Below are 528,574 nucleotides of genomic sequence, written 5' to 3' on the forward strand. Positions count from 1 at the left end.
CTGGCGCTGACATCATCGTGCAGCACATGCATCCAGCCTGGCAGCAGGCCCATGCAGTCCTCCAGCAGCAGGAACAGCAGCAAGGCCTGCCTCTCAAGCCTCTCATCAGTCACCCCGCCCTCGCCTCCTTTGCTGCTATTCTGTCTGCGCATGCAAGTCTCACAATCGTTGTATTAGAATTCTTGCAGCCCTCCCCCTTGTATCAGACAGGGAAGAGGCCTGCATCCACCCCTTTCATTGCTGTTTTGTGTTTTGGCTTATACTGTGTGCTAAGGCACGTCTGATGCACTCAACCGAAATGCTGCACTTTGCATGGTTGACCTTCAACTTGCATGTGATCCTGCGCCTTTGCCGAAACTGCAATATGTCAACTCTTCAGATTGCTCACTTGGGGAGGATGACTGTCTGATGACTGTCATCCCTGCAAGACTCATGGGAATGTCCAGCAGCTCACCTGGTGCTTTCTGCCAAGCTCTCCATGGTGGCGCGAAGCTCTGCAGCGGTCGCAGAGAATAACACGATCCCAGCTAGAGGCAGCTGCAGCAGGTCTGCCAGCAGTCCAGACGCCAGATCGGGCGCTCCAGATGACTCTTTCTCCACTCCAGCGTTGCTACCTGGGCCATGCTCTGCAGACATCGCCGCCCGCAAGAGCCCTGCAATGCACGAAAAGTGCCCAGCACTATTTTGTTGCTATTTTTTTACCTGCAGGCGACGACAGTGAGCAGCGCATTGTAATACATGCGCAGAGCACATGTGTCTTTGCTAGTACAAAACGAAGGGCGGGAAGCTTGCACACAGAAAGGCTTGCAATGCATGCGTGCCGGCAATGACAATGTGCTCAGAAGCAAGACCTGCAAGTAATGACTCTCACCTACTGACAGTGCGCGCAAGGCCGCCCTTTCTTCTGGCCCTCCACCGTCGTGCAGCTGCAGGATGAAGGCCAGGACGTCAGAGGCATATGCGCTCTGCAGGACACCTGGCGGCATGGCGAGAACAGGGCCCAAAAGGAACCATGCAACTGCCTGCATTGGGCTGCTTTCCTTTGTGAGCTGCCGCACCCGTTGTGACAGGTCCAAGGAAACCCCTGCAATGGCAGGTAACTATCAAAGAGGGAGTCACACGTAATGCGGTTAGCAAATCTTGGTGCGTCTTGTGTACTGTCGAAGAACATTCATTCGATTGGAGAATGCCTTGCTGCACTATTTCAAGCGTGCAGCCAGCTAAGTAACATGCTTTCACAAGCATGATCCAGATTGTGGGGAACAGCAAAGCGCAGCGCACCAGCATTGGCATGACTGCCAGCTCTTTGCTGCCTTAAATTGTCCAGACAGGTGCCTGGTGATGAGACAAAGTGTGCTTCATCTCCATGCAGCTCTTCTGGTTGGCCAGGAGGTGTATTCACCTACACACAACAGGGCACTCCTGCATATGATCTCAAGATGAGCCTTTGAAGCCTTCAAAGATCTCATCCTGTCTCAAGATAGGCCAAAGAATTCTTTGCGCAATCACGCTGGCCAGCAGGACTAGAAATTACTGCAATATGAGGCACCTCAGACGCTTGCGTGACCGCTGCTGATGGAGCCTGCCTTACACTCTGTGCTGCTAGCTGCATGCTGCGCACTTCCATAAGGAACCTGCAGGCTTCCTCTGTCATGCCAGCATCCATCTTCCTCTCGCATTCTGCTGCTAGATCCCCAAGCTGCGCTGCATGGTGCTCTCCAGAAGCTGGCCTAATCTCGCGTGGAAGGCCCTGTGCACCCTCTTCTGGTGCACGCTTGCTGCAGAGGGATCCTGTCCCCAGCCTGCAGGGCTCTGGGGGATTTCCTTCTGCTGCGCGGTAGTCCATCATCTCTGCAAGGGAACCTTTCGTACAATCTTGTGGCCGCCCTTCCGCTGAGTGATCGTTTCGTTGCTGCTCAAGCTGCTGGAGAGTGGTGTTTTCCTGCCTGAGCTGCTCGATCTGAGCTCCCAAGGTGCTGGCCAGGGTCTTCCATTTCTGGGATCGCATACACAAATGTCACGAATATTTGCATATCTTATAAATAGCACCACAAGATGTTTGACGGAAGACCAATAATGTGGGCGTTGCCCTGGCATCACACCTGCACCTCTGCAGACTGTTCCTTCCGTCTCTTGACTATGGCTATCGCCAGCGTCCTTTTCAATGTGACATCCCCATCGTAGTGGGGATGGGCGGAGGTATTCCCTGCTCCTCTGTTGGACTCACGTGTCATGTAAGCACTCGTTTCTTGCCCACAACTACGGATTGACTGTGACAAACCGTCACTCGTGTATTCAATGGTTCCAGATGCCAATTTCGGGTCGTAAAGGAGCTTATCGACGGGAAGGAAGGAAGGAAGATTACATCACTCCAGCCGCCTAGGGCTGATTGGATGAACTGGCAGCATCCAAATAATCAAAACAATCCATCACAAAATGTGCAACACCAACAATGTCCAACTGCCACATGAATTGCTGCATCGTCACAATGGCTGCACCAAACAGCCCAGGATATCTGTCCCGAACAGATTGCAAGGCAGGGCACTCAAACACAAGGTGGCGCTCATCCCCAATAACCTGCTGGGCACAACGCATGCACAAACGCTGGGGCCGGGGAATCCTTGCCCAGCGGCCCGAGACATTGGGCAGACTATGACAACCCATCCTGAACTTCAACAGTATACGCAAGCAACGGGCACTCAAAGGCTGCTGTAAGAGCTGGCAAGGGTGGCGCACACAAGCTGGCCTAGCAAACCATCTGTGATATGTACACAAGGTGGCATTGCTGGACGGGCAGGTCCTAGGGCAAATGTCAATGTCATCCCAAACCTGCAGTGCTTGCGCATCTAGCAGCTGCATCACAGCATCAACTTCCACAGGAACAAGGGTGTCAAACCGAATAACAAACTCATACCCAATTCGGCGCAAGCCCCGCATGAAGGCCCAAGCCCAATTCTTAACATTACGGGTTATGGCATCCCAACAATCATCAAGGGCCACTTGCCTGTGAAAATTATTTGCAGGCAAGGCAGCCAAATTGTTCCAGAACTTGATAATGCGCCGCCACCACACACAATCAAGGGTCTGCTGATTCAACTCCTTAAGCAAGATGGCACCATGCACAGAGGTGGGGACGCCAGCAATGTCTCTCAGAATTTTCAGGTGAGAGGAGGCCAAGGCAGCCCGGCCCCGCCGGCTGTCGCCACCAGGAAGGCTGCGCAGGCCCCACACCTCACAACCGTAGGAGGCAGTCGGCGGCACACATGCATCATATAGGCGCAACAACAGGTCCTGTTCGAGGGATTCCTTCCGAGGTTGGCAATCGCGCCGTCAGCCTAATCTGGCGCGTGCATGCACCATTTCACGCAGCATCAAAGCGAGGCAAACCATCAGAACGGACTCCTGATCTGTGTTACCAATTTCTACACCAACATTGAATCAAATAGTACAGACGATGACACCTTGCGCAGGACAGAAGTATACAATCCGGGCGTCTTCCAGCAGCAAGGAGAATGCACTTTTCCAGGTAACGCTTTGGGTCTTTGTGAGAGATCTGTACCATTTGAGAGAGATCACAACTATGGTATTATTTGCTGCAATTTTGCCTACCAAGTCTTTGAGACGGGTCTTCCCTAGGGCAGTCTTAAGCTAAGATCCTTGCACACACGATCACAGTCAATGGGTGGCCACTTTTTTTCGCCATAGCATGAGCCCACACTCGCAAACATTGTTACACTTCTCAAAATGTTTGAATCATGCAACACCAACGAAATTGGGGAAGTTTAAGCCCTGGTGGTCAAGGTTCCAGCTGCTCGTGAACCTACCTTTCTATACCACCGGGTGTCCTTCCTCTGCTTTGGATCGGGCGCCATCGAGGCTCCTTGCCCTCAGTTCAAGTGTCGGGGCTGGTCTGGAATCATGTTCTTGCAGGATTCTTGCTAAGAGCCTCTGATGCCGAAACAGGCACGGAAACTGGGGATTAGCTCGCGACGCTGAAAAGGACCTCAAGTGAAAAGGAATCTTAAAGAAGAGAATAAAGGAATCATGCCCCAAGAACGACGCAGCAAGATAATCGGCTGCTCACATGACATTGGCAGCGTCCAGCGACGTTCTCAGTCATCTGTCAAAGGGAGACTCCCCAAGTTTGGGACTTCTCTCAAGAAGTGCAGTCCCAGTCCTGTAGCCTGCGCTAAGCATGGCAAAGATGAGTGCGCAGAGAAGGTACTGCAGGTGTGCCTTCCTTTCCCAAACATCATTGTGTTGTCTCCTGCGCGCTGCACCTGAACGTGCAAATGGTTGTTGCAAGGAGGAGCCATGGCAATCCTTGGTACACGATCGCCCACAGCCAAGCTCTGGCAATTTTGACAGCATGCAAGCTTTGTCATCCTTGCAAATGCCAGGATCGCAGGGCTTTGAGAAGCTGTCAATCGTGAGCACGTCACACCGGCATGTGTACCAACAGGAAGTGGACGAGCTGAGGAGGGCAGGCAACTTGAAGTGCGCGGATGATGCATATGCCGAGGCAAAGCAGCTGTTCTCTGAGGCGCTCAAACTCAAGCCGGACGCTGCGCAGCTGCTCATCAATCACGCATTCTGCCTCATCATGACAGGAGACCCTGCACGCGCGGTGCGGGCCCTGGCCTCCTTATACCTTGCGAATGCCGGATCAAGCCTATCCTTCGTGCTGCAATTGCGCATGGCAGAGCATTCGGCAGTTGCTGACGCAAGTCATCATCAGCATTTGTAATATGCATGCATGTACCATACATTCTGGCCCTTCACGTGTTGACGTAGAGCATGTCATGATGTGTGTATGCATGATATCAGCTGGTGGGAAACAGCATGCGATACATATTACCTGCGATGTGTTTCAAGGTCGAATTCACCTGTACTTCAGCCACAGGTATTGCTGCTGGTGTATTATGCTTCCGAGGATTTCCTACAGGTGAGCGTTGTAGCGAGACATCGGTGCTATCCTGATCTCTTCATTCTCCGTTTCTCGGAAGACAAACCCCTGCGGCGCCAGATCTCCAGCATCCAATCTTTCACATGTGCTTCTGCAGGACGAGGATTGCTGCGTGGCAATTGCGCTAGACCGGCGGCTGCCGAGCGCGTACCGGTGGCGGGCCACGGCTCGGCGCGACTGCGGCTGGATAGTTGGAGCGCTGGAGGACATGCGCATGGCCGCCCGCATGGCGCTCACCCCGGACAAGCACGAAGCTGCGCTGCAGGTGCGCGCCAGGTCATCTAAAAGGAGTAACGGAGAGGGTTTCGAGGGGCAGAGGGTGATTTGTACTGAAAGAGGAGCTGTCCTCTCCCTGTGGTGTTCAGGGATGAGAGCATGACAGGAAGGGAGATTGCTAGACATGTCATCTGCTGTGCTGCTTGCATTGCTTCCTGACAGGTACCAAAGGAAGTGATAGCAGGTCAGCTGCGGATCCACCCTTGCTGCATATGATTAGGCAGGTGATCACTTGTTTATACAGGCCCTTGCAAGCCCCCTTCACACAGAGCAGCAGTGCGGTGTGAACCCCTCAGAAGCGGGCTAAGCAATCTCAAGCGGGAACTTACTCATATCTGAGGCTGAGCCAGAACATTTTGGGCCTCGGCAATTCGTGTCCATGGTGGAAGGGCGTTGACCAATGTGGCAAGATGAATGACAGTTCTCTGCGCAATCTCACAACCATGCTGCATCGTGTCCGTGATACACAGGCTGCTTGAATCCCGCAGGGCCACAGTTCCTCAGGACCTAAGAATGCAGAATGCCCACCTTGAACCCACTGCAGTTAACAGAATCCTTGAAGAGGGGCGCCACGTTTCTTCAGAAGTCTCCTGGATTTTAGCGGTGCGCCTCACAGATAGTGTGATGCTCTGCAGGAAGTCAACAGGCTGAAGAAGTGGCGGGAAGGGCCGCTGGACGCGGCAAAGCAGGAGAAGGCTGCAGAGGAGTGCCGCGCTCGTGAGGCCCAGGCGGAGACACTGGCTCGGGAGGCGCGCGCGGCCGTTGATAGCATCCTGCAGCAACGACAGGCAGACCTCGCACAGTGCGTTTCTTACCCCTCTTCCTGCCGCTGTGCAGCCGCACCTGTGGTCGAACCCCACAAAAGTGCCTGTGATGGACATGAAGGCAGTGCACCTGCAGATGTTCTGGAGGGAACTGGGGCCATGCCTTTTGCTAAATCCTGCCACCCATGTGCAAGCTTGAGTCCAGCTCATGCTCTGCACAAATGGCCCGCATTTGTCAGGCCGCCGCCTCTTTGGACTTACGGGGCCCGCAAGATGTGCATGACTCATCTTTTTACTGTAGTAGACATTCTGAAACCCGCGATAAATATTTTTTTTTGTCAAAAAGGGTGAATAATTAAGACCCTATCTCCTAAAATATAATACCTGTAAAAATTTGAGACCAGATTCGGAAAGCTCTCGACAAGCCCAATCCAATTTCAAGCATGCCCCTGGTATATCTGATGTAAGGAAGACCCCTCAAAGTTGCTTTGAAAAATTTCCCTTACCGCCGAGGGTGCGGGATTTAAAATGACTACTTTAGTACTGATGATGCAAGCAACGGCGCGCGACAGGGAGCGGGCAGCGGAGCAGAATTGCCGCATGCAGATCTTCGAGGAGGCAGAGCTGCTGCTGGCGCTGCAGAAGAAAGAGAAGAGGAAGGCCAAGCTGCTGGGTGAGCTGGATGACGCAATGCGGCGTGGCGAGAACATGCAGTTTGACTTGCAACGGGGCCATGTCTTGAGCACCAAAGGCACCTTCACCACCTTCGACGACCGCCGGGATCTCCTTGAGTTCTTCAGTAAACCAAAGCCGCCGTCAAGCGCAGCTGAGTCATCGGGCGCCCAGTCAGCGTCCCAGTCAGCGTCCACCTCAGCCAAGGAGCCTCTCAGCAAGAACTTCCCCATGTCAGCGCAAGGGGAAACGCGCAGCGGAATCCGCACTCCCTGGGCCAGCGGGCTCTCACCCAGGCGATCACCGGTACCGGCCGCCTCCGAATCCTCGCGCGGCCCGCGCCGCGGATCGTCCCTTGGCCCGGCGGCTGGGTCGGCCCGGCCGGAGACGGCGCGCACCCCCGGGGACTGGGCTCCAGTGATGGACGTTGTGGAAGACAGCGATGACGAGGCGGCCAGCATGGAGGTGGAGGCCATCGGCATCGAGCTCGCCAAGCTGTCGGCCCTGAGTGTAGACAGTCTGCTCGGATCAATGCAGGATGTCGGCGACTTCCGCGCGGCTGGCATTGGCGCGGATGCTCAGTGCCGGATCTTCCCTCAGCAGAAGCTGACAGCAGCCCGCAAGGACACTGCACAAGCACAGAGCATTATACCGGCGGCAGCAGCTGCGGTGAGCGTGCATGCGGCAACCAACGTGTATGACTGTGAGACAGACAGCAGCGCGTCAGAGAATGAGGCGGATGAGCGGCCGCCTGCGGCCAGAGCAGCAACGAAGGCGGGCCGGGCTGCACTGCAGGAAGGGGATGGTGAGTCAGGCAAGGTGGCTCGGCATGGCGAGGGGAAGGGGACCGGTCGGGAGGCTGCTGCAGCAGAGAGCAAGGCTGAGGCTGTGTCTGGATCTGCGGATCAGCTGCCAGCACCTGAAGAAGACCAGCTGAGTGCAGAGGCGCAGGCAGGCAGCCGCTCATCTGATGATGGGCCCTCCGAGAATAGGTCAACGCAAGCTGCTGCGCATGCTGCAGCCGCAGCAGCGGCTGGCGGGGATGGCACATCAGGCGGCGCCTCTCTGTCTGAGGGCAGTAGGGCCCCAACCCTGTCAGGGAAGGGGGATGCAGCGTCTGAGAGCACAGGGGAAGCCCAGCAGGACAAGTCAAAGCAGTCAGGCACAGCGCATGAGGCGGCCGCCATGGCAGAGGAGGAGGTAACCCCATCGGAAACATCGTCTTCGGCAGCTGCAGGCTCCAGAACAAGGAAGAAGAAGGAGAAGCGCAAGCTGAAGACGGCAGCTGCCAAGGCAGCTGCGCAGGAAGACCAGCACAACCCGGGCACCCTTACAGAACACAGCAGCACTGCCACCCAAAGCAGCTGTCTGGCAGAGTCCAGTCAGCCAACCGGGCGCCTTGGCGGCAAGCGCTACAGGGAGGACGGGCGGGGGATTAAAAGTCAACCCATCTCTGCTGAGGACATCGTGCGCGAGGCGAACAGCGAGGGGGGCTCAGGGAGCAGTGCAGCAGGGAGCTCTGCCAGCCCGGCAGAGACACTCAAGGCGGATGAGTTTGATGAGGCCTGCATCCAGGAGCCACACAGGGGTGGCAGCAAGGTGGAGGCTACTCTTCAGAGGGCAGCCAGTGTGCTGGAGGCCCACACTGAGCAAGAGTCGGCACGGGAGGAGGCAGGGGCCAAGCATGGCGGCAGCCTGCTGGACAGTATGACCAACTTCGTGGGCAGCTGGCTGGGCATGGGCAAGAGGGGGGCACCCTCCCAGTCAGGGGCCTCTTCCAGTGGCGTCTCCACCGTGCCAGAGACCCCGAGTGGCGGCTCGACGACCCCCGACAGCAACGAGCTGCACATCACAGGCCTGGTAAGCATCGTGCTTAGCTTTGCAAGCTTGCGTCCTTGTGTCCACCAGCCTCTTTGTCTCTCCTGCACTGCCCTTGGGTAGATGTTCCTCCAGAATGAGGAGAGTGAAGGAGATCTTTCTCTGGTGGCCATCCTGCATGGTATGAAACCCAGAACTCAAAAACGAGGAATTTCGAGATTGTGACATTCACCTGGCATGCGGTGGGGTTTTCATCAGACACCGTTGCCTCTTGCAATATCTGCTCTGCATTTTTACACCCGGTTGACCCGAGACCCGACAGACCTGAGAATGGCTAATCCTCAAATGCTGATCCGCGGTGAGGTTGCCTGCAGGCGGGTGACTGCACCGCAGAGCTTCCAAGGGAGGAGGCGCGCAGGACCTTCCGGGAAGCAGTCGAGGCAGAAGCTTACGCAGAGGCCCATCCAATGGATGCCAAGGCTGCCAAGAGGTGGCGGGAGGCCGAGGAGAAGTTCCCTTTAGCACTCAAGATGTGCGACAGGATTCTGGTCGAAGACCCGGGCAGCGGCTGGGCCCTCCTGACTAGGGCAGCCTGCTTCCTGCACATGCGCGAGTTCAAATGGGGAGCCGAGGCCTACGCGCGGGCTTTGGCGGACGCGCGAAAGTTTGAGGGGCCTGCTGCGTACGTCCCCTGTGATGTTCTGCTGTAGAATCCTGATTGCGCTTCCAATTTGGGAGTTCTTAGAGGTTGTTGGTGTTCCTCTTCGTGGGGTATAAGGAGTAATTGGCAATCAAGAAAGGGACTGCATTGAAGGAGGCACACCTGCCTGCTTGCATGTGTGAAACTCTATCCTGCTGCGGTTACTGGCGTAAGCCATAATGAGGGTTTCATGTATGTCATGTGTTTGACAGTCCTCCAAAATGGGCACCACCTTAACCACTTCCCCCTCCATGTATGTATGTCCCAAGGTTTATGGCAGGCACAGGTTTGTACGTTAAGATGAGAGACCAACATCAATGCCAGTGCGCATGAGAACTGAGCTGCTTGCTGTGATGAGCGCAGGCATGCGCACATAGAGAGGATCCAGGCGGCAGTGGAGTGGGAGGTGGGAGCATCAGCTCCCAGCAAGGAACACGTCCTCAGCATGCTTGGATCCGCTCTCAAACTCAGCTCTTCTCCCCAGAGAAAGATTCAGGTCTGTAAAAAAACTGCTAGTTTAGCGCGCATTCACCTGCACACACTGTCCGATCACACAGGTTCCATGGTGCTTGCAAGAGGGTACCTGCCCAGTGGGCTAGTATGTGCGGAGGCTGGTCTGTCAATCCCGATATGTCCTGGCAGGCTGTATCTGAGGGATATTGGTAAATATGTCTCTATTGCTTGCGACTTCAACAACTGTGTCCCGTACCCCCGCAGTCCCTCCTGAACATTGCAGAAGCGCACCTGCTGTTCAAGGACCTCAAGGATGGGTGTGGGATTGTGAAGCACATCCTCTCCGACCCGAGGCTTTCGGATGACTTCAAGGCGCACATCTCCAATTGTCAGAGGTGTGTGACCGTCTTGCGCAGCTGCCAATTCCTACTGAGGCTCACAAGAAATTGGCTTTCCGGGGTGTATCCCAGTAATGTCTGCGAGCTCAGTGGAGAGACTGGTTGTTTGCATTGAGCAATGTGCAATCTGTGCCCATATTGTTGGTGCATGGGGTGTTTGTGGAAGCTCAGTGTGGTGTGCATGCATGCGCCCTCGGCTGTGATGACCAATCTGAGGGAGCAGACATGCAAGAAGGACATAATTTTGAGATGTCTGCGTGACCTTTGCTTGCAGGCAAAGGGTGTCGGAGAGGCTAAAGGCGGCAGGCAATGATCTGCAGAAGAACGAGGCCCTTTTGGATGCCAAGGTCCTTTACAGCCTGAGCTTGGACGTGGATAAAAACAATGTGAAGGCTCTCAGCAATCGAGCACTCATGAACCTGAAGGTGCCTCCTCCAAAATCCACCCCCTGGGGTACCCGTACATCTTGCAACCCTGCCCCTGCATTGCACTAGAGCATTTTGTCTCCTGTCTCATAGTGACCAGGCTGTATGCATGCTTTTGGATTTTCATGTGTCAGTGCTGCTCGCCAGAAGTGCATTCCTCTCTGCTCGTCAAATAAATTGGTGAATGCTGTTATTGTGGTCCTTGCTAGTGGGTGGCAGTGTAAGTTCTCAGCACCAGGCCCACCCTTTATTGATTCTTGCTTGAATCTGGCAAGTCCGACAAGGGTGGAATTTGGCAGCCTCCAAATGCAGCTCGTCTGCAAATGCACCTCACCTCTTGGCATGAGCGCGTGCATTGATTGACACCAGTAGTGATTGATAGTCATTATATTAAGTGGACATTTGTGGTGCTGCTGCAGCTGGGCTGGTTCAGAAAGGCGCTGGAAGATTGCACAGGTGTGATCAACAGCACAGCCGCGGACGAGGCATTGAAGGACAAGGCGCTCAGGAGGTAAGCAACCATGCACATATTGAACACGCATAGATTGTCCTTGCATGATCCAAACAGCGCTGCAAAAGCCCGTTTCTGGGAGAAGGGGAAAAAGGGCAAAGGGGAATATTGTTCCCTCCTGTGATCCTGGGGAAGTATCGTTACACAATGCTCCTGCCAATCAATGCAAGGTGCATCTGCAGACGAGCTGCCGTAATTCCTGCCCCTTTGGACTTGCCAGATTCAAGCAAGATCCAATCAGCCGCGGGCACTGGGCAAGTCTACCATCGGCAAAGCTGCCAGGCACTGCAAAGCAGGTTGCATCTCACCGTGATACGTTTGCTCATGTTGCCGCTCAGGCTGCATTCTGCACTTGTGACTAAAGTGACACATGTCTGCCATGTGTTGACAGGCGTGCGGAGGCTCACTGGTTCCTAAACCAGCCTGAAAAGGCATATGCTGACCTGCACGATCTTGCGCACAAGACTCCAGAGGACAGACAAGTGCTGGATGGGATGCGGCTGCAGCTGGATAGAGGGTATGACTATGACCCTGAAGCAAGCGACGAGTACCGTGTGGAGAAGCAGCACTCGTTCAAGCTCGTGAACCGCGACAGCGTGCCACTAGAGTACAGGTAATGACGATGCTGGTGGATAACCACTTATTACCTATGTCTCATGCTGCAGAATATAAAGTGCAATCCAGCAGTGTGAGGAAAGGGCAGCAGAAGAGCATGGAGGCATGCATGCAAAGGCGCCCGTTGACTTTCCTTCCAATTGTACTGGGGCTTTCAAGGTTTCTGTATTGAGCCAGCCCACCAGCTTCTGCAGGTGCCCATTGTTGATGGATCCATCGTCTGTAGCTAAATGTGACACTTGTGCCCCACAGGTGGGTGGATGATCTGCCAAAGCAGCAGCCAGCCCTGGACAAGTTGGGCAACCCCATGTCCGGCCGCTCGGAGCCATTCCTGGATGATGAGGCAGAAGACGGCTGCAGCTTGGAGGAGATCCAGCAGCGCATAAATAATATCACAAATGACATTGCTGCCGAATGCGCGCCGGAGGCCGGGGGGTCCGGCGCCAAGTCAGGCAACGCCAGCCCCACACGCGTCGCCTCGGGCCTCTACTCTCCGTCCTCCGAGGACTGCTCAATATCCGCCGCGCAGCCGTTCTTTGATGCCTCCACATCACTCAATGCACCCAGCACCAGGCAAGTTCGCAGCTTCAACACATCATATGAGGCGTCTCATCGATGAGTTCACAATGACACCATTGAAGACAGCCTCCTGTTCCCACCCCCAGCTATGGTTTGTGCTTTGGCGTAGGCTCTGCTCTGCTCATGCTCATCAATAGCTCCCTCTTTTGCCATGAGCCCCTTGCAAATTTTCAAACTCTGGCACACCAGCAGAGGTGGGAAGACGGTTTCTGTGTAAAATGCATGCAAGTCGTGAAGCGGGTAAGAGTGTTTTGAGCATGAGAGGGTGGCTGCTGCAGGCGTGACTCAGCGGCCGACGGCGTTCTTGGGGACGGCGACGGCGACGGCGGCGTCGGCAGCCGCTGCAGCAGCGAAGCCTCTTACTGCACCGCAGAGCTTGACACCCCGGCATTATCGGAGTATTCAGAGGCGCCGTTTGGGAAGTGTGAAGAATCCGGAGAGCCGGATGCCGCAGCGTTGCCTACCGCCGACGGCAGCCGCCGCGCATCAAGCGAGTGCGGCTCGGCGGCTTCGCGCGCGCAGCTGTCGCCCTTCGACAGCCCCAGCGAGATCAGCGCCGCCGAGGATGATGGCAGCGACTCGGACAACAAGCCAGCTACCCGGCGGACTTCCACCCTCTCCTTCAAGCAGGCCCCCGGCTTCTCCTCCCTTGAGCAGGACACCGACGCCGCGGCCGACGGCAGCCAGCCTGACGGGAACCCCGGCGCATCAAAGCCGGGAACCCTGCCGAACTACCCCCGCGGCAAACCCCTGGCTTTCCAACACCCGGGAGTGGGACCGAAGCGCAGCGTGGACACTGGGTCACCCGCCAATGACTCGCAGCACATGGCCACTCTGGCGGCCGCGGCTGCGGCGCTGGCCGCGCCGGGCCCCTCCTGCAGACGGGGGGGTGTAAGCTCGCGCCCTCAGCCGCGGAACACCGGCAGCCCGCCGCGGGGCTCTGCACCTCAGTTTGGTGGACCACAGCGCGGATTCCCAAAGCCTCCCTCCCCCGTCGGAGCCCGGCAGCCGGAGGCACGGCCGCAGCCACGGCGCGTGTCGGGGCTGCGCGGAAACTTCTTTGAGAATGACGGCCGGGGACTCTACTCCGACTACGAGCCGGTGCACAAGGTACATCGCCAAATTCATTGCACCATAGTCCAGTAAGAAAAAATTCACTGGACCTTCAGGTGCCAACCTGACCTGCTACTGATGAAGGACTTGGTAGGGTAGGCAGGGATGCAATTCCCAGGCGTGGCTCAGTGATGGGAATCAAAACATAGAAAATGATTCACCTCTTGCAAATGTGGTGCTATGTGGCGTCTTTTCTGGGGCATCTTTGATCTTTGCCTGATTCTAAAAATCCCAAAATGAAGCAGCCGTATTCTTGAAGGAGTCTGAGCTACCGGTTGGTTGTTGTGTGCAGGACCCAGTGCGTGACAAGTTCTCTCAGGAGATGGCAATGCGCTTCTTTGACCAGGGCATGAAAGCTTACAAATATGGGAGACTTGAGGGTGAGCGCCTTTGATGCTTGCCATGCTGTGTTTCCTCTTGCTGGCTGCGTAACAGAACCACACACCTGAATGGAAAGATACTCTATTGTTTGGAAAGCCCGGAGGCATGCAGACTGTAGAGCGTCTATAGTTCTGGCCGGCATCCTGGCAAGTGTCTTTGGGCTAAGGGCGAATGGGACATAGGATTATATATATCACTTTCTCCAGTCCCTGGCAGCCAGATGAGCCCTACATCTGTAGCACGCCGAAAGAGAAGCCTGGTCAATGTTTTGGGACTTGTGTGTGCTGTGCGGCGCAAAGCTTCCCCAAACAAATATTTGGGGCTTAGGATTCAAGGCTGTTCATGACCCTTCACCCCGAATTGAAAATATGTTGCATAAGCCCCTTGAAAATGAAAATGTAGTTTTAGAGTGTATGTGTGGGTTCCCAGAGGCGAAGCAGGCTCTGACACACGCCGTCAAGATGCTGCATCCGGACCATGATCGCCTCCGACTTGCCTGCACAACGCTTGGCAAGTGCTGCCTGGATCTCCACGATACCGACGGTGAGCCCATTTGCCAGTACTTGGCATTGCCTTTTCAATATCACAAATGTGATTCCGCGCTTTTCCCGCCAGGGGCAAGGTGCGGATGCAGACAAAACTGCATGTCAAGGCTGCCAGAAGCCTCCCCTTTGTTATATGCGCCAGACCTAAGATCATCCCAATCAGCCGTAGGCATGCTGCTCAGTATTTGTAAGCCGGCCGCCATTTGGGCCCGCCTTCTGCATGAAGGTCAGCAATCTATTGCAGCAGATTGGGATGACGAGATGTCCAAGGTGGCCTGGTCTGTGCCAGATGGGTTTTCCGGCAGGGCATGTAGAGCGGTAGGTGCTTTGCAAGTCCTGCGGACGCTTGAATTATTTGTTTTGCATGGCAGCACCATGGCCCACCAAGGGGCGTGCTCTGTGCTGCTGGCTGTGTTTCAGGCGTGGTGCATACTTGACCCCTCCCAAAGTCATCCTTCCTGCAGCCAGATGCCTGGAATCAGAAGTGTGAGGCCTCCAGCTGGAACGGCCATGACACCGCCTGCTGTTTCCAGAAGGACATGAGCGCACCCGTGGCAGTGTGCGCCGCAGGCATGCGCCGGCAAGCTCAACACAATAATGCTGATGAACGGTCCCGGTCGAGAGGAAAACAAACTGCTCCTCTGGTCGTTAGTAAGCAGATGACCTCAAGATGGGGCACCCTGTTACAGCAGGCATACCAGTGATGCGTAAAAGACAGGCCTGACTCGGGCAAAGGCGCACTGCAGACACTTGAGCATTGCGAGACAGGACGTGGGCAAAATACCTTCACCTGCACACGAGCTTTCTACTGCTCGGGTGAAAGCGCTCACGTGAATTTCAGATTCAAATTTGAGTTGACATTCAAATTCTGGGGCGCGCAGGCGCGCTGTTGGCGCTCACAAGGGCGACGCGGCTGTTCGAGCTGCAGGCGAGGACGCACCCGGCTAGGGAACATCCGATGTTTGTAGACAGCATCGATCAAGCATTCGCGTGCCACCACGAGGTCCTGCGCCACGTCGGCCGCCACAAAGAAGCGGTGAGCGCCATGTTTGTGTCACGAATTCCTGTGGTCATTATTAATCATGACGACGCCTAGAGGGGGCCCCCTGTCACAGCATGCATAGCAGGGATGCGGAAAAGACAGTCCTGTTGGGAGGAGAAGTTGCTGCAGATTCTCTCAGAGTCAATGTGCAGAGCAGGGGCCCACACCTCGCTGATGCCACGAATGCTGATGCCGCAGTGTCGACCTGAGAAAGTACTTCACTTCACTGAAATAAATAAATAAGTGAAAACAAGGTATATTGTGTATCTCTTTTGATCCCCGTTCCGGCTGGCGGGGCGCAGTACAAGTACTGAACACTGTGCCACCGGGGTATTGGGTATTGCTTGGATCTTGCGAGTCCAAAGGCTTTGTGGTAGCCTATTGTCTGCAGACGCTTCTTGCCTCTTGTCAGGAAACGCGTGTGGTGGTGCTAAGGGCAAATGTCAGGGGTTATGTGATGTGCAGATGGAGACGTTGACAGCTGCCCTGAAGCTTCACAAGAACTGCCACATCTGCCGGGAGCTGCGCGCGCTGAGGCACTTGCAGAGGGGCAGTCCGGACGTCGCTGTTATGGTGAGCTGAGTCTGTGTCTTCATGAGTGTTGCAGAATTTTTACATCCTTAATTAGTATTCCCTGGGTCAAAGAGGCGCTGTGAGCAGTCAGAAAAATGCAGCTGCGTGGGCACCATTTGCACAGTGCAGAGCTCAGAATGTGTGTGTGTGCTTGTTTCTCTGCACCTAGGTCCCGTGCATTACTGTACCTTACCCTAGGGGCTGATGAAGCCTGGCCAACCAGGGGTTTAAGCGTGCCAGGGGAGATATGCAGACGTTCAAATATTGCGTCTTGCTGACTCGACCGCATCACCACTCTCTTTAAAATAGTTTTCTATGTTGCGTCCCAATCCGGCAAGTGCACTGGGGCCATCTGTCGCTCAACCTGTTTGCATTCTGAATGTCCATCTGGGTGCATTTGGTTTGGGAGCCCAAGGGTGTAATCGATCAGCATTCCTAAGCTCACCGAGCGTCAAAAATACAAACGCTTGTTTCTTTGTGTGCTCTGCAGGATCTGGAGAAGCTGTACACCCTGCTGCCCTCTCACATGTGCCAGACAGAGGCCATCGGCGAGATCCTGGCGGTGACAAAATCCATCGCCGAGGAAAATGCGCGTAAGGCGCGCATGGCCGCGCGGCGCGCCCAAGCCGCCGGCAAAAAAGCCGGCCCGGCCGCCTCGCGGGAGCAGCCGCATCAGCACTCGGGGGACGGCGCGGCCCAAGACAAGGCCCCCGCCGCCAAAGCCGGCCCAGCTGCCTCGCCCGCACACCAGCATCAGCACTCGGGGGACGGCGCCTGCAGCTGCAGCGTGCGGCACATGCTGCAGCACGCGATCAGGACTGTTGGGCAGAAAAACAGGCAGATGAGGGCGAAGGAGGAGGCCCGCGCAGCGCGCAGCACGCAATGGGAGCCGCCTTCTCGCGGCGGCGGCATCGGGTTCAGATGAGCGGAGCCATGGAGCAGTGGTGCTGCCGCCTGTAATTGTCTCAGTCTGCATAGGTGGGTGTCATCTAATGTGCTCCATCCGGGAGGCCCAGAACAGAAAAGTGCCGGTAGCGGTGGCGGGACCATCGGGTTCAGCTGAGGTCAGCCTTGGTGGGCACCTACAGAGCTAGCAAAGGCGCATAGAAGGTGCTGCATGGGGAGGCTTCAGGTTGAGGAGGGTCAAGTTCGTTTGGAAGTGCCTCAATAGAGAAGAGCAGTGCTGCTACGGCGCTGTGTGTGTCTCAGCCTGCGGAGATGATTGTAGATTGCTGCGGCTCTTATTTCGTAATTATCCGGACATGCCACAGTGGATACTGCTGGCAGCAGGGTCTGGATTGAGAGGCAGAGATGCTGCCATTCCTCAGAAGTCCTGTCAGCTTCCACACACCTGTGTGCGATGATGACGTGGCACTCTTGAGGAGAGCAAAGCGGCTGGCACTGCTCTTAGTAGAACTGGTGTCTACAAATTGGAAAGGGACAGCATTAGGCAGCAGTGAAAAGCTGGGATATATCAAATGGATTCGTCACAGCGGTTGCTTGCACGATCACAGCGATTGCTTGCATGAAACATAAGGGCAGGACTCTGCTTGCGCAGGTATAGCATTTTCAATGCGCAACATAATATTTATAGGTAGGTCAGGTGAAATACGGCAGTTCCTTTGCATCGTTGGGCACTGATCTGTATGCATTGAAGGCGCTGTGAGCAATTTAGGTAGGCGTGCCAGACTGTTTGCATGCTTCATGTAGGTATAGGCAAAGCATGTATAAACTTATGTATGCAGTGGCACATGAGGTTTCTTTGCCCACCTGCAATGTGTTTAATATGTGCCGCTAGCACGCCGAACCTGACTGCCTGTTACAGATCTGCTTCTAGAACACAGACATCAAACATGACAAGTTGGAGTCCGTAGGGTGAGCTGAGTGAGTCAATTTGCGCATCCCTTTGAGGGTCTGTATCAGAGCCTAGATCAGCAATATGTCAGTGTGCATAGCTGTGTAGGTTTGCAGCATCATTTATGAGTGCCCTAGCCTGCATCCAAGGGGTAGGATTAGGGCAGCCTTCAACTGCAGCTTGTCTGTAGGACGCACCGTGCCTCTTGGCAGGAAAAGGGTGTAACATAATAATATAATATATTATAGTATATTATATAATAATAACAATAACAATCCTGCATGCAACCCCGTGAAGGGCAGGACTTCCCAGGGTGAGTTTGAGCCTTGCAATTGTGCATCTCGCTCAAATTGATCAAGTGATGCATGCATGCGCATGTGTAATCGCCTGTTAACATAGAGGGTGTGTGTTTGTCAAAGAGCAAGACTGTGAGACCGACCCCTTGAAGGGCAGATCCGCTTTCTTCCGGCAGGCTCTAATGAGGAGAGCATTGCAGATGTCTTCAGATGGCGGTGACTTGACCTTTGTCATCGGAGTACTCATGCTTGAAGGCCTCATGAATGTATGATACAGGTTTTCTTAAAGTTCGCGCACAGGCTCTTGCAATGGATTAGAAACCGATTCAATTGTGATTGAACATTGGCGAAGGTCACGGGTTGCTTCATCCCAGGAGCACAAACTTCTCAGTAAGGGCCTCTACTTCATGTTCAAGGGAACTTTCGTTATAGATTACGACCGGAACGTCAACAGGCATCTCGGAGACGTAAGGGAATAGCTGTGGCTTTAGTGACCTTTTTATTGTGCCTCGACACTCAAGATTTATATCAAGACGATTGTACTCTCACACCAACCAACATCGTTTTGCTTCGGGACGCCAGAGACTCTGGGAGCACAATAGAGACTGATTACCAGGTTTCTATCCAACTCGGGGTGATATTTCATCGAAGGTGCCATCGTGAAATGTGTGTTCGATGGAATATCCTGATATATCAGAAATATTGGCTTGGTCGAAGACAATGACATCGTCGAACAGTGTTGTTTCGACGTTTCCTTTTGCCGCCATCCTGTGCGTTCGGCGCATCGCAACAGTGCGAGTGCCCTATTCCAGGAGAATGAATTAGGGCATATCACAGGAGAATGCATATAAACAATCTTAATGTTACTTGCCTTCATATCACCGGTCAGATCTGCGTTAAAAGGTCCTCGGAACCCTACCATCGTGAGGCCGGTGGCCCGCACACCACTTCGATCACCCAAGGCAAGGTCTTCAAAGGTGGCAAGGTGTACACTCATTTTCTCGTAGTACAATGTGTCAAGCTAATCGATTAGCTGCACATTGTCACGTCTCGGACGCTGACTAACACGTCCTGTCACCCCGTCACAGGCCCAGCGTAGGACTTGCTGGCTAGGCAGTTTCCCAGCAGCTCGAGCTCTCGTTAGTTACATTCGATTCCGCCCTCCCTCGACAACATCTGCCCGATGCAGGCAAGCGCTTCAAACACCTTTTTTATCCTATAAATCAGCAGATCATCGTTCTTGATTTTGTCGCAGAATTGCAGATCTCCAGAGTGACATGCATTGCGGGATTAAGACATCGTTACAGGGAGAGTTGCCCAAGTGCAGCCATGACATCAGCTGGTGTGCTCAGGCAAGTGATTGTCCCGGAAAAGGCATAGCCGATGAAGCGCGCCGCACCTTCAGGCGAGGGCAGAAGATTGACCCCTGGCAAAGGACTTATTTTCGACAAGAACTCCTGATCTCCAAAGCCCGCTTTGAGTGGGATGCAGAAGGGTACATCATGAGGGCATGCGAGCAGGAGGCCAGGAAGCCAGGCCCTCACAGGGAGGCTGCAGGGGAGTTCAAAAGAGCGCTCAAACTGTGTGACAAGGCTCTGGCAATCAATCCGGGCCCTCAATGGGGTGTACCTCAACAGGGCAGCTTGCTTTCTGCGCCCGCGAGACTACGAGGGAGCTGCCAAGGCCTACGAGCATGCTCTGGCAGAAGGGCGGGAGTTTCACCAGGCTGCAGCGTGAGTCCTTTCCACCTCTTAGTCATGTACAAGATCTGTAGATCCTTACTTTTCTCGTGCTTTGTTGCTATGCCTGCAAGCGTGAGTCTTCTCAAGTTCACAGCACAGTACTTGCTGCTTTACATGCATGCATTTGGAGGAAGAGTTAGACCATGCAGTATCTCATGTGTAGAATTGGAATGAGAGTCGTGATGGGCGTGCTTGGTCGGCACTAGATCTGCAGGATCATGCAAGGCATCTTACTTGGTTCTTCGCTCTCAGCCATGTCAGCCAGTGATTGATGTGTAGAGCGCAGGCATGTGCACATGGAAGGGCTGATGGCTGCAGTGGAGAGGAAAATGCTGGCGGATGAGCCCCGGCAAAGAGTTGTCATTTCCCTGCTACAGTCTGCCCTGAAGCTCAGCTCGTCACCAGAGCGACAAGTGCAGGTCAGCACTCCTAGCCGTGTCACAAATCTTTCCCACTGGAAACCCTTTGCACATAACAGATACCCACAGCGCCTGGGGAAACACTAGATACTAGATATACTAGTACTATATATATATATTGGACAGGGATCACAATTCGCCCCTCATGTGAGTGTGGGTGCAGATTCATGTACCTGGCCTGCCCTCTTGTCTTTCATGCTCCAGGTTCAATTCCGTTAGAAGCGCTGCTGTCTGTGCAGGCACTCTTTGGCCTGATCAATGCACATCTAAACTTCAACGACGCATCCTCTGCTGCAAGGCTTTCCCAGTCCCTGTGCAGCAGCCCAGCCCTCCTGACTGCTTATAGTTCAAACATCGCATGCCAAGACCGGTATGCTGGTTCCTCGTCACCTAAGCCTTCACATATACCGCTGCATGTCTAGCATGCATTTGCAACTTTCTTAACTTGTGTTGAGTGCCAGAGAGTGGCACTATTTTGAAGGATCCGTGGAAAGGTGAAGGCATGCATGCCGAGGCATGGGCATGTACCCTGCCATCTTATACACATTAAGTTGCTCACCCCTTGACTATGGGGTACGATATTAGTTATGCACCCTCACTGTGTGCGCAATGCTGACACAGCATGTGCACATGTGCAGGCAAAGGCTATCAGGAGAATTCAGGTTGGCAGGCGGTAGTCTCATTGAGGAGGGGAATCTAGAAATGGCTGAGGAGATGTACAACCTGTGCATGGAGATGTGCCCATTCAATGGAAAAGCACCGTGCTCACATGAATCTGCAGGTGCTGCGCGGCCACCCTCTGCTTCACTTCATGTGATCAGATCACTCAGATGTCTCTGCGGTGCATCTTGTCAATTTGCCAGCTGTCATTGCTTGCGTACACGCACAAACAACGTCTAAAACAACCCTCCTTATTTTCTATATGGCCACTTTTGCCAAGAGGGGAAACTCTCGGTATGCCCAGACGTTGCCCTGTCCAAAACAAGCTTCTGACAGGTATAAAGCTCAATATTTGGGGCTAGGGATTCTAGTGTAAGGTTTAGGGCTCATGTTTATCACCCTGACCCTAACCTAAATATGAAGCTCAAAGCCCATGTGTTCAGCATGTACTGATGAACTATTGGTGCTGTAACAGACGAAGCTCTACAGGGAAGCTGGCGCGGATGCCACTGCAGTGATGAGGTGCTCTCGTGACACCGAGTTGCTCGACCAAGCACGCAAGAGGTGCAACCCAGTGCATCACTTCAGATAACAAAGGCGCAGCTCTATTTTCAATATCATCATTACACCCCCCTGCTGGTGGGCCCAAGACTGCAACTGCCGAGTGCTTCTATGACTGAAGAACCCGTTGCATGGGCAGGCAAGCAGAGGCGTACCTATCTCTGGGCAATGCTATTGGCGCATGTGCAGATCTGGGCAATATCAAGCACAGAAGGCAGCAGGAGCTCTGCTGCCTAGGAGTGACATTGGCCACGCAAGCTGTGACTGGTCAAAGGACCAGGAGCAGAAGTCCATGCAGCAGGTCAAGACCACCCAAGCGTGCGAGATCTGGCTCTAGAACTGGCAGTGATTTGTGCACGTGCAGCCACAACACATGATCCAGGGACCCTACTTTTTTATTTTTGTATATTCAGCTTGAAGCTGCAACAGTCGCTGTCAAAATCCGTCCCTTAGTTTTGAAAGGGTTTGCTAAGGACGGTCCCTCAGCAGTCGTGCAAGAAGGTGTAGACCTGTAGGCTGCAATGATGCATTCAATGTTTGCAACTTGACAAGGCTGCAAGCCTCTGCATGTCAGCCCCGGGTTCCGGCTGCAGACGGACCTGAGTACTGTATATGCCCTATGGCCCTCTGGGCTCTGGGTTCGCCACTCATAAAAATTATTAATATTAACTCAGGCGTGCTCTGCAGGCTTTTGAAAGAAAATTTTTGTGATGGATTCTGGATTTATCATGGAGCATGTACTCCATGCAGCTAGCTTGGCAGAAACATTGGAAAAGGCTCAGCCGATGACTCAAAGTTAGTGTCAGAGTAGGGATCGCCTGTGCAACAACTGTACACACAACAACTCCACATGGCAATGTCAAGATATTCTTATTTCTGTCTCCACAACCTTTAAGTAACCTGGGTTACTTAAAGGCCCCACAATTGATCATCAACCAGCCTATGGCACTTGCAGAGATGCTAGCAATGCATACATGCATGGCCTGTGTGACTTCTGAAATTCCTTGAAATGACCTCAGAATGTTTGTTGTTCCTGTTTGTGATTGGACTACAATTTAATGCTGATCACAGACCCTGTGCGGCCCACACAGAAGGCTTAAATCCCTCTGTACCCTAGCATGCAAGGGACTTGCATAAACAGAAAAGCATCATGTCAACAAGATATATTTTGACCAGATATTATTATTTTACTGTCGAGGATTGACAAGGGACCCCATTTAAGCTGTGTAAGTTGCATGATAAAACCCTGTGTGTACCAGGATCCTGACCAAGACGCTATTTCGTTTCTAGGCATCAACCATCGAAGCTGTCAGGCTACCTTCACGCTTCATAGATACTTGATATAAGGTGAAGATACATACTAAATTTCAGATAATTCTTCCTGAGATCCTACCTGGCTGAGAGTCAGGGTTATCTCTCGCATCTTAGTTTCCTTGCGATCGTGGCATTCATCGTGGAGATCACAGCAAATATTTGCTCCTTCAAATCCTGTCGTCACACATATATATATATATTAGTTCATGCTGTGCAGTGTCATCAGCTTGCTGATTCGGGCACCTGCCCCATCTATTCCTTGGAGGGTTACCAGAACTTCTAAGGAGGCTTCTTCTTTCACCCTTTAATCGCCCGATCCGCACAAAGCGGCGATCAGTACGACCCAGGTGCGCACGAGCACCAATCGATATTGACCGTGCTTCCATACATAGTAGCATCAGCTGCTGCTAAGTGGCCAATGAGATTAAGTGAGATAGTGCCAGAGTAGTGTGCAGGGGACTGAATTGGGCCCAAAGGAGTAGAGTAGCTGGAGAACTCCACATTCCCTGCGTGCTGATGTACGTGCCACTGGCAGCGGACGGATGAGAAAGGCAAGTTTTTCCTCCAGTGGTCTGCAGCTCTATTCCTGCACCTCTTTGCCAGCATCTCGAGTTTGCATCTTCCAATACATTCACCAGAACATATGTCAGCTGGCCATGAGTGCCATCCTTCTAATACAACAGCTCCGTCGGTGCTGTTCTCAACCGAGTTCTTGAGACCGAGTCATGAAGTCCCCATGACTGCAGACCGCAGTCTGCATCTTCCAATGATCCCCCATGACCAAACTTGACCCTGTCACAGGAGAAAGATTATGCTGGAGAGGACATAGTCAGGGAGGCTTGCAGTGCATTCAGGCAAGGTTCACGGAGGGAAAAGGAATTGAAGCATCACGTCAAGAATGCTGAGCACGCCATCTCATCCCCCAGCCCTGGCAGTGAGTACACAGCGAGCGGTGTGACAGATACTGGCAGGCACTCCAATTGTACCCAACGCCGGATCCTTAAATTGGAGGCTTATGAGAATTTCAGGAAGGCACTGGAGCTCTGCGACACAGCTCTGGAAGTCAACCCATGCATTGGCTCGGTCTACCTGATAAGAGCAGCCTGCTTCGTGCATCTTGATGACCTTCCTTCATATGCCAAGGCATATGAGCATGCTCTGGCGGCCAACCGGCAGGTTGATCAGACCCGTGGGTGAGTTTTCTTCAAATTGCTGCCATTTTGTGTGCCGTGACTAATTGCTGCTTTACTTGTACAGCTGCTGTCTCAGTAGATGGATGGGTTGCATGAATCTTGCTCTGTTGAGTCCTTCAGAGAATGGTCAGTTGGCCAATGAGAGGGTATGTACCGGCTGTGCTGTGCTGGGCGCAGGCATGCGCATGCAGACTTCATAATGGCGGAGGTCACGAGAGAGATGCGTCAGCCAAAGCCTCAAGAGGAGGCTGTCGTGTCGCTGCTGCAGTCCGCCCTGAACCTGAGCTCTGCACCTGATAAGATTGGGCAGGTACGAAATCTTGCCAATTGTATCTCACCTAAGTTTCGTGGTTTGTAAATTTGCTTATCATGTATCATTGCCAAATTGCCCAGGGGAATATCTTTCTCAGCCTGTGGCAGAATAATGACTGCTCGAGCTGAGAGCTTCCTTCTGCATGTCTGTCTTCAAGTGCTCTTATTCTCAGGGATCCAGGTGACTGCTTTCTGCAGGCACTATATCGCTTGATGGCTGCACATATGCGATTTAAGGGCCCATCATCAGCAGCAGGGGGGTTGGGGGACATGTACAATTTCCCAAGCCTCCTGAACCCCTTCAAGAATGACATGCCGAACTGGCAGAGGTATGTCCAGTGTCCAGTTAACCTAGGAGCGCTGAATTTTGTGCCCTGCCATGCATGCCTCAGCTGACTCGCATGGTTTGAGAAGGTCACCTGTACATTGTCAATTGCAGTGTTGACATAAATCGATTGCAATTGCGAGAGGATTGGCACCATGCGCAATGCAGCTTTTTTCATTTGCGTAGAGAAGCACAAATGAGGGCTTTCCCTGTAGTGTCAGCGTGGGCTGTTATGTGCAGGGAGAAAGTGTCAGAGGGATTCAGGTTAGCAGGCGACAAGATCCTGCAGGATGGGGCCTGGGAGCAGGCGAAGCTAATGTACAGCCTGAGCCTGGACATGAATCTGTGCAATTTTAATGCCCTGTGCAACCGCGCTCACATCAACCTGGAGGTGTGTTCTTTGCTTTGCTGCCACATGCCACTTCTGCTTTGCTTTAGGCAAGGCTGTTCCCCTTTGCTAAAGGTCATTGTGCTGTAACACCACTGCTGTCTGCACTCAATTTCAGCGTTTCCATAGAAGATGGGTTGCTGTACTTTATGAACTTCCTGCAGAGGGGTCTGTACTATTTTGCCAAGTTCAATCAAGAGGGAGGCATAGTAAAGCTTCTTAGGTGGTGTGTGGTAGGCAGTGCTGGTTTTTTCTAGGGTTTTGCAGAAGCTTCAGCCTGTGTGCTGCATGGCTGAAAACTTGGTCTGGGGCTGTGACAGCTGAAGTTTTACAAGGAGGCTGCAGCCGATGCCACCGCGGTGATCTCAGCCAGAGGAGGCGGCAACAAGGCAATGCTTGATGACGCACGCAGGAGGTGACGAGGAATAAGTTACCGTGTGCAATGACACTGAATAGCTCAGCAAAATCCGTGACATAAGCGCTGCCTTGCATTTCTGTGCATTCTCCCTAGCATAATTGACAACGCAGTCTCACACTAACGACTCTCATGACTTTTGAAAAGATGCGGAAGGCCATGTGCATGGAAAGATCATGTGCTCAGCAAAATTACCTTTGATACGTGTTCATCGTCAGTGACTTCAGATGCTTGTGAGCATGCAGATGCAGCTGTCTCCCAAAGAGCATTATGTAGTGTTTAGTAACCGCTGAGTACATTTGCATGCATGTGCAGGCGTTCTGAGGCGTACCTCTGGCTGGGCAAAACTCTCAACGCATGCGCTGACCTGAACAGTGTCAGGAACAAATCCCATGAAGACGTTGTCCGCCTGGGGTTACTAGTGGCCACTCAAGCTCTTGACGGGTGGAAAGGCGCGTAGCAACACACAGTGCAGCAGTAAGACTGTGCACAGCAATTGATGTTTTCAGGAAACTCTAAACTCTGAAATCTTTAGAGTCCCCTGAGAGTGTGGTCTAAAGGGGGATAATTTAATGCAGCGCTGCCTGGGCCCCAGACAGTTCTTTCGGATTCAGCAAAACACTGCTTCACACAGATCTGGTATTCACTGCAGGTGCAGGCTTTAGCCAGCTGCAAGCCCTCAAAAATTCACATTTTTATACTTTGAACAATATGCTTTTCCTGCCAGAGGCAATGTGCGCATGTGTCTGCAGACAAGCTGCTGTCCTGCCATGCGACACAGAAACTCAGGCTCTGCTTTGAAGCTTCTCAAGAGGAGTATGATGCACAGGAGGATGCGATCAGATGCGAGATGTTAATCCACCGTGGCTGAGTTTCTGCCTTCGCTGAGTAATTTGTGCCTTTTTGTGAAATCTGTTCAGCTGAACGCCCAAGTGGTGACTATTTTGTTATGATGCATTGCATTTGCTGGTAGCTCTGGTCGATCTTTGTGCTACTTATAAGTGCTGTGCCGGACTGCCAGTGGCAGGGTTGTTTGGGCTTAGGGCTCTGCTCTGCTGCCCATTGGCATGCAATTGCGGCAGTGCTTTGCCTCTGTGCAATTTAAGGAGTTTTCTTCGAAAGTGTGACCAAGGCAATTCACACCGGTACCGGTGGAAGCAGGTGAATCTCAGGTCTCAAGTCTGGTTCTTTTACAATCCCATGTAAACTGTGCTTATGAATGCCTGATCAGAATGGAAAAGGAAAGAAAGGAAAAAGAAAAGAGTCCATGCAATGCAATATATGCAATGGGCCAATGGCCAAATGGCCCATGGGCTGTGCTTTTCCAAAGCTATTTGGGCTGGCAACTGTCCACTGTACCACCCAGTACTGGACCACTTGGCCCCTTCTGCCAATTCTGTGAATGTATAAATATCACATAATGATTAAGTATGTACGACCGTGATCAAAATCGCATGCGATGATCGCAGTGCGCAGTGGAGTGGTCACGGCTACTCAAGTACTTATGAAAGCATACTGCCACGCATTTGTCCAGGATTTATACTTGAAAATAAAAAGCATAATGCGCTGCAAGAAAGTAAAAACTACAAAGGGACAGCAGACACATTGGCGCTTTTGGTCCAAAACCTTTTGGGCCCCTCCCTGCCTGGAAGGGGCAGGTGCACTGCAGCTTCACCCCCAGCGTTATATGACCTCAACCCCCGTGACTGCCCTCACGAGAGACATGCAAGGGGAATGTTGCTGCTTTAGCTGTTCAACAAAACATTCATAAATAGTCCCAAGGAAGTTTATTCCGCCAAGGAGCATTCTGGGTGCTGTGACAGTGTTCGGGTGGTTGCTAAGTATTCAGGTTCACTACCTCCCGCGACGATCTTATGCTTACTTCGGAATCTAATGTTCGCAATAGGCTTCTATTTATAGTCGACTACTTTAATAAGCTGAGGTCGAACAGCAATTTTCTTACCTTGATTATATCTTGCTGAATCAGCGGTGCGTTCCACTGCCCTCCCACTGGCATTGGTTCACAAACTGGAAATTAGTAACCATCGAGATGCAATGATTCAGTAAAAATATTTTATATTTCTGACGTAAGCTTTCCTGAACTTGCAGCAAAATCATCTCTCGTCACAACCTTGCCTCAGATGAGGCCATCGCCATGAAGCACCTGGGCTTCCTAGCCCAGCTTGATCATCCCAGAGAGGCCATCCGACAGTTCACGCCGTCATGGTTCACCGTGACTATGGTACAGTCTTGATGAGCCCAACCATATTGACTTTCTTTCCGTTCTTGCCAACTGTCGAGATGACTGCATCTTCTGGCCACTGAAATCTGCATGGTCATCACAGGGCACTGGGATCATCTCCCAGCTGTTGTACAACTTCCCGTTTCCCTTCCAGGGCCTGGAGCAACTGGCATGGGCGTTTTGGTGCGCTCCTCTCTCAACCCTCTTTTTGGCTCTCTTCACACAGGGGAAGGTCCACAGGTGCACGATGCCAACAATACAACGTGACAAAGAGTATTATCTTTCCTGCAGGTGGTTGAATGTGGTGCTCTTTGCCCTCTTCAGTGGTATGCAGCTGGCACAGATAGTGTGCTTCCCCAAGGAGGCACTGCAGATTCTGCACGACCCAACACAGTCCCTCTTCATAGGAGCAATCCCCATGGGCTTTGCCACGATAGTGAATGGCATTGTCTTCTTCTGCGTCCCCAGATATGGCAGCGCTGCTGTGGAGGCTGCACTGGTCACTTTCTGGATTGACACCGGCCTCTCGCTCATCAGTGGCTGGCTGGTGCGTTCCCTGCCTCGCCTGTTCTGTCGTGTGCTTTCATGGCAAGACAGCAGCATGGCTCCCCTTTCGTGCCATCAGCCGGCCATGCAAGCTCCTTTTGTGATGTTCGAAATTTCATCTAAAGGAGGCGTTCAGCTGGCAATGCATGTTAGTTTACCCAAAGGCTTGCAACCAGTGAGAATCATTCTGGCTCTGTAGCTGGCAGGCAGGCAGTGCCAAGAAGGAGAAGTCCACAATGCATGCAAAAATAAGCGTGCAATGATGGTGATAATAATATAAATGGCATTTGAATGGATTTGTGTGGGTGCCATGCGCGCAGGTCCCGTACTACATGTTTGTGCACCACAGGCACAAGATGGAAACTATGACGTCCGTCTGGTTCTTCCCCGTCGTCCCAGGCGTCGTCACTGCGCTGTCAGCCGCCATCGTGGGCAAAGTTGTCGATGCCAAATCCGCTGCACAGGTCCGCATGTCCGTTAGCTGGTATCAAGCAGACACATTCATATTTTCTGCCTCAATGTTTGGCGCGCGCTGCCTTCGAACTCTAAATTTCGTCCTCGGGCAAGGACCACCAATGGTTTCCTTGGGGCGGAATGGAGCTCAGGATTGGATGTGAGAGTTAAGGATGCCCATAGAGAGTTGCAAGCATGTCAAGGGCTCATGTTAGTCCTGCACACTTTACAAATTATCCTGGATGACTCCCTCCTTCGCACGTGTGTTCCTGAAGTTGGCCGCAGCTCCACACATCATGTCACCTAGTGCCGTACTTACATTGCTTCACTGCAATGGACCATTGCAATAATTTATTTTGTTGTGTGTGCAGCTGGTGTACACGGGGTACGTGCTGTGGGGGATGACCATACCGCTGGCGTTCTTTGTGATAGCCATATTCTTTCAGCGCCTGATGCTGCACGGCGCACCGGCCAAGGAGAGCATGGTCAGCTGCCTGCTGCCCATGGGACCCTTCGGAGCAAGTGAGGTCCCCCATCTACTATCATTCATATTATTATTGGCCCCGGCTGGCGGGGGGGCGGTATAAATACTGAGCACCGTGCCCACGGATGATTGGGTCTTGCTGGGATCTGGCAAGTCCAACAAGGGTTAGGAGCGTGGCAGCCCTTTTTGCAGCTTGTCTGCAGAGCACCTTTGCTTCAGGCAGGAAAAGCGTGTAATAACAATATAATTTAATACCACAATCATGCTCCTACCCCCACATTGCCTGCCCCTTCCATCCATTGTTGTACACGCTGTTCCAGCCCTCAGGGCTAGGTGCGTCGCAGCAACCTGTCAATAATTTCCAACCAGCCTTTCCTGACTTGACTACTCCATCCAGCAATCGCTCTTCTTATCCGGCTCTGGATTTCCCTGCTGCTTGCATGTTATCCACATCTCGTATGTGAGCCAAGCCTGTGCGCACATCGTGAGGAGAGAGGGGCACTGTGTATCAGCACAGCTGCAGGGAGACAACCAAGGAGATGTTTGTGCATGCTGCTTACAGTACAATGATTGAAGGCTGCCTGCCACTGCCTTAATTCAGTGCTAACCTGTGTTTGAGGAGCGCTGTGACTAAATGTAGGCTCTGGAGCGCTGATGGGCCTGGGAGTATTAGCAATGGATGTGTTCAGTGAGCAGAGCAACAGCAATCCTTTGCTGGTCAACTTTGCGCGATCGGCTGCCGGGTTGGGACTCGTGGCAGGTGCGCGGCAGCTTCCGGCACCCTGCAGCAGCCACCTGCACACATTGGCAAGGATGACATTCGCAGATGAGTCTTGTGTAAAGACAAGACACTGCAGCACTGGTGAAGAATGTCCGAGAGCAAAGGAGGATGCCCATGGTTTCACAGTTCCGCATGAAATTCTGAGAAGCAAGCATCCCCCTTTTTCGTCCATGACACTGCAGCGTCGACTCAAGCAAGACCAGCTCATCCTTTGAAACTTCCCATGCATGATGTGATAATGGCCTGTGGTGCTCAGTGGGTTCATGTGAGACTTTGTAGCAGGTGACACATTTGTCGGACACAATGTGCCATGCGTAGGGCTCTCCTGTGGGGCTTTGGAATCTGCTGGCTTCGTATGATGTGCCCTGCTCTTGGCAGGAAACGCCTGTAACAATGATAATAATATTAATCATGTGCCTTGCGGGGGGCTGATCCTGTGGAGCTTTGGCTTGCTGGCTACAAATGATGTGCCCTGGCAGGAGAAGTGTGTACTGATGATTATAATCCTGGTAATCTTGCCATGCGCAGGGCTGATCCTGTGGGGCTTTGGCGTGTGGTGGCTGCTGATGACGGCGAGCCTGCTGGGCACTCACTGGGGCGCGCTCCCCTTCAACATGGGCTGGTGGGCATTCATCTTCCCCATGGGCATCTACTGCGCTGCCACTGACACCATCGCATCCCTCACCGGCCTGCGCTTCTTCCAGGTGAGCGCGCAGCCGAGGATCCAAGGTTCAGGGATCAGGGTCGACCCAAGATTTGACAGGGGTCCTATCTTTAGGGTCTAGGGTCAACCCTAAACCCTGAATATAGGAAAAAATAAACCTTGTGCCAACCCCCAAATGGGGCGGGGGCGAGCGGTGGCTTCTTCCGCTGTCGCGGCACTGGCTGAAAGTCCAGGGCATTCCTGAGATGCTACAGGGTTGTTAAAGGGAGAAAGGCTGAATCTCCCATAGCATGGGCCACCCGATTGGGCAAAAAAATACAATTTGGCCTAATCTTCTAGGGTGCCCTGAGCCCCAGGCATGTGGCTTTGGTGTGCTGCCCTGATGCCGAATTGCCAGATCCGTGATTTTCTCAGGGCGACCCTGAAGTCCTGTCCTGAGCCCTGAACCTATTAGTGCCAATCCCTGAGGGGCCGTCAAATCCTGCAAGTTGTCACCATGCATGCTCTGCTGTTTGCCAATTGAGTTCCCCAAAACAACTTGTTTTTTTTTGAACAGGGTAGAAATGTCAGGCAGCAAGAGTCGTCCTCTCTGCCAGTGATCAAAATGCTGCATGCAACACAGGCATCTAGACCTTTGTGGCCGTACGGCAGGGCCTCTTTCTTGGCAGCGGGTGGTCGATATCTATGAATGTGGTGGCCATGCCTATGTGTGTCAGGAACATAGTGCGGGGTATGCGTTTAATGCATGCTGTGTTTTCTGCAGTGCGCAAACCACATGTGTCGGGTCTTTATTATTTTTGTGCTGTCGGTATCTCCCACTTGAGTCATGAACATATGGCGTTTGTGGTCCGTCCACTCGTCAGAAACCCAGTCCATATATGGTTATACTGCACGTTTCTCCTGCCAAGAGGCAATGTGCGTCCTGCAGACAGGCTGTTGAAGGCTGCCACGATCCTAACCCCTTGTTGGACTTGCCAGATCCAAGCAAGACCCTATCAACTGTGGAAGCCCGATATGTATGGTACAATCCATGTTCACAGATCTCTGAAACTCCCTCAGCAAATGACATGGTGTGCGCGACAGGTGATGGGAGCGTTGCTGACAGTGGTGATCATAGTGGGCTGGATCTATGTCATGGGCATGACAGTAATCAAGGCGTGGCAGGGCCACCTGTTCAGAGCGTACAGCCCATCTCAGCCGATGGCGGACCTACGCGGCCCTCGCCCGGCTGAGCCAGCGGTGACTAATGGTGTCAATGGCCTGTGAGGTAGCTTTGCTCGCCCGCAGGAGGCTGCGGCCATGGCTCATGCTGTAGAGCTGTTCTGCTATCTGTAGATATGTTCAGGATATGGTTAGAAGTGCAACAGATTGATAAGTGCTGAACGGCATGCGAGTGACATTCGTGCTGCAAGAGGCAACCTTGCCCTCAGGTGTGTGTTGCACGTTTAAAGCTTCAGTTGTGTGTTTGCCCTGCGCGCACTTTGTACAGCGTTACATTGTCGAGTTGGTACCACTAGTACGCTTGGGGCTCCTCCTGCTGCTGCTGGTGCTAGGTGCGATGGTTTTTGCAGGCCACGAGTGCATTGAGTGGTTGACTTGGCGCATTGGCCAAGCAGTTTACATTGGGGCTGGTCACCAATTGCCGCCAGTGCTCTCTGCCATTGCAGAGGTGACCATGAAACAAGCAGGCCCTAGGGAACAAAGACTGCAGTTATGTTTGATTTTGTATAGAGGGTTAGCGATCAATGCAAAGACACTGGAATGATTGGAAAGATGAATAGAAGATCGACCCCAAGGGAGAGTCATTCTTTTAAGTGCATACCCCATGTAAATATAGCTTTAATGCTTGGAGTCGCATGCATATCACATATGCCAGTGTTGGCGCCTGGTGTGCATGTTGACTCATGAGCCACTGACTGATCAGTTACGCATCTTGCTCTGACTAATAAGATCATGTGGTCGCCACGACAGATCCAAGCTAACAAGCATGCAAACGCTGGAGCTCAAAGGCAGAAAAATGAAGAAGAGTGATTCGAGAGATGTGTGCATAGTGAATGCAAATGCTGGGATAGGCTGTTATGCGCAAACGGAGGGGGTTCACTGACTTCCATAGTCAGACAAGATAGCTGCTAATATTTTTCCTTGAGGTGTTTTCCAAATATGGTAAGCCAACAGCTTGACGAGTGCACGGTTTAAGCAATTAAATAAAAAGCAGAAGAGAAAAAAAAGCAGGGTATGGCCGCTGCCGAATTTGAACCGGCTACTTCTGCCCCTCTCAGGGTGGAAGCAACACCAAGCTGCCTTGTCTTCACAAGGACTTTAATCTTTGGAAGGATGCTGAGCGGCCATCATTCGACGTCAACAAGACAACTGTCGACACTTGTATACCTGCCAATCGGCAAAAGAATCAATGTGCACCCGTTCTTTTAGTAAAATTAGATGTTTCGTTCGTCGCAACAATAATTGGTGAAGGGCTTTGCATCGGCCTCCTCAGAGGATGAATCTGGATGCCATCCAATTTTTTTGATCAAACAATAAATTTCAAAGCCCTTTTCTCAACCCAAGGCACTCTTACACCTGCAAAATTGGGTTGAATCGCATAATGCCTTGCACATGCATGTGATATTATCAACACTCGCCGCCTATACCTAACAGAATCTTACGTCTCCCTCAGCAACTTGCTTTTCGCATCAGATGCCACTGTAACAGAGAAACAGCCACTGAAGAAACGGATAGGTGGTGTCATTGTGGACAAATTCGAGTGTGCGCCTTCTTGCAAGCCTTCCAAACACCACCTTTTTTGGCATCCGCACTCGAATTGGCAGAAGGCCACTTTCCGGATAAAACAGTTTTTTGGCACGTTGCATGCGCGGCAGCAAACTAAAGAATGAATGATGTGCGCAGGGATCTTTCTCATCGCTGGTATGGTGTTCATAGTGGTTTTTGTTGTGGGGAGCGTGGCATTTGTGGTTGCCCTGGTGTGGAGTATGTGCGACGATTGCATTTGCCAGCCAATGCGGAGGGCAAAGGGGGCTGAGGGAAGAAGAGAGGAGGCTGCTCACTATCCTCATCACAACCCTTCTGATGAAGGTTTGTGCATCAGCCCATGCTCAGCATTGAGACACTTTTGCTGTGCTGCAAATTTTTTGTTGTTTCTCTGATGATCTCATGCAGAAAATGTGCCGGTGTGGCATGACCGTGTCCGCTTCAAAGTCTCCGAGCCTTGAACAAGTGTCAAGTCTAATATCCGGTGGCTTTTCATAACAGAGACCTGTGCTCCTATTATCGCCGGTTATGATCCCATGCAGAGTCTTGAGGACTGATGTGCACATTTGCAGCATTGCAGAGACCAGATTTGAAGGCTGTGAGGGGTTGTTGGCCACGCGGAGCAAATGCAGTGCGAGAGACGGAGCTTGCGGCAGTGATTGTTCACAGTCCATTGGATGAAGATGGCTCAAGCCGCAGCAGAGACGAGGCTGGCAATGTGGTGAAAGCTGTGGAATGATCAGACCCCTCAGTATCCTGAAAACTCTTATTTGCACAGCAGCTCAGCTCTAAGCTTAGATAAATCCTGTGGTCTCCCAGCAGTCAGCGCCATTTGACCGTTTGCGTCCTTAGTCGGCTGTAGCTAATTAATGTGACTCGTGGCTTTTCTGGGTACAGCAGTAGGAGCTGGGCGTTTTATTGCAGATATTGACTTCAGTAGTCACTGGTGACAAATTGCTAATCACCTAATACGCAATCTGGCTGCTCTAAGCATTGAGACCTCTTGAAATGGACTTGTGTCGCAGGCATCTGCACCTTTGTTTTTGCTGTCAGTAATGGGCCAATGCTCTTGGCGTGTCCAAGAAGTGTCAGGAGTTTTAGTCCATTTGCCTTGCAACTTTTACAAATCTTGTCATCCTAATATCTGTTGACATCAAGTCATTGAAACCCGTTTTGAATACGAGACGCCAGGGGGTGTAAAACCAACATTATATTTTCCTTGAGGGTCTACATTCTATAATCATAAATCCCTTGAAGGTTTTATATGGAATAAATCACTCGCTCGGCTTCCAACACTTTCCAGCGAATCTCAACAGGAATGTCGTTGCACAAGTAATTGCTGCCTCCTGATAGCGCCATACAAACCTTCCTTTCAGTGGGTTGAAAGGGAAAGCCTGTGTTAGACCTTGCTGGTCACCTTGATAGTCTTTTGTCGTCACGCACAAAAAAGGTGCAGTTGCCTTCAACACGCTCGGTGCAACGAGGCCTCTTTTTGCAATCACATCTCGGCACTACACTGAACGGATTCTAAGATGCCTCTGCCGTTGGCGTCCAGGAAGGTAGGGCTCCTCTGCATCTTTCAAGAAGCATCTCGGTTTATACAGATTCGATAAAAGCTGGACGTCGCATTGCAGCAACTTCTGAAAGAGCAGCTGCTTACGTTGAAATCGTAAATCTGCTTCATGCCCTGCAGGCTGCAGCCTGGCTGCTGCTGCTGCTCAACCTTTCCCAGACAGGGAGTCTGTTGGCTGCTGAACGTCAGCCAGGGCCAGTCCAAACTACTGATGAGATAGACATGCTGCCAGCTGTGACCGCAGCAGTTGATCAGAAGCTTCAGACATCAACACAAGACAGCAGCACCATTACAGAAGATGCATCAGCAGCGACTGGGTTTGGTGAAAGCCAGAGGCAGCAGCTCAAGCGCGCACTGAAAGCCGGGCGCATGTTGCTTGCTGATGCAACTTACTCAGCCGCCGGCGGTGACAAGGACAACTTAGTAACAGCAGTTGACGATTCACTGACAGAACGCCTCTGGATATTCATCGGATCTGTGATTGAATGTGCGGCTTCTTGCAACCCGTCACTTCTCCTTAGCTTGTTACTTGACACTCTTCAAGCGATAAGAACATCGTGAAGTTCTGCTAGAGGCAATCATTTTCTATCCAACTGATGATAGATCAAGGTTGTAACTTTGCAACCTAATGGGGAATATCACTGGCTTTGTTTTGTGATGCAAATAGCTATTGCGTGTTGCGCAGGGACTGTGATTGTCGCCATACTGCTGGTGCTCGGTGGAGTGGCCATATTTATTGGAGCTGCTATCCTTGGAGCCTTATGTACCGGATGCCTTTGGTGCTGCGAGAAATTTCGGCAAGCAAGAGGAGCAGAGCATGAGAGGACGGCAGTGGATGAAGGCATCCTTGGTGGAGATCGGCCGAGTCAAGGTGCATGAAGCAGCCAACATTTGGCAGGATTTACTTGGGACACCTGTCTTGTGTTGCCTTGATCCCTTGGCTTCCAGGCTGGCAAATTGCCCTGGTCATTCCAGCATGCCAAGTATTGGCTTGGTCATTGGTGTGTTCCTTCAGCTGGAAGCGCTAAAAATCAGCATGGGGTTGTCTTACGCAGCGATGTTGCTCAGAGCGCTTCTCGTACAAGACTGTTCATGATCTTCCAGGTTACTAACGCACACCTTGCACATGCAGGGCATGCCACAGCCAATGAAACGGCACACACTGAGCTGACGGGCGTGAGCGTAGACAGGCCACAAGATGAGGGCGGGTCAAGTGCCCGGCGCAATGTGCTGAACTCTGTGGATTGAACCAGGGTGCGATAAGCATTGTGTCAAGCGGTCAGAGCAGCTCAGACGGTGCTTACTTGTGCCTCTGGGAATCCCAGAGAGCCGACATTTACCTAACACAGCTGTGTGGCAGCCGGAAGACCAGATCTGCATCCCAGAGCCTCAAATTCCAGGATGCTGATTATTCAATAGACTAGCGTGCCACGCCTCGTGCACGATTGTACAGCTTCCCCTGAGTGATATGCAGCTGGTGAGGGACGGCCAGGAGGATGTTAAGCTTTGAGGCGCAGCAACTGGTGCAAAGTTTTTGAAGCTGCTTGCTCCAAGTAACGATTACAATCTCATGTGAGGGTTCCAAGGGTATGCAACTGCTCCTTACAATTGTATTTAGGCACATGTGCAGGATATGCCCCAGCAAATGGAGCAGCAGAAACCGAGCTGACGGGATTGAGCGTACACACTGTGTACTACACAGCCCACAAGATGAGAACAATGCAGGTACCAGGCGCAATTTGCTGAACTGTGTGGACTGAGCTGTTTTGCAGCGCCATGAGCACATCTGTACTGCCTTTTGTAAGCTCGTTCGAACCTTTGAATATCACAATTCCCCTGAGGCTGTCACGTGTCATTCCCTGGCTACTGGCTAGGTTCCAAACTTCGAAAGCAAACTTTTGCTTCCAACCATTCCGAAAAATAATTAAAACAAAGAACTCAATTGTTGCCGAATTGGTGTGCTGCAGACGATCTGAGTGACAATTTTATCGTTGTTATGCTTTGAACGGTCCCCTTGTACATGTAGAGCATCTATTGCTAAAGTGATTGTTAAGCAGAAGACCTACTCGGCGATCTGGATTTGAAAAACTTGCGATGGACTCTTCAACATCTCAAGAAACAGATGTTCAAGTGAGGAAGTGCCCTTTCGGTGGGGCATCACTTGACTCTGGTGTCAGTAAGGACTCTGCCTCACGATGTCCCTTTAGCGGTGCAACTTCTGCTGCTACACCAAATCCAACAACGACGGAAGGTATGATTTCAGGTTTGCATCTTGTTTTTGATGATCGATGATACGTTTCTCCTAAGAGCAAGCAAAACTCGAATGAAAGGCATCCTAGTTGCAGGAAAGTGCCCTTTTGGATTCAGTAGCGGAAGTTCAGGGGGCGTGGGAGATGAAGGATCAGCGCAGGAAGGGCCTGTCTGTCCCATGGGATTTGGATCTGCGAAGAAGCCAAAGACAGTTGAGTCTGCATTGGTTTGCTCCAGGTGATACTGCTTAACCTTGTCAAGCCTGGGAAGATATGCTTGTGGGAAGAATGAATTAGTATAAGAGCCCAATGAAGTGGAGCAATAAGTTTGCTCTCTACTGGTTGAAAATCGAGCCCTGATGGGGCCTGAATATCCTGTGCAGGTGTGATGCCTTGTTCTTTGATCCTGTGAAGACGCAGTGCCAGCACTACTTCTGCAGAGCCTGCATAGAGCCCTGTAGCGACTGCCTCATGTGCGGCGCTGACATCAACAGTCTCACCCCTGAGCCCAAGCTGGAAGGTGTGCCTTTCACAACCACCCCCGCTTTGGCTGGACAGTCCTCCTGCCGTGGCTTCCGTTCCAATATGTCTTTGATCTTTTAATATTGGCCATGACAAAAGAAGTATCCAGCTTTTCGCGCTCTGCAAAGTTGCTCGTCTACAGTGTCTAGTCTTCCAACTATGTCAAGCATGCTCATCATGTGCAGAGCTGGTCAGTCAGTTTGTGGAACTGTGCGGCGACACAACTGCTTTTGAGGAGGCTGCATCAAGGCAGCTTGCAGCGGGAAGCGCGGCAGCAGGGGCAGCCAGTTTCAATGGCGGTGAATTGCCCAAAAATGAGGACAGCACAGGACGCGCTCAGTCAATTGCTGCCAAGACCAGCCCTGCAGATACTCACAGAAGCAAGTCTCCAAGCGGCTCCTTGCATGCCAAGGATGAAGGTATGAATTTTTGCCCTTCCTGGAATGAAGAGGTCTTAGGTCCATGCCTGCCACAGCCCAGTGCTCTTTGCAAGGTCTCTGCATGGATGCATTCCTGAGTTCACTGGGAAGCTTGTATGGGATGCACCGCTGCACTCCTCTGCACACAAGCGTTGAAGGGAGTGTGATGTCACCTGCACTGTGCTGCAGCGGCCAGGGCAGAGTTCATTTTGCAGTGCGCGCTGCGCTCGATGGCCGGAGGAAACTTCACGGCAGCTGCCGTGCGCTTTGCACGCTGCCGAGAGCGGTTAGTCACCCTGGCCGAGGCCTCTGGCGCCAACGGCTGGTCTGAGGAGACTTGCTGTCGCTTGGGGGACATCTGGGGCTCGCAGGTGCGCAACTCAGCTGTAATGAAGAAGCCTCAGAGCAGTACCTGTGACTTTACTTTGTCACAGGAGGTAAATGTTTTGCTCGAGTCAATTGAAGGCTTCTCAAGAACAGCCCCTCTCGGCTGTCCACTCAAACATTGTGCAGCTGCTCGACAGCTCGCAAACATGAGGCTCTGGCAAACACTCACACCGGCCAAGTTGAACAGGGGTTCATGCCTCAGATTGGTGAAATGTGTGTGTGGGACTTTGTCTGTGCAGGGGATGTGTGAGCAGCGGCTGGGGAACTTGGTAGCGGCCGAGGAGTGCTTCAAGGACAGCCTCGGCGTTCTGCAAAAGAGCCCTGTCAGATCCAGCCAGGTGCGGGCCGGGATCAATCTAATCTTTTTGGCCACTTCCTGGGCGTAGTGGCAGCATACATGTTCAACCTGAAAAATGCCAGTACTGTGCCAAAGAGCTGACAGTGCAGACAGCACACTTATCACCACAATAAGGGCCTCTGCAACAATCTAGAGGTTCAGGATCTTCTGCCCAAATCAGTCGTGGATCAAGAAATGTGCTGATCATTTTTGTGCTGCGCACAGGTGGCGCATGCACTGGCAGTGAGCCACAACAAGCTGGGCGACCTGCACTATTCAAATTCAAATTCAAAACAGGAGCTCGAGCTTGCGCGATCCAACTACCGAGAGGCGCTGGCAATCAGGGAACATGCCTTTGATGCACCGAGACAAGGTGCGGAGAACTGCGTCGCAGTCCCTTCCCAAACTTTGGTACTCCACAATCAGGTTTTTGTATTTAAGCACGGATCTGTCTGCATCTGGGAGCTTGCTTGGTGGTGTAGCTTATAAATCGAATTTCTGACCAGACAATTGTGCCCGCTGCATTTTTGCCATTTACAACCAACAAATCTTGCCACATTTGCTTCAAGCCCCTGTCTGCCTTTCTATGGATGTTTGAGGGAGGAAATTTATTGATTGTGAGTGCTTGAATATTCTGTCTGGCAAATCAATTGTCTGAGCAGCAGAAATCCTGTGCTGCAGGGGATGACAGTAGTGCTGATGTCAGCGCTGCTCTGAACCTGGTCACATCATTGCTGAAGGTGGCTGATATCGAAGAGGTGAGGCTCTTCCTCCTAGAATTAAACAAGAGTCCCTTCATTGGTGCGTTCCGCTGCTAAACAAGACAAGAGAATGATAGCAGAGAGTCTTCCGTCAACGAAGATTTGCAGGTGGTTGACATACAAAGCATGGTGTGTCAGGTGCTGGGAAATGGCCAGGCAGCCTCAGAGTGCCTAGCAAAGGCGGATGATGCGCTGATATCAGTGTCAGGCAACATTGTGCCTGGATCAGCAGCTGAGGCAAAGTACCGGGGCCTGCAAGACTTCCGCATGAAGCTGGCGGCCACAATGGATGCCAAGTTGCATGACTGCACTCTGGCGTTGATGTATGCGTGTAGATCTGTGAGTTGAACTCACCACTGCGTGCCACTGTGGTTAAAGTGTATGTTGCTGTACAACATGCAGATTGAATGGTGTGTATGTTTTGAGCATGAGACGCGTGTATGTCTACAGAGACTTAAAAATTGCTGCTGCTTGTGTCAACTTAGCAGGAGCCCTTTTGCAGAAATTAGAGTCACTGTTACACAGTGTCCACCCTAGGGAGTTTTCTATGGCCGTGAATCAGGGTCTCGAAGCCAGTCAGCTGTGTTACTGTAGAGAGGAGGCGGTTTTGTCCTCTTGAGATCAGCGAGTCGCAGGAGTTGTTACTCCCTTGCTGCGGCGGGGATCACTGTGCTTTGCGCGAATGCAGCGCACTGCTGGCAGGGGTTTTGATGCAAATATCGGAGGGATGAGTGAGGTTATTGACAGCGTGGTGCGCATGCCAGCGGACATAGTAAGGAGCATTGCAGAGGCGATCACCATATGCATAGATGCTGCCTGCCTCTCCTTGCGCACACGAGCGTCTTCGCAATCCCCCAGTGTTTGCAGTGCCATGCAGCCTGGTTTGGTTTCCCACTCTTCTTCCGTTATGGCCTCGCCGCGGTCGTGCACTAGAAGCATGCACAGAGACTTTTCCGGTACTTGCCAGCCTATTTTGTATACGTACCCTGCGCATGCCTTCTTCTCAAGACTACCGGACAGATACTTCCTTCCTCCTTCGATTCCTCAGGAACAAGAAAGCAACATTTCACAGGGCTATAGCGGCGGGCTGGTTTAGATTCAAGGGCAAGGATTTCACCAATGCCGAATTTGCACATGGAGCGATCAAAATCATTCCCTGCCAGGAGCATCTCATAATGCATGGCACCATGGCATCGAATGTTGAACTGCAAAATGATCTGGCTAACTATGCAGTCTTGCAGTCCTGCTTGCACTAAGCAATTTGCAGGTCAATCAAATCTATCATCTGTACGCCATTTCTGCCCACTTCAACAAAATCCTCAATGATATTGCAGTGCATGTGAAGATCTGTACAGGTCACTGGCCTTTAGAAATCAATCTCAGCAGAATCTTGAAGAGATCATCACGATCTCGACTATTCAGGATTTATTTGTCAGTTCACCCTGAGCTGCCCCCTTCCAGAAAGCAATGGAAGCACCTGCACGCTCATAATAGTACAAGAGAGCCGAGCTGCCTCTCAAGAATACCCCGTCGTCCTTCCCCAGAATTAGCCACCACCCTTTCCCCAATGCATAGCCAGTATAATGCAACTTTATTGTCTCGAGACGGCCTGTCTGAGACCAGTCTCTTCCAATCAAGTGCTGATAATGCAGCTGCATTTGTCTTTATTTCATGCAGTGGCTGTGCTCTGCAGAAGTGCACGCAGAGAGGCTGCAGTGCCTGAAAGTGCGCACACCACTCCTATTGCCACCACCGCATAATTCCACAGCAGACGCCGCCTTGACAGCTTGCCCTGTGCGCACATGCCAAAGGGACGCGTCAGTCAAGCATCGCCTAAGCACTCCCCTCCTTACTGCAAGCAGGGTTGTACAAACCGCTGTACATGATCTTATGGGGCCGAAAGTCAGTTCAGTGTTCCCCATGGCAATCTTGTCCATAACAGCATCTGTACTCCCACTGCTTTCCCCTGATGCACCTTCCATCAAGCTGCAAGACAATACGGTAGGGTACCAAAGATTCAAACTGCCGCGGAAGCGGCAAGGGGTTTGGTGGTATATCCTACGCTCACCCTGAAGATGCTGAGGTGGCAGGCGGCAGGGAATATCACGGAGACGGAGATGGTCAGGAATGACCCAATCAGCGCCATGACATACGCCAGAAATGGAACGAAGCGCGCAGCCACCAAGCAGCCCGCAGCCATCACTGTTCGCACTGCGAATCTCCTCAGACCCGCAGGAAATCCTGCACAGGCACACGCCGTCAATCATGCAGTTTGAAGAGTAGTTTGACAATTGTGACCCCTGGCACTGCAACTGAGATAGCACTGTTACCCTGTTACGCCAGCGCGCTGTCTCCTGTGTGGATGTGGCGCCAAACCCCTTCTTGAGGTATTCTCACGGAGATAATCTATACAGGTAATATCAATACAAGTTATATTTAGAATACCCTGGTGAGCTGGCCCAACCAGCCAGGTCGAGCGCAGCCAGTGCCTCACGCAAAGCACTCAAAGAGCCATTCAAGGGATGGAAACGAAGGGCGAAAATGGGCAATGGGCGTTCTGATCAATCACAGAACAGAGCCCATTGCCCATTTTCACCCTTCTGCAAGATCGTGCGCTTTCGAGGCAGCCCTTTCTCCTATCTCCTAGCCCTCACACTGCCTTGATGTCTGCATACCTCTTTCTCTAAATCCCATGGCATGCATGCCAGACTGACTAAGCCGTCTCTCAGGTTACCTCCTGATGTGCTGCATCCCTTGCTGCTCTAAAAACGGGCCACAGGGTCCAAGCATGCGCAAAGCAGAAGGGATGGGTGGGGCACCTTGTGTGACCGAGGCGAGTGAAGTATTGGCAGCCACTGCGACTGGGTCCAGCGTGATGGCAAACTTGGCGACCGGGTTCACCAGAATCAGCGACGCACACAGCGTCGCCAGCAGCCCCTGTCAGATATCAAAAATCCCCTTCACCATCTGAAACAATCCCCTTGTGTCCTCGCCCCTTGAGACACCTACATGCCCCTCTGATCTCATCTACCATGCAAGGGTCTGATATAGCATGCAAGGACTTTGTGAAAGAGCTGCCCCGTGTTGGCAAAATGCTAGCTTTGCCATGCACACAACATATTCCCACAATGTCATGTCCATTTGAGCAGGAGTTTGGCTACTGCTGCGCTGGCGTGCTCAGCCAGTAGCACCCAGCAAAAGCCGCCGCAATCCCACTGACCGTCTCTGCTGCTAAAATAAGAGATGCTTGCCAATAAAGCCCTCCCTGGCATTGACAGTACATCAAACAAAGAAGGAACACAGCGTTGATGGCTCCTCCTGGATGCTTGGTGTCAGCAGCAGTTTGCCCACCAGGCCACGAAGAGGAAGAATGAGTGTTTGTGTTTAAGCAGGCAGTCACCTTGGGCAGGTTGAAGGTGATGACGTCCAGGGCTCCATTGCCGTACATGTAGTAGCCCGCAGCTCCGATGAAGGTACAGAGAGTGCCCACCACCAGGTAAGCAGCATCCAACACCTGCACAGGGGTTGAGAAAGGGGTGAAACCAAGATTTTGGGCTGATGGCTTGAGGGTGTTGTCTAGAAGCCGGAAGGCTTTCACAGAGCTGTGCGCATTCAAGCTCAGCCTGAAGGGGCCCACAGCAATCACAAGGCAAAATGAAAGTGGGGGCTGTGTCAGTTTTGGAGGCCAGCTTGGCAGTAGAGGACTATAACAAGAACTTTGAAATATTTGGACATCAATATTGACCTTGTCATGCAGACAATCTGGAATTTTCTGCATGGCCGCCAACAGCTGGAAGGAACCAGTGTTACGCACTCTCAAGTCAATGCGCAAACTTTTATCATGCTATAAACTTGAAGAAAGCCGCGCCTTGGGGAAGTGTTCTGGGCGTTTCATGGATGCGCGGACGGAGGGGAAAACGCCGTGGCCCGAGTACACAAATGCCATTATGCCAAACACCAGAGGCAGCGTCGCCCAATTGCCTGCCGACGTGACAGCCCCCGCAGGATACCCTCCTGCGCTCATGACGCAGCAAACACTTAGAAAAAGTGAGAAGCACAGATCTTTTGAAACAAAACTCTCCTCGTGATGTTGTCATGACTCTCAAAGCCATGCGCAGTGGCATTCCCGTACCAGTTCCAATGAGTAGTGGGGTCTTTTGCAAGACCTTTGGGAAAAGTTTGGGAACTTTGTTGCAATGGGTGTCTTTTTGGTTGCAGTCCCGCAATACATAGACCAGCACGCCTTCAAAAGCACCTCATCCCTCGCACAGAAGCTGTGCAGCGCTGATTCAAATTTTGCGCTGTTTCAGATGGCTGCCATGCTGAAGCATGCGCGCGCATCTTGGGGCAGTTTACTGTAGCAGTACCTGCACAACGTTCTGTGCGGGAAATATGCAGTCTGAAGCCTGCAAGGATTTTTAAGGAGCCCAAACTGGGCTCCTGAAAAGTGCTGTGCCTTCCACGTGCGTTCATTTGCACTGGCACACTGTCAAGTGCAAATTAACGCTCACCGGGCAGCAGTGAGTGGGCAACAGAAATGCTGACACCGCGCAGCTGACAGCACTTCCAAGCAATGCAATTCCTGCAGATTCCTGCTGCATGACTCCTGCAGCGAAGGACCTCATACATTCGCTGAACGACACAGAATTTTTAGAAGCGCTCACCCGACAGCAGAGTATAGGCGACAGCTGCGGTGACCGTGAGCGTAGCAGTAATGCCGGCAAAGCCCAGGTAGGACAGCGACTTGAGATCGGGCAGCCACACCGTGGGAACCATGATTGCCGCTGCCAGAACCATGTACGCGCCAGAGCTCGACGCCAGTTTCGTTCCCAGCAGCTGAAACAGGTTGTCGCCCTGCGCGCACAGCCGGCAATTTATTCATGCGGCTTACTTATATTTAGTAAAGGCACGGTACGCCTTTACCCACATTTCAGGCAATAGGACCTCGCAGCCGTGCATACCTATTTATTACAAATATTGCTAATGATTGGTTGGCCCTGCCACACACACATGAGAAGTGGCTGTGGTGTCACAGCTACAAGGAGTGGTCACTATTCTGCACAGCTGGCATCATTGGTTATCTTGGGTAATGATCTCTCATGGTTCATTGCCATGCAAGGCAGGAGATAGTCTGGCCTACTCTTGAAAAAGGTGAAGCACATAGACAAATTGCGCACACTTGAGTTGCCATAAAGAGCTTGACTATGAATGCCCAACTGCAATCATCACCAACATCCTCCAATGCAACCTCAAGCAGGGCAATTTCCCAACGTGCCTAATCTTGACAGAGTACAGTCTGTATGGCTCCCTCCCCAACCTCCGATAACAACCAACCTCCCAGACCGTTATGGGCATATGAACACTGCCCTCCACCCTCAATACTACCAACACACCGGCCATGCCATGCATTGCGAACAAGACGCCGCGCTTTGGCACAGGCACCCAAGCTTCACAGCTGCTCAGATCAACTTCCTAGCATTGCACTCCAACTACCTCACAGCATGAAGAACGGCGGCTGGGAAGTCAATCAATCTGACAGGAGCGCATGCGGGCCGTCAAGTTAGGTAGCTGGGACTTTGTGCATTCACGCTGACTCTCAGATAACTAGAGTGGTCCGCACATGGGCAGTTGCTTGAGCGACGCCTGGTCTTTAATTTTCATCTGTTTGTCCATTTGCTGTTGGTTTCGAGCTCCCCGACTCATGTTTTCGCAGCTCGATTCACAAGTGAGCAGGCCATGACAAGCTTGGGACAAATTTCCTTTAAAGGTCCTCTAGAATAGGCGGACTAATAAGCTGCGCACCTCCAGGATGAAGAGCAGCGCGCAGGTGCCGAGAAGCTCCACGTACATGACAGAGCTCACGATGGTGCGGCCGAGCGCACCAAACGCCGCTCCCCCGATGTCCTCGTAACCGATCATGGGCGGTGCGGCGCCGTTGCTGCTCTCGGCTTTTGCTCTCTTCAAGACCACGTCGTGGCACTCCACCAGTGCCTTGCCTGTGAAGAAAACACATTGGGACAAGCCACATTAAATCCAAGACTTGCCAGATTTCCTCTGAGAAGATAACCAGCCCATCGGTTGGAAGGGAGTCTCCAAAAAGGCAATGCTCAAAAGTGTCCTATATGCGCTGTGATGAGGCTGCCAAGATGCATTGGCCTGCTGGCAGATCCCATTGAAACACAGTATTGAGGAATGAACGGTTGCCAGCCACTGGGCATGCAGCTTCTTAGCAGCACCGAATGCTCGTGAAGGCGCGAAAGTGCGCATGTGTCGGGGTGTCAGCAAGCTTTACTATTAAGCTTTACTGCAAGGGATGGAGCGAAGAGCTGTGCGCACTTCAGGAACTCATCTGAGGACCGAGACAGCAGGTCAAAACATCTTTCTATAGATCTGGGGTCCAGCCTGCAGGCTAGAGACATGCGAGTGATTACCTGTGTAGTTTGTGACTATGCCCAGCAGCCACAGGATGCCGAGGCCGGCCCAGCCGGCCTGCCGCAGAGCAAAGGGTATGGAGAGCAGACCGACGCCCGTCAGAATGTTCAGCACATTCATCACGGCCTGGAAGAAGGTGGCATTGCCCAGTACCTGTGTCACCAAGGAGGAAGCTACTGAGTTGAGTTCCTGACATGTGACTAGTGTCTTGTGTAGTCCTCAATAATGTCATTTGACATATCCACGCTGGTACCAGGACATCGCTCTTGAGACGAAGGCACCACAGGTTTCGATCTTGAGTTGACCTATGTGGCCATCGCTCACAAAAGGTTGCCCAGTCTTAAAGCTGCAATTTTCAAACAGCGAAAAGACCCCTTTGGTATTGACCCATCCCGAGACACACCTCTCCAGTGTCAACTGTTTGTGCAGCTTCGCTGCTGGCAGCGCTCTGTGCACTGGAGGATGGCGCCCCATCCTCTTCAAGAAAGTAGTCTGCGCTGGCACTCGCAGGGCTGCTGCGACATAAAGATCCAGAAGATGCATATTTTTTATCAGGACAATCGATCGATCCCCATCTACCGCTCCTTCGACGCAGCGCAGCCGACTGTGTAACGTGCTGGCTTGGCTTGCGCCGTCTGTGACTGCCACTGCGTGAATCTAAGCCCCTTTCAGGCTTTGATATCAGTGAGTCAATTGGAAGCTGCAATGGGCAGCCCGAGTGGTATTGTGCAGGGAGGCGCGCGCCCCTGGTTGGTCCAGGAAGCATTGCTTATTATTTTACTAAACAAACCACCTCCCCCATCTTATTTGTTCAGATGAATCAGTAGTGAAATACGGTAAAAGTTTGACGACTGATTGTTCCTCGAACTTTATCCATTAAGTGAATCTCTGCCTTCCATCAGCAACGCTGTCCTTGAAGCAACTGCCCGCCAAGATATGTTATCTCCCTGGCGGGTTCAAAATTTAAAAACCCCGACATCGTCCTGTCGAACATCTGCCTACAGTCCGTTCTTGTGCACTAGGTCAGGGCTTGCATTTCGAAAGGTTATCAGCGGAGCATGTCATTGTGGACGTCAGAGGGGCATCGGTAGACCGAAGAGCTATGGGAACGCGGTGGAGGCCGCTGTTCTGCGCATTGGTCTTGTTGGTGTGCACGCTGGCAGTTCAAGCCGCAGACAAGGCTCATTCAACAGGTGACAGCCGTGAAGATACATTCGTTTAGAATAGTTGAAGAAGGTAGTCATAATTGGTTTGGCTGTCTATAGCCAAAGCCAGCTGCCGCAGATGCCGTCCGTTTTCGTCGTTTCCAGTGAAACATCGGAGTGACCATGTAAATCCACTACTGTCTACTGTTACCGGGGGCCAGATATCTCTCTGCGGATGATCACACTCGTTCCAAGCGATATTGGGTCAGCAGCGAGGTCTAGGACTCTTTCGCTGCCATCCCTCCAAAGCCAAAACCTTACCAGACGGGTTATTTGCAGGCACAGACGCTGAAGGAAACAGCCTAGATGATGGGAGCGCACTTGCGACCTCCCAGCGCGTCCTGCTGCAGGTGCAGCTAGTTCTCTTCCCTCAGACAGTGCCAATTGAGCAAAGGGATCCCTGGAGCTGCCATGCCTTCCAGTGAATTTGGTAGAAACACGGCTGCTGCAAGAAGTCGCCTTTAAGAATGTATAATATGCCACAGGCCCCAACTACGACTCAGACGCCCCCTTCCAATCCAAACCAGTACTTTCTGCCCAGCGCAACACCGGACCCTCGCTTGCCGGTAGCAGGCAACAGCGCCTTTGTCGGTGAGCAGCTCAATGAATAATACGCTCACATCTTTGCAAGCAGCGCAGCATTTTTCCGGTTCACTCGCAATCTTTTCGAAAACACATGGGAATCTGCTGGGCTGCATCGACAATCTGAGGCTTTTACCTGCTCTTGCCATGTGCATATGATTTGCAACGGCTCGAGTACACTCCAAATTTGTTGGCAGAACAACGTGGCAAGAACACCTTATTGACTTAGCAAAAGTGACAAGCATGTGTCAATGTCATATGCAAGCATGATGCTTGGCTATCACGCTTGACACTGAATCTCTGATGGGATGAGCCAGACACAGCATTCAATCAGCCCAGATGCGACGTCCTGTCCTTTTATGCCAATGAATGCGTTGGTCATTTGTTGCATGTGCCGAGGTCTGCGCTCATGCATGCAGACGCGCTTGAGACCCAGACGCGGCGGGACTCGGTGGATGTTCTGCTGCGAGCGGCGCTTTCTCCCGCGGCCGACCCCCTTCTGGCGGCTTTCGCGGGCACCCCGGCCACCGCAAACCTGCTCACGGCCTTCATTGGCCAGGGAACGCCTTTGGTACGAGCCCTGCCTTTTGCTGAAGACCTCTTGTTTACCTCGAAGAGGTCTCCTGCACTTCAATTGGCGGGCGGGGATTGTGTGAAATGACAGCTCAGGACCAGGTTCCCATCTGTCGTTGCGAATGCCGCACATGCAAGCAACTTGCGGAGGAAGGAAATTTCCAAAACCACAGTAGCAATGGTAGCACATGTCTTGATAGGAGCCAGAAGACAGACTGTCTACAGCCGGTCCAAATCCGCAAGTCTCAGGCACACGATAGACAAGAAGGTTGGCATGAGCTGAGAACAAGTGCATTTGTGACGCAGCTGGGCCTTCTGGACAATGTGGGAGCGCCGGTGATAGACAACATCTTTGGCCTGATTGTGGACACCCCAGCCAACCTGGCACTCGTGGAGGCAATCGCCACTTCCCCTGCCTTCCTGGCCATCAACAGCGCTCAAGCTGGTGCCTCTCAGATCTTGGGGCCATTTGAACGGGCGCTCCTGGTGTGTGCTCTCGTTTTTTCTTGTGCTGTTTTTTTCCACTGTGACAGCAGCATTATCGATGAGTCCAGAGTGCAAATCTCATTTGTCAATGACAGCATGGCTCATTACACGGATGATAGCTCTTTCTATGGCTACTGTTCCTCTGCGCCTCTGTGCACCGAAGAATGGTCTCAGGGTGTGCATGCCAGCAGGCTTGAATACAACTCTTGATATCACCTGTATGGAGACAGCTGTGAGGTTTCTGCATTTCTCAACAAGTAGGGCGTCTTGCAATAAAATGTTCAAGGAAACATGCGGTGCAGTGTGTCACGCGGTGTGCGGACTCAGCTGCATTGGCGACAACAAACAGCAGACTTTGACACTTCATTTTGAATGTCCGAGTTCTGAGCAAGGTGGTGCCATGTGTGCATGCAGAGGTACCAGACATATCTGGGGCTGACGGCAGGGGGCGTACCTGCGGCGGAGGCCGCAGTCCAGGCCGACAACGCAGTGAACAGCAACCAGGGCCTAAGCGAGGGTCTTATCCCCCCCGCCACCCCTGTAATCACCCTTCCACCAATCTTAAACCCCCTGCCCACCCCCTCATCCACCCCTGCCGCCACGCCGGTGCTGACTGTACCGGCCGCCGTCAACACTCCAGTTATATCAACGACCCCTGTGCCAACCCTACCAAACCCCTTGCCTATGCTCCCGCCCCTTACCCCGGCCACAACCCCGGCGCCAACCCCTGCCGCGACGACATCATCCACTCCTGCGGCGACCCCGACCGGTGGTGACTCGTCTGGTGACTCAGCGGTGACGTCACCCTCGCCTGATCAGGCAGCAGAGCCGGCCAATGACAGCCCGGCTGCTCCAGTGGCAGCGGACAACCAGACCCCTGACATCCCCACGGCTTACCCGGCTTCGCGCCGCAGCGGCCGAAAGATCAGCCAGGTGAATTAGCTCCTGTTAGATTTGTGCCCCAGCTCTGTCATGATCTTGCTGGCTAATTATTATTGCGTTGATCATGCATTTGTGGTCATGAAGTGTGCAGCTGTCATTGCGGCATCTGATGGGTATGCATGCCTCCGTGCTTCTGGTCCAGTCTCATGTGAAACTTGGAATAGCTCTGCAGTTCGACAAGGGTAGCAGAAATGTTCCAAATCAGGTGGAAATCCTGACAGGAGTGGAACTGCCTTGCAGGCCAGCGGTCTGTTCCCCTCTGCCACACCGGACCCTGAACTGCCGAACGCCGGCAACAGCCCCTATGCAGGCACGCCCCTTCTAAGAAAGACACTCTGTTTTTTTATGTAGATTTCGTAGCACTCTGGCATAGATGCTCTTGTCATGAGCAACAGCAGCAGCAGCTGTTCGTCTTCTAAGCAGGAGCAATGCACTGCTCCCAGCATGCAGAGCTGGCTTTCCACTGCCAATGCATTGTCCTTTCAGTGCATTGTCACTCCACATAACACTAGGCGCCATTTTGAGCTTGTGTGAAGCCTAGCGGGCACAAAACCAAATCTTCACACTTCAAGAAATCAAAGTTTGAAGCTTGCGCTGCAAGTTGCAGCGGCGGTGGAGGCATCCATTACAAAGGATGCAGTTGACAACATGTACCGAGATGCCTTCTCGCCACTTCTGGACCCCATTATCTCCTACCTCTACCGCACTCCAGCCATCGCCGATGCACTTAAGCCCATCATCGGTGTCAACAGCCCCCTGGTGAGACTTTTTACGTGTTTCCTTTTCTTACTTGCAGATGAACATTGCAATGTTTTGCATGCTGCTTCAACATCTGAGGGCACTGTAGTGGCTGCCTTCTTGCTTGCTCGAGACGGTGATACCTGCATGCCTAATCCTGGCTTGATTGCAACACGGAGATTTCATTGCACCATGCAGCAGCCATGAGAGCTGTACTTAAAATCCAAATTGCAAGTTAAGCGTCCATCGGGATAAGGAGGAGAGAACTTCAGGTCGGCAGCATAGGGAGATACAGAGAAAATTATGAGAGTTTAGAACGCTACGGGCTGGATGTCTCAAAACTTCCTGGCCCGCATTAGCAAGCATGCATGCATGCATGCGCATCAATGTTCTGAAAGGGTGACTGTGATGTGTCTGCAGTCAGCAACTCTCAACCAGCAGGGTGTGCCCGTGGTGCAAGCCACCTCGGACTTCCTGACCGGCAACCCAGTCACCTCATTTGTCATCGATTACCTCGCCGCTGACCCGGGCGTGCAGGCTGTCATTGCTGCCATGAAGAGCGCTGCTGAAACTGCAGGCTCTGCTGAGCTTGCATTCCTGGTGCGGCACTACATCAGTGATTCTTTTTGTACTTTTTAAACTTTTGGAGACCATTGAGTCCGGATAAGTACTTGAAACACTCTTCGTGTCATAATGCTCTGTCTGAGGCATCCTGGCAACGCACTAGCCTTGGTGCCTCAAGACCCATCACAAGGCAGACACATGCTTTCTGCTGCATTTGTGCTCTCTGTTCTATCTTCTTCATTTGGCCTTTTGGAAGGCACCTGGCGCTTCTCATTTGGTACTTCACGGCAAGCACAAGCTGCAAGCTGCTGCACAAATATGGGAGGTTTGCTCGCTGTGCATCAGAGTGTCCTGTGCTGTAAGGATCTAAATGTAATTCAAATTTGTGTTTGGGCGTTTTGCAGAGGACCCAGACAAATCTGGGCGCGCTGGCAGAAGGCAAGAGTGTCAGCGAGGCAGCGCAGATCGCTGACTCAGCGGTGACCAATGTTCAAGGCCTGTCTGCAGGCGCTACCTCCGGCAGGCGCCACCTGCTGCAGGTATGAACACCCCTTATCAACCCTTAATCCCCCCATAAAACCCCTCTTTCTAGAAAGGGGAATATGAGGCATCAAGTGCTAAATAGTGCTGGGGTTCTTACTGGAGTTGTCCATGCGACGACGCAAGGTGTGTAAAAGAAGCTGAAAGAGGCTGACCTTCTGACATTGCAGCTTGAAGGACAGCTTTAATCTTGATTCACAACGCAATTATGTTGTGTCCGGCTGTAATGGGGTGAGATGTGCTGTTTGCAGCTTAGTGCATTCCTGCCGTCAGACGAAAATGATGGCGAGCTGCCCACAAAAGACAACAGCCCCTTTGTAGGCAAGCTCCCCTTCCTACTTCCATGCATGGCCTCAGACAATGATTCCCCTGTTCTTCATGCTCTATTTTTATTGAACTAGCTTACGTCCTTGCCTAGACAATAACGCCCTTCAAAGTTTCACGGATTTACAGTCACAAGGGTTGAGGCAATCTGTGCCCCGGCTGGCGGGGGGCGGTACAAATACTGAGCACCGTGCCCACGGTTGATTGAGTCTTGCTTGGATCTGGCGAGTCCATCAAGGGGTAGGATTGTGGCAGCCATTATGCTGCAGCTTGTCTGCAGGACGCACCTCGCCTTTTGGCAGGGAAAGCGTGTGATGACAGTCACGAGGCACCATACAGATGGAACATGCCATACAGAGTACCCAGTAGTTAAGTAATAGAGTACGACATAATGCACGGCCCTCAGATGTGGCTGCAGACGCCCTGCAAGTATGCTTTGGGGCCCCTGTTTTTGGCATAGGCTACATTATAGAAGCCACTCTGAAAAGCAATGACCCTTTTGTGCATGCAGCGGCGGCTGAGTCAGCAATTGAGAGGGATCCAGTGGACATCATGATCCGCGATGCGCTGTCACCGGTGGTCGATCCGTTCATAGCGTACCTCTACCGGACGCCCGCCACCGCCCAGATACTCAAACCCCTCATCGGCATAAACACCCCCCTGGTGAGCTTCCTGTTCACGGCTTGCCCCTGCTCTAAATGTTTGAAAATTTTGTTGTCTATCAGTTTTCTTTAATTTAGTATTCCACATTCAACCCATTTGTCGGATATCCATGCCACCAAAAATGTCCCAGTACTTTAAGTACTCCTCAATTTGCATTAGCAAGCTCTGGATGCCCGGAAGTGCCTCACGTCGTCACTTTGGCCCCATTGCCTCATCATGCAAAGTCGCTTAAATTCTGGGACTAAACTCTAGTTTCCATGAATTATAAAAGCCCATCTATTCCTATATTTCGACTCGCCCCTCTTGTAAGGGCATGTCAGATTGGTGTTTCTCAACGTGTATCAGTGTCAACCTCAAAGAGGCTTACTCTGTTTTGTGGTGATTGCAGGGACAGTTCCTCGACACTGTGGGGACGCCCATCGTTGAGGCAATCTCCTCCTTTCTGCTGGGCAACCCGCTCACAGCGGCCGGCATTCAGATGATTGCTGATGATCCCAATGTGATTGAGCTCCTCGGCGCAATCAAACGCGTGACACGAGTCATCGCGCCTGTGGAAATTGTCGCGCTGGTGAGTCAGCGCTAGTCAGCCAAATTAGTCATATGTTGTCATAGTCGGGTGACTTGTTGTTTCACATTTCCGGGTAGTCAATATTTACATTCCACAAATTTGTCACGGCTGATTTGTATGAATGAGCGGAATTTTTTTTGATTTGGTGCTTGCAAAGCTCCTCGGTTCCTCCACCTGCAATTAAATGCATCATGTTTCCAAGTGACTTCTGGCTGTCTCACTCATACTCCTGTGCAAAGTCAAATAATATTCAGAGGGATGGGAATGTCTCCTTGGGAGCTCACCAAGGGAGAAAAGCCGATGGAATCATTTGACAATAATGGGCTGTGGTGTAGAGGGGATTGACATATCTGGGAGCAGTTGCGAATGGCAAGAGCACCGACGAGGCCACGTACATTGCCAACTCTGCAATTGCCACCCTGGAAGGCTTGTCTGGCAGGCGTCACCTCCTTCAGGTCCTTGTCTTATCTACATGACTTGCTTATCAGTCTCATGATTGACCCAGCAGCCGGTATGCTGGCAAAACCTCTCCTGGTCTGCAGGCAAGCAAGCTTACTTTGACCATGTCAGCAGGCCATTTTTTCAGCGTGTTTGCCATTGCCCGTTGCTATCAGTAGGCATGATATATAGCCATTGTTTGACTTTCCGCTTCAAGTCCTTTCCAGCAAAGCACTTGTTACGTGCAGATGTACGCGTGCAACAGAGGCTGAGGTAGCCGTGTGCTTGCAGGCGAACCCTGTGTCGGCCATGCTGCCCAGTCAGACGCCCAACCCAAACCTGCCAACCCCTCAGAACAATGCCGCCCTGGGTAAGGAAACCACCAAATCAATTTTAATCCCTGGACTGCACATCCCCGATGAAATCATGTACCTTTTTCAATTGCCAGTTAATTCATGTTTGTCAGACGGGGGGCCACACTTGCCTAATCCTGACAGCCAAAATCAATTGCTTTGCCAAACTTGACACATGAAGAGGCACACTGATATTACCAAGTAATGTAAATTAGTGTGTTTCTGTTTTATATTCATCCTAAGGGCACCCTAAGCTTCTGCAGCTAGCATGCAGAGCAAATTGGCGCAGGGAACATTTGGTGATCCTGCCTCAGAAAGAACTAAGGCATGCAAATTAATGGAAGGGCCTGAGTAAAATTTGTGTCTGTCTTCACAGCGGGCCTGGAGAGGATAGTGCAGCAGGATCCGTTTGACCAGGCGCTGGCGGCCGCACTGTCTCCGGTGCTTGATCCGATGCTGACATACATCAGCCGCACCCCCGCCCTCAGCAACGCTTTAGTCACCCTTGCCGGCCGGGACACGCCCCTTGTGAGTGCCTTGGAGGATTCAAAAATCCATTGCTTTCCTTATACACCCTCATTGAGATTGCCTCACATTGAGGCAAGAGGCTTGCTTTCAGGGGACCCACATGCATGTCAGGGACAGCAAATCGACAAGCGCCAATCCAGTCCTACCGCATCAGTCATTTTCTGGATGATTGGCATTGTATTATTGCAGTATGGTCAGTGGGTCTTGGTTCGGCCGTTTTCTTGTCCAACAAACAGTTTATGCAGCCCTGCTTTTCGTGCAGCCGACACATCTGTATTGCTGCATGTTTGAACGATTCCCTTGTGTCTGTTCACTGCGCAGGTGCAGACACTAACCAGTGCAGCGACGCCGATCATTCAGGGATTTGAAGACCGCGTGCTGAGTCAGCAGGGCGCCATCGCCGCCCTTCAGGTGATCACGACTAAGCCCTATCACCACTTGCATTCAGCCAACATGCTACTCCTTATGATGACATTGCCAGTGATGGATTGCGTTACTACCTTTACCATTACAAGCTTTCCGGCCTAGAAAGGCTAGGTGCGTGTAACCAGCGGTTTGCTAGATCTCGATTAGAATACTGGATATTGTACCTTGGAACTTGAAATCTGATGTGATGCCCTGCAGGCAATAACCGACTCTCCCTTTGTCAGCGACTTCCTCGGCAACGCTGGCAACATGACCGCCACCCTGGCACCCCTCCTGCGCACCGTAACGGTAACAAATTCCACAACTTTTATTTGATTAGTCACCACTTGAAGTAAAGGGTTTTGAAAATATAGATTCCGAACCCTTATTTCCATGTTGCTAAGAGGCAAGAGGCCTGCTGCGGAAAGCTGCCGGCTCAGATGATTATACACAACTAAACACGACTGCCAATGAGTCATCAGGATGCGATCTTGGGGTATACAAAGCTCATTGATGCACAGCAGATAACGCATTCTTCTCTCGCATGCATGCAGATGCAGTCCCTGACTCTTTCCTTTGTGCTGCAGAGGGTGGGCACATATCTTGGCGCGCTGGCGGGGGGCTCCGATGCGAACCAGGCGCTGCAGGCCGCTGACAGTGTCTTTGGTGACGTCACCCGTGACATCACCGGCACCGGCCGCCGCCACCTCCTGCAGGTTAGTAAGATCGCTGGCATGCATCAAAACATTCTGACTTCTTGTTCATCATACAAGGATAGAGGAGCTCTTCTGCTGCATGATGAAGGAGCACTCGCAAGCCAAGGGACAAGCTTTACACTGCATGCACTTGCCTGCAATGTGTAGCAACAAGGGGCTCTCACACACGGCTGCTCCTGCCAGAACAGGCACATACAACACACGATTGCCCATTTCATCTCCTGGCCTGGAAAGATCTGTTTGGAGGTCTGCCATGTTTTCCAGGATTGGCTGCTCTGTTCTGAGCACAGTGAAGCAAAAGTGTTGTTAGAAGAAAAGGCTACCGAGGGGCAGTCACCAGCTGTGCATCAACCAGCCTTCACAGCTTGCAGACGGGACAGCTTTTGGACGGGTGCATGGCACTTGTCAAATGACAAGTGCCTGCACGGTAAAAGGCTTTTCCCATGCATGCATATGTCCCGCAACGCAAAAGGAGTGAAAGTGGTAGCTGCCACGCAGGTTCCCAGCCTACAGAGCCAGGTTGCTGAGCTGTCGCAGGTGGCGCAGTTCCTGCCCAGCCAGACCCCCAACCCAAAGCTGCCCACCCCAGAAAACAACGCAGCGCTCGGTGCGCCTATTCATAGAAACATCACACTCCCATGATACTGCTGCTCTTTTGCATGTGCTTACTTTATTCACATTCCTGTGATATTGCGGTTCTTTTGCATGTGCTGCTATTATGTTGTCATAATCTGTGATATTGGTGTTATTTTGCAGTGTGCTGCTTTTCATTCTTTACACCCTTCCTAGGGATCCAGGCAGTCCGGTCATAACTTGCTTCAGAGCAGCCAATGCATCAAGCACAGTGCTGAATCTGTACCAAGAGCAGTTTCTCCCGGGTGCAGCAGGGATTTTAGAACATGATCATTTCTTTTTCAGCAACTGCAGCAGGATGATCTAGAAGCGGACTTCCATAACAAGCTCATGCGTTGTGTGCCATGCAGCGGGCCTGCAGAGCATTGTCATGAACGACCCGCTCGATCAGCGCCTAGCAGCTGTACTGGCCCCCGCTCTGGAGCCGGTCCTGACATACATCAGCCGCACCCCCGCCTTCAGCGGTGCAATCAGCAACGTCTTCAATAATGACTCACCCCTGGTGCGCCCCCAACTCTTCCTTGACAATCTGCTTCACTCATTCTTGCAGATGACACTACCGTGCAAGTCTGGCTTCACTCATACCATATTGGTATCCTCAACCACAGGCCGTTAGTTTTTTTTCATTTAGGTACCCTTGGCTGGTTTCTTGCACACCATGTCTACCGTAAAACTGTTTCATACAATGCTGAACTGCACGGCTACGGTACCAGTCTGACATCCAGTAGCTGGCCAAGCGTGTTACTCAGTGGTCCTCGGCTCAGTAGTACGTATGATTGATGACAATGCAGAAAAGGGTGAACATGCAAAGTTTGTTGCGATCTGACAACGGATGGATCTGGTTTTGGTTGGGTCAGGGGTCAGACACAATCTGATAATTTCAGTGACATCTTCTCGCACAGGTGAAGCAGCTGAGTGCGGCGGCGCTGCCCCTGATAGCGGCATTCAATGCGACGGTGATCAACAACCCGGCGGTGTCAGGCGCACTCGACAGAGCGGCCAGTTCGCCAATCGTGGACGGCCTCGTTGAGCGGCTGCAGAACCTGACTTCCCAGGGAGCACCTGTCGTGCAGACCTTCCTGGTGAGTGTATTACTCATCTCCAATGACTAATATTGCGTAATCGGTGTTCCTTTGATCCTCTGGAACCTCGCGACATTGTCTGGCGGTATAGCACTCATGGGAAGCCTTGTTGATTTGATCCCACATTGTGGATCAGAAAGTCAAGCCCTGGCCAGAGCGACACAGATTTTGTTGCTCTGGCTGGATCTGCATGGCTGCCACTCTGTGCTCCCGCGCTCGTGGTCTCAGTCAATGATATGTACTACATATGCCTGGTGAAATCTTCACAATCCAATATTCTCGAGTCTGCCTAGGGGCTTAATTTACCGGTCATACGGTATGTCCAAGGATTCGTGTGGAAGAGGGGATAACGGCAAGACATTTTTAGCACAATTTTTCTCCAATCTGTTTCTACCACTGCTGGTAGGACTGGAGGTTGAGTTTATTGTTTGGGTGTGCAGAGGATCGGTACGTACCTGGGAAACATCGCGAATGGGCTGCCGGCACAGCAAGCGCTGAACTTTGCTGCCAACCTCCCCGGGGGCACCAGTGGCAACAGCGGCCGCCGACTACAACAGGTTTGCAACTCCATGCCTTGTGTTACCCTTTTTTGATACGTCGCGTTTTTCCGCAACAAATGGTGTCGCTCCCTCAATGTGGGATGCTACAACGGTTCACAATTTTCGGAGGACCAAGCTGCTAAAGGAAAGGTGACAAGCCTGTGACTTGCGAAAAACTGCAGGCCACTGGAGGGCAGAATATCGAGGGGCTGGTAGCGCAGCTCATCTCAGGCATGACGGGCGCCCCCCAGTCGGCGCCGCAGGGGGGTTTGCCGCCTCTGCCGGGCTTTCCGGTGGCCACCGCCGAGTCCCCCACCTCGGGGGAACCCCTCTTGGTGACGGTGGGACTGGCGCCACTGCCGAGCATCACGGTGGCCACCGCAGGGGGGCCCGCTCTGGCGGAGGGGCCCCTCCCTCTGGCCGGAGGGCTCCTGCTGCCACCGCTCGCTGCACCGGGGGGTCTCCTGCCGGCTGGCGCTGACCTGGCGCCCACCTCGGCAGCACCCTCAAGCTCCCTCCCTCAGCCTGCCTTCCCTCTAGCGGCTACGCCAGGGCCGGCTGTGGGCAACTTGCCACAGGCAGGGGTCTTGCAGCAGCTGATTGCAGATGCTTCCAATGGAGCGGCTGCTGCGCTGACGGCTGGGCCAAACCAGGCTTCGGCGAACAGAGCGGTTCAGGCGGTGCTGAATCAGCTGCCGGGCCTGCCGCCTCTGCCGGTAGCGGGTGCGTGGTTCTGTCTGAATATAAAGGCTGCAGGCGTGCCAGATTATGATGCATTTTGCAATATAACAACTGCATCTAGTGGCCATCTGTCTGCACCGTTTTGAGTGCTGAATAGGGCAGCGGAGGTGACAAAATAATGTAAAAACACAAATTTTAAAGCCCAGGCAGCATCAGCGCACAGAACTGAAAGAGTACACTTTCTCTCTTGGGAAAATTATTGCCAGCGTGTGCTCCTGTTCCGTACGTGCGCCTAGTCCGTGCATGCATGCAGAAGAAACGACCCGAGAAGATGAGTCTTGTCTGCAGGAGTCGCCACCGGTCCCGGCGGCGTACTGAACGGCGCAGTGACAGCCGCACTGACGGCCGCACAACAGGCGGCGCGGCTGCCGGCGCTGCCGCCTCTGCCGGTCACGGGTACATTTTTATTCTGCTTCACTTGCATTCTTGCTAGGCTTCAATGCTTGTTGCAACAAAGCAGCTGCGTGGCAGGTTGCTATCTGTCTGCGCCCGGTTGAGTGCTAGACAGGACAATTCATGTGGCTGGATGCGGGAGATACACGATCCTTACAGCTCAGGCAGCAACTGCACAGAAAAATGGAAACAACACACACATCCGAGCAAGATAGACCTGAGAAACGAATGTTGCTGTGCGCCTGCAGGAGCATCCTCCAATCTTGGCAGCATACCAAACAATGCAGTGACAGCCGCACAGCAGGCGGAGCAGCTTCCAGTGCTTCCTGCCCAGGTGCCTTTGCCATCGATGCAGGCTCTGGCTCCGGTGTCCGCCATCGGCTTTCCGGCCTCCGCCCCCGGCCTGGCCCTTGCTCTTCCACAGGTGACAAACTCAATCACAGAAACTGTTAATTCAGGGTGCTTGATGGGTCGGTGAAATTTGTGACTGGTTATAGAGGCATGGCTGGCTGACGTGTGGAAATGGGGCTCCAAAGAGACATGCTGCACTCAAGAGGTAACAGATGGAACACTTGGACCTTGAAAGGATCAAGGATCAAGGAATACTCGTCACCAAGGCCTGCAGCATGGCAATTTTGGGGGTTGTAGAGATCTAATCTTTGCGAGGGCAGTAGGTGCCACACATTCATCTGAAGCCCAAATATGAAAAATAACAGCAGTCAATAAAAAATTGACCCTTCAGCAACACTGTGACAGCGTAATTCGCCAACGCAGCTAGATAGCCGGGATCTGGTCACGAAAGGAAGACGTTGTCTTGCTGGCATGCTTGGCATTCTGCATGGACAGCAGATTTTTGTGGAATAGGAAAGAATAGAAAATGCAGAGCTCACAAATTTGCCCCGGCTGGCGGGGGTCGATACAAATACTGAGCACCTTGCCCACGGTTGATTGGGTCTTGCTTGGATCTCCGAGTCCAATATGAGTTAGGATTGTAGGAGCCTTTAACTGCAGCTTGTCTGCAGAACGCACCTTGCCTTTTGGCAGGCAAAGCGTTTAATAATAATAAATTTAATAACAAATGTGCTGCCTGCTGACAGGTGCAGCAGGGCTTGGCCAACATTGGGCAGGCCTTCAACCTCCCAACCACTTTGGAGTTTGTCCAGACGGCGGTGAGGCAAGCTGCCCAAGACACACAGGTGACTCGCTTATTTTTCCTCTTGTCACACCATTACCGTTCCTGCCAGAGGCAAGATACGCCCGTACAGAAGCTGCAGGCGATGGCTGCCACACATCCTACCCCTTGATGAACACGCCACGTAAAAGCAAGACCCAATCGACTGTGGGCACGGTGCTCACTATCTATACCACCCCCAGCAAGCCGTAACCAACCGCACATCAATGAGCTCTAAATACTTTCCATAGATGCCCGCGCCCGATTTGTTGCGCAGTGCCAACAAAAACAGAAACAAAAACACTTTGAGTGACCCGCCAACCCAAGCAGGCCAGAAAGCAACACAGGAATTCTTACTACAACACCGTTTTCATCCCTTAAAACCACATGTGCTATGGAAATACAGGTTGCGCTGGGCAGCACTGGGCAGGCCCTTGCGCAGGGAGACTTCAGCCGAGCTCTGAACATCACACAACAGGCGTTCCAAGAGATGCAGGCGCTCGTGAATGAGACAGCGGTGCAGGTGAATAATCCACTGAGAAACGCACTCCTGACCCTCAACACTATACAGAAAATTACTTCAAGTCAGTATGCCTGAAGAAGCTCGTGCATCCAAAGGGTGCCATGCTTGTTGCTCCAATGTTCAGGGCACTGATTCAAAGACCGCATGCATGCACCCGAAGCTCCCCGAGGGCATCTGTTTGTGAAGAATTTGTTGTTGCAGGTGAACTCCAGCGTGAGCATAGGCCTGCCGCAAGTTAATGAGACCATCGGTCTCGTCCTTGGATCTCAGCCGCTCGATGCACTTCTTTCCCAGGCGCGTTTCCTGCCAACACAGAGATAGATTGAAGTCCGTATCTGCCTGTGACCGTGCTCCCTTGATGCTGCGCATGGCCACTGAATTTTCTCACAAGAATACCTGTAGAACAGTGACGATATGCATTTTCAGGGCAGGGAAGTTGCATTGCTCATTGTGGCTTGGCTTACTGCTTCATGTACATCCGCATGCCCTAATAATTGAAAGCACCCTCTCACTGCTACAATGTTCTCTACCCTTATCTTTTCAGGAATACCCAGTATCAAAAAGATTTCTAATATCATGCCTTGTCGTGTATTGGGAGCGCAAGCCACAAGTCAGTTGGGCCCATGATCCCAATGAACAGAACCCTAAACCCTAATAGAAATAAAAAAATGTATATAAAAGAAGTTGGTGTTGCAGAACAACGTACTGTCCCAGGACCTCAGTGGTCTGCTTAACATCATTCTGACAGATGCGTCCAACCTGGCACAAAGCATTCCCGACCCCTTGGCGCAGCTTGGTGCGATCGTTCCCCTAATTAAATTGTGGGAATAAAAATGAGACGTGCCTGAGAGTGCATTCAACTATTATTATGAGATTCGTTAGGAAAGGCTTGGATAGTCTTGGGCTGGCCCTGACATGGTTGGAAAAGGTGCCAAGATAGGCCTAGCTGGAAGGCTGAGACGCTGCTGCGATGCACCTAAGCCAACTGTGGCTTCGATAGGCGTGTAATAATATTAATAATAATAAGATTCGCGGAGTTGGCACTTAAAGTTCATTTTGAACACTTTTGGCACCCCATGTGGTCCAGCCCTGTAGTGCTCCTTGGCATGGGGCAGAGGGGCATTCTGAGCATTTATGTAAGCAAGGTGTGTGTTTTGCAACTGGACTAACCGGGCGCTTGTGGAACTGCAGAGAAGCAGCTGAGCTTTGGGATCTCCACACCGCTCACGAAGTTTGTGGACAAGCTGCAGAACGCCTCGGTACCCGCCACGCTGTCAGACGTGCGCCGCCTTCACGCCTGATCACAGAAATTCCAGAACCCACACAGTCATACTTTCTCGCACCTCCAACGATATGCCTCTTCACATATCAATTTATAGCCTGCAAAAGTCATATTGACATTCATGCGCCTTCGTCCTTCTCATGCGTGCTTAGAGAACTTGATGAACTGTACACATGACTCGGATGGAAGCACTCATCTGTGTTCCATCATGCATGTGGCTGAGGGCGCCAAATTGGTGTCTTCTGCAACACGCTTAGGTGATGATGATTAAGGTATGCTTAGTCTTGGTGGTGGCTGCAGGCTGAAGCCGAGGTGGAGGACATTCTGTCGGCCTTCTGCACAGCTTCCTCTTTTACACCCTCTTCTGACGTGCGTAAACGCTCCAGGGATCATCCACTCTGTACTGCGGCATTAAGATATCCGTCGGGAAACTCCCAAGCTGCCTGGGACCTTGTAGCCTTACTTGGAATTAAGTGCTAACTGACAGATTAAGCAAAAGCCAGCCCTGATATCTATAGATTTCTTTACATTTCTCTGAAATCCTGCCGAGCACTGCTCAGTGCATCTCTTACATTACTGCAAATCCTATTATTCCTTGCGTGCAAAATTAGTTGCATGTCTAAGGAAGCTTTGTGGGGGGTCAAAATCTGAGAAGTGAATCGAATGCACAATCAAAAGTGAGGAATAGAGACAGAGACCAAACATGCATCGGTGCTTATAATCTTTCTGCTGCTCTGTGATTAAGTTTTTGAATGTATGGCCTGTTGATTTGCAGGAGCCTGCAGCCTGTGTGGGAGAAATCTTAGCGTTGGAGCTCGTGCCATGGACTTGTGCAGTTGATGACAGCAAGGACACACTGACAGACAAGTCTGGCAGCATCCTCACATGCATGCCTGCCTACCTCCAACTCACCAGAATACCCGGTGCGCAGTCTGCTTGTGCCATTTGCCTTACAAAAGACCCTCCAGCCATTTCTGAGGTGACCTTGCACATGCATGTATGAGTAGTTTCGAGAGGAAGATGTACTTCAAAATAGTCTGCGCGCATGCCTGTAGTTTGTGCCATCCTAGACTTGCACATGCACTGCAAACGCACCGTGTTGTCTGTGTTGTGTTGACAGCACGTTTTGAAACATGTTGTTGGCACCTGTGCCTGCAGCCAGCTGCAATTGGAAATACACCGCTGCAGCGGAGTGGGACGGGAAGGAGTGCAAGCTGGAGACCACACTCTTCGGCCCAGATGGCAGCGCCACATATGGCGGCACACCCATTTTGAAAGACGTGAAGGAGCTCGTATCCAACGTGGTATGGTGTTTTTACTCCATTGAATAGTACATGCCAGATTTGAACACAAATGCATCAGAGTCCGCATGCATGCTCTGCTGCTGAGCATTTGAGAGCGGTTAGATCGAGCCATATTTTCCGCTAGGGGAACTCTAGTGACATCTAGGAAAGTGTAATCAAATCTATAGATATCAGGGCTGGCTTTTTCTTAGTCTGTCAATTAGCAGTTAATTCCAAGTAAGGCTACAAGGTCCCAGGTAGCTTGGGAATTTCCCGACGGATATCTAAAAGCCGCAGTACAGAGTGGATGATCCAGATTGCCGGATGGGACGTCACCAGTGTGTCTTATAAGGATTTTGGGTGGCAGCCAATGTGGCTATGTAGCCTGTATATACAGGTATGCTAGATTGAAACTTTTGAAGACACAATAGGGGCTACAAGCTAAATTCTCACAAAAATTCTCACAAAATATCTTCTGAAACCGGTGGTTTTGGGTGTGTCTCTGCTGAAAAGGGATGAAATGTGGCTTCCTGCGCTGGTGACTCAATTTTCAGAAGCCAATCGGTGGCTTCAAATTAGACAGCCTCAGGTAGTCTATGCGCCACGAAAATGCCCTGTTTATTTGTTAAGAGCCACATTGGCTTCAGGACGCCACTAAAAGAACCATTGGAGGTCAACCATGCTCATCTTTTGGACGAAGCAGTGTGGTTTCTTGTGAAAATTAAGTCACAAAGAAATTCAGCTGCCATGACCACGTGCTTCGCCGCTGTTTTCTGCAGGTGAGCAACGTGACAGCAGCGGTCACAAAGGACCTGAAGCAGTGGCAGGGGAACGCCCTGGTACCTCCGACCATGCAGGACCTGGCAAGCAGCTTCCAGGCAGGCATCCAGCTGGCATCAGGGCCTTCTGTGTCATCAACCCTTTCTGGCACCGGCTCTATCGTGGCGGATTTGTCAACCATTGGTTCTCTTGCAACTGGTGTTGCCGGCTTCTGGCAGCAGTTGGGGTCTCTCTGGGGCTGATAAGAAGTTGAATTGACCATTTTGAGTTTTGGATGCGCTCACAAGGTGCTGTGGAATTTTCTTTGCAAACCAGAACCTGTCTAGCACACCCTAAGATTACTGCATACGACAGCAATGAAGGTCACATTGCACTACCTGTGGGTGTGCACACGGGGTGAGCATCAAGATCGCGCAGCAGATGTTCGATTCATGCACGCTTCTTTGCGTTTGACAAGATCAGCTTGTTGTTATCGTATTGATTTGCTGAAGGCATTTCAATCATTCACAGAAGTATAGCCAACGGTTGATGACATCCCGACAAGTATGTAACATCACAACAAATAAATTCTCGGGATTGAGAGGCTGCCGTCCTGCACATTTCCCCTCCGACATCATGTCGTGACATGATGTTGGAAGCCAGCCAGAACAATCCCCATCAATAAATATCCTTCGTAATTACTTTGCTTAAGGTGCACAGTCGTACACATACCCTTGAGTGGAGCATTTTTAGGCAAGACTCCCATTGTGGCTTCAGTCAGGGAATCGGCGCCTGGCGAGCTTAGTCTCCCCTTCCGTGTCTGCAGCGAGCCCATAGCTGCTCCAGCTGAAAGGCTTCTCACCCACCTGCAGACAGACAGCATCACCTTCACTCACCAGCAAGATACCTTTCCTTGCATAACCTCAGGTGGCTCGTCGGACACCTTGTATTCTACACCCTACACCCTACTGCATGCCGCAATAGAAGCTTGTTGTCTCCAATAGTGCCTGATTGACATTCATATAACACCAACAGCTCTATTCCACGAATATTCCCACCTTGCACAGGATCCAGGGCAAGGACACAGCATGCAAGACAAAGACACAACCTGCAGGGGACTCTAAATCAGCTGTTGACGTGAAGTCCCCTGCAGGCTGCGGCGTCCAATTGTGGGCCAGGAAAAAGTGAATACGCCGTTGGGGGAGGGAGAGAAAAAAAGGGGTTATAAAAGAGGGGGTAGAAGAAAACCTGGGGAACGGGCTTCAGTGCCGGCGCAAACTGCTTGGCGAGCGTGGCCGGCAGGGGCCAGATCTTATGCTGCCCCTTGATCTGCTGCGGCACCACCAGCCGCCGCGGCCGCTCGCACAGAAAACAGAAGTCCGACTCCGTCTCCCGCGCGAGCCCTTCCGGCAGGCCATCTGCGCTCTGCAGCTCCGACGCCTGATCAGGAAACGCGCATGCATTCTGTCACACATCCCTTGGATGGGCTGAGCACGCTCAAAAGCAGCATTTAGAAGTATGCTTTTCACGGTCTCAGCTTGCTATACCTCCTATAGCTTCAGAGATGACAGAAATGGTTGTCGGCAGGTAGAGTGTCATCATATGGCGTAAGCATGACCAAGACCAGGCGCCTGATAACATAATGACATTGGACAAGGCCAGGCTGCCAGAGATATTTGAGAGGGTGTGTAAAGCAGCTCACCGAGAGGCAGTTGGCGACATGCACGCAGCCTAGCAGGACTCCGCGCGGGTAATGCTGAGGGAATTCTGGCGCATTCCTTTCCAGTCCATGGATGTGGCTATAAAAGTCCCTCATCTCCTGTAATATCACACAGCATCACAATCAGCCTAACCTTCCATGTGCCTTCAGCTCTCAAGACACATTCACAGCACACAAGCAGCACAAGTAAGTGCCTGTACTCTCGGTACTTCAAACACTTCATAACATGACTACGAGCTTGAACTCCTCCGAGACACTCCCCTGCATTCCATGCTCACGTAGCTCTCTTGCAGCTTGCAACATTATTGCTTTCGTTACACGCTTTTCCTGCCAAGAGGCAAGGTGCATCCTGCAGACAAGCTGCAGTGAAAGGCTGCCAAAATCCTACCCCTTGTTGGACTCACCAGATCCAAGCAAGACCCAATCAACCGTGGGCACGGTGCTCAGTGTTTATACCGCCACCCGCCAGCCGGGGACCCCGGGGCTTGCAACATACGGGAGCTGAAACTGTATAAAGCTACAGGTAAATACCTGGATTGTGGCAGGGCTGGGTTCCTGGGCAGTTGAGGCGATCCAGAGGCGGCCCCTGTGATCAGTAGGCCAGCTGCGTCCCTCCACCCGCTTAATCCCATGCACCAACAGGCTCGCCCACGGCTGCACACCCACACACGGTTAAGGTCAGTACGTCAAAACACACGAATGGGGCAGAATCACCTCCAGAGGCCAACAATTGCAATACAAGCCATGGACTGCGATACATGCCATGGGTCTCATCAGAGGGAAACCGCTTCAAGTGATCTCAGAACTGGCCAGCATCCCATCCAAGCGCTCCCAATCCGGACGCATGCCAGGTCTGGTGAGGCTGAGGCGCTCTCCCTCTGCTGAGAAGGGCGAGCTTGGATTTGATCAGACCGTGTAGGGACATGCATGACAAAATTGGGAGACAATAGAATGGGGATTCTCCCCCACATGCACTTTCTTGAAAGCGTGCTTGAACAGCCCCAAGGCTATTAGGGCACAGTGGAGGAGAATTGCCAACCTGGTGCATTGACAGGCACTGCAGTGTCTCCTCGTCCTCGAGCCCACCTTGCCCCATGGTTCTCAGGAGCACTCTCCCGCTGCTGCACTGGTCACCGCTGCAATCGCTGCAACGATTTGTCTCTTCTGGGGGCTGTCATGCTGTGCTGCCACCGTGTGAGTATCTGATGCGCAGGGGCCGGCCAAAGAGCTGCACCAGTTCCTGGAACAGGTTGTGTGCGTATATTGCACTCTCCTGCATGTGTTGACAGAAGCTGGATTAGTAGAAACTAGCCCTTCTGAGCTACGTAAGTGGAGGCTGAGCCAACAGCATATACACGTACCGTGAGCAATAAGAGGAAAAAAGGGTTGCGTGCAATTGCTTGATGAAGACTTAAATAGTGTGCGCACCACAGAAGTGAACTGGCAGAAGGCGTATCCTCGATGGACACCTCCCTCTTCTGGGATGTGCACCCTCACGACCGGTCCAGCCTAAGTGACAACTTTTTCCCTGACGATTACCGTAGGTCCATCCAAAATTCCAAGATTGGGCAAAATAAATAATGGACTTCTTGAGATCTCAGAACTTTCAATTACATATGACAAACTCAGATGCAGAATCACCTGGATGCACAAGTCGTAGAGTACTCTGCGAGTCACTCTCTGATCGAGGCCGCCGATGTATAGTGTGTCTGTTGGTGTCTGATCAATCATGCACGGTGTTGTATACGCTCTTCAGAAGTAAGCTCACTTTTATTGGCATGAGTTCTGTCTGATCAAAGCGATTCACCACCATCTGTGACTGGAACCAGCAGCTATAAGAGGCATAATATATCTTGATTAATAGCATAGATTTATATTGAACTTACGGTGAGAAATGGGGGCGTTTGGGGTCAGATACTGATCATGCCACGTGGCCATCTGCCTTGTCCAAGGATACACAGACTGGCTTCCTCACTCTTCCTAGACAGCTCCTGCGATTGTATTTCATTTTGCAGAACTTGCATGGCTTTAATACTGCAGCATACTTGCACGAACCTATCCCTTACGTCCAAACACGTTGCCTCGAGCTTTTCATTCAGGCGAACAAGCCTTGCCTTAGCAAGCAAGAACACCGCCATCCACAGACGTATCCTGTCGTTGCGAACGATGGCTGCAGCCACGGTCAATCATCAGGCCAATGTTCCAGTGGCAGATGAGCCACAGGAGGTTGTGGCTCCCAAGACAAACAACGGGATCCACACTGCATCTGAGGTAGGAAAAGTGATTTAGGCTGGTGCTTCTCAACTCGTAATGCACGATTCAAACGTCAGCACCGTCTTGGATGCCTGGAAAGCGCAGTCCAGCAGTAACTTGATTCCCTGCATGTACCAGGACTATGACAAACTCTGCGAGAGGCTGAAGGAGATAAGCACCTTGAGCGGCATCAGCGGGTTGCTTGGGTGCGTCTAGACGCCAGATTGCCTCATCCAAGACTTCCACACGCCATAGATTGCATCCCCGCAGACCCAGGCTTTGTCATTGTGCTAGGCATCTAGCCTCTTTGGTGTGCCTTGCAGGTGGGACGAGATGGTGATGATGCCAAATGGGGCAGCAGCATGCAGGGCGGCGCAGAAGGCAGCCATGGCTGGCATTCTCTATGACAAGCAGACCAACCCAGAGCTGGGTGAAGTGCTGCAGAAGCTGCAAGGGGCAGAGTCCTCCAGTGACTTTGATCCCTTCCAGCGTGCTGTCATCCGTGAGGCCCGCAGGTGGGCTCCTTTGTCTACACTGCAATGTTGATTTGGGCCTACGTACTACTTGCATGTGACAATCAAGGCTGCACGCTATGCAAGCATGCAAGATGAGACTTACGGGTATATCACAGGGACTGGGTACGGACTGTGAAGATCCCCAAGCGCATTGCCAAGCGGAGGGCAGAGCTCGAGTCAGAGGGCTACCAGGTCCGCCACTGCAACTTTTCATGCATTGCACCCAATTGTCTGTAATTGACACTTCAGGAGGCAATCAGACAGGTGGATGCTGCTGTGCATGGTCTGGATGATGGTGCATCTTTCAGTGCATCGATTCGTCTTACATGCAGTCTATATGCAGGCGTCATGCAAGCTATCATTGCCACAGTGCACAACACATGCGTTGGGATCCTCTTTGGATTTTGCTGCTCTGTAAGCAATCACAGCCACCGTGCATGCGTAAGGTGTCAGGAGGTATTTTCTTTGAAACAATTGTGATGTGGCTGCCAAAACAGGCGTGGGTGACAGCGCGGGCCGAGAAAGATTTCTCAAAATTCGCGCCAATTCTGGAGGAGTGGGTGGCGCTGGTGCGCGAGTCCAGCCAGTTGGTTGACCCCAGCCGCCCGGCATATGACGTGGCGCTGGAGGAATTCGAAAAGGGGATGACGTCAGCGCGGCTTGATGAAGTATTTACCCAGGTGAGCACACCAGCCACTGACCTTGTATTTCTCCTGGGACTCTAGGGGTGGGGCCAAAGATGCATGCTGAGCAAGCTTTAAAAGGTTGTTGTACGCGCTGGCAAGCATCATGAAGTGTCACTTACAAATCATGTGCATGTGCATTATCTGCGAAATATCAGCCTGTCTCAAACCGATGAGTAGTTTAGTATGAATGTATTTTACACATGTCAACCGACCCAGGAAGAAATAATGATCCGCTGCACGTCTTAATTGTCACAGTCACGAGCTAAGAAGATGCAGACACTGCCCTTCACGACAGATGCGCAAAATTGCCAGTCTGTTGTGAAGCAAACTTAAGTGCAACCATCATGATGGAATCATAATTAGGCATTAATTTTCCTCCACAGGTGCGCGATGGGCTGCGGCCGCTGCTGGCAGCCATCAGGGAGAAGGGAACACCCCCGGACACATCGGTGCTGGAGGGAACGTTCGACACGGACGCGCAGGCCAGCCTGTGCAATTCCATCGCCAAGGAGCTGGGCTTCAACCTCGACTGCGGCCGCCTGGATGTCTCCGTGCACCCCTTCACTGGTGGTGAGTAATTTCTGCTCTATAATTGATGTGCCCTGAACCTGTACATAGGCCTGACAGCACACCGATGCCTTCGCCACAGACAGCCACAGCTGGCGCAGTCTTGGGAAGCCACATTTGCCGTAATTTGTATATGTTACCTGTTCTGGACGGTCAGAGTAGTTCAAAATGTCAAGGGTTTTCCTTGGCATTTATGTTGGGGCAGTGAGCTTCAAAGTTCCACCTGCTCTTGATGGAGCCAGCCAATACTGCCGTGTGCATCTTCATCCCAGATCTGCAGATCAAAATCAGCGCTCACCGATATCATCGCCATGTCTAGGTAAATTGACATGTAAAGCATGCAGACCAAAAGCAGCGCTGGCGTCTGCAGGCTCGCACCCGACGGACGTGCGCATGACGACGCGGTTCAAGGAGGGCGATCTGACGGAGGGCCTCACGGGCGCCATCCACGAGACCGGCCACGCGCTCTACGAGCAGGGGCGCAACCTCGCCTATGATGGCCTGCCTGTCAACCAGGCGCGAAGCACACATGCCGCCACATGCATGCACATGGTTTTGTACGGCTTTGTGGTGTTCCATGCCAGGTAGAGCAGTGACTTAGCTTGGCCGCGCTGCATGGAGTGCCCGCTCCCGCGCACCCTCATGACGCGCATGGCAGCTACTCTTGTCGGAGTGCATCTCCATGTTTCGGATGCGTGCATCGCGCATGCATGCGCAACCAAGGATGTGAATTGCCAGGCAGACGCTGCCGCTAGTGCTGCTGCTCTCGGTATCTTAGCTGTCTTGAATGGCACTTCCGCTGCGGGCAGAGGAACAGAGCAAAGGGTGTGCGCATCAATGCAAGAGAAATGGGTAGCTGCCCTTTGTGCTGACTGCTATCTGCTGCTCAGGCGCTGTCGATGGGGGTGCATGAGAGCCAATCGCTGCTGTGGGAGCGCATGGTTGCACTGTCGCTGCCCTTCTCGCGCTACCTCGCCCCCAAACTCACCGCCGCCTTCCCCCAGCTCCCCGGCCTCACGGTCAGCCTTTGCTTTTGCTCCATACAGTTGCTGTTTACTCTTTCCATTCATTCCAAATTGAGGGGTCCGATAAGCTCCTCAGCTAGCAAGGCAACATGCAAGGATAAATTCGGTTTGGCACACTTTGCCCACTTAGCCTCTTTGATGTCAAGCTGATTTTTTCTTCTTGAATCCCTGGAAAATGACCGTTGTGACACCCTGAGTCTCCTGAGAAGGGTGGTCTTAATGGCTATAGGGTTATATAATTTATATTTAGGGTTCACCCTTAATGGCGCAGGCAGAGCTGCTGTATGGGGCGCTGAATGCGGTGAAGAAGGAGTCGATGATCCGTGTGGAGGCGGACGAGGTTACCTACCCACTGCACATCATCCTCAGGTAATTCTTTCCATCAGATGATGTTGTCGGTGTCATAGCTTTTCAGCATGGAAGACGCGCATCTTAGGAGGTGCGGAAGGATGGGGCTGATTGGTGCTCACGAACGAGCTCTGGTGTAGAGGAAGTTGCCTGTTTTGGAGCTTTTCAAAAACCTCACACATCCACTATCAAATTCAGTGCACAACACATTGCTTTGTTCGCATGTCTGAGATCACAGCACGCATGCAACACACCTTGTCCCTGCCGATCAGATAGAACATGCATGTTCATCAGAACGGAGTTGCCGTAGCCGAGTCACTATATCCAGGGAGTGAATGCTCCTTTACTGCAGCTTGTCTGCAGACGCACCTTGCTTCTTGAAACGTGTAATAACAATAAAATATAATGTTGCTCCCACTTGGACGTTAGGATAAAGGGTCAGGAGAGAGTTTAGGGTGTATCACAAATTAGATAACCTCCGATATTGGTGACTCGACATCGGCGACAAATTCCACCTTGCAGCTCAACCCTGTGTGTCTGGCCCAGGTACGAGCTAGAGAAGGAGCTTGTGGAGGGCACTGTTGCCGTGGAGCAGCTACCAGCGCTCTGGAAGGAGCGCATGACTGCGTACCTGGGATGCACTCCCGCGGACGACGCACAAGGAGTTCTGCAGGACGTCCATTGGAGTGCTGGACTGTTCGGCTACTTCCCCACCTACACCCTCGGCGCCATGTTTGCCTGCCAGATCTACCAGGCACGCTCCTCTTGACTGCTGTACAGAGTTCGTCTTGATGTGACGTAACGTGTGCATAGGGGTCAGGTAGGAGAGATAGGCCTCTATGGCAACTCTTCCCTTTGCAATGGTTACAAAAGTTTCAGAGCTGAATATAAATAGTTCTTAAGATATATGAAATAGAGTCATGATGACCCTTGCACTGCCTTGCATGTCGTGCATTTTGTTTCTGGGAAGACTCTGTGTGTGCCTGTTTGCATTTGTGCAGCAGTTTTAGAACGCGCCTTTTCGCGGCCGCGGACTTATGTCTGTGCATCCTAGCGCCAAAGTCAGCACCTGCTGGTACCCAGACAATATCCTTCTGCACATGATCACTTAAAAAAAAAGGTTCTGAAACCAGCAGGTTTTGGACACAAGAGGAAGAGATCAGCCATTGCTGTGTGTTTTGCCAAGGGTGACAGCGGCTGGCAGTTGAACTATTGCAAATGTCAGATTGGCAGGAATTGCCAGTTGATGAGCTCACTTTCGGTGTTGGTTCAGGCTGCCCAGAAGGATCTGCCCGGGCTGCCCAAGGACATCGCTGCGGGCAGGTTTGGCGGGCTGAAGACCTGGCTGAATGAGAAGATCCATGCCAGCGGATCGCTGCACCGCAGCGGCGATGAACTCATGGTTGCAGCCACAGGGGCCCCCCTGGACCCTTCAATATTCCTGTCATACCTCACTGACAAGTACAGCGCTCTGTACAAGCTTTGAAGGGCGCATACCGGTGACTTTGGGTGTGCAGCTTGCGGGTTCCAAAAATTGTGCCAGCTCCGCTGATATCCATTTCTGCATGTCTCGGCAAAGAATGCCAGTATCCTTGAAGCAGGATGCTTCTGTAAGGAACTCCCGCTATGAAGACTTCTGGAAACACCCAGCTCTGGAAACACCCAGCTCTGCTCCGAGCAGAGCTGAGTCAGCTGTTGTGAAAGCTGCTCCCAGCTTTGCAGATAGAGGCCACATCATAGAGCACTGTAGCCAGGACCAGATTGGTTGCTTCTAGTGGCTTCAGACCTGCAATCCTTTGAATTGTAGTATTAATATGCTTGAACTTCGAAGTTCAAGTGAATTCAGCGAATGTCCCTAGGACTGCTGATCTTGCGGTAAGGTGACATTTCATAAATTTAAATGGCATCGCGCATACCTTGACAGCAAATAAAACCCAGGATTTCTAATGCAAAATCAGGGGGCTTACATCCAAGTGCAGCTTACTGCGGGGCCTATGGGGTGCCCTGTCACGACGAACAAAACAAAAAAAAGGGACGTCTGACCGTTGCCGAATTTGCCCCGGCTACCTCAACCTCACTCGTTAAGTGGCGGAAGCAATACCACAGCGGCACTGAGCTCGATTTTTCGAGATTTCTGACGCTGAACGGCCATCAGTTGATGCCGACAGTTTGGGGGCAGGTGCTTCGTTCGTCGAGTGTAGGTTAGCTAACCTTACGTCTGCATCCTATTCCCCAGCAAGGATTGCAGCTATTCAGAACACATCTACCAGATGAGCTTTTTGGGTGGGTAGCTCGCTTTGCAGTGGCAGCTGAAGACACACATCCAGCTGTCAAGGATGTATGTCCTCCGGGAATGTTACTTATACTATAGTAGCTGTAGCAGGTGGTTACTCGCTGCTCATGTTTGGCTGCTCAACAGTACGCCACGGTGCATGCCATCTGGGTGATTCTGAACGACTGATTCAAGCCAGCACTTGCATTTCACTAGGAGCAAGAGGAAAATCTTGATGCTAGTGTCCGTAAATCATTGTGAGACGCTCATAGTGTGGTGCTACAACGCATTAAAGTCAGCTGCGCAGCACCATTGGGACCGCCCAATGTGACAAACGTGCATGGTACGCAGGTCAACGCTTCAGTGCAAAGTGATGCGGTGTTCTACTTGCAGTTTAGCTCCGACTGTATGGAAACCTTCATGGCCACAGTATCCCGGTCATGTACCATGCATGGAACATGCAAATCACGCTGGGGTTGCCAGATTGTGTCAGGGCCCATCCTTGGTTTTGAGTGTGACTCTGTCATGCGGGCGGCGCCTTGCGCTTGCGAGCAAGGAAGCGCTCCCGCGCAGCTGCCGCCTTGGCTTCCTTGTCCTCCTCCGGCGGCTTCTCGGCAGCTGCCGCTTCAGCCGCAGCAGGCGCTTCATCACCTTTACCCTGCACGCCCCCTGCTGCTTCCTTCTCCAGCTTTCCCTCATCCCTCGCAGCACCACTGACACCTCTGGCCCCATCGTCCCTGCTTGAAGGCTCCGCTGTGTCCCTCTCTCTGCTCGCTGCACCCTTTTCCCTCTTTTCACCACCCGCTTCGAATCGCCCGCTACCCGTTTCCTGCCGGCTGCTGTCTGCCTGCGGCTGCTGTGGTGCACTGGCAGAAGCGGCCGCCCCTCCGCGCTCCTTGGCAGCTTCGTATGCCTGTTGGAAAATTCTTCATACTCAGTATGCCTTTTTTATTGCAGCAGTTCCTCAAATTCTTCGTGCACACTTGCAACTCAATAGACTCAACACCAAGCCGTCAAAAGATGTAATGATCAACAGGTACCCAATTTTAAGTGGTAATTTGCATTTTTTGGAGCTCAGCATTTACGGGTGTGGGGGGCGAAGCCCTCAACCAACTTAGTAACTGAGTACACAATGAAATCCATGGTGATAACATAAGATAGAGTGTTACCTCTCTGGCGCGGCGTGCAGCCTCGAAGGATGGGTCCGCAGCAGGCGTTCCCTCTCCTGCGGCAGGCTCCGAAGCGGCGGCCGGCCGCCCGGGAGCGGCCGGTGCCGGCTGCGCCGTCCCGAAGGCGGCGTTGTTGGTCATGACATTCCTAGACAACACATCCACAGAGATCCGGATCATTTTTAAAACCAAGACCTGACACCTGTGCCCCTCATGTAAAGAGACGTGTGAATGAGAGGCAGTGCATTGCTGGCGACGAGTCTTTCTCAATTGAGTGCACATTGCACCAACATTAAAGAATTTGGTAGCAATGAGCACCCATGAGTCACAGCCTGCATGCGCTCACCATTTGGCAGGCTTGCACCTCATTGCGCTCATCGCTAACAAAGGCCAATAGCCCTCTTACAAGCAGGTCACTGTTCTGGATTTCCAGGAAAGCACCAAGGGCATAGCATAGCATGCGGCAGTGCAAGCCTTCCTTGCTGATCCCATACTACAGCATGCGCTGCCAGGCCGGGCCAGAGGGGCACGTGCATCTCAGTTTCCAAAAAACTGGAGACTACATGGTCCCTATGTCATGTAGCGTCAACATAAACACAGCAACACTTCAAGGCTGCGCACCTGTAGAAGTTGCCCATGTGGCCGGCCTTGACAACGTCGGCCTTTGCATCGCGCGCTTCGCGGATGCGCTCGGCGGCCAGCCACTTCTGGTCCTCCTCCAGCTTCTTCTTGTACGCGGCCGTGACAAACTTGTCCTTGTCGCCAAAGAGGTGGTCTTCCGCAGCGCGCTCCTTCAGCAGCCTGGCAAATAATTCATAACAGATGGTCAGGGACTACTGATACAAAGTACAAAGTACAGTACAAAGTACAAAGTACAATTACATTTACAAGCATCTAGGATCCCAGAGACAAGGTGCTTCTGCCAAGGCAAGGTGCGTCTGCCAGAGGCAAGGTGCGTCTGCAGACAAGTTGCATTCATAGGCTGGCGAATCCCTACCCCTTGGTGGACTCGCCGGATAGAAGCAAGACCCAATCAACCTTGGGATAAATATACCTCCCCCCGCCAGATGGGTCAGGAATGAGGCAACCAAGACATCGGAAATCGGGTGCAAGGAGATCAGTGATTAGGAGATGGATTCAGCATAGCGTGCCCGCCACGCAGGGTGCCAAGCGTTGCTGCTCGTGCTTCCTTGTCAGAAATGAAAGTGCTGACAACCGGCAGCAGGGAGCCGCCTGTCAGACAATCACACTTACTGCTGGCCAGGAGCAACAGCAACAAGCATGGTAGGCTGAATCTTCTCAGAATCATCTACACAGACATCTTGTGCAGTCCAAGAATGGATATTTTGATGCATGTGACCTGCCGCGGCTGCCGGCAGGCAAGCTGATGATGCTCTCCCGCACGAGGAGGAGCTTGGGGTGAATGGTCCGGTAACCGTGGCCTTCCAGTCTATGGCATGTCCCAAAATAAAATAAGGGGACGCACGTGCGCTCGTAAATGATGTCCTGCTCCCTCTCGCGCTCCTTGGCCTTATCAAGGAGGCCCTCAATGTAGCGCGACTTGCGCGCCAGCTTCTCCTGCTGCCGCGGCTGCACCCTGGCTTCCTGTATGCTGTCATAGACGCCGTCATAGTCAAACACTGACGCGTCCTCTGCAAGTGCTGCTGCATGCATCTGTGTCACCTGCGTGAAGAGCAAGAGCCCATGTGTGAGCAGGTGTTCCAGAGACCTGGCTCGGGGTGATTGTACGCTTGTCCCGCAAAATTTGATAGCAAATATCCCTGTTTCAGGAGTTCTACCGAGTCCCATTTTCGAGGAAGAGGAGCTGTGCAGAATCTGGCTTTGAAGAAGCTAGTTATCGCAGCTAGACCAGTGAAGTGTGCGGCCGACGCTCACCTTCTTGTCATTCAGCTTTTTCTCTGCATGTCTGGCAATGTCCTGTCCGATGGTACCATCGTCATCATCATCCCCAAAGACGTTGATGGGCTTTCGCAAAGCAGGTTTGGTTTTTGGTTTTGCACCAGGCTGCAGCCCGTACTTCACGCCCTTGAGGCCTGTCAGCATCCTTGCAATTTACCAATAACAAATCACAAGAAGGCTGCCTGTCTGCTTAGAAGCCTCTACAAATATTTCTTATAGACGGGATTTTGTCAGTTGCGTCAAGTATTCGTGGTTTCCAATGCAGTGCAGTCCAGTTCCAGTGGCACGATTCGAAAGTATCGGCGCTTGGTGTTTAAAAGTCCTGGCTTTCTTCCTCAAGCTTCCTGGTCTGGACTCACCGTGGACTTTCTTCGCACGTGCCGAGCTTCTGCCATCACGTTTTGCTTGCAGACTTGCCGTACAGCAATCCGCGCGTTGCATTAGGCAGTCAGCTTTTCCAATAGTCGAAATGTCTGTTTCAGAACGCAGTGTTGGTGTGTGCATTGTCATTTCTATTGCTGCTTTCGTGTTGAATAGCCAGCACGTCCACACAGCCCTCAAGAGAGGGTGCCACCAGCTACACATGATACACTGTACTTCCGCGCTCACGAGCCCACCATTACTTCATCCATCAAATGCACTGCTATCTGACTGCCCTCGCACACAGCAGCAGCTGCCAGTGCGCGCGAGAGAGGGCTGTCACTGCACTTGAATGGAAATGACTGCAGTCAGTGGGACGGTCCCTAAACCCTAAGATGAATAGTTGCGAACATTCTCTTACAAGAGCAAATCACCTTCCCACAACTAGCCATTTCATTGTGCATGAGAGCACACTGCTCGCTGCAACCTCTACAACACATGACTTGGGCGCTGCATGAATCATGCAGGCTGCCCCTCATGCTCTGCCAGATCCGTTGGCCACAAGTAGTTAGTGAGACTCAGACTCAGCAAACATGCGTCAATATGTACATCAGGGGACCCCGTCGTCTTCTATTCCAGCAAGCGCTGCAGTCGCACTCCAACACTGGTGTAATCCTGAACACGCGCAGCTTGTAGGGCTTCCGTCCAGGCAGGTCGAGAGGCCCAGGCAGTGTGTTGCCACCATGACAGGATGTCTGCCAACTGATGCTTGGCCAGCTTCTCCAGCTCCACCTGCATGTCTGGGTGCGTTACGCAGAAGGCAGTGCACACAAGCGACTCGAGGTCATCTGCAGGCGTGGCAAGGACGCTGGCATGTTGTCCAAACTGCAGCCACTGCTCCAGGATGAGCTGATCCAGGATGGCCTTCGATGCGTAGTGCACGGTACCCTCAAACGGCGCTTGCTGCTGGCGTGTGGCACAACCCCAGTCAATTGGCCAGAGCACCGATGCAGCTGTGTCAGTCATCAAGTTGCTGAGGCGCACATCTCTGTTGACAAGGCCCATGTTGTGCGCGTCCTGTGAGCCAACAAAAGGAAAGCATCGCAAAGCATTTCGGATTTGCAAGTAGAGCAGTACTGCGACAAGTGCAATACAATGTGTGAAAGCCTCAAGGTGCTGAGGCTTTCCACAACCACAAGGGGACAAGATGGTCCACACTGCAGCATGTTTGCAAACACACACCTTGAAAGTAGAGACCAGGGCAGGGACGGCAAGGTGGAGACGGGCACGCCAGATGACAGCCAATGTCAGCGGCTGCAGGACAGGCGTCGAGACGATAGCGCCCTGGACAAGGGTGTCGATTGCCAGGGATGGCACACCTCTCAGGCCCCTCAGAGTGAGCAGCATCTCCAGCTCATGGTCCAAGGTTCTCGCAAGCGGCACCTTGATTGCCACCTACAGGAAGCGAAGAGTGGGCAATCACCTGCCTGTACGATCAATGCTGCCAATTATTCCAGCACAAAACTATTGTGCCGGCACTCCATGCATGACAGCAACGCTCACCTCGTCCCCATTGGAGGTTGCCCCTTGAAAGACGTGGCTGGTCGCTCCATGACCAAGGAGTCCTGTGATCTTCAGTGAGGGGCCCAGGTCTGGCAGCTGCACTCGCAATGATGCCGGCTGGCAGCTAAGCAGCTGCAAGAGAATAGACTTGACATCTGCGAGCTGAGTGCTCATGTCCACCTTTAGCTGGCCATTTGCAGGCAAGGTCACACGCATCAGGGTTATGCGCTGCAAGTCTGTCAATGCCACGTACACTGTGTCGCGCAGACCTCTGGGTAGCTGCTGCAGGAAGGTCCGGCCGTATGTGACAGCCTGGCCAACGTTCTTGTCGTTGTCATAGGCGCCGTCTTGCCTCTTCAGATTCATGATCGCCCCTGTGGTGAGGGGGCACACAGGTATGCCGCGCAAGCTCATGACAGTGTCAGGCTTCAGGTCGTTGCCACACACGGATGGTGCCGTGTGGACATCATGGAATTCGAAGCTCATGCTGGATGGGGCGCTGTTCAGCAGCCTGCAGAATTTGCTCTGCAGCCCCTGCTCTCCTGCCTCAGGCAAGTGGCTTTCTGGAGCTGCAACCTCGTCCCACAGAGGGTCATTCCAGGTTAAAATCGCTGCTAGGGGGGGCAGCGGCAGCTCCACCCGTGCCTGCTTCTTCACATGCTCCCCAACCTCTCGCAACGTGGTTGTAGTCAAGGGAGGAGGTGTGCCGATCAAGGCCAACACCTCTGCCTTGAAGTCGTCATTGCCTGCAAGGAGGATCAGTCAGCTGAGTAAGTCTGGTGGCAGCCTTGTTCATGCAGCAATAAAAAATTGCGCAACGACTGCCAGTACTCGGCTCAGTCAGGTCTTAGGGGAAGCCGAGTACTGGCAGTCGTTGCCCCTAAGCCCCTATCCCCGAGGAAATTTACTAGAAGCTGCAGGGATACAGCGGCAGCAAGCACAACCCTGCTGAAAAGGAAGGTGCGCAGAGCTGCAGTCAATGACACCATCCAACGGCAGCACAGGTAAAGCTGCGCTCAGCTTGTGTGCTGCCACTGTGCGCTGACCGACCTCAACAAAGTTGCATGAGAGCTTACTATTTCAGCTGGCTGCAACCGGCGCTGAAGGGCACACAGTCAGCGCAGCACAGCTCAAGCTGAGCTCAGCTAGCACCCAAACTATGCTGCAAAGGGAGTTTGCCGGATTTCAAGCCCAATATTGCTGAAAGGAAAGGCGTGCATAAACAGGGTGGCATCTGTGCAGATACAGCTGGATCTGGAAAATGCTGTGGGGGTCTAGCCAGAGATTTGACAGGTTGATAGATGTAGTGCTCTAGCTCTGACACCAGCAGGAGCTCAGCAAAACAGCACCAACCGGATGGCCTTGGGCTGCACAGCTGGGGGAGAGGCTGACCTTGGCAACCACCCCTCTTTGGGAACCACTACTACCAGCCGCAGAGTGCAAGTCTACTAAAGCAGATGGCGTTTGTGCTGGAAGGTCACATCTGTGCCAGGATGGCCTTGTCCCAGACAAACTTGTGGTCAACACAACAGGGGTCATACCAACACGGTGTGCCAAGACGCTGTGACGAAACATACCTGCACTGCGCAAAGTTTGTGCTTGGTCCCTTTTTGACTTGGCTTGTTGAAGTCTAGCTTGCGCTGCAATGGGACGTCCAGCCAACTCAAGGGCTTCTGCTTGATCTTCCAAGGCCTTGGCCTCTGTCTCTAACGGGTCCACCATCGCCATCTGAACTGCTTCCAAGTCAGGTCAACTACAGATAGTGTTCGGCACGCAGTAGGAGGCAAATATCAGCTCCTGCGAACTCGACAAACAAACTGTTGCTAGCTTCATGTTCAAGCCTTCGACGCGCCAATGGCCAGCTAGCCTTAGCTGCCCTGGGGGATATTGCTCAATTTGATCACCTCTAGAGAAATTTCGTGGAATCATTTTTGACGTCCAGTGACCTCCAATCCTAGGCCTATAGCTATAGACCCTTGGTGTCCAAGCCCTATGCCTACCAGCTGAGCGAGCAATACTTTCCCTTTCTGTGCCAATGCAACTGACAGATTAAATTATATATAACAGCAGAGTGCCTAAGATTGCCTAGTAGCAAGCTGTACGTCTGCATCTCGTACTGATAATCACCTTTTCAGTGACTGTTTGGGCAACATCCGGCAAGACGTACCTGCTTGCAGGTGCTGAGGGTGTGTCGAAATTCTAGAACGCTCCGCAATTATGGTTGCTGTACCTGTGGCACAGCAGGCACAGTGAGAAATATCATGATGAGTTTTGCTTCATATCTTTATTCTCTATCTATCACTGCATGGGCTCCGCTTTGGTTCCCAGGCCTCCCTGGAAGGGGCCTGCAACTCAAAGGACGGTTGTCCAAGAAATTATGGGAGTGCCAAACAAACCTCGAGTGGCAAAGGAGCGTTTAATGTTGCCTTGTTGCCTTCTTCACGCCCTTGAGGCCTGTTGACAATTTTGCACTTTCGCGAATAATCACAAAGAAGGCTGCCTGTCGGCTTAGATGCCTCTACAGAAATATTTCTAATAGACGGAATTTTGTTAGTTGCGTCAAGTATTCGTGTTTTCCAACGCAGTGCAGTCAAGTTCCAGTGGCGATTCGAAAGTATCGACGCTGTGTGTTGAAAGAAAGAAAGAAAGAAGAAGAAGAAGAAGAAAGGAACGCAGAACAGGAGACCCCGGGGGGGACCCCTGAAAACTTCTGGCTTTCTTCCTCTAGCTTCCATCGTAGACTTTCTTCGCACGTGCCGAGCTTCTGCCATCACGTTTTGCTTGCAGGCTTGCCGTACAGCAATCCGCGCGTTGCATCAGGCAGTCAGCTTGTCCAATAGTCGAAATGTCTGTTTCAGAACGCAGTGTTGGTGTGTGCATTGTCATTTCTGTTGCTGCTTTCGTGGTGTCGGGATCCCTCCTGCTGCGGTCAGTTGGTCCAGATCTGTTTCATTCTTCTCCCATCACACTCAACACTGTAGGTGGGAAGCCTGTCAGAATTCAATTCGTCGGCGAGTCCTTGTGCCCAGATTGTGCAGCATATACAACCAAGGTCTTGGAACCCATCTTCTCATCAGGGCTCAAAGACCTCATCGAGCTCGATTACGTGGGATGGGGCAATGCCAAGAACACTAGCGGCGAGGTGGAGTGTCAGCATGGGCCTAGGGAGTGCGATTTGAACATTGCATTGAACTGCGCACAGCAGCTCAGCAAGTCACAGGAAGACTTCTTTGACTTTTTGTACTGCCTGGAGAGGGAAGCTTTCAGCTCCACGGGAACAGAAGTGCTGCAGACCTGCTCAAATAGTGGAAGGTTGTCCGAGAAGGCTCTGCGCGAGTGCAGCACTGGCAAGCTAGGTGCGGTGACGGCACCACTTTCTGGTTCATGCTCACACGCCAGGAGCTGTCATCACCATGCTGTGCCCTCCTTGGCTGTCAGAAGCCTCTAATATTGGAAACGTTGTCCGGAATCTGCAGTTGAGTCAGCATTGTGCTACTGCTGTTGCGCATTGTGTTTGGGCACATAATGAGTCAAAACTTGGGACTGCGGATCTAGGCAAGGAGCTTGAGAGGGCAGCAGCAGCTGCCACCCCTCTGCACCAGTACGTGCCTTGGATACTGGTGGATGATGTGCCGCTCGGTGCGTTTTGATGTATTTTCCTTCTGTGAGCGTTCCGGCTTGTGCCTCCGAAAAAAAAACGTGTGGCTAGCCAACAATTCGATGGCCGCAAGTAGTCAGCTTGGGCTGTGCGTGTGCCTTGTTGCATGCAGCCATCCAATCTGCGGCATGGCTTTGGATGGATGCAATGCATTTGCGGTTCTGCATTGAGATAAGCCGATGCTGACTGCTGGGTTGTGTCTATCTTCAGGGGCTGACTGTGGTAACTTGGCAACCTACATCTGCGCTGCGTACACTGGCAAGAAACCGGAAGCATGTTACAATGCGCCAGAGTTTCTGCCGTGCCCAGGTGCTCCTGTGAGCAGCCTGGTCCTTAGCTGAGTCTGCATGGCCCATCAATGTAAAAACAAGCTCTGTGAAGGAAACTTGTTGGATATACCACGTACAAGAACACAAGGTTTTTCATGCTTCGCTTGTAGACATGTTGGACGATCAAGCAATTCTACATATGGCATTGCAATACAATCTTTACACTTTTGTTGAAGGCGCTTTTGACCCTCTGATAGAAAAATCAAGCTGAATGCACGATAAAAATATTATGGTACAGTATGGGGCATGTACAAATGCCATTGGCAATGCCAAAGCAACTGCGCAGCAAGGCAATAGGCAACCAATGCTAGCTCGGAATTTTATAATTTGCCAAGTTAAAAACATCAAACATGCGGTCACCCCATGTTTGCCAATTGTGGCGCTGCAACTGTCAATAGATTTGTAATATCAGGGTTTCAAAATTCAATTTTACAACGGCCACTTTGTGGATCAATCAAACAATTCTCTCCAAACAATCTGGTCACAATGCGTTGGTCATGTTTCGTGATGAGACTCTCATCGTGGGTAAAAAAATGCGACGACCACTCCCGTCAGAGCTATGGCCGCTCCAACATAATCTCCTGAGCAAGAAAACGCACAAGTCCTTCAGTTGCAAGAAATCCACAATTATAAAATTATTTCCCCTAAAATACATGCATGGCACATGATCTGAGTCTCTAAATCATCAGAAATACAGTGGAAGGAAGTTTCACTGACCATCACTTTGAAACTTGAAATTGCAGGTCCGAAGCAAGCTCACCTGCATCGGGCGGTTCCTTGTCAAATACCCAACCCCATGCGTAGCTGAGCACGATGAAGAAACCTCCGTACACTGCGCAGCATGACAAAGCCTCATGTCATTATAGTGCATAATGAAGGATGCTCAGGTCAGCAGTTGATCCAGCAGTGCAAAGCAGCCTGCTCGCAAACGAGGCAGAAGCATCAACTGCGCCTCCGCGCTACGGATAAGTACTTTATTTAATTGCCTTGGGGCGCGCCTGCATAGATCCTGCCGAAGTTGGAGGTGGGCTGAGCAGTGGGCAGGAAGCCATAGCCCACCAAGACAAGACTCCCAACGATGGCCCAGTAGAATGGCTTCCCCTCCCTCACAGCCTGCACAGAACATACAGAAGAGCTATACTGATGCCCTTCAAGGTCAGCATATTCCCCCGTGATTCGTCACGCTTTAGAGCCCTGAAATGGCACCAGACAGAAGCTAATCACATCATGTCAAATCCAATACAAGTTCCTGACGACGGGACTCTATGGCGTTGCAAGAAATGCTCTGCTGTGCATTTAAAGGGCAGAGGTGTCAGGGCAGACCGAACCTGCCAGACAAGCCAGCCACCGCCGATCTCGCACAGCCCGGCTGCCAGGAACAGGAAGATCGCCAGGACCACTTTGCCTGGCGTCCAGTGGAAACCGCCCTCTGCCGGCACGCTCGCTGCCTGAACCAGCACAAGCCCTGCCAGTGCCCCAGCAATTGCTGCATGTACTCGCGTTGAGCACAAGTTTTGGCGGCGATTTCTGCCCGCCACAGTCTTCCCAGCCCCTGCTGGTTCCCCCAGAGATAGCTGGCTGCTCTTTCTGGAGTCAAGAGGAGGCCCGAGGTCGAGCATTGCGGAGTCGAAGAAATACTTCCCAGGGGGCTTTACAGTGACAATGCTGCCTCTTAGCTCACTAACTGCTGGCTGCCAGATGGCTGCTGGGACTCAAGGTTACCCTGGGGCACTGAGTTGGCTGATGGCGTGACCTGGATCTGTGCCTTGCGCGGCCAGAACCAAGCTACCAGGACTCCAAATATTGCTATGCCGCCCCCTACAAAGTCCCCTGCAGCGGCAAATCCACAGCTGTCAGGCTGCTCACCACTCAATGCCCTATCTTCTGCAACGTTTCATTGGCATGCCTGTCAGGGCGCGAAGGGTGGACACCTTTGTCAGGATGTTCTGAGCTCAAGAGCCAGCCCCAGCCATAGCTCATGACAATGAAAAACCTGCGGAGCATTTTGGAAGCCGTGATGAGAAAGAAATGAGGTATAATGCCTGGTTCTCAGCACTACTTGGTCTGTTCCTTGCCTAGGGCATGGCCAGGAACAGCGACCTACCCTCCATACACCGCAAAGACACGCCCAAAGTTGCTGATAGGCTGTAGCGTGGGTATGATGCCATAGATGATGAGGATGAGGGATCCAAGGATACCCCACCAGAAGGGCTTGCCCGTTCGTATTGCTTGAAAGACTAGCCAGCCACCTCCAATTTCAGCAAATCCCGACAGAACGAAAACAGCTATTGAAAATAAAATCTTTTGAGGTGTCCAAAAAGTTTTCTCTGGTACAGCAGGCTGAGTAGGAAGTCCCCCAGAAGAAGTGGGATCCCTCTCGATCTGCACCACAGAACTTTCTGTGGTTTCGTTGTCAGGCCTGCTCGCGTTCTCTGCACCGCTCATCAGTAGAGTGGCAACATTGGCTTTCTTCCTTGGCACTGACACGGCTGCAAATGCTCTTCACTTTGATCGTCCACGGGATTTGAAATTTCCCTCCCTTAAGGTCAAGCTTGCGATCGGGAAATGCTTAGGGTACCTTGACAGCTCTTGCCACTTTCATACCATTCTCGTGCTCACTTTGCTGGTTTGCATCTAGATTGAAGTGAATGTTTGAAAAGCATCGCATAAGACGAGACAGGGTAGGTCCGGATAAATAGTGCGAGTGCTTGGCAAAGACTGCACAATCTTGTCGCTGATGAACGCCCATTTTCCTGCAAAGCCAGTCTCGAGGCAAAATTGTTTTTGCCTACCGTATCAACAAAAAAGCGACGGACTGGTCTGCTTGCTGATGAGCGTGGCATAACGCAGGTAACCTACTGGCTTCTTGTCTTGCGAGTCTGCAAAAATGAAACTCACGATTTGATGAATTTCTTTATGGGGTCATTGTATTCACTGAGATATTACAGACCTTCTTTGTTGCGCACCGTTTTGTCACATATCATCGTCACCAGGCTTTACAGTTCTTGCACTTGATGATACATCCTGATTTCCACAATGACGAATGACGCGCATGCAAATTACTTGTCATTTCACGCAGGACAGTACGGTTGTGGATGAGCAGGATTGCCACTCGTACTGAATAAGATGCCTCCAAAACGGAAGAGGGACGATGAGGATGTGCCAAACAACCCCCTCACAGATGCTCCAGACATCGTGGGTACGCATCCAAGACCATTCAGACCTATTCTAGTCTTATCTGGGCTACTCATCATCAACCTTCCTTGTTAAAAGCGCCGGGTCCGCCTGGAGTCCAGAAAAAACAGTCTTCTTCTTCAGTGATGGAGACTATACAGACGGTTTTGAGCCACCGTGAACACTCTACAGGCTCTTCGGATCCTATGGCGAGAGGGGGCCTTGCCAAGGAGCAGGCAGTACAGCAGCAGAGTGGGGCACCGGTCAAGAAGAAAAGGCCGATGAACCTTGCGCTGCTGATCGAGGCGGGTCTGGTCCGGGATGGTGGCGTGCTGCGCTACATGAAGGTGCCCCCCTTTATTCCCTCACACCCCTTGTACCACCTTCTGTGCACCGGGTCACCTCGCATGCTGCATGCATGCAATTTGCATGCCTCCAGCCATGTGTGCCCTGCAATAATGCTGCCTTGATGGCATTTCTATCGGGGAGCTGTGGCCTCCATACCACCAGAATGAGGCATCTTGATTCTCGCAGAGGTGTTCCTTGAACAGGTCGATTCGAAATCGATGCAATAATCAAGGGCAGGATTTTGACTGCCGGCATGCACTGGAATTCTGCAGGGCAAGGGCCTCGAACACAGCAGCAAGCTGATGGCGGTGGGGCGAGCCAGCATGGAGGGAGTGCTAGTGCAGGGAAAGGGACAGCCGATGGGACTCAGCGCCTTTGAGGCCTATGCCGGCTCCTCAGCTCACCGACCTGCCCAGTTCACTTTCACCTCGTCAGGCCTCAGCCTGCAGGTACGCAGCCTGTCTGCTTCATGGACTTGAAAATTCAGAGCACTTGGGTGTTCAGAGCAAATTGTAGCGGGTCTCATGCCTTGTCAAGAGTGCTAACGCTTTAGCTGAATAGCCTCGAGGCTGCACTCGCATGCTTTCTGTTTGCTCACAAATGCTTTCGACAGAACCAATGCTAGACGGCGCGCCTAGGCTTCGGAGAGATGTTCTTCGGGTGTGATTCAGAAGAGTCACTTCAGCATCACACAATTTCCTGCCCCACCTGTAGGAGGTCATGTTGGGCAGTGATTTGGGTTTTGCTAGATTGTCTTGGGGACTTCATCAGGGGGTTGACATTGTCGTAGAGGGTCTGAGCGGAACACTCGGGGGAGAGGTGGTGAGCTGCTTGTATGCGTGCGCAGCAATTGATGCAGAAGCACTCCGAGGGGAAGGGGGTGGGCAGCGCGCCAAAGAGCAAGCCGGGGCGTTGGGGGCTGACCGCAGAGGGCAGGTCCCGGGCAGCCCACAGCGATTTCACTCCCCCCAACGCAGACGACCCCAACGACGAGCTCTGCCGCATCTGCCTCCAAGGGGTGAGCCTTCTGACTTCTCATCGTGAAATTGCTGCAGAGTCTCCAATTCCGTGGCACATCGTTCCCTCTGCTCTGCTGCTGTTTTGGTCTCCACCACGACATTTCTCTCTAAGTTCCACCTGTTCATTGTCTGCTTTGACTCTACCTTGACGTTGTCCTGGGATCTTTGAAGCAGCAGTGCTGAAGCAGCCTTGACTACCTTCCAGACAAGCTCCTGTGCTGATTGAAAGTCTTTACCTGCGTTGTCCTGAATGCCCATAGGGCAGATGGGCATCAGCCGCGTGGTTAAATCTGGCAGCGCCGTCAGGACGTGCGCCCACCCCTTGAAGCAAGGTGCGGTATATCTGTGCATATTTCTGTCAGCAACACATGACTGAAATGTTGGAGTGACGAATGCAGGGGGATCTGCTGTGCTGTGAGAGCTGCCCAGGAGTGCTGCATGCGGGCTGCGCTGGGCTGCCCGCTGTGCCCGACGGTGACTGGCACTGCCCGCACTGCGTCTGCGCCGGCTGCGGCCACGCCGGCTTTGGGGCGCGCGCCGACCTTGAACCTGCCTCTGCGCAGGTGTACATTCCCTGCTGCTCGCGACACAACGGCTGTTGCGCTCCTGCAGCAAGTCCTTTGCCAGGAGTGTACATGTGCTCTGTCTTGTCAAAGTAATGTTTCGACATTGAGACGTTGAGGAGCAATGTCGGCGCGGCAGGCTTCGCTAAGATGGCTCATGACGCCATTTTGGCAAATCTGCCACCCAGACATTGCTTTTCAACACGTTCTCGCATCAGCTGCTTGGCCCAAAGGAATGGCTGTCCTGCACAGAGGTCAGGGATACTTGATTATGTGTATGTGCAACGCCAGGTGACATGGGTGCAGCCTGGCTTGGATGGGCGACAGCCTGTCTGGAAGGGACCTCTCGACCCGGAACAGAAAACACCTGTTGTCACGGTGCCAGCGCTGGCCTTTGACTTGCAGGTAATCTCCACAATAGTTTTGACATGGCATGGCGTGCATCACAGAGAAGCCTGCAGGAGGCATACGCAGGGATCCCTGATGGGTGGGATGTGCCACATGGCTTCCTAGGCAGCACCATGTACAGTATGCCCGAGCCAAGCCTGTCTTGTACTTGTTGTCTATCAACTGTAGTCTACTTGTACTCTCCTCTGCATTTTATCGCATACAATCTACCTATGGTCGTCTGGTTCCTTGGGATCAATGTAACAGACATGCCGTGCGGATGGACTCCTGCGTAGTGCTAAGAAGTCATCGAGCTAGGGAATGGATGAAGTTGCACGCCTGTTCAGCATGCTGGAAGCTTGCTTGGTGGTGGTGTTTCCTTTGCTACAGTTCTCTACACACGAGCGCGGTGGTGAACTTGTGTTTGGTGTGGCAGTGGTCCAAGGAGGGCAAACAGGCAGCGGCGAGGCAGGCAGCTGTGCAGAATCCACCGAAAGCAGAGGAAGCCGCGGCTGTGAAGGCAGAGAACAAAACAGAGAAGCAAATGGGCTCCGTTGAGGCTCTGGGGCAGCCAGGGTGAGCATGCAGCCAATCTACTTGAGCCTTTGTGCTGGCATTGCTGCCTGTTGCAGTTGATCAAGCCAGGCTTGTATTCTGCACATTACTGCTATGCATGCTATGATACGGTGCCCTACCTGGAGATCTCCGGTGGCAATAGGCCAGAGGATTACAATAACCAAATCTCTTCTCCCTAAAGAAAGGTTTCGCATACTATCACTTAGCCTACAATAAATACAAGCACTTGAAGGAGAAGTATCTCGAGAGCATTACGTGATGACAGGAAAATAATTAATGGCTGAGATGCTGCGCAGGGAGGGGATAAAACATGAAGCAGGGGAGCCAGGGTCCCCCAGGTCCCCCCGGGCATGGAGGGAACCCCCCCGGCCAGCCAGCGCCGGGCGCGGCAGAGGCAGCCCGACGGGCAGAGGCTGGGGGCGGGGGCGCGGCCGCGGTCGCGGCAGAGGCGCAGGGCAGTGGAACCGGGCGCAGACTCCTGAGCTCATAGATATAGGTGCGGATAATCCAACTACTTATTTTTGTGTCGGTCCTGCTATACAGTAATGCAAATATCCAGCATGCAAAGGACACCATTGCTGTGCCACCCACTTCACAGCACCACACTCGCCTCAGCTTAGCCCCTGCCACATCCGTGTGAGATAGTTTTGCTGTGAGATACTCCTTGTCTGACACATGTGTGAGACGACACTATCATGTAAATGTGGAATGGGTTGAGCCCTCACCATCTTGTTCTGACCACCACACAGCGTCCCACGCATACCTGTTGAGCCATCTCTAAAGGAAATATTTGTCCACGGCAGATGAGTTTGTGGATTTGGCGCGTGGGGCGCAAAGCAAGGACTCGCTGACGGAGGCCCTGGACGAGCGCTTCCCAAAAGTGGCGGGCTCGGCAGCTGCCCTGCAGCCGCTTAGGAACCTGTTCTACAGCGCCTGCCCTGACCACAATTGGAAGGTGGGGGACCTTCCTGTAGAAGTATGCATCCAGGCTCACGCGCAGGACCTCACCACACGTGTTTTCCTTTAGAGCTGAAGTGACAGCGCTACACAGTGAGGTACAACTTGAATCCATGTCTTCCCATCCTGCATGTCATCTTGGATGCTGAACCTTGCACCAAACATCACACACGCGTGACTCAGGAGACCTGTCTAGGCTAAGCATTTTAAACTATGTAAGCCTAGCTTGAAACCCATCCAGTATAAAGCAGCTCCTGTTACAGAAGGTAGGCCTAAGACTCTCATTCCTGTGTTTGCGGCGCAGGGGCGGCAGGTGTCACTGCCTGTTCTGGTGGACTCTCTGTGGAAGGCGGCCTTTGCAGCCGACACGCCAAGGCGACGGCCGGGCCGACCTCGGAAGGCGCCTCTTGTTTCACAGGACTCGGAAGATGTTTCCCATCCACCAGAAGACTCGCACCTTGATGCTGCGGAGGCAGTAACAGCAGCAGCAACTGAGACAGGCGCCACGATTGTATCAGGGGCTCCAGAGGCTGCAGTCACTCAGGGAACCGGAGGCAACCCTGGCAGGATTGCCTCAGAACCGGCATTGGAGCAGGAGGGGGGTGCTGTGCCAGCTGCAAATCAAGTTAGGCTCGTGGTGCGTTGCCGCACTTTATTTGCATCGTGCCTTCAGTAGTCCAGGCAACCATTTTTTCATGGGCAGTGCTTTCTCCTTTCCATCCAGCTTGCTTGGACCTGATATTGTTTCACCTCACGCTGTTGAAACACGGAAGCAGCTTCTCCAGGCAAACTGGTTAACCAGTGGAGAGCAGAATTTGTGGCCATGCAATGCTCACGCAGAGACTTTGATTGCTGGCAGTGCTAATGTTGAGCCATTGCCACACATTCCGTACATGGGTGAGTCAAGTCAATGTCTTCTCATGTGCAGGAACCAGTGCCGTCCGACAGCGGCTCAGAGCTGGACATCTGCACAGTGGCAGACGGCTCCCCACCCATCCTGCGCCCCAGCCGATTCAGCAACGCTGACCTGCCTGCCACCGCAGAAACTCACTCTTCCCCTGCCGAGCCCGCAGCTGGCACTGCTGTTGCTGACGCAACTGAAGCAAAGCAGCCAGCAGCGGCGAGCGGCGCTGCGGAAGCTGCCGGGGAGTTGCCGGGTACCCCCGGCCCGGCGGCCGGCAGCTGCGCGGAAGCTTCCGCCGTGCCAGAACAGGCAATGCCTGCTGCGGCGGAGGCAACGCTGCAGAACGGGCTGCCGGAGCCTGTCTTGCCAAATCAGCAGGCGGGAGGTGTCACAAGCATTCTTGCAGCGGATCCCAAAGCCGTCGCCGCCATCGCCGCAGCCGCCTCGCAGTTCCTGAAGAAAGAGCAGAGCCAGCATGAAGTGGCGGATGATGTCACTCCGAGGGTGGCAGCAGAGGGCAATGGGCAGCTAGAGCAGCAGCCAACTCAGGCAGCGGCACAGTGCCAAACAAACGGCATAAGCACGCTCACAGCGGCACAGGCAGAGCCAGCGAGTGAGTGCCAACCTGCAAGCGAGCAGGATCATGGCAGGACGGCAGCTGAGGGCGGCAAGTTAGGGCCGCAGAAAGCCTCAGAAGGAGCAGCCCCGCTGTCGAGCTTCCTCCAGGCCGTGAAGAGAGAGATGGTGGCTTGCTTGCAGAGTGAGCCGATGGCAGTGGTGCATGCCAGCACAGCAGCAGACACTGTTGCCTCAGCTGCCATCATGGCTGCAGCAGAGGAACAGGGTGGGCTGGTAACAGAAGTTGAGGAGGCTGTTCCCATGGAAATGGACGCAGCAATTCCTGCTGCCTTGCCCATGACCATAGAAGGTGCGCACTTCTTGAGAGCTGCACGCACGCACACATGCATATCATGGATTGCCAAGGCTTCTGCTCTTTTCAATAGCTCGCCAACAGAGGATCAGACTCTCCCCTCTTTGCATCTACATATTGTGCAGTGAATTCACACCCTGCTGATGTTCCCAGCTATGCTTGATTGACAGCAGCTTTAGTGGAATTTGCCTCCTTGCATTGAAGTCACCGGTTAGAACTGCATATACTCATGTTGCCAGCCCTACTCGAGAGTCAGCAGCTAAAGGGAGATGAGTGTATATAGAGGCGGCGCATGAGATTGGGCGGCCAGTGCGGCCGGCGGCCGGGTCTGCGCCGGAAGGGAACGCTGCTGTACTGGTGGTCTGCGGTGGCTGCGGCCAGCGGCGGCACCTCGGATGCCTGCCTGCCGCGGACCAGACCTTGGTGCGCAACATCTCTCTTCATGCACTTTAAATCCCTCGTGCCATAGAAACATTGCTGTACAAGCAATGCGTCCTGGCGTGGAGAGATGACATTCAAGCCTTCAAGGAGTGGGTGTGACGGAGCTCATTGGGCTTTCCAGTGTCCTTAGAAGGTGTTGGACGCATATGGCCACTTTTGAAGCTGTGGTTGTCTAGCAGTGCTCACTTATGAGTGCAGCATTTCTATGGAATCTCCTTAAGGTAATCAACAGAGTGATAGTTTCTGTTGTGGTGTGCAGGCGGTGAAGGGAGCTTGGTTCCACAGCGAGGGGTGCAGAGCGGTGGACGCTGAGCTGGCGAGGCTGGCAGCTGCAGGCCTGCTGCCTGTTCAGGCAGCGCCAAATGCACCGTCTGACCTGGCGCCCGCCTGGCAGCTCGTCCGCGGCACCGCCGTCAGCGCTCCCCAGGTGCGGCCAGAAGACGTTCTAGTAACTTCCAAAGAACCAGCAACTCCACAAATCCCCTTCTTGCCACAAGTGGCCCACGTTGAGGAGACCGTGTCCAAGCATTGAGTGCATGCGTCATCAGCTTACCACCGGCATCTAAAGCTGAATGAGCCTGTTGCCACGGGGTTTTCCATGCAGCATCAAATTGCATCCCTAAATGAACTGCCGCGCCTGGAAGAGGTTGTGGTTGTCAATTACGCTTTGCGCCTGCGCCTGCCGGTGACACACCCTGCAATAGTGTGTCTCAGCGGGGTGCTTGGATCTCCTGGCAGCGTCATTTTCTTCCATGCCGACAATGACTCCCAGCCAGGGTCTTGCAACGGAGATGCAATAGAGTACCCCACCCAGAGGTCAAGCTACTGCCTTAGGATCCAGGGATGACAGACTACTTTCAAACCCCCGTAATCACCCCCGTTTGCGCAGGACTGCCGGGGAGTTGCGCCGCAGTACGACGCCCCGGCGAGGGCGCAGCTTAGGGAGGTGCTGTTCGCGGCGCGGCACATTGTGACGGAGGCGACCGGCGGGCTGCCCGACAGCCGCACCGGGCAGGACTTGCTGCCCATGCTCCTGCAGGGCAAGGCCGCCGCAAAACGCGTCGTGGATTTCTCGCGCTTCCATACAGCGATGCTCTGGCTTGGACGGACACTCGCTGCAGTTGGTGCGCCACGGCTTATCACTGTATGTCTGGATTTGAGAGTTGAAAAACAGTATCTCCTAATGTGCCTGGCACGCTGGCTTTTCTCTGCTGCAGTATGGCTTTGAATCCTTTAACGTGCTCCTCCTTTTATTGAATACTCAAGACGGATATTTGAGCAACCATTGCTTTTCAAGGATTTCCCTGCAGGCATTGCTAAAGGAAGTTGTGTTCCTTGAGTCTGCACGTGCGTAAGCTCTCATAATCCCACGGAAGTGCGATCTCAGGCAGCTCAATTGCCGCCGCAGCTGTGCCTGCAGGGCTGTCTCTCAGTGACGTGCTGAGAATTGTGAAATAAAGCGGTCTATCCTGGTGTGCAGGCCTGGTGCGCGCGCATGGCGCTGAGGTGGCGGAGGTGCCAGTTCTGGCGGTGCGCCCGGAGCTGCAGGGCAACGGCCTCGGCCGCGCGCTGCTCGCGCAATTGGAGTCTGCCCTGCTGGCAGCCGGCGTGAAGCTGCTCGTGCTGCCGGCTGTGCCGCAGCCCAGCGCTGGAGAAGCCACTCCTCAGGTGATGACCTTTTCCTTCATGCTCGCCAGCTCACCAGGCAATAGTTCTGCAAAGTTCAGAAATTAGTTTCAATGGTTAATAGAACGTGCAATCTAGAGGTAATGCTCTGTTCACGGCGGATGTGCTTGACACATGCAGTATCACACTCATGACAGAAGTCAGTGGGCCGCTTAGGAGGTAATGCATGTTGAGTGCCAGGAGATGTGTCAATAAGGAGTGTTTGCAAAGTTTCTGTATGCTCCCAGAAGGGGCTTGTAAAATTGGATTACGTGTCCATTGCAGGGATCTGGCGTGCAGCACTGGCCCGACAAGGCAGGCTACGATCCGGCAAGCGCCCGCCAGCTGGCGCGGCTGTCAGCGCTGCCGCTGCTGCACTTTCCCACGGCGCCCTACCTTGCCAAGGAGCTCTCTGCTGACACCCTTACTCTGGTGAGTCACGCCACCTACAGACTTCTGAGGGCCTGAACCTCTGGCTCTGCCCTTGCCAACCAATTCTTCCTGCTTGGATCAGAGTACTCGAACCTGGCCCACCTCATGCGCGCAAGCTTTAGGCCAGCTTCGAGTCCCGGGTCCAAGCTGAAGGTCTTCCGTTGCGCGGGCAGAGCCGAGGTTCCTTCCCCAGCATGCCTCTCTGTGTTGACACAACGATGTGATATGGATCAGAGTTTCAACGTGACCTGTGCCAGACAGATTTTTTTCACTGTACCTTTTGAGCTGGTTTGTGCTGATAATTTGCGCTGGGGGAAAAAGCGGCATGTGTCTAACATGGGGTGACTGTCCTGCGCGGGCCCGGATTTTCTGCGCTGGTGCACAATGGCATGTGTATAATGGCAGGTGACAGCCCCGAGGGAGCTGAAGATGAGGGAGGGCGTAGATATGGCGCCCTATGTGAAAGCCAGGCTGCTGCAGACTGTGCCGCTCACTTCCTATGATGCTCCGGCGAGTGAGGCTCAGCCCGCTGATGTCGACAGGTGATGCACCTTGGAATTTACCTCTCAGAACCATTGAGAAGCCTTGTCCCAGTCTTGCATGTGGAGAATGCGTCCTCTCGGGTTGCCAGAAATGCACGTGGATCTATGCCCAAACAGACAGGTGTGCCCAAGGGCTTGAAAAGCCTCTTGTGCACACCCATTGGGGTGCTTTTGCCCTTGCTAATAATTGATCACTGCCGCGGAGTAGTGGCTTCAGTACTGATCGAGCTTTCTGTGGGGATGCATTGACAGGGAGGTGAAGGCAGAAGCCCCCAACGCGCCAGATGAGGCCGGACCAGAAATGCCAGCAGATGTCATCATGGACGTAGCAGACGATCAGCTCCCGGCTGCAGAAGCGGTGACTGATAGTGCACAGGAGCCGGTGATGTCAGCGGCGGTGATGTCAGCGGCGGCTGACTCACTAGCAGCTGTCGCCTTAGGAGCTGAGAGATTGGGTCCTGTGGGTGGCGATACACGGATGGTTGATGCTCCGGCAGTTGGACATATGAATCTTCAGAAGGGAGATGCAGGGACAGCTGAGGGTACAGCTGGAGGTCTGGTGGATAACATGGTTGATAAGATGGAGTGATTCCTAGCGGCTTGGAGGACAGAGCTAGAAAGTGTGGCGGTGGTGTGAGTAAACGGGCAGCCATGCACCGTGGTGCGTTTGAGGTTGCCTTCGGACTGGGTTCTGTCTGCGTGGCCATTCCTTGCAGAGACTGTCTTGATGCAGGGATGCATGCGGAAGTGTGCAGCCGAAGAATGTGCAGCTTGCGAATTCGAGTTTGGAACGTGAGTGAACTTCACCAGTGAGCAACTTTTATTAAACTGATACGCAGCGTTGCAATTTGTACAAAGCTGGCCTAGGGAAAGAGCGAAGCGATGGCATCGAGCCATGAGACGTTTTCCTGTAATTGAAAATGAATGTCTGCAGGCTTTCTCTGTTGTCCTTGACTCTCTTGAAGTTTCATCGGGCGGATCCGATGCACATCGATGAAAGTCTTGATGTCAGGGATCTACGAGCCTTAAACGACAACCTCACCTTCTCACAAAGTTTGTTGTATCCTGCACATCATATCCCAGCAAGAGCAGTATGAGCGCCGGGGATGAGCGGAAGTTGCAGGGATGAGTGGTCTCTCTCGGAGCGTCGCCAAGTTTGGCAGTCGCAGTACCGTCCCCCTCCTCCAAGTGGCACAGATCAATGAGGGCCAGTTTCGCATCGAAGTCCCGTTCTTCCTGATCGATGCTCCCATCCATCGCCGTGGAGGGTTGTTTTGTTACATACGGAGCATAGTGGGAGCGTGCAGCACGAGTGGGTACGTAGACAGCGCCAGAGACAGGAGCTTGCAGTCGGTCTCGGAGAGCATCCTCGGGTGTTCAGAGGTGCGCGATGGGGAAGAGAGTCCTAGGATCGTGCTGATATCTTTTGATAAGCTACCTAGTTCTCGATGACGTTGATCCGGTTCCGTGTCGGAACAGATCGGTCAGACTAAATTGTCCAGATCGCCTGCAGAACTAGAACAAGTCTAGCAGGAAGGCACCTTTCCAATGTTATTGCGGCGCAGAGCTTGGCCATGTAAGATTGGTTTGTAAGACATATTGATGTGTGCCCCATCCGGAGTAGAGAGGTATGGAGTGCTGGGGCGTCTTGGAGGCATATTGGGCTAGTGAGCATGTTGTAGCTTGAGGAATATCGAGAGGAACTGGGAAGAAAATTCTTGGTAAATTAGCGAAACTTCTTTGTATGGTGTTGACTAGTTGGAGGTGTCCATTGGCCCTGTCTTGCTTCAGTCTGAAGAACACCAATTTTTGGATGTCACCAGCTGAGGTGCGGTTGGGGGTCATCTGAAACTGCCAAGGAAGTCGAATGACGAATCTCAATGATGTTTTCATGCATCTCCAGGTCTACGCAAGTTCTGGTAACTGCCAAATATGTGGGGTTCGAGAGGAATGGACTGTCCCTGAGGAGCATGTGAAATCTGGGACGCTTCGGCACTATGCAGCATGAACGTCCTGACCACAGATTATGCGGGTGAGCGGAATCCTATCCGTGCATGGTGTGAATGCGAGTCAGGAGCTCACACCATGGAGGGAGAGGCTTACCCATGTGCTAAAACTGCTTGTTTGCGTGCCAGCCTCTTTTGGAACCACTCATTCAGTGTTGTGTGTTGCAACCATCCAGGATTGGGAGATGCGTGCAGACACTGGTGTTGGCAGCTTTGTTAGCACAGCCCGCCCTCTGCAACTTGCATCACTTGTCGCCTACACACACGCGCACAAAGCTAAGCCATGGAGCATGCGTGCCGCCAAATGGGCTCTTCAGCAAGCTAGGAAAGATCATCACTCCGGGAGAGCAGAATGTCAAATCTTCAGCCTCTGACTGCGCTGCAGCCTGCGAGTGGGTCACCCTTTTCCCTCTCCATTGCTTTTCTGGGGCCCTGAATGTAGATGAGCTTTTTCCTGCCTTAAGGGGATTATCATCGAGGGTGTATCTATCTGTAAGGAATTCGTCCTGCCTTGAGCTGCTTCTTGCCCTTCTTTCTTTGGAAGCTCTCTACCCCCATATTTCAAATTTGAGCTTCGTATCTTTCTTGGTAGAGGAGTGCTGGTGTGATGGTTATTTGTTGCATGCAGGGCTGACTACAACTGCAATGCGTGGACGTGGTGCGACGACCCCAAGAGCTGCACTGATGAGCTGCTGACGCAGATCCCCTACAGGGGCTGCCAGCTCAAGTGGGATCCGCATGAGCCCTGGGGTGTTCCTGCAGAGGAGCTCACCAAGAACTTCCAGCCCTCTGTCTTCACCTCTGGCTACATCAAGAGTGAGACCTTTTTTTCTCACACCCGTGTGCATGAGAGACTGCACTCCATGTTCTTGCCCTTCATGCAGCCAGCGTTGTGTGCGGCCTTCCTCTTGCAGTCGTGGATACACAAAACCAAAAAGCTGGCAAATCATAGAGATTAAGCAGTAGGCGTTGGCAAGCCTTCCTATCGCCATGTGGCGTCTGATGATGCATGGACTTCGCCCTTGTCTTTGACCACCACCATGCACAGACTTTGTCTTTTCTTTCTTAGGCTTGTGCTCTGTGTTATTGCTTCATTGTCTGCAGAGGATGGGAGGTGTACCGATGAGCATGGGAATGTATTGAGCGAGTGACTGCCACTTGCGCCCAGGGAAGAAGCAGGGGCAGCACACCTTCATCCGGCTGCACTCGGCGCCGGTGACTCAGCTGATGATAGTCACCTCCGTGCCCGAGAAGGGCTGCCCACTGGAGCAGGGCGACCGGGCAACGCTGCTGGGAATCATGAACAAGCAGGTACGGAGACACCTGAGCTTCATCTTCAATTTAACACCCAAGAGAGAGGGGTCTCGCATTCAGCTTTGTAGGGAAGACCTTTCTGTTGTGGTATGCTAGAGGGAAAGGCCTGGCATGATTGCAGTGTACCGTATTTCGTGCGAGGCAACCAGGCTGACTGAAGGCAGAAGAGCAGTCCCTTGGCGGGTCCTTTGATCATGATCAGAACGCTGACTTCAAGCCAGATTGCAAATATTGACGTGGTGCTACACCTCTTTGAACAACGCAGATCCTCGGCCTCCTGAATCATTACTACGGCAGTCTTTACGTCCGGCTTACCATTACTCTCAGGCTCCCTTGGGCAGGTTGTGCAAGAGCTTGATTTTTGGTGCAGGACTATGCGCGCTGGCACTCGTACCAATTCTACCTCAGCACGGGAACTGTCGATCCCACCATCCGGCCCCCTGGCGCCCTTGATGTGCGCCACGCCGGCCCCCTGGTTGCTCGAATTAATTTCTCCTGTATTTCAAGCGTTGATTACACAAAAGTCATGGCAGCATAATACATGGATGTGAGTGCACAGGAACTGCACTCAACATTCTAGTATGGGAGATTTTGCCCTGCTTACTGATTTCTGGAATGAAGCTTGCACTCACCACAATACGCATCTAGCTGAGTCCTATGGGGCATTTGCACACTTGCATGCTGCACCACGTACTTCCTAGGATTCATTTTGAGGCATGCTGTGGCATGCATCACATCAGAACAGCATGGCTTGCTTCAGGAGAGATGTTACTGGCTGTGGGGAAGTTCCAAGTTCCTAGGTTGTCGCTTGAAGATTAGAAGCTCTAGCGACAGACTGACATGCGTGTGTTCCTTTGTTGGGTGCAGATTTGGACGTGGAACAAGGTGGCGTTGCTGCAGAAGGTGCTGAAGGAGACGCCCCCGGAGCGCGTCCCCTGGATCCTGTACATGCAGCCGGACACCATTATCGATGACATCGCGTTCACGTTCCCCTTTGAGATGTACCAGGGCAAGGACTGGGTCTCCGTGGGGGACGCCAACTCAGCCAAGCAGGGCTGGGCCTCCGGTGAGTCACTCTCATAGTACTCCCAGAAGGATCATACGATAATCGTTGGCTGAATGGTATGTCTTTTGACCAGCAGAGTGTTCTTTAAGATAAGCAGACAATGGTAGCTGTCTACCTTCGATGTATTTGAAAGGTCGATCAGTAGGGAAGGAACACATGGCAAGTCAGAAGGTACCCTCCTCGTAAAATCCTAATTTGGCATCGTCAAAAGAATCTTGTTTGCAAAGCCATGAGTGCTGGCTGTCTTTCTGAGGCCGGCAGACCAGCAACAGCATAGCACTGGTGTTTGAATATCCTGCAACTTCACAGCTCGGGGCGCAGAGGTACGGCCAGGTCTGCGCTGACCAAGATTGGTGGAGGTTTCACAATCAAGATGACATCCGGTGCTGAAGAGCTTGGGGGCGCGGAAAGGTGGTGTGGTGTGCTATGACTGATATTGGCTGAGTAGTATTGAGACCTTGCCAATCGTCTTGTGCAGGCGTGGATGCTGGGGTGTTTCTGATCCGCAACAGCCCCTTCATCCGGCAGCTTCTGGACACCATGGCCACCCACGCCCGCTCCCTACCCCTCCCCGCCAACATGGTGAGGCGCTTCCCTCAGCTTTGGTGCTTTATACGCCTCACAGGGGGCCAAGGACTTGCACGGCCCTAAGCTCGACCTGCTCTTCTCAATATTTGAGGCGTGCACCGGCTGGCCTGCGCCAGATACCCTCAAGTCCATTTTGGAGGCAGACATCCTGATGACTCAAGGGCAGATTAGTGAATTTTCTTTGCAAGCAGACCATGACCTCTCAATCCAGATTTGCCCTTGCTTTTGACAAACTTTGCCAGTAAGCTGGCATGAAAGCCAAGCCCAACATCTTTGGGCAGGTTTCTTGCAGTCAAGGGGCTGAGGGTTCTGGGTGTTGTGTCATTTGTGTGCAGGAGGAGGCCTACAGGCCGGATCCCCTGGCCTCTGCGATTGCGAGTCTGATCAAGGCCGACACAGAGACGTACCTGGACAAGTTCAACTTCCGCAGCGAGATCTGCATCTCCTGCGACTGGCGCCGCATGGAGCTCAGCCCCAAGGTGACAATTTTTGCATTTGAAGTTGAATTTGAAGTTGAATTCGATTTCGATTCCACACACACAAAATTCAGAAAGAAATTCGGGCCACTCCAGCACTCTCTGCACCAATTCTTCGTTTTTTTATAAGTCTGTGAGAGAATCTCAGCATGTATGCGTACATGGGGTCTATGGGTCAGCTGGGATGCCTCTTGACGGCTTGCATGTGATACTGGGGCGTGCATAGAGACAATGTCTTGCTCATCTGTCCTGGCCCACGTGGCTAAACGACTTCACATGGTCTCGCATGCAGGACCATGTGAGATTAGAAGAACAGTGCAAATCACATGCCGAACGACGTGCTGAACAACAAGCCCATAAAGTCATGCATGCAACACTGAGACACACTGCAGAACAGCGGTAACAATTATTTTCATGCCATCTGCAGAACGACGTGCTGAACAACAACCCAATAAAGTCATGGGGCACGGAGAACAAGCGGTGGAACCTGTTCATCTCGCGCTTCTTCGAGTGCCCCTTCTGCTTCGAGGACAACCTGAAGAGGGAGGACGAGGTGCAGGAGTGCCACACCTCCTACCTGGAACACTACGAATTCGCCTTCTGCCGCTTCCACCGGTGAGTGCACCTGATTCCTCTCTCTCTCTTTCTCTCTTTCTGTTTCTGCTCTTCTCTGTTGAGTGCTCCAGACAATTTAAGCAATCGCACAATCCCCATTAGGAATGCACAGGACTGCATGTCCAGGCTCTTCTTCATTCCAGGGGGTACAGATAGCCCTTGCATGGGGAAAAGCCATGGGTGTGCATGTGTGCAGGCTGCTGGTGGGCAATGCTTTGCTCTTGAAATGGCCGTGATTCTTTTCTATGCCAGCGAATACCAGTACTGCCCCATGCACATATATGCAGACCTGACTTGTAGAGGCCAGTTCTCAGGCGGACACAGCTGTTTGACTCTGCTTGCATGCAAGCTGCTTGTGCAGCCACAATCTGCTCATTGCAACTGCATATGCACCAGGATTGGCGCATGGTTAGTACACTCAAAACCACAGCCATTACTGTATTGACCTGCAGAAGCTCAGTGCTGATGCAACACATGCCACCATGCGCAGGATGGAGCTGGCAGTGCACAGGGAGGCGGAGTTGGGGGGACCACTGGCCCATCTCACAGAGCTGGGCGTGCCCCAAAACTTGTTGAATTTCAGCGGGGACTACACCGACCGCGCGCGCAATGTCATCCTGCAGTCGGCCACCAAGCTGCAGGCTGCCACCGGCGACCAGTGCTACCAGCACTGCCTCGCCGACTCCCGGTGTGTTCACCTTATTTGCATGCTGCCCTCTTCCCTCACTCCGTTCCGCTGGCATCCGGTAACAGAAGGTGTCGACTCAGGGCTGTTGCCATAGCTGTACTTTGTGGTATGGAGTAGCTGAAGTATTGGGTTCTTTTGGTCTCAGCACATCAAGCAACTTTCAGCCTCAAGAAAGGCTGAGCAGACATTTGCCCATAACTACCCCCGTAAACCCTTTGCATTGGAAGCCCCGCCTGAACATAAAGGTCTCTGCTCAAGCCAGCTTGTCTGGTGTGGCCGGCAGTGCCTGCTTCTGACACATCAACCAGCCAGCTGTTGCCACCGATCACATCTAAAGTTTATTTTGATGCCACAGAGAACTTTGCACGTCACCAAAGCATGCAATTGAGGGGTGGTGCTTGTGGTGCGCAGGTGCGAGTTCTGGGTGTGGTGCGCCCACAAGGCGGGCTGCGACGACAATGGGGAGTTCAACGGCCACTACCCGTACCACGGCTGCCAGCTCATGCAGCTGCCGCGCGACACCATTCCCCAGAACTGGAACCGTGGGCCCAGCTTCTCATCCTTTGAGTCCGGCTACGTCACAGGTGCTCTTCTACTCTGTCACCTCAACATGGCGTGCAAAGTGTAGTAGACGCCTGCTGCAGCGATGTGGTGTGTAGAGGAATTGATGATTGGTACAATGTGCCGCCGTGTCTCGCGGTCTTGTTGCTGACGTGAGAGTGGTGATACTACCAGTGTCTTGCATGCCCGCACCAGCAGAGTCATCAGATGCCGCTTGTGGTTGACAAGATTGGCTGGTTGAAGTCTGTAGGATGTCGGTAGTATCATCAGTGATGCACTTCAGAACAGAGCAGACAGCAAGAGGCTGTATGTCCAAAATTGTCATAAGCACCTCTCGCTCTTGTCAAGAACCTTTGCTTACCGCACTTGCTACTGTGAGGAAGAAATATGAAAACCTGAACTTTTGTAGTACGGTATATCACCGCGGACATGTCGTTGGGCAAAGATTTAAATTATTTCTGGTGTGCCGGGACAGGCAAGCACCAGTCGCGCGCTGGATTGGAGGCAGCCGACGCGAAGGAGCGGATAGTGATAGTGACCGGAGTGCCGACTGCGCCGTGCACCAACCCCTACGGGGACTACCTGCTCAGCCTGAGCATGCAGAACAAGCAGGACTACGCTCGGCTGCACTCCTACGAGGTTCACCTCATGGCGGAGGCCGTCACTTCGCACATCCGCGCCGGGCCCTGGCAGAAAGTTGGGTTCATCCAAAAGGTGCGCACCATGATCCCATGCAGCTCTTCTTTGCTTTGGCGAATCTTCTTCTTCGGGAAATGGGGAATGGGAAAGGTCAATGGATGAGCCAGGCTACCTCTCATATCCCCAGGAGGGGGAAAGACAGGTTTCTAAATGGAAACCATGGGACCTAGAACAGTGAGGAGTGCTGAGCGGGCCAACACCTGAGATTCTGAGGAATTTGCACTGCATCGGTATTGCGTCATGGAAGCTGCATGTGTCAGCTCAGTCTGCTCCGGAGCAAGTCTGATTACTTCAAAATGTCTGAGGCTGACACTTGGGCAGGCTGCATACCAGCGTCAGAGCTGCCACTGCTCTGACGCTGGCAAACAGCGTGGTCACGTGTCGCCTCAGCTTCAGTGGGAAGTTCAATCATTAAGAATGGCAGTACAGCCATGTCAGTTGTCGTGTCCATCTCTCTCATGAACCTCCTGTCAATGAGAAAAACAGATATCAAGAGCTTTTTGTGGAAGGCCTGTGAGAGGCGGACATGGATCAGTGACATGGGTGCCCTGTTGTCCCTGAGCATGCGTAAAGAGAAAAAGTGCATTTCAAAAGTGCCTTTGAATTTGAGAGTGATCAAGTGGTTGGTGGCTGCGCTGCAGGCGTTGCAGGAGATTCCTCGGGAGAGGGCGGAGTGGATTCTGTGGCTGGACATGGATCTGCTGATAGACAAGATGGACTTTGTGATGCCCCTGGACAGCTACGAGGGCAAGGACCTCATCATGCACGGGCAGGCCGAGTACATCCTGCAAGGCGAGGCGCGCAAGGGTAAGCGCTACTTTCTCTATTCCCTGAGAATTTCAGGGGTTTTGTGTGGAGTGTGGATTGTGCTTGAGAATGCGCACAGGCTGCTTTAAATGAGAGAGGCTTAATGAAATGGAATGCAAAAAGTCCCAAAGTTCAGACCTGAAGGGTTAGTGTACGGCAAGGTTTTTGCAGATTGAAGCATGGGGTTCAGCATCTGATAAAATGTAGCAGTGTAAGCCACACAAGCTACTCAGCATTGGCAGGGATAAAAGGCATTGTGGATTGAGAGAAGAGTACTGATGGTGCTTGCAGGAATGAATTCGGGAGTGCTGCTGCTGCGCAACACTGATTGGAACAGGGACCTGTTTGCCCAGATGGCTGCCTACGGCACCACCCCCATGGACATTGCCAAGGAGGAGGTGAGTTCTTTGAAAATTTTCTTCAAGCAGTAAACACTTCAGGCTTCACATGTCTGGGCGGCCCGAGTCTTTTACAAGGTCTGGTTGCACAGCTATGCACAAAGGCTAGCAGACAAGTTGCTGTTCCATCAGAACTGATGACCTCCTTCCAAAGATGCGTGTTCAAACCCCAGATTTGTGCTTGCACGTGAGACTCAATTTATCCTATTTGAGACTCAATTTTGGCGCGTTTCGGACTTGACTCTTTTGAGTTCTATTTTAAAGCTGTGCTGAGAAGAATGCTGTGGGTGTGTGCAGCACTTGAGGGCGAACCTGCCCTCGTACGAGGTGGGGCTGTACGAGCAGAATGTGCTGACCTTCCTCTTCTACACCAAGCCGGAGCTGCTGGACATGGTGGTCTTTGACATCAGCGCCTATGGCTTGAATTGCTGGTGCGCAGCTGCCCTCCCTATACATCTCTTCCTTCCCTGCTGTACAACAGGACTTGACTTCTAAGACAGCAAGGTTTGGCAACTTTGCTTGCATGCTGGGGGATGGGCATTTTCGCCAAGTCCTGGGGAGAAGCACGGCCGTGTGAGGTTTTCTGCTCGACAGAGGGAGTGTCAGTTTAATTGGAATTGTAAGAGGATGCTTTGAAAGGAGGAACACATCTTCTGCTCTCTTGACGTGCTTTCCTGACAGACACAAATTCTCCTGGTACTCGAATCTGCATTGTTAAATTGTATCAGAGAAGATTTCAGACCCCAGGGAAAGACAGCTCCTGGCGTGCTGCGCCGTGTGGTCAGGTGGAAGGGAGAACTCTTCCTCTTCCTGACCTGCCTCCCTGTCATGATATACAAAAAAGAATTATTTACTGACGTGTATCATTGTTGCCGTGTTCCAGGTGGAAGGATGTGGACAAGCCCTGGGTGGACAAGCCAGCGTTCATAGTCCACTTTGCCGGTTGCTCCATGTGCAGCGGGTTCCACCCAGAGAGGCTGGGAGACTGTGACGTGGAGTACATCCGCATCTTTGCAGAGTCCTTTGAGCATGTGATCCAGGCTGCGCGGAAGCTCAAGCTGGCTCCCGCCGCAGCCCAGCCGGAGTGGAGCAGCTGAGACCGTTTCAGACATAATGATCACAGAAAATGAAATGTAGACCTCGGAGGGAGAAGATGTTAGGGAGCAAAGTGACGCATGTAACAGGAGGTCCGTTCAGTCATCGGGCTTGGTGCAGGGATGATTGCATGGAAGATTGCCAGCAGCGCTCACAGCGGAGGCATGGAGCATTTCAAGTTATTTAACGTTGGGCTCAGAGTCAAGAAATCGTTTTCAAGGATGTGCACATTGCAAGAATGGAGCAGCAGCTTTCGCAGCTGGATGAGCCTACATAGCAAGTTGTTTAGGATGGGATCATGCACATGCAGTGTGCTGGGCAGCTTCGATTGCGCTGGTGAAGACCACGGGGGCAATATGGAAGTTTTGGGATCCTGCTTATCATGCCAGTCGGGAGGCCAATGAGATTCCATGAGTCTGCAATGTTGGCAACGGTTTCCATCTGCTTGCCAGTATTGTTCAGGCTCGCTCGTGCTAAGGAGCTTTGGTGTGGAACAATTCTGGCCCCTGCATGCCCCATTTTGATGTTGCACACCCTAAACTTGAGCTCAAAGTACTTTAGCGGCTCTCTTGTAGCATTTCAGGAAGACCGGGCGTGATTCTTCTCCTGTGTGGTCCAAAGGCCTGAAATGGGATTCCAACAGATGGTGGGATGCTACAGACACTCATGCTGGAAGATATGTCCCTTTACATCCGAGTCTGTGTTTTCAACATCATGAGCTTCTTGCATGCCCTTTCATATTCTCAACGGAAGCTCATCCCAAAGGACCGTATTCACACTCACACACCATTGCAACGAATCAGCATTGCAAATGCAATTGCAAGGCAACAAACACACACTTGACTCTGTCTTATAACGGTATAGGTCACCAAGACCCACAACAATGCCAGTCCTCTCCCTGCGTACAATCATGCCGAAATTTGCAAGTCCTAGTCTATGCAGCCAAACAGGATGTAAAAGTACTTTCCAAAGCGAACTCATGGGCTGCCCTTTCTTGGTATCCGTCCGGTCCCCATCTAGCCTTCTGTAATTTTGTCCGAATTTGATGCGTTTAAGGGAATTGTCATCATGCCAAACCATCGCATCATGCTGCTGTCAGAAGCTGCATCTCGTGGTAGTACCGCCCATAGGTCGTGTTTAGCATGCGCCCCGTCGCATTCCATACATCGCTCATGTAGTTGTACACGTCAACGGCAGTCGTGCTGAGAAAGCGCCAATATATCCGCCGGCTGCAAGGGCATTCCCATCCGGCAGCAAAGCCATCCGGAAGAGAGTCCTTGCGCGCCGGCAGAGGTCCAGTTTTCAGTGGTGAGATCGAAGTTGTGATTACTTAAAAGTCATGATTATCTCAGAAATACCTATGTAATGATCTCACATGTCATCCCCCGCACACGCTTGCATGCAATCAATTGCAATTCAGAGTCACACGCGAGCTTCACTGGCAGTATTTTCCATCAAATAGCCTGCAGTGCGTGATAGGGGCAGCAAGCCTGGGCAGCTGTGCTTTCAGGGCCTATAGCTATGCCGCACTCGAATTGTCACAGGACTAGTCACGTTTGTAGAAAGTGACGTCAATGAACAGGGGCAGTCTAGCTCAGCAGCCAGTGCCGTACGCCCGGCGCAGCATCAGTGAAAAATTTGGGTGGGTATTCCGCCTTGTACATGTCATTCTGGGACTGCCACAGCGAGAAGTGCCGGCCATTGTCGCCCGAGCCCACATAGAACTCCGGGTCGAGGTAGTTACTGCCTATTTTGGCGTCCAGGCGCAGGTAGTAATCCGCACGCGCCCACCAGAAGTTGCCACTGTAGTGCAGACGCACGCCCTCGACCGGGCGCGCTGTGTTGAAGTCAACCCCCACCGTGTCCCACTTCCTCAGCAGCTCAATGCAGCGCTCGTGCTCGCGCAGCACAAAGTACTGCATGTAGAAGGTCCACCAGTAGATGTTCATATTGCTCTGGTCATGGCGCAGCCCCTTGCTGTGCATGTACAGGAACACGTCGTCCGGCGCCAGGTGCGCGCGAAGGCCGGAAAGGGTGAAGCGCTCGTACTGGGCCATTTCCGTGGACGTCTGAGCGATGTGCACCTTCGCGCCGAAGGACCGAAGCAGTATGGAAGCTTCCGTGGAAGCTTCCGCCGTCTCCGCCAGCACGAAGCAGTACACGCCCTCTGTGCGATCGTACAGGCCGCTGAAGAGCAGCCGGCTCATGTGCTCCATCACCACAGACCTGTAGTGATCCTTGGCTGCGACGTGGTAGAATATCTTCACGCTGCCCTGTCTGATCGGGGCGGCCGGCGGCTGCGCGCCCCTAAAGGGTTTGCTGTCCGGGGGAGTGAAGATGTCCCAGCCCATGAAGAAGGACCGGCGGTGCTGCCGGAAGGGCCCTGTGCTCCTGGGCAGTTCCCAGGCACCACTATCCACCACCAATATGCCCGCTGCAGCCAGCTGCTCAGAGTCTGCAATGCCTGCCGCCTTGAGCGCTGCCCAATCTGTGCTTGCTGTCAGCAACACGATGTCAAAACTCCCGCCTGCCTGCGCAGTGCCTGACCTGCCCGGCTGCTCCTCCTCTGCAGGCGTTGATCCCTTTGTGAAGCTGCTGCTGGCGGGAGGACTGTCGATGCTGCATTGTGCGCTGGCGCTGCATACGCGCACGTTTGGGATGTTGCCAACATTCCTGTGGACGAGGCTGTCCGCGTCCTTAGTCGCGCACAGGATGGATGCTGCTGGGAACATGCTGGCGATGAGGGCTGTCTCCAGGCCAGCCCCGCTGTCAGCGACCAGGATAGACTGCGGCTCATGCTGAAGGTCATTGAGGAATCGCAGGCTGCGGTCCTTGTAGAGACGCTCAAGGGTTCGTAGGTCATTATCACCTGCACATCCAGTTATATACATCAGGTAAGGTTCAAGTTTATTGAAGGCACCCTTTGAAGGTAACTGCCGTTCATCCCGAGCTGATTTGTCACAATGCGCCCTTTAGAAGAGGTGTCTACCTGATCTCAGATGAGACTCGTAAGTGCAGCAGCCTGTGGCACAAGGAATCCCTCTGGCACGCACGATAGTGGGGACGTCCGTCGTCCTGTTTCTGACCCCGATAATAATTTTGTATTGACTCTCTCTCTTCTCTTCACCGCCTTCAACTATATCTAATCGGACAGGGCCACAGCGTCTTGAAGAAGCCTTCTTGGATGACTGGATGGTGACTGCACAAAGGGCCTCAGGGCAGAGTATGCATGCGAGAAACAGAGATGCTGCAATCCGAAACATCGCTCATCTCTGCAGCGCTATACAAGACTCAAGTGAGCGAGATTCAGCTCGATCGCGCCTTGTGCATTTCGGTAGGGTTCTATAATTTTCCAGGGGTGAGGCCCTGATCAGGCACTGCAGTGCACCCAAGTCAGTGCACCTGCTCAAGGAGCACTGTTGTCTGATCAAGTTGAATCGATACGGACATAGTGTTACGACATGGCACCAGCAAAGGCGCTGCCGCCCAGCAAGGCAAAGACGCCCGCCGAGAAGTGGAAAGCGTGGCTAGCATCTGAATATAACGATGAGCAGAAGTTCAAGGCCAACCTTGTGAGCATCTGTCCTTGCCTCTATCCTTAATTTTACCTCATTCTGATAATATGTCAAGTAGATCAACTTTGTGAGCAGAGCTAGAAGCTCACCAATAGAAGACAAACCTTTAGCCCTCCCTCTTGCTGGCTTTGTGCAGGCGCTCTTGAGGGCATTGGGATTATTTTCAGCATCAGCGTTCGTCATCATCAACTTTGGAGACGCGTTCTCCGTCTAGACGCAGTCTGCAGCAGCAGAATTGGCTCCGTGCTACTCTGATGTGAACCCACAGCAGACTGAGTATGCTGCTGACCACTGGGGACCGTCGCTGCATCCGTTGAAGTTGTCACACATCAAGGAAGTGCTTGTGCAATGAGCACCAAGGGCAGATCTTGATGATGGAACCCCCTGACCGCCAAGCAGAGGCTGAGTGGCAGCAGAGGCACTTGTGACGGCTTCTACCATGAAGCACAAAATGGTATCCATCAGATATGTCGTGGTGGTGCCGCGGCATGCTGCGCGGAAGCATGCGGCATGATAGATGGGATGAGTTTCCCTTGATGCAATGCATCTTCACGGCTTGAAGTTAGCGCAGTGACTTCATCTGAATCCACAGCTGTACTTTGATATGTCAAGAGGAATTTATTGCTTGAAGTCAGCTTGATGCTTATGAGCTTGGTCATTCTGGGGAGGTTGACCGTGCGAGGACATATGTATGATTTGTAAAGCTGATCACCTGCGCTTTGCTCTTCAATTGGTGCGACGCAAGCACATCACATTAAGTCGCTAACACATGTTGAGCACCTTCTGTACACGAGCATTGATGATAACAGAAGGAGTCCTGGCACCGATACTCTTGCTTACATTGTGCCAGCCGGCCAGGGCGGCCCCATTCAGACTAAGCTCACAATAGTCTACTGTTGTGAAAATTTTACATTATCAGTCATGACTTTGATACCATCCTCCATCATCCAATAGCACACCAGCACACTCTAAGCAAGCAGCGTATGTGTTCCTTACAGCCAAAGACCATCGGCAAGCAACAAAAGTTGTACAAGTGAAGGCTTTGATGCCGCAAAGCTACAGCATGATAAAGCATCCCACCTTGTGTGATCTACAAGCATTATATGTGACAACAGCTGAATGTCACAGACCTTCACACGGCAGGTCTCACAATTGCAAGCAGCTGCGCTTCATAGTCACTGGTCAAAAATACCGTCTGCTTTGCATCTGTATACATACAGCTTTATTGGCTTGCACTACGGCCACTTCAGCTGCGTGTACAGAGCACCTTAACGCTTTGCTAGGGTCCTGATTGCTTCCAAAAATCTTTGAATTGACATCCTAGACACCACAAGGCTGCATCAGGCTGGAGAGGGCGCTGTTGCACTGCCTCGGAACATTTGCTGCACTGGCCACCTCCAATACACCCCAAGCTTATGTACAGCCGAGCCTGACAAACGCTAACCCCTGGATCATTGTGAGGCGGTCGGTAGGTATCAAGCAAATAACAGTGAGGAGTCCTTGTGTGGGCGTGTCTGGGTCAATAAAGCAATAGGCTCCTCGCAGTATTTTGCAGTTTGAAAGCCGCAGGATATTCAACACAGAGATCGCCAAAAGCAGGAAATCCGCCCAGTCGCTGGCACACTTATTAGGGAATTGCCTGGCAGCTACAAGCTTGCCATTTCTAACCCTCCGCAGCATACACTGTGGACACTGTGCATGTTGCCACAAGCAGATCCATCCACAAATCACAAGCTTGTGATGGTGCTGTCGCACGGAAGGGCAACAAAGGCAGCAGCCAGCACAATTGACAATGCCACCTCTTTTGCAGCACAAGAGGCGTACAGCCTTATCAAGCCACCAAGGCGAGAGCTTTGAGAGACTCCCCCGGCATGAACAGTCGTTCCCATGGAATCATGGCCACTGCCAGATCAGGCACAGGGAGGTGACATCAGCGGCACTGATGACGTCATGTGCCGAGGTCATCGGCTATGAGGAAGCCCATAATGCGCAGCTGCCCCGAGCGCGCCTCAATGTAGGGCACCAGGGTGAGCTTGCAGTGCTGCAGCTGACACACCGCCACCAGCTTGCTGTTCGCCAGCAGCTGCAATTCCAGTGCACATCACGCCTTAGCCAAAGAAGACGATTTTCGTTGATGTGTAAAGCACACAATACGTCACAAAGACATATGTTGAGAACCTTCTGCAGGGTCAGTAAAGGAATTGAGCTGTGATGCCTGTCCATCAGACAAAGGGGTCAACAGTCTGCTGCAGAGCAGGCATCAGAGCACAGAATTCAACAGTCGTGTAGCCAACTCCACTGCATCGCAAGCTACAAACATGTATGCGGCTGCACGCAGCACCATTGTTGTTACTGACAATGTCAGGGGTGCATATTCACTCCCTGTGACGCTGGTGTGCAACTGAGAAGCAGGCAGCATGCGCGCACCTGCAGCTTGGTGAGCTGGCGGTCAGTGAGGAAGCCGAGGCGGCACTGCACGATGTAATGCTTACTCATCTGCACCGCGCCGCGCGCCACTAGCTCCGTGACAAACAGCGTTGGCGGCAGCTGCTCAAGGTACCTGCGCCCCAGCCGCAATTGCTCGACTCAGAAGCTGCCGCTAGTAAAGTGTCATATCCTCAACTGATGCATTACCACATGCCTTCATGCAGACCAGTCTGACAGGAACAGGTCTGATGCACAAATGCAGATAGAAGCATGCTCAAAAGAAACACTGGCATGCCGGTGCTAGCAGCAGCAGGAGTCCATGTTGACATACTCGCTTGGCCTTTTGAGAAAGCAGGCTGGGGGGGCCTGGCCCTGCTGGCTAGGACACCGCTGAGATGTGACCGATGTTCACCACTTTCAAACATGGGTAATTATCTGTGTTGCCGAAAAATGTGGATGAGGGGAGCAAGCACCTGTCGGGGATGAGGGCTGTAAGGTTGAGGAGGTCAACGGTGGAGTAGCCGCCCTGCGTGGCCATGCGGTGCTTCAGCTTGCCACTCCACAGGCCCATCGCCATGTCGTTGGTGGTCCCGTTTGGGTCCTGCGCACACCAATGCCCACGCTCTCAACACATCCTCTCATGCTTCGAGCCTGGCCTTCGTTCTACATTGATCCTCGTTATTCTCACTATGCGTCCGGGGCGGTCCCAGCAAGGCACTTCCATGCATGCCACCACAATTGCAGCACAGACCACGCAGACATCGTCCACACCACAATACGAAATTGCTGGAGCGGTCACTCTAAGAATCAATCAACACCATGGTCATTGAACGGGCTCCTGTAGAGCCTTCCCGCAGCCTCATTGTAGAAGTTTATCAAATTTTCGCAGATTCACAGCTGTCTGCAGGACGTCCCTTGCCTGTTGGCAGGAAGTGGCAGGAAGAGCGTGTAACACTAATGACAATAACTTTCACAGTACAATGCATCGATTGTATTGCCACTGCAGGGCCTGTTCTGATGCCGGGCAGCTGCACCCACCTACAGCGCAGACTCCTACCACCGTTGTTGTCTTTCTACTTTCTATCCCTGTGCTGATTCCAAGATTTCTTGGAAAAAGTGCCCGCCCTAAGGGGGAAGGGTGCACCCACCTGCAGCCCAGAGTCTAGCCGCAGCGGCGTAATGGGCAGCCCGGCGCTGCCCGCCCGGTCGATGCCGTTGGCGCTGCCTCCGGCCGCGCCATTGCCGCCGGCCGAGCCCCCCGGGAGGGAACCCCCCGAGCCGCCTGCCCACGTCTGCGCGTGGTCCGCGCCGCCATTGGTCTCCTTGCCAGCACGCTGCGATGTTCCCTCCGCAGCCGCCACGTTGCCTGGATAGGGCACCATGTACATATTGTCACAACATTGCTAATCAGATCCGCCTTAGCGCAAGATGTGGCAGCACTAATCACACAAGAGACTAGCATCGCAAGAAGATGCCAGCCACGACTATGGATAATTCGATCACGTGTAGGAACTGCCATGTGAGACGCTCCTCAAACAGCTCCTCATTCAATCCCATTGTCTGCAGAGTGGGTGTCAGATGAGAAGCTGATAGAGATGCTCCTCACATGGCTGCTTCTCTGCGTACCACTCCACAAGCAAACATGGCATGCGCACCGCTGATCTGCATGGGCGCACGCTGCTCGGCAGGTGCGGCGATGGCAGCTGGATCCGGCGCGCCGGCCGCTGCCGCGGCGGCTCCGGCAGCTTCCTCCAGCTCCCCACTGTCATGGTGTACGGGGGCCGCGGAGGGAGATGACACACTGGGAGGGGTCTGCGGCGCGAGCGCCAGCAGGGAAATAGCAGCGGCAGACTCCGAGCTGCTGAGCGCAAGCCCAGAGCGACCCGCAGCAGGCGCCGCAGCCGCAGCCGACACCGGCGGAAGCGCCGCGCGGACGCGGCGGCTGTTCTGTTCCTGCATTTTGGCTCCCTGTGAGTCATTAAATTAGCACAGGCTCTTGCAGTATTGCCCCTTGCCTAGCTCTCAGGCATAGCTTTATTTTGTCCTTGAGAGAGACAACAGATATTAGGAAGATCGCATGGGACACAATTGCTGAATCTGGGAAGCAGAACATCTGAACAGGACCATGATAAAGAGTGAGTCTGAAAATCTGTGTCACGAGCAAAACCAGCTTACAGGCTCACCTCTAGCGACAGGGATCCAATGCCAGCCATGGCCTCCTGCCCCTCAGCGCTGCTGGGAGCGAGGGGCCCACCAACGGACCCCCACACTCTCAGGGGGGCGCCCTCCTCCCTCGGCGGCTTGGCCGACCTCTTGGACTGCAGCCACACAGACATGACATCAGCCATGCCTTGCACATCACCCTGATATACCATGGAAGTCTCTGCCTCCTGCAGCTTTAAGACACTTGAGACCTGGACATTGATTGAGGAGGCTGACATGTCTCCACATCCTTGATCCCAGAACTTGGAGGTACTCCACCTCAATCTAAGTCCAGGCACCAAGACATCAGAGAGACAACACACAGCCCGAATTAGGCACCAATTTCTTAAAATGGTCTTCTTGACACAGGTGTGAGGGCTGATACAAGTCCAGTTGCCGGGAAACCAGCAAGAGCATGCAAATACTCCTGAAGCTTCCAGCAGTGCACATGAACTAATAAGAAGGTTTCTCTCCAGAAGGTGCATAGTCTGACACGCACCTTGCGCACGTTGCCAAAGCTGCTGCTCTGCAGGCAGTCCTCGACGGTGGTTGGCGCGCTGCCGATGGCCGCGTCCATCGCGCCGCTGCCCTGTCTGGTCGCGCGTTCCTCCACCGCGGCGATCACCGTGCCCAGAGAGGCCGCCCGCGCAGCTCTGGGCAGTCCGTCCTGCCCGCGCATCTTCTTCACCGCCCGCCCCTCACCCGCGTCGGCACCCGGGCTGCCGGGACGCTTGTCTCCCTGCGTCTCCCCCTCCCTTGCCTGTTTCCAAACACATAGACCTCAGACCATCGCACAGTTTATGTGGATAACAGCAGTCCCTATCACATCCTATACTTCAGGAAGCCGCTGCAACAGACCTAAAGCAGTGTAGCTAGTTTCCCATATATTGGTCTGCAGACAGTGCAGCCACTTGCATCCAGCCTCCCGAGGAAGGTGAATATTCCAACTTACTTCCAACTACTACTATTCCAACCACTTAGCAGGGCTGATTCAAGTTGCAATCAGGCCTGAAGGGGAAAGTGCAGTAGTATGAAAAATGCAGAAAATGAAGGGTGGCATGCGCACCTGCTTGTCTCGGCTCTGATCGCTCTCAGTGTCACTGCTGTCACTGCTGGATTCGCCCACCGGCGGCGCAACCGAGAAAGGGCTGAAGCTCGGCGCGCGGCCGCTCTCAGCGATGCTGACCACTGCGGGCTGCCCGACAGGGCCATCCTCCTGCCCGCTGGTTCCCTGCTCCATCGGCACATCGCCCCCGGCCGCCTCGCTCTCCAGCATCACCTGGTACAGAAAATGCCATAATTATTCACCCCAAAGTATGTGACAAACCCCATCTGTGTCAAACACTACATGACTCCCGGCCCTCCGCTTTTAGGTCCTGTGCTCACAAGTTTTTAGAAAATGTCTGTCTTTCCAGAGCTATATCAGGCCTGCTTCCGCACCCTAATAAATGGCTTGCTACGTGACGCAGGGCACAGCTTGAGTGCACGGTCCAGGGATATCAATTACCTCATCCTGCGGCTGTGGCTGCTGCACCGCGTTGTTCTGCTCCAGGGGGATCTTCGGCATTGCAGACGGGGCCTGCTCCCCGATGGCGACGGTTGGCAAATGCGGCGGCTGCGGTGGAAATTGCGGCTGGCCGGTAGCTGCGGGGAAGCTACCGTCGCTGGCGGCTCGCGAAAGCGCTGACCACCGCTGGTGCGGTGACCCCCGGTCTGGTGAAGGTCCTCCGCCCCTCTTGCCGCGGCGACCCGTCACCTGACACGCAGAAAGCCACTGGTCACGAAGAAGTCTGGAGCAGTCCAGCTGCAACGTACTTACCCAAATCATTGATGATGTGCTCTCATGATATTATTATTATTATTATTATTATTATTATTATTATTATTATTATTATTATTATTATTATTATTATTATTATTATTATTATTCAACGCTTTTCTGCCAAGAGGCAAGTTGCGTCCTGCAGACAAGCTGCAGTCAAAGGCTGCCACAATCCTACCCTTGTTGGACTCGCCAGATCCAAGCAAGACCCAATCAACGGTGGGCATGGTGCTCAGTATTTGTACCGCCCCCCGCCAGCCGGGGCCATGGTATCTCATGGTATGCAAGCTACATAATCACAATATGGTGCGCTATCAGAGCTGTCTTATGACAAAATTTCAAAGTAAAAAGGTTGGCTTGCGTGAGGAGGGAGTCCTATCATACGTGACCGCACGAGAACTTGTTATATTGGGGCGGTCACCTTGGCGCCGATAGGAGGCAGGCCGGTGCCGCGGCCGCGGCTGCCGGCCATGGACGCCCCGTCACCTAGGGCCCAGGCCTCCTCGTCGCCAGGTGCGGCTGCCGGGCTCAGGTCGCGCTTGAGGCTGATCGTGACCTGTCGCCAACCACGGCACAGAGATTAGCATACCCTCAAATCCGACCAACCTTCCTGATGGAATGGCCGGTGCAGTGCACTCCTCATCACTCAGATCCCCCCACAAATTCCAGAGCCTACGTTTCTCTAGAGGAGTGGAAAGATGACAAGGGCCCGATTGAATGCTGGTCAGTCCGAAGATCATGTTTAAAGCCCAAAGGGTGTGAGTTGAGGGTTTATGCAGGACAGCACCTGCGGGATAGGGCAGTTGCGCTGCTGCGGGTGGAGGGGCGGGACGCCGATGGAGCCGGGCAGCCCGCCGCTGCCCGACCGGGCGCGGTCCAGCTCCGGCAGCTGCCCGGCAGCTGCGCCCGCGCTTGATGCGCGCGATAGCACAATCTTGGGCACTACTGCCTGCGCCGAATCCCTGTTTGGCCGCACGTACGCCGCGGGCGCTGGAGCCTGCTGTTACACCCGGCACACGCCACAATCATACCATGTCCCGGCGGCCTTGCAAGTGATGGCGCATTATTGATCATGTGTTCGTGACTGTGATGGCTATTCAGCTGGTTTCACAACGGCCATTGCCATTTCTTCAATTGTCTTGAGATGTGAGGTCACCAAGTCTTGTCGTGCAGCACACCAGACACAATATGCTCTACATAGCAGTCTTTTTGCCTTAAAACTCTATCCAGTGGGTCCATCAAGCTGCATACAGACTCAGGGTGCACATCCAAGATTTTCATCAAACGGCAGATTTTCAAAGGACCAAGAAATACTGGAAGGCAATGCCCGCACGTGTGCAGCTCTCACCGGGGGTCCCTGGCCGGTCGTGACGGGGTGGGAGTGCACATGCATGGGCGGCAGCACAGGGAGGAACTCCAGATTTGGCTGGCCAGGGGGCGCGGGGGGACCCAGCTGGGGGGGTAGCTCCCCCGAGGTGCTGCGGCTGGTCTCCATGTGCGTCAAAAAACCGTCGCCCGACGTCACCAGCCGCGCGGCGCGCGCGGCGTGCTTCGCCTGCAGCTCCGCCTGCCGGATACAACCAACGCTCAGGTATTCGTGACACACACCCTCCAGAAAGGAGGAAAAGGCCCCCAGGTGGTGAGAGAAAGATTGAAATGCAATGCATTGAAACAGTACACCCATTCCGCTAAAGCAGTAGCCCCTTGGGTTGAGCCAGGCTCATCCTTGCAACCCTGCCTCTCCTGTCATGTCAATTCTCAGGAGCATCTGGTTCCCACGTTCCAGAGGTGCTGACCTAGCTGACCACCACTGTATCAAACCAAAAGAGAATCCAGAATCCTCCATGGAGACAGATCGTGCGTCTGAGTGCTCTTTGCACATGCACACTCTCCTCCCAGGAAATCTGTGATTGAATGGTACGCACAAGGACTTCTGCGTCTGGTCAACGCGGTGTGGGCATTAATTTCGCTGTGAATCCAAACAGGGCATTGCTGAGCAGGTTTACACACCCCCTCTGGTTGGCCAAATCTGAGCGGTCCCGCTGGTGAACCCCCTCCCAGCGCTGCAGCATCCAGGCTAGCAGAGGCCGGCGCAAACGCTGAAGCACTGCTCCCTGCTGTGAATTGTGCTGCAGGTGACCCCGTCCCAGACATGCCCACGGTAGCTGACACCAACTTGATTGGGGGCGTCGTGGCTGCCGGTCCTGCACAAGCAGAGCAAATTTCAGCCAGTGGGCCTTTTTGTCGGCGTGTGCAGTTGCTGTGAGGCACTGAGAACCAACAGCGGCTTGTATTGGCACGGATGTGCCAATAGCTGCTGCCTTTCGTAAACACATCTACCCATTAACCCTGGATAAATGCAGAGTTGGGCGCCCATGCTACTTGGGGGCAGAAGGCGCCATCACTGGAATGTCTGCCACAGAGTGAGAGGCCCTGGATATACCAGTGAATTTTTTTTTCTGAAGCCATAGATGAGCTGAATCAACGCAGCATGTGGCGCTCCAAGGCTTCCACCAAAGATCGGAACAAGGTTGTTCCCTGAAAGTGCTTTTTAAGGGAGAATGGAAGGCTGGAGCCGCACTGAACATCCTCAAATAAGAAATTGCTTCCTTCCATATCATCTGTACCACTGAACGAAGCGGCTGGGGGCAGCCCTGCCCAAGTTCACTCCATGAGGAAGCTACCAATATAGCCTCCTTCCCAACAAAGTTTCTTACTTCCTCATCCTCTGACTGGCCACACAGGTCTGGTGTGACACCACACAATTAGGCCTTTCGTTCTCATGCAACCGCAAAGGCGGCCGTGCATTTGACACGGAAGAGCCCTGACTGCATAACTCAAATCCACGCTGGGAGCGGATTCCGGTTGCTTCACCTCCTTCATACCGTTTCCATCTATTTCCAGTCACGCCGTAAGGAATGCCATGTTTATATCAGTATGTGGTGATATATTGCAAGCAATCACATGTTACGTCCGTGCATTCCAGCCAACGTAGTCAATGTGGCGCACAGAGCACCCACCATCTGGATTGACTGGCCGCTGATCGTCGTCCGCAAAGTAAGTGGTCAAATTGGCACCCGCCGCTCTTGCTGCAGCCGCTGCCAGTGCCCTCAATCGATCCTTGCCTTCCGCGCTGCCATTCTTGGGTTTTCGCATGGTGTTGCGCAACTTCCCCTGCACCTCTTTCGAGAAGCGGGTGCGAGAGCCGTCGAGCGCGATCTGTCTGCCGCTGTTCCTTTTTGAATGACCTCCGCGTCTGTTTTTAGATTTGCTGAGGATCCATGTCTGCACGGAAGCCATCCACAGGCTACAAAAGTCCAGACTTAATCCTGCCCTGAAGCAAGACCACAGGCCAAGCAGCCGTGTGCGCCCCAGATGCTCGCCTTCCCGATCCTTGCTACGTTTCCTTTGACATCACAGGTGAATGACCAGGCCACACTGCATGCTTTGCGAAGGACGGCATGAAAGCCGCCCAGCTTCCGGCTTCAGCTCAGAGCATGAAGCTATGGTTGTGGCCTGCCCAGATCTGAGCCAACTGCAGCTGCCGCGCCCCAAGAAGCTCCTCAGATATCCTATGGAATGCCGTTTTTTCAACGGCCGATCGTGCTTAATTCGCTGCTCTGATCATCTGAATATCGGTGAGAGAGATGTGTACATTCCTGTGGTGGATCAGTACCGTCATTGTGCAGCATCAACTTCTGGTTGATCACCCGAACGACATTCAATGTTGGTAGCTGCCGGCATTACAGTGCTGAATGCCATAAATGTGACGTGAGAAATAATGGCAATGATTACACGGCCGCTGTGATCGATCTCATTTGCCAGTCAACACAAACTGTGCGATGGATGGGAGCATCACTGATGGTCGAGATACAAGCCTTCAAGTTTCTTCCTCATGATCCGCTGTTGGCAGTCGCACATTTCGATGTACGCAATCAAAACGACTGGAGGATGATCGGACCTAGCAGACTGCCAGCAGCAACTTCATTTGGGACAAGATGGCAGCTCAGAAGCGTAGGCAGTGGAAGACACATGATTTTATTGACTGCACTTGGGACAAGATGGCAGCTCAGAAGCGTAGGCAGTGGAAGACACTTGATTTCACTGACTGCCGTGTCTCCAACATGATCCTCACATGTTCACCTTTGAGGCTCCCAGATGTACAAACTGAGCAATTGCAAGTGAGGAAGCTAATAGACGCCCAGACACATCTCGCCACTCATAGAGCATGCATTCCTATGGCATGAACCTGACAAATCAGCGGGTCACAGCTTCTCTTCAGGGAGACTCACACAGCCTCAAACGGCGTGCCCATGACAATCACTAGAGTCACCCTTTGCCATTCCACCTTTGAGGTTCAGGCTGTGCTGGTGCCAGCGAGCAGCCGCCTCTGCTCCTGCAACGCGTGGTACACAGCCTCCAAGGCCTTCCATCTGCGGTCCAGAATTTTCTTGCCCCACTTGTCCAGCGGCCACCAGGTTGGCTGTGTGCCCTGCGCCAGCACCTGCAGCCACCAAAGACAGGCAGTGAGCATCACTGATACTCTTTAAGCTGCGTCTCGATGCCCCAGTTCACCACACACCCCACAAAAGCCACCGCTGAAACACTCCTGAAGAACTTCGTCAATTCAACATCCAAGTGTCCGAAAGCCCAAGGTTGCACTCACCCCAAATCCAGATGTGGCTACTACCACAGGAAAGGACACTGGTTCCAAGCAGATACAGAAGGATCAATGAGGCTTTGTAATCTCAGGAATTGAGCCAGCAGAAAATTACTCAAGGCGTTCTACAGCATACCTCCACAGTATAGGGCACACTTTCACATGCAGATTGGAAATGTGAGACATGAGGAGACCTTTCCTTGCAAATTGCCACTAGAGAAAACCAAGGGAATCTAGGCAACTGCTGTGGAAACAGGACCTGCGTGGCAGACTTGTGGCTGGTGCCCTGCTGCGAGTTCACCATGGGGATGAGCGCTGCTCGAAGTGCCTTGCGAAGATCAGACTCTGTCTTGTACTCGGCCAGCGGCAGAAGCTCTGGATGCCCCTTCGGGCCGGAGGCAGAACTAGCGCCCGCCTGCGCAGATGTGCAACTTTTATAATGCAGCTCCCAGCGCATTTTTCCACTGATTGTGCTTGCTTGCTCCCACTTCCTCTGAAAAGGCAAGCTGCAAATTGCCGCAGGGCCTGCATCCTGTCTCCAATGGGCTGTGAGCGACCAATCCAAGGCTCACTCCCCCCTAATTTTCATGTTCTTCCAGTACAGGTTATTTTTCCTTCTCTCGTGGTTTGCTTAGCCAGCAAACAGACATGTAAGGCCCGGACCAGAGGGAAACATGGTAAATCAGGGTAAGCACCTTGTCAGCCTGCTGCTGTGAATCCTTCTGGCGCTGCAGCGCCTCGGCCATGGACGCTAGCCGAGCGTCTGATGGCACCGGCGTTGTCGGCGCCTCCTGCGTGCCGGCCTCGTTCCCGCCTTTGCTCTCCCGCGCCTTCTTCTGCAGTGCACCGCAAATGCTCAGCACAATGTTCTTTTCAACATTGTCTGTGATCCTGGTGCATGGGAAGTATTCAGGCCAGCTCTGTAGCTCCACAGGGTCATCCAACATGATGGAATGATTGATCCCATGGCTTTGAGCTTGGATGGCTGCCATTCAGCAGTCCATCCTTGAGCATGCGAGTCGCCGCTGGCTAGGAAATTCTGCTGATCAATCACATGAACGCCCCGGCTGCTCAAGGCACAAGGTGCAGCAGAAAGGCATGTCTCAGGCAGAGCGCGTGACAAACCCCTTTTAGACCCTTGCATGGGCACAGCAGGAAATTGAAGATGGCTCACCCTGGCTGACTTGGCAGCCAAAAGCATGGAGATGGCATCTGGCATGTCTGCAAGGGTGTCAAGCACCTTCTGCGTGGCTTCGTTCTTCAGCCGGTCAAACTCGCTCTCGCCATCGGCCCTGCACACATGCCCCAATAATTTTCACTTCTGCAGCACAATGCCGGCTGGAGTTGTGGGCTAAACTTCTGCTGCCGATAATTGAGAAGCAGGCCGCTTCACATGGTCCCAGACTGCAGTGACTCATGCCAAGTTCGATGGCAGGTCAAACGCAATGGAGACATCTGCAGCGCTGCAAGGTCATTTCAGTACACCTACATGGGCTGGCCCAAGCCTTTGCATTGTCAACCGCTCAGACGTTTTCCTTTCTATTCCACTTGAACGAGATCTAAAGGAATCAATTTGCAATTGAATGACAAAAGGTGGAGGCCTGTGAGCTGAGGGAACTAACATGGTAGCGCTCCCCTTGACTCCGGCAGTCTCTGGTGAGGCGTCATTACTCTCCATCTCATCATCTCCCTCGTCCTCTTCGCTTTCCTCCCCCGACTCTCCCTCCGACTCCTCCTCGCTGCTGCTCTCTTCGCTCGATTTCCCTCCAGCTTCCTGCCCCTTCCCGCCAGCTTCCTTCTCGGGTCCCTCCGATTCAGCCGGCCCGTTTGCGCCTGCAGCTGCCTGCCCATACGCGACCAGGCCCGGGGCGATGCCTCCTTCAGTTGGCTGCGCAGCACCCTCATTGTCGGACGACTCCTCCTCTGACGAGCTGCCCTCCTCGGACGACTCTTTGCCGCTGCTGTGCGGCTGTTCTGCGACCGTTGCAGCTGTCTCCCCCTCTGCTGCGGCGTCGGCAGAATTGCTGGACGGCGGCTGCTGCGCCAGCTGCAGCTGGCTCCCAATGCCGCCATTGGACTCTGCTTCGTCCTCCGAGTCGGACTCAGACTCTGATGAAGATGCCTCTGAGGAAGATGATGGCTCGTGTGTGGGCGCTTTGCGCGCCACATCGGGCGCTGCAGGCGCCTTTTCTGCTGCAGCTGTGGGGCTGTCTCCCTCGTCTTCGGAGGTGCTCTCTGCCCCAAACTTCTTTACAGCAGATAGCGCCTTTGCAATCGAGTCCTCGTCGCTGCTCTCCTCTCCGGCAGGACTCGCCAGTCGTGCAGCACCAACCACCCCATCATCCGCAGCTGCCCCATTTGTATCGGGTTTCTCGCTCACTTCCTGCATTGCTTCCACTCCGTGGGCCGTCTTCGCATGCGCCTCTGCCGGCTCGCTGCTGCCACCATGCTTCTGGCGCTTTCTGCGCGAGTCCGTTTCCGCACCGCCTGCTGGTTCTGTGCCATTCATTGCTGGCGCGTGACTGGGTGCAGGCAGGCCGTCGTCTGCTCCCGCGGCCGCACTACCTGGCGTGTCGTCGGCGGGGTGCTCCTGAGCCGCGTCGTCGCCGCTGCCATGTTTCCTTTCCCTCCTGCGCCATTTCATGCTCTGCCCGGCGCTCAGCACCTGCTCTGGCTCGGATGCTCCAGCGGCGCCTGCTTGCGCGGCCCCATCCGCCAGTGCCGTCAAAGCTGCGGCGGCAGCTTCCTCCGCAGCCTGCGGGAGCTGCCCGGCAGCCGCCACGCCCTCCGCCTGCGAGCGGCGCCCCTTCCGCTTGCCGGATGCCGCCACATCAGCCTTCTTCACCTCTACACGGCCCTTCCCCTTCTTCTGCTCTCTCCTATTGCTGTCCGCACTGCGGCCCCTGGCAGCCTTTTTCTGCGAGCGCGGCTGCTCTGCAGGCTGCGCGCCGTGAGAGGCGGCTGCCTGGTTGTCCGGCTCCGCAACGCACTCCTCTGCGGCCTGCCGAACGGCCAGCGCCGCGCGCTTCCGGGCCTTTATCTTCTTCTGCTTCTTCAGGGCCGTTGCGCCGGTCATGACACTTCCGCCAACCCCCTCCCGGCCCTCTGTGAGGACGCCAAGCCTCGAGGCGACCTCTGTCTCAAGCGTCGCCGGCAACGCCGATGGGCTGCTGTCGGCCGCCGCTGCGCGCGGTCTCTTGTGGCCGGGGCCGTCCGGTAGCGGCTCTGGCGTCGGCTGGCTGCCGGTGGAACGCTTCCTCTTCTTCTGCAAGCATTCAACAGCGCTCACCTTTCACGCTTGACTTAAGACACTAAGATCCTTTGGTACCGAGCCAGGCCTGTTGTTGCATCCTGCCTTCCTGCCAGGTGCTTGATGTTAAGCGGGTCATGCTCGCACCTTAGGATCCATTGGAATACTTTGGCACGGGAGCACCACCCGATGCTTGTTCGACAGGCAAGTCTGCATGTCTGCCCTGATGCCAAGAAGGTGATAAAAAAACACTGTGCATGCAGGTGTTGTCAGTGCTCACCTGGTGTAAGACTAGGTGAGCGAAGACCTCTGCCCCATCCTGCTTCAGAGCGTCTGCGCGACATGCACAGAACTTCTTAGATATCTAGTGACATTCAGATCTTTACATCTATGACACAGACCAACACAGAATTGGAGCTATGTTGACAGGCCTGCAAGGAGTACTCACACAGGTCGCTCTTGTGCCATTTTTTGCAACAGTGAGGGGAGGGAGCCACCTCGCAGCAGGTACTTGGCATTAATGGCGTAGTAACGCTCGCCTCCAGCTGCATCGTAGTCCACCATACACACAGTGCGGCAATTGACAGGGCCTTCATCTGGGTAGACTGCTAGGTGATCTTGCTCCACGGCGTCTGCGCATAAAGGGAGATTAATAGCTAAATGTATATCTTAGGAACACTGATTTCTCCGTGTTCTGACATATTTCGCGTGAACACACTGCAAGACGCCTGGCTCCTCCTTGCTGATGTCCAGGAGCTCGTACATTGGGCGTGTACTATCGTTATCCAACGATGTACAATTAGTGTCAAGTAATAGAAGTACCTTGCAGAGATTCGATGGAGGTACTGGGGTCCCGAACAAGCAGAAGACGCGTTTGAAGACTGGTCGAAACTTTCACGTTCCATGTTTGGTTCTGCATGTGTGTGCTTACTGATTGGCCCCTTCTACGAAATGCAGTATCAGGAGTTCTCATCGTCAATAAGACAACCGATCGTATGTCTTAGTTTCCAGAGAAGAAGACAACCCAAGATCGCATCTGTATTTTTCCTTAACTGTCTCTCACTGGCGGACTCCTGCAGGTGAGATACACATTTCTCACCATTTTTTCTGCATAAAAGGGCACATTTGGGAGGGCTTGTGAATTGTTTTGGTAAGGAAGAGCCCGCACTGCCCGCCTATTGGGGGGTGAACCCTCTCAACCCTACACAGTCTAAGAAACTGTTGGTAAGACTGAAGCATGCGACGCACAGTCACCCACTTGCAGGATTCCGGCATATGTTTTGCTCAATTGAGATATACGGATCTTGGTAAGTTGCGAGAGCGACAAGTGCCGTTAAGATCTGGAACACGACACATCGGTGCACCTTCTCAAGATTGTAGAAAGGCAGCATGGAAAAGAGTGAATCCAGCAATACAGATGACCCCACAGAAATACAGCAAGCAGATATACCGATGGTATCTAGCGCCGATGGCACGGTGGAGCCCAGAAAACCAATGGCTCCACCACCAAGGGAACCAATGCCACCCCCTCCACCGCGCTTCGATGCTGCAAAGGCGAGCAGCGAGAATAATGGCGGGTTCCGAATGCCAGAGGCGCCCTCAGCCTCCTCTTCTGGGAAGCAAGGCACCTTGAAGTCCAATGGCCAGCCCTTCAGGGCCCCTCCTCCCAAATTCCAGAGCAGAGGAGCAGCACATGGCAGCGCAGTGGAGCCCTCTAATGGGCAGGTTACTGACGACCGCCCGGCCATCAAGCCAAGGAGCTCTGAGGGTGCGCTGGACCGTGGCTCTTTCTTTTCGGCAGAGTCCCAGTGTAGACAAAGCCCTGACCAGACTGCCTGCATCAGAGTTGATATCTAAAGAACAGTGAAACGTGAGACTTCTGCATGCTGATATGATTGTGCTTGTCTGCAGAGGAGAGGGCGCGAATGGCAGCACTGACGGCTGCCCGCAATGCTGCAGCAAGTGTGACCCCGGGCCAGAGGGAGAAGGCAATTGCAGAAGCAGCCTCTGCGGTGCGATACACAATATCACGTCAATGCAATTGTCGATGTAACCTCCTCATGAATTGTGTTCATGATCATGCATGATGCCACATACTGCCTGGGAGCGCCGAAGAGCGAGTGTGTTATTCTGCAAGACACATGCCACACTGCCACAATTGATCATCATCCGCTCAGCGCTGTGCCAATAATGCAAAAGCTCGCCAGTGCTGTGAGTTCATCAACTCAGTGCTCGCCGCAATATTTCCTTTGGTGCAAGCTTTTAGGGAATGCATGAGTGCCAAGGTGGCAGCTTCATCCCAAATGGTGGCATGGCGCAGGTTTACACAGCGACGAGGGACAGCGAGCGGGCAGCCAGGGAGGCGCAGGAAACAGCGCCTGATCAGGCGGCAGGGGGGACCTCAGGAGGGGACGCCGGTGGCTCCGAGGCAGGCCCCCCGCGCGAGGCCCCCACCTACGAGCCACCGCAGTGGTCCGGCGTGCCGCAAGGGTGCGCAGTTTTGCTCAGACACCATGTCATGAATTGACTTGACAAGATTTATTACAATGCACTGCTGCACTGCAGCCACTAGCCTGCAGCTCAAATGAGCGCAAGTATTGTCTTTGGGATGCGGTGTACCCTCATGGATGTCAGGGTGGAAACTCTGAGATTCACAGATTGTCTGCACATCTCAACCATACTAACATATAGCGGAACGGACAAGTGGTGTCTTCTCCTCGCCTGCAACCTGCTCAAGCATGTTGTCATACACACTCTATGTTGATGACATCAGCACTGACATGTGTGCTGGTGTGTGCGCCAGGCTGGACTACTCGCTGGAGGTAATGAAGGCCGGCCAGATCATCGAGACGCGCGCCGTCGCCGACAAGGCATTCTTCACCTTTGGCCGGTCCCCCGGCTGCGATTTTTTGCTGGAGCACCCTTCAGCCTCGCGCCTGCACGCCGTGCTTCAGTACCGGAGCTCCGACGGCCGCGCATTCCTCTATGATGCCGGCAGCGCGCACGGCACCTTTGTGAACAAGAAGCAGCTCAAGCCCAAGGCCCACATGGCGCTGCGGTGAGTAGCTTTGCATGGATTTTTTCAAATCATTGCTGCAGCAGTACTTTCCTGGGATTGTGTGTTTGCTGTGCTTGCATGCAGCTCTTGTGATCAATGCGTGGGCGGCTGATTGTGCATGAGGACTCTCTTTGTATAAAAATGCGGAGAGGAGCTTGCTTTGTTGTCAAGAGGCAAGCAGCACAAGCACGTGCAAAGTCCCTGATGTTTCCGAGCACCGGGACAAGTGGCATGGCTACAAAAAGTTCTTGTGAGTTCCTTGGGTGATCACACAATGGGACGACAAGGGTCCATACGGAAGCTCAAAGGGTTCACTGGTCTTGCGCAGGGTGGGGGACATGTTCAAATTCGGCCGCAGCACGCGCATGTACATCCTGGGCGGCCCGGAAGAGCTGCGCCCGGAGGAGGGCCTTACCAGGGACCAGCGCAGAACCGCCGCCCTGCTCGAGGTGTTCAACTCGACTCTTTGCATGCACCTCATTGGCGGCTTGCAAGGGATGTTTTGATGATGCAGTGAGAGCAGCCAGTCATGGGTGACATGCTGTTGCTGCGGCTTCAGCTCAATCTTGTACGTTCCTAGTCCACAGTGCCCTGACCAGCAGCAACAGCCTTTTGAGGGCCGCACCGTGGTGCAACTGAATGCTGTCGCTTCAGTTGATCGGTATGCAGGCGCTGTACAATACACACATATGCTGGCCCACTAAGCTGGCGGCAATTGATTGTATCGAGGCAGTGCCTGTGCTCGTGAGGACAGCACCATATGCTGTATATTGCTGTATATTGCTGTATTGAGCTGACACCAGCACATGCATACAGTGCACGCCATGCTAACTTGCTGCCCTGCGGTGCTGGTCTCCGGTTGCACCAGGATGCCGCTGTTGCATGGGATATTTACGGGTTATGATTACAATCCCTTAATGCATGTGCCTTTTCTGAGTGGCTGCTGGGGGAATTGCCGCAGGCAAAGGAAGCGAGGAAGATCCGGGAGCAGCAAGTTGCAAAGGCGCAGATGGACGCTGCGAGGTCGGGCGGTGTCTCCTGGGGCTTTGGCGAGGACGCAGTGGACGATGAAGATGAGAATGGTGAGCCCTTTGAGAAAGCATATGACAGAACAGTGCATCTCCTTTCCTTTTGGCAGAACATTGCATGCAGTGCGTGGGTCTGATGCTTGAGTTGCAGCACGCTGCACCCACGGAACCCAGTGTCCTGTGATATATAAAGGTGCCTGACACACAATCAAGGCTTTTATGGACATTCCTGGCTGCATTAGCAATCTGTCGGAAGACAAGCAGCAGACTAAATGCCTGTTGCAGAAAGATGACTGAGAAATGCATTCTGTGCAGGTGTGGGCGGAGGCAATGCCGTCGACTGGCGCGCGTACGTGCAGAGCCACAGCCTGACAGACAAGCAGCAGAAGCTGGCGGACAAGATCCGCAAGCGCGAGGCGCGCAGCACCAACCTCCAACGCGAGCTCGACAAGATCCGGGTGCGGCGCACCCTCATGCAGTGTTGTGTATATTGCTGTGGCCATCAATAACCAGATGACCTCTAGATGGGGCACCCTTTCACAGCATGCATAGCAGGTATGTGTAAAGGGCAGGCCTGGCCCGGCAAAGGGGCACTACAGACACGTGAGCAGTGAGAGGCGGGACATGTTTGCGTACCATCTGGGTGCTTGATTTGTTCGCGATTTGTTGTGTGTTGCTTTGGCTCCTGCAAAGAAAATTATATGGGTCCAGAGCATGTCGGTGCTTCCCTCTACAGAAGCACAGACAGACGCAGGTTAAGCCTGATTAGAAGGTTCCTGCATGATGGTATTGGCACATGAAGGACTTTTGCGGTAGGAGATCAACAGCGAAAATCTGGCAGAGCTTGCCATTTCAGAAAGAGATACCTTTTCAGAAGAGGCATGCACTAGCTCTGTGCCGAACAGCAGGCATCAAGAGATCTGCCTGCTGCTCGCTCAAGAGTGGTGATCAGTAGCAACAGGGGACTGCAAACTAAGTCAAGAGTGTCTTAAATAGCAGTTTGACGACGTTAATGCTTCGATGCAGGCAAAGCAGACAGCTATGGAAGAGCTGACAGCGGGGCAGGCAGCCGTGCTGGTGCGAAACGAGCAGGACATCGACCGCACGACCGAAGAACTGGAGGAACTTGAAGACACCCTCAACGAGTCCATCGCCGACTCCATGCGCGGCGCCCGGCAGAGAGCCGCCGGAGAGGAACCCCAGAAGAAAAAGAAGAGGTGGGTTGCCCACATGTCTCGCCCTCATTTCCTGCTGGCAGGGCCTCAAGGGTCAGAAGATTATGAAGCCGCAATACATATACCCAGGTCGTCATGGATCAGGCAATGCCTTGCTGCATGGGAAGTGACAACAATCCGTCGAAGATTGTGCGGTGTTCTTGTGTGTTGACATGACAGGCAGGTTGAATGAGCTTTAAAGGTCGATGTCAAGGTGAATGTCATGCTCGGTCCTCTCAGAAAAGAAGCATGCAAGAGGAAAGAGAGCAGCTTTGCTATTCAAGCGATTCAGAGCGCAATGTCCTTATCCTTTCTGTTTGAGCATCCGAAACACTGATGCTCCTAGTCGAGCAAGAATGCGGCAAGTGCTTGTCCAGGCTCCTTTGCATCACCGTGCACAAGGCTTTGGTGCGCTCTGGACATGGTCTGCAAAGTCTGCAAGGGTCTGCAGGGAGGTGACGCAGCCGTGACGGGGCTTGCAGGAAGAAGAGGGATCCAGAGGACGAGGAGGCGCTATTGGCAAGCAGCAGCGAGGACGAGTTCTACGACCGCACCGAGGGCGGCCGACGCCAGAAGCGCGGCAAAGGCGGCCCAGCCGCGCAGGACGCCGCCTCGCTCTACGGCAAGAAGGTGGGCCCTGCCCCACAAATTTTTGGTTCCTCATTTTTGGTTTTGAGGGAGAATCTGCAAGTTCCCCAGCGCACCTTGATTGAGCAGTCCAAAATCCATCAATGAGGCGTCTGCCAATCGCTGACCTATTCTCGATGGCTCTCAAACGATGCTGCTTGCGTGTTGGTTGGTGTTGGAACAGCGCGGGCAAAGGACTTTGTTTTCTGGGTGGCGCTTGTCCTCTCAAGGGTTGACATGTTGTTGAAGACATGCGTACAGCTGCCATAGAAGCACCCGTATAGCTGTCAGGACTGCTGAGTAGTCTGTGTGGAGGTATTTCAAGGGTCTCACTTGTACGGCGCAACTATCTGTGGGTGACCAGGCCAGCCTGATTCCCGCACTTGGCCTGACTTGCCTGACGCAGACTCATGCAGAGTTCACAACTGACGCACCCTTTTTGCTGGCATGCAGGAAGCGCTGTTGGCAGAAAGGCGCAAGCTAGAGGAGGCAATTGCGAAGGAGCTGAAGGGGAAGGCTGCAGCGGCTCCGGCGTGGGAGGGGCTGGGAGAAGCTTCAGCGGCAGCTGTCAGCAGCGAGGCAGCTGCCGGCAGTGCGGAAGCTGGCGAGGAAAATGGCGCAGAAGCCGGCGTTGACGCCCTCGACGCTTTCATGAGCAATGTTGAGACCCAAATCGAGCAGGACAAGGTGGGGTTCCCTCCCTACTGCTCCCACCCTCTTACTTGCTGTGCTGCCCCCGTCTTTATTGGGCTCAAGGGTCATGCTTTGAGCATGTAAAGCACCAGCTCCTCTTGGCAGGGCAGGAATGGGGTCGCCCGTGTCTTGATCCAGATCTGCTGCAGTTGCCAACAAAGCTGTTGTTGATCCTGCTGCTACCCAGCAATGGGTCCACCTATTTTCCAATCTGCCACGTTTCCCTTGGAGGCTGGTATCATTGTCCTGCTGCCCACTTTTGGAGTCCTATGCCTGGCCAATAGACAAAAGGGTTCCTGTCACAGGTGTTGTATGAAGTTCTCTGAGATTTATGACAATCTGCGCTGGCAGGTGGGGGCGCTGCGGAGGGAGGTGGCGCAGATAGACAAGCAGGTGGCGGACGCAGAGCGGCTGCTCAAACTGGCGGATCCCGATGAGTACTACAGGGAGGGAACGCGCGCAGCCGAGGCCGCCAAGGCCAAGGGGATCAAGGCAATGGAGGTGGAGAAGAAGCGACGCGAGGCCGAGGAGAGACAAAGCCGCGAACGCCTGGTGCGCTGGCTTTTTTTGCAAGTTCTGCTTCAGGAATACTTCCTCTACTCTAGCATGGCAGCAGTTTTTGAGTAAATGGACTATACGGGGTTGGGTTTAGATCTTCAGAATGCTAGTTTTGCATTTGCCCGGGCCTTTGCGTTTGCAAGCAGCAGCAGCAGCGTCTCTGAGTATTCCGGCAAGGAATCATAGCTGGCATATTTCACTGAAGTGGTAACTTCAGCGTAATGCAATGGCTTCCCAGTGCTTGCATGAATAGATTGACCTCCATCCGACAGGAATCTGAAATCTGGCTGTGCCAACGCTTGCAGGCAGCCAAGGCGCAGGAGAGTGCCTTCGTCCCAGAGGTCGAAGAAGGCGATGACATGCCAGCAGCAGCGCCTGATCAGGCCCAGGTCCCCTCCGTGCCAGATCAGGCCCCGGGCAGAGTCCAACTCGACACCGGTCCCCCCGCGCCGGCTCCACTGCCAGCGACTTCGGTGGCGGCGGTGGGGGGTCCGGCCGGGGGGACTGAAACCGCGCCGGAGCCGGCGCAGCCGGCTGCAGAGGCGAGCACGCTGCACCGGCTTGCGGCCGAGTCGGCGAGCGCCGGGAGCTTCGGGCTGCAGGTATTTATGCCTCCTATCTGGCTGTGGCCTCGTCTATAGACCTTCTGTGCAGCAGATGTCTTTGCCAAAGTCAGTTTCAGGATGTTTTGATTGTTTCGGGGATGGGCCCACTTTGCACCTGCTGTATTTCAATGTCTGAGTGTGGCTGGACCTTGTGCCAGAATTACCACAAAAGCGGCATAATAAGAGCTGGTCTGAAATACCTCTGTCTAATGGGAGCTCACCCAGCCAATGTTTGAGCGGCGACTAGCAGGGATCTACTGAATACGAGAATTAAACGCAACACAAATACAGCCAAACGATGTTTCCTATCCCGTATCACCAGAGAACTGAGGGTGGATGTTGCGCCAGGTGCGCAAGCGGCCTGAGGGGCTGCTTAGCCGGGACGAACTGCGCGCGCAAGCGGCCGCGGCTGCCAGGAAACAGGCCGGGGGTGCCGCGGAGGGAACGCAGCAGACTGGCCTGCTCGCCAGCCTGGCACTGCTTCAGCGAGGGGGCCGCCCCTCGGACGGGGAGGACCTGGCAGAGGACAATCCGGTGGGAGATATTGCTGTTGGGGAAAATGGAAGTGCAACAGCGCCGCAGTGGCAGCCGCCTCAGGGGCAGAAAGGGGATGGCCGGACGAAACTGAATGATGCCTTGGGTTACTGAAGATCATCTTAGAGGCAATGGACGTGTGATGAGCGTGTGAGTGGCGCCATGGGAATCCTTTGTATTGCGGCACGGGGAGAGTAAGTACCTAGCCCACTCCGCAGCCAGGGGGAACGCATGCAGAATGCTTATGGTTGCTTCTAAGGATAGTCAATTACTCATTGAACATCACTTGTTCACAGTCTGTATGGTACCGGGAGACATAGATTGACAAAAACAACAGCTGACCATACAATCTGGGCTGACGTACAAGTTCAACAAGCCTGCAGAGGAAACCCCCAGAATGAGCAATATTGATACTGCAGGTGTCTTCTTGCTCATGTGACACTATCATGTTGCTGCTGCAATGTGACACTATCATGTTGCTGCTGCATTTGTGGCGGTTTTGCCCAGACTAGGGAACATAATTTAATGGCCACTTAGGTCTGTTGATATCTCTCTGCCCGGGCCCGTGTTTGGGCCGCCATTTCTCCGTCAAGCTCTTTGGTTCTATATTGCGCGGCCACACGGACCAAGCTCGTTCAGCCCATTTATGGAAAGCCAATCATTGCATGATGCTGATGATACCATCCAGCCAAATATATGCAAGAGGAACGCATACGGTAGCTAGGAAAAAGACCCCAATCGGCTTGATTCTCTCAATCACAGAGGACATTCAAAGCCAATTATGAAGTCCATATGTTACTGTGGCACGAGAAACGGCGATTTAGGCAAGAGCCTCAATAAACGTGAGACATGCTCGACCTCCATTACAACCTCGTTCGGGGGATTACAGATAAAGTTACTAATATTACTAACATCCCAGAGCTTGCATTGGAAACTGCCCTTGCCTGGGCTCAGCAATTTGTGGATTGAGTAAAGTACTGTACATCGGTTGATTACAGTCTGGTAAATTGCTGGAGACAATTGTGATTGCGTGCAAGCACGTACGGCTTCCAGATTGCACACAGCCCAGACGATTCTGGCGGTTCAAAAGCCTTTGGCTCTAGAAGGCACATGGTGCGTGCACACGTTGATAAGTCATGATGTTATTTGAATATCTGTTTAATTCCTGTATGTGATGTGCATCGGCAAATTTCCGCTATGTTCTCTGTCCACACCACTACTGTTTAGACTTGATGTGAAACGTCACATCCAGTGAGGCTCAATGTATTGATTCTAATGATGAACGTCATTAATATTGTTTGCTGCAGGCAGTGGAAGATTGGTACAAGCAGGTGCGTTATTTTCACCTGGGTAGCACAGATTGGGCTGATGGTATTTTTGGATGGTGGCCGATAGCAGTCAGCAAGGATGGCATCATCAACGATACTCAAATATTCAGGCGCAGTATTGTTACTGAGTACTCACTGGTTTGCGCAGCTTCCTGTTGTCACCAGACTGTACGTCACGTCATGTTTCCTTGTAACAGCAGCTTGTGCCCTCGAGGTGCGCTTGATCTCTGTCCTTATTAATGAACGCGAGGTGCTGGTTATCATGAAAGAAAGAAAGCTGATGGTGCCACGATCGAGGCTATAGATCATGCTCTGTCCTGACGCAGATCATCACCCCCTTCAACATATATTTCAACGCGAGGCTCATCTACCAGAAATTGGAACTCTGGCGACTACTGACAAACTTCCTATTTTTTGGCAGCCTAGGTAAGCTGGAATTAATTGATGCTGGCCAACTGCACATCAAGTTCTGCTTGAAGACCATGAAGTGCCATCTGACAGGGGTGTGTGCTGCTTTCGCGCAGGTCTTGACTTTGTATTCCACATGTTCTTCCTCATAAAGTACAGCAAGTCTCTGGAGGAGGAGTCATTTCGAGGGCGCAGCGCAGACTTCTTGTGGATGCTCCTATTTGGTATGTGTAGGGCTGTCGCTCTCATGTTTCTGACAGGCATCCCACACATTGGTTGCAATTCCAAGCATGCTAGATCTGCACTCAAATGATCTTGGGAGCTGTGGTGCTGTGGGATGTGTAAAAAGAAAATTCAACTGCTTGCAGGTGCCGGTTTGCTGCTGGTGATTGCTCCCTTTGTGAACATCCAATTTCTGGGCTCGTCATTGACATTCATGATGGTGAGCTCCAATGCTCTGATCCAGCCTCAGCACACTCTCTGTGCCCTCAATGGAACTATGCATGCCATCTGCAAAAGCCAACTTTGACTGACATTGCCTGAGGGTGCATGCCTCCTGCTCGCACCTGTTCTCTCACAATGCATGCATCCTGCTGCTCAATAAAAGACCTGCGCTATAGCCACTTCTCCCCGCGCCAGGATAGACGATGACCCTTTCCTGGAGCAAGTGTCAAACAAAAATGGGATGGAAGAACTCAGTATTGCTTGCTCCAACTTGAGCAATGGTTGGTGCGCAGGTGTATGTGTGGGGGAGGCGGCATCCGTATGTGAACCTGAGCTTTCTGGGGATCTTCAATTTTACAGCGCCCTACCTGCCCTGGGTGCTGCTGGCGTTCTCTGTTACCCTGCGCAGCAACGCAGCTGTGGACCTGCTCGGCATCGTGGCAGGTCAGCTCATCATTCCCAGCCTCAAAACCTGGCAGTGAATTTGAGATTGTGGGCCTGTAGAGGACAGCTGTGAGATACCATGGTGTACAGGGAAGAGTATGCTGTATCAGAGCAGACGTTCTGGCATTACCCCGTTTGCAGGCAATGCAGTCTGTGGCTGGCAATAAAAAGAAGCGGAGCACAGTCAGACTGGCCATGGTCTTGCACATGCACATGTCGTGCACATTGCAGTAGACTTGTGCTCTGATGAGATTTTAGAGCTCAGCAGGTCAGAAAAAGCCAAGATCGGTGTCAGAGGGGCAGATATTAATAAGAGATGCAGGATGTGACTGGCATGCCGGGTGCAGGGCACTGCTACTACTTCCTGGAGGATGTGTATCCGCGCATGACCGGGCGGCGGCCGCTGCGGACGCCGGGGCTGGTCAAGGCTTTGTTCCCCCGGGACGAGGGTGTGCGCATTGCGCGGACGGCGCCGGCCGCGGCCGCGCCGCATGCTTTCCCGGCCCCCGGCGTCGTGCCGCCACCCGGGCAGGATCCCCGCTGATGTCAGCACGCCCAGTCAGCATGTGTCCATGAATTTCTCTGGCCCGGCGCACAGTATCCCAGGCAGCTTTGTATCTGTGTGGGCCGGTGCAGCACCCCTAGAGAGCGCTCTATAGCACCCTGATCAGATCTGTGAGAGGATCACCTTATCAGCAGTATGCCATGGCCAGGACGATTGATGTTAAGGGGAATTTGGATTCAAGCATCATATCTGGACAGGGCGAGGGCAGAGATGTGAAAGAAGGAGGCTGACTCTGGCGCAAAACATATCAGGCGAGAGTGAATGTGTGAGAGGTTGTTTCTTTCTGGTGATGGGCCGTCATTTGTCACCCTCGAGAGCCAGCTGCAGGCTGCAGCGAGCATTGTTCCATACTGGAGAGAGCTCTCAAGCCCGTGGCCGCGGCCGCGGTGGGCAGACACTGTGTGTCTGTGTAACATAGTATGTGCTGGTCATCCAGCGGCATGTGCAGGGTGTGTGTTCGTTCTTTGTGAAGCCTGTATTCATCATTCCACGATAGCCGTTGTGATGGCATGGCTAATGAATTCGAATTCTTCTAAATCAGAGGGGTCCCTCTCCCAACGCCAGTGCAAGAAGATTTGATTAGCCCTTGCATGCAAGCGACGGGTTCCCTCCATGGAGCCAGAGGCCCTCAAGCTGATCACTAACTTGCCGCATCGATGCATCTGCAGCATGTGCAGCGCAAGCCTGTATTAGCCATGGTAGATAAACGGAAAGCCTGTGCATATCGGCCCCGGGTTACGGCTGCAGACGGACCTGTGCATGCCCCATGGCCCTCTGGGCTCTGAGTTCGCCGCTCATACAGATTACTCTTATTATTATAAACTAATGTGACATGCAAGAAAACCCTCAATGTGCTTTCTTGGACATGAGGCCGTTTCCGGCACAAGGTCCTGGACCTTGGTCCGCCAATTGGGATCTTTCTAGACGCTTTCGGTTCGAGCCAAAACCGATCGCGAAGCACTTCTTGTGAAACAGAAAAACAGCACATCTCGAATACAAGCGTCATGGGTTGCGAGAAGTGTGCCGGCGGCTGCACCTGCGGTACGTCTCTCGTGCTGAGTCAACTTCTGAGTTTCCCACCTTTGACCCGGGATCATGAGAACAACTAAGGCGGCTTCGCATCGTGCAATCATTCATCTTACTCCTTCATTGTCCGTTGACGTTCTCGCTCAGCCGAGCAATCTGGGTTCTACTGCACTGTCTGACTCGGCAGGGTTCCCATCCTGGGTTACCTGCTCTAGCCATGCTTGTCCTTGACCCAAGAAAGCAACTTGTCACTTGCATATTAGTTTGTTGTTCGGAAAAGGTGTTGCTGCTAATAGGGTTTGGGATACTGAGGTCATTAGCTCAATGCATGTCAACTAGGGCACTTGGCACGTCTTGACATAAGGCGAGGTGCTGGATAGCATCACGTCTGCGGAAAATACTCTACAACTTGTGCAAATTGTTAAAAGATTGTCTTTATGCCTGTACAGGCGCCAGCTGCCAGTGTGCAGCTGATTGCCACTGCAAGACCTGCGGCAAGCCTGAGGACACCTGCGCCTCTTGTGCCAGCGGTTGCACCTGCGGTGAGGCATCTCTGCATGGCTTCATGTGCTGTCAGGCCTGCAGCCATCCCTTGCATATCTCCATACACCATCACTGGAGAATTCTTCTGTGAAGTCCAGATTATAGTGCCAGCCCAAGTAGTCCTTATAATTCCCTCATGACTGCTGGTTTGGACAATTTGAAAGCAGCAGGTGCCATAGGTCTGTAAATTTCTACTGCCAGCTTCTTGCTGCGCCTCGAAGGAACTTCTTGAGCAGCGTGGAGTAGAGAGGTCTGACAAAAATCCTAAGAGGTGCTACATTCATAATTGCAGGTGAGAACTGCGCATGTGGCCCCACATGTACCTGTGCCACATGCCCCAAGAAGAAGACCACTGCATGAGTTCCTCTGGACACATCTGTAACATATTTTCAAGCCCGCAGCAAGTCTGCATTCAGAGTTTGATGTTGAAGGTCCAATATCTGTGCTGTGCTGTGCCAAAGCAAGACAGCCTTGAATGCATGAAAAGTATGGGAATGGCAACTTGGGAGGACTTATCCTTTTGTAGAGGCTATGCAGCAGAAAGAAGTTACTATGATGGTCCGCTGTCCAAGGGCTGCATGATGGCTATGCATGCAGAATACTGTCAGCCAATAATCTGCATGTCACCGGATTCCTTGTTTTGTATTTCTTGCTAAAATGCATGTGTGGTGTAATTACCTTCTGGAGAAGTGTCTAAGCTCGTCCACATGATGTGATGACAGAGCCCGTCTGGCCCATAATTTGGGATCCTGGATGGCCTTGCACAGGGGAGATGCAGCTTCTCCTTTCTACTCTCAGTCTACACGGTATTCTTATCCTGATCTTCAGTATACTCTTGACATCAGTGCAAGCCAATTGCCAGTGCCACTGTCAGTGACTGCCAGTTGAAGAAGGGTGACTCTCGTTTTGTGCCGCTGCATGCATGCAGTGTGCACTTTACTTGCAAGCACGCATACAGGGCGGGAGTCTGACACGTGTCTGCACCTGCACAGATCTAGATGCATGCATGCACATAGCTATATAAAGGCCAGGTAGCTGGTGCTGACCCCTTCAAAGTCCAAGTTCAATAGGCTGCCGCAGCTGTGCAGCAAGCTCAATAAGAGCAGTTGCATCTGAACTCTTGGGAATGCAGCAAAAGCAACAATTGCAAATACCTCGTCATCTTTACAACACAGTGTACTGAAGAAATAGTGACCTTACACCAAATTCGTTACTTGGCATCAAGGGCATTAAAGTAACAGGTGTTAATGGGGCTAGCTAGCGGCGTGTGCAGCAGCTGTCAAGGGGCTCGTGGCCTTAGAATAAACATGTACGGACCACATGGACACAACTCATTTACACACAACACAAAATAATACCAGCTTAAAGCTGTGCGCAATGGAGCGAAAAAAAATACAGCAATGGCACGTGGCTTGAGAAGAGAAGAGATCTGCACAGTGATCAGCATGGGCGGCGTTCAAAAAGCAGAAACAAACAACAGAACCAAAGAAGTCAATCAGGGCAGACATAGCCCCGTATCAAATTCCAGCGCCCCTCAAGAATATCAGTACACGATTATTTATACATGTATAAATGTCTGCAGGTCCCAGCTGGGCTGCAGCCCTCCCAATCTCAAATTCAAACTTGAAGTCAGCACTCATCCAAAAAGCTCCTCCCCACTTTGAGGGAATCCGCACCTCACCACCTTCACGCCACCCAAATGCCATTCAATGTTGCCCTAGCACCGCATAACTAGACTTGAAAGGTATGCAGGCCGGAGTCTGCCCGTAATCACCCACAGCCAGTAATCTTCTGTCTGCTCATCCTGGCTTCTTGGCATAACTTGAGCGTCAATGACAAAACCAGAAAACAGTGCTTCCCACTTGAGAGGGATTTGCAGCAATCCTCTGGTACGTCAGGAGATTGTCAGTTCGCCCTCGGCTTGGTCTTGTTGGCTTGAAGATGACACTTTGTCGGTGTCTTTGTCAGTGTCTCATGAACGCATGCAGCCTGCTCACACAAGGAGCTGGTTCCTCTTGATACACTTGTGCTCTTGGTACACTTGTGCTGGCTTTAGAGGCTCTCTAATTGTCTCTAATGATCATGCGGCCCTCTAGATGAACACAACAAAACATGCAGACTTCCACAGCATCCTGGTGACGAAGTGAGGGGATCAAACCCGAACCCATTCTCATGAGCATGTGCATGAGAATGAGCTGGTTCACGCTAAGGAAATGGGTGGTGCTAAGTAAGGACCTCGTGCGTTATTGAGTGGCCCGTCAAGGAGAGGTCCTGGTGTGTCTATGGACGTCTCAGGACATCAAAAGACCCACGGCAGGAAGAGGCGGACAACTAAGAGAACAACCAAAAGTGCAGTAGCGGCCCCCGGCAAAAAATATGAAATGGGCATTTCAGTTGACAGGTGCAGTATATTACAAGAGTCGAAGCCTCTTTCTGCCAGCCGAGGCCCTAACCTTAAGGTGGGCTTGCCAAGTGTTTCTTGTGCCCAAAACATGGACCAGATGGAGCTAGGATACCTTCATTTGGCCTTGGTGAAAGCAGTGGACAGCCTCTCGGCAGCCCGGCTGCAATTGAGGGGTGCCTCTGTACAGCAGTCCCCTCTGTCCGGCTCTTGATGTTCCTCGGGGGACCTCTTGTCACCCCATAACACAGTCTTCTTGGTGCCTCCCGTCAGCTTGTGCTGACCAGCGAGGTCTCAAGTGCCGCAGCTTCACAATGCCATGTTGGGTCGCCTCTTGGGCCCATGCTGGCGAGGAGCAGGGCAGCACAGGCGGCTGAAGTTGGGTGCAGCTTCAGAAGAGCCGCCGCTTGGTTCGCCTGCGAGGCCCTCTGAAGTCTGCAGCCGCACTGCACTCTTGCGCGCAAGCTTCTGCTGCCTGGCCCTGCACCAGCACTGGCTGATCAGGTGAATACCCAATAGAACTAATGCAGAGCAGCCTGTGCAGTTCTGCGCAGTGGACAAATCAGGGACTCCTGAGGGCAAGAGCGCAGAAGACAGACCTTTGGACCAATGACGGGAAGTTTTGTAGACATGAAAGGCAGTGCATGCACATTGCAATGCAGATCTTGGATCATGCAGAAAGAGGCAGCATCTCACTTGTGCGGCCATATCTGCATGCGCCACTTCAGCACAGCCGGCCTGCCCTGGCGGCAGGACCCGATCTGCAAAAATTGGCGAAACTCCCATCACCTCCGGCACGCTCGGCGCGCGACCGAGCCCTGCGCCATTTTTTGCGTCCCCGCCAAAACAGGCACCGGCAGCTTTGTCGCCAAAACAGGCACCGGCCCCTCCGCCGCCAAAACAAGCACCGGCTGCTGCTAATGCGGCGCGCGTCGGCCGGTCGTCCGGCAGCGCGGAGGCTGCGTGCTGGCCGGCGCTGGTTGAGTCATCCGCCAGGTTAGCGCAGCAGCGCAGTTCGTGCACCGGAGGGGCACTGCCCCATCTCTGGTGCGCGCTTGACAGTGCGTGCGGCGACGACACCTGTCAGGGAAGAGTTATTCAGAACGGCACGCAAAATTGACAATTCTCATCCCTTGCCCTGCCGTATTTAGTACCCTCATGGAAGTCGATTTGATATCCCTATCTCTTTGATCAATTTACACGCTAAGGCAGTATTACCAATATTACAAGCTAGAGACTCCAGGATCTCCCTTGCAATGCACTGCAATTGCATCCAGAAGGCAATACTTTTGACCAGATAAAACTCGCAAACAGAGGGGCCTTGCAGTTTTTCTGATCAATAAACTTCCTAGAAAGTCTTGAGCAATCGCATGCAGGCTCTAGTGGAATGGTCGGCTGGAGCTCTGGGCATCACCTCATCTGCCGTGGCAGCGTCGATGCGGTCTCCAAAGGAAAGCTGTGAGTCATTGCCGCACTGCCACGCTGCCTGTCGCTTCACACCTGTGCAGTCACATTCTGCCACGTCACACCCACTCGCAATACCACTTACTAGCAGAACTACCCAATCCCAGAGGAGGATTGCAGTGTGATAAGCGCTGTCTGGGCCGTGCAGGGACAGAATCACAGGCAGCGCTGCCAGCCAAATGGCTCAGGAAGCTCGCTCATCTGCAGGCTATGCTGACAGAAACGACGGGAAGCACTTGCACCCGGGGAAGAGACAAAGTATCATATGTGCAGAAGATAGAGATTGGAACTTGTGAGTATTCCACGCACCTTGAGGGCTGTTCAGCAACGCAGGTGCAGTCGCCCCCTCGGGCGGGGGGAGTGTTGCAGCGGGACATCTCCCCGGGCCAGGTGAGGGTGTATGGCTCGCCGTGAGAAGATGAATTGGCGGCAGATTCCCGACAGCTGCTGGGTCCGGCTGCGGCGGCGGCGTTGCCTCCTCTGCAAAAAGGAACATAATCAAAAATTTCTGGAGTCCATGCAAAAAAATTCCTGTACTGTACTCAGGACGTGGATACAGCAAATGGTGCAAGATCCATCTGGGCCCGGTCGATGAGTCAAATAATTTGAAGAAACGCAGGCCATTCAAGCGACAGAGGTACTTGAAAGGGCTGTCCTGCATGTGGACATTGTGCAATGGCAATACAATGAGCGGGTCACAGGACGACCAAATCTGCATCCATGCCTTTCCTACAAGTGCATCCTTGCTAGGAGGTCAAACTGGCACCTCAGGGTTAACTAGAGTCACCGCACGTATGCACTTACTTGAATTATTCCAAGGCTATATTCTTCTTCTATCCGTGAATTTGCTGTTGTTTCAAGCTCTCCAGTGCCCGCAGCAAAATTTGCATTTGGGCAGGCCATAACAACCGAGGGGCAGATTTCTGCTTGCGCTCCACTAGATCGAGTGGATCTCCTTTACATGCGTGACTCACCCTTGTCGGGGTAAATCCCCGGGTCGGCAGGCGGCGTGAGGTAACCTTGCGCGCCAATTAACGGCCCCAAGCCGGCAGCCGAGCGCCTCTGCAGCAGCGCATGCAGCTCGCAGGCAGCCTCTACCAAATTTGCCGCACTCACTCCTGCTTGCACACCGATCCATTACTCGGCTTTTTAATGCACAACAATGCCTGGGACCTCCAAGTTTGCCGATCGGGTGTCCTGGCTCTTTCTGGGTGGGAAGCTGAGCCCAGAGGTCCAAACTGAAATGAGTACTGACAACCAACGTGTTGTTGCATCCTCAAGTACTTGCCAGGAAAGGCATATAACAAAGGCCGCTTGATCAGCCTCGTAATGTGTACAAAAGTTTGTTCCTTGAGGGGGTGCATGTTCTGTGGCGGCTCTGTGTGGGGTGGAAGCTGTGCTCCTGAAGCTACTAAGATTTCGTGCAGTATTCCTCAGAAGATGCCAGATGGAAGTAGCAGTCAGAAAAGTGCTGGTACACAAGCAGTGTCAGTTGCTTCCAAAAGCTAGTTAGCTTTCACTTCAGATGTGACCGAGACAGTAATTTACGGAGGGGCGTACTATGTGGCACGTGCACGTGATGCACCCTCAACATTGCAATCCTCACTTTCACAACTTTTTCCTTGAAAGGTGTATTACAGGTTTGATTTGATATCGAAATCACACCTGGGGAGGCGATGGGGTAGCAGGCGCCGCCGGAGCGGTAGCCAGGGGCACGGGGGGGACCCTCCCCCCACACATGCGCCGGGGGAACCCGCCGAGGGGACCACGGCGGCGACTCAGCCCCGTTCAGCCCAAAGTCCCGCAGCACAGCATTGCTGCACCACAGATACAAAAGCAATCAAAGATCCTTATTCCTTCATTGATTACATTTTCTTGCTGCTCGGAGCCCGTAGCGGGTCGCTTGGATGTCGGCCAGAAAATATTCAGGCACTGCTTCATTGCAATGCCGTATGCACTTTTGCATGCAAGTGAGCCAACAAAATTCTGAACACTAATACAAATGGTTCAGACCTGCCGTCGCTGTGGCTCGAGTCGGCTGCGCATGCCCCGGCGGCTCGGGGGCTGCGGCCGAGGAGGCTGCTTTTGGGGAAGGGCACCTGCCACGCCGCCTGCATCAAAGACTCCAGCCCGCACGCGAATCCCGGCACTGCAATACAATGGTGTTTCAGAAAATTAATAATACTGCAGGTAGGCAAACTCCAAGCATCCCTCATGCCTCAAGGCATGCTCGCAGGGAGGACAAGAAGATGTCAACTACCTGCTGATGAAAGCCGGGCCATTAGAAGAACCTGTGCTTTTCAATAACCATGTAGGCAGCGTTGTGTGGGCACAGAATGCTGTTGGTCACGGCAAACAGACACACAGCAGGAATGCCTGGTCATGCAGGGAATCCTCAGCTTGGCAGGAGATGCCAGGCCCTGTCTCCTGCTTCACAGCTTTGTAACGCTGCTGACTGGAGGCACTGCGAATGCAGCAACACAATGCTAACAGTCTAGAGGCGTAATTTGGTGTCTAGAGGGATAGGATACCTGGTTGCTGGGGGGTGTTGCAGCGAGAGAACTCATCTGCCTCCTGCTGCCTGGGCCTTGGAGAGATGCTGCCACCCATATCTGGCCTGTGTACATCATGCTCTTGGTTTGCGCGGTCCGGCTGTGCTGACACAGACATGTGCTGCCCGCTCCTGTGCTCTGAACTGGACTGCACATCTGCTGAGTCAGCAGCGCTCTCTATTTCGGAAAGGTGGCGAGACGGACTTCTGTCGCTATGTCCAGCAGCTTCTTCTGCCATCATCAACGTTTGAGGCTTCTTGGTGCAGGACGTCTTCCTGGGCTCATGGCTGGATGGGGACCAGTCTCAGGGCTCTTCATCTGCGGTACAAGCGCACCACAGTAAGGACCAGCCGGCCAGTACCAGGGCAGAAGACACAGTGGATGGTCCAAAAGGGTACAAGTCTGTGTCATTAGCTTCTTTGTCCGTTAAAACCCTCGATGGCCGATGCATGGGGACGAGGGTTCAGGGATTACCTTGCTCACAAGAACCTGAGCAGAACTTGAGAAGAACAGGGCAAACCAGGGTGCGGGAGGTTGCCTCAATAGCAGGTTTTGACTGCGTTTCCTCACGGCACCAGCCAGGTGCTCACCACGCACCATCAGGGTTGTACTACGTGAGCAATAATGACGAACAGCGCACATAAACTGCCCAACAAGGTAAAAGCTCGGTATGATCGGACATCCCTGGAAGTAAAGAACACATCTTGGCGATCGCTGAGCAAGATCGGGACGGACCTCAGCTCAGTCTGGACACGTTTGACTGTTGCATCAGCTACATGCCCACCACGATCGTCCGATGGCACAGTAAAGTACGAGGATTCCTGGCATTTGCGCCTTATATTGTCTTTACGTGGCAGTGTAGACGGTCAGAAGGGTGCGACGGGCCCCCTGCAGTCCAACATCCACAGAGGCGTTAACATCCGTTTCGTCTTCCAGCCCTTTGCCGCTACCCAAACAACCGGACAACGCGTCCATATGGGAAGACAAAATTGTCAAGGCGGTTCAAGTGGCCCACTGCGTCGCTGTTGCTCTTCTGGTCAGACTTGGAAAGTCCGGTCGAATAATCCATTCCAAGGGCAAAGCAAGTTGTGGCCCAGAACCGCCGCAGTTTGGGACCTCGATACACGCCAAATTGGTCTCTGGTGTGTAGACAAGAACCACAGGCTCTAAAAGCGTCGCGATCGCCAAGTTGAAGCGAATTTACGCGGACATCTTGTTCAATGCATGGTGAGGTGAGGTCTTGAGAACGGCACCTGTATTCCACCCTAGGAATAAAATGGCAGGCTTGCGCGCCGAAGATGGGTTTACGCAAGCAGGAGAGATGCTCCTCGCACAAGTATCTGCACGAACTTTCCTCGCAAGCCTTTTCGCGGGGAATTCAGATACTTGACAAAGATGCTGCACCGCTCCGTAGCTCGCCGTGCATCCTACTCTGTCGGGCAAAATCCACTACTTTGGTGGACATGCACTCCACTACATTAGTGGATTTGGCTCTCTTTCTGAGCACGCCCCTTCGGGGCGTGCAATAACAAAAGCAATGCTGCACATCCTTCAGATTTACCTACAACAATCTCAGCATTGCATAGTACCTCCGTCAAGCTAATTATTTCGGTCAAGCCTGTATCTATAGGATCGTGCGCTACTCGTTTCTGCGAAGACAGCAATGCCATTTGCCAGGTTACCGTTGCAAAGTAGGATTTGAAAGGGGGGTGGGACGGCCGCAAATGTTTATGGGAGTAATTTAAACGAATTCTTGAAGTCTTCTGTCGCTGGCCATGTGAGGTTCGCACTTTTGCCGGTTTTTTGGCATCCCCATCCTTGACTTGTTTGGACTCAGCTAATCGAATGTCACGACCATCGACGTGCATGTCTACTTCTTTCGTAGTGACTGCATGCCCTGCCAAGCCAATTCCTTGAAATGAAATGCGTGCAGGCAACACAGAGCGTTCACCTGAATTGAGCACTGATGCACCGGACAGACACTGAAGTCGTCTACAATCTAAACCAACATCAAGTTCAATTGTTCTGGTGAGCGTTACGATCCCTCTGCTGCTGTGAGTAGCCGTGGGTGTCTGCCCTGACCTGGCTTTGCTTGGAATGCCAATCTGATGAGGAGCATCTGGAGAGGACTGTGCACCCCAAAGAGTAGCAAGTAGCCCAGGTGCTTGTAAGGATAGTTGTATCACTTGTACTAGAAGGCATGCTGCTGATGTACTTCTCATTCCTTTAATGTCCTGGTGGATCACTTGCAGAAACCGTTGTGTGATGACTTCATGCAGGACGAATGGTCAGGAACAAGAGGTGGAGGGTCAGTGTCAAGGTGATACCATCAGCCGACACTCCTGCTCTGCTGCAGCCAGGCCGCAGATTTGGGAGGAACCTAGGCAGCACTGTGGCAACATCTGCACCGAGGGGACCCCGGAGGCCGGCCAGCGCCCTTCCATCCTGGCGGATCCCTGCAAGAAACACAGCTCAGCAGGAAGAACAGCAGGATGGCTTTGCAGATGGAGATGGAGAAGCCGCTGCTGCCTATTATCAGCCTCCGCCCTCACGCCGGCGTCTGCGGAAACAGGCAGCTCAAGAGGATAATAGACGGCTGCACCAAGCATGGGATGCGTGCTTTGATGACAATGTATTCAGGAACACATGTTTCCAAGCTGGTCAGCCTGCACGCCAAGCAGCACTGAAGCAGCAGCTGCAGGCAGAGTTTTTGACAGCTGCCAGAGCAGCCCTGCCCGCTTGCAGTCCATGCAGTCAGGCTGGGAGGGTGGGATCAGTGTGGGAGCAGGTGGAGACGATCAGCAGGCTTGTGTATGTCTCGATCAGCGGCAGGACAGAGGTCAGCCCCCCAGCATTCAGGTGTGGCGGGTGCAGTGCCGCCTTCACAGTCGATCCTGTGAGCATGGGATGCTTTCCTGCAACGCCACAGAGGCCGCTGGTTTACTACTCTGGAGCGCTCATGTTGCAGACGCATGAGCTCAGCCTCGCCAGCCCAACCTCAATGGTCGCCTGGACTAGCGCCCTGGAGGAGGTGCACGTCAGGAACGGCTGTGTGCCGTACGGGCAACTGAGTGGCCTGCCCAAAAATATCTGGAGGAACCTCCCAGTGGCGGTCAGACAGTGGCGCAGAATGGACATCGCCACACATGACCTCAACAGGCTTGGCGTGCAGCCCATCTGTTCGGAGGCAGGGCTCAGCGGTGACTCAGACTTGCAGCTCGGCCAGCCGCCGCCGCCCCAGGAGAACACTCAGAGGGAAGCAGCAGCGTCGTCATCGCCACCAGAAATGGAAGCAGGCAGCCTCGCGGCTCAAACTGGCAGAGATGCAGCTGAGGTGGGCCCGGCGACCCAGGAATCTCTGGACAGTCGTGCCTCCGGGGGCCCCACTGTGCAGTGTCCTTGCTGCTTTCGCACTTGCGTGGCAGCCATTGCTGACGCCTGCCTGGGACTCACGCAGCTCAGGGCGGCGGGCAAAGCCTCTGATTTCCTGCAGCCGAAGCTGCCCTATAGCCCCTTCATTGCTGATGAAGAGGTGAAGGCCTTGCTCGCTCAACGGAAGGCCTTGGACCCGGCGGCGCTGGAGCGGCCGGTCTGCTCTCAGTTCGTTGCTGCCACGCCAACCGCCTCAGACACGCAGCTGCGCCTATATGTGCAAGTGAGTCTCCTCGCATTTTTCTGGGATCTTGTTGCGCTTACTGATGTTGGCATGCATCTCATATATCCATGATTTTTTTCTCTTTTTTTCCTGGCCCCGGCTGGCAAGGGTAATACTTGGCAGCACCCTAGCGTGCCTTGCTTCAGGTGGTAAAAATACTGAATACCATGCCCACGGTTGATTGGGTCTTGCTTGGATCTGGCGAGTTCAACAAGGGGTAGGGTTATGGCAGCCTTAAATTGCAGCTCTGCAGGATGTACCTTGCTTGGCAGGAAAGCGTGTAACAAGAAGATGTGCTGGTGCTTTGGAGCCGGTCTGACACTCCCGCATGTGCTTGTGCGTAGGGCGTGGCAGCAGCAGTTTGCCGCCACGGGTATGTTCTCGTGGCGGCAAACCTGTTCACACCGGAGTGCTTTGTTTACTACGAGTTGCTCCTGCAGCGTCTGCTGAAGGAGTTCAAGCCTGAGGAGGGCAAGGATCTGAAGTACTTCTTCATTGACATTGCTTGCCAGTTTGACCCATATTGGCGAAGGTATAATCTTTCGTCCATCATGCCTGGCGTTTACGTCAAGATGTGCCCTGTACAATTATTGCATGGAACAATTTCACTCCTAGTGTCTAGTACTAGTCATGCTATGAGTGTGTGGATTCGTCGGAGTGCACAGCAGCGTCCCCTTTGAATGGTGATGTGTTGTGCTGGCAGGATGGTTCAAGGAAACGTGGAGGGTATGCCTGGCCTGGCAGTGGGGCCGTGGCATGTGAAGGCTCACATTCCGGCATGCCAAGAAAAGTATGGCGCCCGCCGCATGCTAGCGGCAGGAAACTCCTTTGGTGACAACATTGAACAGGCTTGGGCACATTACAGGAAATTTGCACACATCTTGAAGCGCATGGCGACTGCCACGCGGGAGGACTACATGACGGACCTGGTGAGTTCTCCTTTCATATGATGCAAGCTCTTGTAGCCTTGCTCGATGTTGCAGTTTGTAACCCTGTAGGTGCGAGAAGTGACAATGTTGGTCCATGTGCAGGCGATGGCTTGGCAGCGAAAAAAGGAGCGCAGGTTGCCCAAGCAGCTGCTTGAGTGGCATAGGAGGGCTGCTCGACTGCTGGCACAACTGCGGCAGTCCACGGGGGCCCTCAAGCAGGAGATTGCCCAAATCAAAGCCCCCGAGTTGCAGGTAAAATGCACCCCTCCTAGTTGCTGCACCTGTCTCTACTGATTCTCTGGGGAGATGCCATCTTGATATATCCTGCAGTCTGCAATGCTTTGCATGCTCGCTTATTGGCTGATGAATCAGGTGCAGGGTGGCGGTGGCTCAGGAGGCGTCCCATCACCGGCAGGCCAGGATCCTCTCCAAGGCGGCGCTGGTGCAGGCGCAAGTGACGAAGCAGAGGTGTGTTGGTCCTTTTTGAAGGCTCTTCTCTAGCATGGAATAAGTATCAATGGGTATGCTAGTGAGAAGGAGGTGCTCAGAGGACTCAGAGTAAAGAGCTGCCTCAGAAGAAAGTATGCAAGCAGATTGTTTGTTTTGCACGCAGGGGTCTGCCCGGGAGCAGCGGCAGACATCGTCTGAGGGGGCATCAACAAGCGCGCCCACCATCCCGGTGCTGCTCCACTCTGCACCTTCAGTTGGCTGTACTGGTGCTTGTTCATATGACATGATAGGACATTTGACATGTGACTTATGACATGACAGGACAAGACATGACAGGATGTGCATACTGGTGGAGTTTTTGTAAAGAGCAAATGGGATGCACACCTTTGGAAGATACATAAAGATGCATGAATCACTGATGTCAGGATTCTTACTCGCAGGCCCGTCTTACATGGGAGCACCACTACCAAGGCTGCTTGGAGGAGTTGTACGCGCTGGGTGGCAGTGTGACTCTCGCAGCTGAGGGGCAGCAATCGCTCTCCGAGCAAATGCGGCATGAGCACCGCCGAGTCCTTGAGGGCAAGCTGGCAGCGTGGGAGCGCAGGCACCGGGTACAGCTGCGGTGGGTGGAGGCAGACCGGTTGTACCAGGAGATAGGGGGTCAGCGGAAGAGGTTCATGATTCAGCAGCTACATGCTTCCATTGCAGCCAGGTTCGTGGATTACTACGCCCTACAGAGACAGCTGGAGACAGCGGCATATCGTGAGCGCACTAGCCTGAAGCGGTTGCGGCGCCAGATGGAAGCCATCGTGTCCAAAGTCAGCGATGACATCCTTCAGCTGCGGCGCTGGCATGCCGCCCCTGGGGACTATCAGGGAGCGCAGTATGACTGCCAGCGCTTGACCGCCCCTGGCTTGCTCGCGGTAGACACATTGCCGTGGCAGCGACAATCTGCTCAGGCAGGGTTGCTGGCTAGGAAACTGGCCGCGCTGGCGGAGCAGCAGGAGCGCTTGAAGCGGTGCTCCGAAGAGATGACCATCGTGCGGCGTGAGGCCAGGGATATGGTAGTGTTTTATGAGCACTACGCCCAGCAAGTGCAGCAAGCCGCTGGGAGGGGAGAGCGCCGCCTGCCCAGCGCCCGACAAGTTCCCCATGCGGCGGAGCTGGGGGAGGCGGGTGTGCATGCAGCCCTTGAAGCTTTCCAGCTCGGGCAGCAGGTGGTGCTCCTCTCCAAGCTTGAACAGTATCAGCACTTGGGCGGCATGGCAGGCAATGCTGTGGAAGCGCTGCACGCCGACCTCACAAACCTGGACAGCGGCACCAGCTCCGACTCGGACTGGCAGGATGCGCGGTCCGATGCCTCCTCAGACAGCAGCGGCGGCGATGATGAGGACACATAAATATTGGCACATTTGAAAATTTGGCAATGAGCATCTCGCCTTGTCTGCCAATTTTGATGTTCTCGATGCTGTTTCAAACTTTGAAAGTCAGTAGCTTCTATATAGAGTACAGTAATCTTCTATAGAGTACAGTAATCTGATTGTTCTACAATTCATCAGATCCTTTTTGGGAAGGGAGTGCGCTGTGGAATCATCTGCCAATTGGCTCAAAAATCTCAAGATCTCTTAGCAGCTTGTTCTCTCCACACACTTAAAGCAAATAATTAACACAGAGTGCCAGCTTCTTATGTTGTTAATGTAAATATGCATTGCTGTTAAAAATTATCAGTTGTTCAAGCGAAAGGCAGCCTATTGAAACTTCCTGCAACTCTTGCAATTCATGTAGCTCTGAGCAGTGCCTCTCTCTATCTCATATAAGTGTCAAAATGTGATCAATGCCTGTCGTGAATGGAGGTGTCCCTGTCATGTTTTTAAAACTTTGATGAAGGTCCACCAAATTAAATTCGTTGAATTTTATTTTTGGCAGCATATCATAATATTATGATAAAATTATACGGCTAATACTACAAATTAATATTAGTATTAATACTTAAAATTTGTATATATGTACAGGTGTCCACGTTGTTAATAGTTAATAGCATGTTGACTGCCAGCAGCCAAAAAATGAACAGTATGAACCTTGACAAGAATTGCTACTTAGAAAGATTGCCTGCCAGGTTGTGAAGCTTCCTTAGTTAGAGGAAGGCCATGACCCACTGCCCACCATTAATGACAATAAAGACCTTCAGTCTTCAAAAGATTTGTATTGGTTCTAAGAAGATATGTCTGTCATAATGTGATTTTTTGATGACTCTTGGAGAGGTCATGTCAACAGTCGGCAACATGCGCCCATATGGCATGCATGTGACTCTGGACCAGATCCTCAAGGTGTAATTATAGTAAATATCTGGTTAGCTACCTATAGGCTGAGCATGTTGCAGTACCGTCATTGGCTTCACTTTCTACCAAAACCTGGGGGGACTTTAGTGTCCATGCAAGCCTGTGAGTGATCATTCTCATGTCGACAGCTTGTTTGGACCATCCAAATAAATGACCATGATATTAAAATATTTATCAGAAGCCAATTAGCCCTTCAGCTTCAATTAATGTTTAACGAGTCACCCATTGCATGGACTTTATCTCCACATTGTGAATTCGAGTTTCAAGCCTTAATATTTGCAGTGGCTTTAATTCTGCTTTGCAAGAATTATCAGATAAAAAAGAATAATGCATATATTTGACCAATTGGAGCAACAAGGCTTGAAGCCTTGCGAGCCGAGCTTGTTCAATATAATTAAATATAAAATAAATGAATGCAACAATAATATCAATCTGATCTATTGACAACAATATTACACTGTAGAGGCGCCTTCTAGTTATAATTGAGTGATTGCTTTTTAAGAGTACACTGAGGGCAATGGTGTGGCAAATAACTAGTGGGTACCCACTATTCACTTGCTACCAACACCGGTGTTGGGTAGCCATTGTGGCAACTTGCAATTGCCTGAAACGTTGATGCACATGTGTACGTGCCCACTGGCCACGGGCATGGCATGGGTTGCACCTGCAGCACAAGACATGCGTTGCTCATGAGCACATCTCGAGATGCTTGATGCTTTAAAGAAATTTCTCTCAGGTTATAATGTTCGACGGTGGTCCCACTGGAATCTCTTAATGGGTAGCCTTACGCCATTTATACTAGTACTGACCCGATGGCATCATTATGATCATCAGCATGATGCTTAAGGCTCCAAGGCTTTGGCCCGCGGCTTCAACCCGATTTCTACAGCACTTCTACACTTGGATCATACTCTTGCTTTCCTGAGATCTCACCTGTACATGACCAGTGCCCAGTGAATGAGGGCGGTGTGTGCATGCATGGCTCCCGCCTTCAAGGAAGTTCAGTGGTTGAAGATTACTAGGTTTCCTGCACACACAGCCGTGGTGCTTGAAGGAATTTCGAAAACCACACTCTTCGAGAAGGCATTTCAGGGTTTCGTTTGAGCAAGATTACAAAGGTGGCAGGTCCTATGTTCAGAGGTGTGCTGCCCCAACCCTGGACTGCAAAAGCCTCTTCATAGCGTGCGATACCTACAGGGCCGGTCAAGAGACTCTTTCACAAGAATACCATCAATAATCAATATTGAAAGAGTCTAAATATTGACGCTGAGTGCGTGCTGCACGGACAGCACGTCCTCAACCCTGGCGATCTCAGATGGCTGCTCGATGTAAAGAGATGTGCCCATCAAGGAGGGGCACCCACGCTGTGCAGCAAATTGACACCCCAATTCTGTCGCTTGTGGCACATTTGATTGATACACATCGCGTGCGTGTACCATAGCGTGGGTGCCGGCAAGATAAGGGCATCACCTTTGCGCCATCTGATGTGACATGCCGTGTGTCTTTATGCAGCGACCAAGAAGTGCGATGATGCTGAGAAGAATCTTGTAGCAATTCTTCCACGTTCAACATTCTATGTGAGTGGATTTCGACACCGACATCGTAGAGAAACAGCAAGAACGAGCCAGGCTGCTCAATGACAGATGGGGTTAATAATATTATAAGATAGGCTCAGGGGATTTATTTTCTTGCCCTCCACCGCCACTACCTTGTGGCGGTCAGCAGCAGTGCTCTGTCTTCAAGCAGAAGTGCTCCATCCCACTGGCCACTTCAGATTCGAAGGTTGAGCATGTGAGGCAACCGGGAGCAGAATTACCTTACAGATTGTTACATGCATGATATCTGGTTACCGTCATGATTGTTGCGCACATGTGCAGAGAGGGACAAGTGAGTGACTAATATTAGTTGCGTAGAGCGCATGGATGTGCAACGCCTTGTAGTGAGGCAGACTTGGTCACAACCTACTACAGTCCTCATTGCAATATCAAATTTAGGACATAAAAAAAATTGATGCTACATTTGCGTCATGCTCACACGCCAATTCTGACTAAGCTTGAAACTGACTTAGCTTGAAAGTGCAAAGATCACATTGCAAGTCACTCTCCAGCCGCCGGTGGGCGCCTCAGAAAGCGAAGGCACCTCTCGGGAACTGCCACCATCTGATTGCCCCCAATTGCTTCCAAGGGTGTTCTGCCTGCTCTGACTTCATCTGTGTCGCTCAACCATGCCTTCTGGTGTCCAGCCCCAGTTGCGTCTGTGATGGTGAGCCCGCAAATAACACCAAACCCCTCAAGCTCAGCACCGTGGAACCGTGTGCCAGGCCCAATATGCACCACCTCTGCCGTCCCCACTATCCTCCTGTCATCTGTTAGGACATAGACTGTGTCATCTGGCAGAATCTGCACGTCACTGTGCGCGCTCGAATGGCCTCTGGCTTGCGGCGAGGGGTTCAGCTGACATGCCAGCCCTGCGATGACACCCATTGCAGCTTCCATGTTGATCCCAGGGGAGGAAACTTCCAGGGACGGTCGACCTGCGCGCACCAACACACAGCTGCTTACAATCCGCGATTATTACCGCATTCAAGCAATATCTTCCCTAGTGTCTTGCTAGGATGTCAAGCTCAAATTTATTCCTGTTGTTAGTATTACCCAGATGACCCTTAGGTGCGGCACTCTACCACATCATATGTAGCAGGGTGCGTGAGTGACAGGCATGACTCAGGCAAAGGGGCAAGCACAGCATGTGGAGCAGGGTGCGTGAAAGACAGGCATGGCTCAGGCAAAGGGGCAAGCAGACACTTCAGCATTGAGAGACAAGACATGAACAAATCAACTACACCAGCGTATGAGAGCAGTCAGTTGACAAGTTCACAGGAATGACAGAGCAGGATTTTGTACATGCCTGCTGGGCCATCTGCAGAGCGGTAGGAGGAAGCTGGCTCCTCATCGGCAGCGAGCTCCAGAGCAGGATCAAAGAAGACCATGGCGCCAGACAGCGGTGACTGCTCCAAGGCTGACTGCGACTGCTCCGCTGCCGTAGCACTCCCACCTAGACAACACATGCCTGTCGTCAGCTTATTGCTGACAATTACCTGTCGATAAACCTTCGGGGTATGATTCGCATGGCATTATAACTTAGAAACTCACTGTGAGTGGAATCATATAAGCCAGGACAAAGAGAGCCATGATGGCTCCTCACCTTCTCCGGCGCGCGCCGCATTCTGCTCCTCAGCCAGCAACATTGCCAGCGCCACACCAGTTGCAGCCTCTTCGACGTTCATGGGCGAGCTCCCGGCAGCGCCTCCGAGAGCCACCTTCAGCCGTTTTGGATGACAGAGGGCCGCTGCAATGTGCCGGTAGTCGATCACCAGCACAGCCATTTTGGCCGGCGATGCGGCATGCCCCTGCATGCTCAGCCGCACGTTGGGGACTGGCACAGGCTGCGGCGACTCATCTGCCAGCAAGCAGCCGTGCAACGGCGACTGGCTCGCACAAGCTGTGGGCTGCGGCGGCACTTCGCTGGCCTCAGGCAGGACACCCTCTGCCTGCCCTTCTGGCTCTGCTGGGTCACTGTGCTGCTGCGCTGGCTGGTCATCCGCATCTGACTCAGAGAAGAGGTTCCCAACCTCGTCTTCGTCGCCCTCAGTGGGGGGACCCCAAAACTCTGCGGCTCTGGCGGTTGGGCGCCTGAGCCTGCCTCGGCTGCCCCTTCTGGGCCGATTGCTGCCACGCGCCCCGCCTGTGCCGCGGCGGCCACGCTTCCTGCCCCGACCCCGCCCATGCCCTTCCTGCACGCCCCCACCGGTGGCTGCCTCTCCTGCACCCCGTCCCTCCACATCTGCGCGTGCCCCACCGCCTTCCCCTGCCACCGCTGCCTCGGGCTCCCCCTGGCTATCTGTCTGCACGCGCGCCTCGAGGAACCATATCTCCATATGCAGCTGGGTGCCATCGCTGCCTGGCTGCACAGCGCGCACCAAACCAACAGGAGCCTTGGCAGCACGACCCAACTGGGACAAGTTGCGTGCTGGGAACTCCCCGTCGCGGTGCAGCGTGCTTGTGACGGCCCAGAGAGCGACACCAATCGAGGGAGTGCTCTCCCCCAACTGCGGCAGGTAGTGGCACTTGTCGAAGGTCCAGAGCAACTCGTCAATCTGCTTGAGTTTGACCACGGGCAGGCCGCTGCTCACTCCTGCAAACATGTGAGCGCCTCAATTGACTGGCTATCATTCCCTTCCATCAAATCTGCAGAAGTTAAAGCCTTCTCGGGTGTGCAACAGTCACCAGGTGATCAGAGCTTCCAGCTGAGAGCGCCCACTCACCCTTGTTAACAATGGACTTGGCCGCTTCCATCTGAAGCTGTGACTTCTTCGGCGCCTGTAACAACAATAACTTACAATCAGTGTGTTCAGCCAAACTCGCTTTCACTGCACCAGCAGCTTGACAGATGAGAGGCGTTCACAAAGCACATGCAAACATAAGGATCCTCAACAAGATGCCCACCTTCTGCCTTGCTGGTCTTTGCCGTGCCGGTTGGGCTGCGGCCTCAACAGCGGCTGTGATCTCTTCAACCGCCGCCGCACTCGGCTCCAGTCCACCTGCATGACAGCATCCATTAGCTGCCAGCGCATAAGATGTCCAGAGGAAATGGTGAGGACATGTTATTAATTTGCCAGGCATAAGATGTGTAGGCGCTGATCGTTACAGCCATCATGGATAGCTACCTTCTGGATGCTCAAATCTAAGCAGCCCTTCCACCCTGGCGAGCAGCGCGCTTCTGGTGAAGATCACTGGCCGCTGGCCTCTGTCAAGCAGGAACCGCTTCAGCTCTGCAACGGTGGATGAGGCCTTGAGGCTGAACGCAAGCCACCGTTGGACGATGTCCTGCTCGGCTCCCTGAGCGCTGAGCTGCCTGCGGCTGATCCCTGGCTGTGGCGCTTGCGAAGGTCCTGCAGCTTCTGCCTCTGGGGCTGCGGGACCCTGCATGCCGCCTGCTGCAGCTGTGGCGCCCCTCTGCGCCTGTCCTTGGGCTGTCTGGCCTGCCTGAAGTCCACTGGCCTGGAGATACGAGGCTGCCATCACTGTCCTGTTCAGGTTGGGCACTGCTGCCAGCAATCTGCTGGCGCTCTTGCTGAAGCTGACTTTCTGATTGAGGTGTCTCGTTGCAAAGATGGCGGTCGAAGTCGTCCCATTGTCTTCGAGGCGAGCCTGCTGACCACCAATGATGCCTCGAATCTTGCTTGATCGCCTATCGGCTCTCTTCCTCTCCAAGTCGCCGGTCTCTGCCTCTGAACGCAACGCAAAAGTCAGAGTTAGTTACTCTGTGTCAAGGTCATGGGGAGATTCAAAACATAGGTGTTCCCAACCTTCAAAGATGGAGTGCTTATTGAGACCTACCAATCACTCCTTGATGCATGATAAAATTCAACTTATCCTCATTGAGATCCTTGCCCCTGGTTTGGGCTGCAATGACGCAGTCCTCACAGCATTTGTGGGTAATATTTCTGAGCTCTGGATACTTTTCGCTCTCAATCTTCCCGCGAATAGAATAGTAGCCATTAGCTCTGGACAATGCTGAAGGTTCATCTCGGCCAAGGCAGCTCTGATGGAAATATCTGACCCCTGAGTCCACGGCATTGCAACGTTGCAATGGCACCCTTGCCTCTTGTTTGAAGACCCAGTCGGCAACAGCGTCGTGGCCGTATTCGTCCTTTGTCAGACCTTCTGAATAGAATCTGATAATATAATCACAACCTACACAGCGAGTCAAGCGTTCTGAACTTGCGCAGTTCGGATGAAGCTTCTCCTTGTCACTGCCACACTTGTAACACGGGATCCTAGCAATAATAAGTGACATGCTCGGTACAGAAACACATCACTGATCATTCTCCATGCTTACTGACGAAAGGCCTAATTTTTATTACCAAAATGGCATGCTATGGAATGTGTTACCAGGTGGCATGGCCCCTGATTGCCAATAATCCACCACATTAGTAGCGTTTACATCCACTAAAGTAGTGGATTTTGATTACTCGGGTGCCCTGTGGTGGAAGCTGCATTTGCAGAATCCCGTAGACAGCTCATGCCAAAGATATATGCATTGTTCGAAAGCTGTACCAATTTTATACCTAGACCAAAATCATCCTCCATTAATGCTCGCCCCGTCCTGGGGTTCTTAGATCTGCTTGGATTTCTCTCGTCAATTCTTCCTGACTTGATACCAGCTGTCAATCGGCGCAGGGTGTGTCAGCAGAGATATCCCCTCATGAATTCATCGCTGAAACTTCTCTTCTGTGCCAAAGACCGGTCTCCAGTGCATTATTAAAGCCAAAGGTGTGCGCACATTTCTCCCCTATGAGGTGCTTTGATGGCATCGGTGGGCATCCTTATGGCGTCTCACAGCAAGGCTCGTGTCAATCCCGTAGATTTCTTGCAGAATTTTTGTTACAATCTAGCAGGTGCAATCGCTTGAGGGTGTCCGCTCCCTGGCAACAGCCGCCTCGTCGGTCAATGCAGGTATGTTTGCCAAGTATGGTTGCAGAGTTACACGCACAAGTAGCCCATCTTGCCTGGTGGGACCGTAGCCATATCACTAAACCTTTTGCTGCTTCATTCATCTGATGTTCCTGCAGGCACCGGTTGCACCTTTGAGACTTCCTTTGGCAAGCTCATGACAGCAGAGGGCTATGGTAGACGTGCCCTTCTGTCTGCCGCTCTTGGCTGCATTGCTATTAGTCAGCTGGCGGCAGACAACCCAGCCCATGCCGAGCCAGACATCTCAGTATCAAAGACTTTTGTGCGTAAATCCTGGGAAAAGAAGTTCTCCAAAGCCTATCAAAAATGCTAGCCCTTCTGACATGGCAGTCACGATCCTGAAGGGATATGGACACAAGAATGTCGTGCCCCTAGACACAAAGTCTTTTGAAAGTAGGAAGTGCACATGGCCGCCCTCAGGGGCAGCAGCATCTGACGAGTACGTTGTCATTGTTGACAGCTATTTACACCTAAAGACGCATCACAAGCGGTAGAGGTACAGAACATCATGTAGTGTGCGAGGCAAGTTGAGCCTTATAATATGCATAGAATATGCCAAGCCATGTTCTTTTTTGGGCGCAATGGAATCTGCTGTTTGCTGTTTGATGAACCATTTCCTGCTCAAGATGGATGGCTAATATTGTGATGTGGGGTGAGCAGGAAACTGGTCGATCTGGACCTGGACGTTCTAGGCCTTTCACAGTGGCAGGGAAATAAGCTGGTAGGTGTCCTGACGGGCACGACACTGCGTATGGATCCTGATGCGACATAACGTTTGCTGAGAGTCTGTGGCTTCCCCGGTGGCTGCATACTCGAGGCAAGTCCCCTTTCTTTGCTTGGTGCCTGGAGACGAGATGGGCTGTACTCCCTACATCTGTAATTCTCCATGCTTACTGACGAAAGGCCTAATTTTTATTACCAAAATGGCATGCTATGGAATGTGTTACCAGGTGGCATGGCCCCTGATTGCCAATAATCCACCACATTAGTAGCGTTTACATCCACTAAAGTAGTGGATTTTGATTACTCGGGTGCCCTGCGCCGTAAATCACTTTTCTGGCTGACAAGGTGGTCCTCTCCTTTCCCGCCAAAAGCTTGCCTGTCCACGCAGTACAGACAGCCTGTCCCAACAAAAAAGTGCACCGCACGCCTTGGCAGTGCCCAGGGCATGCTTTGCAGGCCCTAGCTAGCTGTAGGTGCCAAATTGGCACAGCAGAGCTGCTCACCTCCCCGCGCCAAGCTTGGCGCGGGGAGCCTTACTAAGTAAGGCGGTCAATCACTGACTGTACACGTCACATAATTTGCATCAGTGTGTGCATGCGCCACTGACATGCGCATGTGGCTATGCCCCATAGGATTGTCGCCTGCATACGCAGCTCAGGCAACATGTGGCATGTTGTGCAAGGCTTGCGGATCTGGACATCATTCCGGGCATCATTCTGGAATCTGAGTGCCTACAGTCACTACACGGTGCAGATGCTATATGCGATTGACATCTTTAAGTCAGATGCACAAGTGCACATGCCATTAGGATGACTGGTCCGCAACGGTGGCCAAAGTTTGGCGCAGTCAATCATGACAAGTGCCACAACAAAGCATTCATGCTGTCCACAAAGATGTGGATACTTGACAGAATTGCAAACACACTGCTGCTGTTCAGTCCTTCCAACAGTTGACCAGCGCCTCAAGTATCACAGATGCTGTCATGTCAGTCCTCTTGCAGCAGGATGCTGTTGAGACATTCATTTGTCTTTGGTAGTCCCTAAAACAAAGCCAAGCTCCGACTGCTTCTGCTCTAAATCATTCATGCTAAGGTTCATAGGGATGCAGTATCACCAACCATCAGTCACATTCCCTGTTGATCAGGAGATCTGCCAACTTTCTCCTGCTGATCACATCACATTGTTGCTATGCCTGAGCCGGAGCATCACGCTCCCATCTCACGGCCTCCGTCCTTCCAGGACACAGATCGGCGCCTGCCTTCAAGGCAAGTTTGCAGGCCTGTCAGATCAAGCGCTCCACGCACTCTTCACAACAGCATGACAACTCATCTATTCTACGTCAGAGCTCGGCGTCGGCCTTTTTGCCCGAGGTGAAGCCGGACACTATGTTCTTGGCGCTGCTGTAGGCCTTGGACAGGCCCTCTTTGGCCTGGTCCACAGCTGCTTCAGCCACATCCTTCGCCTTGCTCAGCACCTCCTGTGCACAGACACACACAACAGCTTCAGTGCAAATACGGCCTTGCAGTCACAGACCGAGCCGGTAAATTTTCATCACTTGCACATGTTTCCCTACGCCATCCACAGCCCTAGATATACATCTTCTTCTGATTTCCAAGAGGTGCATTCACTAGTTTCAAAATTCCCTCCTTCCTTGGAAGAACACCTCGCAGGAAGCCATGCCTGCTGTGCATACTGGAAGGAGAGAATGCAAACAACAACCCCTAGGGTGGCCACTTGACCAGGTCAAAGTGGTATGGCGCCTACAGCATCCCTGAAAGTTGGTGCAAACTATGTATACTTCAGCACAACAGCACACTGCAGCAGCGGAGAGCACATCAAGGCTCATCAGGCAGCTCAGCGCACCTTGGCTCCCTCCACAGTGGATTCCACAGCGGAGGCCGCCTCTCCCTTGGGCTTCTCCTCGAACACCTCCTCTTCGTCATCCTCGTCATCGTCCTCTGCGGCCCACACAATCAAACTCCAGTTACAGGAATATGTGGACGTCCATGTGCACACGTCAGGCTGCACTTGCATGTTGAGTTGCTCATGACGAGCAGCACAGAGAGCTACAATTTGCCGTGTTTTGCATGCAGCTTTTTTTTGGTGGGCAGCCACGAAAAGGCGTCTCTAACAAGTGGGGTGCGTTTTTTTGGGGCCCTTTCAAGCAGTCAAGCAGCGTAACTGTTATTAAGGCTGTTTGTTACGTAACGAGGGATGACAAATCGTTACCTGAGTACGGGTCGCCTCCCTTGCCCACCATGCGCTCTACACTGGCCCTGTCATACATCTGGCCGCCCATGCCCATGTCCTACACAGGCAGCAAAGAACAACATATAAATGTCACATGACCGCAAGCATGCGTAATCTTGCATCAGGCGCGCGAGCTGTGTCTTATTGCTCCTGCGAGCATTTTCGCTGTTGGGCGGTGCTGGCTTGACCGCGTGCACAGGCAGCAACACCCCAGCATGAATACCTGCGCAACTGCATGCTTTGCCGCGCATGTGTTGGCTTGGATCAAGCACACAAGCTGTACGCTGTTGCTGTGAGCGTCTGCTGACTTCCTGAAATGACTGCTTCAATACAAGCGCCTGCTCAGGAGTGTGCAATAAAGAGCCGCTTACGATCCTGCTTTTGCAACAATGCTGCCAAGACTTTGCTTTGTAGTTGTAGTCCACTGGACCTAAAGGCACCAAGTTGACCTCAAGGTGGGGCACTTTCCTATCACAGCACATGACGTACAAAGCCAAGATGCAAAAATTTGGTCTGAGCAGGTGCAGCAAGGGGATGTGGGCAGCTGCTAGAAGGCAACCGTATACAGGGAGATCAACCCTCACTCCCGTTGAAAAGGTAACACAGCTTATAATTTCCCCCCTAAATGGGTGATACACCTTACAAAATTCTGTCTGGAAAGGAAAGGTGCGAGGGGACGCCGTTGTCTTGTCACATCCTTCCTCGCGTGAAAAGGCAAGAAAGCCTTCAAGTCATAATCTAAAGGGTAAAGGGGAATGCCGCCGCACCTTCATGCCGGCCATCATCTTCTGCATCTGGGCCTCCTCCGGGTCGATGACCTGGAATGCCTGCCCGGGTGCCCGGTCTTTGGGCAGCGGCGGCGGCTTCTGTTTGCATGCGCCTGTCACGTCGTAGCACAGCCAGTTGCTGAACTGCGAGCGGCTCATCTTGCCCTGCGCGCACAACAGAGAGCTGGACAGGGCCTTGTTCAATCCTGTTTGTTCCTGAAAGAGGGCTAGTATCCAGAAAGACTCTTTTGAGAGTGGCACTGCCGAGCTGGCAGCGCAAGGGACAATTATGTCAAAAGCGTGCCATCCCGGAAAACGTTCATCTGACAAGCATCGAGAATCGGCGCCAGTCTCTCGAAACAGGCTGCCTCACCAGGTTGATCTTGCAGCACCTGTGTTTCAATGCAAGGCAGTGCCAGCAAAACTGGGCTGTTGCATCCTTGGATGCTAGAGGCTAAGCAAATTCAAGCAACTCCAACCAGACTGCTGTCTGGAAGACTGATCCCTTGGCAAATAAGGATACCTAGACTGACAGGCATCAAACTCTGTATGTCAGGTCTTCTGGCAGCTACGCATCTGTGCTGTTCACTGAGCTGTGAAAGGAGCAGGTCCCAACCTGCCACAGTTTCTCTGCAATGTCGGTGTCGTGGTCGGACAGCACTTCCTGCGCAGCGCGCTGGACGGTCTTGCACTCCTCGCGGCACTTGCCCAGCTCCTCATGCTCCACCAGCTTGAGCTTCTTGCCGTCCTCAACCAGGTCTATCTTGGCGATCCACTCCCCCTCGTCCTTGGCTGGGTCCCCCATCTTCTCCACCATCTCCAGAATCACCAGCTCCTCCAGCTGCAGTGCAGGAAGAATATATATATATTATTACTATTACTAACACCCACAATAATACTGATACCAGTACAATCACAAGTGCCATTTACTACATTCTAGGGGCCTGTTGGGAGCCAGCTGAAGCTCATTGATCTTATAGCACCCTGTTCCTGCCAGAGGCAAGGTGTAGGTCAAAGGCTGCCACATGTTCTACTCCTTGGTGTTTGATACTAAGGTGCAAGGCATTGGGATGTGTAAAAATGGCATTGCTCGCAATTGCAGAGACTACTGCGCATGAGAGGTGTCAGACAAGTTGTCTGTACCACAAGTTAGGGGTTGCACAGGAAGGCTCACCTTCTTTCCGGGCTTGAGGGCATCCCTGGCGGACTTGACTTGCCTGTAGGCGTTTTTGCCCACCGCTTCACAGACTCCACATCTAATGTAAGGCAGGTCAGATTTGACTGGTAAAGCATCGGGCTCTCCGCCAAGCTGGGCGCTTGCTTGGGTGGCCAGCACTGCCAGCGCCAAGAGTGCGCCACACCACCGCATTCTCATCAGATGGACCTGGAAATATTAATTAGGATATTCAGGCCGATGCAGGTCAACATCGTGTCGCAGCCGGCAGGATCAAACTGGGCATCACAGATCATAGCTTGTAGAAGTAGGCTGGTCGGTTAAGCGTGCAGCAGCAACAACAAAGCTTCGGAAAATTTCCGAGTGAAGCAATGTGATATTGTAACACTAAGCTAAAGTCACGAGAGCATTGCCGCAAGTTCTGATTGATCCAAAGATCAAATCAACTTTGCTAAGGTGATGAAGCGGGCCCGAGCAACAATAAGGAATCATTGATTTTGCTTCAAAGGCCAATTTAAGGTCTGTGTGGGCTTTTACATCCTCAATATGACAGGATTTCAGAGTTCCAAGACACTGAGGTGATCACCTGCTGCGTTGATGCTCGTGGGGCTCGTTGATACTGTATACGTATGGACACCGTTGAGGGAACTTTTCCAATAGATGGGAGTGCTTACAGTTCTCTTGAATGGTCATTCGAGCTTCCTCAAAATAAGAAGGATCCAGAGCTTGAGCCTGATCAGGCAATTGTGCCTTTTCTCTTCTCACTTGCTTCTCACGCTCTTCTGCTCGAGATCCATCTCTGAAATAGGAAATTCTGCAATCAGTGCATTAGGTCAAGTGCTTGCTGGAATATTGATCATTAAGGAATTCGCGGGAGCATGTCACGCAGCATGGTGTTTTCCTCTGGGTTGGCATGTCAACGTGCAGCACACTCCTTTCTTTCAATGCATGCACATCGCCAATCAGGGAGCAGAAGAACGTATCAATCATGGGCCGCATTGCAGACTCCCTTGTTGAGCAAGAGATGTATACCCTGCGAAGAAGACCACGGATCCCTTAGATTCATGGGCATCTGCGAGTCGATGGACAGGAGCAAAGCAGAGTCTCTGATCGCTTCAGAGGTAAATGCCATTGTTTTGTTACCAAAGGAGATATGGAGGAATCATTACTCAACACCAAAGTTGTTGTGGGACTTGCCAACAAGAAAGCTTGCTGAGTCAGATGTGATCATTTGTGCAGGCAGAAGGCTGGGATTTGGCCGAAAGTGAGCAGAAGCACCTTCTGATACGAAGAACATTCCGGACGAAGAACTTCGTCAAGGTACGAAGTATGTGCTGCATGGGATAAGAGATCTCGCTAGCTGCCCTTTTTCTTGTATCCAAAGCACAGAAGCAATACACGTGTTTCTGCAGGCGTTGGAGTTGTGCAACCGCTTTGGAGAGGTGGCTGAAGCAGAGGGGCACCACCCAGACCTGCACATCACGGTGAGTCCCCAATTACCTTGTACAATTCTACAATCCAAGACCAGCATGCTTCAACATAGATCACATCAGCATATCCCAGAACTCTGTCAATCAAGTTCAGGGGTGGAACCGTCTCACAGTGGAGTTGACCACGCACTCAAGGGACGGCCTGACAGAAAATGACTTCATCATGGCAGCAAAACTCAATGCAGTCCCCAAAGATGACCTGCTGTCCAAAAAGAAGGCCTGAATCTATATTGATCACTGCAAGGAGAACCTGTGTACTTCAACTGTGTGAATGCAATACAAAATGGCGATATCCGGCTGCATAAGGTGCCTGCTGCACTGAATGGCTGTACTTGTCTGCTTGAGCGATTTGAAGGTTAGATGTGCTGAAGGTCAGATGTGCAACACTGGCGATGCTTGGCAAAACGGAATATAGAAAAGATCTGGTTGCATCTGCCCCATTGTATTGTGTTGTTTAGTTGCGCATGAGGCTATTGCCAAGCTCATTCTAGATAAAGGCTCTTGGAGAGCAAACTGTGTTGTGCCTCCAAACGCTGTGTCTCAGATGCCAAATGTACCTACTGCATGCACTTGCTCCCCATAATTTAAGGTGTATGATTGATGCTAGCTGGCATCTGGCAGACATCTTCGGAGCAATCCTTGTAACATGACCTCCTGACACATTGGTGACAACAACACAATTCTTCTCGTGGGAGCAATCATTCCCAAGACACGCAGACATGCACTTCAGCCACCCATTAATATCAGTTAAGAGCACTTCTGAGTAGTCACAAGCAAGACTGTACCTACACGACTGGCATACTGTAGCTCAGAGTGCCTCACTTCTGCCACTGCTGTCACAGGCAGGTGCAATAAGTCGTTTCAGCAGCTAGCAGCGCTGTGATTGGCTGTGCACGGCATACAACTGCAGCACACCGTTGTGAAAATGTCACAAAATTGGAGGAGAGGAATCATTTGTTGCAACCACAGCTGCACCTTAGCATGCAGCATGTATGGCAAAAAGTGGCAGTGGCAGATTTGCAACCCTCTCTAATGAGGAGACGACTCAGAAATGGAGCCTGCTGTGTGCAATCCAAAATCCCACATTCCACACATCCTCACAGCAGCAATCAGCGCAGATTATTCTCCCAATCCTGTGCCCCTTCCGCACGTGCCCAAGCTGATGGATCTGAAGTGTGGCACCTCCGCACAGCTGCTTACGTCAGCTGGGCGCGCAAGAAACCACAGAGCCCGCTCAGAGCAGCAGCTCGGCAATCTGCACAGCATTCAGCGCAGCCCCCTTCTTGATCTGGTCCCCGCACACAAACAGGTCCAGGCCGCGCGAGTCCGGCCGGGAAATGTCTCGGCGCACTCGGCCCACGTAGACGTCGTCCTGGTTGGAGGCATCCAGCGGCGTCGGGAATCGGTTCGCCGCCCTGTCGTTTATTATCGACACCCCGGCAGCCTTCGACAGCGCCTCCAACGCCTGCATGCATCCCATGCTTGCTGTAAGACATAGGCACCTCGTGTTCTAGGGGTGAGCGTGTACGCTGGATTGAATTCTCCTTTGCCTCTCTCTGTCACATTGAATTGCCCATAGTATAGATGCAGCATGTGCGTCACTGGATTCCATGGATTTTCATGGCTTCAATGCCGAGCACAAGCACAAAGCAGCGCCTTGCCTAATCCATTCTGTTGAAGACTAAATGCTTGGCATCAGTAGGTTTTACATCAAACGCAGCAATATCTTCAAGCTAACAGCATATGCAAGCAATCCACACGAAGCAGCCTCGTGCATGCTGCGCATAATGCGGCTTCAGCCGGTGACTTTAGCACTTGCAACGGGGCGTACCTCCTCCTCGCTGACATCGCGCTCGAATTCGAGGTTTATGGACTCGGCGTGCGCGCGCATGATGGGCACACGGATGCATGTGGCGGTGATGGCGATGTCCGGTTCCCCCCAGATCTTGTGGGTCTCCTTGACCATCTTCATCTCCTCCTCATTGTACCCGTTGCCCGTCATCGGCGAGTTGTGGCTGAACAGGTTGAACGCATACTGCGCCACACAAATATGAAAAATGGTGAAAAGTGCCCTTGGATTGAAGTGAAAATGAATGTAGAAAAATCACCCAGATCTCAACAAGCATGCAAGCTTCTACTACTGCAACAGGAAGTCCAAGCTGAACCCCTCCTTGGTTGGCATGCAAGCATCTGTGAGGATCCATGAACATCCGAGACTGACTTTGTGCAGTAATGTTCCTGATGCATTGGTCCTCTGCATGGGTACATAGATATGATAAATAAAAGAACACATGCATGATTGGGACAATGCCCATATGCTGATAATCTAGGCACTGAAATTATTCGTCAGTCTGTCAAAGACAAGTACTTATGCGAGGCAGTAGGTGATGGAGCATGCATGCATGCATGCATATGCACAAGGCGAGTGGGTCAAAGGGAGGCCCCACCTGGAAGGGGAAGATATTCTGAGTGATGGGCTTGCCGTCCAGAGCCTCGCGCGTCTGCAACTCCAACTCGTCCATAGCCGCCTGCCCAGCCCCGCTCGCCGCCTGCACACCGATAAAAGTTGCACATTTGAGGATAAGGAGTGAGGTTGATTGGGACTCGCTGGATCTGGCGAGTTGATCAAGGACCAGGATTGTGGCAGCCTTTCACTGCAGCTTGTCTGCAGGACGTACCTTGCCTTCTGGAAGGAAAAGCGTATAACAATTATAATAACAATAAGAGGAGTTCTAGCCCTTTATTGTATTTTTGAAGGCAACGCAAGCCCAATCCTGCCCGACAGAGTCCTCCACGGGGTGAAGCTCCTCCAGTCCATTTGGGACTCATCAGAATCAGCGCGTCCCAGGGCAAAGTATCAAAAAGCAGTAAAGACAGGTGGGACCTGCCCATTCATGGCAGCCCAGAGTGCAGAAAAGAGCCTGCCAGGAATCATGTGACCTTTGCCAGCAAATCACAGCTCACATGCCACGCAGGCTTTCAGCACTCAAAACGGCCATTTTAAGGAAGACAAATCCTCCAATAGAGACCTTATGAACCCTATCAATCAATCAAAGACGAGCTTCTGGACCATGCATCCCTGGCGGCCAGCAGGGCTTCAGTCCTTCGGTTATTCCAGGGACTAAATTCCTGGTTTTTGCTTCCAGCTTGGGCTTGATAGGACCCTACCTGGTAGGTGCTCACAACCATGCGCTTGACGCCAGCGAGTCGGTGCAGGGGAGTGACTGCCATGAGCGCGATGATGGTGGAGCAGTTGGGGTTGGCCACGATTCCCCCCTTGCCAGCTGACACACCCTTCAGCGCATCGGGGTTGACCTCCGGAATGACTAAGGGAACGCCCTCTGACATGCGGAAGGCTGAGCTGTTGTCCACCACCTGCGCGCCGCATCAGGAATTGCCACGTCAGCATGCACCGTATCAGCATTTGCCAGGTGAGCGGGGGACACTGCCGACATGGATGACATAAAATGCCCAAAGGGGCACCAGTGTGCGCCCGGAAAAACTTCTCAACCAACTCTGCCAAAGATCTGGACCGGATCAATTTGAGAGTTAAGGTGGGGATTTAAGTCCGGCGCACACCGGCGGCCGAAAGGCGCAAAAGACCTGCGCAAGTCTTTCCTGCATGTTAGATGCCAAGGTGTTTGAAGTGCTATATGTAAAGAGAAAATAGTCCATGCAGGGAATGAATGGAGCAGCAGACTACTTAGTAATCTCAAGGGAGGCGCATCGCACCGTGCAGCCGGCGTCGGAAGCAATAGGCGCAAACTTCTTTGAGATGGAGCCCCCGGCGCTGAACAGGGCGATGTCCACGTCACCAAAGCTCTGCTCCGTCAGCTCCTCTATCGTGTAGGACCCCCCATCCCACTCCACTGTCCTACCAGCTGACCTGTAAAGCGGGGTGGGACCTCAACAAGAGCAATTGCCACCTTGTAGATGCCACGCTAAATGCTTTATCAAGGTAGCAGGACTATATATAAGGCTTTTGGACAGAAGGTGACTAGAACGGCCGATGGCACGTGCCGCAACCGGGCTATGTTGTGCATAAATTCTGCAGATCTGCCATTACTTGGACTCTTTGGGGCTACATATCAGGCAGATCAAGAAGGTTCTGCACTCACACCAGCATCATGGGCTATGAAAGAATTGAAAGGAGGAGTTCACCTGGCAGATGCTAAGAGCTTCAGGTTGCTGTAGGGGAAGTCCCGCTCCTTCAGCACCTAGGAGACGATGTAACGTTGAGATATAGCCGTATACGTCGCGGAGAACATTAGACAAAGGTGATTTCTTCCTTTTGGTCTCGTAAGATGTAAGCTTCCTTTAGCTTCCCCACACCACAACCGCAGACAATGGAAGATATAAAGAGCACAACGGTCTCGGACGCCATGAAGAATGTAACAGTCACACAAATTGGCCGAAGCATGCAGTTGAATCAACAGGAACACAAGCGTTGCAGAGATCCCGTTGCAAAAGGCCACAATCTGACGTCACTCTTATTTTGGAGAGAATGTGCAAATGGACAGAAATGTAGCATGCTCTGGATATCAGGAGTTGTCCTCACCCTCAGAAACTCCTGTCCCACGGCTCCAGTCACCCCAACTATGGCCAGCGATGGGCCGTCCGCTGTCTTGGCGGCTTGCACTCGCAAGCATTGCCGCCTTGTGACAACCCTCGATCCTCTACATCTTTGTTGCAGCTGATATCCCCGCAGTGAAGCAATGGATCCAGAACATGAGCACGTGCCCTGCATATTTGCTAGAGGTCGTGCACAGAGCCAACTGGCAGTATTGTGCAGGCAATTCCTGGGAATTGTTATAGCCGAGCTCGAAGCTGAGAACAATAATAGAAGCGCTAAAGAGGAATGCGCAACTGGGAATTGGGAAAGGTTGCTCTTGAGATCTGGGTCTCATCTGATTTTGGAACTGAGCTCAAAACCCTGTAACAGTCACCCCAAGCCCTAATGCAAATCCGCGGGAAACGCTTGCTCTCGCGCAAGGCAATCGATGCGATTCCGATACAGCCTAAAGGCTATGCTCCGCACCAGCTGGTCCCTTGTAATGCTGGACAGCTGATCATGTGCCACTCGCTCAGTGAGCACCGTCGATCATCAGCTCAGCAATAAATACAGTAATTTGGATGTTCGCCCCTTGATGGGTTTTAGCTATGCTTTCCGACTGTGAAGCCTTCAAATCAACAGAATGACATATATTTTGAATGAGGTGCGTATCCTCGCGTGCACATCTCAAACCTTGACAAAGATCTGAAACATCCATCATGGATATGGATGTTCTTGCTACAATAGTGTCGACGCAAGTCTAATCTCATCTGGATGCCATGCATGAAATAAGTTAATGTTCAGTTTCTTCATGGCTGATCTGACTCGATGAGACCCTGAAAGGACTGATACTCAGGATTTCTCTTTTGGTGCAGAGAACAGCCACGGAAAACTCTCCATCAGGATACATTAAAGGAATGCAGGACCTTGAAAATGACATCAAGGCGACGGAGCGCAGCCTGCTCGCAATCGCAGATCGGGAGCCAGACTCAAAGGGAGGCGTGCAGGCTGCAGCCAGGTCCCTACTAGGCCTGCTAAGGCTCAAGGCTCGAGGCAATGCAGGCATGAGCCAGGATGGCCTTCAGCTTGTCAGAGACAGCTGCACGTCACTGCTGACACCCCAGCCAGGCAACAGCCATCCAGGCCCACAGAAAGCGCCAGACAGCCGTCTGACGCCACAACAGCAGCCTGCAGTCCTCAACAAGAAGCTGCAGGAGTGCTGCTCAGTGCTGGGGTCAGCCATTGACAGCGCCACAGTGGCGCAGTTGGCTGCAGTGCTGGAGAGCCTGTACACAAGGCAGCTGCAGCTGCTGTCACAGTGCCCCCAGCTGCCCGGCCCGAAGAATGCCAACTCCCTGCCTGCCACAGCCGCCGCGCCCCCCATGACCACATCTCACCAATTAGCAGGGCAGGGCAATTTTGATAATGCCGACGTTGATCAGCTGCTGCCAGCGCAGCGGCCAGCGCCGGTGGCGGTGACGCGGCGGGAGTGTTTCCTCCAGGCAACCACGCAAAATCTGGCCGGGGCAGAAGACGCACCAAATATGGCCAGCCCGGCCCCCGGCGCCGTCGGCCCGATGGCATGCAGGCCCCACGGTGAGGAAATCCCCTTTTTGATGACAAAATATGGCAACTGTTGAGATAGTTCATGCCGTTCCTCGTGATTATAAGATTCACTGCGAGATTCCCGCCACATCTCGAATAATGTACTTCCGGACATGGTTTGGTATGTATCACGTGAGCCTGTCCTGTTTGCTGACCTGGCGTCCTGTGCAGGTGCTCACAGTGGCGGCTATGGAGTAGCGCAAGCATCGCAGGATGAAGGATCCAGGCAAGGTTGGGGCTGGGGCGGTGAGCCGGCAGCGGCCAGGGGTCGTCAAGCGGTGGAGGTCGACAGGCACGGGCGCGTAGTCGCGTCAGCGTCCAGTCAGCTCGATCGGGCGGATGCCTCAGGGCTGCTGCTCTCCCAGAAGAAACAGTCCACCGCTGACAGAGAGGCAACCCTGAAGCTGCGGCTACAGGAGGTGCAGCACTTGTTCCCCGGCATCTGTGCTTACACCTCATGCTGTCTGCCATAAGTTTCCAAAATTTTGGGTGTTGTTTGCAGAGGAATGGTCGTCGCAACGACGCCCCAGCCTTCAGCTAGACCACGAAGATTAGGCCGTGCCATCAAGAAGTCATTACCATGTGCTGACAACCTGATCTTCAGAATCTGTGTGCCTGGCAGGCGGAGGTGCTCTGCGAGGAGTATGCAGGGAGAGTGGCAGCGATGGAGCAGCGGTGCGCCGAGGTGGAGCTGCTGCAGGGAGAGAATCTACGCCAGGGGGACGCCCTCGCAGACGCGCACCAGCGACTGCGCGCGGCCGAGGTACACTTCAATATTTCCGTCATCACCAGCTTTTCTCCCTAGTCAAGCTTCTTAGCTGCTTGGGAGGGTGTCTCCCTTATCAGAATTCCAGCCCATTGCTGTGGCATTGTAGGCGCCACAGAAGGGCTCTGTTCAGAGTCTACATAGACATAGAAGATCTGGTGCAGTCTTCAGGCCAGGACACATTCACTCGTTGATTTCCCGTGCAGGAAGAGAGCAGCGCCCGAGTGGAGCTGCTGAGCCAGGTCAACGCCGACCAGGCAGATCTCGTGGAGGAGCTGAGTCAGCAGGTTGAAAGCCTGCGCGCCGAGGCGGCGGCTGCCGCGGCCGCGCCGGCCGTCTTGCAGCTTGAGAGCAAAGTCGCCGAGGCCGATGCGGCCGCCGCCACCGCCGCGCAGACGGCGGGTGCCGCGCATAAGAGGGCCGAGGAGCTGGAGGGACAGGTGGAGTCACTGCAGGTAATCCCTGGGACATCTCTTGCAATTGCCTCGAGGAATGATTGTATGTGAACTGATCTGCTACCCTGTGACGCCTCAGTGACGTCTCAAGGACACGTCCTAGGGATATTCCCTGAGCGGTGATTGTTTGCCTGCGCAGCCTCCTGCTCGTGCTAAACGGCCATGCACCTTGGCAGATCAGCTACGTGCTGCTCTTGAGCACCACCTCCCTTGGATTTTGTGCGGGCAATTCATAAATTGACTATCATTCCACTCAGGAGGAGGTTGCGGCGGCGGCCCATCTGCGCCGGCAGGTGGCGGATCAGGCGGCTGCACTGGAGGCGGCAAACACTGAGATTGACCAGTTGCGCGCCGGAGTAGAGATGGCGCAAGACGCGCATGACCGGTCCCTTGCTGCTCTGCAGGCTCAGCTCGAAGAGCAGGCCGGCGAGGTGCGTTCCACAGCAGCATGCTGTTGAACGGTGCACAAGGAGAGAGCAGCCTCTTTAGTGTTGGGGCCCAGTGATGAGAGAGTGAGAGAAGACAGGAGAAAGGGGCAGCGGCAGATAAGGGGAGGTGAGGGAGAGGTACTATACACACAGAAGATAAGCAGACATGAGAAGAGGAGGAGACCCAGGAGACAATCGGATGAAGTCATAATAGGAGATGAGAAGAAATGAGTTCTTGAATGCGGCTATGTTCTGGATGCGCAGGTAGCAGAGCTGCACGACCAGAACATGGCGCTGCGGGTGGACGCCGGCCAGGCGCGGCAGCTGCTGGCGCTGCGCACCGAGGCGCTCATACACAGCGAAGCTGCCGCAGCAGCCGCCGCTGCCCCGGCTGCCGAAGCAGCCAGTGCGGCGCCATCGTCGGTGCCGGCCAAGGCCGGCGCAGCCGCTAAGGAGGCCGCACGGCTGCGCGCGGCGCTGGCGGTGTCGGAGGACCAGCGGCGGCGCGATGGTGAGGCGGCCGAGAAAGCCGCGGCCGTGCTCCGGGCTGAGATCGAGCGGCTGCGCGCGCGGCGGCCGAGGACAGCTCCGCCGGGGCCGACCACGCCGGACCGGCGCAGCGCGCCGCCGGCGCGTCGCGGCAGCGCCAGCTCTGGCCGCTCCGAGGACCCCTCGGCGGGCCCCCCCGAGCCCACTGCCGGTCATCGCTGGCCGGGACCCCCCGCCCTTGCTGCCGCGCCCGCAGATCACCGACCGTTCAAACCCGCGTCCCTGGACCTTGACCACAGACGGCCGGATGCGGCCGACGGGGCAGACATGGCCCCGGCAGAGTTGGATGACATGGTATTGACTCACCAAGCGGAGGTCGCGAAGTGGCACGAGCACTGTGCAGCTCTGGAGGGTGAGCTGCGCTGGCTCCGAGCAATGGCAGCGCAGAACCGGCTGCCGGAGCCGGCCGAGTCACTACGCCACTTTGCCGGCGGCGTTATTTCAGAGGTGTTCCCTTTGGACCGTTACCTCAGCACATCGCCGCCCGGCGGACTCAGCATCCAGTCAGCCTGGCAGCAGCTGGCAGCCGACCCTGCAGCTTCCCATACCTTCCCAAGTTCATTGCAGCTGCTCCAGCCTAACCTGGGATTCCCTCCATGCCTGCCCAGCTCAGAAACAGCGTCGCAGCGGCAGCTGGGGACTTATGCCGGCAGCTGCGGCGCCTCGTCAGCAAGCGCTGACTCAGACGGCCTAGCGGACGCTGACATGGACGCACTACTGCAGTCTCTGGAGGCCGCCGTTCTCAGATCATCGCCTGGGACCCAGGTTTGCTGGAAAAATTGCCTGCCTACTTTGCAATGCTTCTGTAGTTTCTGGATCTGCCAGAGGTCTGTGCGACTTGCATCATCACGGCGTGTAGAGTGGCAAGGAAAAGTTTCTGAACGTTCAAGAGACAGTTGGCTGCTTTTGCGGAGCAGCAAAGGTAGAGCGCTGCATGCACAATCAGAGGAACGCTAGTGTAGGTACGCCTTTAAAAATGCAGTACAAAGGGAGTTTTGTACTGCACAGGCAGCGCCACAGCAGCAGGAGAGCATCGCACTTCAAGAGCCAGCCGGCAATAGGGCTCAAAATGGCCGCAGTTTGTCAAATGCGGCGGATGAGTTGGGTGCGGTGAGGAGTGACATTGTGGCGGCGTTGAGGCGCCGGGAGGACCTGCGGGGGGAACTGCGGGGGACCGAGGCCAAAATTGGCGCTGCAGAGTCTGAGCTGGGTCAGATACAGTCTGAGGTGAGCTCCCAGCATTTCTGATGGCTGTGACATGGAAGAGATGCTGATCGCAGCAGGATTGCTGGCCTGTATCGTTGATAAAATTGCACACGCATAATGCAGTATCTCTATGGCTAACAGTCATGGGCCAGTGTGAGTTGCTGAGTCGGATTGCCCTAAGAGTAATGACAGTTAATGTCAAGCATGCACTTGATGGTGCTGGCTTTCTGCTTGTGTGGCAGGTGCATGCGGCCGAAGAAACTCTGCGCTTAAGGCATGAGGAGGCAGACAAGCTGGCTGGCTCAATCGAGAACTACAGGACAGAACTGAAACGGTAATCACATTGAAATTCAATCTTGGAAACCTAGAATGCCTTTTGCCATCCTTGCAGCGGCATTGATGCGTCAAGGGGGAAGGCAAATGTAATGAGCTGACCTTCAATAAGTACAATGCTTGGTTGTGAAAATGTCTAATTCTTGGTTATGTCATCCGCCTGCAGACTGGAGGTGCAAGTTCAGAACGGCTACACTCAGCTGGAGTCCTTGGGGGCTGCTGCGCAGTTTGGCAGCCCACAGCGGTCTTACCAGAGCAGCACCGGCAATGAGGAGAGCCTGACAGCGCAGGCAGAGGCCAGCCAGGGAGTCAAGCTCCTCCTGCGAAAGCTCAAAGAGGCCAATGCAACTGCTGACAGGTACAGAGCATGTGCATTTCATGTGCAATTTATTAGCACAAAGTGAGCATGATGCACTTTTCTGTTCAATATTCTTTGCGTATCTGGATGTCAAGGCGACACATTTGTGTTCAGAAACTTGAGCAGAATATGAAGGTAATGAGGAATGTCATGGAGAAACATTGCATGCTGCCAGGTACAAGAAGGACCTGCACGAAGCAGAAGCGACAACCAAAGCCATGCAGCAGGAGTTGTCAGAGCGCGAATGCATGGCAGCTGCTGAGGTGGCGGCCAGCGAGGCGAAGCTGATGGAAGCCAGGCAGCAGCTGCGAACTCTTGCTGTGCAGCCGCCGGCCGCCTCAGGTACCGAAAAGAGAGTGTCACCTTCTTTATCGAATCTCACCAGGACACCTTTTGATCGGAGTTCAGGCAAAGCATGTTTCTGAGTTTGCGCTTGCAACACGGCTTGCCAGCCTTGTGCAGCGCATCTGTTTTCAATGGTTCTTGCCTCGTTGCAGACTTTTCAAGGAGTGTATATGCAATCCTCTGCAGCTTCATCTATGTATATACTCTGCAGAATTTTTCACAACACACGAATGTGGGGTAGCGGCATACATTTAAAGACCACCTTGCCCAAAATATGGGCACTCAAGTGTGAAGGAGCGGTGTGTGGTGTACTACAGGCAGCAGGAGGGTGAGCCGGTGGGACGACGTGATAGAGGAAGCTGCCGGGGAGCTGGAGGGCGTGGAGGGGCAGCTGCACACGGCTTCCCGGCAGCTGCTGGACCTGAGAAGCGCCACCGCGCAGCTGTCAGCAGACGCCCAAAAAGCGTCTGACGCCAAGGAACAGGCATGCACCCCTTGCTTTCACTGTATTCTCGTGCGCACCCACTCTTTAGCCGCCGGCCAAAGACCCTGTTTGAACAGCAGACGCAGGCCAGTACTGCATGGGATACCAGCCAAGTGCAATGCTACTACATGCAGCATACAATGTCCCACAGAGTGGGTGCTTCTGCACAGCTAAGGACCCCCCTGTGGTATCCTCAAACTTTACTATATAAGCAAATCCCCAGGATTGCAGACACAAGCCAGGGAGTTATTGCAGGCTGAAAGGGAGGCGGAGCAGGCGAGAGAGCGCTTGAGAGAGGCTCTGGCGGAGGCGTCAGCCGCGGGGCACGACGCGGCGAGGCACCGGGCGGCGGCTGACGCGGCGGAGGAGGGACACCGCGAAATGGATGAGAAACGGGAACGCCTCAGAATGGAAGTCGATGGGCTTGAGGGGGAGGTCCGCCGCCTGAACAGGCAACTGGAGAAAGCCGCTGGCAGCTGCCAGGCGCAGGTTTGTCGCCTCTGAAGCTTCCACATTATGAAAGCAATCTCAAATGAAGTTGAGCTGGAGTAGGTGTCTGTCTGGGGAGCCTCCGCCGACGAGGGCTGCAACACACCACTGGGAGCATGTTCGTCCAGATATAAAACAAAGGACAACTAGCTTCCAATACGATGGTTTCAAGGATAGAGGAAATGTGCTGCTGAATGTTGGTCGGGCTGAAACTGCCGTCTACCAGCAATGCTTCTCTCAAGGCTGAGCAAATCCGACAATGGCAACTCAGGAGCAGGCGTTGCTACAGCTGCAGCAAGATTGCGAGCGGGCGGCGGCGGCGACCGGGGCTGCTGAGAAGTCGGCGGAGGAAGCTCAGCGGGAGCTGCGCGACACGCAGGAGCAGCTGCGATGCAGCCAAGCGCAGGTGCAGGAAGCTGCAGCAAGCTTGGACGCACTCGCTCTGCAGCGGTCACAGGTGCATGCCTAAAGTTGTCACACCAACTGTTCATACACAGCCGAACAAAATATAAACCTGATGTACGGTAATGTCCTAGATTTGACGCAAGCACTTTTTTGAACGCATGTCAGTACATTATTTGGTGCAAGTACTGCAATGCAAATGAGGTCTCTTCAGCTTGCAAAAATGGCCTACCTATATTTTCGGGCACCTGGGAAAATCCTCTTGGCTAATCTGTTGTGCAGGCAGAGGCTGAGCTGGCCCAGCTGAAGGAGTTGGTAGCAGAGAGGATGCAGAGATCTGAGGCGGATGTTGCGAGCGCTGTAGCAGGCCTAAAGGCCGTGCAGGAAGAATCAGCACAGCTGGAGGCCAAAACCTCTTCTGCTCGAGCACAGCTTGCAGAGGTGACACCACTAGATTTTCACGATTCAAGAACCCGTTTTTTGGGCTACGATCTATTCTTGTGCTCAGCAAATGGAGGACCCCTTTGGAGGCCTCGATGCAGGTGTAGTTGTAGCTCGTGCCTTGTGCAGGCAGTCAATATTGCCTGCACTCACACTTCCAAACTCTTTGTTACATGCCAATCCTAAAATATTGCTGGGTGGCTTCTGATTCTTGCAGCTCGAGACAGATGCCAGGACGAAGGCTGACCAGGTGTCTGGGCTGCACCAGCAGAGGGCGGAAGCTGCCAGGGAGCTGCAGCAGATACAATCAATGCTGGAGGTCTGAGTACATTCCAGCTGTCTATGCACTGCTTCCTGTCCAATTAAGACAATGACTACCTATCCTTGTTCATTCATACTGTCGAACTGACACCCTTGATGTACGCGCGAGCCCTTGTTCCTGAGCATGCATGTCAGAAAAGATGGATGGAATGGTCCGTGATATCAGAAATTGAACCTGATGTATTGGGTGTAATGTTCCAGGCAGCAACGCAGCGCAGGCTGAGGGAGGAGGAAGCTGCCGACGCAGCTTCCTCGGAGGCGGCTGCGGCGCAGAGGGAACGCACGGAGACGCGTCGCTCTCTCCAGCTCGCACAGGACGAGCTTGCCTCACTCCAATCGCAGCTCCAGAGGTGATCCTTCATTTTTGATCCTCCAATTTTGATCCTCCTTTGCCCCAACGTCCCCTATGTGCATACAATGCTCTGATCAACTGTTCGTGGTGAGAGGGTCTTGCTGCACTCTTTAATGTGCATTTTGTGGTGCAGCTTGAGGAGCTCCCTGCCTGTTGGGAAGCTACTCAGATCTTCATGAAGTGCTCTTGTATAAGTGCTCCTTTGCTCCCTGCAGGCAGCAATCTATCACCAGCGGCAGTGGTGCACGCCGTCGACTCGAGCTTTATGCCACGCCAGACAGGGACCCCTACCTCAGCCCAGCGGTGCCCCCCTCTACTGCCGGGGGGTCCCACCACCGCTCTGCAGCGGTGGCGGACAGGTCCCCGCACTACACGGTAGGGTCTGCGGGGCGAGCGGAGGGTTTACCCTACCACGCCAGGGGGTATACCGCCGAGGGGACCCCCCACTATCTGCGGGGGGTCCGGCACTCGGAGGAGGAGGCGCGGCTGCAGGCGCGGCTGTCCTACTCAGCCGCCCAGTCAGCGTCGCAGGCCGATGTCATCGCCGGACTCATGGATGACGCGCAAGTGCTCAGGTGGGCCTTCAACCTCCTTATTGGACTGTTCTCAAGTCATTTCATGATGTCTTTCTTGAGAAGTGTGCTGACATTTCTGATATCATAGAAATATTGTGAAGGCAATGTATCTAACGGTGAAGTGATGAGTGCCGCACCCTGAGAGCAAGCTGATAGAATGGGTCTTTCAGTCTTGCACAATAGCAAAGATTTTTGCCTTTGGTCAGTGGGCTATGTCTTTGTATAGTGTGCTCACATATCACATCAACGCTTCAAATGCAGCTTGTGCTCAAAATACACTCCCTGGTGATAGGAGGGAGAACGAGGAGAGGGCGGTAGAGTGCGAGGAGATGAGGAAGCGCCTGGCGATGGGCAGCGCTGAGCTGGCGGACGTGCGGCGCCGCGCGGAAGCTGCCGCAAAAGCTGCCTCCGGGGAGTTGAGCCGCGCAGAGGTCCGTCTGCGCTCGGCCGAAGCCCAGAAGGCCAGCCTGGCTGCTGAGGTGGTGATTCCTCCATTACAGAATTGATAAGGTTGTTTGGGTTCTGTCAACCATTCATCTGTTCACCATTCAGCAGCTTTCACGTTTGGCAGCAAGAAAGCACTTGTTGGAAATAGAACAATGCAGACATCGAGGCGGAATGACCGAGCTTCAAGAACACCCGTCTTGCGAAGTTCTTCTTATATTGTGTGATGCACGCGTGATCCGATCAGACTTGTTGAGAACGAGTTTTCCTGATGGCTTTAATCAATATCCGCACTTTGCTGTGAGCTCTTGGGCATCAATAAGTTTCTCACTGGCATGCCTGTCTGCAAGTGCCTGTAGCAATGAATCAGTTGGCACACCATTATTGATTCTGAGGCATATGTTCCTCGGGGCACAAATGGAAACTTCCACTTGCTGCTCGCAGGTGCACAGCTTGAAGCGGCTGCTAAAGCGGGCGGAGGACGACCGAACAGCGCTGACTACAGAATGCCAGGGGCTCACTGAGCGGCTGGGCGCTGCTGCCAGCCAGCGTGAAGCCTACGAGCGCGAATGGGAGGTCTGCGATCTTTCTCTTGTAGTACACAGTATACAAATCGCATCTTGGGCTCTGATCCTGTCCAACTTGCCATACCTCTGTTGCTGATATCTTAGCTCCAGGGAAGAAAGGACACCGGGATGCCAATGCATGTGTGGTTGGAATCAGCGTGGAGAGGTAAAGTTCCAATGATAATGAGGAGGGGGCTTTGCTGGTGGCAGGGCCTCACAGAGCGGCTGCGCGCGGCGGAGGCGGCCAGGGTCGTAGCCGCCGCCGAGGCCGACGCGGCCGGCCGGCGCACCCGGGCTGCCGAGGCGGCGGCCGCCGCCGCCGTTGCTGCACCGACCACCGGCGCAGCAGCAAAACTCGAAGCCGAACTCCAGGCAGCAAATGAGAGCGCCGCCACGGCAACACAGCTGAACGCAGATCTCAGAGCGGCAAATGAGCGGGTTGAGGCGGCCCTCGCCGCATCGCAACGCGATGCTGCCGCAGCGTTGGCCGATCTTGCCAGCGTGCAAGCCGACGTTGCTGGCGCAAACACTTTCCGGGAGGAGTTGGAAGGTCGGTTGGCAGCGGCAGAGAGGGAGAGGGGGGAGGTCAAATCGCGGCTGGGGTTAGAGGAGAAGAGGAGAGTGGAGGTCGAGGAGCGGTTGGCGGCTGCAGAACGGCGAAGCAGCGAGCTTGGCGCTACAGTGGAGGCCCTGCGCGCCGAGGCTGAGGCCGAGAGCTTCTCGCGGATGCTGGCTGACACGGCCGCCGACTCGGGGCGCAGAGCGGAGCTTGGCTGGCACGATAAGGGCCAGGCCGCTGCGGTGCAGGTGCCTCTCTTTTGCAGCGATTCCTGTGTTACGGGTGTGTGTGTGTAAGTATTGGACTGAGCTAGAGGGAGTTCTACTGAAGGCTGTGTCTTGTAGCAGCTATTGGTGAATGAATGAAGCTGCTGTTACAAAGGTCTTTATGACTGTGTGATTGTTTTCCTTGCCTGGAGCATTCCTGTTCCAAAGGTCTATGTGTGTTGAAGCCAGGCATGTCGGCTGCAGGCTGATCTGGCGAGCCTGAGTAGGCAAGCAGAGGATGCGAGAGCCGTCCTGCAAGACCTCCACAATCGGATCCGCCAGGTGTGAACTGAGTTTCACCTGCCTTCCAAATTAATCCTTTTAAGCATGCACCGGTTTCTTTTCCTGCAGCCTCCCTGCCTTTTGAACACAGGACGTGTAGAGCTCATGAGGCCTGAATGGAGGATGTTTGTTCCCTTGCGCATGGCGTGTTGAGCTTGAAGCTGCTCGATGCTGACAAATGTGCCAGGCAAACGCCAATCTTGCAAATATGCACCTAACTCTTTTCCTGCAGCCTGCATAGAGGACATACCGAGCCCGGGAGTCCTCATTGCATCATGTTCTGTCTTGTGCATGGCATGTTGAATTTTGAACCGAAACCATGCTGATCAGGGGTGATTGAACTACCCCTAATGCTGATGCGCAGTCACGCGCAGAGCTGGACGGCGCGTATGCAGCCAAGCGGCAGCTGAGTGAGGTGCAGCGACAGCTGGCAGAGCTGGAGCGGGAATTGTGCAGGGGCCATCACACAGTGCGCAGCAGGACATGAATTTTCCCTAGCAGCTGCGCTTGCTTTGGCACTGACAGCCTCTTGAGGGCTTGGTTGCGCAAGAAATGTGTACCATAGTTGCAGGAATTTGCCAATTGTTTGACCGGGTTACGCCTACAAGTTGTGTATGTCAAGTATTTGCCAAACGTACGAAGCAGAGCTCCATGGGACTCAGAGTTGAATTGATTGCTAAATCTCGTTACAAGTCTATGCACTACGGAAAATAGACAAGTGTTTCTTGTAATTGATTTGAAGCCGAATAGCGTCGTCATTTGTTGCTTGCGTAGAAAGCAGACGGCGCATATTGCCCGATGCCTTCGGTGGGATGTCCCAAACAAAAGAGCAAAAGGTATGTTAGGTAGGCGGTCCCACAGGACTAGCACCTCCCTAGATTCCACGCTCTGCCCTCTGGCACGTTCTCCCTTCACCGACCAGGGCGCAGGCTGAGCTTGCTGCGTTTCCGCCCTGAGCCGGTTCGCCTGCCTTTAACTGCCTCGACTGCCAATCCTCCGATCGGCAACCGGCACAGACCCCGGCCTTGAATGGGACGCAGCCGTCAACAGACATGCGTGGGCGGGATGCACTAGACTACCGTCCATCGCGCACCAGCTCCCGCTTGGGTCACAACGAGACGCTACTCCCGCCAGCTGACGTTCAAGAATTTCCCCTCATATATGTACCCTGAGTGAAATGCACATTCTGATTATGGGACGTCAACCTTGCCAGGTACTGGCCTCAAGCCAGAGATCAAGCTCCACATGATTTGGTTGTGAAGATAAACATGCTTTGTTCACAGATATTGTGCAGCAGATCATGATCCCAGCATCTTGCTCTTGCTTTGACTTGTCTCTTTTTCACATAAGCTCAAGGTCAGTCCAACTCTACTGATTTGGAAACCCGTTGCAGCTTCAAGCTCATAGGAACCTTCACTTGCTGCCAGAGCAGGACACTCACACTGCAGCTGCAAGCTGAACCGCTCCAAGTTTTGTCAACGCTCCCAATAGATAGTTGAAGATGTCTTCAATACAGATCTGTATCCTACAAAACCAGGCTTGCGCAAATGCTTACACCAAAGGAGCTCCCTTTTAAGCTCCTGGTCTCCCACTTGTTGAAGCGTCACTTCTAGATACATCTAGAAGTGTACAACGTTAGAAATTTCTAAAGCAGCGAAATCACACATACCGTACACTCCAACACTCACTCTCATTGACACTCACATGCGACACTAGACATTGACAGTCAGGCCCTCTCAAGACAGGTCAAAGCCGGCGTTGGCTGAGATGGCGTAGAGCAGTTTCTTGCGCAGCGTGGAGGCTCGCCGGTAGTTGGGCAGCTTGAGCATGTTGTAGCAGGTGCTGGCTGTTGGCAGCCGGTCCACGTCAGCGCCACCCAGCAACGCAAGCGGAGACGCGTCGCACGGCACCTGCGCGCACATGCCAGCGCATGTTCACTCCCAACGGTCGAGACATCTGTACCGCTAGAAAGGCTAGGAACGGCGCCTGCAAAGAGGATATACTCAGTGCAGCAAGTTCTGGCAACCAGTGGAGCAACGCATCAAGCTTTGGATGGAGGCATCAGCGCAAAGAATGGGAGAAAAGTAAATTACTGAGATTTTATGACATGCTGAGCACAGAAGGCATACAGGACCTTCTGAAGAAGCAGATCAATTGACGTGGGTGCCAGCCAATGCTGGCTGCTCAGCATATCTTGTCAAGTAGCTACAGCTTGATATAGCTATAGCTTTAGTTTCAATGTCAGCACTCAATGCTAGCACAGCAACATTGCAGCAGAGGGGGCAACTGACCCGGTGCAGGGTGAGGGGTGGGTTCAGGTGTTTGAATCCTCCCAGAGGCGCTCGGCTGACGGAAGTGGCAAACTTCATCAGCGCACTCCTCTCCTTGGGGCCCATCTCCTTCACCACCTGTCCGTGTCACATTTGAAGTCAAACATTGATGCAAGTTAAAGTGAAATAGAATCTTGTGGCACCTGACACAACAGCCCCATTGTCCTGTCAAGTCACAGTCAGAAGGAAAAGGAAGAAGTAATTTGAATAATGCATATGCATGACCTCTGTGCCAGGCAGCATGCAGACAGCTAACGGTGAACTGTTGCCCCAGGAATTGTCCTCGCCAGCTGGTGGACGGTCCGCTGAGCTAAGACAGTCAGCGCCCAGCAACCCCATCGTTTCCATGCAAAGCACCCAATTCAGAAATTACAGAAGAACAATGCAGCGGCTCTGAATTCTGAACTGAACCTCAAAATAATTGCGAAATAGGGGCGGGCCTTCCAGAAGAGTTTGACGGTGGGGCTGTCGGGCCCGTAGCCGCCGGAGTAGGTGGCGTGAGCGCGCATGTCACCCACGTCCAGTCCGCCGCCCTCGCCCCCGCTGAGCAGCTGGTTCACCTCCGCCGGGTTGAACAGCCGCAGCCAACCGGGCGCTATCACCTGCAACAAAATCAACATTCAGTCTGACCAACTTCATGAGCTGGGGCACACAGATATCCATTGTCCATTGGACAATGGGAGCCAAAAATTGTGGCTGGGATGTACAGCTGCAGCCACCCCGGTGTAATTACCTGTGCGATGCAGTGTTTGCCATATACATTGAGCCTGAGACTGCAAACTGCATCATGTACATGGCCTGCCAGCCTGACAGGCATATCCTGAGCCAACAAAGATGGCCTGCAGACAACATGTAGAGCTTTCTCTATACAGATGCAGGAATTGCTTGGCAGACATGACGGCAGGAAGATTAGATTGTGCAGATGCAGTCCGGTGCATGCGAGTGAGCTGGGGTGTTGCACCATCCACTGTGCACTCCGCTGGAGATCTGCATTCTTGTGAGGAACAATGCCAAGATGGTGCTCAGGACTGTATAGGCCATCCTAAATAGCTGCATTGTGCCCGAGCGGATGAAGGGCTGCAAGACACCCAAGGCGACCCCCGATCCAATGAAGGCCGTTTGGTATCATAAAAAACAGCCTGCCAACCATCTGTGCAGAAAAAGGTAGCAGGCGCTCTGCCTCTTTGCCTACGTTTAGGCGCAGTCAGCACAGAGAGAATAAAAAAGCATAAGCAGCACGCCTGAGCTAGGCCGGCCGCGAATGCAGCGGCAGCGGCACCGAGGCGGCCGTTGAGGTGCCAGTCAGCGACAAGGTGAATGTAAAGCAGCTTGTTGGCGTTAGTAACCGCCACGTCAGCGCCACCCGGGACCAGCTCCTGCACCGAGCGCCGCCCAAACGCCTCCTCCTCCGCCGCAAACGACAGGCCCAGATCCTCGGCCTCGCCCTCGTACCTGCGCAGGATACACTCTCAGCCTGTCGAAACTTGCATGATCTGGCAAGCTGATGAAGGCAGTAAATGCAGGCAAGCAGCTAGCCGGTCAGAATCAGCCATACATGCTTCTGCCTTCCAAATGCCTTTTGCAAATCCAGATAGACATTTTTGCACATGTAGCTCTCCAAATGAAGGACTTCTGATCAGGCTGTCGTAGGAAATTTCTGAAATCCTGAGAGTGACATCTCAGTGCACAGCACATAAGTGGGCAGGCAGAGCCGCACCGTTTGAGATGCAGCAAATTTCGGTGCAGCTCCGGGTCGAGCGCTGCCAGCTCGTCAAACATGGGCCGCCGGCCCTGCATGCACAATTTACTAATAAATCTCAACCTAGCTGACACAACACACTAAACTTCCATGCACTCATAGTTCAAGAGTCAATAGGTGAGATACAGCAGCACGAAATTTTGCTTTCGCCTGCAGCTTCAGCCAGGCCCTGCATCCGCGAAATAAAGGCAGGAAAAAGAAGCCCTTTCAGAGTACACTTACTATTTAGAATTACTCACCCACAATGTTGTGATATTATAACAGGAACAAGAAAATAACTTGCACCCGCGCAGCATAGACAGGAAATTATAATCTCAAGCTTATATTCACATGCGAGACAACAGCAGCATTTGCAGCTGCGCGACGAAGGCGGGCACAAAATATATGGATCTTAAAATTTGAGCACAGGAAACAGAAAACCACCTGCAGCCTTGCGACAAAGAAGGGCGCCAGGGGAGTGTCAAGCAGAATGCCTTCATATAGCGCCTTGCCAAACACAAGGCCCAGGAAATGCAGCAGCGCCGGCGCGGATGCAATGTGCGCCGCGGCCGGCTGAGGAAATGCAAGGCCTCCCTCGGCTGTCGATGTGAACAGGCCGCGGTTCACATCGAAGCCCGCCTTCACCACCTGCAGCAGAGGAAGAGAAAATGAGTGCACAGATAGGCCTTTGTTCAGCTGCTATATCTTGAGCCACCTGTACTGCTCCCGTCTCACAGTCTGCGATTTGCACTCTGCATACTTTCTCCACACAGCTGCATGTTCCTGACTGCCTCACTGACCTCCCCTCCTCCACTTCTGCTCTACAGGGATGGCTAACGGAGTTTGTGGTTCATGCTGGGTGCACAGAGGGGTCGCTATTTAGCCGGTAAAGATGGAAGGATGGTTAAGATGCTGTTTGAGGCAGTCAAGCATCTCTCTCCAAGTCAGCGGCCTTCTCTTGATATTCCTGGAGTCCGACAAATTGCTTTCCTCCCCAAGCAAGCATGGCAACAGCGCTCACAATTCCATCACCAGGACCAGATTGGCAACAGTAACCAGTGCACAAGGAGAGTCCCACTGCCATTGAAAACTTAGGCACGACAAGCAGGGCAGCTGATCACCACTTGTCATAAGCTTTGTGGCTATGTGGGACATCTGGAGGTCATTGTAAGCCTGCGCTTCTACTTCTGCTTGTTGTATGTAAACTTCCTTTCCTGCACAGTAACTGGAAAGCAGGTCTCTGCCTCGAAGGCCAGAAGAGTGAGTCACCTCCTCCAGAAACTCTTTCACCAGGCCGCCATGGTCCAAGCCGGCCTCCATCTCCCCATGAACGTTCACAAAGGACACGCTAAGGCGGCCCTTGATCGAGCCGCCAACGTTTCGCAGTGCCGCGTAGCCGTCGTCCAGAATGGCGCTCCGGCGCACGGTAATCTCCAGCGGCCGAGGTCCCCCGGAAGCGGGGGCCGCCTCCCAATTTCCCCTGCAAGAACAACAATTCTTTCCTCGAAATCGAGGACAGATCTGTACTCTCTGTGTCAGTGTGTATCTTGAGGTATGTGTGTTTAAAATCTTGGCAAATATATGGTCTTGGGATTTCAAGGGCACTGTTGCACCGCTTGTTCTTGGCCTTGCAGGCTTTGCACTTTACACAAAGGGACTGACGGGTTCTCTATCAATAGACTGCAGCGCATGCAGGCGTCAGAGCACGGCCGGTCATGTCAATATACTATCCTTGTCTAGCATGACGACTCAGGAGGAATCAGGTCGCGCACCGCTCCTTGTCGGCTGCCACCAATGAGCGGAAGATGAGCACTCGTTGGGTGAAGGGCACGCACTGCGGCGCCTCTGTCAGCAGCGCAGCCAACGCAGCCGACCGCCCGCTCACAGCGCCATCCCTTTTGCACAGAACGGCAGAGATCTCAGGAAAACAATTAGACGATATACAGGCGAAATCCAGACAGAAGGTGCTGTTGCCCTTTTTGAACTGGCACTTGATACGTTGTGCCAAGCCATGCCAATGCAGATCAGCAACTTGAGGACCCTCATACACGTACCACTGCCCTTTGCTTTTGACATGGCTATTCTTTGCTAGCTGATGCAGACGTATCAGAAACAGCGCTGTGGGTACTGGCACGCGTCAGTGCCACAAAAGGGGGCTCAAATTGCATGACTGATATGACTTTGCAAGCAGGTATCAGCATGCTGCACTTGTTGCTTCATGCATTGATCATCAAGATGACAACCCTGTGGGATAGATAACATCTTACTTGTTCTGAGCGGGGGATCCTGGGGGACCCTGCAGCAGCGCACGCATGACGGCTGCGGCGCTGAAACGCTCCTCGGCCGATTCGTCCGCGGCGGCCTCCGCAGCCGTAAACGGGCCCAGCCACAGCGCGGCCGGGCAGTACCTTTTTCGAGCAGTTCCAGCTTCTCAGTCCTTGAAGTGCATATCTTCAATATCTACCAAATAAGAGGTGGGATTTCGGTACCAGCTTGTCTGCACCTGGCCTCTGGCAGGAGAGCGTGTAACCACAATTTCATATCTTGCTCAGGGTGAAGCTGATGTGTAATTGCAGGCACAGGCGTCGTTAAGTCAGTAGCAAGCTGTACCCAAGCAGTATCCCTGCTGCATTTGATCCGTCAGGCTCTTGACAAGCAAGGCCTGTCTGTCTCCATGCATGCCTGCCGTGCCATGCAAGGTACCGTTCTTCCTTCCCAGGCACATTGGCCTAAACCTCTGACAAAAGAAGGGCAACACCTGCGCCGCACGTCGCGCTCGTACATTTCCCTCAGCAGCCGCGGCGCCCACCGGCCTAACAGTGCGCGTGCCGTGGCCGCATCAAACCCTGCACAGTGCCAGAAACAATCTTCACACTCCTTGCGTGCACAAGCAGCCAATGACAGCAAAACTGCCTGCATTCCCCTTCCCAACGATACACAAGGCTACAATGGCCTGTGCCTGCACACATCTGTACATTCTGCTCTTCCTGCCTGTGACCCTGCTTGGACCCAGAGCTAACCCCGGCCCCACAGCAGCGCCTGCAAGGCTTGCCATTTCAGACCCAGTACCAGCTGACGTGAGCTGTGAAGTTCAGCTGGGTGCCAAGGCTCATGAGCCCTCAAGGAGACGTGAGGGCCCAACCTGGATAAGGCGGTGGCGGCTGCCGGGCGGCAGAGGATTTGGCAACGGCGGCGGGGCAGTGAGTCGAGTAGACAAGGGTGTTGAGCGAAGTGGCGATGCCTCGCTGCTGCCCCAGATTGAACACGCTCTGCAGGGTGTAGAAGTCGTCATCATCCAACACCAGCAGCGCCTGTGAGTACACCCTGCAGCCCACGCAAAAAAACAATTCAAAGTTGCGAAGACAAAGGAAACATACACACAAATAATGTCCAAAGACGAAATCAAAATCTTAACAAAGCAAATAAAAATGAAACAAAACTGTCATAGGTGTACTGGCTGCGTAGACATTCATGTATATCAAAAGTTAAATAAATGCAGCACTGCAGTAGCATCAGGCAGCCATTGGCATGCTGACGCAGGCAAGGAGCGCAAATCATGCAACAGGTATGCAACTTATGGCAAAAGTCCTATCATTTCCACATGGTTTCTTGAGGAGGCAGGGAGGCTGCAGCACCTGCAGAAGAGGCCAAAGACGGATGCGTGAGCTGGGTCTACACCGCGGAGGCCCATCTGCAGAGAGATAATGTCCCAGCCGCGAGTGGCCTCCATTGGAGCCTCCAGTGGCAACCCCAGGCTTGTGGCCAGCCACCGCCACAGTCTTGGCAGTACAGCGCTGCCCATTGCCTGTCCCCAAAGAATACATTTTCTTAATTCGCCTTTCCTTGCGTGTGCACTAAAATATAACGTTGCTAACAGTGAGCATTGCAGGTGCTGCCCGTCGTCTATGCCCCAAGAAAAGGTTGATCAATGTCACGCTCGCGAGCGTATACACTCACACATTGCCTGGCCAAGCAGACAAATTTTATTTTCCCCTTTTCCCGAGAATTGTGGCATGCGATTGGGTCCGTACAGGTTGTGACAAAGCCACATGCGATTGTATGCAATGAGTTGCTTGAGGCTGCTCCCTCAGAGGAAGCAGGACCCACTAAACATGCCAGCACTCTTTGCAGAACTACAGCTGATTTTGCGGTGCGGGCATGCTCATCATCCTGAGGGTGTCTAAGCATGACTCACGTGTCACAGGGAGCTACCATCGCGTTGATGGGTCATTGCCACACCATGATCATCCAGATGCCAGTCAGAGTACAAGCAAAGAGCGTCAATTTTAGGGAGGAACTTATCCTTGGACACCAAATGTCACTATATGTGCAAAGCCATTCAAGAATCTTTACTCGCATATGCTGGCGGTGAAGATGATTGAGTGGGGTCCTCACCAGGGCATTGACAAATCTGGGCTCCTCCTTGTCGGCCTGGCAGCTGGTGGCGGGGGCCAGAATAGGGAGAGAAATTAGCAGGAGGTGGTACAGATGCGCCAGCAGGGGCAGCTGATTCGCTGGCAGCCCTGACAGAAGCTGCATCACGAATGTTCCCTCCGCCAGCGGCCACAGCCCAGCAATGGCACCTGCACAGTCATTGTCAGGCCATCCAATTGTAGCACAATCGCCTGTGATCTGTTGGGCAATCCAGTAAACTCGTTCGATTTGATTGGCACGCATGCATGCGTGCATGCATGGCTGCGTCATTGCAAACGGCCGTGTAGCTTTTGGGTTCCTTACGCATCCATCTCTCAGATGATACAGACAATGTGGTGATTACCTTGGGTATCAGAGGTTGAGTGGCTGCTGATTTTCTGACGGTAAGCGGAGAGGGTCCTGCTCAAGAGGCCCAGCGCCACTTGGAGGTACGCCTCAGCACTGGCGCTGTCCCCAAGCAGGGCTGACTTGGGCAGGTACTGCACAGAGCGCCCACCCTGCACCACACCACCCTGGTGCTAGGGTTGAAATGCCTGAAAAAGAGGTGCCCTATCTGTACTTCTATGTCACTATTCATATAGACATCGTCACAACACAGCATGCATCTGCTGAGATCTTACTTTCATAAATGTCAGCGTCTTGAGCTCAACCACACAATCATGGCTAGGGATGTGACTTACGGAAGAAGACATGGACTCAGCACGTTGTGTGCCAGTCATGCTGCGTCAGACTGCAAGAGCTAGCAGTACATCAGGTCCTGTCAGTCCTTGTGCAGAAAGGTCAGCAGCGCACCTCGAGCTTCTTAGTGACAAGGACCCCGGAAACAAGCTGCGTCAGGTTGACCAGAGCCCACAGGTAGTCACTCCACACCAGCCCATCTCCAGACCATGGACTGCGGACACACCACAAATTATTTTGTGTCTTTTTCCTGCTCGCTTCTTGTCATCTGATACATGCAGCAGTCGGGCTGACCAGCAGCAAGACAACAAGGCCTCAAACCCCCATGCAGACCAGGAGGGAAGGTGACCTGCCTGATGCCTGTGCCACACTCCCGGTCATGAGAAGCTGCGGAGGAGGTCCTTCTGCCCGGGTCAGCACTCGCGCAGTTACCAGCAACGCCCCCGAGCTCCCCAAGCGCAGGCAGGAGGGCCTGGAACGCGTTCAGAGAGGTGAGCTGTGCGCGCACGCCAGCTGGCACGTCCTCGATCAGCCGCGGCGCCGTGAGGAGGTACGCCGCGATACCGCGCGCTGCCGGGGCGGCCCCGGGAACCTGCGGCGCGGCATGCGCAGCCGCCGCTGCAGCTGCCGGCAGCTGCTGCCCACCGCCTTCCGGCTCCCCGGCGGCTGTCGTTTCCTGCCGCTGTGGCACCGTGCACAGCAGGGCTGTTGCCGCCATCTGCATTGTGGAGATGAGCTGTGCTTCCGCCACTGATACGCATTCTGCGTATCCTGCTCCGTTTGCGCCGTAGTGATCGCTGCGTCTGCACTGAGCCAGCCTCCTCAAACCCGTCGCCAATACAAGCGTGCTGCCGGCAAAGCTCCTCAGCGCTGAGGCTGCTTGAGCAGCATCGCTGTCACCTGTAAATGCAAAAACAATATATCCAGCATGTGTGATGTCTCCACACGATGTGATTGTACCAATACAATATCATCATTCTAATGCGTTCATCCTTGCACCATCTCCTCTCCGATCTTGTTGAAGAGACTGCAAGGGAGTTGCAGGAAAAGGCAGCTGGAAGGTGCAGCATAATTTTCTTGCAGGAGCTGTACATAGGTGCTACGACAGCAGGTGCTCTCAAAACAAAGCCAGAGAGTTTGTCATGCGCACAGGTGATGCAGGAGTGCTCACCTTTCGGGTAGCAGGCCCAGGAGTTGGAGTCTAGCAGCAGCACAAGAACCCGTGCAGCCGCCATTTCCAGCAGAGCGCCTCCTTGCCCTTTCCTGGCAGACCCCAGCAGCCCAGCACACAGCAGCACCAGCGTCCTACTTTGGCGCTGCCATGTCTGCCTGTGTGCACATGCACAATAGCTTCGACACGCCATTCCAATCCATGAGGATCAGGTAAGTCGGAGCAGCGTTGTTAAAACAGCCCTTCAACCTTCTCTAACTTGGGTATACGTATGGTAGTTTGCTGGAAGTGCTTATCTCTGTTTAGTGCGACATGACATGCATAACAAACCGTTCATCACCATGCACATATCAGCGTTGCATGCAAAGCAAACGTATTGAGAAGGACATGAAAACTGAATAACTACGGCTACTGTGCACCACCGACAGTGGCACCTGCCTTCGCTGAGGGTCATTTGCCAAGAAGCAGACGTTGAGGCCCGGATCTGTCGCAGCAATGCTGCGCAGCAAGAGTGCCAGCATGCCTCTCAGGGGTGCGCCCTCTGTGGCATGATGTATACTGATGGCGCCTCCATTTGAGGAATTGATAGGATGCCTGCGAGAGGCTGGTGGCAGAACTGCAAAGAGTGGTGGCGGCAGCACCTTATCTGCAGCCACAAAAGCAGAAAACATGAGTCATTTTTCTCAATTCTTATCCTGAATGCAGCGAGAAGGTGAAGAGGTGGCCATGGAATGCCACCTTTGAGAAAACTTAATGGTAAAAATGACCATAAGGGCCTGGCAAAAATAAACATGCTCTGATGGCTGCACGCAGCAGGAGAGGGGATTAAGTCACAAGAAGGCCAAGGCGCTTGCCTTGCAGTGTTGTAGCTGGCAAGGTGGTTTCTGGGGAGGCTGCAGCAGAGGCAAAGTCCTGCAGCCATTGCTCGAAGAGGCGCTTGCGCACCCACCTTCTGGCTTTGAAACCCCTGCAGGCAACACATACCCAGGATGCAGCTACTTTGCGGACATGACGAGGCTTCGTTTCGAGCATGACTGGTTGCATCCATCATTTTGCTTCCCGTTGAACTGAGAGCTGTGTGTGGTGAGGATCGTACCAGAATACCCTCTGTATCAGGCTTGCTGATTTGCTACGCACTCTCTGTTCACTGCGCGCTAGCCTCTCCGCCTTCACTTGACTCACAAGCTCATCCCTGTTACGACAAAATATTGTGTGATCATCACAATTTTGCTTATCTGGTCTGCAGTTGTAGAGGATGAAGTACAAAGTACCAACATACAGAGGTTCGGTGAACTACGGATCACCAGAAGTATTCTCAAAGCAACTTCTCTGGATCACCTGGTGATTTCCTTTTTGGTTCTAGCCGACAGATTGCGCGTGCGACTCCTGTCAAAATCCATGCTCACCAGAATTGTTCACATCAGGTCCAAGAGCACATCGGACTACATTCCGACATACGTCATCGCAATTGAATATTTATGGATGTCATTTTGACGCAGGTACATGCTGAGATGTTCTTCCTTAATGCCTGGCACTGCTCCCTAGGAATCAGTATAACCTGCTTCCGGTGCAGTCCTCACTGTACGATGTCTTCTGGCACATCTTAGTTCATCTAAGACGTGGAAGATAATCTACGTTTTTGCTCATCCACCCCACAAGGATCGTATCGGCACGAAAGAGATCTGTTTGAGCCAAAGCCCGAGGTTGGGAAGCTGTCCGCCTTGGCAAGAAGTCGCATATACGCATCAATGCGTTTGAATGGGCAGCTTGGGACTACAACAAAGTTCAGGATCAGGAGCGAGATCTGCATAGTCATCAAGAGATTGGGGAGCTTTTAATCCCTCTGTAAATTCCTGATCCGGACTGCTGCCTCGCCTTGTATCAGTGCGGTGTTCAGACGAGCCATGGCTTCCGGTAGGAGGAAGGTGTTGCTTTCCGGGTGCTTCTTGGTGCTGCTTGTCCTGACAGGGACAGCTCAAGGTAAGTGATCTATTTAATGTGCTCATCTGGTAATTGAAGGCATATGGCGTTTTGTAGCACCCGTGCATATTTTTCTATATAGGAAGATGCTCTCCACCGTGGATGGTACTGCGCCATGCAATCTCGCTTGGAACGAGCAGAAGTGATCATTAGCTATTTTGAAAGATGACAACGCTTTTTGACAAGTGATTATGAGGTCATATTATCAGCATTCCGCTCTCTGAGTAGCTCAGGGAGGCGTCTCAAGGCAGGAGGGAACGATCCATAATGCATTCTCACATCTCCTGAAGCACATCATCTTCGTCCATTGTGCAGGCCAGAGCGGAGGAAGCAACGGAGGAGGGAACAGTGCAGCGCGCAGCACTGGCAATGGGCTGCTGGGGAATCCTGCTGGAGGCAGTGGCGGCACGTTGGGAGGCGGCAGCACAAGGTCCTTCAGCACCCTGGGGGGAACCACTGGCGGTGTCACCTCTGTGCAAGGAGGCACCACTGGTGGCAGTCGCATTGGCCCCATCCCGCAGGGAGAGGTCCGCGCATCCACATCTCCTCTTTACTGTCCCAAATCTAATTGCAGTTGCAACTGATGCACAGCTCCTCTAAATGTGCAAGGATTGGCTTTGCAAGCCTGCATTACATGGGCTGTTGGTAAGGAAAGAGAGTTTTACCCAGAAAGCACACGAATCTGATATTGCATAGCACTGTTGAGCGCTAGTGCTTTTCAACACGTTTACCATGACACTGGTGCAAGGCAAGAGTGGGGTGGCTTGTGAGTGACAAAGGAGACCAATCCAGACCATCCGCCTGGTAGCTAAGCTGAGTCAGCTGTGACCTTGCATTCTCACACCAGGATCAGTAAGCAGCGCATGATGCCGGCATGTGCGCGCAGGTGTCGACCATCAGGACGTCCAGTCAGTTCAGCGCTGCTCAAAACGGCGTGCTGGGTGGCGGAGGGAACAGCAACGCCGGCGGCGGTGTGCTCGGGGGTGGCAACACGAATGGCGGGGGAAATGACAATAATAGCGGTGGCGGCAATGACAACAACAATGGCAGCAACAACGATAGCGGCAACAGCAATAACAACAACGATGGGCAGCGGAGCCGCTCCCTTGATTCCAGGGGTGGATATGTCTACAACAACAGGTGACTTCCTGACCTTTTGCCGCAGCAAACAAAAATCCTAGGATGGGCCCTGCCTGTCTACAGCGCAGCTGCTCAGCAACCACTGAGAATTTGCTCGCTGATCTGCAAAGGCACATGTCAGAGCTTGTGTATTCTCTTCCCTGCCTGCACATTTTGACCTGGATCAACATTATAAGGACTCAAGTATCATCTGTTCCTGCATACATACACCATTCTGCGGCCATTTTGGAGCTGCCTATCTCCCTCATGACTAACATACAAACCATACTCTGCTCAGCTACACTCAATTGCTGCCAGGCAAGGCCATGCTGGCTTCAAGGGGAAGTCCCTCCTTCTCTGAGTGGCCCTAGAGCCAAGCAGCTTGAAGCCTTAAGTGTCAATATCACTGTATTCCACCTCAATATTGTTCAAATTCAAACGTCCTGTCACCCAGGTACTGGTGGAGGGGCGGCTACTGGGATGGAGCCTGCTACGCATGTGGAATCTGGCGCAGTGATAATGCCGGCTATCCCACCTGCCCTGCCTGCCAGTACTTTGACCCAGATCAGCGCCTATGCATCACCGTCCAAGACTGCCCCAACACCTGAGCAGTTTTGGATGTTCCAAACTTCAAGCTTGCACCTTTGCTCATCTGGCAGCTGCTAGGGCACCGTGGCTGCATGCATGCATGCGCACATGCTCCTATGCGCTGTGGTCAATTTCTGTATATCAAATGAAAAGAACTCTGAGGGACGGATGTGACAAGGTGCCGAACACAAAGCTCCAGGCCGTTTGACAGCACCCAGCGCCTCAACAAATGCCCAGGGCTGCTTAGACAGCACTCTCAATGTCTCCCGGGCTGTCCCAGGGATTTAAGATCTTCCGAGCACTTTTCAGTCGATGAAGGGCAAACTGGTGACCAAACCAGGACACTTTTCAAGGACCCAGGAGCATGGAGCTCAAAATTAGAATGTTGCATATGGCCTGTTTCAACCCTGTGATTCACTATGCATATATGGACAGCACATGGTTGCCGTGGTAGTAAGGCGTGATCGGGCGCTCAGCCTGCACGCAAGGCAGTTGGCAATACAGGTGGCACCATGCATGCGCGCCCTATGCATTCGTTCAGACTGCATCTGATGTTAGTCACCGTACGCAAGACTTGGAGGCCGCTGCAGGGGCACTGACTGTATACTCGCTGTGCCGTTACGATGTGTAGAACAAAAGTGTGGCTGTGATGCTTTGAAGCAGTATGAACATGTACAACTTGAGGCAGCCCTTCCTCAGGAAGCAGAGGCATTGCCTGTTTGTCCGTGCATTATCCCTGATGCAATTTTGCAAGTTGACAAAACTTGGCAGCTGCTTTGCAGGCTACATGCTGTCAAAGGTACTGCCTGTCTGATTAATTAGTCACAGTGATATGGTTGCCAACGGATGGTATTGAGGCATGCCACATGCTGACCCGCAAAGGCATGCATGTAACTAATTGGATTACAATCAAGTAGCTCAGCTGCCCCGGCTGGCAGGTGGCGGTATGTATAGTAAGCACCATGTGTTGATTGGGTCTTGCTTGGATCTAGCGAGTCCATGAAGGGGTAGGCCATGTGGCAGCCACGACATGCAGCTAGCTTGTCTGCAGAGTCTGCAGTGCAGACGCACCCTGTCTCTGGCAGAAAAAGCGCCTAATAATCATAAATAGCTCAGTGTAACAACACGCTGTTGCATCCCACTCCGAGTCACATGTGCACAGATGGGTGCCTGCAGTGCTCATTTGAGATGCACACTCACTGCATGGCCCAATTGCCAGATTTAATTGTTGTGCCTTACTATGGTACTCAGTCAGTACTTAGTAATCAAGCCAAGTTTTCTTGTTGCCAAATGTGACACCCGGAGGGACCGTAGTAGTCAATTTGGGGCGGGTTGCAGAACTGGCAGCAAGCCACGGAATGTGAGCAGCATGCTGCTAGAGGTATTTGAAGGACAAGTGGAGCTTTTGTTATCCCACTCCTGGAGCGTGGACACATCACATGCTATCACATGTCGGGCATGGGCACGCCCAGCTTATAGAGCCAGCGCAGGAACGGCGGCAAAGTGTATTGCTTCTCTATGCGTTCCACAAACTCCCTCGCCTTTTCAAAGTCAGCTTTGACTGTGTCCGCCACTTCTTGCTCCTCTTTCTGCAGCTCCTGCACAAGCCCCTGCTCGTCCTTCTGCAGCTCGCTCAGCAACCCCTGCGCGCACCGATGCCGGGTGATTGAGAGTCAGGATTGAGAGTCAGGGTTCGACAAGGCCGTTAAAAGGGTCCCAGATGGGGCGGAAGAAAATTTCTTGTGCTCCAGAAAAATCACAGGCGGAATACTGACAGCTGCACAAAATGAAACACATGCATTTCTTTGGCCATATGGATGAATTGTCAAATCCATGAACATTTTTGCGCGGATCTGGCAAGTCCAACAAGGGCTAGCATTTCTGACAGCCTCTACCTACAGCTTTTCTGAAGACATACCTTGCCTCTGGCAGGAAAGCATGTTATGATAAATTGATTAAAAGGGAAGACTCACCTGTTCCAGGACGGTGAAACCCTTGCCAAATGAACTGAGGTCATTCTCCAGGGCATACTCCACCTTTTCAACCTCCCTCTTCACCTCCTTCTCAAGGCCCTCCTCAACCTGCGCATGCACAACTCGCTTCAGCTTCTCTCGCAATATCTGCTAAGGGTATAAACCTCTCAAACATTGTGCCCTGGTCACTTCACAGGTCAATTGGCACCCCCTCAAGTGACTCCATTCCTGCTCCCATCCACACAACCAACTGGGCAATTCTTTGGAGATGGGCAATTGCAGTATGGCAATAGCAGTAGGCCAGACAGAGCGAATGTGACCAAGATAAACACCATAAGGGGGTGCTTCCACTGCCCTGGCTAGGCAAATCTCTGCAAATCTTGAGGCTGCCCTGAAGGTGCCAAGCCACTGGGCATCGTTCAAAAGATGCCCAGAACTAGCTCTGCACCCTCAATCTGACACCGCCAGTGCTCCGAGACAGAAGAAACACAGGAAGGCGTCCTAGTGGCTCATCCTTTGCAGGTGAATGCTTGAGCAGGTTTTGTAATTGTTAAGGAGCATGGGTGACGCACCTCCTCCAACAGGGACTCCTGAGGGGGGTGGGGCTTGCAGCTGTTATCGGTGAGTTTGAACTGGCTCCACGTCAGTCCCGCCTTTTCCACTGCCGCAGATATCTCCGGGATGTATTCCTCCGGCAGAGTTGACGCCCTGAGCAGCCAAACCCCTGTCAGAACTTTCTAAAACAATTGCCTCTACTCCCATCGCCGAGAAAATACGCCAACACTGCCTTCAAGGACACAGGTGCGCAGAGGCTCTCCCAGAGGGATAGTGCAGGGTGAGAGATGCTAACAGTTGCACATGAGTTTGCTGTTCTCTAGACCCCATCTCCCAAGTCTCCATACTGATGTTGCCGTTAGCATGAGAAGCAAATAATGACAGATTGTGACAAGCACAGTACTAACTTGAATCAGTGCAGTGTAATTTTTATGCCTGGATACCTAGTACTTTGAGTATAATAATAGAAATAACAATTTTGTTATAATAAAAGTTTAGCATTCATAACGTAATGTGCCTTGGCGCACCTTGTGTAGACAGTGGCGCCTCCATAGCCTTTCCAGGCATCGTTGTTGCCTCGGTAATAAATGACCACATACTGGTCGGGCTTGGATGCCAGGATGTACCAGTCGTCAGTATAATTCAGGTACTCGTTCCCATCGTTGCGCAGATATGCAGGGCTGACGTTTGATTTCTGCACATGCACACAGGAGTCATTTATCAACCGGGTTGCGAAATCAGCAACTATGCATGCAGCAGGACTCAGTCCAAATGTAGGGCAATCCTGTCCTGTCTGCGAAATACGGCACAGGAATCTCTATTGTGCTGGGCCTGCAGCATGACTGGCAGCTGAGAAAGCTGCACAGCGTTGGCAAAGGCCGCTCTCGTGCTGTGCACTACTGGACAGCATCAGGCACGCGCCAACTTATCACATGTATCATAGCAACAAAAATGAAGGACTGCCTTTTCACTTCACTCCACCGCCAGCTTGCTGAACATCTGAAAGGGCCGCCAGAAACATGCACTGCCACTTGTCTCTGCCAAGGACAAAGATCAGGAAATGGGAGCTTTGTCCGAGCAAAAGTGAAGGTGGTTTTTATAGTTATGGTTAACATAAAATAATAGCTCCAAATAAACGTGTGCAGAAGCACCTGGTCAAAGGTCTGCACAGTGGAGCGCTCGATGAAGTCCTGATTGCCCTTGGGGATGCGCCAGTTGATCTTCCCATACAGCTTCCCCGGCTCTGGCACACCAAAGTAGTGCACCTGGCAGTCGAAGGTGTCGAAGAGCGGGTTGAGACCGGCTGTGATGTACCATCGCCCCTGCAGACATGCACAGGCCAAGGTGAGTCACCCGCTGTCACTCTGCACATCCTGTCACATTTGCTGCTGTGCCAAAAGCGAGCGGATGCCATTTCCCTACTCATCCTTCACTGTGAGGAGTCACCCCTCCCCAGAGTATGGGTGCGGAGTCAACAGAGTAGCATTTCCTGCCCGTTTTTCTGGGCATGGCTCCTGGATTCCATGTTCTAAGAGTACAACGCATACCATCGGAATGAACAGGCAAGTGCACAGTTCATATGGGTTTTTGGCAGTAAGATCGATTTTATCTCCTGATGATGTCTTCGTCAGCAGTCCAATCTAGCAACAATCCAAGAGCAGGCACAACGGGGTCCCCCCAATCCAACCACCGCTGCACAGGGTGCCAAGTAGGTGGACCTACTCAGCATGCCCCTCAGCTCTGGTCTATGGAAGGCAGTGGCACATGAGCACTGCTGATGCAATGGGAATCTGTGCCGAACCTGGAAGTTGTTCAGGTCAAAACTGGTGTCCAGCGCGCAGTCCGGGGGGACCGGGAAGGATGACTCATCCACCCTCTGCGGCACGCACTTCTTGTCGCTGACTGCGCATGCGGTGAATGCCTCCACCGCCTTGTCAGCGTACAGGTCACCGCAGCGGATCTGCGCTGACAGAACTGCCCATTCAGCCGCTGAAGAATGAGGGCCGCATGGTGGTATTCAGTGCAGCCCAGGAAGATAATTGCGCATGCAGGAGAGTCACACATTCCACATCCCTGCACACTTGTACAGAAATTCCCAAGATTTGCTGTGCAGACTCACTTCACAGCAGGCCTTGCAGGCACCACCCAACTAAGAAACACAAGTAGCAATGGAAGACGTAGGATCCATGGAAACTAAGGTGCAGAGATGACAGAGGGCAGGACACAACGACTCTCTGGCAAACTCATGACATTGCAGCCAACACGTCCTGTCAAGGAAAAACAACAAGAAGTGTGCTTGCCTGGCACTCTGTCTCGTCTGGCCGCCCATTGCAGAGCTGCAGGCACACAAGGTTCTCCAGGCACTCTCCATCACCGATGCACCGCGCGAGCGCCACCTGGCAGTTGGCCAGCAGGCAGGTGCCCACCTTCGCCACATCAGCGCCCGTCGCCGGCCCTGCCGTCGGCAACTAATGCTCATATCATTTGGCATGTCAGTTGCCTGCATGGTAACGTGCCATGCACATGCTGCGTGCCAGATAGGGCAACATGTATGGCACCAGTGCGGTGTCAACAGCAGCGACTAGAGGTACAGGATGTGAGCCACACCTGCTAGCAAAATTGCCCCAACAGCTGCAGCAGCAGCTGTTTGTCTGAGCGCCGCGCTGTGTCCTCTAAGAGAGTCCAAAACTTTTGCAAGCGAGCTCTGGTTGTCAGCAGGCTCTCTGCTGCTGAGCTGGGATCCAGGGGGATTGGCTGTGGGGGAGAAGGGCTGGACATCCAGCCCAAACAGCTTGGCACCTCTCTGCTGTCTCTCATCAAGGCTGGCACATGTCAATGTGCGTGACCTGTGCCTACGCGAGAAGTGCGGGACGTGCCTTCGCCTGATGTCGGATATTTGCAGGAAAGGCCTGTCAGCTACCTGCATGGGCAGGTCGTCCTTTTGGCACCAGGACACTGAAGAAGACTGAACGGAATGCAACATGAACGAGCAGTGCATAGGTGTGTGATCCAACATTACTATGTAACGATCTGACTTCTGTATTCGCTGACATTGAAGCCTGCGAAAATATTTGACAGATCACCCATCCTTGTAAGCACGTTATCCTTTATTTGTCTTGGTCCCTGCAGCGACCACTGGGACAGAGTTGAACAAAATGACGTTGCAGGTGGATGTCTCACCTGTCTGTATATGCAAGAGCCAATCTGCAATGGGATTTCCATCGAGAGGCAAGAAGGCATGCGGCCCACTGCCGGCCTTATAAATTTCAGTCAGGATTCAGGAGATGTCGGAACAGAACTCCGTGGAGCGGCGAATTAAAGACAATACAAGATCTCCAAAATTGTGGTTTCCGTGAATATTTCGTCGTTTCGAAGTCAGAGGATCGAATCAATCACTGATGAAGCCCACGACATGTCAGCAACGCAGGTGGGGCCGAGATAGGGGCATATTGGGATACGCGCTGGAATCGTGAGTTTTAGGTCTGCCCGCGCATACGAATCATTCACGAGCCTGATTCGACATTGCCTGTCTATAAGTCTGTCTTTTCAAGAAATACAAGTTTCGGAGGGAATCAGAGGCTGTGATTGCTACCGTGCTTGTTATCCAGAACGCTGTAATCCGGCTCTCATATAGTAAGTTCCGTTGAAGGCAGGGCGCTGCTTGTTACGACTGGCACATAAGTGAGTCAGAAGGGTATAAGGACGTAAAGAAATACTCCATTGAGATTTCCTTGACAAATGACAGGTAAGATGAAGCGCCCTTCAGTCCCAACGATGATTGCGGCATCTGACAGTACCAAGCAATATACTTTTTCATGAATCCACAGAACCTCGATCAAGTGCACTTGAGCAATGTCAAAGACGTTTTACTGTTTTCCCCGCACAAAGTAGGAGCATGCTTTTGTCGAGGCCGTTTTCTGGTTCTTTCAAGTGCTGATGCTGTGCCTACTCTCGCAGCAGCAGTGTTACCTGTGACGGACGCAGACCAGAGCAAGGGCACGATGTGCACAAGAGACATGTCAGTGGACAGTCTGCAGAGCTCCATGGACAGCCTCGCCACGCACGAAGCCCCCAGCACATCTGCCCAGGTGAGCGCCCCAGCTGGTGCAGAACACGAATCTGAGCTGCCCAACAGAGACTTCTCCGTCGCGAATGCATCTCTGGACGATTGTATGCGCCTGGTGCCATGTGCTGTCCGTATCCCCATTCTGCATCGCTGAATATGCCCAGGCTCCCAGTCAACCCCTTCTAGCTTTGCTAGGCAGCACATCAATCATGTGGGTGGGCACATGTGCCACTGTGCATGTGCATGCGAGGGCATCCCCCTCTGGATCCCCCCGTCTCGGGACCCCCCGTTTCTGGTTGACAGGGATCAGCCGCCAGCAAATTCCCACGCGCCCAGGAGACCTCCGTGCACAAAGCTGGGCTCAGCAATGCAATTCAGCCAGGTCAATGTCAATTTCAAATCTCAACATGCGCAGGGGCGGCACATGGACTATGACGCTGTGCTGGCAAAGCGGCGCGCCCACATCGGCCCCAACACAACGCTCGTCTACAAGCGCCCGCTGCACATGGTGCGCGGAGAGGGCTGCAGGCTCTGGGACGCAGACGGCAACGAGTACCTGGACTGCGTCAATAATGTGGCGCATGTTGGACACTGCCACCCCAAGGTGCGCCCTTGCCTGCTTTCTGCAGCTAATTTATCGGGGGGGCCCTGAGGCCATTTTGCCAGACAGTAGGATCCCCGAGGTCTAGCGTCTGTCATGCAAAGGGAAGACACTCCACCCCAAGACGCACACGCGCATTCTCTCATTAGCTCATTCACAGGGGTGCCGGCCCTGTGTTGGGCTAGGTGATGATTGAGGCTGGCATGGCAGTGTTCAATGGGGGCATTGCAGGCGGTGTGCACTGTGCTGGGCAGTTTTGCTCGGGCTAGGCCAGAAGCAATAAATCTGAAATGTGCTGCACCCCTGGGGCTACGGGCGCTGGAGGCTGCTCATGTGGAGAAGTGTTCTAGGGACCCTGTTGCCATTAAGTATTTCTGTAGAGGATGCAAATTAGGTGGATGTTGCTTGTTCCTGCTTGGTCTCCTCTGGTGCCAGCTGTTCCATTGGTCGTATTCCTCCTTTTAAGGGCGCAGACACATCCTGCTCGGGCATGTGGAATTCCTATTCTCCGAACGGGGCGGTAGCCGCCTCAAAAAGGTGGCAGAGGTGCAGTGGAACACCCGGCACACAGACTGCTATTAGCACATGACAGCCTGGAGCGTCCATCGATCAACCTTTCCAGACACAGGTGCCGGCATGTGCGCGCAGGTGACGGCAGCCATCGCGCTGCAGCTGGCAACGCTCAACACGAATGCGCGCTACCTGCACGAAGGCCTCAGCTCCTACGCTGAAGCGCTGACAGCCACCTTCCCAGAGGAGCTCTCGGTGTGCTTCGTGTCCCTTCTTGTCTGATGTAGCCACAATGTTATGATTTTGTTTTATGCATGTCTGCCATGCCTACCAAATGTAGGCGATTGAGCTTCAGCCGGCACATTGGTCAAGTTCGGCTGATGAGGCTACCCCCAATGACTCTTTCAGCATTGAGAACACTGAGTACTTGCCCATGGATGTCCGCCGAGCCTCTCTGTTGAAGCCAGAGTCTGGTTCACCAAAGTGCTGTCAGTGCTGCAGGACCCATCGTGGACAGTTTATGCATGCTCTTCTGCGTAAATTGTGTAGTCCTCACTAAAATGTGAGGCGCCAGATGACCCCTCTGTGATGCAATCTGTTACATGCATGCAAACCCGGGACGCATAAACAGGCCTACCTTCGGGCTATTGGGGCACGGCCTGAAATTTACAGAGACAGCATTGCAGAAACAGCATTACCTGCACTCAAGCAGGATAGCCGAATTATCCCGTTGGGGGCGCTCTGACTGGGCACTTCTGCACAAGTGACTTCTTGTGCTCATCCTTGACACTCTCTTCCTGTGGGGCCTACAGGTGGCATACTTTGTCAACTCGGGATCAGAAGCGAATGACCTGGCGCTGAGGATAGCACACTGCGCGGCGCCGGGGGCGACGCATGTGGCGATCATGGGAGGCGCGTACCACGGACACACAAAGGCGGTCATCGACTTGTCCCCCTACAAATACGAGGGGCCCGGGGGCGAGGGACGGCAACCCTACGTGCACGTCCTGCCCTGCCCAGACCCCTACAGGTGCGCTTCATAACCCTTTGCACACCCTTGGTCAAGAGGGCTTCTAAATGCTTATCATTAATATGTGTTCTACCGTACCCGAAAGGAAAAAATCACTTGTATGTTCTGCGCTGCTCACACCGGGTACATGTGTGAATGGTTCTTCACATCCCTTGCTGTCTGCACATTCTTGCATGTTCTCAATCTGACTGGGGGAAGGAAATCTCTTCCTTTTCTGCATCGCACTTCCCATGCATGCAACATGTGAGCGTTGGCCTGCTTTGCTGCATATGGCATGGTAGTACATACTGCGGCCAGCCCCCTGTTTACATCATTGCGCTTTTGGTCCTCCGATCTAAGCCCTGATGAAGGTATAAACTTCCACTGAAGGATCGGTGGCAGCTGAAAGTGGTGAATGTGCATGCTTCTGTCAGGGGACAGCATTTGGATGGGCGAAAGGCGGCAAAGGCAGCCATAGCACAGGCGCATGCAGCGGGCGGGCGGATTTGCGCATTCTACTGCGAGTCGGTGCTTTCATGCGGCGGCCAGGTGCGCCACAATGCAACATCCTTTCAGATAAGTAGACACCTTTTTAATGCAGCATCAGGGGCTAGTCTTTTATTCCTCCTGGCAGCATGGTCAGGCACAGCGCCCGTCAGCAGCTTAACCAGTTTGCAAGGGCTTTGCATGAAGCAAGCAAGGTTGTAGTTTCTTCTCCCTGTTGCTGTTGAATGGGGAGAGTCTGTTCTGTGTGCTTTGGCAGCGCAGTGCAGTGGTAGTAAAGTAGTTGCTGCAGGAGCAAGCATGCAGCAGTGCCTCCCTCTGCAGCAGTGACAAAGAGGAAGAATATCCATCCGGAGATGAGCACTTTTCATTGCTATTTATACCTTGCACATTCAAAAGGGTGTGTACTTCCGCAGATCATCTTGCCGGAGGGCTACCTCAGAGAAGTGTACGAGGAGATGCATGCAGAGGGCGCTGTGTGCGTGGCGGACGAGGTGCAGTGCGGCTTTGGCCGCGCAGGTGACCACTTCTGGGCGTTCGAGGAACAAGGCATTGTGCCTGACATCGTCACTCTTGGAAAGCCCATCGGCAACGGTTTTCCCCTTGGCGCTGTGGTGAGTGAATGCACCCCTCTCTTCTTGCCTGTCAACACCCGAAAGGATATTAAAGGGCTGGGTGGAAGTTGGCACACCTTTTGGCTGCGCATTGTGGGTTCATCAGAACTTGTAGGGCAGTACAAAGATGCCAATGGCTGTGCAGCACCTTGCTGAGTTCTTGATCGCAATGAATGGCCGTCCTATTGCCCAATTCGTGGCAATGCTGTTCCTTCATGTGCCCAGATGGCACACTTCATTGTTTAGAATCCCTTCTAAATCGCAGTAGTACAATTGTTGTACGGCCACAAAGGTCAACGGTGGTTGTGCCACTTAGTCGCAGAAGGGGACTAATTTAATGGATTGCACTGCCTGGGAGCACGAAAAGCGCGTTTTAGGATTTTTTGTCCGCCAACCAAGAGACTTAAATAATGATCACCCAAGCGATTCTCCATTTGCATCCCACTGCATCGACTTTCTACCTTGACGAAGTATCCAGTGCAGTTCCAGCTTTGCGTTCCACTGCTTTGTCTTAGTGAATGGCAGATTTCTCATGACATATTTGTTCTCTGTTTCAGATAGTGCAGCCAAAGTTTGCAGCGGCCTTTTCCAACGGGATGGAGTACTTCAACACGTACGGCGGCTGCACGGCAGCAGGCGCCGCCGGCATGGCGACGCTGCGAGTCATCCAGGAGGAAAATTTTCAGGCGCGCGCCAAACGCGTCGGGGTCTACCTGACAGCTAAGCTCAAGCAGCTGCAGCAGGTGCGACGCGTTCCCTTTTTCTCAGCACTTTTTCCAAAGCCTGGGTTCGTAGCAGGTTGTTGCGCCGAGGGGCTCTGCCTGAGAGCTGTTCTGCGGGGCAGCTTTGCTTTTGCAAAGCTGTGGATTTGAGCTTGTCAGCATTGTTGGGGAAGCTGCCTCGGTGCTCATGGAAACTGCTGTTTGGTGTGAGTTCGTCCGGCATCTGCTAATCTGTCTGAGACCGCAGGCAGCCGGGTATGTAGCCTTTTGCCTGACGCCCACAGGGGGCAATGACTTGGTCTGATTCCCACAAGGGGAAGGAAGAACACATGCACAGTTGTTGCGCAGTCGGCAAGCAATGCAAATACCTGAATGTTAGCTTATCAAAAGGACGCCACGATTTGCGCAATGCGTGTCACTCCATATGCAGATGATTCACATGCAGGGCTGCGCTACGCATGATGATGTCTGATCGCAAACTCCATGTGCACGCAGAGGTTTGAGTTTGTGGGCGACGTGCGCGGGAGCGGGTTGATGATAGGGGTGGAGATTGTCGACAACAAGGACTCGAAGAAACCGGCGCCCAACGCAGCCACGCACATAAAAGAGACGATGGTGGCGCGGCATGTTCTGCTCGCTGTGGATGGGCCGCACGCAAACGTGGTCAAGATCAAGCCGCCCATGGTTTTCGCCGAAGCCGAGGCGGATCACCTCATCGCTGAGCTAACCCAGGTGCCTGTCTTGCCTGCCCTTCCCGACTTGTGCTGGCCTGCTTGCTCTGTGCTGCTGCGTCGACTTTAATGGTAGCATCAAGTCCGTTGCATCTTGTGGAAGATGAAGCAATTGTGATAGTATGAACCGCTGTGCGTCATTTTGCATGCCTGTTTTATTGTGTTGTTTGGACCGCTGTGGAGACCACCATCGTTTGCTTGATACACCCATTCAAGACATTTGCTCTGCCCATGCATTTGAGGGTTGAGGACTGGCGTTGCAGGCTTAAATATCACTAGCTGATGTGGATGTGTTGCTTTGCAGGTGCTTGAAGAGGGTCTACCCGAGGGTGTCATTGCAGCAGACAGGCAGTGGGAGCCAAGGACGCCCCTCTGAGCTGCAGTGTGAAGTATCTTGGAGTTTATGTGCCACACCACATGGAAACGGAGGTTCCAAGGCTGGGTGCAGTTGATTTGAGGGCATGCTCAGATGGGCTGGAGTCTGCCTTCTTGTGGTGATTTGCAATGCGTTACCAGCGTTGCGGTGAGGACAGTGTGTTGCTGCTAATCGGGACTTTCTCAACATACCTTTTCTGCTGTCCTCAGAGGGAACACCCTTCTAATGAGATCTCTTGAAATCTACTGGGATGTCCGTGAATCGCATTGTCCTACTCTGACAATCACCTCACCCTGTAACAAATGATAGATAAGAACAGCAGCATTAATGTAATGAAACTTCCAGGACTCTGCATAGGAACGCAACCTGCAGTACAAAGCTCGGCTTAGCATCACCGCTCTGTCTGAACGCATATCTGCATCTGTACAATACATGCTGTCTGAACTCCCGTCCCTTTCTCATTGTTTCTAGATGGGTGCATGCTCAGCATGACACCTTTGATGACACATAAATACCAGTATTACTTCTGACCTCTGAGCAGTATTACTTCTGACCTCTGAACAATGACCACCGGAACTAATTGCAGCCCAAATAAGCACAGTACGATTTGCTGTACACGAGGCACACTGCATCATCTGATCATGACTGCACGTCTGATTAAGCTAAGACGTGACACCAGCTATCAGCAATTGCCGCCGGCAGCAATGGGCTGGCATATGCCGGGAGCAGCCTGGCCAAAGCACATCTGCCCAGTGCTGCACTCGCTGTCATCCATGCAGCTTCCCAGTGAAGTGCCCATCGCCACAAACACCCTGACCTCCCGCCCCTTCTGCTGAGCTGTCAGGCTGACATCGTCGCTGCATGTCAGGAACCTGTCCGGCTTATCTGTGCACTGCGGCTGCTGCGTGTCGCCCGGCGAGCAGAGCATTGCTGGGCGGCAGACACACGCACATCCAATTCAGAGAATTGCAGTCACCACAACAAGAACCCCGCTCTTGTCCCCAGCTGTTGGGCTAGCTGCGGGGCCTGGCATTTATAGTCACATTCACCAGTCTGCATGAAAGGTGCTGACTACGGTAACTTCCGATCCAGATGAACTGCAAGCTAGTTGACAAATCATTGCTGCCCAAGAGTTTCTTGTAAGGATGACAACCTAAGTGCTGCATTCCTTGCACATGCTCCGGTGCAGTGCATGCAGTCTCGACTTATCTGGGACACTACCAGATTCCATAGAACAGGCCAGGTGAGTGCTGCATGCAATATAAAACTACAGAGGAGAGCAACGGCTAAAGATGGGCAAAAGGAGCTTACCGGCTTGAGCCTGGTCTGTGACGGCGCACCCTCCGGCACCATTGCACCTGCCATTAATGACTGCGTTGTGGTTGCCCAGGAGGTCAGAACAGACGGCGTTGCCTCCTGCAGGCCTGCATGCACCGCCTGCTGCTCCACATGTGGGGGTTGTGACAATACCACATGCACCGCCCGCCTGCATTAAGCCAGAACATGCATTATTTGGAGGGCATTGCACATTAAGTACTGCAGCTCGGCTACAAGTCTGCTCGCTCCTTTGCATTGTGAGTGGCATTGAGCAGATGCATGTCAACAGAACTAATACTGAGCATCTACCAGAGACCATAAAACAACAGGTATGACATACAGCCCATGCATGCAGGCATGTCATCTCCTGATGGCAGTCCTGGCTGGCAACAATGTTGACCATGAGAAGAGGAGGGCAGGCGGTTTCAGACAGCTCTCACCGTGAGACATGAGTTTGCAGGGCAGCAGAGGGACATCTGGCTCAGTGTCAGCGGCTGAGTGCATGCACCTGGCGGAACACAGAATTCCTGACTAGCTTGCACATGCTCTGCACATGTTTGCTTTCTACTTTTGAAAGACACAGGTTATTTTCCTCGTACAAGCAATGCATGCAAGGGACATGAACAGCAGGCATCATGCCTGGTCATGGGTGCTGGTTACAGGGATCTCCTTATGCATTGCATTCCAGGAGTCTGGCTTTCTAAGCAAGGCATGCATGTGACATGAACATGCAAACATCATACATTTTGAGGAGTGCATGCAGCATGCATGAGGTCTAAGCAGAATGTAACAGACCTGGGGCGTAGGCAGGAGGCTGGGAATTGGGAGGAGAGTAGGCAGGTGGGCTGGCAAGGGGGGGTGATCCATATGCAGGTCCGTAGGCAGGACCATAGGCAGGGCCGTAGGCTGCAGGTGACTGGGTAGAGGCAGCTGGGGATGGTGGTGGGCCTTGCAGCAATGCATGAGAACACCTTGAGAACCTTTCTTACCTTGATCTAGTAAGGATCCTGGAAGGTAACAAATGATGAGACTTCCATCAGTGAGGGCTGAAGCCCTTGTGACCTTTGAGAAGGCTCCTCTTGTCCTGAGTACTGACCATCAAAGGCAGAAATTGGCGTGGTGTTTCCTGGTGATTTCTGTTGTCTGCATCACCTACAAATTTCACAAACAACGGCGGGGACATGCTGGAAGGGCGTACTCTTAGGCAAGAAGGCGCCAGATGAAGCAGATCCTTCCAAGGACTTCAAAGTCTCCTGTCGAACCACAAGCGCCAACAGTCAATCCAAACAAATTTCAACGTAATCAGCAGACTTACCATCAAGTAGGATGAGGCAAAAGGAGGCCACTGCCTCCAATGTACCCAAGCACATTTGGCGTGCTGCTTCCTTGAAAAGACAGTATGATCCCTTGGACGGCTGCCACTTGAGTTGTTGTAGCGGAATAGATGGTGTATAATCCTATTATGCATGGTTCAAAGACAGCAACAGATTTTGTCGAGGGAAGGACGTATGAGAAGAACACACGGAGATGCTATCGTTGCTTGCACCTCCCGCCGCTGCCGCATCGTAGGCAGCCTGTTGCGCTCCACTGATGTCTGCGATGGAACCGTACGCACTTCCCTGGCCACTGTCTTGGCCGGATGCGGGCAGAAAAGACGCACTCAGGAAGAGCAGCAGGGCCATCGACGCAGATGGAGCTCTGTCCTTCAGCCCCACTCTTGGCGGAGACATCTTGCCGCTTGCACGGACCTTCTGGTCTAGATGCTGAGATTCACAGGATCAGTGTGCTTTCAGAGGCATCTGAATTCTGGAAGTGCACCAGACTTCTGCCAGCGCATCGGCGGGGCGGGAACGGGTTCCCCCAAGGAGCGAGGGGACCACCAGCACGACATTTGCTCAGTAGCATCCCACCGAGTCCAAATATTTTGTCTAAAATTTGATCCGGAGCGGTGCCTGAACTGGTTTCAAAATACTTTTCCGCAGTCCTGGTGGGTTGACCAAGTTGCAATAGCACATTTCAGGGCGGATGACACGGCGGGACCGTGTCATACGCTGCATGCAGCTGCCCGCATGCACTGCCGCTGCGCATGGTAAAAAGCCCATAAATCAAGATTGCAACATGCCTCACTATGATGGAACAATAATTGTACATAGATGGTCTGCCATGGTTGGCCAGCACTGTACAAGCAAGCAAACACAATTGAGCATGCATATGCTAACTATGGAATAGCTCAGCCTCATAGCTGACAGGATAGCATGGGGATCACGAATGGCCCACAGTGCCCAGGCGGTCCCACATACTTGCAAAAGGCTCTGAAACAATTCAGGATCCATAACCTCCACATTAGATTTCAGGAGCCACAAAACTTACGTCAAACCTCAGCCTGAAAATACCCCAGACCCTCTGTCTCAGCAGCAATCCTGTGACTAAGGAAATCATCCTCTGAACAGGTTGAGCGGACATATCATATCATTTCAGTGCCACTCAACCAATACACCCGTTAGCGTTGTTCTCCACTGACCGCACATCTGCACGTTGGTACATTCATGCTGAAGACTAAAATGCTTTTGCAGGCTGCAGAGCCCGGGCCACAACGCTGAAATTCTTTCGCAACACACTTGGACCAGGAACGCTAACAGAAGACACCCATACACATCCTAGGCAACAATGCTGATTCCTCAGAACAGGATGATGCCATCTCAGAAGTTCTGCGTCAGAACGCTACAGTGCGCGTGTGAGCCCTTCTTTGGGCAAATGGGAGCGCCAATGTCAGCACAGGTGATGTCAGCGGCAGTGACTCAGCGGAACCGGCTCTCCTCACACGGACTCAGCGCGTGCAGAAGTTTGAACGCTAGCGCTGATGTCAATGGAATGACTCAGCGGCGGCAGCTCTCCTTGAGCAGAGTCAGTGCGTGCGTGCGCCCCGCGGCGTTGTCAATAACCCAGCGCTGACATCAACGCCGTCAATAATTCTCCTCAAGCATCTTCAACGCATGCCTCCATATTCTGGCATTGTCATCTGCCAGTGCTGACATCAGCGCCGGCGGATCTCTTCCAGTGGAGTCAGCGCATGCGGCCGTTGCGTAGTGTTGTCATACATCAGAAGATGATGTTATTGGCGACGACTCAGCGCCGCCGGTTCTCCTCGAGCGGAGTCAGCGCGTGCGTCCGTCGCCCGGCGTTGTCATGCGGCACTCGGGCCAGCCGCTGTTCCAGGTAGGTGGCGCAGGGGCGTGCGCCAACTCGCTGGGCCTCGTCTAGCGGAGTGTTCCCCCACCTGTCGCGCACGTTCACGTCCGCGCCGCCCTCCTCCACCAGAAGCCGGATCTGCCAGGGCAGTGAGGCACTTTTGGCGGGGGAAAAAATGAGGAACAAATAATACAGCAAGGCTGTTTGTAAGCCAGGCTAGCTTATAACGTGCTGACATTCTCTTTAGACCAACATTACAAGATGTTGCTGTGCAGGTGGATGTCTTGTTGCAGTATTTCTACCTGTGATCATGTGCAACTACACTACGCAGGTTCCAAAAACCAGGAGCCAAGCTGGAATGCACTTTTGGCATGTATGCCAGTGGTATGCTGGTAGCTCCCCTTTCATGGAAACTTGTGAGGTCAAGGGCATAAGCATGGTTTGAGAATCAAAAGCATCTTCATGTGCACTGCAGGAGCGGAAGGTAAAGGCAGCCGCACCGCAGCGGTGTTGCCTTCTGACGCGGCGATGTGCAGCGCGGTGCGTTTGTCGTAGTCCCCGGCATCGGCCGGCGCGCCAGCCGACACCAGCCGCCGCAGCAGCGGCAGGTCCCCCTCAAAGACACACGTGCACAGCTGCGAGGCCATTGCAACCCTGTCCTGGCCCAGCCTGCAGAGGGGGAGGAAGCTTAATCAACATCCCCATCTCCAATTACGTTGCTGGACCTTGGGGACCAGTCTGAACGGCTATACACGAAGGCACCAAACAAGAACCTGTGGTAATCAACAAAACGCTTGATAGTTCCCTCTCTATGGATCTTTCCAGGGTCTGGCATCAATGTCACTGTGACTCTGGGAGCTGAGTAGACCCCAAAAAACGTTGACAAAATCCCTGCACCTCCTCCTTGCAGCTTTACTTGCTATGACAGTCACAGAACCCCCTGCATCTGGCCATTCATGGCAGCCATCCCAGCAGGAGATGGTTCAGGAGGAGCACTCAGTGAGAGTCTTCTACCGTACACATTTCAATTACTGCTGCAGCAGCGGCATGCCTGAAGAAGCAAGCATTTTATTTCAAATTCTTTCAATTTGAAACTCTTAAGAGGGAAATCTCACATGGCTCCCTGGCGGCGCAGCAGCTCGACGATGTCAGCGTGGCCGTGGATGCAGGCTTCCATGAGGGCGTTCCTGTTCAGGCTGTCCTTGGCGCTGACGTCAGCGCCCGCTGAGATCAGCGCCACCGCCACGTCAGCGTGCCCCTTGGCCGCCGCCAGCATCAGGGCCGTCCGGCTGTCGTAGTCTGCGCTGTCGGGCGCAAACCCCTGGTGCAACATCTGCGCACACAGAAAACATGGACTTTGGTGAGTTTGGTGATTTGAAGTACACTTGTCTGAAACAGTTCGATTTGCGTTGCCCAGACTTGAGAGAATTTTCCTGGCTTCAAATGCGCGTAATAATGTGCAGAGCCCACTGGAATTTATAATGTCATGATTGCACGATCACACTTGTTGCAAGACACGCTCTATTGACACTTTTGATCCCTGTGATAGAGCCTGCAAGAATGGCCGTTGCGGCACATGATTTTTTCTGTCCACGAGAGCACCAAGGCGTGACTTCCTGAGCATGACTGGCCAACATTGATCCTGGTGATGATTGAAGGTGTGCAGTTGACGTTTGAGAGGACAGCGTACAAATGCTGACCTGGCGGATTTTCGCCGCGTCACCCTGGCTGGCGGCATACAGGAATTGGTTGGTGCGTTCTGCGTCCTGCCGCGCCAGTGTCTGTTGCACCATGCTCCTCACCCGCAGCAGGTTCGCCATTGCCTGCAGGGCAGCTTCCCAGCATCAACCTTTATTCACCCTAGCTTGCTCGGTGCATGACCCCAACAGCACATTAGCACAGTGTAAGTGAATGATTACGGGGACTGCCTGTACAGATCACAGTCATCAATCCTGTTACAGATCAGGGCACCTGCAAGACACACAGTACACAGTACACAGCACACAAACACCACATAAAATAATCAAGAGTGCATTCCTTCCATGAGAAGCAACATAGACCATGTTGTATGAGGTGCTCAAGGAATGCAAGGCAGCATTTTAAGTGATGTTCTGGCTTCATTTAATAGACTGTGAATGGCCATTTGACAGGGCTAGAATGCAGCCATGGCCAAAGGTGGGTGCATCATCAGGTCACAAAGAGAAAATTAAAAGTCTTCTCTTGCAGAAACTTAAGAACGTGTGCAATTGACACGGTTGACTCACCATCTCCTGCCGGTGAGTCAGGCCAGGAATAGAATTGCCACCGTTGACTGTTGAGCCGGCGGAGGGCGGCTGCGCCCGAGGCGGTCGCCCTGACAGTTCACCACTCCTCCTGCAGAACATTAATTTATTCTCCTTACTACATTTTTTGAGATCTCCTGGGAGCCACCTGAGTTTCATTGGCTGCACCACTGTCTGCATCATTTGTCTTCAGCACTCATAATCTGTCAGTCACGTCAGATTAGGAGTGCACGTTACGCATTACATTCTCTCATGGACAGGAGATCCTACTCACCCCCTCAAAGCTGGGCGGCCGGCATCGCTCGGATCAGAGCCCCCGCAGCCATCAGCCTCCGAAGCGCGCATGGCTGACAGCTGCGCGAAATTGAAACTGGTAGCGGCTGAAAACGGCGTCGGCGGCGGCACTTGCTGCTGTGGCGCCGCCTGCGGTGCGGCCTCCTGTGTCCCTGTAGAAAGCCAGAACAGATCAATCAACCAGAAAATCTTGGCAATCAGAATGGGTCATCGAGACTAGGCCCGGCAGACAGAACCAGCTCAGCATAGTCTACATCTGTCACCTTTAACTTGCTCACCAAGCATCGCCTGTTCTCGGCAGGTGGGCATGAGCTTGTGGAGGGGCAAGGACATAATTTCATAAGTGCATGGATCCCTTGCCAGACATGGGAAATTGAGATCTTCACTATAACTCTCTATATCATGGTCTCATATGCTTGCTCGGGGACATGTGGCCCCAATTGGAATAAATACTGAATACCATGCCCATGCTTTATTGAGTATTGATTGATCTGGCGAGTCCAACAAGGGATAGGATTGTGGCAGCCTTTAACTGCAGCTTTTTTGCAGGACGCACCTTACCTCTTGGCAGGAAAAGCGTGTAATAACAACAGGGACATGTGAGGGAAGCATGCGCGCACCTGCGGCCGCAGCAGGCAGGTCACGGGGAGATGCGCCGCCGGACGACCCCGAAGCAACGCTCTGCAGAGTGGCCACCGGGCCCGCCCTCACACCCGTACCTGCACCAAAATCAATTGTGCTTTCATCTGTTGACCAAAGCTGGTCCGCAAGTTTTGCGGCCAGATACATCTGCCATGAGAGACACTTGAGCTGTCATTGATCAACCTGAGAGAATGCTGGAACTGTCTGCTGCATGTCAAAGCTTGCAACCCAGTGACACATTCAAGAGGTATTACAGTCACTAGTGCGAAAGCTCCTTTCAAGCAAAAAAGCTGAATAACTGCATTATTATAATTTTCACTTTTAGAAACCCGTTGGGAGCCGCCTGAGGCTCATTGGTCTTGTGGGCAGTCTTCCCATGCCCATCTGCACATGAGAAAACCCCTGATGTGTCTGCATTCTGTCGGAAATCTGGCAATTCTAAAACTGTTCCGTACTGCATTTATTATCAAATCTGCTTCCGCTAAGTCTGTTACTGCTCTTTGTTTCTCAGGTACACCGTGAGAGGCCATTACGATGATGCCAAAGCTCCATGCAAAACAGCCAGCACATTTGCCATGTTTTAGAGTCTGTGTCAGGTGAGGTTTGGCACTGCTCAAATAGACAGTCCGAGGCCATAGCGATGAGTCAGCGGGAAATACTACACCTGGGGGCTCGTCTATGAGGGCGCCCTCCACCAATTCTGGCGCGGCCCATTTGAATTTAAGTTTGGATGGGATGGTCGGAGCCGAGTGCAGCATGATGGTGTTGTACGCATGCGCGCCGCCGCGGCCCCGGAACTGCTCCTGCACGTTCTGCGCGCACATGCCCGCACATGTCAGCATGCCGCGAATACCATTCTACGTGCAGTCGCGCGGCTTTGTAAAAGTTGCTGTATGTGGTTGACCCTGCATTCAACACAAGCGGCATGGTGGCCTGCACCTACTGCTTCACTCTGCTGATGCAAACCGCTGCCTGAACAGTGCAAAGGTTGTCACTACTTGAAACGGATTGGGCAGCACCCTGCATCTTGTGAAGGATGACTCCAGCCCCTTCTTCTGAATAAGAAACCTCCTCCTTGCATTTGATGTATTACTCTTGCACAAGGTGCTTCATGCTTGAGAAGCTCTTTCCAGGTGCTCCTCTTTCAAGACAGCTGCAACTTGGCAAGATCTTGAACATTGAAAAAGTGCAAGGGCTCACATCAATTTGCCTTCCAAACCAGACAAAGCAGCTGTTGGCAGAGCACAGCACCTAGGAGCACGGCCCTTGCGCTCTCGACGGCCCATATTGCAGCATAGGGGTCTATGGATGATATTCCAGGCCTTGAAGAAGAGCCATAAATAGCTGCACCAAGAGCAAACACCTCATGGGGGCGCGCACGCAAAATGGTGAGCACGGCACAGAAATTGGGCTCTAGGATTTGGGGAGTAAAATCCAATATATCAAATCCAAAAGGGGACAGTTATCAAGAGGTCGGGAATAATCACCTCGTGGGCGCGCGCAAGAAGGTTGGTAAGAACGGTGCGTGCGCCGATGGGGAATGCGGCGGCGATGGAGTTGTAGGCGCCACGTGGCACAACTAATATCCGACACACGCTGACGCTGCGCACCGTCTCCAACTGCGCTACCTCCGTGTAGAAGGCCACCTCCCCAAACGCGTCCCCCGCCCCGTACAGCGATCTGCCAGTCACCAGATCGATTATTTTCACGCATCCTGCCCAAAAATTTGCATGTTGTGGCGCGCCAAATCATGATGCATGAGCTGCAGCCTTCATTGGGATTGCCATCACCTTGGACTATGTCTTCGATATGCTTCAGCACTAAATGTCGGGGATCCGAATGGCACATATGCAATGATGATGACCCATTAAACTTTAATGGGTCTGCAGGTTCTGCACGGTCTACAGGTTCTACAACGCAGCAAGAACCTCCGGCAAGGCTCTGAAATCCCTAGTATATCTTTGCAATTGTTTGCCACGCAATTGCGGTATTCATTTCAATGTCATGCATCCCTGCCCTACAAAGAGCGGAAGGGTGCAGCTCCTTCGGGTCACAGAAGTATATCCCACCTGCTGTAGGAGCCGCCGCGGATGCTCGAGTGGCCGTCCAAATCGATGGTCAGCTCCTCGGCCTCCTGCCCCGGCCGCAGCACTTCCACCATTCCCCCCACCAGCAGCATCAGCTCGTTCACAGAATCGCCCTCCGACAGGATCTCCACCTGCGCAGCGCAGCACAGCGCGCGTTTCGTGCCTGCTGAAGGTTCCTCCCCTTGCTTTGGCAGAGGTCTATGGTGCTTTGCATGTCTGCATGCACCTACGTAGAGCCAATGCACAGGATTGGCACTCTGGCAGCAGTGACCACACAGCAGTGCTGAATGATTCCTATCATGTCACTCAGTTTGCCTTGTTAAATATGTGCAATCCTGCATTGTGTAGGGATTGCCAGAGGTCTAAGCAGTGCTCAGGTGACAAGCAACCGGGCTGGCCGCTGATGGCTGCATCAAAATGCATCTGCCCCGGACGCAAGAATCACGACAAGCAAGCCCGACTGTTTCTCTGCGGGAGGCGCTTGAGCTCCCTCGCGCTGCTGTTGATCTCGGTCACACGACCTCCTTTTGCCTCAATGCATGCAGAGCAGTTCTGAGAAATATGACATTTGGTAGCTCAGAGCAATCAGGCATGCATGCGCGCACCTCTGGCATGCATAGTTGCATGCTAGCGTCACTCAGAAGCAACTGGAGGTATTTCTGGTGATTTAAATGGGACCCAAGACACGCTTTTTATGAAAATAACACCCTGAAAATACTATGTTTCCACTAACGTGAACTCAAGGCATGTGCCCGCACCTGCGGCATGAAGAGTTCGATGCGCGCGACGCTGAGCAGCGAGTCGAGGAACTTTTGGCGTACGCCCTTGAAGAGGTACGCCCCCCGCACGTGGCGCAGGTACAGGTGGCGCAGAATGCGGCGCCGAATTGTGGTAGGAAATATATGCAGCACCTGAAGGATCACATTTCCATATTAATACTCTTGCAAGTTGTTGGTGACAGATGGCGCAGGGTTCGAGACTCAGATGGCCTTGAGGTGGGTCCTTTTTTTTGCAGCACTTTTTTGCTGTCTCTGGACCAGCAGTGTGGTTTGATTGTGCGGCAGTGGCAGCGCATGCCAAGAAAGGACTCCACGCAATTTGGAAGAACACACGAGGGTACAGATATCTTGGAAATCTGAGGGAGGTGGCCTCTGGGGTGTAGAGCAAAATCAAGGGGAGAATTCCAGGGGGTCAGAGAGCGCGACCTGCTCGTCTGAGGCCTCCTCATTGTTGAAGTGCAGGCGCAGGTGGGAGTGCATGCTGTCATTCAGATCCTGCGCACCAGCAACCCATGGTCAAAGCATTTACCACACTTCACACCTCCAAGAAACCATTATAGCACTCCAATCTGATAGCTGCCCTGACTTGATCCAAGTCGGATTAAAGTCATCCAGCCTGTTCAATGCAGCAAAGACAAAATGGAGGCAGCTGGAAGCATGCTATGAGCTAAAGCCATGTGCATGCAATGAGCACAAGCCCAGTTGATGAAAGCTCACATATTATCCTCTAGAGCTTTTGATGCCAGCCCATCTAGACCATGTACTGACCAATTCATGCAGAAGTAGAAACCTCGTACGAGCGGATTCAGATTGGGCCAAGCAAAGCACCTCAGGGATCTCATTGACGGCGATGTACTCCTTCAGATTTGTGGACAGGTCTCTGTAGCGCCCGGTGCGCTCGTCATGCTTCACCACCAGCAGTGTGATGGTTCCCAGTACGTACGCGCCCAGCGCCAGATTGAAGAACATGTACATCGTGGCCCACACCGCCTGCACATCAGCACGCACGAAAGCTCACTTATCAGCTGTTGTGTTGCCAAATTCACTAATTTGAGGGGTTTGCCAAAGGTGACTATATGCTCCACCGGGGTTGCATGGAATAATTGTCAGCGCAACTTCAAAAGAGCCACAATGCCTCTCCAATTGAAGTTCCAGTTTGAGCAGATATTTGTTGCTTGCACATGCCGTCAGGAATGTAGCTTGGCCAGCACGCAAGCTGCGTCCCAGGTGGGGTTGCAACTGCTAAGCAAGGCAGCACGTGTGAATGTCTTTTGCAGAGGTCAGATTCATTAGAGCCTGACCTCTGCGGTGTTGACTGCAGAGAAGTCCCCATATCCGACTGTTGCCAGCGTGGTGATGGCCCAGTACAGTGAGAAGGCATACCTGCGATGGAAACTTGATCAGGCGTAGATGGTTCATGGAGCATTTACATGTCACCACAAAGAAGATGAGAAGAAATTGCAGTCATGGCTCGGCAGTCATCGGTGTATGAAGCACCGTGAGCACATACAATAACAATGCAGCAGGAAATGCACTGTCATGTAGAAACAAGAAGGTTCAATGGGCATCTCCAGCAATGGACAAGGCAGCACGCAGAGGCACCGCACAGTGATGTCCTTGTTTGCTGGAAAAGAGCAGGGAAGGAGAAATCAGTACCTGACTGGCAGGCTCAGGTCAAACACATCGTCAAAGTGGCGCCCAATCCAGGTGTCATGGTCCAGGCCGTATTGCACTGCTATGAAATAGAACATGCATGCCGACCAGTGCGTCACATAGAACACATACTGCGCAGCCACACAACACATTGAAATATGTCAATAACAAACTCAAACTCATGTTGCTCTCTCTTGAAACAAGCATAGATGTTTAGGCAGATGATGCTCCTTTCAATGCAGACACAGAGTTTGTGCATCGACCCACTTGATGCAACTGCATGTCATGCTTTGCAAGACACCTGCATAAAGGGATGGAGAGGCAATAATTGTCTCAGGCTGAGACCCTCAGCAGTCATGGCATCGTTGGGGGGGGCTTACTATGAGGTTCCTGATGAGCGTGACCCAGAGCAGGGACATGGTGAGGTTGAACTCCAGGTGCTCAAAGAACCAGCGCACGCGGTACAGCCGGATCTGCGCTGCCAGAACTTCATCAGTCCTCCCTCTTTCCTTTTCAATTTTTTTTGTGGAGAAATGAGCCAGACACATGAAAGCATGCCTAAGCATGCACCTGCTTGCAGCTGCCAAATCCTGCATGCACGAATTTGAGTCGAAGTCCATGAAAGGGTCAATTGTTGGGTGCAGTGTGCAAGATCGGCCAAGCACTGCCCCAAATGCTATGCATGACTGGGAAGACTATAAGCGTTCACATAAGGTTGCATGTGCATGCGGGGGCGCGCAACTGCACATGCCAGCACATGCTGCAGCAAAGCAGGGCAATCAAAATGAATAATTGTTCCATACAAGCCCTTCAGGCGCACCATTCGGAGCAGTCTCAGCAGTGGCACCCTGGCGATTATGCTCTGCCCGGCATGGAAGTCACCCAGCACCCACAGGGCCAGGTAGTCCAGTGGCAGCCAGGCTGCCATGTCCCAGTAGAACCGAGTCCTGCAACCAAAACGACAATCTTGACTATTCTCTACCCCACAAAGCAGGTCCACTTTACTTTACATCCCTCTCAAAATACCTCCCAGAGGCGATAATTTGCATCATTGCATACAATCCTGCACTCCATCTGAATGATAAAAGCACAAGGAATAAATATGCAATACCCGCTATTCTGGTCAAGAGATGCCATAACGAAGACACACAGTACTAGAATTCTGTGTGCAGTGAATACTCTGTTGATATGCAATGACAAAATTCTACTAAAAAGTTTAATTAGGCAAATAAAGTGAAGAACAGGCACCTGCGGTAGTTTTTGGCCACGTCTGCCTTGTTGGTGATGAGGACCTCGTTCTCAGTGAAGGCCACTCGGAAGCTGATGACAATGTCAATCGCATACAGCAAGTGCAGACCCATGAAGATGATTGATGACGGGGATGCCCACGAACTGCACAGTATCACAAACAACATCTGATCAGGTGCACAATTGTGATTCAATAGTAGAGGGGTTCTTCTCTGCTCTACATGCAGTGGAATGCACCAGCCAGATCAAGCATGGCTGTCATTTTAGCATGATGGAATAGGTTGGATCTGCCCTGATGTGGTGCAATACACCAGCCAGATCGGAGGTGTATGCCTGCCATTTGAGCATCAAAGACACAATCTGGATCTGCCCTATATGACGTGCAACGCACCAGCCATACCTATCGTGCATGCCTGTCATTCTATCAATATAGGGGTGAGCCTGCCCTACCGCATGTATAACATGGGACCAGCATGGAATTGCGGACATGGACAACAAGGAAAGAGTGTATGATATTCTCCCTAAGGTCCTAATGCCGTGCGCTGGAGTCTAAGTCGTGCATTTGAGGAGGTAGGATCGCACTAGCGCTCTGAGTGGGGTAGAAAAGCCACGATCCACGGCTCGTAGAATCCTGTGAAGCCCGCTCCAGCAATGGTAACCCCCCACCAGATGCAGTACCTGCAAATCATCTCCCAGGATATCTGGAAGCACGCAGCCACTGACACACAATTTGATGGACTACCGTGTTACTCAAAGGTGTGTGCACTGAGTGCTGTCAGTCTATTGAGCTTACAAGGAGCGCTCACCAGTCGGCATGGGGGTCTATTATCCACTTGGGGATGTAGGGCTTTTGGAGGCCGCTCTTCCGTCTCTGCATAGACAGCACAAGAGATGCTCGGTCCTGGCCTGCAAATGAGCTCATTTTCTGCCCAGATCCGGGACCATCGTACATTTTACACAGCAGTTCCAGCATAATGAAGGTCGAAACAGGTCTAAACGAAAACTGCCTCCTGCTGCACCTGCCTTTGTGCATCACAGCATCAACATCGTCGCATGGACTGCGAGCTCAGAGCTGTTTGAATGATATCGGGGGAGCAACATAGCTCTAAGAATGGTATATGAATACCTTTGAGCGTTACAGAGAAAGAGGCAATCGTGTAAGTACATTAATAGTGCTAGAGAGTTTACTCTGTCCAAGTGGCCCTGCACTGCTGGCAGGCAGTGCGCGTCGGATGTGGCATGAAGCAGCGACTCCCCCAGATCATTACAGGAGGATGGCCGGCGCCTCATGCTTGCATTGCTCGACATGAGGCCGAGCTGAGCGGTCTCTGCAGCTCACCGTCCGCTGGAAGTGATGGCACACACCCATTTGGTGCGCATCGAGGCGTCCAACCTTGTCAATTTCCGCGAAAAGCTCTTGAATGTAAGAAATGTATTTGTGCCTGAGCAGTGGGGACTCCGCTACGCAGGATCGAGCTAGGTTCTCCGAAAGACGAGTCACATGGTGCACGTGTAATATTAATGCTGATGTCACTTCCCCTTAGATTTCCCCTCGAGACATTCTCAGGGTTTCAGCCTTCGTGGCTCTAGCTTCTTCAAGATTGCTAGCCTGGAAAAGATATATTTGAAATGCAACTCTACTATAGCTTAACAATCAGTACTGTTCTTGCAGTGTCTGCGCTTGACAGGGCTCAGCCTGTGAGAGAGTTTAGGGCTGTGTCTGCGGATAGTCCAAGGAAAATTTGATAGCTTGAGCAACAATCTATAGTTTTCAATATGGATAGATGGCTGCTATATACTCGTTCTGAGTGCTAGTGCTCCAGGCATGTTCCGCATCTTATAACTTTCCTTATTGCATCGACGCAGTCAGCAGGTTTACTTCGGAGCAGGAAATTTCAGCAGGGTGTCCTGCATTGGTGGCAATCAAATGCCCCCAATGAGCGTTTCCATGCCCGTTGGCGCAAGATACCCCAAGCATTTTTCGACTATGAAAGCAGACATGCCGCTGGTAATTATAAGGATTTCCAGCCACAACTTTGCATCTACCAGCCAGCGCGCACCCCGCAGCACAATCCCTCCAGTGGGTGCCGAACCATCACAGGACAATGGGAAACACTTGTATCCTTCAGCCGACCACAACGTACTGAGCAGCCAAGTGAGCACCTGTCCTTGGGCTCTCTTGCCCTTTGGCTTGTGAGCAGATCCCTTGTATTCATATATTTAGGAGCACCATATATTTCAGAAAGCTCCTTGCTTGGCACTGATTGTCGATCCTTTCAACAGACTGTACGTTTTGCGCATGCCTTGCTAGAGCCCCTGACATCTGCCTGATGGTAGTGTGGCATTCCATCAACAGAGCTGGGAAGTGAGGGAGGCAGCGGTGCAAGGAGTCCCCCAGGAGCTACCAGACCTAGTATTCGATCCCCAGGAAGTTCAGGCGCAGCTGAAGCAGATGCAGAGCCTGCTCCGCTCGCAGCAGCGCCAGATCTTGGAGCACCAGGAAGCACTGGCTGAGATGTACTCGCTCATCAGCTTGCAGGTCAGCTGCGCAGTCCACCTCTTGATAGAATGAGCGTGTCAAGACACATTAGCAACGGAGACGGTGTATTTCAAATGCAAGATTGATCTCATCAGAGAGTTGTATTCACCATGGAGAGGTACCTCTGCTTTGTTCAATAGCTACCTTTCCTGGCTTGAATGTTCTATTTATTTGACGAGGCTTCAACTAATGACTCCCTGATCAAGGCCTTTTCGCTGACAAGCATGTCGGAATAAGTGCTATTTGGGACATCCAACGCCCTGATGAAGGCGATCTGAGCCCATTTTACATTGCTCAATCTCGTTGTTTGAACTCTTCGGAAAGCTCTTTGCATGACATAATTTCTGTCAATTCTGCTGCGCAGCCGGCGCAAAATAATCGCCTAAACGGCGCAGGTGGCGGCAGCATGCGGCCGTTCGACGCGCAGCTGGCGGCCGCCAGGGACCGGCGCAGCATCGGACTCTATGACGCGCGCTTCCATTCCACCAACTGGTGCACTCTCTCCAGCCTTCTTTTCCATTGCAGCTGCAAGACTTTACCCCTAGCTGTCTCTCACTGATTTTCTATATCAGAAGTGCCACCAAGACTCCTACTTGAGGGGGAGTTGAGGCATCAGGCATGGGGCATGCATGAGATGCCAAAATAGTTTTGAACACATATGTCACGAGGATGGCGCACGATCAATGTGTTGCTGGGTACTTTTTCTCTGTGGATAACATGTAAAAATAGAATTATTTGCTCACCTAATAATTATGCAAAATTGGCGCACAAGCAGTGGATCGAGCCGGACTGGTGGTGCAGGGGAGCGACGCCGAAGGACCACAGGGTGCTGCCAAAGCGCATCATTTTAGTACGGCACGCTGAGTCAGAGGGCAACACGGACCACTTTGCCTACTCCCACATCCCAGACCCCCAGATCTGCCTGGTGAGGGCTGCTCTTCATCAATTGTCATCTGATGTCAAAATATATCACATTTGAATCCAACGTTATTGATCATCCCACCCGATCATCTTATGATAGTGAGGGTCTCGTTGTATCCTGGGTTTTGCACATGCATGCCAGTGCGATGCTGTCCAGAGGCAATTGATCTCATTGACACTTTCAAAGTGCTCCTCTCTGCACCCTGGAATTCTGTGACTCTCGGATGCACTTTTCCAGGGATCTGCGGCACAGTGTGGCCTACACCGCGCTAGAGATTAAATCACCAGTACAGAGTTTAGCCTTGTTATGCCATGTTTGACCTGCTTTTTACTGTGCATGTTCACGATGTTTCTTGAATGTCTCTGGAATGTTCTAGACTGGCCTGCATGCTCCACAGTCAGGTGTCCTCCCTCGTGCAGGCTCGGCAGAGCAATGACCAGCGAGCCCAGCTGTCCAGAAGAGCCGGCAGTACTGGCAGAGCGTTTGAGAATGCACTACTAATACACGCATGCATGCAATGTGTGCAGACGCATCGGGGCCACGAGCAGGCGATAGATGCGGGGCGGAAGATTCGGTCGATCATAGAGGCGGATGGGCAGCCCTACAAGCTCTACTTCTACATGAGCCCCTACAGGTGCGACGCCACCAGATCTTCGATCTTATATTCACACAAAGATTATCAGTTGCACCTCCTTGCAGGGCTCCTGCTGGGGAGATGCACTTAGCTAGGCCTCTCCAAAGCCCATGGATTTGCAGATGGCTTTCATGAGTGGCATGTGCAATTTACACGGTCCCTGTCGAGGGCTCAAATGTGTGGACTAGGAAGCCCTACCAATTAACCGCTTGATCAAGGGTTCTGGACTGTGTTACTCTATCTGAACTTTGATTACTACACACAAGTGTGCTGTGTCTTGCAGTACAATTTTAATCCTTATAATGTGTTGTAAAGCTTGTGTGATTTTGGGCTTTGCTGAAGGCTGCATCTGCTCAGCTGTTATGGTTGAGACATCAAAGATCTGACTAAACTGTTGATCTGACTAATCTGTGATCACATGTTCACGTGTGTGGCTGCAGGCGCTCGAGTCAGACGGTGGAGGGCATTGCCAGCTGCTTTGAGGAGGACCAGATCGCCGGGTTCCAGGAAGAAGTGCAGCTGCGCGAGCAGGACTTTGGCAACTTCCAGGTGGGTTCCTGCGCCTGATCAGGCACATGCCGGCGCATGCTCCTGTTGTCAAAGACTCGCAGCTGTGCAAAGAGATCTTTGGCAACTTCCAGGTTGGTGCCGCGCCTGATCAGGCAGAGATTCGCATCCTCATGTGCCTGTCTCAAAAGGACATGCAGCTGCGCGGTTAGGACTTTGATGAAAGGTAGGCAACCAGGTCCGCCACGTGCTCAGGCAGCGAGCCGGCATGTGCGCGCATCTGTGCAGTGCGTGCACAATTAGGTCGGCGCAGTTATGGTGTTGGAACAGACTGACAAGTTGAGACTCCAACTCACGCCCTGCAACTCTATATGACAGCATGCATACGCCCCCCACAGGCTGACAAGGATTGGGGAGATTGATATTTATTACTGAAGCCAGATGCATGCCTGTTTGTGTGAATGAGCCAAGGCAGGGTGCGGGGGGTCTGCCAATCTTTTCTCATTTGGCAAGCGTTTATCACACAAATTCATGAACCAGTTGGATGCTCTTTCCCATACCGTGAGATGATTAGTGATGGTATGGTGCCTGATCAGGACACGGAGGGCAAGGAGAGGGAGAAGGCTGAGCGGATACGATTTGGGCGTTTCTTCTATCGGTTTCCCAACGGCGAGTCCGGCGCAGACGTCTACGACCGCATGACCATCTTTGAGGTGGGCTGCCGTGCTTACGGCCACTTTTGTTGAGTCAATTAATACAGGCAATTCCACCCCCTAAGGACAAGACATGACCTGTTTCATCAACATTGTGCTTCGAGAAGCTCTTTCAAAGCCCTGGTCTGTCACACCAAGCGTGACTGCAGGCATGCAACATGTCCAAGGATGCAGGTAACAACTCCTCCAAGCACTGAATTGATTCAGCACATTTGTGGAGTCTCTCACACGGGCTTGGTGACATGGCGACGGCCATGCTGTGGGCCCTGGCCTGTAATTGACATATCAGATCAACTCGGGCAGGAGGCGTATGGCGCTGTGAATCAAGGGTCTTGAAGAGGGTTTTTTGCATGCTCGCAGAGTTGTGGTGCTATGAATTGGGGGACTGAAGAAGGGGAGTGATGGGAGTTTTTTATGCATGCGCACAGGACCACATGATACGGGACATAAACGCGGGCCGGTTTGCGAAGAATACAAGTCTGGTTTTGGTGACTCATGGCCTGGCCGCGCGCATCTTCCTCATGCGCTGGTTCCACTGGTCCGTGGCAGAGCTGCTCATGGTCTTCAACCCGCCCAACGCAGAGGTGCGGCCGAGCTCTTTGCCCATTCTTTGGATGAGTAAGCTCCCCAATAATCATGCCTCGAGAGATACACTCAGCCTAAGAGCAGCTTGAGGACTAACCAGCAGGACTCCCTGCAGAGATACCTGCAAGTTACCTGCAGGAGAAAGCCATTTTGAGATGGGCATGTCACCTTCAGAGCAGCTCACGCACGTGGCATGCAAGCTTAGAAGTCACTTTGGGGAGCTTGTGCCCTGCACAGCAGCTCTCCCTTGTGACAAAGAGCCTGATCTGCCTGCTGTGCTGCTGGACAATAGAAATTCTCTTCATGTCACAGCAGCTGCAGCTGCAGAGCCCCACTGTCACAGCCATCCAACGCCACTTTGTATGCTCTCACCGCTTACTTGGAAGCTCTATCGCTGTGCCATGACCGCACAGAATGGAAAAATCTGATGCACATGCTGCTGGACATACAGTACCTAGATCCTAGATGCCTAGGGACTGAAAAATGTGCAGTTAAAACATGTAATAATCACTGTGCCGGGGCTTTGGAATGCTGACATTTTTCATGTTCTGGCTGTGCTGCAGCCGATTGTGTTGGATCGAATACCAAAGGACGAGGCGGCCAAGGCGGGCGGCCGAGCATCGTGGATCCACACAAAGGCGTTGTATCGGCTGCGGCCGGAGTCCAAGGATATCATAAAAGGCTGCTCTGATGACATGTGCTCCACCGCAGTATTCCTGTCCGGCGTCAAAGTCACTGACTGGGTCGAGCAGGACTGATATTCTTTGCTGCCCCCACGATTCAGGGGTCATGGGGTGTGGCTCTAGGCTAGTTGCTCAAACTATGCGCAGGCCTCATGCATAAGCTGTCTCTGCTAGTCTAGCAGTACTAAAGCCTCAAGTGTCGAAGATCTGGATTTTGACTGATTGCAGGGAGTGCAGTGGGTCAAATCCAATGCGCGTAAGGAAGCCCTGGAAACCATGGCAGGCTCTTAGACGCGTACAGCTACACATCCCTGACAATCCTGACTGAAGCTTGCAAAAACGTTGAACCAGAGAGACTGCCATCTCTCAAATTACTTCGGTACGCACTGCATGTGCGGCTGCATGCTCAACTGGGGCACTTGTCTCACTACGGAGGCTGACTGTCGTCCACGTGGCTTAGTGCCATATACACCGTATATGTGGTCTGTAAGCAGGGTGGTAGACTTTTCAGACAGTCAGAGGAACAGGTTGTACAAACTGGCTGCACATGTGAACACACCGATCTAGGATACAAGACATGCATTCTACGACTTGTACAGTACAAGCATGCGCAGCAGCAGCATTTGTGGAATGTGAACAGTGGCGGTGCATGCTTTTCTTCTTGCAACTGTAGCCGGCAATCTCCTCCTCTAGCCTGTGACATTTGAGGTTTTCAAGGCCACTTCCGGTCACCCTGCCTTACGCGCACTCTGCCGACATGTCTGCAGCTGCTGCAGTTGCTAGCCAGCCGTGGCAGATAGATAGCTTGCACCATGCATGCGCTGCAGCTGCAGGATTAGGAAAGACGTATCTCACATGCAGCCCACCTCCAAAGCCACATGTTGCAGCCACCTGGTAAAATTCGTTCCTGTCCTGAACAGTATTTTCCGTCTAATGGTACAGTAACAGTAGTCTGCTATTTAACTCCCCTGGTAGAATCATGGTCCCTCATCTTCAGGTCCCCACCCCACAGCTGCTGAGCTGGCATCCCACAAGCTGCGCGCCAGATCTGGATCCTGCGCCAATTCAGACGCCCTGGCCTCCCGCATGTTGTGCAGATACAGCACGCTCCTCCCTTCAAGCTCCGGTGCTCTCGCTGCGTAGAGCACGGTTGATGCTCCCTGCATCCAGCAGACAGTTGGGGAAACTCACTTCACTTAATCGTCGGAGGGCCCAGAATAAAACTGTCATAATCAGTCCGCACCAATTGATTGAGGAGCTGTCCTGTCAAAAATAGTGCATGCCATTCTGCCAAACTCTGCTGAGCAGCACCCCGGCAACCCTCCAAGCTGCCACAAGGGCCTGAGCTTCTCGAACACTGTGCAGGCACTACCGCAATTAACAAAAACACTGTTTGCATGGACATGTCCTGGTGTCCTGACGAGCGCATCAGACAATGCAGGCATTGACGCAGAAGGACATAAATGCTGCTCACCTGTTTCGGGGTCTGGAAGAGCACAGAAGCCAGCGGCTTGAGCAGTGTGCGAGCCAGAGGCGGCAGGTTGTCAAAGATATTTGTGTACACTCGGCCAGGGCTGACTGCATGCGCCGTGACGCGCGTTCCCTCCGCCATGAATCGCCGCTGCAACTCTAGCACGTGCAGCACGTTACACAGCTTCGAGCGCGCATACTGCAAGTACCTGTGGCAGAACGGATTCTTGTTGAAAGAGCCTGCTTGGGCTTTTGCAGGAGGGCAATGTAGGATCAGCGCCTTGATGGCCCTACAGAAATTGCATTCATCCTATTGCAGCAGTGGTGAGAAAAGCTACAATATCAATGGGCATCACGGATCTGCAGATTTCCCACTCTGTTGCCAGGCCACAAGCGAAGTGCCTCTCTGTTATGGGCTAGGCACTTTGCAAGGTGCGCAGGTGTCCGTTGAAGACTTGATAGAGCTGTAGGTGAGGACGCACCAGTGGGAGGGCGTCCCTTGGATCTTGCCGTTCTTTATTTGCAGGGAGCCCTGCTTGTGCGCCCTGCTGGCCACATTGACTATGCGGGCTTTGGGCGCCAGGGCTGGCGTCAGCAGCCTAGTCAGCAGGAACGGCCCAAGGTGATTTATCCGCAGCTGCTGGTCCACTCCCTTTACTGGTGGCACCCCAATGACACCTGCGCGCATGTGACTCTTTTCCATCTGCGAAGAGGTGTTTCTGCATAACTGCACACATTCTGGTGCAAATAGTGAGATGTGGCTATGAATATCTTGGCAAGTTTCCATCTGCCTTCTGTGCAAAACATGACTGCAGATGCACATGCACCCTGCAGCATCAGATCGACACCTATTGATCTGGAATTTGGCTGCTTTCCAAGATCTGGGCTAAAAGTCAGTCTACAAGAAAGCCGCAAGCAAGGTGCAGTGAGGCAATGCAGCTGCAAGAAAGGGAGCACACCTGCATTGTTGATGAGGATGTCAATGGGATGCCTGTCATGCTGCACGCGCTGCCGGGTGGCTGCAGCAAACTGTCTGACGCTGGCAAAGTCGCCCAAGTCCAAGCGGCTGCACTCGCAGCTGCCTGGCAGCTGCCTCTGCCCCAGCTCCTCCCTGGCTTCCTCGCAGCTGCCATTGCCACATGCTCTTTTAGGTCCAGTCCCTCGTGCAATGTGTGACTTGGATGGCTAAAGAGTGCGAATGATTTTGCATCCACTGATCACCAGGTGCATGTCCAGGGGCATGTCCAAGACACATGCGTCCTCAACAATTTAGGGCAGGCTGATCAGTATACATGCCATGAATAACACGTCTGCAAACTTTAAGCAGGCCAAGGACCAAGCAAAGATACCGGTCTAGTCTCCTGCAGGCCATGATCACATGGCAGCCACTCTCCATCAGCCCAGCTGTCACTTCCTTCCCTGTGCGCACAGAACATTTGAGTGTGGGCATGTTTGGCTCCACCGCAAATTTGGGAGGTTGCAGCTTCACACAGCAACGTTTCATTGTTTTGAAAATGAGGCCATCAAATGCTTTGGTCGATTACCAATGCCAGCGTTAGCTCCAGTCACTATCGCCAGTTCCGCTCCCTCCTTCATGAGAGCGTGCCAAGAATATTCTTATATGTCTCACTGCGGCATCCTGGGGATGTGTGCCTTAGCACGGATCTTTATTTAATTATTGTCAGCGGTCCAAGAACTTTGGCATGCCGCAACTCTAGCGATTGAACCACAGAGCTGTTCCTGTGGCGAGCTTGGTGCATTCTGGCTACACAATCTGCTTCAGACCCGTTTTCCGTCAAATCTAGTTGTAATTCACATAGTTCAGCTTTTTCAAAGCAGACGAAGGAGGCTTATCGTAGGGTTCGGATAGGGCTTGAATTCCTTGCGGCTGTCTATTGGGCTGTTCTGGAAAAGAGATACTTTATATCAATCACTTCTCGTTCTGAATTTTAGGCACTGTTGTGGATGCTTCTCTTTGTTCCAAAACAAAATCAGAACTGGCCGTTTCAACCTTGTTGGCTTGCATCGCAAAATGGGAAGTCTGAAGAACGCGTGAACATACATTTGTGTTCCCTTGGAGCTTTTTTAAAGTAATTTTAGAATCATGCAGGCGCAATCTGAGCACTGGAATTTGCATCTACGGCAGAGCCACCAGAGATGCTGTGGTGCTCCAACAGCCAGAGCGGGAGGCGTTTCGCATGCTCTTTTGTGCAGATTTGCACAGGTAAAGACAAAAAAGTAACACAAAACTTTTCATGGCGTGAATTAATGGCATGCATCCCTCGAGAACACTTTGCTCCAAGGCTTGGGATGTCAGATCATGCTGCAAGGGGGTCCCCCTTTGGGAATAAAATAATTAATAAGTTTTGCAAATGGTTATAGGGGCGTTGTGGAGGACGCTTGAAGCCTGTGCTACGACAGGGTATACACAGGCAAAGATTGCATTCCGTCTTGACTGCAGGTAGTTGATTTTTACATGAATTGCACTGCCAAAGGCCAAAGGAGTCTTCTCGCCCTTATGGACCTTGTGGTGGTCTTGTCCACGGACACGGTGCTTGCAATGCCTAGCGTGAGGGACTTAAAAGCATCGCCAGCTTGACAAGTAATGCCATGCCATCTCTGATTTTGCTGTTTGTCTTGGTCCCTCCTCAGGTGTGCCAGCGGCCACATGGCTGCTGTCAGAGCCAACAGCAGCTACCGCCGGTCTCATGCTCGTGTCAGCCGTCATAGGATTCAGCTTCCATGCTCTGCTGCAGCCAGTTTTGTTGCATTCCCGCTCCGTCCCCAACAGATCAGTGGTTGGCAGCGCAGCAGAAAGGAGCATTGCTGCTCATGCCATAGAGATGTCTGGCGGTGAGCAGGATAGGAGAGTCGGGACAGGAGAGCTGGCAGCTTCATCCACTGTAGCAAGCTCATATACAGGCAGCTTATATACCACACATGCGGGGAGCAACTCAGATGAGTCACCATCGCTTACATCTTCAGCACCATCAGCGCTTCCTGCTTCAGGACTCTCTCAAATGCAGCAGAGCAGTCCGGCGCCGGAGAATCTTTGGAGTGCGGCCTGGAGAGGCTTTGAAGCCGCTTCCACTGTGCCGAGTGACAGCGGCAGACCTGGCACACAATCCCTCAGGGACAAGCTGCTCGGCAGGCGCAGTCTCAACTCAAGCCCAGTCAGGTACTCACTGTTCAGCCTAATGCAATTTGCTCTCTAGTACATCATCCTCTTTACCCTAATAGTCATGAATGCACAGACACAAAGTAGTGGGAGTCCGGGAGTTTGCATGGTTGGGCATGCGAAGATCATCACAGACACGGAGTGCCTGATCAAGTGCTGATGCAGCATGCCTGTCATGCAGGAGGCGGCAGGAGCAGAAGCAGGCACCAAGCGCTCACCAGGCAGATGCATCCTTGCAGCGGCCGCGGCTGTCGCTGCAGGGCATTGCTCCAGCGGCCAGGCTGGAGCTGCTCTCTTGCTCGCTGGCAGCGCTGGAAAATCAGATCCTTGCTCTACCTGACAGCGTCAGCAGGTGATCCAAATACAAGTCAGAATACTATGCAATGTCCTGTTCAGAACCAACCAATGTACATGGTTGGATGCGGGTTGAACTGCCAAAGTTGTTGAATGGCTGAGCTCTGATCCCTAAATGGGTCGACAAGCTCAATCCAAGGGAGCATGACCATGGTATTTCTGAAGTCAGGAAGACCCCTTGAAAGTTGCTTTGAAAACTTTCCCGCACCGCCAGGGTGCAGGTAATAGAACGAGTACTGCAGTACATGGCAGGGATGTGTAAAAGACAGGCCTGGCTTGGGCAAAGGAGCCATTACAGCTGCTCTAGCATGAGTTGGTGACCGCAGCATTACTTCACCTAACGTGCCCCGTTTCAGCTGAGGTCCAGTAAAAGGCTTATTTTGCATTTGCTCATGAAAACTACCCTTGCGTGCAGGGCGTCCAAGAGTGAGTGGAGTGCAGTAATGCCGGCGCTACTGCAATCCTGTAGCTCCATCGCAGCTCAAGGCTGGCTGGGACATGCGCTGCCTGGATTGACTCAAAATGCCACGTCAAGCACTTCAGGTTCGCATCTCTCCAACTCCCTCTCATGCCCTTGCTATCACTGACAAGTGCTTCACCACTCTCTGACGGTGCTCAGATTTTTCTCAAACCCGGCTGCTTGACACATAGTGGCTAAAAATGCCACAACTGCTGCTCTAACTCACATGTACAGGTAGAAGGATTGCATTATGACCTAAGTTCTGTGTACAAATGCTGAAGCCCAGTGTGTGTTGCAGAACGTGTGCTGGGAGAGGTTGGGAGCGCAGACGCCTCCAGGGAGCTGACATCAGCGGCAAGGGCCTCGCCAGCTCAGCAGCTTCAAAACGGAGGCGGGTGGGGCGCAGACAGCGGTAGCACGAGGTCGGCTGTGGGGCTGCAGAGTGATGAGAAGGCTGCCATCCATGCTGCCATCGTCAGCTTCCTGCGCTTCCCACCATCAGCAGATGGGGCTGAGACACTTCACAGTAGCCAGGTGAGCTACAGGCGTTTAGTGTTCCTGGCAGCAAATCAGGCCATGCAAAGCAGGCTTGATATTAACAAACACAATCTTTCTTCTTCAGCAGCAGATGGGCATGCATCCCACAGCAGCCAAGTGTAAGACATACAAAGGGGGTCCCCATTCCGCTCTTTGAGGGGCCCGTTTCTATGAGCCTCCTAATCGGCCTTACTAATTCACGGGTGTACCTTCTCAAGCTGAGACCAATAAATCCCACAGTAGGCTCATGCATGTCCCACTGCATAGCTAGTGCTTTGCGCAGCAAAATCCGTTCTGTAGATGCACTTTGGAGTGGTGGCATGCGATAAGCTTGCATGTATCCTGATTCGTTCAGCTGCCATGCAGGAAGGAGACTTGGGGAGCAGTGAGGGCAATGTGGCGGACAGAAAGGCGTCAAATGATGCTGCAAGCACGAGTGCTGTTTCTGCTGGCAGCAGGAGGGAGCAAGCACTGGCCATGCTTATGGACAGAAGGGAAAAAGGCTCAGGGTGAGCGCCATTTCCTGTTTGGCTGCTTTGTCTATGCCTGTCTAGACTGCAATCATCAAAGGTCCCGTTTCAGAATAGATAGCCATAATGTTCCAGACTGAGGAGAAGTCTCAAAAGCTTTTTTTTTGCTGTTTGGCACTGTCGGTGCAATGCAGCAGAACTCAGAAACTGCAGGTGGGCATTATGTCATAGTACATGTGAAAAAGGCTGACGCTCTGTGGGATGCTTGCAGGGCTTCGACTGGCAGCAGAGCAGCAAAGGATGCGCCCACGTCATCAGGAGCAGTGACGCCAGCGCTGCTCAGGCGAGGGGCCGCCATCATACAAGACATGGCTGTAATCATCGCTGAGACAGTCGCCGAGTCCTACCTGGCAGATGCAGGCCTCGCCAGAGGAGGTACCGCCCTTCAACTGGCCGCATTTATACTTTGTGACGGTATAGCAATGCAATTTCATTATATAAACATACTCCCAGCCATGCGGATCCTGGCCCTAGAATGATCTTACCTTCATCACACCCATCACTGAAAGCTATGCAGATCTCTTCTGCAACACCAGAGCATTTGCACCGTAAACACAGGCGTTCACGGTTGCAGGAATCATATCTACAAATTCCGCGCAGTACATTGCGGCTTTGCAACCCCATAATGACTCTTGTCTGCAATGCTTCTGTGCAACACCACACGAGTGGCATCTAGGAGTCATGCATTTTACGGTTGGAAAAGAGAGCATCTGAGAGCATCGAGTTGACGTATTTGTATGTGTATGCAGGCACACCAGGAAGGGCGGGGTCGCGCGTGGGCAGCTGGCCACTGCACCTGCACCGCCGAATCTCTTCCACCCGCTCCCTCGAACGCTTCCGCAACCAGGTGCGCCTGTACTCCAGACTTTGGAATTTGCGCTCTCTTTGCTGAGGATTCCCCTTGTGCATGACTCTTTGCTACTTCTGCATTCCTCCTGCATTCCTCCTTCTTGCACAATTAGCGTGTGCTGTCTCTCGAGCCTGTACTCCTCCTCTCAAAACCTCTGCAATGATCATGGAGGTCTCTGCGCTGCCCTCTCCGTTGCAGGTGAGCCCCAAGAAGCCACTGAGAAAAGCTGCAAGCCATGAATCTTAAATTTAAGAATACTGAAACTGGCTGACATTTGTGAAAGTGCACTGAAAGTGTGGCATATTCATGAATGAGCCAGGTGGCGCTGCAGCAGTGGCTGGAGCGCAATTTTGGGTCCGTAACGGCGATGTACGAGGACAGGCACGAGCTGTGGGGGTGGGACCACCGCGGGCGCCTCTTCAGGCGCATGCTGCCCGCCAGGCGCGCACAGGTGAGATGCTGTCACTTCAGAATTCATGTATGCAGTGCGCACATGCATGCGCCAGGCTTGATTTGACAAGGGTACTGACAGGTGCAAAGAGCTTGGTCATGAGCACTGCACAGCAGCCACACCACTATGTCACCAAGCAGAACGCTCCTCCTGTTCAGCCTGCTCTTTTACAAAATGGGTTGGTGACTTGACAATGCATCGCCGTCTGGACGACTTAATCTGAGACAGAAAGACCATTTACCCTGCCATTGAAAATTATATCTCTTTTGCACTTTGTCGTCTAAATGCAAGTTTCATTGTTGTGTATAGGTGCTCCGAATTACCTTCGTGTCCCTTGGATCCTTTCAACAAAAAATCACTGACTGTGTCCTCAACAATGGGATATAATTGCAGGAAGTGGAGCGGCTGAAGGGGCTGCGATACGCGCACAGCCTGGGGCTTGAGGCAATGGACGTGGCAGCGCCTCTGCTGCAGCGGCTGCTGGGGCGGTTAGGTGATGCGGTGTCATGGTTACTCGTGCGCCTGATCGGGCGCTCCCTGGGGCTGATCTACCGCGGCGTGCGCGAGAGCCTGTCCCCCCGGGGCAGGAACGCCGGCGGAGACAAGTCCCCCTCGCCGCAGCTGGACGGTGTCTGAGCTGGGGGTAAATGATGGAGCAGTACTTGCTCTTTTGTGTACCCTATTTGAGCGTGGTTTTGTGCGTTATGTGAGAGTTTTCAGCTTGATGTTTGCAGAGGGGGTTAAAGGTGGGGAACGATTTTGCAAAACTTGAGGCGGCTGCAGTGCTTGGGCAATAAATGGCTGCTGCAGCTTGCGCGCAATGCGTATGTGCAGATCTGGACACAGCGTCTTGAAGCCGTGAGTGGAGAAACTGCCTTTCAAGTGAAGGCTGGTTGGCTGTCTTGCACGATGGAGCGCATTCAGATCAGGTTGATATGTTGTGGTCTGCAGCCGTGAATACGTATGTACTGAAGTCACCAGTGTTACTCGCACAAGCAGACAATGCCATGTTACATGCAGATGCATATGCCGAGGCACTGTTGTTTAGGAGCTCTTGAACCAGGGCACAAAACTCTTTAATTACAGCAATTGCATGCAATGATGCTTTGCAAATTTACTCATGATCAAGAGTATTTATTCATGAATAATCAAGACTTGTACAATTGAGAAGTCAGTACAGGAGTGGGCAGTAAGCTCTGGGAACATAGTCGTAAGGCTCTCTATAAGCATTAACCACAAAGCTTTCAAAGTTTGGGAAAAGAAAATTGGGATTAATTCTATATGCCAGCATCACAACCGCTGTAAGCAGCATGGCTGCGCAGCATGGCATGCCTACTCCAAATTCCAATATGTGAATCTCCATTACTGCACAAAAACAATCCACAATGCTAATCACACAATGCTAGTCGATGAAATCTACTCAACGCGCTCCAACTTCGCACCAATCAAAGGTTTTAGTCAAAACTGGTGCTCTCCACGACCTCAACCTGCACAGGAGTGGCCGCCTCGGTAATCGCCGGCGCCGGCGTCTCCCCAAGAGCCGCCAAGTTTATCATGCGCCGCTCGGTGACCTTCACACCCCCGGCAGCCGCTGGGATGCTGGAGGCCGCCACCGCCGGCGACACATTACTCCTCACTGAATCACCGCCGTCGCTGGCCCGGCCGGCTGGCTCCGGCGCCGGCGCCGCAGCCGTCCGCCGCATCTGCCCATCCGCCTGACTTCGGCTTCTGCTGCTGCTGCTGCTTGCCGACACAGGCTGTGGAGGCTGCGCTAGCGAGCTCACAGCGCTGCGCGTGGTTGTTGCAGCTGTGACAGGTGGCTGCGAGGTAGCGGGGGTGGCGGAAGCTCGCGAGGCTGAGGAGTAGGTTGGGCCAGAGGCGGAGGAGGGAACAGCACGGCCAGGGACCACGACCTCGTTCTGCAGCGCGGACGCCCTTGGATACGGGGCGGTGAACGGCGACAGCCTCGGCGGCTGCTGCTTCTGCAGCGCAGCACAATCGTGAGCCAGCGTTTGAAATGTGGGCCTGAGGGAATTTTCTGTCTGTGCCAGATGCATTGGCCTTTTGAACTTGGTATGCAACCCAGGCTCCCCTGTTCAGAAATTCTAGGCAATCATTGGTTGCGGACATTAAAGTGCCACCCAGACATGACCGCTCTTCACGCCATTGCACGACATTGCAGCAGAACTCCTATCCCCACGATACATTCCAGACGCACCTGCGGCCCGAAGATGAGCTTGATGGTGCGCGCAACAAACCGCCGGCTGAGCGCCGCTACCAGCTCCGCGCGAAGGTCAATGGCGCCCGGGGAATCGGCGACGCCACGCACCTGCCCAGCACCGACGTTTTGAGTGACTATACACTGAAATCGCCCCTGTGACAAAAAACAAGTGGAATTCCAGGGCCACTTTTCCTCAGGACTCTTCAGTAAAGGTAAATCCGTCAAGCATGCAGGCAATAAAAAGGGTGAACCACTAAGAACCATCTGGGGCCTTAGGTGCAGAGCAATACAAATTGTGGGTAAGGGGGTCTGGGCTGGTTTGGAGTTTGTAATTGTTGCCAGGATGGGGGGCCAAAAAGCATCATGACTTAAGCAGGGCGGCACCTGCGGCCAGATCTGCGCGGCCTGCGCCTGCAGCTGCCGCACAAACGCCTGCACACCCTCCGGTCCCGGCAGCCCAAACGGTCCGCCCCCCTGCAACACACAAACACACGTCCGTCAAACTCTCCTCACAAACAGGCCATTCTTTGGTGGCATGATTGCCTACATCGGATATCCAAAGACCCCACTTGAGATGCTCAGCCATGGAGCCAGACTATCACAGATTACCAACCGGTCATCAAACATCCAGAAGCCGCCCTCGTTCAAGCACTCTATGCTTGGTCTGTGGCAGCCCTGGAGCCGTGCTCACAATTCCCCTTTCACAGAGATCAGGCCTGAGACATGACAAGCATTGTTGTGCTTCGGTGGGGACGCCACAGGGCAACTATGCAGCTGCCACGCAGCCAGCTCCAGGCCTGCTTAGGCAGGGACGCCCGAGGGGCATGATTGAAAATCAAAGCAAGCAAGATGGAACGCCCACCTGCGGCAAGGCGGCCGGCTGCACCCCGATCGCCGATGAGATGCGCTCGTAGAGCAGCCGTGCGCGCCGCGCGGCCTCGGCTTCGCCCGGCTGCATCGGCGCCAGCCGCTCGACGAGAGCCGCGTCGCCCGTCTGCGCCAGCACCCGGCCCCGCACCTCCTCTGCGCGTGACAAGTACACAGCGCATTGGCCAATTTTGCATAATTCCATCAAGCGCACCACTCATCGGCCTCTATGCACTGTGACCCCGTCACTGCTGCTGATGGCGCATGGCCTGCCTACATCAACAATCCTTCCACCCCCTAGGTGCGCCGCTCAAATTATAATTTGAGCATCTGCGGCATCCATAAAACCCTCAGGCCGTCCCAAAAAAAGTGCCTCTGGTCCCTCCACAGAACAACCATCCTGCCCACACAATAGACCACCCCACGCAATCTTCCTCTTGCCTTGGCAGGTGCAGGCACATGCACGCATCTGCGACGGCCAAGTCAACGAGGCGCGCCATTCCGGCGGCCATCGGCTTTTTCCTTCTCAAAAAATCTCCCAACATCAGACAACAACCCATCCTCTTCTTGCGCTCGGCAGGTGCAGGCACATGCGCGCACCTGCAACGGCCGAGTCGATGAGCCGCGCCATTTCGGCGGCGAGCGGCTTGCGGATGCCGGCCCCGGGAGCGCCAAGCACCCAGTCAACGACCATCCACAGCTGCGAAGGGTCGAAGCTGGCGCTCTTGGCGCTCTCCACTACTAGGTTCTCCACCCGGTTCCAGCGCACGCGGCCGCCCTCCAGCACCAGCTCCTCAAAGCTGCCCCTGGCGAAGCGATATTGCAGGACGCAATCAGCTAGTGCAAGAATTACCATTACAGCTAGGGATATTAATACCGGCCAGGCAACCTGGCAGCACACTCACATAATGCCAAGCGGGAATGGTGGAAACAAAATGCAAACTCTGGGCTGGCAAGGACGGTGAAGCTTGCATTGCTAATTCACTTGTGAGCCTACCTGTATTGAGTTGGACAAGTGAAAAGGGGAGACTCTGGCGTCAAACTCAAAAGAGCATCGACTGCGAATGGTGAAGAAGAGATGCAATTGCAGGCTGACGGGCGCAGTGCCGCCTACATGGCGCTTGCACTCGGAACTTCAGCCAAAAAGCGCCATCCCCTTTTCCGACTGGGCAGCCCCATGCTCTTTTAAGCATGTTACAGCGCCGTAGCAGCGTGATTGTGTTTGCACAGCAGCACGCGGGCTCCCTTCCAATACGTCACAATAATGTTGCAGAGCAGCATTCTACTTCCCAAACCAGGCATAGAACGTTAAGATATGAGCACGTTGCCTCTGGTGCAACCTTCTGTCGTGAACGTATTATGGTCCATACTTCGGTTAGCCAAATTGATGATCAGGTTGCGAACCTACGATTGTGCTTCTTCACCGTTGTTTCTGGTATGTGTCTGAACCACGCTGCCTTGATGTGGGGGCGTACTTGCAGCAGAGAAATGAGGATATTGCCATTCTTCTAGCTCTGCAGAGGGGTAAGCCCCTTGCAAAATTTTTCAACATGCACGCACCTGAGCTCTGGCGCGGGGTCTGTGAGCAGGCGGCGGGCCATGTAGGGGTAGGCCTTGCCCAGCAGCTTGTAGTCTGCATCAGCCTGCAGCGCCAACCCCTCCAGCACTGTGAGCGAGCGCAGAATCAGCGCGTAGTATGCCGGCACCCGGAACGGGAAGCGGAACAGGACGCCGCCCAAACCATCCACGATTGCCTGCAGCGCAGAAGATAGGGAGAGAGACATTGAGGAATAAATGCAGATTGGAAGGGTACAATATCATGCAAGGGTGTGTCTAACTTTATTCACAGAGTCTCAAAATATGTAGCCATCTGCAACAAACTGCAGTGCATTTCAATAGCTTTGCATGCAAAGTCACTGCTACCATATTGTAAGATGCATGTGCACACTTGTCTTCCAAAGCAGAACGCCAGTGTCTATCAACTCACAGACTGATGGCAACACGCCAATTTGCTGAGTCCTTTGCCGTATCTATACATCCGCCTTCTGAGACACAGCTTCCCCGCGTAAAAGGCATGTCTTGGAAGCAGCCTTCCTTTGCAGGATATGCTATCACATCATGCCATGCCCCTGGCCTCAGCCGGACCCGGATCCCTAGGCCTGCAGATGCTTAACTCCATAGAAGGCGGCACACCTTGAAGTTGAGCTGCGCGACTGAGCGGTCGAGGACGTTGTCAAAGAAGCTGGCGAGCGCTGGCGCGATGGGCGAAGTGTCCACGGACCGGTCCATGAACTCCAGCGTGTAGTAGTCCCGGCACATCGCCTGCGCCCGCAGTGACAATTTGAATCAAACTCCAATTTCATGATTTTAACATTTATCTCATATGCAATGCCATGCTGGCTGCCAATCTGCATGCTGGCAGCTGCCACAACACCGGCCATGCAAGCGGCATACGGATCTTCAAGCACACGACAGTATGCCACATCTATTAGCCTACGGAACGAAAGCCTGGTGCATGCAAGACACAAAATTGCCCCACATTTAGGCCAGCGCAAAGTGTTGCAAGAGGAAACTCATTCAGAGTGGCATGCGATGCGACATGATGATTCCTTGCGCAACCAATCAAATGCAATTTTCACCCTCAGGATACAAACGCTTCAAAAAGTCTGTCCTCTGTGAGCTTGGATCCTTCTGTGCCTGATCAGGCATGATGGGGCACATGAACGATGTGTGATCCACCCCACCTGGTAGTCGCGGTTGACGAGGTGGACCACGTGGGCGATGATGGCGTAGCGCGCGTTCTGGGGCGCCTCGCTCATCATGCCAAAGTCCAGGTAGCACAGATCGCCCTGTCGAGTAGCCAGCAGGTTGCCTGGACATTCCAGCACACACACTTGGCTGGTCAAATCCGAAGATATCTGGGATTTCACAGAATTGCCATACCTAGAGTCCCAATATGCCCATACCAAGACTCTATAAAGTCTATGCAGCCGCTCCTTCGCATGCCCAAGTCCCAGGATATAGGATTGCCAGGACTGTAAGGCAGGCAGCTTTCTGTTCCAAGAGGGGCACCACATGTTACAGACGCTGCATTGCCTGCTGTGACAGGGGATGCTCTTTTGGAACAAGAAGATGCCTGATGGCACATTGCAGCCAAACAAAGCTGCCATTTTGAAATCCTGAGGCCTGTCCCTCGCTCCAAGTGATGTGCTTGAGAAGTCTCTTTCTGCAATGTTGAAGTTTCGAGCCTACTCCTCCTCTGTGTGGTGCTGTGAGAAAGCTTCTTCCAGCATCCATTGGACCTATAATCTTGTGCTTCAGACCTCTGATGAAATGTGACAGATCAATGCTGAGAGGCTGTCCTCCCGCACCTGGGTGGGGGTCCGCATGGAAGTAGCCGTGCTCCAGCAGCTGCCGAAGGGTGCACTCGATGCCCACGTCCACAAAGTCGATGATGTCTAGTCCGGCAGCGGCCATGGCGGCCTTGTCGGTGAGCTTGACGCCGTCGACCCACTCCATGCAGAGCACGCGCCGCGCCGTGTGCGCCCAGATTATGCGCGGCGTTCGGATGCGGGGAACGCTGCCGTACAGCTCCTGCGAGGTTGTGTGTGTCAACGCTGAGTCACCTTACAGGGTTCATGTAAATGCTGAGTCACCCAGACAAGTGACGGGCGCAGCAAGCAAATTGCATTGCCAGGCTCTGCTTGCTGCGTCATTGCTTGCAGAGGTGATGCATTCAACATAAAAGCATGCTGCCTGCACCTGCCAAATAGGGACGGCTTTATATCACATGATCAACATTGGCACAAGCCTACTTGATCATCGAAGGCTCTTTGGTATGTGCTCCAACCCCCAAAGCATTCATGCATTCAGAAGTTTTGGTGAAGACACCGAAGAACCCAGAGAACACAGAGCGGGCAAGACTTGGCAATGAAGATGATGAAACAATGCCTACTAACAAATGCGCGAGAGTGAGTGGGAAAGGGACCTTGCACCCCACCTGGAACTTCTCTGCGCTGAGGCCCTCCTGCACGTAGTCCAGCTCCCCAAACAGCCGCGAGGCAAACTCGTCCACCAGCGGCGTCAGCGGCTGGAGCTGCAGCAACACACAGACACACCTCAACATATCTGCGAACAGCGCTAGGCATAATCACTGGCTTTGCTGGGACATATAGAGTTTGCACACAATGCCCCGAGGTTGCCCATTCCTTGCTGTCCGTTGCCTTGGGACATCCCTGCAACTGAAGACAAGGAAAATGGAGAATCACGGCGCATTGCCGAAGCCACCTTATTCGCCCTACTGCAACTCACAAACTTTTGCCCCGTTCATCGTCATGCACAGCCTAAGAAACTGCCATGGGCCTTACTAAATTCCAAGGACTTCGCATGGCGCAGGGTTGTGATTTTCCTTACACATTCCTAGGCCCAGTGTTACAAGTAAATGAGTGCTGCAGGCGAGTGAACAGTCGCTCAAATCTGCCGGTGTTGCTAGTGATGGGGGTGCTGACGCGCACTTGCAACGGCAGTTTGAGGCGGGGGAGCGAGGCGTCAAAGGCGGTCATGAGGCGCCGCAGAAGCACCATGTCGATGGCAATGTTCTCCCCGATGCCCGGCCGCTGCACTTTCAGCGCCACTTCCTCCCCAGTGCTGCGCAGCCGGCCCCGGTACACCTGCATGCACGCCACAAGTAGTTGCTTCGGCGCCAAGGCGGCCGCCGCTAAAGCAGCTTCCAAGGGAGGCGCTCCGACTGCAGAGAAATACGCTAGCAAGGCCGGTGCTTATGCGCCCGGAGGACCCATCCCTCTGTCAGTGACAGCTTCTGCAGGGCGAGGAATTTGATAAACCAGGTTTGAGGACCTTCTCTACGACCTTCTGTACGACCTTCTGTAAGGTCTTCTTAAGGAAGGGTACAGGCTCTGTTTGCAAGTTTAACAAGAGGAAACAGCAGTCATGAGAGGACTTCGGTCCATGGCTGGCCCATGTGTATTTTCAGCCCTCTGCATGCAACAGGTCGAGACAAACAGGATGGATAATTGCTGTGACATCTGTCCTCAGTCTAGGTGCAGGTCTGAGCGGGCGGAGAAGCGTCCCGGGGTGCCTCCTGTTCCAACTGTTGCCACAACTGCCGCAAAAGAGCAGCAGAAGAACAAGAAGCCTCTTCACTGGCATAAAATAGTCACACCAGCCAATGTGCAAGCGTAACAGCTCCCACGAGGCGGAATTGGCAACATCCAGGATTTGGCCGTACATGACCTTGAATTCCAAGAGACATCTTTTCATGTGGCACCTGCAATGCTTCACTGCCCATGCGAGGAAAAGAGTATTGAGTGCATGTGGCGCACACCTGGCCCAGGCTGGCGGCCGCCACAGGCTCGGGAGTGATGTCGGACAGGATGGCGCTGGCCGGCTCCCCAAGCTCCTCCTCGATCAGCTGCAGCGCTATGTCCGTCGGGAACGGCTGCAGCCGATCTTGCAGCTCTGCCAGTGTCTGCAGGCCGAAACACACAATCTCACCAACACTGCAAAATTCACAATCTTATTCTGAATATCAAGCACCCTGAAGGCACCTGAAACAGTGGTTCTTATGAAGATTTTGGGGGGGAAGCCAATGTGGCGAAAAACAGATGCAACATAGAACTATTGAAGCCACAAAAATGGCTAAAAGCTGGCATACTAGGAAAATTTCTCCCAACACCGGTAATTTGGGCGAAATTCTACTGAAAAGGGATGAAATGCGGCTTCCTGCGCTGGTGAGTTATTTTTCAGAAGCCAATGAATGGCTTCAAAGTAGGACGCCCTCATATAGTTTATGCACCACAAAATGTCCTGTTCATTTGTCAAGAGCCACATTGGCTTCAGAACGCCACTAAAAGAAACCCTGTCCTGAAAGGCAGCAACTGCCCAAGGGAGCCTTTTGAGCAGGGGCACAGAGATTTGGGTATGAACAAGCTCAGACCAACATGAGGTAGACATGCAGTGCTCGATACACAGGCATGCTGGCTGACATGGAACACCGATGATAACAACTCAGCAAGCTCTGCGATTGGCTTCAGAGCGCCTGCAGAACTTTTTTGAATGCCAAAAACCAAGAGGGCAGGGTGGGCACCTCGAGGTAGATCTGTGGCAGCAGGTCTGGCCGCGAGGAGAGGGCCTGCCCAATCTTCACAAAGGAGGGGCCCAGAGACTGCAGCGCGTTGCACAGCTGGCGCGCCCTCAGCTTGGCATTCTGCTCCAGCTGGCCCAGCGCATAGTCCTGCATTGCATGCATGCAGCGCTCGTAAAGGGATACATTCAATTGATGCATGGTACTATTTACCCTTTATCTTAAGGGTCGAGCGCCAGACGCTACCCTACAGAGCTGTGCCCTCTGCGGCATATCGTGCTGCACTGGATCCTCACCACATGCCCACAGCAGATCTCAGGACTCTACAGTGGCAAAATTTGGTTGCCGACGTGTAGCGATCAGCCACAGCAGCGGGAATTGCCTGTTGTGCACCTCTTGCTGCATTGCTAGTCGAGCAGCACTGATCATAATATGCACTGTATCCATCTGTCCTGCACAGGGGATATCTAAAGCCCGTGCACTCATCACCGCATAAACTGAGAATACATACTTCCATCCGGACAGCGAGCCATGGCAGGGGCAGAAACAGGCTGCCATGCACCTTGAGCACGTTGCCGATGCAGCCGGCGAGAGTGCTGGCAACCTTGACTGCACGCGCGCTGATCTCAACCTCCCTCCCCTTGAGCGCCTCTGACAGCTTGGCAGGGTTGTAGTTCACCCCCATCTCCGTCAGCAGCGCTGGCATGTCTGGTGTCAGCATCTTCAGCTCCATCGCTTCCACCTGTAGGTTCATAACATAAAGATCACCTCAAGGTCAGCCGGGCACTACCATTCAAAGCATCATGATCCTGAATGGGCGTCAGGCTTTTCTTGGTCACAAACTATGATAAGCAGGGGAGGCAGAGCTCTCAAGCACTGCTCGCTGGGAGATCTTGATTGGTGATTTTGCGCAAGCATTGATTGAGCAAGGCACTTGTTGGTTGAATATTGTATATCGCAGTGTTCATCAGAGAAACAGCTCACCCAGTCCTTCTGCCCGCTCTCTGTGAAGAACCAGTCACCCAAGCTTGTGGCACTCTGAGGCGCAGCTGCTGCCAGTCTCTGGCTAGATCTGTGCTGCCTCTGCCTCGACGCAACATCAGCCGGAACAAAAGAGGGATACTTTGTGGGTCCACAGCGCCGTGACCTGCTGTCAGCGAAAGATAATCCTCAGCAGATGTCCATGCCAGTCCACTGCTGAGAACCTCAAGCGCGGAATTCTCGCGCGAAGCAACCATCGAGAATATCCCAAAGATTCATTTAGAATGCCTTGTAGGGAACAAGTCATCAGACTTGTACGAGAACAAGAATAACAAAGACTTCATGACATGCCAGCTTGAACGTAATCTGCTGTACATGGACCCCAGCATATTTTCGTCTCACCGTAAGCTGTTGTGTGCGCATCTCGATTGTTCGCTTGTGTGGCAGAACGGCCTGCCAGATGTCTCAGCCTGGCATGAACTCCTCAACAGAGCAGTCTCCATCCTATCCCTCGGAGATACACAGTTCCTCAGTTTTGTGTATTACCGTACATGTCTTGAAAAGAGTCAAATTTTCTTGCAACGATCATCTACCACACTAAATTTGCCGTGCGGAGTTCTGAAGCAATCAGCAAACTGCTCCCAGATCGCTCCACGTCCAAAATCCTAGCTGCCACGTTGGCAGGCCCCAGATGAAGAGTCATTTACATATTTGAAAACAGATTTTGAAGGGAAAAGGTCCTCAGGAATTAGAATATCTTCTATATGCAGATCTGTTCCAGTGATTCGAGCTTGGGTGCTTGCTGACCACGTTGCAATTGGGCACCTGCATGCGTACCTCAAATCATGCATGTGATGATGACATGCACAAGCATGCATGCAAACGAAGCCTTAGTAATCACAGTTGCATGCAAAAAGACTATTCAGACAAGGCAGGGGCCCCGCAAATTGCTGCTCAAGAGCACACGCACCACCAGTACAGCTGCATGCTAATCTGCCCATCAAGCCGCTGCAGAACTGTACGGCTTTGTGTACACAACATGTTTGTCAAGGCTTGGCCGTACAATTCCTTCACAACCCAAAACCTGTCCCACTGTTTGTTTGTAAAAATAGATAGTCCAGGTGCGAGCCACGATCACCCCAAACCCAACCTAACATTGCTGAAGCTTGAACTCTTATTCAGGTAGGTCCAACATGGCAGTGCCTAGGTATGTCACTTCGGACAGCGGTGTTCTGGTCCACATGGACAGGAAATCCCAATCTTTGTCATCGCATCATACATGATAGCGATGCATGACTGTCACACTTTAAAGAATGGACGGTCCTTAAGAAGACCTTACAGAAGGTCCTAGAGAAGGTCCTCAAAGCTTGTTTTTCAAATTCATCGCCCTGCAGATGCTGTCACTGACACAGGGATGGGTCCTCCAGACGCATAAGCACCGGCCTTGCTAGCGTACTTCCCTGCAGTCGGAGCGCCTCCCTTGGAAGCTGCTTTAGCAGCGGCCGCCTTGGCGCCGAAGCAGCCGGTGAACGCTGCAGCTGCCACAAAAGCCGCGACAAGAAACACCGATCCCACCGGCACCACTGTCTTGATGATGATTGCGTCCCTCTTGCTGGATGACGCGAGCTGCAATTGCACACCGACCTTTCAGGCTCTCTTAAAATCTGAAGCGATATGTTTTTGGTGTCATTGCGCTGTTCTTGCCTGCAGCTGCTGGTGTGAGGTTGAAGCTTGCGCAATATCTCATTATGCTGCTTATGTTCTGCCCAGATGCCTTCAATGCATTGATTACAGCAGTAGGGAGTCAAGGCTCGGCAGCACGTTATGCAAACTCCAACAGTAAAGATGGATAACATGTGTGTTCTGACCTCGCTGGCGGTGCCTGCATAGTATAGCTGCCCAGAGCCGACGGCTGCCCCGTTGGTGCAGTTGCCAAAGTACGTCACCGTGCCGTTTTCACACTCCGTCCGTGGACCTACGCTCAGCAAGAGAAAGTTCAACTAAGAACAATCCTAGCACTTTTTGAGTAGACCAGTTCCAAGAAACACCTGGCTACCAGGCAGATGGCTGACCTTGATCATGCATGCATGCACAATACATGAATTGCAAGGCCTGTGCCCGCTGATATGCTGGCATTGAGTGCAGAAGCAATGCAGCAATAATATATCACAGGTGCAGTAAGAGAGCTGCAGGGTTGACTCAGCTCGCCCGAGGGCTAAGGGGGATTAAGCAGATGCGCGCCTGCCGGGGGAAAATCTGGGAAGGGTGAGTTGGAGGGTGCCGCGGCCGGCGGCGGTGCGGTGCCGAGCTCCGGCAGCGGTGAGAAGTCCGCAAGATACCAGGGGCGCAGGCCCAGACCTGCATCAGAATAACCCCTTGATTAGAGAACCCTCAGGGGAGTTTACGCCGCATTGTCTCCTCTCAAACAGCATTTCCCCTTTGGGTCCGGCTGAGTGTCAGCATCCAGAGATGTGGGGCTGTGGTTGTTTTTTATAATCTCGAAGGCCTGACAAGCTGCATTCTGTTGATGCTCCATGAAAGCAGGAGGGGCCTTATGCTTTTGAAATGGGCATTCTCAGACCCATGAGGAACTCAAGAAGCTTGGAGAGCAATAATCCAGGTGTTGCTTGACGTACCCAGTCCTTGAGGACTGGGAAACGTGTGATAGTCATAACAATGATAATGGTATTAAGAGCATTACCGTACTAATAGTTTAATAGTAAGAACGAAAGGAAAGTGTCAAAAGTGTCTGAAATCGCATACCTGTGGACATGTAGCTGGTTCCCCCGGTCAGGGCATTGACCTTGAACCACTGTAACTGGCGGTAATCATCCGCAAGGATGCCACCAGTTCCGTAGGAGTCCGGCTGCCAAGACCTGAACAGACCCCATTTGAGATATTTAAACCAATTGCACTGACTGCATGGTAAAATGCGCTTGTGTCCCACCGCCTGCTTGCAGTATCCACTCTTGTGCAGGCGCCCTTTGCATTGGGCTCTTTTGCAAGCATGCCAAGTGCAAGCCGTTTTTGCAAGCATGGGAACTGCAGAAGCTTAACATGTACTTGATCACGGATGGCAGTTTTATTAAGCTATCTCTGGTGCGAAAACAGCAGGCTGCTTACCACTAGAACCACTTCTCAATCATGGCATACCAGCGATATACACCCTTCAAGAAAAGGACAATCACCCAAGCATGCATCACACCAGCAACCGTAACTGGTGTAATTTCTTGTGGCAGGGCTCTCACCAGTAAAACCAGTTCTCGATCATGGCATGCTGCCCATCAGCCGCCTCTAGCTCGTTGTTCATATAAGCCACAATGGACCGGAAGCACGTCTGCTCATCCGCGCTATTGAACATGGATCCAAATTCGTCCACGACAGCCCCAAACACACGGCAGGCCCCTCCGTCCGTGGGGCAGAAACCTGCATGGGTTCTGAGCACTTGGTCATTGGCGCAAGATAGAGTTGCAAGGGTTGCTCAAAATCATGAAAAGGCTGTAGAACCTGCAAGGTGCAGCTGTTAGGCACGAGCAAAGAGTTAGCTTTTGTTGACAAAGATGTACCAGAAGTATCAGCCTGCTTCATGACTGGGAATTGGGCATTCAGAGCTTGGATTCAGAGCTTGCAGAGCAGGCAAACAGAATTCATCTGAGCACGGGCTTGTTTATTCAGACATTGAAGTACAACGAGTGGACAAACTACAATGGTGGAAGCAGGCCTGCATTGAAAACCAGGCACGTTGAACACTCCAAGGGGTTGCAAAAAATATCCAGAATGGAATCAGCGCTAACCTGGGCTGAGGGTGAGGTGACCGAATGTCATGGTGAGCTTGTTGTAGAGCGGCTTGCCGGAAGTACCGTAAGTTTGCCCCGTGACCTGTAATAAACAATATGCTACACCTCAAATACCATAGCAGCATGCCAGCTGCAGCAATCTATGTCTTCTGAGTACATCATAGCACATATTGAAGTTCCGCAGATTTGATCAGATCAAAGCACAGCACTTTGGAGTTCATTGTATTGTCATTGCATTGGTGGAGAAAGTGCCATGACCTGGAAAACGTGTAATAATAATAAGCACAGCACTACCGTACCATGCCCACAGTACATACAAGTGGTTTCCTCAAATTTACCTCTCCGCAGTAAATGTGCGGTGCGGCCATGAACTGAGACGCGTATGCTTTCTTGACAAGGCGGTTGAAGAAGGGAGTGGCATCGCTGGCGCCCGAGTTCCGCACCACTGACTGATCGATGACGTACCCGTCGCCTGGTCAGGAACGGCACACTCGCCACGTCAGCATGAGCCGAGGTTTGAGCCAAACTCGTGCAACTGCTCTTGTGGGTGCTCACGTTTTGGGAAAATCACTGAGGGGGGGCACCGCTGCTGCTTAAATTCTGTGCTTTATCACAAGAACCCATGCATCTGTGCCCTCAAACTGCAAACTGATCATGCAGGGATCACATGTTTCCCAGGTGCACCAAAGCAGGTCCAGAGACGGCCAATTTGTTGCTTCACTGGGATACTGTTGTCTCCTCGCTACTTTTTGTCTGGAATTCAAGTTCGCACCATAATTTGCTCCGACCATGGCAGCTCCGGTGCCTTCTCCCAGGAAGAGGCAGTCTGGGCAGATGGGCCACAGGGCATCCATGAGGGCGATGTAGTAATCTGCCAGACCCCCAATGTTGCCGCTTCCCTGCCTGTAATGCCACGGAAGTTCTTGTGCTCAGGTCTCGGACCACGCCTTTCTGTGGTATGTGTGACTCTGCTCATCTCCTTAAAGCGCCATGCATGCTGATGGCCTTTTCCAAGCAGCCCTTTCCTAGCTTCCGGCAAGTAGGCTCTACAAGCTCCGCCGCAATCGTGGTCCATTTTCTTCCTATTCTCTTTGCGATGCCTTACGCAAGGCATGCGTGCGTATGTGTAAAATAAATTTTTATGTGGGTTGAGTTTGGCAGCTAGCTGAATTAAGCAAGGGCGCTCACCAGGTCATTTTGTGGCCATCTGGTTCATTGATGAGATCAAGCACGATTCTGCCTTTTGCCTCTGGGATCTCTGTCAGCACCCGCGTGACCAGCGTGGTCCAATTGCTGATAAACGACTGCACCAGAACAATCACATGAAATTTCCGCATTCTATTGCCAAATTTGGATGAAATGCAGACCAATGAGCCTTACGTGGCTCCCAACAGGTCTCTAGAATGAACTGGTATATAAAACTGCACACCGGCATAACAAACATGCAATCGTTTTCTTGTCAAGGAAGACTGCATGTCTGGCACACACAGGACATGCCAAAGACACACAACTAGCTGTAAAAGGAAAACTGCATTGACTCTTAGGCACGCAATGTCGGCAGCTCAGCCTTGGGCGGCTCAAGCAGATCAATCAGTGACATAGGGGTGAGTTGTCATCATTTTCTGGCAGGCTTCTCCTGCCAGAGGCAAGGTGCGTATGCAGACAAGCTGCATATATGGGCCGCCAAAACCCTACCCTTCATGGACTCACAAGGGTGAGTAACAAGGGGGATAATGCGCACATTAAAGTCCTTGAGCCTGTAGTCGGGGTCGGTGGTGTGGTAGTCGATGTTTACATAAAACCCCTGGTCGACGTAGAATTTGATAACCATCAGGTAACGGTCGTACACCGGCAGCGTGTCGAGAAATTGCGCGGAGCAGATTGAGCCAGGCACCGCCGGAGGGGCCTCGGCAGGGAGGTCCAGGGAGCTACGCGGAAGGTTGGGGAACGAATCCGGCACCATCGTGTACTTGAGGTTCAGCTGCGCGCAGCAGAGAAGTTGTTTAGGCTATGCAACCAGCTAGAAACCATTGCAGGACTGATGCTTTGGAACAACCTGCATGACCCCGCTTGGTAGAAAGTAAAGGTATGGCACCCGATACAGGAAAGGAAAAGCAGTCTGGGCTCTCTCTGTACCATACTCGTCCTAATTCAAGTCGAATTGCACAAAGTCGGATAAACCTTATTAAGGCATTTCTCTAAATCCACATTGTAAGACTGCATACTGCCAACTCCAATGGAATGCTCTCATTAAGAGCTTTCCAAAGCCGCCTTCAAAAATTACAAAGGCTCAATTTATTGGAGATATAAATTATTGTTCGACCCATTGTATTTTATTTTTCGATTAAGTATTTGGCCGAGTGCGGTACGTGAGTGCAACAGAAAATTTCTGACATTAATGCTAATGCATGAAAGCAGTAGAATATGGAGGTAGCTTGGTGCCTTTGAGTGGTTTGTTTAAAGCCCCCCTCACTGAACAGTCAAAGCAGGGCGACAGATAGAGAACGTGCAGTATGGGCTCTCTCTGATCTGCACGGCTGGCAGAAAATTGAGCAGAGGTGGAGAAATTGTACACACTCCCTCATCACACCGTACAATGTACAACTCATATGCTGATGATTGTACAGCAGCTATAAGGCTGGATCCCACACACAAAAGAGGACCCACCGGCTGCACTGGATCCCGTCCTGATGGAACTATGCAGCATCTGAGCTGAACTCGAGGGATGACTCACCGCAGGGGCGACTTGGCACTCGTGCTTGACTGGGATGGGGTCAACTTCAAAGTCAGTGAAGCGGAAGGGCAGTCGAATGGCATTGAATCCCAGCTGCTTCATCCGCCACACATTGGTGGCAAAGTCCTGTGTCACACTGTCCTTGCCCATCCACAGGCCCTCCGGGTATGAAAACCTGCAAGGGGCGAATCCTTCCTTGTCACTGAGCTGCTCCTTTTAATCTGTCCTTAACGTAATTCCCTACAGCTCAGGCAATGATCAGTGCTTCACTCAAACCATGCATTTTTGCACGCGTCTGTCTCAACGACTATGTGTTTCAGCCGCCACGTGCACAGACAAGGCATCTGCAATCCTGGGGCAATCTGAGAAATGTCCTTAGTGCAGAATTGCTCTTGATCTGCTGTAGACCAGGTATTAGTCGGGAGTACACAGGATTCGTGCTGGGAAGGGCTGAGGTGAGGACTGGTACTTACGCAGAATTGAAGCCGAACCACCCGATGCCCCTGAATTTGACCACGTTGCCATCACCATCATAGATGACTCCATTGTTGGTGGTCAGCAGAAGCCCTGAAGCTGCTCCTATCAAGGCCAACCCTGTGAAAGTGTTTTTCCGTCAGTCGGTCTGGCCCAGCTTTCGTGCTGGTGAACACACAGTCTGTCTCTGCAGGAGACCTGATTTCTCTTGGGACCCTGGTTGAGTAAGTACCGATTGCCACCGATGGCCCCAATAATGATAAGCGGTAGAAAATTACAAGCTAGCTACATCTTGTCAGCTTCGAGGCAAATTAAGCTGAAGCTCCGGCAGAGAAGTGCTGAAACACCCATCCTGCGGTCCAGCAAGCGCCCACCTGCTGCGACGAAAACGAGCAACGCTGGTCTCCGTATTCCAAATATTACCATCATATTTGATCTGATTGTTGACGTGCCCCTTCGTCCGTGTACCATGAACACAAGGTTCAACACGCCTCAGCAGGGCCACATGCCGCAGGCACTTCCGACAGGGCAGACTCTACGATGGACAGTAAATGAGTCCTGTCTATTCTGTTTCCGATTAAGAAAGAATAATGATGATACCGTGCATCCAAACAATTAAGAATAGGCCTTATCTCATGGCAGCCTGCACAGTCTGCGCTTCCGGTCGGCGAGGATGGGAGTTACTAATCGGAGGGTTACACCTGTAACGTCGTTTGCTGGTTTCTTTTGTCCAGAGCTGATTTGCGATGAGCGAAGGCATTGAAAGCACTCTTACAAGATAACATGAGCCTTTAAGTTGCACAACAGTCGAGAAATTTAACAACGACGACGTTCAGTGACTCTGCTCGCAGCTTCGACTGCCCTTCTTCTAGCACATCCAGAAGCGAGACATCACTCTGTATCACTATTTCTCTGTCCCTTGGAATATCTTGAGGTATGTTTTGAAGTGCACATTATTTGTGCAATCCGATGAGCTGACGAACTACTACATTTTTGGGTGCTTGAAATTGGTCCCTTTTCAGGCAATTGCAGCCCAAGATTGCTCTCTACAGCCCTAAATATCTTGCCTGTGACGACCCAGTTCAATAAACTCATGGAATTTAATAAAATATGGCATTTCGAGGTTCAGTGACACACCCAATAGCACGGTTATCAAAACTGTGCGGAAGGCCTGCTGTAATTGCCACATTCTCTGCTTCACTCATTCGCGCGCGCGCGGTCGTCATGACAGAACGCAGAGACTGCGGAACTCTGCTGACGAATCTGACCTCCCGTAACAGCTAACTGTAAGGACCTTGCCTGTAACCGGGCAACCAGGCAAAACGCATGCACAGCTTCTGCATGACAGAACCAAAGATCTGGCCTACCCTATCAGCTGAATAAGAAGACCCTTGCTTGATGGTGATCTATCAGGACACATGCATGCAAGGCTAATTTGCAACAGAACATATAAACCACAGATAGCTACCAGATCAGGCCGGACCGAATCAGCAAAACTGCAAAGGCCCTTGCGCAATGGTGAGCAATCAGGACACCACGCATGCAAGGCTCCTGCACGACAGAAAATCACGGCCACAGGGCATGGCTGCCAAATACTGATCCCCCCTGTCAGCTGACTGGAAAGACTGTAACAGAACATAGAGCCCAAGTATGCTACACTTGAGTTCCCCACTCAGCTCAGTGGGGGACCCCGCTGACCTCCGGGATTGGCGGCAAGAAGCCCTTGCCCTCCTCTGCTTCTGTGTCCTCTTCAAACTTGGGCTCCTCTTTGACTGGCACTCGCTCGCACCAGCCACACGTCCAGCACATTGTGCACAGCGCGCAAGAGACTGCAACGAAGCATGCGCATCCCATGGCGATGATAAGGACCAGCGCTCTGTGTGTGATCAGCGGCAGCTGCTCGCGCACCAGGTTCAGCGGCGTTCCCGGCTGCAGCCCTGCGCATTATTCACCCCGAGGTGTATATTATCACCCATTGTATTCAAATATCCACCCCGGTGTGCTGCAGACATGCAGGCCAAAGGGGCGCAGCTTGTCACCCATGGTCTGCCAGATCAGCTCAGAGAGCCAAGAAAAGAAACATCGTAAGCTCTGTACATATTGTACGGCTTGCAAAAGCAGCAGTCTGCGGCCTTGCATACACCTCAAATCAGAATAGAAATTGCCCTGTCTCACTGTAATGTACAGCCGGCAAATGCATCTGTCTGCAGCTTTGCTACACTACATTGACTGTATGCTCACCCAGCAGCAATACAGACAGAGAGCTTGCTGGTTGTGACCTCCCTAGACAGTGCATACTCACCACTGTTCTCTCGGCCGCACCTCAAGGTCGGGTTTAGCAATGTATGTGAGGCAGTAGCATTTTGCAGGAGCAGGCAATGATGTCTGACCTGGCAGGGCAGGGGGCTTGAAGTCCGTGAGGTACCAGGGCTTGAGGCCGACGCCGGTGGGGAACTGCACAGACCCCCCAGTCAGGGCGTTGATGGGCTGCCAGTGGATGTCCCTCCAGTTGTCTGTGTCCACAATGCCTCCAGTGCCTGTGTGCGAAACCACAAATATCTTGAGATGCATGTGATCTGCCATGCCTTTCAGCCTTGATTGAACTAGCCTTGCTGGCTGGCAAACATGTCCATTTCTCTTTGGGAGTAAGCTATCAATCCTCTTGGCTCCGTTTATCTGTGAACATGTGAAAATTTGCAGTTTCAGCAGAGCACAGGACTAGCTTTCATATGCATGAAATTCTGAGGCTGCTGCATGTGGCAACCATCATGCATGGCACACACTGCTGCAAGCACAAGAATCAGGAAAATAGCAAACATCAGTTGACGGAAGTGAAGGCACCTCCAGAGTCTGGGTTGTAGGCCCAGTAGAACCAGGAGGTCATGGGTGCGTGGGGGTATTTCTTGGAAGTGGCAGCCACATTCATCCAGTCCACAATGCCCTGGAAGCACTGCGCCTCCATTATGCTGTCGAATGTGGACCTGCACAGCATTGCAGCAGACCCTTAGCCTGCTGATAACGACATGTATAACTGGCGCCCGCAGCGGGCGCAAGGCCAATCGACCCTGATGGATTTGTTGCTGATCACCCTTGGTTTCATTCATGACCTCGAGATCAGAGGAATGAATCATATATATGCCAAGTGATCACAAGGGCACATCGGCTTGAAGTCGATTTGGCCTAATACATTGCACGTGCCGCAGTAAGCAGAAAGGGCTGCATCGCGGTGTAAAAGCAATGCATGCAGCCTCAAGATGGCTCCAGCAACACATGATTCAGCATGTGAAGCCCACAATTGAGTACTGAATCTTTTGAAGGAGGATGTTGGCTGTTGGTAACAATTTTGCACATCACAAAACCCGGAAGGGTGTATTGCTGCATGTGAAGTCCCTCTCAGTCCAAAGAAAAGCCCATGGAACACTGCGTGGCAGTGCTTCTCTGGCGCCCATCGAAGGGCATGATGGCAGGTATGCTGAGAGATCAGAGAAATGCGCACCCAAACTCGTCGTTGATGGCTGCGAACACGTGGCAGGAGCCCTTGTGGCAGAATCCCGGTGGCGCTGTGAAGTGGCCAAAGGTGTAGTTGTACACCTCGTACTGCCCCAGAGACGGCTTGTAGAAGTCCTTCTGCCCAGACACCTGTCGCCACCAATCGCAAATCAATGCAAATACAGCATTCAAGGGGAACTCGGGCCTGCAACTGTCATCACCCATGCTGCCACTAGACCGCATTACCTACTTGGGGCGCAAAATTTCAAATATCTTCGTCCTGTGAGTAGAGTGGTCCGCACGTTGGCGCTTGCTTAAAGAGTCTTTAGTCTCCACTCCAAGTTATCCGTGGATTCGAGCTCCCCAGCTCCTCAATTTGCAGCTCAAGTTGGACTTGGGCAGGCCATAACTCTTTGGCCCCATTTTCTCAGGTGCTCTTCTAGATTGGGCGGACTAAAGACAGGCAACATGATGGCCCGACATGTGAGAAAGACAGGACATATGACGGCCTGACATGCACTGGCATCCTGCACACATGAAGGTGCTGATTAAAGCAAGGCAGAATGGGGTCCCTGTGAGACTCAGGGTCTCAGAGAGAATGCTGAGATTGAGACTCATGGCACATGCAGCTGCAGCCATCTCAGCACGACACAAGCGGACGCATGTATACCTTTGGGCAGTAGAGGTGAGGGGCTAGGACGACTTGGTTGATGTAGGGCTTGTTGACAACTGCCTCAAAGAAGCCCCTGGCACTGCTGGCCTTTGGGTCCATCGCCAGCTGCTTGGGGTCTATCGCGAACCCATTGCCCCTGCACAGCATCCCTCTGCTCAGCACATGTGATTGCATTGCATTTTTGCGGCGCACCTGGATCTCATGGATTGGTAAAGCATCTTAAAATAAGATTAATGCCATGCATGCCTTCACCAAGTCCTGGCAACCAAACATTTGTATATGCATGGCTGCGTAAGCAGTCTTAGGCCTGAAATCCCATAAACACATATGCAGCAACTGTACTTGTAATTTCGCCAAGAGGTAGGGAGCTTACCAGGTAGCTCCAATGCCTGTTTGTCCAGTACCTGGTGCAAACAGCAGGCACACACATGATCCCCCAATCTGTCTTCACTCCCATTGCTGGAACAGCATTGAAAAATTATGCACATCGAGCCCCTCAAGACACACTTTTTGCAGTCATGATGCATGGTGACAGCAGGTGGACAATCCTCCATCATGCATGCTGCGCCGAACTCAAATCTGCCCAGCATGATTTAGGCAGAGAACAAAGAGGAGCACAATTTGGGGAATTGTGCACACCTTCCACCAGGAAGAGGCAGTCAGGGCAGATGGGCCACAGCGCATCCATGGCATGCATGTATAACATGCTCATGCTGGGGTAGCCATTGTTGCCCTGCCCACACAACATCAAGTTTACATGGCCAGCAGCATAGATGTCTGTGCTTTGTCCCTTGCCATGGTCACCGCAGCAGCTACTGCTTGTGCCAAAAGCACCTCAGCCTTGCTCGTCGGAACTGCCACACACCGAGCCATAGGAACATTGCGATGCACAGCAAATATAAGTCGCTTTTGTCTGCAGTGCTCTGGCTGCAGCCCTTTACCCAGCCAGAAAGCAAAGCAGAATTTGTCTCCAGAACACCCGTGTGACGTGGAAAACATAGCCAGGGCATTCACCTCCCATGTGAGGGTGTAGCCATCGGGTTCATTGATGAGGTCAATGATCAGCCGCCCCTTGGCCTCTGGCGAGTCAGCCAACACATCCTTCACAAGGTCCACCCTACAGCATGCATCCCCCTTCAAATGCAGCATTAAGTGATTCAGCATGCTGAGCCTCAATCATGCAAGGAGGCAGCAACCACTATTCAACACAAGAGCACCCTGTCTCCACTGTCCACTTCCCGGTGCATGCAACAAGCTGTATGTAAGCTGCTCCACTAGGCATGCATGACACCATGGTAATTTGGCGCCCCTTTCACCATGCATGCCCTGGCATATGCCCTGATATGCCAGCAACAAGATGCTTGCACAGCTGTTTTGTTGAGCGGCATGCATGATGACACCATGCAAACTTAGCGCCCTTGTCATCATGCATGCTTTGACATGCATGCATCAAGCTGCATGCATTGTGTCATCCTGCATCATGCCAACTTCTAGTAGTAAGGATTGAGAAGTACCACAGGCCGACCCAGCCGTCCATGTCATAGAGGGTGTAGTCATCTGCGCCGCTGAAGGGGGTGTCTCCGGTGACCAGCGTCTCATGCACGCCAATCGAGTGGAAGTCCAGGTTCACATAGAAGCCCTGGTAGATCAGGTACTGCACTACCTGCATCGCATTGTGCACAGCACAAATCAGCGCACATGCTGGAGCCTTGCAGCATACATGACTTTATGTGGCCTATTTTAAAGGCCTAAATTTAGAGTCTGTCAAAATCACATGGCTCACAGCTCACACATCAAAGCACAAACTGCTGCAGCCCTTCAGCTCACAACTTCCAGAGCCTTGCCGCACTGAACAGTGAACCCTGCAAAGAAACATGCATGCAGCTGACATAAACTGTGGACCGGTAAACTTGCATGCAACAAGGCGTACACTGTCATGCACCCGAAATGCTGGAGCTAAATCCACAGGTTTTGCTTCTGCAGTGCTCAAGGCTTGGCAGGGTGGGGATTCATACCCAGAGGTAGCGGGCGCGGGTGCTCTGGCCAGGCATGGCAATATTGCAGATGCTGCCTGGGACTCTGGGAGGGTCATCGTTGGGCAGCCTGTACTGGGCGAGTTTCATGTTGGGCAGCTTTTTGGGCACAAGACTGCTCCTGACCACATAGTTGCTCGCCTCTGTGCAGTTCCTGGTGTAATCGGCTGGAGGGTCCTGCATGCATGGAGAAGCATAGAATTGTACGCTGTGCATGTCTCTGCCAGCATGCATGCATTGCCACAGAAGTGCGCATGCATGCTGCTGGTTCCTTCTAGCACATGTTCCTTCAGGACATTCTCTCTGCGTGTGCATGAAAACAGCGAGCAGGCAAGTCTGTTGATGTGTAGCAAGCACAAATTTTACATTGAGCACATTTTATGCAATCATCCTTGAGGTGGCAACACAGAGCATGCTTGCTGGCAGATCCAGATCACTACAGATGCAAGAAGAAGAGGCAAGGATGGGAAAATGCAGGAGCCATATAGCAGGCTAGAAGTTCTACGCACCTGGAAATGGGAGAAAGAATAGGGGAGGCGGATGGCATTGAAGCCCAGCTCCTTCAAGCGCCAGACAATGGTGGGGAAGTCCTGCGACATGCTGTCGTACCCCTTGCTCAGGTTGCCTGGCGCTGTCAGTCCTGCATTGAAGCCATACCTGTGTGTGCAGGCAAGCAATACATCAGAGCTCACTTTGACATCCAGAACTGCTTCCAGAACTCTTTTCTGCAGTCGTTGAAACAATCTGCAGGCTGGTACTGATCTGAACGATGACTTTGAGTAATCTGAAGACGCAAAAGATGCCAGGATGGTGCAGGAGCTCTCTGTGAGCAACGTGGTGGTTTGGGGTTTTCGAGGTTGACGAAAGCAAGATCGTACCAGCCTATGCCCTTCATCTCCACAGGCTTTCCCCTCCAATCGATGATGGATCCTTTACTGGTGGTCAAGAGGGGGACTCCAGCAGCAGGCGTGGACGGAGCTTTGGCAGCTTCGAAGCCGTGCAAGAAAGTGCAGGCAGCGACAAGACCAAGAACGATGGCCAATTTGGTACTGCCATTTTTGGGAGAGAAGCCTTCATGCATTGCTGCGAGCAGCACGCCACCAAAGTTGTTGTCTCAGCAAAAAGAAGACACTTTCAGTTAACCATACTCATCGAGACGTGGTTTTCCTCACTATAGCGATCAGGCGGCAATCAGTATTATTCAAGAAGACATCAGCATTTGTTGTGTAATGACCATGCTGCTTACCACTGGATCGCACAAAATCTGAAATGCTACAAAACTTCTGAGCAAACCTTGGAAATTGAAAGGGGAGTAAGATATTTTCGACCATAGCTTCCATAATGTAACCCTAGGGATTGACCCTCCCTCAGCAGTTTTGGCCAGTGAATCAAGACTTGTAAGTTGGATTGAATTAATATATAACTGCAATATTGAACTGCTTCCACATTAGAGGTTCTTCTTAATATAACATGCATATGTGCCAAGCGTGCTTTGAATGTTTGTGATGCAGTCGTCTCTCAACTTGAAGATATGCTAAAGCCAGGGACCACGGCAATGCGGTGTTTGGCAAACTCCTCTTCCACATGACATTGATCATGGTCACCATTGCATTGCGTCTGTCAGTCAGGCCGCTGGACTAAGACTCATGCAAATCAGTCCCGAAATTGCTTGACTGGCTGTGATAAAGGGCAGACACCCCAAAGCTTGCATGTGACCTGGAAAAATGCACAACAGCAGTTAGCCAAGCATGCGCCAGCGGGCCAGCTTATGAGGATTACACGTGTTTTGGACATGTATGGGTACAAGCCCTTTATTACAAGGACAACAAATCTTCACACATCCAAAATCCCTTGTCTCTGTGTCCTTTCATCCGACTGGCGCTCTGAAATGAGGAACAAAAGCAAAAAACCACTATGAGGGGGCAAAGGAATTGCAACACTTGACACTGTCAGACGGATGGTTGCCATCCGTATGCTGACACATGCAAGCATGCTTCTAAAGTACACACCCCCTCAGCAATGAATATACGGGAACCGCTGATACCGGAAGCATTAAAAATATCGCACATGACTTGAAAGGACTTGCACCACTTGATCAGGAGCACAAACTCCCCTTCATGTCACAGCTCTGGTGCCAAAATGTACTGGGGTGCCTCAGGCGCATACCCTCTCTCTCAAAAACACAATTCCCTCTCGTTGGTACTGTGAAATTCCAACCACTCTTTCAGCCGTTGGTGCTGCAGCAAAAGGCAGCACAAATGTGGGAGCCCTTTTGCTGGGATCCCTTGTAAGCTAGAAGCACTGCCTGCATATGCATGCAGGCATGCATTCCTACGGCGCTGTTCTGTTCTGCATATGCTGCAGAAGAGACCAGTTGTCTCCTCATATTGTCTTGCCTCCAACAATCTTCACGGTCACAACTTGGCCACCCACAACTTGCCAGTCCCCAACTCAACGCAGCCATGCCATGCCAGCCATGCCAGCCAAAAAGCTAGCGGATATCATGCGGTGACAGCTTTCCAACCTCTTCTGACATCTTTCCAACCTTGTAAGATCTCAGAAACCTGTTTAAAGAGCCTGGGATGCCTCCAGCCAGTTGAACCAAGGCAGACCTTTATGAATTTCACTTGCCAACTACACGCTCAAATTTTCACTTTCAGAATCACATTCGTTTGCCCTGCTTGCGCCTCAAAGAGTAATGCTAAGCGGGACTATCATGACCCGGCGCAAACTGACCTGATTGCCATATAATGTCGTCCCTTTGAGATCAAGACTGACGCTAAGTGAGCAGCAGCCATCCGATCATATATCAACAAACTTCAGAAGAGGCTGAGGCTTTGTGAGTGGCCGGGGGCGGCCACGTTAGGCTAGCACGCTCGGCCTGCTTCTTCTGACAGCTGTCTTCGCCACTCCATACGATGTCATTAGAGCTCGATGTAGGCTGAGGCTGAGTGAGTGGCGGCGATTCAAGCATCCTCTTCCACTCTCAGAAGAGGCTGAGGCTTTGTGAGCGGCCGGGATCGGCCATGTCGGGCATGCGCCCTCGGCATGCTGCTTTTGACGGCTGTCTCTGCCACTCCATATGATGTCATCAGAGCTCGAGACAGGCTGAGGCTTAACGAGTGGCGGCCCTCCTTCCATCCTCTCAACAGACATCAGAAGAGGCTGAGGCTTTGTGAGCGCCCCGGGGCGGCCATATCGGGTTTGCGATCGGCCTGCTTCTTCTGGCAGCTGTCGAAGGAGCGCCGCTCCATGTTTACGGCGCGCACAGGCTTGGGGCCGGCCTCGGAGGCAAAGCATGATGGCTGGTGCTCCAGGATGGGGCACAGCGTCTTGCCGCTGCGCGTGAAGATCCGCAGCAGCGACACCGTTGCAGCCTGTAAGGGGCAACGCACTTTGTTGGCGCTGTTGCAAAAGGCTGCTGGCAAATTCCTGATGATGCGGATCAGTAAAAACTCGCAGAAGTTTTCAGTGTGCAAATCCGTTCCCACCACAGACGTTACCGGAGTAGAAATGCACTTTGTAGCACACTATGCAGTGTCCACACAAAGTTTTCCCAGCAAACATATAAGGATGGAGCACAAGAGCATCCTGCAGCACATTCTGCAGCTTCCCTGAAGGGCTATCACAGATGACGTGTAAGGACGGAAACAACCATGCCTCTACTTATGCTTGCAAGAGAAAGATATTGCCGATTGTCCTGGCACAGCACTGGTCTGCTGCTACCAATCAACCCCTAAAAAAGACATGCGCCCACAAAAGTAGCAGTTACGCTAGCTTTGGACCAGTGCTGGTTGACATGTGAGGTCTCAAACAGCACCCACCTGGATCTGTGTGTCGGTGCATGTGGCGAGCAAGTCCAGCAACATGGGGACTGCGTCGGCCGACTCCAGTTCTGCGCGCAGGTCCTTGAACTCGGCCAAGCAGCTCATCAGGTACAGCAAGCCTGCGCACGAGTGAGCACCCTGCCTCAGCGTTTGGGAAATAAATACCGCAGCCTCAAAAGCCTAACAGACTTTCATGCATTCCTTCCCTAACTTGCTCCAAGCAAATTTGCTTGTGAAAGTTTGAATGTATGCTGACCTGGCCCAGTTTGATAAATGCACAAAAGGAAGCCGGTAGAAGGCATGCATGCATCATAGGATGGCAGCTTCATGGTAACTGACAACAACTGCCCAACCTTGAACAGGCGCTCTGTCGACCAGAGTCAGCGATTCAGACAGGTGTCTGTGAAGCTGAGAGCTGGCCCAACAAAGACCACGCTCATAGCTGGACAGAAGTGACTGGCCCAACGGCATTCTACACATGCACACTGCAACATGCAGCCAAGTACAACCTCATGCCCGTTACTTAAAGAAATGCTCCAAAGCGTGGAGCTTGCAAAACACACTGTGGCCTTTGGAGCTCTGTTGAACCTTCGGGCGACCTGAGCAGCATCTTTGGCGCTTCCTAGGGGACTTGCAGCAGCTGGAGATGCAGTGGGAAACACGAGTTTCACCATATTGATCTGAGGGGCGCTCACCTGACAGGGCCAGAGGGGTCGACTGCAGAAGAGCGGGCAGCAGAGTGGAGCCACCGCCTGCGGCCCAGACGGCAGAGCGAGCGCGGCTGCACTGCACCAGGCAACCCAGCACCGCTGCTGCCTGCACCGCTATCACCCCCTGCGCTGGCAAAGCAAATCCTCGAGATCCCCCCAAATGTGCAGTGCTCGCCTTGACAAGAGGGTAGATCCCTCCAATGAGCATTTACATGCAGATCTCTTGTATGGTGGAAAGAGAACTTGTGCGGCCTCATCATCAGTCTGCTACCCTCCCTGTCAATTTTAAAGCATGACTAAGCAGAAGGTCCTACAAGATGGCATGTGCACGCTCTTCGATGCAGCCATGGATGCGACTGACAGGAGAGGTATACTGCAGACAATCGAGCAGCCCAAATCACCTCCAAATAGGGCCAACTACCAAGTCTAAGTTGCTGGAGCTGTGTTGCATTGAAATCCAATGCAAACCAAACCCGACTGCAGACAATTCAGCAACTTGGATTATTGCTTTAGTAGACTTGACTCAGAAACACAGAAAATGGCGCGTCTGTACCATGTCCGGACTTATATTTGATTTTCAAACCCGCACCTCGGTGTCACCGCCGTCGGAGACGAGCGCCATGAGGCCGATGACGCCGCCGCGCGCGGCAAACTCGGCCGCGGCCGCCATGTCAGAAGCCAGCATGGCCGTCAGCTGGATGGCCGGGCTCAGCAGCGCCTCAGGTGCGCCAGGTACCATCATCGCTGCCAGCGCGCTCATCAGGTTTGCAGCTCTGCAACAAAATAATCACAACACCGTCAAACTTGCTGAATGATCAACTGTGGCGATATAGAAAAGTAGAAGTAGAAGAAGAAAGGCTGTACTGAAAAGAGTAAGTATTCCACTTTTCTGCTTCATGCATCAAGGGATGCACAGTATTGCATCCCTGCCTTGCTGCGTTGCTTAGCGGTAAAGGAACGCGCTCTCAAGACAGAGGTGCATGAGATAGACGGGACGAAAGCCCATCTGCAACAGATGACGCCACTGCATATACCGCAGAGCTTTGTTTTTTATGGCACAATTAAGGCACACATTACCTGAGCGATGAGCGCAGCTCGGGACGGCCGGCAAGCTTCAGCAGCAGCGCGAGCGCAGCCAGGGGCACTGGGTCAGCGGAGCCAGGTTTGACGCCAGAGTCCGCGCCAGATTTGGCACCGCCAGCCGCCACGCCAGAATTGGCGACGGTGGAGGAGGCATCGCCCCCGTACGCTGCCGGGCACGCCAGCCGCACCGCGGCCGGCACCGCGCCGCAGCGGGCGACTAAGCTCGCGCCGTCGCCGGAGGATTCGTCAACTGATGAGCAGCCCTCGGTGAGGCAGATGAGCGTGCGCAGCGCCGTGAGCAGCACCGGCTTGGACTTGGAGGCGCTCAGCAGGGAGGTGAGTATTGCCAGCCCGTTCTCCTCCACAAAGGCACCCTGTTACAAAACCAGTGGTGGTCAGATGGTTGTGCCATTGATCGACAACCATAGCAGTCAGTCAATCAGACATTCTTGGCCTGCACTTTGAAACATGCCTCTTCAAGCAGCCTGGAAATAAGGAGATCTATGAGTGACAGCCAGAACAAGTCAAGTGTAGCATGAGAATATGAAGAGATTGCACTAAACCCTGCACACCTGTGAGCTGCTTGGGATCATGCACAACCAAAACAATATATAAGGCTACAATACTTTTCATCTGGGGCTCAACGAGCAGGAAGGCAGTGAAGAAGGCCCCCCTTGAATCAACATGACAAAGAAGCTACCAATCTGAAATTGCAATGACCGCAACCTGACCGGAAGGCCAAGGGGCACAGGGTTTGGGGCCATGCCTGGCCGTTGGGCAGGGGCAGCAGGCGGCGCAGGATGCCCCCGGCGGCAATGACAACGCCGTCGGAGCGCGTCCCCAGCAGCGGCACCAGCACCGCGACGCCGTTGGCCGCCAGCAGGATCTTGGCGTTGGCTGCAGAGGTGGCCAGGAACGCGAGGGTAGACAGTGCGCGCTCCTGCATCTCCGTGCCTGTCTTGGGCGTCGCCAGGACGTCCAGCAACGCCGTTATGCCGTCAGCGTCCCTGCCACAGATATTGTGGTATTTTTAGTCATGCCGGCTTACTAGTGATCAGCAGTGCCCAGAGTGCCTGTTCGCGTGTTGACTATATTTACACATGGGGCCGCTAATTGCCTTTCCGGTTCAAGAAAATGCATTCGGCATTTGTTATGAGGAGGCGGAGCTAAGCAGCTCTGCTAACCCCAGTCCCTCGGAGGAGCACGTGCTCTGCCTTGCATGACAGGCAGGACATATGGCTCTGGCTGTTTGACTGTATCACGAAAAGACCTGATCTATCAACGCCAGCTAGTGTCAGGCTAGCGCAGGCCCGCAGTAATCTGTCAGTATACAAATGGCACAGAAGAAATCTGTCTGTCTCCTGTGATAGGCTGCGCAAGAGCCTAAAACAAACCTCCGGGGCTGACTTTTCAGGATACAAAAGGCATAGAAGAAATCTGTCAGACTCCTGTGATAGGCAGCGCATGAGCTTGCAACACACCTGCGGGCGATGTTGCCGTCGGTGAAGTAGGCGTGGGACGGGTGCGCGGCGGCGGCTTCGGCCATCATCCGCTTGGCGCGCGATATTGCCCCCTCCTCGCTGCCACTCGTGTGTCCGAATGTCGGCTCCGGGCCGTCGTCGGTAAAGCTGCAGCCAGCACAGATGCACGCTCAGAACTGACAGAGAAATGACTGAGGAGGCTCAGAGGGCAGACAGGATGCTCTCCAGCCTTAGAATCCATCAAGCATGCGCTGCGGCATCCACGCATTGTACCGTATTAGTGAAAGCTGCAGCCTATGATCAGAAGATCCAGGGCTTCAAGCCCATTTCAAAACCACAACAGAAAATCGAATAGCACGATCCCTAGACAATTGCACAGCCGATCCACTGCTCGCGATACTACCTTGCCAGCCAACACTGTCCAAGCAGATCATGGCAACGTAGCAACTGCCAGAGACCAAAAGTCAATGGAAGGGCGCACACCTCATCTCCCACTTCTCTGGAGGCCCATCCTTCTCGGCAGCCAGTGCCATGGCGTGGTCCAGTTTTGCGCGCGCCATGTTGCTCAGTGTCCTAGCTAAGTAGCTGTCCCGCCGCTGCTTCTCCATGTTTTCTGGCGTGCCTGCACCGTTATTATTATTATTATTATTATTATTATTGTTATTACTGTATTGATATATTTCACAAATTTCCTGCCAAGAGGCAAGGTGCGTCCTGCAGACAAGCTGCGGATCCTTGTATAATGCCAGGAAAGGACGCATTCTCGCTCCTGACCAACACAAAGATTATGATGTGATGAATGCACACAAGGTTGACTGGGTTGACAAGACACATCCAAAATGTAAAAACCAGCGCATTGGGCGCATGGATGGAGTGTATCCAATATCCCATGCATGAGCTCTCCGTGCAGAGTCTTCATCCCAAATCTTGTTTTGCATAGTGCCCAAGATACGAGCACATTAGCATGAAGGTATATCTAGATTTCTGCAATGCATTCGGGTGGCGGCCCACCTTCGAAGACGGGGTGCGGGAAGGGCAGCAGTCCTGAAGCCGGTGAGAAGGCGTCGTGGGGCCGGTCACGGATTGCATCCATGCTGAAATGGCCTCGGTGGTGCAGCACTGCAACCACGCAGCCATATATCATTCAGTGCCGAAGCACGTCGAGTCTTCCTAGACCAGCTGACAACACTGATCACATCCAAGAATGACCACCTTGAGGTTCTGCTACAAAGAAAGGCAATGAAAGGAATGTTGAGTTTTGAACCCTGACAATGCATGCAAGCTGCAGCGTGATTATCTCCACATGCAAGCCAAGATACACTCCTCATGACAGGTGCGGAAAAGAGAACGAAGAAAGGGTTTCAGTCAAGAAGTGACTCAGCGCCCACCTGGCGTCACATGCGCACCGGCGCGATGCTCCACCCACATGGCCGAGGGCGGCATGAGGCCCAGGCCCAGCCGCGTCTGCGACCCGCTGCCGCACCGTAACTGCTCGGCCCGTACGGTCTCGGCCCGCACCCGGTGCGCCCCATAAGTATCCTGCAGCTCGTGGGACCCCGACCGCGCCGGGCAATTGTACAGCGGCTGCAAGTGCTGCAGCTTCCCTGCTTCCACCAGAGAAAGCCACACTCATGGACGATACAGCTGCATGCTATTGCCCTCAGACCAGCTCCTGATGGCCGCTCAACGGCTGGGCGCGGTGCACATGCACAGGAATGCTCACAGCAAACATACACCCTCCCTGTCCATTTGCAAGATTCCTGTGCTCAAAGCAAGTGAAAACAGATGCTAGTGGCTTTAACACATGTGCAGAGCAAGCAGCGGTCATCAATTTATCACAGACTGCTTAAAGAGGTACTAATGATGCAGTGAACCCACCTGGCGCGGGTACGGCGGCCGCGCTGGGGGGCGCACTGAGAGCAGGGTGGCCCCAGAAAGTAGACTGCGGAACGGCAGCAGCGGGACCCCCCAGGACAAAGGGGGATCCGCAAGGGCCCCTGCTGGCCTCCTCAGCTGTGGCCAGCGGGAACGAATCCGGAAGGCGCTCGGGAGAGAAGGGCGCAGGCTCGCTCCGCACCGGCGGCGTGCCCGGCGAGAATGTCACCGTCCTGCTGAGCACGAGTAACGTCAGCTGTGTGCACCTCGTCACCGCTAAAACCAATGCCGGCTCCTTGCAGATGCTGGACAAACCTACACGTAGGGCTGCACGCAGACGGCAAGGAACGGTGGAATTATCAATATCACCCATGCCAGCAGCTGTGAACTCTTTAGAGGCTGGTGCGGACCTCCTTGGGCGTTCAGCCTCTGCTGCAGGCAGCGATTCCTCTGCGCCCGACAGCGACACTCCATCCTTGATGCCGGCAAATGCCTCTGACTTTGACGGATGCAGAGAGACGCCCGCGCCCTCACGGACTCCGTTTCGGGACCGCCCCATAGACCGCACTACGGCGCGGCTGGCGGCATCGGCGCTCCCGCCCATGCTGAACAGCGCGCGCGCGGCCGCGCCGCGGCTGGCCGCCCCGCTGCTGGCCGCCCCGGGCCGGCCTTCGGCAGCGGCAGCCGCCGCCGGCGCCGATGCGCACATCTGCGCGGGGCTCGGCTGGGACATTGCCGCTTCGTGTGTAGGAGCAAGCAGGAGCTGCTCGGAGGAAGCACTGATTTCGCGCGAGGACTTGGTATCCTTGGAGCTGCCGCTGTCTGTGCGGGTGGCGTCCTGCACAAGGTGCGCCAGGCTGAGCTCGCGCGTGTTGGCGGCCTGGCGGGGGTCAGCGGCCGGCTGCTGCCGCTGAGTGGAGGGAACGCGCAGCGGGCGCAGGCTCTGGAACAGCGGCGACAGGTTGGCTGCCGGTGACGCCGTTGCGGAAAGACTGCCGGGCATGTCATCTCCCTGGACTGCCAGCTGCAGCGCAACTGCCGCGAGCACGCCGGCCGTTGTATCTGAAGGCGCCTCCACCTGCCTCTTCTGGCCGTCCTTCAGGTCTTCCACTCTGCTACTGACATCTCCTGTCTTGGCTGTGCCGGGTGCGCTCTGCGCAGAAGCCGAAAGGGAAGAAGCACGCTGCGGTCGTGCAGCTTCCTGTGAGGGGCGTTGGAGCACCCGGGAAACTGCGGCGACCGCTGCCTGCGCCGCGTCGGCTCCCCGCTGCTTCGCCTGCTGCGCATTGCTCCGAGAGCGCGCGCAGGAGAGGCGCCGGGGGGTGGTGATCCCCGCTAGGCCGAGCGCCTCCAGGGTTCTTGCAGGCTCATTGCTTGCTCCAGGTCGCGCCCCGTCGCTCGTAGACATCCGCCGCGGCGACATGGGCGGCCGCCAAGACACCGGCGGGCCGCCGAACGAGTGTCGGCCCGGCACAGCGTTGAATGTATCCTCCGGCGTGTGGAACAGCCGCGCCTTGGCGGCGGCCGCGGCGTCGTGCGGCGCCAGCGAGACAGGACTCTCGGCCGCGGATGGAGCCGGCGGCGACTCGTCGACGGTCGGCAGCCAGCTGCCGGACCTCCGGCGCTCGGATGAGCACCGGCGTAGCAGCTGCGGCGGCTGCGGCAGCGCGGTAACCACCGGGGGCAATGACCCGAAGAGCTGCGAGGAGAGCGCGAGCTGCGCCAGCTGCTGCTGCGGCAAGCAGGCCGGCTGCGGCGGTTTTGGCTGCTCCGAGCTGTTCCTCTGGGAAGGGCATGCCTCCTCGCGGTCTGCGGCTGCCACCGCAGATGAGGGCGTGTCCTCGCTGCCTCGCCGGCTGGAGGCTGGCGTCGTTAGCTGGCTGCGCAGTGCCTGCTTTAGCGCCCCTGATATCGCGTCGCTTGCCTGCATGCCACAGTACCAAACTCTGTGAAAACCATAAACAGATAACCAACTCAATAGACGACCAGGAACACAAACAATGCCCATTTTCCCTCGAAATCAAAACCTTTGCGATTCCTTCCACAGCTGCACTTGTCAGCCATTGGCAGTAGATAATGTTTTAAATGGTGATATACTTCTCTGGGCATGGCATGTTAGGGACAAAAATCCGTCACGGCGCATACATGCCATAGCTCCGGCAGACGCTTGTCATGAGCTTCTACCTGCCCCAGGAAGATTAAAAAAGGAAGGGAATGACAGCCTACCGCGGGTACATCGTTGAAATTAGACGTTGCCAAGCTTGAAGATGTTGAAGACATGCCCAGCCGCTCCCGGTATGCCGCCATGAGCGATGTGTAGCTTGGCCGCACCTCGCCTGAAGACCCCACGGATACACTCGCTCCATCCATACTCCGCCTGCACAACAGAACACACATGCCACCGATCAGCACAACAGCATAACATGACACTCTTGCAAGGGATTCATCAGGCACTTTTGAGTGATCCTCTGAAGTCCTCTGCAGATTTCATGAATGAAAGCAAAGTTCTTCTCAGCCGCTCTCCTATTGCAATGTCCAAGCTTTGCAGTCACATTAGTTCGGCAGCACAAATCCTGAAGCAATGCATGATGAAGTCAACACTCACCGCTCGACAATATTAGGACGGCCGTGCACATACTGTGGCAGCAGGGCCGAATCAAAGCTCCAGCGTGAGGTCTTGCCCGGCTTTATTGCCTGCCCCAGGTCCAACTTGTCTGCATGCACAGTGATCCAACGTGAGCATAGCCTCAGAAACAAGAAGTTGTACAGAAGTACCAAGCCCTCGACATGCACTGTACTGCCCACACCCGCACAAAGCAACAGGCCAATGACTGCTGCATCATATCAATGGATACCCTAGGCTACACCCAGAAGATACAGATCCCATGCACTGACGTTGAGCAGCCTTTTGCAAGAGCAGGTGAAGCAACAAGGCGCATGTGCTGAAGCAAGCTTGATTCGTCCGAAAGTCTTGCAGTTGATTGAATACAAATACCGTAGTCAGCAACATTATTCCCGCATAAAATAATTCGTTTTCTAAAAAAGGGTAGAAAACAAATATCCTAAAATGCAAAATATACACCCTATGGCAAGACCAGGTTTGTGAGCTCTCGCTGAGCCCGACCCATTGGTGATGATGAAACATCATTTCAAGGAAGGAGAGTCATAAAAACAGGTCCAAGCATTTCGCGCATTTTGAGGGGTGCGGGAATTATGGTGCTGACTACGGTACTCTAACGTAGGCATTACGACCATGAAGCAGGAGCAATCAGCAATCCATGCTCGCGATGAGGCACCTCTAATGTTCAGACGCAAAGCACGGGTAAACATGCACCCGCACCTGCGAGACCTGCAGAGAAAAGCACACCCTCACCAGTGAAACACGTGTAGCCTTGCAAACAAGCGGAAGGGTAACTCACCCAGGGAGCTGGCGTCAATAGGGATGAAAGGGGCAATGATCTGCTCGTCCCCCGCCGCGGCCTTCTTGGAGCCGGGAGAAGCTGACTCGCTGCCGAGGCTCAAGCATCGCGCCAGCACCTCATTAAAGCTGGCGCCCCTCGCAGCCTCGATGATCTTCTGGGGTGTTGTGCTTCCAGGCCCAGACCCAGCCTGAAGAAACGCAGACAAGTTCGGCAAAAGCAAAAGGTGCTGGGAAGCACAGGGACAGCAAGGACAGCAAGCCACAGCCCATATTGAAGAGCAGGCACCGGCAACAGCAATGTAAAGCACCGGGAACTCTGCTAGCAGAAAAGGTGCAGAGTGAAGGATATAGCATCCCATGCACTTTGAGGGTGCAACATGCAGTGGAAAAAACTCTAATTAACTTGGATCCCCCACACAGCACAGCAATTGAGATCACCCCCTGCTTCTTCCAACAGTTGCAACTCGACGGCCAGCAATGAAAGCAGGGCGGAGAGTGATATGGAAGTAAGGCCTGCATGGCAAAACTGCAGGGTAAAGGCTGGTGCTCGCACCGTGGCGCCCGCCAGCGAGGCCTGGTCTGTCAGCTGCGCGGCGAGCATCTTGCGGATGGTGCTGCTCTGGGCGCTGGGGGCGTCCAGCAGCGCACTCTTGGAGGTTGACTCGCTGCTGCTCTGGCTGGGCGCTGACGTGGCCAACTCGACACCTGTCTCCAGCGATCCCTCCAAAGACGGGTGGCCCGCCAGATCCATGTCCTGCAGTAGCCGATGCCCGAAGCAATCAAGTCAAACGCTCCTCAAGTGATGCTGCACAGCTTTGGCCTTGTCTGTTAGCACGAGCATCGCCATGCAGGGGTATAAGAGCAGGTCCAGCCAACGAAAGCTGAACAAAGTACATGCAGGGATCAGGGGTGGACCATGTTGCTGATTGGTATGTGCATGCCAATGTTCTCACGAACCCCACATTTTAGATTTCTGGCCATGCCGACATATCGACGATTCCAGTCAGTGAATTTCAGACAAAACAAAGGCAGAACGAGGGCGGCACCTTGCAGCAGCACTGTGTCATGGATCCGCAGCCAGGGCACTGCGAGCCGGCCAGCGCCGCAGCCTCCGGCCTGGCCGGCAAGTCAGAGCTGCCGGAGCCAGCCACCGACGATGGCGCGCTGAACGCGAAATGCACGCTGCCTCCGGCCGACGAGCTCCCACTGCTGCTGTGCATGCTTTGCACGCTGGAGGGCCCGCGCAGGCTCTGGGGCCCGCTGCCGGCTGAGCTGGCGCCGCGGCTGGCAGCGACGAGGGCCGAGACCTCCTCGCCGAGCCGCGCGCGGGCAATGTCGGGCCGCATCTGCAGCTTGGCGGGGAGGGGGCTGGGGAGGGTGTAGATGCTCGGTGGCGGGAAGGGGACCGGCTTGGGGGGCGTAAGGTTGTCCCCCAGCGGGACAGATGAATCGTCCTGCCAGCCCGTCAGGTTCTCCCTGCAGTTGCACTCCGCACCACACATAAAGCGGCGGCTGCGGCAGCGCGGTAACCACCGGGGGCAATGACCCGAAGAGCTGCGAGGAGAGCGCGAGCTGCGCCAGCTGCTGCTGCGGCAAGCAGGCCGGCTGCGGCGGTTTTGGCTGCTCCGAGCTGTTCCTCTGGGAAGGGCATGCCTCCTCGCGGTCTGCGGCTGCCACCGCAGATGAGGGCGTGTCCTCGCTGCCTCGCCGGCTGGAGGCTGGCGTCGTTAGCTGGCTGCGCAGTGCCTGCTTTAGCGCCCCTGATATCGCGTCGCTTGCCTGCATGCCACAGTACCAAACTCTGTGAAAACCATAAACAGATAACCAACTCAATAGACGACCAGGAACACAAACAATGCCCATTTTCCCTCGAAATCAAAACCTTTGCGATTCCTTCCACAGCTGCACTTGTCAGCCATTGGCAGTAGATAATGTTTTAAATGGTGATATACTTCTCTGGGCATGGCATGTTAGGGACAAAAATCCGTCACGGCGCATACATGCCATAGCTCCGGCAGACGCTTGTCATGAGCTTCTACCTGCCCCAGGAAGATTAAAAAAGGAAGGGAATGACAGCCTACCGCGGGTACATCGTTGAAATTAGACGTTGCCAAGCTTGAAGATGTTGAAGACATGCCCAGCCGCTCCCGGTATGCCGCCATGAGCGATGTGTAGCTTGGCCGCACCTCGCCTGAAGACCCCACGGATACACTCGCTCCATCCATACTCCGCCTGCACAACAGAACACACATGCCACCGATCAGCACAACAGCATAACATGACACTCTTGCAAGGGATTCATCAGGCACTTTTGAGTGATCCTCTGAAGTCCTCTGCAGATTTCATGAATGAAAGCAAAGTTCTTCTCAGCCGCTCTCCTATTGCAATGTCCAAGCTTTGCAGTCACATTAGTTCGGCAGCACAAATCCTGAAGCAATGCATGATGAAGTCAACACTCACCGCTCGACAATATTAGGACGGCCGTGCACATACTGTGGCAGCAGGGCCGAATCAAAGCTCCAGCGTGAGGTCTTGCCCGGCTTTATTGCCTGCCCCAGGTCCAACTTGTCTGCATGCACAGTGATCCAACGTGAGCATAGCCTCAGAAACAAGAAGTTGTACAGAAGTACCAAGCCCTCGACATGCACTGTACTGCCCACACCCGCACAAAGCAACAGGCCAATGACTGCTGCATCATATCAATGGATACCCTAGGCTACACCCAGAAGATACAGATCCCATGCACTGACGTTGAGCAGCCTTTTGCAAGAGCAGGTGAAGCAACAAGGCGCATGTGCTGAAGCAAGCTTGATTCGTCCGAAAGTCTTGCAGTTGATTGAATACAAATACCGTAGTCAGCAACATTATTCCCGCATAAAATAATTCGTTTTCTAAAAAAGGGTAGAAAACAAATATCCTAAAATGCAAAATATACACCCTATGGCAAGACCAGGTTTGTGAGCTCTCGCTGAGCCCGACCCATTGGTGATGATGAAACATCATTTCAAGGAAGGAGAGTCATAAAAACAGGTCCAAGCATTTCGCGCATTTTGAGGGGTGCGGGAATTATGGTGCTGACTACGGTACTCTAACGTAGGCATTACGACCATGAAGCAGGAGCAATCAGCAATCCATGCTCGCGATGAGGCACCTCTAATGTTCAGACGCAAAGCACGGGTAAACATGCACCCGCACCTGCGAGACCTGCAGAGAAAAGCACACCCTCACCAGTGAAACACGTGTAGCCTTGCAAACAAGCGGAAGGGTAACTCACCCAGGGAGCTGGCGTCAATAGGGATGAAAGGGGCAATGATCTGCTCGTCCCCCGCCGCGGCCTTCTTGGAGCCGGGAGAAGCTGACTCGCTGCCGAGGCTCAAGCATCGCGCCAGCACCTCATTAAAGCTGGCGCCCCTCGCAGCCTCGATGATCTTCTGGGGTGTTGTGCTTCCAGGCCCAGACCCAGCCTGAAGAAACGCAGACAAGTTCGGCAAAAGCAAAAGGTGCTGGGAAGCACAGGGACAGCAAGGACAGCAAGCCACAGCCCATATTGAAGAGCAGGCACCGGCAACAGCAATGTAAAGCACCGGGAACTCTGCTAGCAGAAAAGGTGCAGAGTGAAGGATATAGCATCCCATGCACTTTGAGGGTGCAACATGCAGTGGAAAAAACTCTAATTAACTTGGATCCCCCACACAGCACAGCAATTGAGATCACCCCCTGCTTCTTCCAACAGTTGCAACTCGACGGCCAGCAATGAAAGCAGGGCGGAGAGTGATATGGAAGTAAGGCCTGCATGGCAAAACTGCAGGGTAAAGGCTGGTGCTCGCACCGTGGCGCCCGCCAGCGAGGCCTGGTCTGTCAGCTGCGCGGCGAGCATCTTGCGGATGGTGCTGCTCTGGGCGCTGGGGGCGTCCAGCAGCGCACTCTTGGAGGTTGACTCGCTGCTGCTCTGGCTGGGCGCTGACGTGGCCAACTCGACACCTGTCTCCAGCGATCCCTCCAAAGACGGGTGGCCCGCCAGATCCATGTCCTGCAGTAGCCGATGCCCGAAGCAATCAAGTCAAACGCTCCTCAAGTGATGCTGCACAGCTTTGGCCTTGTCTGTTAGCACGAGCATCGCCATGCAGGGGTATAAGAGCAGGTCCAGCCAACGAAAGCTGAACAAAGTACATGCAGGGATCAGGGGTGGACCATGTTGCTGATTGGTATGTGCATGCCAATGTTCTCACGAACCCCACATTTTAGATTTCTGGCCATGCCGACATATCGACGATTCCAGTCAGTGAATTTCAGACAAAACAAAGGCAGAACGAGGGCGGCACCTTGCAGCAGCACTGTGTCATGGATCCGCAGCCAGGGCACTGCGAGCCGGCCAGCGCCGCAGCCTCCGGCCTGGCCGGCAAGTCAGAGCTGCCGGAGCCAGCCACCGACGATGGCGCGCTGAACGCGAAATGCACGCTGCCTCCGGCCGACGAGCTCCCACTGCTGCTGTGCATGCTTTGCACGCTGGAGGGCCCGCGCAGGCTCTGGGGCCCGCTGCCGGCTGAGCTGGCGCCGCGGCTGGCAGCGACGAGGGCCGAGACCTCCTCGCCGAGCCGCGCGCGGGCAATGTCGGGCCGCATCTGCAGCTTGGCGGGGAGGGGGCTGGGGAGGGTGTAGATGCTCGGTGGCGGGAAGGGGACCGGCTTGGGGGGCGTAAGGTTGTCCCCCAGCGGGACAGATGAATCGTCCTGCCAGCCCGTCAGGTTCTCCCTGCAGTTGCACTCCGCACCACACATCAGTGCACGGATGAAAAACACACTACCTGTCAATTGACCTGTGCAAGATTCTGATTTACGATGAAAACAACAGATCCGGCGAACTCAGCTTCCCTGATGCTACATGTTCCAAGCCTTGATAAAACTCTGCATATGGGCTTGAGCACTTTCATGCGCAGCAAGCGTGACAAGGAATGGGATATGATGCACCAGGGTATTGCACAACAGCCGGAAGGACAAGGGCCACTATCACAGCTCCCCAGATTGCAGCAAATGGGAACAGTACCTGCGCTTGCGGTGCATTGCAAGCAACTGCACAAGGGGCGATGACGAAGCAGAGCGTGCCAAGGAGCGGGTGAGGGAACGCGCGCGCCGGTCAAGCTCCACCGGCTCATCTCCACCTGTGCCGCCTGAAAACCCCTTGCTAGCTGCCACCTCGTCTGGGTCAGCGGTCGCTACCGCATACCTGCGCACCGCATACAAACGCACTCATATCACGGCTGTGACAAGCAGGAAGTACCCATCAGGCTGGGCCACATATAAGCCTAACCTGGAGAATCTCTGTGTGCAGCTTTGCCAAACCCAGACCGCAAATATGGAGCCAACAATCACAGACTAGCATCAACATAAAGGTAACCTTGAACAACCCTTTGGTATGCATTCTTCCTTGAACCTGCACTTGCACGCAACGCACATATCAGCAGAACACCACAACTGAGCAAGATCACAGCTCAGCAGAGCCATGTTGAAGCTGCACAGGACAGGGGTCCCTAGCAGGGGGATGAAGTCAATGGTCAGTCTGGTGCGCCCCCCACCTGTGCTTGTGGTGGTGCTCCAGCAGCGCCACGAGGGCATCTCCGACCTGGATGCGGGCGGAAACGCCGTCGGGCTGCGGCGCCTCGTCAGCGCGCGGCTCAGGGCCGAAGGCGGTCGCCAATCCCGAGGCCTCTAAACCCTCGGGGAGTGCGCCGCGCTCGGTGAAGCTGTAGTCCATCCCCACCGCGACCAGCGGCACCGAATTCTGCAGATTAAGTTGCGTGTTACATTCCAATTTTCATTCATTCAAAGGTAACATCGACGCGGACACACACGATCCTGTGTTGCGCTGTGAGGCTGGCATGACACAATGATTTAAAGACACCGAAAGATGCGGTGAAGCGGCTGCGGCAGCTAGTTCTCCTTCACCTGCTGACGGTTGCAGGATAAGAAAACCAGAGCACAGCCATTGCTGTACAGTATAGAGGGAGGCTGTGTACGTACAAAGCCTCCCAGTGATTTGAGGATACAAGGTCCAAGCACATGTAGTGCAGCGAGAAAAGTAGCGCAACCCACCAGGACTGCGCTCGTGGCTGGCGAGGCCGATGATGCCTGCTGCGTGGCAGACACTGCTGAGGGCTCTGAGGGGCATGAGCTGAAGCTGCCAGCAGCGGCAGACTCGCTTGGATCTGCCTCTGCCGACGTGGGTCTCTCCAGCTCCAGGGAGAAACGCACGGAGCGCAGCGAGACGTTTCGAGACATTGGCTGGGCAGTGCTGCCGCGCTTGTGCGAGGTCTGGGCAGCCAGGTTGTCCGCCAGCGGGTGCAGGAGTGTGTCATCCTGGGCAATGAGGCTGCTGCAGCAGCCTGACAGGCCCGCCTTTAAACTTTCCAGGGCCGCAGCAGGTTCTGTGGCGCTGCTCTGCATCCTCTGGCTATGCTGCAGGGCTGCATGGGCCCTGCTTGCTACTTCCACCTCCAGGACTGGCTGTGATCACTCCCCAGCCACTTAATATTCTATCTTTCAAGTGACCTGCGGGAAGAGATACACCTTTTAAGACACATACCGGGGCAGAAATAAACAATTTCGAGCTCGTCGTACACCTATCTGGGCAAGCTAATATCTGCCTTGATATTTGCCCTGCCTTGATGCAAGCACCAGCCTGAACCTAAGCAGAGCCCCGGCAAGCCAGCTCCAGGATGACCAAAAGACTAGTATATGTGGTCAAAGCTCCGCTTGGGAGGCCGACAGGGAGCAGGAAGCAGCTAGGAAGCGAGCCCTGGGTGAAGCCCAGCCAAAAAGTGGACGCTTTATTGAAAAAAGGTATCTCGAGAATATCTTCGGCGCCTCGGGCGGCCTGCTCCGGTCCGGCGCTGGCACCAGGACAGCCCAAACAGACCCCATGCACGCGCGGATCCTCGTGGAAAAAGGTCAGCCGAAGCCTCATCGCGGGCGCACAGCGGTCACGCGGGGTCCGTAACAAGGACGACGGGGACCGCTCGCTGCAGGGCTCGCAGCGGGGCGCTGACCGCCATAAACAATGCACAAACCGGTCCTGGAATTCAAGGTGCTGCCATCCCCCGTCGCATGCACGCTGCTCCCTGACAGAGGCTGACCCAGCTGCAGGCTCAAGCAGGGCTTCCCACAATAGCGTGCCTGCGCCCCTCTGAACGCGGACAATGCGCTGCACCACCCACTGAAGTCCTCTGACATGCCAGCAATCCCTAATCTGGGCCCAGACGCGCCCTCACCTGTACTACCGGAGAGAAATCCGGGAAGGGCAGTCGCAGATGCCCTCCCTCCCTGGTTGCCGCGAGATCAAACGGCGCACACTACGAACGATACCTTGAAGGTCCCACACTCCACGAGCAGAGGGTCTGCGGAATGCTACCACTTTCGTGCAGATCAGAGGAACATCAAACGCGGCAGCTGACGCCCATATAGCGATCTTTAAAGGGTTTGTCATCCTTGAGGAAATCTGAGGGGTTTGCTGACAGGCCCTAGGGCTTCCGGGGTGCTTGCGGTGGATGTGCTATATTGTCTCTGAGCAAATTTGGTTGGATTGATATCCTGCGGTGTTTGGAAGCAGCGTCGTCTCCTCCACATTCCTGGAGTAGCACTGTGATCGCCTCAGATCTTGTGGAAGCCGCTGCTGCGCCGGACTGGCGAGGTGGAAAGTGTGTGATAGTCAGGTAGGGCTGACTTTGACCGCTGTGAGCTCGCTTTCAGATCCAATCAACCTGTGGCATTGTATCGAAGGATTGCATCCCATCATGAGCTTGACTCTTGTTCGCATGTGCGATACTCTGAAAGGGCCCAAGACCCAACGTCAATGTGGTCACAGAATGATAAGCATCTCTTTAGCACCGACCTTCAAGATCGAATCCATTTAACAATAGTATATCAAGGAGCGTTGAATCGGCAGGTGAAGTATCAATTTTGCTGTTGCCCGCAGGTTGGGAAAATTGGCAGCCTACATCTGAGCCCAAGTGGGGGCATACAGATCAGGCCTTTGGCCTCAGATTCAGGATGAGTAACGGCCACACAGTGACAGTCCAGGGCCTGGGTGAGCGCCTGCCTGTGGAGAGGCCAGAGGACTGCGTATCTCGCACCCTCTCCGCTTCTGGGGCAGGCTTGGTAGCAGGAGGCATCATGGGTGCAGTCACAGCCAACTGGGGCAAGGTGCCCCCTGTGTTGGCTGACAGGCCCTGGCCCGCCCTCAAACACACAGGTGCAACATCTGAGCTTTGCTCTATCCTATCTAATGTCTAGAAGGGCTTTCACATAGTGTTGCGCAACAAACATATGAACACACCTCATGCATGCTTCCATTGGGGCGCAGCTGGCTGTGTGCAACCCGTAGTGAGCACTGAGTATTGAGCATGGGAATGTGGAGTGGCACCGATAATATTGACACTGCACAGGAGCCATCATGGGCGCTTATGGGACTACCTTTGCGCTGGTGGGCGGCACGTTTGCAGTGGTGGACTGCCTAGTGGAGGACTTCAGAGGTATGGTGGCCCTGCATTGGCTATTTGCCTGTTATAGCACCAGGCCCATGCTTGAAGCAAGTGGAAGCCGCACATAAGGAAGCAGTCAGGTGCTGTCCTTACCACTGCAACATGTCGATACGTAGGCGCTGCAAAAGGAGAGGGGCAGCATCAACCGGCAAAAATCCATACCCTGCATGTCAATTCAGCATCTTCCGTGGGTCCCTCTCGGTGTAGCTGGACGGGACTAGACTGCCAAGCATGCTTCACATTGCATACCATCCCAGGGAAAAGCCGTTGCAGCAGGAACTGACAACAATCTAGCGTCGGGAACGGTATAAATTGCAATGGGGGTTCTCCCGAATACTGCACTTACACCCCACCCCACGAGCAAAAATGATCAGTGTTGACCTATCTGGGGTGGTTGTGCGCAGGGAAGAAGGATGCCTGGAACGGCGTGATCGCGGGCCTGGCGGCTGGCGCGGCCATCGGCATGCGCGTCGGCCGCGTCCCGGTTGGCGTCGGCGCGGCCGTCGCGCTGGCCGCCACATCAGCTGCCGTGGACGTTTCCGGGGGCCACCTCGTCGGCAATGTGCGCCCTCTTTTCTTCAGTGGGATCTTCATTTTTTGGAAGATCACAACATGTTTTTAGGTTTTGCTGTTGCTGGTTCTGATGGCATGGCAGGCCCTCCGAGTTCCTGGTGTAGGCTGCGTGCTGAAAGCAAGACACGCTGCTGTCTTCAAGCACCCGCTCTCCAGCTGTCGCCATGTGCTTCATTCATGCCAGATAGTTCTCCTTTTGAAATTTGAAGGAGTCAAAGGCAGGCAAGTGTATGTGCAAGAGCCTGCGGCCATTGCTGGCTGCTTTGTTTTGTCCGCCGCTGCATCTTGCCAATGTAGAGTGGTGGAAAACGCATCATGAGAGTCTGTGAACATGTGGGCAGCTTAGGAGATCCCCATGGGCAGGGCACTGACTTTTGGTACTGCTGTGCAGGGGTTTGTGAATGATGGGGCCACGCCACACCGACCAGTGTATCCCTACAAGTGAGGAGACCTGCAGGACGTTTAGCTCCAGTACGCCAAGGCCTTCTCAGGTTTGGGCTAGGATTATTGGGCAAGTAATATTAGATCACTGCATGGTTTGCAGTGCTGGTGGTGCTTTGTGTGTGGAGAATTAGCAGACTTGATGCTGGTGATGGATGCGAGAGGTGCTGAGGGCAATTGCCTAACATGAGGCCACGATGACCTGGAAGTACTGTTTAGCAAGGACGACACGATTTGGCCGTCATGAGGCTGCACTGTAGTTTACAGTCTGCAATAATCATCTTGCAATTTCCCAAGACCGTCTACCGTCTTGTGTGCATCACATGTGTGTTCAAAAGAGGCCGCAAGGACGCTTGTCAAGCCCTCCAAGGCACCAGTGCTAACGTATTCAGAGGTGATAAACCAACTTCAGTGCGTACACGTGCGTTAAACGGTCATTTTTAGTTCCTTTCACATACCTCACTGAGACGGGACGTATCTCAATGTGAATACAAAACCATAGTGAGGCATGCATTTGAAACACAAACATTCGCAACACTAAATTGCAGCAAGGAATATCTTGCGTCCAATCTTTCGGGCAGGTGATGTGCAGCTATATTGAGCACTTGATACCCCACCAAAAAATTCATGGCAGTCTTGGCCCATCTTCGTACAGTGGCGCTGCGCAGTGATGCACAGCAAGTCATCATCGCTTGTCGTCGGGCTTCTCGGGCAGGATGTCCATCATGTAACCGCACTGCCCAATAACTCCTTTTCATCTAACAGCCAGTCAAAATGACTCATACTCCTGACCCTCGGGCGGGATCTACATCATGCACTTGCTAAGTAATTGGCATCACAGCCAGTCATCTGTCACTCATCGTCGGGCCCCTCGGGCAGGATGTCCATCATGTAGTCGCGCTGCGCTGGCCCGCCGTCCACAAAACCGGCCGTGCCGGGGAGAACGCCGTCCAACAGCTGGTCTATCACGTCCGGCTCCGCCGGCGTGTCGGGCTCGCCCTCGAACAGCGACGGGTCAAAGTTGTCGATCTTGTCCTGCAGTTCCGCCGACTGCGCATGCGCATGCAAGCAGTCAGGATAGCCCAGCGGTCACAGCGATGAACGAGGACACAATTGGCCAGCTCTGGATGTTACGGGCGTTGAGAAGCTTGCTGCAGCACAGTCTCATGACCTCCGGACCTTTCAAGACCTCCGCCGCCCAAGTTAGACAGGGGCCTACCCACAGCATGGTGCAAGGACAGCTCAGCAGCATCCAATATACAAAAATGCAGGCCACGTGCCTTATTCTGAGGCGTGAAAATGGTTGTTAGTGTAGACAACTTGCCATTCGTCTGTGCATAGAGGAGTCAGATGGTGCACCGCTCCAGATACTGTAACCGGCTTCAATGCTAAGTATCCCTATGTGCTGCACAAGCTACAATCTGCCTTCACAAAGCTACATCCTGACAGTTCAGGAAGAGGGAACGTGCGCGAGGGTGCGCACCATGCCCCAGGATTCTGCGAGTTGGACTGCCTGTGCGGCGGCCTGGTGTTCGGCCTCCAGCTCGCCCCAGCGCTCCTCCATCATGAAGTGGGCCCGGATCCAGGTAGGGATCTGGTCCGCGTCAACCGTGTCCTCCTGCGCGCGCCAGATCTTCAGATTTAAAAATTTCCATACGATGTACTGAACTGTGCAGGCCTGTGGGTGGACCAGCAGACATTCTTTCTTGCTCTGATTCTGCCGCCTGGTGACAACTTCCCTGGGGCGTGTTCTGAACGTGACAAGCGGCAGGTGCAGGTGTGCTCAGGCAAGGACCAGTAGGAACAGGGGAATACAAGCAGGCAGCGTCAGATGAAAGAGGAGTATCGCCCGCATGCATGCGTTTCAGGAATTCTCGGGGCGACCGAGGAAAGGGGAAGTCGAGGGGAGTGCAGCGCACCTCGAGGTGCATTTGCTCCATGAGGTTGCCCAGCGCGAGAGCCTGCCCGTAGCTGGGCACGGTTCCGCGCATGCGCTGCTCGTGGTGGACGTCCATTGCACGCTCCTGCAGCTCCTCCAGCCAAAACTGCCTGCGCGCGAAAAATACCAACACGTTTAGAACGCCGAGTCCCTTGATTTTGCACTATAAGACAAAGCGCAACCCAAGGTGCGCCTGACACTCTTGAACGCTTGGAGAATTGTGGCGCACAGTGGAGCTGCAATTTGAGGAGGAGTGCCCTTGTTAAGCAGGCCATGGTGGCAGCTGTGATGATGCGCCAGAGTTGGATTGATGAATACCCTTTTAACAAAATCCGACGGCGAACCACCAGAGCCGACACGTTTGGGCAATCCTATGCATTGTGTGGCGGGGGCAGGCTATGCGAGCAGATATTACTTGCCCTGTCACTTCACTAAGCATATTGCAGGTAATTGAGCGCATCAGGGACCTTGAACGCCATTGCACAGATGCCGGATGCAATGTACAGATTATTCGCTGCAACAGAATCCCCACCTTGCATATTTCTCCTTGAGCTCGCCCACAGTCAGCGCGTCGTCCCACTCCTCAACTGTCACACCCTCCTTCTTCCGCAGCCCGGACTGGACAACAACCAAACCAGAAATATGTTAATACAATTGGTAAAGTGTGCAGGACCCCACTAGGAGAACAGTGCAGAGAGATACTTTGTTGAAGAAGCCAAACGAAAGTAAACTGATCATTCTTATATTACAAACTTTTCCTGCCAGAGGCAAAGTGCGTATAGAGACAAGCTGCGAGAAGAGGCTGAAGGCAAGGTGCGTCTGCAGACAAGCTGCAGGTTGAGGCTGCCTCATATCCTACCCCTTGATGGAGTCGCCAGATCCGAGCAAGTACTCTAATCAAGGGTGTGTTTGGGGTGTGCCCACCTGGCCGATTTCTTGCTGCGCCCCCCGGCTGTTGCCCCCCGGCAGCGCGTAGGGGTCCGACAGATTTCCTGCAGCCAGCAGAGCCCGTACTGATCACACATGACGCATCTGGCAAAGAAAATTGCCTTATAAGTGTCAATTATGGCCCCTGGAAGCGCAGCCGATCATCTATTCAACCTCAGTAATGATCAGGCTGGCCATAAAGCAAGATGGTATGCACAAAAGCGCAGAATCTAAAGGCCTTGCCATCAAGGACAACACAAAAAGAGAAAGGAAAAGAAAGGAGATGTCTGCTGAGCGATTGGGGGCATGCCAAAGGGAGCATGCACCCATGAGAATGGCACAGCAGCAAAGGCGCTGGGGGTGTAGTGGGACCACCAGAACGGTGGCCACAGCTGCGGACCCCCCTGCGCAGTCACTCTGCCAGAGATGTAACAGTTGCACCAAGCACGGCACATCCCCGGGGTTGTTACGCCGCGGGGAGCCTGGAAACCTGACTATCTCTGACGAAGGGCTCCATTTGAACCTCCCATGGAATATACAGCTCCTGATGAATTCACACACAGTGCTCCTCAACTCTGAAAGTGTGCATGCTAGTGAGCCTCGCTAGCTGATTGCTGTCTATTCTTGAGACCAGATCAAATGACCAATGCCCTGGGCGTTGCAACCATGCCTGGGATCAAATGAGAGAGTAGCCTGCCAAATTTGCCGGTCACAGCTCGGCAGACCATAAGCAAGCAAAAGATCGCAGATATCAGTGTCCTTTGTTTCAATGTGCACTGGAGTGGATGTGGGCGGCTTCTGATGGGCGCTGCAAGGGGTCAAGGGGGGGAGGGGGGCACCAATATCCAAGAGGGGGTCGCTCAGCCGATCGGGGATGAATTTCAGCTCGTTGCGCATCTCCCGCTCCATTCGCTGCATCAGCTTCGAGTTGGAGTTGTCAAAGGCCCGGTGCCCCACACGCGACCCCTTGAACGCCTGCTCGCCACACCCCACCGTAGTTTTGCATCCACAGAACATATTGGCCGTTGCTCCATACAGGCCTTGTCAGTCAAGTGGCAGATCCCCGACAGGGAGAACAAAGAACACATGAGTGCAAACTACAAGGGCATGTTCGGCTTTCATCATGAAGCCTGGCATGGTGCGATCTCTCTAGAACGTGCCTGCCTCTGGTTGTTGGGATCCTTCTTGGCTGCTCGTACTACATTCTGTTGCCTGGACTTTCTGTGCAACCTGTGGTATGCCAACAGCCCCGCATTAGGACTACCTCACCTTGCATACTGTTGTCTAAGCACCTGGGTATTAGCACCAGTGTAAAGAAGCAGGAACGCTGAATGTCAAGGCTACAGATAGTCTTCTCACCCTGTGTAAAGCCGCTGCTGCCACCCATGGCTGGCCTGTCAACAAGAACAAACTCACGTGTTATCTTTTTTACGAATGAAGAGGATGCGCAGCCTCAACACAATTAATTCTACTAAATTACAAAATAAGAGCATATCCTGGCCACCTTGTCATGCTGAACCAGACGTCCCGAGCCCTGCATGCTGCAAGAGCAGAGATCTCCAGAGAGCATTCTCTCCGTGTTCAAGAAGGACATCTCTGGGGCGTTCCTTTCCAAGGAATTCTCCCTACGGAGAAGTTTTCTAGTTTTTTATTATTATCGTAGGGTTCCTATAACCAATTCACCCAACAACCGACACAGGACAGCTGCTTAGTATTGGCATTCAGCTTGGAGAGGATCCACAGTCAAGACTGAGATCTTAATCGTAACATAGAGATCACTGAACTCACAATATCAATGTGCAGTCAGCAGCCACAATATATAAGGAGATTGCTTGTTGAGAACTTCAGGTGATCTGTAGGCCGTCCTCCACCAAACCCTTGTTTTTACTCTTTAAAAACCCTTCACCCACCTTTGGTCCCCCAAACCCTTTATCCGTCGCGCGCAAATGATGGCGAACAGTCGGACCATGAAGGTAAATCGCAGACTCGTAGCAGACCACCTACGTCAAGAAACAAAGCATTGGATGTTGTCCCATGAAAGAGACATAAGGCTGCCGCAGCATTCCTGACTATATCGTAAGGTTCGATGGCCCATCAATCGGCGTGCTTTCCCAGGCTCCAATTTGCCATTCTCGCGTCTGCATTGTTACTCTTATGCCTCAAGAGCTCCCAGGCAAGGTTTCCAGAGGCTGAAGGGGGCACCTTCGTGAGGATCGAGGCGGAAACGGCCGTTGCAAGTGCTACAGAAGAGAAGGACATTGCCTTCAATCACCTGCGACGATGGGGCTTGGGAAGCCAAAGGCAATTTGCGGAAGTTGCAGGTGCGATGCGCTTATACGACGAACTGTCGGCTTCTTGCAAACTGGCTCCTGAAACCTGTACTAGGTCTCCACCACTGCCCAGCACAATTACCTTGTTCACGAACCACATTAGATCTTGGATCATTGGACATTGCGATAGATCCCATGATGCTTTTACCACCTCGATCTGATTGACGTCTGCTGCACAATGCCCTGCCTTGGGAGCTAGGCCTTGACCTCAGAAACACAGCAGCCTAACTCCAATCTTGTCTGCAACAGAGCCAGGGACGTCGGCAGAGATGGTGATGGCACGAGCTTGGACTTACTCAGCTGTCGTGATTGTGGTGTTGGGCGAGCAACCACCAGAGAGGTGATCACCCATCACATGCTTGCTCACACAATCGATGCAACATGCCTAGCTGGTCATTACTCCCCTTCTTTGCTCTGTGTTCAGTACAGCCAATCTTGCCGGCTCAATGGTGCATCTCCAATGACACTCTATCAGTCTCTGGTCGAGTGTGGGACCCAACATGTGATTGCACCCCTGTCCCTTCATATCTGCGCCTGCAGCATTCCACAGGGGCAAACCCGTGCTGGGCACACGTTTTCAGCCCAGGCCTGCCAGAATGAAGGTAGATCGCACCGGACAAGACGAATCTGCTCGCAGGAAAAGAAGATCTTAATGCCAAAGTGAACTCTGCTGCGCAGGCGGAACGTGACAGCGGGGCAGCCATTCATCTCTGTGGAGCCGAGCCTTGACACTGAGGAGGGGAATGCTGCAGACCCCCTCCAGAGCAACCTGCCTCTGGGGGCCGTCAAGAGGGGCGCGCAGTATCTGGAGTCTTTCATGAGCGGGCCGCTGTTCCCTGTCAGGTGGGGCAGCCGCTGCAAACCTCCCTGCTGCAGCTGCTTCACTGCTCTCGATGGCAGTGGATGCCTTTGTCCATCGGTGTTACCTGCCCCAAATAAAGCACATGTTGGTGATAAGTGCTGCCTCTCTTGGTGCCGGTGCAAAGATGGATCAAGGTCTTTATGACGAGCATGATTATAGCCTAACCTACTTATTGCGTGCAATGCTCATATGTACCTTTGGACAACATGCGCGATTGCCGAGTGTGACGAGAAGTGCTCATGCAATGGCATGTTCATGCAATCTGCATTGCGTTGGTGAATTCAAGGGTGCCAATAGGACAACAGTGTCCAGATACAAAATGGGGCATGTATGCAGGCTGGTGACCAGGAGCTTTGAGCACAGCATGTTTGGGGAGGCGGGGCCTGTGGCGGTGTACGATGTCTCCAGCGGCGTTGTCTACTTGGACAGGAGGTGACGCCCTCTTATTTCGGTTTTTTTTTGTGCTCTAAATCATACAACGTTTTCAACACTGTGTGAAGGCACGCCACTGCCTCACGCATCCTTCCCCAAGTCCGTGTCAAAGTGAGGACTGTGAAACCCCACGAGTGGAAAGGTCTGGCAGCATGGCCTTGCAAGAGAACAGTGCAGTGAATTCTGCACAGTACAATTTGTGAGCGCTGCAAGGTTTTTATTGCATTCTGGGATGTTGCAAAATGACAGCAACCTGATAGAAAGATAGCCGGACTAGCAGCATTGTACCCTGGCAGTGGCACACAGGCCATTTGCACTGCCAGCTTTCTTTGTCTGAATGTCTGTGCATGTCTCTAATTCGTAGCATGCCTGAAAAGCATGTTCTATAGGGTGTCTTGGACCATTGAGGGGCTCTCTAAGAAGGCACAAGTGGCGCTGGAGGCATTTTCGGAGCAGCTGTTTGGCGGCCTGGGTGAGCACTGGGGGGCCCAGCAGCGCAACGCCTCCCTGGGTAGGGTTGAGGAGCAGGGGGGGTTTGGCGGGGTTGCAGGGGTCGCTAAGGTGGTTGCACGCACGGCCGCGGCGGCGCTCGCAGCTACGATGGCTGCGCAGGTCTGCGCACTGCCTTCCTTCCATCATTATGTCATGCTTTGCCTGCCTTGTGGTGTCTTCCGAGCCAGAGAGCTCTTGACGTTGAAAGGTTATGATCCAAAGCAAAGATTCTGCCTCTCTTTGACGGTTGCAGCTGCGCATGTTAGATGACACAATATTTTGCTGAGGTAATCTGGCTGGCTTTCTTTGAGGTCTTCTAAATCCTGTGAGTCCTGATAAATTTAGTTGTTATTCTTCTTTTTTGTTTAAAATTCAGGCTGAGCATCTTGGTATGGTCACATGTGAGTGTGAGGGGGGCATTGATCAAGGGGAGGGCCTGGTTTGCAGACTACCAATTGGTGCGCAGGTGCCGGTCTGGTTTTGCATTGCGTGCCCTATCGTGCTTGGGCTACTGGCGCCCTTTGTATTCAACCTGGGCTTGACAGCGGTCGCAGAAGCTGTCTGCCAGCACTACAGCCTTCCCGACGACCAGTGCAACGAGCTTTGGTGCGCGCGCACTGCTTGCATTGATGCTTGGTCAATCCTGATCATTGTGCAAAGGTCAGATGAGCATTCTCTGCGTGCTGCAGTTGTGTCTATGCAGTCAGTGAAGTGGGTTTAGCACCTTTGTGCATTCCCGAGCTAGTATGCGTCTACCCCATCGTGCATATTTTGCGGGCCGTGCAATGTGTCAAGCCGACAGGATCATTTCTGTATTCAAATCCCCCGTGCTACTCCCTGCCACATTGTTGGACCAAAGGCTTCCCCCAAGAAGGCTTGACATGGTGGCCCAGGGCCGTCACTACATCACCACTGCAGCCTGTGGGTATCTTAAAGTCAAGCTTCCGGTGGTGTGCTTCACTGATTAAATGATATTGCTGGTTTGCAGGTACGGCGCATTTGCGTTGGCAATGGTGCTCTCACTGGCATCGGCAATCCCCATTGTCTTTGTGTGCCGCCTGCCAGACTGCGCAAAGGGCATTGCGAGGACAATCCTCCCCTACGCCTGAGTGGGCCAACCCCAGACATTCCATATGCAGGGGACTCTTGACCTCCAAACCTGAATCAGAGCTTTATTAGTGTTGACACTGGTTGGCTCAGAGATGCTTGCAGAAAGTGCTTCTCCCAAAAAGGAGGTGCAGTGCTGCAGCCTGGAGCCCCGTGGATGCAGGCTGCACACTGAAGAATGAACTCTGCGTTCTTATGCCCTCGGACAACGAATGCCCTCAGACAGGAAATCTCTTTAGGGCAGATTGGGCATGCAAGTTGGTGTTGACTCCCTGCATCAAGAAGCAAGCCGCATTGTGGGGAATTGTACATGTACTGCTGTTTGTCATTTTGTTTCAGCTTGCAAAAAGTTTTTGATGTGTGAATGGGCTGGATGCGCGCATTTGCTTTTGGCTGCCTTCCTCTGCTGCTACGATTATTTGTGACTAAATAGTGAAGCGATACCAACAGCGTCTCCTGTGAGAATAGGCTTCCGGATTCCGAGATCAGTACTGTATGAGCTGGGTGCTTATGATGTGATATGTGCCTAAAAATGGTTTTGCAACAGACGAGCCAAGGAGAGATCTGATTCCCCACGGAAGCTGATGGGACCTGGGAAGGGAATATTCGTTCGCCATGCTGACGTCACTATCCATCTATGGCATCAATCATGAGGAAGCATTACATCAGACACTCTCTCATGAAAAATGCTGGCACCAGCAACTTTTGCAAGACTTCTCTCTTTGGAAGATCCTCATCCTAGACAGCCCTCGGCTGTCCTCAAGCCAGAGCCATGATCATGAGCTAGAAGACTTGCAAGTGTATAGAACCCACTGCATAGTATTATTCTTAATATTATTACATGCTTTTCCTGCCGAAGGCAAGGTGCGTCTGCAGACAAGCTGCATGTAAAGGCTGCCGAATTCCTACCCCTTGCTGGACTCGCCAGATCCAAGCAAGACCCAATCAACCTCAGGCACGGTGCTCAGTATTTGCACCGCCCCCCTGCTCAGGGGTAACAAGTTCAAGACTGGGCATGATAAGATATACGCTCACACTTCACACAAGGCTCTTGTTAGAAAGCAATCGATATACGCCGCTGCATAGGCCCGGGTCTCAAGGGATTCAATGCATCATAATGTGCTGCAGCCGTTGCCAGCCAAAGCAAACATCGCCTCTCACAAGCCGGCACGCGGGCTATCAGCAAGCTTAGCCATTTAGTGCACGTCTGTCTGCAAAGTGAGAACTCAAGGAAATATTGCCAGCCAAATCCGCGCCTCCATAAAAGGTTTGAAGGTAATTCCCAGGCTTCCACAGATGCATTGAACGTTGCTGACTCAGATGCAGATGCTGACAAACACCCATTTTTTGGGAGCATTTTAGGCAGCTGCTCCCGGCTTAGCCTGCCACTCCATGATGGCGGAGCGCAGGCTGTGGTTACTAATCAGGTGCTTGTGCAGCAGGGGATCATTAGTAATGGGGCTGGTGTTGTGACTAAGCAGCCAGACCTCCAGCGCCTGCCGCTCATATGTGAATCCGTCCGCTGCCATCACCGGATCCCTCATCATATCCTGCAGGGAACAAAAGCAAGCTTGTCATTTTAAGTATCTTAGGATTTCATGGCTGTGATTCATACGCCCTTGCCTTGCTTTCGTACAACGCTGGTAGGAATGTCACAGGTGTGCAGCCGACTTGTTTTATATATTTTTTTGTATGCTTTTCTTGCCAAAAGGCAAGGTGCGTCCTGCAGACAAGCGGCAGTTATAGACTGCCAAAATTCTACACCTTGATTGACTCGCCAGATCCAAGCAGGCATCCCAACCAACCGAGGGCACAGGGCTCATTATTTGAATTGCCCCCCGCCAGCCGGGGTCCACTTGGCTTTGACAAGGCAGAATGACAGAACACTTGCAGTTGTATAGCCAAATATGGCAGCCAATGGAGCATAAATATGCAGAGCAAGGGCAGGGTGCTCATGCATAACTCCTCACGAATTGCTAGGTTGATCCAGGGCACGCACGTGGGTAACGGGGCAAACAAACATCGCATCGGGCTGGATTCCACTCCGCGACTTGTCCGTTGCCGCCATTCGACCAGGCAGATTGTGAGCTGGCGCTTGCCTCTCGCGAGGTTGTGTAGTGGGCGCAGCAGCTTGGACCCGTCCGGGCTGCCCTCCTGCACACAATTGGGCATGACAAGAATTTTTCAAAAGGGTCATCGGTTCAAATTATTGTTGCCATCACTATTACACGTTTTTCCTGCGAAGAGGCAAGGTGCGTCCTGCAGACAAGCTGCAATTAAAGGCAGCCTTAACTGTACCCCTGGATGGACTCGCCAGATCCAAGCAAAGAGCCAATCACCCGTGGGCACGGTGCTCAGTATATATACCGCCCCCTGCTAGCCGGGGCCAAATACAATGGGACAAATACATTGTGTCTGATACACGGGGGGGTTCAGAGGGAAACCAGAAGCACACTGAGGAAGTGTCTCCACACCAAGGGGATACCACACCATGACAAGGGGACGTGGGACCCTCTTGTACAACTCCGGTGTCTAAAAAATGACACGAGGGACATGCACTAAGCGACCTGGACTCTCAGGGAAGACCGCAGAGGCATATATCATGGAGAAGCAGCGCTGCTAGCATGAAACATTGCGCGGGTTTCAGCTCACCTAAGGCGGCTTGAGCCGCTGCATGCTCCTGTTGACGGCGCGCGATCTTGCGCTTGTTGCGGCAAATCAACACCATAATAATGATCAACACTGCATATATTGACACAAATATGGCGCCCACCGTGCCTGCACAAGATCCACACCAATATGTGCACGATAATCATGAAAAATTCCTACAAAGCAGGCTGTTGACGAGAAAGGTGTGGGGGTGATGAGAAAACTTTACGTGCTAGCTTCTCTCTCTTCTTCTGCTCAGCATCTGCGGCAGCTTTTTGGTCAGCTTCTGCTTTGGCCCTAGCAGCAATCACTGTGGGGTCTTTGTTTTCAATGCCAACAACCTCCCAGTAGGTGTTATTCAGCTGGTTCTTCAGCTGGAGCCTTTCATCGCCTTGCAGAGCAGCTACATTCCCTGCATCCTCCCTGTGGGCAGCAATTTCTGCCAAGAAATTTTCCACTTGTTCCTGCAGGCCTGACGTGCTGTTTGCAAGCGCATAAGCTCCTTCTGGAAAGCTTCTGGGGCTTGGCCTGGATCCTAGAGAGGCTTCCAGGCAGCACAGCAAGAGCAGAGTGACTGCAACCTGCAAGGTAAACGAGTAATGAAGATACGTGTGAGGGAGTGCCTCATTGATGAGCCTATGGAATTGTGATGATAGCATCGAGTCTTTTCGATTGCAGGCTCCAAACAAAGGGAGACTGATGGCTTACCTGGCGAGATCCCATTGCAGGTGACCTTGAATGTCAGAACGAGAGACTTTTGCTCGCTGGTGCGCAATTTGGGATATCCTGCAAAGGCAGGGAGGCCTATCAACTTCACTGTAGAATTAGGCAGGACGTCACAAAGTTCGTCAACCATAGGATCAGAATTTTCTAAGAAAGACCCTATCTCACCGAGTCAACTGCTGCAAGGCAGAAAATCAATGACCCTACTGTGAATTTCAGCAGAACGCCAGACATGTCGGCAGCCACAGGATCAAAAGCTGGAAACCTCGATCTATGCACCTCCGTTTTGGTTCACCTACTTGGCCGCTTGGATTGGTACTTGTAATTTATTCAACCGCGTGAACATGAGTGTTTCACTGTTTCAATGTTTGGCGGCAGCTGCAACCTCTTCCAATGACTTCTTAAGGGTCCGATGAGCAAGCGCAAAGGGACACACGCCCCAGGATATTGAAGATCAGCTCGAAGAATACTTTCCTAAGAGTCTAAAGGATCCACTCGCAGAAGATGATTCGCGACAGACGAGCGAGGCTGATGGAAGCTGATGCAGGGTATATTCCGATCGTCATGCTGATGTTGACATCCACATCTTGTGACATTATGACGTATTCAGCATCACCAAGCGTGCTGTGAATTCTCAAGGAAACACTCTCCCAGAGGCCTCCTGGACAGCTTGAGGCCATCATAGGCATGCCAGTTACACACAGCAATAAGACCTGCAGATTTGCATATTGCCCACCATGTTCATTATGAAACCGGTTAACTGATTGAAATGAAGGCTGCTGAACAGGAGATTCTTCAAAGCGTACATGCCTTTCAAGGCCCAATCATCCCAAACGCATCCCAATTGCCCGATATAGATACACAAGCACTCACTTCTTCACTGGTGTTCTTGGAAAGCAATTGAGGCCTTTCCTGCAGAAGGAGCTATGGCCTGCTCTCATGGGACTTGCTCGAATGAGTTCTCCTTGTGCCACACCTGTGCTTCCCCTGACCTGACACTGCCTCTGACACGCTTGCAGGCCGGTAATTGGAATGCCTCAAGGGTCCAAATACACAGGTTTCGAAGGCATGTCTCAAGAGAAACAAGGCACACTTGCCAGTCTCCTACAGCCCAAATGTGGAATAAAGGTGCCAGACCTTGACGCACATATTGCATGCTGTAGACCCCCATGCTGCCATTACCATGGCATTCCACATATGTGAACCTACTCCTTTATGCATCTATTCCTCCCTGCTTGGCCTGCCACTCCATTATGGCTGATCGCACGCAGTGGTTGGGGATAAGACGCTTGTAGGCCAGGGGCTGGTTAGTAACTGGGCTTGTGTTGTGATTAAGCAGCCACTCCTGCAGCGCCTGTCGCTCGTATGTGTAACCGTCCGCCGCTATCACCGGGTCCCGCATCACATCCTGCAGCAAAACCAAATCAGCGTTTCATTGCAGATCTCCACTGCAGGTTATGGCAGTCCCCCAAATCAAATAGACCCAAATTACAAAACGTTGTTCGCCACTACTGTCAGGGTGCATTGCAGCTGTGCAGCCCAGTTAGCCTTGACAAGCCACAGCGGCGTGAGAGGTGTGTTTATGATATTTGACGGGTGTGAAACCCTGACAGCAGGACAGCAATAGCAATGCAGTGCCAGGGTGCATGGCTTGCACAGAGCTCCCATGCTAGCACAGCATCTGGAATTTCCATGCAAAGTACAGCAGCTGGGAGAGCATGGGAGAGCATGTCAACTCATGTGGGTGATGGGGCAGAGGAATATTGCGTCAGGCTGAGCCCCGCTCCGCGACTTGTCCGCTGCCGCTGCGGCACCGTTTGCAGATGTGATGTTGTTGTGAATGTTCATCCGCCCCTCCCTGTTCTGTCTGTTTGGCACAGCAGCCGGTGCCTGGGTGGAGGGCCCTGCAGATAGTGGCGTGCACAAAATTTCAGGCCAAACGTGCCTCCTCAGAGCTGCTACTTCTGGGCGGCAGCAGAAGCACTTGCTGTGAAATAGTGGTCAGTGGCCAGTCAACAGGTCATTTGAGATCGCATCACGACGTGTGTCATTCACCTTGCTGCATCCGGAGGGGTAAAATATAGGAAACATGTTCATTAATTACCCCTAGTGGATCCCTCGCCCTTGACCCATCATGTATCTAGACATGCGTGCGGGAACCACCGGATCTATACAGGATCTTCGAGGCACAAGGACACCGGAATGTTGATGTGTTTGCACAGGCGGTGTGTAGACGGGATCGTACCCGCTGCAGCCTGGGCACTTTGGGGCTGGTGCTGACTGGACTGCTGCTCTGAGGAGACGTTAATCTTCTTGCCGCAGCAGCAGGCACATATCACGCAACAGAAGAGCGCGATTCCACAGCAGCTAAAGACAAAAAGCAACGCAAAAAATCGTCGGTCTGCGCAAATGCGCACTCCCGTCAGGCAACGAGCGCTGAAGCACAACACGAAGCGCACTTGCAGGAGAACTTGTGATGGCAAGAAGCCGTACCATCATGTTTCTTTGCCGCGGCGTCCTGTTGCTGTTTTTCAGCACCCGCTTTCTTCTGCGCTGCCTTGAAGGCCGGATCCTGCTTTTCTTGCTGTTCTATCTCATTGATCTTCCAGAAGGCTTCGTTGAGATCATTTTTGAGCTGCTGCCTGTCGTCGCCTTTGAGATTGGTGACGTTTTCGATGTCATGCTTGTGGGTTGCTGTGTCTTGCAGAAAGTCCTCGACTTGTTGCTTCAGACCTGAAGTGCTCTGTGACAGCTCAGCACTCCCTTCTGTCAGGCTCCTTGGGTCGGGTCTGGCAGCATGGACGCGACAGAGGCAGCACAGCAGCAGCAAACAGAACAAAATCTGTGAGGCACAGTATTGATTATGTAAAGAGCTAAAGTTATCAAGAAATTTTTGTCGCAATACGTCCTTTAAAGCAGGCACGTGATGCAGAAGTGTCTACCGTGCACAACGCCATTGCCGACGATGTATGACGTTAGGAAGAGAGACTCAATCCAACAACAACGGTTATGGCGCACTGTGGCACACCTCACAGTTCAGTCAATCGGTAGCAAAACTCAGTAAGAGAAATGGTCAAAGACTCGAAAACTCTCTGAACGCACTTTGGTTTCCATCGCTGCATATTCAGATTACCTCTACGCTGCACAATCGTGGGCAGCCATCGCCTGGCCTTGTATTGAGAGCAGAGCCCCTCGTCCTCACGTCTTGCACACTGCCTTTGTTTGGCCACGAAATTCTGCACTTCAGGTCAGGTCAGGAAGAAAGATGTTTCCGTACATTTGACAATCAGTAGAGGAGCTGATGAAATGGTCTTGAATGCTCCGATTCTCATATCTGTGATCTTTGAAACAAGACGATCGAGGAATCTTTGGAGCATGGAGAAGCTGGGAACGGGATATTCTTTACGTGGTGATTAGCAAATCGCCTCAGATTCCATTACACACGCATGTGGGCTGCAAACATGTACTCAAATGGGCCTGCAAAACTTGTGACAAGGACTGGCATCTTAATGATCTTGCTATTAATATTTCTTACTGATAATATAATTACATGCTTTTCCTGCCGAAAGGCACGGTACGACATGCAGACAGGCTGCAGTGAAGTCACAATCGTCACAATTGCAATCCTCTTGTTTAAATTGCAAATCAACCGTGGGCACGGCGCTCAGTATCTACGCCGGCCCCTGCCAGCCGGGGCCAAAAGCTGATGCCAACCCCTGCCACTATCGCCTGCAGATGGCACTGCACCCTGCACTGCTGTACCTGCAATAATAAGGTCTGAATCTGACCGTATCATGTGTTTTATGTCTGTCATGCGCCTCCAGTCTCCACATCGTGTGCTCCACTCAAAGATTTTTCATCAAGTCGCAGCCGGCACCTGCACATAAGCCCAATACTCTCAATACCAGTATTGCACTGAAGGAACGATCTCTCTGGCCGAGACACGCCGTTCGAGACAGGGACTCTCACTCTCCCATCAGCAGGGCGTTGCTTGCCAAGCAATCTACTTTCTCTGAAGACGCATGCGCTGCAATTTCGGCCAGCAAGACTGGCGCTCGAGCTTTGATGCTCCTGGTCGACTCTGGCTTGGCAGGCAAGTGATGCGATCACGGCCACAAACAGTTGCATCTGCAAGGGGGACATAAGTGAAACTCTGAACACGAGAGAAGGGGGAATGTAGTCTCACGTCGGACAGGTGGCCTTGGCTTCGAGCCACCCCATGACACAGTCTTTGTGAAAGATGTGCCCGCATGGCAACAGTAATACTTTGGCCTGCCCCATGTCCTCCTGGCATACCACACACCCTCTCTCCTCCACGCCGTCATCCTGTCAGAGCATCAGTACACCCTAACTCACAGCAGGTTTGTAATGCTCAGCTGTTGACCAGCTGCTTCCATTGTGGGGTGTTCCTGTGAAGACAAGCCGCACCAGACTGCAGCCACAGCAGTTTGACTCTGACCAAACTTGCATCCAGAGACCAATGCTCAGACCTCATTTCTTTGGACGGAATGTCAAAGGGAACTCGGTGCAAAATAAGGAAGGAAGCATAAAGGAGGAGAAAGCATCATTTCACATGTGGAGTAGGGGCAATGCAAACCTTTGACGTAGATGCCATGTAAAACGATGGGAGCCTCCTCAACAAATCAGTAGTAAGCAGCACCCTTGATCCCCTTGTCTGGGCCGCATTATCTTGAACGGGTTGCACGCGGGGAAGCTGTATATTTACTGCACCTGCATAAGAAACACATCCAAGCATGTCACTGCGCTATGAGTCTTGATCTTGCTTATTCACACATCTCGAGCATGGAAGCCCGAGCAAATCCTTAATCCCTGCTCGTATTCTGGGTTGTCATTTCAGACCACACAGAATCGCTAGCTTGGTCTCGGCTGTTTGCAAACATCAAAAGACAGCTGCAGTCCAAGAATTGAACACACAATTCGCTACCATGACCCAATTTTTGCAACTCGGGTCGCCGGATTCTTAGTAGATGGACAATGATGCAGCATCTATGCGCGCGCACCCGTGTTGAAAAAGAAGTGGTTGTAATTCCCTCAGCATGTTGGGCAGCCTGGCTTCTGGATAGCATGCAGTGCACAGCATCAAATTTATGAGCACATCCATTGGGGATGAGCAAGACGAGATGACCTTCATCTGCAAGCTTACCTGATGCATTTGCGGCTGCTGCCGCCACACGTTGCTGCGGAACCTCTGGGTGCGGGAAGGGGTTAGGCTTCTCGCGGGTACACAAGGCGAAAATAATGAGCGCAATACCCGCCACTCCACAAAATACCATTAAGAAAGTCACCCAAGCATCTGCGAAACACAAACGTTATTATTATTATTATTGTTACACGCTTTTTCTGCCAACAGGCAAGGTTCGTCCTGCAGACAAGCTGCATCTAAAGGCTGCCACAGTCCTACCACCTGTTGGACTCGCCAGATCCAAGCAAGACCCAATCAACTGTGGCCCCGGTGCTCAGTTTTTATACCGCCCCCCCGCCAGCCGGGGCGCTTAAACCCAAACACAAACACAAGTGCCCTGAATCCTCATACTAGCTGTGCTACTGGTGATATAGCACCCTTCCCTTAGTTGGTTCACCTAATCCTGGCATGTGGCAAAGCTCATGAGGTTCTGGACTTGCAGCTGTGTTTGCTTAGTCAGCCGTGCTTGGCACAAAGAACATTGGAGTACACCGGCATAAAGCAGGGGTTAGGCAGTACCACTGGTATCCAGTAACCGCCTGGCAAGAATTGAATATGGGGCTTTGAAGAAAAGAAGGACTGTGGTGGTAAAGACTGCGCACCTTGGTGCTTGCCGTCTGCTGCTTTCTGAGCATCCGCCGTAGCTTTTGTATCAGCGGCTTTTTTATCTGCACCTGCTTTCGCAGCCGCAGCAGCTTGCTCTGCTGCACCCTGAGCTGTCACAGCCGAGCTCTGGTCCACATTCCCCAACATCTGTTTGCCAAACAGTGCTCGGAAAGCTTCACCGAGTGAATCTGTCAGCTGCTGCATTTCATCGCCTGACACATTCCCTGCATCAGTCTGGAGGGTGATTGCTTCTTGAGGGTTATTGCCTCCGCTGTCGTTCTGGGGCAAGAGGCTTTCTGATGGGGAACCTGCTCCCTCTGACACGTTGAAGACCCCCTTACTGAATGCCTGACAGCTGCTAAGTGTGTAGAGGGACAGCAGCACGATTGCAGCCTGCAAGGACAGTGACTGCCATAATCTGTGCTATTCTCTTGCTCCTTACGAGAACACAAAACTCAAAAAATTGTAAGACAGAGAGCCTTTGGTGCTGCAGAAGCGTGGAGGGCTTACCTGGCACAAGGCCATTGCGTAAGAGGTTTGAACGATCAATAGAAGGATGGCTGTTTATTCCTGGCGACACCAACATTTCGACCCAGTCAAGTTGGGCAAATACTTCAAGAAGCAAACACAAAAACTTTTGGAAAGAGCTGAACCGCCAAGGTATGAAGATGGAAGATTGGAGCTGCTCGCCTGCAGTATATTTCTATATTATCTGGACTAGCGCCAAAGCCTATCGCTACTATAAGTGCGCTGGTCTTGACGCTCCCAAGGACCATAAGAAATGGCGCAAACATTCGCAAGAGCTAGTTTGAGATGTTTATATTGCGCAAGTTGAGTCTCGAATATCTTTATCAAATATTGCAGTATGACAACACCTTCTCTGAATTGACTTCAGAGTTATGAAAGTGAATTTTGTCAGGGACGAGCGAGGAAGCGAGGGAATATTATCGTGACCCCTGAGGCAAAGGGCTTTGCCGCAGGGAATATCCCATTTTTTCTCATGATGTCATCATGACATCAATCTTGCATGTATAAGTGTGCTATAATGGCTTCATTCCACATTTGATCCACTCCTTCCACTCCTTGACAACATCCTTGTGGAAGATGTCCCCACAATGTGGGGCCCACATGGCAGCAGCAACAGCTGGTGATTATCACACTTAAGGACGGTTTCTTGATATGCTCAGCACGCGAGAATTAAAAGTACCGGTATACAGAAAGGAAATAAGGGAGGAGAACGAAGGCTGTCAAGGCTTTCAGTGGAACCTGGAAGATGCTGGAAGGTGCACCTGATGATCCTGGGATGACTAGTAAGTCACCCCAACATCACTTTACAAAAGCAGGAATGACTCCAACGAAGTACAGCTATATTTTCACAGGTGACATAATTTGAGAAAGATTGAGCCACAGGTGTGCTTGAAAAGTACTCTGCTTTGAACCTGACCGACGAATCAGTCACACGTGCACCGCAACAGATTCTTAAATGAAAGGGTAATGCAGACCAGGATTGGCATCCAGCTGGCTGTGTACTTTAACAACATTTTTCGACGACTGATGGCTCGATTCCATGAGTAACCGCATGTCTAGATCAGAAGCTTTACCGTAAACAGCTTAGACAACCCAGCAACAAAACTTACCCGAAATAGCAGGAGAAATATGGCAGGGGAACTTTTCACTGACTGGCTGTTGAAAGGAACTCAAAGGTCCACAATCGCCAAGTTCTACGGTATTGCAATGCATATTTACATCGTGTCAGCAACATGTGCGGACATAATCACAGTGCCACGTCAGACACATCCAGTCTCGCACGCTGAGTTCACATGCTGGCTCCAGAGGGTAATAATCTTAGATTAAGGTTTGATTAAGGTGAGATTAAGGTTTCACCCCAGGCCCTGTATAAAGAATGAAGAACAAGGGGAGTAGAAAGTGATTCCACATTATACTGCCCTTGTGGAGAATAAGAAATGAAAAATTGCGCCATATCAGGCAGCTGCTGCCGGCTGCTTGGCCGCCCACTCCATGATGGCTGACCTTAGGCAGTGGTTACTAATGAGGCCCTTGTGCGGCAGGGGCTGGTTAGTAATGGGGCTGGTGTTGTGACTGAGCAGCCAGCCCTGCAGCGCCTGCCGCTCATAAGTGTGGCCGTCCGCTGCTATCACCGGATCCCTCATCACGTCCTGCAGGACAGAACAGCAAGCTCGTCAGTGCCAAATATTCGCAGCACATATGGTAATCGCTCAAGGACAGTCAAAACTTAGCTGAACCTGAACTATCAGGACCAAAACAAATTTTACACTGAAAATTTGCAACAGTCAAAGGTTGCCAGCAACAAGCCAGTGCAGGAAAGCCTGCATTGTTTGATTTCAGCCCCTAAGGAAGCTGTAAGATGCTAGCTGCTGTATTCAGGGGATACGAGGGTGTCAGAGTAGACTCACATGGGTGATGGGGCAGAGAAAGATGGCATCTGGCTGAGCCTCACTCAATGAGTCACTCCATGTCATGTCCAGTGTCACTGTGTGTGCAGAATCTCCATTAATCTGCCCTTGCATCCCTGCCTGAGTGGACGGCGCTAATTGAGCCCCTGCAAACAATGCCATGCACATACATCAAAGCCATTTTTTCCTGCAGTTGAAAGAAACCGTTTTTGCTTTTAGGCTTTTCAATGGAGGCACATGCTATGCACACGAGGAGAACCAGCATTTATTCTCTGGCGCCCACGGTTGATTGGGTCTTGCTTGGATCTGGCAAGTCCAACAAGGGGTAGGATTGTGGCAGCCTTGAACTGCAGCTTGTCCCCAAGACGCACCTTGCCTCTCGGCATGAAAGGCGTGCAGCAATGGTGACAACTTCTCAAGCTGATGGGCTCGTTCGGAATCATTTCTTATCTACAGGCGGGCAAACATGCTCACCGGTTGCTGGCTGCACCGTTGCAGCTGCAGAGTCCTGCTGGATTAGGAATCCGATCACCAAACAGCAGCAACATAGCCATGTCGAGCCAAGAGCCCCCGCCAGAGCACCAAAAATGATCACATCTGCACAGCATATGACACCCATTTAAGCAATGATTAGCTAAGGCACGCCAGGAAAAGCGTGCGCTTCCTTCAAGGCACAAGAGGTGAGCCACAGAGAGAAGGATCAAGCGACGCACATTTCTTGGGTGGATTTCCCTGATTTACTCCTTTCTGAGCGTTAGCCGCCTTTCGCTTTGCTTCAGCTGCATCTTGTCCTGCGCTTGTCTTTGTGGCATCAGCAGTACTGCTGGCTGCTGACAGGGCCCCTTGCTTGTCTTCCAAGTTATGCAGATCGCCCAATACAGACAACAGAGTACCCACAAAGGTATCCGCATTCTTGCCTTGCCAGCTAACGGCGTTTTTGGCATTGGTCTTGTACAACATCATGTCTATACAGAAATTGTCTGCCGCGTCTATCAGGGCAGGAACATCCTGTGTCAGCACCTCCTTTCCATCTGATTCTTCGGAAGGGTAATATAGTGTTGAAGATGTCTGATCTGGAATGCTAGCTGTCCTCTTATGATCTGGCTCTTTGGCTCGCTTATTGGCTTTGGCAGCAATGGCTGCTTTCACTTCGTCGCTCTGTTGCTCAAAATTGTTTGTAGCGCCGTATGCAAGGTACACGGCTCCTTGTAAACGCTGCCTGGCGTCGCCTTGCAGCGCAGGCACGTCCGGAATGTCTCGCTCAAAGAACCACAAGTCTTGGTAGAACTTGTCTGCTGCATTGTACAGGGCTGTGGCGTCATTCGAGAGCGCTGTCAATCCAATTGATTTCGTGACTTGCAACCTTCGAGCCTGGGAGCTGACAAGACAGCACAGCAGAAACAACCATACTGCCATCTGCACGAGCACCGCCAAACGTCCAATCAACGACTTGCCTGAAACCCGCCCATATGACTCGTCACTCAACTTCATTGGCTTGCAAATGACGGCAATTGGATACTTTCAAGGGCTGCTGCACAACCTACCTTGCCAGACCGCATTGCAGCAGTTGCCTGGAAGTATGGCGTCCGTTGAAAGAATGCGGGCAATCAAAACTTTGGTTCAAACGACCTGATGCGAGTGTTTTGCCTCCCACTGCTTGGGAATTGCTTTTATTTGCTTTTAAGGATCGATTTCATATTAGACGAATGCAGCATGCTGTGCAGCACGAATATTTGATTCTCCACAGGGAGAAGATTGAGACACGAGCGAATAAAATATGCACCCCTGGAAGCTAGCAGAAGCTGGATGCCATTGGACGAATGAACAAGCAATGATTATCACCAACAGAGGTGCACGTTGACCATTCGAATTGCTGAATTGAAACATGCACATCTGCGTCATTATTACACACTTTTCCTGCCACAGGCAAGTTGCGTCTGCAGACGAGCTGCATGCAAAGGCTGCCACATACACTACCTCTATCCAGGGAAAATGCAATCCACCGTGGGCATGGTGCTCGGTATTTGTTCCGCCCCCCGCTAGCCGGGGCAGATCTGGGTTATGGGCAACACCCTTATGCATGCCTTCGTGCTGCCCATTCTACATTCTCGAGAGCTTTCCAAAGGCCTTTTGCAAACTCAACATCTCAATCAGCCTGCTGCTGCGGCCTCAACATTCACAAGGCCTCTGCCGGCCACCCTGCTGTCAGGACAGGCCTCAAAATCCCAATACTGCTACACAGCACGTGAGTAATACAAACAGATCTCGAATTCCCTTGTGCACAATGCCATATGCTTCATCATATTCTCACACGCCCTGCTGCTGCGGCCTCAATCTTAATGAGGTACTGTCAAAGCCTTGCTGCAAAGTGGTACCTACTTAAAATGTCACACGCCCTGCTGCTGCAGCTGCAATCACATTGAGGCACTCTCAAGCCTCGCTGCAAAGTGATGCCTCTCAGCTTGACCCTGTCACAAGGCCGGCGGCTGCGCGGAGAGTTTTCCCTGTCAGGGGTCAAGAGGGGAACAGTGTCCCTTGATCTCTCCTGGACAGGAGCTATGGAGCGAGGGCACATTGCCCACTCGCAGCAGCAGGCTGATCACATCGCTCAGGAGAACATTCACCGAGCCCTGCAGCACACAGTAACCACCACTTCAGCGGGATCCAAGAGGCCGCTTCTCATACTTGTGACAGCCTCAGCTGTCATCTTTATAATGATGTAATTACTTTGGCGACACATCGCATTTTTATCAGCTTGCAGGACATCTATGCTAATTATTGTCACCGTGATGCGCTACAACTTTTGCCCTCTGGACTCTATGCGAATGTACAAGCATCCCACGGGCTTCCACATTTCCACCCACCCTACAAGCAAAGCTTGGCCCCGGCTGGCTGGTGATGGCACAAATGCTGAGCACCGTGCCCACAGTTGATTGGGTCTTGCTTGGATCTGGCGAGTCCATCAAGGGGTAGGAAGCTGGCAGCCTTTACAGCAGCTTGTCTGCAGACGCACCTTGCCACCAGCAGGAAAAGCGTGTATAATATAATAACAAGCCCAGCAAAGGATGATCAGAACTGTAGACATTCTGTACCTGGAATTCGTTGACAAGAAATGTGTCCCATATCTCGATCTGGATTGTCTCGTCCGGCCGCCTCACCTCCTCCCCAGTCAGCTCAAAGTCCACCTCCTGGCATGTCACATGATGAGAACATTACTAATCATCACTAATCATTGGTAAGCGTGCAGCACTGCCGGCATGCTTGCACTGCAGCTGTGCTTTCAAAGCAAAGGCAACTCTGCCAACATGCCTGCTTTGCATTGCTACAAGCAGTGGAACGTGAACCACATGCAAGCCTGTGTAGGCATCTGTGCACCTTTTGCTGGGAATGCACAGAACAGCCATAGAGTCAAGTGTCGTTTCAGCACAGAGTTCCGATGGTTGTATCAGGGAAGTTTTACCTGGCGCAGCGCGATTGTTTCCTGCTTGGATGTGAAGATGAGCCGCGGCGGCCGCACCTCGGTCGATGTCTTGGTGTGACCACACACAGTCACTCTCACCTGCACAGCAAACACAGAATAAGTCACCAGGGCTTTGACGTAGATATTTGGGTATATTAGGCATCCCGGGTGTCTTTTCTGAAATTGGGCTCATGCTCCTGGGTTCTGGGACGGGTTCTGGTCTGCCCAGTAGTTTTTGTTTAAAGGTAGGCAAGTGGGCAAGGCAGATAAGAAAATCCCTGGGATTGCAAAGAGGCATCGGGAATTTGATGTCTGAGTAAGCAGCCCTAGGTTTTTGTGTCACTGCCGAATTCCATTGGCAGCAGGGACCGGGCTTCAAAAAAGTTTCTTATACTTTCATCGCCCTAAGTGCTGTATCGCTGGTCTGGGACAACCATGGGAGATTCAGCCAAATGCTCACAGAGCCACCATGCCTGTGGTTGCAAAACCGCTGTCCAATACAATGTTTACATTGTAGGGCAGGTAGTTTCCCAGCTTTTGGGCAATCAACATCGGGGAGCGTCTGACAGGCGGCTGCATTCTACCGTGATTTTTTAATTTTTTTAGGGTTTAGGGTAATTATATATAATATAGGCACCGTGAGCACCGAGCACAAAGGCAAGGATTGAGGCTTAGTATTACAAACCTGCAGCTGTGTGTTGAAGCCTCCCTTCCACCAGGGCTTGCCCACCAGATCACTCACGCTCTTCACCTGAAACCAGAAAATTCATATACAATATACTTGAACAGTGCACACACACATGGACGCACGATTTTTCCAGTATCACAAAGCAGCTCAAATTGCACAACCTGCAGCACTAGACGCACTCATGCCAAACAGCAATTTTGCAATAGCACTCGCAAGCTGGCATGTGCGGCCTGGGCAGAAATTGTAAATGTGTAGCAACCACCGCGCATGAAGTGCTGCCTGTAGCTGAATCATAGGCATAAGGCCGGTGGACATCATGCTGACTGGGCATGCATCGCAGGCATGACCATGCGCGGACAGCATGCATAGCACCTGCCTTATGCCTGATGGCAGCCCAGCAAGAGCAGAGCAAACTCACCCACTGTACAACATTGCCACCATGCCTTCAGGCAAGGCATACTGTCAACTTTCTGCTAGAAATGACCAGTCAGGACGAAGGCAGCCTTATTAATATTCATTCAGCCTGCTCCACTAGTGGCAAGAAAGCATGAAATGTCAAGGCCGCAGCTCATCCAGTCATTGAGTACAAAGACCCTAGGGTTTATATCAAGCTCATGATAAGGAAATATCCAGGGTTCCCCCAGGGATCAGAAATTATGTACTTACCTGCACAACCAGGATGCCGCCAGTGAGGATATCTCTCAGCTCCTTCACCTCTGGATTCTCCCTCAACCGCCGCAGCTTCCTCCTGCTAGACACCCTGGACCCCCCGGTTTCCCAATCGTCTTCCTCATTCTCTTGCTTCCCTGCCTGCCTCTCAGCATCCCCATGGCGCTCACCTGCATCCTCAAAGTCAGTCAATCTTCACATTTCGTTCTCCATATTATCATATTTATTGTCATTGAACGCTTCTCCTGCCGATTGGCAAGGTTTGTCCTGCAGACAAGCTGCAGTTACAGGCTGCCACAATCCTGCCCCTTGTTGGACTCGCCAGATCCTAGCAAGACCAAATTATTCATGGGCACGGTGCTCAGTATTTGCAAGGGGAGTATACAAAAGAACCTTCTTTACACTCCCCAACCAGCCGGAATCATTCTCTTCACATGCTGCAATTGCACGCTTTCAAGAAGTTGGGAAAATGCGCATCAAGCAACTCCTGGATTATTGCACATTCCAGCAAATGCAGGGGTGAAATGGAGCCAGGCTCTGACTCTAAGAGTCAGCGCCCAGAACAAAAAAGAGATACTTGCACAGAATTTCAGCAACACGAAAACAAAATCATCATGTATTAAAAGCAGAATTGCTATAAAGTCTCGGCAGTACCGCTGTCGCCCGATGCCGCGCGTTCCCTCCGCTCGGCCGCGCCACGCGGCGGTTCCTGTCCTGGTGCCTGATCAGGCGACGATGGACCGGGGAACCCCGTTGCCTGATCTGGACCGGCGTCAGTTGCTGCGGATACCCTTGGCCCGGCCATATCCGGCGGCATTCTCTCATCCTGCATGAAAAAGTGCAACTCATGATGCTACGAGAGGTTATTTGGCAGCATGAACAGGAATTCACAGGGCGCCAACAGAGGTCCAGGGCTGCCCAGGCAGCACTTCTGGATGCACATATGTCCTGTGGGCAATTCCACTGGGCCAGGACTTATGATACGCCTAGCAAATTTGGCAATGAATGTGGCAGAAAATTGCAGACGGACCACAACCCCGAACCCACAAGCACAAGCACAATCTTGGGGAAAAACCCCTGGGTCGGCAAGTCCTGGTGCAAGAAGGTCAAATGGAACTCCAGATCACTCCTATGTCTTGCATTCATGAGCCGAAAAAAGAAGACTGACCTCTTCTGGCTGATTGCGCCCTGCATCGTCCGGCGCCGCGCGTTCCCTGCCGCCCGGGGGGCCCGGAACCTGATCTGGCGCTGCTGACTGGGGGAACCGCCTCGCCTGACTTGGCTCCTCCTCTGATGACAAGTCCCTGCGGACGGCGGCCGCCGCTGATTGGTCCTCTCTGTCAGATAAGTCTTCGTCGGACGCCACCGCCGCCTCCAGAGCTTCGCTGTTGATTGCCTTGTACTTCACCTGCGCAGGAAATCACACCCAGTACTTCACTGCTCACAATTCTTGGACATGCCAGGATGCATCTTGAGGAAGAAAGGCAATACATTCGCCTTTGGACAGCACGAAAATGCCTGTCGCACAGCTAGGGGTAATTACTCTATTAACTATAGTGAATACCCCTGTCGCACTGCGCTCGTGCACATGCTGTAGGCATGGGCCTCGCTGCTCAAGGCAGACGCAGTTGCCCTGCACACTTCAGAGTGCATTGACACATCAGAAAATGGCATGAGGAGACAAAAAACGCGGCTGTCCAAACACAGAAGTTATATTATCCATAGCACAGCGGTTCTGCACATGCCAATTGTACACGCGCCTGCTTCTGCATGAGAAAGCTCTGGTACTTGCCGCTCATCGCATGGCAGGCAGGCATCACAGTGACATGAACATTCTGCACTGCAAAAGAAATGCGCTGGCAGACTCGGTACTCCTTCCAGCAAAGTGACAGTGCTACCCGGGGATGAGCAGGAAGAACGCCACAGGCAGGGGCTTCACATTGCTGCCTGTGTTGCAGTTCATTTCAAATGGTCTTGCCGCCTCGGGCAGACTAAACGGAAAGGGGCAGAAATTATCAGCTCGTGGTGAATTGCCTTCTGGAGCGGGTATCATAACGACAAGAACAGCCTGTCCTGCAAGAATAACCCGGCAGACTTGGTAGTACTTCCAGCAAAGTGACAGTGTTGGCAAAGGACGAGCTGGACAGACGCCAAATGCTGCAGCTTGACCCTTGCTTTCAGCAGCAAGGTGTTTCTGTCGCTCTCGCCTGCCAACGCTGTCGCCTTGGGCAGGACAGAAAGAAAGCAATAGGAATAGATGACTTATCGCAGTTTAACTTCACAAACGGGTATCACAACGACAAGAGCAGCATGTCGCGCAAAACAAGCACGTCGACTCGGCAGTTTTCTCCTGAAAGACAGCACTGCTGGCAGAAAGGCAGCCGGGAGAAATGCTGCCAGGTGCAGAATAGCATTGCTGCAGGGTGTCTCCGCTGCTGTTCCCTCATGCCAGCACTGCCGGCTTGGGTGAACTGATGAGTCATGGCAGCGAGTACGTAGCAATGGCCGGACTGGTTCTGGTTCTGGTGTCACAACGATGATTGATCATCATCTTCTGGAAAACCCAGCATGCTAACTCAAGAAGCTCGTTCACAAGGCGACAGTGTTGGCACAGTAGGAGTGAAACAACTGCTGCAGCATAGCAGTGCTGTGTACTGCAGGGCATCTGTTCCTACTGCGCGAGCACTGCCGCCTCGGGCAAGGTGATAACATACCAATGAAAAGAGACATATGTTGCAATTTTTCATCAGGCACCACAATCACAGTAAATCATGGCCTGCCTAGGATGTCTGCTGCAGCAGGAAGTAAATCCAGCAAGGCGAAAGTGTTGGCATTATTGAGCGGGGGAAATGCTGACAGCTGCAGCATAGTATTGCTGCATGTGCTGCTGTGTAAATTTTGTGCTGCTACATGCCAACACAGAGATCTTTGGGACGCCGGCTCTTGTCGGTTCCAAGCCGAACAAGGCCGCAGCAAGTGCAAGCCAGGGGCAATGCATGTGCAAGCCAGGGGCAGTGCAAGTGCCGCGACCTAACTTCAGGCGGCAAGGTTTCGGGCAACCTGATTATCCCGTGGAGTTTTGGTTGCACGTGTCACACCGAGATTGACCCCTTTTGTTGCAAAGCCTGCACGCTGGCTCAACATTCCTCCAGCAAGGCAACGGTGTTGACAGGAGCAGGAGGCGGACAAACCTCCGCAGCAAAGTCATGCCTCTGCTCGAAGTGTCTATCCACCTTGTGCCCTGCCAACACTGCCGTCTCGGGCAAGCTGATCAGGTATATCTTTTCAGGGTTGTAGGGTTTATGGTTTCCCCTAAACCCTAAGATATAATACATAAAACATAAAACCTGAAATAAAGGATGTCAAGATCAGTTTCGTCAGCGGTGACTCACCCTCAGGTGCAGGCGGCAGGGCTTGTTGGAGCGCAGCAGCTGTTCGCGTACCTCCCTTGCTTTTCTCACCGCGCTCACCCTCTTGGGCTCCTTCCTGCACAATTTAGGGGCAATCAAGAAACACCCCGGGAATTTGCCAGAGGAGACTCACCAAGCGTCTAGCACTTTGCCATGGAAGTATTTCAGGCCTCCCATAGTATCCTCGGGGAATTCTGCATGAGATCCCAAATTCTGCTCCCGTAGGTGGTGTTTCTACAGGCATTTCAGCTGTAGGCTGATTTGGCTTCAGGCCTGCTATTGAGAGGTCTAAATTGGCAATTTGAATGCTTGAGACCCATGATGCCTTCAGATAGGCATGAAAAGACTTTTGCTTGTCGCGCACAGGTGACATATTTTGGCATACATCTCTTGCGAGCCAGAATGGCATCATGAAGCAAGTTACGAAGACCCTGGCATTGGACACAGTGCCTTTGTTTGATGGGGCCACAAGGGCTTCATTTAAAGAAATGAAGAGATTAGAGCCTGCCTGCGGGGTCCTGGAAGCTGCCCGGGAGAGCTGCCCTGCGGGCGGTCTGGGCTGCCCGCCTTTGATTTGGCGCAATGCGGCGGTTGGACTTCCACCCACAGATCCCTCTCCTGCCCGGGGTGGATCTCCGACACCGGCCAATCCACCCTGCACCAGATATCACTGTTGCTTGCTGTTGTGACTCTTTAGGGAAATACAAAGTATAATTACGATTGTGAATTTTTCCTGCCAGAGGCAAGGTACGTCCTGCAGACAAGCCGCATTTAAAGGCTGCCATTATCCTACCCCTTAATGGACTTGCCAGATCCAAGCAAGACCCAATCGACCGTCGGCACTGTGCTCAGTTCCACCGGCCCCCGCCAGCCAGGGCCAGCTTTGTGATCACTAGAATTATATATAATTAGTGCCCCTGAGAGGCCTCACCTAGGTGGGGTGATGAATGAAACCAAGGGTGATAATTAACAAACCCATGAGGGTCGATTGGCCTCGCGGCTGCCATGGGCGCCACTTGTTTATCAAACCTATTGTGCAAAAATTAATGGGGTACTAAATTTGACTATAGTGGCCCCTGAGATACTGGAAAGGATTGTGATCTACTGCAAGTCTCTTGAGGGATTTCACTTTTCTGCTGGATAAGGCAGGGAGCTAAGGTGGGAAAAGAATGCCTGTTTACTTGCGATCGGCCCGTTTGCAGGTCTCTCGCCGAGACTGTCTCAAGAGAGGCACAAATTCACATGGAGATGTCTGACTGCAACCCAGAGTCCTTACCAGAAGTGCGAACAGGCATCAGTATGGAGGATCTGCCTTCTTTGAGAGCAATCATGGCGGACAGCTCGAAATGGTTATGCAGGCTTGGCTTGAAAGCCCTCCTCACTTAAAGCAAGCAATCCCTTCCTAGAACACTGCTTCTGGCAAAGGTGCTATTGCAAGAAAAATGCAGTGAGCTTGCTGATGAAATGAAGGAGAAGGTCTCGCTGCTCCTGCCTCAAGGCAATGTTCCTCTGCAGACAGGCTGCAGGTGAAGGCTGCCAGAAAATCCTACCCCTTGTTGGGCTCGCCAAATCCAAGCAAGACCCACAAACTGTGGGCGCATTCTTCAGAATATATTCTGGCTCTTGCTAACCAAGGTTCTCATGAATATGTGATAGATGACCTTAATGTTATCGCACATGCATATGACTGGTGGAGGAAGTGCCAGAATAGAGAAGACTGGACTACAATGCTTCGGGTGTTGCTTGATATCACTAGTCCGCAAAGACTGGGCGTATAGTAATAATGACTGATTGAACAGGAACGTTTAGTCAGCAATTGCGCAAGACACGCCTCCAAATGAGGGAGCTACAGAGGCTCCATCCCTCATTTCATCACTACTCATACTGTTCAAACACTAAGAATGAGTCAGCAGGACACGCCAGCCGACGAGGGTGTCTGCTAAGGAAGCCATCAAACACATGACTAAGAATTGAGCAGAGATGAGTTAGCATGACGCACCTGCCGACGAGGGTGTCTGCGCGCACATGGTCGTAGTCATAGAGGAGGCATGTCAGAGTGTCCTGGTCCGGTTCATGCACCAGCAGCCGGAAACACTCGTTCCAAACCGGGTGCCGGCGGTTGTTCTTTATCGTGCTCTGCAGGCGCCGGTGCGGCCGGATGTACAGCCTGTTCCAGGCAGACAATTGACATCATCTGAAAACTTCAATCCGAAAGATACAGGAGTCTTGGGCTATTTGTGCATCCTGGGCACTTGCAGGGCTTGAGCACAAGATGTACAGCCCGTCTGGAAGAACAGCTAACACCTCGCAAGATTGCAGATTGGAGGTTGGACTCGTGCAGCACGCCCAAGTGGATTGAAAATAGGAATGCATGACAGATGCCAGAGGCAGCAATCTTATCAGGCACCAAAATACCTGAGCACCCGATTGGATTTCAAGGTCTTCAGCAGTAAAGGGACCCCAAAAGCAGCAAGGTTCAGGTGGCTCTGGCTTGCTTAGGAGCACTTGACCAAGGAGATATCTGGGGCGCGAGAGTAGAATATGCATTCCTCTGAATCCTGGAATTGGAGAGATCCTAAAATAGTGCCTAAAGGGTTTAGGTTTCAGATCCCTCAAAGAGCAGGAGGAAGGGGCTGCGTACACAACATAGGGATCGGACTCGGAGCAGAAGTCGATCCTGGGAATGTTTTCGGCCTCGATTAGCCTCACAGTGAGGATTCCAACCGGGCGCTCAACTTGCGCCAGCACACCCTTGACGATCTCTGCCGACACCTGCAACCATCCAAATTCAAATTTTAATTGTTATGCCTGTTGTTATTGTATGCCATGCCTGCCAAGAGGCAAGGTGCGTCCTGCAGGCAAGCTGCAGTTGAGGGCTGCCAAAAGTGCACCCATTGTCGGACTCGCCAGATCCACGCAAGATCCAATGAAACATGGGAATTTTGATCATCCTCAATTTTGATTATCCAGGCATATGTCTATAACCACATTGGCTTCCAACCAAAACACCCAAAAGAAACACTGGCTACAGCGCGCATGTCGAGAAGCCCGGTCATCTGCTGGAACGGCATTAACTGCTCACAACCTTGTGCTGCTCATATTTTTTTCAGCACGTGGCCCGATTGCATCACACAGGCAGGCGGAGGCGCCGTCCTTTGTTGAAGCTCTCCCACGTTTCCCTGGAGACCAAGCACTTCAAAGCGTGGTCTCAACAGCGGCCTCTCCATTCTGCACCTTGCTGTGCGTTCTTTCCATTTGTTGAACAATAGGCATGAAATGAAATTAAAAATTTAGAACATTGGCAAGTTTCCATTTGGTGACCTTTACTGGTGCGCGCCCACCTTGTTGGGCAGGGTGTAGTGTTCCAGGAAGGAGCACAAGACGTTCTGCAGCCAGTCTTCCAGGAAGGGCAGGCTGGTGACATCACCCCCCAACAGCCGCAGATCAAACCGGAAGCTCGGCATGTCTGCAAACGCCACCTGGGCGCCACATCAGCACATTAGTCGTGATTTAGAGGTGAGTGCGTGATATCCGCAGACATCTAAACAGTTGACACCGCAGCTAATAACTGCTGGTAAGGGGGAGCACGAAAGCAGCTTGACAAATTGTGTAAACGCCACCTGGACGCCAGGTCAGCAGCACATGGGCTGAAAGGCTGCCGAGCTCCTATCCCTTGCTGGAGTCGTCTGATCCAAGCAAGAGCCAGCTAATAATCGGCACAGTGCTGAGCATTTGTGCCGCACCCGCCAACCGGGGCCAGGGTGCAATCTAGCAATGGAGAGGGTTGACATAGAAATGTTCTGAGCCGATTGTAGAGGTCAAGTGAACTACACAGAAGCTAAGACAGCGCCACCGATGCAACAGCCCTACATGGGCCTAGCAGGTGTGTGACCAGCACTTAGAGAGCAGCGAGGGCAGAGCGCCAAGATTGAGCCAATATGCTGAAGTCCGAAGCAGATCACATTTACAACATGTCTCAAGAGTGTAGGGCAGAAGGGATGCACCTGCACGGCTCCGATGATGGGCAGAGTGTCCATGAGGGGCCTCAGCAAAACTCGCACCCGTCCGCTCACTATCACCCGCTCCACTCCAACCTGCGCCTTATTCCACATACACATTAATCTGGCCCCGGCTGGCGGGGTGGGGTGAAAATACTGGTTGGTTGTGTCTTGCGTGGATCTGCGGAGCCCTACAAGGGGAAGGTTTGGGGCAGCTTTTACATGCAGCCTGTCTGCAGGACGCACCTAGCCTCTGGCAAGCAACGCATGTCATAATATTAAAAACCAAAGCCAATTCAATCAGGCCACTTTCAAACTTACTATCTGCAACAATCCCCCTTCAGCAAGGGCCACCTTTTCTGAAGGAGCAGACTTGGGCAACTATGCCTATTCTATTTGTTTCAGCCTGAGAGCCAGCCCATGCCAGAATGATTAGCTGTAAGGCACCGACCGACAATCATGTGAGAGGGGTGAGAACAGATTGGAAGAGGATGTAAAGGGTGATTGCCTGGATGTTGATGAATTGTGCCAGGCCCAGAGCAACGTTGAGGAAGAAGGGCAGCGGCTTTATCACCAGACTAACATCCTGCGCGCACAGATTGACATTCTGTCATCGCCATTCAAAGACCGCTCAGAAGGCGAAGGGACCAGCGTTGTGCAGACAAAGATCCCGGTCTCACGCACACCTGACCTCAACAAAGCAGAACCGGCTGCTGCCTCTTTTTTAAACCAAGCGTAGATGCCTCCCTGCCGCAAGCGATGAGGCGCCAGGCAAACTGACAGGCATCCTATGAAACTCCGCGCCAGTCCAGGAACTGCTACAGTACATTTGCAGGCAAGCTGGGGAGTCCAGGGTCACACTCTCTTGCAAGTAGCTCTGACTGATCCGAGTTTTGATATGTCCCTGACCTTGTTCTGTTTTCGCATGTGTCAAACCCTGATACACGTATTCCACTCTGATGACCATTCAAAGGTGTTTAAGATGAGCGGCCTTGCCTGGTTGCCGCCCCAGAGGAAGTCGATGTCCATTGAGGCCGTCTCAGAGATACCCCCTGTCGAGCTATGGTACAGCTTAACGCCAGTCACCATCGGAGCCTTCGTGCCCAGCGTAAAACTGCGCAGTTTCAACACATAACCCCCTTACTCTTTGCCCCTTACTCGTCCTTACTGATGAAAAATACAGGGAGAAGTTCAGGTTTTCTACTGGAATCAGTCCTGAGCGCCCCAGGGATGAGCATTACACAGCGCAGAAAACCGTGCCCGGCGTGAAACTTTGCTGTGCCAAACGCACCAAACACCCCAAGATCTTTGCCCATTTAATGCCCCTTCTGCAAATAATGCAGGGGTTTTGTAGATGTCTCTAATCGTAACAGGAGGTGCTGTCCTCTGCTTCCCTCTGAACAAAGGCAGCGTGAAGCTGCACAGCACCAAACACACCAATTTGTTTTCAAAATGTACTAAATCACACCCCATATAAAAAGCAGCAGACAGGGATTAAGAGGGCTTGCTGCAAGCAGAGAAATCTACTAAACACACCCCTTTGCCCACTGATGCCTGCTGCTGTCTTCAGCATCCCCTGGTACAAGGCACAAGGATGCAAGCCAGAAAGTCGGGAGTTGCATTTCCAGCTTGCTCTTGCAACTGCAAGCCAACGGGAGATCACCTGATCACCGGCAAAGCACTCAACCCTGGGAAAGATTGTTATGATTCCAGATCGAGTGAATCGCAGTGTTTCAGGGGTGCGCGCACTGTTCCAGGGTGATGTCGGCCATCCAGGCAGCGCGGCGCTCCTTCAGCTTGGGCTCCAGTTTTGCGCGCGCGACTGCCGACACAGCATTGTCCACATAAGGCCACACCTGCCCTGCAGCCAACACCCGGGCAAAAGGTCTGACAGTTTCTCTGCAATATGTCTGTATCACAGCGCCCTGCTGAGTCCCTGGAGGTCGGCCTATCACGGCACACCTTGTCCATCAGCTTTGATAGATAGCCGCTGCAACCGTTCGGCGGCTGCGGCAGCTTTGCACCGAAGCTAGGAAGCTTCTTGAGGTAGTTCGCCAGTACTGTCATGGCAAGAGCTTGCTGTAGGCCCTCTTGTGAGTCTGGCATGCCAGTGTGGCGTAGGTTGGCCCCTACTTTGGATCCCTAGTGTGGCATGCATGCAGCCAATATTAGAGTAATGTGAGCGCCTACCGACTAGTTGGGAGAGCCACTCTGCGCGCTCAAAGTCCGAGTAGGTGATCCAGGCCGGCACATCCATCTGCAGGCAGCAGGAAATTAGGAATTTCTTTTTAATGCCATTCACTCATGCTTATGTTTGTGTGCTTGTCCCAAGAGAAGTACAAGCTGGAAGCCATGCAGCGTTTCTGTGGGGATCTGCGGGTCTTGGCTGCCTCTGAAAGGATGACAGCACCACAGCTAGCTTGGAAAACAAGGCTCGAATTCGAATAGAGCAAGTTTACCGAGCTATGAGCATGAAGATGCCTGCGGGTTGCATCTGCTGCTTCTGCAAGGATCACAGCCCCACTTCGTCCTTGAAATTTTTTTAACAATTGCCACAAATCAATGAGCACGATGTTTGGAAGAATGAACAGCAGGACTTAAGACCACGCACGTCTCCCAGGAGTTTGCGCAGCTTGGCGACATTCAGGTTGCGCAGGATCTCCACGGCGATGGTTTGCTTTAGCCTGGATTCCTCCCTTCTCCTGTTCTTGACGTAGAGGCTGATCGCAGTGACCGACAGCACCGCACAGCTGAGGAAGCCCAGCAGGAATTCATCAAAGCCCATCGGGGACGCGACGCCTGCGTGCACACAGCAATCGGGCACCCTCCTCTCCTATATTAACGAAATGTCCCCTGCACCTGACCTTCTGTACAACCCGCATGTCACAGTCAGTAGTTTAGTTGTGGTATAGGTGGAAGATTCGCTGTAGACATTCCGAGGAAGGATCCCCAAAGCACCGTGCACCAGTTTTCTTAAGGACACTGTCTCAGTCCAAATTGCTTCGCTTGTTTTTTCTTCTAATTTCAGAGGACATGAAGTCCACCTGTATTGATATTAAGTCCTATAGTGGACGCAGCCGAGCCCTTGAGGCGACCGGATGCTGCTGACGCATGGCACAGAAGTGTCCACTCGTCAGACACCAGCTAGGACGGCGCTGCCACGGACGCTGCGTCATGTTTTCGTGGTTTGAGAGATACTATTTCATCAAATTGAATGCGTCGCAAACAGAAGGTGCAGAATAGAGCGCTGTCTATTTGCGGTTACTGTTTGTGGGTGGCCCGCTCCTAATCAGGACACTGTAAATGTCAAGCTCCAAGCATCGAGGTGGACAGCTCGCTTCGAAAAGTTGTACACCCAGCGAAAGAACGTCCTTCTCTAATATAACTTTGCAGGTGTTGGCTACCTTAAGGTCAGTCAAAAGTCACTTCGTCAATAAGCGGGTTCGAGCTGAAAATCCCTCTGGTTCAGCACCTTTTTTACTCGGCATCTCATGGGGTTTGTCGACAGCGTGCGAGAATTCGGGAGTGAGTGCATCCTTCAATAAACACAGCCTCGGTTCAGTCTTGGAGACCTGTCGCCATTATTGCCATACTTATGTAAACAGCTCTTCCTGATGCTTTTCATGTTTCTCCAGGTACCATTCTCTGCCAAAACTCCTCCGACGGAAATCTATCAGCAATCTCAGGTGACGGCATGACGGAAGCACTTGGTGCTAGCAGTGCATTCAGACAGAAGCTGCTGGAGGCAACCCACAGAAATGCACCTTTCTATGATACTGAGCCGCACGCGAGCAATGATTTCATTTTTGCTGCTCCAGGCAGTACCGCTCCTGCTGATGAGCTCAGGAAGCTCAAGCAGAGGGATTCTTAGCAGGTGCCTTTGATGCACTGAAGGAAAGCTTTACGAAGGAGCTCAAACTGCCTCAAAACGAGCGAGACAAAGAGTTTCTGAGTGCAGTCACCACGCTGCTGGCAGCTCAGACTGGACTGCAAGAATGAGCTACTCAGCCGTAAATGTACGTCCTACCATGTGTATCTTATTTTGTCTGCACAGAGATATACATACTCTTTTACAGGTTTAAGAATACTGTGAGGCAACTGAATATGGCAGAGCATCGCACTGGTTGGCAAGATAACACCGAGTTTCGGGAACAGCAGTGTCTTCCAAGGGTGACATTAGTTGATTTATTCACTGACACAAGGTGCAATTATGGAGAGGTAATAATAATTCATACATCAGTATTAAGCAGTGACAAATCAGTCAACAATCCCTTCTGCACATGAGTGATCGCTCTTAAAATGCTGCTTCTCTGCGCGCAGATCACAAGAAGGAGACAGGCCAGAAGGTCACGCTCTACCTGCCGAAGGGTGGATCACAGGGCTACAGAAAGATCCCTTCTGGAGCGTGCAAGCAACGCAGGCCTGGACAGAGTCTGCGCCGCGCTCGGCTGCGCAGCCGTAAGGCAGCTGGCAGCTGGCGAGCAGCTGCCGGCACCTGCCGCGGCCGCTGACATAGCAGCTGTGCCTGCTGCAACTGCCTGAATGACAAAGGCCGCTATGTGCTCCTGCCGTTTGCCTAGAACTTGCAAGGATCTACCAATGGCCACCACGGGTTCAAAAGAACACGATAAGCTACGGCAGCTGTGGCGCAAAGAAAGTGTCAATGCTACTATCTTGATGCAATGCGATAAATATTTAAGTGTCTGTGGGGCAACTAAGCATGGTATACCTATCCATGGGAAGGTTTCAAAGATCAACCAAAACCTTCAAAACTTGAATTTCAGGGCTGGCGATGTGCGCATTGTGTGCTGCCCCTTTTTGGTCAACCATGTATTTGGCTTTCTGGATGTTCTGAGGCTTCTGCTCGTATCGGATTCCGAGGCGTCAGATCATTGCAATGTTGTTCTGATGCTTTGTAAAAAAAAGGGCTACCACTGATGGGCGTAATTTTTGTCCCACAAATGCAAGTGCTAGCCTGCTGCCTGTACAGCTGATTCGTATTGATTGCAAATTTGGTCAATTATATCCACTCCAGAGCAGAAGCACCCACATTCACGGTCGTCATGGATTCACGTGCGCGCCATTTGTGACGTCAAGTCACGTGTTGGGCAGGTCAATAACGTTGATCAGGACGTCCGTGCTTCAATATCAGATATGCAAGCATTGCTTGGAAAGAATTGTGATTTACACACGGTAAAGCCTCTTTAATGTGTCTTTTCCCGCTCCTGCTTAAATTCTTCACGACCCATTATTTTCTTCTTTTATTTCTTTTGAAAACCAAGTTGACTTTATTCGTTCGGCAGGTTCAAGACATATCTGGGTTGGCGTAAATCTGTCAGCACAGATGGCCCTCCTCGCACCCTCACGAGCTGTACTGCTTCCGTGCCAACGAGCCGTGCGTTTCCAGTTTCCTCACTCTGGTGCTCTTCTGTTGCCTTGTTTACGGCGTTTGCTGCACGCAAGCAAGCGAGCGAGCGAGCTTAATCTGTATCCGTGATATAAACAGGCACGGTCACATCTGGGCGCCCGCTACTCTGCAATAGCAGCCTCGTCAGTCGCTTGGAGCTCAGGTACCTATCGATTATTTTAAAGAAGGGGAACTAAGAAGTGTACACGTCTGCCGGTGGGTATTTTTTTGTACGCGATTGAAAGGGGTTTGGGCATCTTCGCAGGCAGCAGGGCCATATCAAGCACTCCTAGTGACGAACTCAGCGTACTCAAGAAACGTCAATGGAGACAGTCTACCATGCTGAATATTCTCAAGGACAAATTCGTGGAGGAGCTTCAGCTACCTTCAGATGAGAGGGACAAAGAATTTGTGAGAGGAGTCACTTTGCTGCTGGCAGAGCAGACTGGGCTCCAGTCACTCATCCTCTCCCTTGGCAAAGAAAGTGAGTCTTGCAGCCTGTCTTTGCTCATGGCACAAACGTCAGTATCCTGTGAAGAATTATTTACCTTTATAAGTAATACAATTACAGAAGAACGTTAACCTGCATCATAGAGTGGCATACAATTCACCTCTGAAGTCTTTTTGTCATATTCAAAGCTCGCACCATGATATGGCCATCATGCTAGATGATGCATGATTTGATTGGCTTGAAATACAAAAGCTGACAGCAGATTGCTTCTGCAGCTGCAGGCGACAGACCGGCTGCGACGCAGAGCTCGACAAGCAGAGCTTCAGTGACACTCTATGTGCAGAAGCGCACTGCGGAGGAGGGATCACAGGAATACAGCGAGGTCAATTTGGAGGCAGAAAGCTCCGCCGTTCTCGAAGAAGTCTGCGCCATGCTCGACTGCACCGCTGTCATACCCCTGGCAGCTGCCGAGCAACTGCCGGCACATGCCGCGCTTGCTGACATGGAGGCTTTCTACGCCTTGAAGGGGCAATTCACATTCACTGATGGCGGTCGCTATATCCTTGAAAATGATGTGGACGACTCCATTGATTCTGGCTCATCACCTGCCAGCGGCATTGAGCAAGGCAACAGCCTTGAAGCTGTCTTCGCCGCTCCTCAGGTGAGAGGCCTTTAAATCAAATCTTGGGCACACAATGGTCATTCAATGACATAGCCTAACACAATGTTGATGATTATTTGAGCGCTCGCGACAGTCTTACAGGGCTTTTCTGTAAGCTGATAGCAGCATTCGGTGAATATAGCCAATATTCACAGCGGCCTTGTTTTGCAGGTGACCATCAGGGCACCAATGGATTCGTGGTGGATGGCTGAACAAGTCTCAGTCATGAATGCAGAGATAGAGAAGACTCTGCTAGAGGCAACAAACAACCGCGAGAGAGCCGTTGCCATTCTTCAAGGATATGGTTACAAGGGTGCTGCATCCCTAGAGACGGATCCCCAATACAAATTCTACGGGGAGGTACTCCAGGATCTGGCAGTTGCCGAAGATGTTGTTCTTGTCGTGATATCCGAGTGGCATCAACGCTCTGATGCCCGTTCCTCTGGAAACGAGATTCATCCGTTTAACGCACAAACGTTGCAGTGGAACATGCAGAACATAAGGTACGCAAAGCTCTGCTACTGTTGACCACGCAACCCAAGGACTGCCATTACAGTATGATTGCTTCAATTTTGTTCTGCCTATTCCACGTTGTCACTCGAGTGGAGCTATTTTTCACACTGTTGTACTAACGGTACCGTGTACAGGGAATTGATGGATCTGGATGTTCCGGCAGTGTCCATGCTGAGGGGCAAACAAGTGTATGGGGCGCTGGTGGGGATATGCCTGCCTACCCGGGCGTGTTATATCAAAGAGCTGAAGGAAATATGTGACGAGAATGGGTTTGCTGTTTGGCTGCAGAATGGGTGTTTCATACAGGTAGAGCCTTTGTCACATTCTTTGCTAATTTTCCTTAATCTCCTGGAGTATTCTGTTGTCTTGATGGCATGGATTGACTCTTTGGGTGCTGCCGTTGGACAGGGAACACTACCCATAGCACCGCTTTCAAAGTGACCAGAAAGCCACAGAGCAAGGGTGTGCCGCAGATTGCCACCTGTCAGATGCGAGGTTGTCATGTGACTTTGGTGCTTAGTTAAGATCAAAGCGCAGAAGCATACAGCTCATTGTATATGGGAAAAGTAACACCGTCATATCATCATGGACGGTCTCCACCATGAACAAGCAATGAGAATGCGCGAGGAGATGTACTAAATACAAATATTTAGTAAGGTGCCAGCAAGGTTTCTGGTGAAGCTTCCCGGAAGGCACCTTTTAGGAAGATGCCAAGTGTGATGAGTTACACACCCGATGAGTTACACACCCGACCTTCAAGTCGTCATTATATTATAATGTGTATATACCTTGTGGGTCGCCATCTCAGATGGTCTGAGAAGGTCACTGCTGCGGCTCAAATATAATCTCAAATATATGATAGGGCTAAGCTGTAAAGAAACTGCAGCAACAGAAAGATCAGATGATTCTTGTGAAATACGGCAATGATCTCAGGTGTTGACCAAGTACGCCCCAGCCACTCCGGTGACACCTGGAACCTTGACAGATAGAATGGAGCCCCAGAGCTCCGATGCACCCTCGCCCTTCTCAACGCGCGTTGTCACAAACAGCTGATCCAAGTCTGGACCCCCAAAGGTGCATGCCAGGGGCTTCTTCACAGGCAGCTCCACCTGTGCATGCATTCCAAGACATTCATCAACAGGCCAGAGGTGTTGAGATGTGACAAAGCCCAGTCAGCTGACCATTAAGTTCCCATCTGGAACCAAGTGCCCGTTCCCTGGGATATTTGTCAGCAGCGTGCATGTGAGCTGGCGCTATCGAGCCAAGCAGACAGTATAGTACGTTCTTGAGTTTCCTCGCAGCCGCTACACACTCCTCTGAGCTGAAAGTACGGATCTTCCAGTCGCTGCCCGAAGTACGCGGCATTGAAAAATGCCTTTGGCGCACCTTTCGCTTCAGCTCCCCAGTAGCAGGGTCATAGCAGCCCAGCGCAGACCCCTCCGGAAGAGCCACCCACAGATTTCCATCCCTGCAAATCCCAAAAGGCCGGCTCGTCAGGAAAATACCTCATTTGCCTTTTATTTCAAAGAAGCATGAGGCGTTGGTATTTCACAGGTGCCACACCACGGAGTGGGATGGGTGCGCCTGCTCGGCATCTATAGATGCACCCAAACCTTAGCATCCGTGCATGTCCAAGACCCCAGGCATATGGAGGTCAGCACACATCATCAACCCCAGGAGATCCCAAACATCTTCCAATTCTGGCAAAACCGCAAATGGCAGCCCCCAATTGTGTACTGAAAGATTGCTCGCACCGGTCGATGGTCATGCCATCTGGGATGCCGACCTCTTGTGGCACTTTCACGATGCATCGCCCCTGCAGCTTCCCATCCGCCCCCTTCACTGGCACGCCGGCCTCGTTTGTGTCATACGCCGATATAGTTCCTGCACCCGACACAACCAGGCACCTCTATGGGTGCAACATGCAGAAATTGGTGTGGGGTAGGTTCAGCCTAGCTCAGCTGAGAGCTGGACTAGCCTTGAGCTCTTCAGGCGCTTCTTTCAGCAGCTGAAGGATTGCTGCCCGTTGATGTGCAGTATGCGATGAGCAGTATTGCAGGCTTCCAAACCTTACAAAAAGGACAAGATATGCTAGCGCTTTGTTTGCAAGGGGAGAGAAGGGCTGGTGCCTGCATAGGTGTCGACAAAGTACATGGTCCGCCGGGCAGTGTCCCAGGCCATGCCATTGGGCAGGCCCACTGCCTCAGGCCCCATCAGATCCTCCAGCTCCCCAGTCTTCACATCCGCCCTGCGACAGCGCACACTCAAAGCTCAGAAGCTTAATCCCTGGGGAGTCAGAGTTTCATTTGCAGCAGCAATCTTCGTGCGCTGCTGCAACTCCCGCAAGTCCATTCTGATTCGGGTGGCTTCTCAAGGATATGTACACAATGCATTGAACAATGCTGCGCACGATTTGGGGTGAAGCTCCAATCACGTTTTTGCTGGGCTGCAGGCAGCCTTTGCTTCCCTTCAGCTGCCTGAGAACCTCAACTGTGGCCCAAAGAAATAGCAGCAGATTTCATCATTTCAAATTGTCGTTTCTGAGCAGATGCATCTTTCCTAGAAAGGGAGCAGGAAGCAGACCTGTAGAGTCTGCCGGGCTCTCCATTGCGCCAGCTGGCATGCATCCTGCCAACGATGAAGGCACCCCCAGGCGACCCCTTTCCATCGTTGAACCGCATGCTGTCCACGCCATGATCCTCTGGGACTGTCAGCAACGGCTTCCCGAAGGTCTTGGCTTGCACATCCACCGGAACGATCGTCCTGAGCAAGCATGCCCTCAGTGTTGTTGGCATGCGTTGAAAATCTAGAATATCCGCTGGGCAATCTGGAAGATGGTTCTTTATGCCATGAATCTTGGGTTGATAAAGCGAAACGCCGTGGCGCTGTTCATGAAGGTCTGAACGGGGCTGTCTCTGACCTTTGCATTGCAGCCAAAATGGTGTTCGTGTCTGCTGTGAGGGCGATCGTTCCAACCATTTCAAGGGCATCGATCACAACATGATTCTTGGTCGTGCTATCCCAGTACTGGATGTTTTTCGAGTTGATGTCCACGAAGTACAGTCTTTGAATCCTGGCATCCCAAGTCGGTGATTCTCCCAAGTCTGTCTTTGCATCTACAACAACCTCAATCTGCACATTTTCTCCCATCATGACAACAGAATTTGTACGAAGCGGCCAAAGGAGGACCTTTCCGATTTCACAAGGCCAATGGAAGGGAATAGAAGCGTCAGATTAAACTTACAAACCAGGGAATAGCTGCTTGGAGATCAATCTCAAATCTGTACACAAAATTCAGGATCTGAATGGGGTGTTGATTGCTGGTAATGTCGCAGTTCTGGGCTCTGGATGAGGATTCCTGACTTGAGGCATCCAGGAGTCGAGGTGGCAGGTGCACGGCAGCTTCGTCACCGGCACAAGATGTCGGAGACAATTTCTTGCCAGAGCTTGGTCCTGAAGAAATTCAGCATTCCACAGGAACCTAGAACAATCATTTACACAAACAATTACAAGAGACAATCAATCCAACAGAGAACGCGGTGCCGGATTCTTAGTGGCCGGCAATGCAGAATCTTGATGGTGACCTGAAAGAAGCTTTTCTGAAGACACTCTGCGGCAGCTTCAGGGAAAGAAAGGAAACTATAGACAAGGTATTTGTGGAAGACGCCACCTTCTGGTAAGTATCAAACATCTCATTGAAGAGTGCACGTCCACTAATCACTGTTCGTTGTTTGCTAATAGCAGAAGCTACGGACAGACGATGAATATATTAATGTGTTCAGGACTCGTGTGCAGGCATATATTCCACAATGCTTTTGGGAGGAAAAATATCCACGGCATTTACCAGGTGCTGGTCTCTGCAAGCTCAAAGAAATAGTCATCGCCTGACTTGTCTACGCCGCTTTGAATTTCAGATACTTGAATTTTGCCTTACAGTTCTGTTTATTTGCAGCTTTGGGCATGCACAAATTACCCACCACTGGGAATCGAGTTCGTCCGCATAGGTTCGGCCTTCTGCCTTGCTTTGTTGTTGCTCTGGCGCTGCTAGTTCTTTCAACCATCAGCGATTCAGAAAACCTGACTTGCGAGCCTTGCGAGCAACGGATTCTAACAACTACTTGGCTCTGTGCTGCAGTGGCTGATGAGAGGGACAATGTGGTTCTCGTGGACCTGTTAGAGTACTGCAAGTGCGCGCTCAGCACCTGAAACTCTCACAAACTCCTCATGCCATCTTGTCATGCAAAGTGTCCGCATCAACGCCTGCAATGAATGCCAGACTGGGAGCTGTAACTCCTGCAGATTCTCATCATTCCATGCTGGCCTGACATAAGTTTGATTGCGTGTGCTCTCACGCATCGGTCGGGCACATCGTGAATGCGCCTGCCGCATCAGTCTTGTATTGTCGCTGTACGACAAGTGACTGGCCCCGGCTGGCGGGGGCCGGTATAAGTACTGAGCGTTGTGTCTTGCGAGTCCATCAAGGGATTTTGGCAGCCTGTACCTGCAGCTTGTCTGCAGACGCACCTTGCCTCAATGGATTTAATAAAATTAACAATGCACAAATGATCGTGTGCTGCAGTGTGTATCCGCTACCACCCTGGACTTTCTTTGGCGGCCCCACCATGCGCCTGCATGTCATCCTCAGCCTTGTGGACACCCCTGCAGGAAAGAAGATAGAATACCAGGTCAGCTTCTTCCTGAACAAAGCACTTGACAGGCTGCTATGTGAGTAAAATGAATCTCAGCCTGTGAGATGACAGGCAGGATCTGAGCTGCAGACATACTGGCAAAAAATTTGAGAAAGCACAAGACACCACATACTGCTGTACTTATGATGTGGTACAACGAAGTAGGCAGTGTAGAGCCCCAGCAAAGCTATTCAGGAACTGTGGTGGTGTGTGTTCAGGAGGACCACAGCATGTGGATGGAGTCATTGCTGTTCCACACGCTGCCAGCCCCTGTCGGCCAGTTCCTGCACAACTACACCATGCCCTTCATCGGTCAGCTCCCCAGGCATTGAGTTTGCTGCTGGCTGTTGCTGCATGGCTGTGCTGTAATCTTCTTCCTCTACTTGCTGCACAGAAGCTGACCTTACCCTCCTGAGTAGCTTGATTGCTCCTGTGCGCGCGACTCTGATCGGTTGGTCCGCATGCAGGAAATTTGGTGGCCTCGCTGGGCAACAAGTTCTTCGAGTCGGAACAGACCCACATCCCCAAGGTGCACACTGGCATCATGTATCCTCTAAGCTCCAATTTGGAGCACCACTTTAGCCCTGCTGAAGCTGTAGCTGCCGTGTCTTGGTGGGTGATCATGCAAGGGACATACATGTTCTTCTGGAATACAACAACCTGCAGCTATCATGGTGTGCGCCCATACACATGGTATGTGCACCGCACTGTTGTGCTGACATGGCACACTGATGTCGCGCGCTGAAACTGGCATGCTGAGCTGGCGTGATGACGTGGCAGGAGGTGGACATGCAGAGGGTGGATGGCGAGGTGGGCGTATCGGGGCTGACGGAAGTGCGCGCTGATCTCGGGCGCGCAATCAGCGCCATGTTTGCCCGCGGCAGCAGCGCAGCACAGCGCAAGGCGCTCATCGATCGCCTCTATGCCCCGGTGGGATTCTGTCCTTTTCTAACGTATTCTCTCGGAAGTGTGCTGTGGCTGGGCTAGTCGCTGATGAGGGTCAGAGCTGTAGGCCGTGCCGCACAGTTCCCACACAGATTCTCTAGGGAGGTAGATTTGGTGTCTTGCTGCAGTTGATAAAGTCTCAGTATAGGCAAAATTGACGCTTGCAGGCCAGGTGACAAAAACCATAAAAGAATGGGGGCAGTATGCTTGATGAGTGGCAGATGATGGGTGCAGGATGCGCTGGTTTGGAACATAATGTACACGGTGAGGGGCCGGCGCGCCATTTTCGGCGCTGTCAACCTGTGGTGCTCCCTCAACAACATCGACGTCAAGATCAACCGCATCGGTGCGCCGCTCATTTCAGTTGATATTCACATCTTGCCATCCGGCCCGCTTGCAGATATTTCACGTCCGAATGACGTCCTGGCTGCCTTGCAAGCAGATCCATGAATATCTGGCCGCAGAGACCCCTGCTCACATGCGCAGCAGGGTTCTCTAGGGGTAATTAACATATTAATTGTAATTATATACCCCTAGGTTCTCCCTCGCTCACATGCTAGGGCCTACACTGTGTAGTGGCCGTGCCTCTCATGCTTAACGCTGTACTCACTGCCAAGAGTGCCAAGAAAGGCAAGACGTCAACCAAGCACTTGTGGGCGTTGAAGTCATGCCCTGCAGTGCAGTGCCTCACATGTCAAGACTGCGTCTGTTTCCAGGATTTGGAGGTGAGGCAAGGTATCAGCAACACATGATGGGGACCATGAAATTGAGAATGACAAGTAAGAGTGACTAATATGTGTGCGCTGCAGTGCCCTGTGGCGACACTGTGCTGGTGGACGTGGCACAGGAGGTGAAGCCGAGGTACTGGCCGGCCTTGATGCCCGCTTATGTAATCTGGAACCACATCGTCCTCACCCTTGCCGACTCCCCTGACGGGTGCGCGCAACCACCCTCTATACCCCTTTGCCTTTATCCTAGACTAAGTTTGAGAAGTGTCGGATAGTGGGACTCGCTTGGCTGCTACTACTGATACTAACAGGAAGCGTGACAGCTGCCTCCAGCATTTTACTTCATGCCTGCTCTTCATGCTGCACTTCTTGTCAATGAAAAAAGAGAGAGAGAAACATTACATTGTGCCAGCCAAGAAGGCTGATAAGATGTCCACTTTATATCACCATTATGAACTCGGTCTAATGAGAGTCTGGTGACTGAGCCACCTGTACGAGATCGTCTTGCCACATGAACTGACGCTTGGTGGTGATATTGGGCCTAAACAGGCTGTCATACCTAGCAATGGATCTGCCGCGTGCACGCACCTTGCTAGTGTGTGCCTGTACAAGACCAACATTTGACATGTGCTAGTTTGCATGCTTCTGGCTTGCTGGAGTGCGTGGTACTTGCATTCCTGCAGTTTGTGTCCTCTGATTGATCAGATAATTTCCCCAGGCTCATCTGGATCGGAAATGCTCACACGCAGCATATGTGGTGGCTGCAGGGGCAAGGTGATCCAAAGGCATGAGAATCACCCAATGGGCACAGAAGCAACGCTGATCTACAACCTTGGACCCATCTCCTGGATCATCAATCTGATCCGCCGCTTCATGGGCGTCGCCTTTGGCATCGTCGGCCAAGTCATCTATCTCATTCTCAACTTCCTGCTCAATCAGGTGCCCCCCAACTCTTCATGATGTTTTCAAAGCTCTGCGTGAGCGCAGACAAGAGGCGATTTCTTGCCATTGTGCGCACAGAAATGTGCTGCAAAATATCTCTGAGCTGTTTTGAGAGCGTTGCAGTCCTCCTGCGCTCTGCGGGCCTCTTTTTGTCATGTAAACATCTCGGCTTTGTTGTTGTGGATTTCTTGTACTGTTGGGCATCCAAGCTGCTTTTAAAGGGGCGTCAAAATGAGCCTGGAATCCAGGACAGGTGCTGTACAAAGGGAGGCCTGCTTCTGTGAGCCTGACAAACTTCCTCTCTGCACTCGCAGAAGGAGATGGAGCAGCAGCTGTCGGACATGCCACGAGAATTTGAGCCGCCACACGCGCACAAGTACAGCCATGTAAACTGAAGCACCATGCCATTGATGGGGTCCGCATGCAGACAAAGTGTGTGTGGATGTGGACCGAAGTACTTAATTATAGTGAGAGACGTGAAGCTAAAGCAACTCTTTTGGTAGGCGGATGCATAACTTTACGGCACTGAGATAATCTCAGCACGCCCATATTGGCTCACCTGGCAGATCAATGTGCAGATGCGGTCTTTCCTGCGGCTCTGCTAGTGCATGTCTGAAGCATCAGAGCACATCTAGTGAGATGGTAGGCACAGTTATGTATAATTCCTCTGTAGATGAAAGGCATACTACTGGCATTGCATAAAGTGCAGGAGTGCAGCAGGATAAATAGTCGTTGGGTGGGGCACGAGAGAATGACTTACCACCGTAGCGGTCGACCGGTCATGCCCGTGGTATTCAATTGCACAAACCAATTCTAATACCCTTGGTAAAGACACTCAGTCTGGGAATAAATAAAATTGGAAGTCCAAGTCAAGTGGAAGTCTGACATCCATTCCTTTTCAGACAAACTTGTTGGGGTGGAGGACAAGAAGATTGGCCAAAAAAGAAGGAAGAGAAAAAGGTTGATTGGCCGCTGCCGGATTTGAACCGGCTCCTTCTACTTCTTTTGTGGTGGAAGCAACACCCAACGCCTTTGTCTGAACCCGAAGATGAGGCTGAGCGGCCATCTGATGTCTAGAGGGCAGGTCGACGCATCCATATAACCTCGACTTCCTCCAAAGTGGAGTTTTGGCACTTGCAGGTATCTCGAAAGTTTCAAAAAAGCATCTCGGCAAACGATGCCCTGCTTCTACGATTGAGGCGGTGGAAATCTCATGCGAATATACTTATTCACACCTGATTTCCGCCGATCTTAAGGTCTGCAGAACCAGACAGTGGAGTGTATTGATGTAAGCAGTTGGAGGCTTGACACAAAGCACGGACACATAGAAACTTCGTTCGTTTTGAGCTTGCCATACGAGTCCAAGTGACTTCCAGGTTTCCCGAGCTGCTTCATCGCTCGTCGATCATTACATTAATGGCAAAGGTGCGTTGAGGATTCTTTTCCCTCAGTGTGTATTCTAGTGGCTGAGCAGATGTGGCTTTAAAAGAATAATGGGGGCAGATTTGGGGCCTTCAAAAGGTGTTTGGATGTCTGCTTTGGAAGCCACAAACCGGCTTTGGAAACACAATTCACATCTTTGCGAAACACATATTGCCCACTTTCAGCTCTTTGCCCCCAACACCACCACTTTGAGCCAAAAAGATCTTGAAAATGATACTTCAGCCAATTTGTGGCTTCAGAAAATTTGTTGGAAGGCATCCTTCAAGCCATATTGGCTGTCAGCCAAGATTTGTTGAAGAACGTACTGTCACGCCCAAACCTCATGAGTGCCAAACAGTTCTAGACACATGTCTGCTCAATGCGCAGGTTCCCACCATGGTCAGATGCTTGATCGCGCAGATGGCCCTGATGTCACTGCTGGCTGTATCTGCCCATACTAACAATCCATTCGGCAGCAAAGCAGAAGCTGAGGCTGGCAACATGAGGGGCGGAACGGCCTTGACACCGTCACACCTTAGCGGGCTTGGCAGCTCACAGGAGCTCTTAATAGAGACGGTCTGCGGCAACATGCAGGACGAGTATGGAAACATATACTACGGCTGCCGACAGAAACTCTCAGATAAAGAGGCAAACACATGTGAGCCTTTCTTCTTGGGTACAGATTTCCTGACATCAATGATCAGACGATCCATGTGGCCATGATGAAGAACAAGCGGAGGCATCCATGATGGGAATGGCAGTGCAGCAGCGTCTTGCCACGGATCATCAAGTGGTGCAACCCATTGATGGTCTGTGTGGCTGAGATGCAGTGATGATTGTGAGTGCATCCACATTAATCGGCCTGGCTATCCTTGGTTTTTTGGTCTCCTGCGCGCTCCAACGCTGCCGCAGAACCAACCGCGAGGACATTGCAGAAATGGTCCCGCCACCTGCAGGTAAGTTCTTTCTACATAACACCACAGGTCCTTGCGGGAGTTTGGACGTGCTTGCTTCTGTGAGATTGTCATCATCGTCACAAAGGCTTTTTGAAAACCACTTGATTGACATGCCTTAAGCTGCCAGCTGAAGCAGTGGTTGAAAAAGCTGTAGGACAGTACGTGTTGCTACTAGCTGCTAGAAGCACCACCTGCTATTACTTAAATTCAGGAGCCGCAAGATGAATGAGAATAATATTGGAGGGATCTTTCAAAATCGCCATAGTGGTGTTGACAGCATCGTACGTGTACCAACTTATGCATCACACTGCGCTGTTGTGACCTGCAGGCGATCCAGTATAGTCGAACAAACACCATCAGCCGGCAAGGATCCCAGTTGATCATGCAAGATGCTGGGCCTTACAAGACTCTTGGAAGGCCCAGAAATGCTCCAAGTACCATTCAACTAATTTGGTGGCCCCGGCTGGCGGAGGGCGGTATAAATACTGAGCACAGTACCCATGGTTGTTGGGGTTTTGCTTGGATCTGGCGAGTCCAAAAGGGGTAGGATTGTGGCAGCCTAAAATGCAGCTTGTCTGCAGGTCGCACAATGCCTCGTGGCAGGTAAGGCGTGTGACAACGAAAACTTTCGCTGTAATTTGATCGCCCCGCCAAAGAACCGGCATGCTGGTTAATGTTATAAACGTGGATGCTAGAGTCATCATACGATTCCAGATAAGAAACATGGCATGGCCGCTAGCCTGTAACCTGGCCCAAATTTGAAAGTTCCGTAAGGGCCCTTCAACCTGTTGATCAAATGCACCAGTCTGTTCTACATGGCATGCAGTAGGAGCACTAGGGTGTCACCAGCTGAGGCATCCAAAGGCCATGGGGTCATCAATGATAATCACCTTTTACTCAGACCAGCGTTTGGGATTTGGGGTATTACAGTGGTGCGGTGAAGAGCATGCCCGCCACTGTCTTTGTATTGCACAAACCTAATCAATGACCTGGGCAATAAGCTCATTGCTGAAAACCAAAACTTTGAAAGGTCAGGGGGGTAAAGAAGGAGGGTCTGCCAGCCAATGTTTTCAAGGCAACTTTTGTGGAATTGCTGCACGTGACGTAGAGGGGCAAAAACGATGAGAGTATGGAACAAATGGCCGCTGCCGGATTTGAACCGGCTACTTCTACTTCTCTTGTGGTGGAAGCAACACCCAACGCCTTTATCTGTGCTCGAAAGGGACAAGGATGCGCGGCCATTTGATGTTCGAGTGCAGGCTGAGTCAACAAAAGATCCTTTGCTTTCTGCTATCAAAATATCAGAGAGACTCTGAGAGGTGCCCTCTGTCACAACGCTCTGAGTTGGACGAGCCGGAAGCGTCGTCTTATTGATGGCCGTCTTTTCTATTCTCCTTCATGTTACTGACAAATATGAAGCATCAAGGACTCTTTCCCCAAAGTGCCGTGGTGGCAGCTACCAAGGAATCTTGGAAGCTTCCTGAAGGAATCTTTGTACCAGCACCCATTACTTTGCTTCAGCGAATACAGCTCAGTCAAACATAACTAATGGTTTCACTTGATTTCGTTAGACCTGCAGACCCAGGATATTGACGTATATCGCAATACAGAATCGCAAGGCTTGAGCCAAAGCAACGACAGACGGCGGAGGCATCGTTCGTCTTGTGGTGTTAAATATCAAAGAGCTTAAGGGACCTGCAAGTTTACTTGTTGCGTGTTACAGAGCTGCTACGTCGCTCATTCGTTCAATATCCTTAATGACAAAGGTACTCATCCTGTGACACCGCTTTGTCGGGCAGGCTGTGCGTCATCGCAAGTTTGGAACACCTGTGATCACGGTGGCAATGAGCGCAGGTTGCCAGCCGAATTTCTGGGTTCTGGATTGCGCTGACCCTGATCGTAGTGTTGGCTGCATATGCCGATGCATCCCCGTTTGACCAGGAGGCTCCAGCTAAGGCTGGGGACGTGAGTGACAGAATGGACCTGACGAGTTCACGCCTGAGGAATTTTGGCAGCTCACGGAAGCTCTTAACGGAGGTACACTGCGGTTGGTATACGGACGACTGGTCTGGATGCATTTACTACGCTTGCCACAAAGACGTTGACAAAAAAGCAGCGAAGATATGTAAGCATGATCCCTGCCAACAGGATTTACATCAAACATGAAGCACGCACCCACCGTTTAATCAACGAAGCTGCACAGTGCATGCAGGAGCAAAGATTTGGTCTTGCCACTGATTCCCCTAATTATTCTGATTCTCTGTGTGGCTGGAGTGCAGGGTTCATTGTGATTGAGTCAATAATTGGATCTATACTTTTATGTTCGGTGCTCTGCGGCATCTGTCACTGCTGCCGCAAGCGCATGCGCGAACGCAAGGCCGAGATTGCAGCGCCACCCACAAGCACCACTGGTGAGTACTCCCCAAGGAAGATCACAAATCGTCACAAACTCAGTGTGCTGGCACCCGTGAGATCAGTATCACCCTCACAGATGCTTCCTGGAGATCCTCACAAATATCCTGTCTCAACCCTGACTCTCAAGGTGCTCCTATAAAAAGCTGTGACCTGCAATCTCTTGACAGTGCCACAAGTGCTGTAGTGTGGGGGATGGCACTTTTATGACAGCTTCAAGTGCAACCATGTTGGGCCGTTGTCCTCTGCAGGCAATTTGGTGTAGGCGAGCTGGGACTGTCTGCTGGCAGGGACCCACCGGCACTCAATCATGCCGCATGCTGATGTAAGCAGCCTGACAGAAAGGGTTCAAACCACCGTGCGACAAGTACTACTGTACTCCAGGCCCTGTAGATCTAGACTGATCCTGCCGCTCAGGAATGGCCAGGCTGCTATCAAGTGTAAGAGTCTGTGGTGACGGAATCGATAGTAGTATAGGAATGATGTGGGGCCGTTTTGCAACTTAATAGGTGCACCCATGTGGGCTAGCCATGTGTACAAGCGCTTGTGCAAGCTTGTGCAAGCTTGCGCTAAATCGGGACCCTGCAGGCTGACTGATTGAGCAGTCAGCAGCTACATCTGCAGCCTGCCTTTGCCAATTCTGATTGCATTTCACAGCCCAAGGGTGCCTGCTTGTAACAGTCTGACTTTCTTTTGTCCAAGGGGTGTATATGGGGTTTTGGGGGTGAACCCTTGCACCCCAAGACGCACCGGCTGACACTCTGCTTACCTTACGCATTACAGACACAATCTCAAGTCAACTGGCTGAGTCTCTACCTGGTAAAAGATTCGCATCGCATAACAGTGTTGACGCTTCTACAGCTGTAGTGTGCCTGCCTCAATATCAGACGATCCCCTGTTCGATGCTTTGCAGTTGCAGGCACGCCTGACAGCAGGGCAATCAGAAATTCGTTCTCTTCAATGAACTCAAGACTGACATAGGCATTGAAGACACTATCGTGCGGTACAATTCTTTATAATGTCTGATCTTCTGAAAATGAAACGCTGACGATGTGAGAAGCATGGGGCGTTTTTAGTCAGATTTGTAAGCGCGTGGCAGGAGCGGTATGTATAATATCGGCAGCGTATAAAACGGATCCAATCAGTGATAAGATGGCGACCCGCAGTAGGGGATCCCAACAGTGGGGTGGCAGCCATGAGTTCATCATCACCAGGCAAGTATGGACAATTTGTGGCTCTGCAAATGCCTGAACTTCCTGAAACTAGTATTCACCTGCACTGTGAATCTAAATATATTATCAAGCGTGTACAGGTCTTCTGTAAAATGGTTTAACGCTTTTCCACCTGGCAAAGCTCTCCTGCTTGATGCAGCGCCACAGTCTTAATAAATAAATCTTGAGTAGCAAATATTTGCACGAATGATGTCTTCGGTCCCATGGATGCACAGGAAGTTGCTGTGCTGTTTTGTGAACGTCTCCTTCTTTCTTGCTTTCTTGCATCGGGTTTTCAAGGATCATGAAGTGTGGCCTGTGTGGCAGGGTGGAGAACGGAGGCAGAGGGGGCGTGCGGGCGTCCAGCAGAACGCAGCGAGTGCTGCAGAATTGGTGTCGAAACTGGAAGAACTACACCGTTGCCTTCATTACGCTGGCAGCAATCCTCTGGTGAGAGGTCCTTGCTTGGCACTTATACCCTACTGACCTGCTGATGTTTAACGCCTCCTTGGTTCTGTTAGAGAGCTGCTCACCGGAGCTGGAGACTCCAGACGCCCGCTGAAGTTGGCTCAAGTATGGGAGCAAGCATTGCGGTTTGGGGTGTGCAGGTTTGTCCAGGGGTCTGGCAGCAGGGCAGCGGGGGGCGTGAAGGGTGGAAGAAAGGGATTGTTCGGGCGTGGGGAGGCGGACACCTGCCCAAGGAGATACCCCCGGCTAACAGTCGAGGTCAGCCCCTCTTAGCTAATTCAGAGCACACTCCTTTTAAGTCGTCATCCTGATGTCCCCACCTCCGCATGTGGTTCAGTCTGCTGCCTGCCTGGCAACACGAAGGCTGTCATAATTGCCACAATCACCACCCTTCATGCAAATATATACCATGCCTAGCCACAGGCAAGCCCTTGCTGGACCCTGCTCAAAGATGCAGCTCTTCTATCTCTGTCAGGGCCCCACAAGGCATCTTTTTGCCCGTGCATGCCCCGCTTGGCCCTGGCCGTACAAATACTGAGCAACATGCAGACGGTTGGGTCTTGCTTGGATCTGGCAAGTCCATCAAGGGGTAGGATATGTGGCAGCCTTCCAGTGCAGCTTGCCTGCAGACGCTGGCAGGAAAAGCGTACAAAAGTCAAAATATCAATGCCCCGCGCAGGAGATTAAAGGAGGGCGGTATCCATACTTGTATGGGGGCCGGCCGGATGGGTGCCGGCAGTGCCAGTCTGAGGAGTATGTGTCCAAGTTCTGCCAGTTTGGCATGGACGGCCATGGGCAGTGCTGGGGAGGGCGGAGGGAACAGCTGATCCATTACTACCTGGAGCGAGGGTTCACGGATATCCTGACGTTCACCCCCTGCGACATGTGGCCGCTGCTGCGCGGGCGCACCCTCTTCTTCAGCGGAGATTCCCAGACGCAGGTGCTCTCTATTGCCGTCTGGCTACCGGTATTGAGTATCAGTGCTCAGATGCGCACAACAAAGCGCCTCACGCAATGAGGCAAAGCCTCCAGTGGAAGTACTTGTGAAGGGTGCAGAACAGACTATTTGGCAGGACTGTTTCTTTTGCATGTCGCCAACTCACTGTCACCATACTTTGGAGAAAGAGGGTGTCTCTATCAGACCCCTTTTGGAATGTGAAGATGCTTCAATCCATGCGGCCTCGTCTGAAGTATCTACTGACGATGAAAGTCATCGCATACAGCCCGCACGCAGCACAGTTCACGAGCGCTGATCATTTGTATGACTGCCTGCGGCGCAGGACTTCATGATGGCGGCGCACTGCTTCATGTACGAGTTCACGGATCTGGGGTGGAGGGAGCTGGGGGATGATGGAGTGGCGCCCCTGCGAAAGCCGGGCTTTGTGTGGCACACCGGCCCCGGCTGCGTGCTGCTGCCTGAAGACACCAAGATCTGCTTCCTGCGCTGCGACACCGTCAGTTGCATGATGGGCGAGGTGCGCACGCAGATGTTCTCCACACTGCTCTATGCTGTAGCCAACAACCGTGCTGATATTCTGGGGCAGGTTCACTCCAGGGATTAATATGGGCTAGAACACTTTGAGACCAGCCAGGATCTTAGACATCCTGGAATACATGAGGAAAATAACGACCTGGCACTTGAGCATGCAGGTGCTGAGTGGCGTCATTTTCTGTTTCCGATTCTCCTGCTGAGTCCCATTCAGGAGCAGATCGTTTCCTGAGACAACACTTAATAGCCAAATAAAATTGTATAACTCATTGCATCTGAACAGGCTTGTAAGCAAGCAAGTGGCGCTGTTGGAGTTCAGGAGCACGTCAAGAGGCGTGCACAGTCTCTTTAGTGGGCCACGCTCTGAATTTGAATAAGAGCATGCATGTGCGAGCGCAGGTGTTGGAAAAGGTTGGCAAGGTGGGCAAGCGGAGGGATTATCTGGTGCTCAACTTTGGGCTGCACTTCTCAGATTCCTACAGGGAAGAGCTGGAGGTGTTCATCGGCCAGGCAAGCTTTCCCTCGGTGTTTTTTACTACCTTCTGAGGTGGCTGATTTGCAGGGGCCATGGCGCTTTCATGACTGGCTTGTCTTCCTATGAGGGAGTCAGACAAGCATGCAGCGCAATTTCTTTCACCATCTGTGTTCCAAGTGGAGTTCCACCATCTACCTCAATGGGAAGGGCCCCAAACACTTGCTAAGGAATGCACAGCTCAGGGAAAAATTGGGGTCTCATGTAGAAGGCTGCGACGTGTGGCGAAGGTAGTGCCAAGCAATGCCTGCGCCTCACGCAGTGACCGCCTACATGAGCGTCGCCGAAACTGCCTTGCGTTGTTCACAGGACCCAGCCCTCAGAACTTGAAACAAGGCATACCTCTCTCTGCAATTGGTCTCTAGTACTAACACCCGCACGAGTGCCCTCGCCTTATAATCGAGGAACGCCTCTCGCCGCAGCGTGTCATCATTACTGACCCCCATGCACATGTGCGCGCAGGTGCAGGCGCTGCGCTCTGCCGGGGAGTTCCCGCACCTGATCTGGAAGGACACGGCGCCGCAGCACTTCAAGACGACCTTCGGGGAGTATCCCGAGGACAAGCCGAAGCCGCCGTTTGAATGCGCGCCGATTGGGAAGGGCATGCCGCCACAGGTGGGCTACAGAAATATTTCTACAATGCTTAGGGCTCAAGGAAAATAATCTCAGGGATTATGATTTAGTGTTAGGAGACATCTTAGAGTGATATTTCACACGGGGAATGCAATGGTGGATTAAGGGTTTAGGGTCGATCAAGGGTCGTACTTCTGTTACAGAGAAAAGCATTGTGAGACTATACTCTGCGCGCAGGTCGGCGCCGACAAGTGGCGGCTTCGTGAGGACCATTCCGTGGAACTGCTCTCCCCCGAATTTGCCACAGTCGCCGAGGGCGGCTGGCGCAACAAGGTGCGCGCTTATACTTGCTTTGTCTTTGATGCCTCCTTGAGCACCATTACACGCCCGGCATCTTGTGCTAGGACGCTCGTGAAGGGGTCGCAGCTGGAAGGAAAGATTGCTAGATTGGTCGATTGCCTGCTGCCAGCACCTTTGCACATTGTGCTGCCGCCATTCCCTAGAAGCACAAGGTTGCTGGAGGACTCAGATTCCCCCAAGGTCTCAAGAGGAATCCCTGCAGCAGGAGGCTGCTGATTTGCCGGCAGGTTGCGAGACATGAAGTGCTGGGCCCGTCTAGCATTCCACTGCACAAGCATCTTATTCGTGTCAAAATTTTGCGTCCACAAGTGGCGCTCAGGAAGGCGGTCATGCACTGGCGCAGATTACGGGATTTCCAAGGGGATGCATTGCCTTTCTTCTGTGGGGTATTCTTATACTTCCTCGACTATGGCGCACAGATCGCGAACGATGTCATGGCGAAGGCGGGAGTGCCAGTGGTGGCGGCCTGGAATGAGACGCTGCCGCTGTGGGACTATCACCGAGACAACGGCGCTGGCCTCGAGTGCACCCATTTCTGCGTTCCCTCCGCGCCCCAGCTCTGGGTCTACTTGCTAACCAAGACTTTGCGAGCAATTGCCGCTGCGGAGCCTGCTGGCGCCTCCGCCTGATCTGGCGCTGCTCCGGCCCCTTTCTGGCTATTTTTAGTCCCCTCAACACCATTCTGCGAGGGAGTGCTGGTCTGCACGGCGTTTAGAGGATGGGATGAGGGTGATTGAGACACAAAATCGACTTTTAAGGAAAGCTTGTAGCTGTGAGGGAGTTCAATGCAGCAGTTCAGAAATGGGAAACTGATTTTAAGATAGAGCAAGATGAACTCAGTTCAATTTGATTGTGTCAGTGTGCATATGTGTGTTCTCGGCAGGTTCCTGCATTTGACAGCAGCTTCTGGATGTGCTTCCTTGCAAGTGAAAATAATTTCTGCGTTCTACTGGGCCAAATTGGTCCTCAAGCATAAAGGCGTTTGATTTTAGGCAACACGTGGAATTAATTCACTGATCCACTGGAATCTCTGGGCGGACAGAGCCAGTCCTGTTGTCTGAGGTGCATGCTCTCAATCCATGGGCAGCTTGCAGGGCAGATGAGATCAGAGCAGAGCGCGAAGGATTCCACATCATGGGCCATGATAGAAATTCAGAAGCTTCATCATAGAGAAAAAACCCAAAATATACTTTCTGGCGGGCTGTGCCCGGGCACCAAGAGATCATTGGGGCTGTTGCAAGAAAATGCAATGAGCTGATGCTCGAAATCTTTTAAAAGGATCCCAAATCCAGCTGGAGCGCAGCTATGGTCGTCAATGTGAAAGTCCAGGCTTTGAAATGATGTTGGAATTACAATTGCATGCCTGTTCAAAATGTTCAATTATTCCTGTTATTACTCCCTTCCTACTTGCTCTGCTTTATGCAGGCATCTGCATTCCTATTCCTTTAACCTGGGCATGCAAGGAAGTAAAACTTTCGTTCTCACGATCCAAGTTTTTAGTCTACCTGGATGCATATATGCTAGCGCCCCTTCAAGTATACATGCTGATAGAGGGGAAAATGATGTACGCAGCCTTGCCACTCCCAAAATCCAAATCCTAATTCAATCCTATGATAGAACACCCAGTTTCAACTCAGCATACAGAGCTTACAATAGGTCTATTCTACTCAAGATCTATTATTAGTTTGCTGTTCAGCTCTGTCTTGCAATTGCCCTCATCAGAATACTTGCTCTGCACGTCTGCAACCTGACCTCCAAGCAGTCTGCCAGAACAGTGGTCAACCAGTGGTCAGAACAGAACACAGTGCAGTACAATTACTATACAGTTGTGCCACATCTGGTGTGCTCAGATGACAGCACGCAGTGTGACATGCAGCGAGCTGTCGGCAAACCAGGCATACATGCCAGGCAGCTCTGCATTGACTCGCTGTCTGAACCTCTCTATCAGCGCCCCTACCTGCGTGGCTGCCTCCACGTGGCCTGCCTCCAGCGGCAGGCCAAAAGCAAGCGTCACTCCCAAGTGGTCATCTGTCCAATGCACATCACGCCCACACATTAGCTCATGAGACATCCAGCAGGTCACCTTTTTACGACATATGCTTTCCAATGGTGCTCGCAAAATTTTGCTCTTTGTCATATAGAGGATCAGTCAGGCTTCTTTCCAGGAAGCAAGTGGGTCGTGGTGAAGGAAGCGCTCAATTTAAGAATCGCAGGCTCTAAGAACATCCACAATCTGTGCTGCAGGTGAGACTTGGCCACTCAGGGACTTTGGCGCATCGACAACACTCCTGCCGCTGTTTGACTTGACAAGTAATGGGACCCCGAATATGTCACCCTGAAGGTGTCCCAAAGCCTGGGCAAAGAGTTTGTGGGAATGCCCACAGTGCTTGGACTGGCAAATTCCATCTGTATTAGCCAATCTGAAAAACCGATCACACCGAGAGGCGAGCTGTGCAGGCGCACCTCTGTAGTGGCCTTCCCTGTTGCCGTCACGGCTGGCAGCAAACCAGTAATCGGGCGCCTCGGCCTCTGCCATTATGCGATCCACTCTCTCCGTCTCCTCGCCCTCTGGCAGTGACTCATCGACCTCGCCAGAGAAGCCCATCTCCTGCCAACTCACCAGCCGCTCCAGACTCCTGCAATTAAATTCACATTCTGAGTGAAACCAGACTCTACCCAGGATGATCTCAATGCCTGGAGGACTCTCATCCGGTCAGCTGGTTGCATGAGAGCTGCATTTTGCCATTCATTGACCACCCATTGTGTTATGGATGCCCTGCGGTCATTTCCAGGGCTAATTCAAGCCCAGTGCTTTGTTTTTGTTGATGCAACAGGAGCCCTGTTACGATTTCTTGAGAGTTGGAAAACATCGAGCGTTTAAACATCCAGGATTGACATCACGCCTGCACTCAAAGACGGCCACTGCAGCTCTGTCGATCAGGAAGCCCTGGGATGCCAGCTCATCCGCCCTTAGCAACTCTGTCTCCTCCCTGGCACATTGCAAAAGCATCTGCAATGACGGAACAGACTCAAATTGCAGAACTGCATGCCTGGTTCACGCGAGGCAACATGGGCAAGATGCAGATTTAGTCAGGTCTGTGTCTTGGCACCACTTGGATGATGCCAAAAAGAACAAAGTGTCAAGGAATCTCTGTGTAAAAATAAAATGCATCCCATGCCACGTGCACATTAGAAATGCATCCGAAAGTTGCACAGTGGAGTGCTTGCAGCAGACCTGCAGATCCTGAGCAGGGCGTCCAGCTGCTGGGGATTCAGCCTGCACGTGTCCCTAACAGCGCCCAGAGAGGTCTTGGGCCACTTGGACCCAGGATTCTCCTTTGGCAGGCTGCCATGCCTTTTGTCGAGTTCCTGCTTCAGGCGCACCAATGCTGGTGGAAAGCCCCTACGCGACACAAGATGAGACCTTACACTGCTGCTGTGTTTGCCCCAACATCATGCAATTCACGGTTGGAGCGCACACAGGTGTGCACCTGCCTTGTGAGCTACATCCTTATTCCAGATTGTATGGAGAGAAATGTGCAGACATGGTGAACTGGATCGGACCTGTATGCGAGTGTGACAACGCCCTGCCACGACACAAAGAAGGCATGCGGGCGCAGGATGCATGTGGGAGTGCTGGACAGAAGCTTGCTGAGCTCACTGCCTCTAGTTTCTGCTGACAAAACCTGTGCAGCGTCAGTGAAGGTCAGCTTCAAGTGTGAAGCCATACGTTAGGGACTCTTGGAGAATTTTCAGCATGCATTGAACTCCTGTCTTAGCATACAAGGTGATTGTTGGAACTCACCTGCTGGGGGGCAGGCTGTTCTTGGGCATCCCCAGTGTCCCCTGCATGATGCTCCAGATGCTTCTTGTGTGCCCTTCCGAAAGCTCTTGCGACAGCACTCATACTAATATCGTGCCTGCAATGGTAATTTCTTTACTTCTGGCTCGAGGAGTAGTTCCCTCTCAAACAAAGTGATCCAAGATCGGGCAGGAACGATCAACAGCTGACGTGACTCAGGTCGTACCTTTATTCAACTACAATATAAGAGTATCTCAGAAGTGATGGCGCTGTCAATGAAAGCTGCGGATTCCCGATGAGTCGTCCACCGTGGTGATGAAGACCTCGGTTTGCAACTGGACAAGTTCTGTGTGATGCGGCAGGATGGACCCAGAAAATTCCAATGTTACAGCAGAACAACAGAATACAATTTAGTGTAATTCACAGACAGCTCTGCTTGAAGGGCAGATATTGACAAATTGACAGCCCTTCAGGGTTCTCTAGAGCTTGGGGTCGGTGTCCCTTTGGAGCTCACAACTTTCCCAGCTGATCATTCTTGTGTTTCAGACTGCATTTGGATCGCTCAGCAGAAGGTGTTGAAGATGAGCTGGCAGGAGTATGTCGACGATCACTTGATGTGCGAGCTGCCAAACGGAGGAACACTGAAGAGTGCAGCGATCGTTGGCCTTGATGGAGGTGTCTGGGCGCAGAGTGCAGACTTCCCAGCTCTTGGAGATGACGAGGTAAGTCTAAAACATACTTACATTTATTACCTGATGTGGATGAGAGATCAAGCAGTGGTTCACAACTACCTCGTGGAGGTTGATGAGTCTGATGATAGTGAAAGGACGTGAGTGGTCTTCTTTGCCAAACCTGTCTCCACATCTGAAAGTGTTACTTGATTATTGCGTAACTTCCGAGCTTGTATCATGGAAGAGCAAGCCTCGCATGTTGTCTCCTAGAGCTTGTCTGAATCACTTCTGCCACTCTCATGGACAAAGACCGGCCTGTCATCTTCATCCCTCAATCTTATTATCAGTTTATTTGATGCCTGATCAACTTCAGGGGATCAACGCTGTGCCTCCCATTGTCTTTCTTGAGCACCATCTCATTGTGAACAGTCTCCTGTTGACATGGGGCCTCTGCTTTTTGCAGGTCGCCAAAATCGTGAAGGGCTTCACGGACCCCTCGGTGTTGGCAACAGGGGGCCTGTACCTGGGGGGCGTGAAGTATCTGTCCATCTCCCCAGACCCTGCAGTCATCCGTGGCAAGAAGGGCCAGGACGGGGTGACCGTCAAAAAGACAGTCAGCGCTCTGGTGATCGGCATCTATGGCGAGGGCGTGCAGCCTGCAGATGGGAACATCGTCGTGGAGAATCTGGCTGACTACTTGACAAATACAGGGATCTGAGGGACAGAAAAAGGATTCATGCAGCACACCCGCATGAGGCTGCGGGTGATGCACTGAGCGTGCACAGAGCTAGATCATCATGGGCAATGCTGAGAGGGTAGCGGTAGATTTGTATATTTATGTGCAATGCACTGGCTAGCAGTGCATAAAAGAGACTGCTGGCTGGTACTGAGTGCGGCAGCTACTGGCTTTCTAATAACAGTGAGGCTCAAGAAGCAGTACAATGTTTCTGCAGAGACTGGTGGCAGCATGGGCCGGAATCTGCAGGGCAATTAAGCAATTGTCTGGAATGATAAAGAGGACACAACTAGGAAAATGTTTTGGATTGCATCCAGCTCTTCAGATTTGGGCTTCAAAGATAAGAATAGCGATTTCTCGAGTCTTGTAAATACAATCAACACAACTTCTGATTTGAGGACACACATCAATCTACTTGCGTTGCCAGTGGCTCCTAGCCATACCGAATTTGCGGGAACTGAAATTGCGGCCTTCTACAACCTGATCAGGTCGTAGCATTATTTCATAACGCCATCTATCATGATATCAATATTACTCGTCCCTTTTATCAGATTTTGTTGTATTCTGGCAGGAGACACACCAGCGCAGAGTACTTGCATACATTGCTCTCACAGTGGGCCTCCTATCAGTTTCAACAATTCTCTTGACAAAATCTCTTGAAACTTCATTTTCTGCATCAAGGCCCTGCGGGATTGCAATCTCGCAGGGCTGCAACTCTAGCATCAATCTGCTTTGTTGATCATCTACCCTAAATTGCGGAAAGAGCGCACGTGTGCTAGAATGAGCTCATGGCGACTGCCCCTGTGCGGCCCACAGCTGCTGCAGGTCGACTAGCTGGGCCAGACAGCTGGCCAGCAGCACCCCACTCAAGTCCTTCACATAGCCATCCACCCAACACCGCATCCCCTTTATCTCCCTTATCTGCACAGGCACATGCTGCAGCTCACCAGCTCATTCAGTTTGAACCCAACTTCCTGCAGCGCTGCACGGCATCGTGCAGTGTGCATGTGCAGAAGAGCAGTATGCATCCAAATTCTTATGACTGTCTTTAAAGGCTGGTCCTGCCAGAGGCAAGGCACATCTGCCGCTAGCAAACACTGCCACATGCTTCGGAATGGTTAAATAAATACGTTCGCTCGCATGTGAGAAAGCTAAGCCCAGCAAGTGAAGTCAAGATACCTGGAGAATGGTATGAATAAATTATTTAGGGATGGGCAGACCTCGCATTCAATGCGCAGAGTGGTGTGCAGGGGCACGCTCTTCTTGATCTTGAAGCCAGCCTCTATCGTGGACAGCATGGGGGAGAACTCCATCTTTCCCAGCTCTGCTGTGGCTTCATCCAGCAGAGACTCCACCTGCACGCATGAAGACTCACCCTTCAGATGCACACCTGCTGATTAGCATGCAATTGTGAAACAAACGTAAGCTACGGATATGAAGTCGTTTACTTGCTCCCACGCAAGACACTAGGGCGTCATTAAGTACGCCCGCAGTGTGCAGTCAGCAACGCACAGCTCCCCCGTGAGCAGACATCCAGTAGCCATTGCCTATCGATGCTCTGTCCCCCAGCCGAGCTGCCCCCAAAATGGTGCCGTACCGGTCATCTCTCTGCTTGTCCTACAATACGAATCACATCACAAAATCACGATACTTTTTTTTTCAGAAGTTGCAATTCCTGTGTCAGCTAATCTGGCTTGTGCCCAGATCATCAGGTGAAAGTAAAGGATGTCACCCATGAGGTAGTCTCAGACCTTCGAAATCTACAATAGGTGATCTGCTCTTCCTGTACCTTATAAAATAGGCGCATGTCAAAGCCGGCCTGAGCGGCTTCATCACCGGATGTCCAGCTGCCGTTTCTGAGCAGCTCATAGGGCGAATGCTCTCCGGCAAGGTGCTTCTCGAAAGGGTGCGCCGTTGGATCTTCAGCTAGCTCCCTCAGAAGAGGATCCCGCGGTGGGAACAGGCCATGCGGCCTGCAGTCAGCTGAAGGTAGATATTAAGGCGGCCCTGCCAATGTGTAAGTCATCGATTCCACCGTGCTAGCACATGTATATTGACATCAGGGACACTCCAAAGAGCCCTGGCAATTGGGGCTTGTTGTCACAGCATGCAGGTCCCAAAATGGCCTAGGTGCAATTCCAGCAACTTGGGGCAAACATTCATCGGCAAATGGCGATGAGAATGAAGGCACCAATAGTAGTCCGCTTGGGAAGCCAGGGGCGCACCTGGAAGGCAGACCATCAGCTATGGTCTGTGCTCTGTACCCAGCAACCGTGGCTGCAAATTGGTTGGCACGCGCGGATGCGGGTGTGTTTCTATGAGCTGCTGGGTCTTCTGTCTGCTCCACTGAACCGCCTGGCTGATCATCTACCTCCGACCCTGCTCACAATCCAGATTCAAGTAGAACTGATTATGCAACTAGAGACTTTTATGTTAAATCTGCGCAACTGGTCCGGTTCCTTACCCTTCTCAGTACGCCCTTGAGACGCCATCCCATTCAAGGAGGATGGCTTATTGGTACCACCAGACTCATAGTAATACGTGATTTGCTCAGTGCTCCAGGTATTCATGCATTCTTCAGAAATCTCGGGTACATCGATGTATTTCTCGCTCAGTACATCGATTAGATTAATCAATCTGATCGTGCTTTCGTCCATGCCCCTTCTCAACGAGCCACTCTTGTCATCTGCCTGTGGTCTTGAGAAGTGGTCTTGAGATCACTACAAATCCTAGAAAGCTTGTCAGCGCTACCTTCGGGCCTCTCTGGGCAGCGTGATGTCAACAGCGTGCTCGCCGGGAGGACCCTGTTCAACCGGCGGTTGGCGTTTCTGCGAAACCGCTAGGGCGCTTGCAAAAGGAAAGGGGATTTGATATGTGCGCTTTGGACCTGTTCAAAATTTGCTTGTGAACGTTTGGGAGTTATTTTTTGGCTCGGCGTAGGACCGCAGCGGGCGGCAGGCTTGTAGAGGCTGCCATCGTCGTAAAATCTTGCTGAACTCGTCCAAACGGTCCAAAAGCAGAATTCACGGTGGGCATGATTACAACTCATTGTCTGCAGTAAGACTGGTAGCTTGTCAATACACCCTGATGGCGTCTCGGAGAACTCTAAGGGAGCGGCGAAACGTCAATTACAATGAGGACATGCTCGAGAAACAGCGCGGCGCCTCTAAAGCCATGGAAAAGGATTTGGAATCTGAAGACAATGATAGGTACGAAACAGCATTTGCATGGGTAGCATCGCGCCATTGTACGGTTGACTTGGACATGTAGGATTCTTAGGCGCATTGACAATGGCAGATTTGCTCCATCTAGAGCTCTTGTCATATCAGATGAGGTTTTGATGGGAGTTTGTTGTTAACACTCAAGTCAAGCAGCGGCTCGCGTGGCCTTTTCCTTTTCGATGGCCTTTTTGTTCGTGTCTGGAATCCTTTCAGTAGAGATCTATGCCAAAGCCACGGTACACAGCGCTCACGGCGTCTACTGCGGGTGATTCAGGGAGGCAAGTGACTTTAGCGGAGGAGAGGATGATGCGGGCAGCAGATCTGATTCTGATTTCGAATCCAGTAGACCCCATGCTCGTAAGCAAACACGGCGAACATCAAAATCGGAGTCTGACAGTGAGCAGAACTCCGATTCAGAGAGACCAGCAAAGAAGATGAGGAAGCAGAAGCCAGTGAGGGAGTTACCTGGCCGCTCTGCACGACCTGCAACATACAAAGATGGCAGCAGCGACGACAATGACAGCAACGATGAAGACGATGAAGAGGTCTCCATTGGTACGCCTGCAACCTTGTTGTCTGCCTCAGAACTCGCGGCCATGTATCCTTCACAGCGATCCATCCTACTTCCATTGCTTCTTAAAATGTAAAAGCTTGGCTTGATTTGATAGCATTCAGGTCTTGCTTGAGATTAGCTTCCAACTGCCTGTTGTGTCACAGGCGGTGAGGAGGTTCTAGGGCACGAGGACAGACCCCTGTCCCAGGAAGACATCGCAGACATCGCGTCAGCGGACATCCCTGCAGAAGATGTGGCCATGTTGGAGGACGGATCAGGTGCAGATGACAAAGCTGCTGCCGCTGAGAAGCCTGCCGCGCCCGGCAAGCGGCGGCTGCTGCTGAAGCGCTCAGGCCCTGTCGCCCCAAAGCAGGCGGCTGCACCCCAGGCCACACCCACTGACAGTGCAGGTGACCACTGAATGCTCCTTGCCCAACAGCATGACATCTTATTGAAGATAGTTAGATGAAGAGGTGCATGCAAGTCAAGGCATTTCTGCATTCTGTGAATGTAATGGTGTGAACCGGGTATGTCTGACATGGGGGAAATTTTGAGTTTAATTGTGTGCTGCGCCTCCTGGCCAATGTCAGAGCAAGTGTGTGCTATTGCAGGCGACGCATCTGAGGGTGATAGAGGCGCCAAACGAGGGGAGAAGAAGGCAAAGGAAGCATTGCTCAGCAAGCTCAGCGAGGTCACGCGCGAAAGGAAAGCTGCCTCAGAGACCACTCGCGCCAGGAATTCCCGAGCAGCCGTTACCAAGGTGACTATATCGCATGCATGCTTTCCAAAACCACCTGAGGTCAAGAATTGCGCAATGCGAGCGCGGATGTTCAGAGAAAGAGGATACAGACATCGAAGCGCAAGGGCAAGCGCCAGAGTGGGCCGCCTTGCAGAGTAAATGAAATGCGCACAACGTACAAGATACACAAGATGCACCATGAATGCTCTGAATGCTTCTCTGCTTCTAGTGGTTCTTTGATGAGTGTTGGTATGCATGCAGGCGCCCAGTCAGCAGCGCCGATCCGCCCGCGACCTCGCCAAAGTGAATATGGCAGAGGCAGACAGCAAAGGGGAGGAGCCGGCTTCTGACGAGGATGGCAGTGACTTTGAGGGGAGCGACGCCAGCTCAGAGAGTGACGCAGAAGCTGATGAGCAGGTCCTTGTCTCCGACGGCGATAATGACTTTGTGGACAAGGCGCCCCGCAGGTACACGCACCTCTCTTTTGCAGCATCCATTCCTTCCCGTGCCATAGTATCTGGTGTTGTCTTGTTAGTCTCAGATGGTAATTGCAGCTCTGGAGGTCCTTAACAAGTAGAGAAGCTTGCAGCCTGTCTGGGTTCTTCACAGGAGAGGGTGCTGTCAGTAGGATTTGCATCCGCGCACAGCGAGAGTTTCTCAAATGTGCACTTCTGACAATTGCATGTGCATGGCTTCTGCAGACCGCCACCCTCGAAGAAGGCCAATGGGGCAGTTGTGCGACGCTCCAACAGGGCAGGCCCCTCTGCACCTGCTCAGAAGGTCTGCACATCCACAATCATGACTAGTGTCCCTCCTTATGCAAGAGTAGCAGTGCGCTGGGGCCGCGCATTAGCATTTCGAACAGAAGCCTGCCTCGCTCGGCATATGCACTTCAGTGCACTTACACTCGTTCAGCTCTGATCCACTGTGCAGGCAGTGACGTGGCAGTAGCAATATATTAAAGATCTTCTGAGTGACAGCGCTTTCACGCAGGGTGCGCAGAAGCAGGGCGCAAAGAAGGCGCCTGCCAAGAAGGGCAAGGCTGCCGGCGCCAAGAAGAAGGCGTCTCTTTCGCGCAGCCGCTCTGGCAGCAGGTACCAACTATCCCACATCACCTCCAGTAGAACAGCTTTGCAATTTTTGCATTTGAAGCATCCCCATGCATGCATGTCCATGACTTAAAAAGGCTGCTATCAGGGATTGAAGCACCCATGTCTCAGGAATCATTTTGATCGTCTCACATGCATTCCTTCACCCTTCCATCAATCTGAACAGCCTCCTTTGTGTGTCATGCGAATTTGAAGGCCGCCTGACATGGAGAGCTCTTCGCATGACAGCGTGTGCATGATCACAGGAGGACGACGCCTGCAAGCAGCAACGAGGAGGAGGCATCAGACGAGGAGGAAGACGCGTCGCAGGAGTCATCAGAGTCTGACGTGGACGAGTCAGACTTGGAGCGCGTGGAGAAGATCCTGGACGTGCGCGAAGACAAGGGCGGCAAGGAGAAGATCTTTGTCAAATTCAAGGGTGCGGCTTTCAATACTCTTGTTGACAGTGTTATGTTAAAGTTCCGCATGGATAGACTAACCTACCTACTAGAACTGGTGCATTGTGCCTGGAGTCATTCTTAGAAAGTTGCGCTTGCCTGCATCAGCCCTGATGACTTGTGGCAGACAAGGGGATGAAAGACATAGCAGAGGGTGTTTGCCCTGTTTGCCCTTTCTGGCATTTGTGAGTTGGCATGTGAAAACATCGCACAGCCACTTGTGGCTCATCTGCCGGAATTGCTCGCACATTTGTATGGTGAAATATCGCCTTGAAGGCATGCCTCATGTGATTGTGCAGAGGTGAGCTACCGCAAGGCGGAGTGGGTGGCCGGCGAGGAGCTGTGGGAAGTCAAGGCGCAGCTGCTGCGCAACTTCATGCAGCGCCGCGCAGTCGACGGCGGCGGCTCCGGGGAAGATGACGAGGAAGGTGCTGCCGGGGGATTAGTTAACGGCATCAACCCCGACTGGCTGGTGGTGGATCGGGTCATCGCCCAGCACGGCAAGGGTGCATCTACTGAGTACCTGGTTAAGTGGTGCCAGCTGCCATACTCGGACGTCACCTGGGAAGCTGCCAAGCACCTGTCACACGCTGAGGACAAGGTGCGCCGCAGACATCAGGACAGCACTGATGAAAGGCGTGGGAAAACCTGGGACATTGTTTTAAGGTGCTACCGGTGGTGTTGCTGCAGGAGGTCTTGGCCGCTTGAGTTTGAAATGCCATAGGACTGCCCCGCCAGAGTTTCAAGCGCATTGCCAATCTTACAGCCGTATGCATGCATGCCTTCACGCATGTTCTAAGTGGATAGTGGGGATCACAATGGCTCAGCTGGGATCAGCAATGTGCACTGGGGGAGGGATAAGTGCGCTGACATTCCAGAATATTCCAAAATTTGGCTCAAATGTCATCTATGCAATGCACAGGAGAAGATCGCGGCGTTCAAGAAGCGGGAGCAGCCGGCGGCGATGCGCAAGGGAGCGTCGGCGGCGCGTACGGACGTTGTGCCGAGCTTTTTGAACGGGCGGCAGCTGCGTGACTACCAGCGCGAGAGCCTCAAGTGGATGATGGCCAACTTCCGCGTCCAGAAGAACTGCATCCTCGGCGACGAAATGGTGCGCCCACCAGCCTGCATGACTTTCACGCCCTGCTTAGTCTTCATGCATATGGCCATTGAGCGTGCACTGTATGCCTCATGCAGTGAGGATGCAGTAGATTGGGGTGCTTTTGGGGTGTGGATCAAGTGCATATTAAGCCTGGCCAACATCGTATTGCTCTTGAGCATATGCATGCCCAGGGCACATTGTTTAATGCTTACATAATGGGACCTATCCCTTGAGCATGCCAGACACTCCTGCATCGTACCTGACATGAACCTGGTTGACGCTGTTTTTTCTGGTGTGCCCCTGGGACAGAATCCAAGCAGCTTGTCAATCAAGCCGATGGCGGTCAATCAACCTCCCGTGGCTGCAGGCCTTGCATGCAAATGCTTGGCAGACCTTGCCTCCCATGTCATTTGTCAGGGTGGCAGCCTTGACTACCATGACTCACATTTACTCCTTGGCTGAGGTCTTAGACGGGCACATTTTGTGGTAAACAGCAACATGACGGCAGCTTGTCCGCAGACGCACCTGCCTCCAGCAGGAAAGGCGCGAAATATTTAAAATTGAGCAACATGGGTGGAATAATGACAGTCGATGTGGATGTGGTGCAGGGCCTGGGCAAGACTGCGCAGTCGATAGCGACGCTGGCGTTCCAGCGCCAGTTCCTGGGCATCCCGGGGCCCCACATTGTGATAGCGCCCTTGACCACGCTCGGCCACTGGCAGCGCGAGATCGAGACCTGGACCGGCATGGTGAGGCCCAGGAACTCAACCCAAAAATATCGCAGGCACTCCATGAGATCGATGAATTTCAACTGCTGTAGGGGTGTTTGAGGGATGAGGTCATCAATTCAACGGCTGTAAGGGTGCTTGAGGGATGAGGTGGTGACTTTGAATTATGGGGTTTTGAGTCATGAAATTCTTGAATGTGCAAGACAGGGATGCTGTGGCGTTTGAAAGATCCACGTCTTGCCCACTCATGACAGCATCTTTCAATCCCAAAGAAGAGCAGCTTTTCAGGCTTCATCTATTTGGCCACAAGCGGGCCCGGGCATTATGCCCCTGTTTGTACACTGTACTGAACATCCAGATCAATCCCATTGCCAATTCAGAGGAGCAGAGGCAAAGGGATGACGAGTGTATCAGAATGACATTTATGGGCTGAGTCAGTGTTTGTGTGTTTGTGCTCAGAATGTGGTGCAGTACACGGGCAGCAAGGCGGACCGCGAGATCATCCGCAAGCACGAGTTCTACTTTGCCAACGCCGACAAGTCCAAGAAGAAGCGCTACAAGTTCGACGTGCTCCTGGTGAGTATCCCCACCCTCATCAACAAGTCCATTTCTGTGTTTATCTTTTCCAAGTCAAATACCATTCATGCGCAAGCCATGACCATTGTCCATGAGGGGCGCTTCTTCGGAGGACACCCAAATCCCCATGTGGCCGCATGGCAATTCCCTGAGTGACTGTCAAATTCTAAGCCATTTATTTTCAAGGTGCCAGCCTGGCCTTGTGGAAATGCAGGGATGCTGAGGCAAGTCTGGCTCGGCTCGTAGGGGCGTTCGGCAGTGAACATTTATCCTGAAAGTGTGTCTGGCTTTCAAATTAGATTTGTGTGCGCAGACTTCGTATGAGACGGTGCTGAAGGACTCTAGCGTGTTCCTGGGCATCCCAGACTGGGGGACCATGATTGCCGATGAGGCGCACCGCTTTAAGAGTGTATCTGGCTCCACCCGCCGCGTCGTCACCAGCATGCGCGTCCAGTGGAAGCTGCTGCTCACCGGTGCGCGCATGACCGCCCTTCTGACAGTCAAAATTTCTTGTCTTCAGTTTACTCCCCTTGTGCCCCTCTTCTGTTTCTCTTAGATGCCTGGCCTGGCCTAGTCCAATAAAAAACCAGCAGCGTGTGCTATTCTTTGGCTGTTGCGCAGCAACAATATCTGGCAGGATGTGAGGAATGTACCTCTCCTGCACACCGATCCTGAGAATGTTGAGTGCCTTCCAAGTGTGTAGAGGATGCCCGCCGCATGCGTGCACAAGCCTTGTCACACAGTGACATTGGAAGTCAACTTTCTTTCTTGAATCATGATATCCTGTGTCAGTTGGCACAGTGGCTGCCAAGAGGATTATGCAATGTTGGCCTGACAGAGCGTGGGTGCGTGTGCAGGAACACCGGTGCAGAACAGCATGGAGGAGCTGTTTGGCATCCTCAACGTGCTGGACCCGGAGCAGTACGATGATGAGGACGATTTCCTGGAGCGCTTTGGCAAGGGCATGCCCACGCTGGAGCAGGTCCAGGACCTGCAGGTGCGAACGCTCTCCACCCCCTTTTTAGCCTTCTCCATTTTCAATCCTGCTACCCCTTGGCGACCTCTGCACTGACAAGGAGCAACTGACACAGCCGCTGCAGCACATTTTGTTGCACGCTGCCAAAACGGCAGATATAAACAGAGGAACCAGCAGCGTTTCTTTCCCCAAAATTCCAGGGAGCTAGTGGTACCTTTTGGGTGTGCCAAAGCTTTGGGCGCTTCGTGCCAGTTTGTTGTCTGGGTCCTCAGTTGGTGTTTACTAAGGCTGACGTGTGTGCCAGTCCTGTCATGCACAGTGTTTGGTGAACACTGGAGCTAACACAGCTTTATTTGTCTCAGTGTCGAACGAGCAAAATTTATGCCATTCAGGCGGAGCTGCGGCCGGTGCTGCTGCGGCGCATGAAGGAGGATGTGGAGAACCTGCCGGACAAGGAGGAAGTGGTGGTCTGGGTGGAGCTCACCACCGAGCAGCGCCACTTCTACAAGGCCATCTACGGCAAGCAGGTGCTCATCTTCCTTGCGCCTGGCACTTCATGCAGGACATTTGTGTACATTTGTTCAACACAGATTGCATGCATCACCTCTCATGTCATGTACGTTGCTGGACTTTTTTATCTCAGCTGTCCAGGGCAGTGCCCGTGGGAACATGTATGTACATGTGTATCAAGCCAGATGCATGCACGGCCTGCTTCTGTGTCTGTCATGCAGATCGCTGGAGTGCTTTATTGATGTCCTTCCTATGACTTGGCGGGGTGCGTTTGTTGAGAAAAATTGCGTGCTGCAGATTGGCGCGCTTCTGGGCGGGGCATCGACGAAGAACACGCCGCAGCTGCAGAATCTGGCCATGGAGCTGCGCAAAGTCTGCTGCCACCCGGTGAGCACCTTTTCCCCGACCTTATTCTTCATCTACTTTAGTTTAGGGTTTATGGAATACGGGTGTAGGGTTTAGGGAAGGGGCCTTGGTGAATTGCACCTCATGCAATGGTGAATTTAGGGTTTAGGGTCGATGAAGGGTCGAAATAAAATAAAACACAAAGTGGATGAAGGCTAATGCCAGCGGCCCCTCTTCTGACAGCCCCACACCACTGCTGTGTAGTCGGCATTAGCAATTGCATAGTAACCCAACCGCTCTGCTCTTATCTGAATGCAGCATGATGATGGGGCCACTTGGCATCTGTCCAGCTGACCGCCGGCGTCCATGCACGGAATTGGGTGCCCTAGTCCTTTGCAGCACTGCTAGACTGTCGCCCTGTGCCTCTGCGCTTCCTGCTTGTTCTCCTGGGCGTATTTCGCTTGCGCCTGCTCTTGCCATGCAACTGTGCTGCAACACTAAGCACCCTGACACTCATACAAATAACGCTCACTTCTTGTGCTCATATATGACGGGTGTGCCTGACGTCTGCGCGCAGTTCCTGTGCCGGGGCCTGGAGGATCACATGATGCTGCGGCAGGCGGCGCGCGGAGCGGAGGCGCAGGAGATCGACCGCATCGTTAACGCGTCCGGCAAAATGGTGCTCCTCAACAAGCTGCTGCCCAAGCTGCGCTCTGAGGGCCACAAGGTGCGCGCAATTTTCTTCCTTGTGCCTTCTTTTGCCAAGCACCCGCATGCATGCATGCATGTGCTGTGTTCATGATTGGCTAATGCTTCTTGAGAGGCATGGTGAGGTTCTCTGGAGAAAGCAAACTGCCATTGTTACCTGGCATTGGTTGTTGAACGTCTTGCACAGCTCGACTGAGTTTCTGAGTCTTGAGTTTCTGAGTCGAATTGCTCTGCAGTGAGCGACTGGTAACCGAACACTGTGGTCACATTGCTGGTTACTTGTTGGTCAGAACCATCATGTGCACCTTCAAAGCGACAGGCGCAGAGGGGAGAGCACCTGCAGAAGCAGCATGGCACACATGCAGTGTTTGAGCAAGTTTGGATTCTGCAGCCACTTCTGGGGCGGCCGTGCCCTAGACTCGTCTGAACATTGCTGCTAGCCATTGTTTGTCATTATGCTCAAGGGGATTTCTGCTTCTGCTCCTTCCTGGGCTCTAAATGACGCAATCATTGTCATCCTAGCCACAGGTGTTATGGGGTTTGCATGGTACTAATAGTCCAATGCCGTGCTGCGTGTCAGGTGCTGATGTTCAGCCAGTTTAAGATAATGCTGGATGTGCTGGAGGACTTCCTGCGCCTGGGCGGCTTCCCATTCGAGCGCATCGACGGCAGCGTGTCCCAGCGCGACCGCGAAGACGCCATCAACCGCTACTCCAAAGGTGCGCCGCTGCACTTTATATAAATTCCTTTCTTTCTGCCGAGTCAGTGCGGCGCTGCCATTTGCTGTCCTCTTCGTGTGAGCTTGCTGTGTGCCTGACTAGTTTAAAAGACTGTCTTCCACAAAGGAGCCTATGTGCTCAGTTGACTGCTATGCAGATTCTGGAGTACTCTCTGCTTACTTCCTGGAACATTCGCATGAATGCTGCTTTGGGTCACAGGAGTATCAAATGATTTTGCACGAGAGGCTACATATGGTTACTTCAGATCCTGTTAAATTCAAGGGGTTTATTGAGGATGAAATTCCTGTGTTTGTGCAGAGGGGTCGGACGGGTTTGTGTTCCTGCTGTCGACGCGCGCTGGCGGTCAGGGCATCACACTGACAGCCGCAGACACCGTCATCATCTATGACACCGACTTCAACCCCCAGGTACCTTCCACATCCCCACTTGAGCATGACCTGCCTTTACTCTTCATTTCCTTTCTTATCCTGATCGTTACATGAGACATGGCACCATCCTGAATTTCATTAACAAAGGTATCACATCTTTTTGTCTCACACATCAGATGATCTCCAGATATGTTGGTGACCACCTGCAGAGTAAGCAACGCAACCTCCAACAATCTGCCACATGAATTCAAGTTGCTGGGAGAAGGACATGTGCTGGTACACTAATAACCAAAAGGTGCTCAATGCAGCTTGTCTGACTGGAGTTGTGTGTGTTGCCCCCGCTGCAGAACGACCTGCAGGCGATGGCGCGCTGCCACCGCATCGGGCAGGACAAGGAGGTGAAAGTGTACCGCCTCATCACCACAGGCACCTATGAGCAGAACGTCTTCGAGTGCTCCACGCGCAAGCAGGGTGATTGTTTTCTCTCCTCCGCTGTGCTCACCGATTTACGGAACATGCCCTTTCAGCAACCAAGCACCAGCCGCCCCAGACCGCCTGAAGCACAACAGGCAATTGGGTTGGAAGGAGAGCGTGGTAGCCTAGCGCCGCTGGTGCTTCGGCCTTGATGGGCTGGCAATCGTATGGCATCTCTTGAGCATGTGCTGCTGCAAGTAGCCGTCTCCTGTAGCCAGTGACAGAGTCCAATCGCCTGCCAGCAAGTGGGAGGGGTGAGCAGCAAGACAGTGCATACCTGCAAACCCCCATTGCAATCTCTCGCTGGAACAGCCCTCTCACTCGCTGAGAGACAAAGGTCCGCTCATGCTGCATTTTTCAATTTCCTGTGCAGCGCTGTGAGGGAATGATGCACTACATAAAATAAAATCCTTGCACTGCAGGCCTGCACACGCGATCCTGGGGTATATTCATTTCATGTAGGGTTCATTGTGTCTCCCTAGTTCTATACCCCTGAAAAATACCCCTGAAACACAGGCCTGGACAACGCGATCCTGGGGTTCCTGAATGCTGACGAGCGCAAGGTGGACGGCGCCCGCATCGCGCAGCTGCTGGCGCACGGAGCACACGCCATCTCAGCACCCGACGAGGATACCGCTAAGGAGGGCGACGCTTTTGCCAGCGAGGTGGGGACCTACTTTTACGTTGGAAGGATCAATTTAAATGACTGATATGCTTGCACGCACTTTGATTAAAGAAGTGCACGGAGTGCCGAGTGCCGAGATGGCGAAAGCCACGGTGTAGGCAAGACAGAAAGAGTCCCAAGCTTGCCAGGTTGCGCTTGCAGGTGGATCCTTGGGTTGCATGCATGTCCTGGGCTTTGTGAGGCTGCATGCCCAGAATTCATTCTATAAGTGCAGGTTTCTGCAGTTGCGACAGGCATCTGGAGGATGATTATTACCAAGCAAAGCTTTTTCGACTGCCTGTGGGCGGATGCAGCGCTTTCCTGCCTGCGTGTTCTCTGTGGCGGCTCCGGCCGACCCTGGATTCAACACTGCTATGCATTTTCCCGTTGTGTTAATAAGACTCCCTCAAGACCCCTCAGCATATGTGCATGCTTGCAGCCTGTGGTACTGTATCGGCTTCCCTGGCTGCCAGGCTTGACAGGCAGTCTCAATAATAATATATGCAGCTTATCTGACTAGTTTCAAACCCGCAGGACATTGACGCCATCCTGGCGCGGCGCACTGAGAAGCGGCAGCTGGGCAACAGCAAGGGCAACACCTTCAGCACGGCCACCTTTGCCATCCAAGAGGAGGAGAAGGGCCCCCAGGACCCGCGCGAGTACTGGTCAGCCATCCTGCCCGAAGCCGTCGCCGACCACGACGCCCAGGTGGGGCCACTTCCATTGTTTTCTCTTTCACCCCCCTGTTTAAAGCAAAATGCTCACTGTGATGCTGCGTCATAAGAAGGTTTATCACATAATGCATACATACATAATGCTATGTGATTATCACATTTCTGTTGAGACAAAAAGGTCACAGGGACCTTGTATGTCAACGGGCAGCATAAGTCTATGGAACTGAATCTGGGCGCACTCAGGAGCGCCTGACAGAATGCAGGTTGTAATACCCGACAGTGCTGGTCAATTCTATATTGATCCTCCATATATGTGTGTATCAATCAAGCTTCCGGCAGTATTCCTTGGCAGGACGACGGTGCATACCTCATCCCACTGGATATCTCATTCCTGTGGGGCAGTTGTCCATATGGCGGATGCCTAATTATTCGCACATCCCTGCGCAGGTGGCAGCTGCGGCGGTGCCGGTGGATCTGGGGAAGCGGCAGCGGCGCAAGGTGGTGTACAACGAGGTGGAGCTGGGCAGAGCCAAGGCCTCCGACGGGTCTTCCTCCTCCAGCAGCGGCAGCGAGTTTGAGGCCGAGGACGCGGTCGACGATGAGGACGAGGACGCCTCCGGAGACGGCTCCGGCCCCGGCGAAGAGGGCGCTGACGGCAAGCGGGTGGGCATGCTTCTTTCTAATCTGTTCTGATGGTTCTTTTCGAGCATCCGTGGTTGTTCTTGTTGCTTCAAGCATCTAGGCAACGGTCACCTGACCCACACCGGTCATGCCCTGAGGTTACCACCCATGTAAGCAATTGTAATCGTGACATTCACTGGTCATGCCCTGACAAAGTGGCTGACAAAGACTTGCGAGAGCAGGCTGCATCATGCAATGTGAGCAGGCGGGTCCACTGCCAATTCTGGGAATCTGCCTTTGCAATGGTTCAGCATGAGAGTGCCTGCTATCATTGTGTGGTGCATCTCCTTGCTCCACTATCTTGAAACGCGCAGCAGCAGCAGTGGATCAGCGCCAGTTTCCATACCAGAGGTGGCTCCCAGAGCTGTACAGGTCGTTATGATGGATGATCTTTTGTCAGGCTGCAGAGAAATGCTACCTTTGCTGACAGAGCATGTGTTGCATGATGTGCAGAAGCGCAAGCGCAGCAAGGAGGAGAAGAAGGAGCGTGAGTGGAGGCACACCGAGCTCAAGGCGCTCGAGGATAACCTGCTGCTCTTTGGAGACGGCAACACCTCCAAGCTGCGATCCCTGGTATGCTGCCATGAATCATCATCACTTCCCCCTTTTACAAGATTGCTGCTGTGGCAAGGGTTCTTCAGCTGCTGATGGGGTCCTCGCCTTGCCTGCTGCCCTTTGTCCTGACACACGACTATACCTGAAGCCTGCACAAAACTTGCATCATGCACATACTTTAGGAGCGCTTCACGTTAAGGGCAGGCAGTTTATGATAGTAGCTTTTGTGCATGTAGTTCTGGTTCGCCCAGGCTTCAGATGTACCAGTGGCACCTCGTGTTAAACACACCTGACCCACATCAACAGTCATAGCACTAACCCACATGATGAGCCAAAATAGGCCAGGGTGGCAGCCTTTCATGGAAGCACTGCTCTGACGCACATACTCCTCATGATTTGGGAAAGCGTCTACCTATTTTAATAGTAGTGAGCTGTGGGATCTTGTGAAGCACGGCCTTGTCGTCGCCACTACTGTATCTTCAAATTAATTTACTAACTTTATCCTAACTTTCTGCAGGCTGGGCTGGAGAAGCGGTCGGTGGAGGAGGTGGCTCTGGTGGAGCAGGCCCTCGTGCGAGTCATCCAGCGATCGGCGCAACTCCCCGAGCCGCCCAAGGCTGACAAGGTGACAGTCTCATCGGCAACTGTCACCCGCTCTTTCTGCCAGAAGGCAAGAAACATGTGAACCCGCATCTATACACAAACTACAGGTGAAGGCTGCAATATAGCCAGCCTGCCTCTTGTTGGACTCGCCAGATCCATGGTAGGCCCAATCGATCGTGGGCACGGTGCTGAGTTCCTATACCGCCCCCCGTTAGCAGGGACCAATCGAACATCTGCAGTACAGAGCGTAGTTTCAACGCATGCGGGACAGAGCGCATGTTTTTGGGATCTTTGGTCTGGCTGCAATGTCTTAATGCATGTACGCTGGCAGCAACATTATCCCTGTCGAGTACAATATTTCTGTAAGACAGCACAGTGACCAAAATTTGCCTTGTGCTGTGCAGGTTGCTGGCGCAGAAGGAGCTCCTGCTGGTGAGCACTCTGCATATCAAGAAACCAGACTGAGAATGCTGTACTACTGTTGAGGCTTGACTACGCAAATGTCACCTATTCACGCCATTGCTCGAATCCTCAAGCTAACTAGGCAAGGATTCAGCTCGGTGTTGAAGAGATGAATGGCGTGTCACAGGTGCCGTCGCCCCAACACCGGCCCTGCCACAGCTCATCCCTGAGCTGCAGATCCCTAAATTCGCTAGAAAGGTGCTTCCTCCTCTCAGCCACACGCTCTTTGAGAAGCAAAGATCCTTGCAGATGGAGCTCACATTGAATCAAGTTCTCTAATGTTATGTTACGATAATCCCTGCAGGCATTTCTAATATCGCATTCAGGAAACATGCTGCAGCTCTGTGCGCCGTAGCGTGTCCTCTGGCAGCAACATTAGGCACGCTCAGAATTCACAAAATATTGCAGAGCTGGCGGGGTGCGGTATATACATAGCATGCTTGCATGGCCCTTCGTGTATGTGGATTAGCTGACTGCTCTTGTGCAGGCATTTGAGGGTGCGCTGGCACGCCTAGAGAAGCACGGCAGGAAGCACGCTGCGCAGCTGCGGGACAGGGCGGCCCTCAACCAGCTGGCAGCCGAGGCCGACCCCTACAAGGCTGCCGTCGAACTCGCATCCGTAAGGCCCCCCGATATCCCGTCCCCTACAATCATGCTGCCCCTGTTAACGAGAGGCCGAGGCTGAGCCATACGGCCGTGATCATGAGCGCTGCGTGGCTCAACTCTGCCCGCACCATCTGAGCGCCACCTGCGTAGGCACCAACAATTGTAAATAGGAGCCTATCAATGTTTTCAGTAAAGAAGAATGGTCAAGTTCTCTTAACTTTCCCCGATTGAAAAGCTATTTCGTCAGAATCAAGACAGATATCTTTTGCACTCTGATATTCAAGGACCACTGCCTTGCCAAGGGTGTCTGGGCGTTCTGTTGCTATTAATCACACTCATACGCATCTTTCCTACATGAGTACTCACTGAATTGCTGTTTGCTGTACGGCGCGGCTGGTGTCCAAGGCATCAAACCTGCAGCTTGTCTGCAAGTTTGCGTGTGTCTGACAAACTAACTTTGAAGACATGAGTGTATCTGGTGCAGCTGGTGCCCAAGGCGTCAAACCTACCAGCTGCGTGGACTACGGCGGAGGATGCGCGGCTGCTGCTGGCCGCCCAGCGCATGGGCTACTACCCCAACTCAGCCGCGCGCCGCCAGAACGCGTCCGAGGGCTTCGTCGCGCGCTTCATGCTCCTCTACACCCCCGTCCGCGTAAGTTTTGCCCTTGGAAATACAGGTTGCAGTTGCTACCAGGCAGTTGATGACAATGTTCTGCAATATTTCTGCAGCGATTGCATAAAGCAGAAGACATGTACAAGCTAACATTCTGTTTCAATGCTGCGCAGCTGGACCCTCAGCACCAGAGGCTGGCAGAGGCCGCCGGCGACAGCGCCGCCGTTTCATCAGCCGCCGCCGCGCAGCCCCTGCCGGCCGCGGCGCCTGCCGCGCCGGCCAACGCCGCAGCGCCGGCTGCTGCCGTGGAGGCAGCCACAGCCAAGCCTGCTGAGGCCGCCCCTGCAGCAGCAGCAGCAGTTGCTTGTGAGAGAGCAGACCTGCCACCTTGATGTTATTAGTCGCCCACTTCAACTATGAGCTACTTCCTCAGGGCTTGGGGACGGGCCACACTAGTGATAATCTCCACTGGGAATGCAATGGCTATGTAATTGTATAGAGTTGATGAAAGGTCACAAAATGTTGTAGTTCAAGAGATGGGTACAAATAGTAAAAAATGGAAATTTTGGATTGGTGCTTGCAGCAGCTGCAGCAAAGCCGGAGGGATCGCCGTCAAAGGCCGGGACGACGCCGAAGAAGGTGTTCCGGCCACCCTGGTCGCGTACGCCCACTAGCGCTGACAAGGCGACCAGTCAGCCGGCGGCTGCACCGGAGGCGCCAAAACAAGAAGCGCCAAAGCCAGAGCCTGCTGCCCAACCTTCTGCCGCTCCTGCCCCAAAAAACACCCAGGCATGCGACTTTTTTTTTATTCTCTCTGCGGGTGCTCTTGTGCAGATACCTGCAGCGTCCGAAAGTGCATTTAGGCTGCTTTCGACCTCCCTGATGGATTCCTGTCCTTGTTGGAGTGTTCTGATGCTGTGGCAGAGAGGTACCATGTTTAGGAAACTCCTTTAGCCCCCGGTTGTCCATGCATGTCTCCCTGTGTATCTCCCTGATGACTTGTTCCCCAGTCTCTAGGAGCGCGCAGTCCTTTCGACGCCACATCTCGGCTTCCCCTATTTTGAAAAGACTTTTGAGCGCTGAGGAGGGCGATGCATTAGATTGACCGATACCCTGGCTATACCCCCTAGCCACCGGTTAGCCATGCATACCCCCTTGTCCCCCAGAGTCTAGGAGCGGAAGTATGTGTTTTGCGGCACTGCCTGGCTTTCCCCCTTTGAAGAACCTCAAGCCCTGAGGAGGGCAGTGCATTAGATTGACAGAGAGCGGGGTAATTTCCCTTCAGGAGCACATCGTTAGCTATGCTACCTGGGTAGCGTTCCAGGCCGTGATTGACATGCGCTACGCTCGGCTGTTGGTGGCTCTGCGCGCTCGGAGCGAGCTCCCCAGAAGCACCCTGCCCCTGCCCTGGTTAAGCCCGCAGCCGCAGCAGAGAAACTCCCATTTGTCCTTCCTGCCAGGTAAACAGCCCTCCTCCCGGGTGTATTTTTGCCCCCACTGCAGCAGCAAAGTCCCTGGGTCTACCTCTCCTTCCCAGAGACTGTTTGCTCAACGAGGACGTCCTGTGTGCCACCAATCGTGCAGCAGTACCTTGTATATGACAGCTCAATGAGCTGGCCTTTCAAGCCTGCAAGCATGCTTCAGATTTGCAAGTTCAGGCGAGCAGCATCTATCGCACGTTTACGCTCACAGCAGGACCCAGTCGAATGCGTCCACGTGAGGAAGATGGTTGCGACTGAAGAATCCCCTTTTGTGCATGTGCAGGAGGGGGATATGGCTGATCCGCTGGACATTACATTCGATGAGTTTGTGCTGGTGGATGCCCCCAAGCTGCAGAACGCCATCCAGCAAGTCGCCAGGCGCTACAAGGCGCTTGTGCAGGTTAGATTTTTGTGCGGACCACAGCCCTTAACACTGGAGATTGCCAAAAATACCACAACAAACAAAGCACACATCCCTAGAACAGAACCAAACCCACTGAATGCACACTTAGCCGCCAATGCCAGATATGTGCCTACCAAAACGGCCAGCGAATTGAGTTATTCGGGAAATCGAGTTGAGTGAAGCCGATTTAAGCCATTAGGCGCCTTCCCGCAGCAATCAACTGTCCAATAAACGCGCCGCAGGTTGTCGTGAGCCCCGATGCGGCCCGCGCGGAGGCGGCCACGGCGGCGGCAGCTGAGGCGGCAGCGGCCGCGCGCAGAGAGAAGCACAAGGCAGAGAAGAAGCTGGAGCGGGCGGCCCGGAAGGAGGCAGAGAGGCGCGCGCGGAAGGAGCAGAAACATCTGGAGCGCAGAGCTCACCTGGAGAAACTCGCACTCGGCTGCTTTGGGACCTCTGATGTCAGGTGGGTTGCAGACTGAATTCAGGGGGAAATATTAAGGTTGATTTTTATTTCATTTGATAAATTGCGGTGATGAACAAACGCAGTCTCACCCTTGCAAAACATGTTGATTAAACGCATGTCTCTGTGAGCACATGACAATGACAGGATCTGTCAAAAGTGGCAGATTTAGAATTGGCACACAGCGTTGTTCTTTGTCTTCCGATGTAAGCTTTGGCGTTGAAGGTGTGCTCTGTGGTGCAAAACTTGTGCTGAGGCATGTGTGTTTGGGTGTCAGACCTGGCGAGGCAAATCCAGGCAACGCCAATGCTGAGAGGCTCAGCAAGCCTCCCTCTGCCAAGAAGCGCCCGCCCTCTGCAGGTGAAGCTCTTGCCATGCAGCCCATGCCAAGAAAATGCCACATGTGGATGACTTAAAATAACCGCCAGCTCTGTTCAGCAGTTGTGTCAGGTTAAAATGGTAAGTAGTACTGGCTTAACTTTTCTTTTGACATTCACAGGCGTCAACAGGGATGCAAAAGAGCGCCAGCTGTCGCAAGGGCAGATGGTGGCGGCAGCGGATGACGACGACTTTGCACCCCCGAAGAAGGCACACTCCGGTGCGCTCCTGAGCCTGCCATTGTCCTGAATGCAGCTGTACTCAAGGGGCACCACTCTGACTTTCGTTACTCTATTGTAAATCGTGTATCCGGCAAAGTGCATATCTTTAATGTCCTCAAGATGCACCTAAGATTGCAGACATTTCTTACCTATACTGCATGTATTAATTCTTATGTGATTAATATTGGTAATTGTGCTCATCTCAAGCTACAGCGTAGTGAAAGGCACACTTGGCCTGTCCATGGCAGGGAGCGTGTGTAGTAAGGCTGACATGATGGTGGCATGTGCGCGCAGGTGCCAGGGCGGAGAAGGAGAATAGCGTGGGCGGCAGGTCTGCCAACGTGCCGGCTGCTGTGGCTGGGGAGGGCATCACCCGCAAGCCACACCTGCCCAAACCACACCACGGGTGAACTCCTCTGCCATGCCTCACAGCAGCCCGATACCATGCTCTAGACACAAAATAGCACTTCCTTTTGGAACACCTTTGATTCCCTTGAATCTTTAGTAACGTAGAAAAGGGCTTCTTGAGTGCAAACAGAAGAACCATTAGGAGGCGTGAGATTGGTTTGGTCACTTCCTGGACCTGCAGTGAGCCTGGCTAAGAGCCTGCACTAGCGCCCATTTGGGCCCTGCAGATTTGGCTACACCCGCCTGCATGCAGGCCTTATTCCTTCTGGCATTGGTTCTGCCGATACAAAGTGGTGAGAGCATGCGTCTGTGCAGGTCTGTGAGCTCGGCCAAGCGCAAGGCTCTGAAGCAGACCACCCTCAGCTTTTCCAAGAAGCCCAACACAGCGCTCGGGCCATCACCTGCAGCTGATGCAGATGAAGAGGACCCAATTGTCATGTCTGAGGAACACGAGGTCATCATCGACTGATGGAGGCCGGTTAAGACTGCGCGTTCTATTTTAGCCGTGTTGTCTGGAACTCGAGGAACCCTGTAGGCGCAGAGATGCAGAACATGCGGCTGCAGAATGCATGCAATTGAAGGGCAGTAGGGCACCCTGGCTGCAGGCCTTGAGCACACCAGGAGCGAGCAGAATTGCTGGTGCAGAAGTGGTAAGAGAGGTGCATGCTCTGCGCAGAATGGATGACCCTTGGAACCCACCATGAACCGCTGCGAACGCGGCTGAAAGCCTGGAAATCACTTCGTCCTTGCCATGTGCAGGAAACAGACCAGCCCTAATAAGCAGGTACCTAATAGCTGCCTGTGCGCTAGCTGCGCTGTGCCAGGGGTGCAGTTGAATGAGCTCATGCCGCTGTATGTTGATTTCTGTTAGTCTGCGAGATCTACCTTGGAACTAGCTTCAATTGGTGGCGAGCCTCTTTCAGTGGTTTCTTGCATTCATTCTTGCCGTGGACATCCACGTGACGTATCAGAACTTAACAGCTTGGCCAATGCTCATTAGTAGACATGTCTGCACTCTGCTTTGAACATGACTGAATCGCGCAGCGCTGCAGCTGTTTGCCCATATGCATGTGCTGTTGTTTGAGCACGGTGCGCAGTGTTGTAAACCCATGCATGTGGATCAATTGAGAATGAACGGCTGCAGCTGCAGCTGTTGTGCCTTTCAGCAGGTGAGATGGCATTGAGCCCACAGATGCGGGCTTCCCATCAGCACTGTAATGAGGCTTACGTCAAGCTAGTTCGCACATGGCCATGGGGCTCTTCGAAATTCGAATTCGCTGATTCACGCCTGCCCAAGGGCAGCAAATGTTGCAAGTGGTACTGGATTGCCCTTGGTGTGAGTCAAAGACGCACGCAGTCGACCGGAGCAGTTATCAAGATTCAGCCTTCCATGTCTGTGCCAGAGGTTGGATCGCTGCAGCAAGGAGTCATCTGACACAGGCTTCTGCAGCTTCCAAGTACCAGGTAGCTGCCGCTGTGAAGGCCAAAACAGGCGCATCACCATCACGTCAGCGAAGCACTCAGATCGTAAGAGCTCCGCTGAATACCTCTTCTTCTCTTTACCTCGTCAAATTGCGATACCAGCGAATCGTAAAGAAACTTTGGAGCCGTGACTCATCTGCTGTCCACCCCTGCATTAATCTGAGGTGAGAACATTGCGACCGTCCTTCTCGTTGCCGAAAACAGGTCAAGTACTTGGAGCATACTCGCTTGATACAGTTGAGGCTTGTAATCAGGAATTTATATTTTGTACAAATTTTATCCTGCGAGGTGCTCCTCATTTAGAAAGCTGGTTTCAATCTGTTCTATGGGTTATGCTTGCTTTCCGAGGTTGGTAGGGAAGAGCCGGAAAGCTCATGTGCCGATGTTCACGACTGCTCACACGTTCTATCATTATTGTTTCTGCAGGATCACTGCGTAAATCTGGCCATCCGGCTCCGAAGTCTGCCCTCACAGCAGAACTTTCTACTGTTTCTTTTCCTTGTGATCTTTCAAGGTGAGCTCGATTGTTCGGGCCCGCAGCGTGGTCTGCTTGTCTCAACGATCTAGTTGTACTGCTGGTACAGGTCGCACCCGATCAGCAGTGGGTTTTCTGTCTTTGCAGGCACCCTGGCCGTTGTTTTGTACTCCTTGCTCACGAGGCAGGTCAGCACTACATCAAGGACCCAGGCAACCCCAAGGCTGGCGTCAGGCGTTCTGAGAGGCTTTTTGTCACAGTCCAGCGTACCTTTTTCCAAGCGAAACATCTCAATCTCAGCGTCTGCCATGGCCACACTCCGGCCAGTTGAGAAGGTCGTGCAGGGGCAAAAGATGATGGAGGGTGAGTAAATCGCTCCTCCCTATAAACCGCTGTGTACTATCATTCCGGCAACGGGCCTTACATCCCGCGAGTGTCCCAGACAGTTGAGAAGGTGCAGTGGGATGTTAAAGGGATTGAACGCCCGTTGCCACAGTGTCTGTTGTGCCCTAATCCATGCCCAATGATCGCGTTTGCCGAACATGAAAGTGGGCTTTCTTGGTCTTTCTTGCCATTTCTACTTTGGCAAGCCTGAGCCAGCCAGAGGGGCGTTCTGTCGCTGCATGCATGACTTTGGCTGCCAGTGTGCTCAGCAGCAGAAGCTGCTGATGGCAACTCGTGTGGCTGTGATTATTGGCGTCCAAGTCACGCACGCAACAACAACATTCCAGGATTTTCTTTGCTGTAGAAGTGCAGACATGGCAGCTTGGTACATTGCTGTCACACAGGTTGTAGCGTGATGCAATCGTTGTGTGATGGTGCGGTGCGTATGCCGTGACCCTGTTGAATGGATTGCACCATTTCCTCCCTCTCGGAAGCCTTCTGAAAATCTGCATGACATGCTGATATGTCATGACAGGCGCGGGAGTGCGCATCTGCCGCACGGTGGGCACCGGGGCCCAGCGCAATCTGGACCCGTTTCTGATGCTGGACGAGCTGCGGATGCCGGCGGCGGAGGCCAGCGCGGGCTTCCCCTCCCACCCTCACCGCGGCTTTGAGACGTGCTCCATTATGTTCACAGGGAAGATGGAGCACCAGGACTCCGTCGGCAACAAGGTGTGCGCGCAGCCTGCACACAACTTTTTCTATGGCTGTGGCTGCCCTCTGTTGGGCAGATGTACATGTCAGAGCGGCACATGAGGCTCCTCTCACAGCTTTGAAGATGAACTGATTCGCTTTAGCTGTGCACAATGTGAGGAGGATTCTACATCTTGGTATAGCACTGCCAGTGGTGATTTCTCCAGGTTGAAAGTCTCATAGCCCGCGTGAAGGCTTCGAGATGGTCTTGATCTCGACTGCCTTCCAGCTTTTTGAAAGGCTATGAGACAATCAGGACTGAAAGGAATCCCCAATGTCGAATGCCCCTCACTGCAATGACCTCTGAAGTCTTGTACTCCTTCTGCTGATGTCAAAAACGGAAAGTCAGCGTGTAGCATCCACAATTGCTGCAGGGTCTCTATATGTCACTGAGAGGATGATGCGAGGTAAATTCCCCTGCAGGGCGTGATAGAGGACGGGGGCGTGCAGTGGATGACGGCTGGGCGTGGCATAATCCATAGCGAGATGCCCAAGGTGACCGCGGGGGACCTCTGGGGCTTCCAGCTCTGGCTCAACCTGCCCGCCAAGGACAAGATGGTCAAGCCCAGGTGCGACAATGTTTCTTATTGGCTGCAATACCATTGATGACTGTGTAATGAATGACAGTATCCGCGACACTCAAAGTAAATCAAATTTGCCCCAGTGGCATGTGACATTTGTCGCCGCACAATATTGTGCTTGCATCCCTACGGGCCATGTAAACACAATCTGGGGGCGGTGGATGCCACTTGCCAGGAATTTGGCCATTTGGGCTCTGGTTTCTTTTCCTTTTGTTGGAGTCGATTGCGAGCTGCTGTGTCCGGTTGATTTGCTGCCTGGCATATGGTCACATACAACACTTTCAGGCTTTTGTGAGCGAGATGCATATCACACTTAGAAGATTCTTTCATGAGAGCCTGGGTTTCAAAGCTGAGACTTGGCCGCTAGATAATGCTCTCTCCTGAACAGAACATCTTCTGACTGTTCACATGCATGTTTCAATATGTGCAGGTACCAGGATTACCAGGCAAAGGACATACCTGTGATGGAGAGGGATGGAGCGCGCGTGCGAGTCATGGCCGGTGAGTCATCGGGCGCCACCGGGCCCATTGCCCTGCGCAACCCAGGGATGCTGCTGGACGTCACCCTGGCAAAAGGCGCGTCCTTCACCCAGCAGGTGAGTGAGAGATCCGCAAGACGATCTTTTGCATGCACTATGTTCTTCATGTGTTACGCTGCTGCTGCGCCTTGCCCTTCTCTCCAATCACCGCCAGTTCACTCTTCCGGCCCACTGCACAGGACCAGAGATGCCTGTCAGTGCATGCACGTGATCTTTGTATTCCAGGAGCCGATGTAGACGTGTATTTTGCTTGTCATCGTGACTGCTTGGGAGACTCTGACAGCGGACAAGTATCAGGCTTCAGCCTCTGCTGCTCTTGGATAATGTTGCCCGAGCTCAGGCCCTGAGTCTCGGAGTGTGGCAGGCAGCTTTGATTTCATTTCTAGAAAATACAGTCCAAGTGCAAAAGTCAATGGTGGGATGCATCTGGAAGTGATTTGGCTGGGTGGATGTGTGCAGATTGACAGCGGTTGGAACGGCTTTGTTTATGTGTGCGATGGAGCCGGCAAGGTCTCTGGTACCAAGGCAAAGCGCGAGCAGGTGCTCATCCCACATTTTCTCTTCCCTTCAACCAGAGAACATTCAAAACTCTGTGCTCAGACTGGTGCATCAGAAGTTTTCACCCTGCAACGATAAGCAGTCCTGGAACAGCTGCACAGGATTGATATTTGCCATGCTGTGTTATATTTGCATGCAAGTTTTCCTGTCTGTGTGGTGGTGGTCAGCGTGGACCAACTTTCGGGGGCTTTCTGCGCGCAGGCGCTTGTGCTGGGAGAGGGGGACCATGTGAGCGCGAGTAGTGAGGGGGAGGGCGGCATGCGCTTTCTGCTCATCGCGGGACGGCCCATCGGCGAGCCCATTGTGCAGCACGGGCCATTTGTCATGAACACTCAGGTGCGCGCACATGCGCCCGGCACATGCCGGCACATGCAGAAACGCAGTGTTGCAGTCTCACAAAAAGCAGGTTGATGAGTTTGTGGCAAGGGTTGTACAAGCCTCTGACGCAGATAACTTGGCGCATGTTGCCAACAAGTGGCTTGTCTCTGCATCGGAGGCTTGTTTGCGCAGTTGACAATGGAAGGGACATGCTTGCAATTTTGTCAGTGCAGGCTGATGACCAATTTGCCTGTGTGTCACTACATGCAGCATGTAAGGGGCGCCTCGGCGATCACTGTTTGGCTGACACGTGCCAACATTCGTGACTCTATTTGAGACCGAGGCTTCTTATGTATAGCATGCAAAAATTCCGCTATGGGCCAAGGGGGCTATCATTCCTGAGTAAATTATTGAGGTGGAAAGAGTGGGAGATGCAGCAGGACCTGAGATGTCTTCTGTGCTGGTGCAGGAGGAGATATACCAGGCGTTCAGGGACTACGACTCTGGCAACTTCCAGAACCCAAACGATGATGTCTGGGCTGCAGCATAAGCTGTCCGCCCCAGCGTCAGTAGAATGCAAGGGTAGAATAGGAAGACTGGGGCGGAATATGTAATTAGGCCTGGACCTATGGCAAGTGTCAAAAACACAATGAAGGGAATACTGTAGAATGTATCCTGTGTAAAGGATATGTGCGGCTGACTGACCTGCAAGCACTCCTTTCAGCTGCTGAGGAAATTCAGCACTTGCAAGTTCAGTTGATAAAATACCTGAGAATCCACAGGGTAGGACATAGGATTTATGCAGAAGATTGGGGAATATGGGAATTGTATGAATTGTCTGAACTCAACTTGCTGGAATGTTAAGAGATCTTGATTGCATTACAATGCTCTCTATCACAGGAAGGACGGTATCCTCAGCATCCACAGCACGCCAACAAGTTTGCATCATTGTGTGTGGGCATCCATGCTAAAGGAGGCATTTTCCGCCAGCGACCTCCTCTTAAGTCATGTCTAGTTGTACTCAAGAAGCTGCTGCGACCTCTTCATAGTGCAGCATGGCCCCGGACAACTCTACCACTTTATTTGATTCAACTCGCAGCACAACAGGATCGATACCATATGTTGTTGACAATGCAGGCATCAATCGCAGCGCATGCAGCATTCCAAGAGTCGGGATACCCCTGCGCGCAACAGAATACGTTGTATAGTCTAGACTTGCTGGTGGCGCATTTGTGCATATCACGTCTCATTGCCCAGGGGTTGCAGTATCATTATGGCGGCCATTGCATGCTGACAAGGTGAAGTGGATGGCATTTTCTTTGAAATGTGCCTCGCAGCGCTTACCAAGCGAATTATGTATCCCCCTCGAAGGAGTATGGAGAAACAGTGGGAATGTCGGCCCACCTGCGACGCCGGTAGTGGTCTCCGGCGCGGACTGAGAACGAGGTGGTGTGCTCGAAGAGGCCTCCGCAGAAATTAAAATTACGGAGGGGAGACTGGCAGTGCGAGCAGCTGCACCCATGCACCAGTCCACCAGCTCTAGCTGTGCCTTCCGCTTCCTTCTTTCCTCTTCCAAGATCCTGTGACGCATGGCTTAAAGATCGCAGCAGCGCGGCACGGGACAGCCACTGTTCTTGCACTGCTTCGCATGCACCTGCAGCAGCATCCACACGCGCCTGCACCAACCCACATATCTTTCACCTATTGTACTTTTTTCATGGTGACCAGCAATTTTTGCGTGTCCTGGGAGTGACAAGACTCTTGTGCCCCCTGGTCGCGACATATAATGACGGATGAGAATGTTGTCTTCTTTTGCCTCAACAACATGTAATTTGGCAGCTGTCGGAGCCTACAAAGTGCGTTGCAAATGACATGACTGGTGCATTGAATCTTATCAGCAAGTTCAGCGCTTGAAGAGAACGGCATCAGCAAAGGAATATGAAAAAGGGGGTCGATGTCACAGACGTGGCAACTATATAGACCAGACTGGTACAAATCGGTCACCGGTGGTCCTTTTGTGACCTGAAAGCTGGCCATCGGGGCGATATTGTGACAGTCAAGCCCGTCAGGTTGTGGCAGGCTCACCCGCAAAGCTGATAGTTGCCGACGACCTTGAGTGGGCAGTTGACGGAACAGACCTTTCATCTTGGCGCAGTTGGAGGAGGGGCACGTTCCGGCAGCCGCTGGAGTGCACCAGGAGTGTCATGACGCGCGCCAGGTTGGCATCGCGCTCCCGTCTCTGCTCCTCTGTCATCTTTTGCTGTGATTCAGTCAGTCAGTCAGAGTATGTCTGACTCCGACGGCCTCTTTCCTCTATGCAATAACGGCTGCACGGCACATGGCAATGCATGAGGAATGTGACTGCTCGCTGTCTATGATTGGTCAAAACTGAAGCCGAGCCAGGGTAAAGGGCCATGGGGCGCGATTTATCTACCATGGACCCATGCATTTGATTATGCACAGGTATCGCGCTGCTGGATTTGTTAAGTGCTGTCTCGGCAGATCTGCCAAGGATTGAGCTGGTGATCTGGGACAATTTAGCAAGACTCGTCATCTATACACTCCTATGAGCATTGAAAAGGGAACGAATGGTCCTATCGCCATACATTTTGCTACGCATTGCAGCTGAGAGCTGATCTCAAGACAAGCTCGAGTGGCAGTCGCTATTGCCACACTGTAAAACATTGCCATGGTGGTCCTCTGAGGAATCTTCCCTACATTGCGATCTTTCCTCTTGATACATGAATATATGCGCTTGCAGGTTAATATTGCCGAATGAGAATATATGACTTTGGTCAGCAGCTGTCTTCGACACAATCGTATTCAATGCAAGGATGGCCTGTGATGAAGCCTCCATTTTGGCCAGGAAACGCAGACAGGTTTCCTTGAATCCTAGGAGCATCGAAAGAAATATGGCAAGTCTCGATGGAAATTTTTCAAGAAGACACCCGGGTCGAGGCAATGCTGCAATCACGTGGATGGCTTTTGTAATTTTCTCCTGTGGCATCCAGCTCGTTCGTGGGTTCCTTTCCGGAAGAAATTCGTTACAGCTTCGTACATCAGCTTGTTCTGTCTACCTTAATGTTTTGAATAAAGAAGCTTAAGAGCGATAGACGCTGCAGACGTTTACGAAGGCAGCAAATGCTGACACCGAGGACACTGTGCAAATACATTTCTGGAAATCAAATTTATGACAATAAGATGACAGGCTTTTGCAGAAGCGTCTGACATTTTAGAGCGGCGTGACGAGCAGCAACTAAATGCTACTGCGTCTCAAAAGGTCTGATTACAACAACAACCAAGCAAAATGCCGTTCTGGACTATTCTTTTCTACCTCGCCTTCGTCTCAGGAGGTAGGCAAAACAGAGTGCTTTCTTGCTCGTATTCATCACCTATGCTTCTCACTATGGGAAAGGCGTCTGTCCAGGAGTTTTTTTGAAGTTTTCCTTCAGAAAAGAGTGAGAACCTCCTCGAGATTGACTCTGGATTGACATGCATTGGTGCAGTTTCGTTCGGTCTTTACACCTTAGCCAGATGTTTCTGGCAGAGGATGCAGCATGCTCGCATGACCCGACAAGTCAACCAACAGGTGCCTACAGCAATGAACCAGCACGTTGTCTGGAATGCACCCATGGCTCAGGCGCAGCAACAGGGTGCAGCACAACCAGGTCAGCCATCAAGTCCACTTCAGCTCACCCAATACTTGTTGCAAATTCACTCACTGCAGGATGGCATGTTGCCAATGGAGGGGCTTCTGCGTTTCCAGAGCCTTCGTTGCCCATCATTTCATGCCCATAGGAGATTGTTCATGTTTCTTACAGAAGTTTCTTTGACTGATGGTGGCAAGATTAAAACCATGCTCGAGACTGCACACTTGAATGAATGTGTGCTTATGAATACAGATGCAAATAGAGGCCAAGGTGAGCAAGGAGGAGTGCCGGGTACAATGCCACTGCAGAGGGAAGGACCCTTGCAGCTTCTGGTGCAAGTGATAGACCCACGAGACAATATAAGTCTGGGCAGAAGAGAGACTCATGTACAATGTGCACAGGAAGAAGGTCCGGTTGAACCCCAGAGACCATCTTGACATTGTCTCACGAGCGCGGCCGATTGAGGAAATGCAATTCTGTTCTTAATCTGGTGACCAGTACTTCTCGGGGTTCACGCATCGCAAACTTTCTTGCGGGGAGGGAGGTAGTATAGAAGGACAATCTTGCAAGAAGCACCCCTGCTGTTGCGGTGAAAAACTTTCTGGACACACAGATTTGTTCTTTCCGGACACAATTAAGTCCAAATACATAGGAATGCAATTGTCTAGAGTGCAAATCAGGGCAACTCTGATGGAATACATACTATTACATGCTCTTTTGCAAGTGAATCTTAGCTAATTCCAGTGCCCACTGCGTTGCCTGTCACAACTGCACTCTGAGCAGAACTTCATTCACACGGGTGCTGAGCGAGTTCAATGGTCCATACTGCGCAAGTCTGAATGCTCCAGCCGCCTCCTCACCCGCTAACATCAGACCATCTGCACAGCACCCCAGTTGTGACTCAGCCCACTTGTAAAATGCAGGCCAATGATTGGCCGCCAATCAATCATGATCAACCGGGACATGAATTACCCCATGCTGCACCCTGGCTAAGGAGATCACATCAAGACATTAGTGCAGATGCATGCTTGTCAATGCGCCAGTCAGGCTGTCTTCGCGCCTGAAGATACAGTCTGTCAAAAAAAAATGTGAAGGAAAGGTAGTGAAGTCGAGCGAGGCCAGAGAATTATCACCTGACGCAAGAATGTCCTTCAGCTGAGCGACTGCCCTGAGAGTTGCTTCTCTTGTGGCGCTTCCCTCAAATCTGAGCACGGCTGCCACCTCACCGCCAGCTACTTCCAGACTCAGTCTGCCGTCCTTGGGCTGCGGCGGCTGTATTGTCCATAGCAGCTCATCAATAAAATGCGTGAGCATGGATCTGTAAACTGTTCTGAAGAACTACCGTTCTTTGGTGACCAGCGTATTGGAAGCAGCAATGCACTTGGGAAGCCTCAAACAATGGAATTCTTGTGGATCACACCTTACCGCTTCAAGAGACTCCCCATCTTGTCGAGACCCGACGTACAGCTCCATCGTTTTGGTAACCTGGTCATGCAGAGGCATCGATTAAGTCACCTTACACACCAGTTCACGGACGGACAGTCCTCCAAGCAAAGACGCCTGTATTCCTTGTGCATCAGGAGCAGATCTGCCATATTAGTCGTCACAGCAATTCGAGCAAGGTGAGCAGGTTTGGCAGATGGAAACGCACCTTGGGATTGAACCGCATGACCACAGGCTGCGTTTGTCTCAACCGCAGGCCCTGTACATTGGCTCCATCGAAATAGGCCCCCAGTCCGAGGTATCCTGCAGAGCAGCCCGCCTCTGTTGCCTGTCTCTTACTGCATGGTGCAGCTCTTGTGCTAAGAGATCCATTTCACGGGCCACACCTTCATCCCTTCGCTCATAGGGCATCCGAACCACCGAGTACACATCAAAGAAGCGCAGATCATACTTAGTCGCTTTACTGATGACTGTGTAAGGGGGAAACTCTACTTGAGAGCTGAGCTGCTGTGGGCCAACAGCATATGTGCGACATCTATATCTGCTTGATCTCGAGCTATGCCGATCAACCACCTGCAAAGACAACATAGTTGTGGTGTTAGTACAAGTGCCGATGTCGGCATGGTGGGCTTTACCAGGTCTTAGCAGCTTTCCCTGACCACTTCGAGATTATTCGAATTTATACCTCAGGCCAGCCTTCTGATGTCCCAGAGGATCTTCGTGATCTACAGATCTGTGATCGAAACCTTCTGCCTGTCAGTGCAGAGCAGTGATCTGTCCATCTTCTGGGTTCCCAAGGCGCCACTCCTTGGACGTTACACATTTGGATACTCCCACTAAATCTCCTCCTGCAGTATCACCTGCAACCATTGAGGCAGACGTGAAATTAAATCGCCCAAGATTCATGCACGCCATTAGTGTGTACCATGTCATTCCTTAGTCAGCTTATTTGACGTAAGAAGAGATATTATGAACAGTCCTTTCTGCTTGTTTCTCCCAAAATGCGCAGCACACCAGGTCTCTGAACCCACCAGGTACATTGGTTAGCATTGTTACATAGCGCTGTGACAAGGTGGAGAAGATCAGCAGCATTTTCGGGGCTTTAGGGTTGGTGTCCCAAGGACAACGTGAGATGCCGTCTAGTGACCTGCAGCATCGCCCGTGCTCTGCATCGGCATCTAGTAGGGACGACGTCAGATGTTTTATCGCAAATAAGCTAGTCCTATCGGTGATCGTGCTTGGTGCGAGTGGAGACCTTGCCAAGAAGAAGACCTTCCCTGCCCTCTTCACACTCTTCAAGAAGGGGTGAGGGCTTTAACTGTGACGTGCATATTATTTCTCTGAGTTTTTTACCAATTGCGGATGTGAAGAGAAGATTTTTTTACTCTGATAATTGGAGGAAAGCATACTCACTGTCCAATCATCACCCTCTTGATCAAAGCTGGGATGGTACCTGCAATTTGGCAATTTAGCTGAATGTGAGCATCGAAATTGCTGGGCACACATCTGTCGTGTAGACCTGTCCATGAGCCCTTCAAGATAGCATAAATGGGTTCCATTCTGGTGCAGCTTCCTTCCCAAGAACCTGCGCATCATAGGATATGCACGCTCGAAGCTGAGCGATGAGGATCTTCGGGAGAAGATCAAGGGTTACCTCAAAGGCACAGACGCTGAGATCAAGGAGTTTCTCAGCAGGATATCGTACATCCCTGGCTCCTATGATGGAGACGAAGGGTTCCAGGTGCGCTTGGACAGAAGGCATATCAGAGTTCCAAGACTGCAACAATTAGCTACAACTCAAATTGAATGGGTAGATCCATGCTCTATGGATCTACCCACGCTCTTCAATCATCCAATCAGCTATGCAGACTGATGACAGCGAACCTGGCTGTGAAAATTCTGCTTGTGTGGCCGCAGTCCTTGCAAACGAGTCTGGAGACGAGGGAAAAGGGGCACGAGAGCTCGCCGATCGGGAGGCTCTTCTATCTGGCGCTGCCGCCAACAGTGTACCCTCAGGCAAGCACCCCCTCATTGTGGCACTAGGAAGGTATAGAATTGGTGCATTCCGGCTGACTGGGCCCTGAAAGACACTCCAGACTGGCGACAGCGGGCCTGAAAGCTTGAATTTCCAAAACAACATCACAATAGGAATCTTTCAATGGCTGACATTGCAAGGCTTGAACAAGCCTTGCAATGTGCTGCAGCGTGGGGACAGCATGCGTGTGTGCTGGGACAGACAATTATTACAATGCAATCATGGGCATGGCTGATGCAGTCTTTCAACAAGCTTAATCGTTCCAGACGATGGCGCGCAGGTGTGTGCGGGGATAAAGCGGAATTGTACGGAGATGGGGTCGGACGCGGAGGGGTCCTGGCTGCGGCTGGTGGTGGAGAAGCCGTTTGGGATGGACCTGGAGTCCAGCGAGGAGCTGGCAGACAAGCTGGGCGCGCTCTTCCCTGAGGATCAGCTCTACCGCATTGACCACTACCTCGGCAAAGAGCTCATGCAGAACATGCTCGTGCTCAGGCACGCCCACTGTCAAAAGAATGTGTGCTGTAAAGTGACATCGGTCTCATCGAGAAGAACGTATTCTTGCTCAGGCAGGTTTACTTACCCGTCCACCAGAGTCTTTTAAACTTGGAAGTGATGCCGGGCCTATTGGGCAGGCAGGCTTATGTACCTATCCTTCACAGATTCTTGAGTAAGGTGGTAGGGTTGGCCCAATGTAGCAGGACATGCTCGTGGTCAGGCAGGCACACACCCACTTAGCAAGGTTTTCCAGCTGTTTCGGGTTGCCGGTATTATTGGGGCAGAGACCTACAAGCAATGCACATAAGGTAGCAGCATGAGGCAATCGATTACGTGCTTCACAAGATTGCCTTCTGCCGATTCCTTGTGTGCGTTATTTGTTGGCCTTGGTAAGGCTCCAGAGGTGCAGGTGCTTCAGTCCCTTGAAGTGATGTCTTGGTACAGCATGCCATGCTGAGTTCGCTGATGTATGTGCGCAGATTTGCGAACCAATTCCTGTCGCCGACGTGGCACCGCAACTTCATTTCCAACGTGCAGATCTGCTTCAAGGAGCCCTTCGGCACCGACGGCCGCGGCGGCTACTTTGACGAGTTTGGCATTATCCGCGATGTCATGCAGAACCACCTGATTCAGGTGAGCAACGGCGCCGTCTGACGTATGTGAGCTGGGAGAGGCTTCTGCGTGCTCCATGTTGCATTTTGCCTGCTTTGTGTTGGCATTTTGCTTATCCTACAATATCTTATCCTGACCCAGGTTGGCGGGGGGCTGTACAAGTATTGAGCACCTGTGCCCACGATTGATTGGGTGTTGCTTGGATCTGGCTGGTCCGACAAGGGGTAGGATTGTGGCAGCCTTCAGATGCAGCTTGTCTGCAGGCACATTTCGCCACTAGCAGGAAAACCTGTTGTAGTAATGGCTAGAAGGTGATGCTTTTCTATGCATGCAGGTGCTGGCGCTGCTGGCCATGGAGCAGCCTGTGACTCTCTCTGCAGATGACATCAGGGATGAAAAAGTGAAGGTGATGATCTCCAGCCCTCTCTACGCTTAAAGAAGGCCCTGGTGCATCTTCCCCAATGAACCTTCAGATCACTGGCTGCAAAGCAGACTGTGGCCCCGGCTGGCGGGGGGCGGTACAAATACTGAGCACCGTGCCCACGATTGATTGTGTCTTGCTTGCATCTGGCGAGTCCAACAAGGGTAGTATTGCCGCAGCCATTGATTCCAGCTTGTCTGCAGGACGCACCTTGCCACTTGGCAGGAAAAGCGTGTATTAAAAAACGATGTTAAAACAGACTATAGGACCTGAAATGGCTTTCTCCCACACTGCGCAGTTCCACTGGACGTATCAAACGCTTTTATTCCATCGTTCTGCACCTTTCCAACTGCGTCTCAGCAGGGAAGCAGACTCTGGCCAATTGTACAAAACACTTGTCCGTGCAGGTGCTGCGGTGTGTGAGCCCGGTGAAGCTGGATGACACTGTGCTGGGGCAGTACACGGCAGGCGGCGACCAGAGGGGCTACCTAGAAGATGAGACTGTTCCCAAGGACTCCAAGACACCCACCTTTGCCACCTGCGTCATGAACATCAACAACGAGAGGTGCGCCCTGACCTTTTTATTGCCTGCAAGGCTTGAAAGCGCCCCTTGTATAAGCATGGCATGGCATGGCATGCTGAGCTGATCCATACTCTTTATGCAGTAGGATCAGTGAAAAATACTGAATTTTGATATGTTCTCTGCAAAGAATCCAACCTACAATATTGCAAAAATCGCGACTTTATTATGTGTGGATGCTGTCTCTGTTTCCTACTTGAGATCAATTAGACACCGAATGTTCCTGATCAAGCTGTCATGGAGGTTTTAGACGGTCACAAGGAGGAAGTAAGCTGGTATCCGACATGATGTTGTAAGTGAGCTGAGCCCAACAAGATGAGTGGGTGCAGGTGGTCGGGGGTGCCGTGGATCATGAAGGCTGGCAAGGCGCTGAATGAGCGCAAGGTGGAGATCCGCGTGCAGTATAAGTCGCCCGCATCAGGCATCCACCCCAACCTCAACGAGATGCGCAACGAGCTCGTGGTGCGTGGCGCGCACCTTCATGCCCCCAGCAGGCTTCATCAAAACAACGTGCACCATTGCCACTTGTGCCATACCACAATGCAGACTCCAGCACCCTTCTTCTGACACCCAGGGAGTCTTGTCTCTTGGAAGTCATCAGACAGAAGGGTCTGACGGAAAGTCCGAGTCCCTGTAGTATTGGCCATATGCAGGCCGCATTTGCATCCTCTGCCAGCTATTGCGGAAATTCGCTGCCGCTGTCTGTCTGATGCAGACTCTGCTTGGGTGGATCCAGTCACTGGTGCTATATAGATGTTTGGGTGCGTGCAGATGCGGCTGCAGCCGGATGAGGCGATCTACATGAAGATAGTGGTGAAGGAACCCGGCCTGGAGATGCACCCGACCGTCAGTGAAATGGACCTCAGCTACAAGCAGCGCTACCAGGTGCCACACATACTTCTCACAATATCTGGTTATGGCATCCATAATTGCTGAGTACACTCTGAGCATCCCGGGAGATGCTGTCAGAAGAAAGCAAGAAAGGTGGAACACACTACAGGAAATCCCGACGGTGTTCCTAAAATGCGCATGTGCATGCTAGAATGGCTGCCTGAGCAGGAGATCTATTCTCTAAAAAGAAGCTTGCAGGCTCTGCCAGTGCAGAGCTTGAGTGGACTGCCTTGTCTCATTGCAGTAGTACCATCAGTAACAGACTCTGTAACTCCAGGGCGCCGACATCCCTGACGCGTACGAGCGCCTCATCCTCGACGCGATCCGCGGCGACCAGCAGCACTTCGTGCGCAGGTGCGGCCGCCACGCCGCGGTGATCAATCTGCTTTTGAGACGCATAGCTGTATGAGCGGTTTTCCTAGAGGTCCTTGACCTGTGGAAGTACATGGCCGAATGGCATCATACGCACATAATTGGCAGAGCCGGGTCTATGGACGAGCATATGGTCCCAATCGTTGTGTGATGGCAAGATAAAGTCTGATCATCTCTGCTCGTCTTGTTACCTGGCATCACAAAGTTGCAGGTGCTGCAGCTTTTGCTGCCAGGCTAGAGGACGAGGAATGTTGGTTTGCCTGAAATTGGCTCCAGCGTGCCGGACTGGACTGCTTGCCTGACAACACCGGTGCAATTTGGTGACCGGGGCAGAGTGTTATTGGTGAGCAAGTGCTCCCTTTCAGATTTGTAACGAGCGCAATGTGTAGGGATGAACTGCGGGCGGCCTGGGCGGCTTTCACACCGCTGCTGCACGCGATCGATGCCGGAGAGGTAAAAGCATATCCCAGATCACTTTCTTGCACAAGTGCTTCATGTGTTTGACGAGCAATTTGAACAAGCAGTCTCGGCTCTAATGGTCTAATGGTCAGCAGAGAGGTTATCATCTAGCCTTACATCATTCCTGCATATAGTAAGGTGGTACATGTACTGTAGACATCTCAGTAGGTATGTATGCTCCTAGATAATTGATTGCTTTGCAGGTGACGCCGCAGCCGTACCCGGCCGGTTCGCGCGGCCCGCCGGCGTCGGACGTGCTTGTGTCGCGCGCCGGCTTTGTCAAGAACACCGAGTATATCTGGAAGACCGAGGAGGGCAAGGGCGACATCTCCTGAGCCCGCCTGCCCCGCACCTTCTGTCCTGATCACGTTGTTGTTCATCACATGCGCGAGTTTGAATTTGGATCGCCCGGGCTTGAGGACGACTGCCTCAGGTCAGTCTTTCAAGCGCGCCTGATTGCCTGATTGAGACGTGGATCTTCGCGTGCCGCATGCCCAACTTTGGAGTTTGGTAGCCCCGGCTGCGTTGTGGTCAGTTGTGGGGACTTCACATAGCCAGCATGTTGGCTCGTTTGGTAGCCCAGAGAGGAACGTGATCTGTAATGTGAGAGTACCCTGTCCTTTTTCCATGCAATTGGAATACGGCAGCTGCGGTTGCCAACAAAGTGCTGGAGTCAAGTTGGGATGGGGAACAAAAAGTATTGTTTGGGGGTGGTCAGCTGTGACACCTCTTTTGGCCATAGCCTCACAAAATCTTGCAGCACAAAGGTCTCTGTATCATGGTGTCATGACACTTGTTGATGCTCTTATGAAGTGAAACAGCGTCAGCACCACAAAGGCATTTTCTGTGAATGTGGCATTTGTGGTCAATCGAGCAGTTTTGCAGCACATTAGCAAAGCGCTAGAATCTATCCAATTGCAGAATTGGATTGGCATACATGTTGGTGCAGCCAAACACAGATCCAGATATATATGGTCCCCGGGGGTGCCATGTACTACAAGAGACTAGTAGTCTCTTTGCTGTGCCACGTGGCACTCAATGTGAATGCACTCAATGAGAGTGCTCTGAGGTACAGTAGATCAGCAAAACCCACAGTATACAAACACAGCAGGTCTGCAGCTTCAGCCTTGGCTTCAATCATGATGAGGGCAGGTGCTTGTCAAGGATGTCGTCCGCCCAGGGCTGCAGGTCCTTGCATGCATCGTAGAGCTCCTGACTTTGGAAGGGCACCGTGTCGCGGGCAGCGGGCAGCTTGCGTGGCTGCCCGGGCGGGGAGATCCCTGCCACTGTGATCGCCATCGTGATGTCAGCATAGCTCAGCGTGCCCAGCAGGAACTGGCCCCCACTCTCCTTCAGCTGCGCCCTCAGCTTGCCCACATACTCCAGTGCCTGCATATAACCATGCTCGTGTCATTGTACTAATGCTGCAATGTGGGTACCCGGAAACATTCTGATGACAGCCCAAACATTCTTTTCCAGGCCCAATCACCCAGAGCTGAACAGCAGAAGCCTGAAGCCTGCTGGTATACACATTGCAAAATTGCTTGCCTCATCCAAACAAGAGCCCTTCCTTTGAAAGAGGGACAGTCGCGCAGCCAGCAGGCTCAGCAAGCAGTACAAGGACCAGGCCAGATTTGTCCAGGAAGAAGGGACAGTGTTGACCTTGTCCAGGTTCATGGGATCATCCAGATCGCTGTACTTCTTCTGCATGCCCTTCACCACTCGCTCGCTCATGGCCAGGCCCAACCTGCGCCCAAAGGGCAGCCGCAGTAGCAGAGGAGGCATCAATCCCAGGCGAGCCTCCTACGCACAGAATCACATGTATGCAAAATCAGGCGCAGTGAATTAAGTAAGTAGCAATCTTGTCACATCTACAAGGTTCATGCCGGAATAAGAAACATGCAAAATCAGGTGCAGTGAGTGCCACGGCCCCGTGAGGAACAATGGCTTTGCTACATCACAAATATATACACACCTCATTGCTCAAGGCAGTCTCGAAAGCCACTTTCCTGCCGTAGCTTGAGATCTGATTGCTGATCTCATCCCATCTGCATGGGCAGCACACAGATCCAGAGCAGGCTTGCATCCCTGAGTATAATATCCGGTTGTAAGCCATGGCATGCCTTCCAATAGCAGGCAATGTTTTGAAGGTTACTAGTCATGGCAAAATGCAATGCTGACTGGCCAAGGACCTCACCGCTTGATCTCTTCAACTCTGCCTGCTGGGAACAGGCTTGCTGCCTCTGCGCGCTTGCTGTGCGCATCAGCCCACTGTGCAATCTCAAAAGACTCATATATGTTTCCTGCAGGCAGCAAAGTCTGCTTTCAGCGGCGAAGCTCTGTCAAAGTCGACAGATGGAACGTCCGACTTCTCCCTTGAGTGTTGCATATTGGTCTGTGGTGCGTCAGATGACTGCAATAGGCTGCTGCAATGGTCAAGACTGAGCAACAAAGGAAACTGGTATATCAAGAGCAGACAAAGACCCACCGTCCGGCTTAAGCAGCACAGGAGCTGTCACTCGCTCTTTGCTGAAGGCTTTGCCTGCCTTGACCTTCATCCAGGTCTCGCCGACTATTGGGGTGTACTCCCAACAGGTGAATGGAATTCCATGGTATTTCAGTACCCACCTCGCCTGCGCAGATGGACAAAGTGATCTGATGCTCTCAAAACGTAGGCTCATACTCCTGCTAATTGCACAGGCATGTATGCAACGAGGCCAATGTCTTACTCTCAATGAGAAGGGGGAGACTTGCAGACTGATCAACTCCACTGGCCGTGTCGTTGTCATCCTAGGCTAGTATCCTGTTGCCAATGAGCACCAGTCCTTCAGTACAAGAGTGTCAAGATTCAACATATAGCGCATATTCAACGTCACTATTGGTAAGGCCACGCCTACCTTCTGTGCACAGGATCTTGATTGACCGGTGAGACAAGAGAATTATACGCTAGCCAATGCTTGCTTATATCCAGCGAGCTGCCCTGGGCATTTCACAACGCGTCACACGTGAGACTTTGAGGGCAATTCTGCCTTTTCTTCCAGGGATGATCGCGTAAGACCCTCGTGAGGATGTACCAAACGGGCTGTACCTGAGAACCCGGAAGCTCTCGGAAGCTTTACGTGAGGCTTGCGCAAGCAGACCTCGGAACATCAAACTATTGATCCATCGTTCTCGCAACCCTGATCAAATCGAGTGAGTCTAGGTCTTGCCTTGGTTGTTCGAAAAGAAGCAAGAATTTTCCCCGAAGCTTCACGCATACCCCATTCGTGATCATTGGGGGTGTCTGACTCTGGCCTCAGGCTTGTTATCTTGACCCTCCTGGGGTTGAAGAAGTTCTCTGCGCTTGTAAAATGGGTGGCAATCCTGACAATCCTGAACTTGTGGCCTTGCCCGGCTCAGCATGGACGCTCAAGGTAGCATCTTGGAATAGGCTACAACTCTTCTTTCCCTTGTACCAGTCAGAGCACTTCATCATGATAATTACAAGAGTTTATATTTGCAAGAGTTTTCCTTAGAGTACCAGATCATGCATTGAGGTGACCGATACTCATTCCTGCAGGCACGCTGGGCCTTGAAGCATCACAACGTCAAGTACAGGACAACAGTCTACACGCCTGTCTTTGGGGCTTGGTGGCTCAGGTTTCGGTCTGGAAAATGGAGCGGGCGGATCACAACGCCCGTCATGTTCACCCCAAAAGACGGTGCAGCCCTTTGTGCGCTGTTCAGCTCTCTTTTTGACCTTCGGCTCAGGAACCCTTCACAGGATCTCTTGCGCTGAAGAGACACTACATTTGCTTTGTCCAAGAGAGGTCCAAGGGCCCTCTTCTTAACAGCAAGACAGGCCATTGAATTGATATAATAATGCTCACAGGTGTGCTGTTTGAGTCGCTTGACATCGCCCAGTGGGCCGATGATCACAGCAGTGCTGCCGGTGCTTCGTCACTTTTCCCGGCTGCCAAGCTTGAGGACATCAGAAGGTGCGTGCAATATCTCAGTCACGTTGCCTGCACACGCTCAACGCAGAGTTCATTAAGCGTGAACTCTACTGTTGTGGGCCCCTGTCTGGCTCACGCTGCAGATGTTGCACATGCAGGTGGAATGACGCCGCGGACACTGCCCTGCACTATGCTCGGTCGCGGGTCTTTGCAACCTTGAAGAGCAGCAAGGTGCTGACTTGTGCGCGCCGCAGTATATGATCTGGTTGAGGTTGGCTTGAACCCTGTATTCAGGAGTTTTAAGTTTTAATTGATCTTACCCAAGCAGCTGTCAGAGTAACAATTGACACCCATCGTCTGCGCAGAAATTGAGGACGGCTCGTATGGCGGCTCGTATGCCGTCCTTTTTCAAAGCTCTGGGGCCTCTCGGAGATGTCTTTAATAATTGGTATCTCAACCAGTTCTCCTCTAAATATGAGGATGTCTCCAGCGCTGCGAGTCTTGAGAAGGTGCGAGGGTCAGCAGGGAAGCAGCTGGTTCAGTGCAGAGAAAGTGGACATTTTCTATTTGGGCATATTCTCATTACAACAACTGGCAGGCCCCTCATATGTAAATTAGATGTCCATTAAACAGATCAAATCTGTGGCTTGTAGACCAAGGCGGTGCTCAGAGATCTTCAGGAAGCCATCAAGGCAAATGGAGGCTATGTGCTTGGCAGCTTCACATATGCAGACATCGCCATGGCCGTAAGATTCTCTGTCCCTGTCATTCCTTGGATGCAGCCAGTGTTTTCTGAACACCATTACATCTTACGCTGCATTGCTGAACTGGCGGTGTCTCTGATGTTTGTGGGTTGTTCAGCAATTGTGCATGCAATTGTGCAGGTGGCAGTGCAGACCATAGAGCCTGTGGGACCTCCTTTCACAAAGTGCGCTTCCATTCCCCGTTTCCTACGCACAGTGACGTTTGCTATTTACTGCCTTGTGCCGAGAGAATTGTCTTATTGACTGGATCATGAGAGTTAAAAGCGCTCTGATGCTACATAGAGGGGTCAAAGTCCTGACTTTTCAATATTGGTGCAGGCTCTCAGATGAAGCTAGAGCAGCTCTGACACATCAGGAGCTCAAGGCTGAGTTTGGGGAGCTTGTGGCCTGGCGCGATCAGATATTCCAGAAGCACTTCCCCAGCTGAACGGAAGCTTCATCTCGATTATTGACCAGTACTAGTGTCACCAATGTGGTGTGACAACCTTGTGACACACTCCCTTGTGACACAATTCCTATGGACTGCCAGCGATAATCATAGTGCAATTAGTGTACACTGTACACTGGCGGTCACGCTGCTCACGGCCCTCTGACCAATGCTTTAAAGAAATTTCTTGCGGTGTCGCACATGTGCTGCACAGTGTGATTATGACTCACATGTCGTATGTACAAGCAGATTCAGGCAAGCTTGTGCACCGTGCAGTGACTAAATTGCATGCGCATGCTTGATTGATCTGCTTCATGAATCCGAGCAATTGCACACCTTGAGCTCATGAGCTAGCGAATTACAGGTCACGACATGAACCACTAGTACTGTAATTTCTAAGCTTACACTGCAAGGTGCTGGAGCCCAACCGGGGGTGACCTATACTTTATGATGCTTTCCTTATCTTGATGCAGGGTCTGCATTGCACACGAAACCTGCATTTGTCCTCGTGATGGATCGCCTGCCCGCATGGGCAGGAAGGTGGGCAAAAGGGCGCGCTTATCGACACTCCCTCCTTGTTTGCCCGAGACATTCTTTTCTCATATGAACATCATTCCCACGTAGACTTGAGTAAATAACTGTTTGTAGAATATGTCCATCATTCGCGGAAGTCACACAGTAGAATTCGCCTGGCTCATCAACCATGGGCTCATCAACCATGGATCTGGGCATGATCAGCAAATTACTCATGGACCTGGACATGAGCCCCGAAGAGTATGTACAACTCAATAATGAGGAAATCAAACAGATAATGCTGGAAAGACGTGAACGTGCCGATGCAGAGACGGCTGTGAGCTGTCACAGAAGTTCTGTGCTTGCTCAGCAGCGCGCAGGTACAAGGCTGCATGATTAACTTCATCTGTGTGCAAAGAAATTCAACATTTTGTAGAGACGCATTATTTCCCAGGCATTGAGTGGTGTGAGTCTGCCTGACCAGGTCAAGCACAATACATCGCTCGTCTACAACCTTTGCAACCCTGGTCGTGCCACTGGGCTGTCAGCTACACGTGAGTCTGATACACACGGGCAGTCTCATGCAGGTTTTGCCAGTGCATATGGCAACCATGACATGTGGCCATGTCTTCAGGGACCGAAATGTCGTGGATCAAGAGAGCAATCTGCAGGAGTACTGCATATCAATCTGCCAGAATCCTGAAGGTGCTGAACAGCCACCTTAAACGCAATTGATCTGTTCGAATTGGTGCCATTAGATGTTGTTTTTCTCAGTTCCATGCTGATGCAGGCTATCACGATGATGACGATGGATATACAATGGGCGCACGGGTCACCTTTGGCAGGCCCACTGTTGATGACATCATCTCGGCTCTCCAGGTTTGAAGGTCTCTTACCATTTTGCAGCTGTACTTCAGGACCTCGAATGCTCTGCAGTGAACCAATTCTGCCTTCATGCAGCTGTAAGCGGATTGATCCTGTGCTTGGCAGGTCGCCATGGCCTTCCCTCTGGTTGGCAAGGTACGTTGCGTGCCTGCCAAACTTTCTCCTATTCAATCCATATCATAGAAGCTCAAATTTCCTGCTTGGCTCTCTGTTCCCAAGGGAATGCCTGGAGCGCCACATCCGTGTGATTCTGTTTTATGCAATGCACTCTTTTGATCTTGGAGCCGGCTGATCTGTGCAGGGGAAACGACCTTATGAGGTGCTTGTGGCGTGGCGCCTGCGTGACATGTGGCCGAAGCTGGAGAAGTGGCTGCGTGAAATGGAGATTCTGCCCTGCCTAGAAAGGAGGGAGGAGGCCGCTGTCACCTCTGCCGCACATGGCCTGCACATTGAGGGTCGCAACAACCCGGTGGGCATTAATATCTGCTTGTCGTTATGCCGTGTTTCCACGCATGGAGTCACTTGCCAACCAAGAAAGATCGCGCCAAAGCTTTTTGCTGCTTTTGTGTGTGCTCGCCTGCATGCGTGGAGCAGATGCTGCCGGTAGCTGATGGGCTGCGCTGCAGCCGTTGCATTATTTCCACGACAGAACACGGCTGATTAAGGCTTCTACACTGCACAGAAACCTACTATTCCAGACCCCTTAACCCCTTCGCAGCAGCTCAGGAATGAGGGCAATAGCCTTTTCATCCTCAGGCGATATGCCAAGGCCGCAGACAAGTATGTTCCTGTGAAACTTGACCCACAATGTTTCCTTCCTTCAGTCTATTTTCAACACAGCAACTTAGGACTGCAGATGCCTTGATTGGCCAACTAAAAGCCTTGTTGAGCACTTGAGGTGCAGTGATTGAGCCCCAGGCTGATGACTTGAGATGTTCTTTTGAAGTTCAGGTGACACAAATTTGCAGGGCAGGAGCTGAGCTTGTGTGTGTGCCTGTGCAGATACACTGAAGCTTTGAGGGAAGATCCTGAATCTGCAGTGCTCTATGGGCGGGTTCAAATGCATCTTCGCTGTCAAAGCTTCCTTGTTGCTCTGCTCAAGAACCCGGCATCCTGCTATTCAGCAAAACTTGTAAATTTTTTGTTGAGTAACTCTGTTGCTTGCAGCAACCGGGCCATTGCCCATTTGCATATGGGTCTGCATGCAAAGGGACTTGCAGATGCGGAGGATGCAATTCTGTTGGACCCAGAATACAGCAAAGGTCATTTCCTGACCTGGCACAATTCATTGCACCTATTGTGTTGGGCTTCTTTCTTCTTATGGCAACTTGTCAATGGCAAGAAGAAATTTGGTCTGAGCAATATTGAGTGTCTGTGCCATTTTTTCTGCAGCTCATGCCAGGAAAGGGCTGGCTCTGCTGAGATTGGGCAGGAAACAGGAAGCGCGAAAACACTATCAGCAATATGTTCATTTATTCAAGCATAATTCACAGTTCAAGGGAGCTCTACAACAATTGGAAGGGAAGACTGTTCAAATCTGATAATTGTATATATACCGTGCACTGCCTGTACAGCGCATTTGGAAAGTGTGCGCACTCATCAGTGGTTTAATGTTTTATTTTGGCGCTTTTCCTGTCAAGAAGCAAGGTGCGTCCTGCAGGCAAGCTGCAATTTAAGGCTGCCATGATCTCACCCCTTGTTGGACTCGACTCCACAATTATTTGCGGTTGTAGAAATGATTGTAAGCTTGAGAGGGTGTGTTGATGTACGTACATCCCAGCCAGGACGATCATTTCAGTGAGCATGTTGCACTCCAGTGCTGCCTGATGGGATTGGCTGCTCTTTTGAAACAGTATGTGCATCTTTAGTACTGAGAAGGCAGCTACCGTTTAGTGCAACATTTCTTTTTATTTGAAAGACGCATTCGGAGCCCTTCAACGCTGCTTCCACTGTCTAGTTGTGCTTGACATGCGCAGGAAGTGTTAGGGAGTGGCCACTGCCATGGCAGCGCATCTAGCTACCTACAGGCCAGCTGCTACATATATGTCAATGAAAGAGCTACTTTGACAGGTCGTTTCTGCTGGTAGGATGCACCAAACGATGTGCGAGTGGTCATAACCACTTCAATGCGCTCCAAAGGTTCCAGGATCGAGTCCCTTTTCAATCCACCTCTTTTGTTTGCTCATTCTTTTTTCGCTCGGTGGACATTGGCTGCCCCGCTTTTGGGCAGCGGGCAGGTTCTTCTCGGGAGCCCTCCTGGATGTGACACGAGATATCGTGCAAGCAATTGCGCGAAACATAGAGAGTATATGCAATGCGCACCACTCTTCATATTGCCTGATCTTTGTTTGGATTGGCATCGCAAAGATGGATGGGGAAGTGAGCTGGCGCGAGCAGAGATTTCTCCACAGCATGGACATGACCCACGAAGAGTGGAAGCAACTTAGCCTTGAAGATCTGCAGAAACAAATGCTTGAAATCTACGTCACATTTGATCCAAAGAGGGATGAAAATTCTCACGAAGAGGCTGCTCTGGCTCAAAAACGCGAAGGTTAGGGTCAAATTTTCAGCACTGCACAGTGTTATATTTGGACAAGATTTCGATCCTATCCAGGATTTGTACTGACTTACTGTGTGAATTTTCTCGATTAGGCGAGGCGCGAGATATTGCACGTCTACAACCACTGCAGCCGCTGAAGTGTCTCTGGTCTGTGAATTACACGTGAGTACTTCTGTCAAAGGCTTGGATCAGAAATTTGTTTTCTTTTATATATGGTAAGGCGGTCACATTTATGACGCAGGGGGCTTGAGTTCATCGATCCAGAGACAAAGCTGCAAGACCACTGCATAACGATCTGCGAGAATCCTCAGGGTGCTGATTGCTTTAGTCTGCCTTGGACGATGTAGAAAGGTGTCGTAGCGTGGGTTGGGGTCCATATGCTTTCAATGTTTGCGCAGGACACATTATGGGCCACAAGACAACGCATGGGATGCCTACCGTTGATGATGTTGTGACGGCACTTCAGGTCTCACAGTGCTCTCCCCTATTACCTTGAAGCAGAAACTCAACCATGCTCTGCTTGCTGGAGCATCACCTGTTCCACCACAATCAGTAAATAAGTCTCTGGCATGACAGGTCGCCATGGCATTTCCCTTGGTTGGCAAGGTACTTGGCTGCCTCCCTCTGTTCTGCCCGCTTCCCTTTACAGTCCCCATCACATTCATGTTGTGTGGCTATTTACACAGCCTCTGCCTCTCACTGCTTGGTGCGCAGTCCAGCTACAAGCCAGTGACCACAACGTGGCCACTTGAGGGCAGAGAGTCCGCCTGTCACTCGCAAGCACTATGCTGGAGTGCACTCGCACCTGCACCACAAGCACCCCATGTGAATAAAAAATGTGTCAAGCTTTGTGGCAGACCTGTTGCTTGTGATGCGCAGTAATGGGCAGCTACATTTTTATGTGTCCAACCAGAGCGCAGCATTTCCATGCCACCTGCCTAAACAGCCAAGTTTAATCACATCTCCACTGGCTGCTGCGTTCAGGGGAAGCGGCCTTATGAGGTGCTTGTGACCAGGCGCCTGCGCAACATGTGGCCGCAGCTGAAAAAATTCCTGCATGAAATTGAAATTGTGGCCACGCTTGAGACCAGGAAGGCAGCCATGCTCCCCTCTGTGGACCATGCTTTGGTCATGGAGGCCCAGAGCAGCCCAGTACGCGCCATCATCAGTCCTTTCAAGTCACAGTGCATTGTGAGATCAGCACCCTGGTATTTATACTCACCAAATGCTCAGAAAAGCTGAAGCCTTTGTGGTTTGCCAGGTATCTGCATCTGAGCAAGCATCAGCTGATGTGCAGCTGCCAGGTGCATGTGAAGGAGCACCAGCTGCCGAGCAGTTGCATACTGCACCCGAGGAAGCACCAGGATTTAAACTGCTGCCAGAAGCTGAGGAGGTGCCAGGCCTCCATGGATCTTGGCTCCGGTCGCGCACATTGTCTCATGAGAGAAGCACAAACCCTCGGAGATTGAAAACTTGGTGTTTTGCAGGAACCAAAACTTCCAAAACCCCCCATACCAATTGAACAGCTGAAATTGGAGGGCAATCAGTTCTACGCCCTACAGCAGTATGTCGAAGCTGCTGACAGGTTTGCAAAACTTTCTGCGCTCTGCAAGCTTCCTGCTTGCTGCCTGAGCCTAGTCTAGAGCTTTGTTCATTTGTTTGAAAGTACCATTCCGTAAGGATTGCAGATGCTGATTGCGACTTTGAGGTAACAGGAGGTCGACAAAGATGGTCAACAACTGAGTGATTTAGCCCGAAGCACTGCAGGGCTTACAATCAGCCGTGTTTTGTGCGGCAGGGGTTTTGTGCTGAGATAATTCGATCGTTCCCATGCCGGTACAGGTACAGTGAAGCTCTGGCGCAGGACCCCAGATCTGCAGTGCTTTACAGGTGCATCCAAACAACAAGTCTAATATTTGAGCTGTCACATCTATGCTGAATCCCTCTGCGCATTTCAGGCATCCTGCACCTTGACAAGGGATGATCATGCATCTGTGATCTCTTCAAGTCTTTCATACTAGTTCTTGTGTTCAATGCAGCAATCGCGCCATTGCCTATCTGCAACTGGGTCTGCATGCAAAGGCGCTTGCGGATGCTGAGGAGGCGATAAGGCTGAACCCAAAATACATCAAAGGTGCTTTGTCCAGCTAGCCCCACCACTGATAGCCTCTCTCCTTATGATCTGACAGACTCTCCATCAGTCTGCAGTGAAATCTTAGAGAGAAGTGAAAATGCTAGCTTCAAAGGGCTTTGCGTGATCATATTTGATTTCCTTGGTCTGCGATGTCACAGGTTATGCCCGGAAGGGGCTGGCCCTGGAAAAGTTGGGAAGGGTGGCTGATGCGCGCGCACACTATCGGGGGTGTATCTTCACTCTCAAGCGCAACGAGTGCTTTAAAACTGCCCTCCAAAGAATGGAGACCAACAACTTGTAGCTTCAACACTGAAGTCAGTATAAGGTCTCCAATTTGACATAGCAGAGGAGTGTACAGCTCAGCTTGCTTGTGTGCAGTGTGTGAATGCACTGCGCACTTTCTTATTTCGAAAAAGTTGAGTGGCGGCCACTATAGTTTTGGCGGGATATGAAGGTCACACCTTGGTGCAACTAAGGTGCAAATTATTAGATCTGCAGATCTGCAAATTTGTCTGCAAGCAGCTGTTTAGAATGCCCAATACTACAGAGCCCGACGCTGCGGGGGTCCAGGGGGTTGTAGCCTGCCCAAATCCATATCGAAATTTAGAATCTCTGTTTTGGAAATTCAAAGCGAGAGCAACCTTACAGATCAATAAAGAATAGAGGATTGGGACTGATTAAAGTTGATGCAAGGTCCATGTGCGTACCACTCTAGACGGACATGCTGTGCGGTCATTTGTACAGGTCCTAGGTTCACGCAAGGAACAATAGTATGTATCCAAAATGATGATAATCATGAGGCTTGGAAATCTAGAGATCTGAGAGTAAACCTTTTACAATCCTATGGTGCTGGCAGCGGGGCATATGCGCGCTCCAGAAAATCACAATATTGCAGAATTCTCATTCAGGTGGGCTCGGGCTGAGGGTGCATTTCACTGGCCTTCTTGTATATCATGGTGGGCCCAGTGGTCTTTAGTGTCGCTAATATCAATTGGCGTGCATGTGCTCCTCTCTCATGGGATGATGGGGACTGGCTGCCCAGATCGGGCAAGTCGCTCAAGACCAGTGGGCAGGGTTCGTTTGCTTTACCTCGTGGACAGTACTGTGATGGCCTCGAGCAATCTGATGCACTGATCGTGCCAAACACTGCACCCAAAGCCGGGAGTTGACCTCATTTTATCTGTCTGATGGGAAGCTTGCCGCGGAATTTCAAATCGATGGAGAAGGATTTTATCCAGGAGCTTGGCATCAGCCCCGAGGAGGCCGAGAAACTCAGTTTGAAAGAGCTTCTTCAGAAAGCAATGGACTGTTGTGAGCAAGGTGATGCAGAGATCGATGCCATATTCCACAAAGATACCGCAATTGCACAACAGCGCGAAGGTGCACATCCCCCCCTTATTAGCACGATCTGTGGTGGAACTCTGCCGTTGACTGAGCGAAACAGTCGTGTTTGATAAGGGATTAGTTCCGGTGTGTCTTTGCAGGCGAGGCCCAGTACATTGCGCGTTTGCAGCCACAAGAATTTACTCACTGGGTTGTCAGCTACACGTACGTATGAAAACACACGCCCCATTGCTCATTGCAGAATGTCCTACAAAATTGTGAGAAGCGCTTCTGATCTCGGATATTTTTACAGAGATTTGGGAATCATCGATCCTGATACGAAGCAGCAGCAATACTGCACATCGGTCTGCCAAAATCCAGAAGGTGACTGTTGACGTCGGTGCTTGAATAAATATCAACTGCCATGAAAGATGATTAAAAGTTGGATGCCACATCTCCCTGATCTTGTGCAGTGGTGCAGGCTTGATCCTTGGCTCCAAAGTCACTCAAGGCAGGCCCAATGTTGATGACATCATCACTGTTCTCCAGGTCCGGCAATCTGTGCCCGAGCGTATCTTGGTGCTTCATTTTCCTGTCTGCATGTGTGTGTCCATCTGAAGGCCTTCATCTGTTTCATGTTGCAGGTCAGCATGGCATTCCCTCATATAGGCAAGGTGCGATCACTTGCCTTGAGCCAGCCATGTATCTTCTTGCATGCCAGACATTGATATCTTGTTCCAAGGTGCTGTAGGCATGCACAGCCCCAAACTGTTTGTCTATGAGTCCATCTGGCCCTGAAACCATACCAGTCAAAGCCGCCTTCCTCCTAAAGCAATAGGCATGCACAAGGCACCTGCGCCATCGGTCTTGAAAAGAGGGTGTCATGACATTCCAAGTGTGCCTGGTTGATTAGGGGAGGCGGCCTATGTCATTGCTGGTGGCCTGGCGCATGCGCGACATGTGGCCGAAGCTGGAGAAGTTTCTGAAAGAGATGGAGATCCTTGCCAGGCTGGAAACCAGGGAGCAGGCCGTGATTGCATGCGCAGAGCATGACACCGACATAGAGGGCCGCAACAACCCAGTGCGCACTCACAGAAAGCCCCCCTTCCGACCAGAAATGCGCATGGGAAGTTCTGGAATGTGGGGCCAGCCTTTGACACGTTGAGAATCTGCAGTAAAGTTGCTGTTGGGCTACATGGACACAACTAGTATATAGCATCATGTGCTGCTGCTCGAGACGAATGGCAATATGACACCCCAGCCCCTTGAAAGAGAAGCCTGTCACGGTAAATTGTAGGGCTTATTCTAAGGCTTGGAATCCAAGGCCTGGAATTTTAGGCTTGAAATCGAAGCCTTGCACCTGAGGTCGATTACAAGCTGTAAGTCTGGCTGGGATGGTACGCAGGTGCCTGATGAAGTCTACAAGGAAGAGCTTCCCCCAGCAGAGAAGCTGAAGGACCAGGGCAATGACCTCTTCTCCTCCAGGCGATATGCCAAGGCTGCTGAAAAGTGCGAAGCCGCCAGATTACCCGTTCAAAGTTGCTCCTTGCCGCAAGCTGCTATGGCTGTGGTCATCTTTGTTGGAGGACGGTAGCAAAAAGATCCTGCGAGGCATCTGGAGCAGAGAATGAAGGAGCCCAAATCCCTACATTTACTCCTTGGATGAGCCTAGTTGCTGGTCATGATCGTATACTTTGGCAAATATCCAGCTAGCATTGCTGTGGTGTTGCAGGTACACTGAGGCCTTGGAGCATGACCCCACATCTGCAGTGCTCTACAGGTGAAAATTCTGCATTCTGCACCCTGATGTTGCAGACTTTTAGGCGCAATTGCAATCTGGGCACCCCACCTCTTAATGTGCTATTTACAACTTTGCTGGGACAAAGCAGAAGATAATCAGATCTAATATGATTGTATGTGTCGACTGCAGCAATCGATCCATTGCCCGCCTGCACATGGGCCTGCATGTAAAGGCACTAGCAGATGCGGAGGAGGCGATAAAGCTGGATCCACAGTACATCAAAGGTCCGGCCTGACGTTCGGCATACCATTGATGAACCCCTTCTCTTGCATGCTGCCTCTTGCCTGCTCCACCTCTGCTGTGTGCGGCACCAGGAGTCAAGAAAGCCGCCAGGAGATTTGCTGTCTTAACATGTGAATTCTTTATCTTATCTGACCAAGAGATCATATACTTGTGTGTGCAGCGCATGCGAGGAAGGGGCTTGCCCTGGAAAAGCTGGGAAGGGCAAATGATGCCCGCGCACACTACCAGCAATGCATAAATACCCTCAAGAACAACACACACTTCAAGGAGGCCCTCCAAAAGCTGTCTGATGTCAAGCTTTGATTTGCTGGCAAGGGCTTTTGAAGTTGTGGTGCCCTGCGCAGTCAAATTCTTCAAGTTGTACATTACATATAAGTTTTGAGATGCCCATCTTGAGCATCTCTGTTATGGGGCTCTATGGCATTACTACTAGAAGCATCATTCTGATGCACAGGATTCACTCATGATAAGGCTTCTAGATGCATGCGGCATGTCTGCGCAACTGCAGTCCTTCTTGCATGCAAGCTTGGAAAATTTAAATCCTTCGGATTCGCAGTCCTTCGATTGAAGAATACTTGCTCAAGCGCTTGGGCGCGCGCACCCACTTGGGTCTTGCAAGCATCTGCACGCTTGAAGCCATTATATATGAAACACGGGTGTTTTTCGCTCCTTGGGAAATTTTGCGCACATCTGCATGCATCCGCACGTGGTCAAGGAAGGCTGCCCGCTTTGGCAAGAAGCGCTGGGCAATTGGGCAGGATCCTGCGGCCTCAGTATGGCGAGCAGCACTGTGTTAACAATTTGTTAATAAAACCAACAATTTTAACGACTGTTGCATCAGTATTTCTTCTAAACAGTAAATCTGGTGCCGGCAAGATGCGTCGGGGAATGAGCAAGCAAGAGAAGGAAATTATCGCGGACTTACTACCAAATCCGGAACAGGCGCCCGATCTTCTCTCTGATGAGGAGCTGGAAAAGAGAGCATTCAATTCATATGACAAAAGCGACGCAGAAGTGGATGCAAAATGTCACAAAGAGGCTGCGCTTGCCCAACAGCGCGAAGGTATGGTTTGAGGGTTTGTCTACCACACTCTGCAGAGACTGCAAAAACTGCTTATTATCAAACATTAAAATAGACTTCTACTGAATATGCGCATGTCCTCTACCAGGTGAAGCACAATATATCGCGCGTTTGCAGCCACTGCATCCAATATGCTACTGGACTGTGAGTTACACGTGAGTATGTGAGAGAACTCTCCATTGCACTGACTTTGCTTGAAGATATTTCCAGGGATGCTTTTAAGGTCCATTTGCCATTTCAGGGACCTTGGCTATGTTGATCCTGAAACGAAGCAGCAGGAGTATTGCATCGCGATCAGCCAAAATCCCCAAGGTGAACGCCGTTTGGTGAATCTTTTGTCATTTTCTGATTGGATCTTGGGGTTTGAAGTTATTCAAGATGTAAGGGGTGGTGCTGCAGGATCTTTCGTGGGCTACAAGAAGACCCATGGCAGGCCTAGTGTTGATGATGTTATCACAGCTCTGCAGGTGATGTAACCTTTCGGTGTATTGCCCTCTTGTTGCCAAGCTTCACCTGCCCACGACATTCTTTTGAGGTCCTACTCTCAAGGCTGAGGCGCTGATGTGTACTGATGACAGGTCGGCATGGCCTTCCCCATGGAGGGCGAGGTGGGAAGCACCTGCCTCTCCTCACTAACCCCATTTCCATTTCATGTTACTCAGCTGGATGTATTTTATTCCTTCTTCGACAATTTCGGTTACTTGTCTGGGCTTCATCTTAATATTGCTTGCATTTCACTCTTTCATGCATTTCACCTATTTCAGCCCACCACTTCTGTACTAGCACCAGCTATTCACAGATGTACATTCATAAGCGAGGACATCTGCGCCACTGATGTGTTATGCTGCGCCCTCTAATGTCCGTCACCTGAAATGGCTGATGCAGGGGAGACGGCCCTTTGGAGTGTTTGTGGCCTGGCGCCTGCGGGACATGTGGCCAAAGCTGGAGAAGTGGCTGCGCGAAATGGGGATCCTCAGGCCTCAGCTGGAGACCAGGGAGGAGGCAGCCGAGACTTGTGCAAGGAATGGCACCGACATAGAGGGCTGCAACAACCCAGTGCGCACCTTCATCTACCCAGATGCAGGATTTATTGGCCTCTCGTCCCCCAGTGGGAAGTCCCCATATCTATGTCGTGCCTGATTCCCTGCAGCTCGACAAATTTGAACAGCCAGCTGCTTGGCAGAAAAGGTGCAAAGTGCCCCCAGGCACTCCAGCAAATGGCACTGTCTTGTCAGCCTGACATGATGAAAAGGACCCCTCTTACAAACGAGACTGCTGTTTCCTGGCAGAGTGCAGGAAGGCCAAGTGCGTTCTGTGCTGTTGCTGATGCTTACACTCTGCGCAGGTATCCGAGTAAGATTATCAGATTCCACCAGCAGAGGAGCTGAAGAATGAGGGCAACCGCCTGTTCTCCCTCCGGCGATACGCCAAGGCTGCTGACAAGTAAGATTCCTTCATTTTCCCTCTGCATAGAAACCCTGGTCTGCTGTTGCATAGGGAACCTTGGTCTGCTCTTCCATGTGTCCTGTTTTTTTTTTAGAAAACGCCACAAACGCACCACAGAAACAAACTGCAGGTGCTTGCTTCTGAAGATTTCGTAGGCAACAGGTCTGCAGCTCGTTGGCTGAATGGGTGGGGCTAATCCGCTGGTGTTGTTCTGGGCAGCGGGTCTGAAATGAGGAATCCGCTCTCTGCACACAGCTGAGCCAACATCACTTGTTCACGCAGGTACTCTGAGGCTCTGCAGCATGATCCTGACTCTGCAGTGCTTTTCAGGTGTTTCCTGCACTCCTGTTTACACCAACCATACGCCCCACCGTGTGCGCTTTGCACTGTGAACTGATGCCCACGAATTCCTTGCGCTTATGAAGGCTTACAATGACTTTGATAACCATAGATTTTCGACCCTGCACCGACCCTAATCCCTAGATTTACCATTGCATTCCCCGTGAAAAAATATCACTTTAAAGGCCCCATCCCTAAATCCTAAACCCTGGATTTGTATTCCCTAAACCCTCAGCAAAATTACTGTAGAAATATCTCCGTGCTGAAGGCTGGTTGTGACTGAAAAAATGTTGATTGCCGAAATCGAGCCATTGCCTTCATACACATGGGCCTGCACACAAAGGCTCTGGCAGATGCTGAGGAGGCGATAGAGCTGGATCCAGATTATCTCAAAGGTGTTCATCCGCACTGGCCACCCTTTCTCTGGCATATCCGTGCATTTTGCAATGCTTTGTTCCAAAGAAGTACATAGGAAGGAATGAATAGTTTTCATAGCTCTCTTGATATCCATTGTATGTGTGTCATGCAGCGCATGCGAGGAAGGGGCAGGCTCTGGAGAAGTTGGGAAGGGTGGATGATGCGCGCGCACACTACCAGCAATGCATAAACACCCTGAAGTACAACTCCCACTTCAAAGAGGCTCTTCAAAAACTTGATGCAGCCCAGAGCTGAAAGAGTCTCTCTTTCTGTTCTTTGTGCTTGTTTGTACCTCTAGAGCTCTGGGCAATGGTCAGGCATCTTGTAATTAAAACCCTGTAGTCCAATAGTGACGAGGTATTTTATAGATTTTATTGAAGTAGCATTCGGTGGATGTCAGTTTCTGCAGAGTTGTTTGTACAAGCGAAATATAGAGACGCTGCCTGCTGTTGGCATCTCTCTATTTTCATTCATTCAAGTTGTACAGCAATCAAATCGTTTTATTCTCAAGAGCGGCCATGAATTAGCCAGATCATGACGACAACTCATTGCTGCAATTCAAACGTGTGCCAATGCCGGACTACGGCAGCTAATATTTTTGGGCTTGCATGACAAGCAGCTCCAAAACTTCAGCCATTTGATATCGCACTGAACCATACCCTGTACACGCAGCTGTGCCGGTTAAAAACGGCAACACTGTAACCACACAGAACCTATTTGCAATACTGAAAAATGCTGCACCCAGCAATGCACGTGGCACTGTCTCATCACAGTGTATGGCCAACGTGTGTACACCACATGATACATCAACCCGCCACCACTCCACGCTGCGTAAATTGCCTCTCGAACTACTTCCTGGTGCGGTTTCCATGCTTACACCCGATAGAGGGTCGCTGCATGCAGCGACTCGTGTGCACATGCCAGACACTGGCACATGAGCACGCGTAACTGACCGTATACCAATTGATCTCGTCATACTTATTTCTAGCTCCCTAGCATCTGCACAGTGCATAGCTGTCACGACAGCGCCATGTCTATGCCCGACAGATCTCCATTGCTGCTAGCGCCCGCAGAAGGGAGCTCGCCCACCCATGAGGAATGCCGGGAGGGCCTGTCTGGGTCTACGCCTGCAGTGCAGGCAAAGAAGCAGGCTTGAGTCACAAAGAATGACTAAATGATGAGTCGGAGTACAGAGGGAATGGTATTTATTCACTAGGAGATTACATCTCGGGCCAGCTAGATGCAGCAAAAAAAAGGGCTGATCAGATGCCTCATGTGCGCATTTCAAGATGCAGCCCCAAAAATAAACTGCAAGCAAAGCATTCAGGCGTTGACTATATCAACACAAGTTCCAATGAGCAGATTTAACATGTCAGCATGATCGCAAAGCTGACAGTTTGGTTGACTTGAGCAAGATGATGAACTCATCCATCCGAGCACCTATTCTGGCACAGCTGTGCTAGAACACAGGAAGCAAGCCCTGTTCCAGAAATGTGGTGGACCACAGTTCTTGCAATGTCTGCCAACCCTAGCACAGACAATAAGGCATCACTCACAAGACTGCACATTAGGAGCCTGAATTCTTAGATCTGGCTGGCTGGGTGTGTGGGGCACCATGCGCTCATGTGAGGTCACATGCGGGGCACACACCTGTGATGATGACTACGAATGAGGTGATATTTTTGAGGCTGAGGCAGGGGTCGTCCTTGCCCTTGGGATTCAACTCGGGCACCTTTTGCCCCTTCCTTTTTAACCCCACCACAATTTCCTCTTTCTCCCTCGCTCGCACCATCACCTCGAAGAAGCTCTTCACCTCTCCCTCTCTACAACACCCCATGAACTTTCAATTATCTGATTTGTTGGCTGACAAACACCAGTGTCCTTTTTTTCCTCTTATCAAAAGTGATTTCTTGGCTCCATGTAATGAGGAAGAAGCCCTGCACTGCCAGGCAGTGGTCTGCACAGCCCCTCAGGCAATCTTATTCACCCTGTGCGGCTACCACGAGCAAAGCAGACGCCCTCTCCTAGCATGCGGTGGTCAAGACTTTCTGGGGGATGTATCTCAAATGGTCTTGGTACCGTACTGCAGGCGCATTGGCACTCTAGCAAGGGTATGACTCTGCCCTGGTTCACTGCATGGCCTGGCCTCAAGACCAAAACTAGCATAGCATGCACTAGGCATGCATACATCTCATTCACTTGATGATATTCTACCTCATCTCGGATATACCACACAGCCAAAATCAATTCATTGTCAGATTTGTATGTTTGACACACCCATATAAACACATGGGAAAAATAGGTTAGTCCCGGGAAGTATATATCAATTCCGGGGGTGGACGCACCTCAAGTAGCGGGAGGCCGTGTGCACGTATAGCTCGTTGCCGTCGGGCGTGAAGAGCTCTGACAGGATGTCATTGACGTCCGGGTTCTCTGCCACCATTGCCAGCGCCATACTCACCAGCTCGTTACTCAGCACAAACTCGCTCACGCTCAGCTCCTGCGCATTAACACACGCACACTTACATTCACAAACTCCATCAATTTATTGGACCCATATCGAGCGATACAGTCGTGCTTCAACCCAACAGGGGTTGAATTCATTATGGGAAGGTTCCTCATGATCACGAGTTTCTCCAGCCTGCAGGCTCCAAGGCGGCTACAAGACCGTAGCCAATTGTGCCGGAGCTGCATGAAAGACGGATCTTGGCAAAGATGGATGCCAACAGGAGAAAAATTGCAGTATACACCGTGCAACCTGACCACACAAAGGTTGACAGCTCATGCAGAAAACTTCCATGCACTGCTACAGACAGGCATGAGGCATGTCTCCGAGGGCGTGCCTGGATGAGATGGCGGGTGCGGGTGTCCAGGATTTCTGAGATGATGATGGTCTGTTTGACTGCTGTGGCCATGGTATCGTACCACATCGCCTGCTTCCCGTCTGTGTACATCGTCGACTGCCGCCGCAGCGCCACTGCAGCAGCACCCCAGCAAATGTCACATCAGCACACCACGCTACCCAAAGCGAGCATGGATCCATCCTGGAGAAGAGATACCCATGAGCCTTCTAGAAATTCACGTGTAAAGGAGTGCATGATATGCTGAAAAGCTAAGAGGTGCCTGAAAACATTCCCCAGGCCATGCCACGACAAAAATGCATGCATGGAGCCCACAACACGTGGTTCATCTTCACTTCCAGACGTCAAGCGTCACCACCCTTCTCCTCGTCATGCCTCGAAAGTGACTCAGCAGAAACAGAGTAAGAAGTGCAGAAATGTGCCGGCAGCATCCCTGGCAACTGCTGATTGCTTTCAAAAAGAGGAAATTTTGCCAGAGTACCAAAGGCAGCGTCAGTATTGCAGTAATATTGCTACTTCAACGGGTGGAGGAATCATGGTGCCAAGTTGAGCACTGCTTTCGCCCCCACAGAAGCGGTAAAACTCACTGGGCCTGATGCGCATCTCGGAGGAGCGGGACTTGCGCTGCAGAGGCTGGGGCCCCATGCGTTTGGTCTGCAGGTCGCGCAGCAGCAGCAGAGTGGCCAGGTTGCGGCTGTCGCTGTCCGCCGCGCCATCGCTGCTGCTGCCGGCCCCGAACGTCGCCATCTCGTCCGCCAGGATCAGAATGCTGCTGAACTGCTCGGGGGCTAGCTCCTCTAATCGCTTGCGGCTCACCAGCTCCCCCTCGACCTGTGCACACATCGTTAAAGTCAGTCACTCCTTACAGATTGACCAGGCTACCTCACCCTCTTCCCTGTAGCCACCCAGACAGAGAGACATGTTGCCTGCAGTGCATGCTAATTAGCATCAGTCAAACGAGAAGGGCGCATGAAATTTCATGGGGGCAGTTGAATCAGAGAGCTCCTTCAAGACTCAGAGTGCTTCTCAATGCATCTGGCCATGCCACTGCAATGTGAGCAGACGAGCAATGGTAATCGCTAACGATAAATATTACAGTTATGGGCCACAATGACCGCTGCTATCCCAATAGGAGCTGTGAAAGTTATACAACCTGCAAAGGAACAGACGCATCATTATGTTCGCACCTCTTGGACTTTGTAGATGAGCGTGAGGTTCTGCAGGCGGGTTGGGTCCAGCCCTTCCTTCTTAAGAATCCTCTCCCGCTCCTGGACTGGCACCTGAGCACACCAAGAGGCCTACTTTGTCTGCCTTCCTACTTGATCCATTGCTATACATACATCCGTCTGAATCTGGCAGAGAATCTGGCCAAGAGAGACCCGCAAGGCCTCACCAGAGCAAGGCCCGGACAAGGGTGCCGGGGGTTTGGCACAGACACGCAGCGCACCAGCCTCTAGTCTCAGGTGGGCGTCAAGGGGACATTCCAGGATACCTTGTTGTAGAGCCAGAGCCAGATAGTATTTAGAAGCTGGCAACAGAAAACAGCTCAAGGCACGCTGTTTTTATACACAAGCCTTGTTAAGAGACCAAGCGTGCACCTCGTTGTAGAGCCAGAGCTCGCTGCCAGGGTACACAAAGGCGTCGAGCACGGCGATCATGTCGTGCATGTCGCGGCGCCAGCCGCAGAACAGGACGCGCTCCGGCGCACGGCGGCTGACGCCCGGCGGGCATGCGTCCCCTGGCTGCGGCGCCGCGGCCGGCTCCTTCAGCGGCGCGTACGAGTCATCGTCCTGCGCTATCACTATCACGTGGTCACCTGCACACACGCCAAGAGCAATTCAGCCCTCTGTAGTCATGTGCCCTTGGCACTGTTGATAAGCTCACGTCATGTGGAGGCATTCGCATCTCCTTGCTGATACTCAGCACATAGTCAGCTGTTGCTATCACACTATACATAGCGTGTGGGGCATGAATCCCTTTGTTGGGTCTGTCTACTTCCTGGCAAGCAGAGCCCGCCGTGGTCACGGCTGATGGTCACCCCACTGCTGGCTCTGCTCTTGCTGAGTGGTAAGTGCACAGGCGTAATAAGACAAGGTGGTATCTGGGAGTTCAAGTCCAGGCCATTCGGAAGGCATTGTGAAGGGTGATTTCGGGCAGTGGCCAGTGCAATGGTTCCTGCGCGCACCGGGCTGCATGATGTAGTTGTCTTCGGGGTTGATGAGCAGTCCGCTGGCGTTGCGGATGCCAAAGGGGACAGCTTCCGGGAAGCTGACCAGCACCTCCATGAAGCTGCGCCCCGTCAGCTGCGGCCACTCCTTCATGTAGAACTCGTCACCTGCGCATCATAGTATTGTGACTAATCAACCCCCCAAAAGCGATCAAATCTCAAGACAGCCCGCTTTCCAAGAGACCTCATGGTTTGCAGTAAGAGCAAGAGAGCTGCTTTCAAGATCCTTGTGCTTCCTGCATGGGGGTGTGACATGAGCCACCAGTTGGTGCTCACGCATGCAATCTTTATAGCAGACTGCAACTCAAGTCGCAGAGACACAGCTTATCAACAGCAATAGCGTCCAGACAGTGGCGCACCCTGGAAGCCCATGATCTGCTGCCAGACTGATGCGAGGCCGTGCTGGCGCGCGCATTGGATCATGAGGCGGCCGATGATGTCGTGTGAGACCACGGTCTGCACGTGCTGCGTCCCCACCATCTTCACCAGCGGCTCGTTGTCCAGGTCACACACCTCCGCCACTATGTGCCCCTGCAGTAGGAACACTGCCTCTCAGGCGTGTGCTCTCCACAATGCAGGTCATGAGCAAGGGTACTCCAGCAAAGAAATTGTGGGAATTGCCTTCAGGCAGATGTGACATGCGACTAGATGACTTCATGCTTCTGCAAGGGCTTTGCAGCAGCAGGCTGTATGCCGCGATGCAGCATGCTTGCATCCAACCTTACAACTGATGGGAAAAGATTAAGTCAGTCTTTTGTTCAGAATTAAACATCATATGTGTCGAGCCCTGCAAGAGCATTGTGAGAACTAGGCCCCGTGGCCGCCATCAAGACACCTCAGAAAGCAAAACCATGCTCAAGTACTCCTGCAAAAAATTAGCTTCATTGACGGTAGAGCGGAGCCTGATCGAGCTGCACTGGTCAATGATGTAAACTATTAGATTTGTTGCAGCAGGACCCGAGTCACCTGCACGCATCAAGCAAGCCTAGCCCCTTACAGATGTGAGCCATGTAGGGAATATACTAGGGAGGACCCTGTAGTCTGCACTCAGATACAACCTGTCATACTTTTGCATGCGGTACATGTTTGCGGCCTGAACAGGCAGGCACCTGAAGCCCGCCGCGTCCGGCCTTTTTGAGGCGGTCGTGGACGCCCATGAGGGAGAGGACAATTCGCAGAACGCGCGCGTCGGAGCGCTCCGGCGTCTCGGCCGTCGCCAGCACAACGATCGCGCGCGCCACGTCCACCGACACCCGCTCCAGGTCCAGGCCTATCAGCGGGTTGCCGCTCCTGCACGCACAAGGGGGCCCTGATCATGTACTATTCCCATTACTAATATTGCTCATGTTTGGGTAGGATTTCAGCTGCTCCTTAGCAGACGCATCTTGCCTCCGGCAGGGAAAGCGTGTAACGATCGTAAAAAATTGAATAAGATTACTATGTTCTTGAATCTGTGACGTCTGATTTCAACTATGCTTCAAAGGGTTATCTATATGGGCTCTCAAATTCGACATGCCGCTTGCACCTCGGGAGCTCCTGCTGTCGCGCCAGCAAGCTCCCAGCAGGGCTTCAGGAGTTGAAGCAAGGAAGAGAAGCGCTGAACTGCCAAGGGCTGGGCCATAACATGTGTCAGCGAGAACAGAAAGTTTGTGACATACAGTTTCAGTCATGCAGCAGCTGTGGCACTCGTGGAATCCCGGCCTTTGCTCTGACTTCACAGCCAGCCCAAATCCGGTGATACTGCTCAATGCTAGAACTCCAAGGGTACCGTCCCCACCATGCCATGCAGATTCACTCCCACTAAATGCACTAAACCTTTTGAAGAGGGAGTCGCACTGCGCACCTGCAGAGGACGCGGGAGCCGCGCAGGTCGCGCACGTGGCGGTGGATGTCGTGCTCCATGTCGAGCTTGTCTCGCTCGGCCAGGATCACGATGGCCTTCCCCCCCGCGCTCTCGTTGGCCAGGCAGAGCTGGTCGATCATGTTGAGGGACTTGTCGCTCCAGCCCAGGATGAGCGTGTGCGCTGCCTCCAAAACGTCGCTCTTCCCCTTCTTCAGATCCTCTATCTTGTCCCCAATCGCATCTGCATTGCGCAGCACAGCCCAGTAATGAACTGCTCTTGCCCTTCTTCAGGTCCCCTTTCTTGTCCCCAATCGCGTCTGCAACATGAAGACATCCCTACCTTGGAATTTTCATTGCTCACTATTGCGTGCGCAGCCCATCTTAGTCCTCCGACGGGGCTATTTGTACATTGCACTTAGGGGTAGAGCTAAAATTTGGTTCGGACTTGGCCATCATGTGGATTTACCCCTGATGGCTCTCCCGTTCATTAGCTATGCAATGCTCAACCATGCATTACTCCGGTGTATGACCAAGATGGCTCTCTGAGGACGTCGCCTTTCCTCTGCATTGCCCGGCTCATCGTCTGAGGCAATGCATGCGCAAGCTGGAAACGTCACTGCCACCATTCGTATGGCGGCGTGATGCACTGCTGCCCTCACCTGAAACAATGCCGAGCATGAGCGCAGTGACGAGCATGCCACCCAGGCTGACAAAGACGGCTGTCGCGCGCACCAGGAAGCCTCCATACTCCACCGCCTCACCAGCAAACGTCCAGTCTATGCCCACCCCATGTATCGCCTGCACCCAGCCAGCTTATCGTTGGATATAAGGATATACTATAATATATGAAGTAGACGCCTCAATGAAGCCTGATTTAGTAAGGATTTGAAGGTGAGTGATGCCAAGGCATGATTGTCCTTGTTGGCGCGCAGGCATGGGTGGACACATGTCCTATAAACAGCAGCTCGCGATAAAACACAATCCCTTTCAACACTCATGACCAAGCTTTCCTTGGTCCAATCCCAGATTTGTCAATTTGTAGGACCACTTGCATTCGAGGCCTCGGAGTGAGACTTACGTGCAGTGACAACTTTTGAGGGAATTATACGGGAACGAGGGTGTTTTGGGCTGCAGAGGAGCGCCCACCTGCCAGAAGGCGTCGTAAAGTGACTCGCCAGTGACTGCAAAGATGCCCAGGCCGCCAAGCCACACCAGCCCGATGGTCAGGTACAGCAGCGACAGCACCTTGCTAAACCTGAGAGCAGAACAAAACCTCCGATTGAATACTGTTAGCGACTCAATTTGGAGTTTTTACTTCAGCCGCCACCCATAGCATGCATTAATTGCCATGCCATAAGACATGTGTGGCTTATACAATCGGGTTCTGTACAAGATGGCTGATGCATTGCTGACCAAGCAACATCCCCAAATCTCAGATGGCATCCCTGAGATGCCTGATCTTTTCTGCGGTACAGGAGCAGTACAGGAGGTGCAAATTCACATGCAAGCGTTGCTGGGCACCTGTTGTTGGAGAACCAGACTTCGAGGTGGTAGGCCATAAACTTGCTGGTGGTGGCCTGGCGCTCGTTCTCAGAGCCCAGCCACTGCCGAAGCAGCGCCTGAACCGGCGCCGGCAGACTGTCCAGCCGCGCACACACCCCATACACCCCCGCCAGCATCACTGCACAGATAAATCGCACATATAAGTAATTCTAAAGGCGGCGCCAGATTCCCCTGTGATTTGGGGTATTGGCATTGATCTTAGAAACCTGGCGCATACTCAGGTGTTGAAACAAGAGACTGTCTTACAGCTATCGGGTCGAGATCACCAAGACTTGTCCAAATGCCCAAAAACTGCCGTGATCTGGGGAATAAACCTTCATACAGACATGGCCGTTACACTGGTCGCGCAAACTGAGCTGGTAAACATGTGACACTGCTATGATCTCCGACAGAAGGCACTGGCCGGTAACTGGCAGCTGGCACCGGTGGCTCAGGGCAGTACAGTCAGCTGCAGATCAAAGCAGCATAAGTAGTAGCAGCCGTTCAACCATGCACCTTATGCCAGGGGAGGAACTCTTGCATAGACACTATAAGCCCAAGCATTTGCAGAGGGTAGTTGTCTGTGCGAATCTGACAGTCCACAGCAATGCAGCCTCAACAGGAGTCATGCAGTCACTTTGCGCTATTGTACCAGCTATAAATGCACGCACCCAGCAGAAGCAAGCCTGCAGCAGCGCGGCTGGCCCAGCTGGCAGGGTCATCTTTGACCTCCTCGTCGAACCGAAAGTTTCCGGCAATCTCACTGCGGATGAAGTCGGCGACGGCGTCAAGATTAGTAAGCCCGCCGCCGCCGGCGCGCGCGCAGTGGCCGGCTGCCTGCTCCAAGTTGTGCAGCGCCACCTCGTGCTTCTCCCTCTGCATGACCTCATGCGCACGCAGCCTGCGGGCATGTGCCGACAGGTCATGACAGGTCATGCTCTTGCGCCGCATCTATAAACTGCATGGCCATCTCCTTCGCGACGCTCTGCATTGTCTGACTGCACTATGAGGTAAGCTGCACCCCACATTTGGCGTCTCAGAGCCCAGGGGACAGGGTGCTGTTGCTGCATGACCCATTGAGAGGTGGCTTGCTCGGGATGACTACAGGTTGCATGCGTGTGACGCTGACACCTCTTCTCTGCAAGGTTCTTTTTGCATTGCATCACTCCAGGGATCAACACACGTGGCATCTCCACCCCCTCCTGCACCCCTGCTTTTCGGTGCAAGAGGAGCTGCACATGCTGGACTCAGGCAGCTTCGCCAGATGCATATGAAGCATCGTGGAACATTGATGGGATCGGCTATCCTATATCCAGCAGATGCTGTCCAGTTTGTAGCTTCAACTGTAGTCCTCCAATATCCCAAGCAACGGTGCCAAGACACAGGATCGATAGTGTAGGTTTGAGGTGGGGCTGACCTTTGTGTGCTGTAGACCTGCAGGCTGATTCCCACCAGCACAACTACCACAAGAAGAAAGCCTTGCACCCAGGGCGTCGGCCATAGTGCCCTTAACGAGCGATGGGTCCCTGACATCGCTGTATTTCTTACTAGCTGGCAACGTCCATCGTGCTAGCGTTTGCAGGTGATCGGATCAAAGAGATCCAAGGCTCACATTATCGCTGATTGGTTAAAAATATTGAACGATCGTATCGCTGATCGCAACCTGTGTCGTTGCAGTAAATCCATGCACGCGTCGTTGCAAAAGTCCGGTGTGACAAGGAAACGCTAAGATGGCTTCTTGCCAATGTTAATCATATGACAAAGTACAATATTTTCGAAGTTATCTTGCTTCCATTTTCCTTCTTCTCGATCGCGCGTTCTGGTGCAGTCAAACGGTCGAAACGAGCACGTGGTTCGGCTGCCCGCGCCCGGCTGCCAGCATGGCAGCATGCCGAGCAGGGCCAGCAGGGCGACCCATCAGGCGTCCCAAAATGTGTATTTTCCAGAACGAACTGATCAATCGGTGTTCGTCTGAGTATCGAAGAGCTTTGGCTTCTCCCAGACATCACAGCTCCACACTTCAGCTTACTCACAACCAGTCCATATTGGTCTCGTTACTACAAGCATCTGCTGCGGTGTGGTCCAACTATTCTTACAAAACAACAGAATAGTATTGGTTATATTATCCGCGCCTCCTCTGGCCAAAGTCTATTATATTTCAATAGGGAGGTCACTCAACCGTGTGATCTGACTCGTGAAAATCGACGTCATCATCATGAAGGCGACCGTGACTTGGACCTTGTGAATGGCACATGTCTTCCGGCAGGTGATCCGTGGCAGAATCGCAGCTCCCAATAGCTGGCTCAGAATGGTGCGGCCAAAGCAGACAGCAGAGCCCTTGCTGCAGACTAGTCCACGCAGATCCAAGATGGACATGGCAGCCGCGTCTATTGACAGGCAAACACGCTCAGCAACAGCATCCACGAGTGCTGTTGGAACTGCAATGCAGCAAGGCCCTCCTGCTGTCCCAACAAAGAGCAGGGGGCGGGCCTCAAGGCAGCAGCGCACCCGCGCAACAGCACCTCCTGAATGCACCATAGTTGTCGAGGCTGCGACACAGAGCAGAATGAAAGAGGAGCCAGGCAGTCATGCAATTACCAGGGATACGGCTGGGAGGGGTGAACCTATGAGGAAAAGGCAGCGCTCCAAGGGGAAGCAGGCAGCTGCAGCAGAGGCTGTAGAGCTCGAGGTGACTGCCACAGCAGTGGCAGCTGCGAAGGGGGCTGTGAAGCGAAGGAGGGGCAGGAAGGTGGAGGAAGCTGTCATAGAGATAGAGGAGCTTCTGGAGACTGCAGAGGAGGAAGCCGCCAAGGAGGAGGCCACCGCAGTAAAACCAAAGAGGGCGAGAAAAAAAGTCGTGAAGGAGGACGACTTGAACGCTGTCCTGGTGGATCTGCCCACAACCGTCCCAGCCGGCAAGCTCGTCGGTTGCCACGTCTCAGCAGCAGCTGGCGTCGAGCGCGCCCTCGTCAATGCTGCATCTATCGGTGAGGCATTCCCTCAACTCTGCCACACATGCAACAACTGGCTTGAGCCCCTGTGTGCTGCAAGCGCCTTGTGTCAGCCTCCAGTGTTGGACGGAACAGTAGACAGCGACAATTTGAATACCTGTGGCTTCAAGGTACCAATCACAGATCCAGAGATAGTGATGAAAAGCAGTAAATCCCCCACTGGTCAATTATCTATGAGATGTTCAGCGAGCAGTATCTCGTTGTCTCTCTCAAGAGAGTAGATGGATGATAATGGATAACTTTCACTGCAGGAGCGAAGGCGTTTGCGATGGACACGCGGTCGAAGCGGCGGTGGGAGTGCCCGCCGCTCATGCGCGTGACCGCCGCAGCCTTCCGCGCCGCATGCAACTCCTTTGGCTTCTCCGCTGCCCAGATCATCCCCCACGGTGAGCACATTCCCTTGCTATACAAACCCCTTGCATGCTAACTTAAAACCTCGCCTCACCTCCTTGCTGGTGTGCATCTTACACATCCAGACCTGCTCACTGTGTTTGCAATCCCAGCAGCCCAAGGCCTGTGCAGAGCATCATGATGGCAACTTGACAAGGTTTTTCTCGATAGATGCTCAGACAGAGGAGACTTATGTTGTACATGCGTGTACTTATTTCCCTCTTTTTATAGAGGTGAGTTTAAGAAGGCAGTACTGTTGAAAAGCACCAATATGTACTGTGAGGAAGCTGAGGGAAGCCTCCGTCCCTATTGACAACCCAACGATGACAAAGAGCAACAACATGTGCATCAAGGAAGCTGAGGGAAGCTGCCGTAACCCGCAGGCAGCTACCTGATAAATCTGGGGTCGCCGGATAAGGAGATGCTGGCCAAGTCTTACGCGGCTTTCCTGGAGGAGCTCCAGCGATGTGAAACCCTTGGCATCCGCTTATACAACATCCACCCGGGGCACACCAACAGCTGCGGGGAGGTATCCACGCCTGAAGAATGCATGGATCGCATCGCCGGCTGCATCAACCGGGCGCATGCGCAGACCTCCGGCGTCACTGTCGTCCTCGAGAATGTGGCCGGGCAGGTGCGCAGAAGAGGCGGAGACTGCAGTATGGGACCGATAATGAAGTACGCCCGGATGGGCTGTACAGGTCGCGGTGCAGTTTGAGCAGAGCCCTGTGCAGTTGTGTACGGGCCAGTGAACTCCACACATGCCGGAGATTGTCTTGTGGCAGATGTGCTCCAAGAGCTGTGAGGCTTGCCGGCTGCCGAAGTGCTTGGAAGGACAATTGGACAAAACTTTGCTCCCAGAGGGCGAGAATGAGCATTTTGACACCCGGCAAGACACACATGTCTCCGAGCAACTCTGTTGAGGACTGACGCTAACAGGATTAGCAGAGGGGTGTGAACATTCAAGACCGCTCCGAGGAGCAGTCATCTTCCTGTCAGCAGTGGCTTTCTGAAAGGCAGGGGATTGGCTCTTTCGTAGTCACCTGGCAATGTAACTACACACTGAACGTTCATGGGTAGGACAGCGCATAGCCTGTCCATATTAAGATCAGTTTCTTTCACAGCCCGATGCAAAGATACGCATGCAGGGCAGCAGCGTGGGGCACAGCTTTGAGCACCTGCGCTACATGATCGATCGGGTGGAGGACAAGGCGCGCATCGGAGTCTGCCTGGACACCTGCCACATGTTTGCGGCAGGCTATGATCTCTCCACGCCCGCCGCCTACGAAGCCACCATGCAGCAGTTCTCTTCCGTTGTCGGCATGCGATACCTGAAAGGTGCACTCTTTATTAATCCTTGCACTGTCATCTTGCCCTATCTGCCAAACACTGCAACGCTGCAATGGCTCTGTTCTTGTGGAGAGAGCCCTTGGATGCAGCTAGTCAAAAGCAGAGAGATGCTTGTCAGTCGATTGGAGGCTTGCCATTCTCGGTTAATTGTATACCTTGTATCGGTGTGGTGGATGTTTGCAGAGTAGTTCCTGCATTTGACTTGCAGACGTTTTCCAAGGAAAGAGCTACAGCATTTACGTGTTCATTTTGTGCATGCACAGGGATGCACATCAACGATTCCAAGTGCGCGCTGGGCAGCAGGAGGGATCGCCATGAGAACGTGGGCCGCGGCTTCATCGGCATCACAATGTTCGAGTGCATCATGAATGACCCGCGCCTCGATGGTGCGGCCATGTCTCAATCTCATCTGGAACAGCAGCAGTGTCTTGGCTTTACATGAGCTCTGCCGCAGTCCCCAGAGTTGCTGGCATAATGAGCAGAGCCGGCAACACCCATGCATTTTTTGAAGTGCTGTGAAATACGCCATGTTGGGCAACACCTGGGATGCGAATGATATATACCATGGCATTGTCTGAGCTGTAGCTCGCTCAATTAATAAGCAGGCCGCCTGAAGTGGTGTTTGAGTGCATATATCACACTGCCTGCCCCGAGGCATGCATGAACCATGCAGGATGCTCACTGACTAGCAAAGTGTTTGTTTTGCGTGCAGGCATTCCGCTGATCATGGAGACGCCGGTGCAGGAGCCTGGGCCAGCCATCAACTACAAGAAGTCATTGTTGGAAGCGGAGGTTGTGTATCGCCATGAAGGGGACGAGGCACTGGTAGGCACAGACAAGCGCGACATTGCAATGCTGTACAGCCTGTGCAAATAGAGCCCCTCTTTTTATTGCAAAGGGAACTTGATTTGGCACTTGCACAACATATTGTCTTGAATAAGACAAAGGTCTAAGATCCTATGGCTTCAGGAAGCAGGCTCCTGGTGTACGCATGTTGACCTCATGTTGGGGACAATGTTGTCATGTCACAAAGCGCTTTGACAGGTTTGATAGTATCAGAGCCAGATTTCTGCCTAGATGTTCTGACGAATATGCTGCTGGCACCAACACAGTTGTGTTCGTTAAGAACTCAACAAATAATATCAGTACAATGTAGACAGTTGCTTCAAAGATGACAAATTGGACTGGACTGCCGCCCGACACTGTCGTCACATAGCAACGTGGCACACACAGTGCATTATTATTTATTATTGCCATATGAACGCCGTCCATTGGATGGGCAGTCCAAATCCCCTTTGTGCCTGCCATATCTTCTCCAGCCCTTGGCGAGCACATGCAACTGCCAAGTACAACACACATTGTTGTCTGATCAATCAGACCACCACATCATCATCGCGGACAGCAGTGGTGGCACAAGGCACGACTGATATCAGCGGCAGCAGCATCACTGCCGAGAATGCAGCCGCGCTCTCCCACCAGCCCGTAATAATCGGTGCCCGTTTCTTCTCAAAATACCTCACTTTCCCTCTTACAATTCCCTCAATACCACTTTCCGCGCCTTCAGCTTCTACCCGGCTTTCCCACTCCCCACCGGAGCCGCCCGTTGCTGACCTGTCGCTCCTCTCTGCAGCTTCTCCATTTGCGCTCGCATGATTGGGACTCACTCCGCTGTTTGCAGCTGCTGCATCATTCTCTGAGTCCCCGCCTCTTTCCGTGCTGCTCTCCACGTCAGGAGATATTTTGTGGTCAGGGGCTTCAGTCTGGTCAGACTCGCAGACGCTGGCTGCGGCCAGACCACGGCCGCCGCTGACGGCTGTGGCAGCATCTGGGAGGGGCAGGGATGAAGCGGAGTCGCTGCCGTTGAGGACAGGGGCCCTTGCTGTGCACGGCAGTCTCCCACGCAAATGCCTGTGCACGACTCATGTCCTTAGCCGTCCATACAAGCCCACCAGAAGTGCTGTCCAAATGTGAGTCGTTCACAATCTTGCACAGGTGCGGCAGGCATTTCTCTGTAGCGTGCTGATGGTAATTTAAGCACAACAGCAGGCTTCCTTCCCTTGGGGAGTCACACGCATGCAGTTCTTGGAGAATTAAGGACGTGCAACAGTATAGAAAGATGTCACACCTGTGGAAGGAGTCGACTGCTGCCTGCGTGCCATCTGGCTCCTGAGCCATCCTGGACGCCATCAGCTGGGCAGCTGCCTTCACCTACAAGGCCACCAGACCCCCCGCCACTCTCAGAAGACCCACAATGTCTAGCAAACTCGGCCAGACAAACTAAAACCAATGAATCCTTGACCTTCAGACTCCTGCTGCATTTGAAGCCAGGGACCAAATAATGTGCATTCTTGTCACCACCTCACGCAATTCATGGCATGGAATCCTTGCCTCAGAATTGTGAATTGCTTCTGAGCTGCAATCAGTTTGGAGAGAGTTTGAATTTTAATAAAGGGCGCACCTCAGGCTGCATGAGGAAGCGGAGGCCCTCAGTCAGGTGCTCCACTTTGAGCTTCTCGACGGCTACCGGCGCGGGGCCGACGCCGGATCGGCGGCACATCTCGCCCCAGAACGCCTGGTCCCCAAAGAATGGCACCACCATCGTCGGGCAGCCTGCTGCCAGCCCAGCCCCCGTCGTGCCTGCCAAATACAGAATTTGAAATTCGAACTTGAATTCAATATCCAAAATTTTAATTAGGATTCGAATTTCATTATTTCGAATGTTCCTGCATAGCCCACCACTAGCTGCAGTGAGGCTGCCACAACCGAACCGCAATCATTTCCGCAAGATGTGGGATCAGGACGTCTCATCCAGGACGCTCTTTATTGCGTGGAAAAGGGCAAAGTGCGGTCAGTGGTCATGTCGTCTCACTGCGCCCGATGGTGCACTCGGCACACGAGCAACGCAGACATGGTTGTTCTCTGTAAGGAAGATCAGTGGTAGGATTGTCAAGTCACCTGCGCCGCCGTGGTGAACAACTGCGGCGCACTGCCGGAACAGCCAGTCGTGGGGCACGTAGCGCTGCTGCAGAACATACACCCCCTCGGGGATCTCCTCTGCCTCCACCAATCCCAGCCCTCCCCAGCCTGCATGCATGCATCGCAAAGTTGATTACCATTGGTGTATAAAGGGGTGAAACATGACCTAGCAGAGCTGTGCTAGGAAAAGACACATAGGCTGACTTGTAGGCTAGGCATCTGGTGTGTACATCAGTTCTGGAGGAAGTGGTGTTCCCTCCATCCCCCTTCATCATTATGATACCATCGGTGACATGCGTGCAAGTGCCCTGGCAGGGGCTTCTCTTTTGGGCATTCTTCCTTTTGACACATTCGTAAGCACACCTGCTCCAATGACTGCCCTCACGCCCATCTCCTTGACAGCAGCAAACACCGTCCTCGCAAGCTCCTGCGCAGGGACACATGCAACTCAGTCGACACAAACCACCCGATGCCATTAAATTTCCATGACATGCTTAGACATGACAGCTGCAGGTTGGTTCAGAGCATCCAGCAAATCACCAAATTGCACCCCTTCCCGATTAGGACAGCATCATGCAAAAAGGCACTTTTAAGCATCCTATCAAGCAATGTGCCTGGCGTTGAGGAACAATGTGCTGTTGCACATCTTGGCAAGAACCATTTCAGGGCTAATCCTGCGACAATGATCTTCTTCTACTTCATGGCCCTGGTCCCTTGGAATTGACTCACGTGAGGCCGGCTGAGCGTCATGCTGCCAAAGCCGATGTACACAGGGGGCGGCCCAGCTTCCAGGAATTGAACCAGGTCCTCTGGCGGAGAGTAGTGCATGCGCTCGGAGGCCTCCAGCTGGCAGAAGCCCACCACCTCAGCGCGCTGTGGCCAGTCGGCCGGCTGCGGCAGCAGCGTCGGGCTCCAGCAGTAGGACACCGGCACCTCACAGTAGTGCTGCAATTGCGCCACACTCGGATAAGTCCAGGACAACTTCTTCAGAATATTCCTGCTGAACGGCTCTCTTGTCTAACCTGCTGTCTGCAGGGACAAGGTCGAGTCCAGAAGGGGCTGCCATCATGCATGCTGCTTGCATGGCGCTGCAATGCGCCATAATCACTCATGCTTTCATGGCACAACACCCAGCTTCCCAGCTTCTACAGATACTCAAAGAAACATCCTTCTCTTGGCATCTTACACTCAGCTTTCAAGGCTGTCTGTATGGATCAATTTTGCTTGAAAATGCTGCCGATAGCCACACCGCAAGCAACAGGAAACTGATCTCTGCCAAAAATGCCCCGGCCTGTACGCTGCCACACATATCCTTTAAGAATAACACGAGCCACAATCTGCTCTTGGATGAGAGGGGCACACCAGCGGCCGGTGGTAGTGCTTCAGGGAGAACAGCGACGGCTGCCCCAGCACCTTCTTCCTGAACGTGTGCAGAATATCCCCCTGCATGCATGCATGCATGAGCTGACAATACCGGCCTTTTGGTCCCTGCAGATAGTAAGAGTTTGACATTTGAGATTGTGCCAGTCAGGCACTGCCTTGCCTTTGAGACAAAGGACCTACATGCGGAATTGGCAATTGATTTTGCGCTTCGAGGATTGCTTCATTTTGTATCACATCTCTCAAAATGTAACCTGTTCCTTCTTTTAAAGGCAAGGCAGCGTACGACTGGTACCATCACAAACGCAATCCTTCATTGGTCACATTCTTCTGCGGAAGCATGGTCCCGATCAAATCGTGATCAAATCGAAAGTTTGATAGCCCCGCTCACCGTGCCCACAAACATGGCACCGTCGATGGCCTTGAAGGAGGCGCGGTTGACGGCCCCAAAGAAGGGCTGAAAGTGTCGCCTGAGCCGCGGAGGCAGCGAGTAGCGCTTCTCGTGCAGGAACCGCGCCTGAGGATGCGCAAACTCCTGCCAGAAATGGCACAGGAGAAGCTTATCCCCAGCCTTTCTGCTCAGGCGATCAGGCCAAAGTGAACGCACAACATGCAAGGCAGGGCGAGCGCCATGTGAAGATAATGCGCCGGTTGCTTTGAAACAGCCATGAAACCGCAGGTGACAGTGTTGTCTAGAGAAGTGCAGAATGGGCGGACCTTGGTGGCTGTCCAGGGCATGGTGAAGAGGATGTGCAAAGGAATCCCCAATGCATCCGCCACATGAACATGGGCGTAGCTGATGGGATTTGCTATGATTGCATCTGCCTGCACTCCTTGCCCACAAGCTTAGAGACTGACTTTCTGCACAAAATCCGCCGTACAAAGCGCAGAATGTGTTCCTCAGAAAACCATAAGAGACTGGTCTAGAAAGGCGCACCTTGAAGTGTTCTTGTGGGTGATCTGGGTCTGCCTCAGTGCATGCAGCCAGCTGTCCTGCCACATAAGCCTTTACCTGCTGCCGCACTTTCTTCACCTGACCCAATCCCCTGGGGAAGACACCTGCAACAGGGCGCACATGTCATTCAACGGGGTTGCACCCAAGCCCGAGTACTGGATGTGCTTTGGCGCTGAAGGCACAGAAGTACAAGGAGTGGCAGGAAGACGGGGCACCTTTGCTCTGTACAGCAAATTCGGCGAGCACTTGTGGGTCACCCCCCAGTGGGTAGAACTCCAGCCCAAACTGCTCCACAAAACCTCTCAGCTGGGAGTGGGTGGCAACCCGCACTCTGTGCCCATACTCCTTGAGCGTCAGGCCCACAGCGACAAACGGCTGCACCAGGAAACATGTCAGTAAAGGGTGGAGATCTGCTGGTTATATAGACTGCGACGTGTGTCAACAGCGGGTCCTGAAAGGCCAAGAGGACTGACCTGAACGTCTCCCAAGGTCCCAACAGCCTGTAAGCACAAACGGAAGGAGATCGTACGTATTCAATTGTATCTGATAAATGCCGGAGATAATTTTGCTATAGTCATCCAAACCTTGGATGTTTGCTTTCAGGTAGGAATCATGCACTGAGAATATTGCATGCATATAATAATATCGATCAAAAAGGTCGAGGAATAGTCTATACCAGCAGAACGATGTTCAAATGTGGTATCCTGTGCAAATCTGTATCTTTGTCATCGAGTCCAGTGGCAGGGTCCACACGCCTGTTACTCTTGACATCCGCTGCGAATTTGCCACTGATCGGATTTATTTTCATGTTACTCTTCATTACGCCGTTCGACAACACATCATCAGGCGCGTCTAGCAGGGGCTGCACAAGCGAACAATTCTCATCTACAGACGTAGTCAAAGTACCAAACAGTCTGTCGTCGTGGTAACCTTTTACAAGCAGCAGTCTTCCCAATAGGAGCAGTCTGCCGTTTGACAATGGCTTCATCACGCATGTAGCGACGGCTACAAAAGCATTTCGTTTCACGACGAACGTCCTTACGTAGAGGTTACCACGTCCGTGGGGGTCCCCTCGCTGGGGAAGGAGGGGGGAAGCTGCCAGCTTGTCAGAACCCATCCTCCTCCTTGAGCGCGCATTGCACCTTGCGCGGCCACTCCATCTGCTCCACCCTGTCGCTGAGCTCCTGCCAGGGTCCCATCCTGTCCGCAGTGGCCATGGGCGCAGCGCCGGATGTGCTCGGAAGCACCCACACCTCTGTGCTGGCCGGGAAGGGCCACCCCTGCCCAGCCACCCAACAATTAATCAATCTAGGAAGGGCAGAGGCCATATAATTTTATTGGCACGATCACACACCCCATCTGCAGCACCATTATAAGTTCGTGGGCTGCGCATGCAGGTTAGGTGATATTGGTCACTTCACAAACTCCGGTGCTTGCAGCCCATCATCACCCCGGTCTTGCAGGCATGGATATCTCGAAAGCCCCATAGACTTTACATCGGCTACTGAGGCTTCTGGCGATCGCGGACCTCTGGTCTCATGTGCTGCAAGCCGTGGTCAAGCTTGGTGTATTTGTCGCGCCCCTTGCGCCCTACATTGAGCAGCTCCATCCACTGCCGCTTCCCCGCAAACCCTACCACAGCCGGTGCGCCGCACTTGCCGCACACACACCTGCACACGCGCGTTCCCGTAACTCTTGTCACTGTGTCCACGTGAACCATGCATGCCACCCAAATCAAAATCCATCAACCTGCATAATAAAGTAAACACCCCACAATATGCACACCCCCGACACACCCCTGGGTTTCACCCAGTTTGCAGACAGTTTCTGGTGCATGTAGGCGCCAATTTGCATTTGCATGCCAGCTGCGGATGCAATGGGGCGTAAGCATGCAGACGCACTGCCACAGCCTGCGGAATGGAATATACGTTGCAAGCAATGACCTCTGCCGCAGAACACGATGCAGCAGCACGCGCTTTGGGTGCAGGGATGTGGCTCACCCTGAATTCTTGGAAGCACGATCCATGTGCATCTTGAGGCGGGTATAGAACGCGGGCGCCCAGCTCTGGAAGGTCTGCGAGGAGAACTCTGACAAGAGGGTGCCTGGATGGCCTGCATGCAGCACACGGATGTCAGGCCGCAATTTGATATGCCTGTGTCTACTGGAACCTCCCAAAGTGTGTTATCGCAATGCTGCAGGAAGTCCCAATGTCTGACGAAAACTCAAATTGAACCTGGTAAGGTTTGAGTGAAGCCCCACCGCAGCCAACGTCCAGAAAACCCACTCCAGCCTCAGTCACCATGCGCTCGTCATCCTGCAGACCAAAGAAGATGAGAAATAAATTCTGCTCCGCATGCTTATAGCCAGGCTGTCCTTGAAATAAGAGCATGCGTTGCTGCGCGCACTTGAGCGCCTTTGACCCATGCAGGGGCGATGCCTGTCTTCCTAAGAATGCGCCACATCCAATTTGCAGGATGGCTGTAGTAGTGTCCTGTTGACCTGTAAATCACCAAGAGATTATAAAGAGTTCATGCAGCATTGCCTGCAATCCTGAATCAGCCACGACGGCGGCACCAAAACATGGCTCACCAGGCATGGTCGCTGGGATTATTGCCCCCAACAATGAGGCGCAGGGGCATGTCCCCAAGTCTCTCAGGCAAGCCTTTTGCATTTTCCAGGGGTATTTTCTGCCTGCCCCTCGCTCGAAGAGACGCTGCTGATAGCACGAATGTCTCTCCTGCTGCTGCTGCCGACGGTGTAACAAGAGCTATTGGTGATAATCTATTGGAACTCACTGTCTCTTCGGCAGCGGCTGCTTGGCTGCTGCCCTCCTCTTTGAGTTCTATGCTGGCAACGACAGCTTCCTCTGCTGGCGCTTCTGAAGCTGCTGCGCTGAAGCTATGGTTCTGTTCGGATTTTGTGGGTGTTGTTACTTCTGGTTTGACCACTTCGCATCTTGCTCTCTTGTTGGGTCGTGTCTGACGGGGAGATTCCAGAGCACTTTTGGTGCTGAATTTCGGTGCGTTACCACCATCTGCTAAAAAGCCTTGCGCTACCTTCTTTACGTCCCTCCCAGATCTGCATCTGAATGCCTGCGCACACAAATATATGAATTTGTAGAATCCGCTTGAAGTCTGACCTGGCACTTGCGTAGCAACCGATACGAGGGGGTGTGCACCTGAAAGACATTGCGCGTGACCGGCATGGTGTTCGACATCAGTACTTCAAAGAAGACATATGTACGCTTAGCGAAGAGAATAGATTCACATGAATCTCATCACTTGTGTATTACTCCTGAATGGTGACAAATGTGCATGCTGTGATGGACCTCGAAAGTGAACATTTTGCAACAGTCAATTGATACAACCTGCCAATCTGTTACACACTACGATTTCTGTCTGATGAATAACTGCTGTTCTGTTCTCTTCACCTTCCCTTTAACGCAAAGACAATGTTGATCTAAATAAGATCGCCTTGGGTGGAATCTGTCGACACGCTCTGGCAGCTGCTCCACTCGAGCGTCTTGAAACGCATTCTTCATCAGATTTCTTATTCCTATCGATGATTTTACGTTCCTATTTCATATTTAGATTGAGGGGAAATGAACGATTGTCGCCCACCTAAAAAGTAGGAGTGTTTTGTGCAATCACGTCGATGGGTGTGCATCCAAGACAAATCAACCTAGACGGCCACCTCTGAATTGCAAGACCTACTTAACCAAGTCAAGCAATAATTGAATGATTTCATCACGCTGTAGCATCATCGGACTCCAGAGGTGTCACCATACCCAGCAAGTGCAGGTGCTTCTTAGATGCTGCAGATTTGCTTTGGTACTTCTGCATGTCGAGGAGCATTGAAATTCGGGATGCTTCCAGGACTTGTTTTTTTGCCTCTCCCGCAGGTGCTCTGTCGCCGTCACCAGTGCAGCAGATGGGGTTTGCTGACTCATCACCAACTCACCAGGCAGCCAGCTCCTGCAAGAAGACAGCCGAGGAATGCGCACCACTGCAGAGCAGAGGTTTCTGGCAACAGCTCTTCAGATGGCGGGACGTTCGAAAGTGACGTCCCTGTTCCCAAAAGGAGCGCAACTGTAAGTCCTGCGCCAGTTCTGCTCCTTCCCTCACGCGTCACTTCCTTGACACCTTTATCCTTTCATGTCTTACAAGGCTGATGCACCTTGTGATGTGTAGGTTGCGCTTCCTCGCTTCTTAAGTTCCCCTGGCAAATTGTTCGCCTTGGCAGGCCTTCTGAAGATCCTGGTGGTCACCTTGCACACGGTCCCTGTAGGTGAGCATTTTAGGTCCGAAGATACATGCATGCTCGCTCCAGCACTGAGTTCCTCTACCATTGTGAGAACATCCCAAGCGTGTTGTAAAATGAAAGTCTTGCATGCTACAGGCTTCTCATGCCCAACAGGACTGGCGGCAGCCTCCACCATGATACCATTCGGCCTCGGTAAGTCTTGCCCTGTCACAACTTATTGTGCGTCTGCAGATGGCCAATCCTATAAAGAGTGTGCATGCAACACACTCTACTCTGACATGATATCCTCAAAATGGCCCTGAATCCGTCTTGTCCTGCATTGCAGCTCTCGTTCTGCTCTCACGCTACCTGCTCGAGAGGGACTTCATGCGGTGGAAATGGTCGATTCCTGTGCTCGTGTTGGGATCAATTGTCTTGATCTGGCTCAACCGCGCCTTGCTACCGGCAAGGTGATATCATGACTCCATTCTGACCTTCTGACGACTTGAAATTCACCTCCCATCTTTGGCGCTCGCTCTGCATTTCTCTCTCTTCTCAAGGTTTGGGGCGCATGAAAAGCCCATGCCGTCAACCCCACTCAGCAAGGGACAAGCCAGTCATGAAATGTTGCTGTACCTGCGCAGGGTGCCTGTGAAACAAAATGGGAGTGTCAACACGGCTGCAGAGGTGAGGCGTGCGCGGCAGCAGACACCAGTGACTCGCCAGAGTCCCCCCAGCACGGCAGATGCAGAGCGCCTTTGGGACAAGTATGAGAAGGTTGCCGAGGATCGAAGCAAGGCTGCAGCTGCAAAGGCCAAGTGACTACCTTCGTAAAGAAGCCAGTGAGTGTGAGACCTGTGATTTATGACCTCCAGAGGGGCCTATGTGAGGCCAATATTGATCGGGGCGGACTTCAGAGATGGGTGGCACGAATATGGGTGCCTAGTTGCCAAGAGCACATTTGTGTAAACTGTAATTTAGTTGCTGGAGTGCGCTGGCAGGTGAAATATCACATATGAATGCTTGAGCTGAAGTGTTAACGTCTGAAACCATATGGCCCCGCCCGCATTGATATGTCGGATTCATTACAGGCTCACGATGCCAATGATCGTAAGGCAACCTCAGTATATTATATATCCGCACATGCTCATGATTGCTGGCCAACTTCAACTCTTGACATCGAGCCAAAATCCAGGTCCCCCCGAAAGTGAAAGGGGGGACCATGTCATTTGTTTCGAAGTTCTCTGCTGGCAGATAGATCGACACTTCACACACGAGCCCTGGTCCTCAGGAGTACCGAACCAAGATGATTTGCAGTCCTGTAGCCGGAGTAAAATATCCACAATGTGGATTGCGGGGCTGGCAGGTATCCTTGCGTGATACTGGGCTGCGCTCCGTGATTCCGTCGTACAAGTCCCCAGCCCGCCGGTGCAGCAGAGACCGCTGCGCAATTCTAAACGCAGCGCCATACCAGCAAGCGCTTCCTGCAACAACTGTCGAGGACGATGACTTGGTGACGACAACAGTGCAGCTTCCTCCGTTGACAGAGGTGAGCCCTAGTTTCGCAATCAAGTTGATGGGTTCCCAGAATCAATTCCCTAATCTGGATATTCTGATCGCAGGACCTCGCCAAAGAAGTTCTTTCGAATTATGGGTTTGATCTGATAAAGACGAAGGCCAGCGATGTCTACACGGAAAAGCGGGCCAGCACAGCGCTCCTGATCCACCCTAAAAGCGTAGGTACGAAACGATCATTTACCTCCGTTATCAGCTCTGCAGATCTTACAAACTGTCTTAACCGCACTGCATCACTTTTAAGACTCAAGGAGGGCTGTAACCATCCTTCACCATCAACCAGCCTTCTTGGCTTGTGGGGGAAGATCAATACATCTGCCAAACCGATTCTGTCCTTTGCAAATACACCATTCGTTTCTGGACTCACCAAATTTCTGTGCAACAGGGGCCGAGGTACCAGTGGTGATATTTGCTCATGGCTTCTCGCAGCCAGTGCAGAACTACACGAGCACGCTGCAGAAACTGGCAAACGAGGTCGGCGCAGCCGTCATCGCCCCAGAGACCAGCCTCTTCCAAGTGTTGGGCAAAGTGGCCGGCTCAGGCAGTGGCCTCCTGGGAGAGCTGACTGCCAAACCTCCCACCAAGATGCAGGTACCTGGATACCCCCCACAACAGAATTTTCCATGCCCTCCTTCCGAAAGCTGTAGTGAGAGAATAAATGCAACACGCATGTTCAGGATGCCTATAACAAGGTTGTCTCAGCCACGCTCCCTATTCCAATGCTGGCCCAGCATTGAAGTAGGTTGCCATATGGAACAGCCGGCTCATTGCACCAGGCGGAGACCTGTGACTTTCCTGCTACAGCAACTCTGAGGATGCTTGTTCAGAACGACACACAAGATGGCAATATGGTCTCTTGCGCTGCCGACTACATACAATCTTACCCTCATGGAGTACCACTATTCTAAATGCTTTCTTTGCTATGTGCAGGCAGCGCTGATAGTGGACGTGCTGCGGTCGGCGGGCTACCTGCACAAAAACGGCGTGGACGGAGCAAAGATGGGCCCTGTGATGCTGATGGGCCACTCCATGGGCGCCGGCATCTCTGTGGCCACTGCTGCCATGCTCAAGAACGTGGCCGGCGTCGCCGCTGAGGCCCCTGCGGTGCGCAATGTTTCACACCTGCTTAACGCCAGAATTGTACAGATTTTTTCTGTGCAGCATTCAATGCAAGCCAAGACTGGCGGCAAGGGATACATCCAAGCCATGACAACATGAGATTGGATGACTACAGAGGACTATCTCCCATTAGTTGCCTCCCTGCACGCGCCTGCTGGATTCCCTACAAAAGACATCTGCATCTTTTATGACCGAATGCAGGACACAATGGCAGGCCATGGTGAAGAAGGTTGCAGCCTGTGTCATGTGGCTATCCTTTGAATCTAATAAAACTGCTCTTCCTTCCCACCTGGAGGGACCTGCTGACATAGTGTGCCTTTTATGCCTGTCCAGAGTTCTGATGAACACTGCTCTTGGGCTTTCTTCTTGCGCAGGTGAAGCAGCTGATGGAGAGCCCGGTGAACCCAGACATCCATATGGACGACGACCTGCTGGGCCGCAGCTACCGCGAAGCTGTCGCCTACTTCACGGACAGGTTCCCCGACGCCGCCAAGCTGCACCTCATCGGAGGAGACCAGGACCAGATCGTGCGCCCGCTCGAGGTGCTGCCTCCCTTTCCACAGGGAATCACATAGAATTATAATGGGTGTGCAAATAAGTCATAACCTGCCTAGAACATGTGCAGAAAAGCAGGATCAGCAGGAAATCTAAATTAGTGCTAGAGAAATTTGTCAGGCAGACATGCAAGCAACGATGCTGATGACACATAATAAAACACCTGGCTCGGTCTCTGGTAGTGATCCACACCCAAAGCAGGCTAGGGCAAGTGTGGAGTATTCAGGAGTCCCCTAGTGTCCAGGAGAGAGATTTGACGCCAACCCAGTAGTATCAACTAACCCATGTCTGTGTCCCACTGAAGCACACGCCTCAAATTGCCAACCTTGCCGGCAAGCCCTCTGGGGTGCAGTGATCAGCGCTCCAACCAGTCAATGATGCAAAGGTGACTTACTGGTCATGCAAATCTTACTGAGGGGTGACTGCTTTGCACAGGTGGCACAGCTGTTCACTGCAGCGCGCACGGCTGTGAAGAACGGGCGCCTGAAGGACGTCACCCTCTTCACTGTCAAAGGAAGCCACATCGGCTTTGGTACGCCGTCTTATCACCCTTGCACATTCCGTTTGCATTATCATGCACCCCAGTTTGTCCCCTCAAACCCCTGCACTGTCACAATCCAGGGGACTCTAAATAAAGTTGGATGCCCCTTCCTGCTTGTCACATGTCTCTCCTGTCCGGCTCTGCTGTTACTCACCCTGCTGGAGTGTGTATTTATGTTCTGCAGCACTGATATCTTTACAGTCCCCTGCACAATCATCCCCAAGATCTCCAGGACAAGCTTGACCTGGCTGCACTTGCAGAGGACAAAGTGAGTGTGGAGGTGGACAATCCAGTGCTGGGGGCTCTGTTCTGGGTCATCAACCTGCTGCTCTACAAGGTGATCCCAGGACCTCATTGCGCCTCTTCATTGCCTTGTATCATTGTCATTATTATTTGATGCTGTTCCTGCCAGAGGCAAAGTGCGTCTGTAGACAAGCTGCATGTAAGGGCTGCCACAAATCCTAGTCCTCAATCGACTGTCCTGTATACTGTTACAAGTAAGTGAGCAAGCCTTCGTGTCTCACTCTAGGGACACAGGTTGCATGTTTGGGCACAGCAGTATCACAACCTTGAGACAGGGCATTCAGCAAGAGCTCACAAATGGTCGTAGCATGCTCTGTGCAGGCGGAGATCCTGAAGTTTCTGCTGCAAGACTACAGCGAGCAGCTGGCAGCCTCGCAGTATGTGCTGGTGGGCTCTGCCAAAGCGTTCCTGGGTCAAGAGACCTTCCCTGCAAATCCCTCCCCGCTGGGTAAACCCTTTTCAATTGTCCTTACGATCTTGTCTCTGCCTTCACTGCAGCACAAGATTGCAAGTCCAACTCCATGGAAGGTAAACATAGCGAGAGGGAAGAGCCCTGATAGTCTGAAGCATTTTTGCCAAAGAAGCAATGCACTCAGCTGCCTCTGTGGAAAAGTAAAAGGTGCCAGTTCGCCAATGGGGGAATGGTGCGTGGTGCAGGTGTGTACGAGCTGTCCAATGGAGTGACGGCTGTGAAGACGCGGACGGGGTATGCCAACAGCCCGCAGGGCAGCAAAGAAGACACCATCATTGTGTCACCGGATGAAATTATTCTGCCCACGCCCTCCGATGAAGGTGCGCTCTGCAGTGTTCTAGAGTTTTCATGCCACCATCCAGGCCGTCATCTCACTCTGCTTGCACACCTCCTGTCAGTGTTATGTGTTCTAGCACGCCTGCAATCACACAGCTCCATCCTCCTCACTATCCCACTGTTCACAACGTCATCTGGTCCCTACGCATAGGAGGAGCAATCAGCCACCATCAGAAACTGCAGACATTGCTCCAGCATTTGCTTCACAGCACGGGAATGAGCAGGCTGCAGGCTTTATTACCTCCTGCCTGAACTTCAAATACTACAGCTCAAAGTTGTACCCTTGCAGAGTCGGCCCTGAACGCTTAATTCAGTTGAAATTCGCGGGGTGAGCACATGGCTGCCGCCCACAGCGGCTTTGCTGGAAATGCTGAAAATGCAATTTCAAATGCAAATTTGCAGAGATTGGGACGTGGCTGCCGTCCACAACAGCGTTGCTGGGCTGCTCTAAGCGCTGAAAATGCATTTTGAATTCAAAATCGCAGAGGTTGGGACGTGGCTGCCGTCTACAGCAGCATTGCTGGGCTACTCCGGCGCGCATGCACTCACAGTGGCCAAGGCGGTGCCCCTGATTCTGGCCGGCACCGGCAGCGAGGGACTGGCGGTTCAGGGCAGCATGGCCGTCGTTGCACTTCTGGCGGCTGCGCTCGTCTATGACAACGCCATGTTGGCGTCCGGCCGCTTCCTGGGGCAGGTGCGCGCAAGCTGATTCATTTCAAAGTTTGGATTTATTTGGTCCCCCGACATGGAAGTGCTGCCTTGCTTGGGGCTGCCGTTGCACTGGACATATGGCTCTGCTCAAGAGCTCCATATGAGCTTGCTGCTGGCTCATTACTTTGCTGTTTGCTGCCACGGCTGGCACAGGTGGGTTCTCATCTGAGCAAGAGACAGTGCTTGTTTGCATGTTGCGATGCGAAACTATCCGAGCCCAGGAAAATGAACCAGGAGCTATTTTGAGATGGAGTCTTGAAAAGCTGCCAGAAAATGCGACAACAGCAAGCCGTGAATGTGATGCAGGGTCCGCTTCTGGAGGCGTTGAGCAGCTACCGCTACGTGGCGCACTCCTTCGCGGTGATCCTGTCATTGGTTGCGGCAGAGCAGGCGGCACGCGCCGGTGTTGTCTTCGCTGACACCCTCTGGTTCAAAGGTGGGTCACCTGAATCTGCAGATACTCTCGGGGTATTGGCATGGGGGCCAATACCTGAATCTTGGATGTATGTGACTTGCGCCAGGTTCAAAGTTTGATCAAAGAATATTCTGATGCATGCACTTCGCCTTGAAGCTGAGATCTCGATGTTCCAATTGAATGCTACCTTAGACATGCTCTCATATTCTGACGATGGTACACATGTCTTTGAGCCATACATTGTGCACTGCAGTGGTGCACGAGATGCAGTTGCAGGATCTCTTTCTCCATGCTGTTTTAAAGTACAGCTGATTGAGGCAGACATTGTGCACTGCAGAAGTCACAAACGCAGTTGCAGCAACCCTTTTGGCGTTTTGAGTTACGGTTCCCAAAGCAAGGAAAGTCCAAGTCTTTGCACCTGGCCTTCCTACCAGGTGCTTTAATGTTGGAGCAGGTCAAGCTGGCGCCCTAAGGTCCAGCAGTTTACATATACTAAGATACGTCATGTTTCTCTTTGCAGGGACTCTGTTGGCGGTGCTCTCGTTGGAGGTGAGCCTGAGCTTCATCCAGAGCTGGTTCCTGCTGGAACTGAAGCCGCTGTGGGCCCGTGGCGTGCTGCGCTACGGGTACAAGGACCCCTCCTTCTCACAGGTCCTCCCAGTCATCTCTTCCTCGGTGAGTTTCCTTAGCCTGCCTCCTTCTTTGGCCCCAGTCAAATGGTGGTAGCAGTCGGTACTGGCATGAGTCTCACAGAAGATCTCACCGGCCAAGTGCCTGACCAGCTGTCCCTGTCATTTGTCTGTAAAAGTGACACTTGCAATTGCATGATCTAGAGCATTTTGAGATGCTGTGCCCCTTGAGTTCAGGGTCATCAGGAGGACATGTGAGTGGCAGTGGAGAGCACTTGCTCTGTGTGCATGCAAAGTTGACAATGTATTACAGGCTCTCTTGCTCAACTATTACGGATAGAGCTTGTAAGCTTTTTTGTAAGGGATTCCTGGCCATCTGCAGGTGTTCATGGCCATTCTGGGTGGAGCAGCGGTGAGTAAAAACCCATCGATGTCACCTCTGCTGCTGGGATCGCTGGCTTCTCTTCTGCTTGGGGTGCGGCACATGCCCCTTATTCCTGTGACTCATGCATTACTGAAGCACCGTCATTCACTTCATGCCGAGTCACTGGCACTGGCATGCACATGCTTCAGACAGTACATTAAACTAGAGATGGTATTGAACGGAGGGTGTGTCTGCTGACACAGGCTGTTCCCGGAAAGGTCATACCTGGGTTTTTGGCAGGCAACCTGGGAGAAGTGCTGCTGCTGGCTTCACTGGTGACAACCGAAGCCATCTTGAGGTCGCAGGGCCTGTGAATATATTCTTTGAAGCAATTTCCAATATTGTTTAAAAAGAGAACATGTATGAGTGCATTTTATGGAGTTTTCAAGTTTGGCGGCAAGGCAGCCCTTCCTCTCTACTTTGGCGCTCGCACTGACTTTCATGTCTGCATTTTCTTCCTCGTTTGACTTTCGTGCTGTGCTTTCATCTCTTGTGCTGAAAGAGCTTCCATTTATTGGGTGGAGTTGTCACTGCTGTGTTTTGATGAATGAATTGACCTGGTCCCGCTAGTGGCATGCAGCTACTATGCATTTGGGGGAGACAGGAAGTGCAGGCAAGATTATTTTTTGCATCCACGTTTGGGGTGCAAATAAGACTGGCAGTGAGTAGCATACACTTTACAAGCTCTATAAAAACTGCAGTAAGATAGATTTCAAGACATTTCGCTATCACAACGTTTTTTGAAAAGCTCTACACAGCTCTGGAGCTGTCTCGGAGGCAGCAATTTTATATATCAGCTAGCGGCCCTTTGGGATCGCTGAGATCAACTCTGGAGATCTTGCGGATCAGGAGGTAAAACAGTAAAATTGTAAGACACGGGAGACTGGGTAGTCACCATGACCCAAAATAGCGCATTTGTTTGCATGCCCTGCTTCTTCGAGAAGCCTCTTGCCCAGCTTGCCAAAAAAAAGCAAACGTTCTCAGGGTGATGCAACCTCAAAATTGTACTGGCGTTGGCCGCCCACATACAAGCACATTTGACAATAAAGGACTGCCCAGTTGCGGGGCACTTGATTGGGTTATGAAGCTCCCTTCAATACAAGAGAACCACTTTGTTTGACAGCACTGCTCACGTGCATGCACTCACATCCAGCAGCAATCTCACAGCTGTTAAGAGCTGCTAGCCCAAGACACAGATGTGTTGCAACACCTCCTGCTTCCTCGTAATGAGATCCTTGTACCCACACCCGTGTGCAGTATAGAACTCTTAGTGTGCTCAGCAATTCCAAACGCTGTGCAGAGCACTCCATGCACACGGCAGCCCACCATCCACACACCCACATTCCCAACATTGCTCTATCACACATATCGTCTTGTGCATCCAGACCATGCAAAAGGCCGCATCCGTCTTACGTATCAAATTTGACTAATTTCTTCTCACAGGCACGACCATGCTCAAACCCCCCCATACACTCCACAGCGCTCGCCCAGCGCTCGCCCAGCGCTCGCCCAATGAAGCCCGGTGCACGGCACACTCCATGCACAAGCCTTGCAGTCGCCAACATCGTCATACTCGCCAGACCTCAAAAGGTGCTGCTCTCCATACTTTACATCAGCAGGAAGATTTGTGGCTGAGTGAGGCCAAGAGGGCTGCTGTCCAAAAGACCCCCGCAAGCGCCTGGGTAGAAGGGAGGAAATCTATTCGCGGCGCGTCCGGCCGCGCCGGTGGAACTGGGAACAATCCCATGCCCTTGGCGGTACATTTTTTTGGCAACGATGGACTCTGCAAGCCAGCACGGCACGCTCCATGCAAGAGCCTTGCAGCTGGGGAGGCCGCAAGACGTGCAGAGGAAGGTAGGTGTTCTATTTGCGACGCGGCCGGCCTTTTGGTGCGAGTGGACAATCCATGCACTTCGCACGTTTTCTGACAACCACCGACACTGAAAGCCGGCACACCGCTCCATGCACGAGCCTTGCAGCTGGTGAGGCCGCTGGCGAAGGTGAAAGGGAGGGATCTCTATTCGCGGCGCGGCCGGACGCGGCGGTGGGACTCTGGCTCGGCAGGCATGTCGATGGCATATTCTGCGCGGTGCATGCCGTGGCGCGAGGAGCGGTGCCCCGCCACCTGGCGATCCACCGCGATCACATGCAGCAGCTCCGCCTGCGCCAGGATACAATCGACATGAGCTGAACAGCCAATTGGGCGCAGAATCTGCTTATAGACATATTTTTGCTACTTATTTGTTAAGGTTCTTTTGCGCATTTAGGCAGGCACTCTCATTTCTGGCCACCCACAGGAACATGCGCTAAAAAGCCAAATGCTCTACTGCACATGGAGAGACCACATGGCACCCCTGGCCCAATATGCTTGATGCTACCAGGTAAAAAGGCTTCAGAATGCAGCAAAACATATTGCTTTGCTTGCTGCATGAGCAATCTAGAGCACCCAGGAGGACATTTGGCTTTGGTGTGCAATATAGATTCATTGCAGGTCGGCAAAAATCCAGGGGCCATTAGGCATTTGCGCAAAAGGCTTGAGTAATCGGGAGGCAGGCGCGCACCTGGAGCTGGGGGCAGGAGGAGACCATGTGCTGGTAGCCCTCGGAGACCATGACGGCCTGCAGGTTGCGCGACACAAACTCCAGGCACACACGCTTCAGCTCCTCCGCGTGGTTCTGCTCCGCCAGAGACAGCGTCGTCGCAACCGTCTCCACCTGCACCCACACAATCGAAAGTTCAGATGTGCCTCGAGTTAGCATTGGTCAGCATAAATCTCCCGGGAGTGCCAAGTGTGAGACAAGAGTAGTGCTGGCGGTGTTTGCTTGTGTCCGGTAATGCTGCTGTCGGTGCAGTTGAGGAAGACTAGTCTGCAAAAAGATGGGATAGATTGCACAACACTGGATGTGTCCCGATGCACAGAAGGTAAACCTCACCGTCAATGGAAGGCAACACATTCAACTCAGCATGTATGCAGAAGGCTCAGGTGTCGAGTGCCCTCAGCCGAGGAGACCTATGTGATCATTACAGTCCGGGATTGCAGGTAATGCCGCGGGGAGGGAGAGAGGAAAGCGCACCTCCACAGTTTCGCAGAGGCGGCGCTCACAGATTTGGCGCAGGCGGCTGAGCTGGAAGCGGTCGGCAGCCACCAGCAGGTGCTGCGCCATCGCAACGTCCAGGTTGGCACCCTCCAACTCCTGCCAGCCATCAGAGGTTGTCAGGATTCCCCACAATTTATGGAATCCAAAAGATGCTGCCGCAACTCTTGACCCACATTCTTCAAGATAAGATGGAACCAGCTCGTTCGTGCATGCAAATACCATGTGCTGCACACACACAAATAGCGCTCTACATATGCAGAAGGACAGATTGGAATACCAGGGGCAGCAGCAAAGGTAGCGGTGGCAGCACCAAGAATAGCACATGCAGCAGCATGAATGAGGAGCTAACTTCCCTGTCGAGTGGACTGGCAATGTTGCTTGCATGTCTCCCTGACAGTTTCTCTACCCCTGACGGTTATTGATCTACTAAACCCCCCTTTGGTGCACCTGCTCTCGGTAGATTTTCACTCGGTTGTACTAGAATGAAGGCTGGCGAATTGTTAGGGACACCTCGCTATGGCCCAAGCCAAGAATCCTAGTACTGGAGCGAAGTCTGACAGTTTTCCTGACAGACAGCAACGAGCAGCAGCTTCCAGCAGGGCATGTGCACCTCGGGGAGGGTGTCGGTGTAGACGAAGTGCAGGAGGGCGCGGAAGACTGGGCCGCGCACGTCCTCGATGGTGACAACGCCCTCCACTCCCTCGCGCATCTCGCTGTTCAGCAGCGCGTGGAACACCGGCGAGCGCGCCATCAGGATTATGCGGTGCGCCGTCAGCTCCTCGTCGTCCACCTGGCAGGTTATGTCATCCGTTATGTCATCAGCAGGCGCAAAAACAAGCAGCGAGCTCGTGTCTGTAATTTCCATCCCTGACAACTCCAAAATGAGAGGTTCCGCGACAGATACAATTCACGTCGTTAAGAAATCGTGGTGGGATCATGCAACGATCGTGCCCTCTGTCATTGCAAGAGATGCAAGGGTCCCGGCATGGGGTGGATACATGACTGGCCCAGAGAAAAAGGCATGGTGGCCCACGAAATGAGCAAAATAGAAATGGTCCTCACCTTGAATTTCACGTCTGCACCCTCGCAGCTGTCCAGCAGGGCGCCCAGCTCGCTGCCAAGAGTTGAAGGAGGCACCTGCAAAGCGATCACCTCCACTGCTCAGACTTGTAATATGACAGGCAACCAGCAACATGCAGCATTACCTGTATCACCAAAAACCACAAGGGAACCATTCTGGGATAGACCAAGCGCTTAGCGCAGCAGCGCAGATAGAGGCGCCACCTGGATGAGGGGTAGCTTGGGGACATTGGGACCCGGCTGGCGGGTGAGGGCGCCGCCAGTGGAGACAACCAGCTCTATGGTGTAGCGGATGACTATGGTGTCGTTTACCAGGTACCCGTTGTTCAGGTTCTCCAGCACCGACCGCTTCACAAACTTGCGGTAGCCGTGGCAGTTGCGCGCGTTGGGGTCCTGTGTTCATCGAATGAGTAATTGTCACCCACAACACCTTCCACACATGAGCTCACTGTTTTTGAATTCAGCAAAAGAGGGCCAGCTAGCAAAGAGCCAGATTGTCACACACTTTATGAGACTTAGATTCAACAACAAACTCCAAGATGATTTGTGCATGGACGCCACCATCACACCCGGAGACTTGCATTCCTTCTCTGTCAGGGTTCCAAAGTGCAGGATACTCAAGATGTCCTCAAGCAGCAGGAGGCAATGTATCAAGACAGCACAAAGGAAGAGTATGCAGAGAATGTCTGTACAGAACCACATTGCAGCGCACACATGTGCCATGACCGCCAGCGCACATGAACACGCCACACCATGTGCGCATGCATGCGTTGTCGCAATGACACATGCATGTGTTCCGTGGCAAAGATTACAGTACATGAATGGTGTGCAACACCAGAGCAGGAGAGCAAACCCCCCTAAGTAAAACCCTGGTATAGGACAGATATGAGCACCATCTTGCAACAGAGCATGGACAACATGCCATGCACTTATGCACTACAGCGAGATCAAGCTCATGCCTGAGCTTCCGGGAAAGACCACTGAAGTGCAAAATGCGCACCTGGCGTGCGCAGGAGATCTTGACGGCGCCCTGCGCGCGGGAGCGGCCCTTCATGAGGTCGCGGCCGCCGCCGGACTGGTCCACCAGCGTGAAGCGGTGGAATGCGCGCACCACGCGCCCGTCGCTCGTGTTCACAACCCCCTGCGGTGAGTCACTCTCGCCTGCATGCCACCAGGGGTCGTCAATGAAAAAGGACCAACGCATGCATGCCCAAATTCATGCATGCATGTTTCACAATTTGCTTATCAAAGTCCTAAGTACCTAGTGCCGATTACCTGAACAGCACCTGCCGCTCCAAAGGCATCTGACATTGGATGCCTGGTAAAGAAGCAGCAGACCACACACTCTATCATGAAGGGCACTGAGATGTGGAATGTTAAGGAAACAGAGAGCAGAGCTGTGCTCACCTATGAGGGCCACAAACAGGGCGGCGTAGTCATTTGTCAGCTCTCTGCGGCCGTGCTGCCCCACCACCTGCTGCTGGTGTTGCTGCTGTTGTTGCTGCTGCTGTTGCTGTTGCTGAGGAGGGGCTACTGCTTGATTGTTGGGCTGTGGGAAGGCTGCTATAGCTCCCTGCTGCTGGCCAGCTGCCTGCTGCGCTGCATGCTGTGCTGCTAGCGCCGCATTTGCTCTCGCCACTGCCGCTGCGCACACCCCATCCACCAGAAAAGTCAGCCAACACTCTTCTAGACAACTTGCATGCAGACACGGTCCCTTGAGGACCCTGGCATGCATGCATGCATGCATGCAGCGCCCTGTTGCTACCCATCAGGACCACGCACGCGAGGCGGGCAGGCTGGGGCGAAAGGCCAACGCTCTGCCGGTCGCGCGTTGCCGCCTATCAGGGGATGAACGGCAACTGCAAGGTTTATCCACTGGCAAGAGAGCTTCACGTCTGTCTGCAGGGGCCCCCGGACCGGCAGCATTGTTGGCGGGGGCGGCGTTGGGGTTCTGTGGCGCTGGGAACGCTGGCGGCGGCGGCCCCGCTGCCGCGGCCCCCGCTCCTGGAACTGCGGCCGGCGGCGGCAGCAGCGCTGGCGGAGGACCTGACAAACCGTTATCATATCCTAAGTACCACCGCTGATATTTCTTGCTAATATCACTAATATTTGCGTTTTTGCATGCGCACTTCTTGCCAAGAGGCAACCTGATGAATCATGAAGCTTGCAGCTACAACCCATGGGATCCTACGCACAACGGCAACATTGATCATGTGGAGATGCCATTTGGTGGCAGAGGGACTTTGTTGTCTAGGGCAAGAGTCTCACCTTCAAATCCATTGCCGCCGCCGCCCGCCGGAAGTGCAGGCAGAACGGCGGCCATTCCCACGCCCATGCCACCCTCTGTGGAGGAGCTGCGCTTGCCATCCGGATAGAAGAGAAGCACCTGCAATGGCATGCATGCTGTCTGAATGCCACTTGCCAATATTTCATCATGTCAAGAGCTCAGAGCAAGATGTAGAGGATAATCCTCACGATGAGAGCACGGGGATGACAGTGCACTTTCAGTGGTCAAGTCCCCAGCCGTAGAGGATTCTTTAGATAGTTGTGCCTGGCACTCACCCACTCATGGCCACCGACTGTGAAGCGCTCACTGGCTATCGGTTCTCCATCGCCTATGCCTTTGACCAGGCTGTAGCCTATGATGGTGTGCTCATGCTCGCCTGTTGCAAGGACAAGTAGTAAGGAACCACAAAGAAGATAAGGCATTAATCCGGCTAGCAGGCATGCACAGCAAACAAGACATTCCCTAATATTTGCGAGGTCTCAGTTGTTTGAAAGAAAAGCCAACATCACCTCTGCAAACGAGCAACTGCAACAGGCATACTATTTGCAAGAGTGGAGAACAATTGCTGCATGAGCAGCGTATGCCGATGCAAACGATTTCAACCTTTGTATAATGATTAAAGTGTGGTATTTAATGTGTTTTTCAGCCCTCAGCCAGAAAACTAATCCTGAACCAAGGATCAGGAACCCGGCCCTGTTGGGACAAGCTGAAGCACTGGAGAGCCTCACCTATTATTGTGTCTGTGACCGTCTTCGATGCGGACTTCTTCTCATCCCTTTGCGTGCCATTCGCAGCAGCTGCAGGCGGTGTGCCCAAGACTGCAGGCACAACTGCTCCTGGCCCTGCCGCCATTCACCCGCTATCCTTCCCGCTCCTCACAAGTGGAAAAGCTTTTCGTTTCTAGCTTGCTAGCACACTCAATTGGGCTTAGCGTTTCGCCTGGAAAGAGCACGACGTGATAATCATACAACAAGGTACATTAGCTGCCAGACCCTCTTGACGGAACCAACTGCCCCGATGGAGGGATTACTACCTTCAAACCAATACGAAGGATGCCTCACGAGATGACCGGGCAGCAATCGTTTTCAAGGAAATCGGGAGGGCCAGGGTTCCAAATCAGTACACGAACTCCCACGGGACGGTGAGTAACCTTCCTGACGCCAGCACCTGCACCCACAGAACGCCTGTCTTGTTACTCTCAGAAGGAGGTTTGATGTTTGTGTATGAAGACTTTTCAAAGCTCCGATTGATTGCAGCTCTCATTTCGCCAGGCGATCTGTAAAGGAAAATTCCAATTCTATAGATTTGCACACTGATGCCTGCATCAGAAGCATACAGAATGGCATCAAGCATGATTTGATTTGCTTAGATCCACAGAATTTTGTTATCTTAGTATCAATAGAATCGTGGGTCAGTTCGTGTGTGATAACAGATATTCGCATGAAATATACTTTCGGGCATCACTTCTAGAATGTCAACTACGGTCCTGACTTTCGTCATAGTAGGACTTGATGATCATCCCATCTTTGAGGCAGATCTAGCAGTGAGAGGTGCGTACTTGCCATTTGCCTGAGATAGAATTCGGAGTATCCTTGGTGTCACAGTTCTCTTGACAAGCTTTTGGTGCGCTTTGCACGGAGTTGTAGAGTCCGGTCGGATGGTGCAGGCGACACAGGGTCGAGGGATGATAGGGCGCAGTACCTGCACCAGTTCGTGCTCCATGCTGCACTAGATGCTGTGGACGAGCAGCAATGGCAGGGCCAAAATATGAATCTGGGAGTTGTTGACAAGTTTAACAATCTACAGGTTGGCGGCTGCCCTCCGCTGTGCCATGCTGTGCCGAATGCTATGCTGCAGCTCATGTTATGAACTTGAGCTCTATGTGATCTGCAGGTCTCGGCGTTTGTCACTGCGGCACAGATCAAGTTCCTCTTGCTGCATGATGGCAAGAACGACGACACGATCAAACTGTTCTTCAGGGATGTGTATGAGGTTTACTTAAGGGTGATCATGAACCCCTTCTTTAGCCCGAGGTCACACATCAAGTCCCCTGCTTTCAACCAGAAAGTCAGGTCATTGGCCAGATCGTACTTCAGATCCTGATGTAGCTGCCCAGCAGATGCAGTGGCACAGAAGCGCAGAACTGAGTTGCAGATGCTTTTGATGATGAACATTATGGAAAAAATTGAACATTGACATGGAGGTATCAGTGAAGGATCATATTGAAGTCAGGTAGCTGCAGCTGTTTTGGCTTTCCGATTTACACTGTCAGCTTGGCACTTAGCAAGCACTCGAGTGCACTGCAAGAGCTGTTGATATGACCTTGCATCACACTTCTTCACACGCCATGGAACATTGCCTATTACTTTGTCATTTCTCTTGTTCCTAACGGTGACCAAATCTCTTCCTAAAACAGGCCGAAAACAACGAACGTGGAGCTGACCGGACAATGTCGCAGGGAAGACTTGCATGCGAGTCAATATGATTGTTCAAAACCTGCGTTACAGGCAATGCTGCAATCAACATCATGCATCCTAGAGACGCAGCACTTCGTCGCAAGTCTTTGTGCAAAGACCTTAAGAGCGCCGGCTACATGAGCTCTGCAGATAATCATAAGTGAAATTGCCGCAACCAGCCAGCGCAGATCAGAGCCCAGCAACCGGTGCTGGCACACCAACTGGCAGAGCTGCTGGGAGCACAGACGCCGCCTTGATGACAGCTCGCGTCACATGCATATTGCTACTGGCCGGTGCGCGTTTTCAAGCAGCAATGCAGCGTTGCTTCAAGCGGCAACAGCGCTCCTGAACTCTGTGCGAGCACCGCCAACACCCACGCCCTCGCTCGAGTTGTCACCACCCACAGAGATGTCCACGGGCGGCCTCATGGCAGCGCATGCAGCCAGAGCCTGCACCGTCACAGCATGCCACAGTCAGGCTAGCGCAAATAGTGACTCAAGGTAGTATTCGACATCACACGAGCTGTTTCATGGTGAATCCCAGCGCATGGCTTCTGCCAGGATGCAGGACTGGCGAGCCCCTTCCTCACGTCTGTCTTACACCAGCACTGTACACACTCATCAGAACACAATCCTTCGATAACACAGCACACTTTGGTGCTGCTATTTGGAATGTCCCAGGGCATGCTGTATCAGGCATGCTGTAAGGAGGCATCCAGCCAACCACCAGGTAAGTGATGCGCTGGCTCCTTTCTGGTGCCAATGCTTTACCATCTCCAGCACAAAACAACACATGTGTGCGGGAGGGCGGGAAGGAGCTGCACCTTGTGGACGTCATGGCGCAGGAACTCGGAGAAGAGTTCGGGGTCGAGGGGCTGCTGGTTGTCGATGGCCACGTAGGCCTGCTGCTCCAGGATGTAGTCGAATCGCGGCGCCCACTTGCGGCTGCCCAGGCGCGCGGTGTACGAGCAGTTGTCCACCATGAATGCAACGCCGCGCGCGTGCATGTACGGGTTCAGCGAGTCCACAGCCTGCAAGACAGAATCACAGGAGCCTCACTGCCTGTAGACTCTCAATACAGGACAGTGGTGAAACATCTCCAAGAATGCGGCGCATCTGCAGGAGCTCCACTCTGGCACCCTGCCCTCCTTCCCTTCTGCGTCAGCCTATTTCTCTATAGCGTGATGGACGACCAATGCAAGCTTGAGGCATTGCAGCCACCAACAGCAAACTCCTAGCAGCCTGTCAGCAATGATCAACAAAGTTTTACATTCGGATTACGAGCTTTACAGCCTTTCATTGCAGCACTGTCTGCATGATCCTCTTGGTAGCGATGCTTGCTGGCAGCCTTGGCGCACCAATGCTTGGCATGAAAGGTTGGGCAAAGACTGTGCCCCCGGGTCCCCTGGAAGAGAGTACTGGCAGCGCTGCCGATGCAATGAACGCTCTCTTGACAAGAGGTCAATTGGTGACATCAGGCAGCGCACCTCGATGATGGATTCGTTGCAGATCTCGGAGTAGGGGTGGCCGTGGCTCTTGAGCACATCGACGGTGGCCATCATGGTGGCCACGTACACGCCAGCAGTGAAGGGGTGCAGCGGAATCTCCTCCTCCACACGCGCTGCCCTCACCTTGCCTCCAACCTCCTGCGCCAGATAGATAAATCATGTTATCGTAATTTCACATTTTCATCTACATCAACTTTGATTGAATCATCTCTTCCAACACAGCTCAACGATAGAGTTCAAGTGTATCAACTATATCACAACGATACAATGGTGATTTCAGCTGGTGAGCTAATCAAAGGGTTATGCCTGACTCCTACCAAGAAAGGCAGAGGACCGCCACTCTGAATATTTACATTGAGCAGCTAGCAGAATGTCTGCATGCATGTGGCCGTTGTATATCTGCTCTACAGATGCAGGTGGAGGCCTGAAAGCACGGAGCACTGTTCTACGACACAACATGCATGCAAGCATTGCCAGTGTGCTCTAAAGAGTCACACTAAGGCCTGGCACATATGCATGGGTCCAGGATGCAACGCACAGCATGATTACGGTGGAGAGAGTGGTTCTCTATGGGCATGCAGAACAAGCGAACTAGCGGCGCACCTTCCACATGTAGGTCTGGTCGATCTTGCCCATGGGGAAGCGGTCAAAGCGCTCCCCAGCCTGCACCACGCTCTTGATCTCATTGCCGCTCGCCACGTCATCGTAGATCTCCTCGCAGATGTCCCGCGCCGGGCCGTACGAAGCGCTGTATGCCTGCGCAGCCGCCGCCAAGTGTCTTATGACACAACATTAGCAAAGCAACTGGCATCATATAACGGAGCAGGGAAAACCGTTTTCTTGCTTACATTCATTATATGAGCCAGTGGACAGGGACTAGCATGCAAATCCACTATCTGAGCACATGTCCCGAAGTGCACTCCAGGGAAAACTGCTGGTTGCACATGATGGTAGGGCAACTGGTGCGGATACAAAAAAATGGTGTGCCCAGTCATTGCTGACCAAGGAATGGGGGGCAGCCCTGGGATAAGGTACAAGCACGTCATGACAGAAACGTGGGAAAATGCTGAGGGGGTGCAAGAGTGCACCTTCTCAAACTCCTTCTTGCCGGCGGCGTCCAGGGCCTCGTAAACGGCGGGCATGCCTGAGCGCGAGATGATGCGCGTGATGGGACCAGTGATGGACTCCACTGAGTTCTTGAATGCGTCCTCCTCACTGCCAGCCAAGCAGCACAACGTCAGAAATACAAACTAATGGAGGTGCAATGCAAAGCTTTCACGAGCCCATGCTCAACAGATCTCCACTGCCGCTCCTTGAGGCTCTGTCAAGGGTTCCCTTTGACACTTGCTGCTCTCCAGCCAATCGCAGGACAAATTGCAAGAATCCTAGGCCAAATATCAATTAGAAGGGCTCAATCTCCAGTTGACATGATCTGCCAATGATTGGAGAAAGTTATGCATGTGGAAGGGCTGTACCTCTGTCCCTGGCGCACATATCTCCTGAAGAGGCTCTCCACGATGCCATGGACAGCCCCCAGCAATACACAGCGCTCTCCGTAGATGTCACTCCTGTATTCGCTCTCCAGCGTGGTCCCTGCAGGAGCCAGTGGTCGTCAGAATGGCGAAGAAGAGGCACGAAACAGTGCCAAACAGTCAGCAAACAGCCAGGAGAAAACAGGTATGGCCAGACATTTGAGGTGATGAGGAGCAGGCATGCACCGAAAGCGAATGGTGCTCCACAGCCGATCGCCCAGGCAGCGGCTATGTCTGCAGCGTTTCCGGTGGCGTCCTGCAGACAAACAGAACCCAGTAAGGAAAGTGAGGCACACGAGTGGCCTCTCTGCTTGCAGGCAAGTACACATGTGCTCATTAAGGGCGATTATGCATTGTCCATCAAGCATGACATCATGCTTGATGGAAACGGACTTTGATCTCACCTGGTGGACTGCAATGGATGCATTGATGCCAGCGCCGTTCACGGACTTTCCTTGTTGATACAACCGCCTCACGGACGGACCCATGCCCTGCCATCAGTCACGGTCTTGCCTTCAGCACCCATCAGTCATTTCAAGCATTGTTCACAAGGCATGATATGATCCTTGAAGGATGTGTAGCAAAATTTCCTGGCTGTGATAGTCCCCGCAGGACAGACTCCTCTGCCCTCGTGCCATCCGCAAGCTTTAAGCAGCGAGATAGATCCACCCTTACCTTTGGTGCATTGAGGATGACGTTGATGTCATCCCTGAAGTCCACGCCATCGTTTTGCATGACTCCCAGCAGGAAGCCGTGAGACAGCCCCAGCGTGGCACCCGGCTTCATGGCTGCCAGCACCCTGGGGTAGAGCTTTGCCTGCATCACGCACACAGCACGATCAAATACTCTTACGATATCACAGTTCTTTGATCAGGTGTCTTCCTGTGTGCCACTCATGAACATAGTTGCAGACATGCAACCCCAAAACAGAGTGCAGAGAGCAACTTGGAAGTGTGGTGATAGCACGGTGTAAAGAAGGGGATCATCCTAAAAGAGCGGTCTATAATGAGATAGACGTACCTGTGCTGCGTCAGAGATGAGCAGGATCACCAGCTCGCTGGTGGACACCATGTCAAAGACCTCGCCCAGGGTGCCTGCCTCCTCTGTGAACCCACATTCACGGGCCTCTGCCTCAGACACGGACCCCTTCCTCAAGCCAATGGCCACCTTGATGTCCGAGTTCACCTCCTCCAAGGACTCCTTCAAATTCTGAGCCTGGGCTGGTGCCTGTTGTGCCAATGCAGGGCTACTATGAGTCACCCTTTACCCAATAAACTTCAGGGCGCAAGGCTGACAACGGAAGGCAATTATCTTGAAATTCCGCATGAGCTACTTCTGTGTATATGCCAGATCGTATGACAGTGACGACAATATGAGTGGAGACATCTTCGTTGCTGCATTGTCTTCTCTCAAAGAAGAATGATACAGAATACTGGCCTGGTGTGAAGTTTCAAAATCACCTGTGAACCCCAGCCGATGAAAGAGATCTTTTTAATGCCCTTGAAAGCTTCTGGCAGAAGCTTGTACTTGTCTCGGCCGCCGCGATAGATGTACTCCTCCCTGCCCGCGAAGTCCACCTTCTCGGGTGTGAAGATCTTTGTATCAAACTTAAGAGCAGCCGCGTTAACGATCCGGAGGGACGATGCCCTGCTGCGCCCGTGAGACAAAGAGAAACGTGATGTCGCTGTTGAGCTCAACAAAGAAGCCCTCTTCAAAGAGGACAGTGCGTGGGGGACAGCCGAAGGCATGCAAATGCATGGCCTGCCAAGGTATGCCGGCATGGCTGCTGCCTGGGGCAAAGAGGCCTTCATGGTTGCAGTTGAAAACACTCCCAATGCAGGCACCTGCAATATAGAGTTCATGGTTGCCTAAACCCTGCATTTGATAAACCCTATGCAGGGATAAGATAAGAAACTGCCAAATCTGGCTATATCAGAGGAAGGCGAAGGAAGGTGGAGGGACGGCCGCTGGAGAACGCGCACGTACTCCTCCCAACTTGCTTTCAAAGTTTGCAATTGTTTCTGCAACATCAGACACAATCGAGACTCAGTGAATGTGACGTCAATCATATTGTTTTCGCCATCACTTCCGTAGGACGGCTTTTTGACAAGTTGTCTCTACCGAATGTCTGGGATGCAGTCTGAGATAGATAGGTTGAATGCAGAGAACGATCATTTGCGAAAACTCTTAGGCATAGATGATAACAAATCTGTATTATCAGAGTTCCAGAGCGCAGATACTGCCGAAACACCACACCATTTTCTCAGATCGGCAGATCGTGCTGCTGCCTACGACACTTGTCCGCAGAAATTGCACACCTGGGAAGCCGGCTCCCATGACTTGAATAAGGAGCAGATATCACGCTACAGCCGTCAGATCATCCTCCCGTCCTTTGGCCCTGCTGGTGAGACAGCATCTCCCTGCTTCCTCTTCTACCTTTGAAATCAAAACGATGCAATGATGGAAGCGCAGATTGCCGTAGTCCTCACTACACTGTCTAGCTGCGCGCACATGCGCAGACGGCAGAAGGTCCATGACAGTAATCACGATCAAAATATGTGTGCACGCAGCGCAAGCGCGGTTGTGCAAGGCTGCAGTGCTGGTCATCGGCTCTGGCGGCCTTGGCTGCCCGGCCGCGCTGTATCTGGCGGCCGCAGGCGTGGGCCGCCTGGGGATCGTGGATCAGGACGCGGTGGAGCTCAGCAATCTGCACCGCCAGATCGCGCACCGGGAGGCCTCTGTTGGCATGCACAAAGCCGACTCAGCTGCGCAGGCCTGCAGCGGCCTCAACTCCTCCATCCAGGTGTGCGGCTAATTTGGGTTTGCAGCTTTTATTCCGACTCTTGACAACAAGCCTGAATCCTACCTTTCTGTGCTCAAGTTGCTTCTGGCTTTATCCGTCTGCGCCGTGAAGCGTTCCACAGAGCGGGACCCAGCCAGCCCATCTTGCTGTCCTTGCAGACTGTGCCCTGGGCAGGCTGTGCCCTGGGGTGGCCATCTGAAAGGGGCAAGCAGTGCCACAGGCTGCCGTGGTTCTGATATTTGAGAAACCATGGTGCCGCTGTGCACCACCCTTGCCGAGCACCCCTTGTGTGCCATTTCAGTCCACCACAGCAAGATGTGCTTACAGAGGACAAGAACCCAAGGCCTGCTCTTTGTCTTTTGTCCAATCTTGTTGGGTTTGCAAGGCAGAGCAGTCTTATGCAGGGCAGGGCATCCCTACCTGCACCCCTGTCCAGTAATTGTGTAGCGATCTCTCTCAGCGCACAGTTGTCTGCCAGGTGGATGTGCACCGAGAGGGATTCACCGCGGCAAATGCGGTAGAGCTGGCCTCGGCGTACGATGTGGTTGTGGATGCGACTGACAATGCGGCCAGTCGCTACCTGATCAGCGACGCGTGCGTCATCGCGCGGCGGCCGCTCGTGTCCGGCGCTGCGCTCGGCATGGACGGGCAGCTCACTATCTACAACCATGGCTCAGACGGTAAGAGCGCGCTGCCAGATTGCAATTGTCCTGCCGCAACAAGTTCCATTATCTTGTGAAAGTGATTGTAGCACAGATTGTGCTTGTTGTATTTTCTCACTAATAGGCTGGGCATGAGTTTGCTGCCTGGTGAGATTGTTGTGCTTGTCCTGGGAAAGCAGGCAGGTGAGGCCGGTGGTCCATCAGTCAATGATGTTGGCTTATTTTCCAAAGGAAAGAATCTGCTGAGTTCAGGCTCATGTGCTTTCTTTATGGCGGCAGGGCCATGCTACCGCTGCATGTTCCCTGAGGCGCCGCGGCCAGAGAGTTGCTCACGCTGCTCCGATGCTGGCGTGCTTGGGGTCGTGCCAGGCATCATTGGCACCCTGCAGGTCTGCCACGATCTTGCCTGCATAATGACTCAGTGGGACCTTCCACTGACATCTGTGTTATTATGAAGTGTCGCCATTTCTTCTAGGCAGGCCATGGGCTAAATGCAAAGCAGTGCAGATCCTTTTCAGATCTTATGTACAGGCTATTGGCAGGGGTGCCAATGACATGATGCGTGTGATAGTGGTTAGAATCTGGATGTCATTGTGGCTGTTGTAGGCCAAGTTGTGTGCTGGTACACATGTGTGCCTTTTAAAATGACAGTAGTGCGCTTCTTGGCAGGCACTGGAGGCTATCAAACTGGCATCTGGAGTGGGCAAGCCGCTGAGCAGAACCATGCTGCTCGTTGACTCCATGTCCAGCCGTTTCACTTCCATCAAGCTGCGCGCTAAGGTTGATAATCCACTTCAGATAGTACTAGAGCTCAGCTGGATCATCGTGCTTATTCACCTGCTGCTGCTCAGCAACTGCACGTGTGACATGCAGATGCCTGGATGTATCTCCTGCGGGGAGAATCCTGACATCACTGCACAGTCATTGCAGCACTATGACTACAGCGCTTTCACTGGAGCGCCCTCCAATGATGCGGCACCGGAGCCCCTGCAATTGCTGCGCGATGAGGAGAGAGTATCTGCAGCAGAGGTAGGATCACCCGTGTTCCCTCGAGAATAGTATGGCCAACAAGTCCCCTTTTGACAGGCAGCTGTGGCATTGATACCTAGTAGTATGGAGGCCAAGTGGAGTAGCCTTGTGTGATACAAAATATGTGATAGCTTGAGAGAGATGAAAGTGTCAAGCTGACCGAAGGCCAAGTAGCCTTCTGTGATACAATTTATGTGATAGCTTGAGAGGGATGAAAGTGTCATGCTGACCTGGGTTGGGTTTTGGTGCAGCTGCATGAGCTGCTGGAAGTGCAGCCGGATATGCTCCTCATAGATGTGCGGCCCAGGGATCAGTTTGAAATTGCCCACATGCCAGGTAGGTGGCACAGCCACAAGAATAGATGAAATTTGAGATGTGCAGAGAGCAGAGTGCAGTCTTGAGGCAGGCTTTGTTCTTGAGTCAATGGCTTATTTTCGCAGGCTCATGCAATTATCCCTTTGATGAGACCAGGAAGGAGGCTTTTCATGAGCACATTGACGCCATTGTCCAGAAGGCGAAGGAAGGCTGCGGCAGTGGGAGGGAGAATGGGGATGTTTCACGGCAGCAGCAGGCAGAAGACTCGAGAGGGGGCAGCCAGGGAGCTCCCCTGTGTGTTGTGTGTCGACGGGGAAATGATTCCCAGCATGTGGTGCAGATGCTTAGGCAGGGTGGAGTGAGAACAGCAGTGGACCTAGTGGGAGGGCTTGAAGCATGGTCAAAACATGCGAAAGTGGTCTTCCCAGAGTACTGAAGGAGGTGCGGATAGCTCAAGTTTGATACATGGTACGTTTAGTACACGATATGCGGTGATCTTCAGACTGATGCTCACTGCACTGCGCAGTGGTTGAGTACCGGCATTCTTTAAGTAAGGCAGTGGGTCTTTAGCTGATATTGTTTTCCATATGGCCACCAGTCGCCACTCTATGCTCAGAAACCAGTTGAATTGTATCCCAATTCCCAGCTGAAGAGGTCTCTTTTATTGGACCCAGACCCCTGCAAACCCACACAACATGATGTGCCAAGATAGGCATGCTGGTGCACCTTGACTGTGAGACTTGTCTGGCGGAATAAAAAAGGCAGCTGTGAAGCCAGAACTCGCAAAAATATCTAGGCTAATCTTGAGAGTCAGCTGAACATCCTTTTCAAGCCTCCTCCGCAATTGATAAAAAAAAGTGGAAATTGCGATCAGGCATGGACAAGCTTTAGCGGAGTCTGGTGTCGCGCAAATCAGCTTGCCAGTTCAAAGTGATACAGGGTCACGACAATTGAATAGACCAGCAGGTAAAGTGCATCACTTGATGTACATTGGTTGTGGGCTCAAATGTTTGGCAATGATCATAAAGTATACATTTCAAGTTTGGGGCTGTACAGTGCTGTGATTAAGTCAAGTAGTGCAGGATATTGCTGATTGAATTGATAAAACATGTATTCGTGCCAGGCATTGCGAAGGAAGTGCTTTGGGACCAATGATGTAAAGATGATCTTTGTGTTCTAAAGGGCAAGATGCTGGACATCGATGGCGAGGTGAAGACGCTGGTGGAGAAGATCAAAGAGCTGGGAGCGCCAGACCAAGCCGATCATGGCAGGATCAAAGTGAAGTATGGCATCCTCTTCAGGGAGACCTCTGACCTGTTTGAGGCACTGGCCGGCACAATGAGGGCTGCCAAGCGCAAGAAGCTGGTCACATTTGATGGGGAGCTGCTGCTGCAAGGGGTGCACGACAATGTGGATGTTGTGCTCCTGGAGGCTTGCTGACACCTGGCACCTTGACACCGCTATGGCACTTCAGCACATGCATGCTGGAAATTTGGCTCAGAGTAAGATCGCTAGAGAACACTACACTTTGTCCGGGAGAGGAGAACTTACATTTGCTTGCTAGTTATACTGCAGGTAGTATTTCATAAATTTATTCCAACCAATCAGATCTGTTCTCAGGCTGAATCACAGCCTTCTAGCACTTACTGGCTAATCTCTTATGGTTTCTGCATGCACTGGTTAGAAAGTCATCTCAGATCCAGCCGAGTCGTGGCTTGAAGTTGATCCACAAGCCGTCATCCACAGCCAGGGTGAAGGCGATGGTCTGCCTCTCCAGCAGGCCCTTGTAGCCGTCCATGCGCGGTGACAGCTCCACTGTAAAGCGGCCTATCAGGGTCCCAAGGATCGTTGCCACCTGCAAGCGCATGCAAAGACCCTTACCAGGTGCTACATATCTTGCATGCTGCTCCTTGCCTTGCATGCAATCATGCAGCGGCTGTGAGAGATCAAGACTGTGCCTAAACATGATATTGCCATCAAGCCAATGCCCATCACTAGCTGGAGAGTGGGCTCATCTAACAGTCATGTATACCAGCATACTGAGCTCCGCTTGCTGTGAGGCAGCCGTCTTGCTGTACAGCCTGATAGCATCACACCACCAACACATGTAGCACAATGACATGGAACATGCTCAACTTTGCCGGAAAAGTTCTTAGGGTGTTTTTGCATTAGCTAAGCGCACCTCCATCATTGCCAGTCGCTGGCCGAGGCAGTCGCGCGGGCCGCCAGAGAATGGGATGAAAGTCGGCGCCGGCTTCTCGCCGCCGGTCGCTTCGCGCGCTGCACTGGCCGCCGTCCACTTGGGGGCCGCCGTGTCCCGCGCCGTGATGTCACCGGCCTGCACCGTAAAAACAACATCATAATATACATTTCTGTACCCGCCCTGACAGATTGTCAATGATATGGTCTATACATATCCCTCTTTCCGGAGCGGGGAGTCTTTGAGTCTTTGAGATTTGAAATGGAATTACTGTACCTGCCTGGAGAAATTGTGAGTGATGCAAGCTAGACGTGCAGAGAGCTTGCACCAGGGAATGAGGACACAACAAGCCTTGCATCCTGTTGCTGACACACTCAAGGTGACAATAGGCCTCAAGTTATGGCTGTCGGTCACAGGCTGACAGAAACTGCTCAAATTGTGTGCTTGAAAGTAGTGTCATTCAAGCTGGTGTGCTTGGCAGACCTCATGGGAGATGAGATATTGTGCCTGACCTGCACGTGCACCTTGGTGGCTGCGGGCTCACTTGCCGCTTTGATGGTGGCCCAGCGCTCGGGCATGAAGCGCTCCGGCTCAGGGAATGTCATCATGTGCAGCGTGTAGATGGGCACCTGCCATGAAGAGAAGAAAATAATCTTTGCCCAGTCCTTTGGACTGCACTCCCAATGGAACAATTTTGTGATTTGCATCCCTGGCGGTCATGTCACCTTGTAGCTGTCAGGTGTATCTAAGGTCCTGAGGTGACAGCTCAGCAGTTTTTGCATCTAGCTCTATCCCGCACTCTGAACCTGTCTACTCTTACGCGCCAAGGCGAAACGATTGTGTTGTTTAATATTGAAGCATAAGCACATGCATGGGACACTGGCATAGAAAACATCAGATGAAGGGCAGTGAATAGGGTGAGGGGCGTTACTTGAACTTCAGTCCCGGCAGGGATGAGATAGCCGCCGAGGACTGTGACCTCATCTGTGCATCTGCTGAGGCCCGTGGCGGCCACCGGGAACATGCGCAGGCTCTCCTTGATGACCTGCAAACACATGGGTGCTGTAAACTAAAGCTCGATTCTTCAATGCAATGGGGAGCGGTTGCTGCAACATGCAACATGTACATAGGGAGACGGGGGGACAAGCTTTCGGATCAGGGAGAGAGACCAGATTTACGCCCGGTGGGCTTGAACCAGAGATCTGGGGAACCATGAAAGAATCAATTCCATTTTCTTTTTTTTCCCAGAATGGATCCAGCAAACAATGTGGAAGGTGCAAAAATGAAACAGATCGTCACGTCGGGTTCGCAGGTGGTCACCCTGTGGAACCCACTACTGGTGACGGTCAAGACAGCTTTGTTTCCGGGAGCGGACGAGAACGGGCAGTTTCAGTCTGGTATGAACGATCCATGCGTTGTGATATATTTCTGCAACCCATTACTGCTTTATGACAACCTGGCCTCTTTCTTGGTGCCAATATTTGCATTCAAAAAGGGATCCCTCAGTGCCTCACTGGCAGACAATGGGAGCTCTGGAACAATGTCCAGCAACAAATATGCCATGCATGCATAGCAGGCATGTGCTCTTCTCAGTGAATCTCTGCACCAGGCAAAGGATTGGTCTTTTCTGATGCGTCTGGAGATGTACCAATATATTCCAGAACTTCGCTGGGAGCCAAATTACTGAAAAGACTAGATGACTCTGAAGTACTGGGGCTCGCCTGCAAATCCGTTGGACCAATCTATGAACTCGCCCCCCACTTTTCAAGAGTGTCTGGCAAACACTGATGTTAGGCAGGTAAAGCAGCAAGGAGAGCGCACCCCGTCGAGGTAGGTGAGACGTGGCAGGTCTGAGAAGGCCATGGGGCGCGGAGAGGGGTTGGCGGGCGTTAGCAGCAGCCCGGCCGCATCTAGCTCAGCCGCCAGCGCCTTTTCCTGCTCCGGATGAGCCGCCAGCAGCGCCCTGTGACAACTCGTATCTCAACATGGACCCTCCTAAATTCATATTAGTGGCAGATTGATGTGCATTCTTGGCTTCCCAGTGAAGAGCACCGAAATCACCCAGCACAATAACAATGCACTGCTGACATCCAGGCGGCCCCTCCCGCGGGAGACATGTAACATTGGCTCTTGAGAGTACAGGAGCTTACTGAGACAGCAAGTTATGAAGCCCCCTGGAAATACCAAGGGACTCTAAATCTAATTCGATTTAGAACTCCTTAGGAATACTGGTGCGAGGGGCAGAAGGAGTAAAGGGGGTTGTGCGGGTGCTTACAGGGTGAATGCGCAGGTTTGTGCGCTGGTGTCGAGGCCGCCCAGGATGATGCCCGCCACCTCAGCCTGCAGTAGATCCCCCGACAGCGCCTTGCCTGCACAGCGGCGCCCGACCTTAACTCTTCAAATCCAAGTTGTTGGGCACGGTCTTGCAGAGAAGGTAAGACACAGCAGGCAAAATCTCGCAAGGAGTGACAAGATGAGCAGATGCTGACTAGCTTTGCAAGCCGCTGGTATGCCCAGCCGTGCTGCAATCATGCAGGACAGCAGCATGCAAGTCAAGCATGACAGGAGCGGAAGAAGTCTTCTGGCTACAGGCGCTGCCGCACCTGTTTTGTGATCGCGCACTTTGGCCAGGCAGCCCCACAGCGACACGTCATCGTCTGCCACATCCCCCCTCGCCTGCATGCATGCGCCATGTTGTATCAGATCCGCATCGAAGAGCCAGTCCAAATGGAAAACAACTAAGATTGTAACAACAACAAATTCAACTGCCAAACATGCAAATCAAAGGCTGGAGAGGGGCATGACTCGGATGAAAAATCAGTGACACATGTTAGGGAGCAGAGTGCTTGCCAAGACATCGGTCATGATCTGGTGCCAAATGGAGTGCAGGTTGGCCAGGCGGACACTGAACTCTTTTGCCAGAGGGGAATTGGGCGCTAGCTTGCGGTACAGCTTGCGGAACGGGTTGGTAAAGCCCCTGCACATTTCCCAACGCACACCTTGAAGATAATTCCTTCCCAATGGGTTCAAAGCACTGTTCCTGCTCACAGAAACTGTGACAGGATAGTGGCCCCTAACTTTGCTTGGCCAGGCACATGCACCGATTGGCTGCATGCGACTGACGCACTGATATGCGAACAAGGACTTCTCATCGCCTCTCGATTGCATGATGTCATATCTTGCTCTGCCAGAATGCCCAGATCCAGTCTGCCTTATAAACGCTAGCATACCGTAAAACCAATACCGGCCAATAGTGGCTGGATCTTTCTCGGCCAGGGCTCCCAGCTCGCTTTCCAGGTACTCTATCTCCAGAGCCTTGGCATCCGCTGCATTCTTCCTGTTGCCATAGTCCAGCATTCATGACGGTCACATCAAATTAGAGGCGCGCACCGGAAGGTCTCGGCCATGAGGAAGTGCATGTCTTCCAGCAGGGGGCACGGCGAGTCCAGGTCGACGGCATTGGAGGGCAGATCAAAGCCGGTCGTCAGAATGACGTCCAGCGTCACTCGCGCCATCGCGTCCTGCACCTCGATGTCTCGGCCGGGGCCGAATGCGCGCAGCCGCTCGGCCAGGCCCAGCGACTGCTGCACCACCATCGGCATCTTGCTCCTGCGCGCACATGCCGCCCGGTGACTCACATGCAAGGGACTTGATGACATATAGGTGGGGTCTGGGGGATACAAATACAAGAAGAGCTGCAAGAATTCTGGGACATTTACAATGTGTGTAATTATATGCATGGCTGGGCCTCTTCTCCATCTTCTCCAACAGATATGCAGCGCATGAGGCTGAAATCCATGGTTTATGCCTCAAGCAGTGCACAATGATGTATGCTAGCAAGTTACTTGCTCTGATGCCAAATGATCTAAGTTCCTGTTTATTCTCTAATTGTTCAACTTGCAGTTCCCCTGCTGTGTTTGTTGTCTGCCGCTACAAACTCATTATTATCATGTGTGCTCGGTGCGCACCTGATGGCGTCTGGGTTGAAGGCCAGAGCCAGGGTCTTGCGCGTGGCCTTCCACATGGGGTCGTTGGTGTGGCGGATGCTGAACATTGTGTCATGGGACGTCCTCGTCGCCAGCTGTGCAGCCACAGCAGTCTTTAGTCTTAAACGGCGCAAGCAAGATGCACCAGTGCTGCCTTCGTTGCGATTGCTCATTGTGATGGCCTCTGACGCACTTGAATATTGGTGAGAAGCCAAAGAGGCCTTATACCTGGTAAGGCTTGTGAAACCTTTCTTATGTCGGGACAGCAGCCTCGGTGGCATCCTTTGTTCTTGCTGGTGGCGATCGTGGCAAACGCATTGCATTGCCACATTCACGCATCATGATTCACCAACCACAGCAACAGGCATGCAATCCCAGTCAAGCGCACTGGAGCAGGCTTTAGATGGCGTGCATGTGTGTGAATTCTAGTGGCCTCTGATGCTGGTAAATGCGAGGCCTTCACAGAATGTTGCATGCATTCCTAGTGGATCAGACTCCTGCAGGCTGCGCATGGCATGTTTTGTGCAGTCTCTGGCAACATTGTGAGGTACATCGAAGGGTGTTTGTTATAGGATTCATATGGGAAGGGGCGCACAAAGAATCCCAGCTCGTAGACGCGCGATTTGGGCAGCCCTGGGCGGCCCAGAACTGTGGGCAGCAGGGCAGGATCCGCCACAACCACAAATGTGCTGCCTGGCATCTTCACCCTGTCCCACCTCAGACCCACTCTCAAATTGACAGCCGCATGCTCACTGCATAGACTGTGGCATGTGTCTGGTTCTGCTATAATGAATGCCACGAAAAATGGCTGAAAACTTGCACAGAGGCAGATTCTTTGTAACTTTGTGTGGATCAAGGTTGGGCATTAGTAAGCTGGTTGTGTTTGGATGCAAGATGAGCTTTCTATATGCGAGTTCCACATAGGGCAAGTTGGCTGAGTGAAGAGAAGTGGCCCCACCTGTAAAGGGGGCCGTACTGCTTGGCCCACTTTGTCCACTGGATGTGGGTCTGGGGCCTTTTGTAGCCCATCATTTGGGTCAGGTTGCCAATGATGGGAAGGCCTGGCGGCCCGGGCAATGCTGACATGGGCTTGGTACCATCTGAGCAGTTTGATTAAAAGCTTTAATGTGCAACCACGGGGTCATGGAAGTTCCCACACTACCTTGAGTATTGCAAGAACTTCTTCACCATTGTGAGGGTGTCCAGCAGCAGGAGAGTGTCAGCGATTGCCAGACCTGCGAGCTTCCTTTTGCTTGTACGCGTGCTGATGAAGTACAATGCCAGCAGGCTCAAGCACAAAGCCGTGATCCAAGGTGAGATGTTCGTCTGCGCGGCATCCTGCAAGTCCATCGGTTCTCTTTTTTTCTTGTCAGATACAATTGAGCAGTGACACGCAGGGCAATTGTTCTGGCGTGAATTTTTATTGCAGTGGCTGTCCTATCTTGACAATTGAGGACGATGTTTGATACGAGAGTCCCTGTCTCGACCATCGGACACTGCGTCCGCTGTGTTCTCGAAACGCCACTATGAGTCATTGGAGAGATTATGAGCCCGCAGATGTCAGACGAGTAGTTAAGATTCTATCAGAAGGTTAGACTCATTGCTACAAATCGGTTTCGTTCTAAGCGCCTTGACTTCGAACTGCGATTGGCCACTAAGCGGAGAATGCGTCGAGGCGAGTGGCGGCAGAAAAGAGCCACCAAGATTGCTCTGAGATGCAAATTTATCTGACTGCACACTATCCTGTTCAACACAATATTCTGGCCGCAAGAGACGGGAGACCGGTCTGTGCGGCCACAGCTTCTCAAATTTTCAGATCTGAAGGAAGCTGGCCAGCCTGGCGGTTAGTAGAATCACATCTTATCCTGCCCTGGAATGTCATTCTCACCTGCAACAGACGGACATTTCACAAGATACCAACTTCGGATAAAACCAAGAACCCAGCAAGATGCAGGCTCTTTTGCAGAAGAAGTTCCTGGGCCAGACCAGCACTATCAGCAAGGCCAAGGTGAGCTGGACGGTCGGACCCGCACTCCACTCGAACTCGCGCGTGTTTTGCACAAGCATCCAAGGACAAGCACATCCCCTGCATGCCTTTATAGATTGCGGGGGATATCGCTGTAGTTCGCAAAGCACGATTTGGGCAACTAACCGGTCAAGATGAGCGAAAAAATATCCATTGCTCCTGCGCAGAATGGGGAGACCACGGTGATGCGCACCACCAAGCAGGCGGCCGCCAAGACCACCAAGCAGGCGGCCAAGACCACAAAGCAGGCGGCCAAGTCCGTCAAGAGCACCACCAAGAAGGCGGCACAGACTGCTCGCAAGACAGTGAGGTGATCACATCGACACATCGCTGCCCTGCAACAAGCGCTGCGAGTCGATCGCTTTTCTGTCCACCTTAGGAATACCTCATTATGGTGAAGCTAGTGCATTAGATACTCTGGGGACTCGGAGAACAATCTGACCGTACTGTGATTGCTCCGATGGCCCAAGTAACCGGTACATTGGGTGACACAAGTATTAGGCCCTGGGCCACAGGTGGTTTCAAACAATCTTCTAGGAGCTGCAAATGTGTTACACTAGGGTGTGGGGCATCTGTTTGACACCATTTGTTGCTGCAGGGAGCGCGCTGGCTGGTGGGGACCTGGTGCCCAGTCCTCATCCCCCTGGTAAGGCCATGAGCCTCCAAAAGTCAGCACTGCTCTCTTTTCTTTGCTCCTGGGATGGGATTCTCTGAATAGTTGCTGCGACTCCGAGTGTGCTTAAGAATGCCGCATAAATTAATAACGCTCCCTGGATTCAGCTCCTGGAACGAGCAAGCTCTAAAAAAGTGTGTGTCTGGAAGTGTGCTTGAGAAATGCTGTTACTTGTGTGTTGCAGGTACGGCCCAGACCGTGCCAAGGTGTTCGGTAAGTTTGAGACCCATTTTCCTGCTGCAAACCTTTTTTTAGTGCCCCTTCCTGCTTGTCTCCTGCTCTACTATTCCTCACCCTGCTGCACTGTGTGTGTTCTGCAGCACTGGTGAGATTGTGTTGCCAAGACTCCCATATAAATTGAAGCAAGACCGAGCAAATTCAAATCTGAATGTTGAGGCTGGTTGGTGCATGTGCCCTGCAGGACCCCTGTCCTCCGCCACACCCTCCTACCTGAATGGAGAGTTCCCAGGTGTGCCACTTAACTTCCTTTGCAGCACCCAGCCCTAAAGCAGCCTCCAATGCCCCAAACTTATGCAGCTACAAACAATACGTTTGTTCCTTGAACATATTTTGCAATCTCCACACTCTGGCTTCAACACAGTAAGTGAAAGTGTTGCAAACAGTCATGCTTAAGGGGCACGCTTGCCAGAGAGTACTAACGTCACCAACAAGAATGCATTAGCATGTGAGCAGTGCGAGCGCCGAGTAGAAGGCCGGCTTTTCTGGCAAGTTGTTGCACTCTCTGACAGAGATGCATACTGCTGGAGCAGTCAGATGTGCTGTTGAAGCAGTCAGCAATTGCCTTACAAATGAAGATGTACTACATGGCAAGCATGCATCATGGCTGCGGATGTGCAATAGAAGGAGTGACGAGCACGAGTCATGGCTGCAGGTGACTACGGCTGGGACACGGCTGGTCTTTCGGCCGACCCGGAGACATTCGCGCGTTACCGTGAGATTGAGGTGATCCACGCTCGCTGGGCCATGCTGGGCGCCCTCGGCTGCCTCACCCCCGAGCTCCTCTCCCAGAACGGTTTCACGGTGCGCACTTCCTACCCCTTGACATTTTCATCTGTAGAGCGCTTAGTGAGAAGGCTAATTGCCAGCAGTGGGCAACTCGTTGAATATGCCTCTTAGTGTCAGAAGCAAGGCCCGGCTTGTGGCTCATTGCGACTTCAAGGCCGGCCTTAATTCGTGTGCCAGTGTGAAAAGCCTTTCTTTGGGAGACACATTGCCTTGGTGCCCCCTGTTCTTCATGACGTAATGCAGTGTAACTTGCTGCCAAACATGGCACCCTTTTTACTTCACATATGCTGCCCTCCAGAATGGTGCACGAGAATGCTTACATGCAGGTCCCTGAGTGCTTGAGTTGCGCAAGATTATGGCTAGTACCTTGAGGGATGCGCGGTGGCTGACTGTTATTATGTGCCTTGCTGTTTGCAGTTCCAGGAGCCGGTCTGGTGGAAGGCAGGCGCGCAGATTTTGAGCAGCGAGGGTCTGGACTACCTTGGCAAGCCCAACCTGGTCCACGCCCAATCCATCGTCGCCACACTCGCAGTCCAGGTCAGCCGCTGCACATGCCTGCCTCTTTGGTTTTTGCACATGCAAGCATAGGTAGGTTCAGTGACGCTCTGCAGAGCTGGTACAGCATGCGTGCATAATTTTTCTGGAATGTGTCTTCATCATGCCTGTATTCTAAAGCTGTATTGTAGACTCTCAAGGTGCCCTCCAGCGCAGATGATCCGATCTTGCCAGTACACATGCGAATGGTATTACATCCATGAAGGCATAGCAGAGCTAGTGCAAAGGCTGATGTCTTCAGTGTCCATACGCAAGGGCTATCACCCCTCCGTGGTTGTTATTCATCAATTGGCCAATTAAAATGCAGGGGCCTTCAGAAAATGCTTGTGTCCTTATAATTGGAGTCGCCGGGCGATATTTGGCAAGATGGCATGACGGGTGCCCAAGCAAGACATGACTTGTCAGCACTACAGCTGCGCCTGCATCAACTCAGCCTTTGAGATGACTAGAATTGGCTCTGCAGGTGATCCTGATGGGCAGCGCTGAGGCGTACCGTGCGGCTGGCAGCGCTCCCGGCGTCGACGGCCTTGACAAGCTGTACCCGGGCGGCCCCTTCGACCCCCTCGAGTTCGCCTCAGACCCCGTGCGTTCCCTCGCAAACCCTCTCCCCTAATCCCCCTGTTTATCCCCTCGCCAGAGGACTCTGAAATTGATGTAGAGTCCCCTGTCACCGCGCATGGGGCTCATAATTTCCTGAGATATGCAGATATCATACTTTTAGCTCAGGAGTACGGTACCCAGTGGAATTCAGATGAAGTTTGCCCATGTGTAGCCAGTCGCTGTGCACACCTGTGGCCTTGCATGCCTTCAACAATGCAGGCAGCTTAATCCGGAAAGGTGGGGTTAAGCAGGGTAGCTGACATTCAAGGGGCCCACTCTGCAAGAGCAAGACAGGCATGGCAGAGGTTGTATGCGCTGGTGCAGGACACCCTGGCAGAACTGAAGGTGAAGGAGATCAAGAACGGGCGCCTCGCAATGTTCTCCATGTTCGGCTTCTTCGTGCAGGCCATCGTCACTGGCAAGGTGGGGGAGTTCTCTCGTGTAACCACTTTCTACACCCCCGTAGAGATATGGAAGATACATTCAAGAGTCTTGCATGTCTCCATCAGCGCATTCCAATTGAATGCGGCGCCCAGCTGCAGACATTGACCCATGGCTGCCACGGAATGCGAATGTTTATTAATCATTATGTTCTCATTTTATTTAATGTGGATATACTTTAAAATTTGTGAATATACAGAAAACGCTCAACTCTTGGAATCACGTGTAGGACAAAGTCTATGGGCCTTTGTATTCTTGTGCAACGTCTTACACTCGCTGTGAAGGCCTTGGTTTGTTTGAGGACCATGCAATTACTTAAAGTGTTTGGCAATGTGCAGGGTCCTCTGGAGAACCTCAATGACCACCTGGCCAGCCCCTATGCCAACAACGGCTTCGCCGCCGCCACCAAGTTTGTGCCATGAATCGGTGAATTCAATGTATATGGATGAGACGTGGATCAGCTGCATCGCATCCTTGATGCACACTGTACCGTGTTGATTTGTACAGCAGAAGATGAGAGGTTGCCCAGTTGGTGATGCCAGTAACACAAACAAAATAAACGAGGGAGATGTAAGAAGATGCAAGACTCTTGGGCATGACGACATCAGTCAACTGCAGCGTTGCACTGAATAGCACTGCAAAGTGTATCCCTTAAGTGCCACAGCATTGCAACAGAACATTATGCATACTGCAGCATGAACTTCATGAAGTTGTCAACTGCCAACAGCCTGTGGCAGTGAATTGTTTTCATTTTTTAAGAATTTACAAGGAAATTCCCTTGCAGTGGGAAATTCAAACAGGTCCAGAGTCAAGCCTCACTCTTGTGCACAGGCACACTTCCAATCACTTTGCATTCATTGATCAAATCTCATTTGTATCATAAAAGGTACCTCCGGTGACAACAAGCAGCTCAAGACATATGGCAAACTTTGCAAGGTTCACATTTCTGCTGATTGAAATCGCCAGATCTAAATCAAAGCTGCAGCGTCACCACTGCTCAGTATCAAATAGCCCATGTCCACAATACAGATTGTTCCGTTACTTCAGCTGATCAGAGCTAGTGATCAATCATGACGTCACCCTTGCAGCACCCATATGCATGACAAGCCATGGATGGGAAAAGTTCAAAGAAAGGGCTGCGCCGCCTATCTATGCTTGCACACCCCGGCATGCACTGCCACTATCACACTGCCGTGCTCTAGCCAAACACGTTTTGATCCTGCAGACATACTCCGCCATAAGGAGTGTAACTCAGACATCAGACACACCCGCAAGGCATCAAGGCAGCACTGGATTTGACCTCAGTGGGCCATCATCTACTGTGACTGACCTTTCATAGGGCTGCAGCTGGCAGCTGACTGACAAGGTACCAAATATAGGGCCACAAGGCCAAAATATTGCAAAAGATGCATTAGCCTGTCTGCATGATGCATTGGTCAAGGGAAGATCGTGCACTTCTGCGTACATAGACCAGTTCGCTTTCGTTCAATCAATGAACCTAGCAGGTAGCTTCATGAATTCCAGGCGGTAAACACTTTCCAGAGGGCTTCCTTGTGTCATTCTCAGAGCTGGTGGTCTCCCTTGTGGGAGAGCAGGGGCTTGTCATCATCAGCTGAGCCGCCGAGCTGGTCACGTCCGGCCTTGAGCCAAGAGCTCTTCCCCTTTGACTTGGCAGGTGCTGATGAGGGGCGCCCACTCTCAATATCCTGCAGGAGAGGAGCATTTATGAGGATAACATAACATAGACAGCAGGCATCAGGTGGCACAGAATTGACATGCAAGCATTGCTGCAAAGGTTAGGCAAATATGTATGAGCTATCTGGAGGCGCAACTGAGGATGCTCAAGAATGGAGGAACACCAACACTGAGAAAAAGCCTGCAATGCACACACCTCAGCAGCGTCAAAGTCCCCCACGATGAATGTATCGTCCGCGCTGCTGTGGGGATCTTGGAAGCTCTCCTTGAAGCCAGGACTGTTCCCGGGCAGCGAGTGCTTGCGCAGGCCTGATGGAGGCCGCCCTGCGCATATACGCAAGTAGCCTCTCAAAACCCTGCGTTCACCTACCCAAAGGCCTCTGAAGGAAGAGGCTTTACAGACAGCGCCACAAGCCAGCGCTGGAATGACCTGGAATGATGAAGGTGTTCAGAACACTGCCCTAAATTTTGCCTTTGATGGCGGTACTCCTGATGACATATTGCCGTGGCTTCAAAGGAGCACATGGCAATAAGCCATAGCTCCTTTTACAAGCCAAAGGAATACAGTCCCCAAGAGAACCACCACTGAGGGCAAAACTTCTGTTGGCAGAGCGCAGAATACACCCCAGAGACAACAGCCCACATAATGCAATAGAGGCATAGGCTGCACCGTGGTGATCGCTGTAAGCAGAGCTGGCGGTGGCACCGAATCGGGGGATCCTGGCGCCATGTGCCGACCCGTCGCGCGCGGCCGGGACCTGCGGCGAGCCGCCGGCGCCGGCTACACTCGGGTGCTCTGCCGAGGTGGGGCCGAAGTCGGAGGCAACGCCCTCCGACGAGGACGGGCGGCTGAAGCTGGCCTGGCTGCCATCGGCTGTGACCGGCGGCGCCTGAATGCTGTCAAATGCCTGCAGCTGGCGCTGCGCGGACGGAGGACCCAGACGGCCGCGCTGCAGTGGACACAGGAGTGTGCGCGTCAGACACTGCTGCTGTATGAGAGACACAGAGCAGGACGTCATTGGCATGAAAATAGAAGCTATTTGCGGGACTTTCATCAAGGGAATGTGCTACACTCTCTCATTCTCAGTGAACCTATGAAACACCAGAGAGTCTCTCCCCTGCGTTCGGCTTCCTTCCTCGTGAGCAAGAGCCTACCACATCCAACAAGTCACAACATATTGCCTGGCTTGGCATGGTCACCAAGATCACCAGGCAGGAAGCCTATTGCACTTTTTAAAAAACTGTCCTTTGTTACCTTTCTGACCCATGTGATTCATTTGCCCGTTGCTCTCGGGCTTGAACCAACCCCAGAAGACATGCGTGCGCGCACCTGGTAGCCGAGGACTGGGTCGAGGGTGCAGGCCTCGAGGGCAGCGCGGTAGGCGGCGCGGCGGATGCGCAGCATACGGCAGGGGGGCTGCGCGACGGCGTCAAAGTCCGGGACGTAGTCGTCGCAGCTGAGCGCGCGGTTGCCCAGCACTGACCAGGGGCCCAGGTCCAGCTCAAAGCACTCCGCGCCTGCACGCCAGCATTAAAAGTGATCATGTGAATAGCACCTGCCGCTATTGGGAAGTCATAGACTGAATATTATGCACACAGTAGTGCTGCATGGAATTCTACTTCAGGTACCTTTGCTGGCGAAGCCGTTTCTCGATTGTGTTTTGGCATGCCTGCGGCCAGCAAAAAATTGGCTGTGGTCATATGCATGTCCTGATGTCTGTTGTTGCATATGGGGAGGAGATGCAGGAGGGTAACACGCGGTGAGAAAATTAATATTACGTCTAGAGCAATAAGGATGGCTGATCAAGGGCACGCCACTGTCAGAACTCAATCTCCCGCCCTTTCACGCCTTGAGCGTGAACCCCCAGCACTGCGGCTTGGGTTGAAGCTCAAGGCGCAATTGGACTAAAGAATCCGGTTCCCACAGTGGTTGACGCCAGGGAGAAGAGGGCAGAGCTACATCCAAAAGCTTACAGGATGCCCGCACCTGTGCGTATGAGCGCCTTGCCCTGCAGGATGAGGGTGAAGGTGTCGGAGGGCTCCCCGCGCGTGTACAGCACCGTGCCCGGGTCCCCGGCATCGCTGCTGGATCCGGACGCCATCTCCAGGGATTTCCGCGAGGACGCCCTGGCCGCTGCCCACTCGCCCACCGTCCCTGTGTGCCGGGGGCAGACAACTCAAGATAAGCAGGCAATGTTAGACAGGACTTCAGCAAATCTGATGCGTATCCTGGAAAATACACGGTTCTATGCGTCTGAAGCTATCCTCCATTCCTGCTTCTGAGAGCCTCCAATATGCCGTCCAGAGAAAAAGCAAAGGGATGCGCCCACAGGAAATCATGGCGGCTTCCCAGCAAAGAAACTCAGGAATTCTATCCAAACATATCGGCTCAGTCGCAAGTAGATTCCACATTGCATCCTGTGGACACCTTTCGCTGGGAATATTAGTATGCGCTTGAAAGGTGGCGCACCTTCCAGGGAGCTTTGGCTGAGCAGGCGGGAGGGGGATGAGGAGAAGCCGTGGTCAGTGGGCGTTGCCACCTGCACGTCCCTCTCCACAATCTCCGCATGGCTGATCAGTCCCTGCATTCCATGCACACCTATCTTACCTAACTGCAACATGCACCTTTGCCCGCTACCATCTTCTGCATGCTCTTCAGACAGTCCAAGGAAGACACATTTACAACATCTTTGTAGTTCTGAGCACCAAACAACAGGATGTTGCAAGGTCGTCTTCAGGACTATCCGACAAGCAGATACTGGATGTAATGCAATCCCAATGCCCATATATTCGCAAAATTTTTACCAAGGCATTCCTTGCAGCTCCTGTCATATGTCAAGGGTGCACAAAATTATCACCGCCGACGCCACCCCTTCCTTCAGACCAGACACGTTGACCAAGAGGATGCACTCGTTCCGGAGGCACAGCTGGGGCACATACAAGGGCTCTACTGGACCACACCCTTTATTACAGGTGCAAGAAATTCTGCACCTTGAGGGGCAGGTCATAGCGCATGAGGGGCGCGAACTCGTCAACGTTGAGCTGCAGGAATGCGGCCACGGCGGCCACCTCAGCGGGGCTCAGCGTGCTCGCATGCAGCTTGTGCTCAAACATGGTAAGGTAGGTTGCCACATCAGCGCGCGTGCCTCCGCGCCTCAGCACGCGCCGGTTCACGTCCTCGTAGATGTCCGTCTCGTCCACGATCTCCGCCTGTATTGGCAGTCAACATGCAGTTATAAGCAAAACTATCCCCACGAGTAGGCGCCTGCGATGCATCTGCCAGGTCTGTGTTGATGAATTGGAAATATCTTTGTTTCTTGAGAATTTGCTTTCAATGTTTGACGCCGTCCCGTTCAAGATCACTGTGGCTTAGAGGAATGGAACGCCACAGATGCTCGACAAGTACGGAGTTGAGCATTGTAAGCACCATGTCCAGGGTGAGGACGATACCCCTATAAGGCATGTATAGCCTTCCACTCTGTGACATGACTACTATGGGGCATACACAGCAATGAAAAGGGAACATTGGAGACGAAGATTACCATTCAAGGCAACGTGTTCGCTTTTGGCATGTGCGGTACCACATCAGGCCTCCACCCTTGTGAGCCCCGTGTGGAGCTCTGACTCGCATAAGAATGGGGCAGAGAATTGGACAAATGCAGACAAGCAGTAAAACGGTAATCACATGTGGCTGCACCTGGATGAGTTCCTCCATGACATCCTCGAGGGTGATGAGGCCGATGACGTCGCCGTCCGGTCCTCCCGGCATGTCGGGGGCGCGGCGTACGAGCAACATGTGGTTGCTAGAGGACATGAACTCCTTGAACACCACGTCCAGCTTCACGTCCTCCCGCACCGACGCAACATCGCGGCCCCTGCAACACAACAACTTCCTCTCACCAATAATCTACCCATACGCTCTGCAGAGCTTGAGCATCTTGTACAGTTTGCCAGCGGATAGCAAGCATGTGCAGCTGCTCTCGCACACAAGCCAGTCCATTTCCACGCTCTGGTGTCTCCTGTGCTGTAAATGATCTTGACCTTTGTGCAAAAAATGCGCCACTAGACTCAAGAGTGCTTTGCACGACGTATAGCATAACACTGGCATGATATCATCGCATGAAGGTCAAACTGTGCGCAACACAGTAGTCGCCTCAGCTGGTGGACTTTATCCACGAAGTTTCAAAAGAATGAAAGCGCCATCAATGAACAGAGGCACTCGCGCCAATCGAAACCCATGCATGTTACAAGAACGCATGCATGCAGGAAGCCGCACCTGAAGGCCAGGACAGCGCCGAGCTCGGTCTCGTCGTCTGGGTCCACGAGGATGAGGTCCTTGACATAGAGAATGCCCTTGATGTTGTGGCGCGAGCTTTCGTAGACGGGGATGCGCGTGAAGCCGCTCTTGTAGATGGCCAGCATCGTTGCAAAGTTCAGCCGCGAGCGCACCTCCAGCAGGAAGCAGTGCTCCAGCGCCGTCATCACATCCTTCACCCTGCAGCGCATGCATGCATGTGTTCCAAAGAATCATGCATGCACGTCTTGCAGCACACTAGGCATGCATGCCTTGAGAGTGTCATGCATGCATGTGCCTTTATGTTGACTCAGGTGGCATTGTCATTGGAAGGAGGGCGGTGCTCTCTGGGGAATGCAAGTCACAAGAGGTATTATATATGCAACAGATGGAAGTTGGCATGGAAGTTTGGATTTGCAGCATAACCGGAGGACAGGATAGTACTTGAAGCAAATGTAGAAGGCATGTATGCATGCATGCAGGCAGGCAGGCAGGCAGGCAGGCAGGCACCAGATACAGGGGATTGGAAAGGAAAGGGCACCTTTTGTCCTTGTACTCCAGAGCGCCAATAAGCAGTAGGCGGTCAGCATTGGTCAGACCGCTCTCGGCCTGGGCGTCAGGGTCATGGACATGAATGTTGCTGCATGGCAGGTAATATCAATCAGACATGCCTCTTTTGTCAGACATGTCTCTTTTGTCTCAGCAGAAAACATGACCTCTATAGTGATGCAGAAGAACCACAAAGGAAAGCACAAGCCATTGACTCACATCAGGCTCTTGAGCTCCTGCTGGGAGAAGACTGTCCCAATGTCACGGCCGAGGCACCAGTCAAGGATGAGGCTTGTTGGGTAGGCAATAGGAGCCAAGATGATCCTGCATGATCCCAAGCATGCCATGTGAGTACATGTCACAGGTCTACAATTGTCCAACGAACTGAGCCATAAATCGCAGGTGCATCCTGCAAGGAATTAGGCATGAAATTCACTCACGTGAAGATCTGCACAACCCAGATAGAGTGCGCGCCCACTTCCAAGCCATGCCTTGAGCAGATTGACTGTGGGATGATCTCGCCTGCAGGACATGCATGCCACTTTTCTGCACTTGCAGCGATGAAATATGCACAATATGGTATTCCATGTACTTTGCAAGTTGATGCTGCATATTGAAAGAGGCATTTCTGGAGAAGAGTTGGCTAACCAAAGATGAGGATTACAGCAGTGGAGGTGAGCAATCCAATAGGACCCTGCAAGGCATGCAAGCTAGATAAGATGCATGGGCAGTGCGGCTGTGCAAGCTGCAGATAGCAAGCGTTCAGCAAGAGTTGGCGCAGCAGCTCCCCAGGGGTTCACCGTTGTGAGATCAGCAAGGAGAATTGAGAGAGCGCTGTTTATGATGACATTGCCCAGTAGGAGGGTACACAGCAGCTGGTTGCCTTGCTCCCGCACTGCAGTCCACAGGAATTCAAGATATCAACGTGGAGCTTAAAAAACAAAATTGTTTGCTTCTCACCGGCAAGCTCATGTCGCAAGTGACATATTGACAGAGGATCCTGCATCTTTTGGGGCATCTTACCAGGCAGAATTTTTTGTGCATGGCTCCTTTCCTTGGCATCTCCGCCCTCCACAAGGATCTGTACAGCAGAATCAGATCAGGGAAGGGCGCTTGTAGTGTTCAAGTAAAAGGCCATAGATTGATGGTGCGCGACTTGGCAATGCATTCCTTGGCATTATGCACCAAAAATTCATCCAAAGACATGCATCACACCCTCCATTATTTTGTGCCACTAAGAGACAGAACCGTACCCTTAGGCCCACTCGGTCAAGACTGAGCAGACCCAACGTCAGCCCGGCAAAGAGGCCAGACAAGGGAACAAGGAAAAGCGATATGATGACAGCCGCCCATATTGGAATAGGAAACGCATCCACATTTCCCTTCAACTACAGATTAACAAGCAAATTTTAGTGAATACTTACTTCTTTGCAGGGCACCGATATTCCTTGATAGTGATGTCTGGTCCCATTAACTTCCCATGATCAGTAGATAATACATTGCAAGACTCAACAAACCCTTCAAATTGGAGGTCTATTGACGGTGGGGAGCAAGGGAAACAATTACTCAGATCCTGAACCGGTGACATGTCAAGCTACCTTCGTGCCGCGATATTGCCAGAAAAGACTCACTTGATTGCAGGCGAACCCGCATGAGTCTGCAAGACAGTCGGCGGCTTGATCACTTAGCAAATCACAGCTCTGAATGCACTTCAACAACTCTGTAGCCATCGTAATTGTTAGGGACAGTATCGATTACTGTCCCCCTTCCTGTGTTACCATACAATCGTCATACCGTCTATCTGATGAAGTATGACGCAACATGAAGACGGTCCAAGACACGACGTGAAGAGAAGTGTCCTTCCGATGTAAATAGAAGTTCAGTTCGGACAGTTCCAGGAGTACGACGGCGTTCTTTCCCTTCTTATTGCACAATGCAGAACTTAAAGATCTGGGAATCTTCATCACTGCACAGAGGCAATTAATGTGGGTGTGAAGCAGAAGCTTTAGTCGAAATCTGCTCATCAGACATCTCTGTATTGCGTACGGTATTGATTCTTTGGAGGGGCAATCTCAGGTCGCAACACCAAAGGATCTGTAAAAATGGCGGACCTTGATGAGCTTTTTGGTTCTGAGTCTGATGATGACGACTTCCAACCAACGCCGGTGCGGGGCCCCTGGGCAAATTCTTCGTCCTTCTCTCCAGTTCTTCATCACCTGCCCTGTTCCATCGCTCCAGATGGTGGAGAATATGTAATGAACACTTTATAATGCAAAATTGTGTGTTACAGGCCGCCACAGCTGCAGCTTCTGAAGATGCTGCCGAGGAGGACCTTCCAGAGGAACCTGCAGAGGAGGAAGCAGATGAACCAGAGGAAGCTGTGGAGGAGGATGAAGAATCAGGCCCTGCTCCCTCAGAGGACGATGTGGTGTACAGGGAGCCACCGCCCGAAAGACCCAGCGGCCCTCCTCTGGCCCTGGATGCGCCTCCCATCGCGCGGCTTGGTGAGCTCCTCAGCACATCACTGCCACACACGTCTATGGCGCTATGCCAATGATGGGCTGAACCCAAGTGTCCTCTGCCAAAAAAGAAACCTGCATTTTGTGTCAGAGCACACAGCTGATCACTGGCTCGCTTCTGCCGCAGAGAGCGACAACACCGCGCTGGTCAAGCTTTCGAACATCATCAACATAGACATGAAGCCCTTTGACCCTGCCACATACAAGGAGGCCGAGGAGGAGGAGGAGTATGTTGATGACCAGGGCACACGCCGCGTGCGCGTGCGCGACCAGAATGTCATCAGGTGGAGGCGGACAGTCAAGGAAGATGGCAGCAGCGGCATTGAGAGCAACGCCAGGTCAGCATACCTCCCTTGACACATACACCTTTTGGAACATTGTGCATGCTCTTTGACACTCAATAATGGCCTCATGTGCTTTCTGTTCAACAGGCACTGCGATGGTGATGCATACAAGCTGTACATGGGCTTGGTCCTGCAAGTGCCATTGTTGCAAGTGCCAAATTGGTGTTGCAGATTTGTGCGGTGGTCGGACGGGTCGTTGCAGCTGATGATTGGGGATGAAGTCCTGGATGTGGCGGAGTTGGACATTGAGAAGGACAACAACTTCCTCTTTCTGCGGCACATGCAAGCAGCGTATTTGGAGGTGAGCCATTTGCCCCGATGCACGTCTGCGTCACAAGCATCTGTAGGTCAGGAACCAGGCCTGCGCAGAATAACTGATTATGCCGCAATGCAAAGATAGGCTTGCACCAGACGACCAGACGCTGCTTGGTGGACATGAAAAATCCACGTCACTGTATTAAAAACACTAAATGGTGGTTCTGGATCCTGTCTATCTGCTGCTCACCAACTGCAGCCTGATGCCATCCAAGACCATCACCAGATGCTTCAGAGCAATTTTAGCCCACACATAAGGGCCCAGGGATTGTCTTTCAGGCTCACTTCAAATGAAAGCCACACACTTGAGCAACTTTTACTTTTGTTCTTTGCGCAGAGCATGGGGCAAATACAGAAGAAGCTGGCATTCCGGCCGGCCAGCCTAAACTCGCGCTTCCACCAGCGGCTGCGCGAGGCGGTGGAGCGACGACACACAAAAGTCAACCGCGTGCGCAGGTGTTCCATCAGACTCCCTCCATCCCCGGCCCGTGCCCCTGTCCTTCAATACTGAAATGTCTGTAGTGCCCCTTGGCCCGAGCCCAGGCTTGTACGCATCCCTGCCAAGGAGTCTGTCTTGGGGTGCCCTTCCTAGAGGTCATCGAGTCACTGAAGGATTACATTCAATATGTCCGCAGACAAAACGAACAATCATTCAGTCATGTTGGGAAACATATTTTGAAGCACCGACCCCTACTTCCACCCTAAGTTCCGGACCCTTGCGCCCTAAAACCCACAAAACAAGGTTGTTGGGTATTACATCACTGCGTGTGCAGCGTGGCGACGGTGGAGGATCCGGCGCGGGAGAAGGCTGAGAGGGAACGCCGCGAGGAGGCCCGCATCCGTGCCACCGAACAGCTCGAGCGCCGCCAGGTGCGCAGCACGTTCCCTCCCGCTCTGTCCACTGCCCCTGATGTTGATGGTGGAATGTTACAAAGGCAGCAAGAGTCAGCCTGTCTTGTGCTGCGCCGCTGGCAGGGGTCACCGCACCTCTGCCGAGGTTGCAGCGAGCTGCTGCTTATACTGTCTTGCTGCGCCTGTACCCTCGAGAGTCTGATGAGGTTGGTTAGAACTCTCAACTAGGAATGCTAGTGTGCATGGGGCACACCATTATCCGGCATCGTATTTGATGTGCTGAGACCATGACAGCTGCTCATGCAGTGCATTCCTGACGCACCTGCAGCATCCATGCCCCCAGCACAATGAATACAATGCCAACATCTAACGTCCTCACGTACTCCAAGCATTTTGTAGCCTGAATTGAGGCGCATTCCCACTTTAGCATTGCCTCATCGCATGAGATCAAGGAACCACATGCATGCTTGGGCAAGGTTCCTTTCTGAGGCACGCTGGGCTCCGCATGCGTGCAGAACAAGGAGATGCGGCGGTACACGGCGGGTTCGCGCTACGACAGCCGGCCGCGCGGGGAGGCGGGAATCACGGCGCAGTACCTGGAAGCCATGGACGACGACGACCTAGGAGGCGACTCGGACGACGCCGGCGGCCTCACCGCCACCGAGCGCGCTCGCACCGCCCTCCGACGCAACGCTGATGTGCGCAGCATTCCATCCAGTGGCATCTCTCTCTGTGTTGGATTCAGATTGCTTTTGACCTTTAGACTGCAGCACTCTCCAACGCAACGCTGATATGCGGCACATTCCTGCCTGTCGCATTTTATCTGCTGCTTGGTTTAAGTTTGCTTGTGACCACTCAGCTGCAGGACCCTGCCGTTCCCAAGCAAATGTGCAGAAAAAGAGTGGGGCTTCAGGTTGCAGAGTCCTGAAAATTGGGGTGGGGCAGCCTCATGGATGGGCCGTGCGCAGCCCAAGAGCCCTGCTACAAGGGCAGTCCACTTGCGCTCTGACTGCAGCAGATTGTTATTCATCGAGAGGTCCTTTGTCAAGCAAGCACTCATGTGTTCATGCAGGAGGATGCTGAGGCGGAGAGGCGGCTGTCACAAGCAAAGAGGCCGCAGGCATCCGCGCCCGCGCCGCCCCCCAAGAGGCAGCACTTTGGCCCCATTGAGAGCGACGATGACGAGGACGATGCAGAGGTGAGCTGGCTGCCTGCTATCTCTGCGGCTCACTGCGTGCAGCGTGCACTTCTGGAGCTTGCTGAAAAGCTGAAGCCCTGAAGCTTCAGGGCTGGCTGAAGCTTTGCAAGCAGGCCTGAAGCGCTGTGTCCAAAGCTGGGCTCGGCATTCTGTGTTTTGCTGCTTGCCTCTCCAACTGGGGAATGCATGTTAAGCTGAATCATAGTTGCACCATTCGGTCATAACACTCTTTGGGGACCGTGTATACGGCCGAATATACGGTCATACGGTATTAAAGTATACGGAATACGGTCAAGAACGGCCTATTTTGGCCCAAAACACCGAATATACGACCGAAATATTCACCGTATGCCGAATGGCCGAATCCGTATGGTGCAACTATGAGCTGAATGTATGCTTTTTGGCTGATGTGCAGGAGGATGCGCCACCCAGGAAGATAGCAAGGAATAGACAGCGGGGATTGGTGTTGAGTGATGATGACGATTAGGAATGTAACATGTTTGCAACTTGTGTTTGCTGTTTTGAAGTGCATTTGGATTGCAACTTCCCATGGCCAAACGTGGGCACTTATTGAAGGTCTTGACTCTTATTTGATCCAGTTGCTATGATTGATTTGCTCTTCTTCCATAGCTGTCACGTAATGGCGGGTCTGCTGCCTCCTAGGGAATTGTAAAAACGTTTCTGGAGCTTACGGCCTGCAGATATATCACTATGTACATGTAGTGAAGCTCTCATGATCGTGTTCCAGGACAGTTTCTTTCCTATGTACGCTTGTAACTTACAAGTTGTAAGTGTGATGCAGTCTCAACAGGCTTACAGACACCGGATTTTTCTGTTGACCACCCTGACGAGCTGAATGCTGATCTCAAGTCAGTCCTCACTTTCATGAGTGCTGACTGGATCTGACGTGTTCGAGCGGCACATGCAGAACTAAAAATAGCCGAAATGCTTTGTGTTTTTATGATCGATGGCAATCGTTGTGAGTTCCCTCTAGCGGCCCCTCGTGGCCCTTAGCAATGTTGGTGTTCGTGTACGCTGCGCTGATTTACTCTGCCTTCATTCTCGGCACGAGTTTCGTTATCTTGGTTGTTCCAAACCAGGTCCTGCAAGCTCTGATCGACTTCAAACCCAGAACTGACTTCCTTATTAGTTTGCCGCACCTGTAATCCCAGGAACTTATTCTTTTTTTCGGATTATTACTGAGGCAGTCCTTTCGGTATAGTCAGGCGGAGAAACCTAGGTTGTTCCGGAAGCTCGCACCCGGCTCCGTTGGAGGTCGACATGATAGGGATGTACACTAGTCACTTCTTATTGGTCTGATTTAGTTTTTATAACAATATGGGAGCACTGGCGATGCCGGCTCTCTTCGGGGATCTGTTCAAGACCACGAGGGTAGAGGTGCTGCAGTCTGTGGCATCCGAACAGCTGGAAGAAGTGATTAAATGGCTCGTAGCAGAAGTGAACGCTGTATCAGAAGCTCAGAAAGCCGTGGACGTTCAAGCTCTGAAAGCGCAAGTAGACCATCTAGTAGCAGACAACGAAAGATCCAGAGCTGAAGTCGTGAAACTCCAAGAGGCGCAGGTAAGCGTGCTCTTGCCATCTCTTTTTACGATACAAGAGGAGCCAAAATCGCAAGATAATTCCTTCTGCGAAGTGGATTCATCCCCTGGACCGTTGCAGGATGCCTCTCAAGGACGTATACAGAAGCTGGAAAGGTAAGGTAAAAGCTAAAAATACACTCTTATGCAAGAACAATTGGAGGTGCGGTAATTTCAGTGGATATCAGCTCTCTCAGCATGGCATGCTTGCCTCTTTGCATATCAATCAGCAGTAGAAAGATGAGCTAAGCATCGCATTGAGATTTTGGCCTGTTGTACAGGTCCTTGACACATTGCCTCAAAGGCTAGATTCCCACATTGAGCAGCAGCTAGCAAAGGACTCGGACTCAGCAGAACAGCCAATCACCAGTGACAAGCTAGAAAGGACAGCAAATTCAACCTGTTTAGAAACAAGTGACCCTTCCTCAGATGACAGTCTAATTGACTCTGCTGGCGGTAGACCGCACACTCCGGAAGATGGTGCAGATATCATGGCAGGAAGTGTTGCAGTCACTGCAGCAGGAGATGAGTCGCCTGAGCCAGTGCCGAGGTACAGTCTGCAGGGATCCACTGAGAACGGTGGAACAGTGCGAGAAGACCAGCCTTTCAGCTCAGAAATAAGTCCGGCTGCAGCGGAAGGCTTGGAAAAGCTTGCACAGGATGTTAGTCACGTCAGCGAGTCTTACATGCACCAACAGGTACAAATGGCTGACTAGTACTCGTTGGCTCATGCATTTCAGTAGCCCATAGAGAGCAGAGGGATTGGTTATTCTGTGAGTGACGCTTCTTTGGCTCCGTAATCGTCTCGACATTTCCATCTGAAAAAGCGCCGTGTCGTTCTTGCAGGATGACATTACGGATATGAAGAGACAGATGGAAAGACTTCAAAAAGCCGTGTCAGACAAAGCCAGCTACGCAGACCTCCAGGCTGTAATCTCAAGCATGCCGCCTCAAATATACCTGGAGGCCACAGAGAAAGCCCAAAGCGCTGATGTAATCTCTAGTCAGAGCACTGCAGCTCTGGAACCAGAGGTAACAACTCTATATGGCCAGTCAAAGGAGAGAAACTATAATTTGATGCCTGCCTGCTCACGTCGACTTGCTTACTGGGATTACTAAGGTGACAAATCAATCTGTGCTGGTTCCTCAGGGGCTCAGAATACCGCCGACACAGACGCCAGACCTCCAGTATACATTGCTGCACCAGAGGCTGAGCAGCAAAGCAGATGCAACAGACACCGATGAATTGCATGGGCAGTTGACCTCGTTTAAGGAGACACTGAATGCCTTACAGGTGCCCTTTCTCTCAATCTCATTCCCAGATTCCATGCGCATATTCCCCTTGCATTTACTGAGAGGTTGCTACAACGCACCTAGCCCTGAGGGCTGGAATATGGGGTTAATGATGATAAGTACCCATGCACATGAAGCATCAAGGCATAGCAGGTCCAAATGACACACCGCTCAAGAAATGCGTGCGTTGATGCAGGCGGACTGCCAAAGAGATATCAGCCTTCTTCATGAGGAGCTAGAGCTCCAAAGGACCATGCCAGCATTGCCTGCAGCCAATGCAGTGCCCTCCAGCCTCTTTTTGGACCTGCTGAATGCAGCAGAGACCGCAAATCAGCCACAGGATCCCATCGATTCCAGCTCTCTACATAATGCTTTCAGTGACCCTTCATTCTCTGTACCTCAGGAAGGTCTGGATGAAGATCTCAGCGAGCATGGCAGCGAAAATGCAGCGTTACACAGCACGTCAGGGTTGCAGACAGAAAAAGTAGTCGCAAACAGCACAGCCACTGACAACAGCAGCCCAGGTGAAAGTGACTCGCTGCCAAGAGAACCTGTCACTACCAGTAAAAGCGCAGATTTGAGCAGATCTGATGACGAGGAGAAGGTTTCACAGCAAGCACAGATGCCACGCGGATCAAATGCAGCAGAAAACAGGGACCTGAGCCTGCTGAAAGCCCTGCATGCATTGGAGCAGAATGTCGCGAGCCTGCAGCAGCATCTGGCAAGAGTGCAGTCTGAAGGAAAGGTTGGCAGGCTGCAGCTGAGTAGAATTGCCAGGGATGTGCAGAGATGCCTGGATACCAATGCTCGACTGGCAGCACAGCTGGCAGCACAGGGATCTTCCAGAGCTGACATGGCAATTGCAAAGGGGGTTGATATGGACAGCAGCAAGGCGAAGGAGAACCATGACACAAACTTGCAGGAAGACTTGATAAAGACTGCCTCACTAAAAGAGGCAGAGCTTCACGCCGAGTTGCTGGACCTCCGAAGGACGCTGGAGAGTCTCACAGCTGTCATTGCTGCGATGGCCCTGAAAGACCATGCTGTCCTCAAGCAGCAGGTAAGCAAACACGCAGTGCCACCATGCCAGCAAGCATACAGAATACATGCAGAGTGTCTTTCTTCTCAATCAAGTGACCTGACTCTGATCTCTGTATATACGTGAATGAAGTGTCATAATATCGATGGGACGCTGCCAATGCAGGGTGTCATGTCGAACGGAGACAGGAGCACGCTTCTTGAACTGAGAAATGCCTTGGACACCGGACAAATTCCTTGTATCACCGATTCTGGCATTGCTTTGAACCCATCGAGTCCCTCGGTGGGCACATTTGACCCCTATCGTAATAGATGAAGTCCTGCTTGATTGCCTGGGTCTGCATTAAGGCGTTTTTTACCGTCCTGTGTTGAAAATGCCTGTCTGTCTGTCTGTCTGTCTGTCGCAGGAAACAAAGCAAGGTGCTGAGCTGAAAAGTGCCGATCTGCGATTGGACCACTTGGGCACAGAAATTGCAGCACTGAAGCACCAGCTGTCGGAAGTAATGCAGTTGCCAAAACCCCACTCACAGGCTGCAGCAACTGAGCAAGCATTGATAGCGCGCAAACCCATCCCAGGGTACAGGTGAAAGCCTCTCGTACCCACTGTGTAGGAATTCACCCTGCAAATGCGTTTCCCAATATTTGCATGTCTTGCACACGGAATGGCTGTTGGTTCAGCGTGGAGTCGCAAGACTGGCCTGGCAGATCTTGTGTGTGGATCTTACCTGATGATGACGCATTTGTGTGTGTGTCCTGCCAGGTGCATTTCCTGCAATCATCCAGTGGCAGATCTGGAGGCCTTGCCCAGGATTGCGCTTCCATCCAATATAATGAAGAGCGCAGGGCAGTGCCGCGGCGTCAACACCTGCAAAGAGAAATATGTGGCAGAGAAACAGCGAAATGCAGTGACTGGGGACAGGTCGCCTGGCTACTCTCCCAAAAAGGTGCATATACAAACATTTTCTGGCGTTCCACCATACATATGTTTTTTCTCGGCCAAACCATGGCTTGCAGCCAGAACTAATCTTTACTTCATCAGAACAGAGCCGATGCTGACCATGACAATCAGTAACACTAGTAGTCTTCCAGACATTAGTAATCCTGCATCATCCATTTGTGCATGTAGAGGACTGAGGGGTGTCACATAGTGAGAGTCTTCGCAATGTGTTCAGGAAAGTGCAGCCCTGTCCTTGCGTGGATCGCCAACAGCTCGAAGGGGGAAGGCAGAACATCCAGAAGAGTGGGGACCCAGATTGCCACCAGGGGGGTGGAGAAGTATTGTGGACGAGGAAAAGAAGCGGGCCAGGCATGTATTGACATAGGCAGAAGGAGGTAGTAGGATCAGCTTGGATGCTTTCAATCAGTTGCCGCACGTAGGCACATTACACATTCCATTTTCATCTATCCATGAAGCTATGCTTGTTTCGAGCTCGCCAGCTCCTGTGTTGCAGCTCGATGTGCGGTTGGGCAGGCCATAGCAGTGATGGTACCAAGTTCTTAGGTGCTCCTCTACATTGGGCGGACCAACCAGAAGATAGATAACTTTTCACCATGGTGGTTCGTCTCAGGCCGGCGCCGGATGCCCACGCATAAGTAGTACAGCTGCAGCCAGTTACAGGCACCGGCCCGATACGTATACGGCTGCAGCTATTGCAATGGGCGTTGGCAAGAGTCTGAACTAAGCTTGCTGCATTGCGCATCTATTTACTTAATGTGATCTCTGTTCTTGTAGATTAGGAAGCTGGGTGAGGAAACGAGTCATAGTTATGTCAGACAGGCACGTGTACATATGATGCCACATCAGATTTGGCGCCACCCTTGCTTCTGGACTCGGTGAAGTAGGACTCTTGCTTCAAGAGATAGTGAATCAGGAACATTAAATCTTTGAACCCGTTCAGCGTTGTTTCCTTGATATTTCCGGTGAAGGCTCAGTTGGAGATCCTCTAACAGTCCAAGTTGTGATCAAGATAGTTTTCGTTGACAAGGGCCCTCGTACAAGTGGATATTACAACAGTGCCATGGGGGCACAAAAAGGGAAGAACACGGATAAAGCTTCGCATCGTGAGCCGATGACACCGATAATGATTCAGAAATTCGTCACTGCCGTTGCAGATCACAGCAAAGGCAAGCGCTTGAAGGTCCTCGCTGGACGCGTCAGCAAGATCGATATTTTGTCCGCAAAAGAGCCACTCACACAATTCAACCTGCTGCAAATGGCCGTCGTCATGAACAACATACCCGCAGGTAAGATCAGCTCACCCACCTTTCATCACTTGCCTTGCCAACACAATAGTTGACTGCGCTTATACGCACCATATGCCTGCATAGTGGAGTTCATCTTCTCGCTTGGCGCCGACAAGAAAGTTTTGTGGGACTCCCTGGATGGTACGGAAGATGGATTCGACTTGTCCTTCCTTCCTGAGAGGGTCTTCACAGACTTTCAGAACTTCGCCATCAATATCTGCAGTCCCAATGTGGCCATGCATGCTTTCGAGCACAGTGGCTTCTCCCTCCTCCATCTCGCGGTGTGCCTCTGCCTTTGACTGCTTGCTTACCGTCCTTGACACAGTACTAATTGCTAGAAAGATCAAATAGGCTGACACTGTGAGGTGTGGCTTTAGGGTGGTCTGTCAGCTGTGTGTGCTAACAGCTGCCGGGTCTGCGCCCCGCAACAAGGATTTGAATCAGAGCATCTGATGCACTGACGCATGCATGCTGCCTGCCCAAACAGGCGCTTGCAGGCCACAAGGAGATGGTGCGCTTCCTGGTGGAGGGCGGCCATCTGCCAGTGGATGTGCGTGCGACAGTGACAAATGCAACACCCCTAATGGTGGCAGTCACAAGGATCTGCGTCACACCAGGCGGCCTGTCAGGACCGCCACTGCATGCATGCGGCAATCCAATCATGCAAGACAACGTCTGTGAGAGCTCGTGCGAGAAAATGCTGCCCATAGCATACCTGCTGCTTGAGCTGGGCGCTGACCCAAGCGTGGTCGACAGTTTAGGGGCGTGCCTGCTCGCCACGGCTGCCGAGGCAGGCATGTATGGCATGTGGGATTACCTAGTCGAGATAGTGCAAATTGCCGACCGCTGCCCCGTCTATGCAGGTTCGCACATCTCACCTTTGCAGCAAGTCGTCCGTCATCTGAATGACAAACCTGCTTGCAATCAGGCCTGCACATGTAAATGCTGCCCAGTACCTATGAGCGTGTTCCTGCGGCAACACATCCAATGGTTTAAACCTTCCTGTGTATGACAAGCATCGACTTTGGCTGCACCGCTTAGCTTGACTGGCCCACTAGAGTTTGTCGATGCTGAGGTGGCGGCAAATCATAGTTGTGTGATACATGCAGGTCACCTCCTCTATGGCGCAGCGTCAAACTGTGTCAGGACGGGGGATCCTCGAGAATTGCAGCAGGTGTTGGAATACCTGAAGAAGCGCTATGCCGGCCGCGAGAAGCAGTTTCAAGAGGAAATTGCAGCACCCATCAAGCGGCGGCGTTCTGAAGCTGTGGACAACAGATTGAGAGTCATGCCTGGTGATGGCTTCATGCAGACGCACGCACTTTGCAGGTGCACATGCTACTTCCCAGCTTTTGATAATAAAAGTAGCCTTCTGCTCTTCATGTGGCCACAAGCAGTGTTCCACTTGGGGGACATTCGTGCCCGACAGTATTGCAGAGGTGCGCAATTGTTTGAACACAGTTATCAAAGCCAAATTATTTATTGATAAAGGATCAGGCTGTCCTGCGCTGAGGATTCGGCTGTTTTTCCAGGCTGATGATCGGCACAAACGCCACGCGGTTGCATGCAATGAGACTGCTGCTCCAAGCGGGAGTGCCTATCAGTGCACTCAAGCTTGGCCAGGAGAATTACCCTGTCACGGGCCGCTGCGAGTTCAAGATGTTTGTCATTGTCGTACACATGGTTGGGGAGTGCTGTCCAATGGACATTCCAAGGCACGTAGATGTGCTGTTTGGGCTGTTCTTGGACTCGCTTCTGCAGCAGGCAGATGAACCCGACTCAGAGGCAGCTCCACTCACAGCCAAAATGCTGAATGAGTCTTTGGGGCAGCTAGGGACCAATGGTACACTCCTCATGAACCAGACATCAATGTGGCCCCAAAGGTGACTCCCCACATCCCTGAGAAAGACCCACATGCTTTTTGCAGTCCTGCCTGGCATACTTTGGCTGCTGGGAACCACAATTGCCATGCTTGACGGGTCTCTGTGCTGTGCTGTGGACCAGCTTTTCACCAGAGCTCTGCGGGCGCTTTGACTTCTGCGCACTGGGCAAGCCAGTGTCCCCAATCGTGCTGCTGGCTGCGGGTGGGGTCCCAGGGAATCTGAAAAAGCTTCTCTTGGCCCTGCGTGAACGCCATGAAAATGGCCGATCCAACACAGATATCTCCAGCTTGATCAACACTCCGGACCCCTTCGGCCGGCTGCCTCTCATAGAAGCCATTGCCAGGTGCACCTCTTGCCCTGCTATATCCCTGATCACCCTCCTGCTCTCCCAAAGACTTCATCATCACGCACGATGTTCCATGCTCGTGGGTGCACTGCTGGCACTCTGAAAGTATTGTGCCGTCGCTGTATGGAACCTGCTGGGCGTATGTTTCGCCAATTGCTGAAAAGAAGTGGCAGTATGATTGTAGGGCATTGGATCCTTAGCATGCAGAAACCATGATGCCGGGCATGCAAGCCTCAGAGGCACGGGGTGATCGTACTGATAGTGGGTGTGCTTGTGTGGTGCGCAGGAACCGAGTGGACGAAACAAACAGCCTCCTTGAGTTTGGTGCAGACATCGGGCTGATGGATGGCATGGGCAGGAGCGCGATGCATGAGCTGGCCAGGCATTGCAAAGATGATGCCCCATCGCTGGCAGAAGTCTGCTTCAAATATCTGGCGCAGTTGGAACCCAGCCGTCGCTTGGAAGTCCTGAAACGCACAGCATTTGACTCTATCAACAAGTACACACCTCCGCTGCGCACATTGGGCCAGATGATCAATGCGCATGGCACCTGGCCTCTGGTGCCGCGAATGGTGGAGCTAGACCTGGATGTGCATGGAGGTCTTGCCCCAGACTCTGCTTCAGAAGTCCTTATCAGAGCGGTGCGCTTTGTCAGATCTCCCGCGGCATAATCATGCATGCTACCTTGGTACTGCATAATCGTCTGCAGACAATGGATCATGCAGTGCATTCCTTTGTGCATGTTCTGCATATGCCTGACATTTAAAGACCCAGGTCTCTTTTATCATATCCACTAGCCCAGCTTTACAAAGGCTTTACTGGTCACTGACTGGCAGAAGAGTACTCTGGCTGCTGCGCAGATGTCAAAACAGATGTGCCATGGTGGCAACACGCTGCGCAGCGTTCCGAATGGACCCTCTCTTATACATGCCCTGGAATGTCGTGATTCGGATGGCCTGACAGCGTTGGGGACAAGCGTGACTTGGGGTTACATTGAGATAATAGAACCCCTGCTACAGGCTTGCAGGTGAGAACCACGTGCGGATTTGTGCTGTAGGAACTTGCACTTGTGAGTCAACAGTGTGCCATGATGTGCCAAAAATTGCAAGTCCGTGGCATGTGAGCGCCTTACAAATCCAGAATTTCCTTTTGCAGGCGAGTAGGACTCGATGTTGATGGGCACCTCAACTGGGACTACCTTGGTCCTGTCTGTGTGAACCCCCCTGTGTTTGGGGGATTGAGTCGCAAGTACTTTGTGTTGCCAGAGCTTGTGAGGTCTGGGTATGACCCAAAGCGTTTTGCCAGCTTCTACACCAGAGTGAGGCTGATGCTGCCGCCCCACTTGGCATCTGAAAAGGCCAATGTCTCAGAGGAGAAATTCAACCTACTCATGTGGGCTGCCGCTCACTGCGAGCCCATCACACTGCAAGTGCTCATTGAAGCAGGCAAGTCAACCCACTCGCTGCTTGCGTGCCGACGCATGTTTGTGCCAGCAATGTGACCATGCCGCGGCCCCACTTGCTCACTTGCTTGCAGAAGCTTTCAGGCTATTACAACCGCTCTATTTGCACTGTTGTAGCCAGGATTGTAGCACCTCAACGTAGAGATTGTCACTGCTGCGTCAGACAAATCAAGTGGCCATTGTGTGCAGGGATGGATGTGCACCATGTACCGTATCCAGTCAACCGCTGCTGCATGAATGCCATCACAGCCGCTGTCGACTACCCTCGTCTGCAGGAGGGGCCAGGCCTCAGCCCTGGCAAGAAATCTCACGTTCCAGAGGAGGGTCAGGTACATTTGCAAGAACGTCTGTGGTTTCAAGGCTGTCTGTGCTGTTGCATTACTATCTCATCGGGTGTTGCTTTGGTCAGCATGCATGCCAAGCCTTGTCACCATTAGAAGTTTGGCGGATAGGCACCACTACTTTGAGGCATGCATGCTCAAGACCGTGGAGGTTCCATGCAGTAATCGCATCCTGTGCAAGAAAGCAAAGTAAATTTATCATGACTGTGTCATGTGGTGTGCAGCTGGAGTGTGTGCTGATTCTGCTGCGCGCAAAGGCTGCCATCACAGAAACCCAGCTGCACAAACTCTTGTGCTTGATCTACAACGCTCAGTCCTCAAAGGTGGTACCTACTTCCTGGAGATCCTGCAGATCCTGTTATTATGCAGGTTTGAAAAGATATCCTCTAAGGGGCAAGATTGCAGAAATGACTACCACAGCTGACAAAGTCCACAACAACTCTTCCTCAGTACCAGGGGGACCTTCTTATGCTAAGATGCAGCATGTCCGTGCAGTAGGCATGTCAGCAGTGTGTGGACAGAGCAGTCAGAGATTAGCAAGGCAGACAACGAGCTGTGTGCCAGCTTATCATGCAAGCGTGCAGCTTATGAAGGGCCTTCCCCGATGACAGGTGACACTAGATTTTTGGGGAAACTGCAGGCGGCACAGCAGCTGTGGACACTCCTGCACAGGAGAGCGGCGGTCTGCGCAGGATGCCGCATGTGTGGGCTGTGGCGCTCATGCGCGCACTGCAAGGCAGTCTTCTATTGCAGCCGCATCTGCCAGACCAAGCACTGGCCCCAGCACAGGAGCAGCTGCGACCAGCTCGCGCAGGAAATGCATGCGGATGCTGACAGGACCGCTGTGCTCTAACAGATGTCGGCGCTAGAGAAGGAATGCATGGTTGCCTAGGGCCTATTTTCACACCTTTATTGACGTTGGAGAGGGCGAGATCGAGCGAGCAAGAGAGTGACTTTGTGTGTATGGGTGAGTGAGTGAGTAAGCGTTAAAGTCTGACTGAGTGATGTTGAGAGGGAGGAAGGAAGGCAAAGAGATTTGTAAGTAGATTTTTGGGCTGGCAGGCTCGCGCTTGAGTTCGTTGCAATTTCAAGATCCTCATGAGCAGCTGCAGCGGCAACGCATGCGCATGCATACATCACTTTCTGAGCTGCATGTTTAATTCAAGTGGCTGGAACGGTGTATTATTTCCAAGATGTCAATATGTATTGTCATCAAAGAGCGCAACACACATCACTTGAGAGTCTCATGGCCTTCCAGAGGTGCACCTTTTACCAGAGCTTGTCCCACCCTGATCATTCTCTGTACACAAGGCTTGGCCCTAGGAAGCTCAGACCTTTCTCAATGCCAACTATCTGAGTGTATCGGGTCATTCATTCATTTGTTGAATCAACATAGATGAGACAAGAAAAGTATTTCCAAGGCTCATAGCTCAAAAGAAGTGATCCACCACCTCCGTTATTTGCAGACATGCTGGAGCTCAGAATCACTGGCTCCAAAATGCCTGCTGTCATCACTTCTCAACCACTCACCTAAGAGAAACAATTCCATTACTTCTGTTCTGCTAAGAGCAGTTCTCTGTATGAAAGTATTCCCAAACACATGTGATCTGTACAGCACCCTTTCAAAATATCATTCCAGGCAATAAAATCCCCGTTCATCAGCATTTGAAATGCATGCAGCAAATATTCTTTTGAGTTCACGGACTTCATCCTTCTCCGTCTGCTGTGTGCCTCCCACAAAGCCCCTGCACGGCAATAAAGGTCCCTTCATCGCATGTACATTATTCTCTGCTGCGCAGCAAGGTTAGTAACCAGCCAGCAGACAAGAGTTCACATTAGTCAGCATGTGCATCAACCAGCTGGTCTTATAGTTACAATGTGAAGAAGTACGCATTCAAGCATGAATTCTAGGGAATCCCTGGTGGGCATACTTCACTCGCCTAGAGCCAGGGGCGGCCGCCGGGACCCCTCGGTCCGCCGCCACCGGGGCCCCTCGGGCCGCCACCGCCGGGCCCCCGCGGACCTCCCCCTCCGCCACCGCCGCCACCGCCCCAGTTGTTCGGAGAGGGGCTCCAAGAAGGACTCCAAGAGGGGCTCCAAGACGGGCTGTAAGAGGGACTAGAAGGGCTGTAGTACGGGCTGGAGGGACTGTAAGAGGGGCTGTAATAGGGGCTCGAAGGGCTGTAAGAGGGGCTGTAGGAAGGGCTGCTGGGTGAGGGGCTCCAAGAAGGGCTGGAGTCTGCGCTGCCAGAACCTGTTTTGGCACACAAGTCACAGCCTTAGTAATGCAGTGACTCAGCTCGGCAGACGCTGCAGGGCCGCCGGGAAGGGGCGGGCCCGTGAAAATCAGCGCCAATAAAAGAATTGCAGCAGCAATTGCGCTGCGAAATCTTGTGTTACCTTTACCGCTCGGGGGCACGGAGATAGTACAAAGGGGTCGGGGCCTCAGATTCCCACTTTCAAGCCTGCGACAAACCATCCAGCAAGCCCACAAGTTGCACACACCGTCAACATACGGTAACATCATGTGATTCGATGCAAACGCAGACCAACGAACGAATGTCGAGGGGAGGGCCTGCACCCACCTGAGGGGCTGCTGCTGGGAGAGGAGCTGCTTGCAACTGCAGCAGCTGCGCCAAATGTGCTGTTGCTGCTGTCTGCTGTGGCGTTGGCCGCCTTTGCAGTCACATTTGCCGGCGGTGTAGCTACCGGCGGCGTGAGAGCTGTAGCGTTTGCAGCAGCAGCTGCTGGCTTGGTCGGCACAGGGGTCAGCCCCTCGCGCAAGATGCCAGCAGTGTTGCTGGGGACTACAATTGTGTTGGCTGCAGCCAGTACGGGCGCCGGCTGCCCGGGGGCGGGCAGCGCCGCGGGGCCCGTAACGGCCGCAGGCTTCACGGGCTGCGGGACCGTAACCGCTGCGGGCGCCACTACGGGCGCGGACGCCGCCGGCTTTACGGGCGTTACGGGTAGCACGGGATCTGCCGCCCCCGCTGCGGCCGCCACCGGAGCAGTCGCCGCCGGTTTGACGACGGTGGGAATCGGCGCGACGGCCGGGGTGGCCGCTGTTGTGGTGGCAGTTTTCGAGGGGACGACGTATGGCGTCAGTGTCGGCTGAGGCAGGTTTGCCGTTGTTGCTGATGCGGTGTCGGCGCCTGCTGTGCTCGCTCTGGATGCTGCGCATGGCACCGAAACAAGTCAAGATCAATCATAGAATGCTGCACTCGCACGAATCAAACACATTGCTTCCTGACTTACTCAGCATCGGAACTTGCAGCACTGCCCTTAGCATTGCGCAGCAGCACAATCCGAGGCTTTGAATTGGTGATATGGAATGCAGAAATTGCCAGGTGCAAAACAGAATGGATCAAGTTTTTCCTGCTGGTCAGAAATCTACCTGCTGGTGCCTTTGCAGTAACGGCTCTGCCGGGTGCAGGGGCCTTGGCAGGGGCCTTGGCAGCGGTCGCCGCCTTTGTCACAGGGGTCGGTGTTGCGATCGCATCGCTGTTTTCATCGCCGGAAGGCGTGGAAGTGGCCCTGCACAGAAGCCACACGTGCCCTCCCTCAGGCTTGCCTCACTGACTTGGAACACCTCATTTGAAATTTCCGGCACTGTCAGTTCTCATTCCACAATCTCCTCTGCAGCATTCACGTGTGTGGGCGCGCAGTTCCCTTGTCAGGCTACATCAAAGCTGCTGACATCCAGTAGTCATAGGGAGCGGACGTGCCCTGCAGGGCGTGCTGCCAAGCAGAGAGGCAACACATCATGGCGCAAAGATATTATGCATTGCAGGTAAATGAAGTGGCATTCAAGCATGCTGAAATACGCTGTGAAGAGCGCGCACCATCCGTAGCGCACAGGTGCGGGTGGCGATCTGGCCCGCCCGGCCCTGGAGGGCGCCGCGGTCTCATCGCCTGCCGCTATGGACGACCCCACGCCCACCGTGGAGTCATCCTCTGCCTCACTGTCCGCCTGCAGACCAAATCAGATCCGAATCAAGCCTCAACCACACCTTGTGCAGACCACCAACACCCTTACCACCCCCACATACTCCTTGTGTATGACAGAATCTAAGACAAGCCCTCACTACCTGCAGCCAGCGCACAGCCGTACAACTGCATCTCCAAAGAGTGCAATGGTGGAGATGCCGATGGTCATTCCTTGCAAGAATGTATCTTTCCTGAACGCATACAGTAAAGAAACAACAGTAGGAAAAGGGCCAGATTGCAAAGGAAGGTTGCAGGGGGGGCAGCACTCACGGTGGCGCTACTGCGGCGGCTGCGGGAGGGGGTGGGAGAGGCTGCATCGGTCTGGTCTTCGCTATCGCCACTGGAGACACCGTCGTCCTCAGTCTGATCTTCGCTATCGCCACTGGAGACACCGTCGTCCTCAGTCTGATCTTCGCTATCGCCACTGGAGACACCGTCGTCCTCAGAGCTATCTGTGTCGTCCGGGGTGCCTTCCCCAGCCACCGCCCCGTCCGCATCCAAGCCCGCGTCCGGCGAAGGCGCCTCTGCCACTGCATCCAGCTCTGCAGAATGCATGAGCCCAATTCAACTTGAGCTCAAGCCAGAGCAGTGCAGAGAGTGTCGACATGGTCAGCTGCTCTGCAAATGCACGGGGAAAATCGTTCTATTTGAGCTCTACCAAAGCAATGCAGACAGTTTTTGACATGATTGGCAGTATTCTGGTGAACAACAGCGTCACAAGGAAAAGCAAGAGGCAGAAGAGAACGGCCAAATTTTATTGTGCATTCTGAAGAGTGTTGCTTGGGCTCATGCAATTCCTGGGCACGGAGGTGCTGTGCTTCCAAAGCTGAGCTAGGCGAGTCTAAAGTGCTGCAGTTATATTTGACAGGTACGTCATTATACCACTCTCCACCGGCTACTCCACCGGCTACCAAAGCCAGATCAGAGCAGGGGGAACGCCTAGCATGTGAAGGTGCGTGGTGACAGCCTACCTTCTTGCAGGAAGCGCGCGCGCAGCTTGTTGAGCTGAGCTAATTGGGCTGGGGTGAAGCGCTCAGCATCCTGCTTCTCCATCAGTGCATGGTGCTGTGCGTCGTCCCTTAGCTGCCGCCGCCAGCTCTGCCACTGGAACCCCGAATTCGCCTGCCTTGACGTGACGGCCAGGCTCACCACCAGCAGGATGGCCACGAGGCCCGCCCAGGCCACAGGGCTCAGCTTTGTGGGCTCCTGCGCAGGATTTCGTTGCTTAATTTACGCAAAATGGCAGGACAACGCATATCAAACGCATCGGAAATATCTGTGCGGCAGATAGCTTGAAACCAAAGAGGAATTGTTCCCACCTTTCGTGCCATCCGTTTCCCCTGAAGCTCCGCTGATGACAAGGATGGCGACCTGTACATAAGTATTTAGTTTAAGCACTCAGGGAGTTCAGACCTTTTAGTGGGACCTGGATCCAGGTATCAGAAGTGGTGGGCTGTCTTAGTAAAGTGAATGACCCAGAGCTTTGCTTTGCTTGACATATCACATATCGGACAATTCAGATTTTCATTATGTCAAAGCATTCATTCAATTAACTTGCATATGGATGTTTCTATCAATATTGCCGTCACTGCCCAACGCTTATAGGATGCAGCCCTACACAACCTACTGGAGCATGGTCTCGACGAACTCAATTGCGTCAACTAACTGCGGACCATCAGGATGCCACCTACCTCACTTTCAAGGTTCCCAAGTCAATCCGATACGAGGATTTGCTATCGAAGGTGAGATCAGCGCCCCTAAACGCCGGCCAGTAGAACCTCCGATTCGGAGCGTCAAGCGGCCAAGTAAGCGGAAAGCACGGCACGTTGCCAGATCATCTTGATCAACGACACACGAGAAATCTACAATGCCACCTTCAATGTATTTCTTTTTATTGCTGTCTCGATCACAGCTTGCTTTGTCGAAGGGGAGTCCTGACTAATGTGGTAATGAGGTTTCTTGCGGCCTGGAGACTCCGACAGGTGTTTCGAAAGTCAACGTTGACCAGAACATAGTAGCTTCATTGTCAATCTGAAATTGTTTTGTTGAACTCACACACGGCATATCTGCAAGACAATGCAGGACTGAGAATCTTTGAGGACGAGAATCTTTGAGACTACACTCCAAGGTGCAATCGTCAGTGATCGACGACGTGACGTGACACCCAGGAACTTCCACCTGTACTGGAATTAGGTTGGTCTCAGCTGGCAATCTTACAGATTCCAGCATATTTAGCATCACAAAACGTGCTCTCTTGAAGAGCTCATTATTAGTTCTCGAAAGGTCTCAGGCTGTCGGAGGATCCTGAAAAAAGCTGACTACCTGCTGGGCCCTGCACCAAACCACTCATGATTATCGCCTCCACACATATTGAGGTTTGAAAATCAGGTCAACGTCGACAAACACTTGTGCTGGCCTCATTTGGCATCGGGACAAGGACGCGCCGGCACACATCCAGATCAGTGGTGTCCAAGATGTCTGCCACAGAGCTGCTGGCAATTTGCTGCAGTGATCCCAGCATGCAAAGAGCCGAGGCTTCATACTCTGACAGGTGCAGGTGTGAGATGCTCATGAGGCTCTTCCTGATGGCACCCTGAGCCTGCAAGTTAGACTCACCCTGCGCACTCTTGGGACTTGTTCTCAGTGGAAATCATGTCAGATTAACACATGCAAGAATGATACTGAACTGGAGGAACTGGAAAAGAGAGAGTGCATGTCAACAAGTAAGAGATCAGGAAACAGCTCTGAGGCTCGCCTGGTTCAGTAAATTGCCTGCTGGTGCAGATACAAGACCCTGTGTGAGCTTCAGAACCAGCATTCCCAGATCAATCTCAGGTGGGATGGCGATCATGACAGGCTTGCCAAAAGACCTGAACAATTGACCATCAATTATTGACTACTGTGGTTGCGCCAGCATGCAGGCAAGAGGAAGGCAGCAAAATCTGAAAGGACATTGCCTGCATGAAGCAGCTTGGAAGATGTTCCTCTCATGCTGATTGGATTGATGCATGCGGATGATGGCAAAGGCATCCTTGAATGTCGTTCCAAGCTTGCTGATCCTGTCATCACAGACACTGCTGTCTCACACCTTTTTAACATCCATGAAGCAGACAGCAGACAGCAAACAAGTCACATCAATAGCAAGAGCAGCAGCAGCAGCAGCAGTGCATCCTGCTCACCTTGCCAGGGCTGGAGACAGCTCTCCCATCAGATCGCTGATATCGAAAACATCAAAGGCCACGACATGTCCAGATCTTGAAAAGATGAAATCGGCAGAGCTTTTCAGAGCCACCTTGACTATGTAGCCTCCTGCCTTCTCAAAGGCTGAGTGATCTACCACCTTGCGGTCACTCACAGACTGGCTCACGATGCACACGCCATGGACCTTGTCGCTCATCGTGACCGAGATCGTCAGCAGGGACGACGAAAGATGGTCAGGAATCAGTCACGCCAGGCAGCTCAAGATGAATTCAAGTGCGCTTGACACCTTGCTAATCCCACAACGATCTGTTCCCAAGCATACTACGATCGATACGATCGATTTTAGGCGACTGGCCAGCTATTAAGGACGGAAGTTGATTGCCTTTGTCTGACAAGAGGTCTTCTGCATGGCAATCATGCTGTGGGGTGAGTCATCGGCACGGCACGACAGAGTCCAAGAACGCATTGCTCGCTCTCTCTCTCTCTGCATCAGCAGCTTGCAAAACGCGAGGAAGAAGATCTCTACTGTTTATTCCGGCGGATCTAGTGTACGTGTTTGCAGCGGCTTTTGCAGCGGCTTGAACCTTGGTTCCGAAGACCGCAGTTCTCTTGACTTCCTCATCATCTTCTTAAGCAGAGGTACTGGCTACACGTTTCTTTCTATCGTTGGAGAGGCCTGATGTCACGAAAGAGAAGAGGTGGCTTTCAATTGACCCGGATTTCCAGTCTGCAGGGTGGTCTGTGGCTCCATTTCTCTTGCTCTTTGTCTCCTCGGTTCTCGTGCACCTTCGAAGTACCAGGGGAAGTACCCTGGAAGTACACGTCCCTGGATGATTGCCGCACAAATTACTGTACTTTTCCTGAAGGATGAATTTCTGTGCAGGTCTTAGCAAGGCCACTTTATATTGTCTTGTAGCTCGGGGAGAACGTGAGACTGGCAGGACCACCTCCATGGAGCTCCTGACTGAGGCTGTCACATAGATGAAGTGCAACGGATGCTGGGCTGATTTCGAGGCCAAGTCACAATGCGTTGCCACACACTGTGGCCATCTCTTCTGTGAGTTCCTGCCAAACACCTTGGCTGTTTCCTGCCTTTCCTTGTGCTCAAAAAGAAGGGAAAGGATCTTGCTTGCTGTGCAGGCCTGAAATGTGCCCAATCAATCCTGGAGTCGGATGAATCCGCATGTGTCATTTGTGAGAACATCCTAACAAAGAGGTGAGCTGGTCTTGCACCCTTGCCACCTGCCAAGCGTGTTGCGATCTAAAAATGCACTGACCTGATGTTGTCTGGGCTGCAGCAATGTCAAACTTGTCAACATCCTCCAGGGTGGCAACGCTTACCAGGTGACTCTCAATTCCAGTGCACACACTTAACTGTGTTCAGTCACATGCTGGTTGTGAGCTGAGTCAGCTGACACGGGTTTGGAGGACTTGCCACCTGCCGGGCCTGATCTGTAAAGTATCCCAAACATGTGTGCCCTACACCGGGAATCGAACCAGGAACTTCGCGGTCTCTTGGCAGCCTTCTTTCCTGACAAGGGGTGCTGATGTCTGCAGCTCACCCTGTGCGGGCAAACCCCTGAGACAGCCATGACGAGCGCGCTGGCCTCTGTCAACTTCTACATAGGGCAGGTGGAGCTGCAGGCTCAGCTGCGCGAGAGCCAGCTGCAGCGCAAGCTTGAGAAGGTGCAGGAGGCCTGCAAGAAGAAGCTGCAGGAGGTCCACAATGGCTACACCCAGGTCTGCAGCCCCCCTGTACTTTTGGTACTCATGCCCCACCAATTTGCCCTTGCTTAGTGCCCCTCAAGCATGCTATGGAATGACATCCAAGAGCCTGGCCTTGCTTCCGTGCTGCTGATGATACCACCTTGCAGTGATGCATGTTCAATGCAACCCACATCACAGAGCAGCCCCTGGCTTGCGGTGGCCGGTGCAAAAACTGAGCACCGTGCCCATGGTCCATCAAGGCGCATGATTTTTGGTAGCCTTTACCTGCAGCTTGTCTGCAGAGGCACCTTGCCTCTTGGCAGGAAAGGCGTTTATAATGATTATGAATTACAGCATGCGGGAATGCGCTGACCTTCGTTCTGTGGACGCTTGCTGCAGGCCAAGCGGAAGTATATGGAGGCAGCCCAGGAGAAGCAGAACCTGGAGGCTGACAGGGCAGAGCTGCAGCAGAAGTATGCGCAGAAGGCGCAGCAGGCTCGCAAGCTGCAGGAGATGTTCCAGAAGCTGCAGAAGGAGAACGAGATGCTGCGCTCCGGCCGGCAGCTTGGCCAGAGCGCGGGCTCCATGCTGGCTGGCAGGCAGTACAGAAGCACCACCCCTCCGCCAATGGGAGGCGGCATGGGGGACCCAGGTGGCAACTTGGTGAGGCCAGCAATCACATCATTTGCAGTGAGTCAGAGTGTGCGCTAGCTCAAAAGGAATATGCAGTGACAGTGTATTTTTGAGAGGAATGGGGACGATGACATCTGCTATTTCCATGCCAAGGATGCGAAGGAGATTCAGAAATGTCAGCCACATGCGCGTCTGCAATGAGGGTCTGTCATGAGAGCAAGATGCTTGGCAATATAAGGATACTCATTTCTGCATGCATGCATGCATGCATGCATGCGCAGGTGACAACCATACACCGCAAGCAAGTGTTCCTGAACCCAGGTCAGGCAGACATGGGCCACAACATGATGCACAGCAGCCAGCAGCATCTTGGCGGTAGGTTAACTCAACTGTATTAGCAATAGCATGCCTGCCAAGCATTCAGATTCAAGGCATTTCTAAGATCTATTTTCTGAATGCAGGCTTTCTTGAGAACCCAGCAAGGAGACAGTCTGCAGGCGCCATAAGAGCTGCAACGCCTCCTCAAAGGTGCGGCTGGGCTCATGACTTGCATTCTGGACATGACTTCAATCCTGCAACCTTACATGCTTTGCCTTTGCACATACAGCCAGAACTTCGTGCCAAAACCACAGCAATGACTTCTGAGACTCTTGAAAATTCTTGCAGGGGATTTGGTGGATCTGGGCCTGTAGGCAGGAACGCCCTCAACATGGCCAATACATCACCCCTGCATAGCCCTGGCCGCGGACAGATGACAACCGCAGGTGTGAATCTCAGGCCCCTTTGCCTCTGCTGCATCCTCAGAACTCCCCTGCAGCACCTGCAAGACCTGAATTCTGCTGCACACTGCCAGTCTCTGCTGCAGCTTCCATGCTCCAATGCGTGTTTCACATCTGGGTATCAAACGCATGACTAATGAAATGTTCTGTGCACATCATCGTGCAGGCTTCGATTCACCAGGCAGGAGGCCCACCACAGCTGTGCATGACCTGCTGGGAGGACCACACGCCATGTCATCCCGGCGCAAGCCAACCTTCCTTGGTGTGCTTAAATACCTGCATATCTTCCTTTGCAGCTTCTTACGATTGAAGTGATCTGGGACTGCATCTGCATGAAGAATGGACTCAAGGTTGTGGTGTTGCAGGGTCACCCAGTGGTATGGCGAGCGGACTTGCCAGCCTGTGACCAGACTGTTATCTTTGACGACCCTTGACATCACAACACGCAGTCCTGATCCATCTGGACTTAATGGCATGACTAGCCATGAAAACTAGCTCCTACAACTCCAGGCGGGTGTGAGAAGTGTGGTTCATCACACATTCAACGGTGCATCAGAGAGTATCTGTACAGCAGCGTAAGACCTTTTACTTTGATGACAGCAGAGGGCCGTGACAGTGGCCCTGTGAGTACATGCTTTGCCATTAGTCCTGCTCGCTTCATTTGGGATAGCCAGCACCCCACAGGAACTGTCGCTCCATTACCTATATAGGTACCTGGTGCTCTTGACTTCATACATACAAGAACAGACTGTGTAGCATTGCAAACCTTTTGCAACAGGTTTTAGGGAGAGAAAATGCTCGTATGCACTGTGGTGCAAGACTGTGCGCATTTGATGTACAGACTGAAGCAACGCTACACAGCCTTCCTGCCCATGCCTAGACAGTTTTCCTTGTGTACAGGTGTCATGCAACAGTCTGAAAATCACCCAACTTAAATGCTTGCTTCCCTGTTGCTCTTGCGCGACAATGGCCCTTCTGTAAAGTCTAGAAAGTAACGCCAAGGCTTGGTGAAGCAACCGCACAACTTCACCCGGACTTTGACTTCAACTCTTATCATTCATCATCTCACTGTGCGCACATTCTGGGACCTCAGCTCCTATGCGGAGCTGCTCTCAATATCCCTGACAAACCATGGTACCTGATTGGCCAATCAGGCACTTTATTCCTGCTGGACCCTGGTGCTGCTATTCAAATTCGCAGCAAATTTGATGCTGCGGCCAGTGCTGGCTATGGCAGGTTTTGCTGCAGTAGTACACCTTTCTGCAGCCGGCACACTTCTGACACCGCGCTATGCGGCGGCATGCAGCACACATCGCCGCATGTCTGTGCAGGAATTTCCACAGCTCCAACACATCTCCTGCCTGTTCCACAGCGTGCATCATGCTTTGTGTTCAGCAGATTGCCACACACACATGCGCGGATACGGTCACAAATTGAATGTTATGTCCAGACGGCCGCATCATGGTGCAACTTGCACGCTGCATTGGGCAATCTGGCAGCCCTGCACTGGTCAAGTTTATGCATACGATCTTCCTCCCAAGAAACCTAAACACTGGATCCAAGCGCCTCTGTTCAATTATCTTCCCACAACTAGCCGCACTCCAAGCGGTGCTGCGGCCACTGCGCGGCCTGGCAGGGTCTGCTGCAGTAGTAGACCCTTTGGCAGCCATCACACTTCATCCTCCGCGCTATTCGGCAGCATGCAGCACACATTGCTGCATGTCTGCGCAGATGTCTCCACAGCTCCAGCACGTGCCCGGCCTGTCACCAGCATGCCTCATGCTGAACCCACCAGAATCTTTACAAAATATTATTACACGTTTTTCCGGTCCTTAAGGACTAGGTACGTCAAGCAACACCTAAATTCTTGCTGTCCAGTCTTCAAGATTCTTGCATTTTCTCCACCAGTAAAATTTCAAGTAATTGCATGCCCAAAAGGTGCACTGCCTCGCTGCAGCCAGCAGTCTAATCATATACTATACAAGGGACACACCTTGTCTGTCATTTTGCTTGCCATTGCATGCAGCACCTTCTGCAATTGCTGCTGACTCATGGACCCTCCAGCTTTGAGCAAAGCCAGCACACACGCCAGCTGCACACCCCACATTCAACCCACGCATGTCATCATCAGCATTTGCCAGCAAACCAGTGCATACATAAATGTACAGCAATCTGCAATTTGTTGGGTCCAAAGCAGCCACTGGAACCATAAGCCCACAGATGTCATGCCTCAAAGACGATCTTGACCTTGCAAGAAACCTCTTACTTGATGCAATATCATAGGAGTATCAATTTCAGCCACATTCACGACACATGCAGCATTGGTTGCGCATGCTTACAAAGATGAGCCCCTGCCTCACAACCTACATGTCATATGGCCATGAGTATTTGGCCTGACTCTGCAACCCTAGGGGGCCCCTAGTAGGGGCAGCAAGCCCTGTACAAGCAGAAAATATGGATGCTGCTGGGTCATCGCGCTCCGGGAGCAGCAAATTCAACCTTGCAGGAGCATCCAACCAGCGACTAAATGTGCCGCATGGCCTTCATATTCATGAGATGTTCAACCCCATCTGATGCCATCCATCTTTTATTTGCCGCGGAATCTAAGCTGGCAAGCCTGACCTAGACGCAGGAGGCAATCCGTCTAGCCTATTCTTGCAGATCCCTGGATTCCTCACTATAAGGTGACAGTTCCTCAGCCATCAACACTCCTTGCAGTTACAGTTGCACCTTCCTGCCCTGTGATCTGGTGTTTTGTTTAGGCCAAACTGAGGTTCTGCATCGATGAACACGAGTCGTGGCGGTGGAGCACTGGAAATTGGTTGTCACAACCAGTGGCCACGGAATTCATGGCCAGATACTCCTCTTATCCTTCAGGCAGTACCACTGGATCACCCAACAATGAGCTTCGCGGAAGGGGAGCACGTTTCAATGTGGGCCACTGAAGGCGCGAAAGGAATCGCAGCCACCTGGTGAAGACATCTGCAGGCAGAATAGATATCATCAGCCGCCTTGCGGAGAGACATGCGTCAATTTCAGTGCGCCTCTTAAGTGAACCGTGATCGCTTTGAAATCAGCCCAATTTGCCATGTCAAGGGTGCGTTCAAGGTCTCCTTTTTAAAGTCGGCAAGGGTAGTAACGAGGAACGTGCCTTGCTGTTTCCACTCATATTCTTCAAGGAGTCTGACGCGCCTCGCCACTTGTGCCAGTCTGATAGTTCTTAGTAAACCTTCCCTGATGTCTTGGGGCATTTTCGGGACTTCAAGAAGAGATAGCTGTCATATCTGCAGCAGGAACACACTGTCCACTTGACCGTACTTCACGATCTCAATGTTTGATCACAAAATACCGATGAGGGTGTTTGGACATTACAACGTCCACAAGACTTACCGAGACCCAAAACAGTCGCCCAGCCCTTAAGATTCAAATCGGCGTCCCAGTTTTGAATCACCCAAGTAAGATCTTCGGCACTCTGCTCTTTCAATCTCTGGAGATTTTCTAAGTCTTTCTTGAGCGCTTCCTCGCTGCCATCATCGGACCAAGCTGCAAATGCCACTGTCAGTCAGGTTCGAAGGGTTTCTGGTACACAGGCAAGATTGCACAACTTTTGTTTGCGTGCTAGTTGTGAAATGTTTTTGTACCAATGCTGTCAGCGAGACCCATCCTGGGCGTAGAGGGAAGCTAAACCATAAATGGAGCTCCGTTACACTGTGGCAACACGCATTTGAGGAAGTTTTGTTATAAGAGGCACGAACGAGCAGAAAAAAAGGGCGTGTAGCAAGTGGGGGAAATAATATAGGATATATCATCAAGGGTGATAGAAGGTTTCAATGCCCTTTCACGTAGGGGAATCCTATGGGCCCTATCGCACCAGAGAGATGCGATTGTGTACATGTAGTGCATTCGGCTTTGGCTTCCGAGCCGCAGTCGCCGCAGTGCTCTGCAGTACATGAGACAGCTGTACAGTGTACCGCAATAGAAGTAGAGCTTTTCATAGCAGTCACGCTGTATATTGGAAGGCTCAAGTCTGCATGCTTACCATTTTACATCCGGCTACACTTACGTGTGGCAAGTACATCCCTCAATAGTAAGGAATCCTATCATTCGGCAAGGATTTTGCAAGTTCTGAGGCTGGCTTGGGGAGGGCATAATAGGAAATACCCTTTTTGAGATCCCCTGAGTTTTCCCCTTTTATAGTTCCAACGGCTGGTGCTAGCACAGTGCTGAAGTGGCATCATGTTGGTGAACTGATGAGGCACTGTATGCGAGTGGTTGGGGCTGCACGAGGCCTGCTGTATAGCAGCTGCTGCCAGCACCAAGCGCCCGCCACACATCCCAGCAACTTGCAGCAAGCATGTGTCACCCGCATATACCGGCACCATGCACAAAGAAGTCTCTGCATGCGCATAAAGCTAGCAAGCTTGGAGCGCCAGGACCCAGGCTGCCTCCAAGTTGGCTGCCGTGCTGTACAGTGCAGCTGTATGTACAGCGTAGTAAGTGCATCAAGGTTGAAACAACAGCACTCATGACCAGCAATTCTGCCAGAAATCCTGGATACTTTCTGATATAGCATGAAGCTGATTGGCTTGTCATCTGCACAGCAAACATGCCATGAGTAGGACTTCTAACATATACCGTGGGCAGTACTTGCAACAGCACATGTGACTTGCTTTATTGCAACTGGCGCTTAGATCAAATGCACATACTCAAATGCATTGTCAAGGTTCTGCATGCAGACCGGAAATTTGTTCTCTAAAGTTAAAATAGCAGTTGCTAGAAGCTGCTCCAAGTAACTGCACAATTGCTTACAAGAGTCAAGCGCAGGCACACAGTTCCGTCACTGATGGTCAGCTCAAGAGTGGCCAAACCCAAACATAATTTAATTATGCAGGCGCACATTATTGATTGAGACAGCAGGAAACCGGTGCATACATATATGTACAGCCCTGCCTTGCAAGTTGCAATTTGATGGTACAAAACAGCCACTGGAACCAGAAGCACACACTATGTCATGCCTCAAAGGCGATCTTGACCTGGCAAGACACACCTGTTTATTATTCGCAATACCATTCTGCCACCTGCACCACCCATACAGCCTCGTGCGCAGGCATAAGCCTCTGCCTCACAACATGCATGTCATAGGGCCATAAGCATCCTTTGAAGTCTGACTCTGCAGCCCTAGAGGCAGGAGGCCCTGCACAAGCAGAAATTACGGATGCTGCTGAGTCACTGCGCTCCGGGAGCAGCAAGTTAAAACATCGCAGCAGCATCCGACCAGCGACAAAATGTGCCGCTTGGCCTTCTTATTGATAAGACATTCTAAGCCTATCTGATACTGTCCATATCTTACTTGCAAGAATCTGAGCTGGCAAGCCTTGACCAGGAATTGAGAGGCAATTCGCCTAGCCAATACCAGTGCAGATCCCTGGATTATTCATAATAAGGTGAAATTTAAGCCAATCTGAGGTTCTGCAGTGATGAACACGAGTCATGCCGCCCAAGCTGTGAAATTTGACTGCAGCGTCCTGTTGCCACGTGCACGGAGCTCGTGGCCAGATACTCCTCATACCCAGCTGGCAGCGCCATAGCATTTTCGACAAGTCAGCGTGGTAGAACTGGACCACGTTTAAATTTGGGCCACTGAAGGTGCGAAATGTACCGCAGCCACCTTGTGAAAACATCTGCAGGCACAATATAATTACACATCGTCAGCTGTCTTGCGCAAGGAAATATAGCGAGATTCATCTGCATCGATGAAGATTGGTAACGTCTATAAAGTCAGCTAGGACCTTGATAGATCAAGGGTAGGCTGATGTCTTCTCTGATCACTGGGCACTCTAGTAACAAGGAGCGCGCCTTGTTGCTGGTACTCATATTCTTCAAGAAGTATGATGCGCAGCCTTACTTCTGCCCATCTGACAGTTCTCAATAATCCTTCCCTCACTTCTTGGGGCATCTTCGGGACTTCAAGAACATCTGTGCAGGAGATAGCATTCATATCTGCAGCAAAAGCACATTGTCCTCGTCAGCATACCTCAGGGTTTCAAAGTTTGATGGGACTATATCGATGATGATATTTGGACATTGCACAGGACGTACCGAGGCCCAAAACAGTCGCCCAGCCTTTAAGATTCACGTTGGCGTGCCAGTTTTGAAGTATCCAAGTGAAGTCCTCATCGCTCTGCTGCTTCAGTCTCTGGAGGTTTTCTAAATCTTTCTTCAAAGCTTCCTCGCTGCCATCATCAAACCAAGCTGCAAGCCAAAACTTTCAGTCAGTTTCGAAGGTTTCTGGTACACAGGCAAGATTGCACAACTTTTGTTTGCGTGCTTGGTGTGACATGTTCTTGTACCAATGTTGTCAGCGAGACCCATCCTGGGCGTATAGGGGAGCCCAACCAAAATTGGAGCTCCGTTACACTGGCAATACGCATTTGACGAAGTTTTGTAATAAGAGGCACGAACGAGCAGAAAAAAAGGGCGTGTAGCAAGTGGGGGAAATAATATAGGATATATCATCAAGGGTGATAGAAGGTTTCAATGCCCTTTCACGTAGGGGAATCCTATGGGCCCTATCGCACCAGAGAGATGCGATTGTGTACATGTAGTGCATTCGGCTTTGGCTTCCGAGCCGCAGTCGCCGCAGTGCTCTGCAGTACATGAGACAGCTGTACAGTGTACCGCAATAGAAGTAGAGCTTTTCATAGCAGTCACGCTGTATATTGGAAGGCTCAAGTCTGCATGCTTACCATTTTACATCCGGCTACACTTACGTGTGGCAAGTACATCCCTCAATAGTAAGGAATCCTATCATTCGGCAAGGATTTTGCAAGTTCTGAGGCTGGCTTGGGGAGGGCATAATAGGAAATACCCTTTTTGAGATCCCCTGAGTTTTCCCCTTTTATAGTTCCAACGGCTGGTGCTAGCACAGTGCTGAAGTGGCATCATGTTGGTGAACTGATGAGGCACTGTATGCGAGTGGTTGGGGCTGCACGAGGCCTGCTGTATAGCAGCTGCTGCCAGCACCAAGCGCCCGCCACACATCCCAGCAACTTGCGGCAAGCATGTGTCACCCGCATATACCGGCACCATGCACAAAGAAGTCTCTGCATGCGCATAAAGCTAGCAAGCTTGGAGCGCCAGGACCCAGGCTGCCTCCAAGTTGGCTGCCGTGCTGTACAGTGCATGAGGCAGCTGTATGTACAGCGTAGTAAGTGCATCAAGGTTGAAACAACAGCACTCATGACCAGCAATTCTGCCAGAAATCCTGGATACTTTCTGATATAGCATGAAGCTGATTGGCTTGTCATCTGCACAGCAAACATGCCATGAGTAGGACTTCTAACATATACCGTGGGCAGTACTTGCAACAGCACATGTGACTTGCTTTATTGCAACTGGCGCTTAGATCAAATGCACATACTCAAATGCATTGTCAAGGTTCTGCATGCAGACCGGAAATTTGTTCTCTAAAGTTAAAATAGCAGTTGCTAGAAGCTGCTCCAAGTAACTGCACAATTGCTTACAAGAGTCAAGCGCAGGCACACAGTTCCGTCACTGATGGTCAGCTCAAAAGTGGCCAAACCCGAACATTATTAAATTATGCAGGCGCACATTACTGATTGAGACAGCAGGAAACCGGTACCGGTGGATACATATATATATGCACAGCCCTGCCTTGCAAGTTGCAATTTGATGGTACAAAACAGCCACTGAAACCAGAAGCCCACACTTTGTCATGCCTCAAAGATGATCTTGACCTCGCAAGAAACACCTCTTTATTATTCGCATTCTGCCACATGCACCACCCCAACAGCATCCGACCGGCGATAAAATGTGCCGCTTGGCCTTCTTATTGATAAAACATTCTTAGCCTATCTGATACTTTCCATATCTTATTTGCTGGAATCTGAGCTGGCAAGCCTTGACCAGGAATTGAGAGGCAATTCGCCTAGCCAATACCAGTTTAGATCCCTGGATTATTCACAATAAGGTGGAATTTAAGCCAATCTGAGGTTTTGCATTGATGAACACGAGTCATGTCGCTCAAGCAGTGACATCTGAGTGTCAAGCTCAGTGATCGCGGAGTTGATGGCCACGTACTCCTCGTGATCAGCTGGCAGCGCCAAGACAGTTGCAATCATTGAGCGCGGCAGATTGGGGGCGGGTTTTGACTTGAGCCATTGAAACTGAGAAGCAAAACGCAACCACCTTGCAAAGACACCTGCAGGGCAAAATGAACAAACAATCGTGACCTGCCTTGTGCCAAGATCTGCAGCCAAATTGATCTCTACTGGGTTAATTGAGCTCAGCTGATTGTAATTGACAAGAGCACGAAGGGTCCAACCATTCCAGTGTACTGGGCAAAGACACCACGAAGAACTTGCCTTGTCGCTGGTTCTCAATTCTTTCCAGATCTTTCATGTTGCTTTCCAATTCTGCCCACCTGATGACCCTGAAGAGTCCTTCTCTGACCAGTTGGGGCATTTTCGGAACTTGAAGGATTTCGAAAAAGGAAATACTCTTCATATCTGCCACAGCAGCACACTACTCTCATGACCGTTATAGAAAACTGCAATGAATGGCAAAACACTTATCAAGATCACCCAAGGTGTGTTAAGCATGATAAGTGTTTCATCAGACGTACCGAGGTCCAACACGGTTGCCCAGCCTTTGAGATTCAGGTTTTCGTGCCAGTTCAGGGCCAACCAGGCATAATCTTCATCGCTCTGGCGCTTCAAGCTTCGGATGTTTCGCAGATTCCTCTGCAAAGCTTCCTCGCTGCCATCCTCAAACCAGACTGCAGTCACCACCACAAGTCAAGTTTGGGTGGGGTGGACAGGCCAGGTCACATAACTTCGCCACGTGCTTGGTGGGAGCGTTTGTGCACCAATACTGTTAGGGAGATCCATCCTGGACGAGTACAGTGGCTACTCCAAACAGGACTGCGCCAGGTGCACGGTCCCCTTTCCCCATGTCCCGAAATCAATGGTGTTTGTGACAACGTGAGGAAACGTTCCCTTCTTAATGATTGTTTATTCCCATGAGTGCAGTCTCACTATGCATGGAGTCTGAGAAGAGACGTTTGTGAAGTGTCAGCATTGCTCAGCAACTTTCTGAGAAGCACCAGGCTTCTTACCAGATGCTCCCGTATATGGGCAAGTTTCAATTAGTGCATGATCTATGGCAATGAGAGTGAGAACAGAAAGCCGAATGAAAGAAATTGCTTTAGGCGGTAAAGGGGTAACGATCGGGGGACTTCCGCCATATTATAAAAGATTGTGCGACAGTATGGGCGGTGCAATAGAGCAGTTCACATAATTGGAAATCAAGTTTGCAGAACGCGAAGGCCATAGTTTCGCCTTCACGTTCCATATGCGCGTCCGCTCCGTTGTGATCTACAAGCATTGCACGAAGTGAAGCTGGCCATATTGAACTCTTGAAGAGGTAAGCCACAATCAGTGCACTTGGAGATAGAACTATATCTGGTTTTTCACCAAGCTGTACGGGTCCCTCATGGATGACAGGCAGCCCCCAACCCAGGTGTGCTAAAACTCCTCGCACAGCTCCTTGTGACCCTTGTGCACGCAGCAGATTCTCATATGTTGCATGCTTTTCTGTCAATTTTATGGTTCGAATCTGGCGTGTTCCTCCTGTTGCAGGCTTGGATCAGCAAGCTGATCATCCCATGCTGCAATTTCCTTGCGAGACCCTTCCGACCGAAGATGTCAGAGGTGGTCGCCCAAGGTTCAGCTCCTGCAGAGGCGAAGTGTGATGGACCTGCTGTGCCTGGGCCCGCGCCACACATGCTTGCAGGTGTTTTTCAAAGCCGCTTCCTGTTTGCAGCAAGAAGGTTCCAAAGCTAGGTGCAGAACTGATTTCCTTGCAAATTGTCATCAGAATTGCAGCTCAGCAGCAATCAGGCCATGATGCTCTGCCAGCATACCAGACAAGGAAAACATCTTGTGTCATGGACTGTCAAACCTAGAGGAGCTGTGCTGTGGCGCACAACTTCTGTTTGATACTTGGCAGGATGTATTGGACGAGGCAGCAAAGGCTGCTGTTCTTACGTGTTTCTGACTGCCATCAGGGGATGACATGGCAGCATATGACATGGCAGAGGGGAGCGGAGCAGCAGAAGCACCAGCACGGCCGTCCAGCGACCCCTCCTCACCAGCAGCCACGTCCTCAGAGGGGGGCTGCAACACAGCAGTGCAGGTACGAAACTTGTAAAGTGTGGGAAACACAGTGCAAATCATCCATGCTAAGCATGACTAGGACCCACAGGCATTTATAGTCTTCTGACTCTGGAATGTGGGGAGCAGGAGGGCATTGCGGATACACATCGGCAGGAGTCACACTGCGCGTGCCAGAACTGCTCTGCGGTGCGTCCTCAGAATTTGCACAGGCCTCCTGAAGCTGCATGCCACGCTCTTGCTGGGTCAGCCATCGTGAAGCGCTTCTACTATAGTTATCCTTGTCTTAAGTTCACGTGCACCAACGTCACAGGAATGCTCTAGTGCGCATGAAGGGTTGGGAATAAGGGCATTACCGACGCGTGACACTAAGTTTTGATCGTGTATGCTGCACAGCTGGAAGCCAAGCTGGCAGAGGCTGCCCAGCGCACAGCCGAGCTGGAGCTGGCGCTCCTGGAGAAGGAGAAAGAACACCAGCGAAAGAAGACTGAACTCACGGATGGCATTATTGCGCTCATACTGCAGAGGAGCAACTCTCCGTCTGACAGATGAATGTTCAGGCTGTTACAGAAGTGGTCATGTCTGTGTGTATATATTGTCAGATTCAATTGCAGCACAGCTCTGAACTTCACCGATGGTTTGCATGCAGAGTGGAATCTGAAGTACTGAGAATTGTCATTTCATCCATTGTTGAGAATTGCCAATTTTATTTGGCTACAGTGATTTCTTTCCTATGATCGTGTACCACTTGTGAAGTGTAGCCTACTGCTTGCCAGACCTAGTATGCAACAAGATTAGGTGACAGCATTACAGATGAACCCTCTGGATTGTTACAGGGGATGAGGTGAATTTCAAGGATTATTGTTGGTTATCTATGGCATGCATGTATCTGGACAGAACAGGGTACCTAGTGGGACAGTAAGAGTCACAGCTGAGCAGTAGATTGGCAATTACTTGAAGAGCTTCAACACTGCGCTTGAAATCTCGGCACTTGGTCAAAGTTCACAGCAGTATATTCCGACCAGCGCAACATGTAATTGTGCCTCATCAGATACTTAAAGCAATCAAGTCCGATACAAGTGTGCGGGCCTCTCTACCCACGTCTTAGCCCTCTGCATGCTCTCAGATATGGGACGGTCTTCATAACTCACAGACAAGATGACTTCTCTGGCTCTGTTCTCTCACTTCGTGCCATGCCAGCAGTGCAGCGGGGATAGTGATGCCCCTGCATGCATATTACACCGCAGCCTCCCTTGCAGCGGATCCCCTCCCACCCTCACGCGCTGCAAGCAGTCCACAACAACCTGCACAGCAGCCAAAGGATCTTCATTTTGAAAGGGCTGTTTACCTTGCAGTAAGGCAGGCATGTGAATTCTGTGCTAGTATTGTGTCTCCCACCGTTCCTGTTCTTCACTGCATTTCGTTGACAGGCCACATGGCATGCAGTTTCCTCTGATCCACATCTTCCTGAGAAAGAACATCACACCTTGTGCAGAGCTGGGAGATGGCTCGCTGCACACTCCAGCACGATTTCTGTGCCACAGACTGCCAGCAACACCGGTGCATCTCTCGGGATCTCCAGGGCTGCAGGGCCGTCCACCTCCGAGCAGGGCCCAAACTCGGCGCGCAGAGAAGCATGCAGCTCCACCACTAAGGCCTTCATCAGGTCTGCGACTGATCCCATCACCATTGCAGCTAGCGCCCAGCGCTCCCCCTTGTTCCTTGCCTGCACGGACATTATTATTATTATTAATATTATTATAAGTATTATTATTATACCGCCCCCCGCCAGCCGGGGGCCGGGGCCGGGGCACACACATTGGAAAGCTTCAATGCACTGACTTTGACAGAGCAGGTACAACGAGGGTGGGACGAAGATGGTCAAGGGAACCCGCAAGATCTGGGGGGAACCAGGCATTGCAGCATTGACAGAGCTGCCACACCACCACTAGAACGCCAAGCACAGGTTGATGCTGTGGTGCCGTACACTGACCTGACTTTGATGAGTATTGTGATTGAGCTGACTTCTGCTGGTCAGTATGCACAATACAATAAGAGGTGCAGCATTAGAAGGTGTAGCTAGTGTGCCCGCATGACTGAGCCAGGCCTATTTTTGCGTCCTGCCCTTCCTACCAGGTATTTTCCATGTATAGCAGGTCAAGCTGGCGCCGCAGGGGTCCACTGGATTACATAGCTGTGTGTGCAGGAATTGCGAGATCCACCCGGGGGTCTTTGGAGGCGTTGGAGGGGAGGTGGAAGCGCCGGCCGGCGGCTGACGCGACCCAGCCCTGCTTCTGGCACTGCTCCCAGGCAGCTGCCCAGAAGCTGCCCAACCTCGGGAACGCCGCCAGAAGCGCGCGTAGCCTCTGCTCTGCCAGCACCGCTGACACTCCCAGATGCTCACCCAGCGCCTGCCAGTGTAAATTTCAGCCTGAAAATTGAAAATATGGCATACAGCAAATCGTGTAAGTCATGCACTTGTATGGGAAGGGACAAATGTACAGTCTGTTGGCAGCAGCACACCGTGCAGGATTTATTTTGCAGTCTACAAGCTCCTGTCAGGTCCAGATGAGGAAGCATACCTTTGGGCTGCTGCCATGTGTCAGTGCATCAAGAAGCAGCTGTGTTGTCCTGACCTCTCCAGGCCCGACGACATGCCCATCCTGCATCAAGTGCCGCCTTCCTTACAAGTCCAGACCATGCAAGGCCTTTTTCCAGCCCTGTACATGTCATTTATGCCTGATATGGGCCACACTGCCTGCTTTCTCAGAAACAAGTGCTTGCGTAATGGAGTTGTGCCAAGAAGCATGTACCTGAAGCAGAACGCTCGCCACTTGGGCTACAGGATCTTGGGCACTCAGGCACTGCAACAGCGCCTCATCATTGCTGAGGTGCGCCAGTGCTGCAAGCTCCAGACTGCTCATGGAGAAGGACACAAAGGTGTTCCCAGGATGCCTTGGCCTGCACACCACACCAGCGGATGTCAGGGATGTCACTCCCTCAGCATGAGAAAGATCTCTTCTTGATCTCTCATACATCGAGAGTCCAAAGCTTGAACATTTGAGGGGAGGCAAGCTGGTGCCCTTACAAGCTCAAGAGATCAGAGTAAAACAGCCTCTTAAGCTACCTGAGCAGCTGCCTCAATGAGCAAATGGCCCAGATGCCACCATGCGCTGCCGCCCACTCCGCTGTTTCACCACTCCAGGCCGCTGCAAAAGAGCCGCTGACTTCATCCCCAGCGCAGTCAGCGCTCTTCGCCCTCTTTGCTGGAGGTCCTGCGCTGCTCTGATCGCTGTCATCGCTGAGCCGTCCTGCACTCACTGCAGCTGCGCTGGCTGAATTCTCGTGAGGGGCTGAGACTGGCTCTGAAGCCCATGAGAAAGTGGCCCATTGGGCAGGCTGCCCTGTAGTGCTGGAGTCTGCTGAAGTGCTGCCGCCTGCATGCTGCTGTGTGCGTGGGAAGCCTGACAGCTGCGGCTGCCTCATGCGCCAGATCTGGCTGCATGGCAGCAGCTGCTCCGAGCAGGGAAGCTGCTGGTAGCTGGTGGGCAGGCCCGCATCTAGCAAGGCGCCCAGGCCGCCAGGCGGGTCAGGCAGACGGACCAAGGCTGAGTGGCACAGAGGCGACACTGCAAGTGGCACTGTCTGCTGCACGGCAAGGGCAGTGCCCGATTCTGAAGCAGGAGCGATGCTGCTTACGATGCCACATATCAGGTGGCCGCGCCCTGGGGCAAGACCGGGCACGCGTACCACCACAGCACAGCCATTCACATCCTGCGCACACATACACACAGGTCATCCACATGCACAAGCAAATTTCCTCATGTGTATCGTGCACATCCATTGCCGCTAGACGCGCAAACCAAAAGTGCCACTGGGACACACCGGGGTCACACCTAATAGACCATGGCTTGTAGGTGCGTGGCTGGGCGTACCTGGGGATTGAGACTTACTGACAGGAGCTCATCTTGGAGGCTGGACTGGCTGACAGAGAGGCCTGCGCCACAGGGCTCAATGCTGCATGCAAAGAGCATTGCAGCCTGCTCATCAAGCGGCCCCATGAACCCAAAGTCCCCTTGGCATCCCATGCTGAAGCTGTAATCTCCTCCTCCTTCGCTCGCTCTCCCTCCATCCATAATCTCTCGCGCCGGCTGCCCTGAATGCTGCAGCTGCTCCTGAAGGCCTCGCTGCTCTTCATGCACTGCCATAGAGCGGCCTTCCGGCTTTGTAGCCACAGACTCGCTCCGAGGAGTGGGCGGGGTGGCACCTCCACTGCTAAGCTTCTCCAGCAGAGCCTGCAGCTGGGAGGCTCTCTCCTGCAGCACCTGGTGCTGCACCATCAGCTGCGCCATCTGGACAGCTCTCAGATTCCCAGCTGCAGCCCCCATCCGGGCAACCTCCCTGAGCTGCATCAGGCTGATGGGCCCCCTGCCCCTGTGCTTGGGCTGGAGAGCTGCAGCCTGCACTGACTGCAGTGCGAGCATGCAGCTGTCCCTGTTCGCGAGGTCTACTGTGCGGAAGGCCAGGCTGGAGGCAGCTGTCTGAGCTGTCGCCAGCGCTGCCTGTGACTGATGGAGCTGCTGTGATAGGAGCGCTACGTCGATGCTTGCAGCTGGGAGAGAGGTGTCGGCCAGCAGGCGCAGCACAGGCATCTCCACCTCCTCATAGACCTTAAAGTCAGAGAAAGCCTTTTAAGTAGTTGTCATATTTTATAACACGTGTTCCAGTCCTTAGGACCAGGTATGTCAAGCATCAATTGATTGATAGTTAATTGCGGGAGAAATTTCAGCCCAGTAATCATTCTCATCCTTGCATCATAACCTGTTGGCAATGAGCAGATATATCACAGAGGGAGTAATGACAGGCTGATTGCATTCCCCTGACCAAGAGAATTTCCTTGCTGTATGCCACAGATGCAGATGAATAAGGTGATGGGAGATGTCTGACAAGAGTTTAGGAAGATTGTGTCTCACCTGCAGCATGCCCCTGGCAGCCAGCAGGGCTCGCAGAGGGTCGGCCACGGCGAATGACAGCAGCGCGGCGTGGCAGGCGCGGGACGCCGCATGATTCTGCATCGGTGGCAGCCGCAGCGCAAATTTTGGCGCGGCCCTGTCCTGGACGTATTTTAGCACATCACCCTCTGGCGCCGCCTCCCACAGCAGCGCAGCCGCCACTGCCGGATCATCCGCAGGCCCCTTGACCTGCAATCAAGTATTCTTTTTCTTGTCAATTTAAATTTGTTTTCAAGCACCTTCATGCGAAGTACAGACATTCCAATCCACAAGAAGGGCATTGCAAGGCTTGAGAGCATCTGAGGTGAATAAGCAAAGCAGTGTAGTTAAAAAGAACAAATTACTTGTATGCCATTGGCAGGTTGCGAGAGCAGCGAATGGTTACCTGATCGAGGAGAGCTTGTGGCAGAGCCTGCATCTGGAAGACCGTCTTGCGGATGTTGGGGTCCTGGAGGACTGACAGGGCCAAATCCCACAGAGGGCAGTTGGCAGATAAGCTGCCTCTGGCCAGGTCCATGTAGACCACTGAAGATGACCCCCAAGAGAAAGCAATGCCCTGTGGTGAGCATGGTTCGACATGCAGCTCAGGCAACACTTTGATTGGCTATGCAAGAACATAGCAGGAGGCAATGAATGGAGAAAACTCCCAATACCACCTACCTCAACACCACCGCCAGCATCTGCGCATGGGATACTTATGGCAAATGCCACATGCTGCTGCTGCTTCAGCATGTCCCTGACACTTTCAAAATCCTGTGTCTGCAGCATGCACGCCAGACACCATTGTCAGTGCTGCTCAGCACCAGGGCCACTCTGAACATTATCAGTGTCTAGAGCTCACAATTTGAAGGTTCACATCACCTGTGAGGCTTCATTCAGAACAGTGAGCTCGGCTGAGCCTCGCATATACCTCAGGCTGTCCACCACGGAGGGTCTGCTGCGGCCATGCACTTCCCCTTTCCGCACGCTGTTTACACTGCGTATGATCTCTGCAACGTCCTCCTGGGTCATCAGCACCTCTTCCTCATCTCCTTCATCTGGCACAGCCGCTGCCACTGCACCTGCAGCGCAAATCAGGTCTCACCGCAGTGCGCAGCAACAAGTATTGAGCAAGTCACCTCTCATAATGATTTCAGACGAAATTGCATGGGACAGACATGAAGGGTACCTTTCAGCTGCGCCGGATCTGCTGCATCCTCAGCATCGTCGTCCTGCCACGCCGCTTGTGCCGAAGCCAGAAGAAACTCCCTTGCAGCTGCATGGACAGATTCCCCTCAGGCGAAAGAAAGCATCCCAAGAGAATTCTTGCAGGACTCTGACCGATACCGATGCAAGATCGCCACAGCTGTGCACCAACGGGAGGCCCATAATACATGCCCGCAGCCTATGTCTGAATGCAAGCCACATGCAGCTGAGTATCACACGAAGACATTTGCATGCTTCACATGCAGTCAGTGGGAAAGTGAGTCACCGGTGAGCAGCAGCTTGGCGCTGCGGCGCACGACAGCGTTGCTGCCGAGCTGGCCGGTGACGCCGATGCGCGCCGCGGCTGCGCGCGCGTCCTTCGGCTTGGCCGCTCCGCTGGTGCGCATGGCGTGGGGCAGCCACGCGCACAGAGCGCGCTCCACCTCTGTTGCAGGCGTCGCTGCCAGAGCCTCCAGGTCTGTGATGCCCGCCAGGTACAGCGCCCGCGCCTGCGCCGCTGTCACCTCCGGCATCTGATAAATACACAGAAAAATTGCGTAAGGGCCCCGCTGCATGTGATCGGTGTGAGGCATACCCAAGTGTATGAACCATTGTTGGACAAGTTGCCCTCAGTGGAAGCAATTCAGGGACTGCTGAATCCTGCTAGAAGTCTTCAGTACCTCCTGATCAATTGGGGAGATTTGCAGGACTAGGGAAACGGCAAAGCATTTGATTTGGAAGATATCACGCTGGGATCTGAGCCACAAACTTTCAGGCAGTCCTTGTCAGCAGTAAGAAGCCCTTGCAAACACAAAAAGAAGACAAAACCAAGTAAATGCTGCCCTCGGGCATGATTCCAAGCTGCTTTGCCAGGTGGCGCTATAGGATGAAGCACTGCGATACATCGCGATAAAATCCACACCTGCATGAGGTCGAGGAGTTCTGGGCAGGCTCCGGCAGTGGCCTGCTGGCTGACTCGCATCAGCAGCGGCTCCAGATTGAGCCAACCTGCCGACGCACTCAGCAGTGCTGCCATGGCCGCCCACCCCGCCACATCAGCCTGGTGTGCACACGTGCATACTTACGTTCGTTTACAATACACATACACATGCACATGCATCCAATAATCTCAATGCAAAAGTCTGGTTGATCCTTTTCAAGTACATACGCAGGTTGAGAGTGGTGCAAGGGATATAATGGTAATAAAGTTGCACACCTGCAGCTTCTGAAGTTGTCCACGAGAAAGGCCTGCACAGAAGCCAACTCGTTGGTATCAAAAAAAGCTGCGCGACAGGAACGATGCAGACGGGCAAAACCTGAAGAGGACGTAAGGCTCTCAGAGGCTCCCAGAAGACATACCGGCCTTGGAGACAGTGTCTGGCTTGCCCCAGGTCTCTGCCACCTTCCAGGCTGGCACCTCGCACATCAGGTCATTCACGGCGCAGGCAGCTGCAAAACGGGCGTGGCTCTTGTCCTTTGCCACGTCCGCCTTGCCACCACTCATGCGGATCAGAATGTGCCTGCATACATTTCAGCATCTTACTCAACATCCACTACTATCTTTCCAAAAATTTCCTTGATGTACATGGCAGCTGCCTCTCTGCCCTGCCTGTCTAGCTTCATGCTGCACACTTTAGCGCGTTTTGTAGCCCCTTCTCCTACACGTACTAAACTCTGAACACTCCACAATTAGAGCAAATGGCTTTTGTATGCTCTTGTTGAGAGGAGTATAAAGAGGAAGATATTCCGCATTGACAACTTGATGCACCCCTTACTCCCCTTGCTTTTATGCGCCACGTCAAAGCACACAAAAGTGGTGCTGTCCTGTGAAAAGAGGCAAAAAAGAAAAACATGGCAAGCGCACTCTCGGGTGACGCCGACGGCTGCGGCCACGCGGCGGTGGTGTTTGGAGAGGCCGTGGAAGGCAGCGCTCCAGGCGGCCCAGTCGCAGATGTCAAAGGGGTGCTCCAGCATCACCAGGAACACCGGGTGCAGCAGATCGTCCACCGGCACATTCCGGAAAGCTGCCTCCAGCTCCTGTACACGCAGTCCCGTTGCCACTAGCTATGTCGATACACACGTTGCTTCCAACCTGTCTCCTCCTCGTGCGCAAGCCCCTCAACAACTATGTGCCAGGGGCGCACCATTGCCATGGATGGCATGAAAGACTTTCTTCGGCGCTTGCGCTGAGCCTCAAAGCAGAAGCTCATGGCGTTGGAGGACAGCCATGGACGGCAGCGGGATTGTCTCAAATGACATGTCTTTGGCAGGTTGCTGCCAGTGCAAGCCACATGCAGGGCGTTACCTTGTACAGCCGTTCGCCAAGGTGGGGGGGCAGGGAGGAGGAGTGCACGGCTTTGCCCATGGCAGTGGCCCGCCATTTGGGCTTCTCATCCCCGGGCAGCGCACGGAAGGACAGCAGGCCCCTGTTCCGCAGCGAGCGCAGCGCCAATTTCACTGTTGCATCCACAAACGTCGCTGGCGCCTACACATGAAGACCAATCATGAGTATTGATAAAGTACTTCAAATGACTAGAATTGTAGAGATCAATGTTGTACATATTTTGCCGCACATGGCTGGTATGCGCTGTGATCCAACAAACGGTTTGCATGCCTGTTGTATATCATAGACAAGGGTGGCAAAAGACAGTGAATGGGAAAGTTGGACAATAGTAGGAGAGCGAGAGGTGACCTGGTGCCTGATGAGGGTGCAGCAGAGCAGGCGCTCGATGTCAGCATGCCCAGACGTCGAGCCATTGGCAATAGCTTCCAGCAGCAGCCGCTGGAAGTGCGCGGTCGGCGCCATGTCAGACGCCACCTCAGCCGCCACATCAGCGTGCTCCAGCGCATCAGCGCCGCGGGTGACGGCGGCCGGTGACATCAGCCGGCTGCGCAGCTGCGGGAGCGGCTCGTGCAGCAGCTCGCAGATTGGTTGCCAGTCTCCCAGGCCGCGTGGCGCTTCCGGCAGGCCCTGGCCGATGATGTAGCTCTCGCCGGCCTCCGCGTATCCCGCGCGGCCGGCCCGGCCCACCATCTGCAGGTACTGCGCCCGTGACACCGGCCCCGGCCCCTGCAGTGCACAGTCATCACTTCTCCTCTTGTGCTTTCATGGATCGGGCTTTTCCATGAATCGGGCGTTTCCATGGATCGGGCTTTTCAGTGCATTGCAGGTCGAACGTGCGGCTGACATGGTCAATGATGTTCCATTTTGATAAGTGCTGCTGGCAAAAATCACAGATTCATTACCACATGTCTGCAGTGGCTTGCATCGCAGTAGTAGGGTGTCTCAAGTATTAAGGTGGTTGTGCTTAAAGGTATTCGGAGAGATGTTCCACCACCCTTCATTTGATAGATGGGACTAAAGCATCCAGACAGAAGATGTTTCCCAGCTAAAGCAATGTGAAGGCACAGATATGAAGGGACTCCTTGCCTGCCATAGGCTGCGCAGGATGACGCGGCGCGCAGGCAGGTTGATGCCGGCCGCCAGCGTGGAGGTCGCACATAGCACGCGGATGGTGCCGGCGCGGTAGCCGGCTTCCACATGCGCACGTTCCTCCAGCGTCAGCCCCGCGTGGTGCCATGCAACGCCCGCACGCATCAGCCGCTCCAAGGTTGCGTCCGCGTAGCCGCCCATCGCGCCGCGCATCGCCTGCGCCAGCTCATCCCTTGCGCGCACCACTTCCTGCATGATCGTTACCGTAAACACATGTCACAGAAGCAATGGTATGTGTTTCTTAGGAGCTGTCGGTACTGGGCTTAGGAGCTACTACCCCGTGTTATTGAGCAAAATGGGATTTTCGGACAACTCTCAAGTCAGTAGTACTGGTGCGTCTGATTGGATGGACCACAAGGGGTGTCACTGGAAACCTCAAAGGTGCCAGAATTCATACTGTACACAATGAGAACCAGGGGTTCCAGTGGTATCTCATATCAAGGGATCTGTTGCAGGTATGAGTACTGCACCTCGGCAATAGCTGGGATGTGGCTGGGCAGCAGGTTGGCGAGCATCTCGGCGCAGCTCTGGCACTGCTTCCTGGACGCGCAGAAGACCAGCACCGAGCCGGCCTCTGCCACCACCTCAGCAGCCAGTGGCAGCAGCAGATCCCGGTCGCGCGCATCGCTGTCGGCCAGCTGGCGCACCGGCACCAACTCATCCTCCCCTGCCTTGCCCTGCAGGAGACACGGTAAAATCTCGAGACATGCATAAGTAGACTGTCCGCACACAGGTACTTTTTTCCAGGTTCGCTGTTCTATAATCTTCTTCCCCTATCTGTTAATTTGCGGTTCTTATGAGCTTCAGAGCTCTCCCCAGTCTCTGTCTTTGGCTCGGTTGATCCAAGCATGATTCATTTGAGCAGGCCATAACACAAATGGGCCCATTTTCTCAGGTGCTCCTCGCGATTGGGCGGACTAAAGATTTCCGCTGCGCCAGATATTGTGACTTCCAATCTGGGAAAAGGGGTTGGTTCTCTGATGTCACCCAGGACGGATGGATAGACAAGAGGCAATAGGCTCGGACTGTTATGACGCATGGGGAGATTGGCTCCAAATCTAGGAAATGAAATTGGTTCTCTGATGCCACCCAGGACTGGGAGAAACACAAAGGGGGATAGACTATGATTGTAGTGATGCATGGTAGATTAGACACACCTTGGAGAAGACGTTGCCCTGGAAGACGGCGTATTCTGTCAAGGACACCGGCCGGAAGTTGGTCAGGAAGAGGCGGCAGCTGAGCCACTTGGACAGCGCATCCACGCCTGCGCACCACATAACCAATACAGTCAAACATCTTGATAGTCACACTCGTTATAAGCACATCCGCATTATAGTCAAAATAATTTTGGGAACGGGTTGTTTGCCTAGAATGTGACTATATTGAGATTGGACATGAAAATATTTTCATATTACCAACGATGTTTGTCAAATCATGCACAAAGCAGGCACTGTGAAATGCCCTTTGAGCGGGCTGATGCATACCACCCATGGTGGCAGACATGCCCACGATCTGGATGGCGGGAGCATGCTTGGAGTGGAGGATCTTGGTGATGGCCAGCTCCAGAGATGGGCCCCTATGTTGGTCGTTCAGCATGTGCACTTCATCCACCACAACGCAGCACAACTCATCTGCACCGAAAATGCTGCTCTCGTCTTAGTCAGTTAATTTGAAACATGAAAGAATTTCAGCTGGACGAGACTGGTACAGCAGAGCCTAGAGAGACATGCGCACCCAGTCGATCCTCCATAACAAGCCTGTTGATGGCCACGTTTGCCTTTTCAATTGTGCAAACCGCGATCGGCTCACTCCTGCACATCAGCAAAGCATGCCATTGACTTGAGGCAATTCTTGAGATCGCATACACACACATGACAAAACATTACTCACAGTAATGCAGATGAAGGAAGCCTTGCCAGGGTAAAACACAGAGTGTGTGAAGAGTACCCTGGCTGCAGGGGTGTCCCATTCTCAGAATTGCCATAGAAGCCCTTGCATTTGCAGCCTGTCGAGCGCAGGATGTCGGTGAAATCTGCTGTCTTCTCCGCAACTACACTAATGTATGGCAGCACGAACAGCGCAAACTTCCATTCCTGCACTTGCACAATAATATCAGCTCCTTAACACTGCCCATTGGCCGGAAGCAGGGGAGGTTCTTGTCAAGATAATCATGAAAGCCTAGAAAGAAGGCATGTAGACACATGCGAGACCATTCCCAGACATGCATCAATTGTGCTGACTGATCACCTGCTTGTTGCGTGTGAACCTAGCTCCAGGCTTGCGAGTGGCCAGCAGCCTCCGCAGCATGAGCACCTCTGCCACGAGAGACTTCCCTCCTGATGTTGGGGCGCAGTACACCAGGTTGCTGCCATCCACGCCACACTCCAGGGCAGCTGCCTGCCAGGGATACATCTCCTTGACCCCCTTCTCTGCATACGCCTGCGAAAAGAAATGCCGCCTCACAATTAGGATATATGACATTATGCACACCTCCAAATGGTATCTCTTAAAATGGAGTATAAGCAGCGCATATCATGTGTCACCGGACAAGGAATAGCTCATGTGTCTACCTGGGTGATTGCATAAGGAAGGCCGTATTCTGAGAGGCAGAGTCGCAATGGCGGACTCTTGGCGGGCAGGCTTGTCACTTCCTGATCTGCTATGAGTTTCGTGCTGGGAGTGGGCCCCAATGCTGGGCTTCTGGATTGGTCGCTGAGGCTGCTCCGGCCACCAGACGCAGCAGGCCATATATATGGCTGGCTGTCTGACACGCCTGCTACAGATCCCCTGGAGCATGATGCTGCAGCTCCAGCACTGTCCAAGCTCGATTGTGCGCTCAATGGGCGAGCCGCTGTGGCGGCACTGAAGGCTGGGGCACTGAATGGGCTGCCTTCTCTGGCAAGGCAGTGAGCTCTGCCTGGCTGCTGCTGCCTCTTTGGGATGCTCCCTCTGCATGTGAGGGAGCCTGCTGCGCCCACTGCTGACCAGACGGGCGAAGTCGACACCTGGGCGACCTGTGGGCTGCCATGGAGTAGGCCCCTGCTTGGATGTACTCCGGTGATAAGCTGGGCCCCAGATGGAATACATGTGCTTTTGCTGCTCTCTGGCATTGCCTCCCTTCTGCGAAGATTTGCTGTGTTTGGATCGGAATATTGTGGTGTATATCCTGCACATGTGGCCGGCCCTGGATTCTTGGCAAGGGCAGCTGGTGCTGAGAAGTCTGCCACTCTGCGTTTCTTTGGGAAGGCTGCAATCCCATTCCACTGGTTGGCATTTATGTGGCTTAACTCAGACCCTCGTCCAGCGGCTGTTCTACACGGCTTCACAAATAATTCTCTTGGATGTACATCTCGAAGCTGCCTTCCTCTTCCTGAGGTACTGCAAAATCTCGAGCTCTCTCTCCTCTCGTCTTCTTGCATCCCTATTTGAATGTCACTGTGTTCAAGCGCATGCTTCAACAAGATTTACAGTGCTCCAAAAAAAGTAACCGTTGTACAATCTGGAATCATAGGCGACTTGCAGTAGAGAGGAACGGACTCCCAAGTGCAGATCATGAGCTCATAGACAATTTCACAATGTCTGCGCTTGCCTTCTGGGTTGCTCTGAATGCTTGGACTCAGCAATGGACTAGATGATGACGTTGGCCCAGCACACGAAGCAGGCAAAGGCGTCATCACTGGAGGCCGCCCTTGTTGTCTTCAGTGTGTGACATTCAATCTGCCTGCTAAGATTGCAACATAGTTGAGACTATCGTATGTCATCTTGATTAAATACACTACTGTGCTGATCGTCTGCTCGTGATTTAGAGGCGGACGATCTGGAGCAATCTGGAAACGATCTAAGGGTGGCTCCTCAATGACAGGGCAGACTAAGAAAATAGGCGCATGGCTGAAATCGGCTGTTATATCCTTAGATACCTCTCTCGTCGAGCTGCGGCCGATCGATGGAGGACTGGGAGTATTTGCTGTGCAAGACCTTTGCGAAGGTCAAAGATTGTGTGAGATACCCAAGACGGCCGTCTTGTCAGTCCAGAACACAGGCATAGCAGATATACTGGAGCAGCACAGGATAAGAGGCGGCTTGGGCCTCATCATAGCCATCATGTACGAGCTGAGCATTGGCAAGGAGTCTTTCTGGTGAGGAGCCTTCTGTGATCATCCCCTGCTGCCAATCAGGGAGAAAATGATGACTTGCAGCATACTGTGCATTGGTGGTTCTGTCAAAAGTGCCAGTGCACACGCAGGCATGGATATCTCGAAGAACTCCACAAGCGAGAGTACCTCCCACTGTTCTGGGCTGAGCAGGAGAGGTCGCTCTTGCAAGGGACAGAGGCGGAGCACAGGCCGCAAGAGGATGAAGAGCTTACGCAGGAGGATTTTGAGACGCATGTTCCTCCTCTGGTAGAGCAGCATGCGGATCGGCTGAGAGCAGATTCTTTCACGCTTGAGAGCTTCAGAGTGGCAGCCTCCTGGGTTGCATCCAGAGCCTTTGGAGTCGATTCCTTCCATGGTGTGGATCCACTGGAACACTCACTGTGTTTGTGCCTTGTTTTTCCACAAAATATGCTAATGTGCCTTTCTCCATCTCTGCTAAATGTTAGACAAGCTGCATTGTACATGTCCACAAACATGCCAATATGACTGGTGTCTGTGCAGGAATGTCCATGGTGCCATTGGCGGATATTTTCAATCACAAGGCGGCCATTGTACAGTTCTCTGATGACTACGTCGTAGAACCCAACTGCTACGAACAAGATAACTCCAGTGAGGACGGCAGTTCCCTTGCATCAGGTCAGCCCTCATTCATACAGGCTCAGTGCTTTTTGTGTTGTGACCGTTGCTGTCATAATACAAGTTAAACACTTGTTCTAGTGATCTTCTTGATCCTAAAGTTTTCCCCTCAGTTTTGTGCATGACTGCGGATGGAGAGGCTTCTGAAGAAGAAAAAGAAGAGGAGGAGCCTGATGTGGACATTAGTGAGCAGAATGGGCAAGGGGATGCAGAAGAAACACAAGGAGAGGTGAGAGCTCCTCGTGCTGTGACGAGGGGCAGCATGCTGAATCTGTCAGGAGGGAGCGGTGACCAGTACCGCCTTGAAATCGGGATCTGTGGAGCAACGAGAAGCGATGGTGAAGAGGTTCTTGAGGTGTGCCAAAAACATCCCTACCTGCCTGGCCTCGAGGCAAGATACAAGGCCCAGAGAGACTTCTGAGCTCATTTGGTAGAGCAGCTCGCTTACAAAGAGGAGGCTTGTGGATCGAGTCCACTGCCCATCTTACATCCGGTTGCACAATCAAACAACAATACCGGGCTTGGTGAAATGACGAGGTATAGCATGTGCGTGTGCAGATCATTGCGGCATCTCCTGTGCCCAAGGGGCAGCAGGTACACAACACCTATGGCGAGCTCGGCAACGCAGAGCTGGTGGTGAAGTACGGCTTTGCGCTGCGCCAGAATCCCTTTGAAGCCGTGCTCCTGGACAAAAGGGCCCTAACAGAGGAAGCCCGGCGCATTGTGGGCGACAGAGCCTGCCGACAGCGCTGCAGGTTCCTCTCCAGAGAGAGGTGGGCCGCTGGTCGATCCTTGTTCTCAGCTTCACTGTCCTGGCAGCAGCAGTGGAAGCTCTTGTACTTGATCACATACGGCTCACAACATGCCTGTTCTCTAATGACAGCGACCATTTGCACCATCTTTTTTACGCTGCCATGGCTCAGAATCAAGGATAGTGCCTGCTGTGGAGCCATCCTGATAAGTACAGCACTGACATGCAGTGAGTAATTATGGCATGCAGTGAGCTGTTGGATGAGGAGAGGGAGCCCTTTGAGGTGCTTCCAGGCGGCTGCATTGGCCCCTCCCTGCTGGTAGCCCTGCGTGTTTTGCTGGCGTCCGATGCAGAGTTCTGCAAGTGGCAAAGCCTGGACGATGCGCTGCAGCTCTGCACTGTACAGCAGCAGCCAGAGGGCTCCGCAGACAGGCAGCATGAGTCAAGCCCGGGATGCAGAACAGCAGAGCAGCCGGGCAAGGAGTGCCGGTCGGAGATTGGCCACCCTCCCAGGTCCTCTAGGAAAAGGGGCGCCAAGGAGGGCACCGCAGGGGTCAGCGAGCCAGTGTCTGAGCGGCCTGAGGCAAAAAAGCAGCGCAGTGAGGGTGCCAGGGATGCAGACACTGCTGGCAGGAATGGGACGGCGGCAGCAAAGGTAGATTGTGATCTGGATGACGGCGAACAGCACAACGGTGACTGCCACACAAAGAAGACTAGCACAGGCGCAGCACCAGAGCAGGGGGCCAGTGCAACAGGAGAGTTGCCAGCGCAGATCGGCAACACAGACATAAGAGTAGCTAGGCAGTGCGGAGTGCTGACAGGCGACATGTGCCTTGCTCTGGCACAGTGCATCCGGCAGAGGCTGCAGCGCTATAGGCATGCATCGCTGGCAGAGGATTTGAGAGAGCTGGAGAAAGAGGAGGGGTTGGGTCAACGTGGGAAAGGCCGCAATGAAAGCAGCAGAGCTAGGGTGGCTGCTCTGAGGCTTGTAGTGACAGAGAAGGAGCTGCTGCATGCAGCGCTAGAATTTCTTGAATAATATGTTTTGAACATGTGGATAAGATCTGAACAAGAGAGTTTGTTGGCACACTGTGGAACATTCACCTTGCCATCCGAGATGCATGCATGCACAATGTTGTGCAAGATTCTGTAAAATTTAAATACCCATTGGCTGATTAGTTTGCCTAGAAATGCGTGGAAGACGCTAACACTTATAACTGGTCATTCATAAGAAATTTATCAACATCCAACACATTTGCAAACTTGAGCAGACTCTGCCCCAGCAGGGGGCTACAACCAGCTTCCCATACTCCAGAAGCTGTGGGGTAATGAGAAACGTGCTGCGAATTTTGAAGGGCACAGCTGCAGATGTGGGGTACCAATAAACATGGAAAAGCCATGACTGATGTTCAGGAAATTTTGAATAGAATCATTATCGCTGCATCGTTTTTGGGCAGATGGTGCTTGGATCTGTTCCCAGGCGACGTTGAACCTGACTTCCATCAAGTGATTTCTTGATGGCTGTTGTGGGGCCCACGCGTTCCTATCTGTCCGGCGCAAGCTCGGGCTTAATTGCAGACGATGGACAAATCCAGCTCATTCTGGGTCCCATGTTTGCCGGTAAAACGTCAGAGCTGATACGACGGACCAGGAGATTTGGGCAATACAAAAAATGCCTCTTGGTTGCATACAAGGGCGACAATCGCTGCGGTTCTGACGCCAGTGTGGTCACGCATGATCAAACTGGAATGAAGGCAAAGTCTGTCGAAAAGTTGAGCCAGGTCGAGAATGCAGCACACTGTTACAACGTCATTGGCGTTGACGAAGGGCAATTCTTCCCAGGTACAACAGAGGGTTTATGCTGTTTATTATGTGTGCATGATATCCCATCTTTTCCTGAGCAGGCCATGATGAAAGCTGAATGTGCACCATGGGTGGTTCTGAATCATGGCTGGGGACATCAAACAGATGAGAAGGACTGTTTATCCATCTTTGCAGACGTTGTGGAGTATGCGGAACGGTGGGCCAATGAGGGAAAGATCGTCATCATCGCAGCCCTGGATGGCACGTTCCAAAGACAGCCCTTCAATAGCATACTCGAGCTAATTCCCCTGGCTGAAGAGGTTCTGCACCCTCTGTCCCCTGGTCCTACCTTCCAGCGCAGCATCATTACTATAACAAGCTGGCATTGTCCCAATAAATCACATGTGGATTTCATTAGGTGCTCAGAATCCTCATATGGCTTGGACAATTTCTCCACAGGCGGCTGACATGCGCGCAGGTGTTGAAGCTCCGAGCGGTGTGCAGCGGCTGCCATCGCGAGGCAGCCTTCACCCACAGGCTTGGCAATGAGCAGGAAGTTGAGGTGCGCTTGATCTATATTTTGCGGCCGGCATCTGCCCTTCGATGTATCTCTATATTCACATCTGCTGGAGCCTTTGCTGTTGGAAACGGGCTGTGAGAACCCTCAAGGCATAGTATTCCATGGCATGCACTGTGGCCTCTCAATCCAGTGTCATCAATGCAGATGGGAGTGTGACCAGGTTTAGGGATTTTGCAGGTTGTGGGCGGTGCTGAGAACTATGTGGCTTCGTGCCGCGCCTGCTACCACTCCTACAATGACTCGAGGAGTGGTGCACCGGCCGCTCCAGAGCCCAAGGGAACTCCCACTTCAGCTCAGAGGTTTCCCTCTGTCTTCCTTCTTCTGAATCATACGAGTCATTGGCTTCTAAGCATCCTGATCTTGCCAGGACCTGCATCCTAGGAGACTGCTCCATGCAGCCATGGCATAAAGTATCCTGCAGCACACAAAGCAATATGGAAAATCGTATGTTGTGACAGGCCGAAGAGGCGCAGCACGCGTTTTGCAGCGGGCAGCGCACAGCGCAAGGCGGAGTCGCCGGCGGCTGCTGAGAAAGTTGAGGAGCGGCGTCTGTCGCTGCAGGCCCTCACTCTCCGCTGAGTGGCCAGCTGCTTTGTCCCATTTTCCAGCAGGAAAAGCATGCTCAACTGACAATCTGACTTACGAGAATTTAGTACAAAGGCAGCCTACAGAAGCTCTCTGAGAACAGAGTACAGGTGGCGAAGTTGTCAGCGGTGCATGTGATAGGCTTCCAGCTGGCAGGACAGGTGTTGCCGGACAGTGTGGAGCTGATGGATCTGCAGATGCAAATGTATGAGGTGAATAATTTGTTGGAAGCTTCTGGCGGCAAAAAAGGTGTTGCGATTAGGTGTTGCAGCCCCCAGTGGAGCATGGGGAGGTCGGGAGAAAAATTTGTTGCTTGGGTGAGAATTTCCCAGTGGTAGTACCAGTGGATCTAAGTTCAGTGGCATGCAGCGTTGGCAATCATGTGCCAATGGCAGGGGCGTGCTAGATTGCAGCGCTGCAATCTAGCACGCTAGCTAGCATGCGATAGAGACAGTTAGTGTCTAAAATGATAAATTCAAGCAAGCGACTATTCAAATTCGGACAATAGAATACATGCAATAGCAAGCAACTCCTCTTGCACGCCTTAATGATAAAAGGACTCTATAATGTGTCCAATGCCTACTTACTCCCAAGTAGGAAATGGCAACTCGATCTGTCCCCGAGGACTGCCTGTTGATCATGGAAGCAGCAATGTTCATGTGTAAAAGCAGCATGCTGGATAAAGGCGTCCTGTTCATGCTGCACTCTGATGTCAACAGCACTCATAATTCCCAGCAGGAATTGCAAAGTCATCAACTGTCAACGCATGAAAAGCCTGCACTGCACCACTGGCTGTCTTGCAAGCCTGTATCCACAATAGCTCGCACAACAGGCTGTGATCATGCAAGCGCGCCATGCATTCCTGACTGAAGCATTACCGAATCCCAGTCTGTAAAATTTCCATGTAGAATCCAACTGCAGACCCTGCAGCCTCAGAAATGTTTACAGTCGCATAATGCCGCCTGGGTTGTACAAGAATTACGACGCTTCACATTATTGCCCTTGCCACCTCGTCACTCATGATTCTTCCGGTGAATTCGCAAATGCATTCCCAGTGCTGACACTCTCTAGCTGCGCAGCATGCAGCCTCTGACACGGTTGCATGCAGTTGTGACATCAGCATCGCCGATATAATTTTAAAATAAACTCCAGTGCGCATGAAAGGATGACAGCTGACGGCTTCTCACAGGTTCCCCTTGGTGACCTCATCATTCAGGCGCACGAGAGCTTCCGCGTAGCTGCGCACGAATTCGGTGGCGCATTCCCCCAGCTTCTCGGGGTGATACCCCGTGCACATCTGGCAGCCGGCAAAGTGCACCACGAATGGCGGGTGCTTGACCTGAGGCGAGTCCAGGTCCTTGTACCAGCAGTTGATGCAGAAGCCGTGCTCAAAGTGCATCTGCGCAGCACAACGTTGCTTCAATGACCCGTTTGATGCCCTTGAACATTAGGCTTTCGCTTCTGCACACTCCTCGAGGGAAAGCAGAACATTTTGCCAGGCATGGTAGCCATTTAAAACGACTTTTCCTTAAGGCCTGCGGTATGTGAACTTGCAACAGCAGACAGGCGCAAGATGCAGCCTTTCTGGCAGTGCTTTGTGCAATTACACACAGCAGCTAAGCATCACTCATGCGAGATCACTGAGTGTTCTGACCACTTAGACAGTAGACAGTCAGGGGTGCATCTTCATGGGCCCCCTGAAGATGAGTCACAAAGATGGGGTCACTAAGGATGACTCGCCTTGGCCATGATGTCGGGCTCATTCATGAGTCGCCAGACGAGCATGTTCTGCTCGTACATGCCGATGTCATAGGAGGGAACAGCGGCGCGCAGCATCTCCTCCTTGCTCCAGTCCACTGGGTATTTGCCGTAGGTCGCCATGTCAGCGATGAGCGTGCGCGACCACTCCGTGTTACGGATCAGCACCGACCCCGTGTTCAGGCCTGCGCCAGATGGCAGCCACGCACGCCTTCAGGATTTGCAGGGACTTTGAGGTGTGTGCATGTTCTGTGAAGTAGGGGTGAGAGGCGCAGACATAATGTTTACCCATACGCCACACCAGAGCCAATCTTTTAAGCCAATTCCTGCCAGTGTCACCAGCAATATGTTGCGCTCAAAATGTATTCAGACCAGACTGCAAGGTGAGGAAAATGAGCCCCATTATGCACAGCGCTCACACAAGCAAATTCCTTGCAAAATATCCGATTTCAATTGACACACCGGCAGCACATGCCACTCAATCCTTTCAAGCCGCAGCACAGTGCTCGTCCATGTCTGGATCTGCACCAAGCCCCACGCTTGAATGCAGAAGTGACACTCGCGGGCGCACCCTTGGCATTGTGGCCCTTCATGATCCATTCGGGCTGCCCCCAGAGGATGAAGTCCTTGCCGGCGTAGGAGTCGAGGGGGAGGCTGAAGGTGATGTTCTCCAGCACCATGTCCATGTCCAGCCACAAGAGCCACTCCGCACGCTCGCGCGTTATCGTGTTCAGCGCCTGTTCAAACACACAAGTTTAAACACAAATTGTCACATTGTAACTCAGACATCCACCAGACACGCCTCAAGCTGAGCACAGCCCCATGGCCGAGTTTGCAGCTGCCGTTCTCACTCTTCTGCGTTGATCAAACAATGAAAGCTTTGATCAGGCTGATCCTTTTGAGGCCATACTTCCATGATCTCTCATCTGCAGCAAGGGGCTGCAGTAACAAGTAAATCACAGCAGAACCAAATCAAATTTGCCAGCTTCGGCAGCTCTGAGCCCCTTGTTGATTGTCAAGGCCACCTCTGATCAGGACAGCTAAATCGGGGGGTACCGAGGAGTACTAGTAGTCTTTGGTAATCCCTGGAAACGTGGGTGGAAAACAGGTCGTACCTAATATGGCGCAGTTGTTCAAGAGGATTACGGGGGAGATGGCGCACTGGAAGGGAGTCTGGTGACAAGGTATAGATGGTCAATGTTGGGTATTAAAGAGATGAAACGGCGCACCTTGCGTATCATGCCGACCTTCTGCCAGGGCCCTGGGCGCATGTGGGAGTCGACCAGCTCCGCCATCTGGTGCACCTCGTACGAACGCAGACGCGCCCAATCCTGCTTGTTCTGCAGCTGCGCACACCAACAAAGCAGCTTCCGTGGTCAGACAAACGAGCAATGAATATGGTGCGTTTGGCATGCCTACTAGACATTGCCTAGACACAATACAGCTCCTTTCAGCCAACCTGAGCCATCCAAAATATTCGTAGATGTGACACCAGCGCAGCCCTTTGTTCAGGCAATGTGAGGTATCCAGAATATATGCCGTGAATGCCGGATTGCCGATCCTTGTATATGGGCTGGAGCATGCCAATAGAGGTACATGCTCATGCATGATACACATGCCATTCTTTTGGACACCAGAGCTTGCTGCGCAGAAGCCAGAGCCATTTAGTGATCAGCACACTCGCTCAGTGTACCTAAAGTTTGGATTTTATAAAAGGTCAACCTTTATAGGCAGCTAACTTCCTGGAGGAAGATGGTGTTTGCGGCATCTTCATAGTGCTGACATGGATGAGTCTGGTATTCAGAGTCATCTACATTTCATGCCTAAGCTCACAGGCTGGTGGCAGACCTGGACGCTCATGTGTGGTGCCCAAAATGGTCTACCCTTGTGTCAAAGCTCACAGGGGCCACAAGGCAGGTGGCAGACCTGGAGGCTCATGAAGTAGTCGCCAAAGGGGGTGGTGCATGGGATGGGGTGGATCCCAGTCAGCACAATGATGCGCTCCTTGCTGCTGCCGGGTAGCCCCAGCCGCTTGTTCATCCAGTTCCGCGCCGGGTGCTTGTCTGCACATTCAGATTCAAACTTATAGTAAGACCGTGCCAGGCACATTCATCCATCTGCCATCTCAGTGGGTTTTGCTATGTGCTGCTTGCTGTTGTGTTATGTATTGCGTGCTTTGCAGCTGCACTGATACATAGCAGGATTGCATAACTGTGACTGTCCCGTTACTGGTTACCCGCTACTTTCAGGGTATCTAGTTCTTGGTTCTTGACCCTCCTGCTAGGCTATTCTCCACAGGTCACATGGAAAGAACAATTCAAACAACAAGATCTATGCTCTGAGCACACAAATGAAGTGGATGTAGGGAGTGACCCTGCCTGTGATGAAGCCGGACATGACTGAGGAGAACTGGGGCCCCCGGTACCATTGCTGCACCGGAATTCCCTTTTCCAGGGACATCAGCTGGCAGCCCCTGTATGCAGCCACCTCTTGTCACCAAAAACTACCAGCTTCCCAGGAGAGATGCACCATTGAGTGCAAATCCAACACAATCAAAAGGCAGCCGAGCAACCGATGCCGCGCTGGAGTGAGGGTGGAGAGTGAGTCTAGATCAGGCACTGAAGGGCTTGATGGCGGGTGCGCAGACGGGCGCACTTGTACGGAAAGGTGCCGTCAAAGTTGCCGTTGTCATCGCAGCCGTTTCGGTAGTTGCACCAGACCCACATTGAGCACTTGTCGTCCTTGACGCAGGCCTCCCAGCACTGCACAGGGCACACAGGCTCCCACTAATCCACACTTTTCCATACTCTCCAATGGGCACTTCAGTGGGCTCTTTGGCTCGTGAAGCATACGCCAGCAGACGTGGAGCACAACACACGGCAGGCAGCATGCACAGGAGCAGGCATGCTTCAGGTGAGCGTCCAAGCAGCATACAAATAGCAGCAGTAGCAGCATATTGAACTCGGTAGTGGAGAAGGGGCGATTGCCTACAGAAAGATTGTCTTTAAGATGATCACTCCTCAGGACTCGAACGTGTGTAACAATCAAAATTGTAAAGGGAGACGCTTGCCTCGTGGTCAGAGGGGGTGTGAAAGTGGGTGGCGTGCTTGAGGACGGTGTTGTGGCGGACGGGCCAGTCAAAGGAGGACTCGTTGAGGCTGGCCTTGGGGATGCCCAGGTCCCTGATCATCATCTTCAGCGGGTGCCCTGTCTCCTCCTCCCGATGAATCGCCTTTATCAGCCTGGCCAGCACATCAACGCGGCTCTTCTGTCCACATTGTACCGCATGTGCGCAAAGCAGATTGCTCAGAAAAGAAAATCTGTTCCTCCTGGTTCTTGGCTGGCAAGATGAGAGGTCTGGTGCAAAATTCTGCATGCATGGGAATGCAGAGCAGCCAAGACAATGCACAGCGACCACAGGAACCTGCGCAACAAAGTTAAAGATGCTGCAGACTGCAGTGCATAAATGACGAAATCAAATTTTGGGAAAATTGCCTAGACAGGGAATGCTACAAGGGAAATTCCTGAGAAGTTGCTACAACGGAGCTAGCCCTGTGGGCTGGAACGAGTGTCCAATGTTCTCATTTCTTCTCCCCTGGGAAAGGGATATAGGCAGACACTGAGGTGCAATGAATCTAGCAGGAGAAGTGACTTAGAAATAGCACTGCAGGCTCGCCTGTGGAATCGGCAGTAGGCAAAATCGTAGTGTTCGAGGTAGCTCTTGTGGCATTTTGCCAAGGGCTCCTTGCCGCGGCCCGCGTCGCAGAATTCACAGTCGTAGAAACGCGTTATGAACAGGTTCCACCGCTTGTTCTCCTCTCCCCACTCCTTCGTCGTCTCCACCTGTGCACACATTGTGGCATTTGGCGTTTGGCATTTGGTCTGGAGCCAACCGCAATTCATGTGCTTGTTCACAGGTTGGACTTTCTCTCCCAAACTTGTTCCTTGCCGACTTTACTCCGATTTGGGTGTGCACTCTCAGACTGAGCCAGGTTATTTGTATATCATTCTTCTTGCATGTGTGTGTAATCAGATTTCTCTACAGCTCCACCAGCGACCAGATGCCTAGCTGTGATGGCGAGGCGAGGTCAGGCTACTCATCACTCTCCAACGCTGCTCTTCCAGGTCACGTGTTTACTCTTTTGTACACATGCTTTTATTTAGTCCTCAAAAATATGAACCTAAACGCTAAGATATACTGCTTACCCACCAGTCCATGATGGGCAGTGCTCTCTGAAATGGCTGACGTACTAGTGGAAGAAGCAGAGCTTCGAGATAGCAAAGGCTTCTAAGCCAATCAGAGCTTACTGAAAAGACCTGCCATGCACTTTAAGCGTCAGCTGAGCTGACCTGAGGGTCCTCAAGAGGGGCATGCCCCGTTTGGTGACTTGACTGACACCTTTAACAGCAGCATCCCATGGTCTGCATTCTTGGAAGGCAGCATGTAAAAGCATGAAAAGAGGTCAGGGCACCCAGACAGGAGGCACAGCACCTTGGAGGATTCGGTGAGGTTGATGCGGCGCCAGTCGCAGCCGATGCAGAAGTCGCCCTCGAAGTGCATCTTGGGCAGCAGTCGCTCCGGCATGCGCACTATGAGCCGAGCCAACGCAGCCGCTACCGGGTCAAGCTTCACGTCCTCGCGCAGCGACTGCAGTGCGGCAACATTCACATGTTCTCAATGATTGTCAATGGAACCAAGGGTTTGCGGTCTCACTCCAGCGGCACGCTGCATGTAGCAGTGCTTCTCCCATTCATGTGACAGATGTGCCTAACCTTCGGCATGTCCTTTCACGGCCATGCACAGAAGAGCTGTAGCTTTCAAGAGAGGAAAGCATCTCTTGAGCAACTTTGAGAGAAGACGGCCTTGTCACCAGGCGCATGCATATGCAATCTTGCCAGAACGCCACGGTGGAAAATCGGAGGCGTGTCTGACCACGCATGCAGAAATACATATCCATGTTGTTGGTGATTCGTGTTCAAAGGAGGAGAGTGCGCAAAAGTACGCACCCGGCTGGTGGGGGTGTAGGTCTTGGCTTCGTTGGCAAGTAGGTCGAGCAGCCGGCGGCTCCAGCGGCTGTTGCGCAGCACAAATACTCCCAGGTCGGCCGCTGCCGGGCCACCGCGTTCCACAGAAGCTACTCAAGCCATACGCCCAAGCACAGACACCATGCTCGGCCTCAGGGAGGTGCATCCAACAATGTTGATTGTCAGATGCAAGATGCTTGCGCACCCGCCCCAAGGCTGCTCCCTTCCTCGGCCCCAAAACTCGCCCTTTTGGGTTGGCCTCTTGTGGCCGCCCTTTGGCGCCCCCGGCGCCCGCCAACACACTCACAGCGGACATGCATTGCTCACTCTATGATGCTTGCAACCACGTTTGGCTGTCAGCAGACATGCAAATGCCCATTCTCTGATGCTTCCAACCAGGTTTGGCTGTCAGCAGACATGTAGCAAGGCAGGCAGGCATCTATGCGGAACCCGCCTCGTAATTTACCATCAGCAACATATCAGCGGGGTACGCTTCATAGCATGTCATATGCCGGTAGCGACACTGCTGCTTAATACATGAGATATAAATAATAATGCAAGAGGGCAGCACACACCGCGGAACTCTCCGTTGCGCAGCTGTGTGGCGTTGCCCAGAAGGATGAAGTCCTTGTCCCGGTACGACTCAAATGGGAACGTGAAGGAGGTGTCATCGATGATGGCATCCGGCTGCAAGCACAGTGTGACAAAAATTTAGGAGCGTAAGTAACAAAAGGCGGATGGATTCTCACAAAACCAAGCAGCACGGCTCAGGTGCCCAGACAATTCTTCCAGGGATGCTGCCCAAAGATAAAATGTCCTCACAGGTGGTCAAAAGTCAACACGCAGTGATGGGGGACAGGAGCTTTTGAAAAGGGAACTCGTGCTGTGTATGCTCCCCTGTCAAAGTCCAACCACTCCCAAATACATCCCCTGAATGGGTCATAAGGCTTTCAAACCAGTCACCATACCGTGAGATCCCCATAATATTTTTGCATTATGAAAGTATCACTGTAATGGCCCCTTCCCTAAACCCAACCCCTAAATCCATGTTCCCTCAACATTAAGCTACAAACGATGTCACAAACCGACTAGACTTTTAACGTGAGGGGTGAGTTTGGATGATGTGAGTTTGGATGATGTGGCACCTGCATGAAGAGGATCCACTCTGCGCGGTGCGGAGGGGTATCCTCCAGCAGCTTGCGCAGCATACCCACCTTGTTCCACGTCCCCTCCTGTTGCAGAATGTCATAGATATCTTGAAGCCAGATCAACAGACAGAAACGCCGAGGTTGTGGTCAGGGGCAGTTGGTCAAGCTTGCTGATTGCCAAAGATGTGGCTCGCTACTGTGTATCACGGCCCCGGCTGGCGGGGGGCGGTATAAATACTGAGCACCGTGCCCACGGTTGATTGGGTCTTGCTTGGATCTGGCGAGTCCATCGAGGGGTAGGATTTTGGCAGCCTTTACTGCAGCTCGTCTGCAGACGCACCTTGCTTTTGGTAGGAAAAGCGTGTAATAATATTAACAATGTGTATCACTGAAAACAGGCTGCTGTGTATCTGACCAACTGCAAACAGGGGGCCCTCTGAGCATGACACTGTACTGGGAATGATACAATGCCAATGACGCAGAGTAAGCAGTCTAAAGCCCCTGGGTGGCCAGGTGGTGTTAAAGTATATACCACAAACATTGATACCCCTTGAGTGGTAGGGAACAGGGGTTGTTGGCAGGGTTTGAAGCATGCCTGGGGGTCGCCGGGGGGACGAAGGGAGGGGTCGAACGTTTTGGCGCCCAGCACAAACTCGCAGGAATGCCAGCGCGCATAGTCCTGCATGGAAAATTGACAACTTGCATTCTTTCCGATCAGTCCCGTGACAAATGAGCGATTCAGGAAGTTTCCGGAAGGGGTTCAATTGCTCGGAAAGACTTAGGGGCAGGTCAAAGTGCTGCTGTCTCTGCCGTGTTGCAGCAACACAGCCAATAGCATGCTAATCAAGATCACAGGTGCCACGTAAGGACGACTCTTTTGAGGTTCCATCAGCCTGGGTGCTTCCATGGAAAAGATTGAGCTGCAAATGTGTGCATACCTGCTTGTTCATGATTCCCAGCAGCGTGAAGAAGTCCCCCTTGTCAGCCGTGCACGAGCTGGGCGGCACGTAGGTGGCCACCATGAGTGTTGTCAGCGGCGCAGAGTGCAGACGGATGAAGGTGCGCTGGTCCGGCTTGCGATCTGCACAGACAACACGTATGAGTCTATCACTGCCTCAGGTTAGTCTCTGATTCAAGCAGGGAGGATGCAAGACTTTCAAGGCAGCAAACACACTTCCTGAAGGCGAATTCCTGATTGGATCCGGGATGGGTGCAAGGCTGTCAAAGCTGTGCGTGCGCCAAGCGAGGTATAAGGGCTGCTCTGCTGTGACAACAGGCATGCATCACCAACATGTAAAACCCCTCGTCCAGGGGTCAGTATCAGTGAGACAATTCAATGGCTGGCAGTGTCTGTCCCTGCGACCACAAATTACTTGAGCTCCTGCATCAACATCCCTACAGGTCCTGCTGACTTTAGCATGATACTTCATCAGATCCACTCCCGCGACAAAAGCCGAGTTGGGCACAGCATTGGTGCGTCATGCATGCTTCCAGATGACAGCTCAGGTGGAACTCTGATTGGTTTGATGGAGGCACGCACGCCGCATGTAGCCGGAGAAGTAGTTGGCAATTTTGTGGGAGGCCACTTGTCGCTGACTGGGCAGGCCCCAAGCTTGCATGGGCTCGTCCTTGAGTTGACACCCCTTGAAGGGGATCAGGCGCCCATTTTCATCCATGCAGCCTGACTCGTCCGCACACCACGTCCACGCATTGCACCTCTCCGTGTGCCTGACAACACAGGCACACACTTGCAAGCTCAGACTGCAGTAATCTATCGCACCCCTGTGTGCATGTCAATCCAAACACACTCATAACTTAGGCTCACATGTATTATTGCTGAAGGAAGGCATACCATCATCTTTGAAAGATAACAGTCAATAAATCAGCCAGGCCGGGACTGATACGATTGCTGCCTCTAACTCTCAGTGGCAGCGCCCAGCATGACATGGAAGTAGACATATATTGCATCACCAACAAGATGATCGTGCTGGAAACACCGCAGCACAGTGGGACAATGATGAAGGGAACATATCAAGGGCCGAGGATGTCAGGCAAGATGAAGGATTGGGCGCACTTGCAAGCTTTCCAGCAGGCTTCCGAGGACGGCTTGATGTTGGCACCGCCAACTTTCAGCACGCGGCCTGCGTAGGTGGCATTCTGCAGCGAGCAGCTTGCATTGGCCACGGCTGCCTGTGCAATGGCTGCCCTTGGGGACCTGCAAATACCCCATCAAGGATCACAGCCGCTTTACTAGTATTACACGCTTGTTCCAGCCTTCAGGGCTAGGTGCGTTGCAGCAACCTCTCAACAACTCCTCTCCAGCCTTCTCTGGTTCGGCACTTTCTCCACCAATGGTATGTGGATCCAATGGAACCCAGGACACCCCTACCACAATCATTCCAGGATTTTACAGGCCTGCCCCTTCTCCCTGACCCTTCTGTCGCCGGCACCCACAGCGAGTAGCTAGGAATTTCCCAGTGTTGATTCCCGTACTGAGACAAGGTGGGTCTGTAAGCCAACCCCTGATGCTGTTGACAAGCAGTCGGACAACCCCTTCAGCTTCTCGCCTACATCATTGCTGATCACCTCCTTCCCAGCAATGCTTGAGTGGATGTCGGGACTAAAGGAACACCAGTAGTGTACCCACAACAGGTCCATTGTTCCACCGCACTAACTAGTTTCTCTATGATGCGAGATACTCTCAGCTTCTCTTTGAGGGCAACCATGGCAGGTATCACCAAGTCGAATTCCTGTGTGATATTCATTGAGCTGCTGCGGAAAGATGCACAGCGTAGAAGACATCAAATGAGGATTCTGAGAGGCGCGGGGTTCACCTGGCTTGCCCGTTGGCACTGGTGTGTGAGCGGGCGATTTCAGGTGCAGCATATTCAGTGGAAGTGCCGCTGCTGGCTCCCTGCAGGCTTGCATAGATCGAGAAGCCTAGCAGCAGACCCAACGCTGTCCTGCACAGATAGTATATGGCATGATCTCAGAAAACAAGTCTTTGAGAAGACTCCAGACTTGCTTGGCAAGGTTCGCTGCAGATGGGATGTGAACGTCTAAAAAGCGACTTACAGTGGCAACAGTGGCAGATTTCTCCAAAGTCGATATGCCTTGGCTTTGAAGGTTGTGAAGAGTGCCATGATCTGCTGCCTTGTCGGAGCGCAAGCTTGTGTTTGGCCGCATATGCACGTCACGCAGTGATTTTCGGACTCAGAGTGGACCCTTGCTCGATCTTGACTGCATCATTTTCTCGCCACTACTCTAATCACTATTGTTCAACTAATCACAATGAAGCTAGCTCTTCTTTGCTCTGGAATGCGTAAGTGTGGCGCAGACGACTCGTCGTACACAATTGCTCTGACAAATACCCAACAATTTTACGATGTACAAAGCAAATCAAGCTATGCGGATATCCTTCTCGCAGGGAGTCTGTCTGGAGCAGGGCGGATGTGTTGTCGATGTGGATCTGTCCAAGGTTGAGTCCAAGGGTACATCCAACGACGCTGACCCAGGACACGTGAGGAGCATGCCAACCAGGAACCATCAATGCATATTATGAAAGTCTCCAAAGGTCTCTTGTTGACCTGAAAGTTTGATCTTTACAGTCGATTCCAGCCATTGGCAATCAACAAAAAATCATGATTCTGGCGTTCCTTCCCAACTTGAACTATTGAACACAGGAACTGATTCCAGATACTGAAGCGCCCATAAATACAATGTCCCACATGCCATCTGTGTAACAGCATCATGAGGCAGCCTGCAGACCCCACTCAATCCGGTAAACGGCCTCCATCTTCCGATACTCCAGCTCCTGGATCCGCTCATCCTCCTGTGCAGACGTCTCGTGTCTTTGATTTTGCTTCTGCGGTGGCTTTCTGTAACCTCATTGCCTGCCACTCTTGGAGTAAAAGAGGGCATGGCCGCAAAGAATTGTGCAACACCCCGGAGACACACCTCTGCAAGTGTCGGCGTTGCTGTTGCTCCCTGCTGTCCATGGCTGTCTGATTCCACCTGCGATGGTCCCTGCACAAGCAGCACCCCCCATAGATCCCCTGCCCATCTCATTAATAATAATATCATTATTACACGCTTTTACTGCCAAGAGGCAAGGTGCGTCCTGCAGACAAGTTGCAGTTAAAGGCTACCCCTTGATGGACTCGCCAGATCCAAGCAAGACCCAATCAGCCATGGGCACGGTGCTCAGAACCATCTCATTGGTCTATTGGTAACAGAGCACACGACACATGCGGATGCTGCAACAAGTAAAACAACAGTAAAGAAAAGCACCAGAAAATGTGCGGAGAAAGAGCGGACCTTCATGGGAGCGCCGGGGGCGGCTGAGGCAGCCAGCCAGATCAGGCGCTGCAGTTCGCGCTGCAGGAGTCCAGTCAGCGCCTTGGCCTCGCTGTGCATGCGCCTGCGGAGGCTGCGCGGTACCTCCATCACATGCAGCAGGCCCGCTGCATCGCCTGCGCATGGTGACTTGGAATGGACTGTCCGAAAATCATTTTTTAGGCAATTCCTTTCACAGGTGGTAGTAAAGTTGCAGCGCGTTGGATGTGGCCCACCACCCCGAGAGCCGGTGATGCCAGACTCGTTGCAGTGGCAAGCCATGCACAGTCAGGCTGTACAATGCCACATGTCAGCAGTTGCCACTTTCAGACACTCTGTCAGAGGGCGGTAAATTAGAACGGACACAGTCTGAGAGCTATGGCCCCGTATGCGCCGTCGATTAGATACAGATCTGTACTTATGAAAGTCTGCCTGAAAATATGTCCTTTATCACCGGGGAGGGAACCCCGGTGGACTGGTGGAATGCCAGCAAGCTTCCAGGTGGCGATGACCTGTTATAATGGGCATGCCATCATGGTCATGGCCAGCATGATGTAGCATGATGCTACATCAAGCTTTGGACAGAATAACACTTCAAGCGAAGAAATAATGCAGCATGATGCTCTGTTTGCACTCATTTCTTACGCCGCCAAGCTTCATCCCGGGAGGAACTGGCAATTAAGTGGCACATGCTGGCTACTAGAAACTGCAGCAAGCAGCTGTCAGGTTCCAATGCAGCAGAAGTGAGTCATTCACGAGTAAGTAAGTCAGGCCGCTGACCGATAGCCAGCAACTGTTGGGTGGAGGTCCGCTTGGCGGTGGCAGCGACGGGGGCATCTGGGCTGAAGCAGAGGCTGGTGACGGCTGCGGTGGACGCCGCGGAAACCAGCACCGGCTTGTGGCTGCATTCCAGCAGATCCCACGCCTCCACTAGACCATCCGCGCGGCCGGCAAACAGCACACCTGCAGCACATCATGTATGATACCAAATCATATCGACAAGCTCTGACTTGACACCAGACTCCCTTAAAGTGCACCATCTCCCCGTAATCCCCTCAAACTACTGCTCCGTACTAAGTATGGCCCATTATCTACCCACGAGTAGTTCGCTTGAGGAGTCTACTAGTGCCCATTCAGGTGATGTCCATCCTCAGGGCTTTCTGCACAACTTAGCAAAACTTTACAGCGGGCAAACTGACAGCATGCACGTGCTTTTTCGTTCTTGTCAGGGCAGAAAGCACCAGCACCAGTCTGCAAGGCAAGTCAAGGTGAAGGACCTTTTGAAGTTTAAAGTCTTGAAATGTTGAATAAATATTTTACAATAAAAAGAAAGATTTGATTGTGAATAAATACGAAAAGTCACACCTGGCCGGGTGGGGCTCCAGGCAATGCAGGTGTAGGCACAGGGCGCGCTTGCGCAGCGCATGAGCGGCGCCTCCAGCCTGTCAGCCTGCCACAAGGCCCAATCCCAGCCGCCCACGCTCAGGATCAGGTTGTCGATGAACGGCGACACCGCCAGTGCCGTCACTCCGCTGCTGTGCGCTGGATTTCTTCCAGCCGCCGCCTTTTCTGCCTCACCCCCATCTGCTGCCTGCAAGGAGATGCATCTGGTTTGTTATTGTTATTCTTACCAATCCACGAGGATCAACTGAGTGGCAGCAGCGTTTAAAATGACAGCCTTCCATCCTTCTCTATCCTGGGCTTTCCACCAAGGCAGAGAGAAACCAAGAGACTCCAAGTCTTGTCTGACATCATCATCCAGGACCTAACAAGGCTGCCACTTTTGCCGACACCTCTTGAAGTGCTAGACAGGACTCTGCATCAAGCTAATTGTGAACCGAATTCTCTTGCCAAGGCATGACCCCACTCCCATGCTCTTGTGGGGAAAAATCCACAGCCTGGTGAATAAGACAGGCAGAGTTGGGCTTGAGGAATTACCTGGGAAGTATCGTTGCGGGAGAAGCTCTCGGATACAATGTCTCCATCCTGCAAGCCTATGAGCATGGGCCGGCCGCTGTGGGGTGTACCAGCAAAGCTGAGGCAGCAGCAGGGCACATCGTTGCCGCCGAAAGCCTTCAGTGGAACCGCATAAACTGGCTTCCACACCACCTCTGATGCATCCTGCTCCCTGAAAACATCATGCCCGCAGAATGAGAACTTTGCGCAAGCCTCGTTTCCTACAGTGCTGACAGTTAAACAGGTGGATTGAGTCATGTTGATAGTGTTCATGCTTGCGGGTGCCGGCGCGCACTTCTTGGCCTTTCTGAATCGCCACACGCGCATATCCCAGAACAGCACCCGGCCGTCAGCGGCTGTGGATGCAAAGAAGGCAGAGTCATTCCCAGGCCGGCTCCTTTCCTCCCCCTGTCACCAACACACCTAAATACGTTAGCAGCCTGCTTTACCGTTACATGAAGTGGTGATGCACTGCTCTGCACAGAATGTATGTTTCATAACTGAGTGCCCCTGAACGAATGAAACACAGGGGGGTTAAGGGTGCGATCATCTCTTACTGTTGGTAGGCATGCCCCGTCCTTTGTGATGTTGGTCCCCGGAAGCCATTGCAGCGCCTGTACCGGGCCCCTGTGAGAGTGGTCCACGCAGGACAGGTGCTGATGAGCAATTTGAGGTGGAGATTTCTTGCCCTCTGTCGCCGAAGGCTTCTCTCCCCGTGTCGCTGCTATGTGCTCCTGCCATGCAACACAGTCTCACATTGTCAGACATGCATGATCGTGACCTTCGCTCCCCAAATCTGATGCACATGATGCAATCTCTGTGGGTTAAGTGTCTAATATCAGTGAAGAGCCATACATCGTGGGCTGAGGTGTCCCAAAGGATGATCTGCCCAGTGGAGCAGCCGCCAGCCACAATGTGGGGCATGCCCGGGTTGATTTCAAAGGTGCCCACTTCAACAGGAGCATCCAGGATGCACTCCGGCTGTATTAAATCAGCAAATGTCCAGATCAGAACTCCGTGATGGGCTCCCATGCCCTCCCCTTGGGGGTCAGTGCATGCCATTGCTATGGCTCCCTGCAGGCCCACATTCCTTCTCAGAAGATCTTGTCAGAAATGTAAATAGGATACGAAGACCTACAAATGTAATGCCTGACATGTGAGCATATGAAGTGGATCTAGGCCAGCATAGGGAGAAGCAAATGTGGGCACCTTGCGGTGCGGCAGCCACTGCAGGCTTGTCACAGAGCGGCCATGGGTGTACACCAGATCCACAAACGACTGCAGCTCAGTCAGTGATGTGTCTTTCCTGGTGCCTGGCGCTGTGGGAGCACTGTCCTCATCGCCCAGGGCTGCCAGCTCATCCTCGCTGATGTCTATCAAGGTATTTTGGAGCAGCACCAGCTCTGCCCTGCACAGGTGCAGGCTGTCCATCAGACCATGGCAATAGGCATAGCCTCGGCTGGCGGAGGGCGGATAAATACCGAGGGGTGCCCACGGTTGATTGGGTCTTGCTTGGATCTGGCGAGCCCAACAAGGGGTAGGATTGTGCAGCCTTCAAAGTGCAGCTTGTCTGCAGGATGTACCTTGCCTTTTGGCAGGAAAAGCGTGCAACAACAGCAACAACAACAACAACAACAACAACAACAACAACAACAACAACAACAACAACAACAACAACAACAACAACAACAACAACAACAACAACAACAACAACAACAACAACAACAACAACAACAACAACAGGCATATCTAGGTGGATTACCTTAAGCCATGTCATGCTAGCTACCAGACACATGCATTCATTAAAGGAGATATTGAGCTGCTGAAATGTTGTGGATGAGGGCAGGCTGGCAGAAGAGGCTGACCTGGGCACCGCCCTTAATAAAAAGGAGGTCATGTCAACCGAGCTGAACATTCTTGCCTTCTCCTCCTTGCTGAGACTGTTTGGCAGTGTATACTGGGTACTGCTTTCAATCGGGGGCCCACCCCCGCTCTGCACAGCTGCATTGCGCATATACGCACCAACCTGCTGGGCAGATCGGTCCAATGAAACTATGCAATAGATTGAATCTGCCCACTTAAAGGGTGGTGGGCCAGTTATCTCACCTGGCAGCTCCTGCCTCGTCGTTCTAGATTTACAAACTTCTGCTCAACCTCTGCAGGCAAAGCTTCCATAGTAGCTGACCAGAGATCATCCGCACCCTTGTCAGCAAGGGCCGATGCGGCATTCCTGTGGGACACAATGTTTGAGGAGGGCTCTGTTATAGCCCACATCCTCAAGATTCTGATGCATTACAAAATCACCTCCCAGCAGACCTATTTTTGCGGTGGACTTGTACTGTCATCAAATCTCGTCCCTGCCTTGCATCAGCAGTGACCTCCTGCAGGATGGGCGATCAGTCTCCTCTATGTAAATTTGAGTAGTCCTTGAGTTGATTTGCAAGGATATAGGAACAGGACCAGATTGTAGGGTAAATATAGCTGCATACAGTGAGATCTGAGTCACCTGATCTCGCCAAGAAACGTGAACAAGCATTTCACTCATCCTCTCGATATGTCCGTTTTGGGAGCCCTCTTCGATCCGATCTTCCGTTCAAGAAGAGCGAATTTAGTTTTAATGTCTAAAAATAAAATTATTTGGTGTCATGCTGATTTTTAGTTTGTTGATCTTCTGCACTCGACCTGCCTAGTAAGTCCAATGTGACGCAACCCTGCCGTGGTGCCAATTTACGTTTTCACCGGCCCGTGTCATATCGTCACTGTCAGCACAGCACAAAATATAACACTGAAGGTATTGTTCGTAGCACATGGAGTGACACACTTTCGAAATTGATCCAGCTTTCGTGAAACGGTCGTGCATGTTGAGCGTAGCTTTCTGCACTTTCTAGACGAGGGGAACTGCTGTCCCAAG

At 52.5% G+C, this 528,574-nt stretch overlaps 94 protein-coding genes across 94 annotated transcripts; 48 read left to right on the forward strand and 46 right to left on the reverse strand.

The window, feature by feature from the left end:
- Window positions 1-4,393: 4,393 nt before the first annotated feature.
- Window positions 4,394-16,756, forward strand: COCSUDRAFT_66126 (hypothetical protein; the record flags this gene model as incomplete). The annotated part of the gene is made up of 17 exons (XM_005647479.1): window positions 4,394-4,627; window positions 5,064-5,231; window positions 5,878-6,044; window positions 6,579-8,538; window positions 8,871-9,178; window positions 9,560-9,692; window positions 9,914-10,044; window positions 10,322-10,472; window positions 10,892-10,983; window positions 11,375-11,596; window positions 11,851-12,129; window positions 12,456-13,287; window positions 13,583-13,670; window positions 14,101-14,214; window positions 15,098-15,252; window positions 15,724-15,831; window positions 16,322-16,756. The coding sequence occupies 17 exons, from the start codon at window positions 4,394-4,396 to the stop codon at window positions 16,754-16,756; spliced, it is 5,577 nt and encodes a 1,858-aa protein (XP_005647536.1).
- A 7,069-nt stretch (window positions 16,757-23,825) lies between these two features.
- On the forward strand, window positions 23,826-25,771 carry COCSUDRAFT_63382 (hypothetical protein; the record flags this gene model as incomplete). The annotated part of the gene is made up of 6 exons (XM_005647480.1): window positions 23,826-23,854; window positions 24,049-24,181; window positions 24,382-24,512; window positions 24,749-24,899; window positions 25,217-25,311; window positions 25,627-25,771. The coding sequence occupies 6 exons, from the start codon at window positions 23,826-23,828 to the stop codon at window positions 25,769-25,771; spliced, it is 684 nt and encodes a 227-aa protein (XP_005647537.1).
- Window positions 25,772-27,038: 1,267 nt separating this feature from the next.
- COCSUDRAFT_66127 (C4-dicarboxylate transporter/malic acid transport protein) lies at window positions 27,039-31,747 on the forward strand (the record flags this gene model as incomplete). Its single annotated transcript, XM_005647481.1, has 9 exons — window positions 27,039-27,300; window positions 27,421-27,553; window positions 27,657-27,736; window positions 27,845-28,100; window positions 28,420-28,563; window positions 28,924-29,074; window positions 29,677-29,796; window positions 30,346-30,521; window positions 31,565-31,747. Exons 2-9 carry the CDS (start codon window positions 27,467-27,469, stop codon window positions 31,745-31,747), a joined length of 1,197 nt encoding a protein of 398 aa, XP_005647538.1. The 5' UTR covers window positions 27,039-27,300; window positions 27,421-27,466.
- Window positions 31,748-37,540: 5,793 nt separating this feature from the next.
- Window positions 37,541-40,428, forward strand: COCSUDRAFT_63384 (hypothetical protein; the record flags this gene model as incomplete). The annotated part of the gene is made up of 8 exons (XM_005647482.1): window positions 37,541-37,589; window positions 37,777-38,010; window positions 38,200-38,381; window positions 38,637-38,735; window positions 38,960-39,107; window positions 39,416-39,492; window positions 39,634-39,826; window positions 40,373-40,428. 8 exons carry the CDS (start codon window positions 37,541-37,543, stop codon window positions 40,426-40,428), a joined length of 1,038 nt encoding a protein of 345 aa, XP_005647539.1.
- A 736-nt stretch (window positions 40,429-41,164) lies between these two features.
- On the reverse strand, window positions 41,165-46,086 carry COCSUDRAFT_15642 (hypothetical protein; the record flags this gene model as incomplete). The annotated part of the gene is made up of 8 exons (XM_005647483.1): window positions 41,165-41,287; window positions 41,564-41,736; window positions 42,315-42,432; window positions 42,896-43,050; window positions 43,348-43,532; window positions 44,165-44,349; window positions 45,298-45,449; window positions 45,927-46,086. Coding segments are annotated over 8 exons (1,251 nt in total), but the record flags the coding sequence as incomplete, so codon positions are not given.
- A 943-nt stretch (window positions 46,087-47,029) lies between these two features.
- Window positions 47,030-64,221, forward strand: COCSUDRAFT_63386 (hypothetical protein; the record flags this gene model as incomplete). Its single annotated transcript, XM_005647484.1, has 35 exons — window positions 47,030-47,120; window positions 47,412-47,482; window positions 47,618-47,723; window positions 48,134-48,285; window positions 48,594-48,773; window positions 49,188-49,706; window positions 49,956-50,052; window positions 50,323-50,474; window positions 50,874-51,053; window positions 51,422-51,556; window positions 51,809-51,874; window positions 52,011-52,053; window positions 52,393-52,544; window positions 52,933-53,112; window positions 53,448-53,567; window positions 53,842-53,920; window positions 54,280-54,431; window positions 54,753-54,842; window positions 55,056-55,145; window positions 55,391-55,552; window positions 56,051-56,159; window positions 56,536-56,687; window positions 57,088-57,267; window positions 57,708-57,824; window positions 57,989-58,529; window positions 58,836-58,943; window positions 59,189-59,364; window positions 60,038-60,136; window positions 60,518-60,634; window positions 61,331-61,430; window positions 61,826-61,914; window positions 62,217-62,285; window positions 62,692-62,839; window positions 63,075-63,220; window positions 63,979-64,221. The coding sequence occupies 35 exons, from the start codon at window positions 47,030-47,032 to the stop codon at window positions 64,219-64,221; spliced, it is 5,211 nt and encodes a 1,736-aa protein (XP_005647541.1).
- A 510-nt stretch (window positions 64,222-64,731) lies between these two features.
- Window positions 64,732-67,545, reverse strand: COCSUDRAFT_66129 (hypothetical protein; the record flags this gene model as incomplete). The annotated part of the gene is made up of 7 exons (XM_005647485.1): window positions 67,320-67,545; window positions 67,107-67,187; window positions 66,718-66,951; window positions 66,210-66,332; window positions 65,661-65,777; window positions 65,207-65,398; window positions 64,732-64,824 (listed from the first exon to the last, which is right to left on the reverse strand). Exons 3-7 carry the CDS (start codon window positions 66,772-66,774, stop codon window positions 64,732-64,734), a joined length of 582 nt encoding a protein of 193 aa, XP_005647542.1. The 5' UTR covers window positions 66,775-66,951; window positions 67,107-67,187; window positions 67,320-67,545.
- Window positions 67,546-68,060: 515 nt separating this feature from the next.
- Window positions 68,061-72,558, forward strand: COCSUDRAFT_36619 (putative carboxypeptidase; the record flags this gene model as incomplete). The annotated part of the gene is made up of 11 exons (XM_005647486.1): window positions 68,061-68,137; window positions 68,255-68,446; window positions 68,563-68,638; window positions 68,944-69,126; window positions 69,516-69,702; window positions 70,070-70,215; window positions 70,590-70,718; window positions 70,996-71,093; window positions 71,619-71,804; window position 72,259; window positions 72,346-72,558. The coding sequence occupies 11 exons, from the start codon at window positions 68,061-68,063 to the stop codon at window positions 72,556-72,558; spliced, it is 1,488 nt and encodes a 495-aa protein (XP_005647543.1).
- Window positions 72,559-73,867: 1,309 nt separating this feature from the next.
- On the reverse strand, window positions 73,868-76,756 carry COCSUDRAFT_66132 (hypothetical protein; the record flags this gene model as incomplete). The annotated part of the gene is made up of 5 exons (XM_005647487.1): window positions 76,410-76,756; window positions 76,000-76,196; window positions 75,135-75,314; window positions 74,514-74,661; window positions 73,868-74,257 (listed from the first exon to the last, which is right to left on the reverse strand). The coding sequence occupies exons 1-5, from the start codon at window positions 76,575-76,577 to the stop codon at window positions 73,868-73,870; spliced, it is 1,083 nt and encodes a 360-aa protein (XP_005647544.1). The 5' UTR covers window positions 76,578-76,756.
- Window positions 76,757-77,423: 667 nt separating this feature from the next.
- Window positions 77,424-80,084, reverse strand: COCSUDRAFT_63391 (hypothetical protein; the record flags this gene model as incomplete). The annotated part of the gene is made up of 4 exons (XM_005647488.1): window positions 77,424-77,870; window positions 78,036-78,248; window positions 78,357-79,102; window positions 80,009-80,084. 4 exons carry the CDS (start codon window positions 80,082-80,084, stop codon window positions 77,424-77,426), a joined length of 1,482 nt encoding a protein of 493 aa, XP_005647545.1.
- A 1,252-nt stretch (window positions 80,085-81,336) lies between these two features.
- On the forward strand, window positions 81,337-82,292 carry COCSUDRAFT_7990 (GILT-domain-containing protein; the record flags this gene model as incomplete). Its single annotated transcript, XM_005647489.1, has 3 exons — window positions 81,337-81,717; window positions 81,917-81,995; window positions 82,225-82,292. Coding segments are annotated over 3 exons (528 nt in total), but the record flags the coding sequence as incomplete, so codon positions are not given.
- Window positions 82,293-82,484: 192 nt separating this feature from the next.
- On the reverse strand, window positions 82,485-83,460 carry COCSUDRAFT_29052 (UPF0060-domain-containing protein; the record flags this gene model as incomplete). The annotated part of the gene is made up of 3 exons (XM_005647490.1): window positions 82,485-82,924; window positions 83,104-83,175; window positions 83,342-83,460. Coding segments are annotated over 3 exons (256 nt in total), but the record flags the coding sequence as incomplete, so codon positions are not given.
- Window positions 83,461-83,898: 438 nt separating this feature from the next.
- On the reverse strand, window positions 83,899-84,810 carry COCSUDRAFT_29053 (UPF0060-domain-containing protein). Its single transcript, XM_005647491.1, has 3 exons — window positions 84,448-84,810; window positions 84,275-84,336; window positions 83,899-84,173 (listed from the first exon to the last, which is right to left on the reverse strand). The coding sequence occupies exons 1-3, from the start codon at window positions 84,786-84,788 to the stop codon at window positions 84,016-84,018; spliced, it is 561 nt and encodes a 186-aa protein (XP_005647548.1). The 5' UTR covers window positions 84,789-84,810; the 3' UTR covers window positions 83,899-84,015.
- Window positions 84,811-94,248: 9,438 nt separating this feature from the next.
- Window positions 94,249-95,211, forward strand: COCSUDRAFT_53480 (hypothetical protein). The gene is made up of 2 exons (XM_005647492.1): window positions 94,249-94,282; window positions 94,535-95,211. Exon 2 carries the CDS (start codon window positions 94,584-94,586, stop codon window positions 94,869-94,871), a length of 288 nt encoding a protein of 95 aa, XP_005647549.1. The 5' UTR covers window positions 94,249-94,282; window positions 94,535-94,583; the 3' UTR covers window positions 94,872-95,211.
- Window positions 95,212-105,907: 10,696 nt separating this feature from the next.
- On the reverse strand, window positions 105,908-106,616 carry COCSUDRAFT_53481 (hypothetical protein). The gene has a single exon (XM_005647493.1). The coding sequence runs from the start codon at window positions 106,578-106,580 to the stop codon at window positions 106,185-106,187; it is 396 nt and encodes a 131-aa protein (XP_005647550.1). The 5' UTR covers window positions 106,581-106,616; the 3' UTR covers window positions 105,908-106,184.
- A 1,389-nt stretch (window positions 106,617-108,005) lies between these two features.
- COCSUDRAFT_53482 (hypothetical protein) lies at window positions 108,006-108,889 on the forward strand. Its single transcript, XM_005647494.1, has 2 exons — window positions 108,006-108,167; window positions 108,307-108,889. Exons 1-2 carry the CDS (start codon window positions 108,057-108,059, stop codon window positions 108,382-108,384), a joined length of 189 nt encoding a protein of 62 aa, XP_005647551.1. The 5' UTR covers window positions 108,006-108,056; the 3' UTR covers window positions 108,385-108,889.
- A 176-nt stretch (window positions 108,890-109,065) lies between these two features.
- On the forward strand, window positions 109,066-109,670 carry COCSUDRAFT_33217 (hypothetical protein). Its single transcript, XM_005647495.1, has one exon. The coding sequence runs from the start codon at window positions 109,234-109,236 to the stop codon at window positions 109,459-109,461; it is 228 nt and encodes a 75-aa protein (XP_005647552.1). The 5' UTR covers window positions 109,066-109,233; the 3' UTR covers window positions 109,462-109,670.
- A 448-nt stretch (window positions 109,671-110,118) lies between these two features.
- On the reverse strand, window positions 110,119-114,366 carry COCSUDRAFT_63396 (hypothetical protein; the record flags this gene model as incomplete). Its single annotated transcript, XM_005647496.1, has 9 exons — window positions 110,119-110,253; window positions 110,598-110,730; window positions 111,071-111,198; window positions 111,746-111,963; window positions 112,253-112,565; window positions 112,781-112,915; window positions 113,299-113,559; window positions 113,866-114,078; window positions 114,307-114,366. 9 exons carry the CDS (start codon window positions 114,364-114,366, stop codon window positions 110,119-110,121), a joined length of 1,596 nt encoding a protein of 531 aa, XP_005647553.1.
- Window positions 114,367-114,632: 266 nt separating this feature from the next.
- On the forward strand, window positions 114,633-114,917 carry COCSUDRAFT_63397 (hypothetical protein; the record flags this gene model as incomplete). The annotated part of the gene is made up of 2 exons (XM_005647497.1): window positions 114,633-114,752; window positions 114,858-114,917. The coding sequence occupies 2 exons, from the start codon at window positions 114,633-114,635 to the stop codon at window positions 114,915-114,917; spliced, it is 180 nt and encodes a 59-aa protein (XP_005647554.1).
- A 163-nt stretch (window positions 114,918-115,080) lies between these two features.
- On the reverse strand, window positions 115,081-117,905 carry COCSUDRAFT_33218 (hypothetical protein; the record flags this gene model as incomplete). The annotated part of the gene is made up of 5 exons (XM_005647498.1): window positions 117,642-117,905; window positions 116,632-116,825; window positions 115,970-116,188; window positions 115,409-115,621; window positions 115,081-115,177 (listed from the first exon to the last, which is right to left on the reverse strand). Coding segments are annotated over exons 1-5 (832 nt in total), but the record flags the coding sequence as incomplete, so codon positions are not given.
- A 1,073-nt stretch (window positions 117,906-118,978) lies between these two features.
- On the reverse strand, window positions 118,979-123,095 carry COCSUDRAFT_41999 (hypothetical protein; the record flags this gene model as incomplete). Its single annotated transcript, XM_005647499.1, has 7 exons — window positions 118,979-119,125; window positions 119,541-119,696; window positions 119,977-120,117; window positions 120,456-120,573; window positions 120,904-122,546; window positions 122,812-122,864; window positions 123,029-123,095. The coding sequence occupies 7 exons, from the start codon at window positions 123,093-123,095 to the stop codon at window positions 118,979-118,981; spliced, it is 2,325 nt and encodes a 774-aa protein (XP_005647556.1).
- A 2,312-nt stretch (window positions 123,096-125,407) lies between these two features.
- COCSUDRAFT_9735 (SMAD/FHA domain-containing protein) lies at window positions 125,408-125,966 on the forward strand (the record flags this gene model as incomplete). The annotated part of the gene is made up of 2 exons (XM_005647500.1): window positions 125,408-125,589; window positions 125,918-125,966. Coding segments are annotated over 2 exons (231 nt in total), but the record flags the coding sequence as incomplete, so codon positions are not given.
- A 5,853-nt stretch (window positions 125,967-131,819) lies between these two features.
- On the forward strand, window positions 131,820-134,016 carry COCSUDRAFT_29055 (DER1-domain-containing protein; the record flags this gene model as incomplete). The annotated part of the gene is made up of 8 exons (XM_005647501.1): window positions 131,820-131,961; window positions 132,156-132,179; window positions 132,325-132,390; window positions 132,503-132,602; window positions 132,701-132,808; window positions 132,953-133,026; window positions 133,322-133,472; window positions 133,820-134,016. Exons 1-8 carry the CDS (start codon window positions 131,959-131,961, stop codon window positions 134,014-134,016), a joined length of 723 nt encoding a protein of 240 aa, XP_005647558.1. The 5' UTR covers window positions 131,820-131,958.
- Window positions 134,017-134,988: 972 nt separating this feature from the next.
- On the forward strand, window positions 134,989-136,293 carry COCSUDRAFT_33219 (hypothetical protein). The gene is made up of 3 exons (XM_005647502.1): window positions 134,989-135,078; window positions 135,513-135,605; window positions 135,899-136,293. Exon 3 carries the CDS (start codon window positions 136,095-136,097, stop codon window positions 136,260-136,262), a length of 168 nt encoding a protein of 55 aa, XP_005647559.1. The 5' UTR covers window positions 134,989-135,078; window positions 135,513-135,605; window positions 135,899-136,094; the 3' UTR covers window positions 136,263-136,293.
- Window positions 136,294-138,316: 2,023 nt separating this feature from the next.
- On the reverse strand, window positions 138,317-142,081 carry COCSUDRAFT_63401 (hypothetical protein; the record flags this gene model as incomplete). Its single annotated transcript, XM_005647503.1, has 9 exons — window positions 138,317-138,488; window positions 138,704-138,768; window positions 138,797-139,087; window positions 139,422-139,507; window positions 139,781-139,951; window positions 140,446-140,589; window positions 141,137-141,288; window positions 141,485-141,620; window positions 142,003-142,081. 9 exons carry the CDS (start codon window positions 142,079-142,081, stop codon window positions 138,317-138,319), a joined length of 1,296 nt encoding a protein of 431 aa, XP_005647560.1.
- Window positions 142,082-143,587: 1,506 nt separating this feature from the next.
- COCSUDRAFT_29058 (hypothetical protein) lies at window positions 143,588-145,208 on the forward strand (the record flags this gene model as incomplete). The annotated part of the gene is made up of 3 exons (XM_005647504.1): window positions 143,588-143,805; window positions 143,957-144,051; window positions 144,303-145,208. A coding segment is annotated over exon 3 (900 nt), but the record flags the coding sequence as incomplete, so codon positions are not given.
- A 2,799-nt stretch (window positions 145,209-148,007) lies between these two features.
- Window positions 148,008-148,241, reverse strand: COCSUDRAFT_9824 (hypothetical protein; the record flags this gene model as incomplete). Its single annotated transcript, XM_005647505.1, has 1 exon — window positions 148,008-148,241. A coding segment is annotated over one exon (234 nt), but the record flags the coding sequence as incomplete, so codon positions are not given.
- Window positions 148,242-149,544: 1,303 nt separating this feature from the next.
- Window positions 149,545-154,474, reverse strand: COCSUDRAFT_47472 (hypothetical protein; the record flags this gene model as incomplete). The annotated part of the gene is made up of 8 exons (XM_005647506.1): window positions 149,545-150,060; window positions 150,330-150,423; window positions 150,867-151,929; window positions 152,301-152,447; window positions 152,598-153,587; window positions 153,718-153,772; window positions 153,899-153,993; window positions 154,120-154,474. The coding sequence occupies 6 exons, from the start codon at window positions 154,472-154,474 to the stop codon at window positions 151,493-151,495; spliced, it is 2,079 nt and encodes a 692-aa protein (XP_005647563.1). The 3' UTR covers window positions 149,545-150,060; window positions 150,330-150,423; window positions 150,867-151,492.
- A 2,894-nt stretch (window positions 154,475-157,368) lies between these two features.
- COCSUDRAFT_33222 (hypothetical protein) lies at window positions 157,369-157,973 on the forward strand (the record flags this gene model as incomplete). The annotated part of the gene is made up of 1 exon (XM_005647507.1): window positions 157,369-157,973. The coding sequence occupies exon 1, from the start codon at window positions 157,736-157,738 to the stop codon at window positions 157,970-157,972; it is 237 nt and encodes a 78-aa protein (XP_005647564.1). The 5' UTR covers window positions 157,369-157,735.
- Window positions 157,974-159,668: 1,695 nt separating this feature from the next.
- Window positions 159,669-161,016, reverse strand: COCSUDRAFT_6458 (hypothetical protein; the record flags this gene model as incomplete). Its single annotated transcript, XM_005647508.1, has 3 exons — window positions 159,669-159,833; window positions 160,285-160,509; window positions 160,843-161,016. Coding segments are annotated over 3 exons (564 nt in total), but the record flags the coding sequence as incomplete, so codon positions are not given.
- A 1,062-nt stretch (window positions 161,017-162,078) lies between these two features.
- Window positions 162,079-162,555, forward strand: COCSUDRAFT_15998 (transcriptional coactivator/pterin dehydratase; the record flags this gene model as incomplete). The annotated part of the gene is made up of 3 exons (XM_005647509.1): window positions 162,079-162,162; window positions 162,255-162,326; window positions 162,427-162,555. Coding segments are annotated over 3 exons (285 nt in total), but the record flags the coding sequence as incomplete, so codon positions are not given.
- Window positions 162,556-162,961: 406 nt separating this feature from the next.
- On the reverse strand, window positions 162,962-167,195 carry COCSUDRAFT_29060 (aspartate semialdehyde dehydrogenase). Its single transcript, XM_005647510.1, has 7 exons — window positions 166,891-167,195; window positions 166,494-166,549; window positions 166,065-166,218; window positions 165,501-165,707; window positions 164,780-164,881; window positions 164,164-164,367; window positions 162,962-163,797 (listed from the first exon to the last, which is right to left on the reverse strand). Exons 1-7 carry the CDS (start codon window positions 167,077-167,079, stop codon window positions 163,567-163,569), a joined length of 1,143 nt encoding a protein of 380 aa, XP_005647567.1. The 5' UTR covers window positions 167,080-167,195; the 3' UTR covers window positions 162,962-163,566.
- Window positions 167,196-167,801: 606 nt separating this feature from the next.
- COCSUDRAFT_63407 (hypothetical protein) lies at window positions 167,802-178,597 on the forward strand (the record flags this gene model as incomplete). Its single annotated transcript, XM_005647511.1, has 22 exons — window positions 167,802-168,480; window positions 168,661-168,908; window positions 169,112-169,252; window positions 169,462-169,710; window positions 169,968-170,141; window positions 170,403-171,452; window positions 171,696-171,914; window positions 172,136-172,227; window positions 172,393-172,584; window positions 172,760-172,926; window positions 173,247-173,443; window positions 173,669-173,902; window positions 174,174-174,359; window positions 174,587-174,745; window positions 174,963-175,064; window positions 175,268-175,416; window positions 175,634-175,993; window positions 176,286-176,475; window positions 176,882-177,013; window positions 177,214-177,810; window positions 178,033-178,110; window positions 178,475-178,597. 22 exons carry the CDS (start codon window positions 167,802-167,804, stop codon window positions 178,595-178,597), a joined length of 5,718 nt encoding a protein of 1,905 aa, XP_005647568.1.
- Window positions 178,598-179,846: 1,249 nt separating this feature from the next.
- COCSUDRAFT_15978 (hypothetical protein) lies at window positions 179,847-184,057 on the reverse strand (the record flags this gene model as incomplete). Its single annotated transcript, XM_005647512.1, has 8 exons — window positions 179,847-180,020; window positions 180,402-180,489; window positions 180,852-181,042; window positions 181,652-181,892; window positions 182,158-182,231; window positions 182,623-182,826; window positions 183,448-183,658; window positions 183,951-184,057. Coding segments are annotated over 8 exons (1,290 nt in total), but the record flags the coding sequence as incomplete, so codon positions are not given.
- Window positions 184,058-190,527: 6,470 nt separating this feature from the next.
- COCSUDRAFT_63409 (hypothetical protein) lies at window positions 190,528-192,168 on the forward strand (the record flags this gene model as incomplete). The annotated part of the gene is made up of 4 exons (XM_005647513.1): window positions 190,528-190,546; window positions 190,757-190,968; window positions 191,328-191,581; window positions 192,015-192,168. The coding sequence occupies 4 exons, from the start codon at window positions 190,528-190,530 to the stop codon at window positions 192,166-192,168; spliced, it is 639 nt and encodes a 212-aa protein (XP_005647570.1).
- A 2,549-nt stretch (window positions 192,169-194,717) lies between these two features.
- COCSUDRAFT_4775 (VDE-domain-containing protein) lies at window positions 194,718-197,117 on the reverse strand (the record flags this gene model as incomplete). The annotated part of the gene is made up of 5 exons (XM_005647514.1): window positions 194,718-194,829; window positions 195,204-195,370; window positions 195,828-195,998; window positions 196,478-196,636; window positions 196,962-197,117. Coding segments are annotated over 5 exons (765 nt in total), but the record flags the coding sequence as incomplete, so codon positions are not given.
- A 2,049-nt stretch (window positions 197,118-199,166) lies between these two features.
- On the forward strand, window positions 199,167-203,809 carry COCSUDRAFT_36628 (PLP-dependent transferase; the record flags this gene model as incomplete). Its single annotated transcript, XM_005647515.1, has 8 exons — window positions 199,167-199,346; window positions 199,992-200,108; window positions 200,666-200,883; window positions 201,297-201,411; window positions 201,783-201,980; window positions 202,538-202,723; window positions 203,198-203,434; window positions 203,738-203,809. The coding sequence occupies 8 exons, from the start codon at window positions 199,167-199,169 to the stop codon at window positions 203,807-203,809; spliced, it is 1,323 nt and encodes a 440-aa protein (XP_005647572.1).
- A 682-nt stretch (window positions 203,810-204,491) lies between these two features.
- Window positions 204,492-206,856, reverse strand: COCSUDRAFT_63412 (hypothetical protein; the record flags this gene model as incomplete). Its single annotated transcript, XM_005647516.1, has 3 exons — window positions 204,492-204,739; window positions 205,121-205,225; window positions 206,673-206,856. The coding sequence occupies 3 exons, from the start codon at window positions 206,854-206,856 to the stop codon at window positions 204,492-204,494; spliced, it is 537 nt and encodes a 178-aa protein (XP_005647573.1).
- A 1,396-nt stretch (window positions 206,857-208,252) lies between these two features.
- Window positions 208,253-218,590, reverse strand: COCSUDRAFT_63413 (hypothetical protein; the record flags this gene model as incomplete). The annotated part of the gene is made up of 21 exons (XM_005647517.1): window positions 208,253-208,453; window positions 208,816-208,984; window positions 209,431-209,648; window positions 210,016-210,138; window positions 210,580-210,688; window positions 210,872-211,043; window positions 211,512-211,610; window positions 212,198-212,345; window positions 213,021-213,213; window positions 213,603-213,751; window positions 214,379-214,531; window positions 214,826-214,894; window positions 215,228-215,389; window positions 215,701-215,782; window positions 216,056-216,183; window positions 216,433-216,525; window positions 216,873-216,999; window positions 217,301-217,444; window positions 217,883-217,978; window positions 218,107-218,171; window positions 218,489-218,590. 21 exons carry the CDS (start codon window positions 218,588-218,590, stop codon window positions 208,253-208,255), a joined length of 2,802 nt encoding a protein of 933 aa, XP_005647574.1.
- Window positions 218,591-218,913: 323 nt separating this feature from the next.
- On the forward strand, window positions 218,914-223,958 carry COCSUDRAFT_47475 (phosphoglycerate mutase-like protein; the record flags this gene model as incomplete). Its single annotated transcript, XM_005647518.1, has 9 exons — window positions 218,914-219,455; window positions 219,657-219,839; window positions 220,204-220,331; window positions 220,641-220,764; window positions 221,289-221,395; window positions 221,836-221,944; window positions 222,499-222,615; window positions 223,044-223,199; window positions 223,764-223,958. Exons 1-9 carry the CDS (start codon window positions 219,228-219,230, stop codon window positions 223,956-223,958), a joined length of 1,347 nt encoding a protein of 448 aa, XP_005647575.1. The 5' UTR covers window positions 218,914-219,227.
- A 131-nt stretch (window positions 223,959-224,089) lies between these two features.
- Window positions 224,090-227,165, reverse strand: COCSUDRAFT_53488 (NAD(P)-binding protein). Its single transcript, XM_005647519.1, has 6 exons — window positions 226,898-227,165; window positions 226,703-226,772; window positions 226,313-226,479; window positions 225,836-226,031; window positions 225,358-225,562; window positions 224,090-225,043 (listed from the first exon to the last, which is right to left on the reverse strand). Exons 1-6 carry the CDS (start codon window positions 226,947-226,949, stop codon window positions 224,861-224,863), a joined length of 873 nt encoding a protein of 290 aa, XP_005647576.1. The 5' UTR covers window positions 226,950-227,165; the 3' UTR covers window positions 224,090-224,860.
- Window positions 227,166-228,373: 1,208 nt separating this feature from the next.
- COCSUDRAFT_63416 (hypothetical protein) lies at window positions 228,374-232,349 on the forward strand (the record flags this gene model as incomplete). Its single annotated transcript, XM_005647520.1, has 9 exons — window positions 228,374-228,531; window positions 228,713-228,883; window positions 229,301-229,311; window positions 229,644-229,879; window positions 230,249-230,391; window positions 230,624-230,787; window positions 231,162-231,259; window positions 231,582-231,713; window positions 232,107-232,349. 9 exons carry the CDS (start codon window positions 228,374-228,376, stop codon window positions 232,347-232,349), a joined length of 1,356 nt encoding a protein of 451 aa, XP_005647577.1.
- Window positions 232,350-235,345: 2,996 nt separating this feature from the next.
- COCSUDRAFT_15674 (ABC1-domain-containing protein) lies at window positions 235,346-241,060 on the reverse strand (the record flags this gene model as incomplete). The annotated part of the gene is made up of 9 exons (XM_005647521.1): window positions 235,346-235,607; window positions 236,362-236,555; window positions 236,995-237,123; window positions 237,546-237,673; window positions 238,173-238,395; window positions 238,802-238,891; window positions 239,310-239,471; window positions 240,146-240,289; window positions 240,908-241,060. 9 exons carry the CDS (start codon window positions 241,058-241,060, stop codon window positions 235,346-235,348), a joined length of 1,485 nt encoding a protein of 494 aa, XP_005647578.1.
- A 3,040-nt stretch (window positions 241,061-244,100) lies between these two features.
- Window positions 244,101-249,316, reverse strand: COCSUDRAFT_63418 (glycoside hydrolase; the record flags this gene model as incomplete). The annotated part of the gene is made up of 11 exons (XM_005647522.1): window positions 244,101-244,243; window positions 244,649-244,761; window positions 245,134-245,311; window positions 245,680-245,764; window positions 246,021-246,154; window positions 246,455-246,585; window positions 246,871-246,986; window positions 247,424-247,663; window positions 248,417-248,591; window positions 248,890-248,995; window positions 249,265-249,316. 11 exons carry the CDS (start codon window positions 249,314-249,316, stop codon window positions 244,101-244,103), a joined length of 1,473 nt encoding a protein of 490 aa, XP_005647579.1.
- Window positions 249,317-250,567: 1,251 nt separating this feature from the next.
- COCSUDRAFT_63419 (hypothetical protein) lies at window positions 250,568-255,980 on the reverse strand (the record flags this gene model as incomplete). The annotated part of the gene is made up of 12 exons (XM_005647523.1): window positions 250,568-250,827; window positions 251,281-251,427; window positions 251,732-251,871; window positions 252,387-252,529; window positions 253,050-253,188; window positions 253,426-253,456; window positions 253,692-253,785; window positions 254,067-254,169; window positions 254,567-254,715; window positions 255,068-255,262; window positions 255,595-255,742; window positions 255,964-255,980. The coding sequence occupies 12 exons, from the start codon at window positions 255,978-255,980 to the stop codon at window positions 250,568-250,570; spliced, it is 1,566 nt and encodes a 521-aa protein (XP_005647580.1).
- Window positions 255,981-256,892: 912 nt separating this feature from the next.
- On the forward strand, window positions 256,893-257,966 carry COCSUDRAFT_33226 (hypothetical protein). The gene has a single exon (XM_005647524.1). The coding sequence runs from the start codon at window positions 257,203-257,205 to the stop codon at window positions 257,374-257,376; it is 174 nt and encodes a 57-aa protein (XP_005647581.1). The 5' UTR covers window positions 256,893-257,202; the 3' UTR covers window positions 257,377-257,966.
- Window positions 257,967-258,240: 274 nt separating this feature from the next.
- COCSUDRAFT_47478 (hypothetical protein) lies at window positions 258,241-273,922 on the reverse strand (the record flags this gene model as incomplete). The annotated part of the gene is made up of 26 exons (XM_005647525.1): window positions 258,241-258,462; window positions 258,910-259,031; window positions 259,608-259,746; window positions 260,212-260,395; window positions 260,700-261,079; window positions 261,406-261,712; window positions 262,187-262,333; window positions 262,670-262,808; window positions 263,198-263,305; window positions 263,593-263,790; window positions 264,065-264,294; window positions 264,472-265,985; window positions 266,393-266,438; window positions 266,667-266,775; window positions 267,481-267,670; window positions 268,036-268,236; window positions 268,529-268,958; window positions 269,029-269,261; window positions 269,669-269,714; window positions 269,943-270,051; window positions 270,757-270,946; window positions 271,312-271,512; window positions 271,805-272,234; window positions 272,526-272,705; window positions 273,055-273,260; window positions 273,572-273,922. 26 exons carry the CDS (start codon window positions 273,920-273,922, stop codon window positions 258,241-258,243), a joined length of 6,612 nt encoding a protein of 2,203 aa, XP_005647582.1.
- A 1,155-nt stretch (window positions 273,923-275,077) lies between these two features.
- On the forward strand, window positions 275,078-277,421 carry COCSUDRAFT_53490 (mitochondrial import inner membrane translocase, subunit Tim17/22). Its single transcript, XM_005647526.1, has 5 exons — window positions 275,078-275,187; window positions 275,451-275,726; window positions 275,920-276,006; window positions 276,420-276,577; window positions 276,980-277,421. Exons 2-5 carry the CDS (start codon window positions 275,525-275,527, stop codon window positions 277,031-277,033), a joined length of 501 nt encoding a protein of 166 aa, XP_005647583.1. The 5' UTR covers window positions 275,078-275,187; window positions 275,451-275,524; the 3' UTR covers window positions 277,034-277,421.
- A 460-nt stretch (window positions 277,422-277,881) lies between these two features.
- Window positions 277,882-281,435, reverse strand: COCSUDRAFT_42018 (hypothetical protein; the record flags this gene model as incomplete). Its single annotated transcript, XM_005647527.1, has 7 exons — window positions 277,882-278,079; window positions 278,513-278,647; window positions 278,949-279,078; window positions 279,501-279,586; window positions 279,893-279,960; window positions 280,735-280,870; window positions 281,400-281,435. The coding sequence occupies 7 exons, from the start codon at window positions 281,433-281,435 to the stop codon at window positions 277,882-277,884; spliced, it is 789 nt and encodes a 262-aa protein (XP_005647584.1).
- Window positions 281,436-282,494: 1,059 nt separating this feature from the next.
- On the forward strand, window positions 282,495-285,120 carry COCSUDRAFT_63423 (hypothetical protein; the record flags this gene model as incomplete). The annotated part of the gene is made up of 6 exons (XM_005647528.1): window positions 282,495-282,565; window positions 282,904-283,068; window positions 283,424-283,519; window positions 283,909-284,131; window positions 284,478-284,617; window positions 285,000-285,120. 6 exons carry the CDS (start codon window positions 282,495-282,497, stop codon window positions 285,118-285,120), a joined length of 816 nt encoding a protein of 271 aa, XP_005647585.1.
- Window positions 285,121-286,476: 1,356 nt separating this feature from the next.
- Window positions 286,477-286,671, reverse strand: COCSUDRAFT_15698 (U box; the record flags this gene model as incomplete). The annotated part of the gene is made up of 1 exon (XM_005647529.1): window positions 286,477-286,671. A coding segment is annotated over one exon (195 nt), but the record flags the coding sequence as incomplete, so codon positions are not given.
- A 3,062-nt stretch (window positions 286,672-289,733) lies between these two features.
- On the reverse strand, window positions 289,734-289,907 carry COCSUDRAFT_9882 (U box; the record flags this gene model as incomplete). The annotated part of the gene is made up of 1 exon (XM_005647530.1): window positions 289,734-289,907. A coding segment is annotated over one exon (174 nt), but the record flags the coding sequence as incomplete, so codon positions are not given.
- Window positions 289,908-296,281: 6,374 nt separating this feature from the next.
- Window positions 296,282-296,491, reverse strand: COCSUDRAFT_15848 (U box; the record flags this gene model as incomplete). The annotated part of the gene is made up of 1 exon (XM_005647531.1): window positions 296,282-296,491. A coding segment is annotated over one exon (210 nt), but the record flags the coding sequence as incomplete, so codon positions are not given.
- An 8,950-nt stretch (window positions 296,492-305,441) lies between these two features.
- Window positions 305,442-312,135, reverse strand: COCSUDRAFT_63427 (hypothetical protein; the record flags this gene model as incomplete). Its single annotated transcript, XM_005647532.1, has 12 exons — window positions 305,442-305,616; window positions 306,961-307,128; window positions 307,603-307,733; window positions 308,303-308,440; window positions 308,966-309,055; window positions 309,438-309,545; window positions 309,896-310,073; window positions 310,709-310,815; window positions 310,922-311,019; window positions 311,150-311,216; window positions 311,571-311,758; window positions 312,126-312,135. 12 exons carry the CDS (start codon window positions 312,133-312,135, stop codon window positions 305,442-305,444), a joined length of 1,458 nt encoding a protein of 485 aa, XP_005647589.1.
- Window positions 312,136-313,063: 928 nt separating this feature from the next.
- On the forward strand, window positions 313,064-313,470 carry COCSUDRAFT_63428 (hypothetical protein; the record flags this gene model as incomplete). Its single annotated transcript, XM_005647533.1, has 2 exons — window positions 313,064-313,082; window positions 313,280-313,470. 2 exons carry the CDS (start codon window positions 313,064-313,066, stop codon window positions 313,468-313,470), a joined length of 210 nt encoding a protein of 69 aa, XP_005647590.1.
- Window positions 313,471-314,705: 1,235 nt separating this feature from the next.
- COCSUDRAFT_42021 (hypothetical protein) lies at window positions 314,706-316,432 on the forward strand (the record flags this gene model as incomplete). Its single annotated transcript, XM_005647534.1, has 4 exons — window positions 314,706-314,850; window positions 315,099-315,478; window positions 315,650-315,838; window positions 316,400-316,432. 4 exons carry the CDS (start codon window positions 314,706-314,708, stop codon window positions 316,430-316,432), a joined length of 747 nt encoding a protein of 248 aa, XP_005647591.1.
- A 262-nt stretch (window positions 316,433-316,694) lies between these two features.
- On the reverse strand, window positions 316,695-319,141 carry COCSUDRAFT_47480 (hypothetical protein; the record flags this gene model as incomplete). The annotated part of the gene is made up of 6 exons (XM_005647535.1): window positions 316,695-317,100; window positions 317,378-317,459; window positions 317,746-317,875; window positions 318,121-318,239; window positions 318,575-318,754; window positions 318,912-319,141. 6 exons carry the CDS (start codon window positions 319,139-319,141, stop codon window positions 316,921-316,923), a joined length of 921 nt encoding a protein of 306 aa, XP_005647592.1. The 3' UTR covers window positions 316,695-316,920.
- A 413-nt stretch (window positions 319,142-319,554) lies between these two features.
- COCSUDRAFT_63431 (hypothetical protein) lies at window positions 319,555-323,689 on the forward strand (the record flags this gene model as incomplete). Its single annotated transcript, XM_005647536.1, has 10 exons — window positions 319,555-319,570; window positions 320,127-320,178; window positions 320,571-320,676; window positions 320,898-320,991; window positions 321,147-321,208; window positions 321,460-321,609; window positions 321,859-321,970; window positions 322,434-322,560; window positions 323,120-323,291; window positions 323,609-323,689. The coding sequence occupies 10 exons, from the start codon at window positions 319,555-319,557 to the stop codon at window positions 323,687-323,689; spliced, it is 972 nt and encodes a 323-aa protein (XP_005647593.1).
- Window positions 323,690-329,279: 5,590 nt separating this feature from the next.
- COCSUDRAFT_63432 (hypothetical protein) lies at window positions 329,280-333,346 on the forward strand (the record flags this gene model as incomplete). The annotated part of the gene is made up of 9 exons (XM_005647537.1): window positions 329,280-329,302; window positions 329,623-329,745; window positions 329,904-330,021; window positions 330,443-330,703; window positions 331,044-331,238; window positions 331,652-331,777; window positions 332,247-332,399; window positions 332,595-332,690; window positions 333,137-333,346. 9 exons carry the CDS (start codon window positions 329,280-329,282, stop codon window positions 333,344-333,346), a joined length of 1,305 nt encoding a protein of 434 aa, XP_005647594.1.
- A 705-nt stretch (window positions 333,347-334,051) lies between these two features.
- On the reverse strand, window positions 334,052-336,941 carry COCSUDRAFT_53491 (hypothetical protein). Its single transcript, XM_005647538.1, has 7 exons — window positions 336,746-336,941; window positions 336,523-336,637; window positions 336,282-336,403; window positions 335,953-336,120; window positions 335,621-335,707; window positions 335,181-335,353; window positions 334,052-334,745 (listed from the first exon to the last, which is right to left on the reverse strand). Exons 2-7 carry the CDS (start codon window positions 336,622-336,624, stop codon window positions 334,564-334,566), a joined length of 834 nt encoding a protein of 277 aa, XP_005647595.1. The 5' UTR covers window positions 336,625-336,637; window positions 336,746-336,941; the 3' UTR covers window positions 334,052-334,563.
- A 138-nt stretch (window positions 336,942-337,079) lies between these two features.
- On the forward strand, window positions 337,080-338,309 carry COCSUDRAFT_29074 (Profilin/allergen). Its single transcript, XM_005647539.1, has 2 exons — window positions 337,080-337,241; window positions 337,654-338,309. Exons 1-2 carry the CDS (start codon window positions 337,101-337,103, stop codon window positions 337,906-337,908), a joined length of 396 nt encoding a protein of 131 aa, XP_005647596.1. The 5' UTR covers window positions 337,080-337,100; the 3' UTR covers window positions 337,909-338,309.
- A 403-nt stretch (window positions 338,310-338,712) lies between these two features.
- On the reverse strand, window positions 338,713-340,583 carry COCSUDRAFT_15931 (hypothetical protein; the record flags this gene model as incomplete). Its single annotated transcript, XM_005647540.1, has 6 exons — window positions 338,713-338,847; window positions 339,147-339,281; window positions 339,439-339,543; window positions 339,716-339,899; window positions 340,152-340,293; window positions 340,403-340,583. 6 exons carry the CDS (start codon window positions 340,581-340,583, stop codon window positions 338,713-338,715), a joined length of 882 nt encoding a protein of 293 aa, XP_005647597.1.
- Window positions 340,584-349,537: 8,954 nt separating this feature from the next.
- COCSUDRAFT_9418 (hypothetical protein) lies at window positions 349,538-350,508 on the forward strand (the record flags this gene model as incomplete). The annotated part of the gene is made up of 3 exons (XM_005647541.1): window positions 349,538-349,649; window positions 349,968-350,077; window positions 350,386-350,508. Coding segments are annotated over 3 exons (345 nt in total), but the record flags the coding sequence as incomplete, so codon positions are not given.
- A 10,478-nt stretch (window positions 350,509-360,986) lies between these two features.
- On the forward strand, window positions 360,987-364,361 carry COCSUDRAFT_36634 (hypothetical protein; the record flags this gene model as incomplete). Its single annotated transcript, XM_005647542.1, has 6 exons — window positions 360,987-361,041; window positions 361,598-361,794; window positions 362,239-362,384; window positions 362,827-362,992; window positions 363,395-363,475; window positions 364,281-364,361. The coding sequence occupies 6 exons, from the start codon at window positions 360,987-360,989 to the stop codon at window positions 364,359-364,361; spliced, it is 726 nt and encodes a 241-aa protein (XP_005647599.1).
- Window positions 364,362-365,405: 1,044 nt separating this feature from the next.
- On the reverse strand, window positions 365,406-366,065 carry COCSUDRAFT_63438 (hypothetical protein; the record flags this gene model as incomplete). The annotated part of the gene is made up of 2 exons (XM_005647543.1): window positions 365,406-365,487; window positions 365,950-366,065. 2 exons carry the CDS (start codon window positions 366,063-366,065, stop codon window positions 365,406-365,408), a joined length of 198 nt encoding a protein of 65 aa, XP_005647600.1.
- Window positions 366,066-368,150: 2,085 nt separating this feature from the next.
- On the reverse strand, window positions 368,151-369,599 carry COCSUDRAFT_53493 (hypothetical protein). Its single transcript, XM_005647544.1, has 6 exons — window positions 369,590-369,599; window positions 369,291-369,477; window positions 369,113-369,207; window positions 368,887-368,946; window positions 368,595-368,733; window positions 368,151-368,339 (listed from the first exon to the last, which is right to left on the reverse strand). The coding sequence occupies exons 2-6, from the start codon at window positions 369,313-369,315 to the stop codon at window positions 368,224-368,226; spliced, it is 435 nt and encodes a 144-aa protein (XP_005647601.1). The 5' UTR covers window positions 369,316-369,477; window positions 369,590-369,599; the 3' UTR covers window positions 368,151-368,223.
- Window positions 369,600-369,912: 313 nt separating this feature from the next.
- On the forward strand, window positions 369,913-377,710 carry COCSUDRAFT_66151 (glucose-6-phosphate dehydrogenase 1). The gene is made up of 18 exons (XM_005647545.1): window positions 369,913-370,209; window positions 370,474-370,645; window positions 370,822-370,920; window positions 371,220-371,431; window positions 371,914-372,067; window positions 372,381-372,452; window positions 372,875-373,032; window positions 373,377-373,509; window positions 373,819-373,932; window positions 374,216-374,292; window positions 374,700-374,763; window positions 374,973-376,158; window positions 376,432-376,572; window positions 376,745-376,817; window positions 376,967-377,072; window positions 377,258-377,402; window positions 377,499-377,572; window positions 377,667-377,710. The coding sequence occupies exons 1-12, from the start codon at window positions 370,037-370,039 to the stop codon at window positions 375,102-375,104; spliced, it is 1,560 nt and encodes a 519-aa protein (XP_005647602.1). The 5' UTR covers window positions 369,913-370,036; the 3' UTR covers window positions 375,105-376,158; window positions 376,432-376,572; window positions 376,745-376,817; window positions 376,967-377,072; window positions 377,258-377,402; window positions 377,499-377,572; window positions 377,667-377,710.
- A 244-nt stretch (window positions 377,711-377,954) lies between these two features.
- Window positions 377,955-380,302, forward strand: COCSUDRAFT_53495 (hypothetical protein). The gene is made up of 8 exons (XM_005647546.1): window positions 377,955-378,182; window positions 378,329-378,470; window positions 378,641-378,746; window positions 378,863-378,935; window positions 379,070-379,213; window positions 379,358-379,450; window positions 379,589-379,632; window positions 379,787-380,302. Exons 1-8 carry the CDS (start codon window positions 378,120-378,122, stop codon window positions 379,893-379,895), a joined length of 774 nt encoding a protein of 257 aa, XP_005647603.1. The 5' UTR covers window positions 377,955-378,119; the 3' UTR covers window positions 379,896-380,302.
- Window positions 380,303-381,227: 925 nt separating this feature from the next.
- Window positions 381,228-386,288, forward strand: COCSUDRAFT_63442 (hypothetical protein; the record flags this gene model as incomplete). The annotated part of the gene is made up of 7 exons (XM_005647547.1): window positions 381,228-381,287; window positions 381,399-381,428; window positions 381,595-381,762; window positions 384,838-385,005; window positions 385,341-385,438; window positions 385,893-385,987; window positions 386,146-386,288. 7 exons carry the CDS (start codon window positions 381,228-381,230, stop codon window positions 386,286-386,288), a joined length of 762 nt encoding a protein of 253 aa, XP_005647604.1.
- A 6,257-nt stretch (window positions 386,289-392,545) lies between these two features.
- Window positions 392,546-392,892, forward strand: COCSUDRAFT_63444 (hypothetical protein; the record flags this gene model as incomplete). Its single annotated transcript, XM_005647548.1, has 2 exons — window positions 392,546-392,615; window positions 392,750-392,892. 2 exons carry the CDS (start codon window positions 392,546-392,548, stop codon window positions 392,890-392,892), a joined length of 213 nt encoding a protein of 70 aa, XP_005647605.1.
- A 1,450-nt stretch (window positions 392,893-394,342) lies between these two features.
- Window positions 394,343-400,840, reverse strand: COCSUDRAFT_584 (hypothetical protein; the record flags this gene model as incomplete). Its single annotated transcript, XM_005647549.1, has 12 exons — window positions 394,343-394,460; window positions 394,983-395,129; window positions 395,452-395,581; window positions 396,086-396,329; window positions 396,695-396,778; window positions 397,097-397,314; window positions 397,684-397,833; window positions 398,085-398,274; window positions 398,877-399,015; window positions 399,569-399,809; window positions 400,228-400,366; window positions 400,715-400,840. Coding segments are annotated over 12 exons (1,926 nt in total), but the record flags the coding sequence as incomplete, so codon positions are not given.
- Window positions 400,841-403,736: 2,896 nt separating this feature from the next.
- Window positions 403,737-406,737, forward strand: COCSUDRAFT_42033 (AP endonuclease; the record flags this gene model as incomplete). Its single annotated transcript, XM_005647550.1, has 6 exons — window positions 403,737-404,097; window positions 404,373-404,507; window positions 404,895-405,145; window positions 405,660-405,849; window positions 406,125-406,247; window positions 406,574-406,737. The coding sequence occupies 6 exons, from the start codon at window positions 403,737-403,739 to the stop codon at window positions 406,735-406,737; spliced, it is 1,224 nt and encodes a 407-aa protein (XP_005647607.1).
- Window positions 406,738-408,319: 1,582 nt separating this feature from the next.
- COCSUDRAFT_3789 (UDP-Glycosyltransferase/glycogen phosphorylase) lies at window positions 408,320-409,770 on the reverse strand (the record flags this gene model as incomplete). Its single annotated transcript, XM_005647551.1, has 4 exons — window positions 408,320-408,498; window positions 408,817-408,936; window positions 409,201-409,264; window positions 409,567-409,770. Coding segments are annotated over 4 exons (567 nt in total), but the record flags the coding sequence as incomplete, so codon positions are not given.
- A 2,508-nt stretch (window positions 409,771-412,278) lies between these two features.
- On the reverse strand, window positions 412,279-413,851 carry COCSUDRAFT_15676 (hypothetical protein; the record flags this gene model as incomplete). Its single annotated transcript, XM_005647552.1, has 6 exons — window positions 412,279-412,452; window positions 412,701-412,842; window positions 413,173-413,284; window positions 413,433-413,487; window positions 413,579-413,672; window positions 413,763-413,851. Coding segments are annotated over 6 exons (666 nt in total), but the record flags the coding sequence as incomplete, so codon positions are not given.
- A 1,031-nt stretch (window positions 413,852-414,882) lies between these two features.
- On the forward strand, window positions 414,883-416,327 carry COCSUDRAFT_33232 (hypothetical protein; the record flags this gene model as incomplete). Its single annotated transcript, XM_005647553.1, has 6 exons — window positions 414,883-414,973; window positions 415,075-415,263; window positions 415,364-415,460; window positions 415,572-415,628; window positions 415,762-415,885; window positions 416,060-416,327. Coding segments are annotated over exons 4-6 (288 nt in total), but the record flags the coding sequence as incomplete, so codon positions are not given.
- A 6,831-nt stretch (window positions 416,328-423,158) lies between these two features.
- On the reverse strand, window positions 423,159-423,882 carry COCSUDRAFT_33233 (hypothetical protein). The gene has a single exon (XM_005647554.1). It carries the CDS (start codon window positions 423,520-423,522, stop codon window positions 423,319-423,321), a length of 204 nt encoding a protein of 67 aa, XP_005647611.1. The 5' UTR covers window positions 423,523-423,882; the 3' UTR covers window positions 423,159-423,318.
- Window positions 423,883-425,008: 1,126 nt separating this feature from the next.
- COCSUDRAFT_15673 (POZ domain-containing protein) lies at window positions 425,009-429,382 on the reverse strand (the record flags this gene model as incomplete). The annotated part of the gene is made up of 7 exons (XM_005647555.1): window positions 425,009-425,209; window positions 425,570-425,689; window positions 426,204-426,467; window positions 426,878-427,066; window positions 427,674-427,834; window positions 429,014-429,059; window positions 429,236-429,382. The coding sequence occupies 7 exons, from the start codon at window positions 429,380-429,382 to the stop codon at window positions 425,009-425,011; spliced, it is 1,128 nt and encodes a 375-aa protein (XP_005647612.1).
- A 1,049-nt stretch (window positions 429,383-430,431) lies between these two features.
- Window positions 430,432-431,063, forward strand: COCSUDRAFT_15832 (component of TRAPP complex; the record flags this gene model as incomplete). The annotated part of the gene is made up of 3 exons (XM_005647556.1): window positions 430,432-430,510; window positions 430,627-430,766; window positions 430,854-431,063. The coding sequence occupies 3 exons, from the start codon at window positions 430,432-430,434 to the stop codon at window positions 431,061-431,063; spliced, it is 429 nt and encodes a 142-aa protein (XP_005647613.1).
- Window positions 431,064-431,198: 135 nt separating this feature from the next.
- On the reverse strand, window positions 431,199-436,274 carry COCSUDRAFT_33234 (acetohydroxy acid isomeroreductase). The gene is made up of 11 exons (XM_005647557.1): window positions 435,916-436,274; window positions 435,476-435,682; window positions 435,131-435,271; window positions 434,860-434,946; window positions 434,642-434,711; window positions 434,399-434,516; window positions 434,012-434,138; window positions 433,527-433,679; window positions 432,903-433,061; window positions 432,240-432,446; window positions 431,199-431,865 (listed from the first exon to the last, which is right to left on the reverse strand). The coding sequence occupies exons 1-11, from the start codon at window positions 436,201-436,203 to the stop codon at window positions 431,743-431,745; spliced, it is 1,680 nt and encodes a 559-aa protein (XP_005647614.1). The 5' UTR covers window positions 436,204-436,274; the 3' UTR covers window positions 431,199-431,742.
- On the forward strand, window positions 436,134-439,700 carry COCSUDRAFT_36641 (hypothetical protein; the record flags this gene model as incomplete). The annotated part of the gene is made up of 9 exons (XM_005647558.1): window positions 436,134-436,178; window positions 436,763-436,859; window positions 437,026-437,258; window positions 437,737-437,938; window positions 438,200-438,309; window positions 438,590-438,700; window positions 438,794-438,949; window positions 439,201-439,285; window positions 439,390-439,700. 9 exons carry the CDS (start codon window positions 436,134-436,136, stop codon window positions 439,698-439,700), a joined length of 1,350 nt encoding a protein of 449 aa, XP_005647615.1.
- A 752-nt stretch (window positions 439,701-440,452) lies between these two features.
- Window positions 440,453-440,704, forward strand: COCSUDRAFT_15911 (hypothetical protein; the record flags this gene model as incomplete). The annotated part of the gene is made up of 1 exon (XM_005647559.1): window positions 440,453-440,704. One exon carries the CDS (start codon window positions 440,453-440,455, stop codon window positions 440,702-440,704), a length of 252 nt encoding a protein of 83 aa, XP_005647616.1.
- Window positions 440,705-440,957: 253 nt separating this feature from the next.
- On the reverse strand, window positions 440,958-446,536 carry COCSUDRAFT_63452 (cytochrome P450; the record flags this gene model as incomplete). The annotated part of the gene is made up of 13 exons (XM_005647560.1): window positions 440,958-441,119; window positions 441,447-441,602; window positions 441,977-442,093; window positions 442,396-442,509; window positions 443,286-443,427; window positions 443,740-443,833; window positions 444,068-444,140; window positions 444,321-444,441; window positions 444,709-444,801; window positions 444,855-445,073; window positions 445,433-445,545; window positions 446,046-446,157; window positions 446,409-446,536. 13 exons carry the CDS (start codon window positions 446,534-446,536, stop codon window positions 440,958-440,960), a joined length of 1,644 nt encoding a protein of 547 aa, XP_005647617.1.
- Window positions 446,537-448,557: 2,021 nt separating this feature from the next.
- On the forward strand, window positions 448,558-451,193 carry COCSUDRAFT_15915 (putative chlorophyll a/b-binding protein, chloroplast precursor; the record flags this gene model as incomplete). The annotated part of the gene is made up of 6 exons (XM_005647561.1): window positions 448,558-448,618; window positions 449,042-449,190; window positions 449,593-449,712; window positions 450,194-450,313; window positions 450,655-450,753; window positions 451,110-451,193. The coding sequence occupies 6 exons, from the start codon at window positions 448,558-448,560 to the stop codon at window positions 451,191-451,193; spliced, it is 633 nt and encodes a 210-aa protein (XP_005647618.1).
- Window positions 451,194-453,832: 2,639 nt separating this feature from the next.
- Window positions 453,833-458,670, reverse strand: COCSUDRAFT_1762 (DUF21-domain-containing protein; the record flags this gene model as incomplete). Its single annotated transcript, XM_005647562.1, has 13 exons — window positions 453,833-453,984; window positions 454,454-454,568; window positions 455,013-455,048; window positions 455,458-455,676; window positions 456,164-456,341; window positions 456,743-456,961; window positions 457,302-457,400; window positions 457,529-457,633; window positions 457,750-457,831; window positions 457,958-458,003; window positions 458,110-458,204; window positions 458,333-458,390; window positions 458,563-458,670. Coding segments are annotated over 13 exons (1,512 nt in total), but the record flags the coding sequence as incomplete, so codon positions are not given.
- A 741-nt stretch (window positions 458,671-459,411) lies between these two features.
- On the forward strand, window positions 459,412-463,024 carry COCSUDRAFT_63455 (Leo1-like protein; the record flags this gene model as incomplete). The annotated part of the gene is made up of 9 exons (XM_005647563.1): window positions 459,412-459,474; window positions 459,600-459,813; window positions 459,956-460,166; window positions 460,344-460,473; window positions 460,825-460,943; window positions 461,261-461,357; window positions 461,855-462,037; window positions 462,412-462,537; window positions 462,953-463,024. 9 exons carry the CDS (start codon window positions 459,412-459,414, stop codon window positions 463,022-463,024), a joined length of 1,215 nt encoding a protein of 404 aa, XP_005647620.1.
- Window positions 463,025-466,281: 3,257 nt separating this feature from the next.
- On the forward strand, window positions 466,282-473,595 carry COCSUDRAFT_63456 (ankyrin; the record flags this gene model as incomplete). Its single annotated transcript, XM_005647564.1, has 10 exons — window positions 466,282-466,488; window positions 466,874-467,049; window positions 467,227-467,410; window positions 469,198-469,573; window positions 469,820-470,039; window positions 470,715-470,936; window positions 471,226-471,539; window positions 472,591-472,730; window positions 472,967-473,068; window positions 473,383-473,595. The coding sequence occupies 10 exons, from the start codon at window positions 466,282-466,284 to the stop codon at window positions 473,593-473,595; spliced, it is 2,154 nt and encodes a 717-aa protein (XP_005647621.1).
- Window positions 473,596-474,703: 1,108 nt separating this feature from the next.
- On the reverse strand, window positions 474,704-477,076 carry COCSUDRAFT_33235 (hypothetical protein). The gene is made up of 4 exons (XM_005647565.1): window positions 477,028-477,076; window positions 475,328-475,666; window positions 475,143-475,207; window positions 474,704-474,996 (listed from the first exon to the last, which is right to left on the reverse strand). The coding sequence occupies exons 1-3, from the start codon at window positions 477,044-477,046 to the stop codon at window positions 475,188-475,190; spliced, it is 378 nt and encodes a 125-aa protein (XP_005647622.1). The 5' UTR covers window positions 477,047-477,076; the 3' UTR covers window positions 474,704-474,996; window positions 475,143-475,187.
- Window positions 477,077-478,797: 1,721 nt separating this feature from the next.
- On the reverse strand, window positions 478,798-479,465 carry COCSUDRAFT_33236 (hypothetical protein). The gene has a single exon (XM_005647566.1). The coding sequence runs from the start codon at window positions 479,299-479,301 to the stop codon at window positions 479,119-479,121; it is 183 nt and encodes a 60-aa protein (XP_005647623.1). The 5' UTR covers window positions 479,302-479,465; the 3' UTR covers window positions 478,798-479,118.
- A 2,055-nt stretch (window positions 479,466-481,520) lies between these two features.
- On the forward strand, window positions 481,521-482,962 carry COCSUDRAFT_42043 (hypothetical protein; the record flags this gene model as incomplete). The annotated part of the gene is made up of 4 exons (XM_005647567.1): window positions 481,521-481,670; window positions 482,037-482,300; window positions 482,552-482,645; window positions 482,937-482,962. The coding sequence occupies 4 exons, from the start codon at window positions 481,521-481,523 to the stop codon at window positions 482,960-482,962; spliced, it is 534 nt and encodes a 177-aa protein (XP_005647624.1).
- Window positions 482,963-492,771: 9,809 nt separating this feature from the next.
- Window positions 492,772-494,295, forward strand: COCSUDRAFT_66158 (hypothetical protein). Its single transcript, XM_005647568.1, has 4 exons — window positions 492,772-492,862; window positions 493,137-493,264; window positions 493,372-493,431; window positions 493,639-494,295. Exons 1-4 carry the CDS (start codon window positions 492,821-492,823, stop codon window positions 493,865-493,867), a joined length of 459 nt encoding a protein of 152 aa, XP_005647625.1. The 5' UTR covers window positions 492,772-492,820; the 3' UTR covers window positions 493,868-494,295.
- An 8,121-nt stretch (window positions 494,296-502,416) lies between these two features.
- COCSUDRAFT_4494 (P-loop containing nucleoside triphosphate hydrolase protein) lies at window positions 502,417-505,344 on the reverse strand (the record flags this gene model as incomplete). The annotated part of the gene is made up of 8 exons (XM_005647569.1): window positions 502,417-502,509; window positions 502,849-503,104; window positions 503,398-503,609; window positions 504,090-504,196; window positions 504,417-504,563; window positions 504,667-504,743; window positions 504,880-505,016; window positions 505,180-505,344. Coding segments are annotated over 8 exons (1,194 nt in total), but the record flags the coding sequence as incomplete, so codon positions are not given.
- Window positions 505,345-506,880: 1,536 nt separating this feature from the next.
- Window positions 506,881-508,430, forward strand: COCSUDRAFT_3171 (SET domain-containing protein; the record flags this gene model as incomplete). Its single annotated transcript, XM_005647570.1, has 5 exons — window positions 506,881-507,068; window positions 507,176-507,441; window positions 507,588-507,758; window positions 507,824-507,951; window positions 508,266-508,430. Coding segments are annotated over 5 exons (918 nt in total), but the record flags the coding sequence as incomplete, so codon positions are not given.
- A 1,560-nt stretch (window positions 508,431-509,990) lies between these two features.
- Window positions 509,991-511,237, forward strand: COCSUDRAFT_15651 (TK-domain-containing protein; the record flags this gene model as incomplete). Its single annotated transcript, XM_005647571.1, has 4 exons — window positions 509,991-510,315; window positions 510,472-510,596; window positions 510,755-510,838; window positions 511,034-511,237. 4 exons carry the CDS (start codon window positions 509,991-509,993, stop codon window positions 511,235-511,237), a joined length of 738 nt encoding a protein of 245 aa, XP_005647628.1.
- Window positions 511,238-512,624: 1,387 nt separating this feature from the next.
- Window positions 512,625-527,578, reverse strand: COCSUDRAFT_63462 (hypothetical protein; the record flags this gene model as incomplete). Its single annotated transcript, XM_005647572.1, has 29 exons — window positions 512,625-512,840; window positions 513,221-513,384; window positions 513,771-513,936; window positions 514,429-514,545; window positions 515,126-515,262; window positions 515,548-515,672; window positions 515,855-515,961; window positions 516,264-516,441; window positions 516,852-517,042; window positions 517,692-517,847; window positions 518,207-518,334; window positions 518,800-518,911; window positions 519,370-519,456; window positions 519,920-520,051; window positions 520,311-520,453; window positions 520,913-521,100; window positions 521,447-521,587; window positions 522,207-522,335; window positions 523,146-523,204; window positions 523,330-523,398; window positions 523,690-523,844; window positions 524,488-524,670; window positions 525,073-525,298; window positions 525,646-525,835; window positions 525,959-526,071; window positions 526,284-526,397; window positions 526,519-526,644; window positions 526,873-527,071; window positions 527,529-527,578. 29 exons carry the CDS (start codon window positions 527,576-527,578, stop codon window positions 512,625-512,627), a joined length of 4,101 nt encoding a protein of 1,366 aa, XP_005647629.1.
- Window positions 527,579-528,574: the final 996 nt, after the last annotated feature.

This window comes from Coccomyxa subellipsoidea (genome assembly GCF_000258705.1).
Source record: "Coccomyxa subellipsoidea C-169, whole genome shotgun sequence".
Classification (NCBI taxonomy): domain Eukaryota; kingdom Viridiplantae; phylum Chlorophyta; class Trebouxiophyceae; family Coccomyxaceae; genus Coccomyxa; species Coccomyxa subellipsoidea.

Bases quoted from the DNA above. Each gene is read 5' to 3' on its own strand.
- COCSUDRAFT_53491 (XM_005647538.1), bottom strand. From the start codon at position 336,624: ATGAGTGCTGTCGCAAGAGCTTTCGGAAGGGCACACAAGAAGCATCTG. The intron at 336,404-336,522 runs GTGAGTTCCAAC...GACGCTGCACAG, and splicing joins AACAGCCTGCCCCCCAGCAG to GTTTTGTCAGCAGAAACTAG. The intron at 336,121-336,281 runs GTCCGATCCAGT...TGTGTCGCGTAG, and splicing joins GTTGTCACACTCGCATACAG to GGGCTTTCCACCAGCATTGG.
- COCSUDRAFT_53488 (XM_005647519.1), bottom strand. From the start codon at position 226,949: ATGAAGGAGGGAGCGGAACTGGCGATAGTGACTGGAGCTAACGCTGGC. The intron at 226,480-226,702 runs GTATCTTTGCTT...TGGCAATGGCAG, and splicing joins GCCTGCAGGAGACTAGACCG to CTGCGAGGAAGCCAGGGAGG. The intron at 225,563-225,835 runs GTGCGTCCTCAC...GTTCTGCCACAG, and splicing joins CAAGGGACGCCCTCCCACTG to GTACTTGCAGTATGCGCGCT.
- COCSUDRAFT_53482 (XM_005647494.1), top strand. From the start codon at position 108,057: ATGGCACCAGCAAAGGCGCTGCCGCCCAGCAAGGCAAAGACGCCCGCC. The intron at 108,168-108,306 runs GTGAGCATCTGT...GGCTTTGTGCAG, and splicing joins AGAAGTTCAAGGCCAACCTT to GCGCTCTTGAGGGCATTGGG.
- COCSUDRAFT_66158 (XM_005647568.1), top strand. From the start codon at position 492,821: ATGGACCTGCTGTGCCTGGGCCCGCGCCACACATGCTTGCAG. The intron at 493,265-493,371 runs GTACGAAACTTG...TGTGGGGAGCAG, and splicing joins GCTGCAACACAGCAGTGCAG to GAGGGCATTGCGGATACACA. The intron at 493,432-493,638 runs GTGCGTCCTCAG...TATGCTGCACAG, and splicing joins CGTGCCAGAACTGCTCTGCG to CTGGAAGCCAAGCTGGCAGA.
- COCSUDRAFT_33226 (XM_005647524.1), top strand. From the start codon at position 257,203: ATGTCACAGCTCTGGTGCCAAAATGTACTGGGGTGCCTCAGGCGCATA.
- COCSUDRAFT_53493 (XM_005647544.1), bottom strand. From the start codon at position 369,315: ATGCCCTATGAGCGAAGGGATGAAG. The intron at 369,208-369,290 runs GTGTGGCCCGTG...GCTGCTCTGCAG, and splicing joins CTATGAGCGAAGGGATGAAG to GATACCTCGGACTGGGGGCC. The intron at 368,340-368,594 runs GTGATAATTCTC...GGTGCTGTGCAG, and splicing joins GAAGGACATTCTTGCGTCAG to ATGGTCTGATGTTAGCGGGT.
- COCSUDRAFT_33236 (XM_005647566.1), bottom strand. From the start codon at position 479,301: ATGAGCATCTCACACCTGCACCTGTCAGAGTATGAAGCCTCGGCTCTT.
- COCSUDRAFT_33234 (XM_005647557.1), bottom strand. From the start codon at position 436,203: ATGCCTTCGGCTGTCCCCCACGCACTGTCCTCTTTGAAGAGGGCTTCT. The intron at 435,272-435,475 runs GTACGTCTATCT...TGCGTGATGCAG, and splicing joins TCATCTCTGACGCAGCACAG to GCAAAGCTCTACCCCAGGGT. The intron at 432,447-432,902 runs GTGCGCTGCCTG...TCTGTCTTGCAG, and splicing joins GCAACGAATCCATCATCGAG to GCTGTGGACTCGCTGAACCC.
- COCSUDRAFT_33219 (XM_005647502.1), top strand. From the start codon at position 136,095: ATGGGAATGGCAACTTGGGAGGACTTATCCTTTTGTAGAGGCTATGCA.
- COCSUDRAFT_29053 (XM_005647491.1), bottom strand. From the start codon at position 84,788: ATGAGCGGTGCAGAGAACGCGAGCAGGCCTGACAACGAAACCACAGAA. The intron at 84,337-84,447 runs GTAGGTCGCTGT...AATGCTCCGCAG, and splicing joins GTCTTTGCGGTGTATGGAGG to GTTTTTCATTGTCATGAGCT. The intron at 84,174-84,274 runs GTGTCCACCCTT...TTGCCGCTGCAG, and splicing joins CTCAGAACATCCTGACAAAG to GGGACTTTGTAGGGGGCGGC.
- COCSUDRAFT_53490 (XM_005647526.1), top strand. From the start codon at position 275,525: ATGAGTAACGGCCACACAGTGACAGTCCAGGGCCTGGGTGAGCGCCTG. The intron at 275,727-275,919 runs GTGCAACATCTG...GACACTGCACAG, and splicing joins GCCCGCCCTCAAACACACAG to GAGCCATCATGGGCGCTTAT. The intron at 276,578-276,979 runs GTGCGCCCTCTT...ACTGCTGTGCAG, and splicing joins GGGGCCACCTCGTCGGCAAT to GGGTTTGTGAATGATGGGGC.
- COCSUDRAFT_53481 (XM_005647493.1), bottom strand. From the start codon at position 106,580: ATGCACAGCAAGGGGCTGCGCCATGACCAGAGCAATATGAACATCTAC.
- COCSUDRAFT_33235 (XM_005647565.1), bottom strand. The intron at 475,208-475,327 runs GTGGGTGCAGGC...GGTTTGTCGCAG, and splicing joins TCCCAGCAGCAGCCCCTCAG to GCTTGAAAGTGGGAATCTGA.
- COCSUDRAFT_29074 (XM_005647539.1), top strand. From the start codon at position 337,101: ATGAGCTGGCAGGAGTATGTCGACGATCACTTGATGTGCGAGCTGCCA. The intron at 337,242-337,653 runs GTAAGTCTAAAA...TGCTTTTTGCAG, and splicing joins CAGCTCTTGGAGATGACGAG to GTCGCCAAAATCGTGAAGGG.
- COCSUDRAFT_66151 (XM_005647545.1), top strand. From the start codon at position 370,037: ATGCCGTCTAGTGACCTGCAGCATCGCCCGTGCTCTGCATCGGCATCT. The intron at 370,210-370,473 runs GTGAGGGCTTTA...ATTCTGGTGCAG, and splicing joins TTCACACTCTTCAAGAAGGG to CTTCCTTCCCAAGAACCTGC. The intron at 372,068-372,380 runs GTGAGCAACGGC...CTATGCATGCAG, and splicing joins TGCAGAACCACCTGATTCAG to GTGCTGGCGCTGCTGGCCAT.
- COCSUDRAFT_29060 (XM_005647510.1), bottom strand. From the start codon at position 167,079: ATGCAGGGCACGTGCTCATGTTCTGGATCCATTGCTTCACTGCGGGGA. The intron at 164,882-165,500 runs GTAGGGTCCTAT...ATCGGTGTGCAG, and splicing joins TGGTTGTGAGCACCTACCAG to GCGGCGAGCGGGGCTGGGCA. The intron at 164,368-164,779 runs GTGGGGCCTCCC...TGTGTGGCGCAG, and splicing joins AGAATATCTTCCCCTTCCAG to TATGCGTTCAACCTGTTCAG.
- COCSUDRAFT_33217 (XM_005647495.1), top strand. From the start codon at position 109,234: ATGATAAAGCATCCCACCTTGTGTGATCTACAAGCATTATATGTGACA.
- COCSUDRAFT_33233 (XM_005647554.1), bottom strand. From the start codon at position 423,522: ATGTGGGCGGCCAACGCCAGTACAATTTTGAGGTTGCATCACCCTGAG.
- COCSUDRAFT_53495 (XM_005647546.1), top strand. From the start codon at position 378,120: ATGGGTGGCAATCCTGACAATCCTGAACTTGTGGCCTTGCCCGGCTCA. The intron at 379,214-379,357 runs GTGCGAGGGTCA...TGTGGCTTGTAG, and splicing joins GCGCTGCGAGTCTTGAGAAG to ACCAAGGCGGTGCTCAGAGA. The intron at 379,451-379,588 runs GTAAGATTCTCT...GCAATTGTGCAG, and splicing joins ATGCAGACATCGCCATGGCC to GTGGCAGTGCAGACCATAGA.
- COCSUDRAFT_53480 (XM_005647492.1), top strand. From the start codon at position 94,584: ATGCCAGCAGATGTCATCATGGACGTAGCAGACGATCAGCTCCCGGCT.